Source organism: Hippoglossus stenolepis, chromosome 16 (assembly GCF_022539355.2).
Source record: "Hippoglossus stenolepis isolate QCI-W04-F060 chromosome 16, HSTE1.2, whole genome shotgun sequence".
Lineage (NCBI taxonomy): Eukaryota > Metazoa > Chordata > Actinopteri > Pleuronectiformes > Pleuronectidae > Hippoglossus > Hippoglossus stenolepis.
The window spans coordinates 15,511,072-16,087,787 of record NC_061498.1 but is presented as its reverse complement, the minus strand read 5'-3'; the positions used below and the strand labels follow the sequence as shown (position 1 = coordinate 16,087,787).

At 40.8% G+C, this 576,716-nt stretch overlaps 12 protein-coding genes and 2 long non-coding RNA genes across 28 annotated transcripts; 8 read left to right on the top strand and 6 right to left on the bottom strand.

The window, feature by feature from the left end:
- Positions 1-32,430: 32,430 nt before the first annotated feature.
- Positions 32,431-67,924, bottom strand: ngfra (nerve growth factor receptor a (TNFR superfamily, member 16)). The gene is made up of 6 exons (XM_035181543.2): positions 67,459-67,924; positions 64,851-65,016; positions 53,608-53,970; positions 43,819-44,059; positions 42,059-42,291; positions 32,431-36,150 (listed from the first exon to the last, which is right to left on the bottom strand). The coding sequence occupies exons 1-6, from the start codon at positions 67,495-67,497 to the stop codon at positions 36,098-36,100; spliced, it is 1,095 nt and encodes a 364-aa protein (XP_035037434.2). The 5' UTR covers positions 67,498-67,924; the 3' UTR covers positions 32,431-36,097.
- Positions 67,925-91,279: 23,355 nt separating this feature from the next.
- Positions 91,280-97,644, bottom strand: LOC118123367 (GTPase IMAP family member 8-like). The gene is made up of 5 exons (XM_047343877.1): positions 97,620-97,644; positions 95,856-96,536; positions 93,954-94,658; positions 93,138-93,770; positions 91,280-92,040 (listed from the first exon to the last, which is right to left on the bottom strand). Exons 1-5 carry the CDS (start codon positions 97,642-97,644, stop codon positions 91,280-91,282), a joined length of 2,805 nt encoding a protein of 934 aa, XP_047199833.1.
- A 2,079-nt stretch (positions 97,645-99,723) lies between these two features.
- selenow2a (selenoprotein W, 2a) lies at positions 99,724-102,198 on the top strand. The gene is made up of 4 exons (XM_035181562.2): positions 99,724-99,881; positions 100,804-100,901; positions 101,035-101,111; positions 101,211-102,198. The coding sequence occupies exons 1-4, from the start codon at positions 99,853-99,855 to the stop codon at positions 101,292-101,294; spliced, it is 288 nt and encodes a 95-aa protein (XP_035037453.1). The 5' UTR covers positions 99,724-99,852; the 3' UTR covers positions 101,295-102,198.
- Positions 102,199-107,888: 5,690 nt separating this feature from the next.
- On the top strand, positions 107,889-118,141 carry slc4a1a (solute carrier family 4 member 1a (Diego blood group)). The gene is made up of 21 exons (XM_035179720.2): positions 107,889-108,010; positions 109,227-109,299; positions 109,535-109,590; positions 110,292-110,395; positions 110,476-110,522; positions 110,614-110,779; positions 110,875-111,010; positions 111,093-111,162; positions 111,269-111,311; positions 111,405-111,589; positions 111,694-111,901; positions 113,134-113,337; positions 113,429-113,577; positions 113,679-113,873; positions 114,051-114,296; positions 114,413-114,502; positions 115,158-115,324; positions 115,424-115,665; positions 115,763-115,932; positions 116,738-116,911; positions 117,016-118,141. Exons 2-21 carry the CDS (start codon positions 109,273-109,275, stop codon positions 117,091-117,093), a joined length of 2,757 nt encoding a protein of 918 aa, XP_035035611.1. The 5' UTR covers positions 107,889-108,010; positions 109,227-109,272; the 3' UTR covers positions 117,094-118,141.
- A 1,587-nt stretch (positions 118,142-119,728) lies between these two features.
- On the top strand, positions 119,729-130,468 carry ubtf (upstream binding transcription factor). 5 transcript variants are annotated; one of them, XM_035179725.2, is made up of 21 exons: positions 119,729-120,230; positions 122,631-122,689; positions 123,373-123,545; positions 123,666-123,749; positions 123,852-124,007; positions 124,088-124,152; positions 124,276-124,402; positions 124,494-124,604; positions 124,713-124,846; positions 124,938-125,079; positions 125,160-125,201; positions 125,327-125,437; positions 125,582-125,737; positions 125,865-126,011; positions 126,354-126,464; positions 126,555-126,646; positions 126,745-126,934; positions 127,022-127,069; positions 127,187-127,240; positions 127,340-127,450; positions 127,538-130,468. In XM_035179725.2, exons 2-21 carry the CDS (start codon positions 122,653-122,655, stop codon positions 127,643-127,645), a joined length of 2,199 nt encoding a protein of 732 aa, XP_035035616.1. In that variant the 5' UTR covers positions 119,729-120,230; positions 122,631-122,652; the 3' UTR covers positions 127,646-130,468. The 5 variants fall into 5 exon arrangements, with proteins under 5 accessions (XP_035035616.1, XP_035035617.1, XP_035035619.1 ...); XM_035179726.2 differs by lacking the exon at positions 119,729-120,230 and adding an exon at positions 120,264-120,485; XM_035179728.2 differs by lacking the exon at positions 119,729-120,230 and adding an exon at positions 120,525-120,916 and having other exon boundaries at positions 127,541-130,468.
- Positions 130,469-131,325: 857 nt separating this feature from the next.
- On the top strand, positions 131,326-137,183 carry atxn7l3a (ataxin 7 like 3a). 3 transcript variants are annotated; one of them, XM_047344000.1, is made up of 14 exons: positions 131,326-131,560; positions 132,417-132,456; positions 132,573-132,672; positions 132,952-133,084; positions 133,238-133,409; positions 133,495-133,592; positions 133,705-133,727; positions 133,820-133,865; positions 134,200-134,237; positions 134,345-134,413; positions 134,499-134,542; positions 135,503-135,574; positions 136,152-136,288; positions 136,376-137,183. In XM_047344000.1, the coding sequence occupies exons 3-14, from the start codon at positions 132,622-132,624 to the stop codon at positions 136,570-136,572; spliced, it is 1,080 nt and encodes a 359-aa protein (XP_047199956.1). In that variant the 5' UTR covers positions 131,326-131,560; positions 132,417-132,456; positions 132,573-132,621; the 3' UTR covers positions 136,573-137,183. The 3 variants fall into 3 exon arrangements, with proteins under 3 accessions (XP_047199956.1, XP_035036386.2, XP_047199957.1); XM_035180495.2 differs by having other exon boundaries at positions 131,327-131,625; XM_047344001.1 differs by lacking the exon at positions 131,326-131,560 and adding an exon at positions 131,943-132,051.
- A 3,109-nt stretch (positions 137,184-140,292) lies between these two features.
- Positions 140,293-144,139, bottom strand: tmub2 (transmembrane and ubiquitin-like domain containing 2). The gene is made up of 3 exons (XM_035180494.2): positions 144,004-144,139; positions 141,565-142,214; positions 140,293-141,468 (listed from the first exon to the last, which is right to left on the bottom strand). Exons 2-3 carry the CDS (start codon positions 142,197-142,199, stop codon positions 141,075-141,077), a joined length of 1,029 nt encoding a protein of 342 aa, XP_035036385.1. The 5' UTR covers positions 142,200-142,214; positions 144,004-144,139; the 3' UTR covers positions 140,293-141,074.
- A 667-nt stretch (positions 144,140-144,806) lies between these two features.
- On the bottom strand, positions 144,807-148,493 carry asb16 (ankyrin repeat and SOCS box containing 16). Of its 2 annotated transcripts, none has more exons than XM_035181387.2 (7): positions 148,306-148,493; positions 147,756-148,088; positions 147,417-147,684; positions 146,713-147,121; positions 146,530-146,613; positions 145,285-145,395; positions 144,807-145,201 (listed from the first exon to the last, which is right to left on the bottom strand). In XM_035181387.2, the coding sequence occupies exons 2-7, from the start codon at positions 147,859-147,861 to the stop codon at positions 145,016-145,018; spliced, it is 1,164 nt and encodes a 387-aa protein (XP_035037278.1). In that variant the 5' UTR covers positions 147,862-148,088; positions 148,306-148,493; the 3' UTR covers positions 144,807-145,015. The 2 variants fall into 2 exon arrangements, with proteins under 2 accessions (XP_035037278.1, XP_035037277.1); XM_035181386.2 differs by having other exon boundaries at positions 147,756-148,100; positions 148,306-148,492.
- Positions 148,494-149,364: 871 nt separating this feature from the next.
- Positions 149,365-160,010, top strand: hrob (homologous recombination factor with OB-fold). The gene is given in 12 exon segments (XM_035181501.2): positions 149,365-149,557; positions 149,710-149,760; positions 150,036-150,227; positions 150,229-150,282; positions 150,285-151,016; positions 151,295-151,378; positions 153,271-153,405; positions 154,530-154,638; positions 156,539-156,624; positions 156,766-156,888; positions 157,019-157,244; positions 157,745-160,010. Coding segments are annotated over 12 exon segments (1,851 nt in total). The 5' UTR covers positions 149,365-149,554; the 3' UTR covers positions 157,801-160,010.
- A 5,483-nt stretch (positions 160,011-165,493) lies between these two features.
- Positions 165,494-536,303, top strand: asic2 (acid-sensing (proton-gated) ion channel 2). Of its 2 annotated transcripts, XM_035181251.2 has the most exons (11): positions 165,494-165,871; positions 166,551-167,171; positions 506,904-507,054; positions 516,057-516,184; positions 521,537-521,687; positions 522,030-522,086; positions 529,914-530,067; positions 531,033-531,124; positions 531,781-531,860; positions 532,441-532,509; positions 533,656-536,303. In XM_035181251.2, exons 2-11 carry the CDS (start codon positions 166,596-166,598, stop codon positions 533,755-533,757), a joined length of 1,560 nt encoding a protein of 519 aa, XP_035037142.1. In that variant the 5' UTR covers positions 165,494-165,871; positions 166,551-166,595; the 3' UTR covers positions 533,758-536,303. The 2 variants fall into 2 exon arrangements, with proteins under 2 accessions (XP_035037142.1, XP_035037141.1); XM_035181250.2 differs by lacking the exons at positions 165,494-165,871; positions 166,551-167,171 and adding an exon at positions 426,345-428,688.
- Positions 253,709-256,458, bottom strand: LOC118122967 (Meckel syndrome type 1 protein homolog). Its single transcript, XM_035179950.2, has 3 exons — positions 256,382-256,458; positions 254,499-256,282; positions 253,709-254,205 (listed from the first exon to the last, which is right to left on the bottom strand). The coding sequence occupies exons 1-3, from the start codon at positions 256,456-256,458 to the stop codon at positions 253,709-253,711; spliced, it is 2,358 nt and encodes a 785-aa protein (XP_035035841.1).
- On the top strand, positions 393,136-395,603 carry LOC118123712. Of its 5 annotated transcripts, none has more exons than XR_004698622.2 (7): positions 393,136-393,179; positions 393,279-393,452; positions 393,549-393,599; positions 394,162-394,248; positions 394,377-394,465; positions 394,969-395,175; positions 395,340-395,603. It is a non-coding gene; the product is annotated as an uncharacterized LOC118123712 (long non-coding RNA). The 5 variants fall into 5 exon arrangements; XR_004698621.2 differs by having other exon boundaries at positions 393,276-393,452; XR_004698620.2 differs by having other exon boundaries at positions 393,136-393,183; positions 393,276-393,452.
- On the top strand, positions 396,982-399,016 carry LOC124854977. Its single transcript, XR_007034905.1, has 3 exons — positions 396,982-397,025; positions 397,371-397,514; positions 398,785-399,016. It is a non-coding gene; the product is annotated as an uncharacterized LOC124854977 (long non-coding RNA).
- Positions 536,304-552,241: 15,938 nt separating the features above from the next.
- mpp3a (MAGUK p55 scaffold protein 3a) lies at positions 552,242-576,400 on the bottom strand. 3 transcript variants are annotated; one of them, XM_035179618.2, is made up of 20 exons: positions 576,184-576,400; positions 566,625-566,687; positions 566,390-566,508; positions 565,143-565,220; positions 564,530-564,610; positions 564,063-564,200; positions 563,853-563,934; positions 562,119-562,204; positions 561,854-561,928; positions 561,448-561,644; positions 560,672-560,736; positions 559,742-559,762; positions 558,729-558,770; positions 557,060-557,125; positions 556,254-556,409; positions 555,708-555,788; positions 555,518-555,611; positions 555,335-555,443; positions 555,046-555,174; positions 552,242-554,401 (listed from the first exon to the last, which is right to left on the bottom strand). In XM_035179618.2, the coding sequence occupies exons 2-20, from the start codon at positions 566,659-566,661 to the stop codon at positions 554,222-554,224; spliced, it is 1,836 nt and encodes a 611-aa protein (XP_035035509.1). In that variant the 5' UTR covers positions 566,662-566,687; positions 576,184-576,400; the 3' UTR covers positions 552,242-554,221. The 3 variants fall into 3 exon arrangements, with proteins under 3 accessions (XP_035035509.1, XP_035035510.1, XP_035035511.1); XM_035179619.2 differs by lacking the exon at positions 557,060-557,125; XM_035179620.2 differs by lacking the exons at positions 557,060-557,125; positions 558,729-558,770 and having other exon boundaries at positions 576,184-576,399.
- Positions 576,401-576,716: the final 316 nt, after the last annotated feature.

The following is a 576,716-nucleotide window of genomic DNA, read 5'->3' as shown; positions in this document are numbered from 1 at the left end:
GCTCCTGTTTAGTCAAGTGTTTTTCTGCTTCAAAATGCCTTTGGTACAGTTCATAGGGAGTGGAAAGGTGCAAGGTGTAGTTAAGATTTAGATCAAAGGCGTTCCTTTACCTTCCCTTTTTCCTTTACTTGGGAGCCACCTTGATGTCATAGATTTCTGACTGTTATACTGATTGATGCAGTATATAATTGATAATTGATTCTTTTTTGGGAGAAGCAGATCCAGTAGATGGCGGTCATCCTTACCACCATGTTTTCTCTTTCCAGTAGAGGTCAAACATGAACACAGCACCTCTTCTATGATATATCTTCCTCCTCCTTTGCGATTCTTCAGAATGTATTAACTCCCCTCTGTACTCCACAACAAATTCTCCTTTTTGGAATGGGGCCTTGGCAAACACCCCTCGACCTAGTGAACAAATACATATACCATTGTGCTGTTGAAAAGCTTTACTGTCAGATTATTTAATATCCCTAGAAGCTATATAAGTGGGAGCTATTCCTTTCATAACACATCAACATAAGACGATATCAATAATAAAAATTGAACACCACAGTAATGCATACTCAAATTGGCTTAAAGTAATATATACAATACGGCAAAGGATTCATAAACTGTCTCAAGGTCATGGCAAATAATCAGTCAGGGTACCACAACAGAACTGCTGCCTTATTTTATGTGATGGTCCTTTTTTTCTTTACTAAACCTGAGTACTAGCCAGAGGTAAGCTCAGAGAGAACTACAAAATAGCAAACCAAAGTATAATAAAACACACACACCATACCTTTAAAAGAGTTGATGAACTTCACCTCCAACTTTGCCGTCTTTTCGAGGGACTTGGCTGCATACTCAATTGCATCCCTTTGAGGAGGTTTCCTGGGTCTAATTGTAGCCATTGATAATCCTATAATCAAATATAGTGCACTTTTAATACAAACAGATATTAATCTTGGTCTTTAAAGCAATCTTACACATATACAAAAATGTATATGTTAAGACAATCACATCTAGACCACTGCAGGGTAACAGGATGCTGCTGCTGGTTAAAAAAAATCTACCCATTCCCAATCACTGAAGCCTAACTTGGAAAAAACAGCAACATGACAAAGATGCAACTTGATGTGCCACACCCTACCCCATCATCACGTGTCATTAAGTAAAATGTCTGCCTCGCGTCTGAATTCAACATGAACTTTAAACACAACCCTCAGCAAAATGCTTTTTGGATAGATAGCATTTTAAACTTGAAACAGAGTTTCCTTGTGTCACATTCATCACACTGTTTTCGTGTCTTATTGATTCAAGTAACTAGTACCTAATGATAAAACAAACCAGACTACCCACCATGTTTAATCAGCCAGGTGCCGGCTGATTAATGTTAGCAGGTGGCTAACGACCTAGCTAGTATACGTAGCTGTCCCTCCTGGCTATCCCTAGCGAGTAAAAATCAGCAAGGCACAAAACCTGTTGTTTTATAACTTTTTAACGTGCAAAGCATTGTGATAATTCACATTTAATTTAATGTTAACTTAAGTTAAAGGGGACATATCATGAAAATTCCACTTTGTTAGTGCTTCTACACGTTAATTTGGGTATCTGGCATGTCTACCAACCCAAAAACTCTGGAAAAAAAACACTCGCGCGTTTTGTTATGGTTCCTCTAAGTCAGAAACGTCATGCTTGAGTGACTGGAATGAGCTTCCTGTGTATTGTGTCGTCACAATACACTGGAAGTCTCCCTACATGGCCTTGGCCCACCCCCCACCTCATCCCCCCCCCCCCACACTTGTTATGCCGGGTTTACACCAGACACAGCGAGGCTGTGAGGCAGCGCAGCGCCGTTCCCAAGCGCGCAGCCGCCTGGCTGTTCACACGGGACGCGCATTTCTCTGCGCTGGTCAGCCCGCTTGGTTAAGACCCCAAGGAACCATATCAACTTGTGGTAAAATGGGCATACAATGTCCATTTTACTATCGGGTTCCAGAACCCACAATGTAATAAAGACACACACACACACACACACACACACACACACACACACACACACACACACACACACACAGAGCAGGATATAATTGATGTGCTAATGCGTGATGTCACAGTACAGCTCATTTCTGCTCTCTTTATGTATGAATAGAGTTCGTCTGATTCAAACGATGTAACTGTCACATCATTCCATGTGTCCTTTACATTGTATTGTTAAGTAATACATTGCCTCTGTCTGACAACCACAAACATGGGGACAGTGCAGTGATAATGTAAAGAGGTAAAAGTGGCGGTGTTTTATACAGCGGTTGTTCAACTAACCAAAGTCTCTCCTAAAAAAGTTTTTAGACTAGTTTTTAGACTTTAGACTAAGTTTTAAAAAGTTTCAACTATTGCTGAAATTTCTTTAAATTAGAGAAATCATATTGACACATGAAAGCATTGGTGAACAGTTCTCTTTAGTCACTTGCACACATGGTCTTAATCCAAATCTGTTAAGTGATTTTTTGCATCAGGCCCATTGTCTGTATTTCTTTACCTTCTGTATGCTGGGAGCTAATGTTTGAAAGGGACGATGCCTCAGATCTCTACCTTCAGCATTAGATGTCTCATCTAATCATCACCTCTGCCCATTATTTTTTCATTATCATTTTTTTTTGTGTATCTTAATAGCCACCATGGGAATCATTCTAGGCATTGGTTTACTTTAAAGTTTGTCTTACCGTAGAAGACTCCAGGCTATGCCGTGATTAGACCCATGTCGCAGTAGTACTAACATATGGGAAGTATCAACTCTCTCCTCAAGTTGTCACTTCCTTCCTCTTTATTTTCCCTGCCTTCTGCCATGATGGAGAGCCGATGTCCATTATTCAATGCCCTTGCCCATTAGAAAGGTCACCTCAGGTCATTATTTGGGCTGCCTGTGGTGCAGAGACACGCAGAAAGCCAACAGGATATGGACTGCGAATGTGAGAGGAAGCTCTACCTGTATTTGCAATTGATCTTTACAAGGAAGGAAAGGCTCAGAGGTAATGGCTTGTTTACACTATTTGGAAATCACTGATCTTTAGATTCATGTAATTGGCCCCGACTCAATCAATCAAGGTATCAATCAGCTCTCTGTGCTTTAAGTAAACATATTAATCGTTTTTGATTTCTGCTCTCCTGATGACGCCCTAAAATAAAGGTCAACGGCAACTGTGAGCAACGAGATTGTGAGAATCCCCGACTGAAGGTTGTGTTTCCCAAAATAAACACACTAATTAGTTGAATAAGCAGCATAAGCATCATTGAAGGAAACACTGCAATGCAGGGAACTCAAAAAGGGCTCAATCCCTCTTCAGTAAAGGCAGGAAACGACAGGTTATAATGGCAAAGGCTCCCGGATGACTCTCAGGAGCGAGGTATCAGTTCCAGTCAGCATCATTTACCGCAGCTCCATGTGTGGTTTGAGCTTTTGATGCAAAGACTTATCGTCTCACTATTGGGGTTGCTGAGTGTACATAGATTGTATCTTGCCATAGTAATTCATGAGAGGTAAAACGCTGACTGTCTGTTTTCTCTTTGTTTTGGTAGCTAGGGGTCTGTCAATCAAACAATAACAAAAGACCTAGCTTGGCATCATGGGAGCCGTCCAACAAGCTAGTAAAGTGTTTTTTCTTCGTCATACTTCCTTTGTCCCATGAGTTGCAACAGAGATGGGTACAGGCCACAGGTTAAGCAGATATGATGCAATTAAAATGCAACCATTGCCTTGAATACAATTGGGGATTTCTCTGGTTTTGAACATTTTGGATGATGCAAGGACACAAGTGAACAAAATATGGTCTAAAAAATCGGTCTAGTCATTTTTAGACCTTTTCATGAAGAATTATTACATATTGTATCTTTAATCTCATCTCATTTGTGATAATTCTGCTTCAAATCTGGGGATTGAAGTGCTTGTATCCTCTCTCAGTAAATAATCTTTGTGATGGGATGAGGTCACAGTTGGTTGCTACAACATTGAAGTATCCATGTTTATGTCATAGCTCTGCTGACATGCACTATTATATTTATTTCTGAATTACTGCCTTGTTTTCCCGCAGTGTCTCCTCCTCCCCTGTCCTTCTCTCTGTAAGTGTTCTCTCCACACCTCCCTGCACTATCCCATCACACACAGTTAAAGTATTCCGAGCTCTCCTTCTGCTCATTAATCGTATTGTTCAATCAGATCAGTGGTGGTCACTTGTGCAGCGACGTTTTTCTGTGCCGGACTCCAGTACGAGCTCATCCACCACGCCATCTATGTCCATGCCCCCACGAGCCTTTCGAACCACTCGACATACCCCTTATTTCTAGCGTCAACTTCCATTTTGCTTATTAAATCCCCATCATGTAATTACACAATTACTGCGCACATCAAAACCCCACAGAACATATAGTTCACATTGAGAGTTATGTCATGAGCTGTAGCTGTTAATTGACTTATTTCCCAAAACTCCATCTTTTTAAGAGTTAATTGGCCAACTAATCTCAATCAACTCTCCCTGGTTCACCTGCAGCTGCTCCCTGAGCCGCCTCCACAAACATTCATACCAAGTTCACGCTTCCACGACTTACTGGCATCAGGACGTCACAAACTACTGTACATGAGCTCTCACCAGGAGAAGCCCTGGCGTCATGTCGGCACTCATCTCTTGAATGCTTATTTAACCCAGATTAGGCTCTGATGTCTTATCCACTCTGCGTAAAGTCACATTGTCTGTCCACTGAAGTTAAACAGATCAAATAAGATTATTTCTGTCTCCTGAGCGACCCCGCCACCCTACGAATGTTTATACAACTGAAATTGCAATGTGCTTCTCTCACTCACCGTCACTGATGTTGGTGCCGCTGCTGTTTTATCTCTTAATTCTTTGAATATGTGGCAGCTGAGAGTTTGGGCAGCAGCCGCCCTGGTGGTCTTTCATTCTTTTAATTGCAACCCCCCCCCCCCCAACCACCACCTGCCCTTCTCCAGTCCCCACTGTCTCGACATTCGTCCCATCATCATCTGTGGATTTACAGCCCAATCACTGTGGCCATGGATTGCGACATCTCGTGCAACAATAAAACACGCAGCTTTCATAATGGAGGAGCAAGCGGCCTGACCTTACAAGCTGTGTGGAGTGTTGCATTTTAGTGGGCTGTCAGCTATGCTCAGAGAAATTGCAGTTATTTATACGGACTTGTCTCTGAAGTGCTACACTTATCCCTGCTCCAATGGGGTTGAAAGAACACCTTATAAAGTCAGGTTTAAGATTAAGTAGAGCTCCTGCCTTCATTACAGTGCAGAGACAGGCCACTCCAGTTATTAGACCGAGCCCCGCACTACTGTTACTGCACCGGGGCTGGCTCAGCTCACGCACACCTCCTAATGGCTTTACCAGAGCAGCCCTGTCCTGCACTCTTTTTTATAAGAGGCCTGATCTTTAAAATTAAACAGACATGCCATACTTCCAGCTGGGCATGATGTTGTACAGTACGGAGTGAAACCAGGGTTCCATGTTAGATTTAGTGACCATATAATGGAGTACAGTGAGTCCGAAGGTACTTGAAGGGAAGTAGTGGTATTTTTCTTAAGACACGGCTCATGAGAACATAACCTTGGTGTCCGTCCAATCATCCACTCCAGTGCTTTCACCCCCACAAGCATGTTTTTTACTCCCCTCTTCTCGGATGTCTGTGTCAAGCGTGGTCATCTTCATGCTCAGTGTTATTTTTTGTCTTTTGCCACAGCGGCGGTGAGGTGGACAGCAGGCCGGTGCCACGGAGAAGGATTAAACACTGTCATCGCCCTCTCCTCCCCTAGAGCTCAACACACTCCATCACGCCGACAGCAGGTCCCAGTCATCCCAAACTAAAGCCAAACACATGCCAGACTGCAGAGAGACAGACAGGTAACCCCCGCCTGATACGCAACATATGTCGTCCCCTCTGCAACCTCCATGTACAGCTTCACTGCTTGCCTCCCCAGTCTACACAGGATACAGTCATTTGGGCTTTACTGTGTCAATGCATGGAGAGCAACGACCTCTCATCAAACTACCTCATAAATTAAAGTCTTCACTTCTAGATCACATGCAGACTCATTGCCCTATAGTCTTTGAAAATGTTACTCATTAAAATCATTCATACAAAATGCTAAATAAAAATATTTTCAACCAATCATGCTGTTCCGTGAAACAACGACCTTGGTTCTTTTCTTTTCATGTGACGCCCCGAGCGCAGCTGGTCCTGAACCCTGAGGAAATAAGCAGCCATATTGTTCACATCTTCAGCATTTCACACCTTTCGCCTCGTGTTGGTGATTCTTTCTTCAACACGTTCCCAGACCACAGCGGTATTACAACAATTGCATGGTGGTGACACGACATTGACATTTTCGATGGGTGTCTCACATCGTTGTTCAATTCAAAGAGATTTGGTTCAAAGGAGACCTGCAGGAAAAACGAATGCAACTGTTACGGCTGCCAGGCCATATCCAACCCACACACACACACACACACACACACACACACACACACACACACACATGCAGGGGCTGGTGGCTGCGGTAGTGAAGGTGACCATGATTCTTTGTGCCCACAGCTGGAGGTCGCCCACAAAAATTCCAGGATGATTATTTTAGTTTATAAGTGAGGGTATTTTGGGAAGGGGGGGGCAGAGCAATAATCTGCTTCTACCCTGGCTGGTGGTCCAATTTTGAAAAATCATAAAGTTAAACGTCTGAATCCTCAGCTCCTTCCACCTCATAATCTTCTCACCTGCTTGGTTTATGAATTTCTACAGCATTTTGGATTTAATCTTGTCTCATATTTTCCCACACTGAATCTAGAATATTGTTCGCATTGGGAATAAAAGGTTGATATTGGCTGTGGGAGCTCAGTCTAAACGCAGAGGCCGCCCTTGGATAGAAGCTTGTGTCATAGCTTGCCAGTCGGGTTAAAAAGTGCAAGTACAGTTTGTTTTGGATGTCGACCTTGCATCGTGCTCAATTGGGATTTGATCCATTGTGTCCATAAGTCCAGTAGCCTATTTTGGTTCATTGAAAGATGAAGGAAAAGAAAAAAAAAGAAGAGAGATAAACATTCATGTGGGAGCGAAGAGGAAATAAAAACCAGAAGTTGCTCATTCATGTCCAAAAGCTTTTTCTTAAATGTCCGAATCAGAAAAACATTCACGCAATGTGATATTAGCTGTAGCCAAGAAAAAAGAAAAAACATGGATATTTATTGATTAAAGATAACAGATAAAGAAAACAACTCCATCCTGTGCAACTGTTTTTAATAGACGTAAAACCCCCCAAGAATTTACTCCTCAAATCTGAGTCTTAAGTCCAGCGAGCGTCTTGTAGCAGCGATTTAATACGTTTCAGGGTCAGGAGGGAATCAGATTCAGAAAAGAAAGGGTCCCCTCTGGGGTGGTGGGTGGGGGGGCGGAGGTATGAATCTGACATGAAGCTTGTTTAGCCGTCGGCTGAGGTTTTAACACAGTTGTAACCACTGGCTGCATGTTGGCCTGTCTGCCACTTTTATAAGGCAATTATATAAACTTAGCATTTAAGAAGCGAAAACAGTTTCAGGTTTTAGCTTTGTTTCTGCTCTGTGTTGGGCGTCTGGCAATTTCTGTGGGTCTCATAAAGTGGTAAAGCGCTGAAACGTCCCTCTGAAGAACGCAGGCGTCTGACATCGTGAAATCAGCTTCAACTGGCATTTATCGGTATATGCATGCTGCAGTGGTGGAAGAGGTTTTTCACATTATACAACATTTGATAACGTTCCACTTACTTTTTACGATAGAAAGTAATACATTTGATGATGTTGGCATTTGGGCATTAAATACAAAGGACAAAATACAGTCGATCAGATGAGTGTTCGTTGAGGAAAATGGGTTTTACAGACAGACAGATTTCTCCTCTTTACTAATGCGTTTGAGTTTCTTTAATAGCCACTCATAAAAATTGGCATTTAGCCACTAGAGCTTTGTTAGTCCTGTCATGGTTATTTCTAGGCACTCACATTATTTGGCTAGGGAACAATCCTCGTCTTACTTTGAAATTAAAAATGAAGTTCACAATGGCTTCCAGCTCAAAACAGGATGCGTTTATCTGACCAGAATGAACAAATAATTCCTATTAGGAATACTTTCACAAATCAAGAATAGCCTACCTACACTACGGCCTAACAACCCTACACACAACTGTCTTGAAAGAGAAATTGACCCTTTAATCCGCATCCACACCTAAATACACCGGGTTCTTCCCAGGACTCTGCCTCATCCCTCAACCAAGTTTGGTAGAAATCGGATTGGTAGTTTTTGTGTTATCCAATAAACAGACACAACAGCGTAAAATCCTCGATGAAGGAAGCCACAACCTTAATGAAAACAGATCCAGTCACCCTGGATGGACGGACCCGCACTGCTCCCGGTGAGCAGCACTTAAAGTCAAGTGACAGAAGTGTTTGCACATTTACTTTGTGAGATTGATCAAGCCTGTCACGGGGCCAAAGGTAACTAGTATTGACCTCTTTGTTTTCTTCCTCTCCTGCCTGCTGCCCCGCTGGAACGGAACTGTAAGTGATCCCGTTGGTCTGATATTGACCCTCAGTTGGACCAGCGCTCCCCTCCCTCTCCTCCCCGCTGGAAGCACTGCTCCTATTGATCCCATTCTTTAAGTGTTACCATAAATTCCCTCCCCATTAGTTTAAACTGGACAGCGTTTCGTCCACCCCATGATTCATTCAGACAGTCCTCCGCTGAGATAGAAGCATCTTCTCTCCTCTGTATGCCATCTTCTCCAGACCGTTTTTCATACCTCCTCTTATATTACCTCTCCATCAGCTGCTCTTTTTCCACTCCTTCACTCACTCACTCTCCTCTCTGTGTAAGTGTTGTGCTTCCTGGATTCCTGCAGTACAAAGTGCCTCTAAAGGAGAGATTGAATTCACCCGCTAATTTGGTTTTGATCCTTTTTATCTGCGTCATTTGCTTTGTTGGAAGTGGAGGCCACCGTCTTCGTTTTTTGATATCTGAAATGTGTGCAGTAAAATCGGTGGAACTCTTAAAGAGGAATAGTCAGTTTACAGAAAACAAGGCCTGACAGAAAAGCTCCCCGTGAAACTGAAGCACTCCTCCTGAAAAGGCCGGTTAATGGACTACAGATGAACGTCAACATTACTTGCAAAGACCTAGGTGACATCGCATTTGCCAATGCATTTTGCGGTTTGCTTGCTCGGGTGCCAGATATGTGTGAGTCTTGCCAGCTAAAGACAAAAAAGTACTTTTTCCCCCCCCCCGTTTCCTGTTATTGTCAGCTTGTCTCACATTATCTGGTGTTCCCCCTGAAAATGACTTTAGAATTATCTTCAGACAAAACCAAAAATTTGTTTTAAATTACTATAAGAACTGCACAAAGAGCAGCAGTCAGCAAGCAAACACCAATGCCATGTTTCCTGCTCCTATCACATATCTCATGATTACCCTCTCCTCCATGTGTCCCGCAGCCTCTCTGGTGTCATGTGATCGCGGGGCCCTGGCCTCAATCCCCCAGGTGAGCGTTTTCAGAAAATCTCCTCAAATTATTTTGCTTACGCGCTCAGAGCTCTGAATTGTGAAACGTCGAAAACGCAAATCATTCCTGTTTGAAGCCATATGTGAGGCTCTAAATGTAAATGGGAGCAATAATAATGTTGGTCAGGATCCAGCATTTGGAGCAGTTAGATGGATGTCGGCATTATGCACCTGTAAGTTACAGTGAGCAGATGAAAATGCAGCACTATTTCCACAAGTGATTTTCTATGTATGCTGCATAAATACTTCCCAATCATAAATTTCAAATCTTTAATGGCTTCATACAGCTCTCGGTGTGAGTCAACATGCTTGATTGTGCATCTTTCACATGCAGCCGCTGCTTGTATGCATGTTTGTTTTACACACGAGTGCAATCTGGCAGGAAGAGCTGAACTGGCCTCGAGGTATCAGAGTGGTAATTTAATCAGTCCTTCAAACACACGGCAATTTGTGCAGGAAGTTTTGATTAAAAAGCCTGTGCATCATCGTGAGGAGCCTCACCCACCTCCATGGAAGCCAGTTAGCTGATTAATACCCCAGAGGACCCAGTAACCAATGGCCGACCCATTACTACCGCTGCACTGCTGTCTGAGAGGATGAGGAGGGAGGGGTCTGAGGGGAAAGAGGGGCGGATAGAGACCTGAACAGTGTGCGGCGATAAATCACCTCCGTCCAGGACACACACACACACACACACACACACACACACACACACACACACACACACACACACACACACACACACACACACACACACACACACACACACACACACACACACACACACACACACACACACACACACACACACACACACACAAGACCCCACAACATGAGTTTAGGTATTACTCATGTTGTGGGGGCCTACGTTTAACACACTTACATTATAGGGACTTCTCTTTCTTCTGGGGACAAAAAGCCAGTCCCCTTACGATGCAAAATCTAAGGTAAAGACATGATTTGAGGTTAAAGTAAGGTTATTTTGAGGTTCACGTTAGGATAACAGTTAGGGTTAGGCCATTTATGTCGCAGTTGTAGTTATGGATACAGTTAGAATAAGTCTACAGGATATGAAAGCAAGTCAACGTAATGTCCTCTGAAGTCATGGAGACGCGACTGTGTGTTTGTGTGTGCAGTTATTTAGACCCTGACTTCAGACCTGTATCTCAAACTGCATCCGCTCTGTGTCCAAAATGTATTTGTCTTTCACACACAGGGATGATTGCGTGGCACAAAAGCAAAGTAATGTGTTTTGGGAAATTGGTGACACTGTACACTATATTTCTTTACGAAGAGATACTAAAAAATGTTCACAGCCAAGGATATAAAATATAAAATATCCCAGAACCCTCCCCCCCCCCATGATTGTCTCTCTACTCAGTTATGTGAAAGATAAGAATAAGAATAAGAATATCTTGACAACTAGCTGCCATACAGCTCATTATTTAATCACGGAATGTGTGTGTGTGACAACAGGAATATGAAACTTACTGGATGACCTTATGTCCTTAATACCCCAAACAACCACTTGCCCAGTGCTGCTGTGCTACATATCCACCTCATTAGGTCCATTAATCCAGTCGTCTGCCTCTGTTGCTGCTTGAATGGGCATTTTTCATTATCTGTCTGATTTACTGTTCAGTATCACCGTGTCCTCGAGCCACTTGAATATCCTCGGAGGCTCGAGGAAGGAGTTTGAGCTTGGGGGGGCTTGACTTCTACAGTACAGCCGCATAATGAGGCGGCATTTTACCTCGTGCTGCACCGATCCGAGGTCTCCGGGTCGCTATCATACGATCCAGGAATTAAATGTCAACGAGTATTTAATTCATCGGATTCTGCGCCGAGGTGTTGCTGGATAAGGTCGTGTGGAGAGTAATGAAGTGTTATGTTCAGTGTAATGTGTTTTTTAGTGGGTTGTTCTTGTGCGGGCAACTTGGCAGTGATGTTAAAACCACATCTATTATTCAAAATGCAGCGCAGTGGAATTTCTCTTTTACCTTTATTATGAGTTGGTACAATAGCTGTTAGTCTAAATCATTTCTTAGCCGTTGTTCTTGGCAGCTTGTAAAAGGTTGAGATATAATCACTTAGTCCATCAGCCAGACTAAACATTGTTATTTATAAGGTTAATCATGAAAATCAGGTATGAGGACACTTTAATATCTCTGTCGAATAAATACTTTATATTGAAGAGATAACAGATCTAAGTGGAAGATTTTTATAGGATTTTATAAGCGAGACTTTGTTTTATTGATAAAGGTAAGGCCGGTGGTCCATCTGAATACACAAGAGAAAGGCCTGACAGCTGCCTCGAATGTATACGCACACACATACACCCGCTGACCCTGTTCACCATTAACCAGAGCACAGTGTGATTTCATTACATCAGGTCTAATTGTGTTCGCCGCGTCTCAACGTACTCTGGTAGAAATGGTGGCGTGAGGGCGGCTGAAAGAAACAGAAGATGGGAACAGCCGCGGGGACGAGGGGCAGAGGCGATGTCAAAGCTTTTATTCACTGGCTTTTAAAAAGCTCTCTATTCCACACCACTGCATTTCCTCCTCCACAGGCCTGCGACCACGTCTGCACTGAGAAAATAACCCCCAGCCTCTGAGTCAGGCTCAGAACAAACCGCACCGACAACATGTGCACCGGCTCTCTGCACCGCAGGCCCAATGAGATTGTGTGTTTTCCAATTTAGTGAGGGAAGGAAAGAATCATACTAATATTACGGCGTGCCTTTTTTTTCTTGGTGAAGTAAAGTGGAACACAAACAAATGATGTTGAAAAATGGATAAACGCCTTCCTAGAAATGGAGGAAAACTGATTGATAAACCTGAATAAACTAGAATATCACTAAGATTTTTATTAAGATCTGCACCAAATTGCACACACTCATAAATATCAGTATTTTGAATTCTCTGACAGAGGACTATGTTTAAAAACAATTGGCCTGTCTTGCAATGTTAAAGAAAGTGTGGGAAACATTCCTGGATCCACCCCCTGATACGGATCTGCACCTAAATTAAATGGGTTCTTTCCTGACCCACACCACATCCTTCCACCAAGCTTCAAGGAAATCTGTTTAGAGTTTTTGCATAATCCTGCTCACAAACAAACCAACAGACAGGGGTGAAAACATATTCTGCTCGGTGGAGTTAATAAAAAGCAGGGATTGAAAACAAAGATATAAGATGGAACAAAACTGATTCACATAACCACCATTTAAAAACCTGATTATGTTCCTATTTCTCCTGACAGCTGGTGCCTATTAAACGATTGTGTAATCAATTTGGACAGCTGAAAAGTCGCAGCAGTGGGAGCAGGGCCTGGTAGAGACCTCACAGTTACCGAAGATGAATTGGCCCCACTGGGGATAAAAGTTGTGGTATTTCTGAGCCCGTCGGAGCCTGACACCTGACATGGTTTGGTTTCTTTCTCCCCCAACTGGAGCTGCAACACCTGCTGTGACTCTATGTGCAGTTGTGTGCTCCTGTCAGACCATCCAGACTGTTTCCTCTGTGACAACACAGCCTGTCTGCTAATTCCATGTCAAATAAGATTTATAAGGGCTCGACCTTTTGCCTGTGTGTGTTCAGACACATCTGTGTGCTGGTGTGCTGATTTAGCAGTTTTACTTTAGACTAAAGACTTTTTTTATTAAAACACAATCTGGGAGTTTAGGAATCCCCCTGGCTTTTTTCTCATGCACCACCATGAGGTTTTCATTTCTGGTTTCGAGGGAAATGTTTCAACTATTAGACTGATTGCGCGCACACACACACACACACACACACACACACACACACACACACACACACACACACACACACACACACACACACACACACACACATACACACACACACACACACACACACACACACACACACACACACAAAATTTACATTAAGCAATCGCATGAGAGTGACATTTAAATATAGTGCCACTGTAAATAAGGACAGATTCACATAGGGCTGCTTAGGAAAGTCTGTAAAAGTAAAATAACATGGAAGTATCATCATCACAACTAAATACAAATATAAAAGTTAAATTTGATCCCCATGAGTTGCAGAATTGTGTATTGCGATTGTACACAAAAAAGTCTTCACTTATATAATGTTTTCTCCACGTTTTCCTCATATTATTTAATAATTTCCTTCCTGTGAGTGGCTGACTTACTAAATGTTGCCTCTGCTGAAAACATATTTTGTGAGGTGTCATTCTGTTTTAAACAGGAAATATAGATGTACAGCACAGATTTAGTCACTGTAGTAAAGTAGGTTTAAAGGAAAATAGTGTGAAGGAATAGTGCTAGGAGATCATTTTGACTTTTCGACTGCAGCCATAGTCGCTAACCTGCTGTTGTCTTGTGTTGATCTTGTTTAACTGTCAAGACATTCAAACAAGTGGAGCTGGTTCAGATCCTTTAAAGACCCCTATAGAGACCCCCGAATCAGCTCCTGGAGAAAAGACGGGGGATCATTAAAGGACAAGGAACAGATGTCTGGGAGAAAAAAACAAGAGGATAAAGAAAGAAAAGAGCGGAGAAAGGATAAAAGAAAAACAAACTTGCATTACTGTCATCAACTTCCAAATGAAAGAATTTACTATCTTTAACCATATCCATCCATCCATCCATCTATCTATAACATCTGAACATCCTCCCAGCAGCTGCCGTGTGTCTGTTGTGTCAATTACCCTCTAACTGTAAATACTTCTCTGTGCAGCCGTTTGTGGGATCACAAACTGTTCCCCAATCTGCAGTAAAAGAGGAATCTACCTCCAAACCAGCCGAGATGCCTGTGGTTAACCGATCGCTTTGATTGCACCTAATGCTAATGTACCACTGCGAATGTTTTCCACCAGATTTAACGTTTACGATTCGGAAACTATGTCATTGAAATCAGGTTCAGAGCTTTGTACCTTTTGAAGGGGGAGAGGCAAAGGATTTAATTGTGTTCAATTTGGAGTTTAACGTATTAATGAAACCACTTCTGAAGACAAGCTGCCGATTTTCACATCATGTCCTTTTAATTACAATATTGCTTGTAACAGTGGTGGGATTGACGATCACTCCGACTGCATCTAATCAGAAAAGTACTTTACCTTTATTTTCATAGTTCATTGCACAATGCTTATGTTTCCATATTACATTTATCCTAGTTTTTCCTTTATTTCAGCACAAACTATAAAACTATCATGTTCGGGACCGTGTTGCACTAACATGCTTAAATTACTGACAGTCAAAGATCCATTTTCCTCAAAGTTAGTTAAGCTGTCAGTTGTTTATTTATGCTGCCAGATAACCACTTGAACCTTGACTTGGTCTATTTCTGTCCATCTCCCCTTTGTTGATACAATAGCCCAGTGTCATTCTTTGTTCACCTTTGAGTCCATCAAACAAACTGCAACAATAACTTCATTATTAATTGTTTGAATGTTAAATCATGACATTAGCCAGCGCCAACATTTGAGAAAAAGGTGATTGACTCCTTTAACACTGCAAGAGGAGTTTGCCTTTCTGGTTTGCCTCCCCACTGACAACTGAGGTGCTGTCTTGCCAAATTAGCGCCTTCACCAGGGTGTCACGTGTCGATTGGAACCGAACCAATGAAAACCTGTGTCTACTGCAGAGTCATTTGATCTGGGACTGACTGCCGATTGTATCCGTTCCCAGTGTAGACAAAACACCAGATGTTAGTGGCTGTTTGTGAGTGTTTTGGCCAGAGCAATAGGAGCTTTATTTGAAGAGAGCAGTTCGATGTGAAATATTGCAGTTTTTACCTGGATAAAGTGGATTTCACGAGTGGATGAGCAGTGTCAGTGGATGGAGGTGAAGGTGAGGACGAGCTTGCCCCGTACCGAGGCACCACGCAGAGGAGAGCATCTGCTGTCTGCGAGCTGCAGAATACATCAGCCATGATGACAGCAGTGGATGCAGGAACCCTTGACCCTCATGATATGGCAAACACCTGCAACACATTGTTATTTGTAAGAATAACAGAGATTTTGAGCATGTACATCAGAGTGACTCACGTGGGGTCAACTTTTTTTATCACTGTTCCAGTGCTGGAGAGTCAAATATCATCTAAAAACTAAAAGTTGTACTGTCCCTATCCGGCCTTCTCTTCGTGCCTATCAACCGGGGTGTTGTTGCATGTTTCAGGATAAGTCCTGGGCATCATGCCATCACCACCACTACCTTCAATGCATTCGCTGTAACTTCACCATCCACATGGTCTGGCAGCTCTTTCTTCTTCTCATGGAAATCCTTAAATTGGAACTAAGCACCAAACAGGGCTGGATTTCCATCCCAGGCCAACCTTCATGTTCCTGTTTCTCTCGATTGCCCAGGATGCTAGTTTGTGCCTACCAACAATGAGCGAGCCCACTTGTAATCCCTGGCAACAGGATACAGTGCAGTTCACTCAACAGCCACCAATGTCATTAATAACAAGGGTTTTCCGAATGTTACATATTCAAGCTATAAAGTTTATCACCATAAATCCTCACTGACCTTTTTATTTTTCAAATCAGATGTCTGCACCGTCCTAAGTATAGACCCGCAGCCGAGAGACGCCAAACAGAAAGCGCAGTTTACATAACTAACGTTCTTAACTTTGCTATCACTGAGCTCATTATGGACAGAAATAGAGAGCTCTTTGCTGCACAGATGCTTTCATCCCAACCCATTAGTGCACTGTTTGCATTTGTAGCCAAGCTCACAATGGAAATGGTGCTGAGCAATCTCAAGTTGTGATTTGTCGGAGTGATATCTTGAGGGTGGCATTTATAATGAACACGTCCACTCTCCTGGATGGCCCTATGGAAAGGAGCGCAGGTCTTTGTCCCCCCCCCCGGCTGTCTGATGCATTAACTTCTTTCAGCAGATGCACTCATAGATGACTCACTTCATTTTCAGGCTGAAGAACGGCTCTACGAGACTCACTGTTAAATCTGGGCATGCAGTCCTCGGTGCACGATGTGACTCTTTAGTACATTAAGCCACCAATCTCGACGCAGACACATTTAAAGCCAGACAGTAACATATTACTGTTATCGTGATGTTGTGCATTAGCAGTGCATTATATTGCCCTTAGCTCGTAATGTTATTGAAGTTTGCGCTGAATACAAATTAAGTTTGGACAGGTTTTTTTTCCGATGAGTTGCAGCTTTGTTTTAAGCTACGGGAAAAGAAAACTTCTCCCTCCATCTTTAAAGGTCCCTACACTCTGCAGTAAGTGCAATGGTGCAGGTTCAGAGCATTTCACACTGTGCAAGATGGTTCCACTTAGATCTCAGTGTCAGGTTGTATTCCTTATTTTTGAGACATGACAAGGGGAACACGCTGAGTCACAGTGCTGAGATATAAAGGCAAAGAAAAAAGACAGTGAAAATGCAGTGCTATATTAACTCTATGTTCCTCTGTGCTTTCTTCTCTTCTGCCCATTTCTTTTTGGTTAGTTTTGTGGTTAACAAAGGAATTCATTTTAATCAATACATTCTGAGTCGTTTTGTGCTGTATTGTCATTTTTTAAATGGTCAAGCAGGTTCTGGTTTCGCTCCCAACTGTTTGCTTGTTTGTTTGATTGGATTTCCACAAAACTTAAAAAAATGGGACATGAGATAACTCAAAGAAGTGTGGATGCACAAAGAAGTGTGGATGCAGGAGTTGTTGTTTTTTCTCACTTTCTTTAACATTGCAATACAACACGTTTTCAGGGACTAATTCATGAATCTAGATGAAGAAAAAAACGACATGTTTAGAGGACTGATATCAATGAGTGCGTGTGATTTGGTGCAGCTTGATGTAATTCAAGGGGACTGTTGGTTCTTGGCAGAGGAATGCGCTTGACTGAGTGCCATTCTAGTTTGATCTGTAAACGTTGATCGGGGCATTGTGAGAATTTGGTCCTGAATTTCTGACACATGACAACTTTGATGTCATCGGGCTGCAGTGATTTAAATCTGTCTCATCTCTGCGAAGCCGAGGACCACTGTTTTTGATATTCCTATTTATCACATCACTCTTGCAACTGACAAGTTTTACGTGGGAAAGCACACAATCCCAGATGTTAAAGGCTGCAAGCCAACTACGTTTTACAATAAGGTCTTTCTTTAGACTAGATGTAGTTTTGAACTTTTAAGACTGTATTAAATTCGTGTGCACCTTGGAACGTGTTAAAAGGAATTTCATTTTAAGCTGGAATTTCAATTGGGTGTCCTAATTGTTGAGGAATTTCTGTCCATCCCCACACATTACTCTATATGCCACTATATATTATGTATATTGTATATTATATCTGAACAGGAGAATAGTGCCTGTCTAATTCCACACATACTCCCTTCTCTCTCTAAGCAGTAACCAAGGTCAGGTTAAAGATAAAGGGCCAACCAACAGTACACTGTAGTGTCTACGTTGAGGGACTTTCATATCTAACTCAGATGCTCCAGACAGAGGCACCAACTTCAACTCTCACCAACTTTAACTCTTTTGCGTATTTCACCAGTGGCAAGACGTAAGGACACAATGTGATTTAGGAATGCATATTTAGACTTAACTATCCAATAGGATGCGAAAACCTACATGTAACATCGAGAGTTACAGCAATTCTAGCCTTTTAAGGGATGTGGTATTAGAATGGGTGACACAAGTAGAGGGAGATATACTGGGAGGCTGTGGGAGACATCTTCAGACTTTGGGGTGACAGTTGCTCATGTTACTCTGTTAGCGTTTGTATATTGTTCCACCTTCTGGTCTCCTTGATGCATCAAGTCTACATTAAAACCTTCTGCATAAAACATCAGCTGCTGCCGGAGTTCTCCTTTCACCAGCTTCCAGAAAACTTCCACAACACTATTGTCTTTGCTCAGCCTGTTTTTAACTCCAGAAATCTTCAAAATCTTTTTTCTAATGAATCCAGTTTTAAATAAAATGACTGATTTTGCTTTGTTTCAATTCGAGTTGGTGCACCTTGATCGCGAGGACCTTGTTTGGAGTCAATTTCTGTGGCTCATAAAACCTAGATTGTTGTAGGTTTAAGACTGTGTGCCAGTACCACCAGGGTAATAGAGCTAACAAGCGCTCATTTAGTTACCAGCCACACACCATAGAGCAATAATACAATTTTAAGTGCTCTCTCGAAGCACAACCTAACTGTGTATGTTTTGTGCTCTGAATCGTACCTCTGGGTATTTCGACATATTTACTGTTGCAGCAGGAGGCCGGCCAATTTCATCCCTACCACTTCTCACCAACACATTTGTCCAGGATTCCTGCCCCCCTGCTGATGAGAAGTTGGTCAATGTGTCTCCTGAAATGTAAGTCCTGCAGGAACAGTCGCTCCGCTCAGTGTGTTCAGTATCAGCCAAGTGCTGCTCGGAGAGAAGACGAGTGTGAGACCAGAGAGGAAGGGAGGGGAGGAACGCCAGGGTCTAATATAATACAATTTAGTAGGAGCGCTTCCATAAAGATGGTGAGTGGATCCACGTGGGCTGACTAACAACGAGCGCAGCTGCATCTGCAAATTTACCCAATCCCTCAGCCCAGTAGAAAAATGATTGGCTGGTGAGTGCTCCTTTAGTTTCGGGCTTGAGCCTTCGTAGCTTGAAAATTCTCTGGTTTTCTTTCACAGAGAAAAACACCGGGTCAACGCGTAGTCATCAATACATCAATATTGAAGTAAAGTATTCATCAAAGCACTGACACTATCTGTGATGTCAGATTACCGAGCAGTCAGTGATAAATTCACTCATTTTCGTGTACCTGTACAGTCACAGAGAAATTATGTCAGGCCATTTGGAAACCATTAGCTTTCCATCTGTTAAAGAGAGATTTTGTTTAAGAGAACCCACAAAGAGTGGCAAGCTTTAACAAGGAATTGTGACTTAACAGATGTTCATTGAGTCCATTTATAGATCAACCTGTTCATGCAAAGTCGGTAAGCAACAGTGAAATCCAATTGTCCCTTACTCGTTGCTTCCCATGCTGTAACAACACAAGCTTGATCTGATCAGACGGGGGTGGTTGAGGGAGTCTTGGCAGGTTACGATGAGGTGGTGGTCAGTCGGGGGTCTTTAGTTTCACACTGTGGATATTTACCGCGGGAGGCCAGAAGGAAGCGGAGAACTAGCGGAGCTGCTCGGGGATCCAGTGGCGCTTTAGGAAAACACGGCGTAAGAATGGATGGAAACGCTAACTGCTCCAGACAGATGTGTTGATATGCCCTCAGAAGGAAAGGCTTCAGTGAGACACTGAGAGGCAGCAGTGGAGGAAAGAGAACATGGGACAGACGGGGCTGGAAAAAGAAGAACAAGTTCACGACAATAAAGGAGATTTAAGAAAAATATCCTGCTCTGTTTCAGTTGCAGCTCAGTTATATTCTCCGTCAGACTATCCCTGCGTCCCTCCGTCTAATGTAGCAGCTGTCAGACCCCCTCGCACTGCAGCGCTGATTGATGACCTCATCTGGGATTTAACATGACACACTTTGTGTCAAGTTTTCTGACTGCTACGCCCACAGTCCGAATTGTCCTCTCTACTCAATACCTTGAACTATTCATTACTTTGCCGCCCAACACCTCTTGTTGTTACCTGATCTGTCAAAACCTTGACCCTCTGCCGCGCGGCATGTGGCGAACAGACAAAGGCACTTCATTTTCTCTCTGGTCGCGTAACAGGTTATAAATACTGTCAAATGCACGGCTCTATTAAATAAGATATCCTGTGTTTGACTCTGTGGGTTTCTCAGAGGGAGAGGCTCGGGCTGCGTAGTCCCGTCGCTTCTCGGCACACCCACATCCTCACGGTGCCGGTGAAGCCGCAGAGCTCTGATTGATGACTGCACATCTACTCCAGTGCTCGGGGGTTCACCTCTAGTATGTGTGGGTGTCCGCTGTGTGAAACCTTTCATTTCCTGCAAAGACACAAGGGTGACAGAAGGTGTTTTCTCTTTTAGTAGAAAAACCTCTGTTATTTTTTGAGACAGTTTTTTTTATCTCAACTCATACGGTCTTTACCCCGTAATGGATCCTGCAGACTCTCTTAGTTTTAATCACCACTTTATCTCTCATTAAGAAGAGTCGGCCGAGGATTTTTGTGGGAAAATAAAGCTTTTTTTTTATGGCTGTAAGTTGACGTGCCAAGCGTGTTGTGGAATCCAGCATTGTTTCAGCATGGCTTTTCGGAACAGTAAAAGACGCTGTGGTCGGTGTGTGGTTTTCCACAGGAGAAGTAATTATCCATTAGATGTATAAGATCTATTAGATGTTCTCTGAATGGTCAGCTTAAATGCATGTCTGGGTTTTCTGCTTATCCAGAGAGTCTACTCTTAATGACAGGTAATGAACTTTCATACATGACCGACCTCACGTTAAAAATCAATAACCTTTATCTTCATTAGTTAAATGCTCATTAATATATTATAGGATATATGACATATGTTATTCGTCTAATTTTCAACCTAGCATATATAGGTAGATTTATTTGAATTCAAAAACACTTTTCACTTACAAATCATAACTTACAATGTTTTCAAGCTTTTGTGATTTCCATTGCCACGTGTGTGTTTTTTTAAAGCATCAAAGGTTCTTTATACATGAATATATATATGTTCTGGAATTGTTTAGTGCTGGTTTTCTCCCTGTATGACATCTGTTGTCATGCGTTCCTGATTGGCCGCAGGAGGGGTTGTTCCTCACCAGCTAATCAACAAAGCCACAGATACTGGTAACGTGCTCGATGTAGATCTGGATTTTATATTTGCACATCAATAACCCCCCACTTGAATTGTCAACATGTTATTCATGGGCAACAGAGCTATGCAAATTTCACAGAAACTCAAAATAAATGTCTTACAGAAATCTGTGAAGAAACACATGTCCAACTCTTCAAACAACTTTAAATTCAAAAGTTTTATGGGAGATACTTGAAACTTTTACTAAACATGTTGGGTTTGAAAAGAACTGTGGTGATCAATCACTTTAAAGGGCACTGTTGCAATGACAGCTGAGAAAACTATAAGTATTTATTGACTTTTTATGATTTATTAAGTTTTCAAGTCTCTCTGTTTAGATTGATGTCACTCCAAGTCAGAGAAAGTGGCCAGGAAGCACATTACACATATCTAGAAGTTCTTAGATACATCTGTATAGTCACTATCACTAGATAGTCATTATATCACTAGATTAGTAGTTTAAGATCCTTTTTTAATTTCTATTAACTGTCACATTCTTTATTTCATACTCATCTATTGCTACTGTGTTGGATAACTTTTCTGTAACTACAACAAATCATCCAAGTTACTCAACAAATTTCAGTTGTAGACAACAAATGCTTATTTGTCTAAATAAAGGTTTTGTTACGGAAGCCATGCTGACTGTTGTAAAGCAGTGTGGTAAGCATGCAGTACTATCAAACAAAGTCTAATAAACAAACATTTCATAAACCATTTTTAAGATAAAAATGACAAAACAACACATGTGACACTGGAGTACCACATGGCACTATACTGGCACCCTGTTTTATTTTATGAGTACAGTATGTTGTGTGACCTCTGTTCCGCATGTAATATTTGAAGTTAGTCCTATATAGACCAATTCAGTGTGATGACGTCAGATGAATTAACCTTGCCCTGTTTTTCATGAATGTAAAAAAAACACTGATGTGTTGCCTCTGATCAGCGTCAGTGCCCCGAGGTAGTTTACTCATCAACAGCCATCAACCCTGCTGCCAAATGTGGTTTATACAAGCATCTCTATGCACAGCAAAGGCTTGATTTGTCCTTGCAAAAGCGTAAATATATGTTTGTTTGTGTGTGTGAGTTGTTTATCATATACAAAGTCCCACCAGGATGAAAAGAAGTCTAGATGATTAGAGGGGAGAAATCATGCTTTGCCTTGTAATCAAACAGAAGTGAAAGTGTTTCTCACAAACACATACACAGTCTGTGTTTTCTGCCTGATCCTTTTTGCCTTTTGTTCAGTCATTCTTGCCCGTCACACTGCTGTTGACTGTTTTTGTGCGTTCTCCGGCAGAAAGCCCTTATAAATCAGTCGGTACATGTGGTTCTATGTCCCTATAGACTCCATCCTCTAAATGTGCCTGCTGGCTCCATCTCAGTCCCGGCTATACAGCACAACCTGCTTCAGTCAGACAGATGTGTTAATAGGTGAAGTGACATGTAGGAAATGGGATTTCGGTTAGCTCTGTAAAGGCCACTGAGCTGCCTATTGTCCTGTTAAGTTGTCTGCATGGGTTCCTTCCCACAGGCATGGGGAGGCATGCAGGGTGAATGAATTGGAAACCCTCCCGTAGGTATGAATCTAAGTGTGAGAATGCTAACCTGTGTTTTTCAGCCCTGTACACAGCACCTCATGACCAGAGCATGCTGGGATAGGCTCAATATCCTCCCACACTTCACAGCAATGCAAGTGGCTTAGTGAGGCTTTACTTCAGCTGAGGGCTGCTTTGAGCTTTGTAGTTGTGTTCGAACATTCTTAGTTTAACATGTTAGCATATGCTAAATACTAATAAATACAGTATAAAGTTGAAACTGATGTTATAAACTTTGCAAGTATTTGGTCATAAACCAAAAATTCTACCTGAAAATGGTGGTAGATGAGAGATCACCAAAGGGAGTAACATGACCATATGAGTGTGAGTTAAATGACATGGCAATCCATTCAATGGTTCTTGTTTACCCAAAACCACATGTCAACCTCATGGTGGCCCAAAATTACAAGTCTGTTAATCACCAAAATCCGCAGGATTCATCCTCTGGGATCCATGAACATCTGCTCCAAAATCAAACGGGCACTGGGAACAATAGCAGAAGCCTGAGGGTCAAATCAAGGAAGACCTAAGCATTGTTGATGAGCATCTCATGGAACGTTGGATCTGTGACAGGAGGAACGACAGAGGAGTTTGACTTTAATTACCTCTGGGTACAGGAAATTGAACTGAATGGGTATGAGGCATGTTATTTGTTCCTGATCCAAAATTACATAAGGTTTATTATGAAAAATCTATCCTTTAACAATAGGATTTTTATTATTTGTTTGTTTTTGTCATTGTATTTTCTGTACGCTTGATGATTCAGGTATTAAAGATTTGTCGAGGGAGACGAGTCGCTGTAGGCCGTCTCCTATTCTCTTCCTTTCTGAATAATGACTTCCCCCAAATACAGTTTATTCAGAGAAGAGCTGAGAGAAATGGAAATAATTCTTTACACCGCCAGACAGCCGTATTTGATTGTCTCGGTTTAATAGTTTCGGCCCCTAACACATGCAGGAGATAATGCTCTATCATAAAACTGATTTCCAGGTCCATTCGCTGCACTGAGGTGCGCGGCGGTGCATAGCGAGCTGTCTGCTTGCTGTCACCCTACACAAACTGCTCGGTGCAGAGGCAGCAAGTCGTGTTGTGCGTACCCAGCATCCCCGGCCCTGAGGAGAGGGCTCCATATCACACTCACTGGCTGCCATCTATCTTTTCTATCTCAGAAAACATCCCTCCCTCACTTCTTATCATGCACTCCTGCATATTTACAGCTCCTTCTTCACCAGAAACACTCCTGTTGCTGACTTGCCCACACATCTTTCTAACACATCTTCCCAGTAAAAAAAAACAGGATCTTTGCACCATTGACATTGTTTTCGAGCCAAAGTCTGCACAGACGTGATAGTGGTGTGAAGCTGCAGTATGGAGGTCCCACCGATATATATGCTCCACCGATCACATGTCAGTGTCAGCTGTCAATCATGAGGTTTCACCCCGTTTATATAGCATCAACTAACTAATTAGAATTTCACTCAGTCGAGCGCAAACCTCCGCCAAGGCCCAACAGTCCCTTTAAATATAAACAAGCCTGATAGCTAAGGCCACATAGGTTTCTCAGTCACATGTAGGTTGTAGCTACAGGTCTCTAGTCCTGTTTGTTACAATGCAGTGGCTGAAAAAAAGCCTTCACCTCTAGGAAACCACATTTCATTACACTAGAAGCAGATTTTCATTATTCTCCAAGATATCAACGAAAATATTGGAAAAACTCCTTGTCACAGCATGTTATACCTAAAATGACAGAAACCATCTTTGAGAAAAGAAATTCTAATTTGGAGTTTGCATTTATCAGTTTGGCTCATGTCCCATCCGTGAAGGAGGCGGTGTTTATCCCCTACACTGCAGCCAGCCACCAGGGGGCGTTCAAAATGCTTTGGCTTAACTTTCTGGGAGTCATCAGGAGTAATAGAGAAAACTTGATTGTTACACTTCACTTGAACGTCAGATCCTGTTTGTCCCACAGTCGGTGCTTAGTTTGTTCAGAGGAGTTTTGTTTGTTCCATGTCGTGTAAGTGATATCAACAATGTTCTGTGAAGTCAACTTCAGTTTGACGATGTGCGATCACTTTACCTTGCCCCTGCTTTTGTAGATATAATGAGCAATGTTTTTAAAAAGCTGGTGTGATGCCTCTGATCAGCGTCAGTGCCCTGGGGTCGTTTACCCATCAACCGTGCTGTCAAGTGTGGCTCATACAACCGTCTGTGTGCAGGGGAAAGGCTTGATTTGTCCACGCAAATGTCTACATGTATGTTTGTGTGTGCATGTGTGAGCTGTTTGTCTGGTTATCACACAGAAAGTCCCACCAGGATGAAAAAGGCTGAGCTGATTAGAGGGAAGCAATCCATGCCTGGTAATCTGTAACCAAACAGAGGCGAAGGTGTGTCTCACAAACACTAACACTGTGTGTGTGTGTGTGTTCTTACTGATCATTTCAGCCTGCTTTCTATAAAAATAAGTTCAGAGCTCATAAAACCAGATGAATTATTTGGGGAATGACTGGTTTGTAGATTTTTGCAAAACTCAAGGTTTTACAGTTTAGGGAATACCTGTGGGTGGTATGGATAAACATATGAAACAGTGCTGTTATTGTGCCTCGGTTGGATGCTACTCCATATCAAAGACAGCATTTATAGGGTGGTTTTACCAACAATTAGTCAAGTTTATCTGTATTGCATAATATTACACATACTGTCTTGATGAGCAGCTTTTCTTGACCATATTGTCTATAAAGAAAAGGAAAAGGAAAACCAATCCCGGAATGGTTTGTGTGTTATTGGCTCGTCCTCTCTCCGTGTGTCTCCCATCACAGTGTGTGTGGTGCTGGTTGGGCGTGACCTCTGGTGCCGGCTCCTCCCTGCAAGCAACTCACCTGCCTCAGTTGATAAGCTCCCACCGATCACTTGCTAGAACGTCATCTTACCTTGTGGTATTGTCATTGCTTCAGCCGCTCTCTGCTTCTTTGAACCTGTCTTGTTGACCATGCCTTCTGTGCTCTAATGGTTCAGCCAGCTCCTCAGCCACACTGTGCCACAGACTCACCCCTGGAAACCCCTTTTTGTCCCCCCCCAATTACCTGCAACCAAACTCCCCTGACCTGGTTCCCGGCCTGCTTCCCCTGCTCCACGTCCTGGATTAATAGTAGTTTATTATTTACAGTGCACATTCTCTTTATTGTTGCTCACATTTTTACCTCTGTGTAAATACACCTTTATTTCTTGCACAACTTTCTGCTGAAATTTAGCAGTTGGTAGAATTACAAGACGCATTGTAGTGATAATCAGAAAGGCCAATGCATATGTATTAAATCCAGTGTGAAGAAACCCCAAATGGAAAAAGGTCTGAATATCAGTTCCTCACATCACTTAAGCTGCTGGTGCAGAGTCCTGCCCGACTGGATTGTTTTATTTCACAAAGCTTGAGGCGAAGTTTCGTTATTGTTTTAAAATATAATTTATCAGGAAATGTTCCCTTATTTCTCCTTTTTGTGTCTCCGTGCACACTATATCACGCAGATAGGCTACACAATGGCCTTAGGGAGGAGGGTACGTGAGTATAACCAATGTGTTGCATTAGCCTGTAAGATAACAGTCAGTAATAGATTAAATAAAACCAAAATTACAGCCTCAGGTTTCAGGTTTGAATCAGTTCAAGAGTTTGGCACGACAGGACCCTGCACAACTTGATGCTGGTGTAGTTTTGTAGCACACTTTCCAAGTTTCTTTCCAATCAAACCATTGGGGTCATGGTAATGTGATGGTTTTATGTGTTTTTGCAATGAATTGACAAACATGATTTGTTAAGAAATATTGTACATGTAAACATTTAAAAAAAGATTAGATTGGATTAATCAGTTTGACAGATTTTTATGAATTGTTTCCATATGTCTTAATTTCTTCTTAAAAAGCTGACTAGAGCTTCTCTTATTCATAAAAACAAGAAAAATGTAAATGTAGTATTCCCTCAGCACTCTTACAGTATTTCAGCAGCATCTTTTAAATTCACATCCCATTGTTTTCCTTATCTGAATTCATATGGGCTATTACTAGTTCTTCCTTTTCTCTTCACAATAGTGACAACACCAGAATATGGAAAATGCTGTTTTCATTTTGAAAACATGAGACAAATCATGTCGCACCTCTTACTCAGAGCTGCTCAGTACAACCAGAGCAGGTTGGCGTGAAATAAAAAACCTGGATCACTGATGTACGTCTGTGCAGAGACATTTTTACTGTAGCTCCAGTCAATCCACATTTGCACTCACTGTGAGCTGTGTGCCGTCCTGAAGGGGGATATTTTTATTTCAGTGACGTCTTTCCACACCGAGCAGGACGGAGTGAGTGTGTGAAGGTTTTTCGTCAAGCTCCAAATGTTTGAAATTCTCCTTGTGATGTCAGAATACCTGAAAGAATAAATATACAGAACATGATGTATGTGGCACACACACACACACACAGCTGAGGAACAAACTGGAAACATCAACTGTTTCTTCCAAGATCTCTATCGGGTTGTAGTGTTTGCGTTCCTGTTTTATCTGTGTTTTCCTACATGTCGCTGCAGGGTGGGAAATGTGCGGAGCACATGAGGAAACCATCCAACACGGCACAAGTTAAATCAACCGATCCTCGCCATCTGCCTGTATCCCATGTAGAAACAAGGGGACCACCCTGTCCCAACTCTTCATGTGCAAAGAACAAGGATTTAAAGAGGAAGAAGAGTAAAAAAAAAGACAGAGCTAGAGCAGTAGAAAGCGAAGCAATAGACTTAAGAGTGATGACATCCAGCTGTGGGAGCCCCTGTCCTTAAACACCTCACCCTGGTGGATAGCACAGACCACCAACTCAAACACGCCCCAACTCAAAACCTCATCAGTCACTTATTTTAATTTCACACTGCACTTGTTGCTGTGGGATCAGCTGGAAACAAAGAGTGCTCTGTCTGTGTCTAGAAATACGACCCTCTGGATATCACACTGTGCTGCATACATCCTAAACTCTGCACAAGCCCATAAATCAAATCCATTTACATACAGACCCCTACTATTTACACCTTTGGTAAAGAAAAGGTCAACTTTTAGTCAGCTTCACTGTATAAAGTTGTACAAATGACAGCTAATCAACCAGATAAATGACTTCTTAAATAAACATCTTACTTCTGGCCTGCAGCATTAAATTGTTCCCATTTGTTTAACCGTCTATTCTTAAAATCACAAAGAAAAAAAGAGAAAACCTCAAATATGTCTCTGCCCAGCAGTGATGCAGCAGCCCCATGAATTCTCATGCATGGATCTGGTTTGCTGATTTCCTGCTCCGCTGCAAAGTGGTGTGGACAACAGGGTTGACTAATGAAACATTAGAGTGAGAATCGGTGGGATTCAGTTTGCCCACATCCATAACTCGACTGTCGCCTCATAGCAAGATGAAGATGGATTATTTTAGGGCAGTGTGAGATTTTCTTTTTCTTTTTCTCATTTCAAACTCAGAGAGAGAAAAACGAAAGTAGGAGCAATGATGTAATATATATACAACCTTCACTTTATACATAGAACAATTGTTTTTTTAAAGAATATAGTAGAATATGCTACTGCATGGTGAACAATGCTGAAAGTTCATTTTTATGGAAAACAAACAGGAAATATAAAAAGATAGTTGAGCCCCTGGTGAATTCTCATTATTCAGTGTGTAACAGAGGAGATATAATGAGGAAATTCAATATAGCAACACTGTAGAAAACAACAAAGTGTCTTAATTGCTGCAAAGGGAAACAGTATAGTATAACTTCCGTCAAGGAGGTTTATGTTTTCACCCCCGACACACCCCCTTGTTGCTTAGCAAGATTACGCAAAAAACTATGGATTTCCATGAAACTTGGTGTACAGATACAGTATGATACGGAAGCCCTAAACGAACATGGGATCATACATTTTATTTCCTCTGTTTTCCCGTGATAACGACTTAATTTTAGTTGTTATCTCATGATAACAAACCTTTGTTTTCCCGAGATAACGGGATAAATAACTCGTTATCACGAGATAGGTCTATATAAAGCTTATCATTATGGGAACTGTTGCATTCCGTGTAACAATGTCAGATGAGCAAGAGCTTGATCATCACATCATATTCAACACCAGTTATCCGAACACTTACATAAAGCATTCTTAAAGCACAAAACAAGTGCAGAAATAGGCAAGTCATCCATCAGTCGTTATATGTGTATATATAGTGTATATATAGTGTTGCTGTTTTTTTGTTTTTTTTAAGAAATGGGTACTGCTGAAGTTGTTGTGTTTACTTGGTATATATGGGGATGTGTAGGTCACATCACTGACCAGTGGGCTGTATATAAAAGAAACATTAAAATTGTGAGCAGAGAAGATGTGAAAAGCGGTCTCTTACGTCAGAATCACTTGGTTGACCTGTCCGTCCGCCTCTTAAAGGTTCTGCCTCTATCCAACCAGTAAAAGAGCTCAGAAACACTTTTGAACTACTGATGATGCTGGTTTCTCTTTTGTTGCTTTCATCTCAGCTAAAAACATCTGCAATCCACCAACGTCTCAGAGCCACCATTGGAGGTCACAGCGGCCGAGTGTTTGACAACCAAAAGAGGGATTTGCGGGGGGGAGACTTTCCTTTTGAATAGCCTCCTGTTTTTCGTCATAAGCAATTTATATTTGTCCTGTAAAGCAATCAATCAAAGGGGTTCATGATTAAAATTTCGGTGCAGCGGGTGCTGATGGCGGCTGACATCCCTCTTGGCTATACTGTAAGTTCAATAATGTTTGAGACTGGCTGAAGTAATAATTTATTGATTTTGAATCGCTAGTAAAAAAGCCTCTATAAACACTGGAGTGCCAAAACAGCAGCTCAGACATTAATTTTACTTGATAAGTGAAGGTGACTCTGTGTTTCTTTACGAGGTTTGTGACGTAGTCGTGTTTGAGTTTTATCACCCTGAGAATATTTTAAAGTCTGTGCTCTCTCTACAGTAGGCATGTCTATCTCCTTTTTATCTATTTAAGACTTCTTTTTTTCTGCCATTTCAGCTGACTCGCAGTCCTGATTATTCTTGACAGAGGGAAAAAAATGTAGTTTGATTAGTGTCTCCACATAAGTGCTCCCTGCTGATGAAATTAAAATTCTGCAGTCTATCTGTCACAGTCATCTCAGCCTGGGTTGGTGCAGAAACCAGCCAGGGACCAGTCAAGTAAAAAAAAAAAAGTTGTTTAAAATTGTGGTGATTTTCATCCAAAATTGCAGCAAGACATGTGTACATTAGGGACTTTCCTCCTCTCATGTCCTCCACTTATGTCATGTCTTTTTCTGCGGAGGATATATCACAGAGTCTCTGACACATAGTGGGACCCCCCCCCCCCAACACACACTGGACCCCAGAATGTTTGAGTGTTGATAAGACGGCTGGGAGCCGCAGACTGCCAGGCCCAGTCCACCTTCACATATGGTCCTGCTTTTGACTGTGGTTTTGGCTGCCGGTCCGCCTCTCCGTACTTTCTGGTTTCAGCATTTTATTTTCATTTGTGTGAGGTTACTTTCACGAATAGTTTGGGGGTGTTTTGGGGGTAGAGGGGAAAAAAAACTGCGTTTCTGAAGCCAAACATCAGATTTATGGAACTGATTGTGGACGTGTCCTCCAGGGATGTTTGAGGTCTGCAACATCAGCTTTGGGAATAATTTGAATAATTTAAAAATGTTCAGTTTATTGTTACAAAAAATTGTTTTCTCTTTTTCTCTTATGTTGTCCACCCATATAAATCCCAAACCCAGTATTGCATTAAAGGAACAGTTGACAGTTAGACCTTTTTGCTTTCTTGCCAGTACCATCAGCAGCTATTTAGCTTCCCATTCAAAGTCCCTGTAAGAGTTGCTGGTAGTCTATGATAACAGCATCAATCTTATCTCACTGTGCTGCCAGCAAGTGAATAAGCCAATGAGAATGTAAACGGCTTAAACAGCTTTATACAGCTCCTGGTCCAAAAGGGGCTGCTGTGGCTGAGGGGGTAGAGCGGTCAGCAGTTTGATCCTAGTCTTCCCCATCTGTATGTAAGTGTCCTTGGGCAAGATACTTAACCCTGAATTGCACAGAAAATGTGCTGCCCATAGCTGCACTGTATGAATGTGTATGTGAATTGGTGAATGGCAACAAACTGTATTGTAAAGCACTCTGAGTGGTCATCTATATAAATACAGACCACAAACAGACCATACAAGTCTGAGGCCACTTTCCTGTTCACTTGAAGGTCATTATCTTTGGCCTTGGATATAACAGCAGCAGGTTTACTGAACTTCCTCGTCATGGTAACAACACAAACAGCCGGTTCAGTTTGTGGAACAGTCACAGATGCAGTTGGGTTTCACAGGTGAATATTTTTTGTTGTGTCGATCCATACATCCATCCCAACCTCGTCTTGATGTAGATTTTGTCGCTCTGTATATTACGTCACCTGATTTTCTCCTCAGGTCGTCTACATTGAAAAAATATAAAGGTTTGGAAAACTCAAATTTTGATGCCAACTTAATCTCTAAAAGATTTGAAGAGAATCGACTATAGTTGTGCAAACTATTATCATTATCAACATTTTGTGTTCTAACTACCTAGAATTCTCGTCCCATTTCTCACCAGAGTCATGTGGGATTTATTCAGTATATTTCATATGAAACATGAAATTTGTTACTCATCGTTAACAATTATGTTTGCCAAATGAAATTGTATGTAACCCTTGGCGTGCCCGTTGTAAACTGTTTGGAATTTATTTCTAGAACTGTAAAAGTGATCTGCAGTAATTGACCAGGTCCCCAGAACCATGCAGCTGCACCAAAAAGCTTTTTACCTGTTTATTCAGAGCTCAGTGAAGCAAAACTCAGTACGCAACTGGAGAATCAGTTGTCAAGGCGCTGTTGTTGTGAGTGATAGTGTCACTTACATTGAGTCCCAGCCACGGCTGCTACAGAGCGCTGGTCGCCTGTTTATTCAAGGTTTATTTATATTGAATGTATCGTGTGTCCAAATCTCACCACATTCTACTCTACACTTCCCCTTGAGCCAAGTGTTAGTGGAATGTTTCTCAATGGGCGTGAACCACAGACGGAGATTTCTGGAATTATTTGATGAATTGCTGCAGAGACGGAATTTCTTTATGATGTACAACCAAGACACTCACTTATATGATGAGAAATGGCTCGGAGCATGTGGACATAAACCCCTATTTTTAACTTAACTGGCCTCCATTTTGTTCAAAACTCACTATTTTGTGATTTGCTAGGTTTACAAAGCCATTAAATACTCTTTACACACTTTATTTAAAAATCATAATCAGCCAGGCAATTTAAAGTTTTTGTTTTTACAGTGTAACATGGAAATATGACTGTTGGTTGTAATAAGCTGCTTTCTCAGAAAATAAACGGGACCTTTTTTTACAGGCATTTGAATAAACTATTCATAAAATCGATCTGTTTTATAAAAATAACTAGCCAAAGACAAACAGGACACTTGATGCAATGACATCTCTGTTTATTGTATTATAGATGCTCACTTCATTTGCACACATTTTTAGTTTTTGTACATTTTATAGTGTATTTCTGTATCTGGTATCAACTCTAAGAAATTCACATTTACACAATGCATTTTACATTAGTAGGTAAGTAGGAGTGACATTCAGTTTTGTTTTGTTTTAGTTTTTTTCCCGGTAGCAGGTCCTGATCCAACTGAGTTAGCAGTGATAATATCACAGAGAACCACAGTGAACCTCACCGTGGGTTTCATGTTACTGCAAATTACACGTCCTGTCGCCTCTGGAATGGAGGAACATGATGAAACTGACTGTACACGCAAAAAGATCTGCACAGTAGAGCGCATTCCTATTGACTAACAGCATGTGAGACTTTGAGAGTAGACGTCTAAGGTGACATGTATGTTTTCATAATGCTACATGACCCTTACAGTTGCCAGTATTTATAACATGTTAAAGGACAGTATGAATACACATATTTGTACTGTAAGTCTCCACATTGTTCCCAGGTTTATACAGTTTTCTTTGCGTCTCCAAGGTTCATCTACTTCTTTGACTTCCGTTTAGTAAAAACCTTCATTAGCTCTCGAATTATCAAACAAATGCACATACGAGCATAAAATAAGTGGAAAAGAAATGACAAAAAATATCTTCAAACTTCTAAACGTAAAGAGCCAACACTGTACACAGGCACTTGAACTGTGGTACACTCTTTGAGTGCATTCATATAACATCTAATAAGTGCTACAAAATAACATATCAGTTAGAAAATATACTGATCTCAAAAGTGTAATACTATTCATAATAAAAAACAAATAGAAAACATGTAAAGACAAAAACAATTAACAACAGCAAAGAATGAGGGCAAACGTATCAAAGCCTTATCCTTGAATGTGTCTTGCATATTTTTCAGTTCATATTCTAGTTGTACATTCGGATATTGTGTGTGTGTGTGTGTGTGCTGCTGGAGGTCTGATTGGGCCTCAGGGGCAGGAGGGGTCTGAGTAGACACAGTTTATTTCTTTTTTAAATCAACAATCTGGTCACTCATACTGTAGCAGTGTCTGCTTTAATGTCACTGCCACAGCGAGGATCCGATGAATCATACCGGCTCTCTCAGTAGAGGAGTGAATCATCCACTGTAGTTGTGTGTGTGTGTGTGCATGTGTGTCTGTGTGTGTGGTCACATGTCGCCACCAAACGCCTCTGAACTGTGAGCAAAACGCAGCAGTTATATTTGTTTCCATTCATGTGGCTGCTGCAGTGATACAGGACGGATGACGTGTGAAGAGACAAGACAGATGTCTTGAGGTGTTGATGACCATGTGACCGATCCATACAGGAAATTGTGACTCACTATCTTTGTCGTCCGCTCTCTGACTGATGTTTCTTATCAATCTCACTTAAATGAACACACACACCTTACATCTCTAATTAATTTGCTTTCTTGGAGAAAGTTAGATGAGTCAGTTGATATGACTCGGCCACGGGTTCACATGTGGTCGTAGTTATGTAGTGTTTAACACTTTTGTTTTTCAACTAAATATGAGAGATACTGTTTAATGTTCATTTATCAGCTTCCAAGGTGCTGGTAGGCACCTTTCGACAGAGCCAGGGGACCTTTTTCTCCTCATTCTCTGTCCTGCTAAGCTAATGCCAAGCTGGCTGTGGTCTCACTCTTCTTATTCAACTCATCCAGAAAGCAAATGAGCCTGTCTCCTACAATGTCAAACTGTTCCTTTATTAATCTGAATCATGGTGGAATTAACTTACATGCATTTCAACCTTTGTCTTTCTATCTTTCTACTTTCTTCTATTCTTAACCTAACTCTAGCTTTAAGCTCGTCTACCTACTCTATTGTACCGCTACAGAATCATCTACAGACCCTCTGAGGATCTCTGGTCATTTTCTTTACTCATACCACAATACGAGGGACCCTGAGAAGGTAAGTGCCTACATAGGAATGAACGCCAAAGCATTGCAGTCGACCTCGGCTACAGTTTACTTCTTTTCCTATGTATCTACGTATACTGCTTTTACAGTTACTGCAAGCAGCAGGTGGGGGGGAGCAGGAAAGAGGACCTGTGTGATGAAAGGTGTCATCCGGCCTTAGAAGTAAGCCTGGACTAAGTGCTTTTATTTCACCATGGCGATGTAGTAAATGTCAGTGGTCTCGGACTTGAATGAGGGATCTGTAATGTCGTGTCGAGGCTTCAAAGGGGGACAGCGTCACCCCCTCTGTTGTCCGCAGCATTAATCCAGATGAGAGGTGGCTGAGCCGAGTGGAGCAGAGGCTAAATGAAGCTAAAACCCTGAGGTAATTACTACCTGCCTGTCAGGAAGTCTCTCTAATGGGCCCTGTGTGGACGTGAGAGACGGTGACGATGCATTAGCACCTTAACACTGTTTATCGGGCTCGATAATGCAGACGGAGCTGTACGCAAAACTGTAAGGATGAGATGGTGGAGATGGGGGTGGTGGGGAGGGTGAAACCAGAGTTATCCTCTGAGGGGTGTCCTAATTTTTCACTTAGTGAATGTAAATTATGAAAGATGGGATTCCTGTCTGCACATTTTTTTCCAGTCCAAAATTCATTAACGTGCAATGAGCAGCTTTGTAAGCCGGGTGACGGATGGCATCGCAGCTCCTTTCAGATCGCTTCACTTCCCTTTATGTCAGCTCATCGCAGCGAGCCAGCAGAGCGCCACAGTCCAGAGAGGTTTCTCTGATGTTCGCACGTCCAGGCACCGCTGCTGAATCGGCCACGTAGCCACAGAACGAAATGAATGCACCACAAACATTTTTGAATGTGCCACAGAGTCGACAAAGATGACGAAATGCAGGAACAAGCATCTCGCTGAGACAAACTGGTAACTTGCCGCCGCGGGCTGGCATGTCATTAACCTTTCTCCCCGAATATGAGTCAATTGCCGTCAGTGCGGCCGATCTCAAACAATGATGCAAACACTTTACAAGACAAAACGTCATGAAGCATGTCAGTGGTTAAATGGTAAAAGATCAGGAAACTTCAGAGGAAGGTGGGAGTGAGTCACAGCTCCCTCGCCGGTTGCTGTATGACGGCGGGGGCCTAATAGAGCGAACCCTATGGAGAGAGGGTTATCCGAGAGTGGGGAGCCACAGAGGAATATGTGTGAGGAGAATAAAGGCTGAAAAGAAAGAGGAGATAATGGAATACCTTTCTGCCTATTTACTTTTCAGGCACATATGTTTCATTGCAGGAAAGACGGAAAGCTTAACTGGCAGTTAGAGAGAATGATGTTAAATGTCAACATTAGATACTGGAGTATTCAGTTAAAAGCAGGATGCACTGGCATATCTTCGATAAAGTCTCTGCAGGGACGTTGGTACAGATAGTGACTGATATTGCTGTAGAGGTTGTGTCCAGGCACACTGATAAATAGAGTCGGACTCTATATGCAGGGATGAAGAGTCGGACTGAGGTCCAAAGCTGCTGGGAGGTCCATGCAAGTCAAGTCTTTGCCATGTGGCCACTTCAGATGAGAATCAGAGTCAGTTTCTCTGCAGTGTGTGCCGCTCCCTGCTCTGGTTTTGGTCCAGGGTTCAGGTCCCCGCTCTCCTCTTCCCTGCCTTCTGCTCTGATGCCGCCTCCTTTCTCCCCTTCTTCCAACCTCAGACTCCAGGGGGAGGTGAGTCAGGCTGGGGGCCACCGTCCACCCTCACCACTGCAGGGAGACAGTACAGAGAGATATGTCAGGTTGTGGGAAAAGGACATGCAGGTGATTTGTGGTGGTATTTAAATCAGCTGTGGTTCATTTCTCCTGCTTCTCCTTTTTTGTATCTTATTCACATTCTCACTTGTGCTAACAAAGTCCTATCGTGTTTCCCACTGAGCAGCTCCTCTTTAGTGGGTGCTTTGATTAAGGGCACCTTGGTTAGTTTCTGATTCAAAGGCAAATATTTCAGATTATGATTTCCCATCTACCCAAACACGCATTTACATAAGTCCTGCTACATGAAAAATAAACCTGACGATCACACTTTTCCCTGCAGGGGGCCCTGTGGTGTCGCTCACTCATCCCAACAACCTGTTAAACTGTCATCATTACAGGCCAAATAAGGATGGGAGACAAATTCTCTTTTCCCACAAACCTCTTAACCTGCTGTCAATTCAGGGGGCGCCATGGAAACCCCTCGGGAATGCAGAAGCATTTCTGAGAGGACCCCCGAGTCCGGTGGGTGTTTTCTCATCTTTATCAATGCATCCTTGTGCCAGGGAAGTGAAGTACAAGAGGGTTTATTTTAGAGCTTCAGAAGAGGGGGTTTCTTTTGTACGACGCCACAGGCTCCCTCTGTTTACGTTCCTTTTCCCTTCCTATAAAACCGGTCACTTTCCACATACTTTGCTGCACTGAGATCTCCATACTCTGCCTCTCTGCTCAATGTATCTGTGCACGTTGATTCTGTCCGATGACGGTCACAGTCCATCGCACCCCTCTCTCTTTCTTCCTGTTTAAACCGGCGCTGTACAGACACTGTCAGTGACACAGAGCAGAGAGACACTGACGCTGTCCAGAGCACGGATAATGTGCTCAGGTTCAGGCATATAGGCACCTGTGCTTCGACCTTAGTGTTTCTGAAGTAGCATTGCACCTCATCTTGGGGGCAGCAGTGATAATAATAGCCACATAATAGAGTCCAACCTCATTCCAGGAATCAATACAAGCTGTCTTTCCCTGAACCAGTTCAATCAGGTCTACTCTGAAATGTGAACTCCCTACTGCAGCGAAGCTTTGTTGCCCACTTCTCTCTTCTGCTTTCTTTTTTCAAACCAGCGCACTGAGGCAGGCCTGATTGGATCCCAAGCCCCGGTGAAGATTTGAAATTTGCTGACTGATGCTGAAATGGAGACGGCTTCATGGTAATCACAAGAAAAGATACGAATATACTTTTACTAATTGAAAAAATATATATTAGTTGTTTCTCATTTCTCTACTTAACTTATCACTCTCTGGGGGCAGTGGTGCATTGCTCAGCTTATTTCATTACTTTTCCACTTAAACCCTAAACTCGTGGATAGATTATGAGTCAGTGGGCTCCTGGGCACATTTATTTAAATTTAGATTTCGCCCTGAATAAGTACATCTCAAAGATTCAGTTTAGATTTGGGATCATCTGTTGTTGAGCTATATGACAGTTATTTTTGTGTAGCTATCAAATTAATCAACATTAAGATTAATTAAGATGGCCTAATTAATGTTCACAACATTGGATGAGGACATTAGCAGCAGACTGTATGAAATAATGATTACTCATTGATAATTGCCAATCTGACACACTGAAATAACAACTGTAACACGACTTTTACATCTGATCTTTCACAAACTAACTGATCCAGACAATGGATTCACAACTGTGAGGCCGGTTGGCTCGAATTATTTAAACATGTGAAGCACAGACATCGGCTTGGAAAGCACATGTGAAGAGATCTGCAACAGATGATATAATTTAAACAGGGTGAAATCAGCCATTTTTAACAGCGATAGCCACGGCCAGTGCTGGTTCTGAAATGTGTTTTTTTTTAAGTAAGGAGGAGATAGAAGGTTCAACAGGAGATTTGTGAGCATTTCAGCTCAATGAATCCAGGTATTTTTCTGCCAGGGAACCAAATTAAACCCATAACTAGTATTGTCAGATTCTGAAGTAGCGAGAGATCGGCAGTTTCGACTGTTACTATCCAAGCAATAGGTGAACTTACATAAATATTTGATTTTAGAATTGTCACCATTGCCACAAAGGTTATGTTTTCATGGCCGTTTGTCTGTTTGTTTGTGTTATTTGGCAGGATTATACAAAAAGAACACAAATTCTTGAAAGGTGGTGGAAGGGTGGAGTAGGGGCAAAGAATAAGGTTCACAGTGGGTTTAATTAAGTGGGCAGCTGCAGGAATTTAGTTTTTTATCACCTCAAACTCTCTGGACATCTTCGTCTGTCTCTTTTTCACAGGGAGATATTTGCTTCCTTTTTGTTCGTTTTTTGTTTTTTTTCGTCTGTCGCGCGTTAGAAGCATCATCAAACATCAGAGTGATGTCACAGTAAATCCAAAAAACAGCAACCATGACTTTATGTCAATTCTTCTTGTGCAAAAAGTTGCATTGAGTCAACACAGACAGGGTCGTAGCTTAGTTGATGACTTAGTTTGGCTTAATGATTTCTGTTATAGAGTAAGAGTCCCAGGGTTAGGTATACTTTCCCTCTGAGATATTAAAACCTCCTGATATGCGAGGATGACAAGCAGCTATGAGGCATCCCTCCTCAATTACTGGAACTGCACTCGTCATTCGTTACATGACTCAGCTCATTGTTACTGTAACTTGCAGCCGTATAGTGTCACACTCTGGGGCACATGGTGTTGAACTCCTGCAGGCCCCTGAAGCTTCCATCCACAATCACAAACAGAAAACTACGCTGAAACGGCTTGATGATGGTTGATTGTGGTACTGAAATAAAGCCTGATTATTTTTGCTCTGGCATTCAGCCAGAGTCTCCTAATTCTGATGGATTATAATCTATGTTAATTGTATTGTGGACTTTCAGTTGCTTTTTGCAACAACCCATTTGCACTGCCTCCATTTTGTGTCGCCTGTGAGGTCAACCACGGGGCAGGGATACACATTTAGGGCGACGTGAGTGAGGGGACACAGTCTTGTTTAAAATTTAAACTCATTCAATATGCATGACTCAGAGGGGGAAGCAGAGAGCAAAAAGAAGGTTTTTGGGGGTGCGGTGGCTGGTTGTTGTTTTTAATGGAGATGAGCAGACAGAGGGGAGGCTGAGCTCCCCTCATGTCAGAGCTCTCAACAGTGAGTCGAGCTGGGAATAATCTCTCTGCATGTTGTCAGTCAAAACATGGGGCGTTTTCATTACTCTATTCCTCGTTTTTCAAAGCTTATCCATCTTGTTTTGACTGAAGGTGTTACCATTATTTTAGCTGCCAGTAAAATATGGTTCGTTGGAAGCAGGAAACCCCCTGCGATTATCGTGGATTTATTGTGCGTATTTCCCAGCCACTCGTGCATTTTAAAACATCCCAATCGGCTGTGGGAGAACCAACAACCCCCTGCGTGAGGGCGCCGTTTGCTGCCTTTTTATTGGCTTCCGCACCCGCAGACAGTGCTAATGCCAATTAGCACGTGCTAAACGCTGATGCTGGATCAGAGTTTGAAAGGCAGCGAGACGGAGACTGGATCCCGTCTGGTAACACCTGCTAATGAGCCAATCAGTTCATGAGGCAGCAGGGTAAACGGGGCAGTCGTCCTCTCAATGAACCAATCGTGAGCTGTTCCTCCAAAAGAAATTCCCTTTTTTTCCCCCCTCAACTTGGTTTTTGTTGAGTGGAAGAATGGAAAGAGGGACTCAAACAAATCACAAAAAAAACGAAATAAGCTTTTCCCAAGCCTCATTAGAATGTAAAGGCTATCCTACACAAGACACAGCGCTGTGGATTGTTCCAGGGAGGATTTGTTGGCTGTGTGGCTTGTTAGCACATTATTATCCCTGTTAAACCATTTCTTAGGCTTTACACAAAAACAGCCTATGGAGGGAGACAAATGAAATCCAGAGAAAGAGCGAGTGAGGGAGAGAATCATCAATGAATAACAAGATCATGACTGAACTTGAGACTTCTTCTTCAAGTGAAAAGCCTCTCAGGTTTATGAGTATAGATCAAGTGAGAATACCGCTTTCATCTCTTTAATGTACTGTAAGTGCTATTTGAGTACTGAGGGAAGATAGACTGCTCTTTGTTGTACAGAGGTCGCATCTCACTGCAGCAGCGTTTGCTTTTTATTCTTCACTCGGCTGTTTAAAGGTTATCCTCCTGCTGCAGCCGCTCAGTGCAGCTTCCCCACCTCGCAGCCGATCCTTATTTCATCAGTGCGCAGTGTTGGTGAGCAAAATCTCTACATCGCATTTATTGGTAAGGTAAATATTTAAAGGAAAATAAACACCGACAGCAATGTTTCCACTGGTCACTAACATCCGCTAACATCTGCTTTGTTTCTGCTATGGGAATGGATACAATTGGCTTTCACTCACAGGTCAAATGACTGCAGTAGATGGAGGTTTTAATCAGTTCCAGCTCTGATCGGCAGTGGTGGAAACATGACACTAGGATGAACGGGCTAATCTTGTCCCTCCTCCAGATATTGGTATTCTGGACACTGCACCATTTCCTGTGCGACGATATGACCTGACAGCCTTTGCCCCGTAAATAGCCATGAACGTTTGTGTACTTAATGTTTTTGTTACATTTTTGGAACAACATGCAACAGCGATTCTTTTTTTTCACATGCAAGACAGCAAGGTTGCCGACGCGTTGCTTTGTGATGTCAAACATTACTCACCGTGAAAAAAAAACAACACAAAGGCTAACTCCTGTACTGGCAACGGGACAGGAGACCATTGTTAAAACTTTTTTGTGCAGGCACTAGTTCCTTAAACGTATTAATCCTCAGTCTGAAAGTATAGTCCCTGAGAAAAACTTTATTTACACTAATGTTTGCTTAAAAAATACACTCCCCAGCAGTTTTAAGAATTAACTGAGCTTCTTGAAATTACATATTTGTGTCTCATTTTTTAAATCTGAAGAAACTATTGGGCTTGGAGCTGAAGCCCACAGGCAGGGAAACTGGAAGTTTCATGATTAATTAACACACTATTGGTTTTAGTCTTTTTCTGGAACTTCTTATTTGACAAAATACAAAAATAAATCCAGTTAGCAATATCAATTTATGAGTTTCTCTCTCGCAATGTACTGCACTAAATATAACGCATTGGTACATTGCTTCATCATAGATCGGTGAAGTGCATAATGTTGGTCCCTCCAAGCCAGGCATCATCTGCTGAGTTTATTTTCCAAAACCTTTACAATTTTCTCTGCTTTTCCCGACTACGTGGCGAAATCTGTCCAAGACCTCCACCCCAAATACTTCATGAGTTCCCGGAGACAGATATAGACACGGAGGAGTTGGCAGAGCAGTAAAGGCCAATATAGATCAAGCGTATGCAGTTACTTGTCCTCCTCATATCAACACTTCTGATGTGTACAGAACCTGTGTGATACGTCTGTCAACAAACCTCAGCCTCATATTGATGATATAATAATCTTCGGTACATGCCTCATATTCATGTTTCTGCAGTGCCTCGTAATCTATATATTCCTGCAGTCGTATACATCATGCGTGCATGTAAGACTTGGCCTTATCTTTCTTCTCTTGGCAGCTGTAGGTAATTCTCAGGTGATATATTGTATTTGATCTCGATCCTAAGAAATGTCTTTCCCATCTGAGGAAAATGCTTGTGCAAGGATGAAAAACTACACACGATCCCACCAGAGTGTGTTGATTTATTTGATCGTGAGTTTCTCTGGAAGCAAGAATATGACGACGTAAAGGAGGAATGTGTGCACGCCTCGTGTTGAGATAGAGTTTCTTTGACGAAAACGTATTTAGATCTCTTCTCTTTATGCACACTTTATTATGTTAAAGTGTAAAATCGCTCACCATTCTTTGACTCAATAATCCATAACGACAGAGTGAAAGTGGTAAAGTAAAGATTGAGTTTCAGGCTCACCTATCTGTTCCTGTGTGTGTGAGTGTGAGGGCTGAGTCTGGACTTCAGCCTGGGCCTGCTGTTGCTGCTGTTGCTGCTGCTGCTGTTGCTGCTGCTGCTGCTCCTGCAGACTCTGACTGTCCACCGAGATGCCGCTGTCGCTGTGCAGCTTCTCTCCCTCCGGCGTCACCATCTGGTTGTTCGTGGCCGCTCGGTTATTCGCTGCCTGCTTGTTCTGCTTGCAGCTATTCCACCTGCGGAGAAGTGGCATGTCAGAGGATACGATACAGATGTAGGTGACGGCATCTGATTGTTAAATACTGCGATTTCACAAGCGCTTGATATTGAACGCTGATTGTTACATATAGTTTTAAATGTAGTACGATAACAGTGGTGGTAGTACCTAAAATATCAAAAGTCCACCTTTATGAATACATCATTTTTTTTTTTACTTTCATGTGTACTACATGGATCAACACCTGGTGAAGATGTTGAATTTTCACCCCTGACATGGACCTTCTAACCTCATTCTAATCGAATCATTCTATAGCTTGGTGGTAGAATGGATACCTCCACGAAGGCCCAACAGTCCCCAAAGTTCAAACACTCACAGATATCACTTCCCTACATGTGCCTGATTTCTTTTTATCAAGATATTTGAATAAATACCGGTGAAAGGTGAAACTATAGAATCTCGCAATGTTAAAGAATGTGAAAACAAATTCTTGGGTCCGCCAAAATTGTACGCATTCTTCTCTGATCCATACAGCATCCTTCCAGCAAGTTTCATGAAAGTCCGTTCAGTTGTTTGAGTGTAATCTTGCCCAGAAACAAACAAACAAACAAACAAATAGAGGTGGGTGAAAACCTATGAGAGTTTTGGAGTACAAGTCAGTGTCTGACTGTTATTGGTGAATAACATGCAGTTGTCAACCTCTACCCAGAATCAAGGATTCATTGTCCGACATAACTATGAATTTCAAAGGTAAATCTGCCGTTATTGTCTTTTAAACTTAAAATCAATTGCTTGCCTAAGAATAGAACAGAAATCAGGACGATAAAGATGCTCTGATAAGCTCCAGAAAGTTTAACGATCCTCTACTGTTGCTTTTTATTCAGGAGAAGAATGAGTCGTGAATCAATGATTCAAATATTCATGAGGTATCGAGTGGTACAGTACAGTTAACACCTCTAAGTGTTTACTTATAAAATATTGGCCATTGAGGAACTTCACATCATACGCAGTCTTTATGTATGACATAAGTGCACGAGGAGTTTTAGCCAGATGTGTGCGTGACTGCTGATGAATCTGGCACTCAAATTTCCCCTGGTCGGCACTTTTCAAAAGAATCAATGCCTTTAATGAGCTTGTTTACTTGCTCCAAATGTGTTTTAGCACAGACTTGTAACTGTCTGTCTGAGTGCTTGCCTGTGTTGTTGCATGTCCTCACTAATGTGTTTGTGAGTGTGCGACCTCTGCATTGCTTTCAAGTGTTGTGACTTTCTTTTTGTTGTGCTACTTTTGGAGAGAAAGAATCATGATGGTGCCCGAGTGATTCTCAGAAAGTGGGTCAAAACCTCTCCCGGCCGTGTCAGGCCTGAATATTTCACCAGCCACCTTCCCGCCATTTTGTAGCTCCGGGGCGAGATCTGTCACTCACCCACCAGATCACCACCACTCTGTCCTAGATTATATTGTGATGGAGGCTCAAACCCAATTATGCTAGTGTCTTTAGCCACAGAGTAGCTTTTCATCTCAGTCCTTTCTCCCCCAAACTGACCTCTTAAAAACAATGTACGCCACCAGGCCCACCACCACCGCGGCCAGGATGGAGCAGTAGATGGGGATGAGGTTTTCGTTGAGGCCGTGGCCAAGGAAGCGAGGAGAGCCGGCACTTGACGTGGTCGTCTCTCCGCCGGGCAACGGGCTGTCCGAGCCATCTGGGGGGAAGTAATTGGTGAATGACGGCAGAGACGGACCCATGTCGGAGGTGGGAGTTATATCTGTGGGTTCGTTAGGATCTGTGGGGAAGAAGATGAGAGAAAGGAGCATTGATGAGTAAAGAAATACACGATACAATATTACTTTCTCTTTCAAGGTGATGACACTGCACCTTTTTCTGACATGACGTTATGTCACATTTTGAACTTCCAGGCGTTTTTTACATCTTGTAAACAACATGCAACAGCGATTTTTTTCTTCTTCGTATCATGCAACGTGCAACACTTTCAAGACAGCAAGGTTTTCCAAATGGTCGGTTCCCGGCATGTTCATGACATCGAACATGACTCACCAGGGGAAAAAAACAGGGATAATAAAAGTGATGTTTCTGTAGTCAGTAATCTAACTAAAAACTATTTTCAAATCATCAATGACTGTTATAAAACATTTTTTAGCGTGCAATAGTTTCCCAAATTTGTTAATCCACAGTCTGAAAGTTCAGTCCCTGAGAAAAACTTTATTTACACTAATGTTTGTTTTCAAAAAGTTACACTACCCAGCTTTTTTTAAATTACCAAACGTCTATATAATAATACAATAAATAATGAAACTACATTTTTGTGACCCAATTTCTGTTTTTAAAAAAGTTATATATCTATACTTATTTCTGTAGTTAGGTTAGGATCTGTGTGAAAGAAAATAAGGGAAAGGAATAAAGAATTACACCAAGATACTACTTAGAAAGACTAAGAGTATACAGCCACTGGTTGATGTTAAGCAGATCGGTGGTTTACCATTTTAACCATTTCCAGTAGGTTAACCTCATTGGTTTACCAACAGCTGCTTATTTGCACTCAAAACCAAATGCCACATTCGTAAGAATCCTCCAATGGGCACCGTTGGGATCTGTACCAAATAGATATTTCAGTTTGGGCCAACGGACAGACGCTGCTGTCTCTGGAGCCACACAACTGACATGACATGACAAGCCACTTCATATCTTCACTGGGAACTTGTTTGCAGGCCTGTATTCACCGAATCCCCAACCAGATGTTTGATACAGCACACATGCGGCAGCTGTTTCTGATAGACAAATGGGTTCTGGCTGCATTGCTTGGTGCAAAAAGAAAAGGAATGTTCCTCCTATGAGGGGGCAAATATCTGTCAACCACCAGTCCAACTCACAACCTGTCTGCACCATGCACGCCTGCTCTCCTCTCACCACATTACATCTTTTTGATTTCTGCACATTTGCACAACATTAAGGTCATTTGGGATCATGCAGAACAAAGTCCGGGACCACAGGGAGGTCTTCACTTTGAGTGTAGCCTCCGCTGTGGCCAGACAAGCAGGAAGGCTCTGGACTACAGGATGAGTCTGCTTTCTATCACAGCTTAAAGACGAGTCATTTTCATAAATTGAAAGGAAATCCTATTTCCTCTTTCTATTTGAGCTCCATTAATGATTCGGTATAAGTTGCAGCAGCACCGCGCACTCCGACGGACACGAATTGTCCTGAAAACACAGTTCATCCATCAGATCTGTCATATCATGCTTCTGTTTTGAAAAGTGCTGTATGGAACACTGCAGCTATTCTGTGACATGGTAGAGAGGTTCACCACGATTCCTTCCCTCGGGGTTTCGGTACAGCAAGATGAGAAGAGAGGGTCTGTCCGGCCAAACTAAAAACTCCTCAGAGCTCAGCAGCCTGGTGGGGATAGAGAATGTGCAGCCTGCTTCAGATCTGAGCCTGTAATTCCCAGCAGAACCTGAGGCTGCTCCTCATTAGCTTCGTACTGGTGCCCACAGGATTAACCCCGTGGAGACCCCTGAGGCTTCCCTCAAGGCCAAAGACTGGGACTTTCCATCCCAAACGTCAAATCAGTTGTGACACAGGTTGTCCCGCTTCTGTTTTTAGCTTCATAAATCCCAAGTTTGATGGATAATAAATGGTTTTGAGTGAAGGAATAAAATCAAACTGTCATGTTTCATAAAGTAACAGTATTTAGTAGATTACATGTCAATGTCAGTCTCTAAAGTGTGTACGCATTTACTGTATGCAGCAACATTCAGAATATATTCAGTAAAGTCATGGCTGAATTCACAATGTGGAAATGTATAAATTACAAAATGGCCGTATTTAAAAGGGTCAGGTCACCCAAATAATCATAAATGGATAAACACCATATTTCTCATTTACCTCAACTTCTGTATAGTACTGCATATGCTTCATGCATCCAACCCAAAGCACTGGTGGTAAATGGATTTTAATTTCCAGTGCTCACAGCTTCACAGCACTGAAAAAAGTTATTTCGATAATTCAACCGCAGTGTGTCTTTCCAGGAACAAAGTTCTGGTTAGTGTGAATAATCCACAGAGCTCGCTGTCAACAGTTTTCATTGGAACCACTTGCAACTGTAGAAATCCTCCCAATGAAAACTATTGGCAGGATTATAAAGGGATGAAGACATTGTTTTTACAGAGGCATATTGTTGTTGGATTTTGCCTGGACAAATTACTATGAAACTTGTTGGAATGATGAGAACAATTCATAGATCTTGTTGAAAAAAACAGTTTAGGAGACTGAATTTGTGCAAATTGGTGCAGAGCCAAACAAAACTCTGGATCTAGTGAATTAAGTGTGGTTTCATAAGGGGGCTGTTGGACCTTGGCGGAGTTATGCACTCTACTGAGTGCAATTCTTTTAATGATACATTTCATTGATTTTAGCATCTTACATTTTAACCACTTTTACTTTTGAGACAGATATCTCAAAATCTGGATAAATCGACCCAGAAACCACTGACCAAATACAGATGAAATAATAACATAAATTGATATTGCTATTAGTGTGTGGTAAATGTAAACATGTATTAATTATGTATATATATATATATATTTAAAGCATATATCAAAGACACACAGAGAATTGTGTCCCATTGTCAATGATGACGATAAATAATTCTCTTTTTTGTTCTTGACAAAAGAATTTGAGGGAGAAACATTTGAGGAACTAATTGCTGTGACCACTGATGTGGTCCGATGAGAATCTACAAAAAAAGACATTCATTGGACCATCATGGCCAAACGCTGTCTACAAGGATATTCTCTTTTCACTGACATGGCAGATAGTCAGGTTTCTCCACATTGATTGGTTGCATTATTCACACACGGTTGCTCCCTTTAATAGTCCGATGGGACCTTGATGGGCAACTTATGTGGATGTATTTGAAAACTTCTGTTGGACATTAAGAGTCTGCGTTGGTCTGTGTGTCTGTGTGGTGATGACGGGACATTCCTACCCCCCCCCCGTGGGAGAGATTGGTTTACTGAAATGTTACAAAATATCTTTCATGGACAGAAAAACACAGCACATGTGCGGGCCATAGTTAGAAACAGAGAAATAATGCAGAGGCCTATTTAAAGCTGAGCTATTGATTTGGTTCAGTCTAAAAGGAGGCAGCATTTTAGAGGAGTGGAACATGGGCGTCTGTATTACATGCTTTTCTTGACCTTTCCTGGGACGTAGTCAGGTTTCCTCAGCTCCACCATACATCATCCGGCTAATGCAGGCCTGGCTAATGGTGTTAGCTATGCAACACGAGCTTGCTAATAGAATAAATTGTGCATGGAAAGTGTGAAAGTGAAGGGATGCGTGCACTCCGACCTACCTTTATCCTTACAGCTTTACCTTTATCACACTGAGTCATCCTAAACTATTATAACTGCTTTTCTTTAGTGCAGGGACATTCCCTTCATGCACATCTACACATGCAACAGTCGCACCACAGGACTCACTATAAACTGTTTCCCTTTCTGAAGAGAGATGTCGCATAACACTGACTCACATCTCACATCTTTAGTGAAACTCCTCCTCTTTTTCCTCTATTTCTCGGAGCTGATGTGGAAAACAAGGCTGACGATATAGGACAAAAGGCTGCATACCTCCGCTGGAGCAGAATGGGAGCTTAAAGGCGGCGGTGGAGATTTAACAATTTCATTTTGGCTTCAGTGGGTTTAAAACACTCATGAAACAAAATAAAACTAGCCCAGGATTTTATGAGCGTGGGGGCCGTGTGGGCAGGGGGATGTGTTTATTAGAGGGGTGTGGACGAGAGAGGCAGAGAAAAAAAAGAAGAGAAAAAGATTTGATTTTTATGGGCCATTGAGGTCTTTATGGTGAAGTTAACCCAAGGGTCCTCTGCGGAGGTTGATGTCTCAGTTGCTGCCAGATCAGGGCGGAGATGAGCAACTATCAGACTCGGCACATGTACAATGACCTCTTTATCAGCCGCCAAACACTCTCCCTCTGTCTCAGCTCAGCCTCTATCTCAATCTTCTTCAGTGTTGGTCGCCTGACGTGCACACATCCATCCCACACACACACACTACAAATTATGTGAGCGCCCTGTCTTCTGTTAGGGAGGGTTAATTGGGGGAGCGGAGGGGAGGGCAGACAGAGAGGCTGAGTGTTAGGAGGGGGTGCGGACGAACAGAGGAGCTGCTGTAAAGTGCTCTGATTAGCAGGAGTAATTATACTGCAGCGGTGAAGGCACTGAATGCACACTGGCCACCTTCCACCACTGTGGTAGCCGAGCCACTCAGATGCCACTGTGGGACGTGACGGGGGGGGGGAGAGACCGATGAACCGGGTAATAAAGAGAAAAGAAGCCGGCTATCAGTTTTTTTTATCTTTTCCCTCTCTTGTTCTCGAGGAGAAACACTCGAACAGACGGGAAACACTTAATGCAAATCAACACAACCCCGGACACTAGAGTTGCTCCGGCGCGGGCAGGAGAGCCTGAGCGAAACATGCAGGAGGTGTTTTCAATTTCAGATCAAAAGAGGTTCACACATGTGCAGTGTCCAGAGCTAAACGAAAAATGTGGAAGTCAAAACGCACTTGGCAGCAGGAGCGTGCATGTGCCACGTTAGCCTGTTTGTCTGCGTGGAGCAGCCAAGGACTGAGCCTGTACAGTAAGAGTGTGTGTGTGTCCTGTAGTCGAGTGTGGGTGCTCATAGAGGTCACTCAGCGAAACCTGAGCACGAGCAGAAGAAATCCCAGGACTCGTATCGACCCCTCAGCATAGAATACCAGCACAGCACATATGCGGCAGCTCTCTCTGTCTGTTCTTATCTCCGTTCCTTTCTCTCGCCGTTCCTGTCTCTGCCAGTGTATCGCGTAAATTGACACTTGGTGACAGCTTGATATGAACTGGGGATTTGGGGATTTGGGGATTTGAAAAATGCCCCAATCATATCTTCTTTCCAGATGTCGAGGAGAGAGAACGACAGCAGGATCGGAATTAAAAAATATCCACTCACTGAAAAAAAAAAACAGGATGGGAGTATCAGCGATGCCGCTACCAGCTTGCTGCAGAAAACATATCTGTATGCACAGTCATCGCAGACCACCATGGAAAGCCGGGAAACTTCATCTCCGCCACATGTGACTGCAGCCATTACCCACAGACCCACTGGTGCTATGTGACAGGGCTCCTCTTTCAAATGGGGCGTCCCGCAAGGTCACTTATCGTGCCATCTCCAGTCGCCCCCGTTTTCTGCCGCTAACAGTGCCATCGCTCAGGGCCGGGCGGGTCAAAGGTGAGAGCGCCAGCATGGGTGGGCGCTGAACGGCCAGCAAAAGGTTGTATTGTGCCCCTACTGTACATCAGATATTTATGATTCATATTTCGGGTGCTCAAAGGGGGCAGCTCTGATGTCTGTCAGCTCTGTCGCGTTAGCCTTCAGGGTCTTTCAGAGTAAACATGGCTTCCCTCATGAATGCTTACTGAGCAACAGAAGTCTTGACTGGCTCATATCACTGTATAAGTCTTGTTTGAATATGGGTGGAATCTCGGGCCTGATGGGGTGGGGGAGAGAAACAAAGCATATTTTGCGAGAAGAAGGGAAAAAAGTAATTCCTGCCCTCTCATCATGAGAAATGTGGTAACCACACTGAAATCTTCTACTGAGCTCGCATTCAAACTTCAGATTGTATCATTCCGGTGATTTCAATACTGTAAGGAAGACCTTTTTCACATGACTCTGCTTCTTTTCTACATGGTGCAAATATTGGAGCACAGATGTGGATATTGCGCAAGCATTTGTTCTTGTTGGAGAGCAGGAGAGCAGATGGTTTTGTTTTGAATCATCCTTCTTCTACTACTCAGCATTTGCGAGTCTACTCAGTGAGGATGACAATGCTAACGCTAATGTGGAAGTTTAGCAGGTATAATAATAATCATGTCCAACTCAGATTTGCATTAGGCTTTAGCTTACTCACTCAAAACATACAGCTGAGGCTGATGGGAGTGTCGTTCATTCCAATTTTGTTGCAGTTTGTTAAACAGAATTCCATCCTTAATGTGTCCAAACATATGTTTCAATGTCAAATTCAAACTCCTATCACATTGAGAGGAAGAGTCAAGCGATAATCAATGGATTCATCCTCTGGGGATCATGAATATTTCTGTCAAATTTAATATTAATTAATCCAATAGGTTCTGAGAGTGGACCAAAAAAGTGGACCAAACAACAGACAGAAATTGGGATCACTAACATGACTAAAATCTACAAAAGCTTTAACTACATTTTTCTCCAAAGAGTCACTTTCCTATTTTTTGTGCCAAGAAATAATTTCCCTGCTGCAAATCAATTCGATTTAAATTTGACCTGAAGGCATTGGCCACATTTTAAATGGTCTTGTTTGTGTTCCAATTTATTGCGATTATATTTATTGATAGTAAACAACTATAAGTAGCACCTTTGATGGTGTTCGGTACTCAGGGAAGGACAGGTGCTAAGTCATTGTCTGTGTTATTAGCCCTTGCTCCACATTATCTACCTTTGCAGCTCTTATCTCTCCTCAGTCCATTTCTCCACTGCCTGTTAATATGCTAATACGGTTTATTAAAAGAGGAATTCACAGCCACCGCGCGGTGCTACCGCTTCCACTCTTCACAACAAGGTGTTTTTCAGCTTCATTAACTTAGATCCAAATACCCGCCAGCGTCTGAGGCCACGAAATCCCAGACATCTCAGTCCAGTCAGCATTCTGAATACAAATTTTGGACTTAAGACTGAGCCCCAGCATTCATATTAAAAGCTAACATTAAAATATTCATTTAAAAACGATAATGCACACAGGAGATCAATAAATGACCCGGCATTAGTGAATGCTCCTGCTATTAAGAGCTTTCTTTAAAGCATTTAATCACTCCACGGCTTAAGTGCCTCTTGGACAAAGTTTGCATAAAAAACTCCAGATGGTAGGAGAAGAGCATCTTCCAAGAAAAACCCAAACCATTTGTTAGGAAAAGATTGTTTGGTTGTGAGCACTGAAAGTGTCGAGCTTTATTTACCATCCTGACGTATCTAATATCGCTTTAAGAATAGATACAAGTTTTTTTAGAAAGGAAAGTGATAGCAACAACACTTAAGACATCATACCTCCCAGATTTGAGCCTTACAACCCCCCAATGAGGTCGATTTCATGCCTCATCCAACCCGAGACAATTTACAACTTCCTCGGATAGGAAAATAGCTCAACTTTGCTGCTGCACTGCTGCCCTCTGCTTTGTGGGAGAGCTGATTATTCATTGTCTTCGTGTTGACACTGCAGTCATCTTTGACCTTTTAATGCTAAAGCTTTCAACTTACTGCTATTTGAACATCTGACCAGGCCTGACCTCTGACCTCCCCTGTTCCCACACACATGTGAAAGTCACCACTGATATATGTTTCAAATATAACCTACATGATGCTCCCAGCACAGCTGACAGCCAGTTTGCAGTTTGTGGTCTTCAGCTGCTCTTATTCTCTAATGCGGCTGCGTTCACATATTGCACTTTAGATGTGGTTCTAACAAACTCTGGTCATTAACGCTGGTGGGAACAATCTCATTTGAACTCTGATGTGGACCAAACAACCACACCAAGATCGTTCACTTCCTCTGCCACATGTTCAAGCTTTTGCTCTGGTCCAGAGCAGTTAATGAGTATGTGTGAACTTGTTGTTTTTCCCTTTTTCTGTTCACACAGAAAGAAAACTTGAATGAGGATGTTCATTCTCTGTGTCCTCAAGATCTAGGAAGGCTGGTTAGGCCTTGATTTATTCTCATGCTACCTTCTAGTAAATTTTGACTGAAGTTATACACATCCCACTAAAGCCGCTTTCAGACATGAACTCAGGAGAATGGATCTGGACTGTCACACTTGAACAACGCAGCAGGAGAGCTGTCTCTGGAGTCATCAGGTGAAAGGTGGCACAGCATGCAGGAGGCAGAACGTAACATCACACATGGACATTCGTCATTGTCTTCCACGTTCTTCCTGAGACACTTGATTTCTTTTAGTTTCATTTCTGTTGCTTGTTAGAAAAATCATCAACATGCCTACTCGCTCGAGGTAAATCCTCCAGAGGATCTCCTACTGTATTCTCACATGGGCTCATTTGGACATTATCCAGAGTTTTTACTCGGGGGCTGGACAGAGAAACTCTGGAGAAAGTGCGCAGCCTCTTACTCTGACATTTGCGTTCCCGCACGCAGTTCCTCCGGATAATGTCTGGAGATTATTCAATGCATGTTTGAAAGCAGCTGAGTGAAGCAAACCAGGCTACAGGAGCAGTTTGGCTCAGACTTGCGGACCACGCCTTGTAGTTGATCGGATCCACCACAAACAAACTCATTCAGATCTAATTTGTGATCATATTGGCAGAACTTCCTGTGAAAGATCCCAGATTTTATTGGTCTATTGAAATCTTTGTTTGAGTTTGAGTCTGCCCAAACATCAATATTGTGCAACTGGACCAAACAGCAAAAAGCATGTTTAAAGACTCTGGTACATTGTTTGTGGTGCAAACACAAAGCGGATCAATCTCAGGACTTCACTTGAATAATGATCAATTTGAGAGACAGATCTGCTGATTGTGGGAAGTGTCAGGAAGCCAGTCTCATATATTGTTATTCATTTGCAACCATGGCAATTTGGTAAAAGGAGCTATACACAGACATAAGTCAAATGTAAGTAGAATGAAGTGACCATGTGTCCCTAGCAACTGTCACCCTCATGATATTAAGGTTCAATAAAGGGATTATTTATCAGATCGGGTCAATTTGCAGTGTTGACTAATAACGCTAACAGAAATCATTCAAAAGTTTTTTGTGTTAACTAGAGAAAATAACTCAACTCTTCATTTCTGGTATAATGTATCGTGACTTACTTTCTGTAACCAGATCTAATTTTATTTTCTATGATTTCAACTATGATTTTCAACAATGATGTTTTTTCTCAATTATGAATTAATAACTGGAGATTAAATCACAATGTTTTTTTAGAGCCAATAATATAAAACACAAACTTATTCAGTTACCACAAGATAAACGAGAAGGATACTGCAATAATTAGTAATTAAACCAAATTTGACCAATTACTTTTCATTTAACGGGTCAATTGAATAATCATTTAGGTATAGTTTAAATGACAGATGACTTCAGGGTTAAACCTCTTTGTTTGTTTGTCATTAGTGACAGTTAAAGTGAAATGGACCAAAACTAGAGACCATCTCTGCTGCCGTTGGTCTGGACTGTTGGTGTGTAAGGAACCTGAGCGTGGAGAAGACTTACTGTGACAGACTGAGTCACGGGTGGGCGTGCACTCAGCCAGCTGTATCTCAGTTTCCTCATCGCAGATGGCACAGGGCAGGCAGGGTTCCAGGGAGCTCTCCCGGTCAGAGAAGGTATCGTCGATGCACTCCTCGCACACCGTGTCGTGATCGTGCCCGCAGTGACTGTACACGCCTCTTCCCATCGGGCACACCGTACACGACTCGCAGCGCCCAGATATGGCGTTGAAGAAGTAGTTGTAGTTGCAGACGCAGATGGCGTCGTTGGAGTCGGTGCAGGGCGTCTCCAGCCGCATCAGACCGGTGCATTGCGTGCACGGGCTGCACTCCTCTGTGTGGCTGTAGTTTCCTGAGAAGGTCTCACCTGCAGATGAAAGGACAGGTAGAAGGAGACAGGAGAGAGACGAAAGAAGGGAGAAATGGGAGAATAACAGAGGAAAAGTGGTTAGAAGATGGAGAGAGCAGGAAATATGATGACATAAATGGGGTAAACAGTGACTCTAATGACATTAATCATGTTTACTGCACATCCATTGGAAGGGAGGACACATTGATCCACTGGGCTATTAGTGATTTGTGCTCGAGGACAAGAAAGGTGCTCTTGTTGGGGAGCGAGTCAAAAGCCTGCTGCGCTCATTACGATATTGATCTCAGTGTGTTTGTGCTGCACTGAGTAAACTGCTTTAATCTCAGTCATGCACAGAGTGGAGTGCGTCCACATGCTTACAGTGATCCACAGATGATATAGACCCGTCTTTAAAAGTTAGCAGGCAATTTCCTCCTGGAATCCTTTCATTTGCTTCGGCTAAATGTTTGGAAATACTTCATTCACGTGGTTTCAAATTTTTGAAATGCACCATACTACTAGAATGGCACTCAGCAGTTCGCATACCGCTGCCAAGACCCAACAGTCCCTTTGAATTAAGTCAAACTGCACCAAATTTCACACACTCATAGATATCAGGTCCCTAAATAAGCCTGATCGTTTTCATCAAGATGGATTAATCTAATCTTATAATCCTCCCCAATCTGAAACACAGGTTGCAGCACGAATCTGTCTGACTGACATCTCTTAGTGGATGTCTGCAAACCACCTGAAAATCAACCTTGACAAGACTGAACTACTTTGCCTTCCAGGGAAAGGCTCTCACCCATGACCTAACTATCACTTTTGACAACTCCGTGTTAGCCCCCACCCAAACTGCTAGGAACCTGGGTGTGACACCCGACAGTCAACTCTCCCTAACTGCCAACATTACTGCAACAACCGGTTCCTGTAGATTCATGCTGCACAACATCAGGAGAATACGTCCCCTTCTCACTCAGAAGGCGGCGCAGGTTCTTGTCCAGGCCCTGGTCATCTCACACCTAGACTATTGCAACTCTCTCCTGGCTGGTTTTACCTGCTAGTGCCATCTGACCTCTGCAGCTCATCAAGAATGCAGCAGCTCGACTGGTCTTTGACCTAAATTCACTCACACTACTCTGCTCCTCCGCTCCCTTCACTGGTTACCAGTGGCTGCCCACATCTGTGAAAAAGCATTAATATGGCACTTACATATAGCACTTTGTAGTTTGGCTTTCTTGAAGAAAATTGTACTTTCTTGATTCTTGTTGTTCTGGATTTGTACCCTCATGGTTGAATGCACTTATTGTAAGTCGCTTTGGATAAAAGCGTCAGCTAAATGAAATGTAATGTAATGATTCATTATTCCCTGGGAGAATGGTGAAAATATTGAAAAACACTATGTTCTTGCGATGTTAAAGAAAGTGTAAATAAAATTCACCAAAGCTTAAAAAGTTCTTTCCGGACCTATACGACATCCTTCCACAATGTACCGCTGAAATCAGTACAGTTGTTTTTTGGAAATCAAATTTGTGAATTTGTGAAACAAAACCAACGGACAGGGGTGAAAACATAACCTCCATGGCGGAGGCAATAATGCACAGAATCCCTGTTTCTATGTATATGTGCAATCTATCTATGTTGATAACCATTCGACTGATCTACGCCAAAAACATGGCAGGTCTGAAAACAGCTTTCTGCTGGGAGCGGGACGATCAGGGCAACGCTACGTCGCATAGACCGCTGCAGCTGGTGACAAAGCAGTTTACTGCACTAGTACAGTAAAATGCAAACAGGCTGATGTTGAGCAGTTATAATGTGTACCACGTTCAGCCTCTTCGTTCCTCCTGTAAACATGCTAACATTTGGTTTTACGGAATGTGAAAAAAACAATCTGCCAGTTCTGGTTTATGAGAAACATTTGTTAAACCTCCATAGGCTTCAGACCGCTGAGCAGGGCCAATGTAATTCTGTAAAATTGATTAAGTCCTTCCTCTAGTGTGGTGTTAAAAAAAAAAAATCAATAATTTTAAGTTTGTGAGCAGAAGCGATAGCAGCTGAGGTGTGGAGAACAGTGTTGAACAGACTGAGGTAAAAAGCCGTGCCAACTAATTGCTTGCTGCTTTTCAATTACTTCAAACACTTCACATTTGCTCTTCAGGAACATTTGCATTGGGAGGACTCGGGAGAATTCACTGCCGAAGAAGTGATGACCTCAAATTAGCTTATTGTTACACTCAGAGCTCCGACACGGTAATCTATTAATATTGCATATTCATATAGAATTATTTTCAGATATAATTGGATGCCTGCTGATTTATGCATAGAGCGGGAGAGGGGTGTGCCTGTGTCCTGAGAGTGTTTCAGTGGTTGAATGAGGTGAGTGCGGAGTGGAGAGGCTGACGGGAGAAAAAAAAACCCCCACAGCTAAGATTCGCGGCTTCACTGTTCTCCTCAACATGAGAACGGTCACCTTGCAAGAGCTGCAGACAGACGAGGCACAGTCCTTCAGCCACAATCAAACCACAGCCGCTGAGGTTATATGGCAAAAATCCCTGCTGCATAGAGGACATGCAATGTGCAGCTGGAAGTTTGGTATCCATTCATCCGGCATGAAAGTTTACGAACATGTGATTATGAGACAAGAACACGTGTCAAAACAGCTTTGTAGTTTAATTACCAGCACAGTTTGTCCCTTTCACCCTTCATCTCACATGATGAAATATGCAGCAAGTTTCCACTCGTTAGAATCTCCTGTGTGGTGAAACGCTCGTCGACTTACAGTGAAATAAAGCACGGGCGTAACTGTAAATATGTGTCCCACACATTGTGAACAGTTCTGCATTTGCATATGTCTCTCAGTGTGCGTGTGTGTGGGTGTGTGTTTACCATATGCACTTTTTAGTGGGTGTCGTGTTGAGCAACAGCATATTTTCAGTGTGAAAAGCCCTGCAGCAATGTCCCAGCACTTGCTTTTGCACTGTAAGCGGCACTGGTGAGTAAACACTGGCACAGACTGGAGCTCTAAGCACCTTGTAAACAGCAGCGCAGCTAAGAGTCCTGACGATGAAGGCTGTCACATTATGCCGGCAGGCTGAGCGGGGCGGGTACACGCAGGTAATGTTACAGAGACGGGAGAGGAGGCAGGTCACTGAGCTCTGCGGGAGCGGCTGCTTGATTTGTTCGAACAAAACCTCCAGACTGTTTGACACAACGCAATCGGAAGCAGGCGTTTGCGGGTGGTCTGGTGCTCAAAACCCAACCCCAGTGTAAAAAGCATGATTTAGTGGTCAGAACGTAGAGGAAGTGCTGATGTACGACTGGAAGGGGAAGGGTCACGGGGGGGGATGTGGCAGTAAGGGGGAGGAAAAGTGAGTTGAGTTTCCTCCACAGGTAGACACGTACACCAGCACATCCAGAGTTCTTTCGTCACCTTTTGCTCTTATTAGCCAGGGGTGATGTGTGGGGGTGCCTGGAGGCAGAGATGATAGAGGAGGGTGACACTGGCTGAGCGGCCCCAGAACCCTGACATACAGCAGACCCCCGGGGTAAATGATTATTTGAATTTCGTAAAGCTCCGAGGCCTTTGTTTTGTTTGCAGTCAGGCTCAGCCAGTAAAGCTCTCCTCCTCATTCATTTCAATTATCCCACAGCGAGCAGGCTTCCTTGCTAATTTTAACTTGCATGCTTGAGCCCCCCTTGCAGTCTTTGTGTGTAAACACGTCTAAATGCGACCATATGCACCGTGTGATGAACGGGCATGGGATGAAAGTGTGTGGGTTGTGCATGTGTGTTTGTTTGTGTGTGTGTGTGTGTGTGTGTGTGTGTGTGTGTGTGTGTGTGTGTGTGTGTGTGTGTGTGTGTGTGCGTGTGTGTGTGATTTACGTGTCATCTGGGACACACAAGAAGAGAGTTAAAGGCCATCAGGATTCACGCAGAGTGTTCTCTTTAATAAAATATGATATATTTTCTAATTGTCCCCAATCGAGCAATGATCAGTGCAGCTCAGCATTTAGAGTTTGTCTGTTGGGCGGTAAAAACTCTCACTGGTAAAGGGAGATGTGGCTGTGTGCGGGGGGGCGCTGCACTTAAAATGTGTCACTTCAGCCCGTGAACACCCCCTTCAAACGCTGATGCGTTTCAGCCCCATTAGTGACATCAATAATGTACCTCTGGATGGCCTTCAAACTGCCCCATGATCTTCACAATCAGCAGTTTAGGTGTAAGCTTTTAGCGAGGATAGACATTTCTCCCACATCTCAGCAGAGACACAACGCTTTCTTCCCACCTGAACGACTGACCTTTTGCCGACTGGATGAATTATCACTATTTGGAAAGCTGCTCTAAAACTTTATTTGTCTTTTACAACATGAACGATGTCTGTGTTTAATTACGGCCCTGCCTCATTGCTCCGCATAGACCTCCAGATTCGAAACAGGTGTTTGAGGATATTCCCAAAGTTATTAGGAGGCGAAAGGAGGCCCTAATTTAACAATGAACATTTCCTCTTGCCTCCTGTTGTACTCTGCTTTTGTTTTTTTGGCCTTGTTAGAGCAAAGACTGTCTTTCTGCAACAAATGAGCCCATAGGTCATCTGTGCAAGTGGCTCATTATGACCCGTGTTGTTAGGGGACACGTTGGCTGTGGTAATTGTGACGGGAGCAAAGGAGGATGTCAGGTGACAAATAGAGCAACAAAGTCCTTGTAAGGAGGTTGGGGTGCAGGGATGGGTCAGAAAACACAGCATCTGTTCCCATATGAAATCCATGACCATTCCACAATCTTAACCACGTATTTATTATTGGAACAATAACAAATTTGGCCCAACCTTAAGGAAATGCAGCAAATTTCTCCTAAACCTAACCAATTATGATTTAGTAATGTTACCGTGACAACAAAAAGGTCCGTTGTAGGATGCTGCAACGATGACAGATTTTGTACAAGCATCTCTTTGGTTTGGCTCCCTTGGACGCAAATGGGATTTTTTCATTGGGTTTTGGGTTATTGTATAAAATTAGCTCTTTGACAAACTAAATTTTATGATGCTCTCACATTTTGTTTAATATAATCGCTGCAATTGAGCAACACTTTATACAATCGCCAGGAGTTAGAAGCTAATGTTGGGCTCTATCCAAACTGTACACCTCTATCATAGAACTGTTTTTCCGTATTGTCGTGATGATGACAACATTTGTCGTCTCATTTCACCACTTGTTAGTGACCAGCAACATGTAAAACAAAAACAAAAAATCCTGAATGGGATATTCACTGATGTACTTCATGTCTCATAAAGAAACGTGAACAATCCTTGGACTTGCATTGGACGGCGACCACAGACCATATTTCCAGGTTTTAAGACTTACTCCTGCAGTTCTGTATCTGGTACGCCCCCTCTGTCCTATCTATGGTACTACGAGGGATCTATATAGTCATTCAAGTTGGAGGACTTGTTATGGAGAGTCATGTAGGGAAGAAACGTCCTTCGCAACAAAGGAAACAAAATATCCCCCATGATCGAAAGTTGGAAGCGATTCTTGGTGCTCTGCTTCTGCCTTCTTCAGATGAGGCTGTGATTCTTTTTTTCTTCCTCTTTTAAATCCCCAGTGAGCCCTGTTCCAGTCGGGCCAGCAGGGCTAATCTTAAACGCTACATTGACTCATGGGGTTCAGCCTTTTTTCTCTCAGATCTTCAGGCAGTTTGTGGGGCAAGTTATTTTTTTCTTTCTGAATGGTTCACTAAGTGAGGCAGGTCCAGTTTGTCTTGTCTCCCATGACAGCTGAGGAAAGTGGAGGAGACTGATAAATATTTCAACGATGCTGACGCTGGCACTCGTCCGAGCCAGGACCGCGGAGGAGGGGGATCCCACAGGCAGGAAGTGGGGAATCCAGGGGGGCTGGTGGTAAATAAAGATGCACCCATATTTACCATGAAACAGGAAATGGATGTGCTGAATTCTTCTCTTCAATTATTCATTTCTGCACTTTAGAAAATGTATTCATAGCTTTTTCGTTTTTCAGGTATAAGGTCAACGTTTCAGCATCTAACTTCCATATAAATCCCACTCAGCCTTATTTAGCTGTATGTGCTCCTGTGGGCCTCAGATACATTAAGGTTTTATATGCTGAGACGAAAACAATACTGAAACAGACAAAAATGCACTCGGCACCGGAAACCTCCAGGGTATTTGACCTGAGGTTTTGCGTGTTTATCATCGGTGAATATTTTTTCCTGTTCTGCCAAACGAGATACAGAGATGAGGATTTAAAGGAAAAACCTGAATACATGAGTGGAGAGACATAACAAATGCAAATGCTTCCACACAGGTGTAACAAAGCGGTTAACATCAAATCATTCTTTGGGGGACGTATAAAAAATGCTGAGCGGGCCCGGGTTGATTCTGATGTATCAAGACAGCAAGAGGAGGAGATGTAAGTGACTTTGGAAGAGGGTTCGTTGTTGGGGCAGAGATGGCAGGAGCTTCAGTCACACAGACTGCTCAGCTGGCTGGTGTTTCAGAAGGAACAGTGACCAAAGTGACATCTGCATGTAGCTCTACGGGAAAGACGTCGGTAAGTAGGCTCGGAAATTGCGGGCAACAGCGCACATTTGATGACCGTGACGCTAACTGCAATATGTAAGAAAAAAACCAGAGGAGCAACTCCTCCTCAGGTGACTGAGAATGACGTGATCAGACTGTCAGCGAGAACGGTTCAACCACAATTACAGAGAGAGGGATTTTATTGAAAGGCTGCAGTACATAAACCCCTCATTACAAAGATGAATGCAAAAACTACAGAGAAGTGGTCAGAAGAGTCATCTTCACCATATGCTTTACGTGTGGGCGAGTGCATGTGTGACGTACCACAACACGACGGTACAGGCCTGAATGTTTTTTCTGTCATGGTTTGATTCCACTTGTCCCCTGAGACGGAAGGACCACTGCAAATGAAAGTTTTTCTGAGTGATCACTGACACCTATATCCTTTTATGACACATTTCTATCCTGATGCGATAGAATGAATCATACTATGGCCTTCGTAGTCAACAGATCTCAACCCATATGACCATTAACGTACACTGGGCGTGTGTGTGCCTCTGTAAGGAAGCAGATTGTTTACTCTACGTCAGTTGCATACTCACAGCAAATACTATGAGAACAGCAATTTTAAAAGTAGGATGAGGGATTTCCTTTTTTGGACTGACAATGAGGTGGAACTGTTACTGACAGTGTAGCTGATTTCAGACATGCACTGACTTCCAGATAATCTGCAGACATTCTCCAAAGGGGCTGTATGTGAGAATACAAATGCCCAAAAAGTGAGAGGCTCTGGACTTTCTTCCAAGTTTCTACAGGCGTTTTTTCTAACACGCGACAAATGCAAAACTGAAAAAACAAAAAGAAAACAACTATATCAGGATAGAAAACACGGACGAAGATGTCAATCCTTTCGGTGATAAGGGCCGACGTTGGTGTCAATGTGCTGTAAACAAAAACAGGTGAGGAGGTCAGGAGAATTGCTCCCAACGTCCTGCCTGCTGCACCAATTCACCTGAACGCTCCGGAGATTTCTGTGCTGCTGTGAACATGTTTGACCAGAGAATCTCCTGCTGTGTTGTTCATGTGTTAAAAAGGCAAAATCCAGAGAATCTCGAGACCCATATAATGTCTAAAAACGTCTTGAGTAGAGACAACATTTTACCATCACTGCTGGCAGTCGAGTCGTGACTGATAAAAAAACTAATTATGAAGCAAATGCAGGTGACAGCATCGCCATTTTCAAACCAGACTACAACACAGCCCTGGAATTTTCAAACTAAAACGGGACCAGCAGCCTTTCAAAACGCTTTTTAAACGCTTCAAAAAGTGTGGATGTCAGGCCTAAACACAATGATGCGTTTTAAAACTAAAAGACAATAGTGTGAATGCAGCCTTAGACAGCGCTTTCCAACACCATCATTAAACGCCAAACAGGGGAATATCTTTCGGAAGAACAGTGTCCCTCTCCTCCAGTGGACTTGCAGAATCAATGCCAAGGTGCACGGAAGCTGTTTTGGCAGCACATGGCAGCCCGACACCTTCCCAAGACAATTTATGCTGGTGTTTCCATTAATTGTTTCACCCGTCTGCAGTTGTTCACTGTTCGAGGCACAATAGGTTTTTCAATATTTTTTTAATATGCTTTAATTAGCCAGATCAAATGAGTAAAGCTGCTTTGATGTAACAGTATGCATGATGAATGAGCAGATCTTGCCCTTTGGAGCCTGGCTCTCTAATACCTTTTTATCCGCTAATACAGACGATGAGTCATAGCAACAGGGAGAAGGAGGAGGAGGAGGAGGAGGGGGTGGTTGCGTTGCAGGATGGAGAAAAGAGGAGACACGACGAGGGATTCACTTGTGTGGAGGGGCGGGTGGAGGGGGGATGAGTGAGTGAAGCAAAAAAAAGAAAAAAGACAAAAAGAAATACTCATCACAATTACAGTCCTGAAGGGCCGACCCACATCATGAGGAAAACAGAGCTGCAGTGTAACAGCTACACATCGTCTGCTGATGTTTACGGCGGGAAAAGGAAAAAGGAATATGACGTGTTGGAACTAATTCCTCCTGATGTCAATGCAAAGATAAAAGTCCAGACATTCATGAAGCTGCGGCGTGTTTCTTCACAAAATCCAGAATCTACTCAAACAATTTCCTGCTCCAGTTGATCATATCCATATTGTTTGATGATGACATTTAACACTGTTTTCCTCAATTTCTCTTTATTCCCCTTATTTTTGCGCCGCCACACCTTTTTGTCAACTAAGTTAGCTGCTTTTTTGTTCCTCCGGCGTCAATGTCGCACTTTGACTCTCAGCCCTTCCACGCATTGCTGCCTGTCTCGAATTCCTTTATGCGAAAGAATAAAACCTTCAAAGGGTTGAATTAAGCCAGACTTGAGTTTCTTGATAACATAACATGGAAATAAGCATCTGTTTTGAAAAGAAGTTCAAAGATAATCCGAAAATGTGTTTTCTTTGGGAAAAAAAAACATTCCCATCAGGCTGGAAGCGTTCCTGCAGAATCTGATAGAATCCCTCATGAAGACATCCGGTTGATATCAATGTGTTCTGCTTCAGCAGTTCTTGTTTTCAGCCCCACAGCGTTTACATGTTTTGTCAGGATAAATCATTGCAACCTGTCAATGTTCGACACAGAGCTCACCCTGACCACATGCTTGTGTTGGATTTGGTCAAACACGCCACAATCAGCACGTGCGATCGACAGAGAAGAAAATAAAGCACCGCAGAGACTCAAACCAGCAGGTGTGATACATTTGTCTCGTTGCACTTCCTCGCCTCCTCCTGAACTAAATGCGGTGATGGCCGTGACCTATTCTTTGACGTTTACTTTGCGCCCTGACAAAGTTACAGACCAGCATCTTAAAGGGCAAAAAGAGCTGCAGGGACCCCAATGCAGAAAGACTGCTGAATTGAGAAGAACATGTGTTTGCAGAATTGACTCTTCTTCTTTGTCTTCGTCTTCGTCTTCTTCTTCTTGGAGATGATGCAGCGTTGGCCTCTCTCCCAGCTCTGCTGTGTAGAGCGAGGGCTAATGGTTCACAGCCTGAACAGAGCTGTAAGCGAACACATTTGGAGCCACTTACAAGCATCAAACATGTGAATTCCTGCCTTAATTCTCGGGACTGTTGATAAATGAAAAGCAGAAACCTTGCACAAATGACCAAAGTGGACAATAGAAGTTTGTTTTGGCTTTGACACTGCACTTATTTGAAGTTCAGGGCCTGAGCTGCCATTAAAACCAAAGAAGGTGAAGGTGGATGTATAAATAGAGATGATATAAGAGCAGAGACTTTGCATTAGTCAGGCGTGAGTGTGTCCTGGTGGTGAGGGTGAAGAGTTTTGCAGCTGTGCAACAGCTTGTGTACATATTTGTCTCCATGTTTTTGATTGTTTCCAGATTTTATTTAGTCTTTTTAGGTATGACAAATTTCAGGAAGTGTAATTTCTGCATTGTCAGGTTTTAGCATTCTGGTGTGAAAAGTTGCTTGTCGGATCTATTAAAGGGTCAGCTCACCCAAATCACCGAAATATGAAAAACATATTTTGACCACATGTTGAACAGTTTTTGTTGGAACCACTTTGTAGAAAGATGAAAGTTGACGTCGGTGAGGTTGGTTTGATTTTTAATGTAATTTTACGATGGTGTGAAGACCACAAACGGGGGTGGGAGCACGAACTTCAGATATTGCACAACCTCCTATGTAGAAAAAAAATTTCGGTGACACTTTCTTATTAGACACCTGTCATAGAAGTCAAAAGATGAGGTGGGATCATTTTACTCTAACACACTAAAACATACATTTAATACCAGATAATTGGTCCACAAAGGTTGTCCACCCCACAACACAGGTTTATAGCCTTTTTTTCTCACTATTACTATCGTCTTCATCGTCTCATGTTGGATTGAGGGCAGACTGGACACAACAGTTGCTCTCTGGCGCCTCTCGTGGGGCCCTTTGCTGCCTGAGGTCCTCTCTTCCCCCATCTTTCTTGTCTATCCCTCCACTGGCAATGTCAATAAAAGATAAACGAGCAAACTAAGTAATAAAAGATTAAATCATGCTTGTAATTTTTAGAGGGTTTAGAGGGTTTTTTATAACCTGGCAACCTAGATGTTGTTTCTATTACGGGCTAATAACTGATCTATTAAGTCATAATATATGTACACACTTTAACTTCAAGTCATTTTTAGAACTTATGACCCATGTACAAAAGTGGTACCCACGTGTTCTTGACCAGAATTGACGGCAGCTGACATTCTTCATTTTAACAGTTTTGTGTTAGATCCCTTCAGTGCTTACACGTGTGTAATATCCATGCAGTAAAATCTCCACTCACTGTCCAAACACTGGGCGCATGTGGTCTGAGTGGCTCCACATTTCCTCACCACGCCCTCTCCAGGTGGACACTCCATGCAGCACTCCCTGCCGCTTGTGTACTGGCCGGAGTCACATGGGAGCAGCAGCACCGCCCGCTCCGTCTTGGACGACGCCACTAACGCCACCTGGCAGCACAGTAGAATATGTTAGAGGAGCATGTAGGTCCCACACACATTTACAGAGGGTAGAAACAAACTTTCACACATACAAACACACAGAGTGAGTCTACACACAGCAAAACAAATTGATGAAAATCACTGCCATGTGTCCGACCTGTTACATAAGTCCAGCCGCTCTCAGGATTCATCATAAATCATGTTGTCTCAACCTATAGCCTATTAGCCACACTCTGAAGCAGGCAGTCATATAAATTGTCCTAATAGTTCCCCTGAAGGCACATCAGCTCTAATATAGTAAACGTACAACATCCTCCAGTTACCACAGGCTCATGTGTGGACCACATTATTCACATGCCCGTCCTGATTACTGTGTAAAGGTGAGAGTGGCTGTGAACGTCAGCCTCTGCTTCCCATCACCATGGACACACACAACACACACACCCACAGAGACATGCATGTACCTCTACACTTGTGAGGACCTGCAATAAAGTATTTCCTTGCACCTATCTGAATTCCCGACCCCGAAGGCCAACATTTAGTTTGAAATTCACAGCTGAGCCAATAAAGTTGGATTTGCATTGGATCAGACTCTTTTCTATAACGCTGTCAAATTTGTTTAATGTAACTTTAAATACATGCAGCACCCAGCCATTGCACAGTAAATACACATGTACTTCCTATCACATATTTCATTGTATGTAGCCGTTGATCATTTGGTCTAAATTTCCTGCATGCACAATTTATCCATCTACCTCGTGATGTCTAATTTCTGATCAGTTATGTCCTCGTCTCTCTGTCTCCTTCCTCTCATGTTGCATTTTGCCACTACACTCTGATATGAATGCCACGCGGCTTTACTGGCAAAATAACTGAGGCTTTGTGTGTGTGTGCGTGTGTGCGTGTGTGTGTGTGCGCATGTGTGTGCGTGCGCGCGCGCAACAATGTCAAATAAAAGGAATTCATATCCAGACATTTCAGAACAAAGAAAATCATTATACTGAATCACTTTCATGTCCTGTGGCTTTTTGTTACACAACGAGCAAAAAGCTCATTTCCACTTAATTCACATTTGCTGAGACATCAATTCAAACTTTTCTGTCACTCTCTCTCTCTCCCTCCCTCCCTCCCTCACTCTCTCCCTCCCTCCCCTCTCTTTGGTCCCTGCTTTCATTCACAAGCAGATGTACTGAGCAGCCACCAGCTCTCTCTCCTCTCTCTCTCTCTTTCATTCTCCTTCCTCTTGCTCAATATTTCCCCCTCTCTGTCATTCCACGTTTTACATTTCTCATCCTCATCACTCCTCCTGACTTTATCTCAACATTTTCTGCACAAACATCAGGTTTAGAGTTAAAACCAGGATGACAGACGCATTCCTTCCTGCAAAAAGCAAATGAATTTTGGATGCAGCCTCCAAACCTCCAGGAGAAGAGTTCTCTCTGCACCAACCCCCCCTCTCTCTTCCCCTGACACCTCCCTGGATTAAAACTAAAAACGCAGATTAATGACACATTCTGTCGGGTGGGAATTTGCTGCACCATCACCAGGACACACGCACGATGACCCAGCAAGTTGTACGCTTGTTTTTGCACTTTCCCCCAATTTCACGGTCAATTGGAGAGTTGATTTCTAAATTTAATTCCAACCAAAAGTGCAGCCGACCGTCTCCGACCCCTCGCAACCAGCTGTCATAACAGAGTGTCCCCTCGCGTACAGGGGCTGTTCACACGATGACTGGGAGACCAGCTGCTGTGGACACATACCACCAGGACGCACGGGGAGGAGGATGTGCGCTCCGCTCTGCGCTTCGCCACCAGCCATTCTGCAACTTTTCTCATGACGCTGCAGCATCTTTGGCTCTTCCTGTTCTACCACGTAACTGTGCCAAAATTAGTCATTAATAGGCAACTGTTTACGTCTGGGGCCAGTGCGCATCAGACTGGATGTCCTGGATGCAGCCAAATGCGAAGCTGAAATTTCAATTTCCCATTAAAGTAATCCTAGAGCCGCGCTGTCTGTAACTTTTCCTCCCAGGATGGAGACCACAAGAGGAAGGTGCGGGTGCTGGAGTGAGGGTGCGTGTGAGGGCATGTGTGTGCGCGCAAAACTGGAGGGGAAATAATAATAATCATACAAATAGTGTTTGGCAGCATGCAGCACCTGCGTGTTTAGCAGGGGGGGAACAACACATCGGTCCAAATAGGGGGAGCGCAGAGGAGGACACCACAGTGCCACAGAAATATGTCACAGCCATGACGCAGAAGATGGCACGAAGAAGTGTGAGATTAGGAAAAGTCACCACGAAAGTCCGTGCAGGATTAGTTTATAGGGATATGATTGCAATAACGCAGTAGGAATATTATAGGAAATATTTCAAAAGAATAACACAAAGTGCATAAAACTCACTAACAGACCTGACAGCAGCAAAGACAGTAATTACAGAAGACTCACCAGAGCGCACAAAATCACCAGCGGTAAGGTAGTAGTCATCCTGCGTCGCCTGCTGGAGTCACATAAAACAGATCATGTGCAGAGAAGCAGGCAGCGCTATGAGGAGGAGGAAGAGGAGGAGGAAGAGGAGAAGGAGGAGAGCCGCTCAGCAGGAGAGTTCATTTTAATCCCAGCACCACTGATTTTTTTTTTGAATTTTTTTTATCAATGAGTCCGCGCCGTCACGCGTCTGCCCGGGACCTCTGGAGTGTACAAGTCAATGCGACTGCCGGTGCATCCGCCCCCCAACCCTTCAACACAGAGAGGAGGAGGAGGAGAAGAAGAAGAGGAGGAAGAAGAAGATGAAGAAGATGAAGGCGAGGAAGATGAGGAGGAGGAGAGCGTCCTGTCAGGAGGGCTGCTCAGCTGCAAGTGCACTGCGGAGGAGGAGGAGAGGAGGAGGAGGAGAGGAGAGGGGGCACGTCCACTCTCCAGTTTATTGCCCCTGATACTCCTGCAGTACAACCTGATCCCCCCTCTCTCTCTCTCCCCCCCTCCCCCCGCTCCTGCTTTAATCTCACGTGAGGTCTCCATCGCAAAAGTTGCAAAAATATGATTTTCATTCATTTATAATGAGCCCACATTTATGCCTCTGACACATTCAGCAATATCACACCCCTTCCCCTCTTTCCCTATGTTTTTAATGTGGGTTAAACCATGTGGCCAAAAATGAACATGAACACCCCTGTAGGCCAGGCCCATTAGTCATAGTCTTCATACAACAGGGTGCTGTATAATAATATTTAGTGGGAAAAGACACTCCTCTATAGTCTCTGCATGACTGCCCCCCCCATATGTAAACACATACCCATTCATGCTAAAGAACTTATCACTCAGCACCAGTGGTCCACTTCACTGATGCTCTTGTAGAAAACAAATCCCTGCAGCCGAGTTTGAAGATCCAGCTCCAAGAAATCAGAACCACGGATGCTGCTACAGCCGCAGATTGATGCTGACATGTTCAACAACCACATGTGCATGTCATACTATCAGTGTCCACATATTTCTGGCCATGTAGTAGGCCATGGCTCGTCATCACATAACTCAATTTTTTTAATTGTCACCGACTCTGTGCCAGAGGCTGCATGCAGCTTGTGGCATCGTGCTGCTGGATCGCATTAAACCGGAGTGTGTTTCTGATTATTTCCTCCTCCTTGTTATGTAAATGAGGCAGTCAGATTATTAGAAACACCTTTCATACCATAATGCACTCCAAAACAAGACCACCACGAAGCCTCGCAGCCCTCTGAAAGCTCTGTCTGAGAACCGAGGCACCACATAAACAACATCTGACAGCGTGTAGAGATAACTGTTATACACCTCATATCATTTACACTCCATTAAACCGATGCACACAATCCCAGTTTTAAAAACAAAGTCTGTCTGTGCAGAACAAATCATTTTGTTGCCTGGCTCATTACATAGCAACATCCAAACCCAAACAAGGTAGCCTCATTCCCTTTCCAGTTCCAGGCACAGGGAGGTAAATGACCATCATGCAACACTAGAGGGAGACTCAGCTGAGCTCAGATCAGCCGCTGCTCTAGCTGTGATTTGGCTGATGGGAGAAGTCACTTCACGGACAGATGTGCACATGTTATTGTATAACATTACTGCACAGATGAGCACTGAATGTGTTTATTTGATGTATTTACCTGTAGCATGAACATTAGAACATCTGTTCCACTGTAAACACGTCTGTGGTGTAAAAGTACCACATTAACCTTTCTACTTCAGTAAAAGTAAGTTCTTGCTTTTGAATATACTAAAAGTTTTAGAAGTAAAAGTACTTGCAGGGTGAAGCCTATTCCTTAATGCAACAGTCTACAATCCTTCTAAGAGTATACACAGAGTGTTCTCTAGGTACAGTATTAAGCACTTCCAAAGAAGAACTGGATATTCACTGTAGTTCATATCTCATTAAGGAAAACCTGCTGAACATGTTTGAGGTTTTCAATCACACGGATCCATTAAGCGATATCAAAGATTTATTAATTTTTTCGTCAAGACGATAATACATTTGTTGGAACCACTTGAAAACCACTAATGTGCGTCTGATGTTTGATGCTCATCGAGGTAGTTTAGCCTTTTTGCGCTTTAGGAAAAACCAGTGTTGATGGATATTGATATTGACCCGAGACAATGTGGCGAAAAAGCAGTCGTTGCCACCAACAGAAATATAATGGGTCTTTCAATCCGCTTCAAACCTTTCCCTGTTCTCCCATGATCCGTCGTGACCCTGCCACGTTCACCCTTTCGGCACCGATCGTCAGCTCAGGGGACGCACAGGCCGATGCCCCTGAAGCAGCAGCAGCAGCCAGAGGGTGATTTAGTTACACTGTTGAGATAAATATGCTCTCCTGTATTGATCTGGGGACACATCAATTTTCCCACTTCCTCCATCCTCCTTCGAGATCCCACCGCCGACTTGCCCTCTTTCTGATGGCGCTGACAGCACTCTTCTCCGTCAATACACCTTTCTTTGATACTGTACTTCACACGTTGAGTTCTTTACAGTATTTACTGTCTGTGATCGCTACAGTCTGAGGGAAGACACAGAATCATCCCAGGGAGCCCAGATAGTCATGGCGGCCATTTAAGCTTGAAACTATCCATGGAAAAAAGACAAAAATTAATATGAACACTCTCCAGCGTTGTTGTTTTTATTGTCTGATTCAAATAACAGTGTAACAGAGATGTTCTACAACTCTCAGGTGAAATCAGAGAAGTGTCCTCTGAATTCGAAGGCCATATTAGTCGTATCATGGGTATAATGATATGTGCTGACAGGGCATTTGGGAGGATGCATGTTTTTTGGGGGTTTTTTTGCGGTAGGTATCAAATTTCCGGCCATGTGATTGGTCAGCAGAAGGGCACGTCACGTTGTCCGCAAGGTCACAAATAAAATACGATCTTGATGAAGATGACTTGCAGCAAAACATGACATATCCTGCAAACACAAAACAGGAGGGTGGCCTTTTTTGAGCAACACACAACATAATAATAATAACAATAAATGGAGGAGTAAGCTACAAGAAATTGGGATTAAATAAAAAAGAAGAACAAAAATGTTATGTGTCGTCGTAACACACATCACATTGTTTAATGACCGACATTAGAGATATATTATCAGTTTCAGCATCATTCATATACACACACATCATAAAAATGTCTCATCCACCATCCAATTCTCAACACGGGTGATAAATGGCTGCCAGCTCTTATAAAACACATCAGTGTTTCCCCCTCAGGATGAATCTAACTTTCTCTAACTGCTAAATGGGATCTTTAGTGTCGGTGGGTGGTGTTTCATCCCCCACTTTTATGTATTGCACATAAACGTCCTTTATTACAGCTGCTGGTTAACTTGGCAGCTTGAGAAAGACCTAATCATCTGAATCATCTTGCGTTTAAAGGATGCCTCATCGCTGCAGTACGTTGGGGTTTGACTGTTGAAAATGTGCTAACAATTTATTGTAAGAGTCACGTATTTTCTATAATTTCCTAAAACTTTTTTGGGGTGTTTGGCTGTGAACTTTGAGGATGTTTCCAGGAGACACCAGAGCAATTTTTCGCTCACTATAAAATAAATGATGACAGCTTTTGTTGTTGCAGTTATTACGTACCCATTTATTATAGGTTTGAGAGTTTTAAGGAGTAATGTTAGGAATTTATGTAAAGTTAAGTGAAGAATATTTCACAAACAAGCATGAATATCTGTGATTCCTGTATAAAGATTGCAGTGATTTTTGAGCTCAATTAGATTACATGTAATGTTGACGCATAGTCAGCAATAATCTAGAGAACCGCAAGGCTTACGCTCGGGTCCTATACCTATTGGTCCAGATGTTAAATGACATGCATGTAAATCATTTTACCATAAAATGTTTTTATTCTTTTAAACTAACAGGTCCCAGCAGGTGAGAGTAAATAACTCACTTCCATTGTCAAATACTGTGGCACAGGTACAACAGGGCTGCGTGAGCCCTCCTTTCCTCGACAGACTCTACACTAATGAATGCAGGAGCAGTCGGACGAATAATTCTGATGATACAGGGACTTTAAGCTTGTTGCACAGGGATGACTGCTCCGCAGTATAACTGAAAGAGACTGACACCTTTAAAGACTGGTGTCACAGTCATCATCTAATTTTTAAAAAGGATGATAATGGACCCCAGAGAGGGGAGAGTCCATGATCCGGTGGCAATCAGTGACAAAGTTATGGAGCAACTGAGCACTTTTAAATATCTGGGCATACAGCTGGACTGTAAACTGGAATGAAGTGCCTGTGTAGACTTTCTGTGTGGGAAGTTAGCTCAAAGGCTGCACTTCCTGTGCAGGCTGTTTGGTGTGAGCACCGACATCATGGGGATAGTTTACACTGCAGTGCTAGAAAGCATAATTAGATCATAATTATATATATATACATATTTGGTGCATCATGATGGTGGATCCTGATAGTGGTGGTGGATCCTGATGATGGACTGTGGATCATGATGGTGGATCCTGGTGGTAGTGGTGGATCCTGATGATGGACTGTGGATCATGGAGGTGGATCCTGGTGGTGGTGGTGGATCATGATGATGGACTGTGGATCATGATGGTGGATCCTGGGACTGTGGATCATGGAGGTGGATCCTGATAGTTGTGGTGCATCATGGTGGTGGACTGTGGATCATGATGGTGGATCCTGGTGGTAGTGGTGGATCCTGATGATGTACTGTGGATCATGATGGTGGATCCTGGTGGTGGTGGTGGATCCTGATGATGGACTGTGGATCATGATGGTGGATCCTGGTGGTAGTGGTGGATCCTGATGATGGACTGTGGATCATGATGGTGGATCCTGGTGGTGGTGGTGGATCATGATGATGGACTGTGGATCATGATGGTGGATCCTGGTGGTAGTGGTGGATCCTGATGATGGTACTGTGGATCATGGAGGTGGATCCTGATAGTGGTGGTGCATCATGGTGGTGGACTGTGGATCATGGTGGCATCTGATTGTTGTGGTGGATCCTGATCGTGGTGGCAGCTGATCGTTGTATGTGATTACAACAAGACTCAGTACGCCTACTCATATATTCCACCAACATGAACCAATAACCACTCAATGAATTTGTCATTGCTGCTCCCTTCATCTCTATCAGACATTTTCCTATGTACCAATACTTTACTTTACTATTTTGCTGATGTCCTCAGCGGCATCTATTGCCCTCCTGTCTTTCCTGGGAGAGGGATCCCTCACATGTGGCACTCTCTCAGGTTTCTATGTTTATTCCCCCATTTTTTGGTAGTTATTTCTTACTCTTGTTGGGGGTTGGCTATGAGACAAATTATGATTTGTGAATGTGGGCTCTACACATAAAATAAGTGGCAGCATGGTTCGGCACTCTCAGAGAACATGGTAAAAACTATGAAGGTGATGGGCAAAAAGTACAACCCTTCCCTTCAAACCATCTACGAAGTTTCTGTCACACATTCTGGTCTATGGGTTTGACTGGGTACCTTCAGGCAGATGTTACAAAGCCTATAAGTGTAAGACCAACCGCCTCAAGCTCTCATTCATTCCAACGTCCATCACACTACTAAATAAGGAAACATGTTGAATCGGCCGTGTATCTCAATAACCTTCCCACTTTGTCTGGCACATTTTCCACTTGGTTTTTAGGTTTTAATGCCAGTTTTTGTCTTTCATCTTTTATGCATTATATCCTTTTAGTGTTTTATCTTTTTATGTGTTTTTAGAGCAGGTGCACTATTCAACTGACTTTTATTCTGCATTATTATTCTGGATCTTACACTAGATGTCCTTATGTCCTGGTTTTTGTTGTTTGTTACACTGCAGCTGCTGTAGCACAATGAATTTCCAATGCAGCAGGTTTGGGACCCTTATACTACTAATTATCATTTTACGTCATAATTCAGAGCTTTTGAGAAGCACAACGGTCATTTTCAGATCAATAACATTCAGTGCACATGCAGTGTTCGTGCCTTGAACACTACTTTTCTTTCCAGTTTGGTAATGTTTGAAGGCTCTAGAGAATCCAGACACTCAAATAAAGTGGCTGAGGGACAGAGACACAGATGCACAGTGAACACAGCATGTGTACATCTCTGCAATAAAAATCCTACAATTAAATTCACTGTATTTTATAGTTCTAAAACAAAAAAAATTGCAGCTCTACTTCCACAACAACCGTAAGTCTGAGGGACAGATTAAGTTATTTTGTTCTATATGGGCACGTTACGTTATCTGTCATTGATGATATTTGGTACATATATATATATATATATATATTTGTATTTGTATTTGTATTCTTCTCCAGTGGTTTTACTTCAGTAACAGTACAAATAAAAGACAAAAATGTACTGAAGTTGAACCACATTAACTTTTCTACTTGAGTAGAAGTAACCAACTAATTGCTTTTAATTATACTTAAAAGATGAAAATGGTATTTCCCAGTTGTGGCCCATTCCCTAATACAACGGTTTAAGACATCATAAGTCTCGGCGTCTTTCAAATCCATCCGTAATGCTGCTGCTGCAGGAGGCGGGGTCTAATGTTACCTTCAGTCCGCTTTGATTGGATCAGTGGATCAATTCCCCTTTTGTTATTCATTTAATAATATTAAAACCAAGGTGAACATGTAACGCAATATTTTCAAGTATCAAGTATACAGTCTATAGTACGGATACATAAAATATATACTTACTTTGGTATATGCCAGTCTTTTTCCCTCTGCTGATCTCTAACACTGAATTTGCTTCCTGTAGTGTTTATCTACAGCACACACACACACAATGAGTGAGGGACAGAACAGTGTAGATCCTGGTTGGTTTATTTTCCTCCTGAGCCCATAAAAATGTTTTTACTCTCATTCTTACTTCCTACATTTATCTTTGTTCACTGTGTTAAGTCTTTACAGTGTTTGCTTCATGAGCCACATTAAAGACTAATAGCTATAAAGTTTTTCTCTGATTGTGATTCAGATTCTTTAAAAAAGGAACTATGGGAGCAATTAAACTCCTGAATATATTCTGGCAAAGAAAGAAATAGTTTTGTTGGATGTTGAAGTGCCTGCATGTTTGTTATCAGTCCTGTTTGTCAGTTGTTTGGACTGAGACACGCTGCAAATTAATAGACGGAGGTTGAAGTGATGACTTTCAGCTGGAAGGGTCTTTGAAGGTGGTCACCGGTTTTCCTCAAATTAAAATTGAATTTGCATTCTTTCATTTTGTACCAGTACATTCTGGAGCCCAAAAAATAAAATAATTACACACTAAAAATATTCATGAGCTGCACGGCAGTTGTCCTATAAAACCCTGCAAACATTTAATTAGTGCAGTATTTGGAATAATCCTATACTGCATGTTTTAATAGCCTGTTTTGATCCTGAGGATTGTGGGTACTGTACGTAATCAGTCACTTCTTGGCTGTTGTTCACATCCTGATTGCAGAAGTAAAACAAATAATATCCAGGTTAACACCACTTCTTTTCTTCTTTTTTTAAATGTGGCTTCAGATCTACAGGAAACCAGTAAATACACTGTGGGACGGTGCCGTATTTCTTCTCTTTATTGCACGTCTTATAAAATACAGATGTTGTCGTGTTTAGACTCAGATAAGTCTGCTCATGACAAGAGGCTTTTTCCTGCCGCAGTTTAAAGACAGTGTGTGTGACCCTGGTGTGATGTTACAAAAGGGCTTTAAGTGATTTCTTATCTCAGTGCAGTGGAAATGACAGACTGTGGCTGATATAAGAGCTGAGTTGCCTCCGTATGAAGTTATGGATGAGCGTGCGTCCAGGGAACTACTGGGGGGCGGGAGTGGCAGCGAGTCGAGAGGGTGGACACCAGATGTTTTGAGCGGGCTGCCAAGTATAGGATAGGACGTCACCTGTGACTGGTTACACATCTAAAACCATGAATTATAGCTCCCACTCGGCGGAGAGGAGGAGACGCGCTCACCCTTCGCAAATCGTTTGCAAATATAAACCACAAGAAGCTGGGAGCTGGAGCCGAGCCAACGCCGAAGGGAACCTAAACTTTTCTCCTGGCAGCCTGTCTTTACGCTGTCATATTCATGGTTGGGGGGTTTTTCTCCTTGGTTAACTTTAACTCTGAACGTAAAGCTCGAGTATCAGAGGTTCAAAGAGGAGAATAAAAATGGATTTTTAAGCAGATGACCCCATCAGAGTCATTTAACCGACCTTGTTATGGTAATATTACAGGAGCCACAGCACGTTTCCTATAAATAAATAAAAAATACACGTGTCACATGTTTTTATGTAAAACAGATAGTATAAATACCAGCTGTGCATTCTGATGTTAAAACTCCTGTCTGACTGCCTCAGGCTGTAATCAATGGTTTCGAATTTTTGGCCAATAACACGGCAGCAGTGGTTGCTCCTTCCTGTGGCTTCCCGACACAGAACAACATTTTCCTGCCAATATATATATAGAGAAATGAAGGTGTGCCAGCTTCCGTACAGTTCTTCAGGCTGTGTAACATTGTCCAAGACAAACGGCCAATGTTTTTACTGCCTCTCTTCACTCTGCGGCAGTGCTAAGTGAATTACTTAAGCAAAGATTAACTCCGCGGCTAATTACAGTAGGTGAGTAATTAATGACTACTGCACTGAGGAGGATGAGCTCTAATTTCTCCTTCTGTCACTTCCATATGGAGGGTGTGTCTCTGTCTGTGAAAGAAGTCGCCCCCCCCCTCGGTGCTTCAGTGACACATGTTTACTGTGCACTTTTACAAAGCCCGATTTTTCTGTTTGAGTTCAGGAGCAATTTATTGGAAACACAGCTCCATGCAAAATCAAAGCAGAGAGTCCGAAGCGGAGGACTTTTCATCAAGCCGTTTCCCCGCTCATCTGTTCTGTGCTCGTTCAAAGCTTTGTTTGCGGCCGTATTCAGCTGCACTTCCAATGTGCATTCCTCAGTGAAGGAGATGACCTGCAGCCAAACGCTGCTCACATGTGCCAAGTTGGAGGCAGACATCAGAAAGCAGCAGCAGAAATAACAGTGTGACAGTTAATACGTTGCACAGACTCCTGAGAAGTTTCTAAGGAGCAAATGAGGGAAACAAATGAAGAACTAAAGGCTGAAATGAACAAACAGCACCAAGTAGCAGCTGATCAGGTCTGAATTGAGGCCTGTGTGATGTAAATGTAAAGCCACCTGGAAACAGAGAATTAATAAAGATGAATGACATGACAGTTCCCCAAAAGTAAAGCCAAAACTTATTGATTGCCCCCTGGTGGTGCCAGGAGTATAGGTGATGAACCGCATCACCTCCATGTTGCTGGATGGGACATGGACTGATCTAAAAAGTAACTGTAAATGCAAATATTTTTTTTTAAGATGGTTTCTGTCATGTCAGATATCACAGTTTGTACAAGTGCTCAGCAAGTTTGTTTTAATAGGTGTATATATATATATTCAAGAGCATCATTTTTAAGTTTGCAAGCAGAACTTGTTGATTTCATGTTCGGATTTTGTAATGCTTTCACTCAAAATCTTTCACTTACACTCAAACAGCCCTCCGTTTGTGCTCAAATTGTGCACTTACACTTCCTGCTCTTCGGCTTCAGCTCTTCTACCGGCGCTCATGCCACATCTGTGTGCCCAGGTAATGTCTGCTGTCTGAATTCTCCTTTACTCTTGGATTTTTTTCTTCTGCTCTTAAATCCTTTTGAGCATCAAGTCTGTCAAAATTACCAAACCATTAGAACGGCAGGTCTAGTGTTGACAAATGAGACTAACTTGTGATTGGTTGAGTGCGTGTGTCGGTGGGACCTCGTTACCGTGGCTCCATGTCCCATTCCCTACTGGTCAGACTCAAATAATGCATTCCTGTGTTTTGGCTTCATTTCTGGATAGTGGGAGGAAGTGGAGAGGCGTAGTCCATCTTTATATACAGTCTATGGTTCATATGTCCTGTTACATATACTCTATAATCACCATGCTGTTGGCTGTAAGAATATCCCTGTTGGTCCGTCAGTCAGTCGACCGGACAACTCATGGATGAATTGAATGAAACCTGACTGTTCCTGTTGTTTCAAATCTCACCGCTCCCACCTGCCCTGCACTGACCCCAGTGCTTCCCTCCATTCCTTATCCCCCATACCCACCTGCTCACCCTTTACACATTCCCTCATTAACATTCCCTCAGTAACTCGCCCAGTATTTACACTCACCCCTTGCCAGATTGTCAGTTGTGACATTTTTTCACCGTTTCCAGCTTTTTGTCTCTCCTGCTTGATCGTCTGCCTGTTTTTTGGACTTTTCTGTTCGGTCCCTTTTGATCTGTTCAGCTGTGATTCCTGCCTGTGTCTGACACAAGCCTCGACCGCAGACTTGGACCCTCGCGATCACCCTCTGCTTGTTGTGACTTAGCCAACAACCTTCACTAAAGAATGAGTTGGAGCTTTCATTTTTGTCCGCTGACCAGAAAGCTGGTGGCCCGATCCCAGCCGATGAATGAAGCACTATACAGTTGCAATCCATTTATATTAGAATTTAGCTCAAAGCACCGTCACAGAGTCTCCAGCATGACTGTAGATTCTCTATAAACAGTAAACCCTCTCAGTCCAACACAGGCATAAGCACTGCTAAGACCATGGCTTGTTTTACTTTACAGCTTCACACTGCAAAATTGGTATTATCATTGATGTTTTTATTAGAAATGATTTCTCCAATCAGAATATTAATTTAGACCAGAGCGAAAAGTTTATTTACCAGACTGCAACTAGTAAAGATTAGCTGTAATTGCTGCATGAGATAACAGTGATTTGGAGGAAATGACACATTTTGTATCCAATTTTCTCAACTTGAAATGTGTTATTTGTTCCAAATAAAACTCTAATCGGCTGGAGAAATGAAAAAAATAACTTGTTTTTGACATTTGTTCAGTGAAATTCCAACTTCTTATGCAGAAATAAATCATGTTAGATATGCACATGCCCTTGTTCAGGTAGCAATAGCAATTGATTGATATGGCAAGTGTCTTGGCCATTATGACAACTTTTTTAACTGATCACTTTTGTTGATTCAAATTTAACTCTCAGGTGTGGTCGTATTTCAAAGGGTCTGTATATGATTCTGATATTTATTCATTTGGACGTATGAGCAGTTGTTTAAACAGTATTCTGCTGTTTATAAAGTAACACTCGTGCAGTACTGGGAAAGGTCAGTGTCCAAAAGGTGTTAATCACCTGGAGAGAGAGGTCATACTGGCCTGCTCCCAGAAACAAACAAGGGGTTGGAATTGGCCATAGTGATAGAGACATCCTACCATCACATGAGCCTTATGCATACACCACACAACAATGACAAGTGGAGCTGTCAGGGGAACTGGCCAAGGAGGATACTGAATGGGAGCTGCTAAACACTCAATTGCATTTAAACTGTGTATTGAAGTTACTCTGCAGACGAACTCAGGTTCATCTACCTACTAATTCCATAAATACCTGTCGGTTTTGTATATGTATCTCACGAACTGTTCATCTAATCAACCTCACCCCTGGCATGTGTATTCTTAGTGGTCATGGGAAGTGCAGTGCCGGTTTTGTACACTTTTGGACACAAGATACATTAAATATTGATAAAAATAGAATAAAGAAACTGTAGCATTCAGAGCGATCCCAGTTGAATCATCTTCTACGTCCTTAAATAAACTACAGCAGCAGTCGGCAACTGAATCAAACTGTAGACTCAGACATTCACAGGTGTATTCAAAGTAAAAGCACTACATACGTTTCATTCCTGCTATCGTGCTGAAAGTTGTGAGTATCTGAAAATGTCAGTTGCTTAACAGACCTTTGAAATAGCCGGAATGCAATGTATGAAAAAATAACCCCAGTTAAGTGAATCATTCAAATTTACATATGAACCACACACATGAGCAATAAAATTAAGAAAAGTCTGTTTTATTTCATGAAAAATATTGACTATAAAATCTTCTTGGCAGATAAACCAGGTAGGATGATTTAAAAAATATTCAGATTTCACTCTGCACTGAAGACACTGTTGATAAAAAGCTCTGCACACAACGACCAGCACTCAAACAAGTGACAGTATATTGTAGAACTGTTTGAGGAGGACCATTAATGGCAAGGAATCATCCTGAGGCAGATAAATCTCATGGCTCAGGATCCACACATGCCGGATGATCATTTCATGTCAGAAATGTTTCCCAGATTCCCAGACAGACACAGCACGCAGCAGAGGTGCAGTAAAGCATCAGTCATATTGCTCCGGAGATGGTTCAGCGTGTTTACAGTGACCCAACACATACAGACACTAAACACTAATCCTTTTATACATGAAAATCGGACAGAGACACACAGAGGATGTATCATTCAGCAGGTGCAGCTTTACTGTCCTGTACAGTCGTAAAAAAAAAAAGAAAATCCTTCTGTGTTCTCCCTGTTCCTGTGTCTTTCTCCACATAGCTGGTGGTCGGAGCGTGTTCACCTCCATATTCACCCCTGGATCCCCTGCTGTCACTGCGTGGGGAGGCATAAGCATGAAAGCTCCGTGGTTGTAAAACATGTGACCCCCCCTGTGAACAGTTGACCCTGAGGTACCTGGGAACCAGAAGCCCGAAAGACGCAGGACACAGGTTGTGTTTACACAGCTGATGTTCAGGAACACATATACAGGTCGTTTTTACCGACACGGTGGCTGCAAAAAATGTCCATCTTAAACCAGTCACTTCATTTCATTGTTTACTTTTGAAATGATTTTTCATGGTACAAGGGTCAAGGGTGAGATGATTCCGAAGTTTCGACCGCGGCCTCAGAAAGAAGAAATAAACATGTTGTAGGAAAGATGTGAAGTGTCTGATCTCACCAGCAGTTGAGCCAAACCCAGTCAGGTTCTGAGATTGAGGAAACAGGGAATTTGATTCAAAAATAGTTTCAGCCAGAGGGGGGAAACATCAGGCAGTTGATAACTGAGAGTTATTTTTGTGACATTTAGGCACCACAAACAAAGAAAACGATTCACTTTTCAGAAAATCAAATGTCATCACTATGACAGGAGAAATTTTAACAGTTGCAAGTTCGATCTCCCAAAACCTTAGAAGATGAAACAGAAACTACCTGTTGGGTTTCACGATGCTGGAGGTACATGTATAAATGTGCATGTGTGGATGAACTGCTATTTAAAATCCAATAGTTAAGTAAAGTCCCTGTCTTGCATCGTCAAGTCTAAATGAACCTCTCCTGTTATATATAACTATAAATAATATTTTTCTTCAAACAACAGACTGGTGTGAATGTCAGTCTGGTTTTTGTTTCTGTATGTTGGCCCTGTGATTCACAGGTGACCAATCAAGGTGCACCCCTGCCTCTCGTCCAATGATAGTTGGGATTGGCTCTACATAGATAATGGATGGATGGCGAAAATCCACAGTCTTTCTCAGAGCCAGAATTTTCAGCTAAAGGTCCATTTCATAAGGATTCATCAGAATCAAATCAAGGCCAAATCAAGTGGATCTTCTCTGTGTTAAATTCTGTCTTTGTGTTCTGCAAACACAAACATCTTCCCCCTGGTGGCTGCCTGCAGTATAGGTCATAAACCTTGCCTCTTCCATGATAGTGGATGGGAAATAGACCAAACCAAAAAAAAGTAATTGTACACGGTTTCTGTCATTTCAGGAAGGCTGTCGCACTGATGTTCGTTCAACTGCTCAGCAAGTTTGTTTTAATTAGTTATTTGATGTGTGTTTTTTAATTTTATTTCTTTATACAAGGGTGTGGTCTTTCAGTTTGCAAGCAAGACTTATTGATTTTATTTTCAAATTTTGTAATGCTCTCACTCAAACCTCCCCCTGCTTGTTCTTAAATCTGCTGTGTGTTCTCAAATTTTGTGCTGACACGAAGAATTCCTACACTCCAGCTTCAGCTCAGTTCCTCATGACGTCTGCTGTCGGATTTCTTGTGCTTGTCAAGTCTGTCAAAATTACCCAACCAATAGAACTGCAGGTGTAGTGTTGTCAAGTGAGACTAATTTGTGATTGGTTGAGTGTGTGTCTTGGTGGGACGTCGTTACCGCGGCTCCATCTCGCAATTCCTATTGGTCAGACTCAAATTATATCATCAGCACCAATCACCCTCTCTCTTTTAAATTCTGTCTTTGTGTACTGGAAAGACGAGAGGTAATTTTGTAGCAAAAACACACTTTCCTTAAGATGATACCCTTTTGATTCATCAGCTCCAACTGCTGCAGGCTCACATTAACCCTAACCCTGTCCTTCACACCTTAAGTTTGTGGGTGTTAAAGTAGGAAGATGTTAAATATATATAATTTTATAAAGGTATAGGGTCAGATTTAGAGCTGCATATGACAAATATTCTAAATCAGCACCATCCCCACTGTTTTTTCCCAACATATCTTCCGTGCATTGATGTAACCATCTCTGACTTGTTTCCATTTATTTCCATGTGAACCTTTAAATTGGTACTAACCTGTCATCAGCTATTTTGACAAGCATGTTTTTCACTGTGAAATACCAATCACTTGGTCCATTAGCCTATCTTCAGCTACCTCCCATATTGCCTCTACGCCGCCCCTACTCTTCATGTGCATACTGCATCAAGTAGCATTGACTTCTGAGCAGCAGTCCTAATGGATGCAGGATTCCAGAGGCAGCCATCATATGCACGTAAGCAGCTTCACTGTATGGTGTGCAGGATTGTAGACAGAACTGGATGATGCTTTGATTGTACTGTAATGGGGAAATAAATGGCCTCCCGATTGTACTCCTTTATCTTTCCTTTTACTTGTCTCAAGGGAGTATTTTAAAATTAACTGTCATTGTCATCGTCTTCATTTTGTTCTTCGTGAAAACGACAATAAAGACACATTTCTAAAATGGATTGGAGAGCATCCTTTCATCTGCAAGTAATAACACAGTTTCTCTCTCCTCGGAGTGAAGAGAGGCGCTGCCTCAGATAAAACCATTTATGATTCACTGTAATGGAGAGAAGTACTTCTTATCTGCTTTCTTGCCCGCTTTTCTCCGTCCTCTTCGTGGTGACACTAACCACTATAATCAGCCAAATGGATGAGCTGCTTCATGTAAGGTGATGGTGATGGAATATTGATGGGTTTGCCTGATTTTAAATCTTGATGTCTATCAAGACGCCGCTCCCCGCTCTTTGAGGGTGCATCAAGGACATCAGTGGATAAATAGTGCCGTTTCCTCAGCATCAATAAGAAAAGCTTCTGTTATGATGCAAAAATTGTGATTCAAATATATTCAGATTGAAGAACTGCAATTATATTCTGGTTGTTTGCATAAATAGAAGCAACAGAACATCTGCATAATACCCCTGCAGGCGGAGACGTTGGCATTTCACGTGCCTTGCACAAATTTTTCCTCATGCAGGCATAACGTCCTGGGAGCTTATGTCCATCTTCCTTTGGTCTGCATGATCATCCTGGGATCATAAAGGCCACTGATGTTTGACCTCTTGAGCCCCCGGACGGAGGCAAACATCGTGCGGACAAGTGAGCGACACAAGAGAGAGGCCAGGAGGGAAATCGAAACAAATGAAAAGAGCTGTTAGGAGCGAAGGAGAGGACAAAAGGGGGATGGTGGTAAAAGGGGCAAATTGAGGATGAGTATTGACAGCCAGGGCACAGAAAAGGGGAGTAATGCGATTAGCTGGTTGGATAGTATTGAATAGCAATCTTAGATAACCCGATCCTCTTCCTCTACCTTATTCCAAGCATCCTCTACTTCTAGAATGTGATCTTCCTGATCTCCGGACTTCCACAAACAGCTCAATACCATGAGATAATATTGAGTAATAAAGGCTTTCACTCACATCATTCAACTCTTTTTGTGCACATGAATCCATGTGGCTCTAGAGCGTGAGTGCATGTCAGTATTTTCAAACCTTGATTGTAGTTTATTTTATTGCTTCAGGCCATAAATGTTACGTTAATAGACTTGTGTGTGTTTTTGTGTTTGTGTTTGTTAGGTGTGCAGTCAGGTCGTGTTTACTTACCATTGTGCTTTTCGTCTCATTGGCTGTGATAGGGGGTCGTAACCCTGGGGGGGTGTGGTCATGTTCGCTCAGCCAGCATACATGGCTGCTTGCTAATGTCCTGGAAATCCTCAACACAGAGAAAATAAATCCTCACTATGTGTGTGTGTGTGTGTGTGTGTGTGTGTGTGTGTGTGTGTGTGTGTGTGTGTGTGTGTGTGTGTGTGTTCTGTGTACGTGTACATACGCTATCAATCTTGGCTGTAAACATATAAATCTGAATTCATTCGTCTTTGTTTTTTCCCATTCTCGTTTTTTTGCGTTATCTTGTTTTCCAGCGAGCACCATCACATATCTCCCATAACACAACTTGCATCCCAATAACCTCTTTACATCCCTTTATGTTGTTGTCATTCAAGCCACAGAGCTCAGACTCCTCCACTCAACCGTACATTCTCCTCCTCAGGAAAAAAGACTGGCTGCAGTATCGTATAGCTACAGACAATTAAAGTCAGTCATCCAAAAATGATGTTAAAGATTGTATCAATGGTAGACTAAATTCATGGATGCTGCCATGTATAAAATAACTTCTATCAGTATGTTAATGTTATATGGCAAATGAAAAACAAACCTGTAGTGTTGAGATAGAAGCGATAAAACTCTCCAGCATCTGAAATATATTCGAGAAAATCTTATCTGAATCCATCAATCAACTCACCCCTCAAAAAACAAAAGTTGAAATCATATACTTATATACACCGGAATTACAAGAAGTTACTAAAATAAACATCTTCAACTTTACAGTTTGGTGAATGCCCCATCCACTAACATGGAGGAGGAGGAGTTTATCAGCAATACTTCAGCCAGCCACGAGGGGCGATCAAGATGCATTGGCTTCACTTTTGTATTGACATCCATCTTCATATACAGTCCATGGGCTGTACTGAGGTTAGTTTTTCAATCTAAATATTACTGTTAACATGCTTACACACAAATACCATAGCTAGTACGGTAATTGTTAAGATGTTTCAGTCTAGAACAAAGTGGTGAACTGACAGACATTAAAGCCATGCAGCTAATTTAGCTAAAATCCTGATGTCAGTTCATATGTTGAGCTCCAATAACCAAGGTCTGCAGGTTGGGAAACACTAAGCACACTTAAAGAATAATTTAATCAAATATTCTGATGTGTCTTCAAGTAAAAATAATAATTCCCCGGTTTTAATGCTTAGCTGTCATAAAGCAGTCCTGAGCGGTTATGCTGTTTTAGAACTTCTATGATATATATCTTATTTAAGTGCTCCTGACATATTGCAGCGATAAAGTGCTGTGAAAGCATTCTGCCACATCGGCCGTCGTAGGGAGCTGAGCGTCTGAAGGTGAAGTCGACTTCAGGGTCAAACCAAACCCAGTAAGCCTCGGCTGATTTACAGGGGGCTCTCCACTCATCCTGTAATAGCACTCTTCTAATAGCCACTTGCGAAGCAGATGTTGTCGAAATTTTTCACATGCAACTGTGTTGCTTTTCCTCTTTTGTGGTCTCCAGTTGTGGGGTTAATGATTTAACGAGTGGGACCTTCTGGGAAACAGACACATATCGAAAATGAAGCTGGAATTCGGGCCACTAGTGTGCAGTTATTTTCCTTAATTGTTTCCTGAACTTTGCCCTTGAGGTTTTCCCTGACCCGGCATATCCTGATGGGGTGCAATGACAGACGTGAATATGGGAAGATGGAAGAGGGGAGACCTGGAATGTGTTTGTGTGTGTTTGTGTGTGTGGGGTTGTTCTGGTCCAGACCAGGTGGTAGTATAAAGCCCAATCTACCTCATTTACTCCTGACACGCACTCCTCCATCACCTCCACGCTTGAAGCCTGCACCCATTCAGACTTTTCCTGAACTATTCCAATGAAATTGCTCCCACAGGCTAAATGTGATGCTGTAATTGTGTCTCGGCGAGGTCAGAAGCTCCCACATCAATGTCCCGTGCTGCCCTGATGGATTATTGTTTGGAATCAGAGCTGACTTGGCTGCAGTGAGGGTGCACCTACTTGAGACCAAAATAAGTACGACCTGACTGTGATTTACATCCATTCATCTGTCCATCCATTCTCCATCACAAGGAAGCCCAGACATCTTTCTGCATGTATAGCGCCTCCTGGGGTAACTTCATCAGACCTGAAGGACTTGACTTAAAACTTAAAAGCAAACACATTCAAGTCTTAAGGGCTGACCTGGTGAGATCTTGAAATAGTAAAATAAATAACACAGGGATCAGTAGGTTGTGTAGCTACACAACTTAGACTTTTGACCCAACGTTTTGTTGAGAATCAAATTAAGAACTGATTAGTTATTTTTCTTAAATATTCAGCACGTTTTGGGAATTAACAGTGAGGACAACACTTATTATGAGAATCACATTATTTTGCATATATTATGGAAAGATACCTTGAATAAAAAACCAGAGGCCTCATTTATAATACCAGTATAGAATGCATCCTAATTGCTTTCACCATGGTCAGGACCAGCGGGCAAGTGTTTTAGGGGGATATTTCAGACTTTTGGACAAAATGCAGGAAGTCAGAAAATATTTAACAATAGAGTAAGAAAAAGAGAGGATTGCTTGTAGTCTTTGCCTCCTCTTTACAGTGGCAATGAAATGAATCACTTTCGATGTTAGACGCCAATGTCAGACGCACGCCCCTCTACAAACCAATCAATGTCAAGTATAGGTAGATGCAGCCCGCGTAAGTGATGACCCCAGCACGTACGAATGTCACACAAAAGTCTTTTAAAGGTTCAGTGTGTAGAATTTAGTGACATCTAGAGGTGAGGTGTCATGTTGCAGCTGAATACTCCTCACCTCACCCTCCCCTTCTAAACATGAAAGAGAACCTGTGGTGGCCTTCAGTTGCCATAAAAACTCAAAAGAAAGACATGGCGGCCTCCATAGAGAGGACGCGCTACCAATGTAAATATAAAGTATTTCAATATAAAGGTCCCATTCTAGGGTGAAGAAGACAACAATTTGTACAATTTAGATGAAACACACTAGTGAAAACATCACTAGGTATATTTTATGTATAGACCCCTTTCACTTAAATCTTACACACTGGACCTTTAATTACAATGTGAAACCAAAACTAATCTACTAGACAGTGTAACAAAGAAGTAGCAAAAGTACACAATACTCGATCAGTGCAGTACTTCAGAGAGTTGACTTCATTTGTTTCAAATGGCTTTAACTTGTTTGGACTGAATGGAGACTTTACTTGGATCTGTCCCATGCTGCCTATTAATACTGTAGCTCTGGTTGTAAAGTGTTGTTAAAGTAAATGTGAAATGAACACAACAATTTTTGACACTATAATGCCATGAACACCCTCAGTGCCTGTTTGGCCTCACTAAGACCTTTCTGACCTGAACTAAGCTTCTTATCAACCAGTACCACACAACCATGATCTGACACGATCATCTGATCCAGCTGTTTCTGTACTGTATCATAAATTTTGGCTTGAAATTTGTATGTGAAATCTCTATCAGTGTGAGGTCATGATTCAGACTGTCTTTATGGGCTGGACAGGACAGACAAGTTCAGTCCTCCTGCTGGGGAGCACTGGTCGACATTATGCCGTGTCCCAGACATCTGCCCCCGGGGACGTCATCATATCAGAGCATGAAGGGAAGTGGAGGATGGATGCTTCCTTTACACCAGGTCTAAATCACCCCCCCTCTCTCTCTCTCTCTCTCTCTCTCTCTCTCTCTCTCTCTCTCTCGGCCTCTGCCCATCTCTCGGCCTGGCTTTCTTTTTCCACCTGGAAAAATAGCAGGCACTGAAACGTGATACAGGGCGGCGGGTGGGGGGTCGCGCTGGTCGCTGCGCCGTCCCGCTAATGGAGATGGATGTCGGCTCAGAATTGTCTCCTGAACATGACAGAAAGAGACGGGGGAGGAGGGGGGGGGGGGATCCTTTTCTCTCCTGCACTTCCTCCTGGGCTGCAGAACTCCTGTAATGAGAGGGGGGGGCTGAGCACTCACGACTTGATTTGAGAGAAGGATGGGGAGACCACAGGATGGAGAGCTGCAGAAATAATGGGACGGCAAAAAAACAACAACAATGGGAGATAGAAAAACGAGGAGGGGCAGAGACAGAATGAACGGCAGGAGGACAGAATGGAGGAATGACATGTTGACAGCAGAGAAAGATAGATAGTAAGAGAGCAGGGAGCGGGGGATCGAGGGACTTATGATATTAATAGAGATATAATACAAAAAGGAGAAAGGCTCTCGATGAAGACTGGCAGAGATAAATAAACCATGATGGCCAACAAATCACTCCTTTGCTATAATGCATCCAATTGATGTGTCCGTCCTCTGTCATTTTCCTGGTTTCCAACATTGGAGATTTCTTTTAACTCCAGGGTACTGTGGATGTTCACTTGTACACCTAGGAGAAATAGATTTAAAGCTAAAATCAAAACAAAATAATTTTTGGATGCATCAGATTAGTCCCTAAATAATATCTATATAATATCTTGTACCTTTGACTTAGTTTCTTGTTATTTTTTTATCTAGAAATTCAAACTTTGGCTTGTTCTGTCATAATTGTGACTATAAACTGTACTTTGACGTTTTAGTTTGCACCATGTCCCATCCACTGACTGTACTGCAGCCAGCCACCAGGGGGCGATAAAGATGCCTTGGCTTTACTTTTTGGGAGCCATCATGTCGTCCATCTTTATATACAGTCTATGGCTGTGTCTGAATTAAGGGGCTGCAGCCTTCGGAGAACGTGGTCCACCTGACCCACAAGGACCATCTCCTTATAAGGCCAAGTAAACTGCGAAGGCCGAAAAGAGACGGCCTGGTCTACTGAGGCTTTCTGTGATCAGCTTCACCAGCTGGTCCCACCCTTACTGCTGTTGCCTGGCAACAGAGCTGAAGTTGGACATGCCGAGTAAGTTTTAATGACCCTTGTGGTTTTTTCAACATGTGTGCCATTAGCTGGTTGGTTGAGTTAAAGCGTGATACTCTGGATGTGTCATTGCTTGCTGTCATTACGATACGTCACTGAGGTACAATGAATCCTGGGATAGGTTGGGCCGGGAAGAATCCACCCATTGGAGCCTTTGTTTCTCGGGGATGGAAGGACACATTTGTCGGCCACATTTGAAGGAGCCTTCGAAATGGCACAGCCTTTTCACACTGCTGTGATGCAATCAGTCTTCAAATGCAGCCTTTGAAGGACGCGGCCCGTGAACTGAGACAGAGTTTGTGATTATGACTCAACATAAGTCATTTTTAATTCCTTTTCGCTCACAGGGGGCAGTGACACTCAAACTGCAAAATCCAAACTCCTAAACCGCAGTGAGTGAAAAGTAGAAAGCCTCACAATGCAGGCGGCCTGTGTTGAGTTCACTGACGTCACCTTCACATGTTGTCAGTTTGTTGTCGTTTGAATTTTTCAAGCAGTTATCTCTCTCTGCCATGTGGAGTCAGCGACGTGCAAAGTTGTACAATGCAGCTTTAATAGAAGTGATGGAAAACACTGAGACGCTGCCTGTGAGAAATGAACACATTAGACCCCTGCACACACACACACACGGCTAAAAATAGAAAAACTGATGCCGTCAGATATTTCCCCATTTCATGTTTGTTTGTACACGCGTCTGAAACAGCAAACCGGATCAAACAACTTCACCTGTCGTCGCCCACCTCCTGATGTTACCATACATTTTGATTTGTTGGGATTTAAAAATCATCCTTGACAACAGTGGACTTTCATACTGTTTACTCTGCCAGAGCCCTATTACCCTCTGAATTTTGCAATAGAGTGTGTGTGTGTGTGTGTGTGTGTGTGTGTGTGTGTGTGTGTGTGTGTGTGTGTGTGTGTGTGTGTGTGTGTGTGTGTGTGTGTGTGTGTGTGTGTGTGTGTGTGTGTGTGTGTGTGTGTGTGCATGACTCACTTGGTAAATCCTGGAGAAAAAAGCTTTGAATAGAGGCGGCACAGATTGTCTGTTTCCTCTACAAAGAAAACGGTAGTCCGCATCGACTTCCTGATTTCAGCGACTGTCAGATTCCTGAAGGTGAAAGCGTTTGGCTGTAAACTGGAAGACACACACAGAGAATACGATGAGTTTCAGCCTTTTCAAGCTTGTGCAAGAAACTGCCAAGCTGCAGGGAATCATTTAATAGTAAGGGTGAGGGATTTATCATAAAACAATTGTTCCATTGTTCATTATACAAGATATTCTTCAGGTTATGTTTTACCTGTATTTTTCAAAAATATATGAATACGAAAAAGTTTTTTCTTTTATATTTTGATCCTGTATCTTCGTCCTTGTACCATAATATTGAGTTTCCCTTTCAAACTGTGTCAAACATTGGCGTCCTCATCTTGAGTATTGCTCGTGGCGACTTCCATCAGATAGTAACTTCTGTCTTCACATTTTGAGTTCATCATCCTTGGTTATGTCCACTGACTGTGTTGCCAAATTCATATAATGATTTGTGTATTATTTCGAGGCTATCTCACTTATTAACATTCTACCAGCTAAACCTCTTAAAGATCTCTGGCTATTTCTGGGACCCACAATTCAGAATATTGCACATGCATCGTTTATCACAGGCACTTAACAGTATGTTTGAAGACTGCTGTGGTTAAAACTCTTAATCTATGGTCTTTTAATCATTATTGACCGGTCTCAGTCCTTCTTACTCTTCTTCAGTCTCTTGTTTTATGCTCGTTTTCCAAGCAGGGATGTCCATAAATAAATGGTTTTCTCCGTTTAATGTGGAAAAAATTGACCGACCTGCGCAGGGGCCTAATGCTAACTGCACTAAAGCTCTTGTGGCCAAATGGGAGTGAATCTCTGCAGCCAGGTTTCAAACTCTCGTGGAAAACTACCTTATGAGTGGAGGTTGTTTTAGCAGCAGGTTAATGTCCTCAGTTCAGGTGTCCATATATTTTGCAGATAATATTCTTTGTAATTGCTGTTAAAACTATGCCAGGGCTGAAAGGCAAATTATTGCTCATGCTCAATACATGCTCAAAATCGGAGAATTAGGTCAAAATACAAACAACTATACAAATCTCAATAAAAAAAACTATGTTTTTTCATGTATTGTAGTGTATATGTTGCATATTTGGAGGAAATTGGAAAATGGATTCTAAAAAGAAGTAATATTTTGCTTTCCTCTGTGTGGTCTTTGGTGCTGTAACAAACCACAAGACACACTTCATTTAATCCATCCAACGATTTCTAAGAAAAACAAATGTAGTTTGGTGGATCAGTATAATACTACCCACTCTTATACAAGAGCTCCCCCCTGTGGAGAAATGTCATAACGAAACCACAGAAGTTCTAAGATCATTTAATGAAGCACAACTACCACTGTGTAGAAATACAATATGTAAAGTCCTGTATTCAATAAGCATAAAATATATTTAATGTACCAATATTAATAGTATGCAGAATGGCCCCTTTCGGGAATAAATTACCAGCTCCAAAATCAAAATGATTTACACATTATACATCAATATACATTCCAATAACATAATATACAATTTATACACTGCTGGGTAGCTTGTAAAATGTTCTCCACGGGTTCAATACAGTTTTATCTTATTGACATATAATAATATATCAATATTAATTATATGTTGCATTGTTTATGTGAATCAAGTACAAGTACCTAAGTACAGTACTCAAAATGAAATGATAAGTGAATAATAAATAACAGTCAGCACTATGTTAGTCCTCTGTATTAACATCAATTGTTGGGGTCTTGTTCCTGTTTGTCTCTGAGTTCCTGTATGACCCTCCAGCTCTGCTCCAGACTCTCCATCAGCCTAGTCAGATCGCTCCTGATCTCCTCCAGGAGCTCCAGCTTGGACAGTTTCGTGTCTATGGACGAGAGCACCTCCTCCTCTCCGACCTCCCCGACCAAGGTGTCCCGCTCCGTGGCAGGAGGGACGGGCTCGGTGGGCTGACATGACCCCATGGTTTGTTCCCACACCATCTCGAAGTACTCGTCTATGAAGGCCTCCAGTTCCTCCAGGCTGCTGTCGCCCCATTGGTCGATCAGCAGCTGCAGGCCTCCTGCCTCTGTGAGCCTCCTGAGGGTCCGTTCTCTCAGGGCAGGGTGGCAAAGAGAAGGTACACTTAAGACATTTTCCTCTGTAAGCATCCTCTGAGTTTGACGTAAAATCAAAAGCATAGTTGGATGTGCAGGTGAGAACGGACACACTTGGCTTTCACCGTTCCGTCTCAGGCTGCTGTGAGCATCACCAGCTGGGGAATAGATGGGCAGATTTACAGTTAATCTCTGTTGCCCTGCAGCGGTGCACCTCAGTCCATTTTGACCAGAGAGCATAGAGACTAAGATGGACATGAATCTGTCTCTGCCCAGGACGGAGGATCCGGTCTGTCCTCTTGCGCCTCCTGCTGGTACTGCCACTATCTGACCACCGGCATCTGTCCCTTCTGAGCGGCTACCTGGTGTTTGTGTTGTGGGAGCGGCTGATTCAGTCGCTGTGAAGAAAATAATAACACTGTTGTGATGACGCATGTCAGCTATACAAATTCCAGCCTATCCTTTAACAAACAATCTGCACCCTTCCTGAAACTGCTCTCTCTTTTAACGAGGGCTACCTCATAGTTCAACCTGTAAAGTAGATCCTATTTGATCTCTCTTTCACCTGACGTGACGTTTTGAATGTACTGTATGCAAATGTATAAAATGAAAAATATTTTTCACCTTTGCCAAGGAGGTTCTCTCATTTTGCAAGTTTTGTCTTTTAGTTAGCGTGATTATGCAATAAAAATAAAACAGATTTCCACTAAACTTGGTGGAAGGATGTCAAATAGATCTGGGGACTGATATTTATGAGTGTGTGCAATTTGGTGCAGATCCAAATAAAAATCTGGATCTAAAGAATTTAAATGTGGTTTCATGAAGAGACTGTTCGGCCTTGGCATTCTACTGAATGTCATTTTAGTTCAAATGATCTTTTTGCATTTGCTGCATGTTATTTAAAAGCACTATTAGATATTTCCACTCTCATATTTACTGTTGTTGTAATGTTTTGATAGAAAAGCATCGTTTAATTTTTGACAGGAACATTTGACCTCATTAAATATATTTTATGAGTCTTTAAAAAGAGACATGACCACATGTGTTTTCTGTAAGTTGAGTGTTTGTGTAGAAAAGGGAACATTAACCAATGTATTATTATTAAGTTTCCCTCAAAACAACAGTGAAACCATTAGTTTGTCTTTTGGTATTCACATTGTATCTGACATTTCCAGCCTTGTGACCTCTTCAAACGAAGTAGCTTGTTCTTTCGACCCCTTGTCAATGATTCAGTTCTTATCAAATGATCCTTTTTCAAACCGTTTGACAAGTGAGTATTTGTGTTATTTATCCAGGCCTGGAAAAATGAGGTTATCCAGGAGTTCTCAGGAAGAGAAATATAAATGTAACAGTGGAACAAAAGGTGTGTTTGTTTCGAGTGTCTGAATTGTCTCATGACATCTCAGATTCTCTTATGACCTTAAGAAACCCCAGCCCTGGAACCGATGCACTAAAACAAGCTTGTTAATGCAGATTTCCCTTTAGGTTTACTTACAGTCACAGGACACCTTTAAATCTTTTTTACTGTGTGGCTCCTGCTCACATGCCGCAGAGACACTTTCCCACATGTGATCACCTCGGTGAAGAGCTGCACGCCTCTGTTCAGCCAACATCTCCTCCATCAGCTCCATCAGCTCATTAACCTGAGCTCCATCCCCCAGGTCTTTATTATTCAGGACATGATATCTGTTCCCACACTTCTCAACCAGTCCCTGCAGCGGCTCTCCCTCACTCTCGATGCGCTGCTCGATGCTGGTGTCGCCCAGCCAGTCACCGTGGCTGAACAGCACCAGAGCTCTGCTCCACATCTGGCCTCCTCCTGCCTCCAGCTGTTTCTCCAAGTCCTCCCTGTGGGCATCTGTGAAGGAGCAGCTCGTGTTAGCCACCAGCAGGATAGCGCAGGATGAAGGAGCCCCGAGGAGGTCAGAGGTCACAGAGAAGCCACCTGGTGTGTCCAGCACCGTGACCATCTTGCCACTGACTTCTCCGTGTTTTTCAGCGTAGGAAGTGGTTTGTGCGTCCGTGTGGAAGCACTCTCTACTAAGGATTGTGTTTCCGCAGGAGCTCTTGCCGGTTTTCCTGCCGCCCAAGAGCACCATCCTCATTTGTGGGAGAGGGTTGAGCTTTTCTGTTGGAAAGAAGTTTCAAAGATCCAGTAGAAACATGGCAAACAAACTCTTTGGGGTTGAATTGCATCCAATGATCCAATATGCCAAAGAACATGTCAACAGCTAAATAGAATATTGTGTATGAAATAAGTGAAACTGACGCGCTGACACTGTTTATCACTTTTAAAATGTAGTTAACTCACCCAGCTGAGATTTCGCCATCTGCCTGTGTTTCTCCTTCTTCATTAGTCTCTCCTGGGCTCTCTCATTCTCCCCTCTCATCTTCACCTCCATCTGTTCCATCACGTTCCTCTCTATTTCATAATACTGCTCGCCCCCAGCAAGCAACAACTCAATCTTCCCAATCAGCTCTCTGACTTGAAATCCATCTCCTTTGGTTTTATTGTTCAGAACGTGATACCTGTTGCCACATCTTTCCACGAGCCACCGCAGAGGCTCCCCCTCGCTTTCGATGTAATGCTCAGTGGTCGTGCCCCCCAGCCAGTCCCCGAAACTAAGCAGCATGACGACACGACTCCAGATGTGCTCGCTGATCAGCTGGAGGTGCCCCTGCACTGCTCTCCTGTAGGTTTCCGTGAAGGCCCTGTCCACGCGTACCACCAGCAGGAAGACGTGGGGCCCGGGAGGACACAGAGACAGACTCAGCACCAGCTCCCTCAGGTCAAAGATGGTGCTCTCGTCACAGAAGTAGTTCATCCACCAGCCCGGCGTGTCCACCACGGTCACATGTCTCCCGAACACGAAGCCCTTATCAACCACACACTGAGCTGTTCTCCTGAGTGGCTGAGTGCTGTCCCTGCCCAGGATCGTGTTCAGTGCTGAAGTCTTCCCAGAACCCTTTGCTCCCACCAGCACAATCCTGATGTCAGTGATGGGTCGCAGCCTCTCTGAAAGGATGAAAGTGGACACGCAGAGTAGAGGGAGGATTTTAAAGCAGCTGGTGTTCATTCTGACTTATATTCAATATATTTTCTACATAGCATGTAGGTTTGATGATTTGCAGGTTAAGAAACAACGAGCTGCAGGGGTGTCAGGGAGGATTTCACACTTTCAGAAAAATGTAAAGAGTGAGAATAATTGATCTGTTTGGTCAAAATGGAGCTGGAGCCACAGCGTGTTAGCTGGGGCCACAGCGTGTTAGCTGGAGCCACAGCGTGTTAGCTGGAGCCACAGCGTGTTAGCTGGAGCCACAGCGTGTTAGCATGGGGCACAGCGTGTTAGCAGGGGCAGCGTGTTAGCGACGTTTACTTGTCAGACTATTTTTGGGTTGTCTACACTGCATGGTTCAGTCTGTCTTCATTCATAGAAATTGATAGTATGCAGATATTGTGGCCTTTGAACTGAACCAGGCTATGTGTATCCAGGCTTTACGCTAAGCTAAGCTAATGTTAGCTTTATATTTACATGAGAACTTCTAATCGAACTCAAGAAAGCAAGCAGTGCCATGTGACTATTACTTTAAAGCTCGGCCACATTTGTTTGAAAAGTTAAAAGTTTTACATTCAAATATGAAAATTCAGAAATCCCTGGAAACAGTGAAGAGTAACGTAGATGTTTTCAACCTTTTAAACAAATTTAAAGTGGCTTGAATGGATAATTCCAGTGATAAGTTCTATGCCAGATTAGCCACATGCACTAAAGTGAATTTTGACTCAGCGTCATCTTGCTGCAGGAAAGACTGATAGCAAATTTGAATTCACCGCAGTAGTCCTCGACTAATGCATAATTTCCTCTTCTTTCAGTCATGTTTGCTAAACACTACAATGCCCTGTGCTCTTAAAAATGACTTTTAAAAAATGTTTTAAAGTTCATACTTTCAGGAACAAAGAGACTTGGTGACAGGTACCATAGCCAAGGTATTGGAATCGGAAAACATAGGATTGGAAGGTAATAAGATCTAAATTTGTTTTTACTGTCAAATTTGGAGAATATAGTAAAAAATACCTATACAATAGATATATAATAGAAATATAATAAAATAAATTTGAAATAACAAACTAGTCATGGTCATTTTCTGCTCTACCTGCAAATGAAAAACTAAATGGCTACACACACACACACACACACACACCTTTGAATCTCACCTTGCATGAGAGATCTATGTTCTTTAACTCTCATCAACCTCCGCTGAGCTCTGTCCTCCACTCTTCTCTTCTCCTCTGCAGTCGCCTGTAAAACGTTCTCCTGCATTTCAAACTCTCTGTTTCCATTTCCTCTGACAAGTTTCTGCATTTCCTCGAGCAGCTCTGTGACTCCAGTGTCATCACTCAGGTTAACACTGTGACTCCTCTGACAGCACCTCTCACTGAGCCAGCGGAGAGCCTCTGTTTGTACATGCTCCTCTGTTTCAGAGTGTTTCGTCCTGTCAGTGGAGGTGAAGACAACCATGCAGTGACTCCACACCCTCTCACCCAGCAGGGCCACGTGCTCCTCCACCGCCCGCCGTCGCTTCTCTGTGAAGGCCGAGCTCGCCTTGATGGTGATTAGAAATACATGCGGGCCTGGTGAGCACAGAGACACGCTGCTTATAATCTCCCTCTTCACCAGCTCAGATGTGTCCTGAACACTGAAGTCGCACCACCAGCCGGGGGTGTCCACCACTGTGAGCCACCGTCCGGCCACCATGCCCAGCCTCCGGGAGCAGGTGGTCCTCTCTTTGGTGACAAACTCCTCTTTTCCGAGGAGGAAGTTCCCCACAGAGCTTTTTCCAGAGTTTCTGCCACCAAGAAGGACGATCTTTAACTGTGATGTATAACATCCATCCCCTAAAAAAGAAAAAAGACATTAATAAACAAGGAGGAAAAGAAGAAACTGCACCGCCTAAAATCCGATGGCTTGTACCGAGGCATTGATAAATTCTCATTTCTCATAACATTGTATCAAGTACATTCACATCATGAACAAACGATGAGAACATTTTAAACATGAATCAGTCATTAAATTAATCGATTTGTCAATTCAATTTATTTAATCAAAAATATTTAAAAACTAGCTGGTTTTAGCTTAAAGATATTTTTAAGTTAGTAATCTACTATAATCGATCTACTACTATTGATTAACACAATATCTTTTTAATCTTTTAAGTTTAAAAATCTTTGACAGTAAATTAAACAGCAATAATATTAATAATTGTTTAGGTAATTTTTTTTAACTCAAAACTACAAAAAATCCAGAGCTTCTAGCTTCTGAAATGTGAATATTTAACATCTTTAAGTTTAAATATCAACATTCAAAACTGTAACTAAATTACTTAAATGTAAAGACAGTATTTGCTGTGTTCTTTTTCTCATATGAATCTAAATAATTTTTGGCCGTTGGTTTAAAAAATGAATAAGTCAAATAAATGATCTTGCCTTTTTACTTTCTTTTAATTATCTATATACAAATCGGTTTATCAACTAATTGAGAAAAAAATCCAATTTAATAATCTCTTGATTCTATTTTTAATAAAGTGGCATTAGCTTCAGTACTATTAATTGTGTGTTAAATCATGTCATATAATGCTACATATCTGTGAAGGTTCTCAGTCATCCGAGTCGTGGTTTTACATAATGCTAATAGGCAACTGGACTTTCAAGTATTTCTTGAACATGTTTCACCTCTCATCTCTGGAATGAGACATGAGCAAGCTCAGTTGTCTATGGGTTTAACTCCTGATGTCATATAATGCTCTGTCAATTATAAAAATAAAATAAAAGTTCAGAAAAACAGGCCAATCAATAAAAATGCAAATCACAAAAATTATCATTGAAAAATGTAGTGTCAGAATAATCACAATCAAGTATATAAGTTGCAAATCAATACATAATATAAAGTGCAGTTATTGTAGATCAGGAAATAAAACTTACATGCTGACAGCTCGCTGGTTGCCATCTCACATGCTGATACGCCTATGAGAAGTTAGATTATGATTCACTCGTGTAGCGTCCGTGTTTCCTCGTCCTTTGTGAGCAAAGCTTAGCTGCTTCTGAAAGAGTGGAAGCCGAAGTTTGAGTTTTATGTGTTTATGAGTCTAAAGGTTGTCTGTAATGAGTAATCAGGCACATGCAGTGGACTCGGAAGAACCACACCTCTCAGCAGCAAGTCGATAGTCCACTCTGAAGAGAAACATAAAGAGCAGCATTTATCATTTACAACACATTGTCAGAGAGAGAGAGAGAAAAAGTTAGCAAGAGAGAGAGTTTAATTTCTAAAGTGTACAATTTGTTTTCCTCTGTGCTGCAACTGGGGGGGGGCAATCCCAGCTGACATGGGACGAGAGGTCCCTGGACAGGTCTACAGCGTGTCGGAGGGCCACAAGGATAAAATAATCAGAATATGATAAATAAGAGCAGGGGCCAAAAGCCGATAGGTTTTGTGAATAGCAAGAATTGAGCTTTTGAACCGGAGCTCACTATCAGGATCTAGCCCAGGTTGTGAAGGATAAGTTTACTGGTGCACATGCGTCAGGGTTCTGGGAAAGAAGAGGTGAGTGTTCTCTCACATGAAAGAGCCAATGATCAACACAGACACAAGATTTGATTGTCTGATCTGACCTTTATGTGAAGACAAGTATTACCCATAAAGATCATTTCTGAAAGCATGCTAGCAACACAATAGATGTCTGTGTGCATGGCAGAGCAATAAAGTAGATTTGCAGTATGGACAATATGACAAAATTATACATTGTGAACATTAATGAGGCATCTGATCATGGAGGAAGACAGAAGGGGGTTGCTCCAAAAGAAGGGGGTCAAGAGAGAGAAAAGCAGAGGGCCTTTAACAGAGCCCTGGGGTACTCCGTATTTCACAACAGAAAATTACTGATGTAGCATTATTGCAGGAAACACAACAGAGTCCTTTCAGTGGGGTAAAACTTCAACCACACGTGAGCCCGGCCAGTGACGTTAAATTGGTTTTCCAATTGGTCTCACTTGGCAGTGATCTATGGAATACAAAGCTACACTCAAGTGAGAGAAGCACAGAGGTGGAATCTGAAAGTTGATTAAAAGGGTTCAAAGAGAAAACTGTTATATTAGATGTGGGCTGAAAGCTGCTGAAATTCACCTCGCTCTCACACTTATGAAAGAATGGAGGGTTAGAGCCAGGTCATGCGATTTTTAACCACTTGCATAACCACAGTAATTTTAAAGCTGGGCTGGACAATCTAGGATGTAAATGATAAATTACCAATATTTAAGATTACAGGTCCTCAAGCCAGTGATCTTTGTTAAGCAGCTAGATTGAAGAGACTGGTTGTAGTTTTAGAGAATGCAGGTGACAGAACATGATATAAATTCGCTGTTGGCCCGTAGCACCAAAGGCTCTCGAATCTTGTTGTCTTTATTCTTTGTTATCTTCTACATGTACGGCTCCTCTTTTCATCATCCTGAGACATAAGGGTTTTATTTTAGATTGATTGTATGTTTGATTATTTCTTTTTTTTGCTTCCTTTACGTCTTATCAACGTTATCAACACGCCCAAACATGTTCCCGCTGTATTCTAACATTGGCTCACTCAGACAATTGCGTTCGCGCTTCTAGAGGCCCTCCGGAAAATGTCAGGAACATATCTGGAGTTCAGTGTCTGAAAGACGCTTTAAAGAAACCTTTTTTCACTAAGAGTATGTACCTAAGAAAATGTACCCCATAAATATTGTGTTACCTTCTGGAATACCTCGCCAGCGACACAACATGGAAGCTGTGAGAGTGGAAACTCAGTAAATTATAAATGATGTGGTAACAAGGTTATATGTATGTCACACACAGTCTTCAACATGACGTGAACCAAAGAATCACCACTGATCCTCCTCCGGAGATCAGATGAGGTGTCCACTGGTGAAACACGTCTGTCACCTCAGTCTGGAGGAGGCGTGGATCTGACATAACAACCCTCTGCTCTCCTGCCTGGTGGAGGAGAATCGGGTTAGTTTCGGTGTGACTGAAGTCAGCTGCTTTGAGGGATGTCTCCACTCCTTCACTAACCCCGCCCAGCTCTCCGGCTCAGCTTTACAAAAGCAGCGAACGCACCGAACCTGACCGAGCTCATCACCGAACCTGACCGATCTCCTCGCTGGTGACTGCGCCGCCTGAACAGAAACGATGGCGTTGACGATAAGAGTTGAATACTGGTTCGTATGACTTGTGTTTCATTTCTTTCCCTTCTGTTGACTCGTGTCTCATATTCAGAGACGGTCAAAGGCTGGAGATTAGCCTCGGCTAGCAGCGTTAGCGCGCAGCCAAGCTTAGCTTTAGTGGCTAACTCTGGTGATAACCGCAGCAGAAACGCAAGCTTTCCCCCTGATACTTTCAGAGTCCAATGAATTGGATGTGTGAGACACAGTGTTCTACTACAAGACTTGTGTCAGGTGCGTGGACGATTCTCCCCGAATGTGTCCTAGCTGGGTTCGAGTGCTACCTCGCTGTTTATTTCAGCAGCTCCAGGAAAGAAAGAATAGAAGATACGAGCCCTGGTGTTGATGAAGAAGTCGTACGATGGATTATATGCCTGCACACTTTAGGTTCTGTCTGTCTGACACTCTTCTTTAACTCTCCTCTTCCTCTTCAGTCTGTCTGACACTCTTCTTTAACTCTCCTCTTCCTCTTCAGTCTGTCTGACACTCTTCTCCTCTCCCTCTGTCCTCCTCTCTCCTAACAGGGATACGATGCCAACCATAATCTATCTGCGCTTATTTGAATGAAGAGATCACATCATATTAATGACATTGGCTCAATTTATCATATGAACAAACGTTAAATATTCATATTCTTTAAACCTAGTGTCAATATCCAATGAAGCAACAGACAGATATTAATCAGCACTTTACTGCTTGTTATTACTTACTTCAGTGTAATCAGTGGATTCTGTGCTCTGATATCATCTTTCATAACCTTATCCCTTCCTCTGTCGGTCTTGTGTCTTGTTCTGACTCACGAAGCTATAATCACATGTACAGGCGTGACTTTACGTTTTCATAAATGTTTTTAAAAAATGCTAGACTCGTTGGCTAGCGATTATGTGCTGCTAACCGTTTTTAAAACCTTTTTCTTTAGTGGTTCGTGAGGGTACGAATCCCGCTATAAGGATCTCGCCGGTGTTGTCAAGGCTGAGTTTCCTGATGCGGATCTGTCGAGCTTCATGGGAAGAAAGGGTAAGTGTCATGTGACCTGAAAGAGTTTAAAGTATGTCCTGACTTTAATGTGAATGCACGTACTGCTCGTGCCACGACGACTCCAGAGAGCTGGCAAGTGATCGTATCTCCTTTTTGTCTTTTTGTTTCTCAGGCAGCTTTGAGATTGTTGTCAATGGGCAGCTAGTCTTCTCCAAAATTGAGACTAGTGGCTTCCCTTATGAGGATGATGTGAGTAACTCAACAACCACACCGGCTTCCCATAAAATATGAATCACAGCAATAACAGACTCTATTGATTTTTCATTTTTTTCTCTCTCTCTTCCACAGGTCATGGCTGCAATCCAGAATGCCCATGATGGCAAACCTATGCAGAAGATCACCAAAAGCCGCCCACCATGTGTCATCATGTAAAACCTCCCTCTGCAGCACAGAGACAGGCCAGTGCAACTGCAAACTGCCAATAACACCTCTGGCTTAGCCCAACCTCTTTAAAACAAGGTGGCATAAAACACTGTTTAGTACAAACTCCACAGAAATGCACTATTGCGGCTAGCTACATTCTCTGATGCTGATCAGCGAACTCTGATCTGACTTTTGTCTTCCCTCTCTGTTCCCATGGTGGTGCTCCAGGCTTTTAATGATTGCCGTGGCCTCAACTTTTAAGGGGTTATGGTATGATGAACCCATTCCTGGTGGTGCTTTTTTTATAGGAACAGAGACAGGGAGATGAAGAGTTGGAGGGAGCTCACATTTATTTGACCACAGCCTTATTGCCTAACATACTCAAACTGCCTATTCTTTTATTTGTAATTTTTTTTTAAGTCTTCATTGATCTCACTTGCAAGTAACAATTTTCAGTGAGTGAAAGTACAGTACAACGTAGCTGCACTTAATATTTAAGCATAAAGGGAGACTCTCAGTCACTGAGTTAATGTGAGTTGATAATGATTTCAGATCAGTTTACTGTACAGGTTGTGAATAGAGAAGCAATGTCAATTTGATGTGAAACGGCAACGTTCAGTTTACAGGGGGGGTTTTTTCTCAACAATTGGAACATCAAACCTTCAAATCCTCGCTTCAAATCCAGTGCTGCCACTGTTTTGACAATTTTTAAAAATGTTTTAATGTTAAGCTCCTGTTTATTGAACTTGGTCAGGTACTCAAGCAATCATCTGTAGTGCTTCTGAAGACCACCACCCACTGGTCTGTCAGATCATACTGAGATGTCTGCTTGTTGTCCACAAATCAGCCTCCTCTGTTAACTCTGATGTCCAAACTGTGTACAATTTCAATAAAGGTAATGGTTGTTTCTTTATCTAGTTGTGTTGTCTCTTTTTCATGATGTCTTCATGTATTACCCAAAGACTTAAAGTATCCTAAGGGACATTCGTATCTGTTTGTGTGGTGATGTTTTGCTGTTCCTCTGGGGGGGGGGCATCAGTTGTTTCATAATGAGTCTCTTGGTAATGTTGGCCAGCAACTGCCAATTAATCCAGGTACATGTTGAAACGTTTGTTTTTGGAAAACACCTGCTTTTTTAAAAAACAATATAGATGTTATGGTCAATCATGCTGCGCTTTATCGTGATCAGGAGACACAACTGCTCTGCTCCAGTCAGTCATGCAGTATGTTGCTTCCCACATTGTTTCCACTAAGGGGCGCCAAATTCAACGCAGACTCCCGTCTTCTGTATATTGCCGAACTCCAGGGGGGCTAGTGAGTGTCACACTCAGTCACACACTGACGTCAAGTAGAGATAAGTGTGCACTGGTCTGGAGGAAAACCTACCACAACCCTTGAGGCTGCTTTTGCATAAATTGCTAGTTGTAGCATGTAATTACTATTCAGATAGCAAAAACGTGACTAATTTTTGTCCTTTAGCCAGAAGATAACTTGACGTTATCTCCAAAGAAGACATGGTGAAAGATAATTTTGCTTATCTTTATATCTAGTCACATTGACACAAAGACCACTGAGCACAAAGAGTAGATTTCTGAAGTGGAAAAAAGTAAATGAGAATCACTAATGTGATCTCACATCTTCTCAAAATGACACAAATTTACTTATAAATTTAGACATGCATACATATAGTTAATCAGAAGAGACGTGTTTGCACTCTGACTTTAGTTGTAATATTAGTTCAAATTAACGTTCCATTTTGCTGATATGACATGAAGTGGTTACTACTTGTTGGTGGATGGCGTGTTGTGTTGTAGGTGGGTCTTTGGTGCTGCCTCTGGCTTTTAGTGATAAAGCAGCCTGCTTGTTGCCATCCTGATAGAGCTCATAAAGTTACTCCTCCTCAAGTAAGCGGTTCGAAAACCTTCTTTGCCTTTTGAAACGAGTTTAAGTCTGACCTTCCAGATTTATATTTAAATTGATAGACCACATACACCAGATCTCCATTTTTCTATTATCATTATCACACATTTAAGATTGACTGTGCCAGTGATGATTTAGCTGCATGTTAGTTAGATGGATTACTTTATTTATCCTAGTGGGGGATTAATAAAGTAGTTAGTCACAGCAGCAGGTGTTAAAAACAAAACCTAATTATATAAATATTTAAACTAGACTGGCTGTCATGTCGAGTCATCAACGTGAATGTTGGATGTACCATGCCATAACTAACAATGTTAGAGAAGGGGGGGTACTGGATCCCTACGAGAATTTAACAGGTTCTTCCTTGGGTCATACCCCACACGTCTAAATAAATTGATGGAAATCGTTTGAGTAGTTTTTGCGTAATTTTGCTGACTAGAAAGTTTAAGTAAAAGTACAAGGTAAGTACTGTGAACGTCTAATGTACAGTGGGCACAGTGCAAAGTATTTATGTTTACAGTGCAGAGGAATTATTAATTTTGTCTTGTCCAGTGTTCACAGGCCTGGGAAATACATCCTGTGGAGCTCCCTGACACAGCGAGGTAGAATGTGCTCTGTGACTGAAGCTGCTCTTCAGTTTGTTATTCGTTAGGAGGTTAATACTCAAACAAACAAATATTCAGTATTTAATATCTGTAACTAGTTAAGATCACTTTGATATCACAGTCTCCTTTTTTAAAATCTGCTCTGATTTAATGTTATAAATATTAAATCATCCGGTGAATGGGTCAACCGTAATTAGATGCACTGAGGCCATGTGAATTTGGTGGTTTGTGATTGGTCAGCTGACATTTAAAATTACTCTGCAGCACTATCAACCACAGAGGCCAACACTTCACAGTGCATTGTAACCAATGAGATTTTCTCCTCATCTTCTTTTTATCTTGTTCTTGCTACACTTTCTCGGTCCACATGTCTGCTGCTTCACATACAGCTGTTTTTATGTTATATTCTTCCATACCTGGTTACTTTCAGGCACTTAATTCATGAAAAGCTTTGTCAATTTAAAGATTTTTTTAAATTGCATTATGTATAACAGAATTTGAATCTGTTTCTTCAGCTCATTCTACTATGTTTTTTTTGTTCATCATATAATGTGTTAAAACTAAAGATTACGCAGAAGCTATGGAGACTGGGAGTGTCAGTACACTGTATGCTGAGACACATGGACACAGCTGATAGCTTCCACTACTGGTGATAACAGTGGTGTGCCAGTGTTTCTAGCTGGGGCCCAATGTCTCTTACAGTCGGGTGTGTGTATGTATTTAGTATGTGGACAATTAGGGTTAACGATTTGGGGTTGTTTTTTAAATATCGACATTTTCCATAAAGTTTGGTGAACTTCGGTGGACACCTTCAAGATAAAGACTAATGAAGTTGATAAACACATTTCCACCAGAATCAGCTCCAGGTCAAGGTTTGTGAGAAAATACAGGTCTTACATGTCAGTATGAAACAAACGACTTTCCCATGAGCCTCAGCTGCACATGGATTTAACTCACAGGACTGCTTTGTCTATGTACAACCTTACTGGGCTGCAACCATGACTGGAACATTTCTCTTAGTCTTGTTTTTCTATTGTTAACATCTATGAAAGTAGGTTTATTCATGCTTAAAATATATATCTGTTGCATTTCAAGCTATGGCACCCAGTAGATTGCATTCCCATGCAAAGGCACAACAGTCCCCTTAAACCAAACTGCACACACTCATAGATATCAGTCCCCTAATTCCCTCATTATTACCCATAAACTATTTCCTGAGAAATTGGTGAAAATGTAAAAAAAAACTAAATTTAAAGGAAGTGATCAAAAAAATCCTGGATCTGCCCCTTCGGCTGAATCTACGCAAAAAATGTATGAGTTCTTTCTTTGTCTATGTTCCATCCTTCCTCTAAGTTCCACGGAAATCTGTTGAGTAGTTTTTGCATAATCCTGCTGACAAACAATCAAACAAGCAAACGAAGAAAAAAAAACGTAGCTTGTGGGGACCAGTCTTGGCAGAAGTAACTATAGTTTAACAGCAAAACCTTTTCAAGTTTTAATTCCCCCCACTTAGCATTTATAAGGACAATAAAACATTTAATAAATGGTTTATAATGGTATATGTATATTATACACTTAAATGAACAGTTTGTAAAACAATGTGTAAATGTAAGCAGATTTAAGTTTCTATACTGCTAGTAGAGAACACTTGAAATAAATGTGGCCAGTTTAACAAATTGACTGTAACGAACTCTGAAACTGAAGTAGCTTATTAAAAAGGGTAAGTGTTTCAATTTCACAAATAAAATCATGGAAATTCATAAATTTCAGTCGGTAAAGTAGCTCTTAATGGGGCAGATGAGAACACTGAGTATATATTTTTGAGCAGCTGTCGCCGTCAAGGGACATCGCTGCATTTTTCCTGTAATCACTGTGTCATTTCTTAATGTGTGAGGAATAAGGAACTTTCCCCCACAAGCCATGACATACCATTACATAGCCTATTGCTTCCTTTAGTTCCTCTCTGGCTCTGTAGGGACTGAAACTGAAATCACATATTCATATACATATACATATACATATACATGGAACACACGCGTTGCACAGATTTAAACACAATGCTGTAACAGGCAAATGTGTATATGCCCACAATGGGGGCCTAATTTGTAATGTCCCACTCAGTCATATGGCCTTTTGGCTGTTGAAATCAATTGTCAACGATAATGTGTTTGACTGAAGAGACAAAATGGAGGCTTTTGTCTGCGATTAGAGTCCATTAGACATCATCCAGGGAAGACATGACTGGCCGACGCTTTGAGGACATCACTAAGTTGCGTTTAGAGCTTTTAAGTTTTTTTTTCCTCAAGTATTATGATTGAAACATAGTCCTTCCGTCAGCTGAGCCTATTTTCCTTCAGTATGCGCAGCAATTGATTCCGGACATCCTGTGTGTCTGTGCAAGAGCAACAACAATTTCATTGTTGGACATTGTGTTAATTCTTCTGACCTCAAATGTTGTTTTCTTTTTCCGATTAAATTATTTCCAGTAACCCTAACTCAGAGTTTTCCATGGCTCACAACTCACATCCACAACAAAATGACATTCTTGGTTCCAGGGTCATGACTTGAGATTAAATCGGAGTGGATTTCACGTTTAATAAAATTATCAATAGTCTCTAACTAGAAGTCGAGCGCATACCTCCACCAAGGCCCAACAGTCCCCTAATGAAACCACATTTACATTCACTAGATCCAGATTTTAATTTGATGTGGATTGGGATCTGCACCAAACTGCACACACTCATAGATATCAGTTTCCAAACATACAGAATCCATTCATTTTCTTTCTGAGTAATCAACTAAAAAACATCTCACAATGTTAAAGAAGTGAAACAAATATTCCTATAAATATACAACTATAAACAACGCGGAGCAAGCCTGTAGATGCCCTATTGATAACACATATGAATGAAGAGTATAAAGTGAGAACAACATATGGAATTAACAGTAAAAGCCTAGACTAAGAAAACACAGTGAAATGGGATAAACCTGAAAACATGTGATGGAGAGTTTGCTGGATTCTTTGGTTTTTCTCAGTCAATTTCTGTTGTTTCATAACTTGTTCATTCTTACAATAAATGTGTTGTAATTGTCACATAATACAGTGAAGTGCAGCTCCCAATTAACCAGCTGCAAGGGCATGCTCCTCACTGAATTCTCAGTACGTGCTTCCAAGAAGGTTATGTTTTCACCCCCTCTTTATCTGTTTGCTTGCTTGTTTGTTTGTCAGCAGTATTACACAAAGACTACTGAAAAGTGTTTCATTACATATGGTGGAATATTGGGCCATGGACTGAGAAATACATTTATTTAGATCTGTAGAAAGGAGTGGATACAGGCACTGATATATGACTGTGTGCAATTTGGTGCAGCTTGATTGAATATAACAGGATTGTTGGGCCTTGGTGGAGGTATGAGCTCTACTGAGTGCCATTCTAGTTTAAATACTTTCCATCTTAGTCCCTAAAACAAATGGTTGATCGAATGTGTGTATGTAACATTGATTGTTTTCCTCCTTCACCAGTCTGACCTGCATCCTCATCAGAAAGGGGTTGAGCCACCAGAATCATGCTCCACTCAGCTGGAGCATGTCTCAGCCTGTCACATCTACCAGAGACAAACAAAGTGAGCTTCAGACCTAAAGTCTCAGAAAAATATTAATGTGTTTATCACTTCACTATCCTCTAACTGATCAGGGGCAGAGGAACCTCCACACCGTCATCATGAGGGAATCCCCAGTGCGTAAACAAGATGATGTCGTAAGATGCCGTCCTCCTGACACTGGACATGGCCCCCTACTCTACCCTCTTGGCCCCCTGTGTGCCCCTCACACAGGGTGAGGTTCAGGCTGCTGGTCCCTACAGCTCCTCCGTACGTCACTGTCCACGTACGGAACTAGTTGATGCTGGGAGGGCGGAGGAGAAAAACTAGGGCTGGGATATCCCTGTCTCAAGGTGTCCCAGGCTGATAGGCAATTTTGTCTGTCACACAGGTCTTATCGCCACCAAACCCAATGAGGTTGCTGAGCAACCAGAGGTAGAGGGGTACAGAGCTTCTTAGGGTCAACGTAATTTCCTGTGGGTGTTCCTGCTCTTCTCGTTCTTTCGCAGCGCTCATCTTTTTTACTTTATCAGCAGGCTCGTCCAGGCAGAGATCGTCTTGTTTCCAGTGCTAAAGACCAGGTGGGGTACCTGCACGCAGGTAAGGGTGTGACCTTCTCTGCAGAGGGGCACACACACTTTATAGCACTTACAGGAACTGAGGTCAGAGGTCCAACAAGATGGATAGCTTAGCATTATGTTCTAACATTTAATGTGCTTGCCATGATAAGAGTGGGAGTTCAGTCTGACCTGTTTTCTTGAGCTAAAGTCGTTTTCTGAGGAATGAAAGGTAATCTTTACGAATCTTAGTTTCTGACTTTTTTAACTGTTTGAGGTCAAGGTCAAGTCAGATTCTCCTCATTAGAAAATTACAGCAATGACGATTCTCAGTCAGAGAGATCATGGTTTATCCAAGTGCTAAAAACAGGTCAACTGGACTTGGTTAAGTTTCTTGAAAGAAACTCACTTAGATACAGCAAGTGATGTTTTCTTATAATGTGTTGGATTTTTATAAAATGTTCACCCCTTAATTTTGTTTTTTTGGCACATCCTTAGAGTTACAGGGTGACGAATTATTACCTCGAAACAGCAATGTCATCTGAATATTCATCAGTTGAATTTGTTCAAATGCACTGGCCATATTTATAAATTGTTCAAGGCATTATTATCAATCAATCCTTGTCGGTTTTGAGCAGTTGTAAAGTGAACATGTAACTATAAGTCTTTTTTTCAGTTTAAGCTGCTTAACCAGTCTTATTCAAAAGAAATTGATTGATCAGTTGTTTGATAAATTGAAAAAACCCATCATATTTCATATTAATTCATATTTCTGCATCAATGTGATAGTTAAACATGGTGTAGTATGCAGTAGTTGCATAATATTTAAAGTTGTGCCCTGTACTGTTGGGAACAGAGGTGTCTGCTTGAAGAAGGGTGTAACCCAGAGATAAGGCTCTTGTATGTCTTGAATTTAAACTATAACTAAGTCCACCTTCTCAACGGCTGACTGATTATCTGTCCTGAGCCGTGGCCGCTCTGCGCCCGTCTGGCGGTAGATGGCGGACTCTCTGTAGCGGCTGAAAAACCTGTCGTTTAATAGAATAAAAACTCAGACATGATGGCGTTTTGAATTTTTGGGAGATTTCTGGTAAAGTCTGTCAAAGTCCATGATTCTCCCCAGAACTGATTCACGATTCCATACAAATGATCCAAAGTTAGTCTGCAGCTATTTCCAAATAATTGAAGATTAAAAACATTGATATATCTGCCATTATTATTATATCGTCTTATGTTCCCTCGTTCTTTTTCTGTCCCAGGGAATGCACAAACGTAGCTGAGACAGAAGAAATCTGAGAAACATCAATGGAAAACCAGTTCAGTATGGAGGAGGTTTGTCTTTTGTCCTTTTTGCTCTAATTCTGAGAGGCAACAGTCTTTCAGCTCTTTGCAGTTAAGATTTAAACAGATTGCTGGTCAATATCTGCTGTCAAATGTAATGTAGATATATGGAAAGTTGATGGACACTGTGGAGTTTCACATCTTTTGTAAATCTTGCAGCAAAACCTTTCTTTTCATTGTTCCATTTTCATTCAACTTCCACCCGTGTTCTTTTCCTCTCATCCAGGGCAGTGACATGTCATATGAAGATAATGACTCAGTCCTCCCCTCTCCAGTTAGACTGTAAGTGCTTTTCCTCAGTGAAGTATTTCTGTTTACACTGTAGCTAGACAGGTCGTCCTTGCATTCACATTTTTTGCGTATAAATAGGTAAATAAATAAGTAGGTAAATAAATCAGTCAAGTTTAGGGTTGTGCTGAACTGAAGTCATACAGGGGCTGGAAAATCCCCATGTGATTAAATTTAAGAACATTCATACCATCACAACCATTAAAACACTGAGCATTTACCAAATCACCCTACAGCCACTGTGAATTATGGACATACATTGAATTTCAGTTTTTCTGTGGTTAAAAAAACCCAGTTGTAATTAATAACCTGGATGTTTACATGTCTCCCTGTATTTGACGAGTCAGAAACTGGTAATAATCGGTGTGTGGCACACAACGTGATAGGGCCATGATAGAGTCTCCAGCACCAGACATGAGGAGGGAAAACACACCTAGTAGTCCACAGTAATTATAAGAAATAGGTTGAGCAACTCTGCTCTCTTGTGGCCAAGTACAGAATTGCAGTAAAATAGAAGTTTCAAACTTAAATAAAAAAATATTGGAATGCGTTTTTCCTAATGATCCTATATATTTTCTCCCCATCAAAACCAAACTGCATTGTTTTAACTCGGATATTATTATTTTTACGGAGCGGAGTTGGAGGGAGCTCATCCTTCATCCTTATTTCAATTCATGTTCCTGTTTCTCCATCAGAACTCCACCAGGCCAGAGCAGCATCTTTGACCTGGCAAGGAGGAATGCGGGAGAGGAGAATGAGCCGCCTGTTGTCGCCATCGTCATCCCCAGTGATTCAGATGGTAAACTCCCCTGACAGTCCATGCACCTGTTGGACATTTCGAGTCTGTCCACTGACTTGTGGTTTATCTTTGTATTTCAGCTCATCTGAACATGAACACCAATGCCACCACAAGAGGGGACGCTCAAGTTAGTCCTCATTTTTAAAAGACATAAAATGTGCTTTGTCATTAATCGCTATTATCTACTTTCCATAACTAACTCTGGTGAATAACCACAGGCCTATGTGGAGCTGAATGAGCTCCAGGGCAACACCTGGCAGGAGACCAGCCGCTGGATGGGCTACGAGGAGAACTTGAACACGGCCACGGGAAACTGGGGCTCTTCTCACGTTTCCTATCTCACCTTTAATAGTCTGATCCAGCTCCGCAAGACCATTGAAACAGGTGGAGCGTCAGATTAAACTGAAATCAGTGTGAAGGTTTTATGGTGTAATTCTATGGATATGACCACAGTAACACGTGACCTCACATGATCTTAGGTTCCGTCATTTTGGACCTGAACGCCAACAGTCTGTCTGCTGTGGCTGAGAAGGTGGCTGACGAGCTGCTGGACAAGGATGAGATCCGTGCCAGCGATCGGGACGGCCTGCTGAGGGCGCTGCTCATGAAACGCAGGTAACCCACAGGGATCCGTCATTACGATCATGATAATGTTGTCTAAAAAGTTGCACAATGCTTAATTTATTTGTCCTTTCAGTCAGGTGGCGGGGCCTGTGGTTACAGCCTCCGGAGACATTCAGATGCAGACATTTTCTGTAACCAAGAAGGTATAGTTCTACAGTTTAATTCAATGTGATCATCTGATCGTCAATATCATAAATCATGCATATCAGACTTGACACTTTCTGTGCTGCTGGATCTTTATTTTTGCAGAGGGAGGGCTCTGACAACAAGGAGGCCTCAGTCGTCCTCTCAGGTACGTTCATGTTATCCTGATGCAGTCGTGTGTGTCTGTCTTTTTGTGTGTGGTACTGGAGCAGATGTGGTTGAGAGCCGGTGTTTCCCTCAGGTGTCCTGGACTTCCTGCAGAAACCAGTGGTGGCTTTTGTCCGGCTGCAGGACTCCGTGGTGATGGACTCTGCTCTGGAGTCTCCGGTCCCGGTCCGCTTCGTCTTTGTCCTGGTGGGGCCCAGCCACAACGGGATGGACTACACCGAGACCGGCCGAGCCATGGGTGCTCTGATGGCCGACTGGGTGAGAGAGAGAGAACACCTCAGCAATATGTAGCATCAGCAGTGAGGATACACAGCCCCACTTTGTGCAATACAGGTGGACTAAAAGTTTCACTGCCCCGACAGGTGTTCTGTCTGGAAGCCTTCTTGGCCCAGACCACCAAAGATCTGACCAACGCCATCGCTGACTTCATGGACTGCAGCATCGTGATTCCTCCCACTGAGATCCAAGATAAGGCCATGCTGGATCCAGTGATTGAGTTCCAGAGGAAGATGCTGCGTGACAGACTCCGCCCCAATGACACCCGTCTCGCATTTGGCGACAGGGTTAAAGGTCAGCATCCTGTACGGTACTTACAAGCATTGGACAGTGTAGGCCACCATTTTAAATCCAAAACGAATGTTAATTTCATCCCCTATTCGGCAGGCTTCTGTGTCTTTGTAGTCCTGAACTTTGTATTTGCTGTGGTTCACTGAGATTCATCACAGTCTGAATGGAATTACACAGCAACAGAGAAAACAATTATATGTATATTAGTTAAAAAACAACAACAAACAAATCAGCCTCAACACATCAGAAGAGTAGATTGAAACAGTGGAGCCTTAAACTATTCTTTTTGCAATAGACAACATATTTGACACCAAACAGTAACATCTGACTGCTAAACTAATTTACACTAATTCCAATACATTTGAATATATGTGTATGTTTGTTTACACATCTCTAGAAGCTGTGGTGCACATTTTCAGCTCCTCACTTTATTTATCATCTTGGCTTCCTTTTCATATTTGTACTGTCTTTAAATTTCCAAATGGCTTTAAAGGTCCTTTATCCACCATGGTTTAGAGATTATTTTCAATGTTAACGTGCATTCTGTAAACTCTGATCCTTGTAAACAAAGAGGACGCGCACCTGAATTGCTAAAAGTGTCATGTTGCAGCTGAACACCTCTCACCTCACCCTGCCCATCCAAACATGAAGTAGAACCTGTGGTAGCCTTCAGTTGTCATAAAAACTCAAAAGGTTTTTAGTTTGTCCACTTTGGGCTCCTGTAAAAAACATGGAACCTCCGTAGAGAGGACCAGCTCATGAGGTACATATAAAGTATTTAAATATAAAGGGCCAATTCTATGGTAAATAAAACAACAATTTGTACAATTTAGATGAAACACTAATGAAAACAGTGGAAATAACTAGGATTATAAAATTTTCCCTTTCACCTTCATTTTACACACTGGACCTTTAAATTATATGACAGAGAATTTTTTCTTTATTGAAAAACAGGGTTGGGAAAGGCAAAGGCAGCAACATCCACCTTTTCAAAGGAATCAACAAGGCCTGCTGGGAAATGAAGTCCTAATTTTAGAAGATCAACGCTAACAGTCTTATGAAGTGCTTTTAAATTTAAATTATTTTATGCACAGAAAACAATAAAAAGCAGAATTAACACACACATATTTAGCCAGTGCTATATAAATTAGAATGGGGTTAATTGAGCTTAATTTACATGTAGCAGATTTAGTGTAATTAATATTAATGTCTTTTTAAATTGTGTGATTTTCCAGTTGTGAAACCTCCAGAGGAGCCGAGGGAGGATCCTCTGGCCCGTACTGGATACCCCTTCGGTGGGATGGTGAAGGACATGAAGCGCCGTTACCGTCACTACCTCAGCGACTACACTGATGCTCTGAACCCTCAGGTTCTCGCAGCCGTCATCTTCATCTACTTCGCTGCCCTGTCCCCGGCCATCACTTTTGGAGGACTTCTGGGTAAAAGGGTCTTTAAAAATATAGAGATGTGTCTGATTTCTCTAGCTGAAGCTTGATATTGTAGTAACTCTTGTCTGTTATCTAATAATAGCTGACAAAACTGAAAAGATGATGGGTGTGTCCGAGCTCATGATCTCCACCAGCATCCAAGGTGTCATCTTCTGTCTCATCGCCGCCCAGCCTGTCCTCGTCATCGGCTTCTCTGGTCCGCTGCTGGTGTTTGAGGAAGCTTTTTACGCTGTATGTACAAGTTGTCAGATGTGGAAATCCCTGTGATCAATCTCTGGAAAACCACAGTTTTCCTCATTCAAATCCATTTTCCTTTTTTAATTCCACACTAGTTCTGCAAGTCCAATGGCATTGAATACATTGTGGGTCGTATCTGGGTGGGGATGTGGCTGATAGTGATCGTGATCGTCATCGTGGCCGTGGAAGGCAGCTTCCTGGTCCGATTCATCTCCCGCTTCACTCAGGAAATCTTCTCCATCCTCATCTCTCTCATCTTCATCTACGAGACCTTTAATAAGCTCATCAAGGTTTTTCTCATCTCATCCCTCCACCCATTTCAAGTCATGCCTCATCCCATCATTGTCTCATGAGTTGTCTTTTTATATCTTTGACTCTACTGACATCCCTCCCTTCCTTTCCTTTCCTTTCCTTTCCTTTCCTTTCCTCTCCTCTCCTCTCCTCTCCTCTCCTCTCCTCTCACTCAGATCTTCAAAACCCACCCTCTGATTCTGAACTACGAACATCTGAACACCTCGGTGGACAACCCCTTCCACCCGATCTTTGCGGCTCACGTCGAGGAACATATAGACGGCAACTATACCATTCATGAGCTGGAGATTGAAAGGCCCTACCCCAACACGGCCCTGCTGTCTATGTGCCTGATGTTTGGCTGCTTCTTCATCGCATTCTTCCTCCGTCAATTCAAGAATGGACATTACTTCCCAGGCCCGGTAAGAGAAACTTTTTATAATTATATCCAAGGGAATGTGTCGTAGGTGAAGTATTATAAATGAGAAATTCGTGGTGATTTTGGAGACACTGTATCTGTTCCTCTTTGTCTCACTAGATCCGTCGTCTGATTGGAGATTTCGGTGTCCCCATCGCTATTTTCATCATGATCGCTCTGGATATCTGCATTGAGGATGCTTACACTCAGGTAAGTGTTTATGAAAGCATCTAAAAAAGTTATTTTTTCTAAAAGAGTATGTTAAAGATCTTACTGTGTGCAATCAAAACAATGTATGTATTGTAGATTGTACACAGGGTATAGAGAAAGGTATATGTTACTATTAAAATGGATTTTTATCTGGGTTGATCAGCTGTTTGATGGTTTGAAGCAGATTGAGAGTCATGCATTTGGTTTAGTTGTCATTGAGGACAAATAAAAAGACAAACAAATTTTGAGCCATAAAATTCAATAATTAATTATTCTTGGATTTAAAGATAAAAATTTTACTCTGCATCCCCACCCCTGATTCATGGAATTTATTCAAATTTTGATCAGTCGTCAATTTGATTCAACAATGAACTGATTACATTTCAGTTGTCAAAGGTCATGGTGACCTCATATGAGTTGACACATAAGTAAATACACTGTAACCTCAAAATCAAGCCAGCATTAACAAACACAAAACTATTTGACCTAACTCCCTGTGTTAATATTTACCCTGTTTATACCAAGATTATGCTGGTTCACATTTCCTGCACATAAAATGGGAGATTTTAGGTTTTCCTGTGTGCTCAGGCATTTACATTGAATCGGTACAAAAAATTCTTTGGTCTTTCTGAGTGAATATCTTGTCTCCTCTTAGAAACTGGTTGTGCCAAAAGGTGTTGAAGTGACCAACCCCAAAGCCAGAGGCTGGGTAATCAACCCCATGGGAGAGAAGAAGCCCTTCCCCATCTGGATGATGGGCGCCTGCTGTGTACCTGCACTGCTCGTCTTCATCCTCATCTTCCTCGAGTCCCAGATTACTACGTGAGTGACGCTATAAATTACGTTGTTACAATCTACTCTTTGAACCAAAATCAAGAGATTGAATTTTTGTTTCTGTCAACCATATCTGCCGACTATCAGCCTGATTGTGAGCAAACCTGAGAGGAAGATGGTGAAAGGATCTGGTTTCCACTTTGATCTGCTCATCCTGGTCACCATGGGAGGAATCGGCTCCATTTTCGGGGTGCCGTGGCTGAGCGCTGCCACCGTGCGATCCGTCACCCACGCCAACGCTCTGACTGTCATGACCAAGGGCCCGAAACCGGAGATTGAGAAGGTGGTTGAGCAGAGGATTAGTGGCATTCTTGTGGCCGTCATGGTCGGTAAGGGCTGCCCTCCACAGACACGTACACCGCAGGATCAGAATAAATAACCGGTTTCCTCGAATCCTCATTCTCTCTCTCTGTGTGTTCTCTCCAGGTGTTTCTATTTACATGGAACCTATACTGAAGATGATTCCTATGACGGCCTTGTTCGGCATCTTCCTCTACATGGGTATCACCTCTTTGAGTGGAATCCAGATGTGGGACAGGATACTGCTGCTGATCACACCGAAGAAGTACCATCCCTCTGAAGCCTACGCCACCAGGGTATGCAACTTCCCCAAAGACAGTTCACTTTGATCATCAATGTATTTTCATGTGGCACAACCTGGTGTCTCTAGATAATAGTAAATACAAAATGTCAGTTTCAGTGGTTTGCACTTCTTTATTGCTGACAAATAAAACACTGTAAAAGTATAACTTGCACAACCAAGTCCAATACAGCAGCCCTGCAAGAAATAATTCCTTTACTAAGCTTTTTTTAATTCCTTATTTGTTGTAAATGTGTCAGACGGGTCTTGATTCAAGTATTTCAATTTAAAGGTGGTAGTTTGTCAGTCTCAGTGGACAAATTACATGAGATCAGGAAGGAGACACCTCCACCCAAAGAGACACGGTGTGATCATTTGTGTGTCTCTCTCTGGTTGTTTTGTGTCTTTTGGTAATGACTCTGTGTCTCTCTGTGGTTGCTTCGAGACTCAGTAGTCATATAATGTCTCATTGTTGTGTTTCATTACTTGTCTTTGTAGCCATTTTGTGACTCTCCGGTTATTTTGCATCTCTTTGTGGTTGTTTTGCATTTCCCAGAGGTTTTTTTTGTAGTCGTTACTTCTATTGCCTGTCTTGATGTGGCCATTTTGTGCCTGTTTGGGGCCCGTGGGATCCTTGACATCATCAAACCCTAGGCCTGTGCACTGTGGGACTGCTCTGTAATTCCCATCATCCCTTTATTTTTCAATTTTACATCATCCTAAGACACTACCCATTTAAATCATCTTAACATAACTTAGTGTATTTTGCATTGTCTCATGTCTAGCTCCTCTGCTAACATGCTCCTCCCTCTGTTGTGTAGGTAAAGACGCTGCGGATGCACCTCTTCACTCTGATCCAGCTCATGTGCCTTGCTCTCCTGTGGGTGGTGAAGATCAGTCCCTTCTCTCTGGCTCTGCCTTTCGTTCTCATCCTCACAATCCCTCTCCGCATGTTGATGACCGGCAGGCTCTTCTCCGTCAAGGAGATGAAATGTGTAAGTACCTCTCTATGTTTGTATGTCACCCCATAAGCTCAGACGTTTTTGTGTTATTGGACATGCATGTGCCTGTGTTGTAACCAGATGTGTTTGTGTTGCAGCTGGATGGGGATGATGCCAAAGTGACATTTGAGGAGGAACCTGGGGTGGATGTGTACAACGAGTCCCCGCTGCCATAAACCATCGCCATAAAATTCATATTAAAATCACAAACTTTCTAAGTGAAGTCTGTTCTTGATTACAAGCCAGACTGAATATCAGGTACCTACAAACATGTATGCATAGATGTAAACAACTCTTTGCAGTTTCTAACTGTTCTGTTATTAGTTTTTTTTTTACCTTTAAGGGAAATTACCTCTCATTATCTAGGCTTCATACCTTATTCCCACAGCTGAAATTTGTTTGTGACCATAGTAGAAAATTATTATAAACAATCCATATTGTCATTACAAGGAATTACTAATTGTCCAGGAATCTCTCATTTTCCATATCTCATGTGGAATTAATTTTAAATGCTTCTTTTTTGTTGTTTTTTAGTTTTTTTAACGTAAGGTTCTGTTAATGGCTGTTTATTTACTAAAAGACTGAGTGAAGGATATTTCAAATCGTGAAAAACATCCTCTGGATATTTTCCTTTAGGATGTGAGGTATATTCATTAATTGTATTTTTTTTTCTTCTTGAAATGCCTAACTGCAGTATACAGTAGCTTTAAAGTATTTCCCAGTGTTTCCTCGTGTAGACCTGCCCATGTTGTGCTGGTATAATTTCACCTAATGTTCATTTAAGTGACGCAAATTTGATCCATTCATCCACTTACATGCGCACAAATAATGACTTTTTGTGGGATTCCTGCCTCTTCTGCATAAATAAGTCTTTCCACTAATTATTCTCGAACATGTTTTAAGCAGTGTTACTCAAGTTTGCCTCGATTTATATATTGTGTATGATTTACTGAATAACTTCTCCTCAGGTGACCGTGTTTAATGCACTTAGATTTGATTTTTAAAAGTAACTTAACTTCTTTAGTTGTGATAAAAAAGGGATGTGCAGGAATGAGTGGATATGATTGTTTAAGCCAACTGTTGCACTGATGATTTAATCAGGGACATATGTATTTGTAAATGCATCTCGTAAAGCCTTAAGTGTTGCCTATCATGTATTTGCATGCTTGAAAGACTGTACATCCTTTGGATTTACACCTAATTAAAAATAAAAAATAAACATCCTTCATAGTGCTTTTTTTTTCTCCACATCACATCACAAAAGCCACTGTTATCACTTATATCTGCAAGCAACAGGAGAGGACGTTCAACAGGACCCTGATGCCTGCAATTTAGCTGCATGCTGCATTCAATGTTATCAAGTAAGTTCCAGCTTTCAGTACTCCTCTTTGGAAAACATCATGGACACTCTAATACCCTTATTCTGAAAATAGAAAATTTACTCTACAACAAGAAGACCAAAGTAAACAGCATAGAGCTTCCGCTGGATACTTTATTCGACTCACATTATCACGTAAAGAAGCATCAAAATCAGACTGAGGTGGTTCAATAAGGCAATTAGAAAAATAAATATTCACATTTGAATAACAGAAAATAGATGGTACAGCATGAAATCGAGAAATATTCCAATGCATTTTAAAGTCAGATCATTATTGTGTTATTTCCTCCTGTTTAGTTTAATGACAGTTTATTGCAGGAATTGCACGAATGCAACTTTTAATGAAAAAGTTATTCACTTTGAATGAAGGCTCCTCACGTGATGAGTACAGTATATGTATTAAATGGTCACTGAGGAAAAAATACATCATAAATGAATGGATGAATGATTTGAAATAAGAATTTTGGAAATTTAAAACAGCTGGAAGAAAAATACCAATAATCTGCAATAAACTGACAAGTCTTAATATTGCATAATTAATAATTTACAGTAATGAGCTGAGGTTCAAACATTTATAGAAATGACACGTTACTTGTGACAGTAGTCGCATAATGTATCTGTTGTGTTTTATTACTTGTGACTCTGGTTATTCTGCATCTCTTTGTGGTTGTTTTGCATATCCCAGAGGTTTTCTTATAGCCGTTACTTCTATTGACTTTGTTGATGTGGCCATTTTGTGCCCATGTTTGGGGCCCATGGGTTCCTATAGACATCTTCAAACCCTAGGCCTGTGCACAATGGGCCTGCTCCCTAATTCCCCATCATCCTTTTATTTTTTCAATGTACATCATACTAAGACAATTCCCATTTAAATCATCACAACAAAAGTGTATTTTTGCATTTTCTCATGAGGAGAGAGGAGAAGAGATAACTGAAGAGAAGGTAAGTGTAGGATCAATCAAAACCAATTTGCTAAAACGTTTGCTAAAATAAATGTACTTGTCTTCATAGATCTATAGCAATGCATATTTTCTCTGTTCAAAAATACAATAAAATATTAAACATTGTGGGCCCTGATGTGTTTGCTGTCTAATGTATACATGCTCATTTAAATATATTTATCTATATTCGATTTAATTTGATATACTTATTTAACTGTATTTTTAAAAATATAACAAATAAACGTGTTTATATTACCAAGCACACATTAGACTTACAATTCAGTATGAAACAGTGTTGCTCCTGTCGAGTTTTCCCACCGCCGCTGAAGGCAGCAGGGCTTAACGAGGCCCAGTGGCTGGAAGTCATTTGCGGAGCCCGGCTCGGAGTGACGGGATTGGACGAGCGAGGGACACGCCCACAAACACACAAGGTGGAGTTGACAAGAAAAAACACGCTGCGTTAAAATGAAGCTGTCAAACAGCCGCAAGAGTTTCCTCAAAGAGGGATCGAGCAAAGTGAAAAGACACGGAGCCTGTGGAGCCGTGTACGACATGCTCACCATTCACTCATGGAGATCATAAGATTTAAAAAAATATATATATAGATTATTATGTTAACTACGTATGAGTGTGCGGGGTTTCAATCATCACTGGCACTTGTTTGGCTTCCATGAAACTCCCTGATTAGACACTGCAAAGTTCGGCCGCAAGATGAGGCAGGGTCGATCTCCGGGAGAGAAAAGAATAATCGCCCACGGTTGGGTTCGGAGGCAACGGAGGGGGAAAAAGTGTGGACGTCCCGGCGTGGCGAAATGGTTGGCTGGAGAGGAGCTGGTGCGCGCTGAGTGGAGGGGGACGGCGAGAGAGATGGAGGCGGGGGGGAAGGACCATCTCTGCGGGGACCGGAGCCCGGGACCGACGGCGCAGTGCTGGCTGTCGTTCAACCCTCCCCTTCTTCCTCCACAACCACGCCGAGACTCGCGCCGAGAGACAGGTAAGCCAGCGCAGCGGCCGCTCGGTGTCATAACACGGCGAGAGTGCGCGGAAAACCCACCGGGAAATAATACGAAAAGCCCGCAAAATACGCTTTTGATGTTTGTTTTATTTCGAACAAAACGCCGCGGTCGGTTGAGTCTTTGTGGCAGCGAAAGCAACCAACCGCTGTGGCAGAGCACGGACGAGCTAGGTCGGCCATAGCCGATTTCCTTGTCCTCTAAAGCGGGGAAGAGGCTGCGCGTACGACCCGGAGGTAAATGTGGTATTTTCGTTAAAAAATAATATCACCCAGCGGTTGTGTTTGTGCTTACTCCCCCCGCTCCCACTCGACTATTCGCGCTGGGAACCGGGTTATCCGCGTGGGGGGGACTCAGCGGTGGCTTCCGCGCCGAGACCTCCATGCGGCTGTCGGCGGAACAGCCAGCCGCCTCTCTCGGTTAGCCATCAGGGATCTCGGTTTAATATCTCACCGTGCACACACTCGCCCTCTCTCTCCCCCTCTCTCTCTCACGCCGAGCTAACCCCCTAGAACCGCCGACGACCGAGCCACGGAGAACCCGCCTTTCTCCTCCTCGCTTGTGCTGCCGCTCGGGGTCGAAGGGAAGGGGAGTCTGCACCGCCCTGGGCTTTTAGGTCCGGGCTCTGTTTTTCCGTGTTTGCAGTGCGCCATTGGACCTTGTCACGGTAGGTTTCCTCGTCGAGCAGGGCTGAAGCATGGCGGACCTGGAGCTGTTTGTCGCGCCAGTGAAGCCGCTCAGCCTCGGTTGTTGACGCTTTTCCCTCATGGAGGTTTAATTCTCGATTTTTAACATATTTTAAACCGCGCAGGAACTTAACAGCTACCGTTAAAATCCATCATTCCAGACTGTAATGTCGAGTCGCTAGCGTTGCACCGTGAGACATATTTTCCATTTTCTTCTTTCTTCCTGTGCCTCCGCAGGTCCCTCCAACCCACCACCGTGCATTTCTCGGGCCATTTGTTCCAAAAACCAGACCTCGGCTTCATTTGGAGCATTTTTAATCTCGTTTAGCTCTACTTAAAACGACAGCTGTTTAATAACTATTTTAAACGATTTGTCCCGTTTATGTGCTCCTGCTCTAGTAAACGGGTTTGTTATTAAATGTAAATGAGTTAAGTTTTGTAGTAAACAGGAACGTTTCTAAAATTCGGGTGTGCAGGAGAAATGCCCGATTTAAGCTCCATTTGTCGTGCCAAGGCGCCCTTGGTCATGTAATGCCCCAGGTTCCTGTTTTTAATGTGGAAATTATAATGAAATATAACAAATTTTACGTATAAACGACTCGACGTTTACGTAAAATCCGATCTGTGGTGATATAAATGGATTTATCTGGAGTTTCCATGGAGCTTGGTCACACGGTGGACGCCACACTGAGCTGGGGCCATCAAGGACACGATGAACAACGAGCAGCCGCCATCATGGAGCGCAGCTCGGCTACGCCTCGCTGAAGAATGCACTATGTTTTGCGCTCGAATTCCCTCTTAAAACGTTAAAAATCGGACTCAAACTGTGTTTGAATACTCTTTCAAACACACTAGATGAAAGAAACCGACCATTAAATATATTTTTATCGCTCCAGTCGGAGTGAAACAGTTGAGGAGGAGATTATAGGTTTGCACGGCGGAGCTAGATCCGCTTCCAACGGTGGTGAGGTGCCTCTGCTGAGTGGCGCATTTGGCTGCAGTGCTTCCAGGCCACCATTCCCCCTCGTCGGAGACCGAAAGCATATCCCCCGTCCGTGGTCAGCTGGTTGCCTACAGCTGCCTGTCCGTCCATTCGCTTCCTCCTTCCGTGGATCCTCCCCAACCTCCGCTCCGACAGAAAATCCTCCATTACCGAGCGGACCAGGGCGAAGGAAAATGGTCGCTGCCGTGCGTCCACGATATTTTAGTCCTGGAATAAGGACGGCAGTCATGCGCCAAATTCCGCCTGGAGAAATTAGCGCGACGGCGGAGACTCCGGTTGTCGTAGCTAGTTGGTGCTAGACGAAGCCCTGCGCAGTGTTATTTGAGATTTGAAGCCGTCACAAGCGATAGCCTATGTCTCACCATGTAGCGTAAACGTTTAAGGGGCGGTGTAATGATCATAAACCATTATCTCGAGGCGAATTTAACATCCACCACTTGGAAACGACACTTTCACTTCAGGACCACAGCCATGACTCCTTTTTATTGTGTGATATCAAAATCACATGAATATTAAACACGTAAAAAAAAAAACATTATTATAAAGTCCCGCAATTAAAAAAAAATACAACGTATTCTGGTGTAGGAGCCGATCACGACTTATGCATATTGAGGATTGTGTTTTATTTTTGAATTAAAGGTCGTGACAATGAGAGATCATGTTTTATAACTTGATTTTTGTTGCTTTTGTAGATTCGAGACAAAACGACCACAAATGAATGGAGAAATGGAGGCAGCTGCACCAGTGCAAGGTGGGGTCTTGTACTTTCCCCGTTGTATAGAAATGAGTATATATTTACAAATATTGCATACATAACTTATATAAAACATTTTGCATATTTCATCCCTATACCACTAATCATGTCTTTCTACAGCATAATTGTCCTAGAAATATGACTGAATTGAATTATTTACTTTGTGAATTAATGTGTTATTATCAGATTCTTCTTCATTCTGCTCCTTTTCATTCAAGAGTAGATATTTTGTGTTTGCATTTAAATTGTTTTTTTGGTCAATGAATGCAAATATTTATATAACTTGGCTACTGAAGATCCACTGAGAACTATAAATTCAATTCCCCCGTGGTAGCATAAATTCACAATATTTCAATAATCTTCAGTTCTAGCTTCTCAGTTGTGATCAATAACCAAACATTTTGGGGAGTTGTTCCAATAGTAGGACCAAACATGCATTTTTAACCATTAGATGATTGTGATGGTCATTTTTCACTGGTTTCTCATACATTAGAGACCAAGCAATTATTAAGGGAAACATCATTAATCAGTTTAATGATAAATGGCAGATCTAACCGAAACATTACTCTTGACTTTTAAATGGTTACTACAGCTCGTGGTGTAACAGGTCACACCATAAATTGTCATCTCTACATTTATTATTTTGTTTGATTTTTTTTTTTTCTTTGCATCATTGACAGTTTGGGCGCAGGATGACCTCTTAAAGTTGCTGGAGGCCATGAAAGTGGCCCTTCCTCAGAAAGACATGACGAAATATAAAACATCAGAGTCCCACCTCGACTGGCAGAAGGTGGCCTTCAACACCTTCACAGCTGAGATGTGTAGGCAGAAGTGGCTGGAAGTCTCTAAAGAGGCGAGTCGATTAAATTCATATTGATTTATTTGTGATGTTGTGAGATTTCTTGTTTGCTGTAAGTCAAGTTTATGGCTCCCTTAAGTTAAAGTCGGTTAAATTTTTCTGCTTTATCCACAGATTCGTAAATTCAGGACTCTGACAGAACTGATTGTTGATGCTCAAGACTACATCAAGAACCCTTACAAGGGCAAGAAAATAAAGGTGAGTTAAAACATATTTTGATTGACTAATTTTAATGAACATCTTGCCGTTTTAGAATATAACTCAGAATTTTCATTCCCATTTTCTACCCATGATATATAGAAACATCCAGATTTCCCCAAGAAGCCCTTGACTCCATACTTCCGCTTCTTCATGGAAAAGAGGGCCAAATATGCAAAGCTGCACCCTGAGATGAGCAATCTAGATCTCACTAAAATCCTCTCAAAGAAGTACAGAGAGTTACCTGAGAAGAAGAAGGTAGGGTTAAAGCCACGGTGAATAACTTTGACTGTGGTACCGTTTAACATTAATCTAATGAAACATTTTCTTTTCTTCAGAAAAAATACGTTGAGGACTTCTTAAGAGACAAAGAATCGTTTGTCCACAGTATGATGAAGTTCAGGTGAGATTACTTATTGCTAGTCATTATTATGCAGCAATAACATTGGTTATATTTGGCCTTGAACACTAGCACATTTAAAGAGGATAATTGTGTTTCAATGCTGCCTTATTGTGTGCAATGCAGGGAAGATCACCCAGACCTTGTGGAGAGCATGGCCAAGAAAGGTTCAAACGTTCCAGAGAAGGCCAAGACGCCTCAACAGCTGTGGTACACCCATGAAAAGAAGGCCTTCCTCAAAACACGCCCAGATGTAAGCTTTGCTGCTACTGCGCACAGAATACAGCCTCTTGAACTATGACTTTGTGGTTCTACAGATGTTCATTTTCTCTGTTTGACACCAGGCGACCACCAAAGACATTAAGGAGGGTCTCGGCAAACAGTGGACGCAACTGTCCGACAAAAAAAGGCTGAAATGGATCGCAAAGTCTCTGGAGCAGCAGAAACTGTATGAGGTGAGACCACAATAAGGGTAATATGTTATCAACTTCTTATGATGGTGACAATGTGTCTGTGATGCATTTTCGTCCTTTTTAACGGTTTGTGTCCTTTAAATATTCTAGCAAACAATGCGGGAGTACATCCAGCAGCACCCGGAGCTTAACATGGTTCAGGGGGATTATGTGAAGTCCACCCTGACAAAGGCTGAGAGGCACCTGAAGGACAAATCTGACGGCCGACCCGACAAACCACCACCGTGAGTTGTAGTTAAAAGTACACAGCTCACGCATCAAGATGATCCTGGTCGTGTCAGAGTTATTTAGACCAAACTGTGTGTGTGCTTTCAGAAATGGTTACTCGATGTTCTGCGCCGAGTTGATGTCGAGCATGAAGGACGTACCCAGCACGGAGCGCATGGTGATGTGCAGCCAGCGGTGGAAGCTGCTCAAACAGAACGAGAAGGACGCTTATCAGAAACGCTGTGAACAAGTCAGTTCAGAATCAAGTCGCAGTATATTAGAAAAGAGGTCGATCAGCTTAATCCTAACATGTTCTTCTGTTTTTTTCAGAGAAAGAAAGATTATGAAATTGACATGAACAGATTTCTCAGTGTAAGTCTCACTTTATTTATCATGCATTTTTCGTTCTGAGTTTTTTTGACAGTTATAGTTTGTGCTTTACTTTTTTGCTGTAAGAGTTTCGTGTTTATAATTTCTCTGCTTTGTGGTCCCTGTAGAGTTTGTCAGTGGAGGAGCAGCAGCGTGTCTTGGGCGAGGATAAGTTTGGTTTAAGGAAGGGTAGCGCAGCCGGCAGTCCTGCCTCCAAAAAGAGAAATGCGAAAGCAAAGGTATGAATTTGTACACTGCAACATCCACCCCAGTTTTTACAAGTGGTTATAGTCCAAGTGGTTAAGGTTGTCTGGTTTTTTTAGCTTGCATTTTCTAGATGTTGCACTTTCCTTCTCTGATATTGTTTTGCCTAATATCTGTAGGCCAGCCCAGAGAAACCCAAAAGGCCCATTTCCGCCATGTTCATCTTCTCTGAGGAAAAACGGCCCAAGCTACAGCAAGAGCGACCAGACCTCTCTGACAGTGAACTCACAAGACTGCTGGCACGCATGTGGAATGAACTGCCAGATAAGAAGAAGGTAAACAGTAAATAAAATACTGCAGAAGAAATGCCACGTCAGTAGAGCCAAATCATACTGATTTATAATGTAATTACATTTTCCAGTATTTATAAAAAAAAATGATCTTGTTGTCTTGGTTATTCAGGAAAAGTACAAACGTCTGGAGACGGTCCTAAAGGCAGAGTCTGAGAAGAAGGAGAAGGAAGATCGTAGTCGTTTGCCAGACCCACCTAAGACTGCTCAGGACATTTGGCAACAGAGCGTCATAGGAGACTATCTGGCCAGATTTAAGGTAGGCATGACTCCTGGTTTCCAGAAATACATCTGGTAGATTGGTTTTGGCCATCATGTGATACTAAAGGGTTAGGATAAGGTTTTTTTTATGTCAATTTTCAATTTCAAAATTTTCAATGTTTGGATATATCATTAATATTGAGAATAGCGGGAATTCACAGCAGTCTCACTCCAACAAATAATGAAGTAAAAATAATTCTTGAACCCTTATTCTTATAATACTGCTAACAAACCAGTGAAAATACAACTTCATTAGCAGAGGTAACCACAGGTTTATGATTCTGTAACCAACTACTTTCTGCATAAAGATGTAAATACATGTGTATATCTTCTCTTGCAGAGTGACCGACCAAAGGCTCAGAAAGCCATGGAAGCCACCTGGAGCACCATGGAGAAAAAGGAGAAGATTATGTGGATCAAAAAGGCAGCAGAGGATCAGAAAAGATATGAGGTATCATAATCATCTCTGTTCTGCAGGACTCCTTAACATTCATATACAATTCCACTGAGAGCCAACCAGTGATTGATCTCGCTTTAACAGAGAGACCTGTGTGAGATGCGCTCACCTGCTGCTGCCGCCATTGCCTCAGGGAAGAAAATAAAGTTTGAGGGTGAACCCAAGAAACCACCATCGTAAGTGTGTCACACCCGGTTCATCCACGCTGCCGGTTGCATAGTTACAGAATTGCTAACATTTTAGATGTTTTTTTTCCCATTGCTTTTGACTCTAGAAACGGATATCAGAAGTTCTCTCAGGAGATGTTGTCCAACGGAGAACTGAATCACCTCCCGATGAAAGAGCGGATGACTGAGATCGGCAGCCGCTGGCAGAGGTTACCTCTGAAGGACAAGGACCGTTACAAGAAGATTGCTGAGGAAAAGCAGAGGCAGTACAAAGTCATCCTGGAACAGTGGCTTGCGGTATGGACTGATTGTTTGGGGTTTGTTTGAGTCATGAATTATCCACTAAAAAATATTTGTCTAACACACACTTCTATCCCCCTGCAGAGCTTGTCCACACAAGAGAGAAACACCTACAAAGAATATACTTCACAAGTAAGTCAGTTATTTTACTGTCATGGTTGTGTCACATACGAGATCAGAAAATTTACAGCACCGTACCTCTATAAACATCCCCACTTTTTTTGACACATTTTACCTGTGACCTTTCAGAAAAGGAGAACGACAGCAAAACCAGGAGGCCCCAAAGCAAAGTTCAAGAAATCTGTGAGTGTGGACTCTGATTCTTCTGTGTCCATCCATCAGACTCATAAATCAGCTGTACGTTAATTTTTAGATAAATCTGATGGATGTCTCTTCTCACAGGACACGGAGGAGGAGGAGGATGAAGAAGATGATGAGCCCGAGAAGGCTTCTTCTGACGCAGACTCATCCAGCGAGGATGACGAAGATGAGGATGATGATGACGAAGAGGACGTGAGTGACATTTCTTATTTGTCGCACACACTGGGAATAACTTGATCTTGAATGTGCTTGATGATATTTTTTGTTCCAATTTCGAAGAAGGAGGATGATGAGGAAGACGATGAGGCGGAGGACAAAGAGAACAAGTCAGATGACAGCAGCAGCGATTCAAATTCACAGGCGTCGTCAGACTCTGATTCGGACTGAAATGGGCCGTCGTCGCAGAGACGAACTGAGCAGCGCTGAGCTGAGCCAAGAGTCCGGGGAGCTCTGCCATTGTGCCAACCCTGCTCTCCTCCCACCACCAGAGGGAGCCCCTGCATTGCCTCATCCATTTCACATTCGCCCACTTTTTGTTGCCGCGTCACTGATCTGTACTCACCGAGGGACCCTGCCCCTATGTCCAATATCAGTTTCGTTCCCTCCCCGCTGTGATGGTCAACTCACAGAACGGGCCGCTGACATTATGCCAAAAACAGCATCCCACTGGTTTGAGGATGTCGTGAATATTTCTGCACGCTGGTTTCAATCTTGATTCACAGGTTCAGTGGTTTAAAGTTTGAGTTTTAACGTCCCTCCAGTGTTTCTTCTCTTATTCTGGTGATTAGTTAATGACAGATGGCATGAGTTGTCAACTGGCTTCATGGAGCCAAAGAATCTAGTAAGGGGGGATCACTTTAGGGAGGGGGGTGTGCGGGGCACTGAAAAATTGCACTCTTCAGAATGTTTCCTTTTTAATGTTTTTTTTTCCCCCAAAATATTGTTGCTTTGTTCTCTATTCTCAATTTGTGATGTAGATTTTATCATTTGGTTCTTAAAGAGGTGGTATTTGTTCAGGAAAAAACCAAGCCATTATGAATGTCTTTTTTTTTTTTTTTGTTGCTGGAAAGTTTCAGAACTTTATTTACCCATTTGTTTTCATTTGAAATAAGCAGTGCCTATAAAATGTTCACTCCCCTTGAGTTTTTCATGTTTTATTGTTGCTAAAGTGGGTGTAATGAGGCTTTTTGACTAAACCAAAACTCCTTTTAATAGTACATTTATGGGAAATTGACTTATGTGCTGCAGTTGTCTCCGCCCAGCTGTGATGTCAGGTTTAGAGCAAAACACAAAGCTGAAACTGACATTGACTCACTTTGTGACAGCAACAAGCTAAACTGAGATTTTCTTGTAATGCCACAAGGAGATGATCTGAGCTACAAAACAAACAATCACTTATGTAATAATTTTCTTCAGTATTTACAATAAAAAACATTTCATAGTAGTTTCAGATTTGACTCGTATGCCATTACACCCTACTGAGCACATTTACAGCAGTGTCATATCCTTAAAATTAAAATTTTGCATCATTGGTCGACCTTACTGTGGCCTGCGGGCTCCTCCGTCCCTTGAAATTCTTCTTGCATCCATCCCCTGAGTTATTCTTTCAATTAAACTTGTTGCAATTGATTTGTAATGTTTTTATTAGTATAACTAATAAGCTGTTGGAGCTTCTAGATACAAATGTGTTTACTGACAGTTTACACCTTGAATACACATTAAAGTGATCTCCGTTCAACTTTTGTGTCTTAAAACAATTGGATTTGTACTTATTAAATTGGTTAATTGGATTTTATATTGCCACTTTAATCAGCTTTCATGTCATTGGTGTCAAAAAGCCTTTTTGCATCCGCTGCGCTTCTGTGTTTAGAAAACAAAAAGTCTCAATGGTGGTGGAAATGTTAATAGGCACTGCAGGATCCGTTACCATGTGTCCGTCAATTAAAGTGTTATTTGTCATCGCGCACACATTCTCGAGTCCGAAACAATCTCTGTTAATTCAGTTTGTTCCGTTCAGTTAGTTACAGTGTTTAGTGTTTGCAATTTGTCACTAACGCTCATTTTCCATATTTTAAGCTCAATCTGACCTTTTTTAAAGACTGTCATACAGTTGGTGTGTGTTTCTTCTCTGTACCATCGTTTTACATTTCTTTTACGGTTTGTATGAACTGTCGAGATTGTTTTAATTGTGAGCAGTTGTGTTCTGATTCATCTGGATTTTATTGTGGATGTTCAGCTGTGTGGTTCCATCTCTTTTTCTTTTTTTGGAAATTGTAATGGTATTGACTTAAATCCAATCTGGATTTAAGTCTAATGCTTTTCCCAAAAAAATGTGTGCACTTAATGTAAATCTGTCCCTCTATGTGAGTTTGTGTGCATGCATGCACATAACTGTATATATGAGGGTGTATTTGTGTTTAGTTTTTTTTGTTTTAATGTTAGCTTTGGTTTTGGTTTTGCTGTTATGTTGCATCCCCTGATGTGACGGCAGCATGCATGTATGTGCCTGTGTGGGGATGTCATACCAACACCATGAATGTAGATATTGTTAAATCTTTTTCATTTTTTCTCTCTCCAAAGTTCTTTGGTAATTCTTCGTCTCGGCAACGTCGTGTCATTTGTTTCCTGAAAACGGACAAATACTGTCATTTAAGCTTTGCAGACAGATGAGTACATGGCAATTATTGATAATCTGTTAGTAATAAACTGATTTTGACCATTATGAATCTCATCAAAAACTGAAATAAAACCAACTTGGGCTATTTAAATAACTTGGGGGAGGTAAAAGGAAAGCGATTGCTGATATCGATTGATGGGAGTTTGTAAAAGGGATTTGGGGGGAAAACGAGTTGCCAGTGGAATTGGGTCAATGACAACAACAAAATAAGAAAAAAAACTTGTAATTTTTTGTAAATACTGTTTTTGTATCGAGTGCTTATTGTTTTGTTAGGTCTTTGATTTGGCAAACCCTCATCTGTGACTTCTGGGGCCAGTGGGCCTTTCACTCACAGGGGAGAACTTTTGGTTGAATTCACCTGTTTTAGTTGTTTCTTCTCTCCCTTCTGTTGGTTTATAGAAATATCTAAGACTGCAAAGCTTTACAAGTTTGTACTGCTGACCATTTGACAAAATTTGATGTTTTCTATAGCTGAGGGTGCTCTCATGTCCTTGTAGTTCAAGTATTTGGGCAAATAAAAAAAATATCTTTAACAGTTAGAGAAGTGTGTTCTGTTAAAATAAGCAGACAGAATGTAGATCAATGCTGATGTGCTGGATGAAAAATATGTGTAATAATTATGAGGTTTGGACTGTTGGATAGATGAAGCCTTCAGAAGTTTTTTTACAAACCAAACCAGTAATTAACCAAGGAAACAATGAATTTAAGATTTGAGGGTTTCATTCACAAACACTGTTTTCTGCAGTGAGTATATTTACTTGCATGTCATTACTATAGTAATCTATTGAATGCAGGTATAGATTAGTACTTTTACTAACATGCTCTTACTTAGGTTATATTTTGTATTCAGGTATTTAACTAGTGCTTTCAGTTACATGCTATTACTAAAGTTTGAATTTGTTTATTAATAAAAATTGGATGCAGCTATTTTAATAGTACTTTTACTTACAAGCTTTAACAAAAGTAATATTTTGAATGCAGGTATTTTATTGGTACTTTCAGTTACACACTTTAACTAAAGTAATCTTTTGTATTCAGGTTTTTATTATTACTATCACTTAGATGCTTTTACTGAAGTAACATTTTGAATGCAGGTATTTATTTATATTTTAACCTAAATTCCTTCACTAAAGTATGTAATCGAAAATTATACCACTATACCATATACTATATATTTCAATATCTCTGCTTATGCATATCATGTGTAACTGCAAAGATGATCTTTGGTGACCTGCCTCATGGCAGATTTAAGATGACCTTTGGTGTTTTTATTAGTATTAATACCTTTACTGCACTCATTTTGAATGCTGGATCAGTGCTTTTGTTTTGGTATATTTACGTACTTCCCCTCTGACACGCCTTCCTCTCGAATGTGTGGCTTTTATTTTTAAAACTGAACCGGAAGCCGGTGGTTGTGTCGTTGTTTGTTTCCGCTCCGGTGGCCTCATCCTCTTTCTCTTCCTCCTCCTCTTCCTTCTCCTCCTCCTCCTCTTCGTCAGGCGGCTTTTTAACGTCATTTTAACCGTAACCTGCGACAACAGCCTGAGTCTCTGACTGACATTTCAATTTGGCCGGGGACATGAAGATGGCTGCAGCTGAACAGCAGCTTCGTGTTGGCGTGTTGTGTGTGAGTGACTCGGTCCTGTTGTCTTCCTCAGAGAAACTGCCTGCTTCAGGCTGAGTTTTCAGGGTAAGAGGAAACTGGGGTTCGGGGTGGAATGAGAAATATAACATCTCTACTCTAAATACATTTCACGTGTGTCTTTCGCCACATAATCTCTCCCTTCACATTAAAGTAGTAGACTAGCATGACTAGCTAGCAAATGCTTAAACCAGAAAGTAAGCAGAGTGCTAACAAACTGACATTAGCTGTATTTATATGTTTTTCTATTAAGATTAGCTAGTGTTGTGCTACAGTTTATATACTGTATGTAATCTATCATTTGTGAATCATGATTTAGCTTTTTCGCTGTGTTTCTATAGTGTAAATAAGTACGCATGTTATCCCAGATCACACCTGACGCATTGAGCTGTTCCGTTTCCTGCTATGATTGATCCTGATCGCTCTGAAGTTGGTTCTAGGTTGGGACTAAAGGACCATCAATGAAGCTATGATGTAATTAAATGCAGATTTTAATGGCCTCCACGTCATGTGACCCACTGACTCCGAATCAAACCAGATGTTATTGCTACACAAGACAAAGAGGATGTAGTTCCAATAAGATTTCAGATGGAAAACATTCCTATTTTCTCAGTTTACTTGGATATTAAAGTGAACATTTTTGAGTTTTGAATATCGGCTGTACAAAACAAAACATTTAGGGGTGTTATGGTGAGCTCTCAGAACTTGTCATGGGGATTCCGTGATACTTGTGTACATTTTATTGATAACAATCAATTGACAAATTAAGAAGATAAGTAAAAGACCCATAAACTAGTTCAATGCCCAGTATCTGACAATTATTTTTCTTTGTTCAACAGAATGAAGACAGATCCACAAACATTGATAACCAATTTTAAAGTAAGTATTCGCCGATCTGTTTTTCCTTGACGACAGATTGTCGTATATCTGTAAACTAGTAAATCACTGACCATATCATGACTTGTAAGTTTGTTTCCTATGTTCTAAATCCACAGGCCAGCATCTCATTACCTTGCTATCAAGATTTCCAACACAGATTTTCAAATGAAAATGGAGGATATGCCCCTGTCAGGCCCAGACAACACCAAGCTGGAGGTGAGGCACTGATGTACACAGATACAGAAACGTACAGAATGTATTGAGTTGGGGAAAGACAGTCCACTGTGTAAATGTGTAGGGTCTGGGTTTAGAAATCTGTGCATAAAGTTACATGTGCTGTCAGATTCATGTGATTCATCCAAAAACCTTCATTGTCCCCTTCCCGACACCCAGTTTACAGTTAGATGGGATTTCTTTAAAACATCACACATATCAGATTTTTTTACTCCATCATGATGTTTGCATTGATGTCAAATTATATATTTCATGTTGTAGGCCTTGGTCCATGACATCTACTCTGAGCTGGTGGAAGATGCCTGTTTGGGTCTGTGTTTTGAAGTACATCGTGCTGTGAAACAGGGATATTTCTTCTTGGATGAAACGGACCAAGAGAGCATGAAGGAGTTCGGTTAGTGCCACATATTTAAAGGTTTTATGTACTTGAGAATTTTTAAACTTAATGTCGCAGCCAACAACTATCTTTTGTGTATAAATATATGGTGGAGTAATAGCATCCTAAGAATGAAGTCACACTCCCCTTTTGCCTTTTCAACTCCTGTAGAAATTGTGGACCAACCAGGAGTGGACATATTTGGGCAGGTTTACAACCAGTGGAAGAACAAAGAGTGTGAGTGTCCAAACTGCAAAAGACTGATAGCAGCTTCTCGCTTCGCTCCACACTTGGAGAAATGTCTCGGCATGGGACGTAACAGCAGTAGAATTGCCAGCCGCAGGTGGGTCAGTAAAGGGCTTATAGTTTAGCATTGATTCCAAATATGTGTGAAGATCTAATGATGTTCCTCTTTTGCTCTTCAACAGGCTAGCCACTAATAATAATATGAACAAATCAGAGAGTGACCAGGAAGACAATGATGACCTTAATGATAACGACTGGTCGTATGGGGCAGAAAAAAAAGGTGAGCAGCTGAAAATAACTGAAGTTAAATGTCATCTGTAGAAAGAGAATTAATGAGGAAAACTCCAGATTTCTTTCTCATAATAATGAAACTTCTTATTTAATTTTTACAGCCAAGAAGAGAAAGTCAGATAAGGTATTTTTGCATTCCTTTTGCACTTTGTAAATGTTTACATGTTTTAACGTGTAGAAAGAGGTAATTGAATCTTAATGTTTTTCTTTGTGCAGAATCAAAATTCCCCCAGAAGATCCAAATCTCTAAAACACAAAAATGGTGAGTGTATCAGGTTTTATTTCCTGAGGTTTGGTCCCTGCTGTCATCTGAACATGCAGAGCATGATTAATTTATGTGATCTAACCCTAACCCAAATCAAAAGAATATGCCAGAGATAAGTTTTCTCTTGATATATGTCAGTCTAAATACAACAATTTTTTAATGTTTTGCACAGTAATATTTAATAACATGCAACACCAGATATATTGACCCACAGTTCAACTTTGATCAAATCTTAACACTTTAAATTACTGTCCTATAAATAAAGGTGAAATTACCAACAATATCTTTAAAGTGTGCATGTACAGAGGGCTAACACTTGTCGTTTTTCCAGGCGATCTCGGAAGCAGCATCACCTCAGAGCCTTACAAGGTGAAGAGCTCTTTCTTTGATCATTTAACCTTCAGGTGCTCAACTTCTTCCATCTTGTATTGTAGACACAATGCACAGTTTTAATAACCATGTCATCTGTCTTTTAGTATAACTACAACACTGGCATCAGTTATGAAACATTAGGACCGGATGAAGTCAGATCCCTCTTAACAACAGTAAGCAAGTTATATGAATCCCTAAAAATACATACATTCAATTTTTTGCAAACGTTGATCAGTAAAGTAACGTTTGTCCCAACAGCAATGTGGGGTGATCTCCGAGCACACCAAGAAGATGTGTACCAGGTAATGTGTAATCTGCTGAAACCTCTCCAATCTGGGAAAAACCATTAACAGCTTTTTGTGTAGCTAATATCTGCGATAATCCAGCACAGACTAGGGTACAGCAGCACCTTACCTTGTGTTGGTGTTTTCATGTTACTTAATCCAAATTCTGAGGTTTGGGTCTCCTGTAAAGCTTTATCGTTTAAAAACGTTTCTGGTACTAAACCACACTGAAATGCAGTCTGAAACTGAAGGTCATGGTTGCATGTGAAGAACATGAAACATCAGTTTCATATGTGTATTAATGAAAACATTCATGTAATTTGGTTAAGTTAAACTATCTTGATCGGCCCCCTGGTGGCTTGCTGCAGTATAGGTGATATACCCTGCCTCCTCTATGTCGGTAGATGAGACTTGGACCAAACTAAAAAGCTCATACGTGTCAATTTTTTTTCCTTATTGATGTCTGTCATTAACGGTAGTTCTTATCACACTGATTTATTTTTCGCGATTGGTCCAGCATGTGTATTGGCAGGACCCCACTACCGATAGCCTCCCTCCCCAGATAACAACTGCATAGTCTCTGTCTCAAAACCATGTCATCAGCCCAAGATTGCAGCGTTATTGCAGGCTTCATTTCTGGATTGTGGGAGGAAGTGGAGATGCGTCGTCCATCTTGATGTACAGTCTGTGGTTGGGACTAACTCCGGGGAAAAGGCATCAATTCAACAGAATGTATTAATTAGACCACGTAGGACCCTGTCAGTGACCAACCTCGAACATTTCACTACCCGTAACACTTCATCGCGCTCTTCCCAATGTGATTGGTCACAGACTGTGTCAGCTGTAGTCCGCCTCCTTCCTTCCCTCCCTCTCTCCCTGCTGCTGTAGCGAGAGGGGGGGGGGCGACCTGTGAAGCTGTGTATTGGACATTTAAGCCCATCAGGCAGGGATGTATAATGCCACCTTGTGTCCCACCAGGTCTCAGCGATGTCCCCAGCACACGGACGAACAGAGGAGGGCCGTCAGGGTGTTCCTCCTGGGGCCGTCCGCGTGAGTGTGCCCCGTCCCCCTCCTCCTCCTCCTCACCCCTACATAATATGTCAAGCTTGTCATAAATGCTACAGGTCTTGACGTTGAGAAATTATTGACAGACAAACCTCATGAAGATCCTTTGCTGTAAATTACAATTACAAATTTGGCAGGCCCTTTACTGGTTTGACTGGTTCTTTACTATATTTAGTGAAGCCCTGTTTTCAAATGTATATGCTAATGTTTTAGTTAGATATTGTCTGCACCAGTGTAACAGACTTACTACTTCTACTAATTAATAGAAGATGTTCATTTACATATATGTTTACATTTTACACAACATGAAGTTTCTTTACATGTGGTTGTATTTGTGTTTTCTTTTTATTTATAAATGTAGAGTTAAACTGTTTCAATTACATGTCTTTGTCATAGGGGTTTGCTAACAACATCTTGGTAATAATTAACTTTTTTAAATACACATATATGTTTATGTATATCAGCTGATATGTCGATATCTGACATTTTTTTCTTCCTAATATCGGCACAAAAATCCTAATCAGTCGGACTCTGGTGACATTGTTTGTGTTTCTGTCGGCAGGTTGTCGCTGCCCGATGCCGATGCAGTGGTGGAGAGCGACAACTTTGAGCTTCCAGATGGACAGACCCTGATGAGCCGCCTGCAGTGGGAAGACTCTCCTGATATCTCACCCACAGACTCTGCCTCATCGAAAGCCAGTAAGGAAATAATGTGCAGTCCAATTAACATCATTTAATGATGAAGCTTAAAGCCACTAGATGGATCATTTTCTGTCCCTCTCACAGGCACCAACCATTCAGACTCGAGGAAGCCGAAGAAGAAGAGGACGTCTCTCGGTTTGAACAGCGGAGGAGGAAGTCTGACTGGAGGCTGCAGCAGCAGCAGCGGCAGCTCTCAGAGTAATATCAACTTGTCGACCAAAAAAAAGAGGCCCAAACTCTCAGCACCTTCTATTTCAAGTATCTATGATGACTTAAACTAGCAACAGCCTGTTTGTCAGGCCAGTCCCTCCCTTCACTCAGGATGGGATTCAACATGACTTAGCAGTAGCTTTAACACGAAAGGCTTCTCCATTTTATTGAAGTTTCATTCTGTTTTAAGAACACAGTGTTGTTAAAAGTTGGGTCAGTCACTTGGTGTCAGACTCCAGTCAGAGTATCTGTAGGTGATGAACAGGGAAATTCAACAAAATGTACATTCTGCTTTTTCAGGAATTTTGAACAGTTCTGTCAACACAGACAGCTGCTGTCGCCCGAAGGTGGTAGTCAGGGCGACTTGACCATAGGCACGTGCACCAACACCCGGTACTGAATGAGCCTCAGCACTTAATTATTTAAGAAAATTATCAATAAGCTCAGACGTAATTGGTTCTATTGTCCGTACTGAGAAATTAGATAAACAGATTTCTTATTCCAACATAAGTTATCCTGCACTTTTTTTTCAATAACTCGACTTCTGATTGCAACATTGATCTATGTGAGTGGAGGGGGCTGCTTCCCACTCACCTGCACACACAGAAACATGTCATCTACACAGAGGCGCTGCTCTTAGGTGCAAATTATAATGGTGGATGGAAATAAATATTCAAACGTGTGGCTACACTTCATTTAAATTGATGCTGACGATACTTGTTGCCACAAGTGGAACAAATCCTTTGGATGTGAGGACAGAAACATGAGAAATGTGTCCAAACACCACAAGTGTTTTAGACGGCTCATAATTCCTCTGCCTATCTGTGTTGGCCTGTGTGAAACCATGAGTTAACTAAATGATAGGATGATGGTTGTTAAGGGTGCATTCATAAATTCAACCTGAACTGTTAAGGAATTTATCGTTTCAGACCAGTGCAGATAAAGAGAAGGTCAGGGGAGTTATGGAAGAATTGGTTAAATTGATAAATTAATTAGTTGTTTAGTTTGAAATAATTAAACACAAACAAATGTTTTAACCAAAGGAGGGGAACAGGGCGGCAAAAAAGAGAAACCTAAGTAACTACTCTACTACAAAAAACTAAAACACATTCAGAATAACAACCCTGTTCCTAGTTTCTAAACAGAAAATTAGAATAAGCCATGAGCTTCCACACATCGTGTTTTACATCTCAGAGAAACTTAAATCTGTGAGGGAGAGGCGCCCGCTACCATAACAATATTTTACATAAAAGTAAAGTGCCTCCTTACTGACAGTGTTTACTGATGCACTTATGTGATCGACAGCCTCTGTCAACAGCAGTAAGAAAATAGAGCACAGACTTAAGATGCCCATCTACTTATTTACATTTTTAACTAAAAACTATTTAAAAAAAAACATGTTTTTCCTCAATAACGTACAAATAATTGAAGTCTTAACCGTGGCTTTCTGAAACCTTCAGATTCTCTTTGTTGACGACCTACTGACTTGTCCTTTTGCTTTTAATTCAACACTTGACATACTGGAGTACTCATCGGTGGCTTTGTGATTCTAGCATTGTATTGCACAGTTTGTGTGTGTGTGTGTGTGTGCCTCTTTATGCTGAATCTAATTCTGTGTGTGTGTGTGTGTGTGTGTGTGTGTGTGTGTGTGTGTGTGTGTGTGTGTGTGTGTGTGTGTGTGTGTGTGTGTGTGTGTGTGTGTGTGTGTGTGTGTGTGTGTGTGTGTGTGTGTGTGTGTGTGTGTGTGTGTGTGTGTGTGTGTGGTTAGAGGCTGTGTGTGAGTGTAATCATTTATATTTTCACCAAACTATGCATCCTAGAATGTGACATTTTTGTGAAAGTGTGCCATTTAAAAGAAAAAACTAAAAAAACAAATACTTTTCTGTTTACATCTTTAATATATTTAAGTTTTCATTTGTCACTGCCTATTTAGTGATGTGTATATTATTTGTGTGTAAATGCAGATTGTGATATTTGACGAGCCTGTAGGCTTTTAGGGCACATGTACAGTACATGTATGTATGATTTGAGTCGGTATTTGAATCATTAATCGGCCGTAATTCTTTCTTTCCTGTTTTATTCTTCCTGGGTTTGTCGGTAGATCAGTGCTGCTGCTCTGCTTTTCATTCATGATTCTGACCGACAAGTCTCCATCTTGTAATTCTCGGACCAACGTCTGATTTAAAAGGTGTAGGAGGCGTTACTTGCTTTAGAGGTCGGATGCACTTTAAAAAATCTTGTACTTGCAACTTTTCACATTTGATCGTCGTAGTGAAGTGTTTTTTTTATAAATTGCATCAACAAACCTCGAAGACTTGACTTTTGTAGTTATTGTTGTAGAATCAGAAATAAAAGTAAAACCTGGGGACTGTACAAAAATGATTTTGGGTAAGAGGGGTTGGGACTAGTACGACTAGTTGAGTCTGTTGTGGAACAGAATAGATGTAGGTCCAAGTAAATACAGAAACAAGCAGTCGGTTCAGCGAATACCTCAACCAACAACCCTACACAGGATTGTCTTGTTCTTATTATAGACATATAAAAGAAAAAAGGGAAGTGCTCAGATAATCTAAATTAATTATCATTCAACATAGTAAAAAGAGAGTGGACAAAAGTATCTGCCGCTTAATCAGCATTCACATGCAGTTAATCAGGCTCTTCCCAAACTCCATCCCTTCAGCTACTTTAGTGGAAATCAGTCCTATAGTTTTGGAATAAACCTGTTAACAAACTAGAAAGTCAATCAAGTCCCCTTCAATTCAATCAAGCTGCACCAATTTATTTTAGCTTTAATCAAGATCTTTGCATTGTTTCTTGAGAAATTCACAAAAATGAATTATATGAATGAATTTATATTATGTATATCAACGAATTTAAATAAAATCCTCCTTTCCCCCACCTTCTTTAACATTGTATGTTAAAGAAGGTGGGGGAAAACATTCACCACCTGATCTGGATCTGTGCCAACATTTAATAGGTTATTTATTCTTCCACAAAGTTTCCTGGAAATCCATCCAGTAGTCTGTGTGTGTAAATCAGCTCATGCACAAACAAATGTAGAAGAAAACATTGGAGGAGGATGTAAAGTTAATATTTGTTTTGGTAGTTCAGCCCTCCCTGCTCACATCACTTGATCCAAGGCTGTATTTACTGTTTATCCCGCTGCTCTTAATATTTCCTTTTATGACTTTACAGGAAGGGTTTTGCAGTGAATTATTTTTTCCATTCCGGGTAGAGTGAGACCTCCTGTAGCTCATGTTTGTTCTTAAGATTTTTAGATAAAGATGTCTTCAGATAGGACACCTCCCTCACCCCAAATCCTTTTTGTACAGTCTCTTAAATCTTTTTCAATTTCACATGTAATATACAGTTTAACTCATTTCCAGTACGACCAGTTCCTTTCTTCAAACTTTATTTCTCAAGATCTGCACGATAACGTGCCCTTTCGAATCTTTTCCAGTGGAGTCTTGTGACGTGCACTAAAAATAAACAGTGGGCATGATCCATTTTTTTTTTCTTCTGTTTATTTGTGACTGAAGCCGCAGCAGCTGATGTTCTCGTGTGACTCTTTACTGCAAATGACAGAGAAGGCAATGTTGTAGGTTCTCGATTTATATTTTTCTGTACCATGCACAAACAAGTGCATGTGTGAATGGACTGTTGTATCTGAACATAATGTGATGATTCGTGGGTGATTTCTCTCTGCTGCCGTGCATACTGTTGTTTGTATAAATAAATGCAGATCGCACACAGACTCAGTTCATCAGATCAATAAACACTAGAAACCAGGATGGTTTGAAAAGCTTTAATCTGAGACATCACTGAAGCCAGAGCAATCCAGCATAATCAGGAGGGTTTAACATCCCACTCCAAATCTTTTAAGTGCCAGATGCAGGTTCATCTGATTCATTTCATCTTTTTTTATGTTATTTACAGAAAATACACAATATATTTACAATATCTTCTCAAAAAGTGTCTATTTTAAAGTCTAGAGATTATTTAAATTAGCCTCTTTCTACATTATTGAGCAACAAAAAATATTCGAGGTCATCGGCACAGCGTCGAGGCGGAGCTGTGCGGAGCTTTAAATCATTCACATAAACTCTAAATCATGGTAAAGAGTCAAACTGGCACACACAGCACAAACAGTGAGTGGTTCCATAAGACTTGGGATTCTTGCATCTTTTTTCTTCTTAAAACACAGAAACTGGACTAACGACAGTAAAAGAGCAGACGAGAGAAAGCCGGAGGATTAAAACGTGGTGTGAACCACTACGTCGTGTCTGAAGAGAAGCTAAATTATGGTTCAGTTTACACAGAACTTCACTCACTGCAGATTAGTATTTACCCACATGTATTGTACAATCACTCATCTTTTTTTTTTATCCTGGTACGTGCACAAACAGGCTAACCCAACCACCCACACATACACTCGCACTCCTCAGCTGTGGTTTCTGCACCAAGGCCCCTTTTTATGATTAGCCCATCTCTCCAGATACTCGCCCACTTGCTGCGGGGTTTTATATTTCATTTTTATTTTTACCTCAAAACATTCAGTTCCCTCTCTGCCGTTTTAGCGGCTGTGCATCCCAAAGATCAGAAAGCTGAAGAACACAGTGACTCCCACGAGGGAGATGGTCGCAGGGGCAGTGAAGAACTGCCTGTAGTTGATGCGGAAGTACCACACCACGGCCAGTATCACCACGAACACGGGCACCACCAGGCTGCTGGTGCTGATGGCCACGCCCGCGGCTCTGAATCCCCCAGAGACTCCGGACGAGACTCCGGCTGCCGCCCCGGACTCGTCCCCCTCCTCTGGATCAGCCTCGAGCAGAACCTGGGAGATGTGGCAGTGGATCACGCTGTTGTGGGTAATGTTTAGGGACAACAAAGTCTTCTTGGGGTCCTGCAGCAACTGGCCTTGGTAGATCAGTTTTGTTTGATGCTCCCGACCTGAGAAGTATTTACTGGGGAAGAGAATAGGTGAGAAGGAGGAGCTGTTGAATGACATATTAAAGATTTATGTTTGAAATTTATCTGTGGATGTTTGAGGTTGTTTTTACCTTTTCAGTACTCCCACTGTATCCTGTGGTTCCACAACAGCCAACTCCTCCGTGTCATTTAAATACTTCAGTCGAACAGAAATGGTAGTGGTAGTGTTAGTAGTAGTAGTAGTAGGAGGAGGAGGAGTGGCGGTGGTGGCGAGGGAGATGGTACTGGTCAAAACAGAGATAGACTTCATAACCCTTTTATTTTCCTCTTCCAGCTCATCCTCATCCTCTTCCTCATAAGCGTCATCCTCCTCCTCCTCATCAGAAGTGTGTCCTCCAGCCTGCGGTGGTTTGCACTGAATGTCCAGCAACAGATCCGCCCTGACCCCCTCCGCACCCTCCCCCTCTCCTCTCTCAGCCCCCGACTCGCCGTCATCCGACTTGTTCTCCTGCGAGGGCGGGGGGGCCTGCTGTTCGGGGGCGTCTGCGCCGGGGGACCCCGCGCTGTAGCTGTCGTGGGTTCCCAGTCCGATCAGCGAGGCGTGGGCGCCCACAGTGAGGATGGTGCCCAGGATGTGGTCGCCCCGATCGGCCACGTGGGTAGAGAGCCAAGCCACGACGAGCGCCAGGACCAGGAGCAACACGCCGCCTGCTGCTGTTACCTCCCCCTCCATCCCGTCCAGCATGGTCAGTGCACACACTGCCATCTCTGTCCTCCGAACCTGGTCAACACAAATACACAAGAAACACGTGGGCTTCACTTTCTGCACAAAGCAACATTCAGCAAAAACATGTTAGTTGTGTAAGCAGAGTCCTAAATGTCTCATCATCTTATATAATGGGAACATTTAAAAATAAATCTATTATAATTTCTGGGAATATGATGTTTAAGTGCAGATATAAACATAAGAGATAAATAATGCAATCTATATAATCTGTTTTTAAACTAATCAGATCTACTTATTTAATTTCTAACATTAAGAACTGGGGATTATGACAAACTATGTATATAGCACTTGTCTTAACAACATTTATAACAGGGAAGAAACAACACAGGTAGGTGAAAAATAATCAGAAGACAAGGGAACATGAGCAGAACAGAATGTACTGCAACTCAATCTGAACACTTTACATGTCAGACAGCATTTCAGTCTGATTCACACCATGGTGTGTGCTTCTTTATCTGCAGTTATGAGGTCGCTCTGGAAAATGTTTATCAGTGATCAGCAGGACTCGTCTGTGGTAACACTGGATTTACAGTGTGATGTTTTTAGATCACATTTTCTGCTTCACTGGATTTACCAGAGGACACATACTCTACAACGAATGATTTGATAAATGTAATGATTGTTTCATCTGCTGGTTAAAAGATTTTCATTCATCAAAAACAGTTTGAAAAAAGTAAAATGGCTGATCATGCTTTTAGAGCCAAAGGCGACATCTTGAAGATTTCTGTTTACACACATTTATTTGATCATGACGCAGATAAAGACAAACAGCAAATCTTTAAAACTGAGAAGCTTGAACTAAAGTTATTTTATTTCTGCTCGACAACTGAAAACCAATTGATCAGCAGAACAATCTCATTCAATTTCTTTTGATCAACAAAGTGATTAAACAACTTTCAGCACTAAGCAACAATTAACAGGAAATACACACGTTACAGGAGATAATCTCTCACTTGGAGCTTTTCCTGCCTTTTATAGTATATTTGACTTTGATATATATAGATTGGTAAATTATATTTTTTCCAATTTAGTTTTATCACCCAAATGGATCTCAAATTAGCCAGTTGGCTAACACTGGCACAATTAAAGAAATACAGATTTGTGTGTATTGTCTGTATAAATAAATATAGGTATTTCGAAATTTCGAATTTTTTTTTTTTTTTAAATCTCCAACTTAGCAGAAATAAAGGGTTGTGTCCTGATGAGGTAAACTGTGACTGAGGTTTGGGTAAAACACAATCCTGGTTCATGTGTTTACCTCGAAACAATAAAACTCTGTAAACGTGCGAGTTCGCAGCCAGATGTTTTTATTATTAAGACAACACATCTGGCAGGAAACACCCAGTGAACCGTTTAACGTGCTTTGACTACGTTATTCAGCACGATCGTTACTTTACGTAAAGATCCGCAGCAGCTTCTTGGGCTGGTCAACAGCTGTGAACCTGTAGCTGTGATGCTAAGTCTTAACATCCGGCTAATATAAGCTCAACTCTCCCCTTTGTTAGTGAACTCCACGTCCACACCTCCTGTGTTAAACACGCAGATGTGAAATCCAACGTGTCGAGCTGCTGACTTGTCCCATTGTCTCCGACCTGCTGCTTTTTCCCACAGAACCTTTCAGCTAAGCTAAGTTAGCTTGTGAGCTAGCCCTCCCTGCTAGCTGAAAAACGACCTTCGGCGGTTTTCGGTGTGTTTCGCCGCCGCAGGTCTGATGGAGTAAAAGATGTGAGCAGAGTGTGAGGAGAGCGGAAGTGGCCGCGGTGCAGAGAAGCTGAGATCTTACCTGGCTGCTGTGAAATCAGCGCATGTTTGAGGACGAAGCTAAACACCAGTTAGCAGCTGCTGCTTTAAACACATAATAAACACTGAGGCGGCGTGACGTCAGCCGGCCACAGGGAGCGCTTGTTTTGGTGACGGCTCGTCCCGGTTGCTCCTCCTCATAACATAATACACGAGTTAATACAAGAGACCAACAGTTAAATAATAATTATTTCTGTGTGGCTATAGAAATACATATACGATTGTGTCTAATGATACATTTAATCTTATCTGTTCTGGTGCATTCTGGATCATTTCAAGGATATATTTAAATTCTATATTGTAATCAGCAATAGAAAAATATTTTTTTAAGCATGGGATAGACAGAGGATTGATGTTACAATGTGAAACTTTATAAAAGCGTTTTTAAGAATGTTTATAAAAAGGTTAAAGGAACAATCTACCACAGGATCTCTATGAGGTTTAGAGAAAATACCTCTGTGGTAGCTGGGAAGTAAAAACCCACTGCTGCATTTAAGTCCTATTAAATTACAAAATAATTATTATTCAAATGTATTTTAATCACCATCCATCCATCCAGACACCCACCAATCCATCCATCCATCCATCTACCAATCAATCCACGCACAAATCCACCCAACCCACCAATCCAAACATCCGTCCATCCACCTCTCTATTCATCTATCTAATATATGATGGGGTGTTGTATAACTCGATTCAATAGAGAAATTACAAATTAATGTTAAAACACCTGTTACATAAACCCTGTATCCTGAATAAATGAAAGGAAATGTAAAACAATGGTAATTCATGAGGTGGTAAAGTTGCTTGTATTTTCATCCAGACATTACACATAAAATTAGTATACTTTTTCAAATGATACACTGTCCAAACAACAGTCACATTAAAAACACTCCAAAAAAACGTGTGTTGGATTAAAAAAGATAGATTAACCGAAACAGGTTTTTATCCGTACATGTCAGAGCACCACCCTGTTAAGATCATTCAACACAAAGTCAGTTGAGCGTCCCGTCATTACACAGCAGCACATAATCCCTCACAGAGCTGGGAATGTCCAGTTTACTGACTGCAGAGCGACACCGGGCCCCGAGGTGCAGGCGTAGAGCACATCGACACAGATGCTGCAGAGAGCGAGGCTGGCCGCTCCGCTGACGCACCAGCTTGAAGAAAGGCCGATGGTCCTGAGGCAGAGAGGGAGAAAACAAAGAGATGACCGAGAGCTGGATGGATGATGAAGAGGAGGAGAAGAAGTGCTTGGACTCACCTCATTTATGTCATCAGACACGGCGTCAATCCATTCACAGGGAGGGACGGACGTGTACGAGTTCAGCATCACCTCCAGGGTGGCAGGAGAGAGGACACACTGCTTCAGCATCTGCAGGGAGGACAGAGAAAGTAAGAAAAAGTCTCCATTACAAGATATTCAGCTACTTTCAAAGGTTCAGTGAGTAGGATTTAGTGACACCTAGTGGTGAAGTTGCATGTTGCAGCTGACCCCCCCCCCTTCCACATATGAAGGAGAACCTGTGGTAACCTTCAGTTGTCCTAAAAACTCAAAAGGTGTTTAGTTTGTCCCCTTTGGGCTCTTGTAAAAAACAATGGCGGCCTCCGTAGAGAGGAGCCGCTCCTGATGTAAATATAAAGTATTTAAATATAAAGGGCTCATTCTAGAGTAAAGAAAACAACAATTCATACAATTTAGATTAAACACACTAGTGAAAACATCAGTAAGATTATTTTATATTTAATTACTGACAACAGATCCCTTTTACCTTAATCTTACACACTGAACCTGTTAAAGAAAAGATTCTGCTGAATGGAACTTAAAACTACATTAAAAGAGAGGAGAGGGTTGGTTTCAGGAGTTAATCCTTGTCTAACTTGTCTGAAAGGACATTTTACAGTATCGTGTGTAAAAGCCTTTTTGTTGCTTTGATTATTTAAACTAGTCTAACAATTGTCTTCGTCGTAAGAGCATTAAAAATTCTGAGCTTTATCTTGAAATAGTGGTATTTTACTGTTTCCCCGTATTTGAATGGATTAAGTCGTTCTAATTTTCAACAACACTCTTATAAAGAGGATTTGAACATCAACCAGTGTGGATGTGAGACTTGGACACAATCTCCACCTGTGCCTATATTTGAACTTTTTACGATGCTAGAAATTACTTATTTCATCATAATTTTGTATTTCCTCTTTTCTCTAGATTAGTTTGTATTTTATGACTTTTGACATATTGTTTGCCTTACTTAGGTAGTGTTCAACAATCACTGACATGGTGTGTGTCTCAGGAGTTTGAAGCTCTGGCATAAAGATGTTGTCGATTCATAGAGGTAAAATTGTTTCCAGATAAAGTTCCAGGACTCAAATTGTCAATGTGAAGGAATTTATCCTTTTTTCCCCACAATTAATTTCTCCCTCGCACCTTTTTTAACACCTCTGCATTAGATAACACTTAATTCACATGCACGAGTCATGAAATTCTCTCAGTGTGGGTGATGATTGGAACCTTTGGTGAAACGGTCTTGGCTCCGTGGTTGAGAAGGGATCGTGCCACTTCTTCTGGCTGCTGGTCCAAGTAATCTTCCACCACCTTAAGGAACAAGAACAAGAGTGTTCATTCCACTGCCTGAGCTAAATATATGGCCATCTTTCAAAATACCAAATTTGACTTCTCTCCCTCCTCTGCTACCTGCAGCAGACAGTCCATCGGTGTGAATCCTGCACAGTTTTCGACGTTAACCTTTGCTCCGTGCTGCAGGAGGACGTCTACGATCCTGGAGCAGCAGTTGGCGCAGGCGTTGTGCAGGGGTGTGTGCTGCTTCCTGCCCGCAGTTCTGGGGTCAGCTCCTGCGTCCAGCAGCATTTGAATCACTCTGAGGTAGCGGCCGGACTCGGACGGCCTCTCGGCTACAGAGCAAGCGGCGTTCAGAGGGGTCTCCCCCTCTCTGTTCGTGACCAGCACGTCCGCCCTGTGGGTCAGGAAGAGCTCCACGTGCTCCTCCAGGCCTCGCCGAGCCGCCACGTGCAGAGGTGTGAGCCTTGACTCCCCCATCCTCACGTCGACCTCTGCACCTCCATCTAACAGCAACTCGGCACACCTGAAACAAAGTGCACAGGTTTCTGATCACACTGTGCACGAGCATCAACGTCTACAATCCAAAAACATCTTTTCTCACAAATGTTAGTTCAGAAAATGAAGTGGTTCATGAAGTGATATTCTCAAACCTTTTAGGACAAGTGGAATCTTCTTATATTCTTGTCAGGCCATTGACCTTACTTTTAAAAGTGATACGGACTTGACTTCAGTGAACCCTGAAGACAATGTGGGCCCAACAGAGAGCCGAATGGGGTTTTTAATGTTCTGTGAAATGATCAGTTTGCTTTTTCACTCACTGGAGAGACTGTGCAGAGTTGCAGAGGTGAAGAGGAGCGCTGCCGTCTGCAGTCAAACCCTCAGGGTCTGCTCCATGGGACAGCAGCAGCCTGACGCACACAGCGTGGCCGCCTATGCAGGCGTCGTGGAGGGCGCTGTGGCCTCCGGGGTCGTCGTTCACCTCGGCTCCACGAAACAGCAGCTCCTCCACACAGCCGGCGTGTCCTCTGCTGGCAGCCAGACGTAACGCCGAGGTCTGTTTCACCCTGGAGCTCAGCGTCCACATGCCTGACGGACAGCACAGAGAGGATGTCACATAGTCAAAACACTAACGGAGGACGAGAACAAAGAAGTCTCACCCATCTCTGGAGTCCACACCATCTCCTCCTGCACCGTCTCCATCAGGGCGTTGACCATCCCTGGGTCCTTCAGCACCGCATACACTCCCCTCATGTCTCCAAACATGAAGGTGTTGTGGATGGCCGTGTCCCTACAGCGGACCTGGGGCAGAGGGGCCCGGACTTCCTGGAGCCGCTGCTGCTCCCTGGGAGGAGGCCTCGGAGCTCGGGGCAGCGGGGCCCGGGTCAGGGCCCTCCTCTGGGCCAACGCTCGTCGAGCATTCTCCCAGTCCTGAAAATCCTGCTCCAGTCTCAGAGAGCGCAGTGTCGTGGATGTGAAGGGAAATGTGTTCCCTGACATGACACCTTAGTGGTCAGTGCAAGAGAGATGACTATTTTAGCAGGTTTAAAAAACCAAACAACAACACAGGTTTGGAAAGAGAATTTCTTTCGTGTAAATTATCTTTACGCTGAAACTTCATACAGAAAATCCTCTAAAGCAACAGGGTGTTTCCTCACACACCCTGAGCAGTGCTGTTTGCAGAAATGGCAGATTACACATATTCCTCACCCTTCCCTGGAGCTGCAGTGAGTCACCGGGGTCCAATCAGAGATCAGGTGAAAACTCCCATTCCTGTGTTCAGCTGCGTTTCCCTTCAAGTTACAACCACGACGATAAAAGCCCCACGTGAAACGACCTGTTCTCTGTGAGCTCAGTCACAAGATTGTTGCTCAAACACAACTTCAGCACTAGTTATTAATAGATCGGAATGCAAGCTGACACTCGATTTATCCACTTTAACCACTAGATGGCAGCATTGGTCCAGCATGTTAAAAGCCAACACAGGTAAATCAAAGACCAAAGAAAGGTCAAGATAGACAACATCCTAATTCATTCACAACTTTCAAACGGTGTTGTAGAATATTATAATATTTGGTTTGCTGAAATGTGATTGGGGGCAGCCATACTTGACAAAACCAATCATTCACCTCTTACATTACTTACAGATTAATTTAAGATGCTTAACGTACTTAAATGATGATTTTCATCTCTTGACATTGAAATAAATAATCTTGACTATAGTTTATATCGCGGCATAATGGTTTATATGGCCTATATAAGGTCTACATGGTCAAAAATTATAAAAAGATAAAAATATAATATAATGTTATATAATTTTCCTGTCACGATAAATGTCATATAATATATATAATTATAATTTTGTGTTATAAGTATTTAATCAATATATGCTGGACTTTTGTTAGATTGTTGCTATTGATGACAATTATATTGCTATATTTATATTGATTTATTGCCCTAGTTTACATAAAACCACAGGAAAACTACTAAACAAAGATGAATGTACCTGGTTCAGTTTTTATGCTCCAGGAAGACTTTCCTGTTTGCTTCTGCCTTTCATTAAATCTAATAATACTATTACTTTCACTCGTGTATCCCCTATTTTATTGATTTGTTTTATTCTCATTGCAAATGCTGTGATATCTTTTTCGGAAAAGCTTCGTTTTGTGTTGCTTTTACAACTAGTCACCAAACTTCTACACAAATCAACTCGCCACGGAACGCGGTGACGGATATCCTGAGGAGTGAACCCTCTCGCTCGGCTTCCACAACATTTGTGTAAACATTGTCTACGTCATCACGTCGTGTTTGAACGCAGCGGCGCGTTAACGAGGAAAAGTCACTTCACCCGTAGCTCGTGATCTTGTCGCGTCTCAATTTATAAACACGTGTGTTTAATGGCATCGAGCGTCTCACTGCACCTGAACCATCACACACGGCTTCTGTGCGTGTGCCTGCGATGGTGAGTGAGCAAACAAGCTTCAGCTAACGAGGCTAACGCAGGCCATGCTAATAAGACGTTAGTTTGAGTCTGTAACACGTTTAAATGCAGTTTATCACACTGCTCAGTGTTTTATGTAACGTGTGTGTTGTTGTTTCATTCCTGTGTCACAGACCTGTAAACTCAACGGCCTGTTCAGCATCGGGGAGGACTTCGATGATGAGGTGATTCCCTGCAGACACACACACACACACACACACACACACACACACACACACAACTACCTCTCATAGCTCCCTTAACCTAAATTAAGTCTAACCCTAAAACCAAGTCTTGACCCTCGGACAGACCTTTGAAGAAGTGAGGACAGGTCAACATGTCCTCACTCTGTAGGGTCTATGCTTCAAATGGTACAGGGACACACACACCCACTTGATTTCAGCTGTTGGTTAACTGTCAGCTGTCTGTACCCTGATGATCGTCCATCTGTGTTTCCCAGGACCTGCTCGAAACGGACTGGTCTGTCCGCTCGGCGTCCGGAGCCTCCGATGTGGCAGCTGTCGTGTCATCCTGCTCACTGCGGGCCCCCACTGCTGCTCACACAGAGCCGGAGAGGAAGCCCCTCCAGCGAAGTGCCCAGAGATCAACTGCCCCGTTTAATGGCACCGCCTCAGCAGCAGCAGCAGCACCACACTGATGCTGCTGCTGGACAAACTGTTGTTGTGGGTTTGAGACAGCTTCCTCCTCCTCCTCCTCCTCAACGCTTCACTCCCTCCGTCCTCCCACACAGAACAACACAATTTTGGCACAACATCCGAAGCCCTGTGCGGCCCAGGATGATTTCGATGATTGGGATGTTGACCTGGCAGACCTGGACGAGTGTGACGGCCAGATGGGTCAGCCGCCTCCACCTCCCGCCCCCTCTCCATCTGCGCCCACAGCCGAGCCGGCATCTTCAGCCAAGACGCTTCGAGCCCCGACCTGTGGAGGGATTCAGACGCTGCCCGATCGGACGCTGAGTGAGGTCAACGCCGCACGCCAACCATGTAGCTCGTCTAATCATAACCTGCCCTCCCGGACCCTCTCGTCTACTCCTGTGCGATCTCCGCTTCCCCGCCCTGCTTTCCTGCCTCCACAGAGTCCTGGGGTTTTTCCTGGCCTCACTGCCACTTCTCCTGCCCCGAGCCCCATTTCCAGGACACTAATCCGACCCCAGCCGCCACAGAGACTATGGTCAACTCCAGGACCCTCCCCTCAGGCCCGTGGCTTCTTTGAGACAGTCTCCCCAGCCCCCTCCTCCTCCTCCTCTATGAACTCCACTATGCTCAGCCCTCATCCCCTTCACGCACCGCTCCTCACCAACCGGCTGGTCCAGCTTGTATCGGCTTCCAATAGGCTTACTAAGAAAAGGCCTCACTCTGAGCCTCACAGGACACGGACCCGACGGTTCCCCGGGCCCGCTGGATTCCTGCCACAACAGGTTGGTACCATCCGGCCGTGGTGCTCTTCCTCTGCCATTCAGCTGTATTTCCTCACATCTGTTTGTATCTTCAAGGGTTTCAGTTTGTGAATGTGGCCCCCAGGGGCAGTTAAATCCCATGAAAGCTCCCCTGATGGTTTGCTCTGGTCAGAATTTATGCCGCTGCTCTGTAGATCTGTCACCTAGACACTAATGAAATAACTGTTGAAGAAATCTATCAGTTATGTGTTTGTTTTTCCACCATATGATAATTTGCTTGTGCTCTCTCTCTCTCTTAGCCACAAGGCCAGAGCCTGGACGATGTAGTGGTTTCTGTCCCTCACACTCCTGCTCACGGTGCTGTGGCCCGGTCACCAAACCAGGTAATACAACCTCCGAAACAGACAAACACCCCCCCCCCCCTTGTATATGCCTTTTTATTAAGTATCAACCAAATCTTGGATGACAGCTGGAGCGGAGAGCCTGTGACTGACCATTGTTTTCATTAGCAACCGTCTGTTGATAATTTTCTTCATTAATCGATTGTTTGGTTCATTAAATGTCAGAGTAAAGTGGCAGAGTCTCCCAAAGCTCATTCCAACAAACTCCAGTGTCTTTGTTTTGATCAACTGTCCAAAACCCAAATTATCGTTTTAATATCATAGAAAAACAAGAACATTGGTGAATATATAAACTGCGAAGTCAGTTAATTATTTTTGCATAAAAAAAGAACTGAAAGGATTGGTTTTCAGAATTGTTACAGAATCATTTTGTTTTGATCAATACTAATCAATTATTTGACAAATTGTTTACCTTGTGACAGAAGTATAATGTACAATCAGAGGAGTGGAAGTGGCATGATGACCCTCTCCCCTGCCTCTCACCCAGTGCATGCTGGGATAGGCTCTATGAAAAGGACAAGGGAGCATAAAATAATACAAGTGAATTGCATTCATAGAACTAATGTTTTATCAAGATTTCTAGCAAAAGAGGGAGGAAATGATGACTTCTAAAGAACCGGTACCTTCTTTTCTTTATTGTGTGCAGAACAGAGGAGCAGCACATAATAATTGAGGCTTTGATTTTTCAAATATTCTTTTAAGGGCTTCTCAACAAATGCTTTTAGAATCATCTCTGGATGATATATCAACATGACTTGAGGCCAATTCTATATTAAGTTCTTTTTTTCTTTATGAGACTTTTCCACCTTCAAAACCAAACGGAGACGAGGTCTTGCTTTAGATGTGAAATAAGGCTATATCCTCAATAATATGTTAAGAAGATCTTGGTCCACACGAGCATTTTAGTTCCACTTCAGTCATAATCTCTGTCCATATTTACACATCGGAAACGCAGTTCACATGACCATTCACATAGACTGGGCATGTGTGGGTGTGTGAAGGTGTAAACAGGAAGCAGATTGTCTACTCACTGTGCAGGAGGCAGGACGTAACGTACAAATTCTGCTGCGGAGATCATTTTTTCGTTTACAGCGTCGGCTGTTGTCACCAAAAGTACCCTTGACATCTTGGTCGGTGTCTTCCCCGTCTATGGTACCGCTTTTTTATCCTGATATGTTTGTATTCCTTTTTTAAAAAATTCAGTTTTGTGTCTGTCGTGTGTTTAAATGTCATCAACACAACCATCTACTCACTGTGAAGGATCTCCTGCTGTGTTCTCATGTGGGCTCATCCGGACATACTCCAGAGTTTTTAAGAGAGGGCCGGCCGGAGAAACTGTGGAGAAAGTCCACAGCCTCTGACTCTTGACATTTGTGTTCTCACATAAAACCCCTCTGTCAGGAGATTATCCGCAGGTTCCATGCAGCTCTGAAAGCGGCGAGAAAATACTATGAGCGACAAACAGAAATGATGAATAGTAAGACGAGAGACTTGGACCAATGACGAGGTGGAACTGTTAGTGTTCACATGGCTTTTTCTTCACCGCTGGTTGTGAATGATAACAATGAATCAGGAAGTGAATGTAGGTGACATTGTCTCCAAATATCTGTTTTGCTTGTCTGTACGAAAACGCAGTCAGTTTTCAAATTAAAACAGGGCCAGCTGCATTTCTAAACTCTTCAGTTTTAGGTGTTGGAAAACTCTGGACACCAGGCGTAACATAGCAAGATACTTTTAAAACTAAATGTAGCAGTGTGGATGTAGCCTGACTTTTCAACAGAAATGTCTTTAATAATGTCTATAAGTCACGAATCACGTTGGCATAGTGTCCGTTTTGTTTAGGTAGTGATTCCACTTTTGGATTTGATTTACAGGTTTCCAGCTCACAAACGGAGGAGGACGAGTTCAGTGGCGGTGCCTGGGCAGCGATGAAGGCAGAGATGGGATTGGATGAGCGGAACCCGTCGTGCTTCCTGCAGACCTACAGTGTGGTCATGGTGCTTCGGAAGGTGATTCCCGTTGCTCTTACACTCTTCTCTGTCGCTCAATTACACAAACAAGCTCCTGAAAACAGGTTTACTCAAGCATTGAAACTGGTGCTGATATTTAGGTCAAGCAGTTTATTCAATCATTTCTCCGCCATCCTAACAGACTGTGTTTCCCTACTGGAAGTCAGCTGCCATAATCAGGACAAATGACTCCCTGTGCTGGAGGTGTTTTGTAATTATAAACCGTACAATCACCCATCAATCACTCTAATGGAGACTGCATTTATTCTGCTCCTTCTGCGTGTCGGCCGCGGTGGAATAACTTATCAGTGTGTTTGAGTGGCAGTCGTCGCGAGAGGGCTTCCACGTGTCGGCTTGACGTCGCACACGCTTGTCATCGGCTCCATTTACATGCACAGTGTCACTCTTAGCACTCTGGCTCAGCTCAGTCAGGTTAAGCTGTTTACACAAAAATTGAAGTTCCAAAAATCCCTGTTTGAAATGGACCCTTCCCTGCTTCTGTTGACTGAACAATAAACATGGTCCGTCCAGTGCAGCAGAGGGACAGAAGGATCCCGACAGCAAATACACATCATTGCTGTTTATTTGTTGACAGCAGTAAATCTCCAAACACAAACTCTGACATTTGTTCTAATGATGGGAACCAAAAGTTAGAGGGATAAGATGATTAATGTAGTAGGAGGGGTTTATTCATAGAGATGGACATTTTTGGTTTTTATTGAATTAAGTTTCATAAGTAAAATATTATGGTGTAAAAAATTATATGTATATGCTATATGAATTGGCAATGTTTCCTAAGATGTTATCAAAGCCCTATAGCAAAGAAATGTAATTACTTTACAGTTCAACCTTGAACTCTACTATAAATAACAATAAATAAAAAGAAAACACAAGTGTAACCAAATAGATAAAACCTTTTGTGCATAAAATGTAAACATTGCATCTGCATTGTTTTTAATGTCAAACAAAAGGTTTCATATCTGTAAACAAAAACAGATACGGTACAGAGATGTCTGTGAAAGGCTCTGATTGGCTGATTTTTGTCACTTTTCAAATGAATGAACAGAATAACTGTTAGTCAACAAAGGGTAATGTGTGTTTTTTTATTTATTTCATAAATATAGGCTGCACTGAAGCAGCTGGCAAAAAACAAAGTGCCTAACATGGCCGTGCTTCTGAAGAGCATCATCCACACACACACGGACGCCAAGGCCGTGTTCAAAGACCCCACAGGTACTGTACACACACACACACACACACACACACACACACACACACACACACACACACACACACACACACACACACACACACACACACACACACACACACACACACACACACACACACACATATTTTTAGAAAAGAATTACAGCCTCGTTGATGAAATGTGTGAGATGAGGTAATTAAAGATCTTGACGCCAGTGAAAACTCCCCATACTGCAAATACACTGATGTAGAGAAAAGAAAAAGACAACTGTTAAGTGATATTGAATAAAAGAGAGCGAGAAGTGGAGGAGAAGCTGTGAGCCGTTACAGTATACTAACACGTTCACCTCGGTCCTGCCCTTACAGCAGCAGGCCTCTCTGCCCTCTGACAGTTTCCTCCTGCTCGCTCCTGAGGCTTCAGCCTTTCTGTCTGATCATCGTCTTAGCATTGCCGCGGTTGCCATGGCGCCCGGAGAGCAGCCACACGAGGTGTGCAGATTATCAACACTCAGGAGTGGATGTTCTACTCGACACCAGACTTAAGTGCTTATTAGTGATTCAATTGCAGTAGATTGGCATCAGCAGTGGGTGGGTATTAAGTGCTTCTGACACCACGAGGGACCATTCTGTCAGTAATGTGCCTCCCACCAGTCGGAGGTTTGCAGCTTTTTTTTCTCCAGCAGGCAGCTATCGCCTGCTGAAGCTGCGGTGATTATGTACCAGTGCTGAAAAGATTAGCAGGTTAGTGGAGTAACGTGAGTAATCATGTAAGTCATTAAAAATCAAGAATGCACAGACAAAAAAAATCTGGCTTTAGCTTCTGCAGTGAGAGGATTTACTGCTTTTCTCTGGCTCTTTTAAATTTTAAATTGAACATCTTTAAGGTTTTGGTGACAATTTAATTTTATTCAAGAAGTCCCCTTTTTTTTACAAAGGCAAATATCTCCTCCACATGCACTTTCTCTGCAGATACAAGTCATTTCTACATATTTGCAAAGTTGAATTTCTCATGCTGACTTAAATCTTATTTATTAAGAAGAGGTTGAGAGGATCATTGCACTGTGCACAAGTCTGCAATGAAATGACATTTTATCCATTTGAAATAGTAAAACCATAGAAAATCAACATGAGGTGGTTGATGTTATCGTGGGACTGCAACAAATAACGGTTATCAAAAACACAGAGCAGTGTAACAATTTTATATTCATCATTAAACTGTGACAAGCAGCAGCAGTTTATGTAATTAACAGGAAACACTGCATATTATTCACATTTTTTTATAGTTGATAATAGCTACTGAGTCTGAGGTTTTTTTTGGGTACCTGACACATTTAGTATAATATTTGATGTACGGATGTTTGGTGCCGAGCGTGTAGTGAACACTGGAATCATCAGAGCTGTCTTGCACCTCCTGTGAGTGAAGACAACTACTTTGTGCTTGTTTGATTCACTCTAGAGTTTATGAGACACGTATTTCCCAGAAACACGTTGGGGGGGGAAAAAAGTGTGCCCACGCAGTTCCCCCTGTCACAGAACATGAGACTCGCACAGCCAGGACATCATGGTTAAAGTGACAAGAACGATTCGGATTCATGACCCGACACCATCGATTAATACATAAATGTCAGTTTGTGTGTGAAGAGCGACAGAAACAAGCAGAGACACATTTACTCACAGGCTGCAGACAGGAGAGAAGTTGTCCTGCAGATTATCACACAACACGGTGTTCCTTTGAACTTCATTGTTGCAGAAGAAGTGACGCAGCACACGGGGTCTGTTAAAGACAATTAGCTAAAAAAACCCTCCAGTGATGGGTTTGTCACCTTTTTATATTGCATCTTCAAATTTTTTCCCCATTGATATAAAAATATGGTTTAGTTATATTTGGTCAATGTTCTGTCCCTCTGAATATGTTTGACTGAAGGGGAGATTCAGGGAACTGTGCACCGGCGTCTTCTGGAGGAAAGAGCGGAGGAGCTGAAGGTCGGAGCCGTGCTGCTGCTCAAACAAGTAAATCTCACCACCACAGTTTGTTCAAACTTATATTTCAGTCATGATCGTAACTGCGGTTTAATTTTAGCTTCAGCAAAATGCACGGTGGTTACAGATCTGGTTTGATTCTGTTTCACCGAATCCTTTGTCTTTGTACAGGTTGGTGTGTTTTCCCCGTCCCATCGGAACCATTACCTGAACGTGACACAGAACAACCTGCTGAGGATCTACACCTCAGATGGAGTCAGTCTGTCCTCCACTCAGCTCCCCCCACTCGTCCTGGTGAGTGTGTGTACTCTCAGCCTGGAAAAAAAAAAAGGAATCACACAGCTGTATTCCTCCAAATATTAAATCTGTCGTTCAGAATGGCGCCGTCAACCTGCCAAAACAGTTTTTTCCTCTCTCTATCAAGGAGCCAATGTTGCAGTCAACCGCTCAGCCTCCCACCATCCGCCGGGAGCCAGTGTCTCAGATGCATCTGGTGTTTGACGAGGAAGAAGACGAGGGACAAGAGGGTGGAAGATGCACAGAGGGAGGCAAAGACCCTCAAGCCCCAACAGACGGCAGACCGCGCTCCAGTGGAGGCCCCCAACAGCCTGCTGGGAATCCAGCACCACAGGACCCAGACTGGGATGCAGGTGGGGAGTCTCATATTGTCTGTAATAATACTGGTTACAGAAGGAAAGAGATTAATTCTGATTTCCAAATAAAACAGATTCACTCTTAGGCCTTGAGTAAAATCTAAGAGTAGCAAAACAACATGACTTCTGATTGCACTGTTCTTCACTACAGCTGCAACCAACCAGTGTTTTCATTTTGATTCATCAACTAGAATGTCACACAGTAGAGCTCATACCTCTGCCAACAGTTCCTTTATGAAACCACATTAAAATTGACTAGATCCAGATTTTGATTCGAATCTGCACCAAATTAGACACTTTTGAATACCAGCCTCATCACGAGCAGGGAATTATGAGATCGGTAGAGTAGTTTTTGCATAATCCTGCTAAATAACAACTCTTTGCCAGAGATAATCATTATTCAGTTAGTAAAATGTGATGATTCACAATACAGGATAAAGATGTGATGTGAATAACACATGTTTCATTCGCTAACTTGTTCTTCGTCTGTTGTGCAGATGATGACTTGGACGAGCTCCTGGGAGAGTTGCCCGAGGACACCTACAGCCTCTGATGTAACTTTACATCAGCAAATGACTGTGTCCACTGACTCGAGTTCTTTCATGACGGACTGATTGTGAACCTTTTCTTTTCCTGACGTCGCTTCTTGAAAATCATAGTTGCCTGACGGCTGCAGAGCCAGAGACAGAGTGTACTACTGTGTTCAGTACCGAGTTTAAAAAAAAAACAACAGAGTATCGTCCTGAGTTAATTTGTTGTCACAATCTCATTATTCTGCATCATTGATGATTGATGTGTTATAAGAAGCAGTCACTCGAAGCCAACACGTGCTCATTAATTAATCACAAAGCTCCAGAAATCCACCCAGTTGGATTTCAGCTCCACTTCTCACATTCTCATAAAGACTATAATTATAATTAGAGATCGTGTGTGCGTGCGTGTCGAAGAAAAAAATCCTCTCACTTTTCATTCATTCTTGTCCATCGTCACTCCTGCGTCATCGACCTTGAAATGAAACACACATATGCACACCATAGATTTTCGAATTATACAAAATGAAAGCAAAGAGCGTCATGTTTCTCTCTGCTACATTTTAGTTTTCGTCCGTGCCCTCCTCTTTTCCGGCTGTGTCCGTTTATCTGAGCCTCGGAGTGGAGTGGATAAACTGTGACCCGGCTTGTTGCCGTGCATTAAGAGGTGTATCGGAGGTTGTCAGGCAGGGATTGCAGCGAGGAAGTCGGGAGTCCCCTGAGATTTGTTAGACCAGAAAGCGTTGATCCTTGCCTGAATCGGGGTGGAGTCGCTCTGTGACTAACAGGCTCTTACGGAGACTCCCAACAGGATCTGAGCCCCAGATCCAGACTCCTGCACTGCCCCCTGCATGCCTCAGAAACCCTGTAACAGATTCAGGTTAATCCTCAGCCTCTTTGTCATGTCGTCTCTGATGCTGCAGCAGAAATTTCCTGGCTTGTGTTCAGAAAGAGAGGGATGGGGGGGGATGATGAAACAGGGTGCGTTTGTAGTCATCTCAAATACGTCTGGCTTTCTCCTCTTAGCTGTGTGACTGAAATAAGTTTACAGCACAGTCTGTAGGCATTTGCACAGTGACACTTTTTCTCCTGCTTTGGCTCAGTACATCTACACAATTGATCTTAGACAATGACTCTGAGGGTGAAGTGCTGACTCTTAGCTGAAATATGGGGACATTTACATCCATATGGTATGAATGTAGCAGAGATGGTAACACTGTCCCTTTCCTCCTGCTTCAAACATTTTGTTATATGTTTTTTTTAAGGGATAAAAGCCTCCTCATTTGAATTTGATATGGATTTGAATGACATTAAAGGGACGATTTACCCAGATTTCACACTCATCCCGCTTCGTATCCTGACCGCAGGTTTTACTTGTCCAGGTTTAAAATTAATTGCTCCTAAAATCACTGGCAAAACACATTAAAACAAGTCGGCAGCAACACGTCTTTCCAAAAATAGTTTCCAGGTTACTGTGAATAATCCACACTAATAACCAGGACACTGCTTCTGGAAAAGAGATGTTGCTGTTAGGTATTTTTGAAATGTAATTTTTCAAGCAGGACAAACTCATTTCCGTTCTATGTACAAACACCTGGATAAAGAAAAACACTACCATTTTCTAGCTTGATATTACCAGAAGTTAATGAAAAAAATATCTGATTATTGTCATTTGAATGAGCGTTTAGGTTTGAGGGTGTTTACAGCCACAGAATATGCAGTGAACAGATTTAAGTGTGTTCACCAGTTAAGTTCAACGTCAACACTTTAACCTCACAGCTACTGATTAAGTTCAAATCCAGTGTTCTGAACCAAACCACAAAATACATATGTCACTGTCCATACACTGAAGAGCTGCTGTTTATAGTATATTAATCAGATCAGGACTCCACAAAGAATCCCACGCTGAAACCTCAGGGGTCACCATGATGATACATATACTTGAAACCCCTCATGTCAGGTTGCATATGTTACCAGCTAAACCAAGAGGTGGTAATTCATCTATCATTTGTATGTCTTGAATACTGTTTATAGACCTTAAGGGGACTTTATCAAGTAATTGACAGAAAAGATGTGAAGTCTGAAAAGATCAGAGCCTCATTTAAAGAAACAAATCTTTTTCTTCTGTCCTGTTAAACATCTGAATGATCTGTTCGGCAGCCCTTGCACCAAATAACGATATGTATGACTCTTGTTACATAAACGATTTGAATTCTTTGAAAGACACATTTAATTGTTGCCATTTTCCTGAGAAACACTGGATACTGTCCTTTCTTCAAGCGTCTGATCATTCTCCAAATTAAATGATCCAAGAAGGTGGTCGGGGGGGGAGCATTTAATGAATTGCTCATAACTGTCCGTGCTATCTGTGATGAGGGGTTAAAGTTAATGAAGTCAGAATGGTAAGTAATCCTCTGCTGCAGACACAGAACATCTAAGTGTCGCTGCACACCAGCAGGGGGTAGCATTTCACAGCTTCCCTGGCAGTTCAGGTCCTAGTGGACCTCATTAGTCAAGTTCATAGGTTTATGAGAGCGAAGTGACATCCAAAACCCAGTTAAGAGTCATGATGATAACAATCCTAATCGGGGGAGATTTTAATTTGACCAGAACAAGGCTCTTTGAATCTATCTCTGTGTGTGCATGTGCGCTCTCTCCCTTATCGGCACATCTACCAATTAAGACCTCCATAAAAGGGGACGCTCGGTTCCAAAAAGTCTGCAGCTATTGCTCACAATCTGGAATAATTTGCCCTTCAACTTCAGTCGCCTCTCGTCTGTGGTAATAATGGAGGGGGCCCAGTCTGGCTAAATTTGGTACTTCTGCATCCTAATTATCTCCTGGTAACGGCATATTATTTTTCATAATCCATAAAGATAGTCAGAAGTGTAATTACTCTTTCAGTCTAGTCATGCATATCGTATAAGAAGTGCCTTATGACTGACAAAATAAGATTTTTAAAAAAGGATCCTTATCTATGGTTTAGTCTGCAAAGTACTGCTAACTCGGAGATTTGACCAGAGAGGCCTGAAATATCCAACAGGCATCTTTTTTAATAAGTTCTGTCTTAAGGGAAGAGCTGATGCCTCTCAAAGGTTTGGAAAATAAATGTCAGGCAGGGGTCAGTGAAAGATTCAAATGTGCTCTACAGTACCAAAATAGAAATAACAAAAGCTGGGGCCTATTTACAACAAATGACAGAGAGCATGAAACTGTCCACTGGCCATGTTATTAAAACCAATACCTAAATTCAATAACATATTAGAAATATAAACATTTACACATACCAATCATATCAATATGATGGTATGTTTAAGATGTTCAAAATGTATCCAAGGGTCAAAGAAAAAAGTTAATATTTGTTCCATTTTGTTACCATCAGTTCCATGATGGTAACAAACAATTTATTATTGGAAGAATGACAATGGACCTTGTTCTCTCAGTTGCTTTCTAGGAATTTTTTTTTAATAAAAAAATAATTATACTCACTCATTACATAATACAGTGAATACTTTATGTTCACATGTGAAATATATACAAGAAAAAACTAAATAAATGAGGAACATGGTAAATGAAGCTGCTTCAAACAGTGTAAGTCATCAGATCTCAACCTAACTGAACACCTAAGGGAGGGTAACATGTTGGATAGCCCATCATCTAACCCCCACAGCTTGTATCATTGTGTACGTTCACCCATTCGTGGCTTTCAGCAGCATTTCTATGGTACTTTTATGTATGTTTTCCTTTAACCTGGCACCCATCTCTATGCAAACCTTTGTTAGAGTAGAGTAACACCTCTGAGTGATTATCAGATATCCATGATAATCCGAGGCAAGAAGGCCAATGTATGTCTTTATCCTGTGACGGGAAGAATATACTCATATTTCATCATGTTGCACTGAGCTGTTTAAGTATTAACACCTTGCAAATTAAAAAGAGAAGAATATGGCAAGGCTAATGGGCCTTACACCATTAATAATAATCCTGTGGATGGAAAGTTGGCTGGACGGATAAAGCCAGATAAGATTGCTAAAGCATGAAGCCTTATTTTCAACTCTGGAGACTGTTTAATCCCTGTAAAACTACGCTCATTACCTCGGTGGGAAAAGGGGAGATTTGCTTAATTAAGTTGTTAAGAAAGCAGCAAACCCTGCAGCTGTCTGAGACCACGGCAAATTTCATTTGGGAGAAAGACTGTGATCGACTGAGAAGTGTGTGTGGGTGTGTGTGTGTGTGTGTGTGTAAATAAGTGTGTCCTTAACCGCAAGATAAAAATACAACACCGTGTCTTTCAACTTCAGTCATTCTTTACTTTTAATTAGTGGCTCTGTGCAGTTGCAGTTTACTGAACTTTGCCTCCAAGTGCAAAGTGATTGGATGGATACACCAAGATTCACACACAACACGCTGTTCATGAATGCATTGTAGGTAAATGCTACACGAAAACAGATTTATAAAAATAAAAAAGGCTATTATACTCAAGACTTTGAGCCACAAATTTACAAAGTAGTCCATTCATGCTTCCTACAAATCAGAACCATCTCCAAAATCAAACCCATACTTTCACACCCAGACTTGGAAAAAGTAATTCACACACTAGTCTTCTCCAGACTGGACTACTGTAACTCCCTCCTCTCTGGCGTAAGCCATATGTCACAAGGTCTCGAGGTTGAAAACTAAAGGTGACCGTGCTTTTGCTATCAGGGCCCCTCGGCTTTGAAACATCCTACCTCAGGAGATAAGGCTCACAGAGTCAGTGACTTCTTACAAATCACTTCTTAAAACCATTTTTATAGACATGCTTTCATGTGGGGTTTTCTTTTCACCTTTTCTTTTACTTGTTCATTTTTCTTCATTGTCAAATTACTGCTTTTATGTGTTTAAGTTTCCATGTGACATAGCTTTACATTTATTCATTTAATTTGAACACTTCCTTGTTTCCAACCGCCTACACGTGGTTGTCTGGCCTCCTTGTCACATCGCATCCTGCTGATTGTTATTTTTCTTATAATTACTTGTCTTGCTTTGCTGTCAAAGCGCTTTGTAAACTCTGTTTTGAAAATGTGCTATTAGTGTTATTATTAGAATTTAGAGTGTTATTTATTCTGAACTTTTGGTATATTCTTGACAATAAAAATGTGTTTTTATCGGGGAAAATTGTCTTGTATGTTACTGATGAAATTATTATTTTTTAAATTGATTTAATTTAAAAAACAAACAAAAACAAAACAAAAAACAACAGGTGGTGATGTAGTAGCTGAGTTTTTATAATTTTGTTTGTGAAATAAACCTTTATCAATATTTATGTCAGGTCGGGACGAGACGATGTCATGATTTTATTTTTTCAGCAGTGAAGTGACGCCACCTCCGGCCGCCATCTTGATTGATTTCAGGTGTGTCAGTTTCGCGGACACCTGTGGACGAAGAAGAGGAACGTGTCGGTAAACTCCAGCTGGAATATGGCGCCCTGCCCCTTTAACGCGTTATTCCACCACCCGTTGAGGATGAAGGATTCATTCTTATCAGGAAGAAGACGATGAAGAGGAGGAGGACTGAAACATGGAGCTCCACAAACCGAGCTGCTGCTAAACAACCACACAACAGGTGATTTACTAAAACAATTAACCCGATAAAACGCATTTCAACAATACAAATACACACAAATACCACAGTAAAATACTGCGCTAACAGAAGTATCAAGTCTAACCAGGGTATTATGTGAATATAATAATCATACAGGCAAAATGTTGAGCCAATAGTGAACATTGAAGTTTTGTGCACAAATAAACCTCATGTATAATGACTGAAAGTGGAATTAGATCAACGTGTCACTTATATTCTCTGGTAACTGATTATTCAGTAAAATATCAGGAAGATACCTGTTGAAGTTTTCACAGAATACAAGGGTTAGTCTTTAAAAATAAAGAAATATTTTAATTACAGCTTAATTATTGTATAAAGGGCTGATATTTGCTGTCTCGAAACATATAGTTACAATATATTGCCACGTAGTATTCTGCAGTGAATCCAGTTTGTATAACATACCAGGTTATATACTTATAACATTTCCTATTTATGGAAACATCTATTATAATATTAACCCAAATTCAGTATACATCCAATCACCCTGGGCCAAGTTACATATGTTCATATCTCCACAAGCAATATTTCTTTAGTGAATATTATGTACATATTTTCTTTCTTTCTTTTTATTTATTTAATTGCTTTTTCTGTTATCTGGTCGACCTCAATCTGACTATCTGCAGCTGTAACAATAGAAATACTCTGACATGGGGTCAATAAAGTTAAATCTTATGTTGAAACACCTAAATGATTAATTGTCAAGTTGATGGGTGTTTTTTAAAATGCCTGTGGATCAGATAATTCAATATTAAAAGTAATTTAATATTTTATACATACAGGTATATTTTAATGTTTGGCAGTTTGAATTTTGCCCATTACATTTTAATCACCTAACTAGTGTTGTACAGTAATCACCCAATAATTTTGAGACGAGCAGGTTCTCAGTTTGAATTTTTAATCTTGTTTGAAACAATTCTCAGTACCTTAACTGTCTGTTGGTCCATTAGCACATTTCTCATTTCTAAATTCACCATCGCCACCATGACCCCAACGGTTATATCTCCAAACCTCCATTTTTTGGAGAACTTTAAATGCAGGTACCTTGCCCTCCTTTTGCTCTGTGGGTTTTCCATTTAAAGGTCGGCTTACTCCTTAATCCTTATTACTCCAGAATATCTACCCACATTTGTTCATTGGTTGGCATTAGTTTTGGACCCTGTTCATATATGCTGGTGAAAATTTAAGACATCCTTATCAATTATGTTGAGTTTTTTTCTGAAAAATGTACTAATAAATTGTAATCTGATTCTTTTGCTATCAGACAAACAATCCACCATTGTTTTCTTTTTTGTGTGTGTCAGTTTTAATCTGTCAGTTTTAAACTTTTGTTGAAAAGGATGAGGCGACATTGTGATTTATTGTCGGACAACCGGTCGACAACCTGCCCATTTCCATTCAGTCCAAAATCGTCACAGAACCTGATTTGTTTTCTCTTTTACCACCTTTGAACAAGCTCTCACACCTTTTTATTTTCTCCTCACTGCTCTCTTCCTCCTGTCTCCTCATATATCTTCACATATTGACTCTTGATTGATCATTGCACAGCCAAGCACAAGGATAAAATACCTCCAATTCACAATTCCAATGTCTGTACACCTGACTCAAACTGTGGGGTATTATTTCTTTCACATCTCTGCATGTGACATCGCTGTGCGACCGCACCCCCCGCTGGCTTACTCCTTTTTATAGTTTTCCCATATTATTTTTGTGCTCATCTCTGCCCTCAGCCTACATCTCTCTGCCTTCACTCCTCCGTCTCCACTTCTGCTTCACTTCCCATGACAAACACCCCCATCCTTGACCAAGCAGCCACCACTGTTTCCCCTCCCTTTACTATCTGTATCTCCCGACAGCCTCCTGGTTTGCATCCATCCATCACTCTGTCTGTGGTGACAAGAAGTGGAAATATGAAGGGCTTAAAGACAAATGAGTGAAGGTGGCTCCGTGGGAGGAGGAGGGAGGAGGAAACCTATTCAGTGAGAGACTTGGCTGTGGAGAGAGCAAGCGAGGAGTGTGTTGCCTACCCTCCTCTTTCTCCCCCTCCCTCTATTCCCTCACAGTCTATCTCGCTCTCTTGCGCGCTCTCTCTCACTCTGTGCGAGCATGTGTGTTGGTGTGTGCGATTCTCCTCTCTCCCGGCTCCGCTGTTGTTCGCCGCCACCACAGATGAGCTGGGAAGAGGAGGGAAAGCGGATGTATCTGGCCAGGGGAAAAGGAAAACCGGAGGAGTTTGGTTTCGGCATGCAAGACTAACCAGCGGCTCTGATCATCAACAGCACTCTCTCTCTCTCTCTCTCCCTCCCTCCCTCCCTCTCTCTCTCCCCCCCTCTCTCTCTCTCTCTTTCTCAGTGTCTCTCTGTCTTTCTCTCACACGCACGCACAAACACATACGCTCAGACTCACACACACTCGCGCCGGCTGGATGTCTCCTCGCTAGGCTGAACGAGAGAGGTGCTTGGGCTTGTGTTTTTAGTTGGGGGGCATGGGAGATCCTGAGAAACCTGGATGTGTGTGTATGTGTGTGAGAATCAGTGTGCACACTCATGCATGAGAGAATTACTGTGCGAGTGTGTTTTTTTTTTTTTTGGAGATGAGTCGGGACGTTACACACACACACAGAGGCAGCTTTGATTGGCTTGCGGCTTAAGTGACTCTCACCTCTCCGCTGCGGGTGTCACAGAGGAATTACCTCTGGGATTTTTTGTCAATGAAATCAAGCAGTCACAGAGGGCAGCAGGATGGCAGGGAGAGCGGAGGGCAGTTTGGGTAGAGCATTTGTTAAGTGGCTGTGTGTACAAAGATGTCGGGGGTGTAGCATGAGCGGCCGGCCGTTTCAGGAACTCTCAGCTCGAGGGAGTGATTGAGTTGAGGTGCAGTGGAGAAGGCTGCACTGAGGGGAGCATCTTTATCCTCTGTCTTTTATTTTTCTTAGTACTTTCTGGAGGGTTCTGGAGGTCTTCCTCTGTCATTTTCTATGACTTAACTGGAAATCTCTGTTTCTGTCTTTTTCTTTCTGCCTCTATTTTCCTTCTTCTCTCTTACTCCCTGCGTCTTATCAGTATGACCAGTATGTATGTATATGAGATGTGAATCTAAATCTTTTATGGATGTTTCCTCTCTGTCTGTGCAGGTGTGAGTGCACCTGGGGCTCTCTGGCTGAGGAGCTGGAGGGCTGATGATGGATCTGAAGGAGAGCTGTGGCAGTCAGGGGAGCCAGGAGAGCTCCAGTTTACATCCCACCTCCTGGCAGGCCTTTGCTCACACCAGCACGCTACATGGCCTGCGCTTTGTCTTCCCTTATGGTCAGCCCAGCGTGCGCCGCTTGCTCTGGGCCGCAGCACTGCTGGCCTGCCTGGGACTGTTGGCCTTGGAGAGTGCAGAACGCCTGGCTTATTTCCTTTCCTACCCTCACGTGACCAGCGTGGATGCCGTGGTATCGGGCAGCCTGGTCTTCCCCGCAGTGACCATTTGTAACCTCAATGCATACCGCTTTAGTAGCCTCACGCGTAATGATCTGTACCACGCAGGGGAGCTTATGAACATGCTGGATGTGCACCTGAAAATCCCCCAGCCACACCTGGCTGAGCCGGACGTGTTGGCGTCCCTGCAGGAAAAAGCCAACTTCACCAAATATAAGCCCACACCGTTCAGCATGAAGGAGTTCATCGAGAGAGTCGGCCACGACCTGGGAGAGATGATGCTGTACTGTCGCTACCAAGGCCAGGAGTGCAGCCATAGCGACTTCAAAACCGTGAGTCCACTGATATCTCTTGTAAATGTCAGCTCTGTTCTGAGATTAGTTGGGGTCAGAGTGCATTTGTTGCCTCCCAACCCTTAAAAGACCAATGTACGTATGTGTTTGCTTCTAAGTCTTGCAAGTATCTTTTTCTCCTGCCAGTAAAATGACTTGATATATGCTGATAGCTGCTCTTTCCCTCCCATGCTGCTGCGCTGGGAGTCTCCTGCTGTGTTTCCTCCTTGGGACTTCAGTGTTTGGCTTCGTAGATTGACTCTCAAGATTTGTTCTGCAAATACACTCTGCTGTTACCTTGTTGTTGTCCTCAGCTTTCACATAATGAAACTGTGCTTACTGGCACGTACAGCTCTGCAACAGGTGTGCAGTATTTTAGTCACTGAAGGAGAGTAATTGTTTTGTCTTGGGCCGTAGCGAACAATAAATTCCTCCAAATCCCTCTGCTGCTTTCTTTCTTCACTTCTGCAGCCAGAAAGTTTCTCTTTCCCCTTTCCACTGCAAATCTGATCATTCAAGGGATGTTTGTTTACCTGCTGTTTTTTCAGATGGAGAATAAAGTGCAGCATTATTTGCTTGTTGGTGTTTTTATAATTAAAACAACTCTTTTGGCTTGTTGTTGAGGAGCAGCTTGTTGTTTTTGTTTGTTCATATGTCAAGACTGTGGTTGTAGAATCTGTAGACAAGAGCAAGTTGGTCTTATGTTGTTGAAGTGCAGTTTATTTTGTTGTACTGATAAAATGGAAGTGCTGATCAATTAAGGCCTTTGAATGAATATGTTTTTTGGCAGAACAAAGGGAGCAAGTTTTTCCTGGCACCAAGTTGGTTTTGGATATTAAAACATAATATCCTGAACGCTCACTTGTAACATGCTCCCTCTCTGTCAGACTGATAGTTTAAGTCAATGAGTGAATATTTGAACAGCCCACCAAGTGTATGTTAGCAAAGGAAATAGTAAAGCACAATCAAGTTTTCCCCGTCGACTTTGAGAATAAAACTCCTGTCTGCTCTGTTTGTTTCTTCTTAGACAAACAGAACGACTAAAAGCTTTTCAGTTCTTCTAAAATAACTTTGGAGACTATAGTGAAGGATTTGCTCGCTCGTCACTGACTCTGCAAGGTTTTTACCACAAGTCACATACAGAATATTCCTGCAGAGCATTTTTAGATGCATAAACTGCACATGCATCTAAAAATGCTATTGGGCCTCATCCACCAACCAAAGAAATTTCTCCTTAAAACCCACTTACGCTGTTTTTACGAAGATTCTGACATTCACCAATGTTTTCTTATCTGGGATTTGTTCTTAGGTAAGAACAGAATCTACACACACTGAATAGCACTCTTACACAGACTGAAACTGAAATGCTTGTATAAAATAATCAGTTATTGTGTTTTTTGCTTTTAATTCTACAGTTGTATAATACGATTTAAATTACCATAATCTAAAATTTGTATAAAAAACCCCCACAGAAAACACACTGAAAATCGATTTTAAAAGATATAAATGATCAAATATTCATCCCCTTCTTTTGATTTTCATGCTGTTCTCCTGGCGGCTGCTCGCAGGAGATTTGGTGCTTTGCAGCGCTTCCGCCTCCGGTGTGGCCCTGGTGTGGCCCTGGTGTGGCCCTGGTGTGGCCCCGGTGTGGGCCCGGTGTCAGGCTCAGGTCGAGTATCCACAGATGTTCAGCTGAGGGTTCACCTGCAGTGCTGTGTTTCCAATGATGTGCAGCTCCAACTCAGATAACTCTGTGCACTTTCCTTTCCTTTTCTTTTACCTTCCTTCTCTCTCTTCTGTGTTTGACAATATTTATTTTGATTTCAAATCTGAGATCAAACTATTTTTTTACTTCACTTATGACTTTTTACCGATGAAGCTTTTTCTGAATGTGTAACTGCATTTCATGTATCGTTTTTTGTGATATGGCGTTATGAATCTGGCGTACAGTTTTCTTAGGGAAATTTAGGAAACTTTCTTAAGAACAAATTTAAGAAAATTCTTCAGAGATTTTGGTGAATGAGGCCCAATGTTTAGGATTGTATTTCTATTATGTGTTAGCATACTCCTGGAGTTGTGTAATCCATTGCACTGAAGACCAGGTGTTATGTTTTCATCCCTGTCAGTTTGTTTGGTGGTTGGTTTGTATGTTGTTTTTTTATAAGCAAGGTTGCACAAAAACAACTCAACGGATTTCTAAGAAATTTGGTGAAAGGATGTGGTATGGGACAGGGAGGAAGCCATTAAGGTGGAGATCAGGATCAGTGGGCAGATCCAGGAATTGCAATCCAGTTTAAGTGTAACGTGTAATGTAACTGAGTGGTGGGTTTAGTCAAGGTGGGTTTAGCTTTCAACATTTACAAGCAAGAAGAGTTACAAGCACAACTATCAGATTCAATTTAGAGCTGTAGTTATCACCTTTTGTGGCAAATATGACAAACACTGTATTTTTACAGTTTGGTTCACAACCTGTAGTGCGCGCGTGTGTGTAATAATAATAATGTGAGTAATTATAGATTCCCACATCTGAAATGGATGTGACTTGATAAGCACTCAGCCCGTAATGTTTCTTTGTTTTGCTATGGAAATAGGGGAAGCTAGCAAGCAAAGCCCGCTTGAGCGAACAATCATGACACTAGTGCATCTGAGAAGTTGCTTGTGGAGGTATTTTGAGTTCTGAACTGTAGACCTTAAAGTAATGATCAAAGTTGAGGCTGTTTGTCGTCCTCATACTGTGCAACTGCCTTATAAAAAATCTGTGGGCTCACCTGTTGGCAGCAGCTAAGGAGGCACCACAGACGAGCAGCACAACGCATCACTGTGTGCATGGGGAAGGGGCTTCGACTATTTGAACGAATTGTGTGTATGTTATATAATTATATCAAATTCCTTCAAATTAGATCTTTGGAAAAAACTGAAAAACTAGTGTTCATTTTATTATTATTATTATTATATATGATGAAGAGGAGCAGCAAATTCTGTCATTTTATAATGTGTTTGAATTTTCACAATCTTAATAATAACTGCAATCATTAATTTATCAAAATCGATGAAGTTAATTTTTGTAGTCGATTTACTAAATAACTATTAGACTAATCATTTACTGCCATAGCATATCGCGTTACGTGAGTTGGACCGTAATCTGACCAGAACTGTGACAAAAATATAATACACACTTAACTCTGTAACAGATTATGATATGATTATTAGACTGACAGAAAAATGAGTGGGATCCCGCGGCTTCCGGGTACAGTAGAAAACATTCAGGCTTCTAAAACGCAGCTTTTCATTTTTCCTTTAATTACATAGGCCTACAGAGCAGAGTTATTACATACAGTATGTATGATAGCACAGGGTCATTTAATGGGCATCCGCCTGACATTCTATTTAAAGCCTGGACGGATATTCCAGCTGATTCAGATCCTTATCAACAAGATGTTCTGCCTGTTTGTCAGGCCTCAAAACTGACCAGTGATGCATGTACAATGTAAACGGTGCTCTGGGATCGCATGTGCTTTGATGAGCTCTTCATTGTGTTTAGAGTAGACTCTGTTGTCATGATTGGACCTCAGCTATATGTAATCCAAGATATTAAAAGCTTCTACGTCTGTTACAGTTGGACTGATCCTGTCACATTGAGAGATGCTCAATGCACAGATGCTAATGGGAAAAGCAATGGTGTTTTTATATGTTAGCCGCAGTGATGTGCTTTTCATACCTTTGGGCAGATGCTCCCCCTGGAGCTCTGATCCATATGTCAGTGAGCTGCAGCAAAGCTACAAGTGAGCAGGTCCCTGCTCGTGTCTGCCAGGAGAACATGTGATTTTCATAATTTCATTCTGTTGAGTCTTAAGGGCGTTAATGCCAAGCTTGCTCAGCCTTGTCTCCATCTTCAGCCAACTGAGTCTCTATTTGACTCCCCTTAGTAACCATCTTGCATGTTTTCTGACGCGCCTTTGACCTCAAGCTGGGTTCAAAGATAATCATGTTGACAGAGAGGCTACTAGAAGGCACTGTCATCCTCTTTGCCCTCTGCCTGTTGCTGCTGCCGAGCTCCTCCCGACTTCTACCCACTCCTCTCTGATGACTTGCTCTCTCTCTTCTCTCTGTCACTGCAGCGACACACCTCCGCGGTGCCTTCTGAGAGCAAAGCAACAAAAAAAAAAATACAGGTTCCCAAAAATAGAAAACTGCATGCATGAATGCACTCAAGACACATGCATTCAGATAAACACACGCATATAGAGCCACTGAAATATATGTATACATGACAGAGCACGCGCTCGCAAACGGACCACATTTCCATGACACTCCAGGGACCCGAGTCAGCGTTTGAGTGACATTGTGATGAATGACCGCAGGGAGGATTGTGGGGTTATGGGAGTCAATGTGATGTGACTGATGGAACTGGAGCAGCACTGCACAAATGGGAAATGGCATCAGTGTGCGCATTTCCACCTATAAGCACGTATAATGTGTCTCCTCAGATGTGCAGGCTGCTCATCTCGCTAATTCACAAGCTCATACAAGAGCATGTCTGCAACCCACCCAACCTGATTCATCCTTAATAAGCACTTTGGTAAACTTGTTTTTTCAAGGATTTCAGAAAGGAGGGCACGTCTCGAGCCAAATTCATTATTCTGCCATCCAAACAGAAAGTGAAGAGAATGTACAAAAGCCTTCTTTCGGCCTGTTCAGAGATTATTTTAAATCCAGCATCTCTGAAAGAACGCTGAGTGGTCAGGGTGCAGCTTCATCCCCGTTAGTAAGGTGTGACCGAGGATCAGTAAGCAAGTTGTTGTGCAGAAGAGAAATATCCAGTTCGGTGTCCCTCACAGAACTGCACCTATTTATGATGGCAGGTGGGGGGTGGACTGTATGGTATTATTATCTGAAGTGTTCCACTGCAAATATATAATCATATCTTAATTCCCATGTATGTTGTGAGTATATTGTGAATTATATTCATACAGCTCTATTGCTTCATTTTAAACCGTAGACTGTCTTGATCGCCCCCTGGTGGCTGGCTGCAGTATAGATCATAAACCCTACCTCCATGTTAACAGATGGGACATGGACCAAACTAAAAAAGGGTTCCTGTCACTTAAGGTCATTCTTATCAAATTGATGCAATTTGTATTTTGATGTAATGCTCATCTTTTCTGATAACTTTGATTTTATTTAGTTTCTCTTATAACATTAAAAACAGTATGAAAAGTAATGAACAGCTGAGACGTGAGACCTCGATAGAGCGCTTCCATCCCCTGATTGCCACTGTGCAGACTCCAAATGACCCTTAAGGTAGTAGCGCTTCATTTCTGGATAGTGGGAGGAAATGGAGATGTGTTTTCCATCTGTATGTGCAGTCTGTGTCAAACAACCAAATTAATATATATTTTTCAAAAATGTATATTCATATTTTGTCATGAAGTTGCAAATATACAACTGTGCAGAGAGCTTGAGTCAGATGGTAAGGCTGAGGTGAGAGGAAGAAGAGAGAAGAAGGAAAACAGAGGCAGATACAAGATAACATCAAGTTGTATAGACCTTTTTAATAGGGATTTGATGATCACTCCAAGCACCAGTGCACAATCAGTGAAGTGATCATGAGATGTGTCAGGATCTCGGTGCCTTAAAACTGTCCTGCGGTCAAAATATTGTCATTTAGATTTTAATCACAAAACTCATTCTTGGAAGGTGTGATGATGTCAGTGTGAGTAGATAATGCGTCATGTGTATTGGAATTAGTGGACTCCCCTTTGCCTGGGTTTGTTTTTGCTGTGTTTGATTACAACCGTGGTTAAAAGCTGATTGATCACACTGACAAGCAGCATCAGTGTCAGCCAGAGCGGATTATCTCAGTGTGCCTGGCCTGCGCTCCCTGCATGCCTCAGTTAGATACATATAGAGACCCCTGGAGCACTGCAGGCCAGGGAGGACCCTATCACACATCACATGCCTTAATGTGAAACCTGATTGCAGCCAGACCCTGAGCTCTGTATCACACAGACACTAATTAGCAACTCGTCTGTTCCCCTTACCGCAGCCTTGTTGGATCAGCGCTGCAAATGTAATGGCACTGGCTGTTTACAGCAACAGCAATTAGCCATTACACACAACCCATGGCCTTATCACTTCACTCGCTGATTATTGCACGGCTAGATTGGCCTCGCTCTCACCAGCACAGTCGCACAAAACCACTGTCAGTCACCCGAGGACTGTGTTCTTTTATAATCTGTCCTCCCACTCCTCCTCTGGTCGCTCAATCACACTAACTGCATTTCATCATCTCTAGACTCATTTCTCAACATTTGAAAGCCCAATGCATCACATTAGGTTTTACTGGGTGTACTGTATTAATCACTAATGTGGCATTACCATGGCATTTTACATTCCCGGCGGGCATAATGTCTGAGTCTCTTAAAGGGCATGGAAAGCACCTCTGCCAACCATAAGCCCACCACTCTGAAACACCCTGGAGAGGCAGCAACAACCTGTGCTATTTAACCAGCTCGAGAGAAAAGCTGGAGTGCAGCCACAGACGGCTCAGTATGGATATGTGGTAGATGCTGCAGCTGTCTGCAGTTGTGGATTTTTTTCCTCATCCTAAAACAGCAAATTTTGACTTTGGGCTGGGTGTAAATTAGTGATGAAGTAAAAGCTTAAACAAGTAATTCAGGATATTCTTTTGTGTCCAACAAAAAATATGAAAGTTTGCCATAACTCCAAACTACTGCATCCATTTTCAGATCTTTAATTATCAGGTCAGGGATGAGCTGTGAGCAAGATTCTCTGTGCTTTGTTGACTAAATTAATTCCCTTTTGGCTTTTGAAATATTTTTGAAAGATACTTCATCTACTGAATAAATATTAACCTGTTTACATCTATTAGTATGATTTTTATTTTCATACACAAGGAGTGAATCTCATCACCATTAGTGAGCCAATAAGTTTACAACATGCTGGTTCGAAAGACTTTATAATGCTAGTAATTGGCTGTCTAACACCGGGTTCACACAGGACGCGGAAGCGCAGCGCCACGGCGCGCCGCGCCATTCTCAAGCGCGCAGCCGCCTGGCTGTTCACACAGGAAGCGCATTTCTCCGCGCCGGTCAGCCCGCGATTCTGCTTTCTCCGCTTGTTGTTGTACCCGTTGAATGTCGGGGTTCGGGGGTAAATGATGATGGTCTTCATAGCCCCCCACCCCCTCTTTCTCTCTCTGTCTATCTGCTTGTGTGCTTGTAGTGGATGGGCAGAGGGGACATTTAATTATGTGATTTGGAAAATTAAAACTCCAGGACAACAGAAGGGGAATACAAAGTATGGGATGCATATTTGATAATTTATGTCATATAAAATATGTCATTTATATTGTTTAAAATCATTTTTCAGTGTGTTTCCTGGCGCTATACGCTCGTGGCAAGCGGAAAAAATTGACTCGACGCCGAAACCATCGGTGCAGGGCGTGAGGCGCCCTTGGCGCGGCGCATCGCAGCCTATGTGAATGGCACAATTGAGTAACGGGGGCGGAAAGGAGGCGCCTGGCTTTCCTTGGTGCGGCGCGCCGTGGCGCTGCGCTTCCGCGTCCTGTGTGAACCCGGCGTAAGAGAACAATACACAAACGCATGTTAGAGGCATGTAGGAAAAAAGATGGCAGCATTTTATCAGGCTCAATGCGAAGAGGGACATTAATACCAAGACCAGCAGCAAGATAAATTTAATGTAACACTTGAATGTGCATGGAATAAGTTTTCACACCAGACAGGTGCTCTGGATCCGCCTGACTTTACAGGATCTATGACTGGGAATTTAGCAGGTAACATTAAGCAAATATAAAGAAAATTCCCAACTTGTTCATTGTTTATTAAACATAGGTACATACTACCGACGACTGGCTGAAGCGACCACTGTTGTTGCGTTGTACATGTTGAGGCAAACACCGGGGGAAGCCAGCGGAAGAGAGGAGAGTACTGGCTGAAGTAAGGACTACTGCTGCGGTTTACGTGTTGTGGAAGTGCCGGAGAAGCCAGCACTGCCAATTCGGAAGAGCAGACAGCTCTGGGACTTTAACCGGCTCCTTCAGGAGCTTTGTCTGGATGACTGTAGTTTCCAGCACTACCTAAGGCTGAGCAGTGACAGGTTTGTTGACCCTCTAGCTCGGGTCGGTGCCAGGATTGAGTTCTTTGAATTTAATTCTCAGCGCTGATTGTCAGTCGTGACATCGAGTCAACCAAATTTGACGCCAGAGTTCCAATATCGAGCGTGAATTCGTATACCGTATTCGCAGTACTAAAAGCCTATGCGAAGCCCGAGGGGAGAGATGCAATGTATGTAATCTTGATGCGTGAAATCTTTTCGTCACGTTCAGTGTGATCCCAGCATAAAACCTCAGACTGTTTTGAAAATGACACCCTAAAACCTGAGGGTTTTCTGAAGGGCTAACAGAATTTCCAATGTTTACAAAAACTTTACTTTCTCAGTCTCTGAAGCAAATGGAGACATGAAATAAAAACATTTGATAGCCTCAGCGTACCCTCAAGTTAGTATTCTTCAAGTACAAGGCCAAAACCCTTGATGACGCTAAGGTGCACAACTGTCCCTAACATCTGCTGGTGGCTGCTATTACCTGCTAACATCTACTGGTAGTTGGTAACTTAAATTGTGCCGAAGACCTTCAAACGTACAAGAGACATTCAATTCAATATTCAATATTCTAAAATCAGCTGGCAAACTCGCCAACACCCAAAGTTGAGCTGCCGGTATCCAAAATTCTTGAATACCTGCCCTGCTCAGGAAATCACCATTATACATGTTTTCTTTGCTGGCCCAGTCAATCATAGTGGACGTTAAAGTAAGACAGAAAACCAGAGGTTTATGGCAGACACAGAGGCGTGTCGGTGACTGAGTGTGTGTTTTATTGTGCTGGAGGATCTGTTTTTATTTTCATGCGTCTGTGGGTGTGTGTTATAATGTGCTGTCACTTGAAGTCAGTCGTTGGTGTGTCCCGTGTGGGTGTTGCACTGCGACCCCACAAAACACGTCTGGCATTTAAGGTCCAGTGTGTAGGATTTAGGAAGATCCATCAGCAGAAGTTGAATAGAATATCATTCATATATTATACATTATCACATGTTATGATATTTTCATTTGGGGTAACATCACATGAAACTAAGAATGACCGCTATATCAACAGGAGCGGGTCCGCCATGTTGTATTTCTACACTAGCCCAAACTGGGCAAATTTAACTCTTGCTCTAGACAGGGCCATTCACTTTTATTACTGTATATTACCTGAAGGCCACCACAAGTTGTCCAAAAGATTTGGAAGAGGAGGGTGAGGCAGAGGGTTTTCATTTGGCTGAAATATGCATCCTCACTGGTAGATACCAGTAAATCCTACACACTAACTCAAGGATTTATATACTTATGATAGAATGCCTTTCATTATTTCCTTCTAACTACATGCACGACTCTGGACATTTATTGATGTAAATGGCATCTGATTGGTTGACGAGGCGTGTTGAATTTGTAAAGGCTTTTATTTTGAAGTTAATTGTGCCCTGAATGAAATGTGAAGATAATTCTAAGTTGGAGGCAACTCACTGAACTAAACTGCAAATAGATCTTTTGGTAAAAGATTCATGAAATAAGTTTTAATTGTAGTACAGTGTGGGTTGGGGCTAGTATAATTGCAATCACATTTTTATGCTTGTGCTTTTGGTGATAAGGCCCGACGCTGTTGTCCATGTGCTTTGAACAAAAAGACGTAATTTGCTGCAGTGAAAGTTATACGTCATATCCTGCCTCCTGCATGCTCTACCCAGGCGCCACCCCTTGCCTGAATGTTCCAGAAATGTGCCTGTTGTTGTGAACACGTCTGACCTAACAGTCTCCCGCTGTGTTCTTCATATGTGAAAGGTAAACTCAGGAAAATGTTCAGAACCAATTACCTGGGCGTTCATGAACAACGGTTTACTGTCATAAATATGGCAAACAATTGCTCTGCTGTTTTTGACTATCTGTAATTGAAATCGTATCTTTTATTGGAAAATCTAGATTTGTTCTATCTGGCTTTAAAAAAAAAAGGCAGACTTGATGTTTAGTTCAGGTCATCACAATTTCCCAAATTAAAGGTCGGCATATTTTCTTTTTACTGTTTTTGGAGTCTCCTACTGAATTAGAATTTGTACCAGTAGTTTGCTGCATTGAAAAACAATGACTACTTTTATTTCAAAGAGAAACTCTAAATAAAGCACTATAAAGCTGAGTCTGCTCCTGTGACATGAAGCTGAACCTCATCCATCACCTGTCCTCTTCCTGCATGATCTGCTCTGCTTACTCCACACCCGGTCATGAGTGTGTTCTGCTGTGTCAATGCAGATGACGACTACATAAGCAATAAAGGCAGTTCTGAGCATACAGTGGTCAAATGTGATTTCATGCAGCCTGCAGTGATACTGTTCCTCTCGTCTTCTGTTTTTATTCTCTTTCCCCTTCATGTCTCAGTCTTCTTCTTCCACCCTCCATAATTTACCAGAAAGTCTGAGCTGAGTGTTAGACGCTCAGATCGGGTGTTGAAAAAAATCACATGCCCTTCTTAAACAGGCTGACAGGCCCTTTTCGACTTTCTTTTTGTCCTCCTGTCTGTCTCTGTTTAATCTCTGTAAGCTGCCCAGGAGCTCTTTTGATCTCGCTGTTCAGACTCACCTGAGCGCTGTCTGCCTGAGGCCTCCAGGGTCTGTTTGCAAGGGTAAAACGATTTAGACTGCTTTAATGGAAAGGGACCAGTGCTTAAATGGATATCTCGATGTGTAGAGTCGCAGTGTCTTTTGTCATTTGGACGAAACGGGTCACATTTTGGGAATCTAGGAATGAATGTTTCTCTGCTGTAAAACTTAAAAACAGTTATTTTTAATTCATTTTGTCAATTAATCAGACTTTACATTCCTCCAATGTTAGGGTCCAGCGTTATTCAAACATTTCAGAGGTTGCTTTCCTACAATACCTTAGTGTCGAAAAATACGGGGACTATTCGAAGAGCTGCTGTGATTTTCAATCCAGACATTTTTTGTCCACTGTGACTTCCTGTCTACCCGAAATACCAGTCTAAAAACATTAAATGTCAAGATATCCTTTTAACAATTCAACCTGCCAGCACCGGGCCCCCCCGTCTCCAGGTGCGGCCGCTGTCCTGCTGGAACGGATCTTAACATCCGTGTCAGGACAATGTGCGCTCTTTTTGTCAGAATGACGCCCTTGTGAGGGACAGCTTGACTGTATTGGTCCTGCAAGGACAAAGTTGGAAAGATTCTCTGCGTCGGCTGTTTATTGTTTGACCGAGATATCTCTCTTTTATCTTACGTTGTGAATCCATCGCTAATTACAGGCTGAATGAATGATGAGTCTATTAACATTTTATTTGGCTAACACAGTAAACGGATGTAGTAAACATGAGACATGCGCACACACACACACACACAAATCTCTGCTATGATAAATATAAAATATGAGGATTGCTGTTTCTCCCCTTTATCATTACAAACTGGTTCTTTTGCAGGACCCTTAACCCAAATTCATCACTCTGGTGGTGATAGTGATGTTAATGTTATAATGGTGATGATGTAATAGACTGTGATGGTAAGAGCAAGTTGCTGCAGGTGCAAGTACCTGTGACAAAATATAAATCTAGGATGTCTAGTTTCAATAACTTATCTATAATCCATACAGATGTATACATTATTTTGTATATTGTTGAGAGATGCTGAACCCGTCATATTTAGCTGTTAACGTTTGTTTACTTAAAAGTTAAAGTAGATGGTGTATTTGTTGATTAATTGAAATGTAATTAACATTAACCCTGACCCGTAATTTGCATATTGACAAACACACACCCAGTATCACCGTTTCCTGGTTTTTCACACAACCAACCACACAAAGTTTCACCAACTCATCTCATCCCGCCTTTATCATGCATTTAACTAGGCATGAGACGGCACCACTTTGGGTGTCACTGACCCTTCTCCATTCCACTGGTATATTAACGCACATCTCCATACTGAGCTCAACCTGCTCTACTACTCCATCTCTGTCTGCCTGCCAGTAGTCCTCCCGCTGAATAAATGTCCACAAAGTTCCCATATCAAACAGTGCCTCTGCTGCCCGTCTGCTGTCAGTACATAATAACAAGTCAAACGCTACAACTGCCAACCTTCCCACATCAGCGCTGATGCTGACAATAAGCTGGCATATTCGCTTCACGGGTTTGCACTCATCTCATCAGAACACCAGCCGATATCACCACCAGTGGTATGGGAAGCGTTGTTGTAGCATGACATGATGGAGACAGTTACTAATGGTAGTAGTCGCCCTGCAGTGCCACGTGTGGTATCTCAGAATGCAGTTTGGATCCAGATCCGAGGACATCCAACCAAACGTTCCCTGAATAATGGATGGGGAGGGAAACTGAGGCAGCAACTGACAGAGTAGAACTAAGTGTCAATGCTGAGGAGAGAAAGTAAAGAAGGCAGAGCTGACACAAATTGTGAGATATTATTAGACAGAGAATAGAAGAACAGAAACGAGAGGTGAAAAGAGAGAAAAGTACAAGTGAAGAAGAATATAGTGAAATATATGGAGCTTTTTTCAAGAGCGTGGTCTTTCAATTTGAGAGCATAGTTTGCACATTTATGTTCAGATTGTGTATTACTTTTAATCAAAACCCTGCCCTTGCACTCAAATAGCCCCTGTTTGCACTTAAATTTGCTTGCATTCAGATATATTGTTGCTCGCGTAGATTTCCTGTGCTCCAGCCCTTCTCTGCACTCGGTCTGCTTTCAGTGCCCTCGTGAATCGTCTTCTCTCAGATTTCTCCTCTGCTCTTGGATTTTTTTAGTGCAACAACCCTGCCTTGTTGCGGGAATGTTCGCTTTACTTCAGAGCGTTCTGTGCGGGCGGTTACTCTTTAACTGGGTTCATCCACTCCCATCCCCCACGGCTTAATTATAAGGACTTCCCCTTGCTTTCTCTATGACTTTTGGAATAAAAAGACAGTTATTGTTTATACCAGCGCACATACTTTTTTATTTTATAATAGTTAGGGCGGTGTAGCTCTGAAGTAAAGCAAATGTGCCTGCATCGAGTTAGGGATCATTTCATTGGTTGACCAGTGGTCAACACTACACCTGGCATTCTATTGGTTGGGGAACTTCGACAGGGTTGTTGCACAAAAAAACCAAGAGCAGAGGAGAAATCTGAGAGCAGATGATTCACGAGCGCGCGGAGAAGGGCTGGAGCGCAGAAAATATATGCGAGCAACAATATATCTGAATGCAAGCAGATTTAAGTGCAAACAGGGCTATTTGAGTGCAAGGGCAGGGTTTTGATGAACACAATCTGAACATAAATTCAACAAGTAATGATCTCAAACTGAAGGACCACGCTCTTGAATAAAGATAGGAAAAAAGCTCCATAAAATAAGCATGTTAACACGTTTGTTTGCACTGATGTATGGCTGCTTATTTAGCAGCTATTTTTGCATTTTTGTTACTAATTTACTAACACGATGTATATGAATATTTTCATGAAACTTTAATCATGAAAAAAAAGACAAGATTAGGCATCGTAAATTATTCATCCAAATGAGTTCTCGAAGGACCCACTCCAAGTGCTGGTGAATCCACACACTGGCCGGTTAGATGTAGGGTCAGAAGTTCAGCAAATCAGACTATATCTGAGATCCGTCTGATTCACCCGGATGTTCGGTAAACACAAGCACATCTCATCAGCCACATACTTCAAACTCGGTGACATCACCACCTGAACAATTTTTCATCCTAAGTAAGGTAATGGGGACATTCTGTGTACTGCCTGTGTTTTCAGGCTGGTGCTTTGTTTATCTCTAGTGTCCCCATGGAAACAAGGTTTTGTGAGTGTTCACCTGGAGGGAAGATTTGGAGAACGTGTTATACAGAGGACTTAGGAGACAGAAGATATAGTCCATCCATTAAACTGTGTCTCATTACACAAACAAACAATAACTATGATTAACAATGGGTAGGACACTGTTGATACTCTCCACAGTGCAGCTAGCAAACATTAGAGGAAAGCATTTAAGGAGTTTGGAGTGGAGACATTACAAGGTCTCAGGACATAAACCTTTTCGTTTTGGGGTCAGTCTCTCAAAACATCAACATCACAGATTTCAGTTTTTACCTCTGTTTAACTGCATCACACAACTGTTAAATCCCACCGTGTGTGTGTAAGCTTTCCTTTGTAATCATAGATGTCAACCATGTCCTCCTCCTCGTTCTCATGGGTCATAAGCTAAATCTAAGTAAAGCTCATCAGGTTTGTTGACACACTAATTTGCACCAATTCTCTGCCAAACCATCCGAGAGCCTTCCCACTACTACGAAGGTAGTGTGTGAGGCGAATGAGAAAAGAAAGTCCTGAGTGCAACCTTTTGATATGTTTTTATCATGTGTGCACGTGAATTGGTATATGACAATAAAGGCCCATATTATATCATGTTTCTGTTATTATTTCCTGGCTTGGACATTTGAGTATAATTCATTTTAGATGCCTGCTTCAGATGATTTGATCTCTTCAAGTATGGCTGTGTGATATGACCGAAATCGCATGGAGGTCATTTGATATTCAGATAATGATAAATGTTTCTCGTACTTTGCAGATATTAGGATGCATCAGCAGTCGTTGGCTGTTTGCATCTTCCAGATTTTTTGCTGGTGTTGTGGACAATGTCTGAGTTTAGGGCTGTTTTGAGCATTTCACTGTATTTTTGTTGCTCTCCTCCATAAACTGTCTCTGTCCTGTTTGACATGATTCCTGCGTAGGTGGTAAGAGGTTTGTGGTGTGTTTGAGTGTGTTGTGATGACTGGTCTGCAGCATAATTTGCATAGTGCAGATTTCTTGTATGTGGCCGACTTTTAATACCCATGGAACCAAATAGCCCCTCCTGTCTTTATGAGCATCTTATTTGGTCGTGGCTGCTTAGAGTCCTTCTTCTGTTTGGAATCACACTGCTCTGTGTCGGATTTATTCTCCTCCTCTGCCTTTTTCGTGTTGCTTTCATGCAAATTTCATGCCTGCATCGATGCAGTGTGAAAGAACACAGCGCTGTTCCAATGATGAAACACATTACCATAAAGAGTGTGATTTGCAGCATAATGAAATAAACACTAGAGCATAATATGAAACAATAGACTTTATAACTTCTATCGCTCAGCACTTTGTAAAAGAAAACATAGTATGGGTACATCTAATGCATTAGTATGTAATATTTTTCTCATCTGGTGTGAATGAACAGATCTGGGAATTATTTTCCCTTTGTCCCACAATTCATCCCACAGACACAGATAACATATGTGTTTAACATTTTCATTTTAAACACATGTTAATAGACTGGCCTGCACTACAGTGAAATCTAGGTAATCTGTAATTAACTATAAAATATATATGTATTTACATTTTCCTTAAAATCCAGGCTTGTTTGGTTTGTTGTGAAAGTTGGTTTCCACTGCAAGTCAGTTCCACTTTTTAAAAATGTAACCAAAGCTGCAACAATTGATTATTTTTATTATGAACATTTTCTATGTTAATAAAATGTCACAAATGGGGAAAATTGCCACATCCTGAAATATGTTGAATTGTCCAACAAAACCCAAAGTTATTCTGTATATTTAAAAAAGGATATAATCATCACATTTTAGAAGCTGTAAATAGCAAATGTGAAGTATTTTTTACCAAAAGAATGATATAAAAACAGCGGCTTTGACATCTGTTTGTTTATCAAAGCAGAAGTCAATAAATCTTCTGTCAAATGTAAAATACAATTATTAACAAATTATACCAGCTCAAAATTGAATTTGGTAATGACTTGTATTGAAATAAAGAGCAACCTGTCTTTTACACAACCCACTATTAAGAAATATGAATTCACAGATTTAAATATGAAGCAGGTGTCTCACATTGTGGATGTGATTATTCCACCCTCCACTAAGCAGCCACAGTAACTGTAAGGGAAAAAAGGTGCACTTTTTTCTTTCTCTCCTACACTGAGATATTTAACACTCAGTACTTACCTTGAGGTCTCCCACTGTGCTGAAGGTTTATTTGTTAGTTCTAAGTGGCCTTGGATAAAATTAGTAAATGTATTATGACCGGCTTACAGTACGTGGAACTTTGAGCACTCACGGTAAGCAGTAATATCTAAATACTTTTTCTGTTATCTGTGTGTATATCTTAGTCCATTTAATTCCAGCTCTCCACAACAGATAACCTGAAGTATCAGCAGCTACATAGAATTGAATTCATCTTTATCTGTGGTAATACTTGACACCTTGAGGCTACACTGACATGAGGTCTTCTCTAAACAAGACTCTTAGTGCACATGCAGCTAAAACTCATTAAACCGCATGAGGCAGTGTCATAGGGCATTTACCCATAAATCCATAACAAGAGGAAAAGGCAATTAACCTACATGATGGACTGACTCTGTCAACTTACCTTCATTTTCTACTGTGAATATTCCAGAGTTCAGGAGTAGAATATTAAGAAGAATAAAAACTTGATATATGTAACCAAACAATTGACTCTGCTTAAGACCGATGTGATTCTATGCAGTGCAGTTCATGTGGCCCAAAGCACACGAATGATGAGTTTGTCTCAACAGAGACTTGTAGGTTCACTTACTGTGTCGGTATTGTGTCGGACTGGCTCAGAATTATAAGATCTGAAGCAGTATCGCTTTGGACTTTTGAGACAGTTGCAGAACCATTTCATTACTCTCGCAGGAGTGAACGCCACTCGCGTTCATCATTTGTAAACTGACTCGTTTGGTTGCGGGGGTGGAGCCTGACAGGGAGCTTACACCGTGGCCACCTACACCTGAGACCTAAACCAATTGGATGGTGCTAGCTGTCAATTGCACGGTATCCACTCTCCAATGTATACCATTGTTTATCGACTGTTTGACTTTAAATGGGACCATACTGATTGAGAACAAACTCGTTGTAAATCAAGTGAGAAGTGCAGCCATTTTCTCATAGCCTTCTATTAAAACAGACTTTCTTTTTGCCCTCTGCTGATCATCCACATTTATACAGGTTTCTGGCACTTCCTCATTGACTTCACTTTCTGTGCCAGTTTCTGTGGGCTGCATGATATTAGGAACACATGCGATATGCGATAACGCTGAATATTGCAATGATGCTATGACATGGGATAAATAAACACATGCCAGGGTATGCAGTGTTAAAGTCTTTCTGCTTTGGGTTCACTGCTAACTTAGACCCCATACAGTGAGTAGTGCGCACTAACAACCAAATCGAGCCAAACCAAGTGCGCCCCTCCATCTCCTCTGACTCTCAATACATTGTTTTAAGTTTTCAAATTCTGTTTTTACCCAGTCTGAGTTTACAGTAATTATAGTAATCAACCACTTATAGACATCAATTTGGCTCAGGTTCACAAAGTTTGTTAGATATATTATGTTTAAAATAGCATTAACAGAATTTGAAATCTGCAACAGCTACATCTGTGCCACCTTTTTTTTAAGGGATCTCTTATCTTTTCTCTATCCCCAAATCCCCAAAACAGTCAGAATCAGCCTGAATAAGACGTCTAAGACTTTTTTCATCATCTCCTCTCAAACAACACAACAAGAAAACAACCCTCTGACACTTAAAATCTTCCTGCAAGCCAGATATTAACTACTTCCTTTATTTTCTTATTTACATGATCACCAACATAATAATTCATTTAGTCACATTGAATTCCACAATAAAAAGGAAATGGAGGAAAATGAATAGTCAGTTTCTTTGCCACTTCAATGCTTTATTTCTTAGCTATTGTTTTTTTTATTTATTGTGATTTTCTGTCTTCATTTTAATGAGGAGAAATCAATTTTATTAAGGTAAAAAATAGTCTTTGTCGAGTACATCAAGTTTAAAACATCCTGAGTGAAAACAGGGCCATGAATATAAGAGATGAAAGTAGGTCTGTCCAGAGTGAAGACACGAGGCGCTGCTGGTGAAGTCGAGTCATGAGATTAAAAACTGAAGTTGACTCTCCGAACATGCTGAAGGTCACAGTGCTGATGGAGAATGACAGGATTAAAGTGATGAAGAGCAGCGTCCAGCAGCTGATTGGCTCCAGGGATGCTGGCAGATAGAAGTTATAAATAAAAACAACTTTGACAGTGTGGGAAAGTAAAGTGGAAGAGATGGAGAAGACAACCAAGATGGAAGTGGTTGTTTTTGACCTTCAAATGGCTGCTCACATCTCATTTGTTTCGAGATTTATAGCTGCCTACTTCCACAAAAGTCCTGTTCAGTTTTCAGACAATATGATGGTTAACAATTGGAGCTCATATGGCTTCAATTGGCATAGGGTTCTCCCGATTAAATCATCAGAAAACTTCATAGAAAATATCAGGTTCTTTGGGATAGTCACAAGTTGTAACCCACTGTGACGTCACCCATTGGTTTGTGTGTTTGCCATTTTGTCCAGCGCCATCTTGTTTTTTTGACAACAGAAGTAACCATATTTGGAGGAGCGTGGGGTGATCCTTGACTAAGGGCTCGAGGACATGCACGCCCATCTAGAGCTACAGCCTGCTTCAATTGGATGGTAGTAGTTGTCAATGACACTGTATCCATGCCCAAATGCATAGTGTTTTTTGGTCTATTTGACTGTAAATGGGACCATAATTTTCTAAATGAACATCATGCTCTGTTGAAAAAGACTTGAAGAATCGACTGGAGATTGAGACCATAAACTTTGTATGCAAATGTTGATGCTATTAAGTGAGAAGTGAAGTAATTTTTCGACTTATTTTTGTAACCAGTAGAGTCGCCCTCCGCTGGTCATTCTAGAGAATATAGGTTTCAGGCACTTCCACATTGACTTCACTTTCCGGACCTGCAATCTGTGTCCATTTTTATATACAGACTATGGGATGAAGTCAACTACGACTCCCGCAATGCATTTTGGAAAAGAATATCCACTCACCAAACCTAAGTTCATCATGTTTCAACCACAAAGTATAATTGGCGACCCACTTAAGCATTTAAACATTTTTTTTTTCACAAGCACAGACCCGGTATTGATACTTAACTTGCTGCTGATTCATTAGGGAAAACAAAAACCCTCAACATATTAGAAATTAGCAAACAATATCACAATGTACATTAAATGAATTGGGTGAAATGAAATGGCAAGAAAAAGCAGAAATTCACCAATGACAACAGAGCATGAGAGAAAGCTGTTCTTCATACACCAAAACTTTGTTCCTTTTGTTCCTCATCTCCTATTTTTGATATGTCTTCTCTTCGTCTCGCCCCTTTTATTCTTATATCACATCATCTTTTGGATTAAATTGTATGTTATTGTTTTTATTTAATATTTTTTGCACAATACAAAACAAAGAATCAACAACGGTAGATTAATCAGTTGAAAATTAGCTTTTCATTTCCTTTTCCCTTCAATGAAAGAACAAATGGGTGTGACATGATGGATGATGATTGCAGCTCAATTATGGGGAAAGGATGCAATCAACATTTTACTTTAATTTAAAAGTGAATATTGAAACTTGTGTGTGTGTGTCCTCTGGCATTTTTAAGCTGTGTGTGTGTTGCTCTCCTTTCTCAGTTACAGTATACATATTGATTTTCCTGTGCTCCCTCTTAGATGTTTCACTCGATTAAAACTACGACCGAGCCTGCAGTTTACGGTCCTTGTCATTGACCTAGTGTGTAACACTCACCATTCAAGTGGCCTTCATGTTAACTATACATTTGTGCCCTGTATGAATGGCAGGCCTTCAACGTTGTAGGTCATAAATGCTTGCTCAGCTCTCTTGCTGTCTCCTTACAAGGTCAATGGTGAAGGGCTTTTCTCCCTCACGGACTGAGACATGGTCTGGCATGTCACCATCCTCTCCTGTTGTCTTTGCTGGACTAAGTTTCAGTCCGTTTGATCCAAATAACCAATTAAATGCACAGTAATATAATCTGAAACTGAACAGGCATTAAAATAAGCAGATATCACAACAGCAGAAGAGTACGCTGTAGTTTCCAGTCAATAAATAATGTATGATTTGCAGGAATTGGTGTCAATTCCTGCTGTTAAACTGTTGAATTCAAAATGTGCACCACTCTGATCTTTTCACTTCCTTTCCTGCACAGAAATATTATTTTTGTTTGACATATGCGATATGAGAAACTCACTTGCTTACTAACATCCTTCACTGTCGCGACAAAAACTTAACCTGAGTATATGTTGGTCTGTGTCAAGAAACCTTCTGCTCAAGTGAGAAGAAAAGTTTTTTTGTTGGATGACATAAAATATAAAGAGTGGAAAGAATTGTGTGCCTCTCTTGAAGGATATGCATGCTTACATATTCTAATACACACTGTTTTTAGCTGTGTAAAACAAGACAGGGAGAGAAAATACAGGGCACAATCCTCTACACTGGAACATTTTCACACAGAATAATGCAAAACAGCAAGAATGGATTCTGGGCAAAGACATTCCTGAAAATTATATCGTGTGAGAATACCCCAAGTCCTCTGTCACTGACTATCGGTTGGTGTTCATTCTAAATAGTTTAATCAGTTTGTTTTATTTTTTAAAAATGTAGATTGGGAGAGCTGATTTGATGACGAAGAATTTGAGAGTTTCTCAACATGCACCTGAAATAGCTTCACTGGCTAAAAGCTTGTCTCATTTGTTCTACAATGTGTCTGAAAAGAGTAAATTTTCAAGGGAGCCAAGTATCTAGACGTGACATTTGGTGTATGCTATCAGGCAGAACCAATAATCAAAGAATAATACTAACAAATGTTATTATAATATTTCTTCTCTTTTATTTTAGTTATGTCTGGCCACCTCAACTGCCAGGTGTACCCTTCTGTATTCACTGCAGTGTTTCTGATATAACATCACCACATTTATTCATTTTATGAATAATATCCTGATTAAGTGTTTTTATGAGCATCTTATTTCAAACACTTCATTTTTGAAACGGCTTATAGGATTAATTTATTGATATGATATGAATGAAAGTTTAGTTTGGGGGAAAAATAACATCCCTGTGAGTGAATGAAGTGAAACATTAAGAAATCTCACTCTGTTGGAACTGCAAAAAACACTTGGTTCACTTGTGGTTGTACAGATACATGCGGCAGTTGGTCTGTCACAAACTAGATGAGACAGAGGTGTCCAGAGAGCACACAACAAACGGAACAACAGCCGAGATAAATATAGGTCTGTCATCAAGTTGATTGTTGATTTGATGAACCAGCATCAACATGTAAATTAATACCAGGCTACAGCAACGTACAACCTACCAGCTCAAATGAGAAGCATCAGAGCCTCGTAACCTTCAGCAGACATCTAACCCTGACCTCATTTGTTGCCACCGTGGTTGAAGAATATGAATGCAAAAATCATTTAACAATCAAAACAAAATTTTCGAACATATTTACAAAGACACTCAAAAACAAATCTCTTTGTTTAAGGAGAAGTTACAGTATTCTAAGAATCACATCACTTTTGTGCACCAGATGCATTTTTCCAGGAAAATTACTCCGAGCATTGTGTGTTTACAGCAGCAAATATAAAAGACAAAATTGGCTCCAGATTGAATAAGTCGTTATTCCGCTCCAGTCACTTTTCTCTGCTGTGCTCGCCTCTTTCATCCGCCGTCTCCTGTGCTGTTTCTTCTCATCCTGCTTCACGCCTTAACTTATTTCCTCCTTTTTTGCCTTCATAGCAAAGTTGAACCTTCACCTGATACGTAGTGGCTCAGAGTCTCGAGGTCTGGGGTCACTGCAGCTACAGAGCAGCAGACATATCCACATCTTGCAGCATCAGAGTCGAGAGCATTAATAAAGCTGATGGGTTTTGGCTCCCCCCTGCTTTAAATTTACACCATTGTACTTAACACTCGCCCCGGCTACATGGGCTCCTCTTTGCTCCCTGGCTGCAGCACAGTCAGACATTCATACTCTAAGTGAGCAGATTTGATTATAGTCAAAGAGCCTAACCTAACCCTGCCCTGTATGCATAAACATAAATGAATATAATGTATACCACTACAAATACAGAGCTGAGAAGAAATAAGTCATTTTCTATTGTGTGTTAGTTAAGAGGAGTAAATGTTAGCATGAATGTGCACATTAAGTCATGGGGTATGCTTATTTTTCTGCCTTAATAGAAACCACATTACCTCCTTTCGAAATAGTAATGAAGTTGATTTATACAGCACTTTTCAAGTGCTTTGCAAGGCAGTAATTAAAACAAACAAGTATTAGAATCATCATAATTAAAAGAGAATTGTTATAAAAGGGAGAAGTAAACTATAATTCAAGTAAAAGCAGGGAAGTCTCTCTCGAGTCTGTCTTAAGAAGGAAGAAATAACCGAGCCAGCTGATGATGAGGCAGACCATAACAGAGCATCAGAAGTAGGCAACTTCCGGTTGGTGACGCTTCCCTGTCTCTCGCTCTTCCCTTCAGGATTATTTAGGCCGATAATTGGCACTGAGTGACCTCCAGTCGGTAACGCCCTAGCGATTGTTGGAAGGGGCAAATCAGGTCTAAAATCGGCCTGTTTACCCTCTAGTGTGCAGCCTTTAGGGGCTGGTGTTTATTTATCTTTTTGGAAATTCAAATGAGAAACTATTTGCAGATGAATTAAAATCAGGAGTCCCAGCCGCCAAAAATAATATTTATTTTTTACCCAAGATTTTAATAGATTTTATTTATGTCATTTAATATTAATCATTTCTATGGTTTTTGCTCATGATTTAGTTTGTTTTTATTTCCTCTGATATTAGGCAAGGTTGGGTAAATTTCAGGCAGGCTTAACCTCTGCTATGAAACACTTAAGGAACTTTACATTTTCTTTATTTGATTAATAGAATTGAAGAAAGGACCATTACTCTCATCTCTCTCTCTTATTAAAGAAACCTGGCCAAGAACACAACAAATTGACCGCCTTATGAAACATATCCCCTGACCCTACATTGTTCTGTGTGTATAGAGATTCATTTCAACATACGCAGGGATTTTGATGAGGAAAATCATCTTTATTAAAGGGTCTATGTTTTCAGTTTTCTGTGTTTTCCGTTAGCCTCATTGTTGTGAGTTCAACAGACCCACGAGACAAAAGGGAGTGGGGCTGATTGATACCCTTTGTTTGGATGGTTTGTCATTATCGGAGACAATCAATACAACAGAAACCCATAATTAATCTAATCTTAGCATTATGCGAAGGGAATGCGGTGGGCTCTGGCATTCTCATGCAAATAGCAATAATAATTATTCCCTGAGTGGCTTCCTCGCCCGCCTCAATTAGACTCTAGTCAAGTCAGAGAACCGATGGGCTTTAGGCAAAGGAGAGATGAAAATAAACTTATGTAGAGACAACTGGAGAGCCTGGATATTGAAAAACAATCTGTGTGGTGAGACAACTTGCTCTTAATGTCTCTAGGGTGTCCAAACTTGTTGAAAAATACATTGATGAGAGATCATCATTAAGGAGGACAGCGTCACTCAGCCTTTTTTAAAAAATTTTATAATAGAGAAGGTGTGAAGGGGAGATGGAAAGAAAGATGGGGAGACATCATTACATTGGGGATCGCAGTTGAACTGGTGGAGGCCATCAACGTGGAGGGAACAGATTGGGCAGATAAATGCCAGACATCGGGGAGAAGCGAGAGGGAAGGCAAGGCACCACAGAAAGGTTGTTACTATATACAAGTGACCAAAAGCAATGTAAGAGAGATGGGGCTTGGTTGGTGGCTGGGTGGTGGTGAGAAAAATCTCTGCGAGAGCTCCTTTCTGTGGCTCAAGGGGCTGTTCTGAGTGACTCAGGTGGTGGTGATAAAGCTGTTATCCTCTCCCTCCTCCTGCTCCTCCTCTTCCTCTCTGCCATTGCACCCAAACACCTCACTTTAGGCAAAATGATGACAGGTAATTATCGCATCAGGCTGCACAAATGGGCTCCTCTCACTCTTCCGTAGAAGACTGAGCGAGATTACGGACTTTATACTCAAACAGACGCAGAGCTCGCTGTACGTTAAAGTATCTTTGAGTGTAAGAAAAGTGGGAAACGTGATGCAGAAAGTCTGAGTATTTCACTGTGTGGATGCAAATTAATTTTCCTCAACACCTTGTAAACGCTCCCATGGGTGTGTGCTTTTGTTTGCATATGTGTGGGTGTAGCCTGAAGGCACCCTCATTTATCAAAAACTGAAGAAGCCAGTGAGAATTAGCACAATAGGTGGTTAAGAGCTGAAAGAACAGAGAAGTTGGTTATGAGCTCGGGGAGTGAGGGGATTGGTAAAACGGGGTATGAGGGCGTAATTTTTTTTAACAGCATCTTAACATCTTAAAATCCAAGGCTGTCCTACAAGTAAAACTGCTTATTAAAAAAGCAGAGTCCTTGGGCATCAAGCTGAGCGGCTGCAGACCGAAAGGTTCGCCTCAAAGCCCTGATGCGTTTCAGCACTGGTTGTTTGTTTACCCTATGAGCTACTTTGGTGGAGAGCGAACCATCATTTTATGTTTTTGCAAAATTTTTAAGGACAAGCACTGATTTTTCCATATAGACATCAGTTTTCTCATGATAGGGAGTGCTACTCTGCCTGTGAATGCAGTTTCTACACTGCTTCAGGGGGAGCTTTGTCAATACTGAGTAAAAATGACCTTGGAGATGTAACCAGGATTTTCTTGGCTTGGCCGTAGAGACTATAAATTTATAGCAGAAAGCCAGCATGTTGAGTTTGAAGGATATGGGCATTTAGCAGCCAAGGAGTGTTTAATGAGCGATAAATTGTAGGATCCATAGTTTAATGAGATTTACCCATATTTAGGACTAAAAGTCAGGATATGATGACCTCCTATTTCTCTTCTTTTTTATTTGCTGTTTAACATGCACTGTCATTAGTTAAAGCTTAATCAAAGAAATCCTCATGTCTTTCATCTCCATTTTAGTTACGACACAACGTTTTTTCAAATGATTGCCTCGCTAATGAAATACTTGGCCTTTGTTATGCTCATTTTCCTGGAAACATCTCTGCTAACAGCTTAGAGGGAAGCTTTTTATTTAAGTTTAATTGCTATCTGTATTATAATACATGTGGAAAACCTTTTTTTAAATAGTTTGGAAATAAAGATACTTCAAAAAATAAATGATTCAGAGAGGATTTGCCTGAAATTAAAGATCTTTATTCAGAATTATTTCTTAATACTATTCAGCGATTTGCTCGTAGATCTTCAGACTCCTTTCTCCTCTTACATGATATGACTTTTAAATAAGTAAGAACATTTTATGTGTCTTAATTAAAGTCCAGTTAACTAATGTCTTGGGGGAAAGCCTGCATGTTGATGTGATTGTAGTTTCCGTCTTTGGATGCAGTCCAGTGTCCACTGCGCATGGAAAGAAGCCAGATGTTTAAAGGTGACATTATTAAAACATTCATTTATTGGTGTTGGTATTATACCTCACACTGAATTGCAGACTTTATTGGAACCATTTGGAAGATTATACTGACATCAGGAACTGGATGTTTGTGAGGAAATGGATGCTGCCATTATTAAATTGTGCCTGGGGCTCCCAGAAAGGAAAAAGGCCGAAACCCACTAATTGATGGTGCCCTTATGATCTTTTTTAAACACATCATAATTTAGACTTTTTTATGAGCGAATCTCTTGACATGTTACTCATATATGCAGGGAAAATTATGTAGATTCATTCTTCCAAATACCGATTCAACAGCAGCAGAAGCATTGAGAAGTTCAGCCGCGTTTGCTAAACAGACAGGATGATAGTATAATATCTTAGGGGTCAGCCAATATGGTTATTTTAGGGCTGATACAGATCATTATTAATTAATGAGTCTGATCCATCCATTCATTGTCTATAAATCCATACAGATGTTCTTTTAAGAGTTTTGTAATTTTCATCCCTTCCTTTTTATAAAAATGTTCTGAGTACATTTTTAAACAGATAAGTACAATTTACTTTAAGCATTGGTAGTGAGGGGGCATTAACGTGCAGTGGTAAATTAACTTTTTCTTTTCTGATCGCCGGCATTTCTGTAACTGGTGGTGTGTTTTGCTGCTTTGTCTCTAGCCAGTTAATTTAGTTATTTTCTTCATTACCGTGCATAATTACCTAATGTACATTTAAACACTAGTTCTGCTCAATGACTCATTGCTCTCTGCTAAATTTAGCAACATTCTTCCCAATGTGCACATTCAATGACGATCTGCAATTTAACTGATCATGGGGTCAGCAGCTGCAGTAGTGACGCTGTGCAGGATTTTATAACTGAACTATATGAGCAGGACACACACTTTAACTTTCTTTGACTGTGTGGAAATGTGATGTTTTCACAACACAGATGATGAAGAAAGGCATTAATACCAGAGAAAGGAGAAATTTGCGTCCTGTTCGCGCAGTCTGTCCTGCCGGGCTGTGACAGGCTCTCGCCCGGGATTTGCACGCAGTACATAAACACATACATCATCCCCTTTTGCCAAGTTGAAATGTGTTAAAAAAGGAGACCGCAACACTGCTGAGTAAACACAAAGACAAACGCACACAAACCCACACACAAGTTATTTACACAAAGAAAGAAATTACTTCTTGCATAATGTTTGCCGAATTTACAAGAAGGTTAAAACCGGTGAAGCCCATGTTGCAGCCATTGCACTGTTGAACTGATACTGCGCATGTGCAACTCTCAACAGAGATGAGAAGAGAAGCAAGATGCCTCACTCGTTAGCTATTTCCACCATCAGCCCTGGGAAAAAACTAAAAAGCACTCATCAAATAACAACCTTATTTAGAATACAAATTAAAATGTGATGACTGTAATAATTGTAAAAGTACTGAATAACATATCTGATGACCAGTTGACCCCTGGTATAAAAGCTGTATATCCTGGGGGTAAAGTCAGTGTTTGTGTGATGTCCTTCAGGATAACTGAAGGATGAGGCCGGTGCTTTGGGTGAAACTGTAACAAAAATGTGGAGATAACAGCAAGAGTTAAAAGCCACAGTGGCATTGGCTCGTCTCAGAGACGAGTACAGGGGAATGCTTTTAACAGCTGAACCCTGTGGGAGAAAAATAAAATTTTATTATATAAAATTAAGTGGCTGGCAGAATGAGCCAAGACTCAAATGTCTGTAATACGAGAGCTTTGTAATTGTTGTGTACATTGTGTATGTACTTATGTCTAACCCCTTTTAAAGGTCCTGTTTTTCCTTCCAATCTTCAAACATCTGCTAAGCTGTAGTGTTTTTTTTTTTTTTACCTGCTGTGACAGCGTGGCTGGTACTGTTTTCACCTTGTTAGTCTCTGTGTCTGTGTCTGTCCGTCTGTGTGTCTCTGTCTGTCTGTGGACACATTTTTTCAACTCGAGTGTCAGTCATGCAAGATGCACAAAACTCAACAGGTGTTTGAGATGAAGGCCAAAATCAAAGGTTTGGTCAAATCCTTTAATACGCATGTTATAAGATAGTAATGCATATCAAGTTGACAGGCATTGGGGCCTGTTAACGATGACAATCCCCAAAACATTTATCTACAGTCTAACCAAACGCTGTATAAAGAGATGGATGACTTGTCTGCACTTCCTCCCGATACAAATGCTGCCATTCTGCACCCATCACGTCATTAGGAGCCAGAGTCTGTGCTGTCGTGATTAGGGGGGTGGAGCTGCTCTATTGAGGTCCTGCCCATACAAATGCTTGACCAATAGCAACTCAGTCTTAGATGTCAATCATAATGTTTCACCCAGTTTTTTATAGCATCGAATAACTAATTGACAAACTTACCAAAACACTTAAACATATATCAATTTAAGAATTAATAACTACCTAAAATGACAGAAACCATCTTTGAGAAATAATGATTTGACCTGTACTTTGACTTTTAAGGTTGGTTCATGTCCTATCTGCTGACATGGAGGAGGCAGGGTTTATGACCTACACCGCAGCCAGCCACCAGGGGGGATAGAGACACTTGGGCGTCACTTTTGCGGAGCCATCATGTTGTCCATCTTTCCATATAGTCTGAGTCCAAGCTGCGTCACCTTTATGAAATATGAAGGGATTGTTGCAGTCTTAACATTTGCACGAACTGCAGCCAATCATTTTTATTTATAGTTTTTATTTAATACTTGCTGGCAGAACTGTTCTTGCTGGCAACCTGTGAAAGTTGGCTGGTATCCAATACAGCAGATAAGGTTGCTGTATCTTCATATGCTTACTGCACCAAAACCACATCACACCTCGGCAAGGCAGGTGGAGGAAACTCACTGTGCTGTGATAACACAGGTGCGATATAGCACACTAACTCCATGGATATATAAGGTGTGTTTCGTTTTGCTCTGTCATATTCAGAGAGAACAGTTTGCGATCATTTCCTTTTTATTTGAGTTTTTTTTGTTATATTTTCTTCTAATATGTGATTAACATTTTGGTGACTGCTTGTAGTAGACTGTCAACATACCAATTTTATATAGCTCATGTTTATAACATCACTTCTTGAATTTATCCAGCTGTAAAATTGTTTATGTTACTGCTCCTATTTGCAGGCTGTGTAAGTAAGGGAAGCTTATTTAAAACCAATCACATTACAAGAAAAATAGTGATCTACTCTTACTATAAACAATAAATTATCTTTTAGTGTTTGAGCCACATTATCAATGTCATGGTGGTCTCTTTAGGTTGAATGTAATGAAATCAGTGGCAGTCTGGTGTGTTTTGCATGTTGGTTATGTTACGTTCTTTTCACATTTTGGGAAAGGAAAAGGTCTTCAAGTAGTTTATTTGTAACTAGAGATTGGTTTCTAGTATTAGAAGGGGCCCCAGGGATAAATTATTAAAGACTGTGGTATTGATAAGCTCAGAGTTTATGGGTTCTGCTCTCAGGACTGGAGAAATTAAGAATATAGATTGTTTCTGGGACCTAATAGTTACCCTTTGCATTTAATCTTTGCATTTAATCTCAGCAACTGTTTTTGATAAAGACATCCCATGATGCATGTTGCACAGTACCACATACACACAAAGGGACTACTCTTATCAACAATGGTGGAAAGGACCAAAAGTTTAAAAGTGCAAAGCATCTTTCTCAGTGTCTCTTCATGTAATTCCAGACTGACATTTAGTTCCTTCTGATGTCGTTAGTGGTTCTTAGAGTCTTAACTCAATGTTCGGGGTCGGATGCTACATGGTGAACCAGACTTCTCTCTGATAGTGTTTCATTAAAGATTTAAATGATAACAATTTAAAGCTCTGAAAAAGCTAAAACCTTGACACAGAACTGTCTGTTGACTAGATTTCTTACTGTATTGTGCTCTATGGGGAATTTCACTGGAAGATTATTTGCTTTTATAGACAGGGAATAATGTAATTTAGTTGCAAGTATACACTTATGTTAATCCCGTTTCTACTTATTGTACCAATTTTCAACCTTTTCTTATTTGTAATCCTCATCATTGCCTTTTCTTTTTTTGTCAAATACAATTTCAAAATTGCACGAGGAAGAAATGTAAAAGACCAAATGCTGCCTTCAATCTAAACTGGATGTGTATTTAGCTTTCTGTTTGGAAAACCATACACAACTGTTACAAATTTAAACTATGGATTTGTTCTCAACATGCATTTTTGCACAATTAATCAACACATCAGGAACATGTTTCGAATACTTGTTTTTGTCATTAGTATTTAACCAGAAGATGACTGTTGTGTTGCACGAAAGCAACATGACTTCTTTTTTTCAAGGAGGTTGATTATTCTTTGAAAAAGGTACAGGTTATGTAGCTTTGAGGCCAATAGTGCTGAGCAAAAATCATAAGCGTTAGCAATGCCGTGTAGAAAACTTTCCACTGCAGCTTCGTCACTATTCGTTGTAACTCATTCACTTAACTGATGGGCCTAAATTTAACTCTGCTGTTGTTGGTCTGTGTGCTCTTTGCACACCGCTGTCAGTACTTGTCAAAGATAGTTTATGAGAGGAGAACTGCCATGATTGTTTCTTCAGGTTCAACAAATCCAACAGACTGAGACTGTGTTTTGCCTCATGTGGGAGATCTTCTAAAATCATATGAATAAAAAAGGCTATCATTAAGCTCACAATGCTGGGCTCCACATCCTCATGACGGACATCCTTCAGGAGTAGGTGACGCCGAGTAGGTGACGCCGTCGTCCGTTGATAAAATATCTGCAGGCGAGTATTTCGCATTTTTCTTTTGTTCATTTGTCACAGCCTCACTATGACCTCACTTTACCAGGTTGTCAACATCAAATATTCTCCTTGTCTCGGTGGGGCTGTGTAGTTTAGTTCTCTGATGCCTCCATTAACCACATAAACATTTAAGAAAAGATTTTTAAAAAATCATTACGCTGCTTGTCTTTGTATCTAATTCATAAGCGGATGGTCATGAACCAGTTTACTCGTCTCACTTCATGTGGCAGTTCTATATCAAGCAGAGAGAAAGAGGGGGAAAAAATCCTTATTTTTTGCCCTTTTTCCCCCTTCTTTCATCTCCAGTACTCAGCTTGGTGGTTCAGTTTTTGATATAACACGTGTGGTATTTTTGTGTATGTTTGCACATGAAGGATCACAGTGATAACAAAGAGAATAGGTGATTAATTATTCTTGTGTTCCCATGACAAAGCTTGTCCTTCATAGAGGCACTATATTAGTGCAAGGGTGTTTTTCACATTTTATGGAGACCTGTGAAGAAGAAGCAACATACCCAGATTGACATTTGAAAAATGACAATAAGAACCATAAATGCTACAGTATTGACTAGGGCTTCACGATATTGGAAAAACATGCGATATGCGTTAACGTTGCTTAATATCGCGATGACGATATGACTTGCGATAAATACACAAACAGTCCCTGGCTACTGACCATGGACAGCTCCACAGCTGGGAGAAGACACACAGCCAGGCCGCGGCGCCACCAAGTGCGGGACAGACACCAGGGAGCTATGCACAGCTCCACTAAACCCACTTACGTGTTCATTTAGAGTCTTTTCATATATGTTTGGACCGTGGAAAGTAATTTTTTTTTACAGTTTTTGGCTGCTCTGTCGATAATTTACTTCTCCTCTCTGTGTCTCTATCATTCGCGCTGCGCCAACTGCGTCAAACTAAGCCGAGTGCGACACTCTCTCCTCCAGCTCTAAGTTTACTAATTATACAAAGTCTGTGGTTTTTACACAGACTGAGTTTATGTGTGTTTTTGTGTCAGGGAGAGAGAGAGAGAAGCGGAGTCTGTTAATTTAGGTTCTGGGATCATAAATATGCTTCACAATTCTTTTATATAATCAACTGATCTTATGATGAATCTGACTCGGGACAAACGTGATCACTAGAAGTTTCCACAGTAGAATTTAGTCGGAGGAGGCCGAGCGAGATTTGACTTCAAATCTCTGTTTTCAATTCTCTTTTCTCTCTCTATTCTCTTGACAATGATTCATTGACTGAAAACCCTGTCAATGACCTGAATGTCTTTTCATTTATTATCTAAGGCAGCAGGGCTCCTTCTGATTGGCCAAATATATTGACATGCAGAGTGTGAATGCATGACACATGGAACACCATTTATCACAGTTTTTGCCGTCTTTTGCGATAGGTCTATCACACACGTTGATATCACGATGATAGATTTTTCGATGTATCGTTAAGTTGTGGTACGCACACAATCTATTAGTCAAGTAGAATCTTCTGAAAGGACTTGGATCCCCCAAGACCTGAAATACTGTAGCCTATGAGACTATCAGTACAAATCCACTGATATCTTTGGATGTAAAGGAAGCTTCAGGGCACAGAACATTTATTCCCCATCTCTTAAAATAATGGGATATAAGCAGCTCACAAGTATGCGTATATTTGCACACATCACAACCACATTGCAGCTTTTGACATGCATGCAAATATGTACACTTTTTCAGTGTATGTTTACGCAACTTAAATTAAATCAGTTATACATGCTGTGTAATCCATTGCTTATACTTTTGCTCAAAGGTGGCAAAAGTACTCACATTCTTTACTTAAGTAGAAGTACTTGTGTAAAAAAGACTGGTAAAAGTTGAAGTACTGATTCAAGTCCTTTACTCAAGTAAAAGTAAGAAAGTACAGGCTCTGAAATAGTACAAAAGTAAAAAGTAAAAATTAATTTTTAACTTCAATGATACACGATGCCGCTTATGATAACTCTGCAAAACGAGAAAAGTTCTATTGTTAACAACCTGCACAGTGCTGGTACAGAGGGGAAAAATATCACTGGACACAGTCTAGTTTTGCTGCAGGCCAAATTTCAGACCGAATGATAAAGACTGAACTGAACCCAGGTCCTGCATGAGAACCTTGATAATTTTTTATGGGGAATGTGCTCGCGTTGATTAAGTCCCTGCCCTTTGTACACACCGCCCGTCGCAACTAGCGATTGGATGGTTTAGTGAGGCCGCTTGACCTCGGTCGACCACGGCAGCCCGACCAACCTCCGGACACTAAGGGTCTCGTGCACACACGCTGCCGGGCCTGCGCGTCTCCCGAGGCAGGGGGCAAGCACGTGTGTGAGAGGTGCGCCAACCTCCGCTGCTCAAGTAACGAGCCAGTTTTGAGAATGTAAGGAGTAGAAAGTACAGATATTTGTGCTCAAATGTAGGGAGTAAAAGTACAAAGTCGTCAAGAAAATAAGTACTCAAGTACAGATACCTGAAAAATCTACATAAATACAGTAACAAAGTATTTGTACTTCGTTACTTCCCACCTCTGCTTTTGCTCCTAAATGTTGAATATCTTTTATCACGCACTCACGCAGAACACATCAACACGTGGAAATATCCAAAGCTTGGCAGCCCTGGCATTTCAAGATAGTGTTTGCTAAATCTTGTTTGGACAGTTGCTGTAAACGAGACGGGTTGTTCATGGCTCTGTGTTGGCGACACCCAATGGAAGCATTATGTTTTTGAGGTTGTCCATCCATAGGTACATCCCATCTTATGAACCTGATATCTCAAGTAAGCCTGCTGAGAATTTCTTCAGATATGATAAAACATTCACTTGGACTCAGATTTTTTGCCTTGTGACCATGATATCTCAAGAACATCTTGAGTAGATTTCTTCAAATTTAGTACAAATGGTCATTCAGTCTTAAGGCTGAACTTGTGGTCAAAGTTAAAGACCTTACAAAACACTTTTTTGGTCTTTTGAACACAACATTTAAGGAACACATTGAGGGAATTTGGTAGAAGCATTCACTTGGATCGCTTCAAGAGATCCTTTCAAATTTGGAACAAACATTGACTTGGAATCACCGGGTTATGTTTATGTGGTCAAAGCATCAAAGATCACGGTGGCCTCACAAAACATATTTTTGGTCAGTGTGATATCTCAAGTCTCCCTTTAGGTAATTTCTTAAGATTTGACCAGTTTTTGACTTTTGACTTTGACTCAAAGATTAAACTGTGACCTGTATGTAGATTAAGACTGCACTGGTTGGTGGAGGCACACAACAGCAGGGTGATAATTCTAGTTAAGTTTTTGAAAGACTCAGAAAACTCTTTAGATGTTGAAAGTCTATCACAGCTGAATGCACAACACATCAACATGTGAAGATATCCAAAGCTTAGCAGGCGTACCATACCTAGTGTGCTAAGTTATGATTGGACAGTTTCTGTTGAAGTGAAATGTTTTTTATAGGTTTGTACAAATATTTGTTGTAAACTTGTCCCTTTAGAGGTTACCATCTGTGTATTACAAGTAGGATATCCGTGCTTTAACACAGTGAAGGATCCTGAGGTGTATCTAGGTCACTCGTGTAATGTTGAAAATAACTTTCCCTTCCTCAAAGCAGTCTTCCAGGGAAAACTACATGACAAGTGATGATGGTCTATTACTAAAGGCAGCCTGTCCCTCTAGTCCTCCCTTGTTAAAGATTAATGTATCTGTCCTGGTCCTTGAGTGCAGACCACAGGCCTATTTCTGAATATATGCATCAAAAGTTTCAACAAAAAAAAAACTCAAATTGATGGCCATCAATTTTTAGTTCTCAAGATCAAATCTTCTTTCTTGTAATGTTGGGCCATATCTTCTGATCAAATTATGTTATTAAGAGGATCTGAGCAGCCTCCACTCAGCCGTCTTCAACGAAGACGAGGTCAGTTGGACCGTTGCATTTGCACAAATAAAATATTGTCTTTAGTTTCACCACTAGTGTTTATAGTCAATACTTATTTTAAAAAGTTATATGATTGACCACATATACATTAAATATGTCTCCTATAACGACATTAAGAACTGTTTGCAGAACAACTGTGACAGTAAACTTCTGTTCAACACTTATTCTCTGTCCACTTAAAAGGAAAAGACTCAATGTTTTAGATTATATTTCATGACAACTAATCGAACAATAGACTAATTGAGTATAGTTCCTTTCATTGGCCCGTATTGTCGCCATAGCTCGACACAAGACAAAATATTTTATCAGCACCAGGTTTTGAGATAAAACCTAGCATAAGCACTTACCAGTAAGATATTCCCTATGTATTTGGTGGCAAGAATAAATTAAATCAATCTAAGCAATCATGTCATCCAGTGCTTTGGGTTCTCAGTATTTATTTAGGTTGGAGGGGGTAATGATGCATCTCTCTCCTCGCTCCCTTATGTTCAAGCAGGCTTAGCCGGCTCTCTTCCCTTTCAGTAACATTGAGTATTGAGTAACCACTATACTGCAGTTACTGACCTCATGGCTGACAAGTAATGTGACCACTGCTAATGGCACATACCTTTTTGCAGCTGGTACAACGTGCAGAGTTGTATACACAGCAATCAAGCTGTTGTTCAGAGACACAGGGGGAACATATATTAGGGATTGTAGAGCACCCGTAGGGACAGATATGGAGAGATAAGAGAAGGAGAGGCTACATAAAATAACTTTAAAGTCTGGATGGATCCCAAATTGACCATAATATTCCAAGATTCAAGCCTTGGTTGTACCTTATTTACTTGCCTGAAATAGTAAGTTTCTAATACAAAAAAACCCCACCATGCCAAAGCTCTCGGTCCATAGAAAACACTGACTTTAAATTACTTTATTTTCAGCTCTTTGCTGAGTAGTGTTTGCTAAAAACAATGTCAAACTGTATCAGGAAAGTGAAGAACACACCTGTCTTCTCTTGGAACTTCGAATCATTTGATGCACATCTATTGCTGCGTACAGCACCGACCACATCAGTCACACAGGTAGAAGCAGTAGAGGTGCAGCAGCCCGGATGTGCCAATCCATGGAGAAAATTTGCTAAAATTGTTGCTTTTCTGGGGACTTGAAATGAATAAGTGCAAGCGAATACAATAGTAGATTGACTCGGTGACTGTACTCTGAGGCTGTGGGCTTCCAAGTAAGTGCTTGGTGCCAATTGCCACAGACTGGGTAAGGAATAGAGAAAGTGGTCTTTGTTGCAAGTCAAAAAATAGTGAAAGCCTATAACTATCCTTTCAACTCTGTCTGCTGCATTCCACTAGGATCCAGTCTTTCTAATATTTCTTGTCAGTGTGTAAGTAGACCAGTGCAGTTGTAACCGGGTAAAGCCTCTCTTCATGTAACCCATCCAGCACACAGCGGGCAGCTCAGCTCAAGGCTCATCTGTAAAAATCAGCAGGAACTTGAATAAGCGTCAGCTTACCTGTTGAAAGACACACAGCGACGTGAGAGTGGATCGATTCCGGTCACATGAGTCTCCTGAGTGGTTAACTTCCGCTTTGAGCAGTGGCAGTAACTCTTAAATGGAAAATGTGGATCAGAGGAAGGATTATGATCTGAGCATTTGCCAGTTAGTATTTGCGGCACAGCACCCATCCAGGGCCTGAGACAGCGGTGGGCCAGGGCAGAAAGATGAATAACACAGACAGAGAGGCAGTAGCTAGGTAATAATGAGCAGTCTGATGTGATTCACCTCCGGCCACTCTCTCAGGCCCCAGCTGGATGTTATACTGAGCAATAAGCCATATCCACGTCCCATTTGCTTTTACTTTACTACTCCTTTTATTTCTTATTTTCGATGCACCTCGTTCTCTCCAACTGTGCCTCCTCATTTACGAGCGGTGTGTGGAGTCCTCTGGTCATAGAATTGAAAAATTTGCTCATCTGAGCCTAAATTAATCACAGCACTAAATGGTGACCTGGAGGGGTGTGCAAAGCATCCACCCATAGCTTTTAATCAGTGATGCCCATTGTTGTTATACCTCTGCACCACACATAAGTCAGGCTGTTTTGGTTCAAGATGCAGCATAACGGCAGAATCTCATTTTAGTGCGACAGCAAGACTGAGAGGGGAGAGAAACACATTAATGCATTAATGATTGATACTCTGATGAAATAAAAAATGCATTTCCAAAATACTGTTTCTAAGTGTGAGGTCTCTTTTGTGGAAAGTGATATGGCGAAACAATGTTTTGGCCGCTGTGTGTGACAAAACTGTTTTTATACTCGGACCGAATGTCTCCATGAAAAGCATACAGGGAGAAGAGATCAGGAACATCACATTTGAATCGCAATAATGTTAAAAGCCGAACCTGAGTGTACACTGACTGGCTACTGGCTTGAATGGCTTTGCTATAAAAGCTATGTGGCCCGTTCAGTAGATCAGACGTCATTACCTCTGTCTTTTTTAAACTAACCAAATACCTACTCTCATAGGCAGCAGAGTCAAAAGCTGTCATATTTGAGAAACTGCATAAATTGTGGTTGCAATAAAAGTAAGATACAAGGAATAAAGGAGTTAAAACAATCCAGTATAATTAATTTCCTTAAATTTTATTTTCTCCCTCACACCTCATTTCGGACAAAAGGTGACAGCTGAGGTGATATATTGTCTGGCAAAAGTCTAATAAAACACTCTTCTCTCTTAGAGATTATCACAGCTGAAAGCAGCTGGGTTGAAAATGTGATGACTGAATATATCAGTTGACTTTCGATGTACATCTTCCATTTACTGTTTACAGCATCTTGACAAAAACCTTAGCAACCACATCCAGATTTGTATGACCTTTACTGGCATTTACTATCGGTTCTTTAGTTTAAATGGTTTATGGACTGCATTTATTTAGCTATAGAGTGCATTTTAACAACCACTCAAAGTATTTTACACTGAGTCATATTGACACATACATATTCGTATACATATTACTTAGCTATCACCTTACATCCCATTCACAGACTGATGGCAAGAACAGGTGGACATGTTTTGCAGGAGGTTAAATTTCGTATACAGTACTTACAGGGGAATGTAACCAAGCAGAATGTGAGAAAAGCTTTAAGTATATTCCTTTGGTTTTAAAGTAAAAGTCACCACTATTTTAAAGGCCTGTCAGTACGAGTACACTTTTTGTTTTCTATGTAGTATATTCTCACACTTTTTTATTTGAGTGTTTGAATTCAATTTGAAGTGTGAAATCTATGAATTTGAAGTGTGAAATCTATGAATTATGTATAATAGCTACCCCCCCTAGCACTTTTTGTGCTGAAAATCCCACAATGCAATGCTCATAGATGGATGAAAGATAAACGTCATTTACCATTATGCAAAAATGTACCCATTAGTGATGAAGCAAAAATAATGTTGATTGATCAAGTGTCCACTCACTCTGGAGTAATTCACTGAGTGCTGAGCAAACAAGGGAATTCCTTCCATTGTGGCGTAGAAGAAACAATATTATTAATTTAAAAAAATTAGAATCAGTGATTCTACTTTATTTCTTTTAAATCAGTGATTTGATGCTAAACTCTCAAACATAACATGACATTGAGGACCCATCTTTAATTTAGTGTTAAATGCAGTAAGCACCTCTGGAGTTCTCCTACTGTGATGGTTTCTGTTCTGTGCTTTGATGCTCACCATCACTGACTTGGCTATCTTTTACAATTGTGCAACACTCCCCTTTAAATTTGAAATGGGGTCATACCAAGCAGCTAAAAAGCCTTAAAATTCACTGGATATTTTAGCCTTCAACATTATGCAGTTTTATGCAGCATGTGTGTGGCGAGTGCACGTTTCCCCTTGTGTATGCAAAGAGCTGTTTGTGTGACTATCCCTGCTTTGTGCCCCTTTTTGTTTTTTCCTGCATTTTTGCTGTGAGAAGGAGGCAGGCTGATGTCTGATCCAATCACTCTCAGCTCTGGTGGGCTGGAGGCCTGAAACAGCGAGAGATGCCGAGAGAAAACAACAGGAAACAGAGAGGCATGGAGAGTGTGTGGGCTGTGCATCTATAATCTTGTGTTTGGTTTGGGGTATGTATGGCGTTGTGGGCATGGCCACTACGTCTACAGTATAATCAACAGTATAATCCCAAACACATAACTGAGGACATGCTCATGATTTGAATTATGAAATACCTGATTAGTCCAGCTCTGTAGTTTAATTTATCCAATTACAGATTGTACTGGAGATTGTGTTGTCCTCATAAGTGTTATTCAGGTTCACTATCCCAATTTTTTTTTTTCCTAATATGACTCATCTATAAGCCTACATCTTTTAACCCTGTTTAATCAGGCTCTGTTGTCTGCTATAATATGTCAAATTGATAAAATTACAGATTTTCCCACCAATCTACTATTCACTTACCAAAAATGACAACTAGCCTGTGATGCAAGTGCTTTTGGCAGATATTGCACGATGCCTCAGAGTTTAATACCTGTGATTCAATGTTTATTACCTCCACAAATGAGGTTGTTATCCCCTGTATGTTGGTTTGTTTGTTTTTTATCAGGATGACGATCTTGATGGAAAAAATGATGGTATATTTAGGGGAATATATCTAAAAGTTGGTGCAATTTGGTACATATAAAAATGCAAATCTTGTGCATTTGAATGTGGTTTTATAAGGGGACTGTTGGGTATTGTCATTAGTCTACTGAGTCTGTTAGTTTAAACAATCAACATGTTGTAAATGGCTGTTAATGCATCACTACCTCATGGTGATTCCACTTATGACAATATTATAAAAGGTTTTACTTGGAGACAGCATTATCAACCTGAAAGCTTAAGAGTAAATTCACACTGCACTTTGATTTAAATTGTGCTAACAAACCGTTTGATATTCACATCTGATCTGCTAAGCTAGCCCCTCATCAGGGCAGCCTTTAGCTGCTTTATTCAGTCCTTCTCTGCAAGATCAGAAATAACCATAACTAAGCCCTAACTTTGAAAATATTTTTTTTATTTTTCATGCATGTATAATAGTTATGGACAGGTTTGCAAAAGGAATATACAGAGCCATTAAGCCAACTCCTAAAGAAAAAGACATGAAGTGACATTTAAGACAAAAAGAAAAGACTGAACATAAAAAATAAGCGACTACAAAATGTCAAAAAGAAATAAGCACCATACTAAAGAAGCTGAACCATACAGTTCCCTGTCGGCTCTTCTGGTGTTGTCACATGGTCAGATTTGTAATAATTTTTGTGTTTTTTAATTCGTTTTTTTATTTCTTCCATAAAGAAATGGTCCAACTCAGAGCAAACTGAAGTCATGGAGGACAGGATTATCCTGAGCGTTTATCCTGATGGATCTATATATTTTCTCTTCTCTTTCATCGCCTCTGCAACAATACCTCCATTCTTATCAGTTTCATTACTCCCTCAATTTCTCATCATAGCTTCCCTGACACTTACCTCTCCTCGTCCATTTCATCATTTCAGGCCCTGCGTCTCCTCACGCTTTGATATATCAGATTAAATGAGCGAATACATCCTTGAAACACAGGTGGCTGCACTTTGCTGCATGAATATGACTGGTATTCCTGCAGTTACTATGCATTCTACCTAAATTAGAATCATACAGAAATGGTATCGTACTGGTCTGAACATATGTGTCACGTTCACTTTGAGCTGATTAAAAGCTTTTAATCAGACATGGGTCATGTGGTGTTAGATTGATGACAGAATGGTTGAGGGTGAGCTGAAAGTAATGAAGGTGTGTTCTCAAGGCTTCAGGGAGTGTTAATACTAAAATAGTCTTTTCTTGGTTGTCGATCTTTTCTATATTTAGCATACTGCCTCTTAATATTAGTGCTGATTATGATTAATCGACACTGAGCTGTTGACGTTTTTTTGGGAGATTCTGCTCTCGGCAGCTCTAAGGGAACCATCCATCAGTCGGACTCTCTCAGGTGATTTGACTCAAGGTTGGGAAGCAGATGCTGCTGCCAGGTTTGTCTGCCAGTATGGAAAGGTCCAAATGAATAACGGGTTCAGGACGAGATGGGGTGTCGGAGGGGGCAAGGCCGTGACGGGTGACAAATAATATTGATAGACTGGGGGATATCGGGGCCGACTGGATATTTTCCCCATCTCATTCTCTGCTTCTCGTATGCTTCGGGAGAATCGATCAAGGCATGCAGAAGAGTCGGGCATCCTTCAACCCCTGTCCTGGGTATTACCCTGTCACTCGCAAATGTGATTCACCCACCCTGCACCTGCCCTGCAACATTTACTATTCTGATTTTAATTTGTTTGGGCAGATGGAAAAACTGGTGGCATCATATAGCTGCATTCAAGTTCCCCAAAAACTCAGGTCTCCTTCCTCTTTGATGCGAGTCCTTAGGAGTGACACTGCAGTTTTATAGAGACAATTACACATAAAAGTGGCATCTGGCAGTCAGCAAGCTGCTCATTCCTGGTCCTAAATTGTGTTATAAATGGAAAAAGCAGTCAAGGCAGATGTTTCTTAATTGGTATGAACATTAAAAAAGGTAAATAGCAGTAAAAGATGCAGAGGTCCAGCATGCTTAAAATGTTATGGATCACTCATGCATACAAGTTGCTTTAATGCTTTACTGTGAGCTTGAGAGATGTTTGGTGCTGGGCCGATCAACACCACGACTAAAGCCAATCACAGTTCTGCGAATGGGACACGCACCATTGGTGGCTACTATGCCAGATGTCCATGCAATTCTAAAGGGAAGTGTATGGCAAATAAACTCCACAACCAGATGAACACACACCAGGTTCACCAGCTTTCTTTACCTCCTCTTTTCAGGCTCCTTCTGTCACCTTCAGGACCTGCATTTGTTTGAATGAGATTTGATTGGCTAGCATCTGGGCTTGAGTACTTGTTTGAATGAAATTTGATTGGCTGGGTGTTGACTACCACTTGAAAAAGTTCAACCGCACATAATGGGTGTTGATGAAAACTAATAGTCACTTCACGGTGTACTCATTCAAACACAACAAACTAAATTATCAACACATTACATTTTTTCTAATATGTGGGAAACTGCTCACTGTGATCACGTTTGTGTGGCACAAATGAATAGCTATAAGCAGTTGATTACTATAACTGAATTACTTAGCTTCTGTATTATAATCCCAGAACTAGAGGGAAAGGTAATGGCGGTTTTTAAGATAAGGGCGATATCACATTGCACACTCACCTGGGCGCGCACACACACACTACCTCTCTCTCTGACACAGAGAGACACACACACCAACTCAGCTGCCGTCGCTGACCCGCTACAGTGTAAATGTAGATTGTTCTGATGGAGCTGTTAAAAACAGTAAAAAAAACCCCAAAACATTCTGTCCCAAGCTTCTATGCATGTAAATGATTGATCAGTATGTCAGGTTTTATGTATTTTAAACAAACTATAAGTTTACTCTAATTCCTTTTGGGATGAGAAAGAGGTGAACACTAAAATTGTTACCCAAACTGTTCAAATTTGTATATACACGCAATTTTTGTTCTATGTAATGTAGGCTTATTTGAGACATTTCAAGTGTGGTCAACAGTTTTATATATATTAAGTAAATTAGATTATCTGGCTAAATGTTTAGAACTGCTCGTATCTCAAGTTGAAGAATGACCCAAAAACATTGCACAGATTCACCAGGTTTATATTAGAATTAAATAACAATGAGGCGTCTCTTTCTTTTGCATTTAAATACTTTTTTGGAATTCATTTAATTTGAATAATCATTCAAAGACGACCATTCATCTGAAGAAAAGAAAGGAAAAAGTTGTGCGTCTGTTCCCTGGAGAGAGATTTTATCTGAGCTTTGATCCAATGTTGAGGGAGTTTTCCAATCATTTTAACTTTCTGTTTGAAATGTCATTCACTCAAGAGGCTTGTGGATAAACGCGTATTAGACACTTTTTGTGTTCAATAAAAATAAAAGTTGCTTCAGGAAAGGGCACGAAACAGCCCTGAAACCAAGACTACGGCTTTTATCTTTCTGTGATTGATCAAACCCCTTTTTTTTCTTTTTTTCCCTTTCACTTCCTGACACATCCACTCTGTGTGTCAGTCTCACACTCTCTCAAACTGCATCAATTATTTACCAACTCTGAGCATCCTCAAGTTCCCTCCCTGAGGCCCTGTCTTAACACACAACTGGAATATGGATTCAGGTTCAGCAGTTAATGAGTTACTGCTGCAGAGCAAAGGAATCATCATATGTAAGCCTCGCTCGATTTTGTTAATTTGAGTGTGCTTTGGCGCCTGCTCTGCCCCACCGGCCCTCGTTTAGAGTTAGTTTGTTTTCTTCCTCCATCTCTTTAGTGATATCTATCTACCCACCCCCTGTTCTATCATCCCCCGCATTTAAAATACATTGGGATCTTATCTCAGCTAATATATCAGTTGATCTGTTTCCTGTTAGCCATTTGTGTTGTGTGCAAAGCAAGAGATGCAATCATGGGTTATTTATTTTAAAGACTGATTAAAAACCCTGGGTGTGCTCACTGGCATCAATGCAGTGCCTCCCCCCACCCGTTTGGTTATTAAACCAATAAAAAAAACGAAAGTACCGGAGGAGCTTTCTATGCTTTTGCTTCTAGGTTTTACCTCTTATTTACCTCTAATATATGCTATTTATTTAATCTCATATGTAGATAACAGCAGAAGGTTCAATGTCCTTATGGTCCATAAAACAGAAAAAGGCCAAAAAGCAGAAGACTCTCAACAGGAGGTTTTCTACTGAGCAAGAAGGGAGGGCTTTGAAGCTCCTTTGGACTCCGACATACTCTCCATTCATTTGAATGCAAATTTCTTGCCCGGTGCATAAACCAACCGAGTTTTCATGCTTTCCTTTTTCCTGCATGTTGTCCGTCGCCAGCTCAGTCCAGCTTGGTTTCACATGGACCCACATGGTGCATAGACTGTTAAGACTACTGGGGTGATGTCAGGCACACACTAATCACTTTTCTGGGCTCTGGGAAAGTTTTGAAAACAAAACATTGTTTCTTAGTAGGAAGAATAATTTCAGTATTTACAGTTCGTTAGGTAATTAGTATTTTTTATTGTCTTTGAGGCTTCAAGGTACAGTGTCACAGTTGGCCACTGTGACAAAAAGAGATACTCTGATATAATTTTTTCATTCTGATTCTGATACTTGAACTTTGCAAATTTGCCGATGCCTATATCTATAGGGAATAGATGCCATACCCTTCTTCTAGGATAAAGTTATGGCAGTCATAACTGAAAAATAAGACAAATAAATAAAGCAAGGAATACACAACAATTACTTCCTTTTAATAGATGTAAACTGAAGTCGTGCATATGCTACACACTGCTGCTTTATCTGTAGGACTTTCATGAAATATTGCCAGACTCCTGATATTTTAGCTAGCTCTGGCTACACTACTGAAAATGACTTGTTCTTCATCACTCTAAAAACAGTAAATGCCAGAAACTATCTAATGAAAGAACTGATCAAGACTTTTGCCTGACACTGCATTTTTGGCAGTAACAGGCATGTCCGATGCTGGTTTCATAACATCTCTCGTGACAAACCCAATCCTGAGTTGCTATTCTGAACACGTGTTGTAGAATCGATTTTGAAGTGTTGGCAGATGAAGCAACAGTTTCTAAGAGAAGCTGGCTTTTAACAATCAATCAATTGATAATTGGCGATCTTTTTGCCTTCCACCACAGCAGCATGCTCTTTGTATTCCACTGATGGAAAGAAGATGGTTTTAAGATGCACAGTGTTTCTTCGCTTGTTCACACTCTGGACAGGTAATGAATCGGGCATCTAGTTGAGCTGAGCCTGTAGACAGCACAGACGGGACTTAATTCACTCAGTCACTCACATCCCTTCAGCTCACTCACAACTGTTCTGTTTGTGCGTATATTTTCAAGGCACCTATAAATGAGACGCATCCATTATTAATTTTATCTCCTCTCCAGATAGCTACTTATTTATATACTTATATACTTTTCTTATTCATAAATGTGTAAACAATGTCAAGGTGACTCAGCTTGTATACGCCTGTCAAACTGTTTGTGGAAATTATTCCTTTGATAAAGTTGGATGAGAAGAATTTAACTTTTTTAAATTTCTCTTTTGTCTTTGCACTTCTTGTCTGACGGCCCTTTGCCATTTTATTAAAAGCACTTCATAATCAAACAGGAGGATTGCATCTGCACTGCTTCTCGCTACGAGCATTTGTATTCCCCATCTCGCCTTAATCGAGTGTTGTGTTCCTACGGCCAAACAGCGAGAGGGATGAGAGGGATGAGAGGCAGGGGTCAAGTCTTACACCATCTCCTTTATTTACCAAACGCTCACATACAGAGCCGAGACAGGTATCGGCAACAGCATGAAATTAAACAAGGTTGTGGGAGACAGGAACAGGACGTGGAGCGGGGCGGGGGGTGAGACACTAAAACAGGGCTGGACTGAGAGTCAGGGTGGTGAGGTGGGGCGGGAGGCGTGCACTGAAGGTTGTGGTGTTCCCTGTAGCTCACCCCAGCTCATTAATTTTCTCATTTAGTTAGAACAGTGGAGTGTGCAAACAAGAACGGGGGGCCTTGCCTACTAATGAGGACAGGAAGAGACGAGCAGACAGCTTCTACAGTACGTGTGTGTGTGTGTGTGTGTGTGTGTGTGTGTGTGTGTGTGTGTGTGTGTGTGTGTGTGTGTGTGTGTGTGTGTGTGTGTGTGTGTGTGTGTGTGTGTGTGTGTGTGTGTGTGTGTGTGTGTGTGTGTGTGTGTGAGTGAGAGATAAGAAGAGAAAACTAGCATGCAAGAGCGACGGATAGTTTTGAAATGCAAGATGAGTAAAGTGTTCAGTTGATTCATTAACCCACACTTAATGACCAGAAGTTAACAGACACCCCTGTCCAAACGTGCTTGTGTGCAAAAAAATATATCCAACAACCAAAGACAGGAAAGTGTCCATACAGAAATGGTTTAAAATTGCTAACTTGAAATGTCTTGAGACCACCTCTTTTGCTCTGATAAAATTTTGGTTGTTGTGCGGACAGTGGTCCGATGCTCCTCCCACACTTGTTATTTTGGTTGGGACTTAACTGAAAAGTAAGAGTCTGAACCACGCTGTAACTAGAGAAGTGTGAAACAGTGAACGTCTGTCTGTCGGCCCCTCCGAGTCTGTCAGTTCTCGTCCTGAATGTCAATGAAGTTATCTTAACTGCTCTTGAACCAGACTCTGGTACGACCACTCTTGAGCTGTAAAGTGAGACTGGTTTTCCACTTGCCAGTGCTGTCAGCAGCACTGCATTTTATAGCTGAACTAACAAGGGTCTTACAGGAAAAATACAAAACTTGTGTATGCTGATACTGGAGTTTTAGTGTGGGATACTAACTGAGCACAGCGGGGTATAAAAATATTTTCTGGTAAGCTACAGAGTTTTCCATAAGTGCCAGCTGTCGACCAGATGGCCAGACATTAAACAGTTCCAACCGACTACTTTCTCACTGTTTCAAGTCACGTCTGTCACCTTTTACAACCTTTTAACTACAAACTTTAACTGGATGAAGGATTTTAGTCATCAGACATCTGGATCTTACGTTATTAGAGAAGCAAGTTGAGTGAGTAGCCTCTATTCTAACCCCTGTCAGAGAAATACTGTGTTTTGAACATAAACTGCTTTATTTTGTATTTTTACCTGCTTAATCATCTGGTCCATTGGTTTTGGAGAGGAAGAGATTTCTCTGGATAATATGGATCCTGTTAAAAACACCCTCAATAATGGACAGTGGAGGAATCCTAATCCAAAAAATGAAAAGTCAATAAGTTGTTAAACTAAGACAAGATCTCCATGTGAAGTGATGCAGTAAGTAAAATGTAAATGGGAAGTATCTTTAATTAATTAGAGAATAGATAATACAGCCTCAAAAGTGTGATGGTAGATCATTTCAGCTCACATTGATGAGCAGCAACACGCAATGTATTTTTAAGATGCAAAATGGATACAGTAAATATTAGATATGACTGTCTGCAGCAATGATAAAAGTTCATATAAATATGAGCACTGCATCTAATAATTATTTTCGATGTTAACTTCTCTGTAAATAGTTTCCTGCTATGTTTGCTTCATAAAATGTCAGGAAGAAATGAAAAATACCAACTTCCCTCAACTCAAAGTGATTTCTTGACTTATTCAGTTGTTCACATAGTGATGTGAATATGATCGTGAGATATAGCACATCCTCACAAATGAAAAGCTGTAACAAGTTAATACTTGGCAAATTTCACTTGATTATTAACTGAAACAATTAAACGATTACTGCAATTTTTTTAGATTGGTTTTCAGTCAATGAGTGTCCCGAATTATCAATTGATAGTCCTGCACTAATAGATCTTACGCCGGGTTCACACCGGACGCGCATTTCTCCGCGCCGGTCAGCCCGCGATTCTGCTTTCTCCGCTTGTTGTTGTATGTAATCCGTTCAATGTAGGGGTTCGGGGGAAATGATGATGGTCTTCATTCTGGATTAGACATACACACAAGTTTCCAGAAGTCTTGATCACATTGTAAACCAAGAAATTTTTACCCATTTTAAAATATAGGCCTTTTTTGCCCTTAAAAAGGGGATATCATACTGTTTAGATAAATATGGAGCTGGAAAATAGCTCTAAAACAATATTAGTCACACCAAAAACTTCACAAATTTCCCTTAATCCCTTAATCAGGATCTGAGTCACATACATTTTCCATATGTTGCCAAATTTTATAAAGATTTATGATGCTGTGGCCAAAAAGAGTGATGATGACACGGAATGACATCATCACTCTTTTTGTTTCTCTTCTTTGCTCTGACACCGCATTTAGCATCTCATTGTCTTTCTTAGATTATCTTGGTTTGGGGACTTTGGTCTAAGCGGTTCAGCTAAGGCTGGCGTGAATCTTTGTCTGCTCACAGTCACTTCCTTTTGCTTTATTTCATCACTGAGGGGGGAAAAATGGGAATCCAACGTAGATTTACAGTTTTCGCTTATGAAAGAGCAAAATCTAAAGAAAGATCTTGTGTGAGAAGCTGTAGAAGACTGGCAGCCGTATCTGATTGAGCCCAGACTGTTTTTTAAATGGCATCGCCTTTTATGAAGTCTGCTCTGCCTCTCCTTTGGTTCACGTTGTCAGTCAGCCACGGCTTTAAACCCACCAACCTACCTCTCGTGGTGAATAATCAGTCAGTCTGCAAATGAATGGAAATCAGCTACACCACATGCTTTCTTTTTTCTTCTGTGATTGAAGCACAGAGCAAATCCATAACAGACAGGACAGCCATTCATTAGAATGTATATTTCTCTACTAACATTAAAACTCTGCATGATGTCCTAGTCACCATCACCTCGTGCTCCTTTTATCTGTGAGAAAGGAAATTAGTTTTTTCTTCAGTTTAATCATAGTAGACCGATTAACTCTATGAGGGTTTTATTGCCTGACCCTTAATGATAGAGGCTCTGTGTCGGTGTGAGGGCGAGAGTGTAATTATCTCCTTGATTTAAAGTATTCAAAGGACTTAGTTATTTTCAAGTACACACACACACACACACACACACACACACACACACACACACACACACACACACACACACACTCTGCACCATTTTACTCCATCTCCCTGAGTGAAATGAAAACTTGTATAAATTATATGCTTCTGCCATCAAATGTACTTGATGCACAAATTGGGATCCTGCCGGTCTGGATTGTGTTTCAGTTCAGATTGTACTATGTGTATCTGCATGAGTAATTGATTAGTGAATATATTATTTATTTTATCCAGAAAATATTTCCTTGTTTCAGCTTCTCCACTTTAAGGATTTCATGCTGCTTTTTTATTTGACTGTAAACTTAATATCTTTGGACAGTTGGTTGAACAAAAGCAGTTTTCTAGTTTGGCTCTGTGAATCTTTCTATCAATTAATTCCACATTTTACAGATTAAACGATCAAGACTGGGTTTAAAACATCAGAATAAAAAATGAATTATTAGAGTGACATTTAAAGGTTGTTTTGAGTCACAAAGTAACATGTATTTTTATTACTTGTTGAATAAAAATGCGTTCACTTGAATAAGAAGCTCTCTCAAGCAGTACTGGTATTTATTAGGGGTGTAACGGTACACAAAAGTCACGGTTCGGTACGTACCTCGGTTTTAAGGTCAGGGTTTGGTACGTTATTGGTACAGTAGAAACGAGGAAGAGAAAATATTAAACTGATTTTTTTATCTATTTTTTATTCAACCCTGGTTAAATGAGCAGACTATAGCAGAATGTGTCTTTCTTACCTAATAACATTTAACAAAAGTAAAATAACAAAATATTCATTCTCTCAAATAACTAAAAGTAAAATAAATAAATATCCTTTAAGGTGTATTACTCACTCCACCTTCCTGTTCTTCCCTTCCCCTTTACTCTTTGCTGCTCTCCTCTCCTCACAGGTGTTGCAGATCTGATCATCGGGGCCCGGCCCCTGTGTTTAAGAGAGGGATCAGTGAAGGCTCCCTCTCTCTCAGCAGCAGCATCATGATTAATAATGTGGTTTCTGTTTTTCTGTTTGAGGCTAGAGGTCTTGGTAGTCTAGTTTTCAGGCTTTATTTCTAGTTTAGGTTTACCTTCGGGTTTATTAGTTTAGGGGAGGAAGCTCTAGGTCCTACGGTCCCTGTGGGCTGGCACACACTTCCTCATCTTTTGTTTATTTATATGAATTCCCGAATACATGCATGGGAAAAATGAGCTAAACAAGGTAGGGTACCAAGTGAATACGATAGTATGCTTTTTGTTCCGGAAAATTAGAAATTAAATCAGATCATGCTGTATTTTTAACATCTACATCAGCTTTTATGAAGCCAGGATTTATCTTACTGTTAAAAACCTATGACACCACCTTTGACCCCGTCACCCCCACTCAGATAACTGTCACTACCAACATCGATAGGTAGTAAATCCAGATGGATCACATAAAGACAAAAATAGCCTGTGATGAATATGTTCTCTGTTTGTTTAGCTGCTTGTAAAAAGTGGCACAATGTATGAGCTTTTGATAGCCGCGCATTGACAGCTGCAGGAGCACAAGTGCTGCGACAATTTACAGGTACGTTTCCAAGAACACAGCTCAGACACCAAAACAGGGCGGCAAGGAGACCATAACCAATATGATGTAAGTAACTGTGTATGTAGCATGCGTTTGTAATTACGGGCGATGAGTCGGGCCTGGATTTGACTTGGAGATATTTATGGCAAAAGGATCAGGCCTGGTACAGAGCTCTGCAGGGTGTGGGTGAGTGCGAGTTCCCTTGTACAACGCCTCACTTCATGACAGATTAGCTCTGAAACTATCTCGTCCAATCTGTGCAATGTCCAGCTGTGGTGCAGAGCTGCTGTAAAACTTGATAAAAGTGCTGGTAAACAGTGTCCATTCTCCTAAATTGAGGTGGCATATTAGACTGTTTTGGGCTAGCAGGGACAGGGACTCATAATTAGCCTAAACGGTGACTGTTTGTAGCCTGCGTGAGAGCCGGAGATGGAGTGATTTTGTGTGTGTGTGTGTGTGTGTGTGCGTGTGCGTGTGCGCGTGCGCGCGCAAATGCCTGCTGGTTGTTTTGTGATTCAAAGCCTGTGCTGGCCATAAAAGCAGAGCTTAAGGGGAGGAAGCCGAGATTTTCTAAAATATATTTCTGCAGAATGACACAGAGGCAATATCCATCGAGTGCCAAAAAACATATTTACAGGAGATTGGAAAAACAGGTCTTTTTCATTTTTCCTACACATGTCCAGATGTCAGAGGGAAAACAAACACGCATTCAAGTACTCGTCTTGTCTGTTCCTCTGTAAAGCATTCAAGTTACAACAGCAGTACAATAACAACACGCTGATTTGCAGGTTCGGGATGATCCTTTGCTTTTAACGGAATAAAACACAAGCCCTGAGGCTGCAGTGCATTACTGTCTTTTGAGATGACTGCTGAAAGGAAGCTGGTATCTCTGCACCTTTTTTTTCCCCTGGTCGATTGCTCTACATTTTTTTAGGTGCAGATTTTTACGAGTTTGTCATATTGATTTAGATGTTTATGTATTATTTATATACTGTGTTGTAAGCAATATGTGATTGGTCTTCTAATTCAGAGGTCTTTTTTCCACTGCACTGTAGTTACACTTTGTTGCAATAAATCAAAGATAACAGTATTTTGTACCGTTACACAACTTGTGCATTTCAAAGTGCGCTGAATGGCGAATGAACTAAAATGTACCCTTGTACCATTTTTTTTCTGTGTTATTGATACAGAAATCATTTGATGAAGAGCTGCATGACCATTTTATTTTGCTCTCCATTAGTGACCATGAGAATAAAGAGATTTGTTGGAGTTGTATTCTCACTTAAAATAGGTTCTTTACTTTTGTTATTACTAATGATTGATAAAATGTGCTTTTGATGTGGGTTAGGGTTACATTATAATTTAATTAAAAAATGTTACTTTTATATTCAATGAAGTTAACAATTTCAAAACCTGAAAGCATTCCGGATGGTGTTGTACAGTCTGTTCGCAGTGGGAATGAAGGATCTGCGGAAGCGTTCCCTCTTGCACTGTGGGTGGAGCAGTCTATTGCTGAAAGAGCTTCTAAGGGCCCCCACAGTGTCATGTAGGGGGTGAGAGGTGTTGTCCATGATTGAATTCAGCTTGTCTAGCATCGTCCTCTCACCCACCTCCTCAGTGGAATCCAGAGGGCAGTACAAGACCGAGCTGGCTCTCCTAACCAGTTTATTTAGTCTTTTCCTTGACCTCTCAGTGCATCCACACCCCCAGCAGACAATGGCGTAGAACACTGCGGAAGCCACCACAGTGTCATAAATAGTCCTTAATAGTGTCCTGCACACTCTGAAGGACCTCAGTGTCCTCAGAAGATGGAGGGGACTCTGGCCCCTCTTGTGCAGGACGTCTGTGTGTGTGGACCAGTCCAGTTTGTTGTTTAGGTGAACACCCACGTATCTGTAGTCCTTCACAATCTCAATGACCACATCCTGGACGTTCACCAGTGTTGTGTGAGGCGACTTAATAATGATAAATTATAGTAATGATGAGGGAGACTACTGGTACAAAAAGTTGTATCAAGGATGTTGGTCCCATTTAATTAGATTGCTAAGGTGTTCCTTTGATGGGTGCTCATCTCTTAACCTTGGAGCATTACAGCTTAGCCTGTCAAAACTGGAGTTAATTTAGTTAAAAAGTCATAACCTTTATTTTGATGAGATTTCATGAGATTTTATAGTGCCTATCTAGTGAAAATTCTATTCATAATCCTTAATTTATCATCCTATACTATCCATGATATTTATACATAATATTACTTAGTCTTATTAGATAGTCTACTTCTGCATGCAACCTGGATTCTTAAGTCAATGACAAAGTATTTCAAAGGCAGAGAACTTTACCTAGCAAATTACTCTGTCTAGGATTAAGAACAAATATAAATTTGTTCTAACCCCTTTAGTATGTTTTATTGTTTTAAAGACACGTTTCCCTTACTTTTGAAATGACTCATGATCAAAGAATCTGGTCAACCGTTTGGTCATCTCAGATATTTTTCACCTATTCCACACAGGATCTATGATGCTTTAATTGACCCTGGCCTTTGAACTCTCTTTGGCAGAAACCAGGACAAAAATTGAATAAAAGAGAGAGATATTACTATGATATCCTCACTGTCAGTCTGTTCCAGAATAGCAAATAGAGAAAGAAGGAACAAATGATTTGGATTACTTCCTAATCCAAGCAGCATTATTAGCATTAATAAACTTGTCTCCAAAAGCCTCACATATAATCGGCCTAACACAACAAAACCAGGGCTCTCGCTGTACTAGCACTAGAGACATTTGTCATATTTTTAGTGACTCTTTACTTGTTCATTGGGATTTAGTATAACTGAGGGTGCAGCAGAAACCTCCTCAGACGATCAGCTTTCCTCTGCATTCCAGCTGATCAACCTGATGATTTGCAGTCAACCTTGAAAAGTGTGTTTTGCTGGTTGAACAGGGACGGAAGCTGATGTCGTAGTACCAGTTTGGGTCGCATGATTTATGTTGCTCTTTGCACAAAGGCTTTAAAACTGACTTATTGGTAGCTGAGTTATGTCTAGAAATGTCAGGGTTGAATTATTTCCCTCTGACCCAGCAAAAAAGTACTCTCCAACACATGTTCAGCTGGGGTAATTAGTCACTTACTGCGGGGGTGAATTTTCTATAGACCTAATTAATTCTTGTACAGTTTGAAATATCAATTTATGATGAGCCCTTAAACCTTTTTACCTCCACCAAGGAGGTTTTGTTTGCACCCACCCCTGTCAGTTTGTTTGTATTTTTGGTTGTCAGCAGGATTGTGCAAAAACTGCTGTACAGATTTCCTCAGAACACGGTGGAAGGATTGGACACGGGCCAAGAAAGAACCCCTTCAATCTTTTATAAACTTATTAAACATTGCAACAAATGATGTTTTTTTGTTGACATTTTAAATGTTTTCCCCGGGCATAGTGCTTGGATCTTGATGAAAAAATACCAGGCATATTTAGGGGACTGATATCGATGTGTGAAATTTGGTGCTGGTTGAAAATAATAAATATAAAAATCTCTATATATTGCATCTAGAGTTGGTCTTATATGGCGGGAGAACTACAAACCTGTAACTACCACCAGTGTGTAGCTTAGATATTGTGGATTCAGAAGAGAATATAGAGTTTATATCTATCTTTAATAGTTTTAGAGCTTTGTCCAAACCAACATGACAGATTGGGGTAGGATGTAAAGGGACTGTTGGGCCTCGGCGGAGGTTTGCACTCATTGAGCACTATTCTAGTTGTGTGTTACTTACCTGCCTGCATAACCAACCAAAACAATCTCTGCATAAGAACTTCCTCCCTGGTTGAGGACAAAATATAGATACCAAGTTTGCAATTTCTGTTCTGCAATTTCCTGTCACACATCAGCTAATATACACCAATACATCTGCAATAAGCTCATCAGTAATCAGCTGATACATAGGTCTACCACCTGTCTGCAACCTGTCGAAACTTTCCAACCACAAGAGCTCTGGTGTCACTCTTCGTTTTAAAGATATAACACAAAACACTACAGCACAAAATGTTAAAGGAACACCATTAAAGGGAGGCAGTTCAGTATTTTCCTAATGCAGAGCTTTTTTTCTCAGGACAATCTTTAAGAAACATATTAAAAACATAAAACTTCTGATGGTGAGCCATGTATTATGTCTTGAAATGCTTGGTGATAAAAGAAGTGGAAATACAAGCTGACAATGTCTTACTGAAGCTGATGAAAACGGGTTTAGAGCCAGAAAACATATGGCTCTTTGTTGGCATCTCTATCAGTGTGGAAATCCCTTGAAGCAGCTCAGCATGGCTCCTAATAGCGGTTTTCAGCATCCAAAGATAAGGCCCCGTCATCTCTTCACTTCTGTACTCTACACTTTTGTCCTCTTCATTGAGAGAGCGTAGAGTAATTAATTTGTTGGTGGCTGCTGAAGGGAAAAAGTCTCCCGGGAGTTTAATCATGTTTCAAGGTCTCTTTCAAGCTGAAGTTCCCTTCAGCATCTTTCACAAAAAAAAAAGAAATCTAATTTGTGGATATAAATGTATTTAAATAGCTTAGAACAGACCTTATTTGCATATTTATGTCAAGTGCTATAGCTGTGAAAACAGCAGTTGAGTCTTGGATCAGCTACATCAGCTATAGAATGAGGTGGTGCCTGGCTTACAGAATACATTAACTTACCTTCTGTAGGTTGTTTTCAGTATAAACTGTCATTAAACCCTCAAAGTGCTTTGACAGCGAGACGTGGCTATTCTGCACTGTGTGGTGTAGGAACTTATTATTTATTCACGGGGGAATTTTGTTGCATGTAGTTATGCAGCTTTGGAAACAACATTTGAGCTTATGTCCTTGGCCTGGTTAAAAATAGTGTTTCCCAGGGACGTTGGACTCCAGTGAATCCTGACTGAGTGGTGACTTTAGACAGAGACAGGGTTTCCATGCAGTTCTGGAAATTGGTAGCGAGTGTTTGTGCAAGGATTGTCAGGGAGGGGGTAAAATCAGCGCTTTAGGTCTGCGGGTCACTGCTCCATCCAAGTGGAACAATAAACAACTCTGTGAAAACTGCTAAACTGGCAAAGTTCTACAAAAGATCATTAATCTGATACAAAAAATTGATTTCAGGCATTTAACAAGATTACAATCGATCAAAATGTGCTTTAGGAAATTTTAATATCATGCTTGAAGCCTTTGGGACTCTACTATTTTAATCACAAAAAATCTCAGTCCCAGATTTTAGCTTTTCAAATGTCTTTTTGTCATATATCACAGGTAAACTGAATATTGTGACTGTTGGTCAGACATAATTTACACAATTATTTATTATCATGGAAAATCAATCAATATTGAAATTAGTAGTGGCTGCAGCTTATGATATAGTTTGACAGACTGACAGAAAAAGCTGACATTCATTTGTAGCCCCACTGCTGAGCATAGACTGTATACAAAGACAATATGACAGCCTACAACAGTGAAGCCAAAGTGTCTTGACCACCCTCTGGTGCTCGTCTGCAGTATAGCTGATAAACCCTGCCTCCTTCATGTTAATGGATGGGACATGGGTGTCATTTTAGGTAGATCGTATCACACTGATGTATGTTCAAGTGTTTGTTTCTCTGGTAGGTTTGGCTTTTAGTTATTTGATGGTATAAAATGGTTTGAAACTTCATGATTGACAGCTGAGACTGACTCACGATTGGTTCAGCGTGTGTATCGGAGGGACATCGATAGTGGGGCTCCACCTCCCAATTACTACCGTGCAGTTTCGGCTCCAAATGCGCAAGATGGCGCAATTATATTCTGCATATTTTGAGTGGAAACGTGTTGTTCATCTTTATTCACAATCGATGTCGCTTACCGACGACAGTTACACTCTGCTAACAGCTAACTTTTGGTTGTTGACTGGAGGCTATAATCCTGAGACAATTAGAGAATTTCAGAATAAAAGCACCACTTTGATTCTTTTTATTGTAACAGTGCTGCATTTAACTTTAATATAGCAGTACTTTGTTCAACTCTATTGTAAAAGTAGTTCTAACTCTGCCTTAGGCCTACTGACCTCCATTTTTAATCCAAATTACAAATTTTCTACCACAAAACTTTAAGGTAGAGCCTCAGCTTTTAAGGTAATAGTGCTACTGAAATAAAACTCATGCTGATTGACGTGTGGTGTGCTTTGTTTTTAATTTCAAAGAATCAGGAGATAAGCATATTGTCCCAGCCCTAATGAGTCCTGCTGTCCTGCTCTCCTGTATGACTCACAGGTCTAACAAAGGACTGTGAGTACGTGACTATGTGAATATGTGGCTGGTCTTCTATAGCTGTATCCAAACATAACAACGTGACTTTCAGCTGTGTTTACCAGAGAGATCGTCAATGCGCCAGGATGAGACCAGTGATAGGCCTTCAAATTATATGAATTTTAAACATTACCTGGCTGAGTGAGTCCAGCATGGATCTTATTTTCGTGCCAGCTACCCCCGTCCTTTGCAAGAAATACCTCCAGGAGTTTTGTGGTGCAGGTGTCCAATGTAGACTAAAAGGTTCGCTCCAGAGGTGGTGGTGTGATTCTGCTGAATTCTTCTTTAATCTAAAAGAAAAGATGATACAAACACAACATCATAGAGACAACCCACCATTGCTCAGTGTGCAATATTGAGAAGCAACTTAAACTGCTGCTTTCAAATTACCACACATTTTAACCAATACCTCTGTTAAACAATTTTATTGAAAGACACAAAATGCACTTTACTAAGATAGATGTAGTGTCATACAAAATCTTTTGCATGCCAGGCTTCATAATCTGTATTTTACGAATAATCTTGCAGCCTGTAAACAACAACAATCCAAGCATCAGGTAAAGAAACACAAGAACTGGACTTACCTGAGTTTCACAGAACAGAGCAGGCCATCGATCTATGAAGTCTTGGACTGCAGGGCATTTCTTGACAACTTCCATTTTTCGATTGGGGAAAGACTCTTTTCTGACCAATGATTTCATCGGTCTATTTCCTGACCAATGAAATCATTGTTTTTCTTCTTTATTTCCCTCAGCAAATCTTCTCTCTCCTTCTCCAAAGTGTTCTTAGTCTCACCAAATGGCAATGGCGGCATGTAGTTCACTTCAGATTTCTTTGGCCTTTTGATGCCTTTGGGTAAACGCTCTCCATTTCCCAATTTTCAGTGAGTTAACCTCCAGCTCTGGAATGGCTAGTTGCTGACTTCTTAATTTCGCCTGCTAATTGGCCTTTTTAAATTTGATCCTCTGTTTCCATTTGCATAAGGAATAGTGAACTAATAGTCTGTGAGGTGCACAATGAAATAAAGACAATAACAAACTAACTATAGCCCACCAACAAACCCTTACTAATCACAGAATGAGTGCCTCACAAAATAACATTCACTTAACACACACATCAGAGTAAACATGACACAGCGAGAGGCACAGAGGCGGACAGATCACATTAAATATCAGCCGCTCAAACATTTCTTATATTCTTGCCCACGAGGATGAGGAAGCCGGATTGGTCACTGCCGTAATTGGAGGAGGAGCCAGCTAGAACAGGGATCACTGGTTCTTGGCCTGTGGGCGGTGCAGGGCGGGAGCTCCAGGAGGAATCCCCTGGAGGTGCGGAGGGTGGATGAGTGCTTCACCTGTGGAGAAATAAGAGACACTTCCCCACATCCTAATCGGTAGCAAGGAAACCGCCGTTGCCTGTCTTGTTCTTCTTCAATGGAGCTCAAAGTAAAAAAAACTGGCCACCAAAATCCATGTCTTCATACATCAAAGCAAACATCCGTGGAATATGGATGTATCTTGAATAACATTAATAAGGTCCTGAAGTGTGCTGGGGATGCCTGAAGGTAGAACTAGTTTGCGAATGTAATCGTCTCCCAAAATGACCCGAAGCATTCTCTAACTCATAGCCCCATAGGTGTCTACTGTACCATACGTTTCGGAGTCTGACGAAAAAGGTATATGTTTGTCACAAGTTAGCATTATCTGCAACACCTCTGCAAAGTCAGGCAATCCTGCAGTGGAACCGCAACACACCAACATTCCTACTGCATAGTTTGTCTAAAAAGAAAACATTATTAGCAACATGCACTATCATAACAGATGGGAATCAGCATATCACCAAGTCTTCTAGTTCATCCTTTAGTACATCTAAAGAGACCACTGATGTTTTTGTTACAGAGTGATGGTTTGACAGCATTAGATTCATGGTATGCTACCATTAGCTGGTGTTTTTTTGCAAGGGACAGCAAGATGTTCCTAAACTTAAATTCTTTTGAAGAAGCTGTGTTTTGCCTCAAATCTCATTGTCCATAGGCCAGCTACAGGACCAAATTCCCCAATGAGCTGAGGGTAGTGTTCAAGGAAGTGGTGCTTGGGTAGGAGATTCTCTTGGGGGAAAGCTGTCAAGATAACAAATGCTTCCCTCTGTATGGACTGGCAACATGACAAGGTCCACAATGTCTTTCAATGTCATCAGCATCTGCAATACGGGCTCATGTTAAGGTACTTTTAAACATATCAGAGGCAGGAGACACAGTAAGCACCAGTTTTCATGTGCATTGCCTCTCACTGATTTTTGTGTGGTAAAGTTAGCAAGGATGATATTGGGGCAGTTTGTTTTATCACACCACTTATAGGGGAACTGATGAATGGCGTTGAGTTCCATGAGAGAAAAATATTTCTTCTTGATCAAGACATCAGATGACAAAGCCATCTCCATTGGGTCAATGCCCTCAAGGTCATGTAAAACATCTGGGGGGGTAGCCAGATGTTACATAAAAGTGACCAAGTTTTTCTGAAGGTGCACACTGTTTGTTCGCACCATAACAATGAGTGAGGTTTGAGGAAGACACAGCTGTCTGCATATGCAGTGTATGCTGTTCTTGAGTTCTTCATGGAAAGAACCCACCTCTCACTTCTTTAGACAGAAACTCAGATCGCTCCCCGAGACCAAACCGCCAGATGTATGATCCTGTGAAGTGTTCAACAAATCCTGCCACTGAATGGGCCCCCAAATTATCAGCCCACCAGACTGACCACAGTGCCTTTGACAACCTTTCCAAAACTTGGAACAAAAAGACCATCTCTTTCCTAGGTTTTAAGATCTGTTAATAGTGACTCTAAACCTCTTTGGAATCCAAACTGCTTATTGTCTTGTGCCTAACACAGAACAGCGAGATAAATAGATGTCAGTGCTGACAACTCCTGTGTTTCCACTTCAAGAGGCTCAGGGTCATCCTGAACATAGGTCTCCTCCTGAGCAGCTGTGGGATCCTAGTGTTTTTTCAAGACTTCAATTTTAAAGTCCTTAGGGGAATGTGAAGTATGTTTCCTCTGTCTATGAGAAGCAAAAGTGGAATAAATGTTCGTAGTGAAGTTACAGTTTTTGAAGACACATGTAACTACTTCAAAGCTTCTTATGTGGCTGCACAGATGCTCACAATACTCTCTCTCTGAAGTAAAAAGACTACAACAGCATAGTGGACAACTAAATTTCTGATTCAAAGCTACATATTTTACATTTCCATCTCATGTTGCTGCACCTGGAAAACAAATTCAACTTGTAAACATCTTTAAACTAAACAATGTTTGCGGTACATAGAAATGTCAAGTAAACCTATAACAGAATTAATTTGATCTTACCTTCTGTAAGCTGGTAAAACCAAATGGCCGAGAGTCAATGGGCCTCAATCACAAACAGTGTGCATGAACGTTTGACACATGAATCTGGGATTCATCAAGATGTTCTTACGGAAATCTGTTCGTACTCTGCCAACAAATTTAGAACTTTCTCAGACCATGCGTACGCACAAATGATGAAGGCCCGGCTGTCCTAGAGAATGTAAACATGCACCCATTTAACTAAATGCATAATATATTAAAACTTATTTAATTAAAAATAAATAAATAGATAAACAGCAATAAATTAATTATAATATAATGCATTGACCAAATGTATTGATAACTATGAAATTGACGCCCCTTTCATCCTTGTCATCGCTATAAAAACTTGCTGATTTGATTTAAATTTTTCGGAATAAACGGGGCGTCGCTTCTTCTGCAACAAAGAAGTTGTGTGTGTGTGTTCGTCTCTGTCCCTCTTCACACACAAACTGATAATCACATGTATTCAGTTATTAATCAATGATGTCAGATCATGACTCCGGATCGTTATGTTCACTTTAACCCTGATGTCCTGGCTGTGCGTGTCATGTTATGTCTCGTGTTGTGGATTCTGGAGAACATCTTTATAATAAATGCATTTATGCATAAATTACATGTTTTATGCCCACATACACAGTGCACAGCAAGTAAAATAAGATTAAATAATAGACAACATTTTGAATTAAAAGCATTATATAAGATAATAAATAAGATTTTGTTGTAGAATTTAAACAAATAAGCAAAGTAAAAATTACAGGGCTAAAAAAATTATTTCTTTCAGTGCAGTGACGGTGTACAACAAGCCGTCGCTGATTAAGAAGTCTGGCAGTGATTCTCCTGCAGATTTGATTAGCCAAACACAAATGCATACTTACATCCGCACACACACATTCACACAAACGCAGCATGACAACGGAAAGGGAAAGCAATACAAACCCAGGCCGACAAACAAGTCCGCAGGAGGAGAAATCTCACCAGCTCAACATCCCATCAATAATTCAAGAGCCACTGGTGTGAGAGGCAACACAAAGAAGAGAGTTGGAGAGAGAAGGAATGAGAGAGGAAACAAAGAAAGGGACGAAGCTTGGAAAAGCAGAACAATAGGAGTTTTGAAAGATGACTGAGAGATACAAATAATAAGCATTTGCATAATGGTATTATTAGAGGAGGGGGTTTGCCTTTAGGGGAGAAGTATCGTCTCTGTCTCTGAACTGATGATCATTCTGTCCTCTGAGGAGCTGACCTCAGTTCAGAGGCTCAGATCCTATTAGTCCAAATCACTCTGCCATAATAACTCTCACCAGCCATCTGACCTCTGCTCACTACATCTGCATAACGCCTATATGTTTCACTTCACTCCTTTACTCTGTCTTACCTGAAAACGTTTTCCCTCTGAGTCAGAGCTGGGACTGCTAATCAAAACAGAAAAGTATATTGCCATTTTTTGACTTTTTTCAAATTTCTTTCCTAAAAACTCATCTTCTCTGCTCGTTGTTCTTGTTACAATCACAGTGTACACTCAGACTGCTGGATAACTCAGTTCTGAGTCACTCATCCTCATTAGTTTCTGTGCGAATGATTAAACAGACCAAGCAGCTTCAAAGCCCATTTTCTTGCGTCTTTTTATGCCTCAGTGCCGACAATGGCCACGACTGGAGGCACTGTCTTTTTTGGCTGAGCTGTCTGTCCTCCCTATTTTCATGAACGCATTATCCAAGGAACCCCTCCAGGGACATTGAGGGAGTCTACTTGGACGCAAGGATACACTGATTAGATGCATGTGGACAAAGGTCAAAGTTATTGGGACCTTACCAACAAATTTATGACCATGACTCAATAATTCATCTCACAAATGTCTCATCAGATCAAGTAATAAAGTGATGATATTTTCATTTGCGGGGTCACTGTTATTTGCGAGGTCACTGACATCATAATTTTTCATTATGCAAGAACATTTAATGAACGAATTACACTTACTCTGTGGTCACTGAAATTTTGCATTTGCAATGCGAGACATAGATTCTCTATTTTAAAGAACTCTTCCAGAAAAATATGGGTGGTTTTAATATTATTGTATTTGCTGGTCCAGTGATTAAAAAAACTCTTATGTGTACGTGTTGAATTACTTCCTTTTAACGTTCATAACATTTTCTCCTCCTGTAATTTGTCAAGTTTAGATCATGTGGAGCATGTTAAATATTTCATTACGGGGCTCTCTATAGAACTCTAATCCCCTTCGAAAGGGGCTAAAGTCTGTGTTGAACTCAAATTTAGAGGGAGCCTGTTCTGTTTCTTACCAAATGTGATCAATTTAAGCTTTAAAAAAAAAAAAGGTGGATATATTTTTTTAGCCGTGATTTTCTTTTTACATTACATTACATTTCATTTAGCTGACGCTTTTATCCAAAGCGACTTACAATAAGTGCATTCAACCATGAGGGTACAAACCCAGAACAACAAGAATAGAGAAAGTACAATTTCTTCAAAAAAGAAATGTACCTCTCTGAGAAGTTTGACCTCATGTTGACCTCGTACAGGAGAGACAACACAGTTTGGTTTTCTCTACTTCTCCTCCTCTGTCATCACACTGAGGTGGTTTGGACTTACTTTTTCAATAAAAGCCTTTAAAAATGTGCTTTCAAAAGACCCACCTCTCGTGCCACCTCAGGACATCCATAAAACTACTGTTTGGCTGAGAAGGTGTGAAAGCACCGTCATTCAACCCGGACGTCCTAAGGAGAATGTAAAATCTGCTTCTGCCGGTGTGTAAGTACTTGCCTACAGCAAAGCACAAATGTAATGAAACTTTGCATTTTTCCTCTCCAGTGCTCCAGGACATAACTGATCAAACATGAGAGATCATTCACTGCGCTGGGCATGGAAAATGCCAACAGGCTGCTGGGTATTGTGAGCAGGTCTGGGTTTAGAAAACATGAGCAGAGGGGAGGAGGGTGTGTGAGAGATGGTGATACCAAGTGGGTGGGAATTTTATAGCCACTGTAACAAGAAACTGAGGAAACTAAGCAATTATTCTGATATATTCAGGTCCGAGAGATGACAGACAGTTGGCACATTCTATTCACGTGTAGGTTCCACTGAAAATTAAGGTTAAGAATGTACCTTCTGGTATGTGGACAACGCTTTTTTACCCTCTGAGCTACAGTCACCATGGAGGCAGAGAGGAGACTATGCACAATTGAACTAACATGGCACTGGTACCTGTTGTTTGGAACCCAACTGTGGCAATCTACCATACATGCGTTATTTTTTCTGACTGTGACTGAAATTGTTATAAATGCTTTTCATCCACCGCTGTTTGTTGAGTCATGACTGATGAGGAACAACCAGGAAGCGGAGGTGGGGGACTGTGTCATGGTTTCTAAACATCTTAGGGTGCGTTCGGAAAGTCCAGATAGTCTCCTTTCAGAACCACTATTCCTTGACCCCGATGGAATACGTCACGAGTTTGAGGAAAGATGTGAAGAAGAATTAGGAAAGGAAAACCGCGGTGCGGAGAAAACCAGACTCTACTTGCACACTGTGTTTTGCCTACTTTATTTAAAATAGAAGATATTTACAAAATATACAGTACTCTGTGCTGTAGGCTGTGCGGCGACAGTTATAATAAAGTTTCCTGTCCAAAATAGAATGACACGTCCTGAGAAAAGTTGTATTCAGTTCATACAGAGGGAACAATTAATCATTTCCTATCCATAGGAAATAACACAACTTTTATAAAGCAAAAAGGACTGAAATGTTGAATTTATTTTTTAGCATATTGATATATATTAGTTTAATTCAATTCATATTTTTCTATATTTCTATATATATCTTTTATATTTCTACTTAATACTGCTGATGTATTTTTGCTACTGCAATATTGCAAATTTCCTCCATTGCGGGACTGATAAAGGACTTATTATTCTTCTTATTATAATGTGAGGAATATATACGGAGAGAATCTGATATAAGTGGTGGAAAAAAAATTACTGTGTCCATTCCACATGACTTTTTGTATGTAGTTCCGATGGTGATGTAGAGAACAAATTCAATCATCTTGTTTTTCACTGGACAGATGTGAGAGAAGAAATCAGGAGGGACAATTTGACTACAAGAAACTGTCAGATTGTTGACTTCATACAATGTTGACGCTGTTCTTTGGTTTCAGGCCTGCTGCATAATTAGACACAAAACAGTTTGTATCGAGCTGAAGAAGTGTCAGGTGCACTTCCTGTTCTGCAGGAGGTACAACGTATCAAAATGTGGAAGCAGATCAACAAATTCCCATTACACAATGAAATGATGCTGATTCTACCGAGTTCTGATTTACAATAAAACCAACTGTGCCAAATTTTGGCACCTGAGAGCACTTTTGAGTTGGAGAGTTTAAAGACAGAACAATTAGGACATGTATGTTTTTACAGAAAGAGTAAAGTAAGAACAAAACTGGTGTCACTTCAGCAAAGCAATACAATTTGCCCAGACTCTTATATCCTGTGTGTATGAAGATGATCCAACTGCCTAGTACTAGAGGTGGTGTCTGATAAGAGATGGTTGTATTTTCTTTTTAAGAGGTTCATTGATTTGTTGGGGGGAAGAGGATTTACCTGTGGAGTAAAGAAATTAATTGAACAGAACAAAATACAGCCAATGATCCTTTATTGATGTGTTTGCGAAGAAGAGTAACGTGGGGAAAACATTTATATTGGAAGGAAAAAATATAGTTTATGGTTTATAATTCTATCGACCTCTAGGGCTAATGTGGCTCAGGAGGGAGAGAAAAGTTATCCAGTAGCCAGAAGGTCCGGATTTCTATCCCCGGCTCCTCCAGACTGCATTTTGAAGTGGTAACTCAACCCAAATTGCCCCGACTGTTCCGACAGTGTATGAATGGTGTGTGATAGAAAAAGTGCTGCTGTGACTTGTACTGTATAGCGCTATGAGTGGTGTGTAAGAGTGGAAATGTACTAGACAAATACAGTCCATCCAACCCCACCAAAATAGAAATAACATGCACTGGCTTTGCATCAGATTTCAGGTAGACAGAGGTGGTGTTGTTGTTTTTCCTGAACAGCTGAGTGACAGCAAATCGATGGAGACGCACATATTAATGCTGTCGGTGAAAAATGTTTCTGTGCTTTAAGATGCACTGTTTTTTTCTTTTTATATCTCTTCCACTCAACCTATACATACACTATCAAGTCAGTGGGCTTAATTTGATAGTCATCGACCTCCGACTTTTCCCAGAGTGACTTTCAACAAACTTCAGAAAAATAGTGTGGACACGCTGCCCTGACTCAGGCTGGTACACACTGTCACACAAAGAACAACAACAGCCAGTCACCTCGACACAGAGTTTGTTTCTTGTATTATTGCAGAATTTCATTTGAAAGATGAGAAGCAGAAATGGATCCAAGAGAAATGCACCATCAAACAAAATGGACTTTGCTGTGATCAAACAATTACTCAGTTAATTGAAAAGTACAGAGATAATGAACAATTCTGAGAATCCTTGGGTTTAAATAGGCAACAATTCTCAGTCCGTCAGAAGTTCAAGTCATTTCTTGTTATTTGTTTTCTTTTAATCAGCTATTTTAAGACCGTCTAGGTTCTGGGAAATCGTAATGGGTAGTTCAGGATTTCTTACCTTTTTTTTTTTACACAAATATTTATTCATGAAATAAAAAGTGATTTTACTGTATTTATTCAATATGTTAGCTGCAGCCCTAAAGCCCTAAATCTCTTCTCCCTAAAGCTGTGAGCCTTTTTTTCTTTGAAACTTTCAGCCTCATACATGCAGGCAATATTACTAGTTATGAGCTGGACATTCATGGACAGACCATTAAAGCCAGTTTTTAATGAGATTTCATGTCAACTGGACTATAATGTTTAGTCAGTTGTTGTTGTGTTGTCTTTAGTTGAACTGAAAGGAGGAGACCCATCTGCAAGACTGTACTTATATGCAGGTTGACATTAATAGTTACATTACATTACATGTCATTTGCCAGACGCTTTTATCAAAGCGACTTACATTTAGTGCATTCAACATCTATGAAGGGTCATTTAGGGGTTCAGTATCTTGCCCAAGGAGACTTTGACATGCAGATGGGAAAGACTGAGGATTGAACCGCCAACCTTCTGGTTGGAGGAAGACAGCTCTACCCCTCAGACACAGCCCCCCGTTTAATAGTAAATTAGTAGTTGTTTAATAGTAAAACAAATACTAACTATTTTTGAGTTGCAATTAGTCTGTAACTTATCTAGACAGTTGGCAACTACTAACTGATAAGCGATTCATTGTTTTCACATTTTTTTTCGAAGAAATGGCAAACATTTGTTGGTTGAATCTTTTCGAATGTGAGGATTTTCTGCTTTTTTTTAATAGCTGAGACTAACTGAAATTTTTGGTTTTCTGACTTTTATTAAAATACAACTTACTTTGTGAATATGTCGCCTTTGGAATTGATGACACACATTTTCTAGATTGTTTCATATGTTATAAAAAATATGAGTATGCAAGAAAATAATCAAATCAATTGATCAGAAAACTAAAGGTCAGCTGTAGTCTGAACCATTTTTATCATTTGACCAGAATTATAATTGATTCACCTAGCAGAATTTATTGATACGATTAAATTCCTAATGTGTATTTTGGGTTACATAATTTTATCTGTATTCTCATTTTCGATAACTTTTCTTGTATTTGAGTATAAAATATATATTATATTTAGAATAAAATTTTACTATGAAAAAAGAGTACTTCAACTGCTTTTCCACATTCAAAGCTGGGTACTGAACTTCAGTGTTTGCCTACCAAATGAAATGTGTTAAAAAAAAACAATTCACATTTTACAATAAATGGTCAGTTTATCTCTTGCCAATTATTTGATATTGCAGGCCCTTAATAAAGTAATAAAACTCAGGTAAACTATTGGCCTCTGTATCTGGTACATGTACATATCCACAGTGCCACTTATAATGTCTTGTATATTATGAACATTCATGTTCATCTGTCGACAGGCGTTTTCCGTTCCCATGTGCCCCTGGGCCTCTGCTCTGTTAATCCACGCTTGGCCTGACTGAACGCACACATACTCTCACTTGATGAATACTGAAGTGATGAGCACAGAGTTTAGCAGAGTGGAGGTGAGGACACCGGAGCAGCTCAGGTGTGAGTTGTGTTCTCCATTTGCTATGTTGAGATTAGGTGTCTCGCTGGACCAGTGACTGTTTACAACATTATTTCTAGGGATGGAGAAGAGATGACGTTTTTATTTCGTCGCCGCTGTGCAAGGTGCAGCGCTGGGTGACACCTCCCCCTCTTCACTGTCCCTAACTCAGAGCAGGGTGTTAATGGTTAGTGCCTGCTCAGTAAGCGCGCTTTTGTTTTTACTGCTTCTTTGGGAGGAACGGTTGCATCTCAGCACGTCCCAAGATGTTTTGTCTCCATGACGACAGGTTTTATTTTTTGCGTCCTCCTTTCTCCTCTCGAAAGCTCCTGCACAGGCCCTGCTACCAGAGTCTTATCACGTTTGTTGTCTTCCTCTCCCGCCTCAAGATAAATGAACTTCCAGTGAGTGGCAGGAAGTGCAGATTAAAGGTGGCACCGAGTATTTCCTGGAGAAGTGGGCAGCCATGGAGGAAATGAACTGACACAAGGAATTTAATGACACATGAGTGCATTGAATATGAGTGTGAGGCAGGAGGCGGACAGGCTGCTTTAGCGTGTAATAAACGCCTGCTTGTGCATTCATAGAGTATATCTAAATGTTTATGTCTGCAGCTACAGTGTTTGCCTACACATCTCCTTTTGATTAGACCTGTCAATTAGGCAGCATTGATATTTACATGTATAACTCTCTGATACCGGCAGCACTAAGGTTTGTAATCACTCAAGGCTGTTCAAACTCTTCAGTCTCATTTACTGCCTTTACGTCAATACCGATCAAGGTTCTCAGTACAACATGTGTTCGTCTCAGCATTTATTTTCCACCACACATCCCCGTCACGCTGTTTCAACAAGTTGTTTAGCAGTTCTTGTACGTTCTCCTGGTCCTCCGTGTTTTCTTCTCATCTTTCACCCACTCGTCTTTTATTTATTCTGCCCCAGCCTTTCTCTTCCCTCCCCCTTTTCTCTTGTGTACTGCTGTTGCTATGCCCTCAGTTTGATTTATAAGTCATCATAGCTGTATGCTCAAGTCATATTTCAGCTGGTAAAGGAACCATATTAAGCCCTGTGCTACTCAATGTGCGGTATGGTGATGAAGACGCTGATGTTGCATGCGTACACAAAAAACATACAGAACAGTTAAATACTGTTGTTTTAGTAACATCAACTCATTTGTTTTGTTGATAAAATGAAAGAGATGAACTTACAGCTTTTAATAAAAAAATAAATGAAAAGGTGCAGGTGCTGTATATCCACAATCGGGCAGTGCAGACTTTTTTACATTGTAATATGCCCTTTCGTATGACGACAAAATGAATGGTGAATATAAATTGATTAATATATGGCTATAATCTGTGTAAGCTTCAGATTGTCTCTGATAGTTATGGATGTATCTTGGAAAATGTGTGTTTTGAACCATATTTTTGTTTAAATGTGAACACACATAATTTTGCGCTAACAAACAATCAAATTGCATTTCAGCTATTTTTATGAACATAAAACACTTGTCAGGGTAACAAACAGTCTCGTTGTTGTTCTCTATGCTCCTCCTCCTGAATGACACTGTTGAACATGGCGTGGCATTCAGGGTTCAGGTTTATCAGGGTTTGTCAGTAATTCTCAAGCAGAATCTCTCCTAGTTAATCCTAGCATACCGCAAAGTTTTATTAAAGAGCATGTTCTTTTCTGCTCATAAGTGATATTACTCACAAATGCCACTCATGTTCATTTTTATTACTTCCATTCTCAGCCAATTAAAAACAGAGACATCTATCAGCCTCATGCATTGCACCATTTATACATTGTATGTCTTACAGAAATAAGATGCAGCTGTTGCGTTGTCGTCCTAACATAGGAAGCTGCAAATGGGGTTACACTACACTTAAATCATATGATGTAATCCCAAAACTAACAACCAACTCTCTGTTCTACAAATTATGTTTGTATTATTTTTTAGTTTGCTGAATATGCTTTGGAGATAATTTAATCACTGTCTTGACATTGTTATACTGCACAGACGTCTGGTGGGTGGTCTGAGGTGATGTTATGGGATAAACAAATGCAGATACAGTACTTGGACCATGGACATTGTGAGGAGACAGTTAACAGTTTGCAGATGCATTATTTATTTTATGTGATGTGTCAACATGTTCCATAAAAGTCGTATTGCAGGGCTGTAGATGTTGTTTATGGTATTGTCTCCACCCTTGCACACATACTCACATATACAAACACGTGGTAGCTTACACACAAATTAAATTACTGATGTAAAATACATGGACACACACACACGCAAACGTTCTCCATGTGCGTTCTCCATAATTTGACTTTTTCTACTTTCATAAATCAATTTTTGAAAGAATATACAGTAGGATGTAGATGTTGAATATCCCTTGTACGATTTGAAGGTCAATTTAGGTTACCAGCTACCAGTAGATGTTAACAGGTGTCTGCAGCCACCAGCAGATGTTAGGGACATAACTTCAGTTGTGCACCTTAGCATCACAGTGTTTTGGCCTTGTAATCAATGATACTGGCTGAATTTGAGGCTAAGCTGAGGCTACTGCCTACCACCAGTTAATGTTAGCAGATGTTAGTGACCACCGGCGGATGTTAGGGACATAGCTTCAGTATAATACTAGGCTTTTCAATGGGTAACTACCAATATTGAAACAATGAAATATGAACAAATCTTGTGACAAAATCTTCAGATGCTTTAAATTATGAATTATTAAAACAAAAATGTTTATATATTTTATTTTGGATGTACAAGGTTTCTGCCCATCAGCATCCGGCTCCATCGTAAATACACTGCCCAGACTGTTATTGAGCAGATTGATCTAATCTCAGATTGATCTGCATCCATTAATAAAGATGGGGTCGTCTTCGCAGGTGCAATTTATCAATATGCTCTCTACGTTGATACCATAAAAGTTGATTTGCTGGAGCCTTAATAACAGTTGTTTGCTGCTGACTGCGGATGTCAGGCACCCTGGGGATCCATCTCTCTCTCTGCCGCATGTATTGCAGTTTTAAACCCTCAGGCTGCTGGGTTGAAGTGGATGTAGAAAGACTTCCGCCCAGTCTTTTGCTAGAACATTCACAGTTGGAATTCACAGGAGCCCTCCCACACTTCTCCTCATTTAGTTAGCATGACTGGGCCTGAGAAAGTACTGAAGGAATCCTAATTTCATCTGAACACAAAGAGGTGAGAATTAAACTGGAGCGTGGAAGGGAAAGTATGCATGATCAAACAGAACTGTCAAAGTAATGGAACAAATTAGTCTCAGTTTCAGTTATACAATTGTTAAATGACTTGGAAAGGTTATGTGACTGTCTTGTAAGTGTGGAATTCGAGGACTCATATATGTATTAAAAGCATCTAGAAATACAGGAAAATCCAATTAGATTCCAATTTACACATAGTGGCATTCTTTCTGCTATTGTCTGGCTAAAATAAATGAGCTTACACAGTGCAATTTGTATTTTTATCCCATATTCTTAAGTACAAACTCTTATAATATGCAGCTTAAGCAAACAAAGTGATTAAAAGTTAAGAGGTAAAAAAATGGAAACAATACTAGTGTGCTAATTCCACAAAACTCAATAACTAAAGATTTCATTCACTAATTCCAGTCTTTTCTACTTCGCCACGTTTTCAATTACAGTTCTTGCTTATGAAGAAACTCACAGGAGCTGAATATGATGAATGTGGTGTTGAACTGATTAATTGAATCCTTTGGAAATGAACATTAATTGGAATTCTTTAAGACATGTAGACATAATGGACGTTTTTTGGTTTACATTAACAGCAAACAATGCAGAAATTCTCACTAAAATATGATAAAATACATAAATAAATACATAACTAAAACGGGGACCATTGAGATAAAAAGCGATGTGTATATCATCTTAATATAAGGGCCTGATTTGCTCTGCAGATTTATGGTATTCCTAAAGTTTATCATGCATATTATAAGGATCTCTCTCTTATATAGCAGTCACAGAGAAGTCAGTCAACCATGACCTGATCAATAATGTCAGACAGACCAAATAAGCTGGAGTTATTTTGATTTTATAGATATGTTTTTGATATTATAGGCTTAACATAATGTTCAACACTTAACTCATAATGTTTACACGAAAGCTGGATAACCAAACCCAACCAGCTCCAAGAATCTTCTGTCTTTAACATTGTGTGATAGGGTGTTTTTGGGACTGCAGACTCTGGATCTGAATGCTGTCAAACATCCCAGATACACTGTAAAAAGAAAAACTCAATTTAAGTGCTTATGTGTTGTGTCAACTTAAAGTACGAATTAGACTCCAAATGCTTAGATCTTAAGTTGGTCTAACCTAATATCACCATTCAAATCTAATAATGTATCCAAGTTAGGAATACTTAAAATGTTCTATTTGATAAACTAGAATATATGTGTTCTTATGAATTGGACACATACATCAACGGCACCGCATAGCTTTAGTTGAGAAAAATATAGCTTAAACTTAAAATGTTACTTTAATTCACTTTACTGCCCATCACTTGAGCGTACTCCAAATTTACCCTGTTGCCATCCCATTTATTAATAACAATTGGTAAACATTTGTTGTAAACCATTATAAAACCAATAATAACCAACAAATAGGCAACATTGAAATTGTAGCAACAGACATAGATCCTATTGTACCTATACAATTATTTTCAAAGTCAGAAAGTGTAAACACATGTGCAAGACCAGCTGTCTCTGGTTCAGCTATAATATAGAAAATAGTTAGGTGAAATGAAACTATGAATCACCAAACATTTGTAAGTCAAAGATATTTGAGGAAACCACTGGCCAAACCCAGCAGTGAAGAAAACAATTATACAGAAAACACGTGTAACACAAAACAAATGTTTAGTTGCTTAAGAACAAGTCTTTGGAAAAACAAATCCAGCAGTGAGGAAATACTGACTACAAATGCATTTATAGGATGGGAAACAACAGTACCCAAACTTGTGTGTAAGTACTACTGAACTAAAATAATGTTTTGAGGAATAAAATGACGTGCGTGTGTGTATTCATGGTAGCAGGCTTCTTTAACAAGTTGTTTTTTAGAGCCTGAACACGGGCAGAGCACTATGTGCCGACATTCATGAAAATCTTCTGCATGGCCTCAAATGTGTACTTCAACCCTTTGGGGTATTCCAACTTCTCTCCTGTCAGCAGGTGTGTGTGTGTGTGTGTGTGCTCGTCTCCGTTGCTCTTCACGCAAACTGTAGATCACATGTATTTAGTTATAAATCGATGATGTCGGATCAAGAACCCAATTATTCAGCCCAAAATCTGTACAGATCTAAGAGAGGAGACAGTGTTCATAGACATGTTAGCTATGGTTGCTGCGGTAGTCAAATGTTAGCGTATTACACAGTGTTCATGCAGACACCAATTACAGACGTTGCTCCCTGTCTACAGTTATAAACTAAAAGGCTTTGCTCCATCCAGCAGCTGAGCAGAATGACTGGTGGAATTCACATCACACATCATACATCATTAAAAAAAATCCTACCTGTATTTCTAAAAACAATGCTGGCCACTCCTACAAAACATCAGCAATAGATGAGATTTTCTTGAGATTCATCAGTTTGCCCGACTGGATTGTCTGGAGGAAAATTCACCTCACATCTTCTTGCTTTGTTAATATGCCTGGTCCCCTCTGTCTCTTTTTTGGTTTATGCTGACTTCACTACAGCCGTAGTTCTTGACAATAGTTGCCATGTTTATATTTAATGCTCATGGCCCAGCTGTGAAAGACAGTTCCAACTCCTGGGTCATAATGACATGGGTGCAGAAGCCACTGATTCAATTTCCTGATTCCTTGGGTAGGCCTTGTAGGAGAAAACAGCCTGAGCTATTTTGTTTAAGATGTCCATTTCCATCTACCTTGGTACACTGAGAAGTGCTCCACTTTCCTTGACAAACTCATCCCCTTTTGCAAGCCTCAGTTCAACATTGTATGAAACACTAGAATTGGGAACGGAGATGGCCACTGCTCTGCACTCTCACGCTGCTTAAGCTGTACTGACTAACCCTGGGTTGTACTGGCGGATGGAGATGATGTGCTAGCAGATTCCAGCCCAGAAAGAGAAGAGACTGTGGACAGGGAAGCTGCCGCTTCTGGTTGGTCAAGTTATTTCCACAGGATCCTCAGTGCAGCTCTGTCTGGAGGAAGCTCTTTATTGAGATGATTGTCTTTCCCTGAACAAGACAATTAGAGATTATACTGCTTAATTTTTGTACAACGCGAAGAGGGAGAGACATGTTGTCCATCTTGATATAAGTTTTATTATATTCATTATTGTTATTTTATCCTATTATTTAAGGTCATTTAAGATGAAAATGTTCCTTCCAAATTAATTTCATTGAGTAAAATGAAGTCAGATCATTGTACCTTTTTATTGCTTGCCTGCCATGACAGGATTGAGGCTTTGAGGAATAATCCAGCACTAATGTTTGGAATTTAAGTACAAGTAATCTCACAAGCAGCAAGAAGAATGATTTCTGTAAGGGGGTTATAAAAAAACTAATAATGTAACTTCAGAAATTGGTTGTGAATAATGTGTTAGGCTAACTGAGTTACAAGCTCAGGCACCCCTGTCAAGTCTCTCTTTCTCGCTCCTACTTCTTTTTCTTCCTCCTTCAATTTCTACAGCTTCTGTCTCTGTCACACCCACTCTCATCTATATCCATTGCTCTCTGCAGGACTTCATTATGTGCAAGCCAGTAAAGATATGAGGCTTCTTGGTCACAGTCAGCGATTGTTTTCTTTAATTTTTCCTATTTGTGCCCTGCAGCTGATGAAAGAGAACTAAAGAGCTAATTAGTTTTAATTGTTATGTATCTGTGGTTTGGGGCGTCGTCCTGCTCAGATATCATGTTTTTTAATTTATGCTAAAAACACTGTGCACACGGCAAAGTTTTTTCGTGAGGATGAAGTATCACACGCATGGTACCTCTGTGGGGTTTCTTTCTAGAGGAAATGAGTCGAAGTTTATTCAGTGAGCAGCTGCAGTGTTGCTTGGTGACTGAGTGTTTGTTTATGACTCTGACTCAATCAGCAATTCGGCAAATTAATCTCTAGAATCTATTCAGCGAGGAGCGCTAAAAGATCTTGCATTTGATTTTGGTTTTATGTTCTGTTCTCACTCTGTGTGTAGGTAGGTAATTTCCTCAGCTGTTAACACTGTGAGATAACTGCAATTCCTCAATCTTAGTTTATATTTACCTTCTATATGTTACCAGCTACATAAACTATTAACTTCCTCATTGCAGAAAAGAAAGTGCCAATATATAGTTGCTATGTGGAAGCTTTATTTTTGTATGCTTTGCTTTGGTTTGGCTGGTTTGGAATTGAAAGGAACTTGTCAGAATTTAACCACAAAAAATCACTAAGTTAATACATTTATTTTGTAGAGGAAAATGTGGAAACTGGACTATGAAGAAAACAGGGAGACTGTTATGTCATTCATGGATTATTTCATCAATTGTGGAGAAATAAGAAAATAAGCAGCCGTTTTCTGAGGAACATACAGTGATTGGAAAGTGTACAGAAAAAACGAACTTTTCTTTATGATATTGACTGTGCAGTTTTCTACCTGACAGGGAGGTAAATGGTATTCATAGGATTTTTTTTGCCAGGAAGTTACATTTCTGATGCATCGTTTATTGTGTGTGTGTGTGTGCGTGTGTGTGTGCGCAACGTTACCTTTCCCTCAGAGAGGAGGCGGTTGCCTAGCAATTCTAGATGCAGGAAGATACCTGGTAAAGAGTAAAGTACCAAAAAAAGTACTGTTGGATACCGGTACCGAATTCTAGGTACCTGCACCGGTATCGGTTCAAATGTGAACGGTACCCAACTCTAGAAGATACTATGTTTGGGCTCTAAACAATAATAGGCATTTTTTATAATTAGTTTGGAGTTTAATTGACATACATACTAATCAATGAGTACTCAATGGTTAATCTGCCCAAATAGACTGCACCCTGCCCTTTTAAACTGCCTTCACCAGGACTTAATGCTATTGATTGGTTGGTCAAACACATTTTTTTTGCCTAATAACCTTTGTGGCAGTATTAATGAGGTGACACAGTGAGCGGTCTTAACAAGTGGGCTTGACTCTGGGGACCACTGTTAGCATCCCAACTCCTACTAAGAGGCACCATTGTTCCAAGAATCCTTTTTTAACCTATACAAACCAGAGTCTAGTTCACGAAGAGCCTTTTTGCAATGTAATAGTTAAGTAGAATATTTGTTCGCCTCCTCTCTAGCTGCTGTTGATGGTGTCAGGATGAACATCACACTCTTGAAGTTGGAGGATGTTGTGATGTAACCATGTTTATTTCAGGCTTTGAGGAGCTTAAAGTCACCTCTAACGGCATCAACAGTCTGAGCCTTTTTGTCACCAAAGACAGTAAAGAACCTCTGCTCCTCCTTGTCAGCAGGGTGTTGACTGACATGCTGCAACTTGCTACTGCTGAACTGCGTACTGTTTGTTTTATTTTTTTTTGTTTATGTCACCTGATTCATCCCAGTCCTCTTTTTTTTTTTGACAGTCAGTGGGCTGCTGAGTTCCTCACATAACAGTTTGATGAGTGTGCCTAGAAGAGTGTTGTCCTTATCTTATCGCACATGTGTACGTATAGAGTCTCTTAGCCTCTAGTGTGAGCCTCCAGGTCTGCAGCCCTGCTTGTTCTCGTCCCTTTTGCTCTGTGCGGTGAGTGATTCAGACCTGGAGCACAGTCAGCTAGCTGGTGGGGCAGAAAACCAGTGGAGCTTCAGAGCCTCAGGCACGAATTTAAGCTGCTCTGACACAGGACATGCTCTGCTGCTAACATTAGATGCATGGCTATAATGACTGTTCCAGCAAACCAACACAGCGTCGGCTCTGGCCTGTACCGTCAACATGGTACTCCATCAGTAATTTATTATTTTCCATCTGTACACTTACTGAGGTTTAAATTAACTTCCTTTCTGATGTGATGTCAGAGCTTCCCGTGAGGTGCGTGCCTCAGTTTTCATCTTTCATCTTCCTCCAACCTTTATCTTTGTCCTCCTCTCCCTCCCTCCCTCCTTCCTTTATCTCAGCCTGGAGCAGTAGTGGGTGGCACAGGGGCGTTTTCTCAATCTCCCGCTCCTCTCCGGGTGTGCTGTCCTCTGGGATTGTCATGATGGTGTAGGGTAGCATAATTTTCCCCGCCTCCATCTTCTCCTTTCTTTCCTCTGTTTTATCCCTGTTCCCATGGCTTCATTCACCTGCAGCTCTGAAAAGCCATGAACACTAATGTTCCCATGGTGCCGCTCTCTGTTTGGCTAGCTGAAAGGCATTGAGTAAACATGCGCACAGTGAGGAATTTAAACCAGGTACATGGATGAGTCAAGATTGTTTGACCTTGGTCACACGACATGCTTCAGGAAAACGACAAATGACGGCAACAATCCATCAAAACCTTGCCTCTTTACAGTGAATCTGAAATGCAGATTGTCATTCCCTTTGAGGACAAACCTTGTTTTTTCTCCCAGCATCCCTCCCGTCTTTCCCCCTTCACTCCCCCTCCACCCCCAAGCCCCCACACACGTTGCGTGGCCTCATTTGGTTCACAGAAAAATGCAAGATGAATACAAACTCAACCAAAAAACCCAGCGTGTAGAGCTCAGAGTTTGCGCTCATGCAGGCACAGATTTTGTGTTATTGCTGGAGATCTGTTCTCATTACATAGTTGTGCTCACGGGGCATGGAGGGATGATTACTGTTTTTTTTTGCAGTCAAGCAGCCACACAGCCATTTGTATAGTGAAAGATTTGCATAAGTTTGAGGAAAGTGAAAGCATCCTGCTCTGAAGAAACATGATTTTTTTCAGTTTATGGTGTATAGTGTACACATCAGTCATCACTGTTGTTTGTTTAATGTGTTTCAATATGGTCTCTGTTTGCCCTTTGACTAGACTAAGCTGCTACCTTTAGTCAGACTCCCTACCTGCCTCAACCATCTCTCTACCAGCGCTGATGATCAGCGACCTCTGACCTTTTGTCGAAGGATGTCATATTACGAGCATTGTTATGAATCAGCAATTGTAAATACAGTAGAGTTGACTGTAAGGCTGCAGCCATTTTGCCGTAGCTGATTAAATGTAAAGTGTAATGGGATTTTCATGGCGGTGCAAGAACCAGCTCAAGAAGCGCTCCAACAGTGTGGTATTTTTGGTACCAACACCATAGCTTTGGCTTGACGTGAACAATAGGATGCCTCATTCAGATGTGGCAGCTCAAAGCCTGTTACATGCCGTGTCATCATTTTATATTACGCTCTCCCGTTTATTTTAAGTCTAACAAATTACTCTTTTAGGCAATACTAATCCTCTTTTGGGTGGCACTACAGGTTCTCACACACAGCACAGGATGCAGTCAGGTAATTTGCATAAATCCAACACAAACAAACATGGAGGACAGATAACCTGAAACAAAATAGGGGAAATAAATACAGAATAACAAAAAAGATGATGTACCCATAAGTATGGTCTCTTCTGTTCCGGGAAAGTACTTTGGATATGACATGTGTCACATCGACCAGAAATGTTGAATTCAAATCGTACCCAAACATCACAGACCTATTCTACCACCTACACATGAATCATGTCAAAGAGCACAGAGAGAGTCAAAGGAGGAGAGCCACAAAAGTACAGTTTAGTGCACAAAACAAACTCCAAACTCAAACTTTGCAGAAGGCTTTTGCTGGCAGCTCACAGTTCGGCAAAGGATCATGAAAGCTGAAGGCGATAGTGACTGCCCCTGACATTGCTAAGACTTACACGGGTGGGAAAATGAGTAACGAGGAACGATATGTGTAGAATTCTGTATACCAAATGACATTTTGAGATTTTGTTCATTTCGCAGACATTTTGTTGGTATTTTTGGGGGAAAATGTGTCTTAGGAACAGACCACACATACCCTCACCTAGGGCTGAGCGTGTGGAGAAAAATCTCATCAAGTCAAATCACATCAGTCGATATCAATATATATCACAATATAAATCAAATCAGCGCCACTGCACTGAGGCGCATTACTCTGTTCAGGTCAACAGGAGACTCTGCTCCTCTGCTGTTTTCCAATGACTCACACGTAGAACTGATCTTTATATATACCGGCTGAATTCATATTACGTTCCTGGATAATCGGGGCATCGCTTCTTCTGCAACAATGAAGTTAAAATGCTGCGTTGCGTCATAATCTGCGGGAGGAAACTTCTCCTGTGTGTGCGTGTGTGCGCGCGCGCGTGTGCGCGCTCATCCCTGTCCCTCTTTACACAAGAACTGATGATCACATGTATTTATCTATTAATCGATGATGTCGGATCATGATTCCGAATCGTTCCGGTCACTTTAACCCTCATGTCCTGGCTAGGCGCATCACTATATGTCTTGTGTTGTTGTATCGTGTTATGTGTCTCATAAACTCTAGAGCAACTCAAACACAAAGTAAACGTCAGTCCTGTACGTGTCCTAATAACTTGTGATCAGTGATGGTATTTATTGTTAAAGTGTAAAGTGAGCGCAGGTCAGAGGAGTGAGGAGGAAGCAGACTCCGACAGTAGCCTCAGAACAGGATGACTGGACCTTTTAATGAGCTTCTGTCCTGATCCTGAAGCAGCAGTGATTTTAATTATTCAGTGGTGGAAACCTGTTTAAACAATGAGCGTAGCGGAAAACATGAATCCATTATGTTCTGTCACTGCATCGATACAGAGTCGTCCACCTCTATGCTCCTACACTCTGTGCTGTGTGCGTCTATCTAACATGATGTGGCTGTAACTCTATTCCAGCCACATGATTGGTTCACTGCGGCGGTATTCTCTTTCTCAATGGCTGTTCGTGTTGTCTGTCAAGACATGGATGGAATGAATCAACGTTGTATCGACCATTTCTTATATCTCTAGTGAGGAGAAGTTATTTCGAGATAAATATCTTTATCCTTTTATCGCCCAGCCCAACCCTCACCTGTGAGTGAACTTCTTTGCAGTCATATCATCCAATGTTAATGTCAATGCCAACACAGTTGTTTTGCATTCAAGTCATGTTGTTCAGGCTTCCAGAGATACCACATATATAAAGCTAGAGAGATACCACTGCAGAACAAAGAAATGAATATAAAATATTGTTATGTTGAATATTTACATTTGATCCTCAGTACATTTGCTCTCTGGTTTAAATATTTCAGAAACCTGCTGCATGTAGCTGGAATAAGAAAATATTGAATCTGAATGTGATACAATCAAAAAGTTTGAAGGGAATAATAAAAGTCAGCAGTTGCTTAACTGACATTTTAATTAAAAACTCTTTATTAAACCATCAAGATATTATTAATAAGCATCAAGATTTTATTAACACATTAACTGTGACATCTTGGCAGAAATAATGCCAAAATGTGTGAACCTGCAGTGATATCATCAGTTAAAATGTGTCTCAAAGGGAAAGTCAGATTTAATTCAACATGGATTTAACTTCAAATTTGAGTGGTTATATAAAACATTGTCGACTACTCAGTTCATTCCTGTCTTGAACAACCTTGAACTACTGTAGTAACCGTAGTGTGTGATCAAGTGATATAGTACAATGAGGGATTTTTCCTGACATTTTTCCTCCTTTCATATCAAGTGGATAAATCAATATTATTAATTGTACCTGAACCAGAATTTACCTTTAGAGTCAAATAATAATCTAAAGTTTCGGTTTTGATCCTCTGCAGGTTCCTTCCTAACTGGTGAAATGACAAAACAAGAACTTGATTTTGATGATCTAGTTTGATTGGGCCGCAAACATGAACAGGAACTATTGTTGATGATTGCAGTATAATCAACTGATTCAAAAGGAAAGAAAACTAGATGCAAGTTGCAAATTATTTTATTTTAATTTAAAAAATGTTAACTTGTTAATTAATCTCACAATGACAACATTTTCTACTTTGGCACAATTATTTAACTTTCACAATTTCTCTTTGCTTTTGTCAAAAGCGGATAATCATGTTGGCACTCAATACCCCCCACCCTATCACCACCACCTCCACCAAACAGCCCTCCACTCGCTGCACCATCTGACACAGTGAGAAAGTTTCATCTTTGTTTGGGGCCATTAAGCACTTAAGCATTTTCAGCCAAATCCAACCCAGTGTCACATCATGGAACATGCAGTGTGAGAGGCTGCCAATCTCTGGCTAATGTCTAAAAATGTATGTGGATATGTTTTATTGGTGTGAAATCGCTGCACTTAACACCTTTTAAATATACATGAAAGCATACTTAATGAAGCTCTCTCCACACACACACACACACACACACACACACACACACACACACACACACACGGCTTTATAGAAATCTCTGTGAGATACCAATCTACTTATCAAGAGGCACATGATAATAAAGCCAACCAACGAATGCAAAATGAGAAATGTCAAAAAAGCCATTAAGGCCGTAATCATGAACATGATCAGAGATAGAATCTCTGCACATTCATCGAGGTATTAGAAAATGTGAGATTTAGTTTGGATATTTGTGCATTTCGTGTGGCTAAACCTTCTTTAATGCATTAATCTCACTCCTCCGTTTTCCCCCGGGACGCGTGGCTGCAGCACAGAGAGTTGGCTGTATGTGGTTTTAATTCCACTCTGCGTTCATTGGTAATTGAATTCATTATGAGGACACCGGGCCAAATCGGCTGTTATTTCGCAGTCAATAGAGGTTGCTAATTAGAAATTAGCTTGAACATACTGGTGCGCAGCCCTCGGGGAGCGTCGCCATCAGTCTAAATCTCACATATCTGACATACCCACCAATGGCTCGTACACTGCCTCAGCTTTACAGATCAGAGCGCTGTTATGTTTATTCCAGTGCTGAGTGGTGATGCGCTGTCTCACACACTGTCCACATCATTAACATACTGTCAATGTGCAGGCGTCACGTTGTGTGCAGAATGGGCTCTTTAAAGCCTCAGGTTCCTCTATACAGAAGCTGCTGAATGAATTTAAAAGAGTTTCAACAAGGCAACTGTGTGTGTGAATGGTTCTATTGCATGACATGAAATATTTATTTTATTCCATCTCAGGGTGTAGGGGATTTCATGCCCAGAGCTCCCAGAGGAGGAACCAGGCTCAGGAAATTGTAGTAGCACTTGTATTTTTCTCCTCACACCGAGAGACTGAAACACAGTGAGAGAGGAATCTCTGTCATATCTACCAAAACAAAGATAAAAAATGAAAAGTTTTTATTTTTGTTAATCTGTGTGTTGTTGATACAAAAAAGAAACATGTCGTAGAAAAGTTCCACTATTAATCTCTGAGAAACCAAGAGAAATGGAAAGGGAAACACCAACTAAAAGAAGAGAATATAAAAAATGATGTGGATGCTGGAGTGATGACGGGAACAGGAAGATTGGTGTGACAATCGAGATGGATGTTGGTGGTTTGAAGTTGAAGAACTTTTCTGCCTTTGTCAGCACAAAGCCAACTCAGAATCAGTGATTTTTTAAAATAACACTTGTGGATTTTAAAAACTTCTACTGAAAGTGCAATAAATGGCTGCTTGTCAAAGAGCATAAATCAAGTTATATCACCAAATATACAATAAATTGTTATTCTAATAACCCTCACAAAAATACTGAAATAAAATGCATTGTTGTATTTTCACCAAACTGGGTGGGATTATAAGTTTGTCTCCAGATGATTTAAATTTTGGAGTTGATCAGTCATAGATAGTAGTAGCAGCAGAAGATAATAGAGAAACCATCTGAAGCTTACATTGATCAAAAAAGTATTCCACAGTATGTCATATGATAAGAAACGTCATGAAGAATAAAATGACATCATGCATTGATCAAAATGTATCTTTCCACTGATCTCTGCCTCTTATAGGACTACATATATAGATTTAATAATAGTTATGATCATAAGGTAGGACTGACGTCATCATGATGTTACTAAGAGGTCAGACATGATATGGTGTGGTAATACAATGATATTTTTTGAGTAGACACGTGAACTACACCTTATTTATGATAACCAATCATTCGTTATTATATGCTATAAATGATGTCTTGATAATGTCACTATATAATGGCCTTAATAGAAACTTAATATTGTGTGATTGGGGCATATACAGCGCAGGGTGTGTATTGCCTCTCCAATGCTTTTCATTATGTTATTTTCCATACAAATAACATTAAGTTGTAATTTTCTGAGTAGAACAGTAATTCTTCTCAAAAAATGTACTGTGCTCCCCAACTTAAATGAAATACAAGTAGTGAGATGAGAACCTTTTAGTTTGGGAAACCTGTCAGAATTTAGCAGGATTTATGAGGTTTTGATGAGCTCTCTTCTTTAAGTACGTATTTCAATGTGATAAGTGTTCAGTACATGAACCCACAGGTGCACATTTAAAAGCTTTGGGTTTCCATCTGTATCTGTTCATATATATAATTTAGACCAGAATTCAGCAATATAGTCATAGTCTCGGTATTCAACTACAGAATAAAGGCAGGATTAAATACTGTGTGCATGTGTGCTTGGCTAGAGAGCAGGGAAAAGGGCATGCACAGGGGGTGGGTATTTTTGGAAGGGGTAGAAACAGGCAAGGGGCTGTGTGGCGTGAAGTTGCTAAGCAACTCCATTTACCCCCACTGCATGCACATATTGAGACATGAACCAAAGTGCAAAATGACTGATTCAAGATGAGAGCAATTCAAAAGAAAACAGTCTGGAGTTGACATTTCTGGGAAAGTCTGTGCGTCTGTGTAGGACAGGTTTACATGCTCTGTTGCAGTGTCCTGAGACTACATCCATCCCTGCTGCTACCACCGCTGCGCTGCACACATCCCATCTGCAAAGATTAGCCTCAATCGTGGAGACTTGTACTATTTTTAACTGACCTACCAAGCACAGTGGCCAACAAAGAGAGGAGTCAGGTCCTCCTTGAAACAATGCCCCTGCTTGTTTGTCAGTCTTGTCTTTCTTTTCTGTCTCAACTTCTCATTTCCACCCCCCTTTGCTCTGGGTGCTCTTGATTTGGGATGTTTGTGATATTGTTTGACCAACGCAGCGCTTTAATACCAATGTGATTATAATAATTTAAAGAGGAACCAATTACCATTTGGTCAAATGGGCTTTATTTCATTTCACTCATATTTCAAAGAAAGAAGGTTATCTTGGCTGCCAGGAATAGAGGAAAATATAAAATCTACATTTATCATATGTGATGATATTGACAAAATGTGTCTTAACTCAAAATCAAATATCAGCGTGGTTGGCTCCAGGTGCCATTTTGTTCATGCGTGGCCACAGTGTGACCCTTCAGCACTGAGTCATGCTCTAACAATTTACACACTCCTCTTACCGACTGACTAGAGCGTGTGCAAATCCATCATCAGCTGGCACCGCAATACCCACAACCCCCCTCTCCTCCATCAGTCAGACTGTCTCCCTACACTACGTCTCATTTCCTCTTCCTCCATTAGAGACTCCTTCATTCACGCCTCTCTTGACATCACTTGAACCTTTGCTCTCTTCACCCTCTTCCTTGTTGTCCTCCCACTTCTTCAACCTAGCGGTGGTTCGTCTCCAACGCTTTGCCCTCTGTTGTGGAACTTTGGTCTTGACTGCGTTCAACTCATGCCAAGGGCAGCTCAGCTCCCTGTTGGATAAGAGAGATGGATAGATAGATCTAAAAAAAAAAAAATTTGATATACATAAGAGCAAAAAGAGACTAAGATATACCTATTGCTCTTCTGTGTTAAAGAAACATTATGCAGTAGTGATATTATAATATACTATAATACACTGTCCATAGTGCAAGTTGATGGACATGTATAGGTCTCGACCTTACTATGTCAAGTGCATTGAGATCATGTATGTTGTGATTTGGTGCTAAACAAATAAAATAGAGTTGTCAAACTTTTTTTTTAGAGGCCCAGGTGAGTAATATGGCCTCATCCTCCATCCTACAAATACACCTTTAACATAGATGTGGTCATGGCTATGTTTGCAGTCATTTTCGGGGCATATCTTTTTAACCTAAATTTTATATATAAATATGGACGATATGACAGCTCCCCAAAAGTGAAGCCGAACTATCTTTGTCGCCCCCTGGTGGCTGGCTGCAGTGTAGTTCATAGACCCCACCTCTTCCATGTTAGTTGATAGGGCATTTAATGTAAAAAAATTCTCAAAGATGGTTTCTGGCATTTTAGGTAGTTCTTTTCACACTGATTGTTTGGTCAACTGTTAATTTTTCTGGTAATTTTGGTATTAGTTAGTTATTTGATGCAATAAACCTTGTTAATATATGATTGACAGCTGAGACTGACTATAGATTGGTAAAGCTTGTGTATTGGCAGGAAAATGTAAATGTTGCTACACACCCATGTTTTGCGTTGAGAGTCTGCACTTAGGGGAACAAAGGTGCGCTGAAGCCGCCTCCGACCGCCCCAGACACGGGGGTCTCCGAGTAATGGAAATGCGACCCTCGCACAATATCCTGACCCAAGACAGCAGTGTTTTTCAGGTAGGGCAGTTCCAAATGAAGGTGATGTCCTTCAAATGTGAAGCGTGTCTGAGTGCTACAGGGTTGAGCTCTCAGCTGAGGAACAACAATTGTTTTTCTGCTCAACTGTGAAAGTAGACTTGTAACACAAAGTTAAAATGGACCCCAAAATGATCAAACTGCTGCACATGGAAACACAGGATGACCCTATGCAACACTTGGTTAGTCAGAAACCTTTATTTTCAACTATTCAGCAAAAAAATCTGTGGTTATTGGTGATCTGCAAGAGTTGAATGTATTATAGTACGTTTAATTGTGTTCAATATAACTATGTATTTTACAGCATCAGTCCTGGACCTGAAAGATACAGACACTTTGAACCTGCGATTCAAATCTGCATCGGTTCAACTCTTGCAGCATTAAACATTAAATAAGTGAGTTCATCCGATGGTATAAATCCAGCAATTAGTCCTGTAGTGATTGAAACTGTGATATTATTGTCTATGCAGAGTATATTTGCTACTGCGTTTGATAATCCTCCCTGGTTGCTCCTCTGTCCGCTCGTCCCTGAGTGAACTGGTGAGCAGATGGGCGGTTGAGGCTGTGCTGTGGGGGAGAAAAGAGGAAGTAATGATATGCCATGTCTGCTACATTATCAGGCCTAATGTTTGGGAGAGCCGAGCAGACGTTGCATGTGTATTTGTCATACGGCCTGTCATCAGCTGTTAGGACCCACTCAGTGGGACCCTCCGTTCAGAACACATCTATCTTCACTGCAAGTTTATTTATTTTCTTCATCATTTTGTCTCCATGTTTAGTGCTGCTGTAGGATCTCATTGCCGGGGTGGTCCATCATTTCAGACCACAGATGATATACTTTCGTATCAGTGGTCTAACTCAAAACCGCTGTTTGAGGTCATAGAGTTTGATTCATCGATAGCTTTTAAGAGCTTAAATCATTCTAATTAAATCATAGTAATTAAAAAAGAAAATTTAGTTTTAATCTTTCATTAAATTTCATCATCTGAAGGCTGAAATTGTGTATACCACACCTCACATCTGCTTCATATAATTTTTGAAGCACAGTTTCTGGTTGATAAGATGAAGATGTCAATTCAACTATTTGCTTGAGCTAATGCAGCAGCATAAGTAAAAAGATATTCTCTTTGTGCACATGTATTATATTAGTCTAAACTCAACAACCCATAATGGCAAAGTTAAACCCATTTTTTTTAGCAAAAGCATTACAATCTAATTCTGAATTCGCTCATTTATGAACACACACTGAATCCTATTTGGTTTAATCATCCTTGAGCTGTGTCTACAACCTGATTGCCGTTCAAATGTGGCTAATTGAGCTGATTGCATATGGATTAGAAAGGCATCTGTCATTAAGGTCCCACAATTCACGCTGCATGTCGGGCAAACACCAAGCCACGATGTCCAGGGAACTCTCCGTAGACCTCTGCCATAATATTATGGTAATACATAGATCAGGGCGAGAATATAAAACCATTTTCAGAGCTTGTCTGACTGGAAAAATGAAGCAAAAGGACTCCTCTCAGAGTTGGCTGAACTAACTAGGTACTGTGGTGGAAATTGGTCAATAAACGAGGTTCTGAGGCAAGTGGTCTTTGTGGGTTTATTTGCATAAGCTTTCTGCAGAAAGGATCACACAGGCAAGGTGGATGTTGCGAATGAGATGAAAAAGTGTCTGTGCCCATATTTAAGTGTCTCTGTGTGGGTTACGCCCTGACCAAAAACACTTAGTCTGTAAAGGCGTGACTTTTAGGCTGCATCCTTTCTGTGTTGGAGAGGAAATAGTGTTATGTGTGGTAAAGGTGCTTGTCAGTCAGCTGAGTTCCTCGAACAAGGGTTAGGGTTAACAAATGCTAATGTGTGTGCTATGTCTGTGAGTTCAGATGTGATGGGTGTCTGTGTCAATGCGGTGTGTTCACTAGGGATGAGCGTGTACACAATTATCTGTATCTGTTCAACCAACTAAGTTATCTGTATCGGTATCCGTATTCGGAAGTGGGTGGGGCATAACAGGAAGTTGGAATTTAAGCCTGACATGGATATGCGTTGTTCAGAAGTTGCTATATTTATCGTTTATTAGAAAACTATTTACAGAACATCCTTAGAATTTGAGCTTCAGATCAATGTTTTTGATCACAAGAGTAAGAGAACTATTCAGAACAAGTTTTTTTTTATAAACTTCAGTGAATAAACTTCAGTAAATCAATGAACACAACACATGCAGTATTAACTGATTGGTCTATACAGAATGAAAAATACTGAATTGAATAACACCAAGATACACCCCAAAGTTTCATGTTTTACTTATGGAATTATCTTCTCCTTGCACTTTAAACTCGATACTTGTAATTTATAACTTTTCTTTCTTTTAAATTTAAAAAGCATGGTCAGTCAGGGCTAGTAAGGTTTTGTTACAAAGACAGTATTATTAGTTATCCACAGATTTCAACAAAAAAAGTGATGGAACAAGAGATGACTTGAGATGTCTTGTATAAGTGAAACAGATTAAAATTTTAGTTTCAAGATGATCAGCACATCATGACAACAGTTATACCGATAATAATTTCACGTTTCTTAAAAGAAGTTCATAGCCTGTAGTTTATGCAGACCTGAGGGTAAAATTGCAAAATATAGTAAGCAAATATGGATTAATTAATATTTCTTTGTTGACACAACAAAATCATTTCTGACTCAGACCCTGGTGGCATGGTCTATTGCCCAATGTTGGGCTCCACGCAGCCAGAGACGCGGCCCGGCAAGTGGAGATGGCGCTGGTACAGTTGGTGGAGGACTTCGCAGCCACGTACCCGGAGCAGGCAGTGGAGAGCAGACGTGGCTGGAGGCTCTCCAGAGGCAGGCGGAGAGGAAGACGATGCTGGATGGAGCGTCTTCTCGCCTGGTCAGGGGCCGCTCCTCAGGGGGGCCCAGAAGCCAGCGGCGAGCACGGCTAGGATTCCGTGTCCCCCCGTTCCCACGGTTCCGGCCCGTAACTGCTTTGATTCTGCTGGCTGACCATGAGTTCCAATGACATCGCCCACTCCTGAGTACACAGCCTGGACACGGTCGGTATCGGGAACAGAGCCGTAAAACCGGTGTGACTGTAACACGGTTTTGCCGGTCTGGAGGTCCAGAGTCAGCAGCTATCTGGGTAGGCTCTGTGTTGGGGAGTAGGTCTGTGTGTGGCTGGCCTATCAAGGAATGATGTGGACACAGCTATCCAATGAGGATTTTCATTCATCACAAGTACGGATATTGACACATTTTACTCTGATGGTACTCCCGCTCGTAAAAGTACCATCTCGTGCTTGTTTCATCCGAGTATTCAGCTCAACCCTAGTGTTCACCCTCATGGTGTGTAGGTTGAGTGTCTTCCTCAGGTCCCATGTGGCTTCAGATTGGGTTTTCCCCCTCCTCCTGCAGTTTGATGAAGATTCCTCTGACTGAACCTTTTTGGATCGTCTTCATCAGATGTGTGACATACCCAGCGATCTTATTGCGGAGCTTCTTGCTGTGGATGATGGCGATCTCCTCACACACGCTCTTGTTGGTGTGGAAGTCATTACCAAGCCAGTTGTAGTATTTCGCGATGATGACCCTGGCGGGCTTTTTTCATCGTCTTGGTCCTGACTCATCCTATGTTGGATCGGCCTGCTAGAAGATTCGATTTGTAGTTGGGAGGTGGTGTTGTTAAACCCTCTGTGAAGGCTTTCTCTGGCGACTTGCATCTTTCTTCTGGCTCTGTGAAAGGCTTCCAGAATGGTGCTGACAGCTCCTTGCTGACTAAATCCTCCCAAATGATCAAAAACTTTCTGCCTACTCTTATTCAACATGGCTGCATCAACAAATGACATGGCTTGCTGGATGCAGTGCAAATTAAAGGTGACACTTCCTGTGGTTTCAGTGGAAAAGCCAATGCGACTCAGCCTCTCTCCCTTGAAAGTCCCTGGTATTCGGACATAGCTGTGGTCTTCAAGCTCTGGAGAACCTCCAATAAAGAAGCGTCTCAGAGCAGAGACTTTCCCCGTCTGAAGGGGTCTCCATGTATGGCATGTTACTTTGTGATTACCAGGTATGGCAGGAAATAGAACATATCCACAGCCTTCAGTTCGATAGCGCTGCCAGGAGTCCAGAGAAAGGACCTTGAAGTAGAGCACTGGCCACTGTGGAACTGGTTTTTCACTCTCTTTTTCATTCATGTAGAAAGCCTCAAAGCTGAAGGGGTGACTGAAGAAAGCTACATTTTCCTTCCCTTGTGTTTTAGTTTGGCAGGTCTGGGTAACCCTGGAGAGAGACTGGGAAGGCAAGCTGGACCAATTGTTGGGCAGCTCCATGAAGAAGTGGATGTATAAGTTATCATATTCAAAACCTTGAGCTGAGACTATTTCTCCATTCATAAAGTAACGCAGAATACCTAAAGGAAGCATTTCAAAGTCCTGTCCAACAAGGCTATTGAGGTAATCCTTGTGCCTTACATACAGATTTTTGTACATGTTCTGCTCCCGTTCTTTTTCCTCTGGTTTCATTGCTGTGGATACATTCTCCACAGTGAGTCGCCAAACTTCTCTCCTTTCCCCCTCTGTTACAATCCTGTAGGGCTCTCTGCCTTTGTTGAAGTCCGGTTTTACGACGACTGTTCCACTGCCATCTGTTTTTATTGTACAGAGCAAATATTCCTTATCTTTGTGACCCAGTCTTCCAGGGGGGCCCAGGTCTCCCATGATGTGCATGGTCTGCATAGCATTATTCACCACATGACTGTTCTTCACAAACTCCTCTGAGGGCTCCCAGTTGATGATTTTTGACTTGGGGATACTAGATACCTTTGTGCGTCTGTCCTGCCATCTGTGTCTTATTGCGGCCATCCTTTCTGCCAGGAAAGTGGGGCCTGATTTGGTTGTGGTCAATACGTCACTGGAGTGCTGCATCTGGTGGAGTGGAAGGGTTGTGGTGTAGCATTCATGATCAGTGTGTGTGAAGAGCCTGTGATTTTGTCGGCCCTTTGCCCCCCTCAGGGCCTTGACTTCTGTGTGGTACTGCTGGTCCAGAGGAGTCTGACATGCTGCCTTGTTCTTGAACAGCTCCATCTCATACTCACTGAAGAGTTTCTCCTGCCAGCCCAACTCCAGTTCCTCCTCATTATCACCTGTCTGGCATTGTGAGGTGAGGGTTTCCAGTTCAATGGATCCTCTGTCTTGCTGGGACAGAACGTCCTGCTGGAGGTGCTGGGAGAGTGCTGCTGTGGAGGTCACCCTCTCTATACGCACTCTGAGTTGGGGAATAAAACAGACAACGTGTTGAAATAACGTATCCTGAGCCAGCAGTTTTAGAGATAGGCTAATGCTAATGTAACCTTCAGCTACTTACTTTACCCTCAAGTTTTTCACAGCATCCCAGGACCGATAGACAGCTTCTCCAGTATCAGTGTTCCAAGAGTCTGCCATTAACGTTCACCACATAAACTATACACGCTATTTGCTTTAGGTCAGCTAGCGTTAGCACACGGTTAGTTAGGGCAATCTAAAATCCAGCAGTAGCTCGTAGATGCACTTTTTAGAGGCAGCTGCCTTTGATGCCAAACTGTTTAAAGGCAGCTGCCTTTGATGCCAAACTGTGGCAGTGTTTGGGGGCATTTGTCACTGCTGCCACACTGTCTGAGAGCAACTAAAGCTGTTTGTGGTTTATTGAATAAACCACAAACTAGTATATATACTAGTTTATGAAAGTTATATACTAGTTTCTGAAAGTTTAGTAGATAGTTTGTTTGCTCTGGGGGGGTTGGTCTAAAAAATGAATCAAGAAAAGCTCCACATCTATCAGATCCATATGCATGATTGTGGTGGAAATTGGTCAATAAACGAGGTTCTGAGACAAGTGTTTTTTGTAAGTTTATTTGCAAAAGCTTTCTGCAGAAAGGATCACGTGTCTGTGCCCGTATTTAAGTGTCTCTGCGTGGGTTACGGCCTGACCAAAAACACTTGGGGGGTGTCACTGTAATGTTCTGTGTCTGGAACATATAGCTAGTAAAGGCGTGACTTTTAGGCTGCATCCTTTCTGTGTTGGAGAAGAAATAGAATTATGTGTGTTAAGGGTGCTTGTCAGTCAGCTGAGTTCCTCGACCAAAGGACAAACAGAGTTCAACCAGAGTGCAGCAAAGGTCACTATAGAGTTCAAGTGACCTCAGGATCACATGATTAGACAATGGCTTAATTTGCTAGACAGTGGGTTTACATGCTATATGCATAAAGTTTATGTCGAGCTGTACCCTAGATAGAAATGTCTGCTGTAAGCATAAAGTAAGTAGTTATTTAGAAAAGTAAGTAGTTATTCAGTAAATTTCCATTACAGTACCAAGGGCCTTAACAGGACACCCAAGGTCCTCTGCTAAGATGGGAGAAGGGCGAGCCTCTCTGCAGAGATCAGACCTTTATGATTGAGGAGCTAAATGGAAGCCACTGAGTAAAAGGCATATGACAGCCGGCTGTGAGTTTGCCACACTGCCTTTAAAGGACTCGGAGAGCACAAGGAAAAAGATTCTCGGGTCTGAAAAAAGGAACTCAAAGCACGGCAGCCAGAAGGCACTGGTCATCACCTCACTATGATCTTTTCTCTCTCTCTCTCTCTCTCTATAGCTTTGCATTTCCTGCATTATCATTACATTATTAGCCTTCAAATTTAGACAACAGTTATGATATTTGCATCCATGTTTCTGTTGCCTTGCAGCACTGTTCACACAACTTAAAGCAAATGAAGGCTCACTTAAAAATATATGTCATGACACTTTGATTATATTAATAAAAGTCCTTGTTAATGCTGGTTTTGTTCCAAATGTATAAAAAGAAGAACAACAGAAAACCTTTTTGACGGGCAACAAGCTAAATTAGCAGTCTCTTCACAAAAGGCTTCAAGCCATGCAAAGTGATCTTAATGAGGCGTAATTAACGCGATTGTTGTCCTCAGGATGATGCGAGTCAGAATTTATCAACTGTCAAACTGGATAACTGCTAAATTACCTTTTCAGGCATCAATCAGACACTATCCAGTACATCGGCTGTGTTTGAAATATTACTCAAACGTCCCTGTACCCAAGTGGACAAGGACTGAAAAATATAGCAATGATATTTTAATATGAGATGTAATTAATTGTTTGGAGCTGCTCCGTGCAACCGTGGATCCAGGTTTTGTGTGTGCTCCTTTTGTGTGACAGTTTTTCATTTTCCTTATTTGCAGTTCAGCCCCAGTGCTGGTCTTTGTTTTATCCCTCTGGCCTGTTGTTGATCCATGTTGTGGAGAAGGGCAATGAGTGGATCAGAGGTTAGACTGTGACCTCTCTCTCTCTCTCTCTCTCTCTCTCTCTCTCTCTCTCTCTCTCTCTCTCTCTCTCTCTCTCTCTCTGTGTGTGTGTGTCACAGCTTGTAATAGATGTGTTTAGAGAGGACATTCTCCTTTCTATTCTTTCTGTGACCTAAATCTCAGTTAGTGTGGACGAGGTCAGAGGAGATCATGAGGAAAGCTACACATTTTTTAAAAAAAGACTGGAAGAAAGACATCAAATTGGGCCAAGAGAAGATTTTTTCTAAATACCTCATTTAATTTTCCTGTTGCTGTAGTATCATCATCATTATTCCTATTATTGTTGACCTGTTCAACGAGAGATTTATGTTGCATAAAGGGAAAAAAAATCCTCCCCATAAACAATTTTATGAAGCAGTAAATGGTGATGTGATGAAATTGTTTGGCCTGTGTTTCTTGGTGTAGTTTTGTTATTGCGGAGTATAATGGACCAGATTCAGACATTGTTCCACTTTGGGATATATCCAGCAGTTAAAATGCAGCAGCAGAACAGTGTTTATTGATTTCAAACATCGGCAGTAAATGTCAAGCTTTGGTGTTGTGCTGCAAAAACAAAGAGCAGGGGGGTGTTGCCAGACAAACCATTTTGTATCGATGCTCTGTAATCAAGCAGAGATCCAACAGGAAAACCGCCCAAGATGCTAATGTCTCCCCCAATAGTGTCATCATCAGACCACAATGCATTGCAGCCCCAATACATTGTGTTTGGTTTAAGATTCTGCTTTCTTTGTCTGGAAAAGGGATAATGCTCATTGATAGGGTTAACCCTAACCCTAACCCAGACTCTGGTTAATTATTTACTCATTCAGTCTTGTCAAAAAAGTTCTTCAATCCCAATCTCTATAAATCATTTGATAATTAATATAAATAATGAATATACTGTCAAACAATCAAATGAGTGGCACAGCAGTGCTTTTCATTGTATTTAGGGATGTCACAATATGCAATTTTTGTGCCAAGATTATTGTCAGGAAATATCACGGTTTCACAATTTTACATGATTATCGATACATAGAAGGAACAAGACACAACAAACAGCTAATAATATAGCTAATGAACTAAAATATACATTATTATCATCAACAATATCCAATAGTGTAACGTTTGGCTATTTAATAGTAATTTATGTGTGCTATCTTATTTAGTTGCCTTATTGTGGAAGGTTGGTCAGTTAATTTGTATTTCCTGTCATCATAAGCAATGTATGGGACTTTTACTGTGAAGGGTTGACCAACGGAAGTTGATCTGTTTTGGGAGCGAAGTGTCGACTAGTTGTTAAAAACTAAACGTCCTGGTTCAAGCCACATTCTTCATGTCCTTACTATTGGGCAAACGTTGGGATCTATTGCAGAGAACATTCCGGAGATAGTCCGGCTCTGACATTTGTGTTCTCACGTACAGCCTCTCTGGAGAATTTCTGGTACATGTCTGAACTTTATTGCCTGTCTGAAAGCATCTGTGGCTTCACCTGATAAAAAGAAGTCCAATATTAACTCTCCTTTCAGCTCAGTTTTGGTCTCCACCAGGATTTACTTAGTGTTCACCAACTCGCTCCCATCTTTGTCTGACTGCTATTTTCTACCTGGTAGCTGAATTCATCAGAGCCTTTTCAGTGAAAACCACTGTCTGCTAGAAATGAGGTTGATAAAGGAGGGGACAGTGAACTCAAACAAGCTGATTAAAAAACTGTCTAAAATGCTCAGTATCGCTGAAGAGATCTGCACAATTATGTCATCACCATAAAGTAACTTTTATATAACTTACATTATGATTTCACATTACACCTGGTAATTTGTCCTAAAAGGCCTTGGAAACTGCAAGACATTATTTAATTGTCTCTTTTTTTATGATCGGGTAATGTGATCCTCTAAATTAGTGACTTTGAAGTGACCATGAATAATTTGGCCTCAATAAATTGATCAGTCAACATTTCTTGTAATCTTAATGTAGCAATTAAAGAGGCAATAAAAGACCAGTCCCCAACAGGATAGAACAGTCTGAAAGAAAAAGGGATGACAAAGGAAATAAATTGATGTCTTGTAAGACCTACCGGTGGTGCATTTCTGATGAATTCCTTTTGTAATATATTTTCACATTCAGCCCAGAACCAAGCCCTAATATTTATTTTATTATGATATTTGCATATCGTAAATGAAAGGGGGTAAAATATGGGAATGGAAATGTTGCAGTCTGGTTAGAATGAATAAATGAATAAGACATAACACACAACTCGGCTGAAGTAAAGCACACGCACAACCCCAGCTTTATGCTTTATTTTCTATATTTGTGAATAGCTTGCAACTTTATTCTATACTTTGGCTTTATAGGGCATTTTACAATAAACTGATTTCTTCAATCAGATACCAGCATTTATCTACAACTGAGTGATCTGAAGATTCTCAGCGACAAACTCATAAAACCTCTCCTCAGAATCACTAGTCTGTGTGTTTACTTTATGAGGTTTGTGTCTGAAGGGGCCTTGGAGATAGAGTTAGTCAGGGCCTGGAGCTCATTAACGGCACTGGAGGATGACATAATGGGATAAGTTCACGGCCTTGATAAGCTGGAAACACACACACTCCTACACTAACTCAACCTCACTGCCTATTTGCTGATTGTGCATGTGTGTGAGTTTGACACAGGCTGATAATCCACTGAAGATGATTTATTTACAGCTGGTAAAGTGAGAAATCAGGTTTGAGGTTATAATCTGAGGGTATTTAATAAGGTTGGTTTGTCCTCTCATGACCCACAGGACTGTGTGTGTGTGTGTGAAGACTCAACGCTGCTCTTGATGGCTCGTCGTTAAGAATTGATTTATAGTTATTTGTACTTAGCATTTAGCACTAAGATTATTTGTAGCACTGCAACAACAGATAGATGTGTTGTACACTATTCCCACTTCCACAGTATTTAACCAACCTCTTATCAAAAACCAGCAAGATTAACATGTTCTGCTGAAAATAGACGAGTGTCTGTAACATATTTAAGAAATACCAGAAAATGTTTTTTTAACAAGGGGTTTATTTTTACAAGCAGCATAAACAACAGAACAGGCTTCTCACATCATCACACACCTGCAGCAGCTGTGAACACAGTTAAGAGAATAAATAAGACCAACAGGCGAAAACAGTGTTTTCCATTAATTACGTCGTCTGTGGTGGCCACAGTCGTGTAATTTCTCTTTACACGCGTTTTTTTTTATCCAAAGGACTTTTTACACTCCTCGCAATAACACAAAAGATCTCTAACTTTGTGTGTTTTTTTAATACTTTACTGCAACTACAGTTGCTCTTTTCAAGACCTGTTCTGTTTTTTCAATATCAATAATCTCATGTGTATTAAACATCTTTCTAAATTAATCTCTTTATATCAGGAATTCTTGCACAAATTTTGAAAACCTGCATTTTCTATTTGTACATGAAACAAATCCCCTATTTAAGATTATTTACCAAAGTAGATTTCCTCAAAATTCAAACTTTTACATAACACCCTATGAAATGCAAGATCTATATGAAATAATATGATTCATTCAATGTAAAACATGAATGTCTAAATGTATTTCTCCATGTGAAACATTTGGTCTTCTGTGATCATAGGACAACCAAAAGCACCATGTGTATAATTTGAGAAATGTAGGTTTTAGGTAAAAATTATCACACCCGACGAAATCTGGGTTTTCAAGTTTTGTTTATTGAACAAGAACAAATTCCTGGAAATAAATGTTTTTTCTTGAGCAAGGGAATCTCTGTTAACTTCATGTCCTCACTGAGATGAGAACAACAGTGCAGTGTTTGCCAGAGGGTTAGAAATGTAAGTTGTAAGAAAAGTTAGAGATTTGAGTTGTTTTTTTGTTGTTGTTTGCATTGTGGTGTTACTTTTTTTTCTTTTGAATTTAATCCCGAGTGTTCCAGTGTTTAGTCTCCGCTGGGGCGGCTGCCTCTGATCACTGATTCCATTGTAGTCATTATGACGATGAGACTTATTGAAAATAAGCTGACTGTAAACACTCAGATTGACAAACAATGATACTGTTGCAAAGATTTCAGCCCTGAAAATGTTATAAATATTTTATAATAAATCTTTTATTTCTGCAGGGTGATAAAACATAGAAATGGCAAGCCTCATGTTATTCTTATGTTTACTTTTAAAGTCTAGCAATGTTATTCCCGCAAACAAGAAAAAGGAAGAAATATGTTTTTAATGAAATTTGTTTGATTCTTATCACATCCCACTTTGCCTCCTGCTGCATCGTTCTGCTTCTTCCTCCCACTGGTTTTTCTGTTGCTCAGCAGGTTTGAACCTTTGACATTTTCTGGATTCACAAGCTTCCCGCTGCTTATCAGGCAGGACTGACATGTACGAAGGAAGATGGTGAGGAGCAGAGATCAAACCCGGTTAATTTGCTCACCTTTAGTGTCATGACTCTATCACACTCACCTCAAGAGGAGGGAGCAGCTGCTGGCTGATCAGCAGCCATGACAGACGGCAGTGGAATGTCTGGTAATGTAGTGGCCACTTGGACTCAATAAAGATGCCTCTTCTGATACTGTGTGTATGTGTACATACACACACACACAGTTTATCCAAGGCTCTAGGGCTTAAGTCCTGCACAGCTCGGCTCCATCTCCATATCTGCTTTTTTTGCCATTTGCAGTGTAGTGAGGGTGAAGTGAACCATGTTTATAAAATGTCATGTTTCTCTAAAGTTTAAAAGTCATGCTGCCAAATGTGTTAAACCTTTAACATTATCATTCCTGTACTGTACCAACAGTGTAGCAAAGCTTAAAGGGGCGGTTATGTGGAAGGAATGTGGTGTAGTAAGTAAATGTTGACTCCTTTTCACCGACATACACACAAAAACTAAAACCTTGCAGCAAATGGGACAACTGAGCCCCGTCGGTACCGTACGTTACATCAGCCAACTGCATTGTCTTTAACTATGTATGAAAGTAGGGATGCTCTGCTTTGATTAATAATGAACTGTCAGTCACATACTGCGCTAACATCAGACATACAGAGGGTTTATTCATAAAATTAATAAACAGATAAATAAATAATGCAACGCTTGGCGTGTTATTGTTCTATAGCAGCCTATAGGGACTCATCTAACGATTATACGCATTATACACTCAATGACTATTAAATAGATAACACACTGGATGATAAGTAATGATTACTGTACTTATATTACTTTATTTAACACTATACTTTTACTCTGTTTTCACTATGAGGGGATGTTTATATACGTACTTTGGGTACCAAACTCAATACTTTTAAGGGTACCAACTGAATTACATGCAATTAGAGCTTTTACACTCTATGGAGAGCCTACTGCAAGTGGCCTATGTATTTATACTTGTGCGCTAGTATATCTTTGTATCAAGGTACGCTACATTTCAGGGAAGGTGTGCATCAGTTGACACTCTAGGTGACTGGAGGTAATGGTGAGCCAAAAGCGCTCTCCAGTGCGGTTAGACTTTTTAAAAGTCGACAGAGACGATGCTGTCTGGAGTAGTTGTGATGCGAAATGCAAAGAAGGCCGTGGCAACACATCGGACCTGATGAGACACCTGGTCAAACGCAAATATATCTTGGAGCTGAACAGTGTATCGTATTTGGTAGCCTGCAGCCGCTGCTCTCAGGAGCAGTTTAAGTTGAACCCGCCGTGTACGATACAATTTTACGTGAAGCATCGTCAGCTCTATCGACACTGAGCTCAGGTAATTAATTCAGCAGGTGGATAAGTTATGGCTAAAGAAAACGTTGACTGTTGGTTTGCTTCTCCACCCACTTTACCGGCGGATTGCAAACAACTTAAACGCACATACCGCCGCCTTCAGTACCTGTTTTTTCAATACGTGTCTTACTGCAGGAGCTGAAATTCCATTTTCTAGTATTACAGAGAGCAAAGTAGCAAAAAATCACCATTGGGTTCAGATAGCAAATTACAAGTTCCTGATACCGTATCGTTTCAGTTGTGAACGGTAACCGACCCTAATGGTTATTACAACATTTGACTTTTCCATTTTTTGAAAACTTAAATATAGAATAAATAAACCAGCTCTAAAAATGCCATTATGTGACAGTTTGTGGCTTTTTTGTCCTCCAGTGCACAGCTCGCACATGTGTAGAGAGATATTCTCAGTCATTAGATTTGCATACCAAACACAGACTCATCCCTGACTGATTCGGACTTGGGATTCGTATTTCATGTCATGTCCCACTGACTCTCCTCCCATATATTCTGTATGCATGTCTACAGTGTGATGTATCCAGTGAAGGCAGAACGCAATAACAAAGAAAGTGTCACAAATGTCCTGAGATGCTGGGAAAGTTTTTCCACTTTTCACCTTCAGACACAGTCTATTGGACGCACTCAGTGAAGGGTGGGGGCTGATAATTTCATACCTGGACAGCTGAGTTCACCTCCACTTCAGGTGACGACACTAAAGTCCAGTCCAACTTCAACTCTCACTTCGAGCACTTTATAAAATATTCAGCACTGATGGCTTGGTTTTGTATTTCATATAAATATACAAAATGTTCTGCATTGACACTGCACTGCCTTTACAATAAAACTTTACTTTTGCTTTAGAGCTTATACTGTGCTCATCAATACCCTCTGTATCTAACAGGAAGACTCTTTCCACTCCCCAGCATTAGCAACCAAAAGTCACTTTTTGGCCTCTAGACCTCTATTCGCTCTCTTTACCGGATAAAGCTGGGAGTCTAGAACCAGGAAAATTAAGACTGCAGTCCTTCGAGCTGCTGCTTGGGCCATGACTTGCTTTGTTGGCTTCAGAACAAAATGTCTTTTGAAGCCAGTCGCTTGTAGCACAGTTCCCCATCACTGAGCTGTTAAAAATTCCTGCAGCTCAGAGACATTTTTGTTCAAAAACAGAAAATGGGCCAGAAATTGAGTTTTGAAAGCTACTTGGTGAAGCAATCATGAGTCATTGCTCTCGATCAATAACCCCATAAACCCCTGTAGGTCCAGTGTACAATGTTGTGATTATTCTCTGCAGTGTGGGAGTGAAAGGGATGTGTATTGCCCCTGCATTAGAAACTTGGAGAAATTAACTTATATCGGCACATTTGACCATTCGGCATCGTAATACATTCTATGGTTATTCTATCGTTTAGTGTTGGTTGGGATGAGTTATAAGATATTTTGAAGAATCTGAATCTAGTTTCTGCTTATTGAATATGACAATATAATCTATTGTAATCAATTCATTATTGTAATTATATATATACACTATTTTAATCATTTATACAGCGGGCAACACTACTATCAATTTAAAGATATAGTGGAGTAATGGTCCTGGGCAGAGAATGACATTACACAAGTGTGTGTGTGTGTTGTGATCTCTGTTCTTTGTTTTATAAACTTGTCTGGGCACATATTCACGTTAATAGTCCTCACGTTAACAAAGCAATGTGAAAACTCAAAATAAATGTTTGAATATTACTGCATTGTACAGACTTTGATACATCCAATGATCAATATACTGTATATTGCACTGAAACAAAAAAACACAAATTAGTCATTAAGATGTTCTGGACCTTTCATTGAGGCCATTTTCTCTATCTGGACCATATGAATTTTATCGAAAAACCCCTAATCTAGATTTTTGTCCCGTGTTATTTTCACATGTTCATATGTTTGGGCAACATATGAGCTATAAATAAGTAATGGACCCCCAGTAAAAATGAGAGGCCTTAATTACTTATTGTAACATCTCCCTGGCCATGGCAAAATTACAGCAATGTGGACATTACCTTGCTTTGATATAGACACGCACCTGTTGTTGTTTGGTGCAACAGCGTTACTGAGGGGTGTGCTGAAGTTTTCTCTTCAAACCGCCACAGACTGTCAGGGGAAGATGAAGACATATGCTTAGAGATTGAGCCGAGACAGACAGATTGATGACAGATGAACGTCAGCAGCAGTTTTCTCTTTGCTCTCGGCGAATGACAGCAGACTTTGTGAATAAAAACAAAGGATTTGATCTATTTCTTTAATGCAGGTGAAGCGTTATTAAAACTTGATGTTGTGCCATAATGCATCAAACGTGATACCATGAAATGGTGTGCCTTTCGGCATTCAATAAATTTGGTTATCAAAATAAAATATTAAGTATTAATATTTTATTATTCATATTAAATAATAACTTGAATTGATTAAAGTTACCTCGGGGCACCACCCTTCAAAGGAAGGGAAAAGATAGCCAATTTATTGATTAAGTCTCATAAAGGTTCTAACTACAAATTTGGAACCCTGATTAACAATTAAATTAATAACTATAACCAAAATTACCATATAGATAGTTAGCTAAGTTGAAAGATATGGGGTTCTTGACAGTGTAGAGGTTGGCGAAATTCACTTATGCCACATTAATGAAAAAACATTTGTGAAAGAAAAACATTCATTATGAATATAATAAAGTATAAAAACACAAATTACTAACGGTCTAATTGCTAAACAAAGATAGGTATGTGTGTGTGTCTGTGTGAGTCAGCGTGCTTTCAAGATGGTCGCTGGCCAAAGAGATAACACCCTTCCCCCACCTATTGGAATGTTTACGACCTGTAGAGATAATGAGGTGAAGAGTTATGCGTGTGTCTGTGTGTGTGCCAAATTAGAGGAAGTTACTAGATTGGATGCAACGAAAGACTGTGAAGAGCATAACAGACTAACATTACTTTCTCAATAACTTGTACCCAAAATATCACAACACCACACATCAAACTTATAAACCTCACACAGAATCGAATAAACAGTCTTGCTTAGCCTAGTATAATTATTAAGCCCAGTTGTGTTACCAGTCCGTGGAAAGGGGAAAAAGGAAGTTGCTGTGCAGTTCGCAGTTTTGTGTCGTCTTGCTGGTTTCTGTTGAGTTCATTTCAGTTGCTGGTTGAAGTTTGCAAGCAGGACATCGAGTCGCTGCTAGGACGTTGGTAGAGCTTGGAGGGCGAGGAGGTTTCCTTGGTGAGATGAGCTGGAAGCTGCACCTTTGTGCTCCTCTCGAAGAGTTGGATGGGAAGAGAAGATGTGAGCTGGAGAAGAGGCTCCACAGCCTTCCCTCCTGTAGAAGGATTGTAGGAAGAGGCAGGAAGAGGCTCGACAGCCTTCTCTCCGTTGAGGGAGTTTAGAAAGAGAGAGAAGAAGCTGGAGAACCTAGCTTATATTGGCCCGGTGACCTCACAGGTCATGGGGTCCAGAATGACCAATGGGAGTTGAAACCTGTGTCCCTGGGGGGGGTTTCCACCCCTCTGTGTGAAGTTGATGCCCTCTGGGACATTGAGTTCCTTGCTCTGGTTTTTAATGGCCCCTGGGGGACGGAGTCCTGGAGGGACATGCTGCTTCAGGCTTTGATGGCACATGTAGGCCGAAGTGTGGTTTCACACAAAACCATGGCCCAACATTGAATATATGTTCTGAAAGATATGCATAGAGTTGAATAAATGTGCAAACCCACTGAAAGTCAGAAACCTGCACATGGCATTCTATTATTAATTTGTGTTTTGAATTAATTACATGGCTGGAAGGCAGTGGTGCTCTTGCTCTAATCGTTATTATTTCATTCTCCAATATCTGCTCCAGCTTTTCATTTTTCTGCCTTTTATTTTTGTCCTCTAAGATCCGATCTGGTTCCTCTAAATCCTCCCTCTCCATCTGTTCCTTTCTCCTCCATCAGTCATTACTTCTTGGCTAATTCAAATGCTAATTCCATCTCATTTCAGAGATTAACGTTTTGACTGATAACATATTGTGCAGAGCCAAATGGCTCAACCTGGAATCGTTCTACCGGCATTGTAAAAGAAAATCTCCCCCATTTTAATGAATCATAACTTAATCTCCGCCTCGTAAGATGAATTCACCTGTAATTCCTGCATGATTGCGGAGCTCCGTCTGCACACATTCAGTGCATCAACTGATTCCTCTGCCTTTCTGCTGCATATGAACGACTCACTTGAACTTTTGAAAGTCACCATAGTTTCCCTGCCTTCTGTTTTCAGAGTAATATCTTTGCTGCGCTTCACTTTTCTCGTGATTTGGAGAAAAATAAACTATGATATGACTCAACTCACTTCTCAAAGATGAAGTTATTCAGTAAAATGATGAGAGCAGCTGTTATACAGGACATATTGTGTAACATTGTTCTCTCATTTGTCTTTATTTTAAATGTAACTCGCTTAACATGCTCCCATATGTTTTCCTGGTTCTTGTCACAACACATACAAATAATAACATCAAACAAAAGTGCAGCCAAGAATGGAAGCAAAGAAACACGAAAATAATCAGAATCTTATGAGCAACTGTAACATATAATATTTAATTCTTATCACTTCTGCATAGGGATGGATTCCAGTAGCTGCAGCAATTGGATCCTGTTGCAACTCAGTAAAATAGCTGGATTTGGTAAGCACTGTGACCAATGAAGCCCTTATTACCCTGCACGCTGGAATCAGGGCTGTGTGTGTGTGTGTGTGTGTGCGCGTGCGCGTGCGTGCGCGCGCGCGCCAGAGGGTATGTCCAGATAATTTACTTTTGAAGCTGATTGGTCGAAGGACAAAGTCAGTAAAACTACTGGAAAACAAATTTTTCAAGATTTCCAGAAATAATAAAGGAGAAATACAAACCTTATGTAGATCATAAAGTTATTCATCATCATATGTCAAGTGACATCACGACGAAGTCAGTAAATGACTTCATTAGGGATGTCAAGTTATGAAATTTTGGTGCCGCGATTATTGTCAGGGGAAATATCTCTGTTTCACGATTATTGATATTTCCTATCATTAATCGTAAGCAATAAACGACACATAATAAGCACTCTAAAGCTGTCTAGTGAGCAACGGCACCTTTGTTTAACACAGCTACAGTCAAATCAGTTAAAGTAAGAATCTGTGGCATATTGCCATAATTTGTCAAGTTCTTAGCCTGAGTCATATTCTGTGACCCTGCAGATTCTGTGTCCAATGCAAAACCCCAGCAACTGATTAATACTCACTAAATGATTAAGTTAAATTACTTTTATTTTCACTGTGTTGTTTTTACTTTAGCTTCTGCAGCAACATCACCAAGTCCTGAGAATTCTGAAGTGGATTTAATAAACGTTCTTGGTCGCCACATTAATTATCTTGACCTTTGGTGTTGATTGGCTGCAGTAGATACAAATCAAATCTTCCAGCCATTCATAAATTATTCTCCTAGTGCTTTTTCATTTACATCAATTTGGACTGTTTGAGCAGTCTCACTACATGGCTTAGTTGTCTATAAGCACAGATTAGACTTTACACAATCAAGCACTGAGCAATGAAATATTAAACATTCTCATTGATCTTGCGTGCCTACTTCACAGACATGCACTTCTGCCTTTACAGCGTTTAATTTGAGTGCACTTCTAAGATCCCTGTTCTTTAAAGCTCAGTTTTTTCTGTGTGAGTTGCAGCCAGATGTGTCCTTCAAGGTTAGGTCATGGCTGAAGATGAGAGAGAATCACTGATGATTGTTGTTACTGCCAATCAAACTCAAGGCCAGAAACTTGGAAGCTTCAAGCTGCATGTTGTTGTTGCAGGCAAGAGCATGTTGTGTATATTTAGTGTTTGAATTCACAAAGAGATCTGGTCTCAAACAGCAGGGGTGCAAACACATTTTGATGTATCAAAGGGGCGCTGCGATCGAGGGCAACTGGTCTCGGTGGTCGACGTGAGGAGACGCTTCACCTCATCCAAGAGGCTTCCTTAGATCCCACAGTCTGGTGGGGAGTCCCATGTATTTAACCTCTGTGAGGTCATTTGAGTTGATGGAGTCGATCTGAGGACAAGTGGTTGTTACATCTTCTGAATTGCAAGTGTTGTTAACCCTAACTGTCAGTAACACTTTGTTGGTCCAAGAAAGGAATCCCTGCTCCAACTTTTCTCCATTTCTCTGCCTCGGTCATAGTTTTTTCTGCAACTAAGCACCAAACCACAGAGAAGACAATCTGCCTCATGTTTGCACTGACATTTGCAAGCCTAGTGTAAAAGTATGTGTGGACTTTGATTATTTTTGATACCGTAAAATGCTTGTCTGGGCGGATATTGTTTTGTTTTAAATAAAAAAAAAAAATTGGGCATAAGTCATAAGCTGTGTCCTAATTCAGAGGCCGCCTCCTGTAGAGGTCTTATAGGGGCCTACGAAGGAACCACCTAAATGGGACAGCCGAGTCACGCCGCCATAATGCAACCTGTTTTCATATGCAGCCTCTGAAGGATGCGGCTCCTGAATAAGGACACAGCTTTAGATCAACTAACCACAGTTGCATGACACATTAACCCCAAATACCTACAATTTACTGTGCTTACATTAGCATTGGTTAGGATGTATTCCATCACATTTTTGTATTGCATTGTTTTAGAATTTTGCAAAGTCCTGTATCTCTAGAAGTTTCCCCTGAGGCATCCCTGCAGCAGCCGCTTCTTTGTCACACGCTCTACCTATGTGCTACTTAGATTTACAATTTATCTTCACAGTAAATATGAAAGACACACAACTTATCATGTATAATGTTACAAGGACTTCATGGGTTTTGTTTTTATAATGTGTTCTTGCACATTTTTTGCATGTAGCACACAAGCAGACACAATGACAGGAGGAGTGGATCCTCCACCAATAGCAATGTTTGCGGTTAGATCTACGTTTGTCCTTTTGAGTTGTCCTTGGGCAATACACCTCAACCTGGGTAACACATCCCAAGTTACTCCCGAGGCACAGGAATCATATTATTTAAGGAAAAGTGTTTTGCAGGTTTAAGGAGAAAAACGATAAGGTTATAAGGACACGTGCTGTCCTTTTGCTATTTACCATATTGAGTGGATGGTGCAAATGTAATTTTTCCAATGCTGATGTGAGGGTACACGGGGAGCCAGTGTGAGGACTTACTGCTGTGATCATGTTGAGCTGCCACAGAGAAGAAATAATCCAAATTACATTATTCTTAAGGCTTTTGAAATGTCAACCGTAATCACTGTATACTACAAAGATGACAAAATATTTAGAAAATGAGATGTAACACCTTTGGTCTCTTTTCTTCTCTCTGATCGCCCTCCAACTCTTCTGTCCTTTATGTGCCGACTATATACGCACCGCTACTCTAACCAGTGTCTTCGCCACACCAGCTTTCTGTGAAATCTGTCTTTGAGATGAAACATCTTCAAACAATGTCTTAAAAGAAAATTCTAGTTTGTTTTCCAGCATCAAAGGGAGAACCAGAGGGGCTGTGATCGGTTGGGGATTAGTGGCTGACAAAATAACAAACAAAGTGTTAGCCCTGTGTTAGTTTTGTGTTCTGCTTCCTGCTCCTACCTGGCGGTCCGTCAAGGTGTGCCATGAATGCAGGAGAGCATTGAAGAGTGAAGGGAGCAGAAATCTGACTCGAATGTTTGCCCTAAATAGACGGAGCAAATATGGAGCTCATGGAGGCCAATTACAGGTTCTCTTTCGAGTTGTCCCATTTTAAAAAGTCGACTCTTCTCCACTCGTTCGTCTCCTACTGTGATGACACACTCCTCCAGCAGTTTCTCCTCTCTGTGGATGAAACACATCTACAACTTTGGCTGCTTTGCCACTCTCTCCCGAGCTTTAACTGCCTTTTCCACGGCAATGTTGAGTAAGATCATTAACTTATGATTTCACAAGGTTTCATGTGTGATTCAATGTACGTCATTCAGTGTGTGACTATCATTCAGTTAGGCATTTCTCACAGGTGGTTGATCACTCACCAAAGCATCGTAGTTAAAGAAGAGGTATGTTAAATTGGAATGAACAATAATCCATTGTCTCTGTTAACTTGTCAAGGTACCATAAAAATGATTTTCAGGCTTCAGTTTTAAGGTGGTAAAGTTGCATAATGTCGCTTTGCACAACAATTAGACTAATTCGATTTTAATTCAGTCTAAATAGGCTTATAGACTACAGAGAATTATAATACATGGCTGGACTTTAAGACTATACATACGGCCATAATTTTGCCAAATTAGTTGTTTAGAACAAAGAAAGAAGTAGAAACTGAAAAATGAACACCAAGTACTGCAGTGAACTTTTCAATCTAAAGAATATCCTTTAATATGGTCTTGTTAGAAAAATGGAGAATTAAACTTTTTAAAAATTCTATATATTCATATATTTTTATACCATACAATAGAAAGTAAGTGTCAGATTCTTTTTCGTCATAGAAACTACTTAAAATGACTGAAAATGAAAACTGTTGAGGCACAAGCAAACTGCTCAGACCTTTGCCTGCAAATCAAGTCGCAACCAGCTGTGATGTCCCCCGTTGTTGAATGGCTGTCTTAGCATTGTGTCAAGCACCATCTTGTTTTTTTTAAATCAGCAGTGAACTTATCCGTTACCTGGCTGAGAGCTAAAGGACAATGCATTCCCACCTCCACCTGTCAACTCCACCCGCTGTCAATCACACAGGAACCACGCCCCAATGCATACCATGGGATCATGCTGTATTGGCGGAAACTTCAAACTAGAGACTGAGACTATAAACTCCTAAAATGTTTACTGGCGATATAAATCAAGTGATAAGAAGAGTAATTGTCTCGTAGACTTCTATAGAAACTGACTTCTTTTTGCATCCAGTGGAGTTGCCCTCTGCTGGTCAAATGAAAGAGCTCAGGTTTCAGGGACTTCGGATCACCTTCACTTTCTGGAGTCCACATACATTTTTATGCCACCCAGGTTTCCAGTCATGGCAGGAGACAGTCGGCAGCATCTTTGAAGGCTGCCTCATGTCTCCAGCGGGTGTATGACTCAGATCCTAATAGAAAATTGGATTGCATTATTGCATCAAATAAGGGTACAACTCTGGTAAATGGGATTTTGAAAAAGAGCAGCAGGCTGAGAGTGAATGTGTCATTTGACTGGATACTGTCAGATTTTTGTCAATGCTGGGAGGTGACTGCAGCCATTACTGAGAGCTCTGGTGACACTTTTGACTGATCATTATAAAGCACAGCTATCATCCTCAGCATGACACTGCTCCCCATCTTTGTCAAATGGTGATTAATAATGTAGTCGTAAGGGGAGCCATGATCTCTCATTAGTGCATGCATGCATGCATATGCATGCAAACAGAGCAGTGGTGATTTTAATAGCGTTTTAATCTGTGGATAATTGCACTAGCTGTCGGGGTCATTAGTAGTCCTCCAGCCTGTCTCATTAATGCCTCGCAAAATTCATGCCTGCATTATGGCAATCTCTCTCTTTCTTTTTTCAAATCATTCTCTTCCTCAGCATGTGTTGACTTTAGTTTACAGGCTATTTAATTAGATTGATTTTTGCTACATTCCATAGATTGTCAAAGCCACTTACAGCGTATAAAATAGAACTGTGCACAATCAAGCTGCGGTAGAACAGTTTGTAGTTATTTTATTTCTAATTATTACAAAAATTATTAATTACCAGTAAATCATCTTGCAAAACTTTGAATAATCAATTCATTATTTTCTCGTGCACTTTCTTTGCCTTCTCCCACTTCACAACTCAATACTGGGGTTTTCTGCAATTAGAAATAAGTTTATTTATTTTCAGGTTTCGCATCATGAAACAATTCTACAGCACAACTCCATCACCTTCATGAATCACACTAGTAAAACATTCTTCTATTATCTTACTTTTTGTTAAGCATTATTAGCTTTTTACCCTTTTTGTAAAACATTTTCTAAAGTATACTGTTTATTAAGTGGAATTAAGTACAATGTTTTTATCTCAGACTGCTTTAAGAAATATCTTGCTTGCTATTGTTTCATTTTAATGTTTCACTGTGTTTTTTTTCTTTCAGTACACAGTAAACATAAAAAGTTGGGTCAACTAAAAATCTTAAGGAAACAAACTTAAATTAAAAAGAAAATTAAGTTAGGCAATTAAACTTAACATTTTAAGTTTGGTGTTTGAGTTTGCTCATCTTTCAATTCAAATTTCTCTTTACTCAACTCCTAGTTGATGTAACTTTTAATTTCACATTGTAGCAACATTGAATCCTTTCTTCTGTTAACTTGACTCAGAGTTGACAAAACTAAATCCTTACTTCTGTGAACTCAACTTCAAATTGATGTGGCTTATAATTTCACATTGTTGCAACTTTTAAATCTTTCTTCTGTTAACTTCATTGAGGGTTGATATAACTTACAATTTTCAATTGTAATAACTTAAAATCCTTACTTCTGTTTACTCGAATTCAAACTGATGCTACTTATGATTTTACATTGTTGCAACTTTAAATTCTTACTTCTGTTAAATAGACTTCAAGTTGAAGTAACTTATTATTTTCGACTAACAACTTTATTCTAAGAGTAATTCAATCTACACTAAATGTCAGTTTAATTAGTGGAGTAACATAAAATTGTACAATACAAATTTAATTAACAAGTTATAACAATTAGGTCCAATTAATTTCCATTAGATATGTAATTAATTACAAATGCAACGTTAACATTGAAACTGTGTTTATTGAGTTCAAACCTTTCCTCCAGGGCAAAGTCAATTGATACTATGATGCGTCACAAATTGTGGTGATTTATTCACATAACATGTACGCTTTAGCTGTCGAACTGACAAATCTGTCAGACAATAACACATCAAGGCAAACAGTCTCAAAATTATCACAAAATGTCAATTCTGACACAACTTTATCGTAACATGACTCTCAACATAAGTCTCAACATAACATGGTACAATTGACAAACTGTCAGGTGGGGAGAAAACAAAGAAATAGAGAAATCTCATACCTCACAACCAAAAATGAAGGCACCCCTATATACATTATGGACTCTGAAAAGTACTCTAGAAAAGTACAGTGGAATGGATTGTAAAGGTTAAGGTCAAACTCAAGAACAGCATGATGTTTTAAAAAAAAAAAGTCATCAAGTCAGATGTCTGAAATCGACATAGTTGGGCGAAACATTAGACAATGATGTAACTAACGTGACGAAAGTCATTAGCAAACATGCAAACATGTTCAGTTATGTTATAACATACATTTTATATTATGGCTTAGTAAAGTGGCTAATTTTCCCATTCAGCAAATACCTGTTGAATGCAAGTAAAATGTAATAATTTTAAATACACATGGCCTTCAATAGCTTTATATAAATCAGGGCTTACATAATAAATGGTGCAGTGCCAGCAAAATAATATATAAAACAACTGTAAATATGCTCTAATTTTATACATTTCATACTGTTAAGACTTATTCACTGCGTCATCTCACCATGTGTAAGACAGAGGGAGTTTGTCTGAGTGTGTTAAGAGGGAGTCAATCACTACTCCTACACTGACCATTTGCACTGTGCTGATCTCTGTATATAAACATACTTACTCACATTAAGAAAAATATTTGTTGATGTTGAATGTGAATAAATTGTTTTACTTTGCCAGTAGTTCTGGTACTCTTCACTGGTGTACATGTTATGTGAATAAGCAGCTCGCTGTTTCACTTTCTTTACCACTACATCACATCTTTATCTGTTTCTTAGGTAGTGAACAGTGGGTTTGTTCCAAGGATTTGTCACTACAAGCAACACCTTACATTTGACACATTGTTATTACAAAAATACAGATTAGTGCAACAAAATCCCACTTACTCCGAAATACTTATTATACATGTATGTCCATAATGTCAAGAATCATGAAATTATTTTTAAATTTCACTTCTTAATCCAGAAAAGCTGTCCTCCTCGCCCGATAGTTTTATGGGCCTCGGGGTATGTTGATGAATGGCAGCTCTGAAGCTATCTATCAGGTTCTTGTTGGTGATCCGATAAAACTATTTATCTGTTGAAAAATTTAAAACACAGTCCAAAATATGCATTATGTTAATGAGTACAACGTTCTTCTTCTTCTTCTTTAACTCCTCAACTAAAGCCAGTCTTTCGTCCTCCAGCGAGTCAGGGACATGGTCTCCCCCCGCTTTGGTCTGTTCAAAGAAGGACATGTATCATTATCTTGATCTATCCATTTTCTATGGTTAATGCTAACCTCTATATAGCCTGCTTGACGTAGTGTTACGTCCCCAACTTGGTCTAGGGGGAGTAACATAATTCCAGATTAAAAGATGTCAGGAGTCAAGTAGTTCATTTAAGGTTGTTTATTGCCAACAATGGAAGTAAAACGACTTCAGAGAGAGCCTAACCAAAAGAACAAACAAAACTCATCCCTAACTAGAACCAAACATATTTCTGTCTATCAAAAAGAAAGGTACACAAACTGAACCTCCTTGGCAGCACTTGAACAGGAGAAAACTGTGTTGAAACAAAATGGCTACTCTCCCCTACAGCTTACTGGCCAAAAGTCTAACAACAAATCCCACAAGTAACAATAGCAGTTAAGGAATAACAAAAAGTTCACTAGTACGATGGGGCAAACAGCTCAACAATAACATGCACCCAGGCAGTAGATTTATCAAGGCAGCCGACAACAGCAGAGCTGGAGGCAGAGGGGTACTGAAGAGACGCTCCTCAGTTTTATACTCTCCAGCTTGATTAGTGCTCCAGGTGTACATAGGCACCACCCACTGCAGAGGCGGAGCTGAGGATCTGAGCTGACTGAGGCCTAGGAGCAGCACACATACTACAGCATCAGAAAAACATTTATATTCCTCAGGGGAATGCAACACGTAGCTTGGACCTATAGTTACCAAGTTTGTATTTAATGCTCATTTTCCATCCATCATACCCTGTTCCATCGCCGTGTTCTTGAAGGCAGGAATGCTTACTGATGAGAGCAGAAGCAACTGACTCAATCTGGTCTTGATCAGGATAGGCTTTAACTTCAAAAACTGCCTGAGAAATCTTGTCCAAAATGTCCATGTCTCTTGTTACGTTGATACCTTTCTTGGTCTTATTGAATTCCTCTTTGCCTTTGCGCAACTTCAATTCCACATCATAGGAGAAGGCTGGAATAGGGAAAGGGGAAGGCCACTCGGATATGGTTCTCAGATAGCTCTTACTAAAAGTTGATGCACTCTGGACTGACTCCCTGTAGGATACACTGGCTGTGTCCAGGGACCCTGAATCAACAGAGTCTGGGTCTTCAAACTACAGTTTAAAGCTGGTTGTTGCGAGCGGCAGGATTACAAATCCCAGTGTCTGTATCGATGTCCTCCACAACCTCAAAACACCTAAAATGTATCAGTTACCAAGCTGTGAGGTTTTTGCCAACAAAAGACACCTTTTCAGGGTTAACTATGATGATTACTATTTTGTAGAAATCTGGCAGTCCACTGCAGTGTCCAGCTGTTATAACCGTACCCTTTGCATATCGGGTCCCAATAAGAATAAATGTCTTCAGAAAGGGACACAGTTTCAAGATATGGATACATTCTCTCAATCACTGTACGAAGGACAGGATCCAAATAAGGCGTTTTGATGTGAGTCACTTTCTCCACATGTAACATAGGCTTGAAAAGACTTTGGCCATCAAAGTGGCATGCCATCATCTCCTGGTGTTTTGTAGATGGGGTAAGAAGTACATTTTTTTTATTTTGTACATCCTGCACAGTCTTTTTGAAAAAAATATGTTTTGCCTCAAACCTCATTGTCCATAATTCCACCAATGGACCAAAGCAGCGCAGTAGATGAGGATAATGTTCGACAAAGTGGTGCTTTGGACACAAGCTAAAATCAGGGAAAGCCTTATGTGATCAGACAACTTGATCTCCGAATAGTGCAATAGTTCCTCCGAAAAAACAGGTGATACAACAATCTCAACAATTTCTTTGAGGTCCATTTGATATCTCCCATTTGGCTTCTTGCTCTGGTATTTTGTTAACAATAAAAAGATTGAGGAAACTTAACAGGTCCAATTTTCATGCCCCCTGTACTGCCCTTTTCAAAACTTTCTTTAGAAACTGCCTTTGGTTTATTCACCCTTTCTGAGTAATTGTAAGGAAATGAAGATATTATGCTATTCAGACTTTCCAAAGTAATAACGCCTTTTAAAACCAATTATTTAGACACAAAGTCAGTTCTACGGGAATGACACCTTCAAAAAAGTCATTCAATATGTCTGGAGGAAAACCAGTGACAGGGTGGAAATATGACAGATGCTTAATTAATACACATTCACTTTTAACACCATTTACATGTTGAACATTTTCACTATGAAGTTGCACCGGAAAAGTATTGTGCTGTTCTCTGGATCACAGCTGCAAGTCAGAAATTTCTGTGGTTGCTATTTTGCCTCGACTTATCAAACAAAATCTACCAAACTTTTTTACAATGAATTTCTCCTGAAAACCTGCAAGTCCACGAGCTCCTAAATTATCAGCACAGACACAAAATACTGTACCTTTTATGTAGTTATCAAGGGCTTGAACAATTAGCCCTGTTTGTTCAAGTTACTTTAAATCCTTGTTAGTGGATGAAGATACTTCTCATAACCAAACAGCTTAACATCCGATTGCTTTTCCAAGTAGAGCTAGATTAATTGAATGTAAACATGAACAAAACTTTGGAGGTAGATTAAGAATCACCCAATAAACTGCTGTAAGCTTTTTTCTTTGACGTGCCTCATGGGTAGTAGTGTTGGGTATCGTTTATATTTTAGCGATTCCGATTCCGCTTATCGATACCGGTTCTTATCGATTCCCCATTTCGATTCCAAAATGATTAAAAAACACGGGGTCAAATGTTTAGATAACAAAAATATCTTTATTGGACTGGACAGCAGTGGTAACGCCTTGTGGTAGACAGGCAACATTACGGGAAAAAAAAAACACACAACTCATCTCAGAGCCTTATCAGACATGCTCAATGTCTTTAACCCAACTGTGTCAATTAGTAGTAACTGAGATAGAGGCAATGTTGAAACTTTTTGCCTTGAAAATACTGGTGTTTAAATTTACCAAACACATAGTCATATTTGGGAATAATTAGTAGAAGAAAACATTTGTAATTGTCCCTGTAAACTAATGTTACATCAATAATTGTCAACTTTAAGATCTGTGATGAATATTAATCTCTCAACAACACAGTGGAAATCAGTAGCAGTTGAACCATTGTGGATAACGTTTTGAGCTGCTTGTTGTACGTCCTATTTATAGGAAACCTTCTGACATAATTCATACGTCACGTTAGTCAGCTTTCCCTTGAAAGCCAGCAAGAACGGCGTGTCGCTGCCATCGCGGCTCTCTCTCCCTAGCTCTACGGGAGATGCTAGCGAGGTGCTACTAGCGCTAGCTGAAGATGACACACTCGGGCTCGTAGTTTCGGTTCCCAACCCTACGAATGGGTTACACAACTCAAAATCATCTATGTAGAATCCAATTTGCAGATCTTGTCCTCCAAAAAGCTGGTTTTGTGTAAAATAATTGCCATCTTGAAAAGACTTGTAAAGCCCTGGTGCAGTCTTTTCATTGAAAACAAGCTTTTACAGAAACACTGCTCTATTCAGCAATAGTTTAATAACCTTTTCATATGTTTTCATATACATTTTATTGTGAAATATTTGCAGAAGCGTAGGATGCACGGCTTCATACTGTATAGTACTGGTATTTATTTGAGTACACAGGACTACTTTTATAAAAGGAAATACTGTTGTTATACCAGAAACCTCATAAAAGGGCTGTAGTTATATTAAAAGTTAAAGTAAATGACTTCAGGTGATGGGCAGTAGTCGCTCGCTCTCTCTCTCTCCCTCCCTCTCTCTCCCACAAACACACGCACGCACCCGATCGCACACATAAAAACACACACACATTTTCCACGGCCGGTGTCAACAACTGACAAGTCTTTTACCGGCTGATGGTCAAGAGAGAAATGATAAGTCTGATCCAGCATCAGACCAGCTCCCACATTGGACCAGCTCTCCGGAGCCAGGTGTCTCCCGAGGACAAGTTACCTTGCACCCCTCTCTATATCTCTGTTCCCGCCGGTTAACCGTCCTGTCTTCTAACAAAGAAGACAGAGAGATGCAGCTGCAGATGTCGAAGCTGACGCTGTGCAGCGCAGTCAATTGTCCTGACATGTTAAGACATGAAGCATTGGTGTTAGCTTGTGTTAGCGGTACTTCGAAAACTACTCCCCACCACACAGTTAAAAATTACATTAGATATGTGAAGACAATTTGGAAAACACACTTAACTGCTCTGTTAGAAGGCTACTGGACATGTCTGGACATGCTTCACTACCATGAGCAAATTTACTTGCAACTTGAAGATATATATATATATAGTAATAACTCACTTATTTTTGTTGGACCAACCAACTACTTTTTTTGCTGGACTGACTTTAGTTCTTGCTTCCAATGTTAATACATTTTTTTTTTAAGTTATAAAAACTTAAAATATATTTTTTGGACCAAAAAATAGGAGTTGGCTTTTTTACAGTGTATGCTATCCTGCAGGGATTAGGCCTGGTTCAACTACAAATATAGATTTAACTATAAAACAGTTTTGGCTTTGATGCTCACACTTTGAGTATCTCAGCTTGAGAGTCCACAAAGACACAACCTCCTAATTTCATCCTCTCGCTCTGTGTTCAGCCACATAGCTCCAGTCCTCCACACACATGTAAAGTCCTTGGCAACACATCTGATATAAATTCAATCACAATATTTCAACACACAAAAATATTTTGTATTGATTTTCAAAGTTTTACAATAACCTTTGTGTTATGCAATCTGCAGTGTAGTTTCTCGATGTGTTTTTTCTTTTGTGTTTTTCTACTGACTGTTGTCCATCGGCAATTGTTTATAGTTTATAGTTATGCGTGATCATTATATTTTAGCTGCAACAATCAGCGGATCAACACTGAATTCAACAGCAACTACACCAACATTTTTCAGTTGTGGGCTGGTGGATTAACTAAACAAGACATCAACTCATAATTTGGAAAAATGTAACCTGCTTTTTCACTGTTTTCTAGCATATATATATATATATATATTATGATTGATGATAATAAAGTTTTCATCAGTTTCAGCGCTAACATCAATCTTGGTGATATTCCCTTGGTTCGTTTTTATTTCCTTTCTGATGTTTGGCCACATATTTCTCCCGTTGTTTACTCAGGTATCCTGATGGCAATGAACAATGGTATTTTAATCACTAAATTAAAATGACCACGTGCTATGACTTTAATGAATGAATAGGCAAAGATGTAACTGAGTTTTGTATAATTTACATAATTCACACTGCTGATTTTGTAATTTGAATAAACAGTCATTTATTGACCATTTTAATTCAAGGGAAACAGAGAGAGCTCAAACTTCTGAGCACATTAACTATCTGCCCATAAAATTTAAAAACACAATGTAAACATGCAATGACTACAAATAAGCATTTTTTTCTTGCCAAAGGGAAAATGCCTGCCAATGCTAATAAAATTAATTCAACTGAGTGACAAAAACCTGTATATTTATAGGGTAATTCCACAAATATTGGTAACAGTCTGATTCAAAGTAAGGCCAACACCAGAACTGTACTTACTTATATATTTATTGATAATAATTATTGTTGAAATTGATTATTTAGGGTTCTTGAAATGATTAAACAACTGCAGCAGTAAAGCAAAAACTCCACGTTTGTATTTTTGTGCTGATCTGATCATAACTTGATCTAATGATTGTAGTGTTGATACTACAAATGAGACTGAGGGTTTTGCTGTATTGACACTGGACTATAGATGTTGATCACTCACTCCTAACTGATAGCAGCACTGACCTTATCAGTATTGAGGCTATGACAAACCAGTTATCAGGAAATGCAAATTTAGGTCTGGTGCTTGTTTTAATAATTCCAAGATGCTCACATCAATAAACTGTACACAGATACAGAGTTTCTCATAGAATAAATTTGATCTATGGTGGTAATGGGGGTGTGCATGAACTGCTTCTGCTCCTCTTTTTTTGAAGTAGGCTATTGTGGACTTTGATCTGCTGGATCATTGTCATGTTTCAGAATCCAGCGTCTTTTTAGTTTCGCTTTCTTGACTGACTGCAGGAAATTTGCATCCAGATTTTACTGATATGTACTAGAATCCATTCTTCTTTCTGTCTTGGCCATGTTTCTTGTGCCTGTGGCTGCTTTATGACTCCAAAGCAGCTGCTAACGCCCGGGGCACACCGGCTGCGGAACGGCTTGCTTTTCATATCAGCGCACATGTTAACAGATTAGAGCTGGCACACCGGCTACGGTTCCGCCGCTGTTCAGCGGGGCTCTTCATTTTTTTCAGATTCAAGGTCTTGCCGATATTTTCCGCGTTCTGGCCCGGTTCACGTCAGATTATAAAGAGAAAATCATCGTTGAGCACAGTTTCAATGCTTATTTTTCAAATATGTCACGAACATAAATATTTGCATCACTACCTGTTGCCTACCCGTTTAGAAATAAAAGCATGCCAGCTTTTCGGTTGACTGTTAAATCCATTCACTTTGTTTATATCAACAAACTCAGAAAGGCTGTAGTTATATTAACAGTTAACGTAAAGAACTTCAGGTGATGGGAAGTAGTCTCTCTCTCCCTCACTCTCTCTCACTCTCACACACTCACACTTTTTACATCAATTTTCAAGGCAAACCCTATGTAAAACCATAGTGCTGGCAGTAGAACTGCAGCCGGTGTGAACAATTGACAACCGGAACACGCAGCTGGTGTGCCCTGGGCGTAAAGTTTGGGGGGGAGGTTAGGGTTTGTATTTTGCTTAACAAATCAACAAAATACATAATTAGCTCAGAGGTTTCCAAACCTTTACATGCATCAATGGCTTTCTTTTTATTGAGCCCTAATGGAATAACCTGCTCTAACTATTTAACCGCTCAACCTCTCAGACTTTGGGACCTTTAATATCTCAACCCCATTATCACACACAGAACACACAAACATACCTGGCAGATTCATTATATGATACACGATGCTATAAGGCTGGCTTCCTGAGCAGTTTTGCTCTCAGCAGGCGCAGCGTTGATGAGATGAGACTCTGAGGGATCGGGGCGGATCAGAGTGACTGCAGGGCATCAGCCGCAATGTGGAATCAGCAGCATGCTCCCTATCCGGCAGATGCAGCCTGTCAAGGTGTGCATGCTCCTCCTAATGCCTGAATGTAAATCCGGCTCACACTGCCCCGCATACAGCAGGAAAAGACGCGCCTGGATTCATCTCCTCTCTGACTGTGCTGCTGTGTGGGAGGGTTTGGCAGTTTTTGTTAAGAGGTAAGAGTTGAAAGAAAGCACTCCCTCAGAAATATGCCAGCTCCAGTGTGCAGTAGAAACTGGAAAGGCTCATTGTATTCACAGCCCCCTCGAAAACTAACGGATGGCAACGCCAACTACTTTGTTTTTGTTGCACAATGAACACACTTGAGTTCAAGAGCAAAAGATGAATACGAGTTCAGAATTTCAGCTTTTATTTTGTCATATGTATCTGTTTTATTTGAACCCATACATTTTTACAAGTGAGCAAAATATTGGACTCACCTTGTGTATGTGCTGCTTTTAAAGGGATAGTTCACAAAAAATTCACTCATGAAAACACGGTGTAAATGACTTTGTTTCAAGTTGAATTTGAATGTCAGGGTTTGCAGACACTTGGATGACAACACAGTTATTCAGTTTTTTTTTTTTAATTTTAAGAATTGATCCCCATTTACTTCAATTGTATTGGCCTTTGCTGCAACGCTGTTTACCCCTGAAACTCAAACACTTCACCCACCCCTCCATCGGCATAGTGGTGAGTAGATAGTGAGTAAAATTTCATTTTCAGTGAACTATCCCTTTTAAAATTGATGGTTTGAACATGAAATAGCTCAACATGTCTACTGTGTGTTTTAGCCTTGGTAGTTGTTAAAAACGAGGAACCAATATAAGGACCTGGGAGCCGTCTATGGGAGAAAAAAAAAGAATAAAACATTTGGAAGCTGAGGGCAAATTGATCAACATTTGGCACAGTCAGTAAAACAATTTGTTGTGTCCTGAAGAGAAAGATAGTACTGGTGCATTGAGCAGCAGACATTGAACCAGTCTGCCAAGGACAACAACAATAGTTGATATCAGAAACATTGTGAAAGCCATGAAGAAAAAAACAAAACAGTCAATGATGTCACCTACAACCTCTACGGGACAGGGGTGAAGGTATCACAATCCACTGTTGGAATAATTGGTGACTGGTATAGGGAACAGATCCAGCTTTTCAACGATTATCAGAAAGCAGGATTCTGAGGCTTTTTCCATGTCTGTGTTCGATTATGGAGATTTAATCTACAGGCTACTATTCTTAAGTGCTTGGAATTCAGTTTATTATTCTGCCAGGTTTATTGCTGAAGATGGTTACCATTGCAACATTAACAGCACGGTTGGGTGGTCCTCTTTGGCAGAAACATGTGTTCTACTTGGCATTTGTTTCTCTAAAAAGCCATTATAAGAGATTTTTCACTCTATATTGCTTTACTTTGGATTGGTCATCTGGACTCTACCAGCCTCAGTCCAATGATTGGCTGACACTTCAAAGTCCTACAGAGTGAGGATGAATTTGAGAAATTTGTGGTTCTCTGCTTGCCACTCCTGGGATTCATACACAATCAAACCAATACACTGATTTTACGCACTTTGTAGCATTTAAATCCATCCTAACAAATCATTCCACCCTTTGTGTAACTGTTTGTAAATTTACTCTGGCAGTTGCTATTTTTTTTTCGTGTTTTGCTCAATTAACATTGCTGAAAATGAGGAAAACCTCAACAAACTTTTTTATTTCTTACAAGTTTTATTTCTTACAAGAAAAGAGGAAAAGAGGCCCCATGAGAGATAATTCATACTTGTACTCACACACAGCATCATAATCACACACACTAGTATACTCTTACACAAACACTACTATACTCTCTTACATCGGGAATGAGAATTTAAACTGTCTTTCTGTTTGGTTTAACTCACTTCCTTTTTACTCTCTCTCATACAGAGGATGAAGTAGTGTGTAAGACTATAGTGGCGTGCAAGTGTGCAAATATGATGGTGCCTGTATGAGAGTATAGTAGTGTGTGAGAGCGTATGATGGTGCACGTAAGATATTATACTAGTGTGTGTGGGAGTGTGTGATGGTGCACGTAAGAGAGCATAGTAGTGCTTGTGAAAGAGTATGGTGTTGCAGGTAAGAGAGTATAGTAGTGTGTTTGAAAGAGTATGATGGTGCATCTAAGAGAGTATAGCATTGTGTGTGAGATAGTGTATTATATATGTCTGTGTGTGTGGGATATTATAATGATATATGTGAAACCAAGTGTGAATTTGTTTCTGATAGGGCCTCTCATAGAGGAAGTTTGGCATGAAGGCTATACTTATCCGGCCTTGCCTTTATCCTCTAACAACTCTCCACCAATTCTGTTGCTCTCTTCTAAAGCTCCTTGATGTTATGCTCCTAGTTATAAAACATCCACTTTGTGCAACTCAAATAACTATGTTCTGGCCTTTTGTGGATACATATGTTTAAATTATTGTAATAGCTGTTTTCCATCTGTCTGCTGTAGTCAGTGAAGGCTGTGACCTTGTCCGCTGAACAAACATCCCACACTTTGGTGATTTAATAAGAGGTTTTGTCTGGTGCTACCTGCAATGCACTCACCCAATGCAGAAATGTTAGAATATGACCTCCCTCAGGTCTCCAATTTAAAAAAAAAAAACACACACACTCTTGCCCTCACATGACAAGCTGCACAGCATAATTAGACTCTCTTTGTTCTGTGTTATTCAAATACATGCAGGTTAATCAAAAAAGGATCGGAACAAATATGGATGTTAACATCTGAAATTAATTTGTTAGTTTGATCACTGGTCAGGATGTTATTTGCTCTAGTGTTAATGCTTCTTGTTTCGATAATTTGTGGTTTTATCAAATATCAAGTTCAAACGAATTTGCAATGACACACAATTTGTTTGCGTCTTGACTGCATATTTGAAATCTTTAGAGGTCATAACAGGTCGAATATGAACATTTCTCCCCACATTTGAATAAATGTTAAGATTTTGAATAAAAGTGCCAGCCATTCGGAACTGTAGATATTGCAGCTCAACTTACTCAGAGTCAGTGATGTGCAGTGACCTTTGGTTGACTGTCTGCTGAGAACTGTATGCTTTTTTGCATTGATGTGCAGATTGAAAGCTGTGTGTTCCGAGGATATGTTGAATCCTTCCTGCCTGCAGACGATGCTAAAATGATAATGGATGTTTTGATGGGCCACTAATACAAGAGTGAGAGAGCGGGAGCAGAGCAAAGGGTGTTGCACAAAGCTCGACAATTAACCAGCAGCACAAAACAGATCTTTTATGTTATGAGAAAAATAAAAAAATAAACTTTTTAGAGCGTAATCAAACAGTGTCCGTACAAATAAGACTTTGGCGGTTGTTGGAAAAAAAGCCTCTGAAAGCCAGGCTGCATTTTTCATTTCAATAATTATGGTCTGGCAAGTTTGACCGACAGATCCTTTTTTAAAATAGGCTGCACAGTGTACATTAACAACACTCTTGTTCATTTATAAGTCAGCATGAATCCTTTCTATGTGTCATTTACTCTTTGCTACTGATTTTAATATATATATCCATTAAATAAGTGGATCATTTATTTTTTAGTCATTGTTCTGCTCAGGTTGTTAAGGATAGTATTTTTTTTTAATTTTTTTTTACTGGTATCTGCTCAGTAGTGAATGTGGGAGGGAGCTATTATTCTGCACAGCATGAAGTGAAACACAATCCTGCTATTATTCTAGGCTGAAGTGCTACTTTGTCATCAGCCTCTGTCAGTTTCTTTCTCCCTTTAATATCCATCTTGTCTGTTTTGCTCTTTGATTAACGGCCTGCCTGTCCGTTGATCTAGAGTATATCCTGTCTGCCACCTCACCTATCTGCAGCTCCTCACAGCAATTTCATCTGCAGTGATACGTCTTGTATCCCGTTATTATTATGGGACATACGGGCAAAAGATTAAAACGTCCTCATCTCAGTAGCACTGTGAGTAAGGGTGCTGTCCTCTTAAGAGCGGGCAATACATCTGTCAATAAATCTGACATGGTTTGAAGTTGTCTTTCTTCAGTTCACCAGCAATAATTTAAGTTTGTACAATTTCTACAGTGAGTGAATCTAAATATAAGTTAGACTTTTTTATTTGCACTATATCATGGTCATGCTCATGTTTGTCTTTTTTTTTGCTAATCTGCTTTTCATTGTTTTGTTTGGGTTGACTGAGGAAGATTTATTTATTTTTACGAGCTTCATTGTAATAAATAAGGGAAGTAGTAGCTGTGTTGTGATTCCTTCACTTCATGAAGAGAAAGACAGAGTAAAAACATATTACTACAGATGAACTCAGGTGGCTCACCTCCATTTTTAGTAACAATCAAGGTCGGTGGAATCTCCTTTTTTTTCTGTCACAGTTTACAGCCGTTTTCTCTGTCCCTCGATGCATCATCTCTCTCCCTTGTTCCCTTTGTCACTTTGCCCTCAATTTGTCTTCGTGGGCGTCAGTGGCAACAACATAATATATCTTTCATCGGGACTGTCTGGAGATGGATGTATTTTGAAGAAATTCATTACTTTTCATATAAAAAGCTGAATTTTCTCAAACAGTTTTTAGTTGTGTGGTTTCACCCCTAAAATTATATTCAGATTTAAAACATGTCATTCTACTTTATATTAGAGCCTGACCCCTATATTGGTTGGCTGATGATATCGGCCGAGTCCTTTAAATATCGGTATCTGCGTTTGTTTGCCAACAGACTTTAATTTCCCAGAATAACAATGCAGAAAAGATGTGCATTTATGTTTACATTTATATTGAAAATATGTTAATTTTCTTAATTAATGTTCTAAATATATGTGGCTGTGTTTGTTATATTTTTATTTATATAAAAAAATTATGGTGACATTTTTAAACATCAAGCCCTAATTAAATTTCATTGTCATAAGGGTTTGATAATGACAGTTACATTTTATAAATTCTTTTTTTATATATTGGCCGATATATTGGTTTTGGAAGTTTTTTTATTCTGCATCTGTCCCAAAAATCTGCTCAAAACACAAATGTCTTACAACCCAGCTTCACAATAAGCCGCTACACATCTAATCAAGTGAGAAATATACATTTTCAGCCTTTTATGAGGGTATCCAAATATGTGGCATACCAGCATAATAAAAATACCCAAACTGGTCGAGTCAATTATGGAACAAATCTGTGTAGCACAGGTAAGAAGAAATGCCTCTTATGTGAAAGATCTAAAGGAATCCATTTGTGAACTTGATTAATTCTTGTGATCATTCTGTGACAGTAAAGTGTGTTTGTTATGCAAATGTGCCTGTGTTCCCTATAGAGAAAACATTGGACATAAATTCTTAATTAACTTGCTCTGGTTTCTCTTATCCTCATCTTTTGTACTATTAAGTTTCACTCAGTATTCATGGATCACTGAAAATAATTGGTTTGCCTTCGTGCCTGCGTGTTTTGTAACTGTGAAGTGACAGTGCTCATGCAGCGCAAAGCTGATTCCAGACAAAATGGTGCCGCTGCTCCATATCACCTGAAATATGTTTCCATGCTTCACACACTTGTGTTACTGCCTTGCAGACTGCTGAAGTAGATCCAGGTGATATATGATTGCCGATAAAGTGACACATGTGAGAGGCAGTGCCGACACACTGACAAGCAACATCTGTGTCACACTTTCAACTTGCCGCACTAAATATGAATTTAGTGTTGGTGGAGACAAGTAAGACGTCTTTTAAATTGAGCCTCCAAACAGCATGAGCAGTGACAACCTCCCACAGTCGGTGTGTGTGATGTGCTGCACTTCATTACCATGTTAGACCCAAAGAAAATAGGAAAGTTATTTGCTCCATGTTGGGCAACAAACTGACACTAAACATAGAGAGAATCGAAATGCAGTTTGTACCAGATTGTGACTGAGGAGCACATTTTATGCCCCTCAGCATCTTTTTCGAAATGGCAGAATGACACTGGATGAAAATAAAGATGTGGTACATAAAAATATGCTGTGGCTCTGATTTTCACAACGTGTCCATGAACTTCTTTCACAGCAGGCAGTCTGCTGTGCCTGACATTTCCAAATGCATTTCACTGCTCCTAAAAGAAAGAGCCTCTGACAGAAGAGCAGCACAACACAGGGAGGTTTTGACAGCTCAAGATATAAAACTATATATATACATATACAACAACAATTTATGTAAAACTTCTGTCCGACGAATTTGGTCTTATGAATCGACACACATACAAGGAGTGACAGTGCCTTTTCTGTGGCTGTAACACACACAGTTGGATAAGGAAGAACACCTCATGTCTTAATTGAAAGCTTGTACAAAGACTTATGTGATCCTCTGAGCATAATAACATTTGGGTTATTTAAAGAAATCTGGTAATCACTGCGTGGACTCAGAAGCAGGATCAGTTAAAAGGTAGTTTCTGTTTTCAAAAACAAGCTGGGCTCATTAGCAGAGAATCAGGCAAAACTGGGACTGGACACAAAAGCTGTATTCGAGCTGTAGGAACACAGGTAAATGTAGGAAGTGACCAGAATGATATTAGAACACACAAGTATAGTTTAATGGTAAATGGGGGTCCCGATCACAGACAGAAATATGGTATCACCAATATGCTTTGGTGAAAGAAATAAAAAAAGACTTAACATATTACATGCTTCAATTTTAAGAAATCAAAAAGTGGTTTATTAATTGTAAATGTTGATAATTATTTTAGCATTTAGGGCTGATTACTGGCTGATATGAGATTTTGACTCCATTTGGTTTATGTTCCCCTGCTATATTGTCAGATAACTTTGCCAGAGAGCTACTATAACACAATCAGTCCTGCTTAATATACAGTAAACTACTTCATTAATTGAAATAAGTTTTTGTAAATGTAACCTAAAATCCAATTTTGTATAACAGTGTTAATAAGATGTGACATTTCACTCCCTTTTCCTCTAAAATTTAATGGTGATACATTAACACAGTGATCTCAGCTTCAGCCAATTAAGCACTTCAAGAAGAACATATTTTTTAATGTACCTGCTAAGTCTATTCATAAAACATTAGGAGAAAAACAAATAAAAATAGGTCTACATTAGCATTTTCATATCGTGTCTTATTTTTTTAGATTTTAGACTTGAAGGTCAGAGGCTGAAAAAGACTGAATATGTAGACTAATAACATTGAATGAATAAACAAGGGTTGTGCAGTTAGAGCCAATTAACTTTCCTGTGGTCAGCAAATTAAAATGTGTTGTTAATCTTAGAATTATTCAAACAAACACAGAGTCTGTAAATTGCATTCTGTTCGGGCAAATTAGTTGCCCTGTTTTATATTCTAATAATAATAATCTTATTAATAGCCCTCCAGTAGTTTGCATCTTTTTCAAAGTGTTTTTGTGCTTGGTCTCTTTGGCCTTCTGTCGTCTCTACCTCGGTCCAGTGCAAACAGGGGGGCTGTGATGTTAATGGAAAGTTGATGGGCTTTTCACACTGCGTAAAGCAGCTGGGAGCACTTTCCCTAACTCCTCTGTGGGGCTGATCTCAATGCCCGCACATCAGCCTCTTTTCTATACTCTGTGGTTTCTGGTGAAAGCTGAATATGCAGAGACCAGCAGAGGGTTCGGACTCTGACAGGCGGACGGAGCTCATAATCACACGCTCAAAACCATAAAGAAGCACAGCAGATTTAAAGGCAATGACAGTTAAAGCAGGATAATTACCTGGAGGATCACTATTTGAAATGTCAGCACTGCTGGGTACTTCTCTCTGTGTGTCCACCACGGGACTGAAGGTGCATCTGGGTCCTCACACTTAATAAAAACCCTCCACTCTCTGCTGGTTTTCTGCCGGCTCTCCTGGCCTGTCAGCTCCAATGTGTGTGATGTTAATGTGATTCAGCAGGGCCACGGAGACACGATGCCCTCTGAGTATGATGGGATTGGTCGGGGCCTCCAGGGGTACGTTTCAAGACGGCTGAAACATGCTATTGGTGGAAAAAGCACTTTGGATTTGAGGTGGATGTGATTTTTCAGCACAGGGTTAGTGGTGAATCTGACAGAAACAGCCCCGGATGGACAAAGAACTGTGATCTGATCCTTAAGAGTTGCAGAGACTCTATTTGGTCACATTTTGATATATGGCCTGTGGTCTCTACCAGGCTGACAAACTGATAGTGACCATACTTAGTGCTTGAATCTGAATACTCAAAACCCGCTGTCTGTGGAACAACCACATTCAGCATTTCAGAGCATGAATCGTGGTGGGTTTAGTGTGATTTCAGGTATCTATAACAGAACGTGGCAGTTATCAGTTTGTTCAATTGATGTGATAACACCAATAAACCTTGTAAAAAAACTTGATGAAGTGATGCATCTTGACACTGGAAGTACTGCTGTATTTTTGTAGGAGGAAGAAAACATTGATCCCACAAATATGATCTATAACCAGAGATACTGAAAAACAAATGGAAAACAATGAAAGATTTGTATGTGGGTTTATTTTAGGCAAATTAAGAGCGCCTTCATCTGACAAACCTCTTTAGTATTACCCAAAAATTATATTTAATACTACCTTTGAATGTATTCAAGTGTACAGGTGGCTTCCCAGTTAAATATGTAATACACTCCAAACAGCAGCAAGCCCAGTCACAAAGGTTGTTTTAGATGCCCTCCCATTCTACATGACCCTCAAGGCTTAATATCAAGAGTCATTTCAAAAAGCGTTTTGCCTTTTCAAACACTGATAATTTAAGTTACTCAAGCAAATTAAAAAATAAAGTTAATTCACTGAATATAGAACATCAGCTCCATAAGATGATTTCAAGATGGCAACAATTCCATGCAATATCAATCAGAAGAGGAGAGAAACAAACTAACGTCTGCAAGAAGGATGAATCACATTTGCCAGCTAATTACAGAGATGCGTAATAAACAAATATGACCATGTTACGACGGGGAATTTATAGCTTCATCCATATTAATCTTCAGGGATTCGACAAACACAGAGCAGCCTTTTATTGCAGGAAAGCATGAACAGTAAAAAGATGTGCTGCAGATGTGCTTCTTTCATCATATTGTTTGTTTTTTATATGAGTTTTGAAAGAACGATGACATTATAATTTAATCTGTGAAGACTTATTTCAAGTGTTTCAAGGCACCTGTTTCCCATTTATCAAGCTGTGTGTGTGGGTGTGGGTGTGTGCGCGCGGGTGGGTGGGTGTGCGCGCGCGCGCGTGTGCCCTTTATGCACACCTGCACAGTTTACTTTCATATATTTCTTTTCATTGATATTTTTATCCTTATATATTTATCTCTTTCTTCTTTATACTCCCTTTTTTTTCCTTGCTTTTCCTTATGCTTGTTCACTTTTTTCTTCTGTTCTAATCTCATGTTCTTTTCTTACTGCTGCTTTTCATTAGAACTGTGTTATAAGCCACTGGATGCTAATTTTCCCTCAGGATCAGTAAAGTCTATTGAAATTGCTTTTGTTACAATAGTTGCCATCCCTGACTCTGTGTTTATGATACATTACCATTGTAGTGATCTTTACATGTATTATTATCACTACTAACATTAACAGGCAACATCATCTCCTTTCAAAATACACAAACAGTGACTTTATTTTATTTTTTTGTAAAAGTAGCTGAATGTCATAGTTCTTGGGATTGGGAATTCTTTTTACAGATTCATTTCAGAAACTTTTCTTGCAGAGGCTAAAACAGTTTATTATTCTTGTGAGTTTGTAAGAGAACAGTTCACATTTTGCAGATATTTTACTATTCAAGACGTGGCTGATAACCTGCTTGAATATTAGACATTATAATCAGAAATGATCAGGCAGTTGCTTATGAGTGACAGAGCTGATGAGCTGAGCGTCAAAACAATCCCAATGTGGCTTGACACTGATAGAATGATAACATTTTCGACCCTGATGTTGCACAACAACATATCGATGCTGGAGCTGCATAAAAATAAACACATTGTACAGAGATGTCTGATTTTTTTAAATGGATCGATGTCTCCATGTGGCTCTTTGTTTTTTTTTATTCAAGATTGTTTTGAAAAGTAAAGCGATGATAAGGTGTTTAAAAAATATATATGTTTGTATGTTTTGAGACAACATTTCATCACATTTGTTTTACAATGTGGGCCAATATCCAGGTATTGTGTTTATAGGAAATCGATAGAAATGACAAAAAATGGCTCCATAATGTTTAAAAAGTGATTAAAAATAAAATTGCTGGATCGGCCCGTTTGTTCAGATTTTTGCCAAAATGTAGTGAGTTCCTTTTCCCAACCGCACAAAACCAACTAAGTTTTGTTGGAATCAACACACAAATAGTAACAACCTGGAATAGACATCATGGCTTATAGGCGCACTATGAAGTAAATCTCCCGCATCTCTACCCAGTGAACATTTCAGCACCATGGACAGCGTCAGGTGTTTCCACTTGCTACCAGTATTTATGCTAAGCTAATCTAACAATCTCCTGTCTCCAGATCAGTATTAAATAGACAGGCATCGAAGTTGTATTGAACTATTACTCAATTATCATCTTATACATCACAATGAAAATTATTATTATCTGACATCATAATGTAACCAAGCAGTCAAATACACATCTGAACATTTGAATTATGGAGAGACCTCCTGCTTTCCCCGGGAAATCCACCCCTGTCTGGCCCATAGACGACTGAGTTGACTCAAACTGCATCATCATGTAGCTGCATCACCCTGAAGTCTGTGGATCAATATTGATGCAAAATCTGCATCTGCATCAGAAATAAAGTGACAATTTGCCCATTTCTTGATGAACTGAATATGCAAGAGTAGTCTTACACTGTTTATAACACAGTTTTTATCCTTTGCGTGTATTCACTGATTCCAGCCCTCACAATTTAAACTAATGTTATGCCCTTGGACAGCTTTACAATGATGTGATCTCTCTCTGGAGGTGACTCAGCAATCTTCCACCACAGAAAAGGCTTGAAAACTTTGTGATTTCACATCAGTAAACCTTTTTCACTTGAGAGCATCCAACATGAACATGACAGGAAACGTCTCTTGCTGCCAAATGCTCCTGCACATACAGAACTCATCATCTTCCATACAGATGTTATTTGTTGAGGAGAAGGCTGCTGTCAATGTTTTTTCTCAGCTCAGGATGAAATATGCCACAGACAACATGGAGCACTCTGTGTAGAGGCACTGCAGATATTGTCTTAGATACGGAACTTTTCCTTCCTTCCTCTTACTTATTTTTCTGCCTAACGTTAATCTCTATGCATCCAGCTGCTCTTTATAGTTAAGACAGTCTGTTGTATCAGTGTAATATAAACTGTGAATAGCGTCTGTTTTGGTAACGACACTGGGGAGGAGTCTGTTTTTGCAACAACAGTAATGGTGCCTCTGTATCACTCGTGTGGTCTCATCTGCAGTTAAAGCTTCGTGTTTGAAAAGTTTTCATCACAGTGGAGTATTCCTGAGAGTATAGCAGGTTGAAAGATTACCCAGTGGTTCTCGTGATACAGCATATAAAATGCTACATTTACTCTGAGACTACAAGGAGAAAACTGCAGTTGAAAAAAGAGCAAACATCAGCCGCAGTGATTGCTCCTCTGGAAAAGAAATGAAACTGGTGTAGGTACACACTAGGGACACATAGATGTTCTGGTTTTCTGGCTAAATACAGTTTAAGAACTAGTTGCTCTTACTTTCTTTTGCATGTCACGACTCTGTAGACATTCAGCGTGCTTATTTTTAGCCATTTTATTTGCATACTTCCTGTTGATGCCAAAGAAATAGTTCATTTCGCAGCCACCTGTCGAGTCTCTGGTACATTGCTGAAAGTTTTACAGAAGGTAATTGGGCAGCTGTTTGCAGCAATGATCACATTTTCCTCTCTATGTTGAAGCTTGTTTACTTTTTTGGATTTGTCGGAAAAAAAACTTCTTCCATTTCCTGCGGGAATCAAAATTAGTTGTGTTAGTTGGTGAATCAGTGCATCAGAACAGTGATGTTGCTCGGTACGCGTCCTGCGTCCCTGACTTATTAAAATCAGAAAGAACGCAGTAAACTCACTATCCATGCGTCCCAGGGACACACCTCATTTTTGCCATAATGAACGATACATTGTGAACAACAAACTTGTGTTAAAAATCGAAGTAACCAGCGAATAAAACCTTGCTGTCAGCTTCTAGTCAGCGCAGACGAGATCCCATGCTCACGGCCTCGCAACATAGTTTAGCCACTACCACAAGCACAAACTAGCCATTCACCAAGGATTTCATTTCAACAATAAAGGATACGATATAGTAGTTAATAAACTCAAGTTTCCACTGCTCAATGCTGTGTTCACTCATGTCGACGATGTTTTAACATTTAGGGGATGCGCTGTAATGAAATAAAGGAAACATATTCCGGTGGCTGTGATCCCAAAAACTTTGAATGGCCACTATTTTGTTCTGCTCAGATGGCGTTTTTCCTTTTGTTTATGTGTACAAATCTGCAGTCTTATTGATCATTTATTTTGGTGCTACATATGCCATTTTGTTTTCATTTGAATTTTGATCATTTATTTTGGTGCTGTTTATGTTGCTACAGAAAAGCTATTTTATTTGAATTGTGTACGTCATGCCGATGTGACAGTTGTTTTGTAATAAACATTTCACATTTGGAATTTTATTTGTTTAATTTCAGATACATTTTGAACATGTATCCATTATATATAACCATAGGATACCAACATCAAACAGGGATTTAACAATCCAATTTCTTAAGGAATTAAAATTTTATGGGGACCCATTGAAAAACCAGTGGACCCACTCAAATCACCACCTGAGGGTCCCGGGGACTCACTACTATGAAAATCTAGAGAACTGGAAGCTTCTTCCACTCAATATGTTCTGGCCAGATTTACCAATACAATACTGTATAATGCTTCTATATTGTATTCTGCAATATTAAACTACATTACTTTCAAGAAAATATAATAGAGAGCTTCTGTAAATCAATTCAATCTCATTCAGTGTGTCAGTTCTCTTGCGGTTTACTTTCCATATTGTAAGGCAAATCGCCATCGACCACAGCAGTTTTTATAGGATTGAAACCTTTGTGATTTCATCAAAGTTGAACACAAGAAGTCTGTGTGGGCAGAAGCTGCCGCCTGTCTGTAAACTTCCTCTGTGTCCCATGTTGTTACAGACATGTCTGAAGTAACTACGTCCCCTTGACCCCCTTATGGATGAGCCATGATGTTTGGCCCACTGATGTTTAGGGCTTATGGGGAATGTGTTTGTTAAAAGCAGCTAAAAGCATCAATATTTTATAAACAAAAGCATTAGACAGGTTTTTTCAAAAATACTACATTCTTTACAAAACACAGCGAGCCACAATTCATACTGTTTGAAAAACAGAACCAAAGTTATTGGATTTTTAAATAGGTTTTCTTACTTCTGCTCTCATAAATTTATAGCATTTGTATTGCTTTGGAATCAGTGCGAGGAAATACATAATACAGACATACATTATTTAGTAGATACTTTACTTTGCTGAAAGTAAAAACACATAATGGCCAAACGGCTGTGTACCTACAGGATCCCTGGGGCATCTGGAGAACTGAGACCAAGGGCAGTTGCCCACTTTGCCAGGTTAATAGTCAAGCCATGCTTATTTGTTTCACAGACCTTATTGGTGGTGCCATCATGTGTGTTTGGGTGAATTTACATGAATGACATCCTGTTACTCCACCAGCCTCTAACTATGTATGTGTAAAAATAAGCTGAGTAGAGGAGTGAAATAATGCTGTGAATTCTAAAATCTAAATGTAATCAGACCAAAATGTTATAAAGGTCAGTTATACTAACACCCAAAGCTTAGAGCAGTGGATCCATATTGCAGCCTTGGAGTTAAATTACTTTCTTAAGAGTCATAGATACAGTGTTGAGAGAACATGAGTCTAAACTGATCAGAGCAGGTTTGGGTCAAGTGGATCAGATTTCTGGCAGTGTCATCGTAACTCCACATTAAAATCAATATCAGCTGCAAAGATAATCACCTGTAGCTTACTTTAGACAAGTGATGGCAAGGCAATATTTTCTTGATGATATTTTCTATGTGAAACACTTTTACATCTCCAGTTGCCAAACAGTTGTGGTATTGTTTTGGTGACTGTCCATCACAGAGGTCATCGACTAATCAGAAGGTTGTTGGTTTGTTTCCTCCAGCCTGCTGCCAAAGTGTCCTCGGGCACTTGCCTGATGCCAAGGCTAGTTTCGTACTCAAGCTGGCCTTATGTGAATGCAAACTGCGGATATCAAGCCTTCATAAATGTAGTCAGTTTATAAATCTATCGACTGAGATGAACATTTTTATCTTGACATCATTTATAACCATATCGCCCAATCCTAATCTAGATCCTCATTTTTTATCTCCGGTTGTGTCATTCTCCACATGGAACATGATCGATTATATGTGTAAATTCACATTGTGTTGTTATCGTGCACATCATTAAGCACAAGGTCAGTTTCCTCGAATAATGACTTCCGAGGCGATCAAGCCCACGACTGAAAACAACAAGTAAAGGGCAGATCAAGAAATTGTCCTGTTGCATTATTTATCACATCTTCCCTCATCACATCTGTATTCTTCTCTTCCTCTGTCCTCATTCACATCACTGTCTCCTCCCCTTGACATTGTCTTATAATTCTCTGAATATCTGATTTGTGGCCTCTTTGTTGAATCCATAAATTTTCTTCTTCATCCCCCACACTGATCTCTGTATAACAACAAAACATCTATTTCCTCTCTGTGCTGGCCTCATTTTCTTAAACTTGCTCATGTGTCTCTGTTTCATCTTCCACCTTCCAACCTTCTTCCTCTGTTCACACCTTAGCCTGGCTCAGGGTGTGGACTGGGTGTTACATCATTTAATTTAATCTAAAATAAATGAGGATTTCCATGGCTGGAATTGTTTAAAGGGGCCAGAGTAAGAGAGGTCAGATATTTAATAACCGAAACCTTTACATAAAACCACAATAAACCAACAAATACCATCCATCAATCCAAATAAACAGGACTTGAGCCCAGCGGCTGCATGTTCGGTTCTAACCTGCCGCTTTGCTGCTGTCTTCTCCGCTCTTTCTTCCCATTTCAAGCTTACTGTTCCCCCAATATTTTGGGGCTTCCAGTGGATGTCCGCGTCAAGACTACATCTTCTGTTCATCGTACATTTTTTACAGTCCAACTAGTCCACAAGTTAAAAGTTTGCAAACCTATTTGTGTGTACAACCTTCAAATGAGCTCCGTCTGTCATGTTCATTCTTCTCTAATAACTTTTTTTTCTTTGTGTCCTTTCTGAAATGTGCTGCTCTACCTCAGTAAAATGTGATCCACTGTCACTGTCCCTCTCAGTGGTGACATTAAAAGTTGCCCAGAAGTGTGTACACTGTTAAAGTGGAGCTCTCTGTTCAACACTTCATTGATTTAATAAGTGATAGCCTGTTCAACTCATAGCACTTTTGTCAGTAATTGCCTTTTGAGAGCATGTGATTGTCCTAAGAGGACATTGCAGACAGAGAGTCCCTGCTGAGTGTGTCAGATTTGGAAATACCAGTATCTGGAAGTGGCCCGCATGCACAGTCCTCTACAGTAGGTGGAAAGGCGACATATTGGAGATTATTAACACACAGTTCACTGTATAGATGGAGGATAAGCTCGACAGAATCAGGAGCAGATGGAGCTGAGCCGTTTCAGGCATCATCTCTGTGGGACATTTTTATCCACTCTTCTGTGTTTATGAGCACATATGTTAAAGCCTGCGTGCGAGTATTTGGCAACTGGAATTTTGCAGTGATGCATACATCATAGTGTAGCATTATGCAAATGAGTGTATCCCACATGCAATGTATGCATGTAAGTCCAAGAAAGTAGAAATGGATGAAACGTCCCTAGTTTCTCTATTGTCTGTCTTTAAAGGACATTTTCTCTTTTCTCGCCTAATTAGTGAAACATACATACGCAAAGTACAGTGTCTAATAGCAGAGTTTAAGTGCTGAGGGAGCACACTGCTGTGCCACTGTTCTGTCTGACTGCACATTCTGTCACGTAAGCACCAGGGTCTATACACAGAATGCTTAGTTTACTAACCTTAATAATTTATCATTTCTGGAAAGTGCATGCGGAGCTGTTTCAATGTGTTTTTTTAAACTATGGCGACAGTAGGTGACATTAAAACAATAGAAAATGCTGTATTGCATTTAATAGTATACATGATGCACGTGGGTATACTGATGATGAGGATATGCCCTCTGTGAATTAACTAGGATTTATTTCTACACAACAGTGTGTCGTGGGATGACATTAGGATGTTGTTATGGAGACTCCTGGTGCATTTATACTGCTAAAATTGAATTTGCTACAAACATATTACTATAACTAACACATAAGTTTGTTAATTTTTCTAGGGCAGAAAAAGTCATGATGTGTTTAAAGGGACATTATATGATAAATGGATATACTGGTAGTGCCTCTAATAGAGTTGGGCTGACAGACGATGTCATCCATGACAGCAATCACGAAGGAAAAGAAGAAGATTTAAATGAAGACTTGATGCATCAAGGAGACCAGAAGGTGGAACAATATACCAACCACAGCATCCCCAATTTATCTCCCTCACCCCGCGTAACCCATTCCAACAGCACATCCATGAATGGCTAGAATTGCTGTCACTCTCTATGTTACATGTAGGTGTTCGCCTCTTATTGGACAGTTAAGCCTAAAGCATGCACACCTAAATCCCATTGTGTCCCTACGTCTTGCTACTGATGTAATGCAGAAAAGAGTCGGAGTTGGTGCCTCTTAGTCTGGGGCATCTGAATTAGGTATGAAAGTCCATGAGCGTAGATACTATAATGTACTGCTAGTTGGCCCTGTATCTGTAACCTGACCTTGGGTATTGCTTAGAGAGAAAGGAATGTGTGTGGAATGAGACAGGCTCTATTCTCCTAATGGTGCTGTATTGATGTAATGGGCGAGGATGGTGAAAAAATGAAAAATTAATTGAAAATTATTTGCATATTGATAGATTCTGCATTTTAAACCGAGGTGTTTCAAGAGTTTATTTTTTATAAACAACCTTACAAGACAGAAATTATTATTCAAACATCGGTGAAAGGGATCTGCTTAATTCCCACCAGTGTCGCAACATGCATATTAAATCTCCTTTTGATAATAAAAAGGAAAGGAAAACAGGGATGACAACAAAAAAGAGTAACCCAAATATGGCTACATAACTTCAACAGTACATGCTGACATCAATAAATCAAGAGAGTAACTCGTTTGGAAGCACGACTCTGCAAAATAAAATCACCCAAAAAATTAAGGAGGACTTGCAGACCAATATAAAGTAAATGGAAAAAGACAGACATATATTCTAATATCATCTTCCGAAGGAATTCATGTCCACATATCATCAAGCAGTAAATAGTCTCCAACATCATAAATGTCATAACCCCAGTGTCCTTTTTTTTTAACCATTGACTCTATAATGAATCCTCCCTTTAGTGTGTGTAAAATCAATGTGAGCATATAGTGTGAGTCATTAATCCTCTGGCTGGGCTTTTTTCTTTTACAAACTAAATAATAATCAAATAATATCCGCTCACATCATAGGAGTGAAACTGCCCTCGTTAAAAAAGGTTCATGATGATTTTTTACTTTCATGCAGGAGACAGTTTGCTTTTAATTATTCTCGACCTCAGCTCGGCTTTTGACACAGTTGGTTTTATCTTGAAAAGTGGGTTGGCATCAGGGATACTGCTTTAAATGATCCTATAGTTGATAAATCAGTTAATTAACTCATTGTTTCACTTCTGCATGTAGCTTAAACCCCATTTTGTTCCGTGCATGTTTGGGACATGATGGCTTGGTCGCTTATCTGCTTCCAATCACGCGTGTCTGCGGTGGATTTGCTCCTGCCAGAGCTACATTTTACAAAGAGAGAGCGAAAGACAGCATCTGAAGAAATAGTCTATTGCTCATTACCTGTTCATTAACTTTTAGTTTCTGATATGACGACTGTATTTTCTCACATAAAAGTAAGCCTATGTGCTCAACTAAATGCCAGTAAGGCCATGCATCTTCCAGTCCTGCAAATATTTCACATTAAATGTATAATAACATTCATCAGATAGACATTGAAAAGATAATTTTTGCTGTGAAACGAAAAAGAGAAAAACGTTACACAATGCACATGCGCCTCTCACGCTTCCAGTGTGATGTGTCTGCTTTGTAGATGCCACAGTCTGGAAACAAACTCTAAGTAACACAGCACTGCACAGGTTTGGAGTTTCTCTGAAATACCCATTGAAAGGTACTCATGCACGGATGGAACAGAGGGTAGTGATAAGGTTTTGCAGTGATGCGGGTAGGTTGCTCAACTCGGGTCAATTGTTGTGGGCGGTGGGAGTAACTAAAGCTCTGCCAACTCCTGCTTGTCTCGCAGTGACAGCAGCTCGGCCACACTCCAGGCCGAGTAGTAATGATGGCTGACTGACTGACCTGGGAAGAGAACAGGAGCTTATCCACCAGTCTTCTGGTCAAGACTTCTTGTTTCTAATCCTTTCTCTGTATTTATCTTGCAATGATTTCGGCAATTTGATGGTGTTAAGCCACTTCCCCTGCTCTCCATCACTGACCTTTCACTCTCCAGGCTGTCCACCTGCTCCCACTTAGTCAGAGAACAGTAAACTGAGAGTAACAAACAGCTGAACAGAACCCATTAGCCTTGTTTTAATTGCATCGAGACACCATCGCTGCCTCTATGGTAACAGCAGGTGGAATCTGACAGACGCTCAAACAGTCTTAGCTGCTGCTGGAGTTGGCTTCTAGTGTATAGACTTTGCCACCAGTCGGTGCCAGGCAACAAACAACTGCCAGAAAATGCTTTGTGTTTAGCTATACTCATGAAAAAAAAGCCCTGCCTATAGACAGAGATGTTCATTTCAATGGAGCAGAGACAAAAATCTTTTTTTTTTGTTATCAGGAAGGTTGTTCAAAGAGCTGCGGGCAGAATAATGCACAAACCTTTCTCTGATTTGTCCTCATTTTACTTAATTTCTGGACACTGCAATGGAAGATGAAAACGTGTCGAGCAATATGGGCTGCTGATTGCCTTAGCCTAGTGAGTCACATAATTTAGTGGTGCAAATTGAACCCAGCGGGCCTTGTGTGTCTCCAGCGTGGTGGCAGCTCAGCAGAGTGTGTTCGAGTGGAGTTCAGAGCGGGGTCATGAGGAGCTGCAGTATAGGCACAAGATGGGGTGATGAGTTGATAAGATGAAAACTGGTGAGGGTTTTGTGAAAGCAATCGAGTTGATTTATCTTCTCCAATCTCACCTTTATAGAGCCATTCCAAAATTTACAACCAAAATTACTCTCATATGCAGGAAGTAGGTCTTGGGGGGTGTTGTATAATGCTGTCCATAGATAATTCTGTTCAACTAATTTGAAAACTAAGCAGTGATAATTTACACTGACAACCATGGACTGTCATAGTGGTGAGTAGATAATGAGTGATTTTTCAGTGAACTATCCCTTTAATGACTTTGTGGATGATATACAAACGCCACGATTGACAGCTGAGACTGTATACAGGATAATACAGGATAATCTCGTGAAAGATAAGGGTGCTGGATTGGCTCTATCAGTCATATCATTGTCTCTGGTTCAAACCGTAAAGCTAAGACAGGCTTTAGCGAGCTTAACAGCAACATTTTAAAGTGTGGACAGACACGGTATTCCATACTTATGATTGCAACTCGATGAGCTGATTAGTAGATGTAGATTTACCTGAAGAAAACAAGGTGCAAGGTTTGATTTTGGGTTATCGATAAATAATAAAATGTTCCTATGCTGCCAAAACCAGGATGACACCACAACCACTGCATGTTCACTAACCTTTGGAGATTATAGTGTCCTTTACTCTATGATTTCATTGGAATCATATTATCTGACCCAGTACTCTCAGATCAGTTGTTAAGCTGGATGGATTTGTTGTGTTGTCACGTTCAGCCCTCTCTCTCCTCTGCTGATGTGTCCTCTGCAGTGTTATTAGCCAACTGGTCGTATCTGTGAGAGCACACAATAGTGTAATCTGAGCCGCATCTTTCAGTCTTTGTGTCTGACGTCATGCTCAGTCATTTCCAGACCAGATGGTGCTGGCCAAGATGACCACTACCCTTTTTTCACTCAAATATCTTTCTTTGTCATCTCTCTTCAATGGCCATAGAGTGTTGAGAAAGGTCTGTGTCAAGCAGCAGGAGAAGGCCGGACTGACCTCGACCAAAAAAAAGACATCAGTGTAGGGTTATGCCAGTATAAGAAAGTAAATACACTAGATTGTGCAGATAACTAGCTTATGCTTGGCTGACCCTGGATGTGGTATATAATGTTGCGCACAGCCACGCATACGCACTATTAGGCCTATGCAAACACGGGCATTAATACAACACAAAAGAACAACAACCTTACAGCCATGATATTATTTTATAGTAATTTAAGAAATAGAATATAACCAGAATACAGGGAATCTCCCTGTATAAACAGCAGGGCTGAGTGAGCATATACTGTAAGTATAAAAAAGTGCGCAGGTGATGTCTGTGCGCGTCTGTATGCATAAGGAGCAGCAGACACCTTATTGCTCCCATGTGCAAAAACTTTAGGGTTATTTATTTTAGCCTACACATTACTTTCATTTCTTAAACTCACTAATGAGATAGGTGGGCAATATGCATGGAGCAGAGCAAGTCCATTCTCGGCTTTATTTTGGAGATGGCGACTTGGAGATCATTCTCCACGTTTAGCTGCGCTCTGTATTTATTGTGACATGTATGTCAGGGCTGAGAAAGTATTTTCGCACAAGTACGCCAGCCTTGTTAACCAGTCAGGGTCAGTGAGGTGGTCAGCGAGCTGGGATCCATGCTCCATCAGAAATATGCGCACCTCGTCCCGCAGTTCATACAGGCGGCTTGGAACATTTCCCCGCAAGAGCAAGTCTGATATTGAGTGGGCGTGTTTTTATGTAGTTGACCATTTTTATCGCAATGTCAAGAATATGTTTAAGCTCTGGTTCAAGTGTTTTGCTTGCAAGAGATTATCTGTGAATAATACAGTTTTTGAAATTTACGTGCGGCGCCACTTATAAGACTCTCGCTTTCAGTCCTTTCTTTTCCCCAGCATCGCTCCAGCCCTGTCCCTACACACACCAATACAGTTTTCCGAAGATAGTCCCTCTTCTTTTAGTTTTGTAAAAATGTCCACACCTGTGCACGTCCACTCCAGCGCGGAGCAAAACAGCATTACGTTTTCCGTCAAAACTGTATCTGATGAAAACAAGCAGCTGGGCAGAGTTTGATATATCTGTGGATTCATCTCACTGTAAAGCATATTTCCCTTTCTTAACTCTATCCACCAGCTGGCACTTTATGTCCTGGGCCATGTCAGTGATGCGCCGGGCAATAGTCCCGTTAGACAGCGGCACTGATTCCAGCTCATGGGCTAATCTATCCCCATGCGTGGCCAGATTTATAGCTACAGCAGCGGGATTAATTAATGTTTCGCTGATTATGTGTGGCTTTTTTGCCTGTGCAATTAAATATGCCACCTCATATGATGCCCTTTGAGCTACAGCTGGGATTGTCTGTTTGTTTAGTAAGGACTTTCTTTTGGCCTTGTACCTGTCGCTCATTCCGCTAATCCGTGTCGTAATAACCTCATGGGTCAACAAAGAAAAAGGAAAAAACTGATGTAAATGTTTTTATTGCATGGTTTTATTCTAATTTCAACTCATATTTATGTTTATATTTATACAATAATGGGTTAAATATTCCGTTTTAAATTATTTTAAAATTGTATATGTTTTTTGGACGGCATCTCGCGGACCCCACCCTCTGGGTCTCGTGAACCCCCGGGGGGTCAGCATCTTGGTCCAGTGAAACACCATTAATATCAGAAAATATTAAACAAGCTGTGACAGTATTAAAATTAAAAAATTAAAATGTCACTGTCTTTATTTTTGGGCTGCACTGCAAAATACTGTATGTTTCATGGCTTAATTTTCAGTAGTTTGTGCAAGTTCCCCTCCATTTTGGACAATTAAGATGATTTGGTTTCCGCTGATTATTTTCTCAATCGGTAAAATTTTATTGATTTGTTTTAATTCTGAACATTTTATGCCTACAAACACATATGACAAAGACAAACAGCTTTAGATGCTTAAACAGTTTTTGCTTGAAAGAATTGTAAAATTAAATCATTATAAAGGTATTTTTTTCTACTTTGGATCACTATTTTGCACAGGTTCCGTGTCAAGAGGTTGAGAGTGATTTATATAAAAACAAAAAAGTTGAGAACAAATAGTACTTGCAGTTCATTAAGAAAGAAAAGTTGTCAGTAGTTTAATCTGAAAATATGTAGGTGTATAAAATAAAACAGTACATGTTTTTTTAAACTGAAACCGACCGAACCACAGATAAAATGACAGTCACGTGCAGCATAAGAGCCCGAATCCGAGTATCATTTCAAAATCCAACTTGTTTGGTCCCGATGAGCTCAGGTCGGGTATCCACACTCTAATACTGCATAGCAGTCATTCCGCTGCAGTCTTTGCGTTGTGTCTTGTAACTTTAGGCCCCCCCTTTGATTCACTGTGAGCACAATCATTAACATATAAATGTGACTTATTGCCCTGTATCCATAGGGTTTTGATTTAATTAAGAGTTCCATTAAGATGTTACTGTCAGAGCTCATCTCTGCTACAATAATCTCCTGAAACACTGCGACTGTGTGCAGGGGAAAGCAGGCTGGAGAGAAAGAGAGCAGAGCAGGATGTAATCAGAAGCTGAGTCGTGTTCATAATTTACCTTCTCCTGTAGTCCCCTTACTCTCTGCCCTCCTAATACATTGCACCTTTTATAGTAAGAGCAGAGCCATGTTGCCTTGAGAATGAAAGCTGAGGTAGGATTCGTGGTGAACAAAGCTGTGGTTGATGTAACCTTGGCGTGCCTCTTGCAGCTTGTGTTATTGTTGTTAACAATTAATGCATCTCACTATTCAACAAAGCCGGAGAGGCTGAATAGGTGATAAATTACTTGCTGCTCTGACCCATTTTCTCAGCTTTGCTTGCATAAATGTGAGTATTTTATTTAAAGTGAATGTGTGAGGATTAAATAAAAGAGCTCTTAAAATAAAATGATTTACTTCGTTGAGTGGCGGTGTGTGTATTCTTGTCTCCACTTTGCCGCCCATGTTGAGACGGGAAAGAGAGTAGTGTTGTGGAAGTTCTGAGTTTGATTGAGTTTGCCCAGGACAGCTTTGCACAGACAACACAAACGAGATCAAGAAGCCCCCCTCAGATGTGATTCATGGTTTTGGCTTTAGACCTTAACACCTTTGTGCTGACACCAGTGGTTTGTTCTTACAGTAAACAGTGGTGTTGGAGAGGGCTTAGTTAAGACGGGACTGTTGTTTATTTGACACATCTGAACCGAACATGTGGTGTTGACTCTGAAATGAAATATAAGCAGGATTAAAAAAAGACACTCTTAGATATCCAGCAGAGATATTTCGGTGCACCTTCTCCCTTTCGGGTACCAATCCCTGGACTTTGTGTCTTAGCTGATACAGAGTACAGATCTGATATTACAACTTATATAGCATATTTTAACAGCTATTTACTCAGTATAGAAGTGATAATTAAAAAAACTAACACATACAGATAATCTATTTGCATTATCTCCTTTGAATCATATCTGAAAAAGAATGCACTTACAAAGATCTACAGAGCTACATGTCTCAGTTTTACCCGTGGGATTTTCCAGTGTGAAATATTACCAAATTGATGAAATGTTATCTAGCACCAGTGAACGCTACACTACTGAAAATGACTTCTTCTTCACTACACTAAAACAGCACTTGTCAGTGTCAGTACAGCAACTGCTGCTTTGGAGCAGCAAAGAAGAAGGGAAAATAAAATTGCAGTTTTATCTGGGTGAAACTAATATACTCTAAAGACCTGGTGTGGTATCGGATTTGTACATAGATTTGTTAGCCGATGCCTGACCCAGCATATTCAGCAGTATCAGAGGCATTTCCAAAGCTGGTATTGGCATCAATAAATCTTAGTGGGAACAAATACATTTTACCATTCTACAAAAATAGTATCACATGTATACTGGTTTTTATTCAGAAAACATTTAATTAGTCAACTTCTCCAGTTACACATTTCCATGGAAAAATAGATGCTTGGTCATGTGAGATGTGTATTTGATCTATCAAAGTAAAAAAACGTCTTTTCTAAAATATAGTGTAAAACTTGGATTATTTATTACTGAATTTTAGTATAATCGAGATTAAGTCAATGTTCCTATATGGCAACACAATACAATATAGGGGCAGTGTTAAAATGTATATTGTATTTACATTTTATGTGTCTGCATTTCTTTTGGCTAAATAATTTTTTGTTACATTTTAATAATCAGGATGTTTTGCTAATTCAATAAAGGCCTCAAGGTAATTTGCTAAATTAAAAGCAGTTATATGCAATGCAAATTTTGCCTTTTAAAATGCTGATTTAATCATTTTCTATTAAAAATGACTTTTAACATGTCTTTTGCTTGGTGAATGCCTCAGTCTCAGAGGCTGTGATGAGACATTAATGTACAATACCTGATTCACTGTACCTGACATGATTGGGTTACAACACTAACCCCATCTGAGTCTCTGTGCTGTTTGTCATCATAGACTCAGGACTTGATGTAATTTCAGCTGGTGTCATTTTTTTTTTATTGTGACATGATGAAAAGGCGCACACAGAATTTGAGTTATATCAGCCATAATATCCGTCCTCTCACTGACAGGAAGATGGATAAATGTTTCTAGTTTACTGGAGGCTGACATGACTGACTTCGTCTGAGTGCCCATCGATGCGTTCATGCTGTCAAGCTACTGTTTCTTTACTCTTTGTGTTGTAGAAAATATTTGAATGTTTTTAAGATAAGATAAGAAGTCCTTTATTAGTCCCGCAATAGGGAAATTTCCAATGTTACAGCAGCAGAAGACATCACATAAGTAGCATGCAGTACTTTGGTAAAGGAATATAAAGAAATATAAATTTACAATATATAGAAAAAATATATAAATGTAATTAATTAATTTACTTTCTGCCACAAGCCAGAAGGACTCTTTAGATACACGTGGCCCCACCCTCAATTTTATTGTCCACACATATATAATGCGAAAGGATGGTATAATAAAGCGGATATTTAAGTTCCTTAAATGCTCATTCTGATGTTCGCCTCAATTATTGTGGGGGGAAAAAATGCCGTAAAGGGTTTAACGTTAGAAAAATAATTTGTGTTTTATGATGAGCAGCAAAAAAGGGCATCAGTAAAGTAGAGGCTACCAGGAATAAAGCTCTTGAATCTAATGGCCCCATAAATTGAAGTAATAAAATATCCATTTAGTGTAATTAAAAGTGAACTTACCATTCATTGCCTGGGAGGTAGTGTTGCTGTGGTATATCCAGTGTGAGCTGCAGTCACTACTCAAAGAGCCTGGTCTGCAGTATGGCAACTTAAAAAACATATGAACCAAAGACAAAAGGTGTGAATGTATTAAGACTTTTCCAGTATGCAGTGGTGTGTACATAGATGTGGACAACATGACGGCCTCCTCAAATCAAGTCAAATCATCTTGAATGCCTCCTGGTGGCTGAATGGACTATTGGTCATAAACTATGCCACCTCCATGTTGATGAATGGGACATGGTATAAAGTAAAATAAATTGGTATAATAGTAGTATAAGCTATTCTTTAGGTACCTGAAATACTGGAGCACAAATTCCAAAGAATGGCTGTGATGCGCAAACACAAATTTATTAGGTACACTTAATTAAATCAACTAATAAACTAATAAAGTATAATACAACTGCCTTGTGTCAAACCCACCTTAATGATGATTGTATTGTTGAATTAAATGCAATGTTCAGTTTGTATTACATCCGTTTTAAAGGGGTATTGATCTATTTTAATGGCGATTTTGTGGCTGTTATTTGTGGTGTCGTTAAACTATCCCAAGAGGTGTTCCTTAATCTTGTGCCAATCCCGTTTATAGGCAATAAGGTTTACAAAACATGTCGCATGAAGTGGCTCGTTCTCTGTCACAGCAACTGTTGGTGTTTATTGAATTGAATGAAAATATAGTTTCGAAAAACAGTTATGTATAGTTGCCGACTATCACAAATCAAACATATATGGCTAAAGGGCTTTTACTACACACATTGACCTGTATCCTTAAAACTTTGATATGGAGAATGAGAAACTCTCAAACTCCCTAAAACCACTGAAACAAATGTTTTTGTAATCCTCTTCATACCTGTTGCTTTGGAATTAAAATAAGTGTTAATTCAGTTTGTGACACATCAAAACCCAGTGAGTTATAGAACATCACCTCAGTGCAGCTTCATTTTGTATTCCTGCTAATTGTCAGTTTAATTAAATGAAGTGAAAGGTTGAGTTCACCGTAGACTGATACTGAGACCTTCATGTTCCATTCAGCTGAGCAGCTGAGGCTGATGTCTTTCCCTCTGGAGACAGTGAGCAGATAACTTAAGCAGGGAGCAAACTGCAAAGTGTGCTGTAAATTAACACTGTGACATATGAATGGCCTGAAAATCAGGCCCAGCCTTAATTGGTCTACTAGAAATGATGAGGCCACATCTGGCAGCAGTGTCTCAATAATACGAACAGTGTTAGTCACCACCCCACCCCAATGTAATCGACCTTCCTCTTACATCTCTCCTCCTTGCATCACATTCTCCTCATTTGACCTCTATTGGATTTTGAGTGGTGCACACCATCAGCTCCACTTTCCCAGAGGCCAAAGCCGTGTCTTGTCTTGTTGGGAGCCAATTTGCATCAGTGGTGAACTGGAATACTGGAGTCGAGTATCACGAGTCTGCAGGGCTCTGACAGATTGAGAGTAATCCTGCTCTTTCACCCCCTCCTGTGCTGACAGAGTGGTCCACAGAGGATGCAGTTGAAGATTAAAGAGGCTCAGTACCTGCTACACTCCACTGCTGTGTGTGCGTGCGTGCGTGCGTGCGTGCGTGCGTGCGTGCGTGCGTGCGTGCGTGCGTGCGTGCGTGCGTGCGTGCGTGCGTGCGTGCGTACGCCAAGAGGTGAGAGGATTGTTCTAATATCCTCCCACTGGCAAATACCAATCAACGGCTCTGGGTGACAGTCAGCACCATTATTTTATTTCTAATTTCGCGATCACTTTCACTCTCATAACATCTAGGATGTGTAGGGGGCGCTCATGAGAATGATTAGAGCAGTGGTCGCAAACCCGTCGATCGCGATCTACCGTTCGATCTTTACAGTCTTCACTGTTGATCTCTGTAACTCTCTGGACTCACAGGCTGTGGTTGTGCCGCATATCAGCTGTGTGTCTGTTGTCCACACGCGCCGCGTGTCTGCATCTGGCGGCGGAGCTGCTGGTTTATCTCCTGCATTTCCTTCAATACAAGTTGGATTATGTATTAAACTAAACACCAGGATGCTACGGTTTGAAGACGTGCATCTTCCAGTCTGTCTAATGGATTCAGAAAGTGAAACGCAGATTTCCCGAAACCCTTAATTGCCCCTCATAGAAACATTGCTGCACATAGATACACTGTGTGAATGTGTGTGTGAATGGGTGAATGGCAATAACCTGTACTGTAAAACACTTTGAATGGTCATTGAGACTATAAAAGCTCTATATACATGTACCATTTTCAATTGCATGAATAAGTGGACAAGAACGCTCTCCATGGATGGGCTCTGACATCATCATCAGGTGTCTCTCCAGTAGGGCATCAAGAGGAAATCATTTTCACCTTGTGTCTCTGTCATCACTTCACTGCAAGAGACAAGAGATTCTCCCTAAGAATAATATCACCATGAATAATCCCTTCAAACTAATTCAATTGTTCTACTGTATGTTCAGAAACTGTCATGAGTCATTTATAAACTGCATAAAAGGAGAACATTTTCTTGGTTGCTCGCACAAACCGAGTTGCCAGAATATGTGGATCTTTCGCAGGAACACAAAAGAAGGTTCAGTGATCAGGGATATGGTTTTCTGCTTGCCAGAGGATTTAAATGCCAAACAGGACAAAACAAACCATGAGGATACTTTGAAGCAACGTGAGGTGGAGCACACGGCCTGAAAATCTGTTTGATTTTTGGATAGAATTCCAGACTTATATGAATAACAAAACGCAGTTTTTTCAGCCATACCAGACCTTCTACACACATTAGAAAATCAACCAGTGTGCTGGTGTGGCAGGGGGCTCTGCTCAGTGCTCAGTAGCACCCACTGATTTATTATGATAACTGGATACAGGACTAGAAGATGTATCCCATTAATTCCAATCAGAGCTGCTCCTTACTCTGTGTATTCCTGCTCCAGATTTATTTCTGTGAACTCCCTGTTTATTAGTGTCTCTCCCTGGCTCAACCAGCTCATCTCATAGACTTTACATCGAAGTGAAGTCACACACATAAATCAACTCTGAGGGAGATTTACAAACACATACACATTTAAATCCAACAATTATTACCATCAGCTTTTTAAAATGGCAGCCAATATGAGGATCTTCTTCAAACTGGTACTATGGCTCAGTGGCTGCAACATATCCGCCCTTTTGATGTATCCATAATGCCACAACCAGTTGGCTTTTGAATATTATTATTGTCGCTGGATGTTGGATAAGAATTTAACTTATTTGACCTTATTTCCCTAATGGATTTGATGCAAAGCCGAGGTGGATGAAGAATGTATATTTTATGTTGATATTACTTCTGAAAGATGTGTCCTTGCTGTATCCTCTGCACTGACTTCTCCTTTTTTCTTTCTCCACTTAGCTATAGTCTAATTATCTGTCTGTGATTGTAAGAATGTAGGGCTTCTCCTTTCAGCAGATGAGAAGCTGTTCTCATAATGGATCGTGGAGTGTTAGTCCCAGTGAATGTGTTTAAGAAATTAGTCTTGAATAAAATGAAGAAGAAAAGATGTATTTTCACCTAAAACTTATGATCTGCGTCTGTGGGATCAGTAGAGCAGAGGTTTGAGGACTTTTTTTGTCTCTCGTTTTGCACAGAGGAAGGTTTTATTCATTATTCAGCTGTGTTATTAGTGATGCTATGCTGGTTAGCATCTCCTCAGTAAATGACTGTCTCCTGTTGTGCACCTCTGCAGGGGGATTAGTGGATGACATCGTTATGATGCAGGTTTAGAGCTCATTTCATCTCTCTGTCACACTTGAGTCACTCGACCACTTTGGTTTATGTTCTGTAGCCTTTGTCCCCCAAAAGTGGAAGCATGCAATCAATTTGTCAGCAGGGTGATTTAAAGTGTTTGGTCACTGTCATCTCAGCTGATGTGCAGAGTAAAGTATACACCTCCATCAGGGCTTGTTTCCTGTTGGTGCCGGAGTTAGCATCCAGGCCATTTGGTTAAAGTGATGAGATGTGTCACTGCATGAATTTGGGCTTGTAGCAGGAGGTGGGCGGCCACTTGACATTGATGGGAGTTAGATTGATGCCAGTCATCCTTCGGAGAGCGTTCAATCCTCCACAGGTTTTCTTTTATTTTGATTTCTTTAAACCATCTCGTCTTGAGTAAACAAAGCATTCTTTGTGTCTCTTGGAGGAGGAAAACTCTCATGTGAATGGTTATCATTTTCATCCCCTTTCATGAAACAAACCGAACTGTCAGCTCATCACAAAATCATTAAAGATTTATTTTCTGTTTCAGTGTTTCCATCCAGGGAAACTCCAGAGTCTGCACTGAGCGTGGAAACAGTGTTTAGCATAATAACCTGTCTCTTCCGGAGAAGTAATCTCTTCTACAAAACTAAACCAAATGTTTATTGGCTTTTCATGAAGTTTTTTTTTTTTTGTCAAACTCTTGTCTCTTAGTCACTTTACATCAGGAGTAGAATCTAAAAATGATAGGATCAGTTGGATTATGTTGTTTGGTAAGTTTACCATGAAAGGTGTAATGTAACTGCATGGTAAGAACAAAGATAAAATTATCACTCAACAAGACACATTGTTTTGTTTTAGTGCAAGCATAGATACCAGCAATCAGAAACTGTGGAGTGCTGCAACAGATGATGACAAATATATTTATGTGGTTAAAAAGATAAATCCATCCATTATCTATACCACTTATCCTTTGAGGGTTGCGAGGGCGGTTGGAGCAAATACAATAAGATAAATGTTACTCCAAAAAATAAAGGGAATTGTGAAAGGCTACTTTATACAGTGTGACTGTAATGATCAATACATGGGATAACACTTTAAGATTACTCCATATGTACGTGAAAACTTAACTGGATAAAGTTGTCCGGCCCCCTAACGAAACTTAGGGGGCCGGATCCAGGATCATTTTTTTCTACTTTCTTTAACATTGCGAGAGTGTTAAACATTTCCTTGATTTCTCAGAGAATAATTCATGGATCTTGATGAAATAAATCAGGCATGTTTAGGGGCTGACATTATGAGTGTGTGCAATTTCAATCTGGTAAATTTAAATGTGGTTTAATAAGGGGACCGTTGGGCCTTGGTGGAGAGTGTAACAGTAACAGTTGTAACAGTAATATGGTATAAAACATAATGAAATAGTACATAGAGTATAATTTTCTTTTCCACAAAATGTTTTTAAAGAGATTTTTAAATTGCCCCCAACCTGGTTGGTATCAGTTCTGTGAGTTGTCATTTTTCCTATGATAGTGAACACATCTACCTTGTCATTGGCTTAACTTTGGCTCCAGTGTTGATAAAGCAAAGGATGTTGTTATGGTCTGCTGCCATTCAAACTGCTGCTGACCCTCAGTCTGATGCTGCAAACATGTTCTGATAATTTATTCATATCTATTGTTCAGGTTTGTGTTGAATAAATTTGGGTTTTCACAGATTGTTGGGGCTTCAATGGCCTGGAGGCGCATGATGGCTCAGCCTGCAAATTGCTGTTTCTACAGCTGCTTTCAGACATGCACAGGCGCAGATGTCAAGAGAGTTTGTGGTGATAAGAGCCCAAACCGTTGTGAGTTGAGAAAATCCTGTAATCTACGCAGCAGAGTTAATACGTCACTTCCAGCCTCTGTTTGCTGCACCCGGCTGCTCCACCTCTCGCCTGAATAATGCATAGGGTTTGTTCCTGTTGTGAACACATCTGAGCAGAGAACCTCCCGCTGTGTTGTGAATGTGTGAAAGGCAAACTGGGTAAACTTCGTAGCCGATTCTCTGGATTTTACCTGCAGGTCATCTCTGAAAAACGACTTTAGATTCATCTTAATCTTGAAGATTTCATTTCGGTTTGATTTGGTGACACTTTTAACAGTGAACGCAGTTTAATCCTGCAGATTACTGAACTCTGGGGGCTGCAACAGAAACTAATGTTTTTCAGACAATACTTGGTTGTTTTCCATCTTGCTGTGAGCAAATGTAATCATTTTAAGTTTGTAAACAGCAGGGCCCAATGAAAACAGTTGGTTAGCTTGCTGAGAAGTGGAAGGTTTGCATCCTGTCGCCTGCAGCTCTTCATCTAACACCTCACTGCAGCTGCTTCTGACTGTTTTATTGCTCCCTGCAAAATTTCACAATGCACTGTCAAAAGAATTATGAAAATGACCTTTGTTTCGTTTAGATCATATCTTTGTGATGAGCAATAAGCCCACTGACAACACATTTTCTGTGACTATTTCAGAATAAGAGTCCAGTTTCTGAAGGCAAAAGCTTTTAATGTGGAGCTGCAGCAATGCATTTGTATCCTGGAATGTCGCCACAGACACTGTGTTAGTAACACTGCAAATATACTGCACTACTTTCATCGGTGAGCAAATCACCATTGTGTTTCCTCATGTGGGGAAGATAGTGAGTGTACAGACATTTATATTAATGGAAATATCCCAGATTACAGTTTGTATGGTCCTGAAATGTTTGGAGGGATTTGTTCCAAGCAAGTTGAGGTACATTTGTATTAACAGACTCTGGTGAGGATGATGCATGATTTTACATCCTTGGTCCCTCTGGATCAATAGAGAACAAGCCAGGGACACGCACAAACTCCCAGAGACTCCACACACACTCATTATGACCTCTAAGGACTAAACCTTTCTCCACACATCAGGGTGGCCATTACATATCTGTCTTTTAGCGCTGCTTTATTCATGATTGTGTCACAGGGTCTAATATTACATTAGGCCTGTTCTGTTTGAGGATGAGTCTGACATCATATTTTATAACATGGATCGTTGTCATCCTTGTAATAAACCTTTCAACCCGCTGATTGGGTTGATAATTATATTACACCACACACTCACTCTGTGCAGCCGCTTATATATAAGTTTATTCTAATGTTGAAAATGTTCCCAAAAAGAGCAAATACGTAAATATGAATCAGGGGAACGGTTTAAAAAATGATTAACAGGACCTGCAGAATATTTCCTGATCATGGGTTTGTTTGTACATAAAGACCTGAAGTCTTGGGTTTGAGTATTTCACTCATCTTGTACATCATATATTTTCAATGTAGAGACAAACTAACTGAAACAAATATATAATAAATACAGAATGTTACTGTGGTGAACCTAAATAATAACTGTGAAAATCTAACGGCTAATTGTGGGAAAATATAAAGGAGAAAACAAGTGGTTTCAGTGGATTTATGATGCTTGTCATCAGTTAGGACCATGTAAAATAACTAATACGGTTTAAATAATATCCTTCAGATATTTACAGTGAGTTTTAACTAGCAGCTTGACTATGGTCACTTTTGAACTTTTATCTGTGCTGGAAATACAATTACTATAATGTTTAAATAATAATAAAACAAGATTAACATTTAAATATACTTGCACCTATTTTTATTCCGATACATATAAAATGTCAATATTGATCTGTACTATTTGGGAGATATATTTTCATGAACTGTCACATTTCTCATTTTCTACACTTATATCCAAAACAACAATTTGATCAAATAAAACTTTTGTTTGGAGAGAGGAAAATCTCAGGACTTTGTTTAAAGTCAAAAATGTCAAATTTCAGTGAACAATTGCAATCTTTTTTTCTCCGATTTGTTTCTTAGCCTTAAAATAAACAAACCACCTGTCCATCTACTGTCTACATATACGTATGTAACATTCTTTGACTATCCTTCTGAAATATAAATTACAGCTGGGTTAATATCCAGACGTCAGATGTGTATCAACTCGTTACTGCAGAGGTGGTTTCATGGTCTAGCACAGATTTAATATTTGCGATGAAGCACTGTTTTGCTCGAGAGGTAGTGGATGCAGTGTGTGATAGATTGGCTACAGCGCGGTTGTGACTGTAACAGATATTCTCATCAGCCTCATGAGAAGTCAAGGTGCTGACTCTGAAAAGTCTGGCGTCTGGGTTAACATCCCTCTGCTCCTCATGTCTGGCGGCTGAGACGCAGCAGGGGATGAACCTCAGTGTGTGCGACAGCGGTTAGGTCAGACGGGTGTTTGTTCGGAGCTCTGAGCAGTGGACGCTGTGAGATGAGAAGTATTAACTGTACTCTCTCCTTCAGAGGTGTGAGAGTTTCCACAGAATGCCCCTCGGCTGTGGAGAGTGATAGATGGTTGCTATTAAAGTGGGGGAGGCAATTAAAAAAGGAGACAAGCAGAGCCGATCTCACTCATGTGTAATCACTCTCCCTCGCACGGCTGCAAACATGGAAGAGATGAACCCTTTAACTTTATATTTACACTGACTTATTTTGACCATTTATCATGTTACCTATGTGTCTCCCTAATCCCAAATTAAAGTTGGGCGCCAAACAGAATAATAATCACAATCCTGCATCTGTCATTTAATATTTACTGATCTCAATGAATTAGAATGATAGCCGGTTAGATTACTACCCTTGCTACAAAAGACACCAGATAACAGAAAACACAAACCATCAATGCAGCTCCATGTCAATTCACCCCAAATAATAAGCAGATAGGTAAATAATCAAATTCAAAACATCATTCAATCACAAATATTCAGTGTATAACAGAAAGCAAATTCAATTTAAATGTTATAGAAAGAACAAGAAATTGAAATGTTTCATAAATTTCTAGTTCTGGGGCCTCATTTATTAAACAGTGTGTAGGATTCAAACTAAAAGTATATGTGTGCAGAAAAGATGAAAATGGCATCAGATACATAACAGATTTATAAAACCCTGACAATTTTACACACACACACACACACACACACACACACACACACACACATTTGTTTGTCCATACACATGCATCTGTACAAGTACACACACACAAGAAATCTAAAGCTTTAGTTGGTGATACATGTGTTGGAAGATATTATTCAGAACTGTGAATTATTCAGTTCTCCAACTCTGCTATTCAATGCTATCTAAGTTTACTTTGTTTTAAGTTGTTTTATGTCTTTTACAATTGAAGGTTATTATGGCATAGTTAAGTCGTGCCAGCATAAATAACACAGTTGGTTTTATATGTTCACAATAAAGTGGATTTATAATCTGACTTCTATCCACCACCTCACCTCTGCATCGCCACTTTCCTGTCTCCAAAGTGTTCGTATGCATGGACCAGAGTTAGTGCACAGGTGCACACATCCTCTTTTCAAGTTTGTTCTTATTGTGTGGGAATAGGCGTAGGCGTCTTTCAGACCAACTTCTTTGCGCACTCCACGGTTATGAATGAGGCACGTGGTCGCGTGAGAGGGGGAATGTGTTTCGACAGGAAACTGTTTGAGTATTTTTCAGAATGAATGAAGAGTTAATTTTCTTTTTCCCTTTTTGCTACAATCACATTTACTTATAATATATTGTGCTGTTAATCAGATATAACTTTACTTAACTTTACCGTCAAATCTTCTCCACAGTCCCTCGTTACTCACCAGTGTTTTTAAAACCTTATGAATAGGGAATCAGTTTTAGTCAGAACGCCTTTTTGTGCATAATATATTTTTTGCTCTTTCATAAGCACTGCAGCTTTTCTGTCCGGATACAAAGAATTGTAATCTTTTTTTTTGAGCAGCAGTGTTATTCAGACAATCCCTTAAGTCCAGCTCCCTCTGAAAAGATTACCTGGACCCCTATGCCTCAGTCGGACACGTCTCCTGTTCCCTGTAGACCAGTCTGCTCTGCCAAAAGCTGAAACTCACAATACGTGAAGTGGGGAATATTTCCTTGGGACCAACGCAACCTAATACTATTGTTTTGTAAATACTCTGTGGGCTCAGGAAAGAGATTTGAAAGCAAATCCATTATCAGAGGTCCACCTCTAAGTAGCCCATTATGCCTCTGCAGCTGCGAGGTGCTGAGGCGTCCTTACCCAACTATAACCGCTCCAGAGCCCTTATAACTGCTCAACAGTGTTAAAGTGTGTGTGTTTGTTTCCTGCTGTGCACTGTGTAGGCTACTTGGCCTGAAATAACTACCGCCTTCAAACAGAGCAGAGACGCTAAATCACACAGCAAAGACCATATATTTAATGAGTGATTTAATGAGGCTCAAACTAAAACTCCAATAAAGATATATCAGCCAACAATATTATACATAATAAAAACTTAATTGAATTTAAATTCGTATGTATTTTAGCGATGGTATCTCCAGGACTGAACATGTGAATGGGTAAAAATACACTTTTTACCATTTGATATTCAACATTAGAAATATTTAGGTTGTGTATATAAACCTAAAGAGGTTTGCTTTTTTATGCCCTGAGAATATAACATATGTCTGTATAGTGATCAGTTTTTTATTCCATCTGTCTGTAATCATTTAGTTTCTGGAGCTGAACTTGAAAACCATTTACAATTGTTTCAATTATGTTAATCAGGTAGAAGAGCCTTTTCATATTTTGGGTTTCATTCAATTTCTTATTTTCTTTTTTTTGTCTCTATTTCCATGGCAACAAGTTGAACTTGGCCCAAATGTAGAGTATAAGCTCTCAAGTCAGAACCAGTAAGCTCCAAAAAGATACCACACAGAATATGAAGGGATTACGCTGTTATCACTGGTACGGAATGGCAGGACCACTCAACACTTGCACCAAATATACAGTGCATGTGTAAAGGCAAAGAAAACCCTGAGGGCAGCTCCTCAGTTTGTTTTATCACCTTGTTTGCAGTGTATAAACAAGATATTTATCATCTATAATGATATTACATCTTTCTGATTTGTGTGTTTGATTTCACAGCAATTCTTTATCACATATTACATCTTCAGCTAATTATGATAACGCAGTAAATTATCTCCTGTTCTATGTTTTTCGTTGGTGATGCGTTGTCTCCTCTATAATTTTCAAGGGGATGTTTTGGGAAATACATGAAGCAGTTTCTTATTGTCCACCTTTCATTTCATCACAGGGGAAGTGGAAGCTGTCTGAATTTGAGCAAATGTTACTTTGTTCGGTAATTCATCCTTTGTTGCCTCATACATTCAATCCATCTGTCTAGATTCACTTTTAAATTCTTGTGTTAATTTTTATTCTGGGCTGCCTCTGTCAAATATAAAGTCTGAGTGCTGACTCTTCAACCCCAGTTCTTTGTTAACTTTTTCAACTAAGCCTCTGTAGCTCAACTATATCACAATGATTTATATCTTGACAATTGGTAGATTTTGTGTTGAAAACATCTGCTGTGATGTAGAGGTACAAGGTAAAAGAATCAGATTTTGGATGAGTTCTTTTGACCAGATTGTTTGCTGCTCTGTGTGAGGCAGTTTTCATCCGGCAGAGTGGAAAGGATTGGTGGATTTTTTGATAAATTGAAAGATAGAAATGAAATCAGCAACTCTCCTGACAATAAGTTCACCCTCTGAAATATTTGTGGCTACTTGGAATTGTAGTCGAATGAAGAAATATGCATTTGAGGACATCACATTGGTCTTTGCAAAGCTGTGATGTGCATATAATGGTGAAGACTAAACAATTCTATGTTTTAAAGGGGACATAGCATGCAAATTCCACTTTGTTAGTGCTTCTACAGGTTAATGTGGGTATCTGGCATGTCTACCAACCCAAAAACTCTGGGGAAAAAACACTCGCGCGTTTTGTTATAGTTCCTCTAAGTCAGAAACGTCATGCTTGAGCGACTCGATTGCGCTTCCTGGGTTTTGTGTCGTAACAAGGAACTGGAAGTCTCCCTACATGGTCTTGGCCCACCCCCCACCTCATCCCCCCACACTCGCTACGCCGGGTTTACACCGGAGGCAGCGAGGCTGCGAGGCAGCGCAGCGCCGTTCCCAAGCACGCAGCCCGGCTGTTCACACGGGACTCGCATTTCTCCGCTGGTCAGCCCGCGATTCACTCACATGTGGCATTTGTCTGGATCGTTGGGACTGGGAGGCTGCAGCAGTTGCTCGGGAGCGACCGCCGCCTCCCGTGCGTGAGCTGGAATTTGTGTCAGCGCCACACAGCCAGCAGTGTGGAAGACTTCCGCAGTGTTCAGCGCTACTGTAACCCCGAACCCGACATTCAACGGGTACAACAACAAGCGGAGAAAGCAGAATCGCGGGCTGACCTTATATATACAGTCTATGGGGCTGACCACGCGGAGAAATGCTCGTCCGTGTGAACAGCCAGGCGGCTGCGGCAGAACGGCGCTGCGCTGCCCCTGCAGCGGTCTTCCACACTGCCAGCTGTGTGGAAGACTTCCGCAGTGTTCAGCTCTACTGTACGCCGGGTTACAGTAGTTATGCCGGGGTACAGTAGTTACGCCGAGTACACCCAGCGCGGAAGCGCCGCTACGAGCAGCGCAGCGCCGTTCTCAAGCGCGCAGCCGCCTGGCTGTTCCCACGGGACGAGCATTTCTCCCGCTGGTCAGCCCCATAGACTGTATATATAAGGTCAGCCCGCGATTCTGCTTTCTCCGCTTGTTGTTGTACCCGTTGAATGTCGGGGTTGGGGGTAAATGATGGTCTTCATAGCCCCCCACCCCTCTCTTTCTCTCTCTGTCTGTCTGCTTGTGTGCTTGTAGTGGATGGGCAGAGGGGACATTTAATTATGTGATTGGGAAAATTAAAACTCAGGACAACAGAAGGGGAATACAAAGTATGGGATGCATATTTGATAATTTATATCATATAAAATATGTAATTTATATCGTTTAAAATCATGGGGGAGAGGGGAGAGGGGGGAGCTGGCTCATTAGCATTTAAAGGAACAGGCACTCAAAACAGGTCACTCTGTGGAGGGCTGTTTTATACAGGGTAAAAAGGGTGCTGTTTTAAATGATCCTTGTGGTATTTTGACCAAAGTATGTTCCAGACATTTCATTAAGACCCCAAGGAACCATATCAACTTGTGGTAAAATGGGCATGCTATGTCCCCTTTAAGAAAATATCAGATTAATCAGTAACATCACTTATTACAGCTGCAGTATCTTGTTATTTTTGTTATTTGTGCTCATAAGTTACATAGTGCATTTCAGTGCTTATGCGTGTTATTTTTTATCAATAGCTAATGAAAGCCAAAAATTGATTAAAGCTTGTTTCAACTCCCGAGAGACTAAGAGGATGCAATTGAATGTCTTTTTTCTAACCAACAGTTTAAAACCCAAAGATATTACATTTTACAGTGATTTTATAACAGAAGAAAGAAGCAAAAGTTTATTTTGTGTCTGTCAATTGTTTACCTGTGCAGATTTCTCACCCAAATGTTTAACAGAAATATGTGTTTTGGGATTTATTCTAAGTTGTTCTCTTTCTTTCTCTGTCTCTTTTTCCTCATTGGGTGAACTGTCCTCTGCCTTTGCTGCTGCTGGGTCACCTTCCCCCCTCCAAAAAAAAAAATGGTGGTTTTTCCACTGGGACCTACCACCTTCCCTGTGGCTCTTTTGGCTGACTGTCTTAGGTAAGTGCTCTGTTTATAAAGTATTACTCACCGTCTGTCTCCTCTGGCTGTGGAGCGGTGTGGGCTGCTCGTCCCGCAGCAGAGCCTCCCGCTCACAGCAGAGGCTGGGCAGGGATTTAGCACTAGGCCATACCAGACCAGCCTGGACTGGACCGGACTGGAAATTTAGCCCGGAGCAATCTAAGACCTGACCACTGAAACAGGCTTGTTGGTGCACGAAGGAAACGCAAAGCTTTTCTCGCTGTGTTTGGGCTTAAGGTTACAAGTCACTGGTTTATTCATGTAAGCGCAGAAGTAAATGACTTTTTACATGTTTTAACAATGAATTTAAGGGCACATGAGTATAATCAAGATGTAATCTACTATGACAACGGAGCATAATCATGTCGTCCTCTGTGAGAGGCAGACAACGAGGAAATGAAAAACAAAATAATCCCACTACGACTTCACTCGCTTGGATATTTTATTGACCAGATTTGGTCTACCACCCAGGTGACTGTTACAAACTGTGCATGCTGCAGCAGACAGACATGTGGGACACATTTTTTTCATTCTTTTTCCAGTTTTTACAGAAGCAAAAAGGTTAAATTGAAATGAGAGTGAGGAATATGTTGGCAAAGGAGTCTGAAGAGAGGATTGATATTGATGCTTCTGCTTTTTTTAAGCTTTGGATTTGATTTCACCAATTCCTTTGGATTTTATAAAGCTTTATAGCTGCAGCTCATGCCTGGATCTAATTATGTTTGAATGCAGAGCAGTTAGCGTCCATATCAATACGGCATTAGGTGGAGAAACAGTCCTTTTTAAGTGTTTAATTTTTTTTATCATCGATGCACATAGTCTACACATTCACTGGGCATCCAGAATCCTCCTGCAGAAGAGATGATCTATGCATCATGCTGAGTTTGCACTTGAACCTATTGCTAAGGTGGACTCATCTGATCACTGCTCCCCCTGGTGGCGTTTGAAATGTTTGTTGATAGACATCCCACTGTCAGGCTGCCCTGCACCGGCTCTAACATTTCCCCTGTAAATGGTATCGACGTTCAGTCACATTAAAGCATTGTGTTTTCTCTGCTGCTAAATGGCGTGTTGATGTGTTCATAGTGCAATATTTCATCTCAGTCAAACCCAGCAGATATTTGCCCGCAACCTGTTATTGGACTCAGTCATGCTCACAGTAGCAGCTCACACTTTCCGCCCACATTAACCTCTTCACTGAGAGGGAGCGCCGGAGACACATGGTCACAGCTTGACGCTGGTGTGATGTTGTTGATCCATACTGAGATCTCATCCTGAGCTGCTCCGCTCCTACGCCTGCTCTACCACAGTGCCCCACTAGATGGTAGAGCATAGTCAAGAGTGAAACAGTTGCTGCCAGAAGAGGGGAGGGAGATGCTGTGTGTGAGTGTGTGTGCTGTGTGTCTTAGGGTTTCATCAGATTAAGCAGCTCTTTATTCAGGAGATGGAGGGTAAACATTTGCTTTTGTCAATCCTCCCTGTGGCCCCTCTCATTGTCACAGCTTAGGGGTGAGCTTGGTTCAGAGTAAACTTTGGCGCTCATGTGGTTGGGGAAGTGTAAACAGTTTGGGACATGTCTGTCTCCGTGTCTGTGTGCGTGAGTGCTTATGTTCCATGGCAACCTGGGTGTCAAGAAAGCAACATCCATTTGTGTTTGAAATTCCGGTGATCACACACTGACAAACGGCACTGAAATCATAACCTCATTGGCAGAGGTAATAAAGTATCGGAGTGGTCGAATTAATGAACAGCACTTTCAAATATATAAAAAAAGAAATACACAGCTGAATATCCGAATAACAAACTAACTTTGGTATTAGTGACTTAAACTTACTGAGATACACTACCGTTCAAAAGTTTGGGGTCACCCAGACAATTTCATGTTTTCCATGAAAACTCACACTTTTATTTATCAAATGAGTTGCAAAATGAATAGAAAATATAGTCAAGACATTGACAAGGTTAGAAATAATGATTTTTATTTGAAATATTAATTTTGTTCTTCAAACTTTGCTTTCGTCAAAGAATGCTCCATTTGCAGCAATTACAGCATTGCAGACCTTTGGCATTCTAGCTGTTAATTTGTTGAGGTAATCTGTAGAAATTTCACCCCCCGCTTCCTGAAGCCCCTCCCACAAGTTGGATTGGCTTGATGGGCACTTCTTGCGTACCATACGGTCAAGCTGCTCCCACAACAGCTCAATGGGGTTGAGATCTGGTGACTGCGCTGGCCACTCCATTACAGACAGCATACCAGCTGCCTGCTTCTTCCCTAAATAGTTCTTGCATAATTTGGAGGTTTGCTTTGGGTCATTGTCCTGTTGTAGGAGGAAATTGGCTCCAATCAAGTGCTGTCCACAGGGTATGGCATGGCGTTGCAAAATGGAGTGATAGCCTTCCTTATTTAAAATCCCTTTACCTTGTACAAATCTCCCACTTTACCAGCACCAAAGCAGCCCCAGACCATCACATTACCTCCACCATGCTTGACAGATGGCGTCAGGCACTCTTCCAGCATCTTTTCACCTGTTCTGCGTCTCACAAATGTTCTTCTGTGTGATCCAAACACCTCAAACTTTGATTCGTCTGTCCATAACACTTTTTCCAATCTTCCTCTGTCCAATGTCTGTGTTCTTTGCCCATATCAATCTTTTCTTTTTATTGGCCAGTCTCAGATATGGCTTTTCTTTGCCACTCTGCCTAGAAGGCCAGCATCCCGAGTCGCCCTTCACTGTAGACGTTGACACTGGCGTTTTGGGGTACCATTTAAAGAAGCTGCCAGTTGAGGACCTGTGAGGCGTCTATTTCTCAAACTAGAGACTCTAATATACTTGTCTTCTTGCTGAGTTGTGCACCGGGGCCTCCCACTTCTCTTTCTACTCTGGTTAGAGCCCGTTTGTGCTGTTCTCTGAAGGGAGTAGTACACACCGTTGTAGGAAATTTTCAGTTTCTTCGCAATTTCTCGCATTGGAATAGCCTTCATTTCTAAGAACAAGAATAGACTGGCGAGTTTCACATGAAAGTTCTCTTTTTCTGGCCATTTTGAGAGTATAATCGAACCCACAAATGTGATGCTCCAGATACTCAACTAGCTCAAAGGAAGGCCAGTTTTATAGCTTCTCTCACCAGCAAAACAGTTTTCAGCTGTTTTCTAATCATCCATTAGTCTTCTAAGGCGATTAGCAAACACAATGTACCATTAGAACACTGGAGTGATAGTTGCTGGAAATGGGCCTCTATACACCTATGTAGATATTTCATTAAAAACCAGACGTTTCCACCTAGAATAGTCATTTACCACATTAACAATGTATAGAGTGTATTTCTGATTAATTTAATGTTATCTTCATTGAAAAAAACTGTGCTTTTCTTTGACAAATAAGGAAATTTCTAAGTGACCCCAAACTTTTGAACGGTAGTGTATATTCAGCTAATTTCTGTATGCCTGAAGAAATGGACCCAAATCCTTGGCAACTGATAAGATCCATCCACAGAAACTGCATAGCACTGCATCACATTTAGTCTGTATATTTTGAATATGAATGGGCCATTGCAAGACAAATGCAACCGTTCCCCCCAGGTTTGAATTTATGTTTGAATTTCAAGACAACCCTGTGAAACACAAATACCACATCAGGTTAGCCCAGGTTTCAAGTTTAATTTATTCTATGAATACTAACCTGCTTTTAAAAAGTGAATTGAGAATTAACAGAGTTTCACTTTCAGAGAGGCCATTTATACATAAATTGCTTGCTTCTATAGTCCTTTGTAATATTCAGCAGATATTTTGAACCTAATTTGACTTCATCATTGTATATGATGAAAAAATACCAGCTAATGTGACTTGAGTTAATATTTTCAATTCCAGCACAAAATTGAAGCTGCATGGCTGCGAGACTTCCCCAGGCAGGCCAGTAATGCAAGTGCACCCTGCCGTCTCTCCTGCTCCCTAGCTTGTCACCAGTGCCCGTGCTGAGTGGACTGGACTGCTGGACATCAGACTTCAGAAGTATAATATCCAGTAGGCTTACTTCATGGAGGGATACGCGACCTACTTTACCACTGTGAAGGTGCTGGTACAGACTTCAGTGCACCATCTACAGCACAGGATAATTGCAAAATCCCTGTAAGTTACTTCTGGCCACTTTCTCATGTCATCCTATCAGTTGCTAGTTGCGATCCTCGAAAGCTGCAAATACATTTACAAGGCGATGGTAGCAGGGTTGAAAAAATGCTCCCATGTATCTACAGCATTATCCATCTCGGCTACTTTACTTCAACCAAACCTGAAAACAAAGTTTACTCACCGCAACCCTAGTTCCACTGGGTTTTTAGCGGAAGTCATAACACAATCGCATGGGAACTGGTAAAGGGTAAAGTGGGCGTGTCTACATTAAAACCTTTCAGTTGCGTCTCTGCCCCCCTGGGTTTGCTTATATTTGTCCTGAATTAGTTTAGTCTTACAGTGATTGTCAGGTACAAGGAACATGACACGTGTAGTTCAAAGCTCAGCAGCCTGGTAACAGGACCTGACGGGGCTTTGATTGGTTCACTGGAATGTTGTATTTTAAACATGCAGCCATGCGGGGATTAGTCAGGGCTGTGTGTGCAGTAAGAGAACAAATCGATGCTGCTTGTTTATTCTCTTGCGCTGCAGAGCTATCAGCTGTGTTCTGGCAGCAGGTACGACTGAATCACATTCAGGATGTTGGTTTAACCTCATCACAGCACGCAGCTGCCTCTACGTGACGGTGGGCATCATCAGGGAGGAAGGGGCTGCGACACAGATACTTGGAAGTCAGTTGCTCCTATTTCCCAGCCCACATGGTGCAAAGTGGAAGCAGTTTGTAAAGTGACATAGGTTCAGGGACCTCGCTTTGCCTGTTTTTTTTTTTTGTTTGTTTTGTTTGATGTTTTAAATAACAGTTTGTTTAGTTTATCCAGAAAATAACAGTTTGTACAAAGCCCCCAAAATACAAAAAAGTAATCTGACAGCAGCTTAAATTGAATCCAAGGAAAACTTTTTCATAGCTGAGCTGAAGCAAAGTTCTGCCTTTTAGAATAGTCCGTCTTTCTCTCCCCCGTGTTGCAGACAGAACGTTTTCATGGCTGCTAATTTGCACGAAACCCAAAACCGAGTTCAAGGCTCTGTTGTTCAGTCTAATCAGTGTTCATGTTCACGGTCACAGTCGCAGCTAATTATAATAACAATGAGAACTTGTATCAGTGCTGCTGCCGGCTAAAGGTCATTCAAGAATCTGACCGCTGGAGAGTCGATTAGTCTGTATATTTAAATAAGAAAAAATCAAAAGAGAATACAGACACAGGAGTTGTGAGGTGTCGTGTTGAAGCAGTAAAATCATTTTACATTATTACAATTGAAAAGTCTCCCCTTAAGTTTGATTAAGTTTAAATTATTTTGAAACATAATCATTGGACAATGTATTTAAAAGCTGCACAAATCAATATTTCTATCATGAAAGTGATTCTATATTTATAGCCACAGTGATTAGTTGATTAAGGACAGAAATTTAATGTCACCCATTTAAATAATCATGGCTCGAGTACGTTTTCAAGCTAAAGTGTCAAATGTCAGATATCATCTTTAGCTGCAGGAAATAACTGTCATTTTTCACTGTTTTGTGACATTTACTAGACCAAACTGATCTAATCATCTAGAAATTAATCAATCATAAAATATTCATTAGTTGCAGCCTAAACTACTTTTGATGTAATGTTGTGCACTCTCGCTATTTTTATCCAAATTTGTTCCATCTACAGAAAGCATACATTTTTAGTCCATCACCATACGGCAGTGACAAAGGGCCATTAGCTCGTGGACACAATGGAGCCAGATAGTTTTCTCAGGAGTAGGTGGAGACCAATATGAAGCTAAAAAGAGTGCAGATTCACATTCAGCAGGTGGGCAGAAAGTTTAAATGTCGATTCCAGGTCCTCTCCACTCACATAGGGGTAAACATTGTTATGGGGACAAAAGCTAAAGCCTGTACTGATTGTATTTTGGAGTAATGGTAATTAGTTAAGATTGAAACTACATTTACAATAATTTCATGACTTTCAGTTTGTAAATCTGGCCTTGACTGCCAAATATCATCATGAGCAACTGCTACTCTCCTCAGAGCTTTTTATTTCAAGGTCTGCATTTCCTCTACGTCCAATCAATGTTTAAGTGGTGCTCTTTCTATAAATCACAGCCATCATACTATCAATTTGACTTATCCACTCCGTTCAGTGCTTGCTTTTTCCAATCCTCTTTACATCTGATTAGTCCATTTAGGAAAGACCCACAAACACTGTGTCTCAAGGCTGTCTCTAGGAGGCGCTGTGGGAGTTCATGGTGAGGAGGTCATTGCTATAAGCAATTCAGTCCTAAACAATTTTTTTGGGCAGATGCTTGTGTTAAGACAACATTTGTACTTATATTTTACTCCTGAGCCACACTGTTTGCACGTGCAGCATGTGACAGCTGCCTCACTGATATGCTGCATCTTGTGCACGTCTGTTCACACGGGGAGCGTGTCTGCTGCGGAGCTGCTACGTGAGGGTTCTGCTATGACTGCATTTGGTCTAATAAAAGTATGTGTATGTACTCAGCTAAATGCAAGAACTTTACAATATGAAGCCGTGCATCTTCAGGTCCTGCAGTAATACCTTTAAAACCGGTACGTGTACCCTGATTCTCTCGTGGAGGAGATGCACCTGAGACTCACTGCTCATGCACGCAGTGTGGACGCTCTAACCTGATGACATGGGGGCTGAAATGAAAAGCATGATGTTCCGTGATGCACCACTCGCATATCCAGTGTTGGTTAACTTTATAATTCAGGTTGGTCAGGGCTTCATCCTTAATCTAGATAATGACCTAAAACATTAGAGCTAGACGGAGGAGGACGAAGGAAGATGGAGAGGTAAATGTGTCAGAACTTCTGCAACAAGTTGGGCCTAACTTTATGAACAATATTTATGTCTGTTGTGCAAAGAACATTACAAGTGTGTTTTGTTGCTTGGTTCAGCAAGAAAATATGAATCCTTCTTTGTTAAATCTCCAAATGTCCAATTGCAGAAACACTGATGAATGATACTCTTTAGATTTAAAGAAGAGCTGGTATTGAAAACTGTTATGGGGAAGAAATACTTAATAATACCCTATCTATGTTGTAGGAAGTAAAACTAAAAGTTATATAAGGTTGAAAAAGGCAACACAATCGTGGAAAAATGCATGAAGTCAATCTGCTGTTGCACAACTTTGTGTCCAGTTATTTGGAAATGGAGATGAGGATTTCATCAGGTCCAACTTCAAACTAATCGATCGAAAAAAAAAGACGACACAACGTAGATGAAAACCAGAACAATAAAGCAGCATGGACGCACATAAAATGCAACCGGTCCGGTCACAGTGTGATGCTGAGCGTACACAGGGGGGCAGTGAATGAAGCGATGGGGACATCTAATTTGGCCTTTGTGCTCCGCGGGGACAAACACTAACCTTGTTTTGGTCTCACACCAGCCATTTTCCTGTGCAAACACAATTTGTTCCTGTTATGTTGCCAACTCGAGAACCGCAAATCTGACCTTTGGCATGTCTTTGTCCGCTGCTTTGATATCTACTGAAGAAGACAATGCTAGACACTTCCGAAGCACATTACAATTCTCTCTGATGAATGAATAAAACGAATACCAAATGTATTTATTTAATAATTTCTTTGCAGTTACAGGCCAGGAAACGTTTACTGGTGGAGAAAACCCCCTCTCTCAGCAGTGTTGTATTTGATGAGTGAGACAATTGAAGCTGTTTAAAACCCTTTCAAATCAAAGTCAGTGCATCTTTTTCAAACAAAGTCATTCCAGCAGCATGAATTAGTTCTCACTTGCAAGGAGGAGAAAAGAAAAGGGACGATCCCTGTGGGGTTCTTCGGGAAACAAAGATGATATTACAATTCTCACAGCCGCTCTGTAACCTGTCCTAGATTTTCATAATTGTTAAAGTTCAATTTCAAGTCACAGAAACAGTCAAGCTGAATGTGTTATTGATGAGAATGCTGCAGCGCACTGCGTACCTCACATTCTGGTGCGTTGGCAAGTGCTATTGTTTTTCTCTCTGCCTCGTGTCTGGATGTCGGCTTTCTTGTTGTGTAAATTGTTTATCTTGTGTTCTTACCCCCGCAAAGATCTGCGGTCATGTTGGCAGTGGCTAATGGGGATCCAGATAAAGATGAGAAAATAAAATGTAACTCAGCACCGCTCTGAACAAAATCCCTCTTATCTTTATTATGGTGTCGACTCTGCTTGGCAGACCATCCTTAAGGTGCCGAGTGGCACTTCAAATTTGTGGTTTCATAAAACCTGCCTCATTTTTTGAGTATTGTTTTCTGGGGACTAAAGATAACTACAGATGAGCAGAGGCTTCTTATTCGCCGCTTTGCTCCCTTTCTCTTCCTCTATCATTGTCTCCTCTATTCTCAGGATTGTGATTTACTTTAGGCTGAGAGGCAGAATGCTGTACTTTACCCTGTCTGTGAAAACATACTTTTTACTGAACAAGGACGTAAGTGCTTGAAATGTGGAAACAGAGGAAGAAGTTAAAGTCCTGAAAATTTGATCCCAGGCTCATAATACAGAATATAATAGAAGCAACATCTGTGCAGCTTTGCAGAATAATTCCTCACACTGCAAAAAGGATGTAGTTTGACCCTTGAGAACTATGAACAATGACTTGACTTTTGTTTCGCTGGCTCCGGCTCGTGACACTGGCGACACAGGCGGTAGGTGAATGTCAGGGAAACGAGGCAAGAATACCCACCAACCAAATTTTATTAAGCACGATTATAGTAGCAATAAAATCAATGAAAACAGACTTTTAATTACAGTAATAAACAAACTGCAGCCCCTGAACTCCTGCGCCTCACAATTTTCCATCTGGCCTGAACTGCACACATGAATGTGGGGGATGATGGGTCCTGTTTGAGGCCTTATTGTGAACTGAAATCCTTCAGGAGCATACAGACAGAAACAGTGACAAGATGAGGAGGAAATGACTGCCCGATATTACGGCATGTCATTTGCATGTTAACTTTAATTGTTGATTTGTGTGTAGACTTTTATTTGTTGTAGCTTACAAGCTAAGTAGCAATAAAGCCAATGCTGCTGTGATAGCTGCTATAGACATGTAGGTTACCAAGTTGTCTCTGAAACACTTTTCATCCATTTGTTGTAATCCAACAGACATCAATAAATAAAACTGTCTGAAAAAGAAGAAAGGAGCTGGTGTCTGTGGCCTTCACAGGACTGTAATAAACACGACCTGCCGGTTGGAACGTTGGATTCTAGCAGTGCTCAGGCATTTTGCGATCATGTGTTTTGGGGGCGTATGACGACGACGAGAGAGGGTGAGATGTATCGGTTGCTTTTTACATTATGAAGCCTGCCCTTGCGGTATCTCTTCCAGGATTACCAACCCTAGCTTTAAATGAAGACTGAAGGATGGGACTGTAAAAAACTGCTCCATCACAAGAAAAATCTAATCTAATAATAATTTTGCCACATGTAACGACCCTGTAAAGACCTTTATAAATTTCCAAGTGACTAAAGTTTCAAAGAACTAAAACTAAAGATCATTATTGATCTTTAATCACTTTATATTGGCTGAGAAGCTTAAAAAAACACCCCACAGATTTCAGTAGCAGCTTAATTAAGTCTCACAACCTGTAGCTGCAACTCGTGAATGACATGAGCAGCAAACTGTAAAACGTGACAGGTTAATTAAATCTCTCTGACACATTGAAATTACAGGTGTAACCTAGATTTCACAAGCTGTTTGCCTCAGACACTAAAGGTTCTCACTGCACAACTGTTGTTATTAACAGCTTAGCAAATTCTGACAATTGGACCTGACAGTGTTGATTCACAATGTCTAATTGATTCTTTCTAATTATCTCACTTTCTTTTCTATAGTTCTTTCTTTTTCTTTTGCTAATTCATTTGCTGAATTTGTGTTTTAATCACAATGCATTTTTTTATTTCATTTTTGGGTTTTGCTGTTTTAGCCCTGTTACAATATCTGGTTTATGCTGACTCATGCATTTGTGAGACAGTGATTATTTGCGTAGAAAAGAGTCACCACTCTGTTGGTCTTGTTAAAGTACAATTACAGTAATAAGTGACGTTTCTTTCAATTCACAAATAATATAAAAGAGTTAAATAATCAGCATCAGCATCATTTCAGAGCATCGTATGCTCCAGCATCATCTTTACTATAGCAAAGTGGAAGGGGAAAAGATCCACCAATATATTCTTTAGTGTTGAACCTAATGAATCTGGATATTTCTCTGGAAATGTTCCAGATCCAACCCTCATGCTGAATGGGATTATCTTTAGAGAATGTGAAATTAAATTGACTTTACTTGTCTGAATTTGTTTTTCTCTTGTGGATTCTCTGAGTGCATCTCTCTGCCATTTTCAATCTGCATATTACAAATAAAGACATTTCACAAAACAGTTATTAAACTTGGCAGAAGTGGAAAAGTTTGTATTTATAAAAAAGAAAAAGTCAAGAAAGTGAAATGAAAACAGACAAATGAACCACGATGTGCAGGAAGTGTGGTTTTTTAATCAAGCTGCTGCTCAAGTCACGACAATAAAACATTTGATCTGTGCCATCTGATGAGGAGACAGATGTTCTTCAAATTAACAAAGAAAACTTACATGTTTCTGTTTTATTTCCTATATTGTTTTCTATTATTTGATTTTATCATTTTGTTCCGTCCTCCTCCACTAACTGCAGTATTTCTCACAGTGAACCAAGTCAGAATACTCACATCGACAGAAGTGGGTAGAAAAGTGTGTTTGATTGCATTTTCTTTTACTGGCTTTTGTGACAATTTAGTTAAAATTTGTTCCTTTGAATGAAAAAATGATGAAAAAAAAAAATTAGAATTTGTAACGTTTAAATGTTGCACAAATCCACATCAAGTCTGAATAAGCTTATTAAGGAATGTTTTTTTTTCAGTGATGCATCGATATTTTAACAATTAAAAACCTTCAACTCTAAATCATTGTGGCTTGTATTTCCAGGAGCTTTCATCAGACACTTTTGTGTATTTAAAATCAAAGTGCGTGAAAAGCCTTAATTCAGACTGTCACTGTATTTTACTTGCATCAGGTGGGACTTCCATTACATCAGTTTTGGGCCAGAGGCTAATGAGATATTAATTAGCAATTTTAGGCTTGTCTGTGTCTCAATTATTGTTTTCCTTCCCCTTCTCTGATAAGATCCGACACCATGTTGATAAAGTGGTTTCAAAGATTTCATTTTCTTAGGAAATCCATTTGCTCTGCCAGCAGAATTTGTCTGAGCATGAGCGATCTGCTGGTCCGTTACAATCAAATCACCTAAACAAGATTAATCATTCCAATAATTCATGCTTTGTCTCTGTTCTTCCTGAAACTGATGAAATTCCCTGCTGCGTCCCAAAACACTTCCTTATCTGCCATGACCAAAGCAGCTTGCACCAACTGGAGCGCTGTGTCCAATCAATGTGTAGTGTCTCCATTCTGGCAGCTGCCAAAATAATTGTACAGTTTCTCTGAGAGGGAATAATGAGGAATTGCGAACTGGAAGGCGATATCCAGTTGTGTGTGTTTAGGCGTCATTTTGAGCCTGGTGGTTAACTGGGTGCAGATTTGTCCTGGAATGAGTCCAGAAGAGCTTCTCTGCAAACAGCGGGTCCGTTGACTGGTGAGACTGGGAAACTGAGGAGATGCAACCATGAGCCGTGGCGGATGATCCAGAAATGATTGTAGCAGCGGGTGGTGAGCAGAACTGTTTCAGTTTTACCATCTAAATAAAAAAAACATGCAAATGCCCAACACAGTCTATCTTTATCACACACAAACATGCACATGTATAAACAGATTCAGGCATCACATTGTTCTGCAACTCTACCACAGAGCAAACGAATCAATAAATAGTTTCTCACAAATAAAACTTCCAGTCCACTGTTCCATGTTCCCTGTGGTGTTACAGTAAATACACACAATAAACCATGGCGATTCTTCACCTCCACTGAGTAAAAACAAATAAACATTTTGACTGTAGAGTGTTGAATGTGTACTCATGTTTTGCAAACTGGTGTTTAGGATTATAATATTCTTCTATCAACAATCAGAATGTATTGCTTTGGCACTCGAAAAATAGATGATCAGCTAGCAGGTTAACATTAATCATAATAATAATAACTTTATTTGTATAGCACTTATCTAAACACAAAGTGCTTTACACAAAGGTCCATGGCAAAATTAAGAATCCATTGTAATAAAACATTCTGTTCAGTCTAATTTAAGAGCCAAATCATAACATAATAAGGTCGAGACATTAAGTTTGTTGAGAAAACTCAACAGTTCCCACAATGAGCAGTGGGCGTATCGCATTACACAGGTTGGACGTGTACTTCAAATGCCCTCCATTGATTGCACAGGCTTGATTACATTGGTTCATAACTGGTAGGAGTTTAACAGTACATGTATCCGAACCGGATATTTCTGGTATGGGCCTTTCAGAGTGTGAAGACCCTCCCTCATCATATAAGTCTGCTGTGTGGGAACACTTCACAGTCGCTATAATGACGACGGACAAAGACAAGTGGATCGTACAAAAGCCATATGCCGACATTGTGCAACTGCTATCGGATATGTAGCTGGTAGCACATTGAACATGCCGACTTGTTTGAAATGGCATCACCACAGTGATGTCCACTAACTTTGGGAACAACACTAACATTAGTGGGACAAGGAAAAAACGTGTTCCGTGCAAACCCAGCTCCCCGCGACATTAAAGCTGCCACTTGCAAATAATTCAGACCGTGTCAAGGCAATAACAAGTTACAAAGGATATAGTTTTTATTGCAGCGGACATGCAACAGTTCTCTGTTGTTAAGAACGAAGGGTTCAAACACACACTGAAAGTAATCGAGCCCTGTTATGAAGTTCCCTCTCATCTGCATTTCAGCCAGCAAGTCATTTATAGATACTTCATAGTTTCTACTGTACCAAAAACTGCTCCGTGACCTGAAAACCGAGGTACGTACTGAACCATGATTTTTGTGTACCGTTACACCCCTAATAACTGCTAGACACCAAGTGGCAACCCACTGTGGCATCACCCATTGGTTTGTGAGCGGCTCTTTTGAAGCCTCAAGTTTGGCATTTTGTCCAACGCCAGCCAGAAAACCAGAAGTAACCATATCTGAAGAAGCGGGGCTGTAGCCTGACTGTGAGCTTGCCCACCTACACCCATTGGATGGCATCAGCTGTCAATCACACTTTATCCACTGTACGATGCAATTGGTGCTTTAGTGTCTATTTGACTCTTAAAGGGACCATCATTTTCAAAAGGAACATCATGCTGTTTTGAAGAAGATTTAAAAGTAATGATTTAGACCATAAACTCCCAGGGAAAATTGACTGCTGTTATAAATCAAGTGAACATTTTCTCATCGAATTCACCATCTGTTGGTCATTCAAGAGAATAGAGGGTCTACATCCATTTTCACACACAGTCTATGGTGGAAATGGTGGCTTAATGGCTCAATAGCATCAAGGTTCAAAGAATCCTAAAGGGCAGCAGTTGAAGAACCAGATCTAATTTGGTGGAAAAGACCTGTAAGTGCGTTGCAGTGGTTCTTCTCTGGTGGTTTGATTGCAGTGGATATGAGGAGTAGTCAGACCACATAGAGGAGCGTTTACACACCACTTGTATTTTGCATGCTGGGTGGTGTGCGTGTGTTTGGGAAGGAGTCGAGAATAGTTCAAAGCATCATAGTGTATGTGTGTGTTGTATAAAATCCGCGATCCTCATGGGCCGCGAGTGTTTCAGTTCCAGCTCAGCCGCTTTCAGAAGTCATCAGCTCTCTAATGAAGTGATGCACATTGGAATCGCAGCCAGCCCGCAGTGACCCGATATTAGTTTCCCTCGCTCTATTGTCCCCACTCTTTCATTTTCAAACCTAACTTTATATTTCCGTCTTTCTCCATCCATGCCGAGGTGTAAGAGGCTCTGCCAATCGCTCGCCTCCCCTCTTGTAGATTAAGACCACCACAGGGGACAGCCCGGAATAAGAGGACAGGAGCGCGAGGAGGAGAACAAATGCGTCTAATACTCCAGCCACTGTCATCCTGTCTCTCAAGAGGGGTGTGACTTGGTGTTTGAATGATGTGATTAGAATTGTCCTGTGTTCCAAATGTAGCCCTGCCCACCCATGCCCCAAAGCTTCATGCGCTTTCCACAGACACTAACAGCATCACAGTTCCGCCTCTGGGTACCAATGTGCCATCTGCGAGATATTGTTTGGTAAAGTGTAGCTTGTAGTGGAACCCTATCGTGAGGGTGATGATTGAGGCTGATGGGGAGCGGAACAGTGAATGACTTGGCCCTGCGGGGCCGCGTGTTGACTCAGCCCACACTGACGACATCATTAGAAGGGATAGATGAGGGGCCCCAGGAATAGAAATGTGTCGGCCTTTGTTTACGCTAGTCGGGTGCTTCCTACTGAAAGTTGCATAGGTGGTAATTTTAACACTGTTTGCAAAAGATTATAAAGCCGCAAACATTTTCCAGTGTCAACCCATCCACACTGTCTGCAGGGGAAACAGGCTTAGATGAACACTAACTTCCTGTTGTCACGTCTTCGTGATCCTCCTGAGATGTTCTCAGTCTGATTGTTGAAGATTGATTAAATATTGAGAAATGGTTAAAAATTTTGAAAACGAGGCATTTAATGTTGTTGTAGGAGTGCAATGCTAAATCAGTGAGGAACGGGTGTTAACATTAATATTTGCTTAATTTTGGATCAAAAATAATTTCTCAAACAAAGTGAAAACGAGTCCAACATTTTGCTGGCACGTGGCAATATACTTCCTAGTAGTCTTCTTTATTGCTGCCTGATTCATCTGAAAGTATAAAGGGTGGATTTTTGTTTTCAATGTATTATAATTGTATTAGTTTAATTGTTCCAGGGTTTCATAAGGACCACCTGCTAATACTAAACACCAAAAAGAATGACACTCAGCAGAGGATATACTCTGCCAAGGCCCAACCGTCCCCTTAATTAACTCAAGCTGCACAAAATTGCAGTCACTCATAGAAGTTAGACCCCTTAATATTAAAAAATAAAGATTCATTAATTATTCACCAGGAAATTGGTGAACATGTTGAAAAACAACCTATCTTACATTGTTAAAGAAAGTAAAAAAAAGCAGTAAAAAATCCTGGATCCACTCCCTGATCTGGATCTGCACAAACATTTCCTGACCCATATCGCATCCTTCCAATGAATTTCATGCAAATCCATTTTGTAGATTTTGCTTAATCTTGGTCGCAAAACCAACCCATCAATAAACAAACAGGGATGAAAACATAACTTTCAGGGTGGAGGCAGTTAATACACTTTTATGAAATGCAACATTATCCTTCATGGACTAAAAGCAGAGTTGTTTACTTCCTCAGTTTCACATTTTTGCCAACTGGATTAAAGACAATTTCTTGGGCTAAACCCAAGAAAATGTGTTTAATCCGGTATCAGTCCCAATGAGTAAACTCGTCCTGAAGGAAAAAGAAATGTAACTTTTGTTTTTCGGGTTTACTCAGGTTGATATTTTGGCATCAAAAGCTCAACTATCCCACTGAGGGTTTAGAAGGAAGTGCTGCCCTCAGGCTAAGCACCTGTTCTACAGTTTCTGCCAAAACCTAGTGTGTGTGTGTGTGTGTGTGTGTGTGTTTATGAGGTAATACACAGTGTGTTCCAAACCTAATATAAGAATCTGTTCATCCATCCATCTGCCTGTGTGTCCGTCCACCCACCCACCCTCCATCAATCCATCCATCCATCCATCCATCCATCCCATTCTGCCTCCTGGGTATTGACTGCCTGGGTTGGAGAAAACACTGGGGAGATTTCAGTGATGAGGAGCAAACATGACATATATTTATCCACATGATGTAATTCCCAAGCTGTCACGAGTTGTTAATGTTTTGTTTTCAGGCTCGTTGGTACATTGCACCCAAGGTGATATTCCAGTCTGCACGCTTGTTTGGGGCACGACACGAGTTTGCTGTGTTCCTCATCCTAAGGCATGTGTGGCCTGGTAATACGAGTGCAATATTTTGGTTATTTGTCCTGCCTTCATGAAGGTGAGGGAATATGTGCAATAATGTTTTATAGTACCTCAGGTTATGGTCTGGAGTATCTCTGTAAAAAGACCATTTTACACGTTTATTGGTTTACTTTGTCTTGTTCAGCAGAATGAGCAGTAAATCTCACATAAAACTAATAATACTGCCGCACGCTTACGGGCTCGTTGTTTAATGCTAGACAGTCTGGCTTCGAATGCACACACTTTTTAATTAATTCCGCTGGTTTGTTTTGCCATTGACTTGAGTGAGATTAACCTCTGTGCAAACATACCTTTCAATTACAAAGATTCTTGTCATGTCCCAAAATGGGGAACTATATTATACAGCACAATACTCTCATGTAAGACCTTTTTTAGCAATAATTACTTTTTTTTTTCATCTGCATTGGATGCAGACAATTATTATTTTCACAGTTACGTTTAATCTCATATATTTTCTCATTTCCTGATGGTGACAGAACAGGAGCAGGAATTCTGAATGATTATATTATTTTTATTTGATATAATTCATAATTCAGGTGTACTGAAAACTCACGTTTTGCAATTAATTTGAATCTTAAAATTTACATCATCAACTACCTCAGACTTGGTGCCTGAAAACATTATAACATCACTTTAAACCATGGCCTTGTGTTGTCTAATTACTTTTTTATAAAACCGTTTATATATATACCTGACAGGGTTTCATAAAATAAACACACAGATACAAAAAAATGTAATAATTTATTCATTACAAATAATCATTCTATACCGTGACATTCACCAGAATGGTTGCCAAGCAACACACATCCGCAGCAACAGAGATGCAGTAGAAAGCATGCTTAAAGATTTGGGTGATTATTAATGTTTATCTTAACATCAAAGTTATGTTATTGCTCATCTCTGCAGGTACACGCGTGTTTGACAGGTTTTAATTACTCTGTGCCCAAAGAAACGTTGTTGCGCCAATGAAGTTTGATGTCAGAGATGATTTTCATTCATGCTCCATTAATATTGCTGTATAACTAATGTAACATGGTCACAGATATGTGTATATAATGTTTTATAAAATGTCTTTGGACACAGCTCAGGCATTCATGAATTTTTAAACTGAATTGTATGTCTCACACTTGGTCAGACGATTTAAATTAGCATATCCTCAATGCCACGGCTCCACTCTCAGATCACTACTGCACAGACTCTTGCTCTGGGATATTTTGGCTTGATTTTAACACTGTCACCTCATAGAGAGAAGGTTCTTGGTTTGAGTCCCGCATCGTCCAGGGCTTTTCTTTGTGGAATTTTGAGGTTCTCCTCGTGTCTCCGTGGGTTAGGTTCATTGAAAAAAATTAATATTAGGGTGTACCCCACCCCTGCCCATTGTCAGCTGGGATTGGCTCCAGCCAACACACAAAATCCTCTAAGGAAAAGCGGTACAATTGTGGATTATTTACATTGTGAGGAAGTGGAGATGTGTTATCCATCTTCATAACATCTCCATGACATCTAGCCTTTATATATTCATATTTAAGCATATTGAATCTATTCCAGTGCGGTTGTAGTAATGGCCACCAGCATTATTTCCACTCTTACGGAAAAAGAAAATGGTGTGTGACCGTGAACAAAATGCTTGGGAGAACTAAACAGAACAGTAGAGAAAGGCTTTTGAAGCTGTTCTTACTGATAATCACTAAGCTGGCTGGACTCTGCAGTGGTTCTCTAACTGGTCTTGTGAGTAGTCATTACATATTCAAGTCTACCTGTGTCATCTGGACAAGCGAAGGTCACTTTGTCGCCTTACCAACGGTTTAGGTGATGACTGAACAAAACATATCTGGAGTATAATTCAATTAATTTGCTGTAAGATGCGTAGAAATGAATGTCTCGCTCCTCTCTCTTCTTTCTCTAGCTGAACTATAGAGCTGCCCATTAGGAATCTCTCCTCCCTTTTACCATGAGGAAGTTGATCCGAGTCATTTGAAATCCTTTCATAACCAGGGGTGGGTTTTAGAGTTGAACTGCAATGCTGTTGATTCGCAAGATTTTATTTTGATGACTCAAATATTAAAGTGGTTTTGGGCACATAAGGCAGTAAAGTATTGTCATTATGTTCTTGCTCGCTCTTTGTGATCCAGCTGTGACCACAAGCTGCGTATTTGTCCTCTACACTTCTGAAAAATGAAACGGTGGTATCACACTTGCAATATAAATGAAATTATGCTGCAAGTTTGTTGCTTATTTTTTTTTAATCTCTGATCATTTGCATAGGAAACAATGGAAACGCTAGAGTTGACTATAGAGGCCTGCTGCTGAAGACTGAACACAGTAGAAGGTCGGTTGTGATGCCTTTGTCATTCTGCGACAATTTAGAAGCTGAATTTGCCTCAGTACTGTGTTTACTTACATTACCCATCAACATGCTGTGACTTCATATTGTTTGAAAGTGTTTTAATCACTCCAATCACAATAAACAAGGACAATGTGCAGGTACAGGGTGAGAGACAACACGTCACCTGTGCAGGTACAGGGTGAGAGACAACACGTCACCTGTGTCTGTCTGAACACTTCAGAGAGAAATGTGTCTCCAGTCCTGAAGTAAATTACATTCACATTTTCATTTGGATGTGACAGCCGGCAACATCATTGTTTTCTGTCTACTGCTGTGCACCAGAGGGGTTAATGCTAATCCAGATGAGGTTTGGCTGCTGTGCTGATAGACAATGCTGTCTTAATCCATGGCCATTTTTTTCCTGATGATGAAATGACAGTGATTATATGGGAAAGAAACACTATAAACTTGGAGAAATCTCTGTCCAAAGAGAGCCAATGAATAATTCTGGGCTGGCTGATGGCACTTTGCATACGCGCAGCAGGGTCTCTCTGTTCTCTGTCCGCTCAAAGGCTGCTTTGCTGGCTGCGTTATCGCACAGAAATACAACTTTAAATTCCCACTAACTTATTTGTTTGTGACACTGAAAACAAATGCATCTCAAAAAACAATAGCCACGTCTCTCGGGGCTGGTTTTATTCAGATTTTCTGCTCAAATTCACACAGTTTGTGATTTTATTATTTTTAAGATTCATGCACAAAGGGAGATAAGCAATGTGAATAAGCCATCATTCTGAGAGCTTTGACTTTTTTGGTGGATGAAGTTTGTGAGTGAAATGTGTCCTGTTCGTGCAGCCGCAGTGAGATGCTGTTGAATTTTCCACTTGGTGCCCACAGGCCACCTGTGACTGACGCATGTCTTCGTTTCTCTGTGGCTGTATTGGACAGTTGTGAAAGAGAAATCATTGCAAGAGCAAAACCAGAAAATGGCCATGGGCATTTGCTGTGACAGTTATTCTCAAAATATTCTTTGGAATTTTATTTTATTTTATTTTTTTCAAACAACAGGAAGTCATGGAAGCCCACAACACCTGCTCTGTGAGGCTGAAATTTAGTTTTGATCTCATATTAGTTTTTTCATCTTCTCAATTAGAAAAATCTAACCACTCTTTTTCAGTTAATATCTTTGGTTGCTTTAGGAACCCATTAGGAACCCTGATTCAATCTGCCATCCTTCATCACACCTCTTTTCAGGTCCTTGTAAAGTCATGGCTTCCTACATAGACTGCTACTTCATGTTTGTATGCCCCTTTGCCAGTGACAGCTGTTGGGCCATGGTTTGTGAAACCCTGGCCCATGTGCCATCAAACCCTGAGCATGTTCCCAGGACTCCGTCTCCCAGGGGCCATTAAAACCAGAGCAAGACTCAATGTCCCGGCATCACTACACAGAGGGTGAAACCCCAGGGACACAGGTTTCAACTCCCATTGGTCCTCTGGACCATGACCTGTGTCACCGGGCCAATATAAGCGTTCTCGCTCGATCTCTCTCTTGCTAAAACCTCTAGGAGGCTGTTGAGCCTCTTCTGCCTCTTCTCGATCCTTCCACAGGAGGAAGGCTGTGGAGCCTCTTTTCCAGCTCATCTTCTTCCATCAACTCTGAGAGGGCACAAGTGCAGCTTCAGCTCATCTCACCGAACCTCGCTCAAGCTCTACCAACGTCCTAGCAGCGATCATGTCCTGCTGCAAATTCAGCAACTGAACTGAACTCCGAAACCAGCAAGACGACAAAAACTGCGAACTGCACAGCAACTTCCTTTTCCTTTCCACGGACTGTAACACAACTGGGCTTAATAATTATACTAGGCTAAGCAAGACTGTTTATTGATTCTGTTGAGGTTATAAGTTTGATTCGTGGTTTGTGATATTTGGGTACAAGTTATTGAAAGTAATGTTAGTCTGTTATGCTCACAGTCTTTCGTTGCATCAATCTAGAACTTCCTCTAATTTGCACACACACAGACACCGCATAACTCTTCCCTCATTATCTCTAGGTCGTAAACATTCCAATAGGTGGGAAGGGTGTTATCTCTTGCAGCACCATCTAAAGCACGCTGACTCACACAACACACACATGTATACACACATACCTATCTTTGTTTACAATTAGACGTTAGTAATTTGTGTTTTTATACTTTATTATATTCATAATAAATGTTTTCTTTCACAATGTTTTCCATTAATGTTGCATAAGTGAATTTCCCAACCTCTACACTGTCAGAACCCCATATCTTTCAACAGCTAACTATCTATGGTAAGTTTGGTTAGAGTTATTAATTTATTGTTAATCAGAGTTCCAAATTTGTAGTTAGAACCTTTTGAGACTAATCAATAAATTGCTATCTTTCCCTTCCTTTGAGGTGGTGCAGTAACTTTAATCAATTAAGTTATTATTAATATTAATAATAAAATATTAATATCTAATATTTTATTTTATAACCAAATTTATTGAATGGCACCCATTTATGGTATCCGTTTGATGCATTATGGCACAACATTAATGGCGTCCCTGGGTGGGCAAGTACAGTTGGCAAAATTCATAATATGTAACATTATTGTAATTTTTTTTTAATTCACATTATGGCGTCCTGGTGGAGGCAAAAATTCATAATTATGTAACATTAATTGTTTTTCCTCTTCATTTTGGCTACATAAATGGTGCCCCATGAGGGAGAGTACAGTGGAAAATTCATAATTATGCCATATTAATTTGTTTTCATTTCAGCGCCGAAAATGGAATTTGAATTTTCAGTCAAGCCAAGGTTTGAATTCAATTCACTAGTCTGCCACCGGAGTAGACATTCAACCGTATTTACAAAGTGGTGCATTGTGGTGAAATTTAATTTATTCATAAATTAAATGTTTATTCATAATTAATTATTCATAACTACCATTTTAGGTCCTCAGTGTTCGCTAAAATTGCTATCGTTGCTATAACTCCAGTTGAATATTCGTTGTTGAAATTTTAAAATTTCTTTCATTTGAATATCACATATTCAATGTTAACTGGTCAAGCTGTGAAATTTCCTGTAACTGTTAGTGCTTTGAATTAAGACATACGTGCCACCTATAACAGAGCTTTACTGGCTGTTACTGCAAGCATATCAGCCCAAGTTGGATAAGAGAACCTGAAGAGCCACAGCCTTCAGCCCTGTGTTTATAACCCCTAACTGTTACTGCCCTGCATATCAGTTAGTGATTAAAGTTGGTGAACTGTTTATCCACCATAGTTTGTTAGGCTAGTGTACGACCAAATCCACACTACAGGTGTCTGCCAGTGCAACACCAAAGCCAACCACACTGCTTTTGATTTATAAACTTGTAAATCTAATTTTCAATTCAGAACCAACAATGGAGAACCCTGTAGAACAATTTGTTTTCCATAGCACAGAGCCTGACCCTGGCTATCCTGAATTCATCAGTAAGTTGAACTTCATGAGTGTAATAAAATAGATTCTCTACTTAACGACAGGGTGATGACAAACAGCATCAAAGGGTCCATTGTTGAGATGCATGATTCTAAATTTCACAGGCAAATCAACCTTGCCTGTCAGAGCAAAGCAGCTGTGGAACAGGAGGTAAATGCCTAAGAGCGCAAAATGCTTTTCTTTTCCAGGAGGTTCAAACTGCTAGTAAAAAGCCCTGCACTAGAGACCTGCACTCAGCAGAGTCAGATCTCATTTCACACAAGGAGAATTGTTAAACTTAGATTGAGGCCCGTACATCAGTTTTGAACCAATGCGATTCTGGTTATTCCGATTCTCCTCCGATAAGTACGGTTACTCCTCTTCACTCCCAGATGGGACAGAATCCATCGACCCTAAGTCTTCGGAATTAAGTCACCTCCTGATCCTCCACTGACAGGAAGGGAAACAGCTTCAACTCCATCTGACTCTGACACTGACATTGTGACATATGTAGTTTATCTTCAAGAACACATTGTGCCTCATATGCTTCTCATCCACGGATGCATGACACATTTTCCGTGCACATCTCAAAGGGGGACTAACATTTCAAGATGTTTTAGCCTCCTCAGCCAGAGACCTGTAGCAGGTGATGCACGTGCCGGACCTCACAGTGTCTGCTTTGATTTTTGAGTTTCTAGCTAAAGATATTGAACAATTTGATCCAGACAACTGTGATAGCAATATTGATAATTACTTTAGAGAACTAGATCTCAGCAGTGATGTGCAAATGCAACAGAAAGAAGAAGGTTAGACTTGTGTTAAAAACCAGCTCTACAGCTGTTCACAATTTATTCAGTCACTTCCTTCCAGTGTCACAAGTAACTACGGCTCCGTCAAGCACTAGTCGAGGAATTCCGCTGGGATCACATCCATTGTTACAGCATCCCAAATTAAACATTACGCGCGAAATCCCAAAGATTATTTTCGACGTTTGAGGCATGTTTATTTTCAGGAAAGAGCACCAGGCCTAAGAAAATCCACCTTCAAGTCCATGTTCTTCGTAACTTACATCCATGTATGCACATGTTGTACTGATGACACAGGAAAACCTTCAATGCAGCAGATCAGAAGATGACACAGGTGGCGGGAAACTGTTATACTTTCAAGGCTACAGTAGGTGCAACCGAGCCCGTCAAAACAAACAGCACGGTGTCAATTCATCCGCTGCCTCAAAACTTCACCCTCACAACAAAGCGAAGGGGGTGACAGAAGGCAGCGTAGGGACACAGAGCGTATCCCCATGTCCCCAACTTCCAGAGATGGCATTCCACAGTAGAAGCTGTAGAAACCATACCTGAAATTCTGGCCCAGACAACACCACTGCTCAGAAGGCGACAGCGTCTCTAGTACAGTTTAAAATATGGTTATGACCGAGCACACAGTGACAGCGCCTCTGAAGTCCTCCTGGACTCTGGCTCCCAGAGCGTTCGGCCTGAGCCACGACACAGGCGATCAGGCTCGCTCCTCAAGGCCATAACCAACACAGTTAACTCCTGTACTGACAGTCAGTATTAAGTTTCTTGCAGTTAATGGAAACCTGTTTGTTAGCAACAGCAGCAAACTTAAAACCTAATTTGATTAAACATATACCACTGAACTTTGTAAATATGTTTGATCGACTCTTTCCATTTCATAATAATGAAGTCCATACCCATGTTAGACATTAGCATATTATTACAGAAACAATGAAGTCATTTGTTTGGAGACTTTGAAAATTATGACAACCTTCAGGAAAACCTGCTGAAGATTAAATTGTTAAGTCTAACAGATCAGACTGAGTACTACATTGGTAGGTTCATGAGTGAACAAAACTCTTGGACATTCAAAAATGACCTTATCATTGTACGTGCCACTCTCTCTGCATCTTATCTTACAATTTACAATGTCTTATTTCTTCCTTTTTCTCCCTAACCTAGTGAAGGCACAGTTATTCATATTGTACTGTCATTGTAATCTGAATTATTTGTCTAATTGAATCTTGCTTAGCCAAACTAGATAGTATACACAAATGCCCAGATGTGACAATCCAAATGAACTGACAATTGACTTTCAGCTTGGACTAAACATGTTCAAGTTCGCCCTCAGGAACCCGTCAGGTGCGATCCTGACGAGGGGATGTTGGCCATGGTTTGTGTGAAACCACACTTGGCCTACATGTGCCATCAAACCCTGAAGCATGTTCCCCAGGACTCGTCTCCAGGGCCATTAAAACCAGAGCAAGGAACTCAATGTCCCAGAGGGCATCAACTCACACAGAGGGTGAAACCCCCAGGGACACAGGTTTCAACTCCCATTGGTCACTCTGGACCCCATGACCTGTGAGGTCACGGGCCAATATAAGCTAGGTTCTCGCGATCTCTCTTGCTAACCCTCTAGGGGAAGGCTGTTGAGCCTCTTCTGCCTCTTCCTACGATCCTTCCACAGGAGGAAGGCTGTGAGCCTCTTCTCAGCTCCATCTTCTCTTCCATCCAACTCTTGAAGGAGCACAAGGTGCAGCTTCCAGCTCATCTCACCAAGAAACCTCCTCGCCTCAAGCTCTCCAACGTCCGCGACGATGTCCTGCTGGCAACTTCAGCAACTGAACTGAACTCAACGAAACCAGCAAGACGACACAAACTGCGAACTGCACAGCAACTCGTTTTCCTTCCACGGACTGGTAACACAACTGGCTTAATAATTATACTAGGCTAAGCAGACTGTTTATTCGATTCTGTGAGGTTTATAAGTTTGATTCGTGGTGTTGTGATATTTTGGTACAAGTTATTAAGTAATGTTAGTCTGTTATGCTCTTCACAGTCTTCGTTGCATCAATCTAGTAACTTCCCTAATTTGACACACAGACACACGTAACTCTCACCTCATTATCTCTACAGGTCGTAAACATTCCAATAGGTGGGGAAGGGTGTTATCTCTTGGCCAGCCACCATCTTGAGCACGCTGACTCACAGACACACACATGTATCACACATACCTATCTTTGTTTAGCATTAGACCGTTAGTAATTTGTGTTTTTATACTTTATTATATTCATAATAAATGTTTTTCTTTCCAAATGTTTTCCATTAATGTTGCATAGTGAATTTCCCAACCTCTACACTGTCAGAACCCCATATCTTTCAACTTAGCTAACTATCTATATGGTAAGTTTGGTTAGAGTTATTAATTTAATTGTTAATCAGGTTCCAAATTTGTAGTTAGAACCTTTATGAGACTTAATCAATAAATTGGCTATTTTCCCTTCCTTTGAAGGTGGTGCCAGTAACTTTAATCAATTAAAGTTATTATTTAATATTAATAATAAAATATTAATATCTAATATTTTATTTGATAACCAAATTTATTGAATGCCGAAAGCACACCATTTATGGTATCTTGATGCATTATGGCACAACAAGCTAATGGGCAGACGTTCACATGCTATAAAATGAGGGGTATTTATCCATTGTCATAAACCTAACTTCATGCATGAAAACAAACAAACAAGAAAACACTTAACAGACAAACCAAAATTTTATTGAGCATGGAAATAATGAGCATAAAGGACATTGCAAGTCTGGCATTTCATGGTGATGAGGCTCAAACCCAGGATTAGCCTGCACACTACTGGGGGCCTCACAAACTAATTAAGCCCTCTGCAATGACAAATTTATTACGCTCATTTTTCGAACCCAATTTTTGTCTACTACAGAAGTATGGTGCCACTGGCTCAGATAGAGCAACTAAAAAAGTATCCGTATCGAAATTCACGAATTGGTATTGAAACAAAAATGTTGGTATCCTGACAACACTAATATATAATATAAGGATTATAAAAAATACACTATCAATATAAAAGCTTCCATAAGGGCTTGTACAGAGTGCAAGGTAAAGTAATAATGAAAATGTCATCAATAATAAGAATAAGTCTTTGGTCATAAACTGAAGTTTTGGTCAAAAAGATTTGACTTGTTGATAAATCATGGGTTCATCAATGCTGCCAAACTCAGGGAAGCAGAGCTTTTTAAGTTTCATTTTCAAGTTTTATTTGTCATATGCAGTTAACACAGGGTCAACAGCACAATGAGAGGTGTTGGACAAGAAGAAACCGGTTAGCTCAGCAGTGCAAGAGTTAAAATAAAATAAAAGCAACTATAAAAAATATAAAAGTCAAATACAAAACAATCAAACACTTTTTTTTTGTCTTTTGCCATCCACGTACACATCATGCATAACTTTCACCTGCTACAAGAAGAAAGTCAGGGGGGCACCAAAATCATTAGGAGGCAGCATAGATATTCAGAAGAAATGTCAAAGCAATCCATCAAATAGTTGTCAAGGTTGCTGAGGTCAGTTGTCCGCATCCTCTAAGTGTCATGGTGATCCACTCAATAGTTGTTGATATATTCCAAGGTGGACAAGAAAATAGCTCCATGATTGACTCTGGTTCGGATGACTCTTATTTACAATCCCTTGTCAGCTCATTCTTTTCAAGTGTTACTTGAGACATGCATGTCGATCAGGGTCAACAACTTTCCCCATTCCTGGAGAGAGAGAGAGAAATTACACCTTTTTTAGCATCATCTTCGCTTGATACCCACCTCTGTATCTGCAAAACCCAAACTTTATAACCTCGTAACTGACATGAACTCGTGTTTTAAATATTATGCGACAACGAGACATTTCTACTTCTGTGACATTTGTCTTATGATGTGAATGTTAAATGCTGTGGTCTCACCCAAGTGTATTAAATTACACTCTTTTGACTTCCCTCCACTCGTCACAATTATGACACTAATCCAGTCGGTGCAGTATCAGTGTCCTAAAGTGCTCTGTACCTGACGCCGATTTACTTTAAACATCACTTGAGCGTTGATTTGCAAAACAGGGAATGGAACGACTCTTGGCTGTGACATGACAGGAAACTCAAGAGCCTGCGATGTGTGTGAGAATATATTGTTGACATTTGTTCACTGGCAGAGGTACTACTTTCTTAATATTCAAATGCTAATATGAACATAATGCGTGGGCAAAGTGAGGTTGTGAACAAAATACTTTTTAGCTGGAGGACAACTTGTGTATCAAGTTTACTTAAAAAACTTTAAGAGAGGATATTATACCAGTTTTTTTCCATTAAGTCCAGTGTTTAGTTACCCTATGGTATTATACAACCGTATATTACACTGCACATGCTGTGAGACCAAACATTACTAAACCCAGATAATGAGAGAGGCAGTCGAAAGTAAAATAATGGCATAGTCGCTCATATTTTATTTTTTGCTTAAAGCTGTGTGGAATAAGAAACTGACTAATTTTCCGAGTCTGTGCTTGGGCCTCTCTAGGAGTGATAAATATTTGAACTCTATGAAATCCTTATGTTTTTTATACGACATAATTGTATTCAAGGGATTACTAGCCTCAGGTTTTACCAGGCAGCAAAGTCACAGACGATGCTTCCTTGTCAAGCATAATCATGTGTAATGCGTAGTTGCCCCCGCTTTTAAAAATAAAGACATGTAGGTCTAGTTTTCCGTGTAATACCCTCCATCTCTTCATGTATTATTCAGAGACAGATGACTCTCTGTTTACTTGCTATCAACACATTTGCAAATGCAGCCATGGTCATTGTACAAGTGTGTCACTGTGCATACACTGGTGGGGGGGTGCCATGGAAATGCCACATTCTCCCTTTTGTTTATGTGCTATATTTTTTACCACAAAAGTAGATGCAAGTAAAGACAATACAGGGTTTTGTGCTTGTAACCTACATCTGAGTCCCATTAGTTGCTGAATAAACCTGACGTGTCATCGTACAATACAAGACTGTCAGCAGTATAAGTGACAGAGCGTCTCTGGTGACATCCGAACCAAAAAATTGAAGGAAACTTTTCTCCGAGACATTTTCTTGTGAAAGTTGCACCATCAGCCGAACAGGTATGAAGAAGAAGAGCTGAACTAGTACAATGGCTACGTCAGTATGAGACAGACCTCTTCAAAGGAAGCTCTGTGGTGGAATGTGTTTTTCTTCTCTTCAAAAAGAGACACAGAAACCACATCTTTCAAAGAGAGGAGGACTTTGAACAATGCTGACAGGGAGCAGAGAAGGAGGAGGGAGGCAGTGGGATAATGAAAGGTCTCTCACCAGTCACCCCAAATCACACTGCTGTACAACTATATTCATAGTGTTATATTCCATGTCTTGATTGTATATATTAATAATACATAATGCTGCATTAGTGAAATCCAATTACAGTGTGTACTACCTGAATATTTTCAATTACAGAGCTTTGGCATTTTGGAAATAATGGTTGTTTACAGTAGGTTTTCAGCTGCTCGAATACAATTTTTTTGTAAAAAAGTTATGAGGACTGAAAGTTAAAGTGTGAATGATTCAGAAGAGATTGTTCCAAGCATCGGATTTGCACAAGTTCGTCTCAGTGTTTTCTGTCTCTTAATATAATCTCAGATCAGGTGGACAATCAGATCATGTGCTAAAGGTCCGTATGGATTCCCCTCTAAACATTTCAAGTGCACAAAACCTTTGCACAGCACTGTACTGGTTGACATTAAACCATTTAACATAACTCTATCAAATTTCCCCACCACATAGTAAGTGCTTAAATGTACAATACATAATTTGGCCACCAGTGGTCTGTCAATCAAAACGATATAAATAAACTCTTCCTGCCGAATTTATATTTTGTTTTATATAAATTCAAGAAAGAAAACAGTATTTGTAAAAATAGGCTCAGAGTTATTGTACTGAATTTATCAAGGCAGCAGGTAAACATGGAGGCATTGTGGAGTTTGCATTAAGGCAAATAGAAATAAAGACATGTCCAACTAAAATATCAAAATAGGAAACGGGAGGAATGAAGGTTTGTCTTTAATATATGGTTTAAAATCAAATTTCCTGTGCAGTCAAAGTCAATAGCCAGGGCTCAAGAGTTAGTGGTTCTTTTATAAATGTACCACAGTGCAATCGGCCCGAGCCCCTTCATCATACAGCTTGAATACAGCACATTTTGGAGTGTATACTTTAAGATGGCAGAACAATGATTTAACAGCTCACTTATTTGACTAGTTCTCCATAAAAACACCCTGAGATTCAGGAGCCAGCAGTAAGTAGAATACTTAATCCAGTCGAATGGGTGATCTCTGTGATTGACACGAATAACTCTGTTATTCTGATGCATGTTTGAAACAGCTGCACCAGCTCGGCCCTATGGCTTTTACCTGCTACTTAAAATAACAGTCACATTCAACGGCAGCTTCAACCCTGGCCCCCGGGGACCTCAGGGCTGGGAGGAGGAGATTAAAGCAGCTATCTAAAGGTCTGCTCATGAACTGCTGTTATAACTGACTCAAAAAATATGAATTAGAACTTTGACAGATGGTGAACTGAAACAATAAAGCCGGATTAATTCTTAGGATTTCTTGTTTATTACTTTTTAAAAACATGTTTGTCTGCCTCTTGTCTTGGCTCAGTTTTAAAAAGAAAGATCTCTGTTTTCACACTTGCATCGCCCTATTCATATTCCAGCATTCCAGCAGGATGTGAGGGTGCATACGAGGGGAAAACATGCGCAGGTATGGCTGGAAACAATGGGATAGTGAAATGCCAAATGGGTATTTGCAGACAGAAATGAATGATGAATACTTGGCTGGGATTTCTCTCAGATGGGATTCATTGAGGATTTGTTTTTCATTAGTGTTTGGGTTGTTGGCTTTCCCGTCTCTCCCTCTCTCTACGTCAAAGTCATTTGGGGTGTTTTGTACACATCTGTGTGAGAGAAGAGAGAGGGAAGGCAGAGCAGGAGAAAAAGGTGATATGTGTCTGAAGTAGGAACTGTGGCTGGAGTGTTTAATGAGGTGGCTGCTCATTGGGAGCAGGAGGCGATTTCCATGAGTGATGAACCATCCACTGGCATTTGGCAGTGAGTGAAAATCACTTTAGCACCCACATAATTTGCCATGATTTTGCTTTGTAAACGTCTTGGCGCGAATACAAAAAAATCACACAGATTTATTATGCATGATGCTGCGTGCCTTTTCAGCCGTGGAAGCCCCCCAGTAACTGATGTTGAAGATTAACTTTTGGCTGTTTACATATAAGTATTGTAACCTTGCTTTAAGGACAGGGAGATGATTGCTATTTCCCAACCATTGAGCCTCAGCTCTTGGATAAAATCTGATCTAAATGGTCTCACCAGTGGCTGAAAGTGTGATTGGACGATTTTTCCTCCACTCCAGTGCAGACTGAAATATCTTGGTGGATAGTCAGGAAATTAAATATGTATGGAAACTATAGGAAAAACTCTGCTAACTTTGGTGATCCTCTGACTTTTCTGTTAGTGCCGCTGTTAAGAGATGAACTGAACTGGCTCGCTACTCTTAAATGCTTGGCTTATTCTCACTACTCGCTCCTTCACGTTTACTTGGGAACATTTAGTTCAGTCCCTGAGGTGTATGCAGTATACTGCTAACGTATGCCTCACTTACCTATGTGCAGGCTGACTATCTGACTCTGGAGGTTATGGATAATTCACACTTTTCAGCAGAACTTCTGTTCAACATTTGTTTGGCCTTCCCTTTGGCCATGCCCTTCTCTGAGCTCTGCAAGCTCATACACTGTTGTATGGTTTCATTTCAGAAGTGATGGGGAGATGTCCCCGTATATATTGGGTTGCCACCCACTGTCAGCTGTTGTTGTGCTCCTCTGTCACTCAGGTGTGTGCCACAGCTTTGTGTGTTGAGCTGATAGATTCCAACTGATGAGTTTCCTAATTGGATGAATTTTGATAACTTCTTATAAAACAACTTTGGATTTATCCAGTGAAATATCTCCATATGTACTTGGCAGATTGGTACCATATTTAATACAGACATTCATGCTCGTCGGACAATGTGTTCCAATGACCCTGATGATCCTACGAGTTTTCCTCGTGCATCTTTAGTTGGTGCCATTGTCAGAGTAACAGCAATTATTTGGTTGATATCCACAATCATGTATCTGCAAGACTAATGACATGACAATAAGTATCAGCTGTATTATTGCTATAAGCAAATGTTAGCATGCTAATGCGCTAAAAGAAGCAAACATTATACTTGCTAAATGTCAACTTGTATTGTTTACAGTACGTATAACAGCCAGAATCCAAACCACTGAAGACAGTCTGCAAACCCTCTGCAAAATCATTTACAATGGAGTATATTTGCTCTTTGAAATGGCTGCAGAGATCAGCTGAGATAATGAAGTTGTGTCTGTAGTTTGAACTTTGCTTGTAACCAGGGAAACAGAATAAAGAACAAGACAAACTTTTAATATATACACCATCAGACTATGTTAAGGATTAAAATAATGAAACTCTTGGTGAGGAGAAATCGTCCCGGGTTGACTACTCACATAAACACTATTATCTGAAATACAGTGAACTTCTGATGTCATGTCTGTAGTGCCTGGGAAAAAATTTAATTAAAGTTAAATCCTATTTCTTTTGACAGCCTGTGGTGGAATGTATTGAACATCCAGACATATATTTACATAAAGAGATTTACTCAAGGTAACAGCTTGCCGTAAAATACAAATTTTAAGGAACAAAAGCTTAAAGCTGACTTTGCATAATATGTATAGCATTGTTACATTTTTGAGTAAAATTGAGCAAGTGAATTCTCACGATTTGAATAATTATCACAAGTGTGATGCCTTATTATTGAGATTATTACATTTATTCAATCTGTGTGACCTTCAGTATCTACAGAAATACAGTATAACTGGATCTGGATGTTAAACATTGATAGAACATGTTCCATGTTATAGAGCAAGCTGCTGTAGTCTTGCTGTATGATCCCATGGGGTTTCCATTCACAGAAGTAAAACCATCTGCTGACAGTGTGTGATGCTATCAAACAGAGGAAGAGAACCGACTGGTGATAAACAAGCTTCAGCCTCAGTTCATGCTGGCATCGTGCTGCCTCTGCACTCGTGTGTGTGCCATGAATTATTCCTCACATATCTCCGGCTCATAGCAGCTCATTAAGCTGGTTGCCTGAATTCTTTCACGACTGGAAAACATGTTTTCTCCCACACAGAAACATCCCTCACTGACTCTATACTGTAAAGCAAACACATGATCAAGTTTAATCTGCTGAGCTGCCTGATCCCAGTGGGATCCCTTTGTTGATGATCCGTTTATGAACCGAGTGGTGGCACAAACAAAAGTCAAATGTTTTTTGGCCGATTTTTTCATTCTGTTTCATTTTTGGTCATTCGGTCAGTCTGTATTTATTCTTGTGAAATAGGCGAACTAACATCAGAAAAATTTACAAAATTAAGACTGATCAAACACTGCACACCAGTCAGAAATATCTTTGTGAAACTGGCCCCAGTCTCAGAAATTTACCTAAAAAATCACAGGAGCAAAATAACAAAGGTTCCGTCATAAGGAAATAAAGGTGATGAGTCCAGATCAGAGGATGAATAAGGGAATTATTAAGTTTTAGAAATTTGGTAAATATTTGCATCCTTGCATCAATTTTATTTTTATTGAACCCAACTTGGGAAGTGACATAGGTTCTGATTTGTGCGAACACAACAGGTTGAAATTAGGCCTCTGGTCCAGGATCCTGCTAAAAGGTGGCAAACAAAAGACTGAATAGGGTTAGATGAACACAACAACAAGGTCAAAGTAAATATGTTCTATCATCTCTGCTTTGGGTTGAATGATAGATGTTTTAACACTTTGTCTGAATATATTTAGCAAGAAGAAGAGAACAGATCTCTTATTCTCTCATTTTTTCATACTTGTACTGCAGAACATGTACACGTCGCCATTTCTCATATTTTTCTTCTCACCTTTTAAAAGTGCTAAATGTGCAAAGTGACACCTATCCGTTTGCTCCAGTCCTCTCAATACGTGTGTCAAGCAATTATCAGTGTTGCATTGTTAACTGGCTCCATGGCTGAACAATACATCTGCAAACTGTTGGCTGGTTGGTTTGTTCGTCAGGGTGTGTAGTTCAGAGATGGATAGAAAACATTGTTCCCCTTGCATCGCCTCGCCCATTACTGAAGGGAGAACATCTTTCTGAATCCCAGTGGTGTCTTGTATCCTACTAATGAATCCTGAAATGTCTTTCTTTGTCTCTCTGTCCTTCAATTCTCTCAACAACTGCTGATCCAATCGATTTCAAACTTGGAGTGTGTGTTGCCAAGGACCCTGGGAAGTGTCGACTGAAGTTTTTGGGATACACTGCATTGTTACTAGGCTTCAGGCAGTTGCTGTGAGCTGACCTGGTTTACATCTCCCTCAGATAGGAAATGTCAGCTGCAAACAAAGCTGGAGGGAACAAAAATCTCAGTTTGTTAGGTCCCCTTAATGAATTTGTGATGACTCTAGTCACTCTGTGAAAAGGGAAATTAATATTAATGCGTAGAGTTGCACCTCAACATCAATGCAGGCAGGATGAAACAGAGCTGAGATGGCCATATGTGTGAGCAATTACTTCACGTTTCAAATGATTAAATCATAATTACAAAAGCAGCTACACTTATAATTCATGTCAGATTACACGAGTGCCAGTCAGCAGCATCTTTTTTTATAACTATATGTGATGGATAGTTGGCATTAAGACCACATTAGCCAAAATATCTCAGTAGCTATTTGTTGAAGCTCGGTTTGCAGACGATCACTTTCACAAAGAGCCATCGAAGCTTAAAAAAGGTAAAATCTTAAAACAACCTGAAATATGATTGTATCTGTTGCTTTAACAGCAGGACATTTTGGAAAAGTAAACAAAAGGTATCCCCAGTGGCCTAATGGTTAAGAGACCTACGTGTGAAACGGGAACATTCTTTGTTTGACTCTGGTTGACTTTGTTGCCTGTTAACCCTTTATCTCTGCCTGAATTTCATGTATCTTTACAGGCCCCTCACAGTAAAACGATTCTTGGTTCAAATCCTGGTTCGGCTGGGGTCCTTTTGTACGTTCTCTGCATGTCTGCGTGAGTTTTCTCCAGGTCCCTACTCCCACCGTCTCAAAACATGCAGATTGGGGTTAGGTTGATTGGAGACTCTAAATTGCCCATATGTGACAAATGACAAATACACTTTAAACAAAGAACGTGTTGAGGGTAAATACAGAATGGTGACAAATAAGTTATAACACCAAATATCTGCTAATGGAAGACCATTCTCCTAAACTATACTGTATTCCCATTGTTCAGTGTTTTGATGATGTGACAGAGGGGTCATGTTCAAACCAGGAGTAACACTGTGTGGAAAACACAGTTGCCTTCATTCACTTGAGTGCGACGACTGTGTTAAAGCAGAGAGCAAAGACATAAATAATGTTGTACTGCCAAGCAACTAACTGCAACTCAATACATTGGCAACCGTTAACCCAATCAAATACATGAAGGAGCATGTTCGTGGTAGAGAGCTCTAAGTCTACTTTTAACCTGGTGATTGTCAAGACACGGATAAGAGTAATTGCTGCCGTGATCATTTTCCAAAGTTTTAAAATCCTGTCTCATTATTTACACATTGCTTGTGTTGTGTGTTGTGTGTTATTGTGTGTGTTGCTGTTATATAAATTGGGCAATTCACCTTCACAAAAGCAATTTGCATCCACACAGATTGCAAATGGCTGCAACTTAACGTTTCACAAATGACTGTCATCAGCAAGGAGGAGGGAAACAACTCATGGACTCTCATGTGATCATTCATAGGTTGCAAGGATGTTTTTGTTTTGATGAGAGAAACTTGTCACAAATATCCAGAGAGAACATCACCTATTGTTGCAAATCCTGGCAAGTCTTGTCATTTTAATGTGTGATCTGTTGTGAGTGTTGATGTAACATCATTTTGCAGACTGATAGAATTGCACCCAAGGCTCAGACAGTCTTCTCTTTTGATGTTCCCATATTCCAAGATGATGATGGTCTCCTGACACATTGGTAAAAAAAATGAAAGGGTCGTTTATGAAAATTAAAATTAAGAAAACTATAGAATTAAGAAAAATGATGTTACCCCAGCAAGAAAAAGGATAGTGCCAAATTCTATTGGTATTCATTTGTCTTTCTGTAGCACTTGTGTGGTCTACTGTTCTAAAATCCTTGCTAATGCTATGAAGATAGGTTTTTATTATAATTATTATGATTTTAGTATTTTATGTTAATTTTGTCATTATTATTAGAGTTCCCGGAAAGACGTTTCCTGCCCGGCTGTTAGATTCTTAATCTCTTGTAAAAAAAAGTGTTAAAAATTGGTTTAGAAAATGTATGACAGTGTTCGAAATAATAAACTCTGTGATTATTACCATGTTGAGGCAACATGTCAGCTGCTGCCGAGTAAACCAAACCATTACTTCCATCACATCCTGAAGCCGTTCCTTCCCAACTGCCAATAACTGTTATTAGTTGTGTGTGAAGGCAATTATGACGTACGGCTCTTTTCATTCCGCTGATTGTTCATCAGCCGCAGCATTTGTCTCCTCGTGTCGGTAATAAGCGGGAGCAGTAATGGCATTACCACACTTTCATCTGAAGGCAGACAGCGCAGAGGAGATAAATCTGCGATGTTTGGGTCCTTTACTTCTGCCCTTGTTTCCCCTTTCTATCCTGCCTCTCTATTGACAACTGTCATCTGCAGGTTAGAGAGCCATCACGGTGCCAAATCCAAATAACATTGGTCCAATGCCTATCTGATGGACCACAAACTAGTTCTCATACGTTAAAATCCCTACATTGCTTCAGCTGGTGTCACCCTCATGCCGGCAGTGCTCATAATCTCTGCACTGACATTTAGATACATTTCTCAATCTTAGCCTTAATGATTATATTGTATAATTATAATTTAAGGAGGTCTGCATTCTAAATGGTTCACTGGCTGCAGTTTGTCTGCCTCCACCAGTTTGTTTGCAGTAACATTTGCACTGATGTTACCTATTTGGTCAGTGATATTTTCACTGTATAAACACAACAACAAGGTCAAAGTAAATATGTTCTATCATCTCTGCTTTGGGTTGAACCTGTAGAGAGTTGCCTGCTGCAGGTAAAACCACACACAGAGAGGCAGGGAGCTGGTGTGTTGGTCCTCAGAAGTGCAACAGTGTATCAGGGCCTCAGGCGCTCTACAGATCCCATGTGGAGACCGTCAAGTGTGTTGTGTTGCTGGTCAATTTGCAGCAATGTCCTCGTTTGCTACCATTAGGTGTTGGTATCTTGGCTTATTGGGTCACTGACACTGCTGAGATTTACTCTTTATGTATCGCAATGTTGTATCTATTGAAACTCAAATAATCTATTTAATCTTTGGTTGGTGCCTTAAAGTATTGAAGTTCAGTACCCAGTCCTTGAGATGAGATTATTTTCGAAAACATTAAGCCAATATATTTATGTATGCAAAACATAGAAAACTCTGATTTAAAATTAAAACATGGTGCATTGAACACCCTGTTGTTTTACCCAAGCTGAGAATGCCATTCTTTGTATTTTTGTGGAAGAAATCCAAGGTGATGAATTCCATGTTTTAAATTGTGTTTAATACTTCAAGATAGTCTAGATGTTTTAGTCTCTGCCTTTGCTCATAAAATAAGTTAAAACTAAATAACTATGAACTTATAGTATTAAATAATTTCATAATAAAATACTTACGACAAACACGTCTTCTAAAATCCTATATTGATGCAAACACCAAGCAGCAGCAGCTGCTGCACTTCTGGAGGACTTTAGAATCCATTGTGTGCACTGTCTTTATAACATTGCAAGGTTTATATAAACATTTCCACTGAATGAGCGACACACACGTACCTTCAACCTGGAAACTGTGACAAAACATGAGGTTATGAAATTGAATACTTATAGAGTGAAGGCTGATATTTTCTACATTGACCAATCACAATACCGTGGCCCTGTTAGCCAATCAGAGCAGACTGGGCTTTATCAGAAGGGGGGCCTTAAAGAGACAGGAGCTTAAATCAAGTGATTGAGACGAAGCCTGAAAAGAGGAGCTGCAGCAATTGACAGTATGAGTAAAGTGATGTGTTTTCTGAACATAAGAACACGTAAACCTCCTCAAGTAACAGAATAAAATAAATTTATGAACCTTAAAATGAGCATCATGTGTAGTTTTAAGAAATAAAAATAGTCTGCAGTTGGATGCATTTTTTGTTTTGCTCCATTCCCCAGGTCAATTTGTACTCCAGAGTTAAAAAAAAATGATTTATCTATTTTCATTTATTTTGATTGCACTCCTGTAAAGCATAAATTCCTTTTACAATGTTCAAAGAAAAATATATATGATGAATATGTGTATTTTGTAATGTGTAAACAATCCTGTAGATCAATTCTACAATTCTGCACAAACATCAGCTACTCCTCTGATTGAATGGACTGATGAATTGACTTTTCAGGCACCGCTGCGGCTGTGATAAACTACAGAGAGATAAACAAAGTCTGATCTGTGATAAGAAGAAAATAGTCAATCAACGAAATAACAAAACATTCAGTATATTCTAGTGGTCATTGATTTATGTGCTTCAATAAATACTTTTTTATCAACACTTAATCTCTCAGACACAGACTTTGTTCTCTTCATCTATGGTGTCTGGCATTTTAAAGTTTAGCATTACCATTCAGCAATTATTTTTTCTTTACTTTTAATTGTCTTGTGACTAACTGACTCAAACTCAAAGTGAAGTAACCTTTACATAGTGACACCAGTGACAGTGTTGGTCAGTCAATGCTTTGATCCAGAGTTAAATGTATTGGCTCAGACATTTATTCTCTGACTAGTTACGTAAGTCCCCGAAACAAATTAAAAAATTTTCACTATTTACATTCATATTTACATACATACTATTTACAGATTCCTCTTTCCATAAAGCAGCATTATACTGAATGACAGCTTGACATTCCAGATTATGCCTTCCTTAGGAGCCTAACAGTAATAATGCGGGGAAAAAACTTTATATGCATTTTTTTAACGTGATACAAGGCGTCCCACGAGATAATGTCATCATTCGGTAATCAGGCCATCATCTGTTTCACCCAACTCTGGTTTGCCCACAATAAAACCATCTTGTTAAATCAAAACAAATCAAACCAGGCAAGAGAACAAACAATTAATTCAGTGCATCAAAAGCGTGTTTAATTCATCAATCTAAATTGCCTCTTCTTTGGAAAGCCGTGCCTCATGATAACCAACTGTTTCCATTGCCTTGAAAGCATGGACCAGAAGATTCTAAGGAAAAAAAAAAGAGCAAAGTCTCCTAAAGGGACTTGCATCTCCTGAAATCCAAATTTCCAGTTCCAGTTGTCACATTGTGCTTCGGCTTGGTTGTTAAACAATACATTCACTAGAGGGCACTTTAGAGTCAAGAGTTTCTGGCAACAACAAACACGTCAACAGCCGAGGCAATAGTGATAATGTGCCTGTACATAGTTTGTCTCTGTGCCTTGGCTATACTGACCCCTGTGATTTCCAGTGGTACTGCTCAGTTTAATTTTGTTTACAGATTTGAGAAGACGAGCATGAATGCAGACAAAATAAATATAGGGTAGTGATAGAAGAGTCATTACATTTTAGCATTTGACAATCTAAGTAAAAGAAAAAAAAAACTATGAACATTTTAATATGATGTCACCAGTCAAAAAAAAAGTGTTATAATTTATTTAAAAAATGGTCAAAAGCAAAGGTGACATTAGTCTTTAATTAGATCAGTTGCAGCAGCTTTTTATTCATTCAGATCAGTCCAGCAGTGGTTGCACATGCCCTCAGAACAGCTTATGTTTATGCCCTTAGCTTAACATTGATTAGTATTGAGCACAAAATCATTCATGAGAAATGTTTTTCTTAAGAAAGCTGCTTATGTTTCATGATGGCTTTAACCTCTTAACATTCCGGTGAAATTTGCCTAAAACGCCTGTCTAAGGCATACCCAAAGTAAATGGAAAGCTGTTCTTGAACCATTTGGAGTACATGCATGGTTTTGGTCTCTTTTGAAAGGTAACACTCTGAATTCCCCCCCAACAGTCAGAATCACTATAAGTGCTACTGGCATTGAGTAATAGAAGTTGGAACACACTGAAGTAGAAGGTTTTTTATTTCCGCCTGAATGTTTTTGGTAAACAGATGCCTGCAGATGACTCTAGCTGGGACTTATGAGCTGGAAAACACTATGGGACCACAGCATGAAGCCTTACCTAGCCCAAGTTCAAATTTGATAACAATACCACAGAAAATGGATCGTTAAGTGGTTACGCAGGTTTGCTTATAAAATGCAGAAAGAGCATATCATCTTCTCTGCAGGATGTGTACACAATTGTTCATGCTCGGATAGTAGCTCAGTGTTCAACAAATTGATAAACTCTCCCATTAAACCCAATGGAGAGATGACTGACAGCAGCCTTTAACAGGTTACATTTATTCAAGGGAGGGATGGGATACAAAGCACTAATTGTTCTTTATACGACTAAGATAGATGCATCTTGACTAATTGGTGGTACATTGGCATATCTGACCTCGCATATATTATGAGAGCACACTCAATAATCCATACAAACAGAAGAACAGTTTTTATTAACCTCCTAAGGATAAACAAGGATCCAAAGCAAAAAATCTATTCAACACAAATGATCCCCGGGTAAAGACGAGTTCAAGAGAAGCAGCACGAGCAAATTACTTTTACGGAGAGGTAAAAGTCTGAGTTAAAAGGGTTGAACCCAAAAGTAATAGGTTTTCCTTTACAACAACTGTCTGGATTGTGAGCACATTTATATCTGAATGATATGCTTCTCAGATCTCATTAAGCTTTATATTACCATTGAAAATGGGTATTACAATTTTGGAATATATGTATTTAATGTTTTAATTGTGAGGCAGTCACAATTAAAGGCAGTTCCCTTTTTTTAAGCCCCCAACTAAATGACAGCTGTGAAAATCAATCAGTCAATCAATGAATTACTTTTTTTAATAGCACTAAATTCACAAATCACAATTTGCCACAAAGGTTTAAAAATGTAAAAAGCAACTAATTAATTATTGATGGAATGGTTTTAAAACGGCTTCAACAAGTAATTATGTCTCCACAAAGAATAAAGAAAAATATTTGTATATTTATCATTTATCATCTCATTTTTAGCTGATACTTTAAAGTTATTTATTGAAGTTGCGCCATAACATATTTATCAGTTCTTCTTGTTGTCTGCACGGCCTTTCCCCAGAGCCGTGAAAAAAAAAGTTTATTTCAGGCACCAGTTACAAGGAAAGTCTTTGGTAAATGAAATTGAAAATGTTTGGAGTTGTTGCGCCCAAACAAGGTTTAGTTTCTGGCAGGGCAGGGGTTTTTTATCATACTACACTGAAAAATACTAAATCCAAGCAACCAAATGAATGCACCTAGTGCACAAAGGCAGAGTATTTGTTTGTAATTTGTCTTCGCTACAGTTTGCAGACGCCTGCCAAGGATATAATCTTTGTACTGAAATTGTGGGACAAAATGACATTTTCAAACAGCACATGTATCAGATTAGATGCTGCAGATGTCCAACTGCCTTTAAATGGCAGCGCAAATTCCTCGATGAAAACACAGTTCAGTGTTTTAATTCATTTGAATCACATTCAATGAAAAACTCTAATAGAAACTGAAAGCACATTTGTTGCATAAATCACATCAGACACCTTATCTGCATTTAGATTTGTGCACTGGTTACAGAATATATAATCAACTAGAAACCAGTGTAACATACATTTAAGGGATTAGTGCAATTTAGTGCTACCATCTGCACCAACTGAATACAGCATGCAAGTCCCACACTTTGCCTTCTTTGACATCCAAATAGTTCAGTTTGGTCTTTGCTGTGACGTTAAGTCTGTTAGCTTCTACTGCTCTGTCTCCCGCAGTAATGTAGCATTGACTCAAGTATTGACTCAGAGGAGGAAACATCAGACCTCTGTCGACTCCTGCTCTCTACTTCAGGCTTCCTGGCTGCAGTTCACTCAGCTCCTTTCTCATTGTAGTGGCATGTTGATGTATTTTTTGAAGGGACATTTTATAGCTCAAACAAAAATGTCAATATTTGATTCACCAAATCAAATCTGTAACCTTTTGGCAGGTCAGAAAAAAAATCTAAAACAATCGCAAACAATACAGATTAAAAACAAAATACAACTTAGAATGAATTCCCTATAGAAACATGATTATTGATGCCATCAAATTATGTTGCATATTTGTTGGAGTCATACAGCAGAAATAAACAGAATTAAAAATATACTAGGAACATTTTGGTTGGACTTGATGAATTGAACGCAGCCTGAAACAGTCCCCCGGCAAGTTAGTGAGTTGGAAGGTAGTGTTTGTTTTTTGGAGGATAGATGATTTATTTTTTTAACACCCGGCCACTGGTCTGAGTAAATTATTTTCATATATCATATTTAAGTCAGATCTGCTTCCAGAGAATAAACTAATTTAGTGCATTGGATAAATGAAATTGAAATGCAAAGCCAATCAGAATGTTATTTGGATCTTAAATGGGGATACACTTTGGCAGAATGCCTCTGCAAACATGAAGCCCAGTCACCAGTGGCTGGCTCTGAGAACACAGCGTTTCATCGAGATTGAGACAAAGTCGGAGCTGCTACCACCAGAATTTGAAACTGAATAATTAATTAATTGCAGAGTTGCCGATCAGACCTCAAGGGGACTGCTGTTGGTTATGACAGCGGTGTGTTGCTCTGTCTCCCAATATAAACTTTACACTGGGCTTTAATCAGTCTCAGTCACTTCCCAGAGATTCTCCATATTCTGCAAATAACATAATCTAAGACATGTTACATGTGGGTTAGCCTTTTTTATATATAGTTTTAACAACATGATGAACATAATAGACAAATATTACTTGAAGATTACTCATTTCTAGGTCACGTGGAAAGAGATGCATTCTCCAAAAGGACTCACAAAACATTGTTGCTGCTGATTTCCACATCACACAGGTATACTTTCATCCAGAAAAGACACAAATGTAAAGTGTAATTGAAGCTTTTTACTGTCAGAACAGCAAAGATGATTTCTCTATAATTACCCGTATTTATGTGCCTTTCATGTACCGGATTTACTATCAATGGTTAATGGACTGCATTTAGAACTTTACCAGTCTTACCAACCACTCATTGTGCTCTCAATTACGTTTTATATAAATAACCCTGAAATAATTATTATGAACAATTTTCATGGCATATTTCTAAACACCCAAGGACACCTTACAATACATCATATAGAAACACATGAATAGATGGAATATCTCCAACTAGGCCCAACAGTCCCCTTAGATTCATTCAAGCTGCGCCAAATTTCACACACTCGTAGATAACAGTCCCAGAAATATGCCTTGTTTTGGGTTTTTTTCAATTTTTGTTTTAAATCAAAATCTTCAGATCATTCCCTGGGAAGCTAGTGACAATGTCGAAAAACGTCCTATCTAACAGTGTTAAAGAAATTTAAAGAAAAAAAATAATATATATATATATATATCTTTACACCAAGTTTGGTGGTAATTAGTCAATATTTTTTTGTGTAATCCTGTTCACAAATGTAACAAACAATAGACAGAAGTCAAAACATAATCTCCTTGAATCATATAGATTATTTATACTATATTTGTACTCAAACATATTATGTGGTAATTTTCACCTCCCTTAAAACTAGGTTTTACAGTGTGTAAAGGCTCCTTGGTCATCAGGGAAGACAAAGTGGGTATTACATCAGAGCTCAGCTCCCTTTTAGCAGCCAGGAAGTGAAACTGTTATGAAACACCACAGTGTCATAAATGTCAGAATAAACATGGAGCCAAAATGCACCTAATTCCTGCATGGTTCCTGTTACAGTCCCAGGACTCACAGAGCCTGAGCAAACGGCTGGCGTGTCTACCCCTGCTGTGCATTTGCATTGGCCCTCCAACTCAAAACACCCACCAGCCCCCAACATGAAACACCCTACTCTGAGTCACTCATCAATTATACATGAGTCACTTTAGTGCTGTGTGAGTAGAACATCTTCTTCCTTGGCTCGTTAATGCCTTTAAAACAAATGTGCAGCTCTGCAGACACCAGCGCAACGTGTCAGTTTGGGCATGGTAATTTCACTTTGTTTATTCAACTAGGAAATTAATAATTTACATGTTTTGTTTTGGGTATTTTTTTCATTATTGCTGGTTCGGTTGTAATGACCTAATCTTTACGTTGTGTGACAGTGCGGAGCCTCAGTAAACCAACAACACTGTGGATACGTCTCAGGAGGTTTTCTCTGTCTCTAAACATTATTTTGTCTCTCTCTCAGCTTTTACAGATGACGTTAGTACATATTTTGTCTAAAAGAGGTGAACTAGTCTACTCACTTGCGGAGAGGCTGCTGCATTGCTATATTCAGCACACCTTACTCAGAGATGAAATAATCAGGGGGTGTTGTCAGCCGATGTTCGTTTTTTTGGGCTAGAAGCTGTACAACACCAGTAGGGGGAGGCCAGTCATGCATTGGCTTGACACTGATCGACTTTGATGGCTCTTGGAAAATGATGTTACTCATTGTGCTACTTTGGAAGGTTTATTTTCCCTCATGTTTTGTTTTCGCCTCGAAATGTCCGGACCACTTTGTGCTCTGGAGCCTGTGAAACACAAAAGTGATTGACTGTGTCATGAAAGGGGCTTTTCCTCTCGCTTTCCAATTGGAGCATGGTTAGTGAGCAACGGTTTATATACAATCTGTGTGTGTTTGCAACGCACAGCAACATGTAATCAATCTAATTTATGAGCCCCCGAGGGTGTACTTTATGTGTTAGAGTGTTGGGTTGTTTTATATTGGGTTGTGGGGTTTGTGGGAAGCTAATTCATATGTTGTCCATTCGGCGCAGCACTTCTATAACATCCTCAGGGTTCAACCCCAGTTTTAATGTCCTATTTTTATGTTTCTCCAAAGCTTTGGCCTGAAGTTCACATCCACAGCCTCAGGATGGGCGTGACTGGATCGTATACCTTTATGAAAGAGCTCGATTAGAAAAAGAGATTTTAGTGTTCTAAAGTAAAAACTGAAATGTTGTTAGTTTCTAGTTTACGAGGTTAACTTGGTAAATTGTGTACGGTGGTACCTGTCATGATGTACTGCAGTTTGCCATTACTATGAAACACATATCCACCAGCCTCAAGGTTACACAAAAGGACATGTTCCTTCACTTACATGAAAGGGACACTTTCATGTATCTTAACTCAGTCCAACACACACAGTCCTGCTTCTGTGAATAATCACAGATCAACAGCTGTGTATTAATCCACTGCTGAAAATGGACCCTTTTTCGATTTGTTTTTCTAGGTTGTTTTTACAGCTTTACACCTTCAATTCATAATAGATAGAAAAATAAATATCATCATATCATGGTATTATTAATTTTATAACCCAATAACATCTGGCTTTTTTTCTGCAATTGGAATGGATACAATTGGTACTCACTCCCAGTCAAATTAATCTGCAGTAGACACAGGTTTTATCGGCTCCGGCTCTGATCGGCTGTGATGGAAACGTGACACCCAGGTGAGTCCTCTAATTTGGCGAGACAACGAGTGATAGAGTGACAGAGACATAGAGAGAGAGAGAGAGAGAGAGAGAGAGCACCTCAGTCAATGGTGCGTATGTTGAACATGACGTTTTACCTGTGTTTAAAAAAACCTGCATATACTTACTATCTTTGGTGTGAAAGAGTTTGTGTATTAAAACAACAGACAAATGGTGTTTGCGAGAGACAATACTACTGGTGCTCCTGTCACAAAGATGGATCACATTGTGTTTTCAGGGAAATGGTAAAGGCAGAATGAAACATGTGGTTGTTTTAATAAGTAGGTTTTGTTACTTGTTAATCTATTTGCAAAGAACAAAAACAAATTGAGTTTTATTCTGAACCCTCTCAAGCCTCAGACCTCTGTCCTTCAACTGAATGATTGTCTGCGAGGCACTCTTGTTCCCTCAGTTTCGATCGCTCTCTGTCCTCACCTCGTTTGCCTTCTTCGACAACGGGGCTTTTTTTTTAACTTCGGCTGTATTGAGTTCCAGCCTTGCAGTACCTAGGAAAAGCTACTGATGTCTTGTGGAGAAACAAAAGCACTCTCCTCTTCTTGTTTTCGCTGTGCAAAAGTTAAAATATATTTCCTCTGTGCAATCTGAGAGTTTTTGTACCTGGCGACAGTCAGGGCTTGATAGTGATGATTATAGGGATCCAATGTCAACACCATTCTATAACCACAACACTTACTTCATAAAGATTAGTTAAAGCCAAAAAAACATTATATATTTACACTGGAAATATTGTATAAACTCTGATGTCATAACACTTAAAGTGCTTTACATTATAACCACTTCTTAGGGAAATTCTGCCCCGTACGTTGAGCTGCTCAGCACTTGCTTAACATAAGCTCCTGTGCAGCACAGCTGATGTCTGAACGTCAACCTGCATAGTTGTTCTGATAAATCCCACTGCTCCCATTTATCTCAACATTGGATACAAGCCCCTATAAATAACTCCCAAGCTGATTTTGTGTTTACAACTTGTAATCCTGTGAACACTAAGTGCCGGTGGGTTGATATGGAACCAGTAAATCTGTCACAGAGACGTAGCGCATGAATGTGTTCTAGTAAGCTTATATTTAAAAAAAATAAGTTGACTGCAACAAACTTTTTTTTTTATACCTACTTAATTATTTTCAGGTTCGGAGGGGGACTAGAGCTTTTCCCAGCATGCATTGGATGGAAGACAGAATAGCACTTGGGGAAAAAAGTGAATGCTGCAGAACCAGTATGACGAGTTAGACACTTTAAGTCTGTTCTGTAGGTCAGGACAGCTGCTAGCTGACATCTCTATCTATAAAACACACTAATTCCCATAATAGTCTTAAAATCGAATCGCCATTTTCCATTTTTATTTTATTTTTTCGTCCTTTATTTTATTGGGATGCTCTCTCAAGGTCGAGGGTAAAATGTCCTGTCCACAGTGACAGCAGAGTGTAGAGGAAAACATCAGTGAAAATATGGTGCGAAAGAGCAAAGGCACAGAAACATCAACACAAGGACAAAGTATAAGTGCACATGAATTTTGTGTAAAACATTGGCAATGATTTATTTCTTAGAACTGTGATACTGTGGACATTTTAGGTGTAAATGTAATGCTATTATTTTGTCATCTACCATATGATGATTAAGCTATTTACTGTTAGGTACGGTGGCTTTGAAGGTCAAAACACAACAACACAGACACTTGTTTTTGTTGGTTACATTAATTCAAGCTCGTTCTCTGTAGACTCATCTTGAACTTAAAAGAGAATCAGCTCCCAAGGAAAATGACCGCATCCGTCATTTTTTCACCAAATCCCCCAATGACAACATATGCTCAAGCTTAAGTGACGTCTCTCTCCAACGGCTGCAGGAGTTATGAGTCTTCCTGGTAAAGGAGAAAGTGAGGTAATGTGATTCCAGAGGCATAAAGTCTGTTGACGGAGTGGGTGGAGTTCAGTTCAACCATTAAAGTTATTAACATTTTTTGACAATGTCATCCTTCTGCAGAACTCATTAAACTGTTAAGCAATTACTGTTGTTTAAGACTATTTATCTCATAAAAGTAAAAGAGAATATTAAAGTGGTACATTGTGTAGATGACACATTCGAGCCATAACCACACAGTCGGAAACAGCTGCTGTTGTGAGCACTAAACACTTTGTACTCAAAATTATAAGACTTTCAAATAATGCATGTTTTGTTACGGTTATTGAAGATTGAGTGGTGCAGACTGAAACACACCTGAAGTGTCACCACAAAAGCAGAAAGGGGCCTGGCCTCCACAACCCCAGCCTCCACCTTTCTAGTTCAGAGTCCAGGCTCAAATGTTTAAATTGATACTCAATGTCTTGTTTGGGCTCACATTCTTATATGGGAGTTTTCTGCATGACCCCTGTTAAGCAGAGCAAGCTGCTAGGCCAGGGAGTTTTTTTTACGAGTAAAGCCATCAGCACCAGCCCTTTCTTTTTTTAATTAGGACGAGAGTGTCCGAACTAATAGTACATTTTGTTAGAGCAGAGAGAGAGAGGGAGTGTTTACCAAATTCCCGAATGTAACCTTAAAATGTGATGTTTACCTTATGAAACGGCAACAGTAAATAATAAGCTGCTGTGTTTGAATAGAGCTGCTGTGCTGTGCACGGTGCTGGTCTAACCATCGAGGGCAATTTGGAGTTTAGTGTCTTGCCCAAGGACATTACAACATAAGGACAGGATGAGTGGAGATTGAACCACCAACCCTATATTAGGTGGATGAAATGCTCTTCCTGCACCTGTGAAGAGCAGTGCAACACAGTCTCAACAGCTTTTAGACTCGTGCTTCATGACTTAAGCCAGAGCTTCCAGCATGTGTACAAAAAACTGAATGTTTCACTGGTTCAAAAGAAAATGTTTTGAACCCACACAACAAAGAAGGTGCCACAAAAAAGGAGAGGAAAACAAGCATTGATACTTATTTCAAAGATGAAAGTTATGAATGTTATTGTACAAAGTGAACACGAAATGTACTGAAAGAGGCAGAAAGTCAAAGTGAAGCAACAAAGGAAAAACAGACCTGTGACTCTGAAAACACTGATTCACAGTTAATAAACACTGAAAAAGAAGGAGTGGGCAACAAACTGTATTTAAAGGTCAAGGCTTTTTATTAATTCAACAGAAGACACACACACACACACACACACACAAAGAGAACGTTTTCTGTTTATGTTAGTAACTGAAGATATGAAATCATGTAAACCAGTAACTGAAGTTGTCTTGTTTGGTATTGAGCTGTTCTCCAAACCCTGCCTGTAGATTTGTGACATTATGTTGTAAGTCATAAATGTTGGTAGCTATATAATGTTCATAATTTTATGTAGAGATTAAATGATTGGGAGCTGAATCATTTTGCACATTTTCATCATTTTACAGAACATAGCTGCATAATTGCCTGATGAAAATTAACTTAGCAGATTTTCCAAAGTGTCACAAAGTGTTTCACATAGCAAAACTAAAATAAAAAAATGTCAATGCTGCAATTTCAAAAAATCCAGCAGTTACAAGAACAGAATAAAGTTGAATGAAATCTCCACAGAATAATGAAATAAGATAAAAACAGTGAAATGCACAAATAAAATATAATGGGCCAACATTAATAACATCAATGTGTTCAAAAAATGAAAAGGCTTTTCAAAAGCTAGGTTTGAAGAAATGATTTAAAAGTTATGAAATCATATTTCATTTAGTCATGAAAAGGAAATAAAAATAAGTTTTAAAAGTTTGAGTTGAGTTGTGCTCCATTTACTGGACTCAGATCATTCATAATTTAGTTTAACTTTTTTCCCCCCTCATGTGTGTTTTCTTCACAGTGTGGATGAACTCTGTCTGGAACGAACACAATGAGTCTCCACACTTGCTTATCATCATCATTCTCACACCTCAAGACACAAAACAAAAACATATGGCAAAGTAAGTGTGTCACACTAATGTAATTTTGATCATAGCTTGAATTGGGTCGAGGTTCCCGTCTCGTTCTTTGGTGGGAATCCTCTAATTTTGGCATTAAACGTTTTTTTTTAGATTTAATTAGCTCCCCAGTCAAAGCTTCATTGGAGCTCGTATCTAAATCTTTCAGTAGAGGGACGTCGAAGCCCTTGAAGAACTGGGTGTGACAGTTTCCTGAGCGCTTTTATTTGGACACTGCCAGTGTTAGTAACGACTCCCTACACAGATGGGTGAGCATTTTTAATTAATTCTTAACTCTAAATTAATTAGACTGTGACAGAGGAGCGATGAGGAGGCTGAGCGATTGAACAGCGTTCCTCGTGCGTCTTTCCGAGGTCGGCTCTGAAGAAAAATGGTTTGCTGGCTGTTTCCTCTGCAGCACTGTATTAGTGAGCTGGAGTCCACACTGACAGCTCTACATAATGAGGCCGAGTGGGGGTGTTTACACGAATCTGGCCCCGGGGCTTTCATGATCCACTGTCAGGTCAGTGGCCATCATGTTAGTCAGTGTGAGTACTCAAACCGTGGCACTGCTGTGCTAGCTGCATTTTTTTTCTTTTACAGATGTCAAAGCCGCTGCACGGCACGTCCAGCTGAGAAATGACCATTACTCTCCATGGGTTCAGTCATTGCTGCAAGGCTGGTATCAATCATCCTATGTGGCAGGGGGCACGGTGTATCGTGCCCCTTTCATTTAATTCAATAGGAATAGAATGAATTGTGGGAAGAAAAAGCGGAAAACCAACTGAAAGTGAAATCGAGATATAATGTAGTTTCTGTAATGACGGGCTGTTGATTCAATGAAGCAAAGAGCTCAGTCTTTCTGCTCAGCGTCCTCCTTTGTTCGCTCGCTTATACATGTATTTGTGCGGAAGCATTTTTGGAGGTAAGCCAAGCCGACGCAGTTTCTTTACAGCGATGGTGACAATGGACACTCTGCTGCCAGTTTTCAGAGAAGCTTTGCAGTGTAAGCAGCATTATTCAAAAAGGGCCAGCAGCCCAGTGAAATGATACAACCGAAACATAAAGCACAAAGTGACTCCACTAAACTGACTTTAGTCCCATTTCTCGTGGGCTACGGAGACGGACGGACTTTGTGTTACCCCTTCATCACGTGTTCACTCTGACTTTCGTTTACAGCTGATCACACCAGATGGTATTGTGTCATCTGGGGGAATGATCATTTCAAACAAAGAGAAAATGTTAATAATATCCCATTGGAAACAAAAAAAGATATTTAAAGGACGTATTGAAAAGTAAAACTCGGACGTACACTAGGTGATGTATTCCAGTTATGCATTCAAAATCTGGGTTGTGCATCAATCCGTTTTCCATTACACAGGTTGCGGTGCTGCTGTCACACTCCAATATGTTTCTTTTCAATCAACCCACGCTGAGAGTATAAGTGGATGACACGTCTGTTTGACAAAACAGCTACACGACCGCATTTCATGTGTTCGGCACAGTCCTTGAATATAAAATGATCCTGATAGAAAGATGACCTTTCCTTTTTTTTAGATTAAGTCTATTTGAAGGTAAGAGATGGCTTTAAGTAAAAAGAAGAAATACCATTTTTTAGTCTCATTTGAATTTGAATAACGGGAATAAAAAGTATTGTCAGGTTTGCAATTAATTGTCAGTCAAACAATATGTGTTCGACATGCAGCTGCTGCCTATTTACCCATAAATATAATAAAATTAACATAACCTATGTGATGGCCTGCAGTTCTTTTTAATTCAGTGTTGCCCTTTCACAGAGTTTCAGTATTAACCAGCTTTTTCAGCTGATTTTCAAAGCCTTCAGCTGTACAGCAGCTCTGGTAATAGACGGTCTGCCCTTCAGTCTGTTTTCAGCTTCACACTCTCACTGCCTCGCCTGTCAAATTCTTGAAACTGGTCGATTTTGCAAACTTGGAAATACTTTCTGTCTTTGTTAGCATTTTTAAATCCGTCTGTTTGGGCTCGTCTCCTCTCGCATTGTATGATGTAACCCTGAATCTCTTGGTTTCTTTTACAAACGAGTTATTTCGATCAGTTTCAGCAGTAATGATGTGAGTAGATGCTCGTTGGTGAAAGATGTGAAAAGGACACGTGAGAAAAAAAACTACTCCAACACATATACTTTCTAATCTAGAAACTATCGCGGTTGGTGCAAACATTATGACTGTTTTTGATTTGAGCGTGATACAACTGATGGGACCCAGTTTGATCCAGTCGGAGTCAGTTTGTGTACGTGAGTGTTTGATAATTGTGACTGACATGTTCAACCACTCCCTCGAGAAGGATGAAAAAAAATGAAACTAGCTTAGTGTTTTTGAAGTGGCTCTAAACCAAACTCTGTGCTTGTGATGGATCACCCAGTCTTTAAAGGTTTCAGCTCGTCGTCAAGTTCGTCCCAAGCTTGAGGCTGTAAGCATTATATCACCATGACTAAATAAGTGAAATACAACCATAGTTATTGCTTTTCTCGTATCAGTAAGAAAATCAAAGAACAAACAAAGAAAACATAAATATAGATTTAGCTTATGTGAAATAACAAGAGCTTTAAAGGTAAATTGTTGCTGACAATCCTTGATATCCTTGATACAACCTTCATATTTTAAAATGCACTTCCCAGGATGCATGTCTAGGTCGGCTCAGCTTGGTTTTAAATGGTCAGTTATCAATCAAATGGATGGATTTACATCAAACACCGAAACAAATTGCGCTCAGCTTCCGAACCAATATACATTAGATATGCAGAAATCATTTTTAGTCTAATAGAGTACAACAGAGACCACACAGTGATGCTTTGAAGTGCTTTGAGGATTAGTCTGGATTTCAGCACAGTTAGTTGGCTCGTGTCAGATAGATCAGTGGTGACTACATATTCGTCTGAAGATGGGGGTGAGCATCTGCCAGCTACAGCTTTGATAAGGGGGCTCATGTTAATGACTTGGCCTTCAGTGCTTTTAGCTTATCTTTCAGTTTCTTGCAGTGAAACATGAGCACTCCCAGCTGCTAATATCCTCGTATGCATTCCCAAAGGATGGCACTTTAACATGTAGGAGTGCGTTTGTAGCCAACAGGGATGTCATTTTTCCATCTCATGTAGGAGTCAAAAAAAAACTTTTACTCAGTGCTCAATGAGCGCAGCCTGATAATGACGACCCCTCTCCACGTCCCTCCCCATCTGTCTTTGTGTTTGAACAGTATCAGAGTCCCCGAGGAGCTCCACAGACCCGCAGCTCTGTCACTGCCTCCCTCACGTTCTCCCGCTGCCTCACATCCAGGTGTGTGTGTCCGTTTGTGTGTCACATTTTGTGCATCTGTGATTCTAAAGTGCAAGACGCAAAAATGTGATTCCTCTCGACAACGAAGCAAGGAGATTTAAATCATCAGGTACAAATTTTAATCTGCCAGAAGGTGGTTTCAAACCTTCCAATTAAGCCGACATAACAGACACGCTTCGGTCTCATTCAGGCCAACAGCCTTGATTTACAGACCTCAGCATTTCGCATTCATTGTCTGTCCTCCATCTCCGAGGCATCTGGTGTGCATAAGTGGGTCTGGTTATCCTGCATCAGACCTCTGGTGCTCCACATCAGCCATAACAATTTCGCTGATGTCTTTCACTCGCACGTTTTTTCTTCGTGTGACTCCAGACCCTCTTCGCTCTCAGAGTATTTAACAGCCCAGTGAATGTTTTAAGCACTTAAAGCTCGACTGTGTTGGAAGCAGTCGATATTATATTTTTACCTCAAGGTCCATTTAGCACCTGTTCTCAAATCGCACCGTCTTCATCAGCAGACAGGAGTTTAATCAAATTAAATATCTGAAGAGAAGCGAAGATGTTTCCATCTACACTTCAATGATAACTGAGTATACTCACGGCCTATGATTGAAATCAGAACAGCCACAAGATTAACTTTGAACAGGGGTTGTTTTGTCAGCAGTGGGGATGTTACTGTGATTTACCTGGTGATTATACAGAAATTTGAAAAATGCGGTTTCACCTCAGTGGCTTATTATGCTTCAAAAGCAGAGACAAATGTACTATTCAACCAAAAGTAAGATTATTAAATATTCATCTTTGGATAGTGATGTTATCTGAAAAGGAGAGAGCAGTGTTTGTCATTACAGAGGGATATGTATGTGTATCCTTACTGCATGCGGACAGTCTGTGTGCTGCTGTTGGTGGTTTGCAGGGTGGATTTCTTTGACATTCAACATGTGTCTCCAACCTGTGTCCTTCTAATCTCCTGTGACTTTCTAAACACAACTTCATGAATTTGACTTTTTGGGGGGAAAACAGTAAAAATAATCAACAGTCATCACTTCATAAACAGATTACTTTTATATTTTTATTCAAACCTCACTGAACAAAAACCCAGTACATGCAAACCATTGAATTTCCAATGGGTTCCTTGTGTTTTAATATATCTTAACATTTCATCCTCCCCTAGATTAGAGATGTTGACATCCATCGTTGTATTCACTTTTCTCCTGCTCCTGCCGCCCCTGCTTCCCGAAGTGGTTCTATATTTTAAGGCCAAGGCCCGAGAATTTGAAGCCTCCGCAGACTCTGCCGCCTTTGTCCTGGTTATCTTTTGTTTAGTGTCACTGTGAATTGGTCAGTGATGTGTGAAATGAAAGCGGGTCTGGTTCTACTGCTGCCTTGCCCGATCTTGCCCTTGTCTTTTTATGGACTGAAAGTAGTCAACAGAGGCTCGAGCTGTTCCGACGGCTCATGTGGATGTTTGTGTGTCGTTGTATTTCCTATTTCTGTATTTATCAACTTCATCATGCCCCTTGCATCTTCCTTGCACTCACTCAAGTGGCATAACTTACAGAGGCACGCAGCCTGTGTTTAGGACAAGTCAATTAGAATGTAGGAAAGCACTACAGACTGAACCAGACGGATGGCAGAAATTGAAAAATAGCGTCAGGAAGAAGTAATTAAATCCATTTGACAGGCTTTCAGTCTGGTCGGCAGACAGGTAATCGCTGAAGCATGTCTGCAGGCACACAAGCAGCCGGAAACCCAGGGACCAGGAGCAAGGATAGAGAGGAAGCAAAAAAGCTGCACTGCAGTGTTGACAAACGGGCCAGTTCAGACATAAAGTAAAGATTTCCCTGGGCTTCTTGGATAACACTCCTCCTAATATAGATGCAAAGAGAAACTGCTCAGAAGCTTCTGACTCACCACAGGCCATCTAAACAGCCAAAGATAAACAACAACAACAACAAAGAGAGGTAGTTATCCTCTGCTGCAAGTTCAGTTTTGAGAAGCAACAAGTTTATTGAAGGGTAAATTAACATTGGCCTGATGCACAGCTGGGGGCAGGGACGGTGACAGTATACACTCAGTTCAGTGAATGTGAATATCGTTGCCACCTTGAGACCTCCACAGGAAACATGTTGTTCCTGACAAGTACAGTGACAGCTGCAATCCTGCCTTTCTTTTGAGTGACAAATCTCAGATCACAGATGAATCATTCAAAGAAGAAAGTAGCGCCAGAGGAGGGCTGCTGAAAGATTCAGGTCCTCGCCTACTTGGGGACAAAATGAAAGTCAGCGCAGAGCTTTTGGATGCGTTATTATACCTTTGTGTTTTTGTATTTCTCTTCAAGTTCAGTGTGAATATGCAAGGCGTGTATTCCTCAGGAATGCTGTAGGATCTGTAGCAGGAGGTTACTTTCACGTTCACTCCATTGATTTCCCAATTTTCTTTTAATTGGCAAACGCAGTATTCTTCAGTGGTTATGACTGTGTGTGGGTCAAAACAAAATCTCCAAAACCCTTCAGAAAAGCCCAAAAAGGCTTTTTATCAGCTTTCAAGTATGCTTCAGCATAGCTCCTGCATCTCTGCCATGCTCTTTAAACCACTTGTGCCCATTCAGTGATGCGGGGGCATTGTCAGTGTAGAGGCTATCACTATTATCACAAATTAAAAAAAAATGTTCAAGGCAAAAACATCTTTGAAATACAAATTATTTGACCGGCACAGTGACTATTTAGTTTGTCCCAACCACTTACATGGAGGAGGCTGGGTTTATCACCTGAAGTCCCTCAAGAGGCTTTGGCTTCACTCTTGAGGAGCAGTCATGTCGTCCATCTTAATGTACAGTCTGTGACCTGTAAACCATTTTCCTTGCTGTTACCTTTTGTAACCGCATGCTGAGTGGGTCCTCTTCCACAGAACCCACCATGTTTCTCCTGTAGTAAAGGAATGGGAAAACCAAATTCTGGCTCTAAAGAGAGCCTTTGTTTTAACGTTACCAAAAGGCTCTGCCGTAGGTTCTCCTCCATCCTTGGAAGATAGAGCAGAGGAGCTGGATATCTGTTTAGTTTTAATCTGCAACCTCAAAGCTGGATGCAACTGAATTCTTCACACTGGTCCTTTTAAAGGCAGCTCTTCTTAGAAGCCAAATGACCTGCTTACCCTTGACCAGCCACCAGAAACCAAAATGACATCACCTTTATCAGTGGGGGCAACTAAATTTGTTCAGCAGTAATTAATCTAGTTCTCTCTGTGCTCTGAAGTAATTACAGCTCATGTTCCCAGCAGAGCTGGTTCAGTTTGTGGACTGCAGAGCAACTGCAGGCTCCAGCTCGTTCCGCAACATTTGTAGCTCCAGTCACTGCTGGGGTCCATCCAAGAATTACAGTGTCATGTTTTTTTGCAGTCTGATATAGACTTGAAAGTCCCTGTGGGAGGCCTTGAACTTAAATTTGCTTCTGACTCCTCATTAGCGGTGGATCATAAATGTTTTAGTATTTTCTAATTGGCATGGTGACATTGGTGGCAGTTACTTTCTTGCTGATAGAAAACAGGTATTCTGCGTAATTATACTCTTTTTGTTGTACGTTTTTTTCAGCTTTTTATAATAGGATATACCATCAAAAAACAGCAACTACTTCTGCTGCTGCCGCTGAAATAGGGGGCAAAAGATAAACAATGTGCATTGTACTCTTAGACCACGAAAACAACAGACAGCAGAGTCTAAACTAACAGTGCAACAAGTTCACCCTCACTTTACACACACTCAAAAAAAAACAAACAGTACACAGCAGGACTGGGATATTGATTGACAGCACTGCCTGCTTCACACCAGGGGCTTGTTTCACATAAATAGACTTTCACCACGACTTATATCTAACAAATACATCTTACTTCATCAGTTCCCACAGCTGTGGAGCTCTTGGTCTATCTAAAGCAGAAGTAATTCCCAATATATGCTCAGTAGATTGAAGCTTGAATCTAAACTAAAATGCTGAGCTGAGTGAAACATTTGTTCCATCTGAGCAGCTCCATTCCCTCCAGCAAAAAGGTGTCGAGGAAGTTTCAGTTGCAAGGAATGTTTCACCTGTGAAATTCAGAGTGTTTTACCATCAGGAGGAGATGTGTTTTTTTTCAAGGCTTTACTGTGGCCTCTAAAACATTTGTTTGGTTGGTCTCTACAAACTGAGCCATGAGCCATTCCTCTGTTTGTCAGTAATTAGCATGTGCCATTGATTATTGCAATACAGGATATTTAAAGGCCTTAAAAAGTCAGAAAAGCACTGAATTTAGTTTCGTCAAAAAAAGCCTTAGATATAATTGAAAAGCTATAATGTCAATATTGTAAAATATTTAAAATCGGATTTTGAGCCATCAGGAGACATTACACACTATATCTTCAACAGTGATGTGCACAAGACTAAATCTCTTTTAGCTTCTTTCAGTCTGCACCATCAGACCTCTCACAACCACTCAAGACTTCCAGCTGCAGCAACGTTGTTGTCTCATTAAGTCTCAATATTCACAGAAACAAATCATTGTCAATTTAAAGTAACATTGAATCCATCTGTTGCTTGTTTTGATATATTATTAGTCCATGAAAAAAAACAGATTATTGCGATTTGATTGGCTAGTGCCAGTGCTTGAGTGTGGCTGGTGCCTCTGTTCCTGCATGAAAAGTTTAGCTCAGCTCAACTTCTGCTGCACTTGGTATAAATCAAAAATCCATAAAAAATATTTTGTAATCCACATTTGTGTTCATGTACAATGTTCTTATTTACAAACATTTATTCTTGTGTACAAAACAGATTTTTACTAGCTCGTACAATTATACTGTACCAATGGACTTTACTGAGAACATTTCATACAAACCACTACACTGAAAAGGTGTATATAATGTACATACTTACTTTATTCAATTTTTTATTCTCTTGCCTTTTTATATAAATGTATTCTCTCTTCTCTGCCTCATTCTGACCTGCCGGAGGCACATTACTCCTCTGGTCAGTGACTCTGCTCCTCTGATGTTTTCTAATCATCACACTTAGAACTGATCTTTATAAAAACCTGCTGAATTCATATTTAGGTTCCTGGATAAACGGGACATTGCTTCTTCTGCAACAATAAAGTTAAAACACTGCGTTTGGTCGTAATCTGCGGGAGGAACGGTCCCTCTTCACACACAAACCGATAATCACGTGGGATATTCACCATCTAGTCATATATTCTAAAATAGTTATTAATCGATGATGTTGGATCATGTCTCCGGATCGTTCCGGTCACTTTAACACTGATGCCCTGTCTGTGTGTGTCATGTCATGTCTCATGTTGTGTAGCAGGTTTAAACGTGTGTCTCATAAACTATAGAGAATCAAACAAACACAAAGTAATCGTCAGTCCTGTTTGTGTCCTAATAACTTGTGATCAGTGCTGGTGTTTATTGTTAAAGAGTGAGCGCAGGTCAGAGGAGGAGTGAGGAGGAGGCAGACTCCAACAGAGACTCTGACACAGGACGACCAGCACTTAAATATGCGTCTGTCCTGAAGCAGCGCTGGTTATAATTTTAGTGGGAGAAACCATCTCAAACTATGAACGTAGCGCATGAAAGTATGTTCAGTCACTGCATCGATGCAGAGTCGTCTTCCTTTCTGCAGCAGCCCAAACATTAACACGTGTGCTGCTCCTCCTACAATCTATGCTGTGTACATCAACCTAACTTGATGTGGGTGTAACTCTATTCAAGCCACATGATTGGTTCGGCACACGCTATTCTCATTCTCATTGGCTGTTCATGTTGTCCGTCAAAACATGGACGGGATGAGTTCTATCGAAGTTATATCGACAGGTCTTAAATTTATATTGAGGAGAATTTATATCGTGATAATTATCGAAACCCTTTTATCGCCCAGCCCTATTATATGGTAATGTGACATAACGATAGTCTTATGATTAGGGTCACAGTGCTTGAGCAAATCCCAGGACACACCATTGAGATGCTATAAGCTAAAGTTGAGCTTTCCATGCATCATTTTTTTTTGGTTTCATACAGATCAGGAGTAAAATGTCCAACACAGACCCTGATTCCCTGCTCTTCATGGCAACTCACAGTCTGACACTTCTCGCCACTGCTCCTTCTCTGAAATGTACCGTGACAATAATCTATAGACCGATTTGCTCTTCAGAAGCCACCTTTCCTGACGACACTAAATCCTCAGGTCAGGGGAGGAGAAATTTGGTGAGGAAATATCCGATGAATTATGGATAGAGGCACTCGACGCGGTCTCCTCTGATGCTCAGTCACAGAGCTCATTGTAGAAAACAAGATCATTGATGAATGTAAGCCCTAACATTGTAAAGTGTAACCTCCTCTAAATCATGTCCATATATTGTGCTGTTGTCCATCTCTTGCTGGTTTGTGGAAAGACATATTTACTATTAAGGGTTTCCTCACCGACATCACAACTGACCAAAATGAATGAGGATGAAGTTACCTTGGTCACTTTGTTGGCAAGATGATCAATCTTACTTAGAGGGAAATTGTCGGCCGCCCCTGCTCACACTCTGTGGATTAAAGCTGTTCTAAATTGTATAAAGCTCCAAACAAATCAGACACACACTTCAAGGACCATATACACCTTTTCACGAAATGTGGATCCCCATTCTTTATTATGTTAAGTGACTGCATCTCCCTGCTGCTTCAGAGTGTATTTATAGACTCCATTTGTATCTTTGCTTGATGGAGATGAGGATGTGGTGGTGCATGAATCAAACTAGCTTCCTGAGTGGGAAGCTCGAACCTCTTTCACCCTTTGTGAAACTGCAGGCGTTCCTTGCCTTTGACACCGCATTCAAATTTGACAAACAAATAAACTCTGTTGTGAAAGGCAGCTTTTTCCAATTTCGAGCCATAGCAAAAGCAAAAGCCGTTCTATCATTTAAAGACTGTGAGAAAGTACTCCAAGCTTGTATTACTGCTTGTCTGTACTTCTGCAACTCCCTGTACATGGGAGTCAGTCAGTCTTGCCTGTCACAGCTGCAGTATGTGCAGAGCGCTGCTGTGAGGTTGCTGACTGGCTCCAGAAGCTTGAGCATATCTCCCCTGTACTTGCCTCCTTCAAGTGGCTCCCTGTGAGTTTTAGAGTTCATTTTAAAACTGAACAATTTATTTATAAAGCTCTTAATGGATTGGCTCTCTCCTACCTGTTCCAAGGTCCCCCACCAAGGTCACTCAGGTCTCATGACCAGTAACTGCTGGTCGCACCTTGGCGGAAACTCGAGGGGGACCGTGCCTTCTCGATCGCATGCCCATGTTTGTGGGAGGAACTACCCCACCATATCAGAGCTGCCTCCTCCATTGAGACATTTAAACCACAGCTCAAAACCCACCTCTTCTCTTTGGCATTTCACTGTAGATAACGATTCTTACATATAAGCTACTACAGTGGCTATTTTAAATTGTTTTTGTATTCCTCATTGTTTTTGCTTTGATCTCTGCCTGTATGTGTTTGTGCTTTCTAAAGCCCTTTGGTCAGCTTTTGTTGTTTTAAATGTGCTATATGAATACATTGACTTGACTTCAGTTGTCTAGTGACCCTAGATTCAGCACCATGGACAGAGCTCTGCATCTATTCATAGGTTTCAGTAGACATTAATGGTCATGATGGAAAGACTTGAAAGACTTCAATATTTACACTGGGACCACATTAACTATGACAGATTATATCTCTTCTTATGTTAAATGCTACATTCACTTGAGGTGAGGGATTTCAGCTGGCCCCATTTTTGTTGAAGTTAAAGGAATCACAATCTTTACACTAAGTTTTCCAGATATGTTTTAGTTGACTTTTTGAAGTACAGGAATATTAGAGTTACTTTAACAAAATAAAACAGAACAAAAGATTCATGCATGGCTGCTAAATTAATTGATAATTTGAATGAAGATAATAAGGGATTAACACAGTCTCTTAATGTCACTCACAACTTAGTTTCTCTCCCAGTTTGCCAAAAGTAGGTGACATGTCACATTCTGATTACATTAGACTTAGTTAAGTTATTTTTTACTGCCTAAGTGTCGTTTTTACGATCAAATTGACATTCAGCTCGTGAAACGTGCAGCCACTGTTCTGTATGTCTGCTCTATACTCTGCTCTGTTTTCTGTAACCTTTTCTGTGACCACTGCGTTGTCACATTCTTCTCACAGGAAGAACTCTTGAAATGCTCATAATAACCAAACCATAGCTGGCCAGTGTGTTTTTCTCTGTTTTTGATCTGTCCAGACACATCCTTTATATTCTGTCATCCATCTGCTTCTTTCCTTCTTTTATTTATTTTTAATGTTGCTTCTTTATTCATTATTTATTGGTGTGATTGCCTTGGAACTTTCCCAAGACACAGCTGAACATGGCAGGATTTCCTCTACCATTTTAACACTTAGATACAGTTCTCTATTGTTTGTCACTTCACCTCAGCCAAATTAAAAAAAATGTTTGTTCAGCTATTCTTATTAGGATATTGCATTGCTTCCATTAATTGTACACAGCCTTACTAGACCCTTATAATAATAAGAATAAGAAGTTATTTATTATACCCGCAATAGGGAGATTTGCAATATTACAGCAGCAAAAAGACATTAGCAGTATTAAGTAGAAATATAAAATACATATATAGAAATATAGAAAAATATGAATGGAATTAAACTAATATATACAGTGTAAATAAATATATTATGTGAGAGAATAAGTACAGTTCCTAACCTTAACTTACGACCAAGTCATGCCTAACTCTAACTTTAACCAGGACCTCAGAAATGATGTTTTTCCACATTTGGACTGGGACCCATATGGTCTACTGGTCCTGACAAGGTCAGTGTTTATGCTGAAAGAGGCAACAAAGAAGAGCCTAGAAATCCACACACCAAATGACTAACTTCTGGAACATTTCCGTTGCAATCAATGACATCTTTATGGTTTTACTAAATCTTAATTGTATTATTCTTAATGCTATTGATACAGTTTATTATCTCGGTTGTGGTGGCTTGATTATAATATAGTTTATAATTAGTTGGGCCGTAATCGTCACAGTCATTAGCTTTCTTCTCGTGTTGACAGCTGGAGTTTCCTTTGACACAGATATCAGACCTCCCTCATTTAACACTGTGACTTACGCAGAGAATGTTAGTCCTGTCTACGCCACCCAGTAAATGAGCGCTAATGCAAAATATACAGCACATTCCCGAAAATTAAACGAGTTTGACTGTGACAGTTTGCTGTGCAATGAATGTGTAATTTTATCATCCATGGCTTTTCACCAACGGCTTAACATCTCACTCTGGTCTGTGATTAAAAACTGAGATATTATCTTCTCTGTGCGTGTATATGGGTGAGTAAGAGAGGAGCTAAATTACACAGCACCCAAGTCTTCTCTGAGGCTGAAAATACACCGATAATAGGGTCGAATGGAACAAAGTGATTATAGTCCATCCCAGGCAGATAACACGAGAAGGCCAAATGTATTAGTGACTTGCAGAATTATAAAAGACCTTGACATTTTATAACGTCTGTTGTACTTTTAAGTCAGGAATATGAATAGAACACAGGATAAATTAATGGAATCATCCTGTAGTTTGTTGCAATAAACAGTCTGCAAAATCCCTCACCATGTCATTCAATGGTGAAAATTGTTTGTTTTGCATATATATTTGTATCTAATTGGAGACATGAATTAAATCAAGCTGCTGCAATTTAAAGCAAATTTTGACACGTTGCCTTTGCAGACAAAAGTAGATTCCACATTGTTTTGGGTGATAAGTGTGACCAAAAATAAATATAATTTCTCAGCTTTTTATTTGAAAGTCTGATTCAGAAATCCCACAGAAAGACAATTCTGCCGCAGTAGCACTTGCAGGCATGGGCACAACTGTGGACTCACCCAGACTGAAAGAGGCCGTCGGGTTTAACCTCATTAGTTTACGGAGTCGTCCACAGCCTGTTTGACACCATGTTAAATGAAATCGTTGGCGTGGCTGCATTTTGTTAGTTTAGTTAGAAGTTTGCATATCACAATGTGCAGATTTTTTTTCCTCCAGTGACCAAATGCTTGGTTAAGGAGTCAGTGCGATTCCAGGCAACCAAACTTTTCTTTGGTTGAAAACAGCCCTCGGCCTATTTTGTAACACAGCTGCAAATAAATGTTAATATAATCAATGTCCAGTATTTCTTGCCACACGTATGTAATGTGGAAACATTGTGAGCCTGCAGGACACTCACTAACATGCAGACTGTGATGAACAGGAAAAATACTGTTTTGACAGAAGTATTATTTGCTTGTATATATTTTCCTGCTGAATTTCAGTCGGATCTGTGGTTATTTATAAATGTAGCCAAATGTAATGTTTCCCCAGAATCTTTTTCAGAAGCAGCGCTGTTGTACACTAAATAGACAGCCTCTATTAACATGTCAGGAGGAGCAGCTCAAAACCGGATAATTTATTGGGAGCTTTTGACACTTGGCTGTCGTAATAAATGTTGACTTTAATAATATGATGCCAATGAGTCAGTCTTTTGGACTCAGATGAAAAAAATCAAATATGCGATCAGGATATTAATTTTAAAGTTGTTTTTGAATATTGTTCAAGCAAAGCAAACATTTGTCAGCATCACATTTCACATAAATCAATTGTGATAAAAGAGGTTTGTTTAACAGAGGCATGAGGACATTTGGGAGTAGTTTTAATTCAAATGCTGCTCACAAAGTGGCAACATCCAGGGAGAGGTGTTGAAGCCCCACATAAATTTGTTCCCACTATTATAGCCTACAAAACCATCATTTATATTCCCACTGTCTGTCAAATTAGATATTTATTCAGATGATATCGGTCTCTCTGATTAGGGATCTCCATTGAAATCTTATTAAGCCTTTTTGTTTCTTTGTTTCTCTCTCTGCAGTGTAAATCGGTGAATTGTGGGTATTATGGCTAACAAACATACACCTCATAAATTGTGGTGGGGGGAATAAATGTTGTCTGGTGACCTTGTGAATCCCTTTGTCCTTCTGCAAGGACACATCTTAGAAATATGCAAGACGTGCCGTTCTTTTCTCCTTGTATCCACTGGCAGAAGATGGAAGACATTAGTTCAAATTCAGTGTTAGTCCCCTTTCAAAAGGAACTTCGTGATCCATTACAATCTTGATTTAGTGAATTGATTGATTGCCAACGGAAGGACCTAAAAGTCTGGTGTGTGTCAAAGCTGTCAGATACACACCTGACGAACAGAGCTGGACAGATTGACAGAGCGCTCACACCTTCCCTCCCCGTTAAATGGAGCCACCTCAGGTCTTAGTGAATGTTATCTGTCCTTCAGATCAACCACAGTGACAGTCAATAAGCTAATTCCTAGAAAACCCACTCCCCTGTGTTCACAAACTCAAACATAACAGACTTTCAGAAGAAAAGGGATATTGATCATCAGTCTGCAACCTTTTACCCATGCACATTTTTTTCCTCCCTTTTTTTGGGCCAATGCAGTTTGCAAACTCGAATCGGTAAAAGGGCAAATGTTTTAAGTGAACTGAGATGGGAGATGCAGTCAATATGGAGACATTTATTAGTGAGCAGCAGCAGCAGAGTTAGCACTGAGTGGTAAGAGCTGCTCTGCAAGAGAATAAGACAACAAGAAAGAAAGACAGCAGGTGGAAGGAGACAGATGTCAACCGTTTATAATAGATGGACAAGCGTTATATTTCTGTTGCATTTGGAGTTTGAGATCAGGGAAGTCTAGACCAATGTGAAGACCAAAGAGATCATGCGGGAGTGAGATCTTTGGACGCAGGGGGATGCTGAGGTCGATGCTCAAGGATTTTCTGCTAACAGCATCCGACCAGAGAGATTGACTGACTGCACAGAGCCAGAGGACATGAGAATAATCCTGTACTGAGTGTGAACGGTGAAGACGTTTGTTATCATCAGCGAGTCTCACTCTGTGAGTTTTATGGGCTCCATGAAGGACCTTGTATTGAGGGTTTTAGAATATACTGTGTGATGAAAAACAAAAACGGCGTAGAGTTTTATGTGAATCAGACTTTGGCCAAAAGTCAAAAAGCTTTGTGAGCACTATTACGTTCAGGTACATTAACTTTTGGCCTTGGAAACAGGGAGGTTTCCCTGCAGAGAACAGACTTTGTTTGCTGTGCCATTTAGCTGAGAGTTTTATTGCTTTATTATGTTTTATTGCTCATTATATAATGATGTATGGGCTGCACTAGTAAGTAAAACATCCTTAATTCCTAATGAGCTCTTCCTGATTAATGAATAAAGAAAGTTGAGCCGTGTTTCAGGAAGGGAACTTCTACTCTCTAAGGCACTCGTAACTTTTTGGGGGGTTCTTCAATATCCTGGCCACACTAATGCAGATATTTTGCAAAACAAACTTTTTCCTCTGTGTTTTTGCCTCTGGACCACATGCAAAATGTATTTTAAGTTTTCATTTGTTTCCAAATGACTTCCTGTTTCCGTGTATCCGTGTGGACATGAATCTGAGAATTTACTTTGTGCTCGTCCACTGTTGCTTTGTGTAATTAAGAATGCACCAGAAACAACAGCAAACAATGGCGGTTATATACCTGTTTCTTTATGTTTGGTTTGCACTGCTAGTTCTATTTACTCTAAGTTTGCAGCTCAATTTAGCATGGTATTTAGTATTTGACAGATCTTTAATGTAGACGTTATCGCCTCCTACAGGTGAGATTGAGATTGCTTATCTCACCTGCAGCCTATATATCACAACTGGAAGAAAAAAGTAACCATAGTCAGTTTTGGCCTGTTGGCGATTCTCAAATGTAGCAAGCTGTTGGTATGTGTAACTGTTAAGAGTTAAATGTGTTTGTTGTAAGATCTAATTCTGCAGCAAGAATCAATCTGTCATGCTGAGTGTGTGCTCTGGAGCTTTTTGCCTCCATAGTTTGTTTTCTCTATAATGAAATTGACTGTAAAATGATTAAATCAAACATGAACTGATGTCAATTTCACATCTTTATGTGTAACTTCCCTCTGCCGGATTGCTGAATATATGTTGGTGCATCTATGTGCTAATCTGTCAAAAGAAGCTTCCTGTTGGGTGTGAAGATGGGAGCAGCTTGTGTCTTAAATTGCCAGAAACCAAAACAAATGGGAGTACTTCACATCGTAAAGTTCTCAGATTCATTTCATTTTGTGAATTTTTTTATTCCACACTACTATACTCAACAGCACTACCCGGGCATAATTAACTTTGCTAATGCAAATTTTATGACAGAACGCCTTCAAGTTATTCCAGCCTGCGGGCACGCTGATCCCGGTCAAACACTGCAAAAGACAATATTGACAGAAATCTGCCGCAGACGTGTCAAATAAAAAAAATATTTTTGTACCTTGCAGCAGTTAGCATAGAAATGCTGAGGCGAGGTAAGCTCGGTGATTTACACAGCCGCTGGAGGAGCCGAGCCTTTTAATGACAAGGACACAGAGACTCATCCCTTAGTTTCACACAATGTCATATCTCTGCAGTGAGGGAGCAAAGGACTCCAGGGGAGAAAAACAGAGATTATTCTGGCAGCCTGATCACCTTGTGCAGTCCTCCATCATACACTATGTTTGTGTATGTGCATGTGTGTGTGCCAGTTTTGTGTTAGGTGTCCCCAATATCATTTTTGTCATACTTCCCCCGGAATCCACTGAATTTCAGGGTTTCTATCGAAACCAAAGCAACCACATAGGGCAGAATATTTTATGTCACCTTGAATAAAAAATATTTAATTAAATGTAACAAAACAAATGGAGCACTGTAAAAAGAACTAAGTTCAACAATAATGTTTCGACTTTTTTGACTTGGAAAACTACTACCACAACCTTGATTATAATATTGATATGTTATTTGAGACGATGGTGACATAATTCGATTAAAATACTTTTGTTCTCAGTTTCTGTCAGCCGTACCTTACAAGATGTAACCTGATGTCTTTGATTGACTTTGGCATCATAATTACAAACAGGAAATGAGTCAAGCTCTTTGAAAAAACAAATATTACAGTTCCACTTCATCGATAACCAAATACATGTAAACTATACATGTGATGCAACATCTCCTATAAAATGTACTGATGCCACTGAGCCTGATTTGTTTAACTTAGATTTGTGGGTTATGTGTTCCAAATTCATAATCCTCATTAGATGTCTTTTTTTTGCACTAATAGGGTATATAATTAACTATTTGTAAGTCACACAAAATAAATGAGCCTTAATTACTTCCACTGGATGATTACACACACAGCTGAATCCTCAGTTGCATTTATATTTACTCACTTGTCAGACACTTTCATCCAAAGCAGCTACCAAGTGGAAGAAGCACTTCAGTAAAAGTAAGAGAAAAATAAGGGTTTGATAATATTGGCTTGATAAGTGTAGACCCTTAACACACCCATATGTAATGTTGTGGACTCATGCTGTGTTTTCCTCATGTATTTTTACCAAGAACATAAGTTAACAATGTCTCTCCCCATCTCTCACTGTGTTCATGTACATAAGCATGTACATTTAGATGCTTAAGATACTTCTACAGTTTTTACCACTAATCTTAGGGAGAGATAAGATCTACTGGTCAGCGTGTAGAACAGTAAACATTAACACTTAAATGAAGTTGTCATTCTTTGAATCACCAAAATTTGAATATATTAATGCAGTGGACTGTTCACTTGGGCTGTGGTAATGCCCTGGAGCTGCTTCAGGATTACTCCTTAAACACTACATTATTCTGTCGCTTCTTATTGTTTGTTTGCTGGATGTTGTGTGCAGAGCTTTTTATAAACCTATAAACTTTCCACATTGTGTGGTTTATATATAACTAATGATTAACTCAACTGCAATTCTTTTTTTCATACTTTACATGTCGACTATTTCAGGGTTGTGTTAAGCAATCAACACAATCTTCAGACCCAAATTCACAACTTTTCAAATAACAGCTCTGTAATTCAGCTCTATATTAAGCATTGCAGGAACAAAATGAACATTGTGCTTTTACTTTGCCAAACGGGATGTGATTCCATGAATGATGTTGTCGTGACGGAAATCAGCATGATCCGCTGCGCCTGTGTCTGTATTGCTCACACACTAACACACACACACTGACCCTTTACAATGCGCTGATCACTTTTCTATTCAATTTCTATTCATATTGAACATATTGCGTGTCCAAATCGCACCATACTCGGCACTGCACTTATTAAATAAACGGTTTTACACACTGACAGCAACAAAGTAGACATTTAATAGTGTATTTTTGAATGTTACTTAAATGTCATATTACATCCTACATTGTTTGTGCAGGTTTAGCCTAGAATTGCACGCTTGTTCTTTTGTTTTTTGTCATGTGATGTTTTATTATAGTAACAACAGACTCAACAGAAAATTGAAAGCTTTACTGTATCTCTGTTGCTCCTAAGTCAAAGCCCGTTTTAACACCATCTTGTCAATGTCAAGTAAGCATTGTCATGTCTGACTTTGCCCAGAGCTATGCCTGATTTTGGAAACTGTCACCGAAGCTGCAGTAGCTTAATGGCAGTGATCTCTGCACTACATTTTACATCAACACATATGTTGCTCCATTATCCTCTCCAGGCACAGCGAGTGTGGGCTTCGCGAAGCCGAGCGCCCCGAGCCCTTCACTTGGAAATGGATCCAACTGAGCAGAAAAGTGCCACTCTGACTGGCAGTCCCAACAGTTATTAACGTAATTAGCTCTTTTGCTCTATCCTGCATTTCCGACATGTACAACCTTCCCTCCAGGCCTCTAAATCTCTCAGGTGGAGGCGATACCTGATGGCACAATGGGTTTATTTTTGGCAGGAGTAAAAGCAAAAAAGATGCAAACTACCGCGTAAACAGCAGGCAGTTATTTTCAATGATGCCTTATATCAGACCCATAGGATTACACACTCAGCAGAGGAGGTTGCTAAAAGCTCCAGTTTCAGAGAGAAGAAAGGAGATGCAGGGTTTACATCATGCTCGTATCAAAGTAAAACAACGTTGTCGGGGGGAATGGCTTTTTAAAAAAGTCTAATCTAGTGGAAGCAATAGGAAATATGTTCGTCTGAATTTAATACATTTAGGTCACCATTGAATCATATGTTCCATTTGTTGGTCCTCACAGCTTTAGAGTGCCTCGTCTTTTAAGGCCTCATGTTGTGAAAAAAAAAATTCTGGGCTTTTACTTTTACTTATACTTGAAGGGGGTCAGGAGGTACCGTCAAAGTATGAAAACAGTCAGTCAGCTGGGTTTTTCACTCAGTCTGTTCCAGGAAATTTGTCCTTGAAACAACTCGTTTAGAGATTCCAGCCAGTTCCACTTTTGGACGTTCCGGAGCATTTCAGGGAAGATTGTGTTGGTGTTAAATGTCTTTTACAGAAAACCTAAAACATCTCTCTCTGCTTCAGCCTTTAACTAGATCTTGCACTCCTGCATGCTTATAATCTTTTTTTATCAATTTATTTTTCTGTTTTCATGCATTAAAATAAAATGTATTTCTAATATGAAAAGGTATAGCCTGAGCCTCAAAGGCCCATAATCAGCCCGATACCTGTTGTATGCATTTGGAGTATACGTTAGTATACGAGTAGACGTTCAAACACACAAGTTCCAGGCCATGATGCTCTGTCATGTAGTTTGTGGGGGACTGAAGCTCCTTTATTCTCCAAAGAACCTAATGAGCAGAAAAAAATAAGAAACTCTGGAACCACAACGTGAAGACTTTGGCTCCAGTGAAGAATATTTGATCATCTACCTTGTGTGTCTCCCTGCACAACCCAGTCTCATCAGAAAACGTACACCACCTACGTTGGTCCACTTGGAAAAACGTAGTATTCTCACAATTTGGCCTCTCAGATTGTGAGATACGTACGTTTTTGTCTGCCCATTGTTTTGCATTGGCCGGTGCCCACGTCACGTGACTCTCAAGTTCCCGTCTGCGAAAACGAAAACATGGCGGACATTCCTTGTATTTTCAGATAAAAATGTCATTTTATAATATAGTTTGGGCATTAAAATACATTCTGACACCATTTCTAGCGAGAAATATGCTCTTTGCTTCCACAATCTTCAGCCAGTTCATGCATCTGATCTATATTTTATTAGTTATCACGAATATTTTTCAGATCTCGCCAGAAAAATCGTAGTAATGTGACGTTTTTATCGTTGCTATGGTGGTTGCGCTGTGAAGCTGCCATGCCGTAAACCACGTCGTAGCGTGCTGTTTGAATCATCGTCCGTGCGTTGCGTCGTTCAGTGAGCGTGAACGTTATTCACGTTATTTGATATTAATATTTGATGATAGATTACACCTCTAATTCGAAGGATCTAAGAAGTCCCCGCAACTACATTCATACCGAGGCGGGCCGAGTGCGCATGCGTGAGGCGGACCTGTCGTGTGACTGTCGTAAAAAAAGTTTTTAACTGTCCGGTCCATTTAACACAAAGCTACGTCATAAACATGGAGCGCTTGGAAGACGACGATGTTATAATCCTTCTGTCAGGTAAGTAGTTTATTTTGTTTTGTTTTTAAATATTGTAACGATCTGGGTTTACAGTCCGAGTGCTGACACAGCGAATGTGGAGTCTGTCGATACAGACAATGGATGCTATTCATTTGCTAATATTCTATTGTTTGTACTCAGGCTACGGCCCATTGTAGCCTGTGTTACCTGGGATGTGAATACATGGTTGGTGAGACCAGTTCCAGACGCTTAGCTCATCATTGAGGGACGCTACAATATAAATATAAAGATAAACAGATAATGTAATGGTATAAGGAAACTAACAGAAACCACGAATCAGCCCATAAAATAGTTCTACACGATACAGTGTAGGGTGCAGGGTGAAAGGCCCATTGTGGGGCCTTCACTATACATTCATTCTAAGTTTTGAGAGCTTCCCTATTTTTGGAGTGTGATAGTTTGATTTCGTCTTTCAAATTAAGGATGGTTTATGATTGAACTTTGATTTATGAATGCTTTAGATTAACAAGGGATGTATTTGTCTACCATTACTCCACAATATCAGATCAATTTGGTTTAATTTATAGTATGCAATATGACAATAATGTTTTCAAAACAAGATGTTCGGGCGTTGCGATACATTTTAAGTAACAATTGGTATGTTCTGTTTTTTAATCAAGGAGGATCCAAGTGAAGCTACAGGAGTTTCAGCAACGTCAAAAACTGGGACCAAACAGTTTGTTTTGCTTGATGAGGAACAGGAAGGGCAGCCTCTCCCAAAGAAGGAGACCTGGAGAGAAACAGAAGCCGGGTTTAAGCCACTGCCACCATCCACATACATCGAGGAAGATGAGGGAGAGAAATTCTCCTACCCTTAAAGAGGTACTTTTAAGTTACATACCACAAACACCATTTTATATAATATACTAAATATAATTTTTTTATTAAATCCCCAAAGTACGCTGGGTGAAATATAAGTTAATATCACACTGAAAGAATACCTCCGCTGACTAACGTTGATGTTACTGGAATTTAGTACATCAAATTATTTTTCCCTTGCTTCCTAGAATGGTTGATTTTTGACCAAGCATGCTTCCCTGCTGTGATTGTTCAACTGGGAAAACAACTTTTTCCACAGGAAGGCAAGTAAATTTGATTGGAAGGAATCTAAATGTTTTTTGGGGAAAACAATGTATGCAGTAATGTCATTTAAGATTGCTTGTGCATTGAAATAATTGCTTTTTGTCTTTGAATTTCAGGGCGATACACTCAAAGACGTTTTCAGTGGACATTGCTGATCTAGTTGAAAGTGGGTACTGGCCAGCAACAGTCAATTTTAAAACCTTGTATGCAGTGGATTGGTTCACTAAATATGAGGATCTCAAGATTGCGGCTCTGCAAGCTTTTGTTAGCATGCCTGAACATCGCACAAAAGTCTTAGGTCGGTGAGTATAAAATGGAACTAATTACCCACTGCTTGCAATATGTTTCCCATATATTTACTATAATATAGTGTTGGATTTTTGTCTTTTTCTAGCAGATTAAGATATGTGGGGATACCATGCAGAATGCATTACTGGAATAGACCTATGCCAAATTTGAAGTTGAGAGGCTGTCTCAGGTGCAGCATTCAGTGCCCTGCGTGCACACCCTCCATGTTGGCTTTTGCAGTGGATGGGATCCGTAAACTATACGGCTTTAAGAGCCAACCAGGGTGAAAAATTTAGAGTGCCATAAACAGTACATTTGTAAATATGTATATATTTTTATATGTTTGAGACTTGATTGATTTTTTGTTGTTCTGGCCAAGGATTCTGAGGTGTCTTCCTTGGTTGACTACATCCATGAGACGACAAAACACGTAAAGTTATATTACATTGTCCCTTATTTTACGACGCAACGTTTTCTTGTACCCTACCAATTTTATTTATGAATAATGATGTTTGGAAAGTAGAAAACAAAAACCCCACCACCTTCTGAATTTATCCTTCTCCTACGCACCTGTCGCCTGTCTCATGAAATAGATGTGCAAAGTTTTCCTCTGTTATGTATAATGATGACCCCATCAAACATCATGTTAGCAATATTTACACCTTTTTAATTTATACTGTTTATTTCTGTCTACATGTGTGAATTTGCCTTCATTAGTTTTAGAAAAGAGCGATGTTATATCGGTCAGTGAGCGGCAGCGAGACTCACTAGTCTGTAAGTAGACGAGGCGTTGAGGTTGCTGTCGGCCATTGTTTTTGCTTAAGGGACTGAATATGTTCCGTGCAGAAATATTTGCACTTCCTTATATCTACAAAACTGCTTGCTTCACAGACTGCAGTTTTGTTTTGCTCGATGTGGTGTGCAAATACTAGCCGTATCTGCAAAGGGTTGTGCAGCATTAACATTTTGTAACTCTGATTTTGTTTTGACAGACTGTGCAAAGGACCTTGAGAACATCACCACTCTACAGGAAGACACAGTCCAGTAATGGGTGTCAGATGTTCAGCAGTGGACGACAGGTACTGTGGAAAAAATGTATGTCATTGTTGCACAATGTCCTTTGACTCTGTTTACACAAGGTCTACACAAAAAGGTTTGATTGTAAACTGATATTGGCACTAATTCATTTTATTCTCCTCTTCACAAGGACCAACCAATCAAAATGACTTACAGAACGCCATTGAGGACTCTATTTGAGCATTAAGCAGCAAAGATTTCAGCTGTATCGTCAGGCTGGTGAGACAACAAGATGCCAACTTTAATGCCAATTTCTTTGTGTAACATACTGTGACAAAATGTATTGATTACTATTTGTAGATTGTAAAAATAGCTAACCCATTTATAAAAAAAACAAAACTAGAATTACCGCACTGCGGTTGTATGACTCCGCTAACCAGTGCAGTTTCTGTGTACATATCTCTACATACTTTTTCTCATATAAATGTCACTGTAACCTCGACAACTGAAACCGTAAGATGAGGTCATTGTGGCCTTGACCTTTTGACTTTAAGGCAAATAGTCAGATGGACAACCCGAAAACATACAGTTATGCCTCCGGCAACTGGCTATTGCAGAGGCATTAAAATGTTAGTGTTTGGTTTCACATTCTAGATGGCAATAAGCAGAGACATCAACTCAGGAAAAAGATTTCTGTAGAAAAGAAAGCCTTGTATGTGTGTATATATACATACACACAAACGCACTATTAAAACGTTTTGTTTTTTATCATATATTCTCAGGCAGTACTGAGGCATTTACGGAGACGGGACATGAGGGTCTACTCTGCGTGCTCAAGAGAAGATTGCACAAAGTTCAAGCTCAGCAGGCTGCAGTGGGTCCGACATATTCTGGAACGCCAACAATGTCTTTGGATGACTCCTCCTCTGAAGAGGAAAACATGGAGAGTTACTTCTTCGCTGCTCAAGAACTGCGAGTGCTGTGATTAGGTAAACGTGTGAATAACTCTGTTGCTGCACTGCTACTGTTGCTACTCCCTGGCAGCCTTAGGAAGGCCTTAGCTTTGTGTTGGGTAGCTGTTAGCTTTAGCATAGCAATCATCAGAGGGAACCATCTTCAGAATTTAACACTATGGTTTGTTTGTGTCCTTCAGTTCTTCTCAAGTGAAGCTGTACCACTGTGCTCCAGCTCCACACTCCCTCCTGCAGCCTCCGCTCCTGATGCTAACCTCCTGTCTCCATCACACCAAGCAGCAAACCTGGAGTGACAGAACTTTCTCCATAGCTGCCCCCTCCCTCTGAAACCCCCTCTCCCAAACACTATTTTTGTATTTTTTTGCATGAGAATTGTTGATCATATCATTTCCAGCAACTGCCTTAATGTAATTTTTGTGCATAATAAATGACATTGATCATAACATATTGGGATTTCCTTGCACTTCTACACCATGTTATTGGCAGATAAGATGCTGATTGAGTTAAAGCAGTGAATGCTCTGCTTTAAGCAAAATAAACACAAAAGGATCAAATGGATTTGAAGTAGAATGGGCACATTACATTCTGTAGAGAGTACCTCAGCTACTGAAGTCAGAAAATTACTTTCTTTATCTGAGGTTTCAGTCATTTATAGTCACAGCAAAGCACACAGGTCTGGTTGTCTAAGTGGCGCCCATATCATATTGTTTAAGATGTGTAACATCAAGCTTGTGTATCAGTGCTAAATACATCCAGTCATAAGTCAGAGTCCACCCTCTTGTTTACACTAAAATTAGGTGACCCAGATGTTTCACAATGCAATCTGATAAGGTCATATGAGAAACATTCTTAACATCAAAGAAATGAACACAGCAGTACAGCAATAGATGTTTCACTTTAAATCAGTAGCTGGTAAGCGGTAATGAGGCAGGGGTTTCTATCAGAAATCATTTCTGGGACATTACTTTAAAAGATCTCCAGTATAAGCAAATATGTTCTAAAATTGGTTTACATCCAAGTGTGAGGCTGTCCCACCACTTGGAGTGAAGATATACTCCAGGTATGAACAGTCAAAACCTCAAATCACACCCAGTACGGTATGGTTCAGGTGACAGTAGGTGGAAGGTGAAGGTCATTTCCATGAGCTCAAGAGAAACAATGTGATGTCTTAGTAGTTCATATTTGGGTCCTCTTAAAACATGCACCCACTAGGTACTCTATACTGTAATCCTGAAAACCAGGGACCATGCTGCATTGGGGTCTAGGGGAAGGGAGTAGCAATGTTAAAAATCAAAGGGAAGACTGTGATATGAAAAGTGTTTCACAAGGAAAATTAGGTCTACACTTGCCCAAATTGAATGCAGATATATGTATCAAGTCAGATGGATACCATAGATTTATACAGAGTCAATGTCATTGGTAGTGAAAGTAGAAAATGAATACACTAAGATACATACAGTATGAACACATAAAAAATGTTCAGAAGTATTCAAAATATATCATGCAGAAGAGTATTGGTGTAAGTATATGGACATAATATATGGACACAAGTATAAATATTGTTGTGAGAGAATACATAAGTAGTCCAGAGAGTATGTACACAGTGTGTGTGGGGAGGGTGGCTGCAAGTTAGGGATGGTGGTGGTGGTGGGGGGCCTGTGGGATGATGAAGTCATCACCCGCCCTACTCTCCCTCTGATTGGCTAGTAATCCTGATTGGCGCCAGAGCTATGTCTTGGTGTTTAGGAATGAGGACCGTCAGAGTTAGGGTCAGGGGTTAGCCAATCAGAACCAGAGTAGGGGGCGGGCATTGTCATCATCCGGGAATCCTGACACGCTCCACAACAGCTGATGCTCCTGGACAGGTATGGGACGAGCAATTATGAATTTTAATATTTCAGTATTGAAAAGTATTAGGCATTTGTTAATAATTACCATGGAGCAGAGTTTATATTGGTTCCTAACGTTTCAGTTTGGTGTGAAATGTTAGGAATGTATAGTATAGTGTAGTGTGTATGTGTATACTAACTTGAATGTGAAATCTCAACATATAGCTCAGTCTACTGCAAAAGTCATAAACACCACATTTAAAGCATAGATCAAATTAAGTTGTATGGATGTATTTTATTTATATGTATTGAAAATAATGAATATGCTAGTATGCACCACAAAACATTACTCTGATATTAATGTGTTTTTGTTCCATTGAGGTTGGAGTAACCAGCATCCCTCCACTCACCAACCCTCCATCATCCCTGCCAACCAGCCACCCATCAGCCAACTGGCCGCTTGTCCTCTCAAACAACCCTCCACCAGTCCTGACATGCAGCCTCCCAGTGCCATGTTGAATCAGGGTATGTTGTGGTGACATTTTTAGAAAACGAACACAATAACGTATTTTTACTAAGGTGTTACACAAGTAAATAATACACACATGTAGGTCAGAGTAACTAACCTTTGAAATCTTCCTAAAGATGACTGATGTTTGTGAACTTTGTTTCTACAATTGTCATGACACTACATCACATTATGTAAATGGAATTTGTTTTGTTTTGCTAGAGTTGTGATATTGTGGTAATACATTGGGATTATTATATATATATATATATATATCTGAGTGTGTGAATGGATATGATCCCTAAAACTGAGCTCATCATTCATGTTTACTCTTTAGATTTTTTATCTTTTCACATATTTTTAGTGGATTTGGACTCACAAACATATGTCGTAGGGCGACTAAAGTGAGAAAAGTGAGCAGCGGAGTCTGTGTTTGTGCGCCGTTACCTTTCCCTCAGATTCTGGGACTATATTAAAGAAGCTGTGCAATTCTTTTATATAATTATCCATTTATAGACATCAATTTGGCCGGGACAAGCGTGATTACTAACAATTTTTAAGAAATAACGAAATTTGACAGAGCCGGCGCACAATGAACTGAATATCTTTAATTTATTATCTAGGGCAGCAGGGCTCCATCTAATTGGCCAAATTTATTGACATGCAGAGCGTGAATACATGGCACATTGAACACCATTTATCGCAGTCCAAGCAGTCTTTTGTGATATGTACATCGCCCATGTTGATATTGCGATGACCGTAATTTTTAGATATCTTGTACAGCCCTAGTGTCTATGATTTAAAACCCATAAGCATGATCTGTTTTTTTCCCTGTTCTAAAGCCAAATAAGGTTTGCTGCCATCTAGTGGTTATTTCTTTCCAACCAGCTGAATAGTTAATGGGTTTGAAGTCATCAGCGGATAATGAGATGAAATGTTGCTGGTCAACGTAATCATGTTATTTTTGCTGATGATAAAGCCAAGGGAATCATGTCAAGTTAAAAGTGCACAGGAAGGAGCCCTGTGGAACCCCAAACACTATTGTTTTTGTTGGAGTGGAAGTCGACTGTTAATCGATTAGTTGTTGCAGCCCTAGATTGACACACCCAGTTTTTAGCATTTCCAGTAGGTTCCCATGATCTCCATGATGCATGTGCTAAATGCATAGCTCTGGTAGGAGTATTAGGATGTTCACTGACAATTGATTATCAAATTGTGCAACAATGCTAATATTAAAATATATGAGGTCAGATTGAGAGTAAGTGTACTCTTGTTTTGCTCTTTCAGAAGCAACCATTCAATCACTGGAGGAGAGAAGTATTACCCGGTGAAGAAGGTACTGAAAAGCAAAAGGTTGAAGGTTTTATTTGTTGTAATTTGAGGTCAAAAAATGTAGTTGTAATATACAAAAAAATGTTGTACTACAGAGATACTAACTGGATTTACAATCACCACAACTTCAAACTGTAAAGTCATCTGACCATAGGTTTGCTTTTAATGGTAAACATGTTTTAATGTGTTTCAGGGAACGTAATGGAACTGGTGGAGCGGGAGCCCTGTTCCATGTGGTATGTACAATGTCTCTTAATTGGATTTGATTGTCCCTAAAATTACTTAATGTTTACTGCAATATTACAATTAAGAAATTAGTATTATATATCGTTAGTTTTTCTTATATAACATTATGCATTTCTTTACTTTTATGTAAATTGTTGCTGCTAATGTGGTGCTATTTATTTATTTGAAAAATATTTTTAAAAAGACAAGTATAAACTATTGTCTTGACAATTGACTCTTACAATAATCAGGTCATTTACACTAATCAGCTTACTGTGTGCATGTTAAATGCATATGGCATTTATAGCTCGCTGTGTCTCGTTGCCCTTCTTCCTTGTCAAGTTTTGAATTCCATTCAATGCTAATGTAAAAAATTCTTGGTTAATTACAGTGGGAAGACGTGGCGCTTGCAGTGTGTGCCAAAGGAGAACACCGGAGTTGACATACATACACACAACATGAATATACACAAAACGCATACACACACACAAATGTGACATAAAAGGTTCAATGTTAAGTGTTTATTTTTCAAGAAGTTTTTGTTAATATTACTTATATATATATATATATATATATATATATATATATATATATATATATATATATATATATATATATATATATATATACATATATAGATAGATATATAGATGTATTACAACAGAGCATGTCAATATATATACAGTATATATACTGTATATACAATATATACTGTATATACAGTATATATTAATAATGTAATATTACTATTATTTGTATTTGTTTAATTGAAAAGACTATCTTGCTGTTTCTTTAGCTTACTGTTAATTTATATTTTAGGAATGTAGTCAAATTTGTTTTGTATGTATGGTATTAAAAACCCTTCAAACCCCAACGCCTTGTGTGAACTGCTGAAACCATTTGCTGCTGGAATTGTTTGCTGAATTTTATATATAAATTATATAATTGATATATTGCCTTATACAGTATGTCTATCATCTCTATACAGTAATACAAAATAAAAAAATTAAAATTCAAGTAGACAGCAGATTTGTTATTATTCATCGCTATTACAGAGCACATGAAGATTAACAGTATGTACAAACAACTCTTTACATAGCAGAAATACAAATACAAAGTTATAAGAAAAAAGTAAAGATAAAAAATGTATTAATGATATACGAAAAATAATCTTAATGTTCATCATCAGTCCATATCAAATTTATCAAATACACAATAGGCATATATACTGTAAAAATGTGCACTCGCTATACTAAGCCGTCCAAGATGACGGGTCCGCTCACGCATGCGCACTCGGGCCCGCCTCGGTATGAATGTAGTTGCGGGGACTTCTTAGATCCTTCGAATTAGAGGTGTAATCTATCATCAAATATTAATATCAAATAACGTGAATAACGTTCACGCTCACTGAACAACGCAAAGCACGGACGATGATTCAAACAGCACGCTACGGCGTGGTTTACGGCATGGCAGCGTTCACAGCAACCACCATAGCAACGATAAAAACTTCACATTACTACGATTTTTCTGGCGAGATCTGAAAAATATTCGTGATAACTAATAAAATATAGATCGTGAACATGAACTGGCTGAAGATTGTGGAAGCAAAGAGCATATTTCTCGCTAGAAATGGTGTCAGAATGTATTTTAATGCCCAAACTATATTATAAAATGACATTTTATCTGAAAATACAAGGAATGTCCGCCATGTTTTCGTTTTCGCAGACGGGAACTTGAGAGTCACGTGACGTGGGCACCGGCCAATGCAAAACAATGGGCAGACAAAAACGTAGGTATCTCACAATCTGAGAGGCCAAATTGTGAGAATACTACGTTTTTCCAAGTGGACCAACGTAGGTGGTGTACGTTTTCTGATGAGACTGGGTTGCCCTGCAGCAAATTCTCTTATAATTAATGAGGCAGGCGAAGAAAGCCTGTTCTGTCTGGAGCTCCAGAGAGAGGCAGAAGAGGGGACATGGAAATACACATTGCAGTAGTTTTTTCGACTTTAAACCACTGATATATCACCGTAGGGTTACCAGTACCTCTAATAAAATCCCAGTAAAATATGTAGCCTTTAAAAGAGCACCCTTCTGGATGTTTTTTTTTCAACCTTACACGTAAATAGATCTTCTTAATGCAGCCTTTTTTTTAGGCTCATGTGCGCTAAGTGATCAGATATGAGCAGAAGGACGTACTGAGGCTTCAATAGAGAGGGAGAAAGCCTGTAATTGAGAGAAGTGTGTTGCTCTGTGCTGACCCCGCCATCTGTCGCAGATGAGTCGAGTCGCACACGCCCAGAGTTGACCGCGCGGGAGCAGAGCTACCGAAGCGTCTCGGTGTTATTTGTCTTCTGGAGAAACGTATCGCTGCCTCTCACCACACGGTCATGCCTCCGCGCTCAGCCGTGATCCTCGCCTCGCTTCAGCTGGTTAATCCTACACTCCTAGACCTCTAATGGAGGGAACCTCTTTAAGATCTCTGTTACGGGGGCAATAAGGAATCGCGTAGGTGTTGGCGATCATGCCCATAATCAGACTTCATAGGTTTGTGTGTTAGCGATAAGACAAGTAGCAGAAAGAAGTGCTCCCCTGTGAGCGGCTGCTTTCTTATGCCCTAGTGGATAACGATCCAGAGAGGATTAAGGTCTCAGGACCAAATGTACGTATCTTCTTCCTTTTCTTCTCCCTCAGTCCCCTCAGGCCTTACACTTACTAGATGTGTTCCACAGATCAGACTCCACTGGAAACAAATATTCTTCTTTAAAAAAAAAAATGTTTTCAAACAGCAACTTTCGGGATTTTAGGACTACTTTCAGAGCACATGTCTTTTATATGTGACCTGTTAGAAGAGTTAAAATTGTACTCGATGTCATGAAGGTCGGATGAATGCCATTTTTCATTTTTTTGTCCTCCTTTTCCATTAACCACCACATGGCCCCTCAGGTTTTTCTCATGACCGGGCGCGGGGGTCCTGACCTCCACTGTTGCCATGTGAGCAGATAAAGTGACCCATTCATCCCTGCACTCTTTACTCCAGAGGATGACGGCAACATTCAGCTTTCAACTTTTGTGGGGAACTGGACCTTATTCTTTTGCCTTTTTTGTATTGAATTGATTGATTTGCACAGAAAGTGCACAGAGGTACTTTGCCCGTCTCAGCAGGAAACGGTGTGACTGTCGACCAGCTGGCTTTTAGTTTTCAATTGTTGTCTGGATATTTTCCAGATATCCCGTCTTTTATTTCTGTCAAAGGCACTTTCGATATTCAAGTGCTGCAGTGGCACCACAGATGCTTTACAGTAGCAGTTTCTATCCTACTGTACCACCATGTGTTTCATAAACAATGATCCTCGCAGGGAAAGCTGAGTGGAGCTGTTTGAAGCAGAGAAGTGGAGCACATTTCAAGCATGGCAGTCTTCCTCAGGCGGTGCCCAATGAGGACTCTCCAAAACAGTATTGGTTTTGTTGTTGTGGTTGATGTTGTTGTGTGCATGACCCACATTTTTCAGACTTCTCTGAAGAGCTAAAGGTGAAGTATACGAGTTCACCGCTTCAGTACATTTCATTACATATTTGTCCAAAAATCAATCCCAAAGACATAGACGCTTACATTTTGCCACATATATCTTTTCAAGTTGTTTTGGGATTTTTGCTCGATTCGGGCCTGTAATTATTGCAAATATGATATTTCAGATGAGTAGAGAGTCTAATAGAACAATAGAATAATAGCTTTAAATGTTATACTGCAGATGGAGCTGTGTTTTTACAGCAACTCTGCTTTCTCAATTTTTCCTCTGTCTCCCACTCTCCCGCTGAATCACTGTTTCCCTTTGACTGGCACATGAACACTACATGACTGCATGTCATGCTTTTCACTGTGAGCTTAAAAAAAAAGCATTTATGTTTCCTGTTTCTAAGAAAATGTCTTTTTCACATTCAAATCCTTTCATCGCAACTATTCTCTGATTCTTTCTTCTTTGCAGGCATGCTGTTTTAAAATCAAAGCCCACAAATGGTTGTTTGCTTTAATTATAAGAGGAAATCTGTAATGCTTCTAATTGCAGAATCAAAGTCTGCACTCGGACACAAAAGTGAATAGAATTGTGAAAGACTGGGCACCAGCAGGACCTCATTGTGTAACTGACAGATTTTTTAAAATATTTTATTTATGAAGAAGTGTTTGCAGGGGAGCAGCAGTTTTTCTGAACTTTTTTACAATGTGTATTGTAAGCCAGGAATAACAGATTGCGGGAGCATATGGTTCAGTCTTCTGGTGACGCTTTAGTAAATTCTACACCGCCTGCACAATGCAAGCGTGACGGCAACATGTGAAACCTCCTGTCAGCATCTAGATAGTTCCCGCTCCATGATGATAAAAACTTTAATATTTTTCAACACACAATCAAAACGTGAAAATATTCAACTAATGTGTAAACCTTCCTGTTTTCAGAGGCAGATACTTTTTTTCCCCTCATTTATTTTACAGCTGTATAAACGTTTTCTTTGCAGATTAATATTTTACATACTTATACATATACAGTGCTCAAATTGCTCCACAGGCAATTACAAAGTTCAAATTTGCACAGTCCCAACATTAAATGCAAATTATGCAGCACAGCATCATTAAAAGCAAACCAGTTGTATTATTTAAATATCAGCACAACAGTAGAATTGCATATTCCGTACTTTCTTTATTGATACTTAAAGTACACTTTGCAGATCTCTTTCAAAGTTACAGGCCCAGTTCTACAGGAGGGGGACATATATGATCACATATATTTCACAACTGATTATTTTATAAATTGCAAACACACATTTGACTTTGATTATTTTTTTCAAGCAACATTAAAGACGTACTGTTGCTTACGAATGTAGCGATTGTATGATTCAATTTAAAGCAGCTGTAGATATGTATAAAGTAGGTGATGATCAATTTTTCATGGACAATGATCTTCTGGTGCACCCCCACTGAAGTCATTTTTTTGTGACAGTCCTGTGTGGGTAAACGTTTGAAAGCAGAACTATTACTTGCAATTTAATATGTATAGCATTATATATATTCTGGAGTTTCGTTTTTCTCTTTAGACCTGTGTGGTTTTTCTTTGTGGGTACTCCAGCTTCCTACCGTCCTTCACAGTCTGAAGACATGCAGGTTAGGTTGACTGGAGGCTCTAAATTGTCCGTAGGTGTGACTGTGATTGGTAGTTTGTCTCTTATATGTCGGCCCTGTAACATTCTGGCGACCTTTTAGTTATATTAAGGAACCCGGTAGTAATTTTTACCCTGAAAGTTTAATTAAATGCCTGAGAGATTATGAAGATGACTTTGCAAATGAGGTGGTGCTGTGTGGATAATTCCAGAAGCCTCGACATAAATGCTACCTGGAAGCTCTTTGACTTTTGTTGATCAGTTTATATAAGGCAGCATTTCACTCTGCCCTTTGAGTTACTCCCAGCAAATTTCCACTTTAATTGCTCAACCCCCATTGCGAGTGTTAGTGCTTTGAAATACTTAATCAGTCTTTTCAATCACGTTCTTCTGAGTCCTCAGCTTTATGTTGATCATACAGATGTGTATAAATTCAGTTTTAAACTCCTCACAGAGTGTGAGACATGTCTGGTGTTATAATAGATATATACTGTACACGCAACCCTGAAACATTTTCACCCTTATAATACTTTTCCTTTCCTCCTTGTGAGGATAATTTTCAAAAGGTAGAGCACACAACACACCACCCACACTGCCAGACTCTCCTTTCCCTCTTCCACACGTAACCACAGATTACATTCTCTCAATCATTTGAGTTCCCCCTTGGGGGTGACTTGTACACCAGCTCTGATTTCTTCCCTTTTTATTAAAAAAAAGATGATTAAATGCAGATTCTCAGCTCCTCTGCCTGTTATGATGAGATCAAAGCAGCTGGACCGCTGCTTGTGAAAGTAATTCAGCATTCTGTGTGGTACACTCTTCGAAAAACGAGGCTACCTCGCTTTGATGACTAAACCATTTATCCCCCACTATTAATCTCACAGTATTGACTTGAAATGCAAGAAAAGTATGGTTACATTTGCCCTGTCAGCAGCTGTGTGTGTATGTGTGTGATCGAGACACAAAGAGACTCTGCCTTACACTTGCATATCGTTTGAACCATTAATTCTGCATGATGTCACTTTTCTACTGACGCGTCTCCTTCTGAGGACCTTGTTTTCTCCTTGGGGGGAAGGTTTGATGATAAAACATGTTTTGCTGGGCACTTAACAGACTTTTTTCAGATTTTAATTTCACCTTACATCAGCTCCACTTACAACACTCTAGAACCGTCTGGCCTTGCACATAATCCTTTTTGTACAATACCAGGTAAAAACTTGAACTCAGTCCAGGTCGACTCTGTCACTTCTGGAGATATATGTCTTCAAATCAGCGCTACTTTTACCCAATTTTTTAATTAACTGAATACGTGTAACCCAAAATGAAGAAATCCCCTTGTCCTCTTCTCATTCACTGGTTCTCCATTAAACCTGTAATATTTATAATGGACACTGGAATCCTCCCTGGATTGAGGGGATTAGTTTTCTCTGTAGAGCAATAATTAGCTTTGACCCTACTGTATGTGAGCGTCCTCATGCAATGGAAACGTAATTACTGCTGATAATTAGAGTTGAATATCTCACACCTGTCTCTTTAATATGCAAAGCAACATGGACATAAATGAATATCAGTGAAGCTCACTTTCATGGGACACCTGCAGTTTTGTCCTGATTAGATGAATCGCACTAAGATGAGTTAACATTCAGTTGAATAGATGATGCCACACCGGTTAAATGTTCATTCAGCTTTGTGGAGGATGCTCTAAATATATCCCTGGCTGGTTTGTCACACTGACAAAGATCAGACATATAACTCCACTAAGAAAATACCTTTATTTGAGAAAATGAGGCAGATCAAAGAGACTAATTGGTAAGTGTGAAATACAATTATTACCGTTGACCGAAGCTTCATTCTTTGGCAGAATAAATTTTCGAACATTTTCACTATATACGCTCACCTGTGTTGAAACACATCAGGGACACACACATGAAGACCAACAGTTTAAGGATGTACAACAAGATGCCGCGCATTACCTCTGCTAAGTAATGGACGGTGGGGAGCCATTATTTTATGTAATGAAACATTTCAGTCTATTAGCAACAAGAGAGTTTAACTATTAACCAGTGCACAGCATATTGCATTAGGATGGTTGCTATGGTTACGTACAGTATTATACAAACCAGCCATGATTTATATCAATTAAGTACACTAGGTATTGCATTGGAAGTGTGTTGCAGGTGTTCTGATGTGCTTATATAAAGTGTGCACACACACATGCACACACACTGGGTAAGTGGGTAACAAGGGTTAAACAACATTGCTGCCAATGGTTTTCTGCTATTTCACTGAACTACAGGTGGCAGTAATGCTCCAAGAAATGCAGCAGTGTGGCGACAAAGGCAGGAGAGAAGAAGATGGCAAGCTAGTAAACATTAATGAAATACATAATTTAACTAGAATGGCATTCAGTAGAGCGCATACGTCCACCAAGGACCCAACAGTCCCTTTAAATTCAATCAATCAGCATCAAATAGAACACTATGCTTAAAAACCAACCAACCAGCAGAGGGGGGAAAAAACATAACCTCTTTGGTGGAGGTCGAATTCTGCTTCATAGATTTCTTAAAAGGGAAGATAATACATTCAACATGTTTGTAAGGCCTCAAGGATGCACACTAAACATTTTATTTGTTATACATTCAAGAAAAATACTGCAATAACAGTACTGATATCTAGACCCCACAGTATATGAGCACGGAATTAGCTTCAGTTCAACAGCCCATGATGCTTGCAGCAGGTGTTAATATCATCAGATGCAGGGTTTCTGCTACATTCATTTTGCAGCGGTGGCCTGCCCCTGAAATGTACTTATTCTGTTTGATTCGCTTTAGATTGTATGAGGCATGCATTTGAACACAATGAAAAAAACCCTGCTATGGGCACACAGTTTACCTGCCACACACAACACAAGACACGCAGAGCCAGGACTTTGGGGTTAAGGTGCTTAATAATAGCTAAATCAATGCTATTGTCAGTTTGAGTCCACAGTACTTCCGTGGACGGGTCCTTTTGAAATCAGGAAATGAGCTCAGTTTACCATTTGAAAAATGAACAAGGGAAACTGTTGGCTCTCATCTTTCTGTGGGTGTTTGCATTGAAATGGAACAGCAAGCTCCCCTTTTGTATGTCCCACCCTCTGTAAAAGATCACTGCACTCCTGCTGTCACATGTCAGCATTGATAATAGATCCCTGTGGTGAGGCTTGAAAAAAAATCAAATGAGTCTGTGATGTGACGTGCAGATTTGAGGCCGAACCCATCAGACTCTGTAAGCTCCACATATGCAGTAGAATCACCTGCTCTGAGCCCATTCTTTGATAACGAAGGGCGCTAATGAGGCTGACAGTCGAGGCTAACAAAAGTCCAGTCAATGAGGACCAGTGTGTGTGTTGGTGGCTGTCAGACCCACACATTAAAGCTCCCTTTTAGCCAATGGCTTACCAACATTAGCAGGTCCCACCTCTCTGCCAAAGGTACAGGCAGTGTGCGTTGTCTCAAGAGATGAAAGGTGACATCCGACCTGAAAAGGAAAACATGATCTAAGACGGATGTTGTTCCTCTGAGGGGAGCGGGGTTCTGAGTCAGACTACGGTAACACCGCTAGTGAAGACAGGCGTCAGACGATCAGAGAGGAGATTTCTGCGTCTGTCCTCACAGGAAGGACACGACTGCACTCAGAAAAGTTGCAATGAAGGAGAACATTTTTTGTGCTTCTATTTTTTTATATATTGTGGCCATTATAAAAGGTCGCGGGAGTCAGACCATCAAATTCCTGAGCTTTCAAATATGTGGCCTTTTAGAGATCATTAAAAATATGAGGATGGAGTGTGAACTACAGAGAATGCAGCGGGTTTAAAACCATGCGGCTCCAAGGTGGTTATTCTGTCACTTAAATATTTTCTCCCAGACTCGCATTCAAACTCAGTGGGAGTATTTAACATTTTCAGTTCATCAGACTTGGGTGCAAATTTACTATGACAATTCTACGGCATATTATGTGTTATTTCTGGCAGGCAGTTGAACCATTGTATGCCAACTGAATTGAAATGAAAGTACTGAAGATAGTGTGCCTGGAAGTTTTTGAGGACACATATCATCTTCTGGGACATGCACAAACAAAATTACAGCAAGTCAAGTTAGGTGGATATATATATTTTTTTTTTAAATACAGTAAGCATACAGTATATTTATCTCTTTGAAATATTTTTGTTTCTTTCTCGCTGTGATTATTTTGTGGTGCACTAGTGCACTTTCTCCCTCTGACAAGAAGATTATAATAAAAACTAAATAAAGATTGTATTCGGAAATTTTTATAAACAAAGTCATTGAAGTTACTTGGGTGTTGTTTATGGATAAACCTTATTTTAATCTAGGAGCAAAAGAGACCTGGAGATTTGAGCTGCTTAAAAGACTCAAAAACAGAAAGCAAAAACAAAAAGAGAGGAGCCATCTGGAGTAACTCATCTCATCTTCTGTGATGTATGAAGAACAATGTAGTGCTTTAGCCTTTCTCTTCTCTGAGCAGCATGGCGTATTATTGAAGCAGACATCTCGGCACAACACTGCTGTTTGCAGTAGGTGAGAGAAGCTTTTGTTGCTGTGAATTTGCTCTTATGAATACTAAATCACTGTGGGTGGAAACAGGCAAAAACCAATCAGGCTGAACACAGATAGTTAGATTACAACATATCCACACAAAGGTCCACATGCAGTCCATCTTACAGCATGAAGGAGTTGGTTTTTACCTTAATTTAAGTAGGAATATGTATTTAAATCACTAGAGAACATTATCTGCTGTGTGCAGAAGTAATGCATTGGTATATTACTTGTAAATTCAGGTTTCAGTTATTGGCACAAAGGTAATTGATGCTTGAGAGAGTATTTTTTTTCCTTTCCTTTTATTTTATTGGTGCAGCCAATCCTGGGGCCCCTGAGGTGTGAGCTAGAGAACAGAAACAACCATACAGAGAAATTTATGGAGCCGTTAAGTGGCATTTTGTTTTGTGGGCTTTGCTGTAATCACTGTCACTGCAGACTTCGGAAAATGGTTTTGTGTCTGCGAGTTTGGTTGAGGCCCCTTTAGGGTACAAGCACCGCACTTCAGCCTAGCGTGGCCCCAGCAAGCTGCAAAAACAGTGCAACAGTACTCTTCAAACCTGACTTCATTATCACTTGCACATGTACTGGCGTCTTGTGCATTGTCAGGTAAAGTAAATCGTCTGCGTGGGAGCTAGAAAGGCAATTATGGAGCGCCTACCTCCACTAAGACAAAACAGTAACCTCCTTGGTGGAGGTAACAAAACAAAGGGCACTTAGATCCTGCTCAAAGGTCCAATCATGACATGTTAAAGAAAGAGAAAACAAATCCCTGGATCCAGCCCTTTTCTCTGGGGCCGCTCCACAAACCAATGGGTCCTTCCTTTGCCCAAACCTCACCTTTCCACCAAGTTTCAATAAAATCGGTGAGGTTGTTTTTGTGATATCCTGCTAACAGGCAGACATTCAGCAATGAGAACATCATCCCCTTGGCGGAGGTAAAATACAGATAGAAACTTAAAATCTGTATTTGGCAGTTTTTGTTCCAAAATGTGTGAAATGGCATAATTTGTCTTAAATATCCTTTGAAGGGATTTTCTTTGTTTTTTATTTATTACATGTGGACAGTTGGACAAAAATGAAAGGGCCTAAGTGTGTTTGGAGCTTCCCGGTCTTTGGTCGTTTTGTTTTATGTTGTGCCATCTCCAGGAGCGACGCTAAGGATTCTAGGCCACCTAAAAAATATGGCTGGGCCTCCCGCCTCTGCACATCTGGTCTAACACATCCACAGCTTGCATGTCTGAGCAGTGTAATTTAGCTCCCCTGAAATTACCCCCTTTAATCTCCTCTCATTTCTTATCTAAAGAGTTTACAGTCCACTGAGCACATTTTTAATGTGGAGTCGCTTTCAAGGTCATTTATTCATGAGCTTGCCTCCTGATAAGTCAGCATTAACCGTGGCCAAGCCTGGCAGTCACTGTAAACAATAAGTGTGGATTAAATGATTATAGCAATCAATTCTCTGGGCCATCTATTATGCTCCTGTAGGGCTTCTTAGACCTAATGCTACTTTATATGGGCCAGCTCTGAACAATAATGTTATTAAGAATGAGAGGGAAACAACGTAATAAATCAATATTTACTATAGATAAACACAAAGTCATCATCAAAGTTGGGAGAGACTGTTTTTTTTTTTTCTTAAAGGAAAAAAAAAACTTTACAATGTAAACATTTGTGGAGCCGGTGGAGGCGAAGAATCTTTAATCTGTGTATGAATGAATCATCACCAGCTTGTGTTTTCGGGTGATGTTTGGGTTTTTGGTTTCAGAGAATCTGTGCATCTGGTGTGCATCCTCTGCTGTTTTATCTTATGACAGAATGAAATATAGACGACATTAAGTGACAGCAAACAGCAACAAGAAACTGTCTCATTCATTCTGCAAAGAACTATTTGACTGACAAAGGTCTTTGAAGCATGATTTTATTTAGAAAGCAACATTCGTCATCCATTCAAAATACACGCACCAATGCTTCCAAACAGGCAATTTCGCTCACATCATAGTTTAAACTTCCCAATGCTATTCTCCTAGTACACAACCTCATCACCACCACATTAGCTGAGAAATCCGGCTGCTAACCTGCAGAGCAGTTTGTCATTTGCACCCTGCGTCAAAGCGAATTGCAGCTGCTGCCTCCGAACCCCATGCCTGCGCTGCGTTGTTTAGATGCTGATGAGGCGTCTTTGCTCTTCCAGGCCATGTTGTGTCGGAGCGATGTTTTCAGATGGCAGCGTGTTGCCTGCCTGTTAAATATTATTCCAAAGATTTGTATTGGTTAGATGAAGCTGATGGACCTGCTGTACTGTGTATTCAGCAGTGTTGATATAGTTATTCATATGAAACTCGGAGGTATATCCCCCTTCAGAGGTAATTATTTCATCATCACTCTCTCCAGCAGCAGCACGGCCCAGCTACTTCATAATCACTGTATAAAGGAGTTAGAATGCTATTTATCACATGAATGCATTGACTGTAACAGTCTTCTACATTGTTTGTGACAGTCTGTCATGCGTGTAGTTTAATAATCAGACCAATAACAGTAAACAAAGAATAAACTAATATGCAAAGTGGTGATTGGAGTAATACATTGATTGATTACTCATCTGACATGCATGATAAATCTCTTTTTACTCTTCTTATTAGATATTTTTGAGCAAGCACGTGCACATGGAAAAAGCCACGCAGTGTCAAATCATGGGACGTTTGTTGCCTTATTTTTGCTTCACTGACAAGTTTAGCTCTGAAAGTGTGAGGAGTAGGAGGTAGAGAGACCAGTTAAACCCACAGGGTTCTTTAACAGCTTGTTTACCACATTTTGTTGCCACGGAGGAAATCAGTTTCTGACAAGTGTCAATGAGTCGAACGTTTCCTCCCCATGTCTCCCTGCACAGACACACCGGGGTCGGAACAGTCTGCCAAGTAACTGAGAGCTGCTGGCGTCACAGAAAATCTCAAAAAGACACAAACAGTCCAGATGTACAGTCTATGCGAAGTGATGAATTTAGGGTAGTAGACGTGTGATTGGGGAATTCATATTTTAAGCTTTAGCTGGAGTAGTAGTGAAATTATATGTTGGTTCATCTAAGTGTTAGAAGGGTCATCTTTTAGTGCCAAACACTGGAATTGTGGCCTGTCCTAACCTAAACTAAATTTGAGACTGTTCTAAAAGAACATCAGCCCCAAGGTCGTCAGTGGAAACAGATTATTAGCTTATTATGATCCATATTTATGTTTTATTGAAAGATGGCTTAATTGTTTCTGTTACCAATATTATACAGCACCTTTAACTGTGTTTATTATGGTAACCGTGACGATAAAGGTTGGTGTGTCTGCCATTTAAGAGCTATAGTAGGAGATGCCCCTACAAACAACACATATGGTTGGAAAGCTTTAATATTTATACCTGTGTAACAAAGATAATAAGTTGTGTGACAAGACACTTCAGGTAAATATGGCAAAAAATTATATTCCAAAATATGATCATGAAACTTCCCCAGTTGTTTACTAACATTAACACAATCATAACAATACAGGTTTTCTGAAATATTACATTTCGATTTCCAAACAAGGCTTTACCTCCATGAAGGTTCTCATGAAATCCACAAACTTGCCTAATTTTCCAGAACAGACATCAGAGCATTGAATGAAGCCAGTTTCAAAATGTTTGTTTAATTTTGTTGACACATTAGAGCCAGAGATTTTCACCGAGGGGGTTTTGGATATATCTTTTTTATCACTCCATGAATCAGAAAAAACTGTCAACAGCCATAAAAAAATAAATCCATTTTTGTTTCTGCAGGGTTTGGTCTGTGTAACTGCTGCTGAAGTTGAGGTTTCTGCCTGAGTATCTGAATATAACCTTTAAATATATGTATTTTATCCAATGATACTTCATGTTTTGTTGCAAATCCTCCATTGCACTAAAGTTGCTGATACAAAGAAAAGGGCACATTTGAATCCAACAAGACATGGTGCAGTGTACTTTAGTGTATATTGGACCCTTTCTTTCCAGTATTCTGAAATAAGACGTTAATGGAAGCAAAAAAAAAAAATATCTGAAACTGACCAGTTCATGAAAAACAATGTTTTTGCCTGACGTGTCTCACCTTCACTCAGCACTGACCTTTTACACTGACACTGGCGACTCTTGCTGAGCTCTGTTGACAGTTACCTGGAGCCTCTTGTGCAGTTCAGGTTATTTTTATTGTTTCACGTTTCTACCTGCAGCCTCCACATGTCTATGATATTTGATAAGGACATCATCAGCATCACCATTTCCTTCATATTCCACCTACACTCAGCCTGCCTATAAGTTTACAGCGGGATTGAGACATCTTAGTTAATCGTGCACCAATCTGAGATGATTCTAATGACGTACACAATATACATCACAAACCATTTGGTAAAAAAGGTCAGTGGAAATGAGACGGCAATTAACAGACGGTAGACATTTCTTTTCTTTCAAAGCTATACTGTCTTCTGTCTTTTCTATTTTCACAAATGTACAGTTTCCATTTAAAGCAGGTAACCTTCAACAAATCCCATTACTGAGACATCCTGTGACAACATGTGTGACCTTTACGATCTAAACTCGATCTGCTGTATGTGTGACAGTTAAGGCAACACGTGAGGGACAGCTGGGAAAAGGGCTTGGTGCCTTTTCTGTGTAGATTAAGGGATGTGACACCTGCATGTTCGTCTGAGACGATCTCTGTACTGAGGACACGATGGCCAGTGTTTACACACTGCCATGCATCCTTTTTTTGCAAGATATTTGTGTAAACAGAACATTGCATTTTTATCATTGCACCCCTTTATTTTATCAATTAGATTGTGTCTCTGTCTTATTTGTGTGTCTTTGTGTGAGATATGGGATGCTTGAATTTCCCCATGGGAATGAATGTCTTCTTGTAACTTCGAGAGCAGTAAATTCAAAATGTGAATTCAAGTGTGTCAACAGAAACTTGATTTTCTCCTGCTATCAAGACATAGATGATGTTGAAATGGCACCATGGGCTCTGTAAGGATAATGGCTAAAGCTCTCACTGTGGTAATGACATGATTAACTTCAGTTCCGTCCCTATAAATGTCTATAAGTGGTCACACTGGAGCAGGCGTCTTTACTTAGCCCAAGCAACAGGACCACTGCCACTTGCGTAAGCCAGTGACTGGATATAAAAAGATGGACAATCCATATCCACCTCCTGCCAGTGTACAAAGATAAAGCCAAAATACTCTGAATACAGCTGCTGCCATTTTGCACTAGTGATCATGGAGTGTAGCTCTGATTTCAAGGTCTTGTTAATATACAAGCTTAACTAATCATGAGTTATTTTCAGCTATCTACCATGATGTCACTACTTCTTTTTTTTTTTGTTCCTTTTGGTTTTCTCTCCTTTGTCTCCTGTTGGGTGAGGCTGAAAAGCACTCACCTGACCTGGCTCCTGAATAAAGCTCTTTAGATTCTAGGTTAAGGCGTCAATTCTAACTTTTCTTCTTCTTAAGCCTCCCACTTGGAGCAGAGTGTCCCTCAGGTATCGTGCTGAGGTCAAAAGGTAAAATGGTTGAGCATTTCTTCATTGGCTGTTCGGGTTATGTGGACCAGTTTACCAGCTGGAACAACTTTTAAGTAAGCAAGCAAAATGTGTTTGCCAGGGACCAGTCTTTTTTTATCTTTTAGAGAAACAGGTGGTGTAGGGCTCTGTCTTAATGCTCTGGTGCAACTACATCCTTTTGCAGTACGTATGTGCCATTTAACACATTTTTGTTTCTGTCACTCTCATCCTTTTTTTGACTTTGGAAGGAAAACCTCATAGTTTGTGCTTGTCTCTCTTCCAAGAGTGACTGCAGCACTTTGGAGAGAAGATGGTCGCCTTTCAAATCACGCCTGTCTGATTTTAAACTCACCTGCCTGTTCAAACAACTTTGTTGGTAGCATGAGAGTAACGACACCTTCCCTCAACTCAACTTTCACAGGAATCAGTTTTGACTCTGTCATGGGCTTTTTATTCCTCTCTGCACCATGTGTCCTTATTTGTTCATCTATGTGTTGTTTGACATTGGCATTGTAGATTTCTCATTGTGCATTAAAAAATGTTCTCATTTTGCTGCCAAATAGGATCTTAAACCTGACCATAGATGTGTCACATATGATCCTGCAGACCAAAGGACGTGATGCTTGATGGGCTTTCAAATAAAATGCAAATGGAAAATCTGTTCCAGTCAGTTCGAGCCAGAAGAATAAGTTGAGCTCATCTTTAATTCATGGGAGCGCTTACAGTGCTGTGCCAGGGCAATCTTCCTCATGCACCCCGCCAAAAGCGGATTCCCAGAAGGGTCAACATTTCCCTGGGGAAACAGCTGGACACAGGCCTCCCACTGGATGTTTTCCACAGTTCTCATCCTGTTCTCCTTCTTCCTTCTCGCCGAGAAACATCCACTTGGAGTGTGAGGGGATTTAATGATGTGTGTGATCACTGCAGCCCAGTCAAGAGATTAGGAAGCTGCAGGAACCTTTGCTAGAGTGCGGATCATCACACAGGTGTTTTGAGGGGATAAATACTGTATTTAAGCCAAACACGGGAAATACCTACGTTTCCGTTTGTACTTCAGAGATGGAAGCTGGTTGGAATTTGAGTAGAAATTAAATTCTGTTTATTTTAGTGCTATCTGGAAGGAAGCAATGTTGACTTGCCTCCCTGTCTGACTTTAAATCACGTCACCAGGACTTTATTCATTTAATTTTAAAACTATTCCATTAAAGTTTCATTTTTAAGTTTAAGATCAAAGTAGTTGCCATCTTGAAGAATGCAGGCTTGCTGACGGCAGTTCGGTTGATGGCGCTGACAGTGTACAGCAATGATTTCCAACTCCATCTATAGCTGTTCACTTTGATTGAAAACGCTGCTTTTTTTGCAACTTCCTGCTCGTTATTAAGTCGTGGCTTGGAAAGAGGGAAAGACATCATTTCTTTGCTGAAAATTGGAACAACATTGGATGTTGGCTATCATTATAATTGAGTGGGATTCCTGTGTTGCCCTAATCACATTGGGCTGATAATGACTGGGATAATTTAGGGATTTGTATTAACCTTGTTAACGTTGTTACTGGTTTTAAGCCTGTCTGCTTCATCTGTAAAAGATAAGGAAATGTCAGCACTAACTTTTCTAAATGGGACAAATTGAGAGTGAGAAAATCAAAAATGTTTCAAAAACTTTTCTAAAAGCATGCATCCGGTTTGTTAAAAAGTGTATTCTGTATGTATGTTGATTTAGTGTAATTTTAATTTAATTTAACATTTAAAAAAGTTAAGACAGAAAGTTATTGAAAATGTCAAGTGGTTTAACCACAAAAGAATAGGAAATATTATATAGTGTGCTCCGAAAATCTATTAATTAATTATTTATATCTCTATCTATATGAGCACCTCTGTAAGCACATGGCCTTGGTGTAAAGATTTCAAACACAGTTTTTGAAATAAATACTTAATTTACAATTATGATGAATATTCGATGTTCTCTTGGGGCCATTTGACATGTAACCAACCCACAACTGACCTTACCATAAAAACATCAGTTTTGCAAGAGTTACTTCAAATTTCCTGTCACGTGGTCTTCTTACACAAAACTTTATATGGCTCTTTAAATGGTGGTTACACTCATGTCATCGACCCAAATACATAATTTTTACTGTAATCTGGAGTCATTTGGTTATTTTTTTGTGTGTGTATATATATATATATATATACACAAGTATAAAGTCATCAAACCTGAATGGAACATAGACTTGTAAGCCAAAGTGTCTCAATCTCCCCCTAGTGGTTGGCTGCAGTTTAGGTCATAAACTCTGCCTCCTCCTGGTTTTTGTCAATTTAGTTAATTCTTATCACACTTGACAGCTGTGTCTGACTCGCGATTGGTGGAGCACGTACATATGTGCAACCTCAATGCCGCAGCTCCATCCCCCAATTGCTACTTCCAATTGAGGTCATCGGTGCAGGATGGCAGTGTTCATATCCGGTTTATTTTGGCCTCATTGCTAGATAATTGAAGGAAGTAGAGATGTGTCATCCGTCTTTGTCAACAGTTTCTGAGTTGGAATAAATAGAAGCCCACGAAAAAAGAGACGTCTTCCTTTGAAAGTCAAATCGTGCTCAAATGTAGAATGTCAGTCTTTGCTGTGTGATGTTCAGGGTGCTAGCCCTGTGAAAACTGATCCACATATAATCTGTTTGCTCTATTAAACATTGATCACGCTGGAAGACGACAGAGGAAATGTCTTTCTTTGGATTCCTTGGATAAGCCTCCATTCATTCAGAATATTTTCTTCCTCAGACACTTATCACTCTTGAGTTTTTTTATTCAGACACTTAATTTGTGTAAGCCCCTGTTGAAGTAGTGATTAAATGTCTTTGTGTTACCTTGCACTCCTGTTGCTCTATTGCAGACTGCAGCTAACTGAAGGATTTTGAGATCATCAATATTTATTGATGATCGTGAATATTCTGAAATGTATAAATTCCCACATGTGATCAAAACGAATAAAGGGCTCATTGACGTAACCCTGAGATTTCAAGATGTCAGACACTCAGGTTACATCTGTCGGACATTATTCCCGTTGGAGCCTTTTCTGTAAATCCAGGTCGTGTTTTGCTCAATGAGGTGACAGCTCATTATGAATTAACTTATTGCGGGGGCCTTAAAACACACATGACAGAGCACAGTTAAAATTCCCATTGTTACATTTCAACAGCAGCTTTATGTCTGCCCTCTGTTCTCTCACTTGCTTCACCTCAGCACCCTCGTCTGGCCTGGCTCAGGATCAGCTCAGTGTATTGCTCTCTCTCTCCATTCCATCCTCTGACTGAACTCATTTTAAGTTCTCTCGCTTCACAGCACGGCGGACGTCTAATTGTTCCATCTGTCATCTGTCACTCCATGAGCATCGTTTCCACACCTCAAGTCAGAACGATGTACATTCGATTCAAAGACACCTGTGGCTCACTTTATCCTCCCTTTAGCCGACAGGGAGGTGGGTTCCTTTCTCCTCAGCGACATTAAGAGCTCACATCACCAAACACAACAGAAAGATCTAATTTTACATACCATTACAAAGGTCATTTGTGTTTTTTTACTCACTGTAAAAATGTGTGGCGCTGTTACTTAGCGTGCAGGCGTGAGCTCGTCAAGGTTACACAGAGCACATCTGACTAATGGCCCAGCTCTCTGTACATGCTCATGCTAATCACTTCTCTGATTGATTGTGCTGCTCCTAAGCACTAATAGCATCATTAGCTGGAACTGTTGTGGCAGTCTCGGCTCTGAGTTTTCTATTCCCTCGTCGAAGTTTTCTTTTTTCCTTTTTTTATTATTTAGAAAATAGATTAGGACAGGTTCCTTTTACATCTAATTGGCTTTGATTCCCGGTAAAGACAATGCAACACGTAAATCTCAGTACAGCGAACAGAATCTCATTACCTTCACTGTCACTCCTGTGCATGTTGGTCCAACAGGAGCTGCTGTTGCCCTGGAAACCTTGGGTGAAACTGTCCATCTAGAGAAGTGGCAATAGAACGATGGACAAGGACACAGGGCGGCTGTGGCTGAGGGGTAGAGCGGTCGTCCTCCAACCTGAAGGTCGGCAGTTCGATCCCCAGTCTTCTCCATCTGCATGCCGAAGTGTCCTTGGGCAAGATGCTGAACCCTGAATTGCCCCTCATAGAACAACAAAGTGCTGCTAATAGATGCACTGTATGAATGTGTGTGTGATTGGGTGAATGTAAAACTGTACTGTAAAGAGCTTTGAGTGGTCATCAAGACTAGAAAAGCGCTATATAAATACAAAACCATTTACCATTTACCATCTATCGAAAAGTAGTGGTTGATCAGCAACTGGATGCTGATTGAATTTTACCATCAGATCTTTTCATCAAAAGTTGCAATAAGAAACCTTCATATTCTACATTTAAATGTACATCAGTGTGATAGCAGTTAGTTTTGATGTGGTTTATGAGTTAATGCAAGTCATAAGGTAACTAAGCAACAAATTTGTATTTCTATTTATCAAACAAATCCTTATAATTTCTTCCAACAGGTGGTATTATATTATAACTAAATACAAACATGCGTGTTTTCCAAAGGACACAAAAACAGTGATGAACCCCCTATGACACACAAGGTTAACAGCAGCAACAATATCTAAATCATGTGATCACCATATATAAAACTATATGACACTCATTAGGGCAAATACCTCCAGCATATAGTCTTAATAGTCACTTTAAGTTCAATCAACCTGCACAAAATTGCACAGACTCATGGATATCAGTCCCCTGAATATGCCAGGTTATTACAAATCTAGAACCATTGGTGAAAAAACACAATCTTAAAAAATTGAAGAAAAAAATCCTGGATTTGCTCCCTTATCCAGATCCACAGCTAAATGAATGGATTATTTTCAGATCTATACCGCATATCTATATGCAATCTTGCTCACACAAAAACCAAACCAACAGCAAAAAGTGGAAAGGGGTAAAAATACAACCTCCTTGACGGAGCTAATGGGGCAAAGAACAAACTTTATATTGTAGCTGATTGTGTAACATCAGCACTGAACAACAAGTGTGTCAGTGGTTCATCACTGTCCCCTGGAAACATCTCCATTGTCCCGATGAATAAGTTAAACATCCCAAATCAATCGAATTAGTCCACTTTTGAAGCAAATATGATGCATCGCTGCTGCTTCCTGTGATCAGTGTTCCAGTTGCTTACTTGGTGTTCAATAAACTAATTTGCATGTTTCATGTTTTAAACGTAGATTGCGTGACACTGGTTTCCTGAGGTCGATCTGCTGACTGAATCGTGACCAGGGTTTTCAAAGTGATGGGATGGCCGAGGGGAGCTGTAAAGGGCAGGAGCGTGTGTGCAGAGTGTGGCTGGTGTGCTGCCAAACTGTCAGAGAGCGTTTTGGTTGCGTCAGCTGGGGGACGATTATTAGTTTAACCAGAGCGGATGTTATAATCATAGGGATGGGAATCCAGCTGGGTAATCAACACACTCATTTTTGGGTCATCATAACAAAGACACACTCGCATTTGAAATGAAGCAACGCGCATACCCCAGCTCCAGGCCCTTCGTTCACGCACCATGTTCACACACTTCTTCAGCAATGCCACCTTCTTGTTGTGATTAGTTGCTCTTAAAAAATGTAAAAGGCCTTCTGCTCTGTGCGAGCCAGGTGTGGGGCCTGATCCACAGCAGCTGCTCCTGTTGCCTTTAAATCAAAAAGGTGGGAACAGTTTGAGAAGAAGTGGAGCGGCATGAAAATGTGATCATCGGGCGTGAAGCAGAAGAATCAAAGCAACAGAAGAAACGTTGCTTTTACCTGATGCTACCACACACTGTATCTAACTATACAATTTCCCCTCTTACTCCTCCCTTCACTCTCAAAAGAGAAACTGTTGTTCAATCCTGAGTTTTATACAGCGTGAATAAAAAATATGGATAAGTAACAGCTTTGAGGACAAGTGGAACAATCACCATTTTTATAGATGTTGTCGAAGAAAAGGGAACATCCACTGATTACACACATCAATGTGTGATAACAGGGAATACCACACATCGCCTCAAGTTATGTCAGCACCACTGGACTATAAGTTTCAAAATGAAAACATTTCAAAAGAGTCAGAAAGACGTGAGTTTGACCAGACTTCAAGCCACCCCCCCCTCTTCTCTGTATAGTTAAGCAGCTAAAGGCTCCTCACTGAAATCATTGATCAAACCATCAATGGCCATTGTGGGTAAACTGGCATTAGCTGCCATTTTGAAGCCATTTTGAAGCCTTGAGTTGGACATTTTGTCCAGCGCCAGCTTGGTTTTTTGAAACATAAAAATAACCATATGTTGAGGAGTGGGGTGGGGGTGGAGTGGGGGCGCGACCTGCACCCATTGGATGATGGTAGCTGACATTTAACGGCCCGATGCATATGATGCTTTATCGTCTATTGGACTCTCAATGGGCCATTATTTACAAAATGAACATCATGCTGTGTTGAAGAAGACTTGAAACTAGAAATTAAGACCCTACACTTCTTGTGAAAATGTTTACTGACGTTTTAAATCAAGTGAGATTTTCTCATAGAAACATACTTTTATTTTGCAACAAATGAAGACACCCTCCGCTGGTTATTTGAGAGACATGTTCCAGGCACTTCTGCATTGGCTTAACTTTCACAGTGTAATCTTATATACAAAAATATCAATATCACATTTATCACACGTTGTTGTGTAAATATTGCAGCATCAGCAGCTGTAGCTTTGCGTTGCCTTCAGGCACCTTCAGGCCAGCAGGACCAGAATCAGTTCACTTTAACCTCGACAGACTCAGATGAAAATGAAGTGCATTTGCTGTTCATTATTTGGAATGAGGTGATAGTCCTGAATTATATTTGTTTCTATGTTTATTGAGTTAAAACCACAATAGTTTAAATAAGGTAAAAATCCCTTACTGAAAATAGTGTTGTTTGATTTATTTTGTATACTCTTTGCAAGATCTTGTTTTAAATTATGCTATTTCATTATCCTCAAGACTATGCTTAGGTTGAAGTTTGTAGTTATATGCTTCTCTTAAACCCAAATCCCCACAGAGATCATTGAAGCTTTGTGTAATTGAATGTTATTTAATCTAAACTTGACCCTTCCTGCAAGTTGAGCCGTGTTTAGAGAACTGCTGAGTTCAGCTGCAGTGCAGACTGAGGAAGTCTCCATTCACCTCGTCTTATTAAAATAAATGCTCCTTTTAAGTACGTGCACCAGCCCCCCTGTGGTTTCTTCCCACCTCAGTGAAGGTGTTTTCCCTTCCTTCTGGAAGTGTAGTCCCACTGTAATTTAACCTCAGCACTAAATGTTCATGAGTCTTTTTTTGAATTTCCTCTCAGTCGTGTCACTTCCTGCTCCAACAGAACTAACGGGCTGACGTCAACTGTTTCTTTTCGTTCAGCGTGTGAGTCAGAGATTTAAACACAGGCGAGTCTAAAGGGCAACTTCTGCAATATCTGATTTGCAAAGGAACATTGTTTTGTTGTATTTGTCTTGTTTTCTGCCTTTTTCAGCTGCAGCTGTAGATTAACACTAGCGGTGAGAAAGGGGACTGAGAAATGAGAACTCGCTGACATTTAATAAACAGCACACTGCAATCTAATCTGTGAGAACAACTTGTTTTGCTTTGTGTCAAACGCAAAAGAAAGAACAAATACTTATGACTGATAGAAAAGGAACATTATTTTCAGAATTCAGAAAGGGATGCTCCTCTGTATTGCAGCTTGGTTATGCCAACAGTGGATTGCATGACCATGTATAATATATAAGACATTGCCTGCTGTGACAAACACAGAGAATCATCACCCAAATCTGACACTTTGTTTACTGCAATGGAGTTTTTTTAGCAAAATTCAGCTCTTGTTTTTGTTCTCTGGCCTTTAATCATATTAAAGCTCCTCAAGCTCATTCCAGCACCAAATCCCACTCTACACTCCCTACCCAGTTTTACCAAGTCTCACCAAACTAAAGCGTCAGACCACTTTATAGTGCGATAATATGTCTGTGTTTTGTATTCAGCTTGGTCTGCTGCACCCAAGGGCCCAAAAATGATAATGTAATGTTGTTTTAAAGGTACCATCTGCTGTTTTTTAACAGTAGTAGGGCTTTGGAGCAACTTTTTTTATGAGCATGGTCCTGCTTTCTCATCGATCGACAACTGGTAGCATTAATGCGGCAAGAAACCTTACAATGAACAACCAAAAGCAAATAAGAAGATGGCTACAGAAACTAATAAGATTTCTTTAAAATGGTGTAATAATTTACGAAGGAGAAAATGCATTCAACTGGTTTGTTGGACCTTCAGGATACACCGAAAGTGTTTCGGTGGAAAACACTGGGTGTAAACATAACCATTTGTTCACTAGAGAACTCCGTAGGGAGTGGAGGGAGGCACTGGATGGGTTACAATAGATGAAGAGTATTATTTCACTGAACTTATGAGGGTCTAGAGCAGCTTTAACCATAAAATACCTCCAAGCTAAACACACTCTCTTGTGCAGGGGCGAGAAATGTAGCAGGGACAGTTCTGCCTGCATCAGCTACATCAAACATTTTTATGGTCATGCAAAAAGTAGCAACGGGTTTAAGGTTAAACCTGGAGCAGAAAGTTAAACAATGGAATATATATCCATCACATATACTAAGTGATGATGATGGCAGTATAGAGCCATGGCTCTCGTCACAAAATGAGCGTCGCAGCACAACGTGTTCTTGTCAGTGACGGCAGCTCCGACGATGATGGACAGGCCCTGACAAACCTCCTCTGCCTCATCACAAAGGAAACCATCTCGAGATTATTCCATGAACTCTGACAGCACCTATTAGACGTAATGACGATTAAATGAGCATCCACCACCACACCATCAATCTTTTGACTTAATCAGTGGCTACCCAGGGATTTATCCTTTCTATTCATTTAAAAGCCACTGAGTTCAAGGAGAAGGCAAAGGGTGTGGCGGCCCACCCCTTCCAGTGTAAGCTTTTTTTTCCCCCATTTGATAAGTGGGACTGCAGTCATATTAGAAGACTTAGAGAAAAGCCATTGATTGCTTTTCCTGCTATCACCGTCATTTTAAATCAGCCTGGGGTTTTGATGAATGACAGCCCACCACGAGATACACCGGTTTTATTCACCTCCCTCATCTTTCATCTACTTGCCGGAGTCACGGCCTCACCTGCGCTTCCACAGACAAGGCCAGCACGACGCTCGCACCCTTATGAATCATGATCAACTGTTGCCTTCCTTGTGACTGACTAGCCGAACCGCTGCCTACCCATGGAGCATGTTTTAATCTGACATTCTCCGACACATCCTGTGCCTCGTTAATATGAATCTGTGAATGTATAATAGTGCATTATATTTTCATGCTGCTCACTCCTGACCAGTTTTCCACCATGTGTCGTTTGATCTCAGACAGTGTTGTTGATGAAAGCATACAGGAATATTTTATAGGGAATCGCGTGCATGTCCATGTCCTTGCAGCTATAGAATGCTGTGTAATTGTATCTGATTTTTAGATTTGGTTATATCCCTAATTAATCAGTGATTTCCCTTATGTTTTAGAATCGGAAATTGGATATGTTGAGCCTTTGAGCTCCTCTTTACACTGAGTGCGTAGCTGGACTGAGAAACCCTTTTTATGGCTCCAGGATAATTATTCAGCCTGTAGATCCAGGCTCTGGAAGGCTGCCTCTGATTCTGGCTGTAGGCTGTGTGTGTGTGTGCGTGTGTGTGCGTGTGTGTGCATGTGTGTGTCCCTCTAAAATACAGTAAGTGTTAGAGGAAATAAGTGTGTGTGCATGCATTTGACATTTCAATCCTGCGCTCCTGTTCTTTGTATTTCGGCTGTTTATGCATTATACATGGAGGTGTTTTACTCCTTCCACATTTTCACAGTCTCTGTTTGGTTGTTTGTGGAAGACGTGTTGCATTGTGCGTGCGTGTAATGCGTGCTCATGCCGTTTTGGGTCTGTACATTAATTTCTTTTGACAGTGTGGAAGCTTTCTCGAGGCTCATGTGTGGGCTTACCCAAGTTAAAATGTCTTTTCATGACCTATTTTAAGATAAAATTCCAAAGAATCAGCAGACACTGTTGCTAAACATTCAACCAACAATGAAAAGCTACGTGTGTTGAATAATATCAAGCCCGCACGCTGAGTCGATCTTGTAGAGAATTTGGTATTCCTCTCAACCTATGTTTGAAAATTGAATGAGAATAAAGGTTATAGCTTTGGTAAGTCATGGCGTGTACACAACTGCAAAACTTATCTAATTTTCTGATAATTATTCAGAGCTACCACACTTTATCTTTCTATGAGTTTGCATTCATATTTTCGGTTTTATTCAAATTCTTTATACAGAGTCAGAGCAACTCAGGGGAGTTCAATTAAGAAATTAAAATACATTTTTTCTTAGCGAAATACAAAATGGTCTCTGCTCTTACAGGCAGAGGCTGATGAATGCTAATATGCGAAACCTTGAATTTTATAAAACCATGCATTATAGCATTGAGTGGACCGGAGCACTCTCCCCGGGTTGGCTCAGATGCTTTTAGTTCACTCGTATTGATGAAGCCTATTTAACTTGACTGTCGGACAGAGATTTAGTTTTTTTGCGGATGTGATATTGGCAGACCATGTATGAACTAATCCTGCAGCATTAAAGCAGCCAAAAATTGTACAAAAAGTCTCTCTATATGTGATACAAAACAGAGTCCTTGCACAGATTACCTGAGAGTTGCTGTTGTGAGGGTTTTTAAACTAAGGACACACTCCAAGATGGATGAATGGCTCCAAGGAAGATAAAATATGAGCAATTCTAGTTGCTGGCAATAATTTGTCTTCGCCCGTTTTCCTTCCTGTAATCTCTCTGTTTTTCTACATTTGTGTTTTGCTCATCCGTCTCTTGAAAAATTGTAAATGCTTGCCAGTTACAGCGGTTACAGGGTTTAGTGTGAGGGGGTAAAGAGGTGAGTTACACAACTGCACCAACCAGCAGCGACAATCATGGGAGTGGGGAGGCAATCAGTGCTCTCAAAAATGTCCAACTTTATCAACAACACATATAGTTGATATAGTTAAAATGTATATATGTAGAAGTCAATAGGGCCCAATCAATACCTAAAGTTTTGCAAGTACCCATGCTATTGATATTGGAGATTTTTTTTAAATCTCATCGTGGGAGCCGACATGTCTCTTTTTTATACATTACAAAAAACTGGTATTATAGATCTGTGACAAACAATATGTGAGTGGGACATTTGACACTGTTTACAGTCAAAGTAGTTTTCACGTCATGGTTTCTTCACACAAAACACAAACAGCGACACGGTTTGTTTGTGTTTTCCAGATGTCATTTTGGCTAAACTCTATTTATAGCTATCTGTGTATTAATAGAGATTAATAGTTACCTGGTTTACTTATTGAATTGGCTTTAGTCCAAAATAAGATAGTGAAATATGTGTCTACTAGGTGGCTAACTAATTTGTACCAGCCAGTCTCCCACACAGAATGATATACACCAGAAAAATACATACCTGTTTGCTTAAAAATATCTTAATTTAACAACTAAAATGAGACTAAACTAAAGTAAATTTTAAGAAATGTATCCCGCTTGTGTCAACAAGCAAAACCTAATTCCACAAGAGGAGAGGAAAACTTGTAAACATACACAAACACTACTGTGCGCATCAAATATGAAGACAAACCTCAGAAAACTATTGAAGAATCTGTGTGACAAAAATAATGATAAAAAATTAAACTTTTGAATTTTTGTCAAAGGTATAAGTGTAAAAATTATATCAAAATAAAGAGCATGGACGAATTGAAGAGATTCAATATTTATTTATAAGTATACTCCCAGTGTAGAGCCCATGATGTGCTGTTCTTCACTGATGCACACAGATATTCTCATACATGCACCCAGCAGTTCCTCATTGCTCAGTAGCTATGTGGCTCGACAACAGCAGCGGCAGACAAACGGAGGGGGTGTGCAAAGGACGGCGCGCACAGAGAGACAAGCGCTCTCATCAGTGACAGGCTCACAGGCTGCGCGGACAGAGCTGTGGCGCAGGAGGAGGAGAAGAGGTGCAGCGGGAGGACAAGCTGCCTGAAAACCCGGAGCAAAACGCGAGAGACCACGAGAGAGGGAGGGGGAACAAAACGGAGAGAGACCACTGAGGGGAGAGAAGTCATTTGGAGCGGCGAGAGGGAGAAAGCTGGATGAAACTGACAAGGACACAGAGGGAAGAAAGCGCACAGAGAAGCCCGTCCTGACGGAGCAGAGAAGCGAGGGAGTGCGTGCACAAAGTGGAAAAGAAGACAAGAAGGAGGAGGAAGAAGAGAGGGAGCCTGACAGGAGGTCGAGCTTACGGGGCTTGACTGACACGAAAGCAAAGAGAAGGAGGAGGAGCGTGAGGGCAAGTTGATGGATTTGATTTGGTGAGTGTATTTTTAGAAGGAGGACTGAAGACAAGAGAGAAATATTGAAACTAGAGATGCTGTCTTTGAGTGGAGGAGCCAAAACTAGAGAGGAAAAAAGAAGAGAGAATTAACAGGAGACAGAGAAAAGAAGAGAGATGTTGAGATCAGAGTGTGACAGAACAGATTATCTCTGGTCTGCTTTCCCGCAGGAAACCACTGAGAGTGTATGTCCGTGTGTGCGCATCAGTGCCTCCTTCTCCATGTGAAAGTGCATTGGAGCGTGTCTCTCACTATCGCTGTGGTGCTGAAAAGGAGGTCGGCCACAAGATGAAGCCACCCTGTGATTACCTGCAGGACCTTCTAACACTGTTTAAAGCTAAGTGGGAGGAGAGACAAGGTGCAGAGTGGTGACATCTCACGGAAGTCGAGGCTTCAGAAGTGAGACTGCAGAGTGGGAGAGAAAACAAATGAACAGGGGAGACTTTTGTGAAGTCAGTTAAAGCATCATACCGAAGAGTGAAAAGGAAGTGATTGCTGCCTCTGGCTGCCGAGCAACTCTGCAAGACAGTGAAGCCAAAGGACACACACTTAACTCAAGAGAAGAAAAACCACAGCGCAGGAACAAGGCAAGCCCTCTACTGCCAGACTGCACCCCACCAACCAGTTTCCTCCACTGTCATCTCATTATTTTAATTACCTCCCTCTCTTTCATTTGTCGTTTTTTGTCCTCTCTGCTTAGCCCTTGGTATTTTGTATTCTACCCTCCTCGCTCCCTCTCTCTTCCCCTCCCTCCTCCTCTTGCCTTTGCTCTCTCTGTCTCATCCTCTCGTGTTCACTGTCACACTAACTGCGGTGGATGCTGGAGTCACTCATGTGGAAGCCACCTTCCTTGGAGCACATTTGCCCAGCTGATTTTTTCTCCTCTCACCGCTGAGTTGGATGATTGAAGCACTCTCACATAAAGAGTCCAGGAGAGATGACCAACAAGTAGCTTTTCATCAGAGCTCCTGCACCACCAGAAGAAGAGGACTTCAAAACACACTGCTTTCGGTGAGGTTACTTCCTAGTGGGCATACAGTGCGGTGTATTTACAGTTAAGACCGCATGGGTCATTCATTTTCATAAGGCCAAACAGATATCCTGGTGTGGATTACAGTAGTGGATTTATCCTGGAGCTACATGTGGGCCCCAGCCCCTGAGGCCTGGCTGGGAAATGAAGCCTTTCCCGCAGCTGTAGGAGCGCTGTGGGCAGTGATGGCCCTGGAGGGGCGCTGTCTCCGGCGGGGATCCCCAGCCATGATCAGAAAGGGCTGTCAGCGGCATCCTAAAAGGCCAACTCTGGCCCGGGTCACTTCTACTCTGTTGTCAAGGACACGCCTGCATGGCCTGAGGCACGTTTGTGTCCCTGGTGGCTCAGTAGGCCGCAGGGCCTTCTGGCTGCTGGCCCTCTGCACCTCCCTGGGGCTGCTTTTATCTTGGTCCTCCAACCGTCTACTTCACTGGCTTTCCTTCCCCACATACACGCGGATCCATGCCGAGTGGGCCAAAGAACTGGCCTTCCCCACGGTCACGATCTGTAACAACAACCCTATCCGCCTCTACAAGCTCACCAAGAGCGACTTGTATTTTGCCGGCCACTGGTTGGGCCTGCTGCTGGCTAACCGGACAGTGAGGCCCATGGTTCTGGACTTGCTTCAGGAGGACCGTCGGGCCTGGTTCAGGAAGCTGTCGGACTTCAGGCTCTTTCTGCCACCCAGAAACTTTGAGGGAACCAACCTGGAGTTTATGGACAGACTGAGCCACCAACTGGATGACATGCTTCTCTCGTGCAAATACAGAGGAGAGCCCTGCGGAGCTCACAACTTCTCTTCTGTAAGTCCAACCCTTTCTCTAGCGTTTTCTAGAAGCATCATGTCAACACTGTCAGCAGAAAAACACTTCACTATTTCCTCTTGTACTTTTATTTCTCTGCATGCTGTATTTACTTCCAAATACCCCGTTATTTACTCCAAGTAAAGGCTGCAAATATATTGCTTCAATTCATTATCTTTTAGGGGAGTTTTGTCCTGTGTCATACCTGTTTTAATGGCTAAGTTATAAGGCTGTAAAACATGGTATACAGGCTGTCGTTACCTCCTGTTATAGCTGACTTTCTGAGTGATAGTATAAAAAGATAAGTAAATCTGTTGCTGCATAGTGCAATTATTATATCACTGCTTGTATAAGGCATGGAGCTTTTTCTGAAAACCGTCTGGAATATGGTGGGAACATTATCCATGGTCATAAGGTGGATGAAATGGGTAACATATGAGCTTGTGGCAAGTCACAACAACCATCCCTCCATATCAGAGAGTTTCTTTCACAGCACTGTGCAACCCCCGAGAGTAGTTTACTGCCTCTGTGTCTGATCGCTCTCATATCTGTCTTATTTTCTGTGTGGGTGGTTGTGGGTTTGGGGATTTGTGTGCCCACTCTTCCTTGTGCACTCCCTTGGCACGCCTGAACCATGGCAGATGTTTTCTCTGCGGTAAGCTGCACAAACTGAAACTGTCTTTTAAAGTTTTTTTTTTTTCACTTTGTCATTTCATTCTTGTTCTCTTCTGTGCTTTCAACTGTGGCCTCGGAATCAGAGATTGACTTAAGGAAAAATGTGAAACGGCAGGTGATAACAGTACCACCAGTGTGCAAAGGTTGGTTAGGTATCAGTTTTTTGTTCTCCTGAGTCTGCCTGAGGATGCCTTTAAAATCCAATGGAGCACATGGGCAACTGGCACGAGCAGCAGAATGTGGACAGGACACCCAACTCGAGCCTGTTTGAACTTGCCTGGAATGGTACAGACAAGAAAATGTGGTACAGAAATTAAATTATATTCGGGTTCGGCCATGTTGGCTGGGCTTTCCGCATGATTTTTATGCTGCTCAGGCCTGTAATCGGGGAAAACATTGGCCCTGAGTCGAGTTTGGACAAAATATATATATTAAATACAATATAAATACAAAATATAAATCCAATACCTGTCTGGCTCAGGTCAGGCTTGGTTGGTTTTCTCTGGGGGTTTGTCAGGTTAGGACAGAAAATATTCATTCAAGCCACACTCTAGCCTGCATGGAAAGCAAAACAATCTGTCATTACATTGTATTTCTGAACAGAGTCTCGCGTACTCACTCTGATGACAAAATATACACCACGCAGACCTTAGCAGAGCCTCAAATATGCTGAAGGAATAGCATTGGTTTAGCTGTGTTGTGATGCAAACAGAATAATCTCAGTAGAGAACGAGGCCTATTCCTACTTTATTATTTTTTCAGGCCAAGTTTAGTGAAAAATTTGGAAACGTTTGATGTTGCGACTGCTTTGTTTCCTCATTATTCAGGGGGCAGGTTGTATGTCAAGGTAATGCATTCAAGAGGGTTGAATCACTTCCATAATGAGTGCTACCAGTGTGAAGTATTGTGATGAACACTCATAGAGATTTGAGTGTAATAGAATTTGTTTTCAAGCTGAATGATTTTCTGGGATTTAAACTGTCTAAACATTGTGTAGGCATGGATTAAGCTACTGCTGATGGAGGGAAAATAGCCTTCTGAGAGCAGCTACTGTGAGAACGTCCAACAAAAGCCCTTAACAATCACACTAAAATATCAGTGTAGAAAAATATCAAACAGGGTACAGGACAAGGTAGCTGCTTCAGCCCTGCTGCAAATACAATAACAGGTACAGTCCGAACCTCTCTGAGACCAGTGCTGCTCATACTCCATCCTACAATGTGCCTCTGTGTGGAGATTTGTGCATTAGATATCAGCCTTACTCTGCACATCACCCCACATTGATGCCCCAGTCCTTCTTTCTTTTTCATCTTGTTCTACCCCATAGGGGGCCTCATGCCATTAACAGGCCCTCAGTGGTTTTGCTAATTTTATTAGCCTGCTCCTGCTAGTCAGCAAAGACTCCCAGAGGCCTATTCATTATCACTGCATTAAGGGTACTGTCACTCCAAGACCAAAAATGATAAAAGAACCAGATTAAATGGGGGACAGGGAGCACATGCACATTGGCTTGTTAGTAAATAAACGCTGCAATGCTTGTGTGTACTAATTCATATGACTGCATGCACGATTGTCTTGGAGAATAAGTGAGAAATCCATTTTTAATTGAAGCTGGTTATTGCAGGCTTAGGAGTGTAGAGGGTTCTTTGAACTGTCAGGCCGCTGGGTGGGTTGAGGTAAGAGGAAGAAAAAGCTAGAGGTTGCATGTGAGGGATGGAATAGAGAAAAGGCATCTGGTTGGTCTGGTTGGGAATATAAATAGGTCCCATAATTCTGGCCAACTGCCTGCAGCAGCAGGATTTCATCTGCTTCATCTGCTGAATCTACTGTATCACAGTGAATTGGAACTAGTGGAGGCCTTGCTAATCAATAAATCTATTAGGTCCGTGATGTAGTTTATGGTGGTCTATTTTGCTCCCACGTCTCCAGTGCTGATACATTCTCAGCCGTCCCACCCCCAGTCCCAACTTTAGGGTGGTGGATGAGACACAGAAATGCACCAAAGGCCAGGCAAACTGTTCCAACCATTCACAATGAAAGTTAAGTGATACCTTATCAAACCACAGTGAGCTAAGCCTCTTTCTATGTGGAGCAGATACTCATCTCCAACCTGCCTTTCCAGAGCTCCATCGAGGATGAGATAACTGCGCTCGCGATGACAAATTAAAAAGTGGTCAGAGTTAAAGAGTAGCACCATATCACACTCTAGGCAGGGGGAAGGAGAGAAACAGTGAACCTCTTTGCCAGGCCACTGTAATGTATCAACTCTATCTCCAGAGAAAATCTCATAAGTGTAGAGCCAGAACAACGCTGTACCACACCCAGGTGATGGGGTTGAACAGGTTTGTTCAACCCCATGTTGTGTTTTCAAATTGTGAATTACTGTGTGTCACATTTAGTGTTATTAATGTTAGTTTTTTTTTTTATCTTAACAATGGATCAAATTAATACTTTTGTGTGAAAGGAATCTCTTGTGGAAATGAATAGACACTCAGTAGACTGCACACCGCAGCCATTGTACAGTCCCTTTATGAAACCACATTTAAATTCATTAGATCTGAATTTTTATTTGGATCAGCACCAATTGCACAAACTCATGAATATCAGTTCCCTTAACAGGTGAAAAAAAAAAAACTGGATCTGCCTCATGACCTAGATCTGCACAAAAAAATGTATGGGCTCATCCATGACCCATACAGCATCTCTCCACCCAGTTTCATGGTAATCTGTCGATTAGTATTTGTGTTATCTTGCGGAATAATGGACAAACAAACAATCCAAAACAAAATCATAACCTCATTGGTAATAGTTTACTAGTGATTTATCTTAACTTTGCAGTATTTTAGTATCTTTTGGTAAATTTTAAGTTTAACAGCCAGCTACATTTTGGTTCACTTTCTAAAAACCCACTGTAGTGAAGAATTTATTAAATGTATATAAAATATTGGACTTGAATTGATCAAGAAATATAAGACAGAATCAATGCTAATGTTGCTCCATGTCTGCCCCATGTGTGAATATCTTTTATGGGGATCAATTATATCAGCTCAAGCTAAAAAGGAATATGCAGACAGGATTATATTAACAGAGTGACATTTTTCTGAAAGGTTGATTAAATGCAAAGTAAACTCGAGTTGCTCATGAGGGAAGGTGCACACTAAGAAACAAATCCTTTGTTCAACTGTTGAATTCACAATCACAACACCTCCTGCAATGTTTATCTGTTATCATTCAAGCAATTGTTTCAGTTCACCTTAATCCATATACTGATTTGTCTGATATTGTGGATTCACAGGCGTAGACATGTACACTGGCTTCCACTTCTCTCTTGTGTCAAATTTCAGTCTCATCATATTATGTGGAGATCAGGAAAGGCCTGTGAAGGTCTGCAGAGCAACAAGAAAGAAGCAGCAAAGGTCAATTGATTTAACGTGCCACTGTGTGTTCTATGTGCTATATATTTATGGGATATGTTTCAGAGCTGAAAAGGAAAGATGCCTGAACACAGATTTTTTTTCTCTTCTTATTATCAGCTACACATTCTATTTTCATTCCTAAGCAGTAAGTATTTAAAGTTTTATAGTCAGCGCTGTGGTGAAACTCTGAGGAAAAACTGCACCGTCTGTTGACTCTGTCCATCTTAGTTTCCACATCAACACAATGAGGAGACAGACTGAGGCTAATCTGTGGAGTTCCCCACAAAGCCTGGTCAATCACCGCTGAGCCTGGAGGCGCAGCTGATTGAGTTTTAAGCACAGCCAGGTAATAATGCAGGTCTTTTCTGCCTTAGTTTGTCATTGACCTTTTCAGTAGGATTCTGTAAAGCAGGACCATAATCTATTGATCTGACTCGAAATAAACAAGAAAGGCAGTCGGATGGAAGCGTCTCGCAGCTCCGACCACAGCAATCTCATTAACACAGGTGGCCCTGTGTTTACCGTGCCCTACATCTCCAATTCAATTTCCCTCTTCACAACAAACGGCTCGATTTGTTTCATGAGCTCCAACTTCCTGCCTATATTAAAAAACACAACGGTGCCGTGTGCCAATGTGAACGGCCATGGTAGCGGTCCTTGATATGCCACAGCCAGTGGTTGCAGCCGATATGTAATAGCTGTGTGACAGCGAGCCGTGGGCCATAGCTATGTAATGCAAGCCCTGAATGCAGATGAAAAGATTATACATGGTTAGTATTCATAAGGTCACGTCGATGCATAAACCACACGACTTGTAAAAGGTTAGTGTTTGAAATAGAAAGCTAATGGATGCTGTTCCATTTCATGAATACCATTAGCCGACGCTCCATCCAATCTTCACTGCTCCTTATGAGGAACATGCGAAAGTTACAGCAGATGAGCTTTGCATGCTGTCATTGTTTGTTATGTTGTAAATAAAAAAAAACAATGTGCGTTTTTCATGCAAGATGCGAGTGATGACAGGTAGCAGAGGCGAGTGACAGCAGCATGAGAAGCGTGTGCGTTGGCTTGCTTGACCCCCAAGTCTCATTACTTCCTGTTTTCCCTCTCAGCTCAGCTCATTTCCCTCACACTCACTCGCAGCCTTCGGTGCAATGCAATAGAAACAAAACTGCAGAAACAAAACTGTCTCCGAAAGTCCTCTAAATTTGCATGAACAATTCTCTGACACAGCGTCAACAAAACCTCAGCAACCTCATAAAGGTGAAATTCAATGCAAGGTGGTTGTATTAGATTACACTGCACACCACTGCTGTACCTTAAAATCCAGTTGTTCTGCAGGGTGTAAAATAAAATGCCGAAAACAATGGCTAGAGCTTAAGTTTTCTCTGAGTCCTTCTGTCAAACATAACAACATCATCGCTGCACCACAGGTAGGTGTTGAGTGTGACCACCTCACTGTCAGCTAACTGCTAATTATAACGTTAAGTTGAGAATATTTCCACACTTCAACTTCTGCCAACTTGGTCCCCACCTACACTGTAAAACTTCATGATCATTTTCAGGAAACCAACTCATGAACTCAGTGTAATCAGTTGAGCGTATAATTACAGATCGACAATATAACACAATTAAATGTGGGCACTCTATAATTATGTTGTAAGACTGTCATGTGTGAGTCATCCTTGTCTTTTCAGGCAGAAAAATCATAGTAACGACTTGGAAACTAGAGTTAAAGTTCTATATGAGACAGAAACTCCTAATGAGATCCTTCCTCTCAACTTTTAGAACTTACCGTATGTATTTTTGAGTTGCAAACCAGAATGACAAAACAATAGGTTTTCCTCTCAACAACTGTGCCTTAGTTTTTCTTAATTATTCACTTCTACCAAAGGAGTTCTGAACACTGATACTAGTGTAAAGGCAGCACAGGCATTAGGCAGAAGATCACTCTTCTGAAACTGCTGTACATGTGGAAAAACACAAATGTAAAAGAACACGACTTGTTAACATAACTAACCAGGTGCTGGCTGTGTCCTTAAAGGGGACATAGCATGCAAATTCCACTTTGTTAGTGCTTCTACAGGTTAATGTGGGTATCTGGCATGTCTACCAACCCAAAAACTCTGGGGAAAAAACACTCGCGCGTTTTGTTATAGTTCCTCTAAGTCAGAAACGTCATGCTTGAGCGACTCGATTGCGCTTCCTGGGTATTGTGTCGTAACAAGGAACTGGAAGTCTCCTACATGGTCTTGGCCCCCCGCCGGTCAGTAGTTACGCCGGGTACAGTAGTTCCGCCGGGTTACAGTAGTTCCGCCGGGTTACAGTAGTGCGGCGGGTACACGGACGCGGAAGCGCGCTGCTGCGAGCAGTGCAGCGCCGTTCTCCAGGCGCAGCCGCCTGGCTGTTCACACGGGACGAGCATTTCTCCGCTGGTCAGCCCCATAGACTGTATATATAAGGTCAGCCCGCGATTCTGCTTTCTCCGCTTGTTGTTGTACCCGTTGAATGTCGGGGTTCGGGGGTAAATGATGGTCTTCATAGCCCCCACCTCTCTTTCTCTCTCTGTCTGTCTGCTTGTGTGCTTGTAGTGGATGGGCAGAGGGGGACATTTAATTATGTGATTGGGAAAATTAAAACTCCAGGACAACAAGGGGAATACAAAGTATGGGATGCATATTTGATAATTTATATCATATAAAATATGTAATTTATATCGTTTAAAATCATGGGGGGAGAGGGGGGAGGGGGGAGCTGGCTCATTAGCATTTAAAGGAACAGGCACTCAAAACAGGTCACTCTGTGGAGGGCTGTTTTATACAGGGTAAAAAGGGTGCTGTTTTATATGATCCTTGTGGTATTTTGACCAAAGTATGTTACAGACATTTCATTAAGACCCCAAGGAACCATATCAACTTGTGGTAAAATGGGCATGCTATGTCCCCTTTAAGTCAGTCTGTTTCTGTCAAAATCCAGATGGCTGTGCCCTCCACCCAACACTCACTGTTCACATGTTTGTTTGTTGTTTGGACAAATTACCACAAAAGTCAGTGGAAGGATGCGGTATTGATCAGGGAAGCACGTTTAAAATGTTGGTGTGGATCAAGGTCCTTGGGCAGAACCAATAATGTGTTATCACTTTCTCTATCTTTGCGAGATATGGCGTTTTAAAGTTTTTTTTTGTTGATTTCTCATAATTCTTGGATCTTAAAAAAATATATGTAGGTTCTGTATCTAGTGCGTTTAAATGTGGTTTCAAAAAGGGACTGTTGGGCCTTGGCATAGGTGTGTGCTGTACTGAGTGCCATTCTACTTATTTTTTAGCTTAACCTTAATTTTGGCTAATCAACTGAAGTAGCTTTTAGCAATTAGTGCAAAAATGGCAATGGAGGTGCTAATTGCAGGTGCATTTTTTTATATAAATTATGGCAATCAGGTGCGAACGTCTAATTAACAGAACAAACTGTGGACACTGGTTCAGTTATTTTAAAGTTTCAAGGCTGCCACCAATTACAACTTTTACAATGGAGTGAGTGTAGTGATCTTCATCAAGAAACACTAGAACCACCTCTCAGTTCATTTGAACATGAGTGGACAATGTTGTATACGTGAACACCTCAGTGATAGAATGTGTTTAGATGACCATTAAGAGCCTGTGGGTATGAGAAGCACTGCAGCTTCACATAAACAACCTGTGAGCGCTTGAAGGGAAGCTCTAACAGCGACAGTGCTGGGAATGACAACAGGACTTGTTTGAAGGATCAATCACCAGCAGGCGCTGCACTGACACTAATGTGGGCTTCCCAGCATGTGATACTGGCCCTGTCTGGCTCTCCTCATAGGTGTCCCCTACCAGTGACAGGGCAGCAATCAGCCCACAGCCACAAAGACACGAACACACTCAAGTAGACTTATGATTGTGTTTCTGCAACATGCGATTTCACCGTGTGAGTCTGAACTTCTCACCTTTCTCATGGTTTTGTCATTTTATTGCATCAAAATCTAAATGTACTGTTTTGTTTATAAGCTTAGTTGAAAAATAATTAAGAGACCCATATACAAACATTCGGTAATGGAAAAAGTTATATTTCATACCGCATTGAAAGCAGGCAAAGAACATCTTTCCAATTCATTACACCCACACACTTTCTTGATTTCTGCTTCCATATTGTGGATATATAAGCCTGTTGGGGTGTTGCAGTCCCCTGAAGCTATTAGAGCTCAGATGGCATATGACCATCTTACTCAACATGATTTGGACCTTTGCAGGGCGGCTTCCTTCTCTGGGTCAGGCATTATGTGGTGCGTAGGCGGAGGTCTGCAAGGATTAGCCGAGCCCTAAGGATGTTCAGGTCGGACTGCAGCTCGGCATCTTAAGCCTCAACTTCCCAGGCTCAGTGCAAAAGAACGCAAATTGAGCTCTGTTATAGATATTACCCATCGTGTTTGAATCTCACCTAGCTGTGCATCCCCTTTGATCAAAGGCCCATGGATCCTAATGGAGCCGGTGTCAGCCACCTCAGATGTGTGCAGCAAAACGAAGCAACAATTTCTTCATATTTTCTTGTTTTTTATCCGATTCTTGCATGAGATGCTGCTACTATTTCACCCAGGAAATATGCCTGCCGGCAGAGTTTTTGTGGTTTCTGGCACCTGTCAAACAGATAGAAATACCTTCCCACACCACTAGTTTTGTGAGCTCCACATTCGGAAGGAGTCTCATGATGGGGGTGCAGTCATAACCACTCCCACCTTTCAATTACTGCTGCCATGGTGCTTTTCAGCAAGCTGCTGCCTCAGTCTGGATGCCAAGGGGTGAGGCAGAGTGAGGCAGATGTTTGCAGGATAGCTCTAACGGGTGTAAGCTACAGCAGGTGAGCATTTTCCCCCGGCCTTCAACTGTGCAACAGATCAGACTTCTGTGGGAGAACCTGTCTAAATCAGGGCTGAGAGTGAAGGACCACAGAGGCAAATATAAACAGGCTTAAAACAGCATGTAGATGTTTTTTCTCACTTGAATCTCGCAGGACTGTGCTTTGAAGGAGGAATCACCAGAAGCATATTCTCCCGACTGTCTGTTTTATGCTTGTGCATCTTGGATTGGACATTCTCTACACACTGCACATACACATCCACAGACTTCATTTCTTGTTCTGACTCCAGGACCCACGGTGCATTCCCTGTAACCTTTCCTGACCTGTTGGTGAGATGGTTACGTCGAACTACATGTTATTGATGTCTGACTTAATCCATATTTCATTACTTTTCTACACGTCAGTAGCTCAGTATTGAATTGAAAGCTTGTTCTTTGGATCCGTCAGCTGTAGCAGCTCTAGCAATGGAAGTATGATCCAGAATGTGTTGTGAAGTGAGTGTAGCCGTGAGTGTGTTTTTGTTCATCTTCCGGGCCATTAGATTTGAGTCCAATATGTGAAGCAGAATACAATTCCCTTTCAGCTTTATCATCCTGGGATTTTAGTGCACCTTAAATATTTGACCCCTCACTGCATGATAGAGACGAGTCTGTCTTGTTTCAGGGGAATTCTGAGAGGAACAGAAGGTAGAGGTGGTTCTGTAAGTCAAAAGGAAACAAAGGTAAAAAAACAGGAAAGGAGGTGGGCTTAAGGGTTTCAAATAGTTTCCTTCAAAATAACATCAGCTCACTTGTATTTCTAAATCTCATCGTAAACGTATTGCATCCTGCTGAGTGTGTTTCTTCTTAAAGAGATATTTTAGGGGGTTTCTGCACCTGAACCAATGTTAACATTACTGGTGTCATTTATATGATGGCATCAAATGCTTCAGGTTCGTAGAGTCTTCAAAGGCGCCAATGGCACCATTTTAAAGTCAAGTAAGTCAAGTCGCTCAGGAAACGATTATTTCTGAGTTACCTAACATTTTATGAGCATTAATAAGCAGTGTTGCCTTGGTGAACTAAACATAAGTTACTGGTTAGCAGCTGTTTCAGCTTCCCGCCTAGACCGCTGGCTTCTAGCTTCTCAAAACACGGACTTCCCCTTCCTGACGAAACCCAATCTATCTCCTGATGGGCATCAAGAGGCAGCGAACACAGTAGCTTGGCAGATTTAACCTGAACAATATCAAAGAGAGAAACTTCTTTGAGATCTTGACGCATGATCAATTATTTAACACGTTGAACGTCTCAGTGTTGTTTGTGCCTCTCCTTCAGACGTGAATACCCTCATGAATAATTGAAAAACAAGGAGAAACTTGTGGCAATTCAACCAATCTGCTTGACAGCACACTTTAATTCAGCTTTAGCTTCTCAACCCATTTGTTGTTGTATTTATAACGTGTACAAGATTTGCATTTTTTCCACCTGCATTGGATGGCAGATTGAATATATCGGTCAACTTTTACAATTAGTGAGAAACTGTTGTGTAGCAGGACTACTTGTCTTATTTTTCTTCTTAAATATACATATATATCTTTATATAAAATATTTTTATCAGAAGGATAGTATCAGCACAGTAAATTGTGTCAGTGTTGTTAGGACTAAGTAATACTGTAGTTGGTCTATGGTTGTGCAAAAGCCGAGATAAAACATTGTTGTTGTCATATTTTATCATCTTAATCATGATAACTGTAGTCACGACACAGGCTCTAACTCACCAGCCTCCGTTTTGGTAAGAACTGCAGATGCAGTGGTATTGTTCGAATAAGGTCTATTTGGGCGAGCAACATTAACATTCAGACAATTGCCCAAATCCCAATTCCCCTATCTTCTCTTCTCCTTTCTTCTTATCTTAACTCCACTTTTTGGTAAATATGAAATGAAGTTAAATGTGGCTGCAGTATTAAATAACATTAGGAAAATATACTTTCCCTGTCTTATTAGAATCCCATTTTTTTAACAGTCAGACAAACACACAGCCAGCACACAAAAACAAACATATATATATATATATATATATAGTCACATAAACAACAATCAAGCCTTATAAAGAACACTTAAATTCAATTAAAAGAGACTTAAAATCATTGGATAATTAACATTTAATGGGGAATGACAGATTAAGACTTCATTCTGTTTTAAAGGTACCTGAAGTTCTGCCAAAATGAGTCCATTTTACTTAACCTGAGATGTAGAATACGTAAGGTTAAATGCAGTCTGTATTTGAGATGATAAATGGGATACGAGGAAGCTGATACGGATGTAAATCTTACAAAAGGATTAAAATATATGACTTCATTTAAAAAAACAAAAAAAAGACCTAACAGCAGGATGGTGTGTGTGGGTCTGACTCAAAAAAAAAAAGAATCTGCAGGCTGTGTGTGTTCCTTTTAATGATGTCAGCAAGTGGAGCTGTGTGGCTCACTGATGTGTTTTTAATGGTTTTTGGACAATGAAGTAGCTGCATGACATGGATAATAATCCATGTCAGGCTGTGGATACATTGGCATAATGTCTGATATGTCATTTCCTGGATTCGGTGGTGGGGTTCTCATTCGTAGAACTGCAGCAATATTTGTCAATTCCATAATGGTCTAAAATATAAATACTTTATAGTTTTTTATAGAAAAGTCTGTAGTTTTACATGTCTTTGATTGGGTCTATGCATGAATAGTTTAGCTCCTCACTTATATACATTCACATGTGTTTGTGTGGAAAAGAATTTGGTGAATTTGGTAGTTTAGTGGTGTACTGTTTAAAGTTGCCATTCGCAGCAGTCTCTGAAAGTTAAGTGCTGCTCCCTTAGCCCAGCAATTAGATGATTTTTTTAATTCGCAAACACTGACTCTCTGAGAAAGCCCATTTCAGCATTGCAGGACTGTAAATATCCTGCTACACTGCCCTCCTCAGTAAATAAGACCCTGACCTCTCTTTCACATAAGCTCTGTTGTCCTTACAGGGTCAACACAAAGTATTTGATTGTGAATGAATGAAATGGCAGATGCAAAGTTTCTGGCAAGAAGCATTTCGTAGATGGATGGAGACGCGAGGAGGGGGAACGCAGGAGTGCAGTGGCACACTGGCCCTTAGAAGCTCATCAGCCTTATAGTCCACGTCCTCCTGGCATCGTGGGCACAGGTGGCACTGGCTCATTACTCAAACCCCTATGGTCTATCATTCATTACTATGTGCATGCACTCCTATTAGCACAGACCCTGCTGCGCCACGCAGTATTGGTGTGGGTCAGGACACGTGTGGGAGACTGCGACAAAGAAGCAGCCTGGAAAATGGAGAAAATCTCAACAAGTTCAAGGGGGGAAAAAGCAGACTTTGTAGTTTATTGAGGTTTTTCTACATATAATGGATGCATCTACAGTTCCAAACAGAGAAAATAGCACAGGCTAAATAAACTAAACCTCTGTTGTGTGGACCCCCCCGCCCAAAAAAACAACGTCAATGAGAAATATTTACTGTATGCAGCCTGTATATTAATAGAAAGGTATGGTGGAGATAAACAACAACTAGCTTCTAGGCTAAAAATATAGAGACAGTATTCACAGGAATAAAGTAGAGGAAGGTTGCTAGTATGGCAGGAGCCAGTGTTAGACTCTGCAAGATCAAAGTGTTTGTGGAGTTCTCACTCTCTGTCTTGCTTTTGCAGACAGGGACATATAATACATTCAGGTCCAATTTGAGATATAAATACATTTATGCAGACAAAATATTAGTACTGCCTACAGTACACAGGTGCATGCACATATACCATTAAATGCAGAGATGGATCTGAACATTTAGCAGATCCACAGGCAGAGGTGGAGAGCTGTCTTGACAACATATCTGTGTTGTCAGACTGTAATCATCCCTTCCTGTCTGCTATAGGTTCCATATGTTAACATCACTCACAGCAATATTCTTGTCACACCAGCTACCATCATTACTGTCCTCAACAGATGGCATTCAGGCATCCATTTTTGTTTTTCAGTCTGCGAAAAGCATTTAATCAGCAGCAGAACCACATCATACCGTGGCTTCCGTGTGAAAAGTTAATAACACTCAACTCAACGCTTGTTGACACATCCGCATCAGCATAAAAAAAGCCCTGAAATTTAAAAATATTATTCTGGTTCCTCTCATCCACTGACAGTTGCCTGCATACAAGGAAGTATTTTGTTAAAAGAGCGTCTGCAGAATATAGATAAATAATTGATTGAGCCTTACACCAAAAGAGACGAGTGCATATGTGGGTCAGAGAGGTGAAGTGGTGAGGTCACAGACTGTATACTTCCACTAAATCAAAATCTGATGACAGCCTAATCAATCAAATCTGCGCAAGACACACATACACATGAGCCAGATTAAGAATCGACCTGCCTTATCATTACTTTTTACAATAGGGTTGGGAACCCTCATGCTTTTTATGATATCCTTAATTGTACATACCAAAAAAGACTGCTCTCATAAGAATGCTTTTTCTATTTCTGCTAAAATTATAAATTATTCCAAGAGGCAGATCAATTGTCTCCTGGGCCACTTCGGGCATTTCTTGCAATTTATTCGTTTAAAAGATTGTGATTGATGACTTGCTGGTTTTAAATGTTAAATCTCAAATCCCACATACTGCTTTAGCATACTAAATAGCATGTTGATAATGCCATGCCATGCCTGAGTTTAGGTTGATTCTAAATGCTATGCTAACTTCAACCAAGACAGTGAAAACAATCCCAGTTATCTCCGACAACAAGTTCACTCAAATAGCTAAATGATCGCCTGTATATGGTGAAGATGTTTCATTGTGCATGGAGGTCTTTTTCTGGGTTTGCTGCAGGTATGTTAACATCAGCTTGTGGGTGCTATGCTTCCTATTGCATAAGAGTTAGCCCTGTTCTCTCTGTTTGCCATTTTTTAAAAGAGCAGTGTAAACCCTGTGGTGATTGATAATTACAACCAAGTCTTGTGGTTCTTGTTGTTGAAGGATGGCGTGTACCAAAATCCCATTCCTTCACTCAGCATTTCAATCTTTCGTCCTCGACACCTCTTTGCTCCCCCGGAGGTATTCTGATTTGCAGATAGAGTCGCGGCCTTGACAGCAGTGTTAAGCTCTGTTCTGAAGGACAGGCACTTCTGGCCCCAAGGGAACTTGTTCGGACAGAGGGCAGGGGAAGGAGCTTGCTGGAGCCATCCTTACTGATGATGACAGCTTTTTAAATGCTTTAACCAAACACACTGAGAGACATATAGAGCAGAATGCCCCGAAGAACGAAACAGGGAGGCTGTGTCGAGATGTGTCGTGGAGCGAGGGCACAGGACTGACAAAGCATCCACTGGTTTATCTCAGCCAAATAAAAAGTTTCTCTGTAATCATTGGTGAGCAGAAGAAAGATTCACATTTTCAAAGTCAAGCATGCAAAATGAAAATCTTCCCACCTCCAATGCACAACATGAAAGCCTCACTGGATACATGTTTTGTCAACTCCACTCCGCTGTACTCTGTGATGCTGACAGTGGAAACGCACGGTGTTGTGGTGAGTAATGCACCTGCCCATGGTGATTCAAGTTGTTTGTGTACGTGTACTCTATTCGTGAGAACGGACATTTTCTCTCCGGCTCATTCTCACAAAATATTATTCAGCACGTCACCCTTCTTGCCAAGAAGTGATGGATTATAAGCCCCTCTTGACTCTTTGTAGATGGCTCGAGGTTTGACTTCAATCAGCGTGGGAGTAGGTCAGAGCATATGGAGTCATAGGAGTGGCTTAAAAAAATAAATAATAATAATAATAATGAAAAAAATGTATATATATACATATAAAGGAATATGAAAATAAAGAAATAAGAAAAAAATATATATTATTAGCACTTTTATTTCTTATTACATTAATTTGTTGATTTATATTTGCATGTATTTATGCATAGTTTTCTTGTTTTCTTTCTATGTTTATATTTCATATTTATTTATTTTATTAATTGTCATATATATGTATACACACAAAGTATAGACTAGCCTATACACAAAATAATTATATATTTATTTTTGAAATAAATGTAATAATAGATACATAAATAAATGTTAAATTAATTAAAAAAATTATTTCTCTTTATATTTCTCCATACACGACCATCCCATACATCTTGTCTTTCTCCCTCCAATTGATATAGTCCATGTCTAAGGATTAAAGGGGCCGTCTGAATAAATTCTACACCAGGGCCGATGAAACAGAATGATTACACACTAGCTTGATTTCACACCTCCTAGCAGATGACAGCTGAAAACAGCTTTGACATCCCATCATTTGCTGCGGCGGTGATGCATTCTACACTGATTAAACAGCGAAGGCTGATACTGTCCGACCATATAACAAAAGATAATTTAACGAAAGACTGTGCATATGATGTTTTAATAATGTTTCGGGAGCTAAAACTTGCCCACTTGATTCTCAGCTAAAAGAAGAGAATAGAATAAAATTGAATAGAATAATTTTTATGTCATTGTACAGTCTACAACTAAATTTAGGAGCAATCCTCAAGGTGCATAGTATAAATAGAAAAATAGAAATAAAAAACAAGAGGAAACAGCATAAACAGGTAAAACAAACGTGCAATAAAACAATAGTGGTAAGAGGTAGAATTTAAATATGAAAAACAGTGCGGCAGATAATTATAGCAGATAAATCTGAATTTGTACATGTAGTGCAATATAGTCTATGTAAAAGATAAAAATTAAACAGAGTTCAATTCTTTTATGGCCGAGGGGTAAAAGCAGTTTTTCAGTCTGTTCCAGGGTGGAAAGGGTCCTTCAGGATGCTGGCTGCTCTGCAGTGGCAGCGACACCTGAGTAGGTCCTCCAGGGAGGGCAGTGGGCAGCTGATGATTCTCTGGGCGATGTTGATGACCCTCTGAAGAGCTCTCCTGTTCGCTGCTGAGCATCCAGTGTACCACACAGAGATGCAGTACGTCAGAATGCTCTCGATGGAGCCGCGATAGAAGGACACCAGCAGCTTCTCCGGCAGGTCGTTTTTTGATGAGGATCCTCAGGAAGTGGAGCCGCTGCTGCGCCCTCTTCACTGCTGCAGTGGTATTCTCTGTCCACTAGAGGTCCTCAGCGATGAGGGTGCCTAGGAACCTGAAGACGGGGACCCTGATGTAAAGTGGATCGGGTTCTGCTCTGTCTCTGCTGAAGTCTAATAAGGTCTGCGAACTAGATGCTGGTGTTGGTGGGGTGGGTAGGGGTGCAGTCATGGGCGTAGAGGAGGGAACTAAGGAAGCGGGTGGACGAGATGTGGTGGCCTATTCTCACAGTCGCAGGGCGGTTTGTCAAAAAGTCTTTAATCCAATTGCAGGTGGTTGGTGGGAGTCCGAGGTCTGTCAGTTTTGTGACCAGTCTGCCTGGGATGACGGTGTTAAATGAAGTCTATGAATAGCATCCTCACATAGCTCCCCTGGTGTTCGAGGTGAGTCTCTGGTGGGAGGCTGGTTTTGATGTGGTGCAGAACCAACCTCTCAATGCACGCCGATGGTGTTCTTCTTTGGCAGTGGGATGATTGTGGAAGACTTCAGGCATGGTGGGATGATGTATTTGGTCAGGGACAGGTTGAAGATTTTTGTGAAGACCTTGGAGAGCTGGTCCACACATTCCTTCAGGACCCTTCCTGTCAAGCCATCAGGGCCGGCATTTTTCCGTGGGTTCACGGCTCTGAGCACACACCTCACATCATGTTCCTGCAGAGTGAGGGTGAGGCCGTTTGAGGCTGATGGGGGGTTAAAATTGGTCCCTGTTGCTTTCACCTGAAAAAGGCAGAGAAACAGTTAAGTTCCTCTGCCAGCGAGGCGTCACCATCAACCGTTGGGGCGCTGCTCCTGTAGTTGGTGATGTGCTGGATCGTGGGTTGTTGGTGTTAAAGTGGTCTTCGATCTTGTTCTTATAGTCTGCTTTTGCCACCCTGATGCCTCTCTTCAGGTTGACTCTGGCAGCGCTGTACAGGTATCTGTCGCCAGATCTGAAGGCTGTGTCCCGGTGTTTGAGGAGAGATTTAACTTCCTTTGTCATCCAAGGTTTCTGGTTGGGGTACACCCGGATGACTTTGTTGACAGTGACATTATCGACATAGTTCTTAATGTATCCGAATACAGATGAGGTGTACTGCTCCAGGTCTTGGTCCTCAAAAATGTCCCAATTGGTACTTTCAAAGCAATCCTGTAGCTGAGAGGATGCTGCTTCGGGCCAGGTCTGAACAGTCGTTGTGGTGGGTTGAGCTTGTTTTCTGAGGGGGTGTATGCTGGTGTCAGAAGTATGGATAGGGGGTCTGACTGGCCTAAGTGGGTTAGTGGTGTTGATCTAAAAGTAAGAAAAGTAACAAAAGAACAAAAAAATGTTGTGCCCACAGCTACAACAGCAAAAACAACAATGGTTTATTAAAACCTTTGAACTCATACTTTATATTTATATTTTTAAGATATATTTGTTTTATTTGAGTTTAAGACCAAAATAGCCCGCTTTTTAAAATGTCATAGTTGGTCATTGTTTTGAGACGTTATCTTCTCACCAAAAGGCAAGAGGAAAATACTAATTATGTATGAAATGGAGGCATAGTTATAATTTTGTCCACTTGTGTATTGTCCCTTACAACAGCAGAGCGCTAATCTATTTCAGTTGTGTGTATTCATCAGCAGCTTACAAATTAAATTCTGATCCAATTTGTGTTTCATTGTACCGCTGGTGACATGCGCTGTATTAAAAGTTATTTTCTGTCTGATAATTAGAGGAGAATAAATGACACTTCCAATAATGAAGCGGATACAAAAAATACCTTAAATGAGCAAACCTCTAAAGGGGATGTCAGAAAGCTTTGCCAACTAATAGACGCTTCCTCTCCAACCTTTAATAACATGTTCAAGGCAGATGCTCTGATGTCATATTTCTGTGAAATAAGCTGCTTTCGCAGAAATAAATCCTTAATTGTTTTCAATAAGAAACCACAGCTCCTTAGAGCCAGAAAGGCATCAGCATGTATTTTGTTTAGTCTGACTTCTCACACCTTTTCCCTCTTTGGTTTCATATCTACCTCCCCATTTTCTGTCTCATATGCCACCCCTGTCTCTTCAACTCTGTCTGTCAGCTACAGTTAGCGTCACAAATGGTCAGCATGTTTCTGGGTAGTAAATGTATAAGGTGGTATTTCATCAGTGGCGTCCAAACATCACAGCTTTCCCCCAGCCTCCCCATCATGCCCGTAAAGCAATAGGGCAGGGCAGCTCTTCCAGCTCCCAGCAGGCCCACGGTGCCTTAACGTGGAGCAGTATTGTTCTGATCGGTCGCTATCCATGCTCGAGCCTTTCTGGACCACATCAGAGAGATCAGAGAGAAACTCTGCTGTTATATCTCTCCCCCTCCTGTCGTGGCTGATCTAGCTTGTGTGGGTGTGGGTAGGAGGGAGATGCAGAGAGATGTAAGCGTGTGGGTGGATGGTGTGTTTCCATTGTTGAGAATTTTTGAGAACCACGTACCTATTGGATGATTCTGCACCTCACAATTTACCATTGCAGCAAGCAGTCAGCCCTTCATTAAATGCAGTGATGTGTGACGGTGTAGGTGGGGTAGAGATCAGGATCGTGGGTGAATAGCATGTCTCACTTTCACGCACAAGATCCGACTTCACCTCACAAAAAAGGCCTGCAATTGAGATCTGCCTTTTTATTAACTGTAACCACCATCTCTAAAGAAAAAGAAATGTGCTTAATGGCTTGTTAAATGACAGGATTTATACCACTCTTATATCTGTCCATTTATAATTCAGCTTCAAACATTAGCCTATTAGCTTAGTCTAACACACAGACTGTAAACATGGGGAAAACAGCTAACCTTTACCTCTGAAGCGCTCCCTTATGTCTTAATTTTGTTTAATGAATACTAAAAACATAAATTTCCGATAGCGTTACATACTCAGTGGCCAGTTTCTTAAGGTTGAGCTAAACCCAATGCAGTCCAGGCAGCAGCCCTGCAATTAATTTGACCTGTATGAAGATTGTAATTTTCAGTATTTATATTCGAGAAACTTTTAAGTTTCAAGCTCAGTCCCTTCGGACAGAGGTGAAGTCGTCAGACAATTGGACTTTAGTGGAAGTGAAGGTGACGCTCTGCAAATATTCGTATAACATTGATTAAAACCCAACCAGCTGAATGTAGCTGAGCTTGAAAAACCTTTGAAGTGGATATTATATGGAGGATAAAGAACTGTAGTTTTCAGATTTAGCTAACGAAACAGTTTTTAGATTAAGTCCTTTGGCAAAACTATGTTTGGAAAAAAACAATCTCAACAGTGCATCACAATCATTTTGCCTTCTGTTTTTTGAAGTCTCTGATTACCAGTAAACTGCAGCTACGGATTCACTGCTTCACTGTTCACTGTGCTTCATTGGGGACAAAGGAGTCTGAAAGGTTTGTTTTTCAACTCTGAAACTCTGTCTCCATTGCTTGCCATCATCTTGAAATACAGTACAGACTGCATTACCCATGAAAAACAGGTTATGCAGGAATTATAAAACTCACTGATACTGCTCCGTTTTCTGTTCTAAATTCAAGGGCACTGTGTCCTAACAGACTCCAATCTGTTAAATGTCATTCGACAAAGAGGACGCTGAGTGAATTGCTAAACATTTTTTTCCTCATTCATTTAGATATGGTTAATGAATGTGGCTGATGTCAGTGCCTGACAAGGTGCTTTCCTCTTTAATACCTACATTGGCTGAGCAGTGCACAAGTGCCTCACGGCCTAGCCCATTTATCTGGTATGCTTTGTGATGTGGCTGGAAGAGCACTGTGGTAAATAATTCACCTTGGGTTGATGGGAAATGGAAAAGGGGAATTTTTGCCCATGAGAATGAATATATTACTCCACATACACTGCATGTTATGTGAGTCAAATCTGGTACTGCTGCATAGTTTTCATAATTTATCCTTTTAGCATTAACATCATTAAAGTTACTCAAGAATTTTAAGCCCCGTTCAGATGGGATTAGTTTCTCTGGAGGAATTTAGTTGATATTAATAATACAGTCAGCTGGTCAGTGATTTTAATCCTTCCCAGAGCGCTTGAGTGTGTGAGTTTTCATAAAGAAGTTATTAATAATTACATCCCCCAACTACCTACTGTTCCGCGGTTCCTCCATAATTTAAGTCTCATTTGGAAGAACACAAAGTGAAAGTGTTTTGTACTTTTTGTGCTTTGAGCTAATGTCTGACTGAAGCTCGCTCACACCAACAGATCAGTTGTTTCACATGCCAAAGAAACAAAAGTGGAAAATGTTTATGAGAGCAAAACCTGTTTGCCTGAATATGGTGAACTAAGTTTATTTCTATTCCAGATTTAACAACATTATCCTTGAAATTTTAATTATATATTCGATAATATTACATTAAGTATAAACTCCAAAATGAAGGTTAGATAATAATATTCTTTAATAACAAAAGTAGAAAGGTTAACACTTGATTAGCATATGTACAGTATGTGTAAATATAGTGTTTGGAATAGCAATTAACTGCTTTATTTAATAAAGTTGTCTCTGTAATTTCAGTCAGGGAGAGCAATACCAAAATAAGGTTAATACTAAGCAACTGATAGCTGTTACATAACTTCTTACTTATAATTATCTTCAATGTTGTGTACATCAGCAGGTATCTGTTGGCTGTGAGTTTTCTTACACCTCAGTGTCCCCACATTCTGTTTTTATTTGTTTGCACTTATATAAATTTGTCATGTTGGTTTTATTTGCTGCTGTCTCGAAAAATTACTTTATTTTAGTTTTGATTATTTTTTTTTTTCTTTCTTCTATTTACAAGCTAATCTTTCCCATAAGTTTTGCTTTGTCTCTCTTCCTTCATGTGGTATTCCAGTGACCGATGTGTGGTCTGCATGTTGCTTATGTGCTGTACGTTGTGCGGTCATATTTATTTATCGTACAAAGACTGTTCATGATTTACCTCAGCTGGACTCAGGAGACCATGATTTTAGTATGATGAATCCACCGCCCCAGCCTGAGTGTGTGTGTGCACAGTTATGTATAAGTGCCACTCTGTCATTTGCAATGACACACCAGCTAGTTGATGCCGGGATGTGGGTATGACATCAATAATTAAACATTTAATCTAATGTTATCACCAACTCCTGCCCAACCTACGTGTTGCAGGAGGGTGAGATGATGCATCACTGACTTTAGTCTTTGCTCACATTGAGCTGTAATACATTTAATGATGATTTCGACCATTTTCAAAGTGATTTAATTAGGGAAAGAGCTCAAGAAAGAAATAGATTACAGTGATTGCTGTATATGTACGTGCAGCAATTATTCTCAGAGGTGACATGCGTAGGAAGGTAATCATTTTTGGAGAGTGTGTTTTTTTGTGTGTCCATTAATATAGACGAGGTGGGAAATCCGTCTCCATAACTCTCAGTGAAGGCCTGCTTTCTTGTCTCGCCACTCTCATTAACAAGACACATGGAAGTCTCACTGACTCTGTGGCATGTGTTGAGACATTCATCACAGTAAACAACCACTCACTCCAGGTTGATTATATCCACTTTTCCAGATGCAGAGCCTTAACTCATCTGCTCAATAGACCTGTGCTACCTTTCGACCACAAGGAAGCGGCGTGAAGCTGAATAGCGCAGATAAGTTGTTTTATTCAGCAGCGGAAACGGAAGCTTTTATGTGTTTACCATTTTATGATCCATTCCCAGTATGTCACTCTGGGAGGTGAAGAGTCACCCAGCAGCGGACTTCCTATTCAACCACCTGCCATTCCCCAAACACATTCCTAATTACCCAAACATTAAAATAGGCTTTCACACAGCAGGAGCCATAAACCTTGTTTAAAAGCATTAAAATTAGCTGCATAAATCTCACGAGAGATTAAATACATAACCACGCAGCGCAGCATTTGTTGAATGGCGATCTGAGCAGGCTTTTATAACCATCGTCTATTTGAAGCATCATAATAACATGCACTGTGCATCATAACTGGCAATTCCCTGGGATACACAAATAACAAACTCCTGAGGGCCCTCACATAAATATGCAAAGCAGTTTTTGTTTTGGCCGTGCAGCAGGACATGGTCAGAATATCATGGACACACATTTTCATACTTGTTTACAAGTAGACAAGCTACTGGCTCTTGCTCCAGTTTCCACTCACAGTCATGACTTCCATCCATTTGCTGCATTGATCGAACTGCGTGGGGCCTGCAAGGCTTCTCTACGAATTGACATTGATTAAAAGGAAACAAGTTTCATCTCACTTACAAACCCAGAAATCTCTCTCTTTCTTTCTGTCTCTCTCCGTCCTTTGATTTTGTCCAACAACCGCTCATCCGATCGACTTCCAACTTGGTGTGTGTGTTGGTGTGGTCTTGAGAAGCTCAATGCTGACTGTGAAGTTGTTTATGCTTCCACGCCGGCAACAGCCAGTGGCTGGAGGCATTATGTTAACGGGTGGTCCGTTGTTTCCTCAAATTTGGTTCAAATATTCACAAGATGAAAAGAGGAACTCATTAGGTTTTGGTGGTCAAAGGTCAAGGTCGTTGTGACCTCACAAAGCACATTTTTCATCTTTTGAACTAGAGATGTCAAATACATCTTAAAGGAATTCCTTCAAATTTGGTACTAATGTTTACCTTTAGCTAGACTCGAGAATGATCTCATATAAATTAGCAGGTCAAAGGTCAAGGTGACCTCACAAAACATTTAGCCTCTTTCATACGTTTTCTGAAGAAGATAATCTTTTTCAAATTTGGCAGAAATCTTCACTTACACATTCACTGAAAGATTTGTGTGGGCCAATGTCAATCCATTTGGTAACCAAAGTGGGAATATCATAATAATGGCACATAGACCCATTCCTGTAGTGCAGATCCTCGAGGACAAGGTGCAATGTATGATTTATTTCTCTGCCTCTAAGAAGTTAAGCAGCTTTAGAAGTTTTCCACTTTATCTTTGCAGCTGAGGAATCCTTTTCATATATCTAAAGCTCATTTTGAAAACTTCAGAGCATTTTTTATCACTTTTATGCCGCTGTTATTTTCACCCAGCTGCTTTAAATCGGGCTTGATATTTCTGTTTTGTCTGTCAGTATTGTTTATTATTTCCAGATTTTCAAAGATTATCCGGGAAAACCCCCCAAGACCTTCACGCTGCAGTTATTTCAAATAAAATACCTAATAAACACACTCAAACTAAAAACATTTTTTCAATTTCGATCATCTGTTTGGTGGGTTATAAAGCTGCAGCTGGTACTGTATCAAGTATTGCTGCAAAAGGACTGTGTCTCCCGCTGTGGCTCTTTCTACCCTGAGCAGCCATCCGGTCCTGACCTGCAGAGCACTGACCTTTGTCTCCATCACAGCTGGGCTCGTAGTGCACGGTTCCAGCCAAGTGGCAAGACAGAGCCACTAAGCCAAACCATTACACTTGTCAGCCCAAGTTCTATGCCCCCTTTCTCATTCTTTAAAATCATCCAATATAATTATTTCTTTAAAAATCATACTCATCATGCTCCGGTTAGTATCCGGTTATTGCTCGAGGTCATTGTCCTTGTCACAACAGATTAATGATTAAGAAATGCCTTGATCAAAGATGGTTAAACAAGTGCAGTGGGTACAAAAATACAAACAAGGCCAGGAGAGGACACAGAGGGAGCTGAGCAGTATGAAAATATGAAAAATGAGTTGCACAGTAAACCAGTGATGTAGAGAAATCGGTTGTGACTTGTGAATTCATCTCTCATCGGCGGGGTAGCTGAGCTCATGATGGCATAGTTTTGGTGCCCACGGCTGCTGAATTGTGGTTGGAAGTAACATTACATGAGTATGTTATAGTTCACTGCCCAGAGTGAAGTCCATTTCAGAAACACTCCCAAAAGCAATTTCACCTGCAGCGGGATAGCTTTGCCTTTCCTCCACAGAGCCTGAATGAGCTTTCCCTCTTTTCCATCACTCAGTCTTAACATGCCATCAATTAATTTAAACTGTTTGGATGTGTGTTTTCATATCCAATTATCTCAAAGCCCTTTTCGCGTCGCAGGATTTTAAGCTAGGGAAGCTGCTTAGCCATAAAAAGGCTAATCATTTGTCTTTAGTTGGAGATAAGCCTCAGCTGTCAGGAAGATCCACTTGGGGGGGACCGAGCTCCGGTGTGACAGCCCAGCAGGCCACATTGTGTGTTGAGTGGTTGGACAAATAGTCCGGAGGCTTCAGAGCGAGATCAGTGGCTGCTTCTCATGTCATAGGCCAGACCTCGGCAACAGACATGTGATTCATTTATCTACGCTCAGCTTGTCCAGTACAGCACAAAACTACCTTCTGCTGTTGTTTTTGACACACACACACACACACACACACACACACACACACACACACACACACACACACACACAACACACCAAAGTAGATCTCAGATCGGAATCGGCTGGACATGCGTCACACCAAAGAAACAGTAAAGATGGATGTCATGGAATAAAAAAAGAACACTGTGTACAACGAACTTGCATCGGTCTCAAGAGTGTTGATCCGTTGGACTTAACTGTAGCTCATGTCAGCTGCTATAATGTGATTTGAGTGTAAAGCCATTTCGGTTGCCATGGGAGGGGGAGGACCTTTGCACTCGACTAGGCTTTAAATGTATACCGACACAAACACACACACATATGCATGCACACGGCACAGAAAATTGCAATCATTGGATGGCAATGAGACCCCTACCCAGTAAATAAGAAGCAGTAGTTGCTGATGAGTTTATTACTCATGCTACCACATTCGTGATGATTTATCAGTGTTTTATGTAACAGCCCAGAAATTCTCCACAGGCAGATCTTATAGCAGTTTCATTCTCCACCTGATGATTGGAGTAGGGAGATTTGCGGCTTTGTTTATGTGACATAAATCATCACATCATACCATTTGACTTTTATGTTCATCCTTTTAATTAAAAACAAATCCCAAATCTGCACCAAAATTAAATTGGATCTTCCCTGACCCATGCCAATACCTTCCACCAAGTTTCGCAGTAATCTCGCTTTCAAACAAACCCAGCAACCAACAAACTCAGGGACAGGGGTGAAAACACCTCCTTGGGGCATTCACCCATTTAACCACACATTCATACAGCGCTACTATTCGCAGCACTACTATCACATACCAATCACCACGACTGTAGGAGCCAGGGATCGAACCGCTAACCTTCTCAGGAGTGGATAACCCGCTCTACCTCATGAGCTACAACAGTACCCAGCTAGAAAATCTACCTTACAGTTTCTGAGTGGACAACAAACTCTGCAGCATCATGAACCCTCCCAAATGTGGAATAATGGGGACATACAGCTTAAATCACAGTTGGCTGCTGACAGTAATGTGGACTTGGAAAATAAGGGATGTTGGCAGTGTGTTTCCTAGCAACACCAGCACTTAGAGGCTGTTTCTGCACAAGATGCACAGTTTGTAGTTTATGCACAATAGCTGTGGTATCATTACCGGACACATTTCTTTACACAAAGTGTGAGGAGGAGCTGAATTTCAGTTTGTCTTTGAATTTGTCTTTCTTCCTAACAAGATGAAATATAAAAGCAAAACACTTTTTTTTAAATGATGACATGGTCCAATGAGAGTGAAGTATCGCACCTGAAATAATAATAAGATCTAAAGGTGCAGAGAATTCTTCATAAACACAACCTGTCCTCCAGTCTCAGAAGCAGCTTCATTCTGATTAGCTCAGTATTTACTCCAGACATCGAGCCTGGCATCCCTTTGTCTGGTTGAGAAGCAGGTCAAGCAGTTTCTTGGCAGTTTCACAGCTTTTTTCTCTCTGCTCCCACTGTGAGTTACAGTTGATGCTACTCTGTCATTGTCACTCTTCTCTGGAGAGATGTTAGTAGGCAACAGGCGAACCAACCAACATGGACCCAGACATTTTGACCAAACAACCCCTCTTTAACATTTTGCATTCCTGCAGAATCCTGTTCAGGATCTCTTTTTGTTTTCTGATGATTCTGTTCTTCAGCTTGTTTGTCATTATGGCGTCACTCAGCCCAGTGTGTAACGCCCACTGGTGGTGGGACCGTGTGTGTGTGTGTGTGTGTGTGTGTGTGTGTGTGTGTGTGTGTGTGTGTGTGTGTGTGTGTGTGTGTGTGTGTGTGTGTGTGTGTGTGTGTGTGTGTGTGTGTGTGTGTGTGTGTGTGTGTGTGTGTGTGTGTATTGTAAACTTGGAGTGGCTCTCGGCCGTGTATCGTGTTTAATCCGCAGTGTGAGATGCTGTTTTTCAGAACTTATTACATAACGTCTGACATTCACTGGAGAAACAAGGCCAATGATGTTAGATGTGCAGAGCATTCCTTTGTGAATAACAAAATCTACTGTCACACATTCACATACTTTCTCTGTCCATCCATCTGTCCAGCCATCAATGTCAACTCTATATGACGAAGAAAAAAAGCATGTCGGCACCTACGTACTTTTCTTTACCTTTGCTCTGATGCTGTTTTAAAGACTAATGAAAGTTCTAATTAGTTGAATGAAAACCTGATGGTTTTTCTAATTTGGTTTTGACTGTCCTGATGTCACCCCACCAAACACTTTTGGGATCAGCTGGAAGCTATAACTCTAAGCCATGTTTTATCACACAAACTCACAGATGCTCTTATGGCTGAATGGTATCAAATCCCTGCACCTTAGGTCCATAGTCTGGTGGAAAGCAGTATATACAGCAGTATATCAATAGAAAACAGTGTCGACAGGTGTAATGTTTGGCTGCTCATGTACTTTTGGCCATGTAGCGTATCTGTCTCCCTGATTTTAAGATAAAGTTTAATTGAATAAGATACTTTTTGTTCAAGAAACACCTTTTCCCATTGAAATATTGAACTTATTATTTACTATGCAACCTAAAGCTTAAATGTCATTTGATTAATCACAGACTACACATAAAGACAGAATCTCAATCTCCCCCTGGTGGCTGCACAATAGGTCTTAAACCATTCTTCCCCCATGTTAATGGACGGGACATGGATCAAACAAACCCCCCCCCCAATTTATTTTTATTTTATGTAGATCTTATCACAGTGATGTAAGTTCAAGTGTTTATATTTATTATAAGTTTGCTTTGAATTAGTTATTTGATGCTATAAAAACGAAGTGATTGACAGCTGAGACTGGAACGCAATTTGTTGAGCACATGAATCGGCAGGACGTCGATACTGAGATTCCCCAGGCCCCACTAAGATCATTCACTAAGACTGCACAGAACGTGTGAAGAGGAAGAAGTGGAGATGCACTGTCTATTATTATTGACAGTCTATGCGATTAATCAACAATTTAATTGACATTCAATTCTCAAGCAGCCATTTTGATGAGTTAATGACTTAATCTGTTTAAACCAGAAATAACAAGCAACCAATGCTGGTTTAGGCTTATTGAAGCTGTGATTGGCATTTTTACCAGTATCTGATTTTATAGGTTAAACAATGAATTATGTGAATAATTATAATCAGATTAATCAAGAATGAAAACATTCTTCGCTGTCTGTGACCAACACTGTCTTTAAATGCATCGTCCAGTGAATAGATCTGTGTATGAGCTGCTATGCCTGAGCTGTCGTTTCACTTTTAGGATATCTTAAAATAGTCACCAGTCTCAGGGCTCATCATTATCATATCTCGCCTCACGGACTCTCTGAGCTGCTTCGCCTTCTGTCGCCCTCCCAGCCTCTCCCTTCCCTCAATCTGGCTGTATTTTGCCCCCCTCGCTTTTCATTTATTTATACCCTGTAGAACAGTTTTTGATTTTCATTCAGCCCTTTATTATTCAAGCAGATCGAAGCAGATGTTTGTTAAATATGATCAGTCAATCCGTCAGCGGGTGGGGGAGACACCCAGAGCCGGTGGTGTGTGCATCTGTTTAAGAGCGACTCCTCTGTGCATTAAACCAAGTTATGGGGAAGAGAAAGATATGCATGTCAATGACAGCGATGACAGCTACCAAATATGAAATAAATCATAGTCCAGTTCACCTTATCATGAGCGCTGCAGCTACAAATCTCTGAGAGGCTGATTTATTTTTTTTCTTTTATTTTTTTTTGCGGCTGTCACGTTTTCACTCTGTAGTCTATATTACAAAGTACAGGAGAAAAAAAAAAAGGGGGGAATGAGTGAGAAAAAAATCTTTTGACTAAAGGAGTTGAGAGGCAACCGAGTTGGAACTGCCTTGACACTACTTGTCATTCGATTGAAAGCTTTTGATGTGAAGAAAACAGAATGGTAGGAAAAATAACTCCTGGCTAGACGCTGAGCCATGGGCTTACTTTGAAGACTCTTGGGTGCATGGCAACTTTTTAAATCCCCCCCCGTGCAAGTGCATGTGTGTGAAGGCAATGCGTTTTTTTCCCCTGTGCGTACGTGTGTGCCAGGTGATGACACATTACATTTCACGCTGCTCTCACTTTTACACTCGGGTTGTGTGAGTAGTTCTGGATGGAGACAGCGAGGCGGGGGGATAATGAACGCCCCAATATTCCCCTCAGTTACAGTGAAAGATGTGGATTGAGGTCACATTGAGCACCACTGCAGCAGACACATCAAATGCCTTCCTGGCTTCATACAGTGATGTGCTGCGTGTTTACAGTGAGCGCCGACACGTATCCACATAGGAGCACGGCAGCCACTATCTTCAGGGAGGGGTGTGTAATCTGTATGTGTGGATTTGACTCCCTGCGTCAGCTAGATGAAGCATGTTCAGTAGGGGCAAGGCATCAGAAAAAACTCTTCTTCCATATTAATAGACCTGCCTGTCTGTGTAATTTGAATCATCCATTTTTCTCGGAGGACTTCCTTATCTCCTTCTTTCAATGTCAGTAGCAACTCATTGTTCTGTGGAGCCGCTGCATTGTTTGATGGGAAACTCTCTGTGCTACAGTACTATGAGTACTAAAAAATAAGGAAGGACGAAAATGTAGAAATTCAGTTTGCTTGGAAATAACAACTTCCTGTCAAATCTATAGGTGCCCAAAAGTATATGGACGCAAATGCACTTTGCTAGGAAGGTTTTCCCCCAATTTAAAGAACAGAAAAATAAATAAAATAAAGTGCACAAATAAAAACAGAATAAAATACAATGATTTTATGACCTTGTAAAATAGTTTATTAAGTCTTAGGGGTCTTGCAGGGTTGTAATTACATTAGAGCGAAGAAATCTACTGACAAACTGAGGGATCAAACAGACTTTATCAACAGGTCAACAAGGATTTTATTAACATGCCGATAAAGACGAGTCAGTCTGCAGAGCAACTGCACAAAGTTGGATGATTTCATTCGATTGGAACTAACAGGATGTAGTTTAAATCCTGGCAAACAGCCTTAAACCATTATTCTTCCTCCAAAGGTTCTGTTCTCCTGTCATCCACTAAACTCCAGATTTATCCATCTGGAGGTCCTAGACTATTTTGACTCACAACTTCAGAAAACGTGTTTTCACTGCCTCTCTCCAATGGTTACACTCTGCATCGCCTTTGGTGACCTCGGGCTTGTTCAGGCGTTGCATGGTCATGGCAACCTGTGTCATGAGGCTCCCAATGAACACTTTTTATGCTGACATTGCTTCCTGGGGCAGTTTGGGAACTTGGACAAATTATTTTTACACGCTCTGGGCTCACGGACTCACTCTGTGAGCCTGTGTGGCACAACAGCTGAACTGTTGATACTCCGAGTCATTTCCACATCACAATAACAGTCCTGACAGGGGAAGACATTTGATGAATACACTTGTTGGACGCATGGCGTCCTATGACAGGGGGATTGACGTCTTCAGTACGACTAACTTCAGTGGGAATTTGTGTTATTGTGTGTTTGTTGTTAAATAAAGTGCTTGATTAATCATAATGTCAGTAATGTCTTTGACTGAGGCAGCTAAGCCCAGACTCAATTGTTGCATTGGATGATTGGCCTGTTTTAATAGCATCAAGCCATAAAGTAGAACACACATGCCTCATTTGGTCTTCATCGGACGTCCCTGGTGTGTCGCGCTATGTACGGGAGTCTCTGTGCTGTGTTTATTTTATTACCCACCACCTCAGTTGGCAGCACAGCACTTGGCTGACAGCAGAGGTCAGTGGCTGCTGCTCCTGGACGACCAGAGGAGGATAAGCTGTCTGAATTCATCCTGCGACCAGAGGGAGAGAGACCGCAATCCCCTGACTCTCGCCACTTATCAGGCAGAGAAACAGCAGGACAGAGTCAGACACATACAGTTATTTGATAGAGGAATTGTCTGAAGAATCTGGCCCACTTCTGACTTCTGCTTGAGTCTTGAGGCTATTTGCTTCACAATCTCATCTCCTTAAAAGTTTGCAGCTCGCTCCCTTTTGAAGGCAGTTGTTTGTGTCTTAAAAACGCTGAGTGGCTGAGTGAATGGCAGGGCAGATAAGCGGGAATACTCTCAGACTGACGAATCAGCACTCTGAAACTAAGTAATCTTAACTTTGTATACACTTTGGCTCAGATTGTCATAGCTTTCTTTTTTTTATTTATTTATTTATTTTTCCTCTTGTTTAAATGAGTGTGCGTGCAAAGGCTGTCCCCAGAAGCCCTGTTAAGCCATTATCGGTCCTGTCTGGGCTTTTATGTATGCTCACAGAACACAAGCGCCATGCCTCTGGGACAAAACTGCTGACTGCCACAAGCTCACAACCTCAGTCTAAAAGCTTATCGCCCTCACTCCTCAGGACAGGATTATGCAAATCAGAATCTCAGGTAAAGCATCCAACAGGCCTGGAGTTCACGCAGGCCATCTGACATTAGCATTAGTGCAGTGTGATGATTAAAAAACATTTCCACCATTTTCACAGTACTACAGTTTAAGCGTCTGTGCATCAGCTTCACTCCTTTTTTCTAGATTCTGCCTCGGCCATTTCTACAGATGATTTTCTTCTCACATTTGCAGCTTTCTCCCAGTGCAGGAAATAATGACTTCCTTTTTGAGTAACTCCCACAGAGGTTAAGTCCTGAGTTTTTATTTCTAGATACAGGGGAGGGGTTCCTGCCAGTGCCATTTTGTCCCAAAAATGTTTCAGTTTATTAAATTGAGAGTTTTAGTATTTATTAACTACCTGGTGGTGTTGAGAAATCTGTGGTTGCTTGTAGTCCATAAAAGACGCACTAAAAGATCAAGTATAAAATGAAAAGAATAATGGACTCACTTGTGCGACAGGATGTTTAATTCATATTCTCAGAGATTCTGAAATCGTAGGCCACTGCCTTGATAGATACTGTATGCTTATAATCTCGTTTATATTATTTTATATGCAATTGTCTCCTCAGCTGAGGAATTGTATTCTATTTTATTTGAAAAAAATAAGGTTTTGCAGAAAAAGCTCCTAACATTCATTCATTATGCTGCTCACCATGTAGCCTGTGGTTCTTTAACTGGCTACTTGAAGCAATGTGTAGTTATCATGGAAATCAGACTCATTTTGTTGCACACATGAGTAAAACCTAGGTCACATCCTGTATTGAAAGAAATAGTATTGTACGGTGTACTTAATACATGACCTCTTGAACACTGTGGTAACTGTCAAGAGTGTCCGTCAGAGTTGTTTCATACACTCAGTATCAATGTTGCAACTTAACCTCACATAGACCTAGAAGGAATCAAGAATAGGCGACGGCTCTTGTCATTTTAAAAAGTGCATGAGATAACTCAATTAAAGATTGACACGGTTCTCACTCCATCCACGAGAAAATGAACTTGTCTTGAGCTCGCTGTCTTTGCGGGCTTCATTATAATGTTACTCGCTATCGAGCAGCCGAGCATCACTTTATTTCACCTTCCTATAAATACATCAGACCATGCTGTGTGATTATAATAGTCTCTGAAGTGACTGAATAATTCTACAGACAACATACCAGCATAAATGCATGTTGTATGTTAAACCATTGCTAAATTTTTACACTTTGGGATTTAAAGGTGTAAACTCTTAATTGATAAACTAAAATAATGGTGAACTGCTTAAAGTAAATCTTCTTGTTTAATTGAATTGTTTGCTCCAGATGCATTCACATGATAATTGTCTCAAGTTCAACAGTGTGTTTCAGTTTTTCCATTTGGACTGTGCCTCTCTGTAGAATTTACTTTTTACTTCTCTTTTGTCTTGTTAACATATGGAGGAAGAGTTAAGCTTGCTCAGCTCACCTGGGCCTGAAAACATTGGGGTTTAGGTGAGTAGTGCTGAATTTTGTATAAAAGTAAAGATTAGACTCTGTGTGCCCCCGCTGTTCCAGCTCCAGCCAGATCCCCTGCTGCTGGACTTGTTTCCTCAACCAGCACTTTCTCTCTTACCCCTGCCTGAACCGTGAAAACTCTGATTCAACAAACTTTACTTCTGTTATCCGGAAACACCCTCTTTCTCATATCCGACATATTTTTTGCAGCATTTTTAGAAATTGTTCTACTTTAATCTCCACTTAGAGGAAGAGACAATCCATCTTTATCAAAGCTTTACAAATTTCACACGGCCTCATCCATGTCGGGATATTTTCCTCGGCTCCTCCTCGGCTCCTCCTCCACATCTCCAGAACCAAACATCATACCAGCCTCCTGGCTATTTACTGTGCGCCATGTCCCTCACCCTTTTTGTTTGTGCACAGTGAGGTAAAGGTTTAGGGGAAATCGAGGTCTCTCTCTGGCTGAAGTTTCCAACACTGGCCCGAAGAAATTATGATGCTTAATGATCCGCATGTAGGGACGTCTCCCAATCCATTCTAATTTTAAAATGAGCTTCTTAATGACCTCCTCGACTTCAGGCAGTAAAATGGGAAAAGGTAAGATGAGAAATAACCCTGCAAGGATGTTATCCAGGGAGGAACTAAGATATTACCAGCTACCAATACTGTTTATAAAACCAAATGAAATTAAATTGGAAAAAGACTGCCAAAGTTGTTGCTTTGTAAAAAAAAAAAATCTGGGAGATTAGTTTGTTGTCAGTACAGCCGAGGCCTTATAAATTGATGTTTCCATGATGCAATGAAAAGGTCAAGTTCAAAGCTGCAGCAGTGAAACCTCTCAACAACAATAAAAATGTTAAGGGATCAAAAAAAGGCCCCATTGCCTCACTGCCCACTGAAACAATAAATTTTACAAGACAAAGGCAATTGGTCCAAATATAAACAACTGCCTGAGATGCAGGCTTCAAATGCTGGTTCAGGTTTCCTCTCACGTTAAGGTTGAGCTGAGTACAGCCCCCAACAGGCTCCACCAGTCAAACGCTAATGTTTAGGGGAGTTCAGGGTTATCGAGGTGAAAAAAGACAAAAAGATATCTTGCCCCAGAGGATTATTTCAGGTATCTAAAACTCCTTTCGCATATATGCAAGTGGTCTCAATGGGTCATTTCAGTTCCTTTTTATCAAGACTTGACACGTCTCATCAGTCTCAACCAGTCCACGTTATTTTCAGCCTAAAGGTCAGGTAAGGTCCTATTGTATTCTCCCATGTTTCAGAATGATCAACACACCAGTTCATCATCGCCGCCTCTTCCCCGGCTTTAATTTAATGCCTTTCAGTTCTGCTTTGTGTGTGGGTTGATTTTTCCACCAGCTCTTTTAATCAGCTAGAAATATATGGAGCCTCCAACACATGAACATATCGATTGTCAGTTTCTGATCTTCATTCTGCAAAGCTGTTATAAAAGTATGTATGAGGGGTGGAGGAAAAAAAGGGGGGAAAGAAATAAAAATGGGTCGAGGGAGGTTTAAAAGATAGCACAAGGAATCCAAATATAATATCAAGCAGTTTTGTCTGAGCCATAGTGTATCCATTTTGTCTTTGTGCGTCAGTAATAGCTGCATTTTACGAATGATTTAGGACAAGAACTGAACTATTGACAGCTTCAAAAAAAAAAAGAAAAAAGGCTGAACTGGAGCACTGAGGAGAAAAAACTAAAAGTACATGACAAAACAGCAACAAATGTTGAGTGCTGAGTCGCTGCAGGCTGCTGTGTCAAAATTGAGTATATACTGGATGTGGCAGTTCATATCCGGAGAGGATTGTTTTCTTTTTCCCTCCTACTTTGTTTGCCTGTATTTTGTGTTTTGTCTTTTAGGACCTTGTTTTACCAAGTAGACAAGTATTTCATTCTTAGCATTTTCTCAATTCATTTATCCTAGGTTGGATTGTTGCATTCATACACATGAGTATGGTTTTATACTGCTTGTGGAATTTTTAACGAGTTAAGAAATTATTGACGAAAGCTATTTTCTCTTAAACCAACACAAGTGAGTCCAGCAACAATTTATTCGTAAAGAAGTAAAATTCGTGGACAAACCTCCTCCTGTGCTCTGCAAACAAGGCGAGAACTTAACCTCCTTTTTTCATCCTGATCTATATCAACAGCAGAAGTTTAAAGGTGAGGGTGATCCTTTATAGCTGAAAGCTCTCCCTCCCATTCAAGACTCTATGAACCACCAGTAATGCATTTTAAGAGCATTGTTCTCATGTGGTGATAGGATACTATGAGCTCCGAAAGATATGATGGCGCCTACAGGCTTTGTAGGTGAGGAAGGTCATTTACAATTCTATCCTGGATTTCACAATGGAGCCAGTGCCACAGAAGTTACCATGAGAAAAAGATGATCTATTTTCCTTGTTCAAGTCAACAGCAGCGTTGTAAAGTACCTGGAGTTTAAGGACATCTCTTGGACACAGATCAGATCAGTGGGGCTGGAATAAATTATTCAGTCAAGTACAATCCTTTCAGTTTTGTTAAACAGACAATTCATTGTACAAACATGTACAAATTCAAATCGATCTGATAAATAGAACTTAAGCCATTTAGCGTGGTTCCGTCAATACCAATTAAATGTCTCTGTAACGGGATGTGATCGTCAATATAATCAAATGCAATGCTAAGATCTAACAAAGAAAGGACAGAGACTAATCCTTTATCAAATACAAGTAGAAGTCAATTTCTAATTTGACCAGCCCTGTCTTGGGATGCACAGTGAATCCTCAAATAAAATGTTGTTCTGTAGAAATTCTTACAACTTAAGGACCGAAGGGAGAAAAGAAAGGTTCGATCTTTAGTCAGCTATTACACCTGCAACAAGAGTGTGTTCAACATCAACATTGATATTAAAATCATGAATCATATCATAATTACTTTAACTGTACAAATGATTAAACTTGAGGATAAACTCAGAGATTTCTAATATACCCTCAGTGAATAGGCCAGGAGCAAGGTACACTATTATGAATGGAATTAGTTGTACTGTTTTCCCAGTTGGTTGGGAGAGACTAACAAGGCTGTCAAATTAGTTCTAATTACATTTAGGTCTAGGGTTGAATAATAGACATGAGTCGTAATTGGCTGCAACTCCACCCCCTCGGCCGGCGCCTCGAGGAGTGTGAGTGTGAGTTAGGACTGAGGGAATAGATTCATTTAGGTTAACATATTCTGCATAACACAGCCATATTTTTGACAAAATAATAACAAAATAGAGATCTGATAGATTGACTACCAATACAGCTTTAAATTTGAGCAATCTAATATTTAATTGTACACGCTTAACTCGGTTGCATTGGTCGGGGGCAGTCATAGTCTCTGTGGAGTCTTTAGGGTGGTATGGGTGGGTGACTACTCTAATGAAAGGGTAAAGAAGTGTGCAAAATGAACCTCTGCCTCCTGTCGGAGCTCTGCTTCGTCATGACTTTGGCTGTCCAACAAAGTTGGCCAGATTCCTGTCTATGAGAGCTGCTCCATCCAACATTGGATGTACTGTATGCCGCCTCTCCTAATCAGACCAGGTCTTTCCTAGAAAGTCTGCCAGTTATGTCCCAAGTTGATTTTGTTTGCTGGACAGCACCTTGACAGAGAGCAGTTTAACGATAACATGTGGCAAACACGTCTTTCCATAGCCAGTTTTAAATAGCATTCAACATTGCCCAGGAATACATTTGACTATGGACCTGTCTACTGGGGGCAACTGCAGCAGCTACAAATTTGGTTGAAATTTGTCAAACATTGCTCTTGTTTTTAGAAGGTCAATAATACAAGCTATATGAAATAATGAAACATAAAGTAGCAAGAATATAGTTGGATTAATTAGATTTGATGGATTTAATAGAAGCAGATTATTTTTTGTAATGTTTTTTAGAGTAAATATGAGCTATATTGGCTTCCAGCAATTGTAACAAAAGTTAATAGTGACTGAAAAATTCCGCTGAGACCTGAACTTTCTGTTGGCCAAGAAGTTAGAAATAGTTTTGAGTAGCAGCTTATTAATTTTTCACAACCTGTACCTTCAACCTGGAAATGAGATCAGCAGCAGATGTGACGTGTTGATTAGATACAGTGTCTGTCACATTGAAATATGAGGTAAAGTCTACTTACTTTTTCACACCTTATTGTTCACGAGCTGCAAATACCGCCATTTTTTATAAACATGTTCAATTTGTGGATATGTCAGCAAGTCAAAAAGATCATGAAATAGTCCAAATAAATGGGTTGATTGGTTGAGGTGTTTCAATGAAAGCCAAATGCAATAAATATACGATGGAAACAGAATAAGTGAATAAATCGTCACATTCAAATAAATCATGATATAACGTCAATTTAAAGTCAAAAGTAGCAGTAGATGAAAACACTAGATCTGTGTGGAGTGATTAAAACATGAAAGAAACAGAAACACCACATTTCCATCATGTTTGACTTTTTTTCTCCATTTGAGGTTTAACAGGCACCAGCTGTTTATCTTGATGAACCAGGTCAGTATTAACATAAAAATAGTGAATGTAAAAGCATTAGTTAGATTTTTCTCTTTCCGGTCTCTTAAGATTTAGTTAGAATTTGAACTATATTTGGATTGATGCAAAGCTATTTATACGTTATGACTGTAATGATTTGTCCTTGTGGTACTTGTCATTGTAATTTGGGAAAGTGACTTAAAAAAACACATGAAAAGCCATGGATGTCCAACTCCTAACTCCTCTTATCCATTAGCTAGTATCAGTTCCTGATAGCACTATACTCATGTGGAGACAATGATCAGTGATACTTTGATTCTGAAAAAACGTGTAAAACATGATGCTGTTTGGAAAGTACTGAAAGAAGGTATTTTTGTGTGTTGTGTTATTTTTGGTGGACATTAGAGATAATCCTATTCTCAGCAAGTGTTAGCCACGTTAAATCCAAAAGTGCGTGTCTCATCACAGCAACTGAGCGCTAAAGGTTTTAAAGTGCTTAAATTGTCACCATTAGCTGTGTGACAACCACTGCACCAGCTGCAGCTGCACTGTACGCATAGACGTGCCAAATCAGCAAGCCAAACTACAATAACTTGCTTCCTGTTGTTGCCCTCTTCACCCCACACAGTATATTTGTTTCCCATCTGTTTCTCTGCATCCTCCCTACGGCTCTCCTGTGCCCCCTGATGAGAATCACCTCACAGTTAGGAAACCTCTGATAAAGAGGCATTCAAGGGCATTTTTTAACTCTTGCTGTATCTGATACGAAACCTCTCTTCACAACCCAACATGTGTACTTTAACTAACTAGTAATGAAGCTAGCTGCCCAGGTTAGTTTGGTGTGAAAAGCTGTCGGTTGAACACATGTACCTGTACGACTGCCATCATTTAAACACCAGCCTATTAGAGTATTGTATCTTTACACATGTTTTGGTGGAAACAGCAACACAAAAGACCAAACTATTCCCAAAGCCGAGTTGTCCGAACTGAGCAACAGTTACTGGAACACTGCAGAGCTCGGTATTCTTTTTTGTTGCTGCCAGCATTTTCTACTGTTTCAGGCTGTGTGCCCAATTGTTTTTCTGATGAAACATGAGCTCTGTTTGCTTTCACTAAAGACACTGGCAGTAATACTACTGGTCACTGGGTCGCACAAGTAAATGATGTCGGTCCAAGAGGGGCAGGAGACATAATTATGTCGAAATTAACAGTATTCGAGTTATCACACTTTTCACAGCACTTCAGTGATCTTCAAAGTTATGTGTTCGCTTAATTCCAAATAAATGTAATTTTTGCAAAGTAAAAAGATAAATTATCTCTGTCAGATATTTAGTTATTTCTCTATTCAATTAAGTCACAACATTTTCGGTTTTCACCGTTCTATTGTTCTGTTGACGAACGACTTGTTCCTTATCACCATCATGTGTTTTCTTAATGTTTGGTTTGCCAGGAGCTTTCTGGCTTGTAGATTCTATTTACGACTACAAAGACGTCCAGTTTCTGTTTTTTATTTGCAGTCAAACAAAGAGTTAGAATTTATGGACGTCTTTGCAGCCTTGCATTAGTGTGTATGTGTTGGTGTGCTCACGTTTGAAACCATGTGATGCAAAGCTCTGTATCTGGGCTCTGGGAATATGTAATAATAATGATAGCTTGAATTTATATAGCGCCTTTCAAGAGACCCAAGGGCACTCTACATGTGTGAGTCCAGCAGTCACACCAATGGAGGGTATTTGGAAAAGAAGGGGGAAAAAATAGCCCAGAAACCACAGTTTTAAGGCTTGAAGTTTAGAGAAGATTCTGTTGTTTTAAAGCTGTGGGGAGCAAAAGAGGAATTTCATCCCAAATTTCTTCATAACCACACAGGAAAAGAAATCTGGCTTCTTGAGGTTCATGAATCAATATTTAAAAACACAGATGGTTCTGTCCCCAAAAAAGCTATTTTGTGTGAAAGGGTGTTAAGAAGGCGTACACTTCAAACTAGATGTCATTATTCTGAAGTGGTGGATTTCTTAATTCCGAAAACCACACTCAGTATTTTTCAAATATAGAATCACCCAAATTAACTTTTCCTTCTAAAGCTGATTGATGTGAGCTAATTCGAAAATAGTATATAGTATATGAGGTGTCAGGGCAATGCACAGAGATGTCATTTGTTTCAGCAGGCTGCTCTCTGTGACAGGTTGAACAGAGACCGTAAATAAAGATGAATGACGCATCTCTACTTCTGTGCAAGTGTACGAAAATGAAGCCAAAGTATGGGCGCTTTTACTGGTGATGTCATTTGGAGTCTGTACAGTAGTGAGAGTGGAGTGGAGTGGAGCCACGAATTCAAATTCCAGCCAATACACATGCACTCTCGACCAATCACGACTCAGTATCAGCTGTCAATCATGAGGTTTCACCGCGTTTTTAGAAAGAAAGAACACTTGATCGTTAAAAACCTGTTTGGGTAGACTTTTATGTAAATGAGCATTCTCTGCTTAAGTTTCAAACAACTTATTTTAGGTGTCTGTCATATTGGATTCCACACACTGTCCTGGAATACCTATGAATCCTAAATCCTTTCCCTTAGTTTCACCTGTGGATGTGAGTTGAGGGACATTTCAGAAAGAGTGTGCATGGTGAGATGTGTGACAGGGAGTGAACAGGAAAGTTGGACTGAAAGTAAACTGGAACTATCCCAGGTTTTATAGACGTCATAGTGGATAAGAAATGTAGGATTATTTTCTTGTCCTAAAAAGTATTGGCAAAAACTGCAGCATACACATTTTATTATTAACCGCAGAGTACAGGGGTAGACATACAGTACAAATGGGAAAGTCTGACACAATAAACAATACAGAGGGCTTAGTGCCAGAATCAAATGCCATAATGCAGCACAGATTTTCTTTTCTTTTACTAGACACCGTTACAAGGGATATTTGCTTCTACTATGTTGAACAAATGCTGTATATACATAATATACTCAAGGCCAATATAATAATATTTACATTATATAATAATAATGGCTTATATTTATATAGCGCCTTTCAAGGGACCCAAGGACGCTTTACATATGTTTGTGAGGACAAAACAGTAGAGAAAAGAAAAAAGTAATAATACAAGCACAGAACAGGATATAATTTAGCAGCAGGGTGGAGCATTGCAGAGGCCATTTACAGACATTTACAAGAAAATAAAATCCTTATTAACGCAGATAGTTACTTATATAGGAATGGCAATGTGTTGAAAGAAAAACACAATATCATGAAATGAAAATGACCAAATGCCAAAAGAATTTCTACTGTAGTCACAGGGAATCTTACAGATAAATCGGACCTCTGTTGGAGCCACGCTTGTTGTGTCCTTGTTCTTGTAATTTGACCCCATCCTGAAGAAAAATCCCCAATTCTTCACTTTCATTAAAGCTGGACTACAAAAATAATTCCACTCAGAAATGTCATCTGGGATTAGGGCTTAGTACGACTGAGACATCATTAGTTTTTCATCCCCTGTTTTGGGCAGCGGCGCTCTCAAAAGCACATGTACCTAAACTACACACACACACTGGCATGAATGGCTTTCAGTGCCGTCAGGCTGTTCTGTCCTTCTTCTCCTCTGTGTATACGTGAGTGTGTTTATGTCCAGACCTTGTGCAATTTCTGCTTCAGCTGCAGGCATCACCTTTCATCTGAAGGTTCTGGGTGTCAGTTGCTAAGCCAGCACTACTAACAGCAGCCAGCTCTCCTCCATCACACACCTGATTCTCACCCACGCCTCTGAGGGTCACCCACTCCCTTGGTTGCAGCTGCCGCCTGCGCACTCTGCTCCAACTGCTACGCCTTAGCAACGCGCCCCCCCCCTCCCCCCCTCAGCTGGAGCCCCTGCTCAGCAGCTGGCTCCTGCACAGATAGACAATCAATGAATAGATTGCAGCATTTAACTTTGCTCTGCTCGCTGTGGGAGCTGGATGGGAAAGAGTGGACTGTTTATAATGTGATCTCACCTAAGGAAGTGTTTAATTGCACGCCTGTTTGCAAGCAAGAACAAAGCCCACTACTCTGAACATCCCACATCTGCATGCTGATCCCCGAAATACAGTTTGATCGAGCAGAACTTGTGTTGCAATGCAGAGTGCTGAATGGGCTCTGATTAATTATCCAACTCATGGTTTAAATAGGCACTTTCTAACTGACCTGCAAGACCTCATACTAGTTAATCGCAGGTGGGATTCCACCGGCCATGAATCACACAGATTCAAATCACATTTAACGATACAAATCCAACAAATGAGTTCACTTAGCTGGAGGAAAGCAGCAGTATGGGAGCCACATTCACATTATACACATGGTGCATTAATGATTTTAATTTCCCTCTATTCATTAATCACCTGCTTGCTCACTTTTTTTGTTCTCTTTCCTATACTCTGTCTCTTTCTGCCTCTGTTCATGTTCCAAACTTACTGTATGCATCCTTCACCCTCGCCTCACGTCCCCCTGATTTCCCCTGAATTCCCCCCGCTGATGATTAGAGCATGATACCTCCTCTGCAGTGAACAGCTCCATATGATCTAGAAATTATTCAACAGTGAAACAACATGCCGCAGGCAACATGGTGACTTTGAGCAGAGCCTCTCTTTTTTTGTTGCCGCTCTCCCGAGGTGCACCTGGAATAAAACGGCGTTAAAAATCTAAAAGATGAGGGGACGTTATGTCTAAAAAAACACAAAATACTGGGTAACTGATAAGTTGCAAGGGTTTTTACAAGGTCTTGTGGTGTTTTGGGTTGTGTGAACTTTGCGGTGGCTCGCTGGCCCTCTGTTCTTGTGAGGGAGGCTGACAGCATTGACAGGGACCAGGGATGTGCGCCATGAAGAATTGATCTGTGCTGGACCGGAGATGAAAGAGGCGAGAGCGAGAGACGAAAGACTTCTAATTATAGTCGACAGATAAAAGGAAGATGAAAGACGGTGAGAGAATAAGAGCTGAAAATAGAAAAACTTTGACTACAGCCGCACTTTCATATTAGTAGTTTGAGAAATGTAAGAGAAGGCCACATGGGCAGAGACCTGAATATTTGGATAAATGGTGGTCAACAATTACTTCTATATGAAGCACAATGTGATAAACTCTAACCACAAAACACTAAGGTGAAATAAGATTATTTAGCATTGATATTGTCTATTGGTGTAATAAAAAAGTACATGCAATTGTTTTTTTTGCAGTAATCCTCCTAACTAAACGGCAACATATTTTTCCTTCCTTTAAACAACCCATAAGAGTATTGTTTTCTTGAGTGTTCGGTCAGAAATAATATGCAAACCACATTTCAGTTGCAATGTTTGAATCAGCCGCCAATGTCCTGAGGGTGAGGATACGCTCGCTTTGAGGCATAATCTATAGGCAACATGTCTCAGAAGCAAATCGAAGGTTGTAGTTGTCTCTACAAACTTTATCTTGTACCACTAATAAGCCATTAGTCACAGACAAGTATTTTATCACCACTGATATTGAAGAAACAGCGGTATCCAGTGTAAGGTTACACTTGCTGTCAGAATCTAAAACGGCAAATGTTGACATTGATATTATGTTTGTAAGCTGTTCAAACCTCCTGCACATAATTGGCTCAGTAACTGGGGTTGTTTTGCATTCAAGTCGTGCTGTGAATCAGTGACACGGTTAGAGACATGTTTTCAAAGGCTTTAAGCAATTACATTCAAATGTTTGGTTAAATTAAATGCAAAAACATGCACAACTGCATGCCCACTACTACACAGGTGAAGCCTTCCTGAGACTCTGTGGATGAATAGTTATTCGTCAAATGAGGAAAATGTTTCTCTCTGAGTATTTAATATAAAAAGTTCCCAATGTCATCATTATCGACCCAATTCTAGACTTTGTTATATTAAGGCAAAGTTCTTGCATGGCTGCTTGGGTTAATACTACATTTAATTACTGAAACAATGGCTACTCTCGTTTAATGAAAATATATTTTGGTAGAAAAACACGTTTTATATAACTCAAATGAAGCTTAGCTTTGGTGTCAGAGCTGAAACGCAGGGTTCACGTTGAACACAGAGCTGCTAAAGATTGTTTTGAATATGATCAGTATGCCAATTATTTTCTCAGTTAATCGATTTTTCATGTTGTCGATGAAATGTCCCACAAAGCTGACAAAATTTAAATCCTCACATTTTCGAAGCTGGAACCATCAAATATTTGGCCCATTGATTCAAGATAGTTGTTGATTGGTTTTGTTTTGATTGCCTAATTGACTAATTGGCAAATAATTGCATCTTCATCATTTTCCCTCACTGCTGTAGCTTCAGTTAGCATGAAAGTGAGTGTTTATGACTTCACTCAGCAAACGTATTACTCAGTGTCTTGTTCTGATGATAGATAGCACAGACAAGTGTCTGGGAAGAAAGTGTCTGAAATTTTTTTTGGCCCTTTTCCTTGTACATATCTTTATTTTCATCAGGTACACCCAGAGATCACAGGTTCGTTTGAGCCATGTGCAAATTGAGGTTTTTGTGGTCCTGTGTATTAAACAAACAGGTCATCCTTTGACTTTGTGCTGCAGAGAAAATAGATTATGTTCTTAAAGGGATAATTCACAGGAAAATGAAAATTCACTCATTATCTACTCATCAGTAGTGGATGAAGTTTTTGAGTCCACAAATCACTTTAGGAGTCTCGGGGGTAAACGGTGTCGCAGCCAAATCCAATACAATTCAAGGGGTCCCTTCTTCAGACATAATAAAACAGAAAAAACATACCATGCCTCCATACTGCTCGTGTGGTGTCATCCAAGTGTCTGCAAGCCCTGACTTTCATATTTGACTTGAAAAGAGGTCATTTACACCATGTTTTAAGCCTAAATGTCCTGATATCCTCCTCAGGGGCTGGTTGGCGTACGCATGGACACGCCGGAGAATCGCACACACTCTCTCCTAAGAGCAAACGCGGGACGCACATTTGCATCGCTACATCCGCTCGCTACTTCCGTTAGTGGATATTTCTGCTAAAATGAGGTGTAAAAGATGCTGTTTCGAGTCGAAAAATGAATGTCGGGGCTTGCGTCACTTGGATGACACCACACGAGCAGTGTGGAGGCATGTTATGTATTTTTTCTGTTGTTTTATTACGTCTGAAGAAGAGGTAACTTTGGCTGCAACACTGTTTACCCCTAAGACTGCAGAAGGGTTTTGTGGACTCAAACATTTTACCCACCCCTTCATCAGCATAGTGGTGAGTAGATGATGAGTGAATTTTAATTATTATTCGGTGAACTTTCCCTTTAATGAGGACGGGTCTAAATAGATCCAAATCATTGTTTTATTTAAATACCATGACTCTTGCCTTCCTCTTCATCTCCCTCTGTATTTTTGCTGTGCTAATTAGACTCATTTTACAGGATTCCTCTCACCCTTTGATCTATATTTAACTCCACATTCCTTAATTTCTCAGTTGCTGATTCAGAATCCACTGAGGTATTTTTGTAACTTTTCAATTAACCCGCCATGTCTAACAGTGTTTTCCAGTTGGAGCAACAGGGCATTGGGGAAATTGGTGTAGGAGTCTTGGACGAGAATGAAGAATGGGAGCAGATAATTTCCTCTTTCAAACAGAGAACTTGCTTAATTGCTGTTATGAAGACCCCTCTCATTTTGCCTGCATTTCTTCTTTACACTGAACTAAACAAAGCTGGCATATACCATACATACGTTTGACCTGCTGCTCTCTGGCAGACACTTCATGTCGATAAAATCCCAGACAAACAGACTGAAAAACAGCTTTTACCCCAAACCCATAAGAGAACTGAACTTTGCTCAATGTTTTTTTTTGTCCAAATCCAAATGTATTTGCTAAAATCATCTGCCGCACTGTTTTTATATTTAAATTCTACCTCATACATACACTTTTTTATTGCATCTTTTTTTACCTGTTTATGCTGTTTTTTTTCTATTTATACTATGCACCTTGAGGATTGCTGCTAAATTTAGTTGTTGTTAAAATAAAAGGATTCTATTCTTTTATACCACCGAAGTGTTTTACACCATAACTAAAGATGAACGACATGTCCCCACACCGTCCTGCTGTATATAAACGAAGCCAAAATATACAGGATATGGGTGCCGCCATCTTGCACTGGTGACATACTTTATACCATCAAAACATTAATTAAAAAAACTTACTAGAAAAATTAGCTATTGAAAATACATCAGTGTGATGAGAACTACCTAAAATGATAAAGACCATCTTGAGAAAAATGTATTTGATGTGTATTTTGTCTTTTTAGTTTGGTCGATATCCCATCTGCTAACATGAAGGGGGTGGGGCTTTTGACCTATGAGGCATCAAGATGTTTTGGCTTCACTTTTTGGGAGCTGTCATGTCAGTTCTCCCTTATATACAGACATTCATCCAGCTCTGTCAATACTGAAGGAGGAATAATAGCCTCTTCATTCTGTGTTAACAACTTCGCTGTCTTCAGTGGGCTGTGTAAAAGAGACTAAAACATGGGACAAAACAAAATCAACATGAAAGGTGGTGAAGTGGAACTTATACATTCCACATGGCCTTGTATATTGTAGTTCCCCTCAGAGAACAAGGTAACAGTGCTGTGAGATATTCTTCGTCAGTGATTCACAAATGCATTACATAAACGATACAATTATTTCAATGTCATACTTTGGAATTTCTAGGAAACTTCGTTTCTAGGTTATTTCATTGTAGTGTGGCTCCAAATAAAGGGGAGGCTATCAGTCAGTCCCCTTCTTTGAAGTCCCAACATTTTTTTTCCTACAAAGAAATTGACAAACTAAAAAAATACTTTCCAATTTTACCTGCAATTCTGGGATAGAGATAACCCACTCCAGAGCCAATTTTAAAGAGTAAAGTACAAAACTAAAGCCCCAATCTCTACAAACATTTTGGTTTCAATTCAAAAAGGAATTCCATCAGGAGAACTTGTCTCTTCATGCATTTGTAGCGGGCCACCATCCATGCTAAGTCTCGCCACTCAAACATTTTTAAGTAACAACAACTTAATGGTTTATCTAATGAGTAGACAACCCCTTTTTGTTGGCATCACTACGACATGGTGGATATCATCAAGTTTACCATAGACTTAACTATAGACTTGTTCTGTTGTTGTGTACAATTCTCAGCAGTCCTGAACGTGTTTATGCTGTTGTGTCACATAATTAAATGCGTTTCTTAATTTGCCTGTGTTTTATCTACTTGCAGTGATAACTTTTAAATACTTCTTATCTGTTGTAAAAGACTTGCAGATTGCATTGCTTCTATTTATTTAGTTGTACTGTGTGCTATCTCAAATGTTTGCATTTGCAGACAGCGATGCATATGTGCTTCCTGGGTAGACTTAACTGATCTCAGCCTCCAGAGCTTTTTATTACATCTACTGTTTCTGATTCAGAATTGTTTTGCTTTCTCAAATGTCACATCTCCAAAACGCCATTGTCACGCCGTCCTTGATTTAAGGGCCTTACAGACCATCAACGATGGCGCCACTGTCTCTTTTTCTGCCGTGATCTCAGAATGAACAAAATAGTAACCTCCTCGAGTGTCGCCATGTTTGTAGTTTACATCATGCAAATCCGGAAGTTTTTACTGTCTGATTTTTCCGGTGTGCCCTCTAGTGGTATCCTCCGGTAACAGGCGTAGTACTTCGGCAAGTATGTCATTGGTCATTGTCCTTTTGATTACGTTCTGTATGTGGAAGGCAGCACTGCTGATGTGCCTGAGAAATATTCTCCTCAATCTTTATAGTTTGTTGTCCAATTAACGTTGCTTACCTCACTCGGATCAATTTCTTGAATGTCAAGAACATTCATCAAAAAACTGACACGAGTATGACCCAAGATTTCCTCATCATGTTGTCAGGTCCTTTCCTTTTCCTTGTGGTGAAAAAAGGCATTGAAGACTGACTCCAAGCTTCCTTTTGATCTCAAATTACATGGGTTGAATGATTTCGCTTTCCAGAGATAGTTCAAAGTAAGGCCACAGTTAGTACACAAATCCTTAAAGGGGATGATGTTAGTCTACCTGAGCTAGAACAGAACACAGCTGTCGTCTTAGTTTGTTTAGCAACAATCAGTCAACCTGACTGAACTACTCTCTCATGCTTTCAGACATGCACTGAACGTCCATCTGTCGCCATGTCTATGGTTTAGATATTTTAGGCTTCTGTGCTTGGACGTTTCTTTAGAGCTGCTGTCTGTTTAAAATAGAACGAGAGAGAACTGTTTTCACGTGGTATTCTTTTTAATGTCTTTTCTGTAAAAAGGAGGTGTGTCCAGTAATGTCTTTTGAAAAATGCAGAAGACATGTCCCCTTTGTCCTCCTCATAAATTATGCCCCCGATAGAGGGATGTAAAACTTTGGCCGGCTGCAGATTATTTCCAGTCGCCTCCAGCAAACTGTCTGCCCACAATATGAAGAACAATTTGTGACTGCTTGGCTGTTCAATGAGGTAGGCTGAGTTGTTGGTACAGAACAGGCCCAGACATCCAGACACTAGAGAATAGGCAAACACATCCAGAGCTGTTTGCGCAGAGAAAGGAAATAATTTATTAATAATTTATAGCTGTGTGGTTGTACACAGCACGAGTGACAGGAAGCATGTGGAGGAAAGAGGTGGCAGAGGAGGAGCGTGCCAGATGAAGAAAAGCACTGTGGGGGAATAAGAAACATTTTCCTCTGTCTGAAAAATATACAAACTATGATTTACAAATTATCAAACTGCATAAAAAGCACAAGTTGTGGTATAAAACAACAACAACAGTAATAGAGTTATATGGCACTTTACTTTGAAAATCTACAACACAATCTACTTGGGATTATGGAATACATTTATTGAGGCTACTGTAGTGGTGACAATATATATCCAACCCCCACCCTGTCACTCTGAAACATTAGCACTCAATCTAAAATGACAATAAGATTCAGAACAACATAAACAGATATGAAACTTGCAGACAAAGCAAGACGGCAATATTCAGTTGTTTGGGCGTATCTGCTTATAGAAAATTGAACCTATATATCGAAGAATGCAGGACACACAAAAAGCCTTGATTGTGTCTCTATATATGAATAAATGTTGCTTTTTTATGTCTGTTTCTTTGGTTTAATTCCTGCATTTTATCAGTTTGAAAGGGCTGCATCATCATGACATCCTGTAGTACCAGTATTCATGTGTTCAATAACATGCCCTTCTGTCAGAGCTGCCTGCAGTCTGACTTTTGACTTCCTTTTTGTGGGGAAAAAAAAGGGTGGATCCATTATCGGCTGTTCAAAGACATGGCTGCAAGAAAAAGGCAATTTGATTTGATAAGAATTGGGAATTCCCTGTTAAATTTTTAGTGTGTTTGGTATCTCTGGAACGGCTCCGCTTTTATCTTTTCATATTTTTTGTTATGGGTTTGAAGCGTTCCTGTGAGGGAGGTTTTGTGTTGTGTGTGAGAGCGTGTGTAGTTAATAACTTATGCAGCAGGGGTCTCCGAATGGGAGGTTGTTTTAATGATTTAATGGACCATTCAAAGGATTCATTCCACTGGGAACCATGGCGGCTATCTGAAAAATATGAGGCTGCCATTTTATAGCTGGCGGGGATTCAGGGGAGCTTGTTTCCTCACACCAGGCTGTACCTGTGTTTACGCTGCATTTACCCACTTAATGCTGCTTCATGTCGGAGGTTGGCTGGTGCACATTTACACAGGACTAGCTCAGAAGCGTTTGCTCAGACTTGAAAACTACCACAAAGGACGTTTTTTACTTCCTCCATAAAAGACCTCACACCTATAGAGGGGAAAAAAAGGCAGTTAGATTTTTATCTCACTTCCTCCTCTCAAGTTCATCTATTATTCCATCTCAATCCTCAGCTCACCTTCTGGAATAGAGGAAAATCACCAAATTGTTGAGATTCAGGAAACTTTATTTTACCTGCACAGGGGTGCGGAGTATGAGAAGTGCTTTTAATAATATTTAAGTCTTTGAATCTCAAATCGCAATTCTTACATTTTTGAAAATGATGTGGAAACCAAACTGTGATGGAGCAGATGTACAAGTGATGTAACAGTTGCACTAGTGGTGACATCAAACTCTATGATTTCTATATATCCCAAATATCCCAAGTCCGCCAAACTGAATGACTAGTCTTCTGTCCCTCTGTTCCTATAATGACAGTCGAAGACAGTCTTTCCTACTTATTTATTTAATGTTATTTTTCTTTTTTATTAAATACCCATATTTATTCAAATGCAGTTCCTCATATTATGTTCACTGTTGTTATTAGCAGACAAAGGTGGATATTTAGTCATGGATGAACTGTGTTACATTGAAGAGTGTCGCGCCTCAGCTTGACCTCTCTGATACGAGAGTTCTTTAGCAGCAGTGGAGAACAGTGGGGGAGATGTTTTTCACACAAGATGCTCGAGTGAACGGCACATTAATTCACAGAGCGTCATGGTGACTTCATGGCACAGCAGATATTAATACGAAGCTGCGTCTCTCATTCTCTGCTTCCTCGCAGTTCTGTCACCGGCTGTGTTCTCCGCTCAATGAGGCCAATCAGAGAGGAGAACGGTCTGATCTCTCAGTCGTCGCGCCTGGCCTCTAAAATCAGTCGCCATGCAGAGGTACCCTGTCAGAGGTGCACCAGTCAAGCTGGGAGACTGCTCTGCCTATTGACATTCACCTCATAGGAGAGTATAATCAAACCGCATCAGACTCAGACGATTCATCTCCGCCCACACAGATAGCTGGCAGTGACAGAGACCAGACTATTTCATCTCCCTGCGTAAACCACTGAGCCCTCATTTTGTTCTGCAGCAGACACGGACGAGAGTCTAAACTCCCCACTTATTACCTGGACTGTCTGGAGTATTTTTGCACAGGGATGACTTTATTATTTTTTAGCAGGTTGCTTTCCTTGTTGCCTCTTTCCCAATTTCTTGCTGGAGTTGCTGTTGCACGTGAACAAACATGTAGGACAAGTCATCTGAAAGCCATGACAGTCCTGACATTAAACACTATTACAGAGAGCAAGCGCTGCTCTCAGGGCCACAGGTAGAAATGAGAGGGGAGTTCTGAGAGCTGAGTGTGAAGAAAGAGAGTAAGTATAAATGGAGGCCTGTGGAGTCAGGAGAAGTGGGTGAAAGAGGGAAACAGCAAGTTAGAGTGGAGAGAAATGTGTTTTTGATGTGTTTATATTTTAGTTTCATGCCCATACTGTGGAGGAAATCAAAAACAATGCTAGCATTGCGTGTCGGACATCTACAACATATGTAGTTTTAATTCTAATGTCTCATATTTATCTTCCTTCTTTTTTGAAGTAATATCACTTATTTGTTTTGGGATATTTTATTACCACGGCTCACACTCTAGCTTACATTTCATATTTGCCCCTCGTTACCAAAGCTGACAATTGTGAGAAAACCACTGAGATATTCTTTTGTCGTCAGTTCACAGTGGTGATCTTACATCCCACTGTCACATGTTCATGCCGCTCTGACGTGGAACATCAGACACAGACTGCATCAACATTATGTGGCATGAAATGACACAGAATACAGTGAATATAGCCGACACAACTTTTTTACAGCCAGAGGCAACACAGACTCATAACACGAGTCGATCGAAAGGTTCTATTTGTATTTTGTGTCATGGTTTGTGTTTATTTCCATTCTCCCTGTGGGGTTTAGCTCTCAATAAAAGCCGCTTCACTAATATCTTGATACTTTCAATAACATTACATAAACACCCAGAGGCCAGTTTTTTAGGAACATCCAGCCAAATGTTCTCTAATAGAACAATTCTTCCGACAAGAAAGTTTATAATGTTCAGTTTTTGCTATCGCCACCAAGGAGGTTATGTTTTCACCTCTGTCCAACTGTTTTTTTGTTTGGGTGTCAGCAGGATTACACAAAAACTACTTGACAATCTCAACGAAACCTGACGGAAGATTGGGACACATAAGAACCCATTAAAGTTTTGGATGTACTATAAGAATTTTTGTATTGCTTTCTTTAACATAAGGAGAAAGGACGTTATTTGGCATTTACCCAGATTTCCAAGGGACGAATAAGAATTTGGCATATTTACAGCAGCTTGACTAAATTTCAGGGGACTGTGGTCATTGGTGGAGGAATGAGCTCTACTGAGGGCAATTCTTGTTGAAAGGGTTTCAGAGAGGTGTTTGAATTGTGACGTCATTTTGGAGGATGTTGTTTGTCAGCAGAAACGCCTTCATACAGAATTATGATGACCGTATAGAAATATTGTAAGATAAGTTATAAATAAGTTTGTAATTTTGAGACAAGATCACGGCTTTAAAACTTTCCCTGCTGTTATTCTTAACCGTTATTCCATGCTCTGTGTAATATCAACTCTTGACATTACCGATCACATAAATATCTCATACTGTGTAATTATAATAATGAAAATATTGATTACTTTGTCGCTCCTCGTGCATTAAGGATTAGCTGTGCTTGATCCTCCTACATTACTTTATTATGCTGTATAGTTTTTCCCCTTCAAATGGCAAGTGCAGTCCCATTTCGTGGCTTGTCCTTATTCTTTTTTCCTATACAGTATAAAGCATGGGGATATATTATTACACCCATATTTTCGATTCTATTTTCTCTTTTGCAACACATTGTTTGTAAAAAAAGTGAAACTCAAATGTGTTTTTGACCTTACATGATAAGAACCAGGTACACATGAAATAATACGTGGCTGTTCTCCTCTCTTAATATTGAATTGAACTTTATGAAGCAAGTTATTTTCCACTAATTCCTTCATAAGTTAATTCTCCTTGTCTTCTAAAGTGGCCGGTTGCTCCTTTGTTCCCTCCAGTCTTGCTTTCTTCCACTCTACTTACATCAAAGTACCAGAAGGATCCATTAGTATTTTATTGTTACCTGATTCACACATCTGAATGACTCCGTAAATTGCGGGCTGTATTATTAAGTGTTCTAAAAACCACAGATGTACAATACAGTTAATTGTTGCGGGCGCACAGTGCAGTGCGTCACATGCTCGGTGAAGGACATTTTACGATACCCTCTCATTGCGCTCGCAGCACGGCGTCAGCAGTGTTTGTGTGTACACCCGCATGCCTGCATGTGTGTTTGATTAGATGATAATTAAAAGTCAATTAGCCTACAGCCCAGTGGGTGAGTGACCTCTCCAAACGCTGAAAGGATCGGGGATGTGGAAATCTCCCTGAGCTCATTATTTACCATGACACTGTCTCCTACTGTCTGTCCACCTGTCTGCATCTGCGTCTCTCTGTCTGCCCCATTACTGGATACAGGGAGTGAAACACTCAGAGCATCATCACATAAATCACTGCTGGAATGATTGACTGAACGACCCCATGCTTGGGTTTAGTGGTTAGTCGGAGCGGGATAAACACAGATCTGTCCTCCAACACATCATCTACCACTAATACCACTTAATACTGCAATTTATTTTCCAGTGGAAGTAATTATTGGCCGCTGCAGAGAGAGTGGTCCTGAAAGTGTTGCTGATTCCTGGTGTGACTATGACAATCTGGTCATCTACAGGGCTGCCACCTCTCAAGCACTGAGACGGACACCCGCACAAATTATAGAGATCTCGTGATCTCATGCCACAGATGGTCTGATGTTTCATCTTGGCCAAAAATGAAAATAAAATAACACAAAAAAATAACTGCAAAAAAAACTATATAAATGAGAACAAATGGAGGTTTAATGAGGACAGAGGATCGGCGGGTATGAGGTGAGGATGTCATTATTTTAAAGGTTAAACACGGTCGTTTTGGAAGGGATGACTCTCACACCACACAGTGCAGAAGCAAAAACACACAGATTGAGGTTAGGTTTATTGGAGACTCCAAATTGACCAAAGGCTAATGTGATTGTGAGTGGTGGGTGGCCCTGCCAGTGGCTGGCGACCTGTTCTCTTGCTCAGAGACAGGTGGGATTGGCCCTTCAACCTTTGAAATAAATGAATAGATGGAGGATTTATTGTCAAGTAAAACTATTTTGCAGTATTTATTATAATTGCATTTGTACAATTTTTTTAAAAGAAACTCGAGTTTACTCAGGTTAATTCATTTTAACTAAATTAATTCTTTAATCATCCATCCATCGATTAGCTATTGCACTTATCCTTGCAGGGCATGTTAGGAGGCCTGGAGCCGAAAACCCCACCAGCGAAAGTCCTGTAGTCGACCGTGCTTTATATCAAAGGAAGAGAAAGAGACGAGAAGTAAAACATCAGTGCTCACTCTCTTCTGGTTAAATTTCTCTTTGTCATGCACTGCAGGAGAAAGGGAACCACACCTCACTCAGATATAACACTTCCACTGGGAGAATCTTGGCCGGATAACGTGAAATGCGAGTGTGATGCTACACTCTCTACTCTCTATTAGATTCACAACTTGCTGCTTGTTTTCTTCGGATGTGTGGCAAATATTTCCTGGCAAGAGAGATTCATGTCTGCCACACAGACCAAATTATGGCTGTAAAATTATTCTAATTAATTCTAATTGATTTGGCAAAACTGGATGTAAAGAATATGTTGAAATGTTGTCTAAAATAAACAAATTCAACTGTTTCATCAAAAATATGTTTTTACTTTCCATTGAGAATAAAACAATTGTTTCTCCTTTCATATTTCAATCTCTAAATGGAGGATTGTATTGAATTGAGCATTTATTTGATTTTAATGTTCATACATCAGAATATGCTCTTCACGGATTTAGAGTAAGAACTTTAACACGGAAACACAAACTTATAATCTTTGAGGTATAAAACTAAGATTAAATAAATTTGTGTCGATGATTAAATAATTGAAATAATGCCACATCTGTGCCGTTATTGATGTGCAATGATTGGTTTAGCATTTGTGCGATTTTGTTTTAAACCGCAAGTGTGAAAAGTTAGCTTTTTATAATGCAGACTTAAGTTTTCTTTTCGCGGATGACGACAGAATGAGAAATATGCAAATCGGGTATTGAAAAGCTGTGTACGTCTCAAGGGATCGGATGGGGTGGAAAAACGAAGTGCCTCCATATGTGCAGTGTAAAAAGATGCAAATCAGTTATTGTGATTCATAACAAGAAAAGTATTGTAAGTATGCAGAACAACATCACAGTTGGCTTTGTGTCCTCGCACTGACACGAATTTGGGGACTGGAGGGAAAGTTGGCACCTGCTTGTAAGATGCATGCTCCACTAAGGCCAAACACTGGAGCTGGCTTAGGAGTTTCCTGTTGCCACTCTCCGAGCCTAAAAGCAGGCTGTTAGAGTGGTTCCCCAAGGAGATAACCGGACAAATTGAAGGATGCTCCCTAATGGGTTACAAGCGAGGAAAGTGAGAAGTGGATCAGCGTTTTTTATCGCTTCGGGATTTCACTTCGGCACGACTTCCTGCAGGTTCACATTAGCAAAAGATGAACATTTAGTGATGAGTGCTTTCCTTATGCATAAAACCTATCCGAGGAGAGTCTCTGAAAAGGTTGTGAAAAGGCTTTCAGTGTACCTCCAATCTTAGATGGGCTCCCTGGGACACGCTGGCTCTTTTGCTCGTGCTGAAATGCCTCATCAAGAACTCACTCTCACTCTTTGGGCAATTGCATCAGAGTGTCAGAGTGACTGGGGGCTAAGAGTGACGACACAGCTGGAGGTACATGCCCGACTTTTTCTTTATTCATGAAGTGAAACCCAGGAGGCGGAAAGTTGTGTTGTCAATGTGTTTTAAAGGTGGTTTACATTTTTATCTACATTATTGATACTTTGTTGTAATATTAATTCATGTTTCCAGGAACACATTTTATGTACAGACTACTGATCATTGAGTGATTTACATGAAATGACTTGATAAAGTTAAAGAGTACTCTGCTAACTTAGCATCGCACTCTAATAAAAATGACAGTGTAGTAAAAACAACACAAAAGATCCAGAGTTATCTATTTATTCCACACATTCCTCCCTCCAATCAAAACCTGTTTGACTACATTACCAACAATGCAACTTGGCTCTCAAAAATTCAGCTAGTTGGTTTAGGGTCCATTAAAAATGAACAAAATACACACATTTCAGATAATTTATCATATGGTCAATGGCTCGGGCCTGCTAATATTTTAGCCTTTTGCATTAAGCTGTTGCTCTAAACCAACACGACTGTCTTCCAAAGAAAAGTTATGGCGTCAGTGTTTTCAGCAAATCCCACAAATCACATGTTTGTGTTCAAGCATGAGGTCGAGGACTTTGTAGGCTTTAGTGATGACTGAGGTCCACTAACCACACTAACTTTAATACTTTACCCGGGCTTGAACATTTCCTAAATTTAAACAAGCTTTTGTGCCTAGACGTTACCAAACCTTAACCAGAGTGAGAGATTATAACAAACATATTTTTCAGTACAGTCAAGGTACAGATATATGCTGCTTCTCTGTGTCACGTGAGAGGGAAAGCAACATATTTGTGTTGTTTAATATGGACAAAGCTTTCACATCAACAACACAGAAAAACAAGTTCAACTTTAATATTTTAATAATAATTACAATAAAATAATACATGTTGTCTTTTTAATGGCGTAAACACTTAACACCTTGAAACGAGAGACTGTTATTCTTCACGCTGTCTGTCAACAACACTTATTTTGACACTTACAACACCCACCCTGTCTCCTTTATCATACAACCAGGTAATTAGTGTTAGTTATGAGACAGCTAAGTGAAAAACACGATTAATTAAATGGACTGCAGTGTGTGTGTGTGTGTGGGGGGGGGTTGTACAACACAAGTTTGCTTCTCAAACAGTAGTAATGGGATTGCAAGTCACATTAATTGAAAAAAAATACAGTCATAGAATACAAATGCTGAGGGAGAAAGAGTAATGAGTTGACATTAACCTGCAGTAGACGTGACTCACACTTGTGCTTTGTGCCAAATGCTCAGTCTGAGGACTCTATTCACTTCTGACATTATTAAGTTGATGTTATCAGCGTGTTTAAGTGTTCGTATTATGGATGAGAGGCGGCTTTGTTGGAGCCAAAATCTTGATTTATAGGCCTGGGCGCTTGTTTTGCATTTGCAGACTCAGGCAAACGGTATGCTGACTTGTTGCTCACGTGCACTGAGACGAAATACTAAATATTCATGCAGCACTCTCATCTCTCACAGCTGGATGTCCCCTTTAAATTTCATACTTAATATAAACAGCCAACCACAGCCCCGCTGCATACAGCCTCTGTCGGTAGTTGGGAGTTCATTAATCATTCTCTTTCCAAATAAAGATCATTATTCATCTCGCTGAGGTGCTGGCTTGCCCACATGCATGAGCCAACAATATATATGTCAATATCAGCCAGTTGCTGTCAGGTTATATATGTATTTATTGTTATTATTCCCCCTGTAGAAAGGCATCCTGTTATTTGCTACTGGCAACCATTTTTCTTGCTTTGCCTGAGCTCTACAGAGGCATAATGAATGTTAGTGTGAGGAATCCCACTGGTGCACCTGCTGATGATGATAAAGGCCCAGTGGAGGGAAGATAAGTCAAGCGCTACCTCGAGCTGATGACAAATGCTGCAGTGGCCAATTCCCGATCCATATCAAATAGGGAGCCTCTTGCAGCGGTCTCCACTTCATAGTTGGACATTGACGCTCGTCAACATGCTGATGTTCCAACCCATTAGCACAACACCCATTTCAGGACTCGCCATTTATTTGGATCTCAACTACACAACTATCATGTTTTGTGACTGTAATTGCACAGTTAACAAACTAGAACAACAGCACGATCTCAAAGCTGCCTCTGTCTTACTTAACACTACAGATGTCTCCACAACAAGGACACACATGCACACACAGATTTAAACAGTAGCCCACTAGCAACGCTGTCTTTAACAATTGTAAGGATTTATTGACTTGATGTATTTGTTCGGTCTCATCTTCGGTTGAAACCACATTGTGGTAAATTGTTATTCTTGTCATTCACTGGAGATGAGTAGCTTAGATTGTGCATTTTGAGTCAACTTATTCTATAACACCTGCATTTTCCAGCTAATTTCTTGGAAAACCTTCTTCATAATTTTCTTAAAGCAATCAATCAACCAATAGCTATTTAATTGATGTTCATTTTTCACATTGGTGGAATTGTATGTTTACCTATAGTCTTTAGCTGCACACAATCTTGACCAGTTTCAGTCTTAGAGTCATTAAAATGGACATTAGAACACTTTTATGGTGACTTGGCATACATCAGTATTGAGGAGGATTGTTTTATATGGACTAAAACAGAGCAGCTGATAATAGACCTTTGCGGAGCAGTTTATGATCTCGAACCTGCATCCGCTGCAGCCCTAAATGTAAATGTCGTATTTTATTATACTTACTTACTAACAACTTGTAATTTATTTCTTCTATATATTGTTTTGGATCAGAATGGAAAGGAAAATGAATGGAAAACCACTGAGCTTAATAAACCTCCAGCTTCAGACAGACCGATCATTTATCACTTCATACACTTTCCCTGTAGCAGCCTATTTACAGCATCAGCATTTATTCAGTATATCTGCTGGGAAAGTATGACCAAAGATGGTAGAGCAAATATAATAATCCACTCTCTTCAAAGTAGAATCAAAAAATATGCGACCCAAAATTAGGTCAGTCAAGAGCTTTCCAAAGGCATGATCCCAGGTTTCCTGTTTTTCAGCAGAATAGTTCAGTTTGGTCACTGACAGTATGTGACGTACAAACCTGTTTCCCAGTCACAGGAACATGCTGGAAAGGTAAAATCTGAAAAGATGGACTTCAAGCCAGATGGACTCAGCTCCTCACCATTCAATCCTTTTGTGGAGAAGCCTTATAACTTTCTACTGCTGCAGCATGAACTCAGACACTGACTCTGGTTCAAACATCAAGGAAAGAAAGAGGAGAATCAATACCTCTGTGTGGATGAAATGGGGTGGAGGTCATCTAAGAGATTTCATTCAGATTCATTTTTGTCCCTGATTAGAGTGAGGTAATGTTCCATGGTGACTGCTTTATTCCGTAAAGGTGATGTGCTGAAGGTGACACCGATTCTCTCCATTTCTCCCCTTTCCTTCCTCGTATGTTGAGGTGAAAGTGGCTCCACGCTGCTTCCCTATTCGGGAAAAGGTCAGCAGCCTGCGAGGCCTGACATTTGTCACTTTCCTCTGTTGGAGGTGCAAGCCGAGGGAGAACTTGCCCTGCTGTTGACATTTTCTGGGACTAATTTGACTTACTTTTACTTTTTATAAAAGTAGAAATGTGAGCGCTTGTCCTTTCCTGTCCAACAGTAGATACCTTGTATATATTGAAATATTCCTGATGAAGCAACATGACAGATCGGTGTTACCTCACGCTCTGAAGACCGAACCATGTTACAGAGTGGAGCTGTGAAGGCACAGACGGACTTAACAAGACAGACATCGTGATATTGTTTTTATACTTGTTCTGCAGATATTATTGTTGTAGCACTGCCTCATAAATCATGCTGGACTGAGCCAATAGTTTTCCTTCTAGCGTGAACAAATTGGACCAGATGTAGCTGCTGCAAGTTGCTGCGGTTAATTATCTCTTTGGATATCTCCTTCAAAATTGGTTTCCTGATGCAGGTGGAGTTCAGTCTGGTTCCAGACTTGTAAAATCCCCACCCAGTAGGCCCACAGCACAGAGTGCATGTACACACAAAAACCAGGTGAGGGCATGAGCAGGATTTTTAACTTGGATTCTAAAGATGCTGAATCTAAACATGTTCAGGATAAAGGTTTTGCTCTTGTTTTACTTGTGAGGACTCACGGACAAAAAGCACAGAGCTTAAATGTTATTGTGTCAGTAAAGTTTTAGCTACTGGTCTTAAAAAAGTAACTATCTAATATATCTAACATGTATATTTCTTAAAATATTGGAAACAGTTAAAACTAGTTTTAATGCCCAACCCTAATTTACACTTTAACTTAGCAAACATATCAGGACACATCATCATTATTTTGTACTTATTCAAGCAGCACATTTTCTGAGCTTGGCCACCCGCGATCACTGGTCCCTGTAAACAGCCTCTAATTGGGTGCAGCACACTGGCTGTGCTGTCAAATGAAAGCCATTCAGACAGAAGAAGTCAAGGTACAGCAGTCAGGATGAGATGAACCAGGGAGCAAATGTAATAAATAAAAAGCTACTTCTCTGGAGCTTTTACCGTCAATTGAGATAATGTCCATGATCATACTGCTTCAGAAAACAACAGATGTTGATGTTTTTCTTATTTTTAAACGTGCATTAAATGTCCATATTTTACCCCTGTCAGGTGGTTAACTCGAAAAGCAGACAATCGAAGTTCGAACTTTGAACGTGGGGGAAAACTTTGTATTAGAGCTGTAATGGCCTGTTTGAATTTAAAATATACAGCCTATAGCACATCAAACAGATGAATTTTGTGTCATTTTACATTTGTTCGATGCAGACACCAGAGAGCCCTGGTGTCAGGTTGAATGATGGATGATAAGGAAAAGTCCAAGTCCAAGTACATTTTTCAGTCATAACTTAGAAAAAGGTCAGTCTTAGGCAGCGGTCATGCACCTTTCCCTTTTATACTCTTGCTTGAGACTTGGTGCAGTCTTCTTCTAAACGACAGCTGTCGCCGCTGAGAGAAATTCCACCGGAAAAAAGCAAAGAAGAGGAAACACAAACAGAAGTGTTTTGGCACTGGCTTGCCTCCTCTAGGAGGACCACTTCAGGCCTGTTCACTCTTCTTTGCCTTGACAAACTGGTCGCAGAGATTTCCTATTTCCCAAACTGTTCTTTGTCGTCTTTGCCAACAGTCTTTGTTATCTCCCTCCAGGAGGCATCTGGGAATCTCTACACTTCCCCCATGTTCGCAAACTCTTGTCTTCAGCCGCCGCTTGCAAGTACGGGAATGCCGACCAAAAACTAGGCTTCAGATGCCTTTGTAACTATTGGCTTAGTCTGCCAATAACACATGCAAATACTGTATAGATAGCACAGACATGCATAAGAGTTACAACTCACATTGATACACAAGAGGAGCTATAATCTGTTGATTGGTAGTTTTTTAGTGATGCGGAAGCTTTTGCTGCCAATACACACTTGTCTGTGATTGGCTCATCTACACAGAAAACAGACACTCATGTACACACATAGCACATGGGGACCATTTGGCAAACTTTAATCTGATTTCCCATCACTGTGTCCGTCTGCCCTGCATATGAATAGGACAAGCTAAAGGAAATGTATTTTTATATATTTGGCATATCTGTTCTTCGTGATGCCTAATGTTACCACTCATCTATTTCCCATCACTTTATCCAATTTTATGCAGCTGAAAGAGACAATGCAAACATTACCATTTTTTTCTCTCTGCTGCGGCCAAGAATTCGCAGGAAGTCGAGGCTTCCGCCATGAGAACTCCATTGTGATGGATCGTAATGGAGGGAGACATCACGCAGTTTTGACATATTGGAAATGCAGGATCAGCTATATTCAATTCTGCAGATGGATCCCCAATTAGACTTTAGCTGTCCGTGTCACTTGTCATCTCACCGCTGCTGTAATATTGTCTGTATAGCAGAGGGGACCCATCGTCATATTATTATTTCACTTATATGCAAATCAGATGCTCGTCTTGCACAAGCCTGCCCGCCCGCCCTCAGCAGCACGGGCTGCTTTATGCCCCACATACACAGAATTGGACTTTTACGAGCGCGAGGATTAGTAGGAGCACCAACTTCACAGACGGAGAGACATAACCGATGCTAAGTGTCTTTGCAAGGTGTTGGGCCACTAAAACAGCCTCAATGCAGCTCTGCGGTGATTCTACAGGTCTGGGGAACTCTTTTGCATTTAGGTTCAGATGGGTTGAAATCCGGTGACGGCAATCCTGGAATCCTATCATCCTGGAAGAGACCCCCCCCTATCAGGATATAAATGTTTCATAAAAGGATAAAGGTGATCGCCCCCTCAGCAGAACAACTCTTATGGATCCCCTCAGTGTGCAGAACAACCACTGAGGCCTGTGTGTGTACATCATACATGCACTTGCCCACTTGAAGAGAATATGGTGTTTGTAATGAGAGCTTTAGGCAATGCAACCCAATAATGTCCCTTTAGACAAGAAACACCAGCCAGCTGAGCAGTCTTTGTGACTGAAGCTCCTGCCACCCGTGCCCCAACAATGAACCCTCCCTCAAAGTCACTCAGATATTCTCCTCTTGCCATTTCAATTCTAATTCAGAATCAACCGGGCCTGCTCAGCATTTTTAATACAGAGAATGGTTTGATGTTAACTGCGTAACGACACCATGCAGTGCACCTCTGTGGAAGCATCTGCACTCGTTGTTTCTCTACTCACTTATTCAGGTTTTTCTTAAAATTTTCCGCCTGCCTGTAGCTTCTGAGTGTTCCTCCCCTGTTTGATCCTTTATATGAATATCCAAGAGTTGCAGTGATGGTGAAAGCAGGATGTTAGGAGGACTTGTGATTATCTAGGACTTATCCAGCAGACTGTAGTCCACCAGACACTCTGCCTCAGTAAAGCTGGAAACATACGGTCAGCTGCTCTCTGATTAAACTCTCCTTTTGTTTTTACATCATTATTTATTCTGGTGCTGTGTTCAAGTTAGCCCCGTTCTGTGTGCTCCTTCTAATCAGCAAGGACTTATTCATCCCACGTGTAGTTTTTGCACAACACGTACTGTGGTCGCTATGAGCCGTCTGAGATACCGACTGAATAAATATGCAGATTTAAATGTTATTTTTTTGTAAGAAAACTTAGAACAAACTGGGAAGCATTGTCGATTCAGTCTATGCTTGTATTGTTTCCATTTTCCCTGTTCTCCATCTGGGCTACAAAGCTCTGGGCATTTTCTATCAACTGGTGGGAACGAACTCTCAGAGAGCCCGACACCAGACTTCTTTAAAAAAGTGAAGAATCACCACTGGGAGAGAAAACTCAGAAGTCTAGAAGTCAGAACCCAGGCTGTAAAACTTTTAAAAAACAGGCTATTCGAGCCATTGTGCGTCAAAATGTCTCAAACCACTGCCAAAAACTGTCCATTGTGGACTTTGTTTCTTTTTTTTTACCAAACCATGGCAAGAAACGTGTTTTCTTCTCAGTATGTCTGAATAACCCTGTGAGGCTCAGTAGCTGTAAAAGTTTTGTAAAATGTTTTTTTTATCACTTCAAGTTTCATTACAGTGGAATATGCTGCTCTTCACTGTGTCTGAAGATGGCTGTGAAAAAAAGCAGAACCAGTTGCCTGAGCTGAGGAGTGAGATGTTTGAGGTTGGGTGCATTTGAAGCTGGTCGGCTTCTGTCAGGAGAGAGATCCTTCACTTGAGCCTCTCTCTGAATTGTTTTTGGTAGTTTTTCCTCACTCGAGTCGACGGTTAAGGGCAAAAGGATGTTGCACCTAATTAAGTTGTATGGGGCAAATTGTGATTTGTGAATATGGGCTATAGGAATAAAATTTGGTAGACTGAGCACATATTTTTACGCTTGTCAAGCTTTACAGAGATGGAACAAATACCTTTCATAGTCCTGGTCAGTATTTATGATTTCAGAAAGAACATTTTCATTTTTATGGAGTTGAATCTAACAGAAAATCAACCCATTCTTCTAGTCCCATTCTAAGTGTTCCTCTTGGCTGCAGACAGCTTCATATTTATGTTAATTCACAAGCTGATTTCGTATCTGTGTGGAAACGCCCAATTACTTAGAGACTAACTTGCAAATAGACGGTGTTGACGTGCAGTTGATTATTATTTTGGGCTGATGTGGTAATTATAGTTTCACACAACAGCAACAGGGAATCCTCCTAGAGTCCTGGGGTTCTGATCAGCCCTCTCCTTCACAATTTAATATGACTGAAACAATCTATCAGTGGAGAGCAATAGTAAAAAACTCCACATCTCCTTTTTACTGCTTAACCTCTGGTTGGTGATTTCACTGAATACTTTCCTTAACTGGCAATTAAAAAAAGATAAACCCAATTTTTGCGATTCTCATACATCCCATCACTTCTTTTCTCTTGATGACCACTGTTTGCACACAATCCTTTAAGTGGTGGCTCCAAATTTATTAGCAATCACTGTGATCCGCGGCTATTTACTTCCTGTCGACATTATTTCATGGACCAGTGACTCTGCTACACAGCAGATATGAAATGCTGCCCCAGCACGGCTGCTGTCAGGACACTATATTACATTGTTATTATTCCAGGGTTATTCCCTCTCATTTCTAGGGAACCTAAGCCAAAATCTCTTATTCATGAGGGGGAGTCACTTACTCAAGGACGAAGCTTGGCAACTGAAAGAGTCAATGTCAAGATATGTTCTCATAGAGAGGCTGCCCAGGTTTCTATATGACAACATTGACTCTCTTTCATACCTATACTCACACACTCAATACAATGTGTGTGAATATGTCTCTGCTGTTTTTCTTTTCCACCATAAATAAGATAAAGTAGTAGGGTTAGAATTTTTATTCCTGTACTGTTGACAGCTGTGGCATTGTGTTTCTGCGTCTGCCCTGTTGTCGTGTATAATAAATACATGTTTGGCCATAATTTACATTGCTTATTATTTTTGAACAAGCTTCTTCTCCATTTGTTTGGTTGCCAGGGTGATGAATCCCGCCCCATCTGATAGTAGATTCTTTACACAAACCGCTCGGGGCGATTGCACAAACACGTCAGAGCACTTGGAATAAAGACGCTGGATACAGCACTTTTTCTCTAGACAGCCTAATGCGCGCTCTCCTTATTTGAAACAAACAGATAAAAACGGCCTCATAGATACATACCCCAACTCGGGAACATAAAAGTAGACTATGAAATTATTTTACATTACCTTGGGTGCCCCCTTTGATTGATTGTATAAAAGATGTGTCTGACACATAATCTCTGGAAGTGAAAACAGAATGGTTCTCAATGGAAATCAATGTCGATATAATTATAACTACAATTCCACCAAATAAAAAATACACTCAAAACATGTATTAAATTCCTTCTTCACGACACATTACATCTGGATATGGATGAAAACCGCAACTTGACTGTTTGGTGGAAGCATTCGACCATGACACAGTAATTCTAGCTCTAGAGGGAATTACAATTTCTCACCTGTGCTCTCATTGGGCCTCATTCACAAACGGTGTGTACGCGCAAATCTGTGCTTAAACCGTGCGTACGAACGTTTGACGCACAAATCTGGGATTCATCAATATGTGCGTACCTAAAATTGTTCGTACTCTGCAAACAAATTTAGAACTTCCTCAGACCATGCGTACACACAATGACGAAGGAAAATGTAAACACGCACTCTTTTAACTAAATGCATAGTATATTAAAACTCCACTTGTTTCAATAAAAAAAGGCTTTATTAGAAAATATTTTAATTCACTAATACATTGACCAAATGTACTAAATAACCATGAAATTGACTCCCTTTCATCCTCATCATTTATTTTCATAATCACAATCTTCACCTATACCAGTTGAGATAGTTTACTGAGTGTACAATACAGTATATGAGCATGTTCATATTGAAATGTAACAGTTTGGGCTTTTGTCAAAAATATTAATAAACAATCAGATATGAGAGCTTATAACATGATATTTATATATACAGTGTATAGTTCTGGGTATATAGAGGTGCGCTGCAATGATACGCCCACACACACGTCGTAATAGAGCGCACATTTGGGCAGCTCAAGGCTCGTTGGATGTGCTTGAACACAGATGGCGGCCAACTTCTTTTTACGCCTGAGAAGGTGTGCAGAATTATCCCGACAGGCTGTGTCCTGCACAACTTATGGATCATGGCATCCTTTTACCACCTGGAGCAGAACCACAACCAGACAGGCAGGAAGATGCACAGCCAAATGCGGGGCTTCCTGGCAGGGCTGCAGCGCTGGCTCGCTATGCCTCAATGCGGCGCCTTTAATGATGGTAGGTTAAAATGCCTTATTTCAAAATGTAAACTGAATAAAGTTGTGAAATAATTCACTTTTCCTTATGGGTTCATCCTAATTTTTCTGAAGTAAATGACACGCACGTATTCAGTCATGCACTAATTTATTTGCGAGGAAATCCATCAACTGTTTCAGTGTTAAATTAATGTTTTCTATTCCTCTCGCAATTTCCTTCACTGCATCCAGAGCCAACTGATTTTACACAACCTCCAGACTCCAGGAAAGAGGACTGGGGAGTGGACTGTGTGGCTGGCGCTGGCAGCTGGGACTGAAAGGTCGTCTGCACGTCATCCTCCGCTCCTTCATCATCCAGGCCTATAAATGATATTGTTTAGCCCAATTAATTAACTGTTGCAAGCAGCAATGCCATTTTCATTTAAATAAAATGTTGTTCTGATTGAGTTGCACTCGTTAATTACAAAAGACACAAGAAATTGCAAATATTATCTCAACAATTATGAAATAAATTACCTCTGGGTGACGGTTCTTGGTGGTCGCATCACTTTCTCCCTCATTCATTGAACAAATTCCACTTTCATCCTGTCAGATCCGATATTCCTCGTCCTCCTCCTGTTTCCTTATATTTTCACTTGTCAGCGATTAGTTTTTTGGCATCAACTTTGATGTCAAACCATTATTTTTACCACGAACCTCAGGGGACACAGAATTCAGCGCCTTAGTTATTGCAGCCTATGCTTAATTGTTTTAAAACTTCGTCACTCCGGAGGACACGCTATGGACAAGTGTGCCTCTGTGGCTTCCACTTACGGCATAATTATTTCAATTTCTGCTGTTGTGAAATTATTCCGTTTTTTTACCTTTCGGGGCCATCGTTTATAACTTCAACTGTTCAGCACAATGCTCCCTTCATGACAAACGGATGTCCTTATATAGAGAAATATAGCGGACACGCGCCTGTCAATTTAGAATGATTCTGATTCACAAACTGTGAACAACAAAATGTGCTGGTGCGCACGTGTCATGACTCCGGCGGCGTTTTGCCCACCGACTCATTTTGCAGAGTAAGAAGATTTCTGCGCACATATTAGCGAATGAGGCCCACTGCATTATTGCTTATATATAGACATTTTCAACAGTTCCACACAAGCAGACCATATTGTCAGTTGCCTCTTTTAAAACAGCAACCAGCCGGACAGGCTTACGAGCAGTTGTGTTTGACACCCCTCCCTCTGCTTGTCAGGTAAAGGCTCGTTGAGTTTATGAATGTGTTCATCTTCCTCCCGGCGAGGGGCGTCACACACAGCTGCCTCCGCAGATGAAGAGTCACAGAGCTTTGCTCTCAAACAGGGATGTGGATTTAGAAGCGGAGCTTTTTAAGTAGCAAACCTTCACACTCTGTCCAGCCGACAGTTTGGCTACATGTGGTCGGTGCAGCCATGTGAGTGAGAGCAGTTTGACCGGGATACAGAAGTTACAGGGAAACCCGTTCAGCATACAGCTGGGATGAAGTCCGTGTTCACTAAAACTCCATCAACAGACAACATGGCTGATATTAGACAGGGTTGTCATTTTTCATAAAATTTCTACACACCATTTTTTGCAGCAATAAGATTATTATAATGAATGCAATTGTATTGTATTTCAGAAGTGAAGCTACATCAAAACATGAAATGAAACCAGACAATGTATTGTACATTTTGGCATCCAAAACGCTTTGTAGAGAGAGGATTGCTAAAGGCATCACTATGCTAATATACATCATGCTTACATTATGTTTTGTAGTTGCAATAATTACTTTATACAGCACAAATTATAACTGACAGTGATGAGAATGTCATTAGTTTAGCAGATATTTCTTCATAAAACAAATAAATAAACTGGACAAATTGATATCAACTTGCTGACGCTAGGGAAAGTCAGATGATCAGCAAAGTCAGGAGGCTTCATCCTCTTGGATCAATGAATGCAGTTAGAAATTCTTTCCTCTGGATCAAAGTGATGGAAGGAACAGAGAAATTGCAGTTCACTGCTAGTATGGCATAAGAATGTGTTGCAGCCCACCACTCTACATCACTAGATGTTGTTTGGCAGCTGTGGCTCTGCAGGTCGCCTCCTTATCCAGAGGATGGTGGCTCCTTCAATCAGCACAGGAAATTGGTCTCTGCTATTATTGTGTGAATGATGTGTTTGAGTGATGGAGAAGTGCATGTCAACGTGTATGTGTGGGAATAGGTGAATGTGACTAACAGTGCTTTTAGTGGTCTAGAAAAGCTCTACATAAATGCAGTCCATTAACCCACTGCATTGGCAGTGAATGTTGACAATGTGTATGGTGTATGGAAGATTTGTCCAATATAAACATAATTCCCTTACTGCATTTAATTAGTTATTGAGCATTTGGTTCTCAACTGCAAGCCTCATTGGATATTAATGGATAATGAGGCTGTGCTGGTGGTATTGATCATATCAGGGTTTCAGGAAGCTTCACCTTGTTGCCAGGTCAATAGTGTGGTCGAAGAAAGAGCTGATGTGAAGGAAAGTCACGTTAACCAGGAGAGCACTTCTTCCCATCGAGCGATAAAACCTCTCTTTAATGTTTCATTGTGAAATCCCTTCTTCATCACAACCGCTGTGTCTTCAGCATGTCTTAGCAGCCTCTCAGACCCGGCATCCTTCTCCATACCTTTGTGAAAAAGACAAGACATGTCATCCAGTCAGATGAGTTAGTTTCCTGCGGGTGATTACGAGCTGCCATCGGTACCCACCCATGGCCCATTCTTCAGCCTTGCATCAGAGCGAGCGGAGGCAGCGACACTGTGACAGGTGAGATAGAGCCCCACCAGCCATCAGCGAGAGGCACACTAAAAATAATGACTGAGGGTGTGATGTGACTGAAGAGTTTGTGGTGACAGCTGGTCCGTAGCTATATCTGGACACACTCCCTGCACTGACATGACTGACATGCAGGCAGAGATGGAGGAGCCGGAGAGAATTATCATTTATATATTTAAATTTCTCTCCACCTGCGAGAACAGAGGGGGGGTTGAAGTGAAGGATGAGCAGAACAATTCTTACTCACAGAGTACAAGATGTTAAAACCCAACGTACCTTTTCTTTTATTTGATGTCTCTCCGAGGCGCCGCTTGAACCTGTGGATGTTGAGGAGTAGTATGTAGTGTCACAGAGTCCAAAATTAGATGCATCTTAATGCACCTTTCTATTTTCAGTACAGACATACTGGAAAGTTACGGAGTTGTGATGCATGGGTCTCTTTTATGGAGGAGAAAAATGATGCTCATACTCCGGGTGATTATTTAATTTTGTGTCACTGCTTGAAATGTTTACATGCTCTAATGCTCAGAGAATTGATCACTTTCCACACACTGTCCTTTGCTGCAGCTCCTCCTTTCAGCCTCTGTCTGAAACATTTGTCCCTGTTTCTTAAACATAAAACCATATAACAGACTGCTCATCACTAATTCAGATGCTGTAGGGATTTAATGAATTGGGAAAGTTTTCCATACAGTAAAAAGTAGCTGTGTACAAAAGATACTGTTGGAATCACCCACATCCATTCATTGAAATATGCTCATATTTCAAACTAAATACTTGGTACTACTTGTGATGCAACAGAGGATTAATGCTAAAAATGCTAAATGATTTCAATTAGAAACTCCCCTGACAAAACTGATACAATAAAGAAGACACAGCAGTCAATGAGACATGCTGTGGCGTAGGCCTTCATTACAACCCAGCAGGCTGTGGTATAACCAAACACACCTCGACACACATAACTCAAGTTGGTTTTAACCTGATATATATTTTTAGAGATGTTGAGATACAAAGGCTCTTCATTGGCTCTTCATTGACGTTTCACCTCATCTAAATGGCTTCTTCAGCTCTGATGGAACTTACCAGATGGGAAATCGCACATCACATTACATACATACATTTAAAATAAGGCTACATTAATGACCCAAATTAATTAATTATTCAATACTATAGCAAGCATAATGACTGCACTGTATTAATGAACCTGGCCTAATGCATTGCAAATTATAATCTATAGGCTACTGCAGATTGACAGCCAGAGCACATGAGAACCTGTAACCTCCACGACCTGTGTGTGTGTGTTTGAGAGGTAAAGCCTGACAGACAGAGGGGAGGACAAGGTGGAAGGTGGACTAATAGTCTCACTCTAGGCTATCGCACGTAATTCAGAGAGCTTACAAAGCAAAGTCTAGCTGCAAGTAATTTATAATCATATGGAAGATTTTCAATCTAGAGGAGACTTTTGGCTTTACACATTTGGAAATGTTATTGTGTTTCTTACTCAGGGTGAACTAGCATCAGAGTTTTTTTTTAAAAACACACCGATGCCTTTAAAGTTGAATAATCAAGATTTTTGTCTCAACTATTTAATCAATACATGGCAACGGTCCAGATAAATGTTTTCACAGCATCCTTAAGTCATGAGCTAGGTTGGGTCCAATTCTGCCACAGAGACCAAAACTCAACCATCAAACCACGCTCAGTGAAAGATGGAAGTCTTGATCAGATCAGGGGAGAATTCTAATATACCTATCCTTAAACCATTGCATTTCTGTTTAATAATCGAATAAACAAGTAACTTGAGCTACTTGAAAACATGTCCAACCTCATCTCAACCACAACCCAGGAGCCTTCTCCCTGCGTGACTCATGAGGCTCATGAGATGAAGATAGTCATGTCTGTCCCTCACGAATGACGTTTGCTTCAGGTCTGACTCACTAGTACTGTAGATGCAAAAAGTGACTTACCAGCGGCAAGATGTGTTGTCCTCCTACCAAGCTGGAGGTGATATCAGCGCTGGTATAAACCTGCCAACAAATCATATGATTTTACCACGAGGGGGTGATTTTGTTGTGGTAGAACAAAGCAACTCCACCTCTGCTCCCCTGGCATCTTCCCCAGTGAGATGATCTACAAAACTGAAAGACATATACAAATAATCTCATTATTTTTATTCAAAGAGCAATGAGTGCTGATATATTTATGATCTATATACAATCTATTCAAATCTCCTCATTATTGTCTCTCATGGGACAAAAGAAGCAAAGAATCACATTCCAGTTCTTAACTCGCTTTAGGGCATCTTTGGACCGGATCACAGGGCCCTTACATGTTGGGAAGCCGAAAGCCTGTGTATATGACGATGGATTACACTGCAACCCCCTGATCCCTTTCAGCTTCTGCTGCATGCTTTGTTGTTGTCAGTATATATTACCTATAGCTTCATAATACTTCTGAAGCTCGAGGGGAAACTGATCCTTGGAAGCTATCAAACATGAGGCACTTGTAAGGCTGCTCTTATTATAGAAAGGATATTTAAAGAGCAAAAGGTAAATAGATTGTTATGATAAGGAGACTCGGGTGCCGGTGAATCAGGCAGGAAATCAGAGCGAAAGGCCAAACAACTGCCTTTCTAAAAGCAGCACGTTAATCCATCTGGTCTTGCCAGCAGAAGTGAAACCCACTTTCTGTGACTCCACTTGTTGCAAACTACATTTAGCCAAATCATTCATCAACACACAATCATTGCTAAAAACAATACATAGGGATTTAATTCACTTTTTCACTAGAATTGTTTTCGTCTTGATTCTCACTTACATTCTCACTTTCTCTTATTTCCCTTCTCTCTCTTTTATCAGTGTTGAGCTCTCTTTGTAGTTCTTATCCTCATCCATAACCCTTTCCTTTCCCTCCTCCCGGGGGAACATAAATATTTGGCTGGCAGCTGTGACTGCGATCCTTTGTGTCCTATCACAGGCCCTCCGCACTTATGTGCTGTCTTGTAAAATAAAATATTATTGAGTGGCATTGCAAAATTACATTAGAGTGCAATGATAAATATGTCCCATGAAACTCCCCTCACGTCACGTAAGTGCTGGAATTTGTTTAACGTGACATGAAATATGTTTTTGGGTTGTGAGGGTGTTGAAGTTGTGCATGCAGAGTGGCATGCATAGAGCCATAATGATGAGTGAGGTGTGTGTGTGTGTGTGTGTGTGTGTGTGTGCGTGTGTGTGTGTGTGTGTGCGTGTGTGCGTGCATGCGTGCGTGCGTGCGCGCGCGCGCATGTGAGTGCTTAAACCCCTCCTTTCTCAAACTCGCTGCCAACCCTGTCGCTAACGCAGCAGCCCTCTGCATTATTTATCCCCACAGCAGTACAACCATTTTAACTGCGGCCGCCGCTGCCGAGCAGGCAGCTCACAAAGTGCACACCTTGCAACTCAAAGACCTTTTTCATAAACTTTACTGCTCTCCTCTTCTCTCAGTAAGCTTGCAGGATAGAAAGGCCTCTCTCCTCCCCTTCTCCTCTAACCCTGAGCTCTTTTCCTTCTTTAGTTTTATGATAAAAACACCTGGATATGGATATTGATTCTTCAAACAATAACACCAGATCTCGAGCGCCTAATAAAAACTGATAAAAACTGGTGGGCTGACTGTAATGCTTAACACTTCACTTTTCTATTCTCTGCTCTTTTCACTTTATGTCCCTGCAGCTTGAAAAGTGAATTGAATGAGCAAGAGAAGTGTCTTATTACCTGCTTATTCTGTAATGGAACAATACAAGAGGGGTGACAACAGAATGTCATCAAGCAAGATATTAATACAGATCTCACTGCCTCTCCCTACACGCCGGTGCAGAGGAATGTCAGTGTTTCACAGTGGTGCATGAAAACCACAACTGACAGATAGTAATGGCAAAAGTCAGTTCGTACGACCTGATGCACAACATCTTAAAGAGAATACTTCCAATTTCAAATAGGATTTTTATATTACAAAAGCAAAGCTGTCATCTATTCAGTAATTTTTTTTACCATAAACTGTATATAAAATGGACAAAGAGTCTTGATCACCACCTGTTGGCTGTCTGCAGTATTTTATGTAGTTCTTATCACACTGATGTACATTCAAGTGTACGTTTCAGGTAAGTTAGTTGAATCAGCAGGACCTCGCAACCGCAGCTCTATCCCCCGATCGACCAAAGTTCCAAATGCCACCAAAAGTGCATGATGGCAGTGGTATACGGGTTATTTTTATAAATATTCTTTATTTACAGTCAATGTTTTTACTGAGGTGCTGCCTGCCTCCCTGAATCAACTCAAATAATATAAAAGGACCCACCATGGCAGATATGGAAAAGCTCTTAGATGGTGGTAGATACAGCTTTGCTGTGTCAGTAACATTGAAATTAGGATTTATAGATAGGGTGGTGCACTTCAGGGTTTTTTTGATGGCTTGCACACTACATGGACAGAAGGATATAAATAAGGGGCCAGTGGGAACGGGAGCACATAAAAAAAAATACAACAAGATAGCATCCCCTTTCTGGTGCAATAATCGGCCCGTTTTTTTTTGGCATCACTTCAACAAACCAAGCAGAGATAACAAAAGAGGATTGTATGAAGAAAGCAAGATGAATGCACAACGGGAGGGGTCTTTGAGAGTCCAATATAAGGAGCTCAGCAATTTCTTCATTCAAGGTCAGATATGTAAAGATACAGTGATTTATGGTTCCAGTTTTTCTCCCATCAAGTAAAAATACATTTTCAACTCTTCTTTGCATTACCCTGAGGCGTGTTGGACAATCTTATTTGTGGGCGGTTAGTGCTAACAACTGACCTTTCCGTCACGACTGGAATACACGCTAATGGCCATGTCATCTTTGACTTTTTCTCTGTGGGAGGCACAACACAGCGAACATGCAAGGTCGTGCCATGTTTGCAGCCCCCTTGCTTCGAGACATTCACACTTGCAGCTGTGAATACTAATGAGATGTGTTTTGTTGGTCAGACGGAATTGGAATTGGCAGCCGAACCACGCATGCTCTCGTTTGCAGGTCAGCTCTCAGACCTCTGGCGTCGATGAAGGAAACCAATGTTATATTGGCAACAAGTGAGTTTGACCTTTCTGACATTTACACAGTATCCTGACTCTATTCAAAATGTTCAACAGCAAACACAAACCAGAGCAGCACAAAAAATTCTGTTTAATTCTTCAGTCATTTAGTGGGAGTTGACCAAGCATAAGCACAATATTGACATATTATTAGATGATATTTTTTTAGCATCATTATTGGAACCTTCATCAGTTTCTAAGGGAAACATCTGGCTCTTAAGCTGCTAAATGCTTCACGATCATTACCTGCTAGTTCTTGTCCTTGTCTGGTTTCGATCTGGTACAGGGCAGACAGAATGCAATGGGCTTTTGAAGCAAAAAAACAGCTGCCTATTGCCACAGAAAACATGGAGAACTGTGTGAAAGAGGTTCTGGGCTTTGAAACCAAAGCAACGAGCTTGGTCGTTGCTAAAGCACACTTTTAAATGGGGTCTACAGAGTTGGGTGATAATTGTGAAGGCTCTTTTGTGCTGATAGTTAGATAAGTGTACAGTAACAGACAGAGCATTCTGTCCAAATTCTGTGTTCATTTCATTGGTATTATAACTCAACTTCTGAAAGCTGATGAAAAAGATGAAATGTTGCAGGAACACCAGAAATTGTTGTGTGCAGTAGAGCCGTTAGTGGGTTTGAAACTAGAAGTGATACCTTTGGCACTGCATGTATTCATTTATTAATGCAGTTTTAGCAAAAGAGGTGATTATTTTAATTATATCAGAGATAGTTATCAAATCACTCCCTGTCATTGACCTATCAGTAGCTGAGCAGAGGTCAACAACCGAGTTGAACAACAGAACTTTCTTCTTCACAGACTGAGATGACAACTGGGACAAACTTCCTAACACAGAGGATGTAGTCAATATGTATTTTTGCCTACTCACCAGCAGTTCACTTGTTAAATGAGGACCAATAAATCTTTTCACCAGCACACGTTTTTTGGAGGGCAGAACAGCGTTTCCTATGCTCTTCTACATAAATTGACAGGTTTGAGAACTTATTACTTTCGCCGATCTGACAGCTCTACCTGAGGCGGCAGATCATCAGGGATGTGAGGGAGAGCCAGACAGCAGCAGGGTCAGCAGCTACTATTTGCAAAATAACAGAGTCCCACTGTGAAGGCTTTGTTAAGTTCTTTGTCATCATGTGGCTGAAGAGGTGCCTCTCTGTCTGGCTGAGGTCTAATAGGACATTGACCTGAACCTAGTCCTGTCTGTCAAGCATCATCAGTCTTGACAAAAGGAGTGACGGGTGAGCAGTGTCCCCTTGAAAGCAATTCATCCCTGTAAAAAAAAATTTAAAAAAAGCCAGGGCTGAGAGAGATGTTGACAGTTAGGAGCCAATTGCTAAGAAAATAAAAAAATAAACAGCAGTGATGGGGGAACATTACATCCAATCTGTGCACTCATCATGCACACAAATTTGTGACGGATTAGCAGATGACTGCTGGGTAATTATGCTTCATGCTACAGTCTCCAACCAATTAGCCAGAGAGGGTTAAAAGGAAAACTTCAATCTCTGGACGGTTTGAACAGATGCGTATATGAAGTTCATCCGAGGCATCAATGCTTTTGCCAAGGATGTTATGTTTTTACCCCTGTTCAGTTGTTGTTGTTTGGTGTGTATGTCAGCGGGATTACTCACAACCTATTGAACAGATTTCTGTGAAACTCGGTGGATAGATGGGACATGGGCCAAGAAAGAACCCATCGACGTTTGGTGCTGATCCAGGAATTATATATCATCACTGTGAGACACTGCATTTTTCTGACATTTTTCACAGAAGCTCAAGGAAAAATGTCTGGACCTTGAAGGAAAAAAACAACCTGTATTGAGGGCACTGATATCTATGAGTCTGCAAATTGGTGTGGCGTGATTAACTTGACTGTTTTGACTGTCTTGGCAGTGGTATTGGCTCAGCTGAGTAGTTAGACAACGCTTTAATTCAAGAAACGTCGAGGTAATGATGGGCCTGAAACTTGCCTTTGTGCAGGAAGGTTGTTATTAAATGACCTGACCTCGAAAAATGATTGTTGGATGTTGGATCACCATATGCGGCCTCTGTGTTGTTTCTCTTCTCTGTGGGGAGAGTTTGTGTGACTGCTGAAAAATCCAATACAAAAAAAACCCCTGCCACATCTTGTACCTGCGAAGGATGATTGATGGTGCCAGGAATTTTTATCTGCAGTGCTCTTCACTATACCCCAGCAGCTGCTAGTGTGCCATTCATTTTGCCAGGATACATATCTGTCAGGAGTGCCTCTGTTTTCCAGAGGTGAATGAACCTGTAATGTGGCACCTCATATTCTTCCAATCCACACTACGTCTGCGGCATTAGGTAGTCGATCAGTCTTGTCAGTAAACCATCCATGAGAAGGGCCAGTGTCAAAAAAAGAGGAGGCGCATGAAATGAAGAATCCATCTGAAAACACTCGATCATTCAAAAAGCAGCCATTGACGGTGCACTTTGCCACTCTATTTTGTCGTCTTTTTCAAAATTACAAACATCTCATTCCAACACCACCAAATCGAAGGCGACTTGCTTATTTATTTTCTCTGAATTTTGCAACAATCCTGAAAAATCAAGGTGAAACATTTAACGTGGGATGAAGAAGAGATTAAGAATAATCTCCACTAACACTCGCCTTTACCATCAGCAATGTGGTACAGGCGAAAAAATACAGTTTTTTTAAAAGGCTGTTAATGTCAGAAATCCAGGTGTTAGTCGACACTCCCGGCCTCAAGTGCCTCTTGATCTTTGTTAACACATAATTGTAGTTATCACAATCAGTATTTCTCACTCCAAGCAGATGTGTTCAACAAGCCTTCAGCTGTGTTATGGTAGAGGAAGATTGGGATGACAGATGACTTTGGTATTCATCAGTTGGTCTTTTATAGCTAGATATCCCACCACATAACTGGAATTTGCATTCAACTCTATGAAAAATCCTAAATATGACTTGACTTTAACACAAATGCTATTATCAAGTCAGTATGTGGTAGTAATATTAAGTCTGACCTGACATCGATGTTGTGGGATTCTTAACAGGTGGTTGAAATTTGTTCTCAGGAACCCATCACCTGCAGCCTTTGCATTGAAAGTGCCATCAGTATGTTTTCTCACTGTCATGATTCTGCTCTCATTTTGATCAAACCTACAGCTCAAAATATTCTTCAGGGGTTCATGCTTAATAATGCAAGGGGCACATAATAGACGGTGATGGCCAAAGACTGTTTCTCCTTAGCCTTGACTTGTAAAAGATTACTTGCACTGTAAGAAGCTGACAGACGCTTGAGTTGCAGTTCTGCTCATCGCTGTCTCCCAAGGCTTCTCCAGAGCAATGCTGTTGTACAAACTCGTCATATTCCTCCTTTGTAGAGAAGATTTTCATAGGCATCTTAAAATAGCAGGAAGAGGCAGAGTTGGGGGAACTGTCAACTTGTTGCCATGTTGCTTGCTTAAGGAAGAAGCCCAACTGTCCTTGTGTCATGAATACACATTCTGGCAACAATGGTCTTTTATTCCTTTCATTAAAATGCCTTGTCCTCATCCATGTAGGATATCAGGGTACACACAAGCAAAAGGTGATGCAGTCTTATACCACACTCCTGCAGTAACTCCGTCCTTTATTAAAATTAGAATGATCAGTTAAGGCTGAGGTGTTAAGTCAACTTCATATTAATTTAGCTGTCTGCAGAAGTGTTTCTGAGTTATAGGAATAAGTCTTTGCGATATTTAATCCAGTGAAAATAGAGGAAAAATATTAAAAACACTTTTTTGGGGGTTACTAGTAAAATGCAAGTCAGCACTTCAAAATCAAACGAACTGGAGCCTCCACAATTACCTACAATTTGGATCTGCATCTCTTAGTATGGAATGTTATGGAGATAGGATTTGTTGCAGGACTGTTTTTTAAGGCTGTTTTATTTTAAGACATAGGTGTAAATAATGAACGAGTACAGTTCTGTACAGTCCAGTAAATGACCAGTTATTACCAGGTTTAAATGATTGCATGACAACACTGTATCACAACCATTACAGCAGTGTTTATTTGTGGCACACTGATCATACAGTCATGTGTCATGTGACGTGTGTCTCAGACTGGGAGCTTGTTATTTATATAAGAATCATCATATTGATGTTTAAATTGAAATATTCCTGATAGGGTCCAGGGAGTACTGCTGCTCTTGGTTTATTAAACAGTTTCCATCAGTCACTTCCTTTCAATCACCCATCACGACATTGAAGTGGGTGGTTGTTATGGTGATTACTATTCATGACTCGAGACCTTGCAACTACAGTCTCATTTACATTTATGCATGTGTTACACACACACACACACACACACACACACACACAACACACACACACACCCCAACACAAACACACCCTCGTATACAAACAGTAAATAAGCTGCACTCTGCGATTTCGTCTTGATCTTTTATTCATAAACGCCTCAAAGTCATTCTGTGGGTCTTGGTGAGGTGGTGGTAGACATTAGTGTATAGGAGGTAATTGTTTGCAACGTACAGTAGTTCTTGTAGTCTAATAGAGTGTGTCATTGTATTGTTAACACAAATACAACATGGACTGAAGGGAGAGTATTTTAAGCCTGATACATACTGTAGCAGGGTCCTCTCTGCTTTCAAGTGATTACATGACAAAGTGCATTGACTTGTTGCTCATTTCTGCTTCTGCCGGCTACAGCTGCTTAGCTTTAGTTTTTAAGAGCTGTGCACCATTCAAAGAGCGGAAGGCTCCTGAATAAAGAAAGTAAGATAATGTATGAATGAAGCAAAAGTGCCTCTCAGGCAGGCTGCATTTATTTCCAGAACTGTCCTTTACAGAGACACAACTGTAGACGTGAGTGCGTGCGTGCGCGTGCGTGTTTAAGTAAATGTAAGACCTCAGTCAAACCTGTGCACACAGACGTCCTCCACATATCATGGCAATGTCCCCATCCCTGAACTTTATGTATTCACTGTCCACTGAGGATAAATGCCCAGAATTCTGCGAAGAAATTATGGGAAACTGCTGCTTGTTCTAACTTCAGCCCTAAAACCTTCTTCCCCAATAATCATCGTGTTTAGAATTTTTTTTCTAAATTTGTTTTTAATGTGTTGATGTAACAGTTGATGTTGTATACATGTATATTAACTGGATATAAACCCTGGCGACTAATGAGTTATGCCCAAGTGGGACAACAAGGAAGACAGCCTTGAACTTTGTACTTCTTTGTATTTCTATTTGTACATTGTAAAGTATTTGACTGACAATATGGCATAATGCAGACATGTAGTGGCAACCTGTAAGTGTGTGTGTAATAAGAGTGACAACAAAAACCATAGCTTCAAATGAAAAATAAGTGAAATATACACTGGTGGATAAAATAGGCATTTTCGATACGGGTCATGAAACCTTTTCTTCTAAAATAATGCTTTTGTCTGAAAAGACAAATCGCCTGTTTGTAAATTAGCCCCATAAATATGCCGTTGTCAGATCGCTTATCAGTTGTCTCTCTCTTCCTCTCAGGTGTTCACCAGATATGGGAAGTGCTACATGTTCAACGCTGCAGAGGAAGGGAAGACGCTCCGCACCACCATGAAGGGAGGGACAGGAAACGGCCTGGAGATCATGCTGGACATCCAGCAGGACGAGTATCTGCCAGTGTGGGGGGATACGGGTAGGCCTGCCATCTATCTTTGTCTTTTTTGCTTAGCTCTAGTCATGAGGTCTTATTTTCAAAATATGCTTTAACACAGGAGATCACTGTTGCCAGGTGACAGTAAAAACAGACAGTGCCTTGTTTCTTTTTCAAAGATTATTTAGAGTATTTCCTGTGTTTCAGTTCCAGGCCAAAAAAAGACCACGGTACTCGTGAAGTCAAGATTGTCACTTTTCTTTCTACTCTCTCTTTTCTTCACTACTGCTATTCTTTCTCCTCATGATTTCTGCCTCAGTGATATTTTCTCACACTGACTGACTGTTACTAGAAGGTTCTAGAAGGTTGCGGTACATTGAGATGACCCATACAGAGCTACATAATATTTTTCTCCACTGTGCCTCCATTTGTTAATCCTACAATTCCTGTTAACGATGTTGATATTTTTACACAGAAAACCTTTTCTATGCTACAGTGGTCTCTCACAGTTCTGGCATCTTTCTTGTGTCTGTCTTTCTATTTGCAATTTTCCTTTTTTAAATATAAAAGAAAATGTATATTCTAACTGAACAAAAACGACAGAAACCTCTAGTGCAAAGTGAATCTGAGACCATGAAAATCAAATAAAAAACTTAATTTCCCCAGTTGTGTACCAAACAAAGCCTCGAAGTGAAGAGTGTTTTTTGTTTTTAACATTTCTACCATAATTATTGCAGAAATGATCGAGGGTCCTCGTAATGAAATCACTGCGGGGGCGGTTTCACACCCAGAAAATCTTATTAAGCATCAAATACAAAAAAAGCTTCTGTTTTTACGAGATGTGAGATGGCCATCACTGAAACTGTATTATTATGCTTAACAAATGCTTTTTTTTGTATTACATCTTCTGATAGTGTACCGAGCCTATTAATATTTGGAGCACTAGTTCTTCTCCTCATTCACACTGATGGACTTCAAGGATATTCTGTGTATTCCAAATCTAAACGCTGTCAGTGGCTGCATTTGTAGTTAGGAGTAGATGGATGTATCCTCAGAAAACATGGACTTTTCATTGATCACAAACCATATTCAAAACCCTTTCAAGTCGACCACTGAAGTCTCATTTATAATCTTTGCTTTAGATCAGTGCAGCTTGAAATGATCCTCCTTTTCTATGTGAGTATTAGAGATCTTGTTAGTGGTTCAAATTGAGTGTTTTTGGGAGGCTGACTGTCTGTTCCACGGTGAGGCTCATTGAATGGCCGACTCACGTCTGAGCCGAGTGGAAGGGCAGACAGGGGAGTTCCCAGAGCAACAAGGCAAGCTACAAGCTGCCAGGCAGATGGACATTATTTACTCTGGGCTCAGACTTAAAGAAAATCCATCATCAAAAATCCCACGTCCCACCTCCCTCCCTATGTGGGTCTACGGACAACAGGTCCCACAGCTCCCTGTCCTGATCTCCTGGTTTTATATCCATGAGTACAGGCTGTACTCCAGCCACCACCCTCACAGCATGCAGAGCACTGTCCCCCCGCATGCTCCAGTTTCCTGTGCCCTTGTTTATCCCTGTGTGGTTTAATTAGCCCAGATGAGCTGAGTCAGCCTCCGCAGGGAGTACACTGTCTCCTCAGCCGAGCCAGGGCGACATGGTGGGCACACACACTGCACAGGGACTCTTGCTCCTTCTCCTCCCACCAATTACCCTTTTTTTTTTCTTTCCACACCTCCTCCCCTTCCGTGGCTTTTTCTTACTGTCCATCTTCCGGAGGACAGCAGTTGGTCCCCGGGGCTCTGTTAGCACACAGCTCTGCCCAGGGAGTTGCAGGGCAGCCATGACACTCCTCCTCATTTTATCATGATGGACAAACATTAGAAAAAAACATGTTTCATGGCACAAAAAAAGAGTGAGACGGATAAAGGTTTAAGTGATGGGAGATAACAGATGGCTTGTTGCTTGGAAACCCAGCTTTCTCCTCACTGCGTTATTAACCAAACTGCTCACGATGGAAACAACAAATGGATGTGTCTCTCTCTCTTATTTCTGAGCTGACCGGAAGATGTTAACAAAAAGACTTGGGTGTTTCGATGAAGGAAATCACCAGGAAGTGACCGGACCCTGAAACAGACACACACATGTTTTTCTTTTCATTTCCTACACTAGTGCAGGGGCTGTTCTAAACCTGCCTGTTTGGAATGGGCTGTTTGTTTGGTCTGTGGTGAAGCTGGTTACGGCTTTCTTTCTGAAACTGTAAAAGTGACCTGCATTAGTTGAGCAACAGAAAGTAAAAACCCACTGCAGGACTCAGTACACAGAACCCAGAACCCTGAATATGCACCACCGCTGTTGCACAAAGAGCTGTTCACCTGTTTATTCAAAGTTCAGTGGAGCTGGACTCAGTACACAGAACCCTGAACTGGAGACTCAGTTGTCTTTGCTGTGAACGCACTATTGTCTTGATCGACAACGTCACTTACGTTGATGAGTCCCAGCCGCCGCTGCTGCAGAGCGCTGCTTGCCTTTAATTCTTAATGTTTTGTAATTTAACGTATCGCGTGTCCAAATTGTACCAAATTCGACTCTGCACTTCCTTGGGCCTTTAGCAATACACATGCCAAGTGTGAAGCTGATAAGATGAACGATATGCATTCCAGAGAGAGACAGAGAGAGATTCCTGGAATTAGATTAGTAGATAGACGAAGGGCTGGAAAGTGTAACCGCTGATTTCACAGACGCCTGCTACATATATGTGAAAACATGTTGCCTCCATGACACAAGACTTGTTTTTGTCATTTCTAATTTCTAATTTCAGAAATGCTCTGAATAGATAATGAAAAAAACAAGAACAGACTAACAGTTTTTAGAAAGCGATAATTTGTTTTTTGTATCTATGAGCCTAGCATAAAGACTTTCCAATATTGAATTTTTGAATAATTAATTCAACATCTGCCACACACTGACCTCTCCTGATAAGTTATCTGCAGATTGGGAATTGGAAAGGCCTTTTTTTCAACATCAGATTCGTCAAGCAGTCTTGATCAAAGTGGCCTGTTTGCACCCGCCATGTTTCCCTTCAGCAGCTGAGCTCCAAAATGTTTGCAGTGAGGTGGAAAGACCTTCAAACGATCCCCAGTCTATATGAAACTGTGATTACATTAAAGTCCAATTTCATCTTTTGTCAAAGTCTGCCATAATATATACATATACTGCATATATATATACACACAGCATTTTTAATTATACACATGAGAGAGTTTTGTCTTCGAGTAAATTGACTCTAAAGCTGACATTTCAGAGTTCCTAAGCAATCAATTACATTGTGCTGCTCACCCACTATGTCTACATGAACAATGTCAGTGATGGAGTGATGCAGGATGGAGAAGATATGCATAGAATTACAGAGTTATGGAACTCTTGTCATTTTTAAATCTCCTCTCTGAGAATGTGAGAGGTCTTCAATATCTCTCACATTGCTTGTTTCATTTCTCTTTTCCCTGTTGATTGTAGTTTTTATTTTGCACTAAGGTTTTATTTTTTTCTGTTTATATCTTTACATCGCCTTTATGTATTTTTCCCCCCCCCCGAACAAATGCTGCCATGTTTTATTTAATTTACACCCGCAGCACTTTGTAGGTAAACAGTGGTGGGGCTCATCACCAGTCTGTGCTTTCTGTATCCTCCTGTTAGGTTTCCCATCAATGTGCCATCTATCATCTCTGATCTCAGCTCCCACTTTATGTGGCAAACAGGCGACCAAAGCCCGACAAACATTTGAGTGCAGTGCAAAAAATGAAAAATAAAAATCTTGCTGTGCCTGTGCACGCTTTGTGTGTGCCGTTATTAAATCAAAGAGCTGGTGAAGAGCACTCTGAGGAGCACCTGAAAGGAGCAGAAAGATGATTGTTCAGCTACATGTTAAACCAAGTGCAAAATGGAAGTGGAAAGTTCCTGATCCTTTTATCTTTTCTACTTGTCATCTCCTTTGTGCCGTTTGGTCAGTGTGTGCGTGTGCGTCTGTGTGCGCGTGTCTGTCTGTGAGCGTGTGTGTGTGTGTGTGTCAGTGTCACCAACACCTTAGTGGGTGAAGGGTGTACTGAGGCTAAATGGTAATTGTGCATACATTATCTGAAATGCATCAAACATCAGTTGCTTCTGTTCAGGACATCTTGATCCTCTGACACTTTGTCCAGAAATCCATGACAGTGATATTTTCAGAGGAGATTCAGCTGCAGTATCATGAGCGACTCTAAGTCTCATTTGATGCTGTTCAGAGGACATTTCTTCTTTTTTTGTTGTTGTTGTAAATTGTAAATCATTCTCAGTGGCTGCACAAGTAAATTGCCACCCCACAGCGAACTTAAACTAATATTTTGTGCAAACAGGGAAAGTACAACCTTTTAGCTCAACGTGATGGCTGTAAGTTAAGCTGAAATTGGTGTATATTTTTAGATTAAAAATGTGCCTGTTGTATTTTTATCTGAAATAAAAGTAGGGCAGCGTGAACGCTAAATATGTAGAGAAGCAGAGGGAATAGAAGAGCTTAAGTATTGAAAATGAGAAGCTGACATGTGGCTGATGATATTTTACTTATTTTAATTTTTAAAGATATTTAAAGATACAATATGTAACTAACCACTAGACCTCTGTGATATATTGTGTTGAATTGTGTACTTACATTATCCAAAATGTTTCCAATAATGGTGAAAAACCAGCGACATCCCCAATTTTAATCAGGGTAATGGGATGTTTTGGTCGCCTTTAATTTGCTTAATTGTGTCATATCAGCTTTTCCCATGGCTTTGACTGTCTCTGCCATAACGTCCGGGACAAACGGCGTATGATCATAATGTATGATAATTATTGATTTAAGCTTCCTGCACGTTCCGTCGCACAGGGGAACCAAGCCACACGAGAAGATTATGGGAAAATAAATTGTGGTGAAGACAGCTCCCATGATCTCATGCAATTTTCAAGAGTGTGTTTCATTTAAATTGTACAAATTGTTGTTTTCTTAACTCTAGAATGAGCCATTTATATTTAAATACTTTATATTTACATCGGGAGCGGGTCATCTCTACGGAGGCTGCCATGTGTTTTACAGTAGCCCAGACTGGACAAACTAAACACCTTTTGAGTTTTTATGACAACTGAAGCTACCACAGATTCTCGTTAATGTTTGGAAGGGGAGGGTGAGGTGAGGGGTATTCACCTGCAATGTGCAACTTCACCACTAGTCTTTGCACTGGTTGATGAAATCATCTCCCTCTCATTTTCCACAGTGTAAAATTGAAACAACTTGAAATGCTGAAGGAGGGCGGCGGTGAAAACAGAACACCACCTGAATTCATTCAGTGCCACACAAAGCAGGGAGATTCAAGTTATGTGCGTGGCTGCCGGTCGCATCCTAATTTCATCTGTGTCTCTTTCATTTTGTCAAGTCACTCTCCGTCAAAGGAGCATGATAGTGCTGATGAAATACACAGTAACTACAGATCTGTGCAGCTATGTTTGATTCTGCTCAAGCTTTGTTCAGATACAGCAAACATGCTTATCCACGATCCTCTTGATCATTTTATGATAAGGAGAGCTGAGCTGACTGGAGCCTAAACAAGCAGCGAGGTCCAATCCGCAACTCACGCACACACACACACACACACACACACACACACGAGCGCGCGCTCACACACACGCACACATGCTCTCTCTCACACACACAGACTTCATTGTCTATTCAGACAGATGGATGCAGTGTGCAAACACAAACATTTCATTTTCACTCTCAGTAAGAGATCGAAGTGTTGTGACTTGTTCAGTGTGAATTAATATCTTGCCCTATGAGATCAATGTCTTCATCAGTCCCAATGCAGTTTCTCAATGTTTTTACATCTATCTATAACACCACCATTTGTCACTTTATATGTTTGTATAATCACCTATTTGGTCACTTGACTCGAATATAGCAAGTGAGTGTAAAGAAAATGCAGCTGAAACACAGTGCAGAAAAACATTGTTGTGTTTAACCACCTGCTCTCCTTGCACAGTACTCATTGTCAATCACATGATATTCACTCCCAATGCCTATGGTGCTTTATTGTCTATTTGACCATAATTAGCTTAATGAGCGTCATGCTCTACTGAAGACGACCTGAAACTAGAGATTTAGACCATAAACTCCTTAGAAAAATGTTGACTAATTATTAATCAAGTGACAAGTAGAGTCATTTTCTCAAATTCTTATAGTATATCATCCCTAGAAACCATTTCATACCTCTGTTGTGTTTTGTCTTTAGAGGCTTCCTCTTGTTTCTGTTCCATGTGATGATCTGAATATGTATTGCACTCCATGACATTTTCAAAATAAAATAATTTAAAGGTTGATATTCACACATTTTAGATTAAACTGCTAGAAGTCGTGTTCAGTCTGTTTTTAGTCGTTTTAATATAAACAAGCATTAACTGCAAACATCTGACATCAAATCCAACCGAGTTCAGCCAATATATTAACATATGGATGTGTGTGTTACAGCAGGCACTTCGCTTGACAACAGCGAACAGTACAAACACACAACAGCAGAACAAATAGAAGCTTATTTTTGTTTAACAGGGAACAGTAGCTGCAATAAAGCTTCTCATTCATAGAGCAGTAAAAAAATTGTATATGTTGAATTTCTGCCAATTTACACTAACCTTTGAAGTTAAATGATAAAGCTGATCTAAGTTTATCTTTTTTATTATTCTTGACGAGGCCAAAACCAACAATACACATATTTTACACGCAGCCACAGCATGACAGCTCACACCTCTTTCCTATAGAACACTACTGTCGTACAAAGACACACTAAAGAAGCACACAGTTGCACTGGGCTACATCCCTTTATCACAATGAACAGTCCTTGTACTTAGTCTCTTTTTTCATTATGTGCAGCTTCAGGGATCCAGTTCCTTGTTTCCACTGTTTATTGTTAAATATAATGAAGGGATATATCACAGAGCACGACAATACAGCTTTTTTAATTTGTTTTTAAATTAGTTGTTGGACAACTGTGGATAATTATGTATGATAGTTTTGCTACAGCTGTTAATGGAGCATTTATCCAACAACTGCTATAAGGACATTTAGCTGTGTTTTCCCTTTACATGCCACACTACATTTATATATCCAATGAAAACAGGTACAATTGAATCATCAATAGTTAAATTAGGGACACTCCTCTGCACATTATGTCTTTATGTGTAGTTTTGGTGCAGGGTAGTGTTTCAAGGTTTGGTCAGGAACTTTATTTTGCGAACATTCAGACCGAAGGGAACCCTGCACTTAGACAACACAGGGGAGGGAGCGTGGCACAGGTGAGACAATCCAGGAAGTTCAGTTAATGTGTTTTCTGAACGTTCGGGCATGTACACCTTTTCAAGTATTAACCCAAATTAAAATTTTGAACTTCATTATGAGTTTAGTTTATCTCCTTTAACAGCATCAAACCACAAATCTAGAGAAATAACCTGTTCGGCTCAATAGGATCAAATCCCTGCACCTTAAAATGGAAATTCTTCCCAAAAGATTGGAACCTGTATTAGATATAAGATAATGTCAAGAGTTTGAAATAAGATGTTCAACAATACTTAGTCATACAATATATAATACTACTTCAAATATTGAGGCTGCAGTTTCCTTATTGTGTGGGAGAGAATGTGTATTTCCTCACCACATAAAAAGGTAATAGCTTTTTAATGGTACAATGGTCACATTAAAAATGACAAGTTCGAGCTGGACAGTGTCGGCTGAGACATAAAGGACATAAAACGTGTCAGACACATACAAGACCTTCACTGGATGGAATATGATGCTATATATTATTGGACATAACAGACACTTCACAGGATTGGACACAAAAAAATGATTTAACTTCCACGCGCACACACACACACACACACATCAATACACAGTCTCTCTCTCTCTCTCTCTCTCTCTCTCTCTCTCTCTCTCTCTCTCTGTCTGTCTGTCTGTCTGTCTGTCTGTCTGTCTGTCTTTCTCAAAATGATGAAATGAATGACACACATTTATGCACACTCTTTCAGTTAGCCTACTATCATACAGTTATACCATTTCTCTCACACAGCCAATGTTTCGTTGTCAATCTTTCAACCTCTCACACTAACAAACACACACACACACACACACACACACTGTACTGTTGCGTGCTGATGTCCTTTCAAAAACCGAAGATAACACACAACCAAAGGCAGAGTGTTGGATCCCTTCATCTCTTCCTTGATATGAATGCATCCTAGCTGTCGCCACATCAGTCGCTGCTGATGTTTGATTGATGAGCCAATCACAGCAGGGTGTGTGTGTGTGTGTGTGCAGGGCGGCCTGAGGAGTCAGGCCCAGTCAGCTGGCAGTAGAAAACCTTGACTCAATGTCCGAGAGCAAACCGCAGAGTGTGAGGACATGGAGAGAGAACTTTATCGATTTCACAAAGTCCATCCTCTCTTATCCTATAAATGTTATGGGTCCTTTTGTCCTTGTCTCTCTCATTGTGTGTGTGTGTGTGTGTGTGTGTGTGTGTGTGTGTGTGTGTGTGTGTGTGTGTGTGTGTGTGTGTGTGTGTGTGTGTGTGTGTGTGTGTGTGTGTGTGTGTGTGTGTGTGTGTACGAGTGATCTGATGGGCTGGAACGGGGTTGTTTCATCTATAGAGACAGCGCCAAGCCTTCTTCTCAACCAGCGTTTGATGTCAAGACAAATAGGACAGCACATCTCTGCCAGCGTGTTAAACTAAAGACAATCTTAAAAGTCCACAACATGAGTCCAAAGCCTGAAGTTCATCGCTAAAAGGCTGTTTCAAACAGGAAGCTCTGAGTCTGAACTCTCTGTCACATCATTGGTTGAGTGTCAAGTTTTCATGAGTATTGACTTTTTTCCTGCTCCTCTGTTCCCTGAGCAGTTTATCTGAACTAGTCAAAAAGCCTAAAGACATTTTTTTCTGTCTGTGTTATTGGCTGAATAAATCAGCTTACCGGGACTTTCCATCTGTCTTCCTTCCAGAGGATACAGCCTTTGAGGCAGGTGTGCGGGTGCAGATCCACAGCCAGGCGGAGCCCCCGTTTGTTCACGAGCTGGGCTTCGGCGTGGCCCCCGGATTCCAGACTTTTGTCGCCACACAGGAGCAGAGGGTAGGTGTTATTTACTTCCACTGATTTACACTTTGTTTTAAAATCATCTTTCTTCCTCGTGCTGTTTTTTCTTCTAAGGCGCATGTTGGGCTTATCGCTTCGAGATCAAAAGAAATAAGTGATGGTATTTTTTGTTTATATGTGTGTGTGTGTATCCGTTTCAGACATGACCTGCGGGTAAAGTCCATAGTTTACCCGCAGTTTGCCTTTCACACATGTACAACGCAGCGGGACACGGATGCAAAAACAAGACTTCAGCGGGGGATCCCCTGCTGGGTTCACACATGTACTTCTCCCAGATATCTACCGACATTTAGCAGGAGGCCAGGAGAAAGTCTGAGTGTCTCACTTGGACATTTGCAGTTTATACATGCATTTCATCTGGAGAAAATAAGGTGTGTGTGTGTGTGTGTGTGTGTGTGTGTGTGTGTGTGTGTGTGGGTGGGTGTGTGTGTGGATAATTCTATGGCTGCATGTGTGTTTCAATTCCCTCCTGACCCTCAACTGGCCTCTTTGGTCTCTTGGTGATTGTTGTCTGTGGCTTTGACCTTGCTGGTAGAGAGGTGCTTCGCTCCACTCAATCAAAGTGAACCTTTGCTCCATCACATAAGGACTCCAGCACATTTCACTCATCGTCGCTGGGTCGTTTTTCACTTCTCTTTCGTTTCCGTTCTTTGGTTGAGTTGAACGGAACACTACCCAGATTAATGTTTTTGTGATGTGACCCCACTAATGCGTGTCAGTTACCAATCTTATTGTTTATTCTCTGTTATTGTCTCATTGTTCTGTCTCTATTTCTGTTGGTCTCTTTCTGTTTATTCTACCGCCACGTGAAGCTTTTGAAAATGCATCGTCTGTCTCAGCAGTGGGAGATGCACTGGGTTGCCCTTCTCGGAGCTGACGATTTTCTGTTCAGATACATTTGTTCCCTTCAAATTTTTAAGACGGCCCCTGTTTTTGGAATATCAATGATATTTGTTTTCTTTAGGTAACCACTGGCTGTCAGTCACTGATCTCATTTTCTTTTTGGCCACTTGCAGCAGAAACAAGCCGGGAAACAAACGCTGACATTTTGCCACCTTTTAGGTTGATACAGGGAAACTGTGGATAAACACTTGTTTATTTACTCATGCAGCAGATACTTAGTAATGTTGGCGTTGGTTTGAAGTTCTGTTTCTGACACAATTCCAATATTCACATTTTTTTGGGCTGTGCAGGTCCTACTAAAGCTGCAGCACATTAAACAGCATGTGCACAAACATGCAAATGCCCCTCCGGTCCAGTTCAATGCTGGTGTGCTCCTTACTGTATAATATCACACAGTTCAATACGAGATTGATTTCAATGTTTTACTATTTGTTTACTAAGCTCTCAATGGTGTAACCCCTTCTTATATCACTAATGTCCTGATTCCATATTTTGCCCCATGTCATTTTGGTCGTCCTCACAATTATAAGTCCTTGTTTCTCGTCTAAAAGCTGAAGGGGTCCTGGTTTTCTCTGTTGCTGGCCCCAAGCTCTGTAACAGTCTTCTGTCCCACATTAGGTTTTGAGCCAGCCATTGAAAATTTTCAATCTAATTTAAAGTCCTACCTTTTGAATCTGGCTTTTAATTTGGGCTGATTCTGTTTTATTAATTAATTATTACTAACCGTCTTTCAATGATGTGGCTGTAGTAGTAGTTTAGTTTGTCTCTCACTCTCACTGTATATAAAGTTGGACAAAATGGCAGATCCCCAAAAGTGAAGTCAGATCCTGTTGATCGCCCCCTGGTGGCTGGATGGAGTTTAGGTCATAAACCCTGCCTCCTCCATGTTAGTACATGGGCCAAACCAAAAACTCAAAGTGGTAAATTAATTTGTGTCAAAGATGGTTTATGTTCTTGTCACACTGATGTTTGTTAAGTTGTCATGTTTCAGGTTTTACTGAGTTATTTGATGCTATACGAACAAGAGTCAGCTCTGAATGACGATGATTGATGGAGTGCGTCAATACTGCGGCTCCACTCTACAATCACTGTGCAGACTCCAAGTAATGTTGAAAGTTCAAGATGTCAGCCCGATTTTTGATACAAAGGGGACTAATCATGATTTCAGTTGAAAGTATGCAGGTCACAGTCGGCTTTTACTGGTAAGAATTTTAAGATATTATATAAAAAAGAAAACGCAACTATCCATTATTGAGGTTGGGGATGAAAGAAAACCGATTTTCCCACTAGTTTGATAATAGAAAAAAGCCTTTTTCTTTTCCATGAAAACACTTAACACAGTTTTCTGAATGGCTTTATACAAAAAAGCACATGAAACAAAGACAGGAGACCACGCTTCAGAAAAGAAAAACGTCACTGTGACGGTAGAAAAGTAGAATGAAAGAACAGATAATTTTCTAATTTGTGAAAGATTCAAACACATTTTGTGCTTCTTCATCATTGCTAATGTAAGTAAAATATAACTTGGCTTACAGACTAGACTCCCTGATTTCCCATCTGAAACCTCGCCTCAGCACATCACAGCTCAGTGTGGTGCTGCAGTACAGAGAGTCACCTCAGCGGTATAGCAGGAAGGAGATGAGGAGACCTATTCAGAGATGGTTGGGCTTTGCGGGTAATGAGCCTCCAGGGTTTTCGTCTCCGCTCATCTGTCAGCCCAGTTCTGTGACTGGCAGGGGGAAGACAGGCCCTCGTCTGCCCGCCTGCTGTGAAAACACTGCCCCTCTCCACAGGGGCCACACAGCGGGAAACACAGCAAATTTAGCTCTAGCTAATTAATGCAAGATTTGTAATATGATTACTCTGAAAAAAACTGTCTGGCTGTGAGAAGTTCCCACCTTCAAGCTTCATCCACTGTAGAAACCCCTGGTTCACTTTAAAATATGTCCAAAAACAATCAGGATAATGATGATATGGGTAGAGAATCTGGAGCGAAGATTTGGAATGAGACTACGTGGAGCATAAAAAAGAAAAAACGTGGCGATTAGTGGATCTTTAAAACAGATACCGTACCATATGAGTCTGCCTTTGAAAAATGACTTTGACAAAGAGTTTAAATGAACTCATTTTGGCTAATAATATTGGGCCTAGATTAAAGCGGCTTAATCAAGTGAGCTGAAGGCACAAAGAGCACAGCCTACGGTTCGGGCTAAATGAGTCCTCACGCTCAGACAGGCGATTTTAAATTTAAGCTCTCCAGACATTGAAATTGCCCTTCTATTGACTTTTGACTTATGCTAAAGGGGCACGGTGTTCCCTCAGCCGAGAAAGTCATTCTTCCAAAGGATGAAAAAAAGTCTTCATTATTCCATTATTCCATTATTCCTTTGCTGCATTTTGATTCAAGCTCAAAGTCTTTGTCTCTCCGTACTGTCAGTAAAAGGAATATTAAATAAGAAAAGACAATATTTTTCTTTTTTGTTTGGACTTGCAATCTTGGGCACGAGGCTATTTTTGGGGGTGTATGGTCTAGAAAGCGTGAATGCATATGAAGCTTATATGCAGCAAACGGAAGATGGAGAAGACTCGAAACAGAAACCCGAAGGCTTACAGCCCCCAAATCTTGTCCCTCGTCTGCAGAAGCTGCATATTCACACGTAGAATGTGTTTACAGAGAAGAAATGCGGACCTTGCTTCTGGACACTGATTTGATGTCGAGGCTCAGCTCCAACCCTGATTCTGAATTCAGCTCAACTAACCAGTGTTAATTCAACGATCTCATTAAAATCCGACCTTCTTTAAACTATGCCCCTTTCCGACCTAATTGTAAGGCCTAATTACAGCGTTGCTCTGCTACAACAGGGAGATGGAACATTGATTAATAGCATGCTGAGTGGGGCACAGGCCTCTGCTCTTATTAGACAGACCATAATCGGGTCAGCAGGTCTCATAGTGAAAACTGAGATTGAGCACCTCAGATTATCTGATTACGGAAAACTAATCAGATCTGGAATCAGCCACCGCCAGCTCTAATATGACCTGAAGCTGAGGTGAGCCGAGGTTGTGAAGGTGATCTTTAAATGTTAAGGATAGCTGAGATGCACCTTTCTTAAGTCCCTAATAAAATTAATAGCGTCTGCATGTTGGTATTCACTGCTCGCACTCGCTGCTGGCAGCAGTTAGGGCATGTTTAATTATCCCAGGAGACATCATAGCCATGTCCCAAAGTGGTCCGGACCCTCTGTAGCCTGTAATATTCAGCACACTAGATATCTGTTGGGTTTGCATTTGAATTTACTGTCGTAAGTGTCGGGGAAGTGATTGTATCTGCAGTGCTACGGCATCAAACTCCCTCGAAGCAGAGATACAACATCGCCTGATAGCAGAGGGCAGGGTTTCAAATCCTGTCAGTGCTAACAAGCAAACTGTGGCCAAATTTCACCTGGCAGGATGCTATGTTTTGCCTCGTCCAAAAAAGAATTGCTCTTTTGGCAGAGAAAGCAAACCTCGCTTGGGATGCGTTGTGATGACATTGAAGGGAACTGGGGGAACAGTGGATGATGGGTGATGGTAACAGAGAGCGCGGGCAGAGAACGCGGCCCGTGTTGTGGAGCAGATGGGCCTTCACGCTGCTCCGCCTGGTGTCCCCCGTCCCTCGTCTGCCGTCCCAGTCTTCAAAGCTGCAGGAGCAGGAGGAGACCATTTGGAGTTTTTCTTCTGTTGTCACCGGATGCTGTGGGGTTTTTGTCCGACAGATTCTGGCGATCTGTTGAATTGTTTTCCGCGCCGCCTGGTTTGTCGTGAGGCTCCTCTGCTTCTCTGTACTGGCTTAGTTTCAATGACTGGGGAACATGTTTGGTTAAGCTGCTGTCAATCTGTCAACATTTGTGATACATGGAATTTGTTTTGATTGGTTTTCAAAAATCTTGAGAAGCACTGAACTCACTTTCAAAAAAAGTGAATGAATTACCCATTTCTTTATACAAATTCAAGTCAAATTCAAAACTACTTTATTTGTCCCCGGAGGGCAATTCTAAATTATACTTTAGACTTTTGTTTTGAATAGCTGTGGGCTATTTTGATACAACTAAAACTGGTGCAGCAGCAGATTGTGTATCCATTATCTGTACCACCAAGCCTTATGAGGGTCATGGGGGGAGCTGAAGCAACCTGACATTGGATGAGAGGCTGTGTTCACCCTGGACAGGTCGCCAGTTTCACTTTTGCTGTCCCTGTTGGTTCCCCATCATTCCTCGACAGACATGCAGGTCAACAAAGGTGTTGTGTTGCTCTCTGTGTCTTACAAGTCTTAAATCAAATTTCTGGACTCTGCAGAAAACCCTGGTGTGGGTGTGTTTCAGGAAAAACTAGCTGCACTCTTTCTTCCCCATGGAACTGACCAATCACCTCCTCTCTCCTCTGTAGCTGACCTACCTGCCTCCCCCGTGGGGAGAGTGCGAGTCGAAGGCTCTGGAGTCGGGCTTTTTCGAGGTCTACAGTGTGACCGCCTGCAGGATTGACTGTGAAACCCGCTACATTGTGGAGAACTGCAACTGCAGGATGGTGCACATGCCCGGTGAGAATCACTGCTGCTGCTCCGACCTCGGCCTTCGGCTTGTGTATTGAACATGCATTCATCAACAGAGTTTTTTAGCAAGGTTGCAGTATTGTATGTGAAATTAAATGGCATCAAGAGGCCTGGTATTGAAATGACAAGTCAATACTGGATGTTAGGTGTTGCCATTTTTAAAAAGTCCTGGGATTTTAATGCGTCTGTCAAGAAAGGGGTGCTGCACCTTGTTCTAAATTCATCGAACTGCTTACACTTTATTTGTAGAGTCGACTAAGAACATTAATGTTTAATCGCTGCCACTGACCAGTTTCCTCCTCTAATCCATTTCATTCAAACTGTTCCCAGGTAATGCTCCATACTGCACGCCTGAGCAGTACAAAGACTGTGCTGAGCCTGCCCTTGGTAAGTCCGCATAGACACATATCTCCTATATTCTGGTTCACATATCCTTATTTGCAAAGGAAAGGGATTATTTATTTAATGCTAAACCTGCTTTAAAGATGAGCAACACCAGAGAGTATTTGAAGCTTGATGGGGCTCAACTTGGAGCAGATAGAATATATCATCATGAATTCCAAAGCACTGTTGTAAGAAAAGAAATTACTCTGGGAGCTCGATAGGGTCCATCTGTGACTGGACTTTGTTTGTTTGCTCTGCAGACACACAACAGGTCTTTGAGAAGATTCAGTGCAAGTGTCACTTGTAAAACGTTTTGATTTATCAAGAGAATCATCTCAGTTTGACCTCTTTTTGTGTGTGAAGGCCTCGTCAAGTCAGTGAGCAACATCAAAACAGACAGGAAGTGCAGAGGGTTAGAGTTCAATTGAATGGATGGATAGTCAGATGGATGAAAGGTCATTCCTCCTTCATTTAATTAACTGTGTCAGTTTGATTAAATGTTAGCTCGTCAAACCGTGTTGAGGTTTTGTAACACTCTGTGTTTTGACTTTTTCTGAAACAGTCGTAATGTTTTTACCTTTTTCTTTATCCAAACTCTTGAGAAAAACTCGTGAAAGTCACATGAGACAGTTGCTTTGTGATTTTACTTTACTTTTCTTCAAAAAGTGTTCAAAAATCAAGGGTTCAGCCTCTAAAGCAGTAAAGTCAGTAAGAGATGTTTTCTCAATCCTCGAATATTTAAATATAATGTTGAGGAACAAATTGAAGCGTATCCCAGCATGCATTGGGAGAGAGGTGGGCTTCACATTGGGAATGCTTCCAGTTTATCAAAGGGCTGACACACAGACATGCAAACACAGTCAATCCTTAAGGGATGGTTCACAAAAGCATGTTTAAAACAACCACTACCTTTTTTCAATGAAATCAGTTTTTAATCTCCAGGAAAACTGCTGACAATGTGGAATATGGATATGAACACCTAGAGTAACAAAGGTACAAAGTGTGTGTCTGTGTGTCTAGTTGACAGGCGGACTTAAGCTGTAACAGTGCGGCACAATATTTGCATGAGAAATAATGGTTTTATGATGCAAGATAGAGAGTGTAAACAATGTTCTTCTTTATTTATGCTGTGTAAAGGAGGTTACAGCGTACTTATGGTGGCTCCTCAGAAATTGAACCGCAAATTGAGGCGGAGATACGACGTCAGTACTGCAAGCAACTGTGATTATTTTCTGTGGAGATAAAACAAGAGAACGACACCAATAAGACGTTTTAACACACCTTTAAAGCCAATGGCTCGAATGAAATATTCACTGATTAAACACAGTTAAAAGCAAGAGAATAAAAGTGGGTCTTAAGCTGCATCTTAAAAGCATCAACAAGCTCAGCCCCTCTAATGGCCTCTGGCAGGTGATTTCAGAGCCGAGGAGCTGTTACAGAAAAGGTTCTTGTCCCTGACACAGCCAATATGCTGTGATGGGACAGTCTGAGTCGTCGGGGGGGTTCTGAAAGGGCTGAGAAGTCCTGAGATAAATGTAGGAGTCGACATGGATCAAGAGGTGATTACAAAGGGTTCAGATGAAATTAGTGAGCAGGGGTGTAGCAACAGGGTTAAGGCAAAGAGGGGGCTCCCAAGAACAGCTGAATACATTAGTCGGCAGTAACAAGTTTGTGAGAACCCCCTTAAATTCTGTGATTGGCTATGTGCAAGAGACTGCAATGACAACATGGTCAGGAACATGATTTGTTTGAGATGGTTCCGAGCTGGAGGAAGTTGGACCTAACAATAGGAATTAGGTTTCTGTTGAAACTTACATCAGCATCAACTATCTTCCTGTGGTTTGACGTAGGTGAAATGTGGTCAGGGCGGCTGCAAAGAGCGGAATCTAACATTCTGTCAGATTAAAATCTCTGAGAGAGTCGAATTAGATCAGATTCTATTTTGGGAAATGAGGGGGCGGTGGATCCATTTTGAATGTGCATTTTTGAGAAATAAGCGCCCATGGGCAGTGAAAAACATAAATAATACATACATAATAAGTTGATTTCAATACTGAGTAATTTCTGACCTTTATCAACTGTTGTCAGGAGGGAGTTAGAGGAGCATCAGGAAAACTTTCTCTCCTCCCACACCAGTTCCTCTGCTCGGCCTTGTCCACTCCCCTCCCACCCTGAGGAAAATTATTTGTGGAAAAACCGAAAAGGCACAAAAACCGTAGTCGAAAGCCGCAAAAGCTTCATGCAATTAGCAACAAGGACGCAGACTCCCACACCATAAGAGCATTCAGCGTAACTCACCGAAGTGTAAATAACATACACGTTATTCTGTATGATGCAGGAGGAGCGTATACCGGCTTCTCTCAGACACTTCGTTTCCTCGTCTCTCGCCTTTAATTGGTTGCATTGTTGGAACAGCGTGGCTCTCACATGCCCAACACATGCACACACACACACACACACACAGCTTGGATCATTGAATGCAAATGAATTCTTGTTTTAAATCCAGTGCCAATTTGCTACACACATCAGAGGAGGTTTCACACAGCAAAGTTTGATTGGAGTGGTTTTTTTATTTCTCTTGCTGTAACTGTGTCACTCAAGTTTTGTAGACCCCTCTGGAAATATATTTTAATAGGAGACAGCTGCATGTGTTTTTTTGAAGGAAAAAAAGTTGCTTTCAAGGAAACGGAGACGTGATTATTTCCAATATCTGTTAGAGCTGCTGAACAAATGATTCATCCTGCCAAAACCATCTTAAATAAGTGACTATACCAGTTGTTTTCTCTCAGAAAGTTTTCTTATTTATACTTTCACTCAGCAGTAACAGCTACTTAAGCATTAACATTAAGAAAAGTGTGAAACTCATTAGGAACCAACATCTTACGGTGATTTTCTTTTAGATTTAAGTGTTGTGTGAGAGGGAATGAGCGAGGGAGGTGAACAAAGGCGAGAAGATTAGAGAGAGAAATCAATCATTTGAATGCACGAGGCCTTGCTCCCTTGCATCCAATAACGTCTCATTTGAATAAAAAAAAAAGAGACCACTGAGAAGTCATATTGAATTTCCTCTTGCAATTACGTGAGCGTGTGGCCCTGCCGGCTATTAGTGCACCGTGGGGGATGGCTGCCTCGTGCTCTGTGATCTGCAGGTTTGCCACTGAGCTGTCTCACTGAGAAATAAGGCTGATAACATTAACTTCTCCATAGCTCCCTGTTCTGAGAATACAGGCTCAGTTCTAGGGAGATTGAAAATGTGAAGATTTGAAGTCCAAAGAAAGGAGTTTTTATTAGTATTTTTTTTAGCACTGGGAAAGAAATTGGTAATCTCTGGAGAAATTGAATGAATAAATGAATTCAACTTTGGAACTTCAAAAATGGAGCTCAGACAAGTTATTTGCGAGGAGGGTGCGCATACTTGGTGTCAGAGAAGCTTTTGATGGAGCTGTGTTTGAAAAGCTTGTGTCGCTTAATATTACCGTCAGTGCGAGAGGGTTGGTGTTATATAGGAGGCTGTGGGCTTAAGACGAAATCATCTCTCTGTGAGTCAAGCTGTCAAAGCAGAGCTGTGAATAGAGCTTGGCGTTTCTGCATCAGGACTTTGTCTGTGTCAGGGTAAAGGCTGTGCTACAGATGCCGCCCGGGGGCATGTTTGTAGTCGGTGCCTTTACATCCTCTCCTCTGCGACATCGACAATGACATTGACTTCTACTGTCGTTAGAGCCTGTATGGAATACACATCTACATGACTCAACGTGCACAGTCGAGTGTGTTATTTGTATCCCTGTGTTTGTAGGTACAGTGTGTGTGACTTCTCTTTTCAGCGAGAATAAGAAAAGTGAGGTCTCAGAAAAAGCATTCCTGATGCTCTCAGCACAAAACTGCTATAGATTGAGTGAAATAAGCGTTAATGAGCATTGAAAAAGCATTGGCACTTACAGTCTATAGCTTCTACAAAGATATTGCTGATTAAACTGATGAATGGAGCTGTCTGTCTTTAACCAGTGTCACAATTTGAAAGCCTGATTTAGCTTTGTTTTCTATAACCTGTATGACTTTATGTAAAAGCCCTAGTGCACCTTCCAATACAAAGTGACCTCTAATTTTATAATATAATATATGAAAGAGATATTTTAGAATCTGAAACCAGCAACTCTTTGGCATGTTTGCTTGATAAATGACTTAACAAACAGTTTGTTTGTTTATTCGTCGTGATTGCATTTAAATATACATAAATCATATATTTTAATTCTCTTACATTTTAAGCGCAAGAAAGCATATAGGGAGTCTACCATTTACCATTGTGTATTTTAATTTCTTTTATTGAATTTTTGACATTAGTTTAAAATGTATTGAAATATCAAAAGAGCTTATTGTCACAGTGTGGGGCAGTTGACCAGACGAGTTTAAACACACAGTATAATTTAATCAAAACGATCTTTAACCAACCAAACTGGGGACAAGGAGAAATAAGGAAGCTTCGGGTGCGGGCAGAGGCTCAGGAGACGGATACAAAGTGCAGAGATCCGGACAGAGATTAGGAGTATACAGAACACTCGACCAGAGACATCACGACGATCCGACGACAAAGGGAAGAACGAGGCTAAATACAGCACAGGAAGGAGGGCAATTTACACAGGTGTAACACATGAGACTGCAGACAATCACAGACAGGAAGTAAGAAGAACACACAAGCACAGAGACTACAAATAAAACCGAAACAGAACACGGGAAACATGAAACAGGAGAGATACTAAATAACTGAAAACACTTGAATGGTGGAACCTAAGTACAGGAAAATATTAAACCTGACAGTACCCCTCAAGGGCCGAATTCTAGGGCCCAAACTCGCACTAGGCGGGGGGAGGGGATCCGAGAGGATTCTGACAGAGCAGGGCTGGGCGGCGCGGAGCGTCAGGGAAACGGGTGGCAATCAGGGACCAGAACAAGATTGCGGCCGTGGCTGCTCAGGACAGAGAAGGTTCAGGGCGGCAGTGCGATCAGAACAAGTACAGGGGTTCAGGGCGGCACTGGCGATCAGAACAGACAGGCTCAGGAGGCGGCACCTGGCGATCAGAACAGCAGGCTCAGAGACACCTGGCGCCAGAGGCTCAGAGGACGGCACCTTGGCGATCAGGAACAAGTCAGGTCGCGCACGTGCCGCCAGGACAGGAAGGTTCGGACGCACCGTGGCGATCAGGACGAGTACAGCTCAGGGGGGGCACCTTGGCGCCAGAACAAGCAGGGCTCAGACGGCACGTGGCCGATCAGAACAGAGTACAGAGCTGCGGACGCACCGGGCAGGGAACAGCTCGAGGGACTCCAGGAACAGAGTCGAGGACCGGAGGTCAGGGACAGGAGTCAGCAGATGACGCCTGCAGCTGTCCAACATGAAGGCGGACTCAGCCCTGGCTGGGGCAGAACCAGAGTCGCAGCTGCGGGACCCGCTGAACAGGAGTGGCGTCTGCGGACGTCGCAGAACAGAACTGGACTGGCGTGGTGGACCGAACGAGGCGTCTGCGGACTCCGCCAGAACAGGAATGAGACTGCAGACCGGCGTCGAACAGGCGTCAGCGGGAGAACAGAACTGGAAGGCGCGCGATCGACGGGAACAGGAGTGGCGTCGGCTCGCGGGACGGACTGGAGACGCTGCGGATCGCGCGAACAGGGGGCGTCAGCGGACGACAGACTGAAGCTGCAGATCGGCGGAACAGGGGCGCAGCTCTCGCGGGACGGACTGAGTGATCCGGCCGGAACAGGGGGCGTCAGTCGGATTCTCCGGACAGAACTGGAAAGACGCCAGATCCGCCGGAACAGGAGTGGCGTCGCGACCCCAGGACTGAAGTGCAGATCGACAGAGTGGCGTCGGGACCCGGACACTGAGAGACGGCGGGTCACGTCGGAACAGGGTGACGTCAGTGATCTCGCGGGACAGGACTGAAGAGACGCTGCGAGATCCCGGCGCGGAACAAGTGGCGTCACGACGGACAGACTGAAGGCTGCAGATCACTGAACAGGAGTGGCGTCGCCGGGATTCTCGCGGACAGGACTGGAGGCTGGAGATCCCGCGCGGAACAGGGTGGCGTCGCCGGCTCCGACGACTGGGAGCTCAGATCCCGACGGGAACAGGGGCGTCAGTCGACCACCGGGACAGAACTGAAGGCGCTGCGACCCGAACAGAGTGGCGTCAGTCGACCCCCGGACAGACTGAAGAGGCGCTGCAGATCCGCGCGGAACAGGGCGGACGACGGACTGAGCGATCGACGAACAGGGGTGCGACGGCGCGACAGAGGAACGCGCCCGCCAGGGAGGCCCAGCAGGGAAGGCTGGGCTCAGCCAGGACAGGAGGCTGCCCCACAGCAGGCTGCTCAGCCAGACTGGGGTGAGGGGTTCTTTGGCTGACGTCTGCCACCCCCAGCAGAGACTTTCTCCTAAGTGGGTCTCCAAGCGAGGCGGCTTCCCACGATGGGTTTGTGGATGGGCTGAGGTGTGCCTGAACAGGCCGAGAGGCGGGGGCTGCTCCCTCTGCCACCCGCAGAAGCCTGGAGGCTCGGGGTCCTCCCGAGCCAGGCGGCCCCACACGGTTTGAGATGGACTGAGGTTGAGAACTGGTCTGTCCTACCTCCAGTGGACGAATGGCTCCCAGGGTCTCTCAGCCATACCTCCACAACAGAGACTCTCAGGGTCTCTGCTGGTGCTGGTGCCAGTGAACCCAGCGTCCAGACAATCAAATAATAAACTGTTCGGAAAAACTAATCTCGCTGGGTCCATCTTTGGTGGATCGTCTGTCGGTGGGGGCAGGGAACGAGAAACTTAACAGGTATATTAATCAAACGTCTTTAACCAACCAAACTGGGAGCACAAGGAGAAAATACAGGAAGCTTACGGGGGTGCAGAGGGCAGAGGCTCAGGAGACACGGATACAGAAGTGCGAGATCCGGACAGAGATTAGACGGTATACAGAACACATGACCAGAGACAGCGATCCGACAAGGACAGGAAGAACCGAGGCTTAAATACAGACACACAGGAAGGCAGGGCAATTTACACGTGTAAACATGAGGACGGTGCAGACAATCACAGACAGGAAGTGAAGAAAGAACACACACAACAGGACTACAAATAAACACAAACAGAACAGGGGAAACATGAAACAAGAATACTAATAACTGAAAACACCTGAACTGGAACTAAGTACAGGAAAATATAAACCCGCCTTATGATGGTCGGCACGGTGGTGCAGTGATTAGCACTGTTATCTCACAGTAAGAAGTTTCCTGGTTTAAATCCTGTGTGATGGTATCATTTATTTTATACCTGCGGACTCTACCTAATTGGATCCGTTTCCTATGTTACTCTTCTGTACTTTTGATATATGGATTGTTTCTGAAACGACTCTGCTTTTGGCCTTTTTATTGTAATTTGTATTGCATCCGCTCAGTCTGCCCAGAGATGATCCAAATAAAAATGATCCAAATAGAAAGCCAGACTTTTGTTTGCCAACCTTGTTGCAGCAGTGAAGCCCTCATTCAAACAAGTTTTCAGCAAATATTCACTCTCAAATCAGTAGCAAGAGCCTTAGGAATCACAACTCTAACTGTATTTCTTATTAGAGACTTTATGAGGGAACTGTGTGGGCAATAAATAACCCATCTGGTTTATTTACTGCCTTTAAACTGGTTGTCTCAGTATATCTGGTACTATGTAAGTGGGAGTCTCACTTTGTATCTAAAAGAGCATCTCTCCCTGGTCACCCCCATCCACCCACGTCCCGCTCCATTCTCCCCCTGATTTTACACTCGTCCCCTCTCCATCACCCACTCCTGCGTGTAGCTAAACTGTCGGCCGTGGAGAGCAGTAACTGCTTATGCAGGACGCCGTGCAACATGACCCGCTACAACAAAGAGCTGTCCATGGTCAAAATCCCCAGCAAGACCTCGGCCCGCTACCTGCAGAAGAAGTTTAACAAGACGGAGAAGTACATCACGTGAGTAGCTGACCTTCCTCGTCTCCTCGTTGTTACGCTTGTTCCTCCTGCAGGCTGTGCAAGAGACTACAAATATACAGATTATCTGTTTACATTGATTGAATGATAAATTAAAAGTACTTTTGCCATAATATTACATAAATCTTAAAAATGACCATTTTACGTACATTTAGTGTACATTAGTGTAAACTGATATGCAAAGACTCTCTTTAGGTTTTATCATAAGTTTCTGGCCATGAAAATAATAAAAGACAACTGATACAGGTAAAATACCAGAATAATCAGTTCCTGCTATCCTTGTTAAAAGACGGCAATGAAAACTGTCTGGAGGTGGATAAAATCCAATCTGTGGCCGGACATTTGTTTCATGAATCAGACGTAGACTATATTCATCCACCATCAATGCACCAAGGCAGGCAAACACATTTACATCAATCATCATTATTTTCAGCTAATTCCAATTTAATTCCACTTTACCTGACAGGCATTAAAAGGGAAATACATGCTAGGGGGGTATTCTGCTTCAGAATCCAGCTCAGAGCCTGCTCCCTGCACAGCACTCACCACTGAGCCTCACAGTGTTGGAGGAGGTGAACGTGTGAACGCCAATGTCAGAGTTAAACGCCCCCCAGTTGCTGCAGACTTTATCCGGCTGGCCTCCGATTATTGTGTCAAGAGAGTTTGTGGTGATAAGAGCCGACAGCGATGTCTATTGAAAATATAAAATCATGAAAATCACGTGAATCTCCACAGCAGAGTTAATACATCAGTACCTGCCTCCGTCTGCTGCACCCGGCTGCACCACCTCTCACCTTAATAACGAGCGTGTCCGCCTCCCGCTCAATGGTGGGCCTTTCCCGCTCTTCCGTTGTGTAGGAAATGGATGGGCCTGCTGCTGATTGATGATGCTGCTTCTCCAGTGATTGCCTTTATGTTGGGTTCATTAATGTGATTGCCTTTTGCAGAGACAACATCTTGGTGCTGGACGTGTTCTTTGAGGCTCTGAACTACGAGACCATCGAGCAGAAGAAAGCCTATGAGGTTGCAGGCTTGCTGGGTAGGTTTCACTCAGTGTTGCATTCATTTTCCAACCCTGGATTAAGTGGATGTTAGACACAGCCATGTGGTTGTTTAATTTAATGCTCTGACTGCTGGGAAAGAGTCTTGCCCTGACCCATGGAAGATTTCAAAGATAATGTGAAAATTAAAGAGAAACTGCTGCTGGGGACATCTCTACGACATGAGATTTTTATATATATTTAAACTTAACTTAACATCCTTTAATCAAAGATGGGCGTCCATGTCCTAACCCTTTAGCACAGTCGCCTGTGCCAGCAGTTAAAACCGCTTGGTAAGACTGTTGTCTTGGCTGTCAGTCAACTCCGGAGGCGTGAATTCGTTTACTTCAATAGAACAATTCTGTGTGTGCTGCTACTTAAGTCGTCGCTCATAGGTAGACGACCCTGTTAATTGCAAGTTAATTTGTGTGTGTGTGTGTGTGTGTGTGTGTGTGTGTGTGTGTGTGTGTGTGTGTGTGTGTGTGTGTGTGTGTGTGTGTGTGTGTGTGTGTGTGTGCTGCATTCTAAAGGACTTTTTTGAATTTCCAGGGAGAGACAAATTTCCATAACTATGCTGTAATAGTCGATCAATTACCTTTTTTTTTTCCTCTTCCTACTTCTCTCGTCATGTGACAATGGGTGTGGCCCTCCATAGGTGACATTGGAGGTCAGATGGGTCTGTTCATTGGAGCCAGCATCCTCACCATCCTAGAGCTGTTCGACTATGCTTATGAGGTCGGTGTCTAATTGCATCTGAAGCAGTTTCTTCCACACATCTCTCCTCCACAGTCTCTCTCATTTGCTTTTTGCGTTTTTTACAGTGCAGTCAAATTTAGATTTAGAGCATTGACCATGAGATCTGACAACAGAAACAATATCACTGATGCAAAAAGCAGATAGTGTTGGATTTTCCTCAGAGCTGACTCAGATGAAGGACCGGGTAATGGTACTTTTCCACCACTTTTGCTCTTTAGAGTTTGTCAAGCTGCTTTCAACTGCACAGGACACACACATAACAGTCCATGCCTCCCGCAGGGTTTTCAGAGAAAAGCAATTTTCATGAGAGTATTTTTTTCTTTTTAATTGGGGTATTGGAGTAATGGGGATAAGAAACCCTCATGTCACTTATATAAGCAGCTCTAAAGCTACTTTCAACAGCTTTCATGCTGAAATAATTGTGCTAGTTTGTTGCCAAATTTGCCACCTAATTACTTGCTTTGAAGCTCAATGTTCCCGTACAACCATTAATTGCCAGGCGAGTCTTCTTTAGCAGACTGAATGAAGTGTGGTCTGACGTTTATTCCATGTTCTACAGGTGGTAAAGGACAGACTACTGGAGCTACTGAGCCGAGATGAGGAGGAGGAGAGTCATGCGGAGGATGTGGTAAGAGCGTCTTTTCAGCCCTTCACTTGTCAGTCTTCCCCGTAGAGTGCTCTGAGTAAGTGGAGCGTGTAGATTCACTCTGATCATGGTGGAGCTGTGGTATCGAGGTCCAGCCAACCAATCGCGAGTCAATCTCAGCTGTCCATCATGACGTTTCACACTGTTTTTAAAGCATCAAATATTGAATTAAATCCAAACTTTCTAGAAAAATGTACTCTTGGACTTACATCAGCGTGACAAGAACTATCTAAAATGACAGAAACCATCTTTGAAAAATAATAACATTGACAAATACTTGACTTTCAAGTTTGGTCCATGAAGTTTCGCATCCACTAACATGGAGGAGGCAGGGTTTATGACCTATACTGCAGCCAACCACCAGGGGGCCATCAAGATGCTTTGGCTTCACTTTTGAGGAGCGGTCATATCGTCCATCTTTATATTCAGTCCACGCTGCAGCATCAGATGAATGAGCCACTGATGATGAATCATAAATGAAGCCGTTAGCTAATAGAGGCACAGCTACTTAGCTCCGTCTGCACTAATACAAGGCTTCATTTAAATTCAGTACAAAGGTTAGTCACTGATTATTCAGCGTATTATTATTTATTCGCTAAACTATCACATTTCCATTTAAATACGGATCAGTTTACGTTCAGATGAGTCACAGCATCTAAAATGCAGGAAGCTGCTAATCCCTTATTAGCTGTGTGACTTTTATACAACCTGCTTTGCTTTGCCTGAATATACGACTCCATTAGATTCATGGTTTACAAAATGCGATGGTGTAAATTAATCTCTCGAAGAAATTGAGTAAACTTTTATCCAAGACTGGTTATATTGAGCTCTGGTAAAGCTGGAATGTTGGAAGAGAAGCCCCGAAGCTGCCGATCATGCATTGAGTGACCTACAAGCAATCCTTCACTTTGTCATTAATTGTCAGTTTATCTCCGATGAAAGTTGCACAATAAAAACATGACAGCTTTTCATTTTTCTGTGTGCAGACGGCTTCTTGTTTTTCTTTTCTCTTTCTTCTGTTCTCTTCATCCGTATTGTTTAGTGCTGTGTAGCAAGTTAGTGGCTAACACAGCCGTCCCCACTTCTGAGAATACTTAGCACTGACACTCTTTAAATCTTCTTCCTCAGAGTTCCTGTGACGCGGTGGCAAACCACACAGAGTCCATCAGCCACACTGTGACAGTCCCGCTGCAGACGACGCTGGGCACCCTGGAGGAGATTGCCTGCTGAGGCCCTCCCCCTCCCCCCCAGAGCCACACACATCCAGAGGCTGCCCCCACTGGGTGGCGCTGCATCCTCGCTTAGGGCACTATGCAGGGACCTAACAGGGGAGGGGAAGAGACAAAGACAAGAACAGGGGTTGGTCTGGGGACGGCGCTGTGCTCTGTCACACCAACCTGTCTGCGGCACTAATGGGGATTAAAGAGCTGTCGGCTGGACTTATCAGCCCTCTCTGTCACCCTGTACTGGGCTGTAGTGGGAGGGTGGCCTCCACTATGCCAGACCTGCAGTGGGGTCTTAGTCTCAACATACACGCACACAGAAAATCACAGACTTGGTGGGGGACCTGCCTAAAAAGAGGGCTCATCCCTGTGCAGCATATCTATGTAACACATTCATATGTTGCTCACTGCCAAATGAACTGTACAAAGTTGGATTTGAACCGTCCAAAATGCATGCGTCGATCTATCTTGCTCTCTTTGCTGATGCATACGCTGGACTGCAGTGTTGCTTTACTGTACATGTGTGCCATTTGTCCCTCTGTCTGCAGGACAGGCCCGCGAAACGGGCCCTGGTCAGACACCATCCTTCGAATGTACAGATTGAACACAATGGTTGTTTAAAATCATAGTTCAGATGCGACAGACCCGTCTCTGAAAATCGATTCTAAAGAACACGTTTCTTACTTCGCTATTTTGGGTTAGAAGGGATTTGTGAGGTCAGAGTGTAACTGAGGAATAAAACACTGTATCATTTTGATTTGTTTACTGTAGATTGAACCATGAAGATTTTGCAGCCTGAATTTAGCTTTTTTTTTTTCACCTGTCTGTTTCAGTTAAATCAGTTTACTAAAGGCATGTTTGCTACATGACTCATTGGGTGCGAAGCTGCTCTACAGACACCTTTAAAGGGATGTCATGCTTTCACTGTCAATTTATGTGAATAAATGACTTCTGGCGGCTGCCCCTCACCACAGCAGCCAGCTGACAGACCCTGTCCACGCCAGGCATTAGCATGCGTCTCTAGTGACCACTTGTGAACGGATCCCAGTGGAACCCCACTCTATATGCAAATAAACACGTATATCATTGCTGTATGTGTTTAGCCAGCCTGACTATGACAGACAGGTCTGATGTCAATGTGTATGTGTGCATGTGTGTGTGTGTGTGTTTCTGCGTGTGTATGAGAGAATGTGGTGTATGTGTTACAAATTCAAATACTAAAAATCACTACGTTGGGGGTCAATGTAAATGGCCACTAATAAATCAATGTATAGGAAACCTAGTCAGTTAAGTAGGTGGTCCTTCAATGTGGCCCAGGACACGATTGTGTTGACGCTGCAAAAAGAATGTGGTCAAACGTGTCCCAGACCACTTCCGAATGTGGTCTGAGTGATTGGTTCTCAAAACGTGTCCTCAATTAATCTAAAGTGGGTTCACACCTATAACTTAGAGCTGTCCACTTGTGATCAGATCACCCGCTCCTGAGACGGACGTTAATGCCAGGTTTGGACAGTGCAGTGAAGTAGAATCTGAATTTATTTGCTGGCCAGACAGACACTCTGTAGTAAATACATTGATGCAGGTTGTATTAAACCCATTATTTCATTAAGAGAATGTCAGGGTGCTGTTTCAGTCAGCTACTATAATTTTTATCAAGGATGGCAAAAAAAATTCCTCAGCCAAAAAAAAAACCTCCCTAGGCTTCACAATAAAAAAAAAAAAGATATTAAATAAAGCACTATGAGGAGGGTTCAGCCAGGAAACCTTGTTTTGTTTATTTTATATTAAGATACGGGGTCTACTGTGTAGCGGTGTAAATATCTGTGTTTTTTCTCTCTCATGAAAGCGGGTACCACGCAGACATACCTGAATTCCAATTTAAAAGAACGTTGGTAAAACATCATCTCCTGGTCTGGAAGTGACGACTCATCTGTCACATGTTTTCATACTGTTACTCAATCTGCGACTCTCAGTGGGGGGGGAATGTTGTGTAACGGGCCGTAGCATTATGGGGTAGAGTTGAATGTCATGCTAAAATTGAAGGACACACTCTGCTAAGAGCACCGGACATCTTTTTCAATGCAGGTTTAGCTGAACCTTCACTGTCCTCAGAAACAACAGTTACATATATATACTGTACGGCTTTACACCAAAAGCTTGTGTGAGACCATTTTGGACGATTAAGTGTTATCTGAGTTTTCTGTTTCTAGTCCATGATCATCCTCGCATGGTCTCTGTCATCTTGGTAATGTAATTACAGGTAGGGATGAATTCAAGTGCTTTGTGAGACTGTTTGGATCATGATTTCCCATCTGTGGCTCAACCTGCTGTCTCTGTGTATTATCTCATGTTGTGGCTTCAGACAAACAGGATCCTCAGCCAAGCTGCAGAGGTGTGAGACAAGCGCGTCTCCGTTCTCTCGGCGGCCGCAACACTGGCTGTTTCTTCTCTCTACTTTGGCTTCAATTGTTATCGCAGAACAGCATTTTCTCATTGTGTGATGCAGCATTCAGTGTGTGTTTTTAATGTGAAACAATTAAATGAAAAAAGTTGTTTTGCAGTGGTGGCAGTCCTGTCGTGGTGAGGCGGAGCGGGGCACATTTACTTGTCTAGAACATCTCAACAAAAAGGGAATTCAAAATGCTTTATATGATATGCACGATATATAAAAACATGTGGCGTTGAATAAAAAAAATAAAAAGGATTTAAAATGAATTTTATGAAATGGAAGAAAACAAGAGAAGAACATCTTGAATGCCCCCTGGTGGCTGGCTGCTTCAATATCAGGACTATTTTGGCTTTATTTTGTACAGTGGGAGGATGTGGAGATGTGTCATCCATCTTTATTTATCTATGGTTTAGCATGTGAACATTCATTTTAATTAGCATTGGCACAACTGAGGCTGATGGGAATATCAAAAGTTTCCCATATATTTGGTCGTAAACAACAAATGATTGAAATTTGATTTAATCGTGGCTCTAGATGAAAAATCACCATGAAGATAGATTGATTAAGATTTAGAAGATTTAGTCAGGGCCATAGTGGTGGACTTGCCAACAAACTACAATGACAAATAATAAGGATAAAAAGATAAAAACAAAGAAATGAAACAGAGTAAATAAGACCTAAAAGGGCAGTCAGGAGAGTGCTTACCTCTGCCAAGGCCCAACAATCCCTTAATTAAACCACATTTAAATTCACTAGATCCAGATTTTTATTTGGATCTAAGCCCGATTAAACACACACATAAATACCAGTCCCCTAAACATGAGTTTTACCTCAGGATCCATTAATTATTCTCTCAGAAATCAATGAAAATGTTGAATAAAAGAATCTCACAATGTTAAAGAAAGTGAATAAAATTCTGGATCTGCCTCCTGATCTGAATCTGAGTTCAGTGGGTTCTTCCTCCGGTCACAATTTCATAGAAATCCTTTGAGTAGATTTTTTTCACCGAATCCTCCTAATTAACAAACCAACGAAGGAAGATAAGAAAATAAATAACCTCCCTGGCGTACCAAGAATCGACCATAGAGATCCAGATATCTGGTGTATAAAATCTCTGTGTTTACATTTTTCCAGTAGGTCTATTTCTACAACATAGCAGCAAGCCAGAAGTGTATATTGGCCTCAACCAGCAGTAGTATTTAAAAAAGACCTCTCTCACACACATGCAAAGATATGAGAACTGGACAGATGTGATCTACTGTGTTGGTCTCAGTGGCGACTCAGGAAACAACACTGTTGACATATTTGACATTAAAGGTGATTTGTAACAGACCTTTTTTCCCAGCAGCCATGTTGACACAAACACAGGCCTGCATTCGATAAGCCAAAAACATTCTACTTTCCACTAATCCTTGACCCCGATGGAATACGTCACAAGGTCAAAGAAAGATGTGAAGGAGAAGACGTAAGGAGTTAGGAAAGGAGAAGCACTGTGCAGAGAAGATCCGACTCCATTTACAGCCTTATTTACACCAGAAGCTACGCACAAAATGTACAGTACTCTGTGCTGAACTAATGATGATATTGTGAAGTTCAATCAGCTTGTTCACTAGACAGATAATCAGGAGCTCAGATGATCATGTAGGGATTCACATCAGTTCTGGATCGTGTCAACAGCTGTTATGTATTTTTATATTTATGTAACACCCTGTTTACCAACTAGTTTGTGACAAAATGACCTCCACGAAAATGTTCTGTTTTTATAATGTGGACGTTAAACCTGCAATTATTATTTTCAGCCACTCACACGTTGTGCAGACACTGAGCAACATTTTCACTCGTCTCGAGTCGTGTGTCCGTCCACCAGGCAGACGAAAGTCCAATTTCATTCTCTTTTACCTTTTGATTTGCTCACCACCAGCTCCCGAGGGAAATATCTGGCACTTAACCTGATAAATGCTTCACTGTGTTTACCAGTCGTTCCATTACTTTGTGTGTTAGAGTGAGTCGGAAGTCACGGAGCGGAACTGTAGAGTCAGATGACGACGCTCTGTGTTCATCACTGCATCCATTTTACTTACAGGAAATATATTCACCTAATAAAAAAATATTGAGTTTAGCTGCCGTAGAATTTGGATCCATGATTTCTTGTTCTGATAAACAGGCGGCTGTGGATCACGATAGAGCGGGTCGTCCACCAACCACAAGGTCAACGGTTCGATCCCCAAGTGTCCTTGGGTAAGATACTGAACCCAAAATTGCCCCTGATGGCTGTGCAAGTATGAGTGATATATTGGTATGCTGGTCAGGTTTTATTTTTTATTACTACATTTAAGAAAATCGAACAGTGTTGGCAGTGAGTGCTGCAACTTAGAGTGCTGTCTCTGCCCTCTATCCCTGTGGCTGCACACATGTTTCATTAACTCAGTCTAATGATGCTTCTTCCTCCAGCTCACACATGCACAAATCATATTACTCGTGAATGAAGTAATAAAGGAAAAGATGACATTCAATTTGAGGATTTCCTTTAAAGTAGAAAAAATAATGATCGTAGTAGTTCGTATTTGCATTATTGGCTGAGGGCGGATTATCCTCACAGGGACCAATTTATTTCAATTTCACAGCAAAGCATTTTATTTCAATGCTATTGTGTAGAAAGACCCCTGGTGTTTTGGTCAACTTGTATTTATATTCTACACATTGCCAGAGACTCTTATCTGGGAGCTGCTGCAGGCAGAAGTTCAGCAGAAGTTCAGTCTCAGTTCATTTAACAGATATTTAGGCTTCGGAAATTGCCTGCAGGTCAGACATAGTCCATCAGCAACTGATTGGACTGATACTGATTGGATGGTAGAGCGGAAACTCACACACGGCAGAGGTTTCTCAGAACAATAAGATCTAATACTTCAGTGCATATAATCACTGCATGAATCAATTTCCCATGCTAAAGCAGTATCAGGTGAAAAACCTGGTGTGTACTCGTGTCAAATAGGAACTGAGAGAGTCTGCACTCTTGGGACGGCTCTGGCTCAGGAGGTAGTTTGGGTCGTCCACTAACAGGTCGGCGGTTCAATCCCCATCTCCAAAGGTACCTAAGTGTCCTTGGGCAAGATATTAAACTCCAAATTGCCCCTGGTGTATGATAGAAATGCTGCACTCAATGAATTGGTGAATGGAAGACTTGTACAGTAAAGTGCTTTGAGTGGTCATCACGAGTAGAAAAGCTCTATACAGACACAGACCCTTTATCTCAACAATGCTACTTCAACGCTCTTTCTCATGTGGTGTTAAATACAGGAGAGTAACAGTATTAAGTTATTAACAGAGGTAGTGTTGATGGCTCTGAAGGATTTCAAATCCACAATGTACTTTTCTGCCGTCCCTCAATCAAAACAATAACAAAGTAGCATAGTACTCAGTAGAGTACCTCCACCATGGTCCAGTAGTCCCATTCAATTCAATCCAGCTCCACCAAACAGCACAAACTTGTAGATATCAATCCCCTTAATATGCCAAATTTTTTAATATTCAAGATCCATGAATTATTTGCTGGGAAATCAGTGGAAATGTAAAAAATTAAAACTATCTCACAATGTTAAACAAAGTGATAAAGAAAATCTTGGATTCACATTAAAATTGAATGTGTTATTTCTTGTCCCAAACCACCTCCCTCCACCAAGTTTCAGGGGTAAGAATATATCCTTCTTAGCAGAGGTAAAGATGGAGTTTGTCATAAAGTAGTGAGCCAGTATTTGTCTAAATCCTTTATTTGAATTCAGGTTAAAGATTCGGTGTGTAAGATTTAGGCAGAAAATGTATAATAAATAATCCTTGTGTGTTTCATCTAGATTCTGTTTTCTTTACCCTTTATATTCAAATACTTTATATTTACATCGGGAGCGGTTCCTCTCTACGGAGGCCGCCATGTTTTTTACAGGAGCCCAAACTGGACAACCTAAACACCATTTGAGTTTTTATGACAAGTGAAGGCTACCACAGGTTCTCCTACATGTTTGGAAGGGAGGGTCAGGGGAGGGGTATTCATCTGCAATGTGCAACTTCACCACTAGATGTCACTAAATTCTACAGACTGAACCTTTAACTCAAACACGAAGTAATTTTGGGTTATGGGCCAAAGAAAACATTTGGAGCAGATTTTGTGGCTGTGAGGAAAAGAAGGACATACTATTTCCTGGTTTCCATCATTCAAAGTAAAGTAAGTGTTAAAAATGATTTATGGCCCTTTTTTAAAATCAACATATATTATTAATCTCCAAAGTGGTAATATAAAAGCAAATCTATTTATTTGATATTTTTACAATCTTAGATTATTCTTTGCCAATTTCTCTACCTATTAAGCTCTGGAAATAATAGTGCACCTGCAACCAAACTATAGATAACAGGTGAACACATCGACTCCAACAAGAGACCTATACATAAGTATTTTTTCAAATGTATAATTTTCATGTGTGTAATATCAGGCCTCTCAGTACCGACAGTATCTTCACCAAAAGAGAACAGACCATCGCGCTGGATTTGAAGCCAGCTTGATTTAATCTTCTCAGCATTCGCAGTTAATCAGGCATCACATGCTTGTACTCATGTCACACAAAGGCAGTTAGCACTGAGTGAGCACATTAAAGAAGAATGAGAGATAATTCGAGTCTGAACAAAGACAGTCGTGCACTGACAGTGAGAAACCACTGGAGAGCTGAATGGAAAAAGAACAGAGCATCACAAGGAGACAGATCGGGGCCGTATTGCAGGAAGGTCTCATTTAAAGTCTTAAGATAGGTCGAGTATAAGTATGAGTCCTAATTAACTTCAGGAATCAGGCTATGAAATCCTATACTCAATCCAACATCTTGAGTCCGTCAACCATCAATCAACGGTGCTTTTCTCACTTCATCTCACTGAGGTAATTTTGTACCCATTAAATTTGCCATTGAAACATAAAGAAAATCAATACAAACAACAATGGGTACTTACCTTAAGGACAGTTTTTGTAAAAGCAATAAAACAGCAGCCATACCTGCAGCTTGAATTAATAAAGCATTCGCATCACATCAAACGTTGCGACACAGAGCTTGAGTCACGTTTTATAAAATCCCCACGTAGACTCCCCGTTGATGCTGCACTGTAGACTGCACATGAAGTGAAGCCATAGGTCACAAATCCTGCATCCTCCATGTTAGTGGATGGGAATAGGACTAAACTAAATCCTTCCAGTACTTTACTTTAAATACATTTTTCTAAGATGTTTTTTGTCATTTTAGTTGGTTTTCACATAGATGTAGGTTGAAGTGCGAATTTTCTGGTAAGTTTGTTCCTAATTACTTATTTCATTGGCCAATCGCGGCGCCATCACTACTGCACCGTCTCTGGGATATTTTGGCTTCATTTCTGGATACTAAGAGGAAGTGGAGACACATCGTCCATCTTTACTTACAGTCTCTAGGCTCCACTAATACAACCAAATGAAAATAACTATTAATTTTCAAATGAATTAATATATAATTATTTCGTTTCATAATCTAATAGTTTTTGGGGGGCCTGGTGGGGGTTCTTGATGGGCTCATGACCTGTCGGGCCTTTACTATTATAAAGGAAACCCTATACATGGACTAGTTACCTTATTGGTGGAAGAAAAAAAAAAGTTCAGATAGATCAATGGTCATCATGAAGTGTACTTAAACATTTAAGATATTAAGAAGTGTCTGTCATACATGATGAAGTTAGGATAGAATCGATTACTTAGAAACTATTCCATCTACACCGCCGTTTCTTTCACTCTAAATCAGGTCATAACCCCAATTACTGGTAACCAAACCATGAAGATGGGATTTTTTTTGAAATATAAAAACAGCAGAGTTTCATTTTTCTTGTGCCAGTCATTGACAATGTGGGAACAGTGAGTTCGCCATTTAATTCTCTATCCTCAGTACTATCTCACAGCAGCAATTTTCAGTCTGATCTCTGACCAGCATTCACCTCTGTAAGTCCACATCCAGGACAAAGCATTTAACCTTGACATCTATTATTCACATCTCTGCAAATGTTATCTCACAAAAGCAATATTGAGAGAATAATTGAATTTTTAACGCAATAAAGACCCTGGATTTGGAGACGTTATCTGAATGAATATGACCTGTGATAGCACTGTGACCAGACAAGAATCTATTAAATAAATGTAATTAGAAAGTATTTTACAGTTTTGTTTGTTCTTGTCCAAAAATACTCAAACCTATACAACGAAGCATCAGAAATTACCGCATTTATTTTATCCATACCCTCTCTGGCTATGACCTGAGGCAGAATCATATTTAATTACCTGTTGGCTGTGTTTATTGCTTAAGAGACTTGATTGCTAATTTAATCACAAGCCACAGACTCGTCTGAGAGCTCTTTTCATGTGCTCCAAACGAGCCCCGGGGAAATTTGTGGCATTCGGAACAGCTCTCTTAACCGGTCGTGTGTCAACATTCTTCAGATTCGTCAGGACACTTTTGCGAATGTATCAGTGAGACTGTTTGCACGGTGATAATTATTGAAACAAGGCAGCAACATCCCACATGTCTCACAAATCGTCATGGTCTGATGAGCTTAAGCCCAGGATAAATTCCCAATAAGAGATTTAAAGTAACTTTGAAACTTTGGTTATAAATCAGTGTGTGTTGAGCCGTGTTCACATGCACAGAACGAACCCACCGTCACATTCTGACTTGACTCATGAGTATTTTTCATAAATTGAAGTTGGTCGGATTAGGAATTAGAAAGTTTTGGCATTTCAGGTGAACTCCACAGAAGTAATCACTCTCAATGTGATTCCTCATAAAGACAACACACCTTTAATATTTGTTAAGTCTGCTTTAATACAGACAAGGTTTACTCTGACTTCAGACACAATGTGTTTATTATCATTCATTAAAAATCTTAATCTTTCCCAAACTTCAACCAAAAGTGCTTTTGTTGCCGAGCCATCTGCTTTTAAAGATGGACGACATCTCTCCACTTCCTCCCGTTGTGCAAAAATAAGGCTAAATCATCACAGATAGGTTTGCCACCATCTTGCACTTTTGACGTCATTTGGAGGCAGAGTCTGGGCTGTAGTGGTTGTGGTGTGCAGCCACGTTATCGAAATCCTGCAGATTCACATGCTCGACCAATCATGAGGCAGTCCCAGCCGTCAATCGTGATGTTTCACCCCTGTTTTCATCAGTGTGATAAGAACTACGTAAAATGACAGAGACCATCATTTTGAAAAGATTATCTGGCGTGTACTTTGACTTTTTAGTTTGAAGGCAGGGTTTATGACCAGTACTGCAGCCAGCCACCAGGGGCCGATCAAGATGGTTTGACTTTATTTTTGGAGAGCCATATGGACAACCTTTACACTCAGTCAATACAAACCCTGGTATCTGGTACGGAAGTGCTGGTCTCAATTAATGACCAAAAAGTTTCCTCCAGGAAAGAGCCTTAAGCCTGTAATTTAATGTCTGATGTGACAAAAAGCTTTTACCTTCCCCCGCCTGCACAGCTTTTATATGTTCCCACACCAAGTGTCATAAACCATGAACAGCATAGAACCCACCTGAGTCCTGTGTGACAGAGTGTAGCTGTGAGCAGTGCAGGTAGGGACTGACTGGCTGACTGACTGACACGTTTTTCCCTCGGGGCTCTTGCTCACCGCTGACACTGTTCACTCCCACAAACCTGTTCAAACCCAACTCGACACTGCTGATGTTGATACCAGCTCTAGTATCTAGCTTCTCCCTGCCCTTTACACTTTCTGTACATTCCAGTTAGTTTTAATAATTGCTTAATTGAAATACTCTTATCATCACCAGGTTATTTAATATTTCTGCTACTGTCATGACCTCCTATAGAGCCCGACCAATATGGATTTTTACAGGCCGATACTAATATTTCAATGCTTCCTACCATGTTTTTATCAAAGACTTATAAGAACAAAATGTAACATATGGATATATGTAGTAATTATATAGAGGTAGAACTTTTTTGCAATTTTTATGTAATATGTAAACATACATGTAATGTGTTTATTCTTCAAAATAAGTTTTCATATCAGCAAGATAACGATACATCCGGAAAGTCTCAAGTTGGCCGACATACAAATTGGTTAACTTTAATTTGTATTGAAATACACCTGTTATATCTACACAGTTATCGCAGTAATTTAAGTTAATATACTGTTTTGTTTAATTTCCACTTGATACCAGTAGGTTGTATAATATTAGCGTGCCCTATACTCTTGTGACTTGAGGTGCGCAACAGTCAATACTAGAAAAATCCATTTAGAAGATGGCTCACCATCCACCCCATCCTGCTGCAGTGTCTACAGCCAGCGATAAATGCAGCTCTTCATTCATGATTATGTTACCAGCATAACATAATTTGAAAACAATTCAGTAACAAATGGACATGTTGGTTGTTTTATTTTGACAGTACAATGACAAAAAAATTACAGTTTCATCTCCAGGTCCCATTTTAAAGATAAATCCGAGGAGCTTCTAGGCGGTGAAACACAATGTGAACGCAGCACCATGGTGTGACGAGCAGTGACAGCTCACAGCAGCCGCCAGCACCATCTGACTTGATGATGAGTTATTAAATTTGCCACCGCAATTTGATGTGTCACCATGATAATAACAGAAACTACAGCAACAGACAATTATACAGGAGCCGATTTAACTGAAGGTGTGTCTGGTTTCACTGAATGTCACACGTCTAAATCGGCAGAGAACAGATCAATGAGGTCCTGGAACAGTCAGCCTCAAAGTTAGAAAGCAAATGTCTTCTTCTTCTTTGTTCGGTTTATTGGCGAGTGGCAACCAACATCAACGTGCATTACCACCATCTTCTTCTTCTTCTTCTTCTTCTTCTTCTTCTTCTTCTTCTTCTTCTTCTTCTCTGTTTGGCCCCTGGCGGGTGGTCGCTCATGCCTATATACAGGGTCTCAATTATCTATAATTAAAGGTAAAGGAACTGCATTTATATAGCTCTTTTCTATTCTTTGTGACCAAAGCTCTTTACACAACGGGTCACATTCACCCATTCACACATTCTTTCAGCAGTTGTACAATATAAAGTACATGGTGCACCATTGAGGGCAGTGTGAGGTTGAGTATCCGGCCCGGTCGACTTGAGGAGCCCTGTGTTTTTGTTTACGCTACAGCAACAGTGTGTGGGTGGATGGTATAGGTAGGTGGTATGATGGATTGGAGGTAGCTGGAAGCAGGAAGGTAACAGAGCTGCACCCTCCTGCTGCCAAATTCAGGAACAGAACATCGGTGCAGCAGCGACGATTCCTGCTCACTGTATGACAGCTGCTTTAGAGTCCACAACCAAATACAGACAGCCCACATGCAGCGGAATTCTGTCTGCATGTTCACATTTGTGGATGTTAAGCAGCTTAGTCTCAAACATTTTTAATAAACACTAAGCATTAAAAGCGGCTGGGGCTGGTATTTGGTTATAAAAGAGAACTACATTTTGACCTGATGATGCCGTTAGAGGAGAAATTCAAGTTATTACTTTTCATCCCGAAGGAAATGGGAATTTATGTAATAAATGTCATGGAGGTCCATTTAATAATCCTTGAGATATTTCAATCGAAGACCGACTGACTGTCATAGTTAGAGCTGCTACAGTTAAAGTTACCAAATACCACGAAGAAATTGATGAAAAACCAATTTGATATGTCATTTAAGTGATCAAAAGGTAGGAAAGAAATTACTCTGAGCTATAAGGGTAATAATTCATTTCCCTTAAATATCATGACACACAAAAAAAGGAATATGAGAGAAGATGAAATTCCTCACACGTCTTCCATCTACTGATCCAACAGGTTGTAGAGCTGGATATACAAGGACAAATCTAATCTAAACTCAATCTTGCAGTGCAAACTCAAATTAAAATTTGGAATAACATGAGAATTGACAAATGAATAATAAAAGACACACTCTCAGTCAGAACAGGGGAGGAGGTTGGGGAATGAGTGTGAGCATGTTAGTTTTGTTTGTGTGTGTGTGTGTGTGTGTGTGTGTGTGTGTGTGTGTGTGTGTGTGTGTGTGTGTGTGTGTGTGTGTGTGTGTGTGTGTGTGTGTGTGTGTGTGTGCGTGTGTGTGCACTCCTCAGTGAAATGTGCTGTGCCATGCGGTGATAGATAACACCACCTGCAGGGGAAGATCTGGCCGAAAGCAATGAAACTGAGGACACCAGGGAAACCTTTAGAGAAGAGAAGACCCTCCACAATTGCATTTGTTCTCTGGCTCATCCATCACAGGGAAATCTAGTTGGCGCAAGTTACATGATGGGAAAAAGTCATCTGGGGAGATTACTGTGGGGCCTTCATGCAGCACCGTACCTAAGAGGCCGCTCAGATTAGATTTGATCTGAGTGAGAGTGGGGAAACGGACCACTGCTGTGTGTTATCATGACCAGACCCTGAGTTCTGACTCAATAATATGTGTCTTTTTCTCATTATTATCACTCCCGAGAAATATGTATTTACCAGCTTTTTATTTCATCTCGTACGTCACGGTAAACAAACTCCAGGGTGACATGGCTCTCGGTGCCGGAAAGCAATTAGAGTGAGGATGTGAACATTATCATCAGAAAACAATTTTAGGGGAAAATCTTTTTGAACACCACGTCCTCCCAAAACGCATCAGTCCCACAGAGGACTGCAGAGTGTTCTGCTTGTGCCATCTAGTGGTCACAAAGGAGCTTGTATGATAAAGTTCTCCACTGTTTCTTGTGTTCTTCTGATCACATCAGGAAGAGACCATTTCAATATCTATATTAACACCATGATGACAGTAATGTAGTTAAATGACCGAATCATCCACATTTCAATTTTCAGAGAGGCATGGTTTGGGTATAATAAAGTGCAACACCGAACATCTCACCTGAGTATTCCCTAGTTTGATTATATCATACGACCAAAATTATATTGACACTTTTCTGTGAGACATTTTCAGCAACCTGCTTTTTTTTTGTAAGCGAACAGCTTTTATGACCGCCCTTAAAACCTTTTACTAGATTTTGGAGCTTGGCTGCAGAGAGGAAAACACTTCTAATAAAAGTTGAATACAGGAGTTGGTCTTTAAGGTTTTTATTTGACGTTTTAATGGATAAACAACACACATACAGTTATTCCCCGCCCACACTTGCCTACAAGATACCATTAATTTATAGAAGCCAGAATTCGAGCATTTTAGAGCTTTACTTATTTTCAAAGGTAAAAACTAAATGCAGTTTTTGCCTCATGTGCCTGAAATGTGTCAATGATAAATGAATTAGTAAAAATCAAGACTGATAATAGTTTACAATATATCTATTTTACCTTATTAATATGCAAATGTATGTGTAGAAAGGCACCATAATCGATTCAGAGTATCTTCTACATTTCATGCAATATGGTATAAAAAGTTTCTATTTCATTTTATTTTCATGATAAAAAGAAAATTGAGCACACTCATTATGTGTCTATATAAAAGTGTTTTTCTAGGTGACTTGTAGGAGTGTTCTGAAGTGGCGAGCCTGGCCAAGTGTTCCAGAGTTGTGGAGCCTTGACAGCGACGGCTCTATTACCTCCGGTCAGCAGCCTTGATCCAGAAAGAGCCAGGAGATCCTTGGCTGAGGAACTCGGACCATGACTGGGCTCCGAGCGGGTGACGGGTTCAGGAACATAATTTAGAGCAAGACATGGTTCAGCCTTGAATGTTATTAGAATTTTTTTTTTTTTTAAAGCAGTTCTGAAATGAACATGTAGCCACTGAAGACCAAGAGGCCAAGACAGGGGTGAGGTGACCATGTTTCCTTGAATTCATTCAAATGTTCCCTGGTGCATTTTGAACCAGCTGCAGATGGGAAACAGAAAAAAGTGAACCCTCAATAGGCAGCAGCTTGTGGGAAATCAGTGATCGCACATTAATATAGAGACAAATGAGGTCACATGTGGTCCAAGTATAACGATACATTCTAGTTCTGTGTCCCGACTCCCCAGCATCATGCACACATGTACCATGGTGGCACGACATAACAACTGAAAACCAGCTGGAACCACTTTCGCAACCAAAACACTCCTTCACACCCTCTCTATCTCCAACATTAGTGTTCATGTGCGCCCCATATATAAGTTTGAGTGATTTACTGAACAGGTTTTACTCTTTTATACATTGCATATTTTGACACATCTTCAGACCCAAGTTTTAAAATAATAGCCCAGCACCCACTGACTGCTACAGATCACTGGTTATCTGCTTATTCAATTTATATTAATATTGAAAGTATCTTATGTCCAGCTCTCACCAAATCTGGCACCGCACTTCCTCTAGCCATTTGCAATACACATGCTAGGTGTGAAGCTAATAAGATTACGAGTTATATTCATTTGTGAAATATGCATTCCGCATACAGACAGTCGGTAATGTGTGGAATCAGTAGGTAGGTGTGTACAGCTCCATCATACAGCATAGTCTATGTACAGATTTGGTCCAGTTGATGACAGACAAACATAACCTATTGTTGTATATGGAAAGGTAGTTGTTTCCAAAGTAAATTTCTAAAACATATACAGTATATAGCAATTCAAAAAATATATGTATATAATCACTACATCTGTCAGCAGCTGTTTGTGTTTTTGTAGCTAATGCAGACAGAAACGGTGGAGCTGGACTGTCTCTCGCCTGCAGCACACTCATCCTGTCATTGCCAGCACCTGTCATCAGCAGCTCCAGCTCACAGTGTAAATCTTAGACAATAATTTTCAGATAATTACATTTTAAATCACCAAAGAGAAGTACAGAGCATGACCCTGTTTGTGGACAATAAATCACTTGAACTCTTCCCACATCTTCTTTAATTTATTCGGTTATGGGTTATTTACTCCTCTTTTGTGAAATCAAACTCATGCTTCATTTAACACTTGAGTGTGAAGTTCAATCCCTGAAATCTGAAGGTCATCCCATTCATCTCCAGCATGAGACCTATTATATAAATATATATCTTCAGCTGGAGCCCTAAACCCCGAAATTGCATCCACTCTGGCTCATTCAGCGGTGCTGCTGATGCTTTGCCAAACACCATATATACCCGTAATTGAATTTGGATTCAATTATAGCTCAATATATCATCATCATTATAGACGCCTCCAAGGCCTAAATGGGTTCAAAGGCTCGTATCAGACAAGGTTCATGTTCATCTTTTTTTTCTCCTTATTTTTCTACTCTCTGTGCCTCAAAACACACTTTCAGTCGGTCTCTTGGATATTCAATTTAATGACATAAACTGTGTCATCTCCATATTGTGCCCTCAGTTAATTAGGTTTACAGAGGAAAAAGGATCTTCTTAAAAGCCTCATTTTCAGCAAACAAAGAGAATCCCAACCGTATTTAAACTATTAGAAAATATCATTAATCATTTAGTTAAGGAACTCAAGGATAATTACGAATCCCTGCATGGTTTCACTGGGCTTTAACTGTGTGTCCTCACCCAACTTGTCCTTGAGTAAGTTTACACTTTGAGTCATTCATTTGAACTTCTTTGAGTAACATTATAGGCAGTGAGAGTGCAGATCCCTCTCAGAACTTGTATCATCCCAGACCTGAAATCCATATCGATCCTTTCATTGTAATGTTAGAGAGAAACTCTCATTCCTAATGTTTTTTTTAACTATTTTGTGAAAAAGAGAGTTTTGGGTTTGCCATGGAAACACATCAAATTAGCAACAGTAATGAAACCTGTGATATTGTTTTTGAAAGTAATATCATATATTGATCAATTAAATTTGTTATTTTGTTTTTCGAGCACCAACTTAAAGCATCTTGAGGTAAGTGATTGCTTGGACTTTGTGGAATAATTGGAGTAAAAGCAGATTGAATCTGTATCATCGTTTTGTTATGATAGTTTGTGATAGCCTCCAAAAACAAAATGCACATCTGCTTTCTGTCAAAACATATGTGAAGCTGTGTCTATTTGGAAGGTATAAAAGTGGTCGCCACTGAATCGCAGCGTATTTAGTTTGTTCATAATGAATGTCAGCGGCTGTGTGTGGAGCCTCAGCACACCTTCACACTAACATGGTGTTACGTCCAGTCCTGCGTACTAGTTAAGTTGGCCTGATATTTATCGTTTATTCTTCTGTTCTGTGTTGTGATTGTTTACTCATCTCTCCTCTCGTTTCAGACTCCTCACTCCCTGCCTTGTGTGTGCTCCACCTTGTTGATTGTCTGCTCCTCCCCGATTGTTTGCACCTGTTCCTCATCACCTAGTGTATTTAGTCTGTGTGTTCCTGTGTCGCGTTGCCAGTTCGTCTTTGTTTCCCCGTGTCTCAAGCGTCCCAGCGATTTCTATGATAATTAAGTTTCTAGTGATTCCGACCCCGGCCTGTGTTATCGACTCCGCTTTTGCTTCTTCCCTGTCGGTACCTCTGCCTGTTCAACAATTGTCTACCCGTGTACCGAACCTGGACTGGATCTTCACCGAACCCTGCTACTGCCTGACACTCATTGGAATTGTGTGTTTGTTATTGGACTGCCTCACCTGTGTACCGAACCTGGACTGGATCTCCTTCGACTTCTGCTGCTGCCCGACACTTATTGGAATATTGTGTTTGTTACTGGACTGCCACTCCGTGTACCGAAACCATTCAGTAAAAGTTATTCTTTATCATCTCTGTCTCCGAGTCGAGCATTTGAGTCCAACACATCTCAGTACATTACACATGGTTCCATTTTCTCAGCGGGGCACCTCCACTAATTACAGTGATTGTTACCCAGTTTAATTGGCTCTGCCAGCAGCTGTCTCAGGAGTCGCAGGATGCTCACTGAGTTAATTGCATATGAGAGAGAGGGTGAGCTGATGACGAACCCTTACAAAACCCATGAAAAAGCTGCACTACAGTTACAGATTAATGGGCTTCATATCTTTTTTCAATTACAGAATTACATGAGCCTTTTAATGAAGGATCAGTGCAGACTCCAAAAAGGTTTTTAGCACTGGAAAGTCGTGAAGTTAGCTCGTTATTAGACTCCTCAGGGAGCAGCTTTCAATCATTTAGAAACTGTAAAAGTGACCCGCAGTGAAAAGGCTGCTTGACAAAGACTCTGAAGCTGCTGCATCATCTGTTATTCAAAGTTCCATGAAGATTGCAGAACGCTGAACTGGAAATTCAGCTATACTATGACATTTTTACAATGTATTTGATGCCTTATATACTATGGCATTTTTATCATGTTTTTAATACTTAAATGTACATTTTTATATATTTGATTCCTTACTGTACTATTAGATTTTATCAGGTTTTTAATGCTGGTTTGCCTGGTTATTCAAATTTCCAGGAACATGTTCTTTAATTAACAAAAGCAAAATTTTGAAACGCTACATTAGGCTTAGGTACTTTATGTCCTACAGGTTCATTTAGAATTAATGCACTATACTGCATCTATAAACTCACCATATATTATTGAGTGTAAAATCTCAAACTGTTGAATAAATGAAATGGAGTAAAAGTATTAATGGTGCATACTGAAAAACACTCCAGTAAAATTACCTCAAAATTGTACTAAAGTACAGTACAAAAAATAATCCTTCCACCACTGGCTTTAATTATGAGTGATTTGTATGATGCATTGCTTTACATTAAAGTGACCTGAGTGAAGAAATTAAATAGTTTCAGCCTCTACCTCTCAGGTTCAACTGTGGTTCATTATGAATTCTTTGCCCGAGCTTAGACTTGCTTTCAACTGATCTATCACTGTGACAATAATCTGTCCCCAGAGCAGACCACATGAAACACAACGCTGATGGAATAGAGATGTGATGTCTGCCTGTGGACCAAAGCCAAGGACTTCTGACAATGTTATACATGCACTTAAATGAACTGCAGTGGAGCAACAACAGATGAGAGGTAAACACACACATTAAACATTTTGACATCAATCTGCAGCAAAAGAAAATCGAGCTTTGGGGAAAAACATTTTTTCCCCGGGAAACTGTATTAAAGGAATGCCAAAGGTTTGATTAAGCTAGCTTTATTATGGCACTTTGTACATGTCACGTTACAAACTCAACATTCTGGGTTTCTTTAGTTCGTACAGAACATGAAAAGATCAAAAACACAGAGCACGTTTTTAACACACAGCAGAAGGGATCTGAAACATTCAAAGTGAGTTATAGTTTATCCAAAATGTTGTAAACCTGTACAGATCACTAACGTTGTGATCACCTGTGACATGAGCCTATCAGTTTCCTCTAATCTGATTTGTGTCATTTCAGAATAGGTTCACATTTTAAGTTTATCAGGTCAAAGAAAGAGCGCAAGGTTGCGAACCTGCATTGATTCCTCCTCTTTGCACTGGTTGTAAAAGATCCCATCCTTGAGGGATTTGATGTACGTGATGGGAGACTAAAATCTCCAGTCTGTGTAAAACTTATTTAATTTAAGCAGAAGTTAGAGTAAATAAACAATTCTTCGCCCAAAGAATCTGTCTTTTTAATGTAAATCTCTGTCCACACAGTTTACAGTGCTGGGCTGTGGCAGCTTTGAACCAGAAAGAGAGAAACTCTTGATTTGACTAAACTCCGGAGGTGGATTGTGTTCAATCATCGCCACCAATACTGTCTTTGAAGTCATGTTCGGCAGAGATTCATGTCAGTTCAGAGAAAAAGTACAATTACAACCATGAAATCTTTCATTGTGCATATGAGACGTCTCTCATGAGGGTTCAAATGTATCCTGTAACATCACATTTTACTCTGCATTTTCTGTGTTGGGCCTTGTATATGAAATAAGGCTGCAATTTACAAGTATAGTCTTTGTTTGATATCTGGCCCCTTATTCCTGATACATTTTTACATCAGAAAATGTCAGAAAATGGCAAGTTGTCTTTAGATTGTTTATATCTTACGAGTATAAACATGTAAACATGTTGGTAAATTTAACAATTAGTTAATTATCAATAGACGCAGATTCATAACCTTATTTTTATTCAAAATCTGTGGATATTACATCTCAAGTTCAACAAAACTCTTGATTCTCAAATAAAATACATCGAGTTGCCACCTTTGCTTCTGCTGTCTAAAAAATGTGCAAGGGAACTTTACAAAACCCATTCATGATCGAAAAAGTAGCATCATGTGTTGGTGTTTGTGTACACACACTGTGACGTCAATCCACACAGACTTTGTGCACAGCATTATTACACACAGGACTGAAGGTAAACAGGTTGCATTGAAGTGCTACGAGATCTTTCGTTGGCACACGAGGAAGAACATTTACAATATTTACATCGGAGATTAAATAACCAGCTGTCATGCGTTTCTTAAAAACAGTTTTGTAGAAAATTAAATTCTCACATACTGTTTGGATCTTAGTTATATTTTCTGTCAGTCTGTTGAAATGAATGGTTTTGAATTTCCTTAAATATTCCGTGTTGAAAGTGATTGGCTCTTATACTGTACAAGATGCATGAGCAGTTAGAATTAACAAGAAATCATTCTGTATGTGGCATTGAGCTGAATAAAAAACATGCTACTAAATGTACTCCAACAGGAGTCATGATAAAGCTGACTGACTGAGCAATCCTGTGAGTGGGATCCCAAACCTGACACGCTCCAGTAAACAATGCAGCTCGAGTAAGTGACAGTGGGAGGAATAAAACACTTCTGCTTCTGTTCCCTGTCGTCAAATAAATTCAAAGCAAACTTGAATAAATGACATGGGAAAGGGGCGATTGTGATGGAAAAGACAGATTTTCAGACGATAAACTGGCCTTTGACCAAGAGGAGTTGTCCATCTGCTGCGAAACCCCTGACGAGGTCTTCCTCTAATATCATTTGGAGCCTCAGTAGTGGCTGTTTGACCAGTGCTGAGGGAGTCCAGCAGACTACCAGACTGGCCACAGGGCCTTTGAGGGGAATTAGGTCATTAGGAGAAGAGGATTTGGGTGGGCGGGCTGTGAAGTTCCTCTAGAAGATTCAGGGGGAAGAGTGAGGTTTAGGTCCGCACCCAGTTGAGAGGCACCCAGAAGGATTCTCGCTCCAGCCTCTCCAAAATACCTCGGAGTTCTGCACAGGCACTGGCTGAGTCCTCCTTGATGAGGACCCGGTCCACCAGGTGTCCATACTGCTGATCGATCTGAATGGCAGACTGACGCATCTCCTGCAGGTCTTCATCCTGTTGTTAAAAAGAAAATGATGTGTTTGATATAGACAGAGCATTGTCTGAAGACAGAACCTGCAGGGCCTTGTCCTTCGACCTGAGTCCTTGACTAGTTTTGATTTGATCCCACCGACGTGATTTGCAACTCCTGAATGAATATGAACAATGTGGCCTGTGAAAATGTTCTGTTTGGCCATGATGTTGAAAAATTGCTTAGTGTGTCCTGACGACTGAGTCTTAATACTTTATACACAACGAATAATCCCACGGTTTACCGTCAAATATGTCAATGTCTCTATTATATCTTGTATTATAAATATTCAGGCTGCAAACCAGAACAAACAGTAACGTTTGTGACCCACATCAAATATTAGGTATAGGTCTACCGCTAAAACTAATGCTGTCCAATGTTGTATTGGACGGCAATAAATCCAACCTTCAGGATAGAGTCAGTTAAACTCTTTTACATCATCTGAATGTGTTATTGACAGAGGAAGGCCAACAGAACCACATCTCAGTATAATACTCTAGTTCAACAGCACAAAGTTCATCATGTTGCTTCCAAAATCATCACAAAAAAAACCTTCATGAAAGGAGCATTTATCAAAGGACTGAATTAGTTTTCAATCGAGATGCATCTAAGAGAATGCAGGACTCACTGTAACGCGACCATGGTCTCCCCCTCCTGGCGAGGTGGTAGCACTGCGGCGTCGCCTGCTCTCTGGAACACGAGGTTTGACGAATATGACATAAGGCTTGAACTCCGCTGTCCGCAGCCTCCTCAGCGCCTGGAGTGGTGATGCATTTACACAGAGCATAAGAGCCAAACAGGGGCCAACAGTGATATGTCAGACTCTGCATAATGAACAGATCTGAAGTGACTGTGTTATGATAGTGGACTGTGATACATTTGGACGATGGGTTCAGTGGTTGTAACTTGACTCTTACCTCAGGCTGCACGTCCACTACGCACATCTTATTCTTGGCCTGTACAGAGCGGATCGCCTCTATACTGGTGCCATACTGGTTCTCCTTGTATTCACCGTGCTCTATGAACCTAAAGGAGAAACCAAACTTCAGAAGGAAACAAATCCTCCATTCACACAAAAACCAACATGCGTGTCAACGTACTTGTTGTTCAAAGCATCTGCATCAAATTGCTGCTTTGTGACAAAGTGGTACTCCACCCCCTCCTTCTCGTGAGGTTTCTTGGGCCTTGTGGTATCTGCGGAAACATAAGAATAATTTTTCATGTATGTGAGGTCACTGCACAATAATATTGGTTATATTTAGAGATGTATGAATGGTGTGAGCTACTCACGCGGTACGGCCACAGCATAACGATGTGGGTTTTCAGCAATCACTCGCTGTTTGAGCTCATTGATTCGTGCTCCAAGAGAACCTATGGATGCAGATTGGGTGTTTATTTTTAGAGAAAAACAATTTAATCATGAAGGGAAAATCTGTTTATTATTAGGACCTTATATTCAAAATTGTAACGAGGGGGGAAGTTTGTATTCAACCTGTGATGACCTGTAGAAGTACGTCAGACCGTTTGAAGAGGTTTGTCTCTTGATCCAGCAGATCTCTTCACTGTCAGCTTGACCAATTACAGGCCCTCTCGTACATTCATCAGCAGAGTAAGTCAGTGATGTTATGTTATTTATTATGAAAATGGAGGACGCTAGCAACTGAGAAGTCATGTGTTTGGGGTTTTAAAGTAACTATCAATGGTAAGGCTGTTTGTTGTCTTCATACCATGCGTCATGTCAAATTAGTTTGAACTTGTTGTAGTACATGCTTTAATCCTGTAGATGTCACTATCATCACAGAAGAACATAAGTGCCAGTTAGTGGCTCAGTCTCACCGATCAGAACCACCAGACGAGGCCTCTCATTGGGCCTCTGCAGGTAGCGGGTGACCTCCTCATAGGTCAGGTAGTCAGAGTCTCCGGGATCAGAGCCCTCTCCTGAGGATCCTTGTCGGTCTTTACGACTCAGCCTGAAACTCCTCCGTAAACCAGCTACAGCGAGGCCACACACACGAGGGGAGAAAGAACAGACAACAAAAGGTCTCGGGTCAGGTGACATGAGCCATAAAATTATTTATAATCTTATGCTTACATATGAGGACACTGTTCACTTCCATGATGCAGGTATGGTGCATTTTTGCATGAAGTGCAGTGAGCAAACATTGTTTGAATATAGTCAAGACCAACCCTTTGACAAGCATGCATTAAAAACCTCTGTAAACACTGCACGAGGTTCAAAATAGCTCCCTCTTATTTGACGTGTAAATACTTGATCGTGTGAGATATTTACTGAACTTTTAGACAATTATTCACCATGCTTCAACTAAACATCGCATGCAGCTAAGCACAGTTAACGCCTTGTAAGCAAACTTTTCTTTAATTATTTTTAAAGTAATGATTCTTTCATCTGAATGAAATATTTGTGTGACCCAAGACAGACATGATTTTCCAACATGTTCCAAGGCATGCGTCTTTCAACGAGGCTACAGTGCTGAGGCAGGACAGACAGGACAGCCTGGCCCTGGGAAACGCCACACCGATGACAGAGAGTGGCTGTGAATGAGGGTCTCCCATGACCAGGACTGTCTGTACCCTCCCCCTGTCAGTGGTGTATACCTGCAGGAATGAGCCGGGCACTGTACCTGAATAAAATTCCCAGGAAAACACCTGGCCACAGGAGGGCGCCACTGCTTTACACTTAGGAGAGACTATAACTGGCGTTAGAGCATCACACAACCCAGCCTCACACCTCCACACAGGGTGAACGAGCAGCAAACGTGCCTGTTGAGTGTGCAATGCGTCCAACGCAGCAGGGTGTGAGGAGGAGGAGGGGGCATTTTCAAGAAAAGGAGGAAGCAGTGCACTGGCCACAGCAGCAGGGGGCAGTTAGTTAGATGCGGGACGGGAGGGAGGCAAGTTAGGGAGGATCCAAACACTGCTGGATGGAGGAGGTGGGTGGAGGGATGTTTTAACAGCTCCAAGCAAAGGGAAAGCACAAATACTGTTTGTTTTAAAGGGTGTTGTGTGTTACAGTGAGGAGGTGCTGTTAAGCTCTCCGCTGCGGTCAGATCGCTCCTTGTACTCATCGTCATTCCAGCAGCTCGCAGGATGTGGGGGAGCATAGAGGGGTCAGGTTGGGCTGAAGAAGGATGAGGGAGGGGAGGTCATTGGAAGGATGGTGAGGGGTTGAGGATAAAGGGGACTACCGTATTCCATCCTCTCCAATTTGAAGTCAGAAAAGCTTATTACTTCAAAACTAATTTTCCTGGCTACTTATTCAAAGGCAAACAACATTTTACTGTTATGAAGTATTATTGTACCTATTTCTATTTTGATCTACCTTATACTTTCACTCCACGGCATTTCAAAAGGTATTAAACTTTATACTCAATTACATTTATGTGATTTCACATAAATAATATTATCTTTTCAATATAAAACCAGTTGTTTTCTAAAATGTTTGACCTCTGACCTTTGACAAACAGCAGTGTGTAGTAAAGGTCACAAGATATTTGAGAAGTTAACAGTTCCACCAAATAGTTCCTAGACTACTGTTCCTGTTTATAAAGTAAAACTAGCTCCACCTCCAGCAGCTACAACAGTGACACATGGTTGCTTTTTTATTAATACATAGTTAATACATACATCGGTCAGAGGACCCAAACCAGTACTTTCATTCCATTCTGCTCCTAATAGCTATGTACTTTTAATTTGACTTATTTCACGCAGGACTTTTACTCAAAAGATAGTATTTTTAAATTACTGTATTGGTATTTTACTTCTGGTGAGTAAAGAATCTGAATATTTCCTCTACCACTGGTTACAGCAGCATCATTTGGTTCTTTATTCCTGTAAAGAACTCATTTGGTTATAAATTAGGAATAGGGGAATTGGAATACGAATGCATTACTCACTGGAAACACTTAAATGTCAGACTTTGACACGTCCTTAAACTCTCTGAAAACTATTCAGGCTGACACGATACTTCCTCGATGATTTTTCAACACGAAAATTCTTTCATGTTTTCTACAAATTCATCTACCTCCCTTCTCTTGGTGCCAAAAAAATTGTGAATCATCATCCGTGTCTCCGATTCCCCCCCCTGGCATTGATTTTGATCCCATCTCTTTACCCTTCAAAACCTTCACCCCTCCTCTTGTCCCTCAACCCCGGGCCCCGCACGGGTCAACTCAACAAGCAATCAGTGTGACCCCCAGCCTGAAGCATCCAGGGAACCAGCGCATAGCCAGGCTGCAACAGGCAAAGAGCAGATAGGGAGAAGGAGGTGGGGAAAGACGTTCACGCTCTCACCTATGTACTGTCCATTGAAATAGCCCTCACAGTCACAGTCCTCTGTAGGGAGGCAAGCAAGGAAAAGAGGGGGTAAGCACAGGGTAAGAGACCTGGAAGAGTTAAAGAGTGGGGAGGGCAGGAGGGCAGGAGGGCAGGAGGGCCGTGGGCTCTGGAGAGGGCAGGCGGGGCCGACAGGCAGCAGGCAGGCAGACAGCGGGAGGCAGCCAAGAGTTAATGATGCAATGCTGTTGGAGGCAACAGCCACTAACGGAGAGGAGAGGAGAGGAGAGGAGAGGAGAGGAGAGGAGGGAGGAGAGGAGAGGAGAGGAGAGGAACAGAGGAGGCTCTCCTTTTGAAAAGGAGCCAGCTGTGAAGTCCCTGTGACCCACACACGAGTCTTTTCTCCCCATTGTTGCACAGCTGAGACAGAAACTGCCTCAAATACACAAACCTACAAATCCATAAGTCCACAACAAAAGTAGAACATGATGATATGTTATGATTTTAGAAAAAGGATGGTTTACAGCACAGAATCAGAATAAAACATTGAAATAGGGTCTGATGATGCAGTCTAGTGAAAAACGGAACACACATAATATCAGGGACTGAGGATGACGCAGAACACAAAAGGAACTATTGTTCTCTTTAACAGCCTCTTTTTGGTTGGACTGTAGTCTCCACGGATGCTGTTCTGCTTGCACATCAGCAGGTACACACACACACACACACACACACACACACACACACACACACACACACACACACACACACACACACACACGTACAATGCAAAGTATCTATTCTGGTCTGGTACACCAGAAGCAGGAGGGGAGGAATTAAGCTGGAAGCAGTAGAAATCCCAAATGCACACACGAGCACACATGCAAGCTCACACACACGCACACACACACACACACACACACACACACACAAACACACACACATTTTTCTGTTGTGTGCATTTTGTGCGTGTATCTTTCTTTGTATGCATTTACTGGATGAATCATGTTCGTGGCTGCACATGTACCCACCTTTATCACATCCTTGGTCGTCTGACAGTTTGCATCAGGGAAGAGGAAAGTGTAAAACATTATCATCACAGTAGATAAATGGGCAGCAGCTCTGTGTAAAAGACATTTCTGGAAATGTTCTGACAGCACGTCATGTGAGGATTTATAGACTCTAAATATAAAAATCGTGTGTGCAGTTGTCAGGGTGACGTCACTGATGAGACAGGGGGAGACCCACATTTACAGGCCCCCGCTGGGATTTAGGGGAATTAATCAGAGAGCTGGAGGAGCACGGAGGGAGGTTGAGGCAGAAGAGTCCTCGCAGGCTCGCTGCTGCGTGGCGGAGCACGACTAGCTGCCATATTGCTAAGCTGTTGTTGTCTCCCCGTGGCTCAGGCCTAATCGGATCGCCTGCAGCTTATGCGCCACGAAGAGCCACCACTCATATTACACGCTCACCTGTCTGTTTAAGCACCACCTCTATAGCTTCAAATGAGAAAGTGAGAAGCGCAATGTATTGTTGAGGCTTTTTTTCCCCTCAGCTGGTGCCTGATGTAACGCTGTCTGATCTACTTAATCCGAACTCACAGCTCGCTCGCTGACCAGATGGAGCAAAACATGAGAGAGATTAATTCATATCTATGATCCCTCCCTCCATCTCTGTGCTCCTCCATCTCCCCCCCATCCTTTTTAAAAACATGTCGGCAGAGCGGCACGGAGAGGACGGACAATGGATACTAATGCCTCTGAGAATGCCAATTACCCTCGAAAAAGGTCAATAAATGTCAATGAAAACACTGCTGCATTTATCCAGAGGAGGAAATATTGTCCTGTAATGACACTGACTGCGTGCCCAAGTAGAGAAAGGAGAAGTGACAGTGAGCGATGCTGCAGGTGGTCAACTGTAATTATGAAATGGTGCAGAGGAATCATGGGGAGCAAAAAACTTACAGACGGGCTTTTTAGGGGATTTTGGATTCGGGAGTGTGCCCATTTTCATCCTGTAGGCCAGCCGCCTGGGGGAATGTGCAGCAGAACAAAGAGCGAGAGAGGACGGAGGCAGGGAGAGAATCATCAGTGAGCGGAAGGTTCAGAGGAAATGTCAGACAGGCAGAATAAAGATTCAAACATGACAGACACGCAGAAGCACATACAACACACCCGGATGGATTATAGGATACTTGGCCCCCTGAGCACAGACATGTGGTCATTTTGCTGCGCTTTGACAATAATAATTATTTGTTCAGTGCATTTAAAGACATGTTTGTCAATCAGGGTGCAGCAGGAACCCACAGTATCAGCAGATCTTTGTTATTCCACTTAAAATTTGAATTTAACCGACAAACTCTCGGTTTAGGCTTCACAGAGCTAACCCTCTGACCTGTGTCTCTCTCTGTGTTCCAGCTGTGGACATTAATCCAACAGAAGCTGCAGTGTTTGGCAGGGATCCATCAGCCTGCTCAGATCATCTTACTGACAGATTATGACACTTGTGGTATCAGCATGTGCCTATTCAAGGCTGTGATTCGATTTGTTTTTCCCCCAAACACACACACTCACTGCTTTGATGCTCCATCTAATCATAGTTGACCCCTCAATGTGGAACACATGAATGTGGATTTAAAGGATTACAAATGGCTGGATAAAATACATATCAGCCGTGTGTCTGTGAATCGTTTCACCAGTTCACATCATAGAGAGAACATTTGTACATGATTTGACATCACCTCTCCTGGAACTGTTTGGAGGGGACGAGTCCGGCCCGCAGGTTGCTGTCTCCCACACGTTTGGCCTGCCACCACGTGGGGTCGTCCTGCGTCACGACCTGCAGGATGTCTCCTCGTTTGAAGGGAAGTCCCGCCTCTTGGCAGGGCGTGGCCTTGTCCTCCAGCGGGATGTAGTCAAACAAGGCTCTCATATACACCTGGACGCAAAAGTAAAGGCTTTGTGAGAATTGTGGGGGGAAAAGCACCTTGTGTGCCTATTTATTATTGAAGAAACACGGATGAAGCTGTTCATCTGTCCCACTAGACATCAGCATAAACCTAATAATGAGTCTGTTGTTTCCCTTCAAACTGTGTAAGAAAAGTGTAAAAACTAAATTCATGCACAGTGACTCCAGCTTTGTCTCACCTTGCTCTCCTTCAGTCTATCCTCTTCCTTAATGGCAGGGATTATCTTGAGAGTGATGGAGCCCTGGGACTGGGACTAGATCACAAATAGACGAGACAGAGGGAAGATTGTGAGTGCAGACTCATCTCTCTAAAATGGACTTTAAATGGACGACTAATGAGGGCAGCTTAGATATTAATGGAGGTTTGACATGTATATCGTACTTGTGTATTCCTCAAACATCAGTCTGGCTTTAATTCTGCAGTGTACAGAGATTCTGTCTTACCAGCAGCTGACTGATCTCGTCAGGTCTCTTGTGGATCACAGAGACTCCGTTGACCTCCCTGAGTTCATCTCCGACATGGACCAAACCTGGGGGAGGGGAGACGAGATGAAGACGAACAGAACACGAACAGAACACGAACATCAATGACGATCACGGAGGCGTCACTGCGTTTTCCAGGTCTTTGGAGTTTATCAGCCGTATCAAAGTGCTGTTGTCAGATCCACTGATAGAGGCTGCCTCCATCCTCAGCTCTGATCTTTCCTGCTGCAGCCACAACAATGAAACCAGACGCTGAAAGGAGTAACATCAGTATTCTTCTCCCTCAGGATCGAAGACACACTATGGTGCAATCATATAATGTCTGCATCTAGGAGACATGCACAGAGGCCAGAGGCTACTTCTGAAATCCGTCTCCACACTGACGAGAGCTTTCCCATCGCTGACACAAGAAAACAGAGGAGGGTATTAATGATTAATAGATGAGGACACCGATTGGTTTAGTTTCCCAGCATGCATGTGTCTAATGCCAACTAACACAGATACACACACACACACACCTGCATGTGGCTGATATTTCCATGGCAACGCCCATATAAAGGATCATTGCTGAGTCTATATTGTGTGATTGAGTCTCTGGGGACTCGTGAGGAGCTTTAGGTTTCAGCAGCAGTCGTGCGATTCGTCTCACGCTGAGGCCTTGATCTCACCTCATCAGAGAATCCGGTTTTGATTAGTTGCCCTGTGCACATATTTCATGAAACAGTTTCCCTCATTTTCTCCGGTTGCAAGAAGACAAATGCCGTCACACTGCTGTAAAAGCCAGCAGCCTCCCAGGGAGTCACAGTGGCTCAGTTTGCCTCAGGGCTGTGCTACATCACTGCAGTGTCCTGGCTCGTATCCATCCATGAACATTTCTGCTTGTCATACCGACACTTTTGCTCTTTTAAATTTTAAACAACAGTCACTAAAACTCGTCTTTAAACATTAACATTGCTAATTATTTGCACATTTGAGAAACTTAAAAAGGGTTAAACAGAGGAACAAAGCTGCAGTGGTTGTATCATCACAGGCTGCATTAAGTTGTGAGCAGCCCTGCTAATGTTGCCTGAATTACATTACTGTTATAACCTTTTAAAAGTAAACCACAAAGTAAGAATGAATAGAAGAGAGACTAAACCAAAGAGTGAGTGTCTCAATTCAGAGGCTGCCTTCTTCAGACACCACCGTCTACCTGGCCCACGTCTAGACCGCCTCCTTCATGGGCCGCGTAGACCCCCAAGTCAGAACCAAAATAAGATGGTCTGGTCTACAGAGGATTTCCGTGATAGGTGTCACCAGCTCCTGTCGCCTAGCAACAGAGCTGATGTTGTACATGAAGAGAAGTTAAATGCCCCAAGCATCAAAACTTTGTAGAAGTTGAAGCGTCAATCATTTAATGTCATTTCGCTTTGCTTTGCTTCGCTTCCTTTGAAAAAAAGTTTACCATTGAAGCGCAATGAATCCTGGGATAGGTTGGGCCATGAAGGCCTTAATTTCGCAGGGTTGAAAGGAAGCATTTGTCGACAGTGTTTAAAGGAGCCTTTGAAATGTGACATCCTAGTTGCACAGCAGACGTCTTCAAGGGGATGGATTTCACCACTTGTGTCTGTGTTCCAGTCCCCAGGTTGGGGCCTTCAGGTTCTGGTAGTCTATTAATGTGCCAAGACCAAAATCCGCAGAACAAGCTCAACTTACCACTTCGATCAGCTGCACCTCCTCTCATGATCCGAGCGACCATCACCACCCCAGTGGCTTCATCCCGCCTGATGGTGGCTCCCTGAACAACAGACGAATTTATAAAATGATTTGCAGAAAAGAATAAAAAGACTCCCTCCCTCTTCCACCCCATTCTCCTGCGGGCTCTTATGTTTTCATTTCCACTCCTGTTGTTCTGTCACAACTCACCAGAGGCTCCTTGTTCTTCACCAGTCTGACAATCTTCACTGACTCCTCCTCCAGCTCATCCTCGAAGTCATCGGGCAGCGGCGGCAGCACGGGGTCAAAGTTCTTCTGAGCCACAGTGTCGTGCACTGAGAGAACAGCCTGGTGGGACAGAAAGGCGACGTGCTGAGATTACAATGTGGTCGTAGAGCTGCTGGAGAGCACACAGGGCAGCCTGAACGGCTTCAGAGATTAATATACACTCTTATGTGAGAGCAATGACATGTATGGAAATTTTACATAATTGCATGAAGGATTAAACTTTTTTAATACATACATTTTAGTTGTCTAAATGTTTTTGTTTTTTTTCCAAACAATCTAAAGTTTTTCATTTTTAAACAGCATTAATCTGGTTAAAATGTTGATAATTCTCCATTCAAAGTATCACTTTAGGTTTGTGGTTCAAAAAAAGCCAGTGGCAGTGTGTTTACCTTCAGATGTGGTGACGTCAACAGGTGCAGCAGCTCCTTCTCCTCATTGCTCATTGGTCCACCCTGCAGATCCTCCGCCACCTGCCAATCACAACACGCACATCAACCACGGCCCCTGACCTCATGTGAACCAGTGCATGTGTATACCGGTAATGTAGTGCCGCAGTTTACTGGAGAATAAATGCAAACAGATACACAGACATGCTCGCAGGGAAAGATAAGTGTCGAGAAGCAGAGGTCAGCAGTTTCCTCACTGATAACTGGTGGGAGCAGGAGAGCGGCAGGATGTGGAGTTTCCTGAGATGAGCATCAGGATGATTCAGCACTTTGAGGACATTAAAATTCACTTTTGATACCTGCGCTGCTTCTCTGTCGGAGCTAACTCATTGTGACTGACTGCTGAGAGTGGAAATATAATTCAAGCTGTGTGTGTACGTACTTATATGTTTGTGAGGAACATTTTAAAAATAGAAATTTATTGAAAGTGAGGACATTTTGGCTGGTCCTCACTTTTTCAAAGGCTTCTTTGAGGGTTAAGACTTGGCTTTAGGGTTAGGGTTTGAATTAGGTTTAGGGTTAGGGTTAGGCATTTAGTTGTGATGGTTAAACTTACATCCTCTGCCAGAGAAGCAACACTGTGGAGAACAGGTGTCGGACTCTGTCTCTCATACTGTCTCAGCTTCTCATGGATCTGTGATAGAAACAAAGAGGGTTTCATAAAGGAGTGCAGCGTTTTGGAAAAAGTTCACGTCAACAATAATGTACATTTGTATCCAAATCTAGATCGATTCATCATCTGTACCTCATGAAAACCAATTTTCAGTGTTATCCATCCAATAGTTGCTGATAGCTTTCAGACAGTTGGCTTTCCAACTGAACAAAATACTTAAGGTTACACAATCTGTGACTTTTTTAAAACCTTGTTAAACTCCTACTTTTACTAAGCTGTAACAATCACAGACATTTAAGTTTTTTAAAGCTCCATTGTTTTGATTTATAAACCTTACATTTTGGCACGATTCCAGTTGCCACATCACATGAATAGACCAGAAAAATGACTATATTACTCTAAAATGTCTTAGTTTTATATTTCCTGACAAATAAATATACACATAAGGACTGATGATGACAATATAATGATGTTTAAGAGTCTTCAAAGATTAAAAGAAATAAGGTAGAGACACGCCACATATACTCTGAAGAGAGGAGGTCAGGTGAGGTGGGTCAGTAGCCAATTTCATACACGAACTGTCCACACAATTGGGTGTGGACTTTACTTTGCCTATGTCACATATGAACAACGCAACAGGAATGTCCACAACAACACAGAAATATCTGCAGCGTTCAGGTGGAGGGTGGGTCAGCATACAGAGGTAATAGGTAATGTATCAATTCTGCACGTGTATTTCACACACTGGCGTCGGCTCTTATCACAAACTCTTTTGACATCTTTGGGCAGGAGAAACTCCGGTGAAAGTCCTGAACCTCACAGCCCCTCTGGATAATTTATCCAGAGTTCAGTGCATTGAGTGCAAGTTCATTGCAGACGTCTGTTTGACTCAGATCTTTTACTTGCATCAACTTAAACCAAACAGGATGACAACGAGGGGGCAGAAAAATTGTTTTAAAAAGTATTGAAACAGCCATTTGTACAGCCACAGTTTTGAATGGCTGTGATGATGACCTGCCATCAGATAAATAAATGTTCACATGAATGACCTGGTTGCTGTCCTTTCACTCACTCAAGGAACACGACCAACCGACCAGATTATCAAAACAGTGCAAAGATGCAAATGATATCTACAGATACATATTAGTGATTATTATAAGTGAGTACTTATAATAATATGACTTCCTCACCTTCATGAGGTATCCCAGGCTTCTCTCACTGAACACGTCTTTGAGGAACACCATGTCCTCCTTGTGGTTGGCATCGGGCCGCAGCTGAGAGGTCAGCAGGGCCAGCGTTTCGTGAAGCCCTACAGAGGAGGGGAACAAGAAAATCATCATGTACATTAACAGGAGCAGACGGAGCGCAGCGGGCCTCCGGCAGTATGGACAGTGTGTGTGGAGCATCTGTGCTGACTCGGCTCACCTGCTCCTGCTGTTAGCACCGGCATGGCTTCTTTCATGGGTCAGTGAGGTGAGGGGGGGAAACCTGGGGCAGAGAGAAAGAGAAATTATAATCAAATACTGATGTTCACTGATGTTTTCTGTTTCTCGACAGGATTTAAAACAAAGGCTGTCTCTTTACAAAAACAGCACAAAAAAAGGAATTGTGTAGTTTTTTTGTGTTTGTGTGAGCATGAACTGATCTAAAGGCATCCAGAGACCCATGTACAGTAATTACAGCCGTACATCATCCCCCATGTGCCTCGAGCTATAAATCCTGGTTGTGTTTTCCATTTTGCAGGTTGGGGAGGTGACCTTATTTATGAATGTGTAGGTGCGTATATGACAAAGTCTGCTTGCATTATAGAGCTGCACTACTAAGATAAACAGTCACTGCTGGTACCATTAATCTCAACACGCCCACTAGGCTGTGTGCTGGTGTCGGGGGAGAGCAGGAGGGAGGGTCACTCTGGTACAAACCTGTGTGAAATAACCAAAGCACCAAGTCATATCTCTAAATGATAGAGGGGCTGCTAAAGAACACTGTTAGGACATAGCTGCTCATTTATCTGTAGGATTCACAGTCTGAATCTCACATATGTTGTAAACACAGGGTGTGTTGTTAAAGTGTTACGCTAAATGAGAAAAACCATAATACAGTTTAGACAAATAAGAAATAATTTGAAGCATAAACAAACCCAAAAGATCAACCTTACTATATTTAGTTATTTTGATAATTAATTTATATTTTCTTATTCAGTTCTGATAGAAGGCAAAATGTTTCATTCTTGTATCATGTATGATATCAGAATGGATGAAACACCCCAATTTGCTCAAATAAAATCTAAGAAAATATCATAGGTCTCCATAATATTCTGAATTAAATGTTAAAGATGTATTTATTTCATTTTTTAATATTATATTTACACACCCTTTGCTACTTGTAAAACAAAATGTAATCCAGAACAACAGGAAAATCTTACGATGATCAGTTTTTATTGAAACTATTTGATTATCTTGGGAGATTATTATTGAATTGAACTGAATTCAATATCATTGTACTCATTCATTGTACTGAAACGTGTTTCTAATATTCTTCCCCTCATATTTTTAAATTAATAATATTAGAAAGTTCAGTTCCCTTTAACACCACTGCAAACTATAGGATCCATAGTAAATACATAGTTAAATGAAAACCTCTATGACAGTGACACTGACCCTCATCACTTTTTGCAAAGGTAGAAGTAATGGCAGAGCAGTTGCATTGGCTCACATTAGATTTTACAGGTGTACCTAATAAAGTGGCCACTCTGTGTATATATATTCCCATTACCTGACAGATCTGTGAGCGGCTCACACGTACAATCAGCACGAGTCCTGTACAGACTGCTGGATTATCTCAGCCCCTACCGATCAATACCCCTGTCACTCCATCCAATACTCTCCTCACTTCCTCCCGCTGGAAACAGGAGTCAATAACATAAACCACAGACTCCATCATGTAGCACTATGGTCTAATGACAAAATGCCAGAAGAGTGCAGCAAAGTTAAACAATACAACAAAGCTGCAATAAAGATTATCAGCCTTTTCACATTTTGATTTACTGATGAGCAGCGTTGTCTGTGACTGTTTGACTTCTCTTTCTCTTCTGAGTGGAGCCAGGCCTTATGGGATAAGTGAGTCTGTAAATATCGTCTGGTTTACGGCCATTCTTTAAAGAAAAGTGATATCTAGATACTGCATTATATAAGCCTCTATTTACTCTGGTGAAATATTGACAGAAATTTTATTCCGACTCTTTGGAAAAAGGGCAGAGCCCTGATGGTGTAACTTGTCTGGCAGTGGCATAGGTGCGGTTGTCTGTGTTGTACTTGTAAGATTCATAGGGATATAATTTAGTACAGTAACTGTGTCCACCCTCAAATACCGGTGTATCACAACCTTTTAAACTGGCTGTTAAGTTTATACTATTTGCCCACATGATTCAGCAGAAAACCTGAGCACAGCAGGTAACAGCAAGTTAGAAGTTTTTTGAGAATAAAGGGGGATAAAGCATGAAACAAAAGGCACATTTTTCCACACTGGCACCATCAGGAGGCAAAAGCAAACTGAAGCAACACTGAATCCATCAATGAACTTTTAGCATCACACATTAGCCAGTTTCCAATGTTACAATCTAAGCATTAAAATGGCGGCTGAGAAAAGGTGTGGAACATGGCAGTTGGGTCTAAGTCAAATGTCAGGTTTTCAGTGAGCAGTGTGGGAGCTGTATAAACAAGTATTAGACTAAGGGGCCCGGTCACACAAACGATAATACATCAGTGGCGAACGTTCTCTTCCTGGTCACTTCCAATCAGCGTGAGCGAGGGGCGAATAAAACATTTGCTTACTGTGCGGAAGTAAATTGCAGTTCAACTTTGGTGAACTTTGATCCCCCGATATTTACTTTGCATTCGCATTTGTGTGACCATGCCCTAATGCATGGAGGTAGATGTCAATAAACAGGCAGAGGGTCATCAGAACGGTTATAAAGTTAATACATATCATGTCCATTTTGGGGCAAACGTGAAAGCAGCTGTGCAGGAAGAGCAGGTGTTATACACATTCAACACTGAACTTGATGGTTAAGTAGGATTAAGGTTAAATACTTTACCAGGGCAGAATCATATTCTTAGGATGTCTAACCTAGAAAACATGATCCTCTATGATCCCAGCAGTAAGTGAAGAGTTGAATGAGGACAAAGAGGAAGCAAGCTGAAGTCAACAAGAGATGGATGATCCATCAGGCAGCTACAAAAAATGTCCTTTAGCACTAAAAGAACAACCCACATGATGTTGTATTCACTTCAGTTTGCCTTTACAAAGTGTATATAGTAGTAAGTGATTCTGTAATTCAGAGAATCACTTCAAAGTTACACCCTACATAAGCAGGGAGCTGTGTGGTGTCTCTCTGCTGCTTATTGGTGAAAACTTCAGCGTTGAGAGCCCACTCTCAGTTTGACCAATTCAAACTCGTTGGCATGGAAATTCAGTAAAAAAATATACAATGAAAATGTCTACTCACCACTTAACAACCTGATTAACATATTTGTGAAGTTTAATGTTTAAAAAATGTCCAAATGGTTTTCAAGTTCTGGTCCAGAAAGCAACTGATTATTTACAGATGGACGGACGTAATGATCACTACATCCACCACATTTTATTCGGTGGAATAAAAAGCAGAATGTCCTCATTTGTGCTGTTTTTACAATGAAATAAAACCAGTTCTACTAAACTAAAAGTAACTTTCAGCTTCACATCATTGTTGCCATTAGAGATCAATGACAAAAACTAGAATGCCATGCAGTAGTGCTCATACCTCCACCAAGGCCTTCCCCTGATGAAACCACAATTAAATTCACTAGATCCAGATTTTTATTTGGATCTAGTGAAGTCAGTCCCTTAAACATAATTTCATTAATCAAGATCCATGAATTATTCTCTGAGGAATCAACAAGAATGGTGAAAGACGTCCTATATGAAAAAAATCCTGGATCTGCCCCCTGATCCAGATCCAAACCAAGATTTAATGGCTTCTTTCCTGACCCATACCACATCCATCGACCAAGTTTTGTGGTTATCCATGCAGCAGTATTTGGGTAATGCTGCTAAATAAAATAAACAAACACAGACAAAAACATATCCCTCCTTGTTGAAGAAAGTTAGAAATAAATGCCTGGATACGACCCTCAATCCGCATCTGCACCAACACTGAATGGGTTCTTCTCAGACCCAGGCCCCTTCTCTCCACTAAGATTGGTGGAAACCAGTTCAAGAATCTTCTGCAAACAAATAAACCAACAACCACACAACAGACAGTGGTGAAAACATCACCTCCTTGGTGGAGGAAATAATCTTGTTTCACTTTGTTGTGGTTTTTGTTTTCACTTATTTAATCTACAAAAGAACTGAGCTCTTGTTTTTTTCCACTATGTGATCTTATGTGATGAATCCAACATGACGTCACCCTTATCTCACTATAATGCATCTTTATTGCAACACTGCAACTTTCAGCCTCATCCGACAAACATACCCTTGTACTTTAGGTTTCACAATGAGAATATGATTAACCTCAGCAGAGACACAGAGAGAGACAGTGATGAGCTCATGAATAATGAATAGAGACGATATCACAGAGGAAGAGGGATGAGGAGACGATGATGAGGAGGAGGCAATTTTTTTTGTTCTGTCAGGAGAATCAGACGGATCAACACACGAGAGACAGGCTTTTTGTTCTCATGTGTGTCAGCTGGGATTTACTTCATGTAACCTCACTATATTTACCTCAGAGAGGGAAAGAAAACCTCATAATAAAGAGCTGCATTCTGTACTTTGGATCAATATTCACTTTTCACTGAGGATTTCTTTTTTTTCAAGAAATGCTTTCAAAGTTCCTCCTACCATCTTCTGACTGATACGACTTGTAGACTCGAAGAATTAATGGGGAAATAAAAGTTTAATGGCTTCTTGGTAAAGTACAAAGAGTTCATTTGGTTTTAATGAGCTGGGCTTCACTTTGAACATCAAAACAAGGGCACAACGTTTTTTACAATTTAGGCTGAGATTTATTCCTTATATTTCATTGTCTAACAGCCATGAATTAATATAAGCTTTACTTTTTGATTCAGAAGAATAAAGTATGAAGTTTGATAACATCTTTAAAATGATGGGAAAAAGATGATCCTTCCTTATATCATTATGTTTTTAGGTTTTTTATCAGTTATGAAGTTTAGCGAAAGTTAAGACAGGAAGACGTCTTCTTGCCTCCTAAGTCACATGCACAGTTCTCGCCATCTCCAGGCTCCACCAGCTCATTCTCTCTTTTCAACAATCACAACCTGACATACACACCTTCAGCCAATCACCCGTAAGCTGTCAACGTTTAAAATGTTCTCCCTCCTGTCATTCAGCTGTCAATTTAGCACAGTGCTCACTGCACCACCTCAACCCTGGATACCCAGTCATCTCCCTTCAACTGCCCAATCAAAAGCCTTCATGGGACGTCCCTACTTCCTCCAGGCTCCGGGGGGAAATCCCCCTCAGACCTGAAGCTCCTAATTCAAAGAACTGCTTCCATGGTGTTCTACTTCCTGCTGGGGTCTATTCCTCTGTTTACCACAATTTGATTTCATTACAATTTACTCTCTCTCCCTGTAAGTCTCCTCTGACTGAAATGACGTGAGCTATTCTGTTCATCCATAGTTACATTCAGTGGTATAGTGCAGTGTATACACAAGATTATCACGTATCCCACTTCTAAATATTCCCTTTCAGTCGTGTAGTGCAAGCCAATTTTGTTCCTCAGATAGCCAAAGCATTGGTTTAGGTATGAGGAGTGATGATTGGTTAGGTAGGATAAGAATAAAACATTTATCCTTAGCTGGAGCAGCTGCTTTAAAAAAAGATTTGGGGGAATAAATCAAATGTATACACACTTTTCCAGCCACCACTACACCACTGGTCCCATTGCCAACAGTAACTGCTCATTGCAAACTTCTTTCATTGTTGCCGTTTGAAAAAAATGTAAATATAGGCTGAAAAATGTGGTTCAGGTTGTAGCCATGGATTAGATTTATTTACATCCTCCCTAACTTTAACACGACACCACTGACGAACAGTAATATCTACACTTTTATGTCACAGTATCATATTGCATACACTATGCATCTGTATCAATAATCTACAATTACATTGTCGAATAACAAGCATGCAGGGAAGAGAGATGGAAGTGTGTGGTTTTGGTGGTTTATGAGTAAATCTATCACAATTCAGTAACAGGATATAGAAACATGCATTACCCTCTGTCTTAGAAACTAATTAAAGTACCATGCTTTAAGTATTTTGTGGAATAAATCGGTCTATTCAGCAATATGTTGCAACAATTTCTGATTCTGGTCTGTTTCAAACACATCTCATCTCCCTGTCATAGACGATTAGAAAAATATCTTCATCCGTGTCCTCATCAACAGTTACTTTGTTATTCCCACCACTGATGTCAAAATCATCTTGAAAAAACAAAATTCAGCAGGGAGTAAAAACGAGTTCATCTTTATTTAGCAGAAAAGTGCAACCAGATTTTATTTTCTTCTAAATAATTAAACAGAAGATGTATGTGTTTAGAAACGGAAGCTTTCAGAGTGTGTGTGATTCGTAACATCTCCTTCTCCTCAGTGACAGTCCTGGGAGGATGACATAATATACTGAGCTGCTTGATGTAGTGAGGTCATCAGAGAGAGGTATTATGGGAGCACCTCTAAGTGACACCAATGGGACATGTGGGATGGAGGGAAGAGGGGGGGGGATTATATCTCTTATATTCTCCGTTTCAGATGGACTACAAACAAACACTTAAAATCTTTATAAAGAAAAAATAATCATTGGTCTTGTTTTCGTGATTTATGAGTGAAGATTACGACTTTAATCTGTGTATAAACATAAAACAGTTTAATATAAAACAGAATCATGAATATCACTTGAGGCGTCACTACCTGTGCTTTGAGTCATTAAATAGACAATTAATCCAGTTAATATGCTCCAACAAGGACGTAACGTTTTCATCAGCGTTTGTTTGTTTGATAGTTAGTTTGTTTGTTAGCAGGATTACGCAAAAACTCCTGGACAGATTATCATGAACCTCGGTGGAAGGATGTGGTATGGGTTAGGAAAGAACCCATTCAATTTTGGCATGGATCAGGATCAGGTGGCAGATACAATAATTATTTATCCACTTTCTGTAACATTGCAAGGTAGGGGGGATTTTTTTGTATCCCTTCTTCACTAGTGGCTGAACAGATCTCCTGCTGTTTCACTTCACCACATCACCATCACTCCAAAAACATCAAATCACCAAATGTCACAGATCCACAAATAGATTTAGACATCACACTTTTTGCATTTTGTCCCAGCAAAAAATGATGTTTTCGGTTCAAATCTAGTCAGGAGCTTAGCCGCGGACTGCACAAACATGATGATGTCAGAGCAAAAGCTCAGATGTCAGCTGATCAGACAACAGCCTCCGTCATCAAACATTTATCCAGACACATTTGGCTAAAATGCATTACAAGTTATTAATGTTACTGCATTAATAACATGATCCTGTGTTAAATAAAAGACCTAGAAACAAAATAACACTGAATATAAATGTGTCCATAAATAGATAAGCAGTTTGAACTCAAATGAACTTACAAATCAGACATCCTGTCTGTGCTCCGTCCTACTCTCTCCTTTCTTTCACTCCTCTGTTACATTCTATCTGTTTCCCATTCATCTTCTTCTTTTGTTCCACTAGAGGCTCTTATTCACATGCTTTCAGTCACCAGCTCTGGAGGTGGTGTGACGTCGGCAGGTTCAGCAGAACAACAACCCTCATGGCGTCTGTTTGGCTTTTTTTATGGACAGTGGGAGAAAGTAGAGACGTATATTGTCCATCTTTATATACAGTTACACTCAGAAGGTTGGGGGCTTCCTCATTCTTCAATAAAAGATGTCAGTTCTGAAGCTGTTTCATTGTTCATTCATGTGTTGATTATTTGTGTTAAAAAATTATTCCTATTATATTTTGAAAAATGGCAAAAAAAAGATAAATTCTTAGTCATTAAAAATGTTCAAATGTCTTGTTTTTTAAATGTCAAAGATATGAACTCAAATCATCATGTTACAGAAGCTGAAAGTAGTGATTAATGCTTAAGTTTGAACCAATTTGACCAATTCAGCCAAATAGTTGACTTTGATTGTATCAAAATAACAATTTCAAGAATATTCATTTGGTGAAGGGAGACTTGGGTTCCACGGCTGTTGAGAACGTGAAGCAAGAAACTGTTGGGAACCAGTAGAGAAATCTTTTTTTATTTCAGATTTTATATGAAAATGGACATAAAAGTTCATTCAACCACCTAAAATTGACGTGTTATATTTTCCAGACCAGAGATCTCTTACAGCCCTGTCTAATATGTCTTTCTTTACCATAGAAAATCGGTAATTTACTGAGTTTTAGAGCAAAGACAGAAGAACTGGAGGCTTTAATGTTTAGAAGCCGGAGATCACATCCTGTAGCCAGTTTACAACGCTAAATAAAAATCTATAGCAAAGAGAAGGCCTATCAGAAAACACCTATGTGCATAGTTGAGATGGTCGTGAGAGAGGTTTTTAGATACTGACAATCAAGCAATTTCATCACTTAGGTCTGAAAACGTTGATAAGCATATGAATGCATTGATAAAAACAACCAAAGAACATTTCTCTGATAGTCATCTGTCATCAGATGGTGTCACTGTGTGGCTACACAAGCAGGTCGTCATGCTGTGGCACTATTGATAATTGTTTATGTGTTAACAGAATATGCCAGATAGGAATATGAATGTGCGAGGGTGTTACAACACGAAATGTGCCATCTGGAGTGGTTATCGTGACGCCTGTGAGGGTTTCAGGGATCATTAGAAACGCTCTGCAACAGAGCAGCTCTTAATGAAAATATACTGTGCGCTAGGCTTTGAAAACAACTTGGCATGGAGACACCCAAAACAACAAATGCTCGGTCAAGCTGTTCTCAATGTCAGAGGGTCAACAGTCAGAGGGTTGAGTGTTTCACCGGACTACTACGGTCCGAGGACAATGGAGAACTGGGGAGAGTGATGACAGGAGCAGAAGGCATGTTGCATGTTGTCATGCATGTACAGGCACCGCAACAAACACACACACACACACACACACACACACACACACAGGTGGATGTGATGCATCTATGGTGTTGTTCGCACACACGGCTGAGAGAGGAAACATCTTGGTCGGTGTCTCACCAAGCGTCTCTTCTCGAGAATGAACGTTGCTCTAACACAGCTAATCCACTGCACTGACAGTAATGGGACTAAGCATGTTTGGCCAGCATCCAGCACGCACACACACACACACACACACACACACACACACACACACACACACACACACACACACACACACACACACACACACACACACACACACACACACACTTCCCAGCCTCACACCTGCACACTGATGCAACCACAAAACCACCATCATCCAATTTCAATACCTGACAGGAGTGAGGGTGTGGTCAGACAGAAACTTAGATCCTCTCCACCAGGGAGGGAAACTACTGGTGTTGACAGCTGACATACTCCTGCATACGCCACCCTCACAAATCCACCTAGACCCCCACACACACACACACACTGCTGCACAGCCGAGCAGAGGCAGATGTCATCCCCACTCATCTTTCTCCCCAGTCTCTCCATTCTTACTTCCCCGTGTATGTGGAGCGTATTCCCGGCCCTTCCTCCCTCCCATCCCTCCCTTCCTCTCCTCCTCCATCTCTCTGCATCCCCCTGCAGTGCTACAGCGCGCCCCTCGTTCAGCCGGCCGTCAGCTGGCAGATGGAGGAATAAAAGGACAACACGGTGGAGAAGCAGAGCAGCTGATGCCTTGTGTTCGCCCTGGCAACAGAAAGATGAACGTGGGGAGAAATGATCATCGTCTCCCTTCTTACCTTCTCTTCTCTCTCTGTATCTCCTCCTCTCCCTCTCTCTCTCTCTCTCTGTGTGTGTATCCTTCCTGACTGCAGCCACACTGTTTCTCTCGCTCTGATTCCTCCTTCCTCCTTCCTCCTTCCTTCTTCCTCTTCCTCCGGCTGCTGCTCTCACAAACCTCCTGCCGCTGAGTGTCTGCCTCCTCCCTTCCCCTCTCTTTCTTTCTCTCTCTGCCCCTCCCCTTACCACCCCCCCTCCTCTCTTTGCATCTGATGCTCTCTCCGTCCACAGCAGCAGCGGATGAGGAATGAACGTGGAGGGGATGAGATTTTGTATCTTTCCTGCCGATGAGAAGCTGTTTCCTCAGTTTGCGTCTCATGAGCCACAGAGCACATCTGTGTTTCTGATAAATAAACCTCTGCTGATGTTTCAGAAACCTAGAGGTTGACACTGCAGTTGTGAAGAGATTTCCAGAATCTGCTAAGACTCTTCTTCTTCTTTCTGCATAAAAAAAATGTCTTACTAATTTCTCAACTCCAGACTCTTCATCCTG

Coding starts and splice junctions, on each gene's coding strand:
- ngfra (XM_035181543.2), bottom strand. CDS start 67,497: ATGACTACTACCTTACCGCTGGTGATTTTGTGCGCTCTG. Junction 65,017..67,458: donor TGGTGATTTTGTGCGCTCTG/GTGAGTCTTCTG, acceptor CTGTGCTGCCAG/GTGGCGTTAGTGGCGTCGTC. Junction 42,292..43,818: donor GCGTACATTGTTTTTAAGAG/GTCAGTTTGGGG, acceptor ACTTCTCCGCAG/GTGGAATAGCTGCAAGCAGA.
- LOC118123367 (XM_047343877.1), bottom strand. CDS start 97,644: ATGGCAACCAGCGAGCTGTCAGCAT. Junction 94,659..95,855: donor ACATAGATCTCTCATGCAAG/GTGAGATTCAAA, acceptor TCATCCTTTCAG/AGAGGCTGCGACCCATCACT. Junction 93,771..93,953: donor GATGGCGAAATCTCAGCTGG/GTGAGTTAACTA, acceptor TCTTTCCAACAG/AAAAGCTCAACCCTCTCCCA.
- slc4a1a (XM_035179720.2), top strand. CDS start 109,273: ATGGAAAACCAGTTCAGTATGGAGGAG. Junction 111,312..111,404: donor GGCCTCAGTCGTCCTCTCAG/GTACGTTCATGT, acceptor TGTTTCCCTCAG/GTGTCCTGGACTTCCTGCAG. Junction 115,325..115,423: donor CTCGAGTCCCAGATTACTAC/GTGAGTGACGCT, acceptor GCCGACTATCAG/CCTGATTGTGAGCAAACCTG.
- ubtf (XM_035179725.2), top strand. CDS start 122,653: ATGAATGGAGAAATGGAGGCAGCTGCACCAGTGCAAG. Junction 126,012..126,353: donor ACTATCTGGCCAGATTTAAG/GTAGGCATGACT, acceptor CTTCTCTTGCAG/AGTGACCGACCAAAGGCTCA. Junction 127,241..127,339: donor AAGCAAAGTTCAAGAAATCT/GTGAGTGTGGAC, acceptor CTCTTCTCACAG/GACACGGAGGAGGAGGAGGA.
- atxn7l3a (XM_047344000.1), top strand. CDS start 132,622: ATGAAAATGGAGGATATGCCCCTGTCAGGCCCAGACAACACCAAGCTG. Junction 133,410..133,494: donor AGTAGAATTGCCAGCCGCAG/GTGGGTCAGTAA, acceptor GCTCTTCAACAG/GCTAGCCACTAATAATAATA. Junction 133,593..133,704: donor GTATGGGGCAGAAAAAAAAG/GTGAGCAGCTGA, acceptor TAATTTTTACAG/CCAAGAAGAGAAAGTCAGAT.
- tmub2 (XM_035180494.2), bottom strand. CDS start 142,199: ATGGCAGTGTGTGCACTGACCATGCTGGACGGGATGGAGGGGGAGGTA. Junction 141,469..141,564: donor ACAGTGGGAGTACTGAAAAG/GTAAAAACAACC, acceptor TCTCTTCCCCAG/TAAATACTTCTCAGGTCGGG.
- asb16 (XM_035181386.2), bottom strand. CDS start 148,095: ATGTCAGGGAACACATTTCCCTTCACATCCACGACACTGCGCTCTCTG. Junction 147,685..147,755: donor GGTGTGGACTCCAGAGATGG/GTGAGACTTCTT, acceptor GCTGTCCGTCAG/GCATGTGGACGCTGAGCTCC. Junction 146,614..146,712: donor CGATGGACTGTCTGCTGCAG/GTAGCAGAGGAG, acceptor TTGTTCCTTAAG/GTGGTGGAAGATTACTTGGA.
- LOC118122967 (XM_035179950.2), bottom strand. CDS start 256,458: ATGGCAGACTCTTGGAACACTGATACTGGAGAAGCTGTCTATCGGTCC. Junction 256,283..256,381: donor GTGAAAAACTTGAGGGTAAA/GTAAGTAGCTGA, acceptor TCCCCAACTCAG/AGTGCGTATAGAGAGGGTGA. Junction 254,206..254,498: donor CTCCGCAATAAGATCGCTGG/GTATGTCACACA, acceptor ATTCCTTGATAG/GCCAGCCACACACAGACCTA.
- asic2 (XM_035181250.2), top strand. CDS start 427,996: ATGTGGGCCCCAGCCCCTGAGGCCTGGCTGGGAAATGAAGCCTTTCCC. Junction 531,861..532,440: donor TGTTCGACTATGCTTATGAG/GTCGGTGTCTAA, acceptor CATGTTCTACAG/GTGGTAAAGGACAGACTACT. Junction 532,510..533,655: donor AGAGTCATGCGGAGGATGTG/GTAAGAGCGTCT, acceptor CTTCTTCCTCAG/AGTTCCTGTGACGCGGTGGC.
- mpp3a (XM_035179618.2), bottom strand. CDS start 566,661: ATGAAAGAAGCCATGCCGGTGCTAACAGCAGGAGCAG. Junction 563,935..564,062: donor TGAAGAACAAGGAGCCTCTG/GTGAGTTGTGAC, acceptor TCTGTTGTTCAG/GGAGCCACCATCAGGCGGGA. Junction 555,612..555,707: donor TTATGCTGTGGCCGTACCGC/GTGAGTAGCTCA, acceptor ATGTTTCCGCAG/ATACCACAAGGCCCAAGAAA.